The 576,716-nt window shown below is 39.5% G+C and overlaps 5 protein-coding genes across 8 annotated transcripts; 3 read left to right on the top strand and 2 right to left on the bottom strand.

Moving 5' to 3' along the window:
* Positions 1-17,838: 17,838 nt before the first annotated feature.
* Positions 17,839-60,951, bottom strand: METTL25 (methyltransferase like 25). The gene is made up of 12 exons (XM_070755770.1): positions 60,551-60,951; positions 58,749-58,907; positions 57,609-57,715; positions 52,563-53,201; positions 49,331-49,475; positions 41,323-41,417; positions 33,195-33,224; positions 30,873-30,946; positions 26,825-26,918; positions 20,780-20,854; positions 19,404-19,475; positions 17,839-18,083 (listed from the first exon to the last, which is right to left on the bottom strand). Exons 1-12 carry the CDS (start codon positions 60,837-60,839, stop codon positions 17,997-17,999), a joined length of 1,866 nt encoding a protein of 621 aa, XP_070611871.1. The 5' UTR covers positions 60,840-60,951; the 3' UTR covers positions 17,839-17,996.
* Positions 60,774-67,090, top strand: CCDC59 (coiled-coil domain containing 59). The gene is made up of 5 exons (XM_070755771.1): positions 60,774-60,840; positions 60,967-61,234; positions 62,400-62,622; positions 66,329-66,428; positions 66,773-67,090. Exons 1-5 carry the CDS (start codon positions 60,838-60,840, stop codon positions 66,932-66,934), a joined length of 756 nt encoding a protein of 251 aa, XP_070611872.1. The 5' UTR covers positions 60,774-60,837; the 3' UTR covers positions 66,935-67,090.
* A 115,025-nt stretch (positions 67,091-182,115) lies between these two features.
* PPFIA2 (PTPRF interacting protein alpha 2) lies at positions 182,116-423,963 on the top strand. The gene is made up of 33 exons (XM_070755768.1): positions 182,116-182,516; positions 194,622-194,872; positions 292,978-293,040; positions 323,444-323,545; positions 324,300-324,464; positions 330,745-330,819; positions 346,339-346,455; positions 357,815-358,036; positions 360,404-360,550; positions 362,099-362,233; positions 368,384-368,470; positions 368,888-368,971; positions 371,150-371,281; positions 372,179-372,241; positions 378,632-378,723; positions 380,968-381,103; positions 382,490-382,710; positions 384,164-384,401; positions 385,089-385,118; positions 386,296-386,426; positions 387,888-388,042; positions 390,317-390,410; positions 409,719-409,800; positions 410,177-410,377; positions 411,873-411,935; positions 412,721-412,750; positions 414,562-414,737; positions 415,005-415,102; positions 416,201-416,376; positions 416,469-416,537; positions 417,595-417,754; positions 418,875-418,971; positions 422,447-423,963. The coding sequence occupies exons 2-32, from the start codon at positions 194,624-194,626 to the stop codon at positions 418,931-418,933; spliced, it is 3,852 nt and encodes a 1,283-aa protein (XP_070611869.1). The 5' UTR covers positions 182,116-182,516; positions 194,622-194,623; the 3' UTR covers positions 418,934-418,971; positions 422,447-423,963.
* ACSS3 (acyl-CoA synthetase short chain family member 3) lies at positions 416,485-484,064 on the bottom strand. 4 transcript variants are annotated; one of them, XM_070755767.1, is made up of 18 exons: positions 483,603-483,678; positions 474,071-474,157; positions 472,690-473,889; positions 468,716-468,904; positions 467,692-467,722; positions 466,409-466,543; positions 465,499-465,639; positions 462,325-462,405; positions 462,148-462,243; positions 460,298-460,449; positions 457,568-457,671; positions 443,394-443,489; positions 439,279-439,342; positions 437,781-437,862; positions 437,032-437,154; positions 433,980-434,079; positions 433,654-433,829; positions 431,319-431,663 (listed from the first exon to the last, which is right to left on the bottom strand). In XM_070755767.1, the coding sequence occupies exons 4-18, from the start codon at positions 468,721-468,723 to the stop codon at positions 431,595-431,597; spliced, it is 1,458 nt and encodes a 485-aa protein (XP_070611868.1). In that variant the 5' UTR covers positions 468,724-468,904; positions 472,690-473,889; positions 474,071-474,157; positions 483,603-483,678; the 3' UTR covers positions 431,319-431,594. The 4 variants fall into 4 exon arrangements, with proteins under 4 accessions (XP_070611866.1, XP_070611868.1, XP_070611867.1 ...); XM_070755766.1 differs by lacking the exon at positions 467,692-467,722; XM_070755765.1 differs by lacking the exons at positions 431,319-431,663; positions 467,692-467,722; positions 474,071-474,157 and adding an exon at positions 416,485-417,748 and having other exon boundaries at positions 472,690-472,834; positions 483,603-484,064.
* Positions 484,065-520,169: 36,105 nt separating this feature from the next.
* LIN7A (lin-7 homolog A, crumbs cell polarity complex component) lies at positions 520,170-560,890 on the top strand. Its single transcript, XM_070754770.1, is given in 6 exon segments — positions 520,170-520,202; positions 520,205-520,259; positions 528,954-529,072; positions 549,565-549,636; positions 555,622-555,831; positions 560,678-560,890. Coding segments are annotated over 6 exon segments (702 nt in total).
* Positions 560,891-576,716: the final 15,826 nt, after the last annotated feature.

Raw genomic sequence — 576,716 nt, 5'->3', positions numbered from 1 at the left:
AACAATGTAAAAATGTTTCTAAAGGAAGCCCTTTATTATATTCTAATTTCTTATGAAACTAAATTCACTTCTCACCCACTGTAATTATTAACATGAATTTTATATGAATTGGACACTGAAAAACATTATATTAAAACTATTCTAATACTTAACCTGATAAATCTTTATTATTAGAAGCTTAGAAAAACAGAGTTGGAAGGATCCTTGGAGGTCTTCTAGTCCAACCCCCTGCTGAGGCAGGAAACCCTACACCACTTCAGACAAATGGTTATCCAATCTCTTATTAAAAATTTCTAGTGTTGGAGTATTCAAAACTTCTGGAGGTAAGTTGTTCCACAGATTAATTGTTCTGTCAGGAAATTTCTCCTTAATTCTAGGTTGTTTCACTCCTTGATTAGTTTCCATACATTGCTTCTTGTCCTGCCTTCAGGTGTTTTGGAGAATAGCTTAACACCCACTTCTTTGCAGCAGTCCCTGAGATATTGGAACATCGCTATCATGTCTTGCCTAGTCCTTCTTTTCATTAAACTAAACATATCCAGTTCCTGCAGCTATTATTTTTATGTTTTAGCCTCTAGTCCCCTAATTAATTGATTTATTTATTCGATTTTTATGCCACCCTTCTAATCATCTTTGCTGCTATTCTCTGCACTTTTTCAGGAATCTACACATCCTTTTTACATTATGGCAACCAAAACTGAATGAAGTATTCCAAGACTGGCCTTACCAAGGCAAGTGGTATTAACACTTGATTCTATCTGCCTGTTTATGCAATCTAGAACTGTGTTGGCTTTTTTGGCAGCTGCTGCACACTGCTGGTTTATATTTAAATGTTTGTCCACTAGGGCTCCAAGATCTCTCTCACAGATACTACTTTGAGCAAGATACCACATATACTGTACTATGAATTTTGTTTTTCTTACCTAAATGCAGAACCTTACTTTTTTCACCATTGAATTTCATATTGTTAGATAGCATCCAATGTTCAAGTCTGTCAAGATTCTACTGTATCTGAAATGTTGGCTATTCCTGGTAGGTTAGCCATTGTCTGCAAATTTGATGAGTTCTATATCCCCTCACCCAAGTCACTGATTAATATGTTGAAGAGTACTGGGTCACTGCATGCATCCTTCCAAGTAGGTATGGTTCCATTGAGGATGCACATTGAGTGTGGTTGGTCAGTCAGTTACGAATCCATCTGATGATGATGCTGTCCGACCCACATTTTTCTATTTTATAAAGTAGCAGATTATGGTCTACTTTATCAAATACCTTACTGAAGTCCAAGTAAATGCTATCGACAGCATTTCTCTTGCCCAATAATTTTGTCACGTTGTCAAAGAATGCAATAAAATTAGTCTGGCATATTAATTCATTAACGTTTTGAAATTAGGTAGAAAACATTGAAAATATTGATCATATTTAAATATTTATCATATTTAAGGTCTCACTAAATGATAATATGCTTTTAATATAGTAGAACTCTCAATTTTGAGATTTTTAAAAAAATTATCAAATCTTGAACGTTGATCTGAAAACTGTATTTCAGATTCTATGGATGATTTTATGACTATATAATCCATTTGTTTTTACTTTATTTTAAATCAGATTTGAGAAAAAAATTATCATTGTTTTCATGAGAATTCCATATGCATTTTATTCTATATTTACTTAAAGTATACTTAAAATACTTAAAGTTATTTGAATGGATGTATAATGGTATAAAAGCACAAGATTTGTTGGAACCAGGATGCTTAGATTTATCAAAGAAACAGTATTCTCTAAGTCAAAAGTACAATAGTTTATAGACAAGGAATTTGCCTGGTAATTCAGAAAATAATCCAATTCAATTTGGAAAGTGCTCAACAGCCTAATCCAAATTTTGATTCAAAATATAGATGTTTGGACCTTTTACTTACTTTTACCGCAAATCAACCAGTGTACATATTGTTTCTGTCTCACAAAATTGTATGGAATGTGCAGCGTTATTGCATTCCTTGTGCAGAAGCCTGTGAACTGTCAATAAAGTATAACATCTTTTTGAATCAGTGGCATTTACATTGTGACCTTTAATTAAAAAAACCCTGGCAGAATTGTCTGAAATATTTGGGCATACTTGCCATAATAAGAGGATCAAGGATTTAAGTTAATAGGTTGAAGTGGGGTGGGATGCTTCAAATTTCACCCTTTTAAGAATGTTTGATATTTTTCCTGCCAGGCAACTCTACTAGAAATGTCAGTCACTTTCCCTAAAAGATTAACCTAGTTTGCTAAAGCAAACAGAATATTCTTTTCTGATTAATAGATTAATAACTCTACCAATTGTTAATAGATAATATTTTCTTTTTTCCCTTTCCCAATGTAATTTATATATTACAGTTTTATACTATTATTATTTATTATTATTTATTAGATTTGTATGCTACCACTCTCCGTAGACTCGGGGCGGCTAACAACAATAATGAACAGCATATAACAAATCTAATGTTTAAAATAATTAAAAACCCTTATTTAAAAACCAAACATACACACAAACACACCATTCATAAATTGTATAGGCCTGGGGAAAAGGAATAGTTCAATTCCCCCATGCCTGACAACAGAGGTGGGGGTTTTTTTGTTTTTTGTTTATTGGTTTTTTTGAAAAAAAAAGAGAGGAAAAAAAGGGGGGGAATAGGGATACAAAAAGTAAGGGGGATACAAAGCAGTAGACATGTTTCAACATGAGATATATAACTTATCAATTTTAAACATTCAACTGTGCATTTTCATGTTATACTTAATAGTTAACGTTTTATGGTTTAGCATCTATAGATTTACTTAAAGATATATTAGTATGGTTAAATAAAATAGGATGGGGTTTGGGTGAGGAAAGGGAATGGGGTCGTACTTGCAGTATAGCAGGCGTATGTAGTTTAACGACATATTGTTAAATTATAGTGTTATGTTATGGCAGTGGGTGAGTATATTAAGAATAGTTGTATGTTAAATTGTTAGTAATTTGTAGATAGTAGTCAAGAGAATTGAACTCAGGCAGAACATCTAACTTGTATTCGTTCTATGTTTTTGTTGTATTTGTTTATTAAAGAGTACGGCCACACCTCATTTAGTGGCTACCTCATTTTAGCAACCATTCACAAATATAATAGTAATTTTTAAAAAGTACTTTTTAAACCAATGTGCACATTTATGATCAAATTTTGTGGGCTTGACAACCAGAGCCTTTAAGAAACTGATTAAGTTCTAATCAGTTTCAGGCAGTAGCTGAGCTGCTGAGGATTTTAATGGACTAATTAAGGCATAAAGTCGAGCTTGTTAACTTGAGGTTAATCATGCTTTTAACAGGGGTGCTGTGCTGGTGAAGAAAAAGCAACTCAGGAAGAGAACTCTGCACTGTGAGGGGGCAAAAAAGGTGGAGAGGATCATGCCAGGCACAGGACACTGTTTGAGATAACTATCTGAATGAGAGAGCAACAACCACTGATCTTTGCAATCATGTCCTTACTTAGCAACCATTTCACCTCAGATTTTTCCATTTTATGAAAGATAAAAACAATTACGGATTTTTTTTAACTTATAACACCGAATAATACTTTTACTAAAACATTACTAAAATGTTCTTACATAAGAACATTTCATAACAATAGGAATGTTATATTGATATGAAGAAGACCAACACTAGGATACCAATTTCAGAGCAGCATATTTTAGAGGTAATATAGAACTCAATTGCTTGGTAGTAACTTTAAATGTATATGAATGTTAATCTGACAGAGAAAAGTTCCCTGAGGATTGGCTCCAGCATGAATCCAAAAGCTCGGAAGGCTAAACCTCTGGTTCCTTGATTGATCCAGATGGGATCCTGCAACATTATCCTGTATTTTTCAATATGTTTTTCACTATTATAAATTTTAAAACAAGAAAGATAAATTCATCCTATCTATCTGAGAAAGCTCCTGAGACTTTGTGTTCTTAATTAATTAACACAACTTGCTCCTCAAATCTATTATTTGGATTATAGCTAACAAAATTTATCATAATTGTGTTCACTCTTCGTATAAATCTGAAAAACAATGCTTTTTAAACAGCCCTTTTATTAACATTATTATTAACTGTCACTGCTAGATATTTTGAAATATTGTGATTTTCCAACTGCATAATGTTGCATTAGTTTGTTATCACACAGTGCCTTCATTCTCTACTCAGGAAAAAATCTACAGCCTGGTTTTCACAAACAGCAGTTGAACAGGCAATGCTGTGTCTACAGTAGTCCACACCACTTAAAGCCGCAGTGGGAAGCCACCATGGTTAAATGAGCCTCTGTACAAAAACACAGTTGCCTGGATGTTGAGAAATCGCACTTCAGAGACAGCCTAGCTTTTTCTTTAGTATGCCAATTCTTATCTACGTGCAAAGAATTAATTGAAGGAGGTTCAGTCATGTTTATTTCATTTCAGTGTTGTTTTCAAAGAAGGCTATCTATGAATAAATGAATCTCTGATCATCTAGAATCTCTAATTTTATACATATTCATCAATGCCAATTATTACTTGATGTTATAATCACCAAGTGATGATGGCAATGCCATGTGTGAAATCCCTTTTCATTCTCAAAATATGAAATATTTGGTCATGCTACTTGGGATTTCTGTCTGCAGGTAAAATGCTTTGCAAGTGTCAAGTTTAATTTCTTATTTTATTCTTGTAAGAATCTTTGATGAGAAGCTTGTAAATCCAATAATACTTAATATAAAGTATCTATGAATATTCTTAGTCATCCAAGGCATAGTTGCATCAAAAGTGTTTTTTATTTTTTGAAAAGGCAACTGGACTGACTTTTTGAGGAAGTCATCTTCCTTAAAAAGAAAAATAACAGTTGACTTTGCCTTTAAAAAAAATAAAAACCACTTTTGATTAATACAAAATATTTAAATACAAATTTTAAAGTTGTATCTATCTAACTCTGCTTCTGGTGAATACTTTTATGTGAAAATGAAGTGGCAGTAGTTCTCATATAAGAACTATATTAACTGATGCATAATTATTGTAGCAGACCTGTTCTTTTGAGGGGGGAGGGGGGATTAATATGTTGCTTTGAAGAAGTGCTATTCTCAAGCATCACAAAGTACCGTAAGACTTCTGAATAATTTTTGAAGTATACTGTATACTACATTACTATTTTCTTAATAAAGGTAAGCAAAACCTATATCAGTTAGACCTACCGTGTTTCCCCGATAGTAAGGCAGTGTCTTACTTTCTTTTTACCCCCAAAAGCCCCACTATGTCTTACTTTTGGTGTATGTCTTACATTGGAAAGGAGGCGGGCGAAGGAGGGCGCAGCTCCGGACCCCCCCCCTTTCCACCCCTTGTCGCCCGAGACAAGGGGCAGCGAGGCAGGGGAAGAGGCGGTGGCTTCCGAGAACATCTTGCTGTTATTTCGTTGACAGAAAGCCTGCAGCGAGGCACATCGGAGCAGTAAATGGAATTACTACTCGGGATACAATCTTGCGCCCGGAGCGCCTCTTTAGCCCCAAAGCTGTTTCCCTGCAAGTGAGCGGATGTGCACCATCCCCGGAAGCGAGCCAGTTTATGCCCTGGAAACCAGCTACTCTTCCAGCCAAGGCACCTTTTGAACTGGGGGAGACCCCCACCACCTGGCAATCCACAATGGCCCTCCTTGCTCTCCCTTCTCCCCCACCCCACCCCAAGGTTGGGCTTCTCCACGCGCTTCTGTTCAGCCCCAACTCCGAGCGAACCACCTTTCCTCTTTCCCCAACGGAGCGGCGTTGCAAAAAAAAACCAAACACGTCTTACCTCTCCCGTTCCCCCAACCCCGGCCTCTTTCACACAACCCGACCCGGAGAGACCGCTGGAGATGGCGCACGATTTGCAGAAGTTTCTCCTTTGTCAGGCGACAAGGGGTGGAAAGGGGGGGGTCCTTTCAAGCGGTGCTGGGCGAAAGAGGGCGGGCGGCCAGCAGCAGAAGGCAAGAGGTGCCTTCTTCTCCGGCTCTCCGGCAGATCGAGCGCGCGAAGAGGCACCTCTCACCTTCCGCCGCTGCTGGCCGCCCTCTTTCGCCCAGCGTCGCTTCGGAAGCCGCCGAACGCCGTCAGGGGGGCGCTTGGCGACCGCCTCTCCGCTCGCCAAGCGCCCCCTGATGGCGTTCGGCGGCTTCCGAAGCGACGCTGGGCAAAAGAGGGCAGCCAGCAGCGGCGGAAGGTGAGAGGTGCCTCTTTGTGCGCTCGATCTGCCGGAGAGCCGGAGAAGGAGGCACCTCTCGCCTTCTGCTGCTGGCCGCCCGCCCTCTTTCGCCCAGCGCCGCTTGAAAGGACCCCCCCCCTTGGCTTCTGCTGGGGGTGGGGGGGTCCGGGCGCCCCCTTCTCCGGCTCTCTGGCATATCGAAGAGCGGAGCGGGGAGAGCCGCCTGGCAGAGCGCTTGCAGGCGGCGGAGAGGGGGGGGGACGGCGGCGGCGGGGGGGACGTATGTCGAGGTTCTACTGTCTCTTCATACCGTGTTTCCCCGAAAGTAAGACATATGTCTTACTTTCGGGGTATGGCTTATATTAGCCGACCCCCCTGAAACCCCCCATATGTCTTACAATCGGGGGGGTCTTACTATCGGGGAAACACGGTAGTAAATTAAATCAACATCAAAAGTTATAGAAGATTCATTAAATATCATTAAACCACTAAAAAGAACTTTCTCCCGAAAATCCACTGCCTTCCTTTATTAACTTAGCACTTTGAATTTAGAAATTTCACTATCATACTTCTGAATTAATCTACAAAAAAAAGAGTAGAAATTACAGTATCTTTAGTATTCCTCCTTTTAATTGACACCTCCAACTTCGATATAATTTTTATATGCGAAACATGGCTAAATGCTTCCTACCCAGACTCTATTATCACATCAAAAAACTACCATGTTTTCCGCTCAGACCGTGAATCCCACAGAGGAGGCAGAGTAGCTATATTATACAAAAAAATCGCTGAACCTAAAAATCCTCAAAGTTGCACAGGATTTATTGGTACCTGAAACTATTGTCTGTGATTTATCCCTAAATACCACAATTCGCTTCTTATTCTGCTACAGAGCCCCGGACTACAACATCGAACATGCAAACAAATTATCCACATTTACTAACGTGGGCAACCAACTGCCCATACCCCATTATCTTCCTCAGAGACCTCAACCTACCACACATTAACTGGCCCTTAAATGAATGCAGCGTGAAACCCATCCATTCTACTATATATAATAATGTCACCTATCTGGGACTCGACCAACTAGTAACTAACAATACCAGACTTGATAACTGTCTGGATCTCATCTTCTGCAACAGCCAAGTATGCAATATATGGCTTACAAATAACAGAACCATTTTCCAACATTGACCACAGCATGATAAACTTCAGTCTCAACCTAAGCCACACTATGATCCACCAAAATAATACAACACAAAATTCAATTTCAAAAAAGCGAACTACGAACTCATTGAAGCCCACCTCTCAACATTAAAGTGGAAAACTCTATTCTCTGAATGCTATACCACTGATGACCTCTACAACACATTCCTACTCGAAATGAAAATTAATATCAGACTTCATGTACCTCTAAGATGTACCACAAACAAAAAAATTAACCTCCCGATCTCAATAAGAAAATTACAAACAAGAAAAAAATCTCTCTGGAGGAAAAACAAAAAAGGACAGGTTTCCAACTTCAAAAGCCGATATAAAAGCATTTGCAATCAAATAAAAGCAGAATGCCTTAACTACTACAGCAAACAAGAGGAAAACCTCCTACACACCAAATCTAATAGAGCTTTCTACAACTTTGTCAACAATAAACTCAAAGACTCTAGACCTATCCCACGTCTCAAAGGACCCAACAACAAAGAATACTACGATGATTCATCCAAAGCCAACCTCCTCAACTCTTTCTTTGGCTCTGTCTTTGTTAACAGCAATGGCTCATCGCCCAATTTCATCAATCGCACCTCAAACTCCCTCAACGACCTAACCCAAGTAGACTTCACTGAAGACCAAGTTGAAAAAGCATTACGTGACCTTAAACCTTCTCTATCAGTTGGACCAGACGGTCTATGTGCTTACTTCCTAAAAAAGCTCTCTTCTGCCATAGCTGAACCACTAAGCATAATTTTCGAAAAATCCTTCAGAACCAGCACACTTCCTAAGCTATGGTTGAAAGCAATGGTCATCCCCATCTTCAAAAAAGGAGAGCCCTCTCTTGTCAATAACTAAAATATCTAATATCATTATGCTGCGTCCCATGCAAAGTCATGGAATCAATTATAAACAAATCAATTACTCTCCATCTAGAAACTAATAATTTGCTCTCTAACAAACAAAAACTATCCTGCAACCTGCAGCTCCTCCACTACAAAAATATATGGACAACTCATCTAGATCAAGGGAAATCTATAGATGCAATTTATATCAACTTCTGCAAAGCCTTTGATTCAGTGGTCCACGACAAACTACTCCTAAAACTCAAATCTCAGGATCCTTCCACAGCTGGATTACAGCATTCCTGTCAAACAGACAACAAGTGGTCAAAATAGGAAGCACCATATCCACCCATAGTTAAAAGTGGTGTTCCCCAAGGTAGCGTACTGGGACCAACACTCTTCATTCTCTACATCAATGACCTTTGCGATTACACCACAAGCAACTGTGTCCTCTTCGCCGATGATGTAAAACTCTTCAACACCACTGATAACACAACTACTCTCCAAAAAGACCTAAACTCTGTTTCTGAGTGGTCTAACACATGGCAACTCCAAATCTCAGCTAGCAAATGCTCTGTCCCACACATTGGGAAAAAGAATCTGGACTCCAAATACGAACTGAATAATCAAATTATCACAGATAACCCCCACTCGGTTAAAGACCTCGGTATACTAATAACAAAAGATTTAAGTGCCAAAGCCCACTGCAACAACATAGCCAAGAAGGCTTCAAGAGTTGTAAACCTAACCCTACGTAGCTTCTGCTTTGGCAATCTCACACTACTTACCAGAGTTTACCAAACTTTCGCCAGACCCATCCTCGACTACAGCTCATCCGTTTGGAACCCATATTGCTTCTCAGGCATCAACACCCTTGAAAATGTCCAAAGATACTTCACCAGAAGAGCCCTTCACTCCTCCACTCGAAACAGAATACCCTACGAGACTAGACTTTCAATCCTGGGCCTAGAAAGCCTAGAACTAAGACGCCTTAAACAAGATCTAAGTATTGCCCACAAGATCATATGCTGCAACGTCCTGCCTGTCGCCGACTACTTCAGCTTCAACCACAATGACACAAGAGCACACAACAGATTTAAACTAAATATTAACCACTCCAAACTTGACTGTAAAAAATATGACTTCAGTAACCGAGTTGTCGAAGCGTGGAACTCATTACCGGACTCCATAGTGTCATCCCCAAACCCCCAACACTTTACCCTTGGCTTATCCATGGTTGACCTATCCAGATTCCTAAGAGGTCAGTAAGGGGCAAGTACAAGTGCACTAGAGTGCCTTCCGTCCCCTGTCCTATTGCTCTCCTATATCTCCTATACCTTTCTTCTATTCCTATATCTCTTCTTCTATTCTTTCATTGATATGTTCTATTCTTATAACTTCTCTTCTATTCTTTCTTAGATATATTTTACTATGAGTATATCCTCTATAACCTTCATTGTGTATTTGACTATGTGTATTCCCACTAAAACTGTAATTGTGCATTGGACAAAATCAATAAATAAAATAAATAAAATAAAATAAATGAAAACATCTATATTTTTCTTTATCTGTATGAGGCTCTTTCCCTGACAGTCTTTTTGCCTTAAGAAAATATTAATTTTCTTCTTCATCTATATAAATAAAAATGTAAATGTTCATTTGTTCAAAATCTTAAATCTCCAAAAGTTCTTCACCGATTGCTTTGAAAATTTGACACTATGTTACATTGAATCAGTCTACACAATCTACTGGGTTCTTGTTACACAAATGCGCCATATCCCAATTATTTCAGTAACATAGATAGTCATAGTAAGACCAGTTTCTTGATAAAGTTCCTCGGGTTAACAGAAAAAAAGTTTAATTGCCAGAGCTTTGAGTATATGTATACATATCAAAATAAATTAAAGCAAATATTTTCCACTGTTTACTTTTAAATAATTAATTTTAACATCTTTAACAAATCATAGGGATCCTCCATCTCAATATACAAGATATGGATTATATTTTACATGAATATAGAACACTAAGAACACTAAGCAAACATAAACCCAGCATGTGGTTTTCCAAACCTACAGTTCCTCCGAAGTCAGGGACTCAGATTGGTTCCGAGAACATGTATTCATATAACATTTTTTTCTCTTAATCTGATTCCAACTGTTAAAGAAAACTGGGAGGGTCTATCAGCCTGTTAAAGAGACTTAAAAGATCCCTCAAATAACTTCTGAAATAAGCGAAGTCTGGCAAGAAGTTCATACCTAGGATCTCAGCTTCTGCATCTCCCATGATTTACTTCAGAATTCAACATTAGATTTTTTTCTCCCTACAAAGGCTTAAAAAAGCAGGAATTTTAGACTAGGTCCCTCCAATATAGACAATTCAGAGGGGTAGCTAAATTATCTCATTATTTAGCTCCAAAATAAAAAAGACTTCCAGTTCTTAGAAATACGCTTGGAAATATTTTCAGGATCATTCTTTTCTTTTTACATTCATATTCATTTTCATCCATGAGCAAAATGATTATATTTCTAATTCTAAAGTGATGTTTGCAAATGGAGGGATGGAGAATAAAAATAAGGCAAAGAGGACATCTCGTAAAAATTGTTCTGCAGTTATCCCCTATCTATCCAAAGCCTACTAGGTTGTGACAATCTTTCTTCCTATGTAAGGCTATCATGATGCAAACTTAAGATTCTCCAATACACTGCTACAGAGAGTCCAATGTGGGTAATACAGTGGTCCCTCGATCATCGCGAGGGTTCCGTTCCAGGACCCCTCGCGATGATCGATTTGTCGCGAAGTAGCGGTGCGGAAGTAAAAACACCATCTGCGCATGCGCAGATGGTGTTTTTATTTCCACCGCAGCAGCGAGGAGCCGAAGATTGGGTTTCCCCGCCGCCTCGCTGCTGCTGCTTGTCCGCGCGCGTGCCGCCCGCCCCCCCCCCCCCCCGCGCTGTTGCTGGGGCCGCTTCTCAGCTGAGAAGCAGCCCTGGGGTTTCCCCCCGCGGCGCGCGTGCCGCCCGCCCCCCCACGCTGTTGCTGGGGCCGCTTCTCAGCTGAGAAGCGGCCCTGGGGTTTCCCCGCGCGCGCGCGTGCCGCCCGCCCCCCCACGCTGTTGCTGGGGCCGCTTCTCAGCTGAGAAGCAGCCCTGGGGTTTCCCCGCGCGCGCGCGTGCCGCCCGCCCCCCCCACGCTGTTGCTGGGGCCGCTTCTCAGCTGAGAAGCAGCCCTGGGGTTTCCCCCCCCGCGCGCGCGTGCCGCCCGCCCCCCGCGCTGTTGCTGGGGCCGCTTCTCAGCTGAGAAGCGGCCCTGGGGTTTCCCCGCGCGCAGCGCGTGCCGCCCGCCCCCCCACGCTGTTGCTGGGGCCGCTTCTCAGCTGAGAAGCAGCCCTGGGGTTTCCCCGCGCGCGCGCGCGTGCCGCCCGCCCCCCCACGCTGTTGCTGGGGCCGCTTCTCAGCTGAGAAGCAGCCCTGGGGTTTCCCCGCGCGCGCGCGCGTGCCGCCCGCCCCCCCACGCTGTTGCTGGGGCCGCTTCTCAGCTGAGAAGCAGCCCTGGGGTTTCCCCCGCGCGCGCGCGTGCCGCCCGCCCCCCCCACGCTGTTGCTGGGGCCGCTTCTCAGCTGAGAAGCAGCCCTGGGGTTTCCCCGCGCGCGCGCGCTGCCGCCCGCCCCCCCACGCTGTTGCTGGGGCCGCTTCTCAGCTGAGAAGCAGCCCTGGGGTTTCCCCCGCGCGCGCGCGTGCCGCCCGCCCCCCCCACGCTGTTGCTGGGGCCGCTTCTCAGCTGAGAAGCAGCCCTGGGGTTTCCCCCGCGCGCGCGCGTGCCGCCCGCCCCCCCCACGCTGTTGCTGGGGCCGCTTCTCAGCTGAGAAGCAGCCCTGGGGTTTCCCCCCCGCGCGCGCGTGCCGCCCGCCCCCCGCGCTGTTGCTGGGGCCGCTTCTCAGCTGAGAAGCGGCCCTGGGGTTTCCCCGCGCGTGTGCCGCCCACCCGCCCACGCCGTTGCTCGTGCCTTACCGGGGCAAGAGGGGGAAGACCCAGGGAAGCCTCTGCCCGGCGGGGAAACTCCACCATCTACGCATGCGTGGAAGGGCACGCATGCGCAGATGGTGGAGTTTACTTCCGGGTTGAAAACTCGCGATATAGCGTTTCGCGAAGATCGAGATCGCGAAACTCGAGGGACCACTGTACTTCAGTCTTATTGGTATTTACATATTAGTTAAGTCCACCCTCTAGTTGCCCCAATAGGTCAGTCTAAAAAACTCAGTCATGGTGCAGGGGCTATGAGTTTCTTGCTCTCTAAGGGCAATTGAGTTAGAATATTCTTTAACTCTATTAATGTTTATTTTCCCTTTACTTTTACAGGAAGAAGATAAGAATATGTTACCTTTCGTTGTACACCTGCGCCAAGTCCTCTGTGGACAAGATCCTCACTTTCATCCCTGTCAGGGCCACTACTCTCCGGAATATTCCGGAATATGTCAGGGAGTCACATAGGTTGGGTCCCTGTCCTCCGCGGTCACACCATAGCCTTGCGACCACCCATTCCCAAACAAAGTTTTTTCTAAGCCAGAGCTTTGGGGACTCCCTGGAACGCCCCCTTCCTGCCGCCGAGCTTCGCAGACAGGCAAGGAGAGAGGGAAGCAGAGAAGCAAGCAGGAAACGCTGTGGAGAGTGGCGGCATTCGCGTAGGCATCATATGGCCGTTGGAAAGGTCTCCCTGCATTCTCCTCAGGGCACCTGCCATTTTGGGGGCACTTGCAAACTGGCTTGATCATCTAGGCATCCGTAGGAAGTGCCCACCTTATTGGGGACAGGGGCTTAAATAGCGCCCGCCATTTTGGGCATCTCCTCATAGTGTCCACCATTTTGGGGGCATTTGTAGACCATAGGGTGCCACCCACCATTTTGGAAACTATAGACAATGTCCGGCATTTGAGGGGTGTGACCTTTGATTCACTTGTCACTTGTTAGGTGGTTGGGCAGCTCGCCATTTTACTCATCATTTCTGAGGCACTTCCACAGAGTGATTCTCCTGCGAGGCTCTATTCTTCCACTGTGAGTCTAGTTATAGAGATCATGGGTGAACAGCATCAGACTGCCCCATTGGAGGCCTGGGTTTCCATAATCTGGATTTCGGAGGACCTTGCCAAGATCAACATCAACCTGCTGGAGCTCAGGGCAGTCTTCCTGGCCCTGCAAGCATTTTTTCCACCTGGTGGAGGGTCGCCACATCCTTATCCTGATGGACAATATGGCAACCCATTCTTACATCAATCACCAGGGGGGAATGAGGTCAGGCTGACTCATGCAGGAAGCAGAGTTCACTGATCAAGTGGGCCGAGTCACTCCTGGTGTCCCTTCAGGCCAAACATATCTCGGGCGTGTCGAATGTCCAAACAGATTGGCTGAGCTGCTCAACAATCGACACCACGGAGTGGTGCCTGGCTCCAGAGATATTTTGGGAAATTACTCACTTATTTGGAACACCAATAGTAGACCTCTTGGCAATGCAAGAGAACACCCACTTGCTGAGGTTCTTGTCCCATTTCCAATCTCCAGGGGCAGAAGGAATCAATGCCTTGCAAAGCCCTTGGCCGAAGAGACTCCTATACGCATTCCTTCCTATGTGCCTCATTCTGAGAGTAGTGGCCAAGGAACAGGCAGGGATCTTACTAGTAGCTCCGTATTGGCCTTGGCACCCTTGGTTTGCAGATCTCATGGGCCTGTCAGTATTCCCCCCATGGTGTATCCCGAGTCACAGAATTTCCCTCAGTCAGGGATCGATGCTGCAATCGGATCCTCAGTGGTGGAAACTTGCCATGTGGCACTTGAGGGGGACCACTTGAGGCAAGCAGATCTCATCACAACCACGCAGGCATCCCGTCGCCCTTCCATGACTCGGATTTATCAGTCGACATGGGCAATCTATTGCAATTTCTGCAGGACGAGAACTTTGGATCCACAGAAATTCTATATGGTCCAGCTCCTTCAATTTTTACAGGTGGGGCTGGACAGGGGATTGGCGCCTAATACCTTGCGTAGGCAGGTAGCTGCTATAGCTACCATACTCAGACTGGATGGCTTCATATCCATTTTTCATCATCATGGATCAGGGATTTCCTCAAGGGGGCAACTAACCTTCATCCACCGACCATTCATCATGACCCTACCTGGAACCTTCAATTGGTTCTACAAGCCCTCATGGGTCCGCCGTTCAAACCTCTGAGACAAGTCACCTTTCGCTTCCTTTCCATCAAGACGGCCTTTTTGGTGGCCATCACGTCAGCTAGAAGGGTGTCTGAATTGTCTGCACTTTCTGTCCGTCCAGACCTTTGTCGTTTCCACCCAGGCAGGATTGTGCTACGTTTGGATCTGGCTTTCATTCCAAAACTTAACACCATGTTTCATAGATCGCAGGAGATCGTCTTACCAGACTTTTGCACCCACGGCACACATCCATCTGCGCTGAAATGGCACAAACTGGACGTCTGCAGGACGCTAAATATATAAGTTCATAGAACACAGCCCTTCAGGAGGACGGAGGCACTATTTGTGTCTTTCCATCCATCATTTAAGGGTTTCCACACAAACGCTCAGTCACTGGCTTAGAGCCTGAATTGTAGACACCTACAATGCATGCTTTCACCCACTATCCTCTGTAATTACTGCCCATTCCACATGCAGTGTGGCTGCTACAGTGGCATGGGCCACCCAATTATCTGTTGAAGACATTTGCAGAGCTGCAATGTGGGCAGCTCCGCCCATGTTTATTTGGCATTATCGCATTGACTCCTGTGCCTTGGCTGAGGTATCTTTTGGGAGACGAGTTTTACAAAGGGTGTGTGCTTCTCCATCACTCCTGGTCCAACCTTCCCGCCGAATTAAATAGAGTTTGGGCATATCCCACATTGGACTCTCTGTAGCAGTGCATTGGAGAAGTTCCGTTGAACCTACCTGAACGGTCTTTTCGATGCACTGCGAAGAGAGTCCAAACCCTCCCAGCAGTGGACCCAGGGGTGCTGTTTTGGTTTTGTTGTTGAGTTTGGGTTTCCCAGTTTGGGTTTTCCAGTTGCATTATGGCTAATAAAGTTATTGTTCTTTTATATCACGCCTTCGTTTTTTCTGACTGACCTATTGGGGCAGCTAGAGGGCGGGACTTAACTAATATTTACATTTTAACTCAGTCCCTACCAATAAGGCTGAAGTATTACCCACATTGGACTCTCCTCGCAGTGCATCGAGAAGACTGTTCAGGTAGGTTCAACAGTCCTGTTAGAAATAAGAGTAGGAGCATCAGGAAGAATTTAAAAAGCAAAGATGGTAGCTGTGGTCATGGGATCAAAGTCTGCACCCTTTTTTAAGAGAGTGACATATGCAATGTATACAAAGTGGATGCAAGGCTTTAATCATGCAACTGCAGCCATCATCCCACTCCTCCAACAGATGTCCATGAGTGAATGTTTCTCAGGAGAAGCTGAAATTCCAATTTTTGACAAAATTGGAATTATGATTACTTTTCTATCCATTGATATGCCATTTTCACCTTTTAACCAGCCAAAATAATCACAAATGTTATTTATTTATTTATTTATTTGTTTGTTTGTTTATTTATTATTTAGATTTGTATGCCGCCCCTCTCCGTGGACTCGGGGTGGCCCACAACAAGGCATAAACAAATCGTAATAAATCCAAATAAATTTAAATATTTTAAAAAGTTTTAAAAGAACCCCAATATACTAACAAGCACACACACAAACATACCATACATAAATTGTACATGCCCGGGGGAGATGTTTCAGTTCCCCCATGCCTGACGGCAAAGGTGGGTTTTAAGAACTTTACGGAAGGCAGGGAGAGTAGGGGCAGTTCTAATCTCCGGGGGAGTTGGTTCCAGAGAGTCGGGGCCGCCACAGAGAAGGCTCTTCCCCTGGGGCCCGCCAACCAACATTGTTTAGTTGACAGGACCCGGAGAAGGCCCACTCTGTGGATCCTAATTGGTCGCTGGGATTCGTGCGGCAGGAGGCGGTCCCGGAGGTATTCTGGTCCAATGCCATGAAGGGCTTTAAAGGTCATAACCAACACTTTGAATTGTGACCGGAAATTGATCGGCAGCCAGTGCAGACTGTGGAGTGATGGCGAAACATGGGCATACCTAGGTAAGCCCATGACTGCTCTCGCAGCTGCATTCTGCACGATCTGAAGTTTCCGAACACTTTTCAAAGGTAGCCCCATGTAGAGAGCGTTACAGTAGTCGAACCTCGAGGTGATGAGGGCATGAGTGACTGTGAGCAATGAGTCCCGGTCCAGATAGTGCCGCAACTGGTGCACCAGGCGAACCTGGGCAAACGCCCCCCTCGCCACAGCTGAAAAATGGTTCTCTAATGTGACCTGTGGATCGAGGAGGACGCCCAAGTTGCGGACCCTCTCCAAGGGGGTCAATAATTCCCCCCCAGGGTAATGGACGGACAGATGGAATTGTCCTTGGGAGGCAGAACCCACAGCCACTCCGTCTTATCCAGGTTGAGTTTGAGTCTGTTGACACCCATCCAGGCCCCAACAGCCTCCAGACACCGGCACATCACTTCCGCTGCTTCGTTGACTGGACATGGGGTGGAGATGTAAAGCTGGGTATCATCAGCGTACTGATGATACCTCACCCCATGCCCTCGGATGATCTCACCCAGAGGTTTCATGTAGATATTAAATAGCAGGGGGGAGAGGACCGACCCTTGAGGCACCCCACAAGGGAGAGACCTCGGAGTCGACCTCTGACCCCCCACTAACACCAACTGCAACCGGCCGGAGAGGTAGGAGGAGAACCACTGAAGAACAGTGCCCCCCACTCCCAACCCCTCCAGCCGGTGCAGAAGGATACCATGGTCGATGGTATCGAAAGCCGCTGAGAGGTCAAGGAGCACCAGGACAGAGGATAAACCTCTGTCCCGGGCCCGCCAGAGATCATCCATCAATGCGACCAAAGCAGTTTCCGTGTTGTAACCGGGTCTGAAACCCGACTGCTGGGGACCTAGATAATCGGCTTCTTCCAAGGACCATTGGAGCTGGAGCGCCACCACCTTCTCAACAACCTTCCCCATAAAGGGAAGGTTGGAGACTGGGCGATAGTTATTAAGTACGGCTGGGTCCAGGGAGGGCTTCTTGAGGAGGGGGCGCACGAGCGCCTCTTTATAGAGAGTTGGAAAAACTCCCCTCCCCAAGGAAGTGTTGGTAATCTCCTGGACCCAGCTCTGTGTCACCTCCCTGTTGGCCGAGACCAACCAGGAGGGACACGGATCCAGTAAATAGGTGGCGGAACTCACAGATCCAATGGCCTTGTCCACTTCATCAGGTGTCACCAGATCAAACTCTTCCCAGACAGGTGGACAAGTACGTGCCCCAGTCACCTCGAGTGACTCGTTGTCAGTTGACTCTGTTTCCCAATTGGAGTCGAGATCGGCCCGGATCTGAGCGATATTATCTTTTAAAAATTTGTTTGTTGAATTTTTATGAAGGTAAGGAATGTCTCTTCAGATATCTGTATATGGTCAAGATGGATTGTTACATATTATGTTCAGTTAATAATTTATACATCAGCACAAAGGATAAACTGTATTTTTATATTTCATTTGTCATAATACATTAGCAATAAAAATACACAAATAATGGAATTCTTAATCATATAAGATCGTTGTAAAATCGAAAACAAATTTACAATGTTTTTTTCCAAATTTTACTTCAACCTGCACGTGAAAAGTCTTATTTCTTCAAAGCCACAACTGCATAGCATCTGGGGGATTTTATGGGATCAAATAACTTTACCAGTCCAGACCAGGCAATGTTGTCCTGTAAAATAATATTTGATCAGAAAATATCAAAAAGATATTAGCTTGAAATTTACATTAAAATTTAAGGAAAAACCTGTGTTATAAAGAAAACAGAAGAAGAATCTTTTTCAAAAATGGCTACTTTTGGTGCTACAAGACTCGACTCTTTAGACGCAGAAGACTAACATGATTTTCCTATAACATAAATCTTGCATATGGAAAACCAAACTGAGGACTTAATACAATAGTAGCAGTATAAAACTATGTACTGAAAAAACAAATAACTTTTAATTTCAGTTTACCAAGTAGAACTTCAATATTCTCAGATGAGAGAAGAAATAAAAGCCTCTTATTCAGAATTAGAACCATTAGAATAAAAAAAAGTTACACTCCCTAAAATCTATTACAGATTTTTTTTCCTTCAGAACATTCTTTGTGACAAGGTTTAAAGACATTCTTGAGTGTGTGTTTAGTTAATAGAATTAAATCAGATTGTACCTTTTCTACATACATGTATCACACCTCCATTCAATTAAGTAATCAAATACTTTTATTACTTAGAAAACATAAGTTCATGCAACATATTTGAAGATTGTTAAAAAGAAAAGCAAAATCAGACAATCTCTGGAAAGGTCTAATGGTCACTATTCAAAATCTTAAATATTAAGATTGGTGTAAAAACCTTTATTGGTTTTGACTCAAACCAATGGAAAATATATATTTATATTTTGCTGGAATTAAATAATCACAAATCAAGTAGCATAAATCCCAGATAGTCATGAATCAAGTACAATGAATCTTAAGTCAAATTTATGTGCCACAAGTACAGTCTGTTATAGATCAATACTGGATTAATATTCAAGAAAGTATGTTTTTAACTCTAATCCTTAACTTAGAGCAATCAGTAATTCACAAAATAATTCTACAGCCACTTAGTAAAAATTATCTAGGATCCACAAAGTATAGAAATGTTTTTGAAACATAAATATAGATCCTTAAAAAAAAATAGTTACACAGAAGTCATTTACTGTTTCAAGCATTAATAATTAAGTTTTCTATGTAAGCAATATAATTTCAATATTATTACAGTTAAATTACTACAGTAATTTAACTGTAGTTTAAACTGCAGTTTAAACTACATAAAAACTTTATTACAGCAAATTTTCCCAAATTAAAAACAGTTGCTGGTAAATGATGGATATGAAAGATTGGACTTCAAAATGTTGGCAAACAGGCAAAAACAATTATTTGTTGTTGTTTTTAATATGAAGGAGAGAATCATTTTCTTCAAATACTTAAAAAAAAAACCTATATCATGGATAAATCCACAAAGACTTACTTGTTCTTTGAGATAGCAGAGACGATCTAGAAGTATCAATCCCTCTATGCAAGGCCCTAGAACAACTTTCAGCTGAAAATTGAAACACAACTGAATCACATTTCTAAAACATATACTCAAGAAGAAAGAAATACTACCTTCAACACAGATTTAGATTTCTTATTTAGATATTTGAAGGTAAACTCTCCTATGATCTCATTACTTCAAGGATATTAATTATTAGAAAAGTATGAATAAGTTCCAATCCAGTTCAAAATATTGATCTCATTTGGATTGTTAGGTAAAAGATATTATATTCCCAATTTGATTTGAAAAGTTTAGTTGACTGGGAGAGTCAACAGAATGAATTTTTCATCAAACCTCTCCAAAGGATGCTACACAGGATTTTCAAAGTGGCTAGGCCAAAACAATTTTAACTTCTATATTTGGTAAAGCAGGGTTTATCCATAATTATTAGCTATTTAACATAATCATGTAAATGTTTTACAATTATTTTGTGACTGCGCATCAAAAACATCTATAATATTTTTGTTTCAGGAAAATTTCTGAAATCGTTTTTGGCATTTATTGTTTTACCGCTGAACTACATTTTCCTACTTCTTCACCTCTCTCCAGCACAAATGCTTATATCTTAACACCCAGGCAATCCACGATCTCTCCATTTCAATCATTCCAATCATGGCCGGCCCAGCTAATGACAACAGCTGCTGGCCGAGAGCCTGGTGCCAGATCCATGGGGGTTTACAAGTCCCCCCAAATGAACAACTGGTTCCGCTCTTTTTCAACGCTCCTCCAGGGCGTATCTGGTTCCAATCCGGTTTCAGGTCTCCAAGCAGCTGGGATTTGGTGTTTCCCATGGAGTGCAGGAGATACCCATAGCACTGTGACATTGTCCATGCACCCTCTCTTACCAAAACTATTGAAGAACATGCAATATTTATCTTTAAAAACAAACTATGTATTATCTTGCCAATTCCATTTTATTGGAAATCTTTAAAAAAAAATAGTAGCATAATCTTGATCAAGGTCTATGAAAGGTATTAAATATGATATCTTTTACTTAGTACCTCTGAGGTGTAACTCAGCAAGAAAAAATTTAAGTGGCAGCAATTTTGCTCAAAGTTGAACAAAGTAATGTATTAAAAGGAGAAAAAAACATTCCAAACACTTATTTGACTAGCAAAAGAATTTTCATATATTCTCAATGAGTGTTAATATAATTTTGGAACAAAATATGCTCCTAGTTAAAGCTTATTTGCTTTGTTGCCTTCTTTACAGAAAACATCAAATACAAACTGACCTACTTCATCATAAAATGTTAGGACGAGTATTATTCATAACATGCTAGCAAAAATATCTCAATATTTCAATGTTACCATATTAAAAGCTTCCAGTTCATTCATTCTGTGCTTGTATTTTTCAAGGTATTCCAATACAAGGCTGTCTGAAATCTGCAACAGCAAGAATATTGATGAGGCAACTAACATTTGCCTGAGACATATGCTAATTTTTATAATTAAAACAGTTCAAAAATAAAACAATTATTTTACAATCAACATTTTCTAATTTATTATAATGGCTTCTCAAACTTTTTTCAAACACACATAATAATACATATTTAAAGTGTTCAAAACCAGCCTGGTTTTAGGATCCGAAAATATATATTGTATCAGTTCATGAAGACATTAACCTGTGAGCATTTTTAAAACATGCAGCAATTATTACAAATCAGTGCAACTTTATCAAGTCTTACCAGAATGTTCCCATGTCACTATTTTTTTTAAAAAAAGAAATCAGGTAATTTTCTGAATGTACAATGAACATAGTAATAGTAATTTATAAACTGAGTATGAAATAGTATAGCATGACTGTAAAAAAAGGAAATGCAATTTTAAGTCACATTAATAGAAACACAGTTTCTTAAATGCTTAAATCAACATCTGGCTAGCTTCCTTAGCCAGCACATTATTTTATCCCCTGGTTAGGGCTTTATTTGGAGAGAGTAACAATGAAAGAGCTTGCAAGCTGGGAACATCATTAACACCTGGAAAGAAATATTTGGAGCAAGTAGACCAATGGAAAAAAGCTTGAAAAGACTTAAGGCTTGGAAAACATTCTTTGCAGAGAATAATAATGAAAGAGCTTGCAAGCCAGTAAGAGCTGGGAAATATCCTAAGCACATGTTTAGGGCTGGAAAGAAACTTATTCGGACCAAGTTAGAGCAATGAAAAAAAGCCTGAAAAGCCTTAGAGCATGGAAAACATTTTTTGCAGAAACAATGAAAGAGCCTGCAAGGTAAGAGCAAGGAAGATCATTAACAGTTAGTTAGGGCTGGTGGGGGAGCTACATTCAGAGTAAAAGATGCACCTCTTTTAGGGAGGAAAAGGGTGTGTTTTATACTCCCAAAAATACAGTACATAGTTTTGAAACTCTTTTTCAATGAATAATTGAGATTCAAAACTTTAAAACTAAAAGCAAATAACATCAAACAAGAGGAAAACCTTCCACGCACCAATTCCACTCACTCCTTCTATAATTTTGTAAACAACCAACTTAAAGACTCAAAATCCATCCCATCCCTAAAAGGACCTAACGGTAATAACTGTAATGATGAAACTATTAAAGCCACTTTTAAAAACATTATTCAGCTCAGTCTTTGTAAACAGCAAGGGGTCATGCCCAATATTTCCTAGTCGTGCCAGAAATAATTACAACGATCAAACACAAATTGATTTTACAGAAATAAACATCTCTATCTATTGGACCTGATGGACTATGTGCTTACTTCTTAAAAAAGCTTTCCTCTGCCTTAGCAGAACTTGTAAGTATAATCTTTGAAATATCTTTCAAGACCACTCCTGCCCAACCTATGGTCATAGCCATGGTTATCCTTATCTTCAAAAAAGGAGACCCCAGCTTAGTTGAAAATAATAGACCAATCTCTTTATGTTGTGTCACCTGCAAATTATGGAATAAATCATAAACCAGTCTATTACCTTCTACTTAGAAAGAAGCAACAATTTGGTTTCAGGAAATATTTATCCGTAATCTGCAACCCCTACACTGCAAAAGCATATGGACCACATGACTCAATCAAAGCAAAGCAATTTACATAGACTTCTGTAACGCTTCTGATTCAGTGATGCACAACAAACTATTTCTAAAACTGCAATCCTATGACATTTCTGGCCCCCTACATAAAATGAATAACTGCATACTATCAAAGAGGCAACAAGTGATCAAAATGTTGAACGTTATATGAAATCCTGTACCTATTAACAGCAGAGTCCCCCCAAGGCAGCATTCTAGGGTTAACACTTTTTATACTTTAAATAAATAACCTTTGCAATCATATTAAAAGTAATAGTGTTCTCTTTGCTGACGATGTAAAACTATTCAACACTACTGACAATGCTGCTACCCTTCAAAAAGACATTGACTGTGTCAAAATGGTCAAACAAGTGGTCAGACAACTTGAAATCTCAACCAACAAATGCTCTTACACATTGGCAAAAATAATCAGAACACAAAATACAAGCTGGATGAATACAACCTTGTAAACAACCCTCACTCTGTTAAAGATCTTGGAGTACTCATCTCTAATGATCTAAGTGCCAGAGTCCACTATAACAACATTGCCAAAAAAGCATTAAGAATTGTTAACCTAATCTTGCATAGCTTCTTCTCTGGTAACTAGAGTATACAAAACTTTTGCTAGACCAATTCTCAAATACAGCTCATCTCTCTTGAATCTGCACTACATATCAAACATTAATACAATTGAGAATGTCCAGAGATATTTCACAAGAAGAGTCCACCACTCCTCCGTTTGCAACAGAATACTTTGTGCTACCAGACTTGGAATTTTGGGCTTAGACAATTTAGAACTACGCCACCTTAGGTATGACCTGAGTATAGCACATGAAATTATGTTACAATGTCCTACCCATCAATGGATACTTCAGTTTCAACTGCAACAATACCCAAGCACACAATTGATACAAACTTAAGGTAAATCCCTCCAAACTCGATAGCAGAAAATAGGACTCCAGCAACAGAGTGGTCAATGCCTGGAATACACTACCTGACTGTGGTTTCTTCCCCAAATCCCCAAAACATTAACCTTAGACTGTCTACTCTTGACCTTACCCCATTCCTAAGAGGTCTGTAAGGGGCATGCATAAACGTGCCAATGTGCCTACTGTCCCTGTCCCAATGTTGCTATGTACTCAAAATCATCTCATGTAAAAGTTTATACTTTTAGCGTAATCTTATATATGCTTAATAAAAATAAATAAATAAAAGAAATAAATAAAAAATAAGTCAAAAATGTGTGGCTGTTCCATCTCTAACTTTTAATTGGCACTGATTTTATTTGGAAATTATAATTTTAGCCAAATTTCTAGGTTAGAAGCAAATGATGGTTTATACCATCTATATTTTTGATATAACTGATCTGCTCAAACATGGACAGAAAACAAGTCACATAGGAAGGAAAGAACGTGATGACTGAATCCATTTTTCTTGGACATCCAAGAACTGTCCACTCTGCCTAAAGTAGCAGATTAAATTTCACAATGATCTTTTCATGCAACTATATAATACCTTCTGAAGAACTGAAGGAGAAGCTTGTATCTCCAAATTACTAAAACTTTAGAATATAAATATAAGGTTACATGCAGTTTTTATGAAGAAGTTGCCATAATATAGTTACATAAAAGAGGTCATCAACTCTTAATAGTGGAAAAAATACCAATAATAAAAGTCCATGCTTATTTGATCTTGAATGTTTATCTATCAGGGATTTATTCCTTCTTCCCTAACACCTTATTAAATTTTCAGTTTGCTTACTTTAAACTGAAGTCTGTAGTTTGTCAGATGATTCGTGTAGCTATTACAGCTGTTAAAACTGTCAGATTAAACTGAAATTTGGCATTGGGGTCATGAACATTGCATGTGAATTTATATTTAAAGTACAGTTATCCTTGAAATATTGCATAAATAAAAGATTTTACAACTATACTATCAGCCTTTCATAATCTCACTTGACAATGAAACTACATTGTCTTGTCCACAAATGCCTGATTTATTTTCAGTAAAAATACTTTTACTGAAACGCTTATCATAATTTAGATTATCTATTTGCATTAAAACTCAAACTAATAAGAAGCAGGCAAACCAAATTCTAAACAGCTGCAAATAATTTCATACTGAAGTTTTCTTGACAATAAGTTCCAGTGAATTTGACCAGGCTTATATCTGAGTAAACTATTGTTACAATTGCACCATTGCTACTGAAGATAATTTTATCAGCAAAACCTGATTTTTTTAATTTTAGTTGTTTCTCATTAATTAGTTCTAGTTCTATATGAATGTGCATATAAAATACTGTGCAGGACCCAGTTTCAATAAAGTAGACATATAGTAATTCCTGCTGAAAGGCCAATTTGTATTTTATATACTTATTAAAAGCCATTGTTGCTGCTGAATAAGAAGACAAATCAATGGAAGATTAAAACATTCTCTTCCCTGAGTTTTCATCTACCATATTTTTTGGAGTATAAGATGCAGCCCTTTCCTTCCTAAAAGAGGGTGGAAATCTCGCTGTGTCTTATACACCGAATAAAGCCATTTTTAGCCTCCCGAAGCCACGCCTCCATGTCCCACAATGGGCCTGTTTTTCACAAAAATGGGGGGTGCAGAGTGTTCGTGGGGGCTGGGGGAAGGAAAAAACACAAAATGGGTGAAAAATTGGCTGTTTTTTTCAAAAATGGGGGAAATTTTGCCTTCACCCAACCCCCAAGAGCACTTTGCAGGCTTACCAAACCCTCTGTGTGTCCCATTTTTGCAAAAAACAGAGTGCACAGAGGATTTGGGAGGCTTGCAGACTGCTCCTAGGGGTCGGGCAGGACAAAAACTATTTTTTCTTACTTACCTCCTTGAAATCTTGGTGTGTCTTATACACTGGTACATCTTATAGTCCGAAAAATACAGTATTCCCTGAATTTGAGATAGTTTAACATATAGTAGTGAACAGGTATGAAATATAAGAGTGTGTGACTATTTTAGTTATATGTATTTTGGCTAAATACTATGAGGCCAAAGATATATCAAGATATTTCATCATGGGCAAATGATAGAATTAATAGTAATTCTAAAGGAAAAAAAGGAAAGGTTGAAAGGATAGATCATCATTATTGGTCATATAGTAACTTGTCTCTCTGGCAAAAATGTTGGGGGTATTATACAATTCAAATAGGCTGTAAGATAGGCTATTGAGAAGTTAATAGCTATGGGCATATTATCATTCAGTGTGTTAGGGAAATGTGTACTGTAGTCTTAGAAGCAACATATTTATAAAGCTCAATGCAAAGATGAGATTGTGCTATCAACATGTACAGATAGATTATTCTAGATAGTTTAAATGGTAGGACAATCTATGTATAAAAAGAAGTCAAAATTATTTACAAATATTCTTTTTCACACAGTAGCTATATTTAAAATTTGCAATACCACAATACATTAAATCATTGCTAAAACAAATGTTGGTATCATAACTTGCTTCACGAACACTTATTCCAATATGTATATTTTGCATAGCCCTTTTTTTAGTAGATCATGTTTCATAACAGATTATGGTAGCAAAACTCATATTCACATTACAGGCTGCTAAACTAAAACAAACATAGAAATTTCCTGTTTTTTAATATATCATCAAATCTGTTTCTTGTTTACTACCGCTTATCAAGGTTAATTTACCTATTTTCTTGTATTTGATCAATTGACTAATCAATATGGTTTGCTATTATTACTGTTACTACTATTGTTTCCTTGTGATTTGCCAGAGAAGCGGAAAGACTTCAAACTGTATAAAAATATTGATAAATGCTTATTTAAATTTTCACTGAATTAGAATACATGTTGCACCGGTATGCGGTATGCAATGTCCCAACATTTTCTGTAATTGCTGTCCTAGCATCATTTATCCATGACATTTTAGTTTTTAATTACAGTAGATTAAATAGGGAAATATTTCTCAGATAAATGGCAATAGAAATAATACTAAGACAACCCGCTCTAAGCAGTTTACAGAGTCATCATATTGCCCCCAACAACCTAGGAAGGATGGAAGGCTGAATCAATCTTGAGCCATTGAGAGTTAAACTCCTGGTGTGAGCAGTGAGTTAGCCTACAGTACTGAATTCTAACCACTGTGCCACCATGGCTCTGATAAACCGTAAATATTAATCTGTTAGAATTTGGCAATGATTATTATATACAGTATAACTTAGATTTAATCATCAGCATTTACAAAACTGCACATTCTCCTTGATATCAGCATAATTTATATTAGCAAACAAATCACTGAAATAATCTGCAGTGTCCATTATATGAATTTCAATTTATAAGCAAATATTTACCTTTGATTCATCTAGTTCAAGCTTTTTCAAGGAAATTCTAACATAATCCAAAAATGAAGATGATTTAGAATATACTTTCCCAATATTACGGTCACTGAAATGACAAATTATTTCTTTTGTTATTTTTCTAACATCATACACAAAGAGACGCTCAGTCTATGAAGAACAATTCTGCACTCTTTTGAAGAAATGTCTTGGCTTATCTTCCTCAGCCTGGTTTACCAGAGATGTAATATGGACTGGTCTTTCTCTCTCCCTCTCTCTCTTTCTTTTTTTAAATCTCTCTCTCTCTTTAGTACCTGGCCAGTTCTGATAGGTCTGAAACAGATAATAGTATGAAATTCTGGAGAATCAATGCCATTTTCACTCTGTACAAGCTAGCTTCCTATCATTTTATCTGCTAGCCCAGGGGTATGCAAAGTTGGCTCTTCTATGACTTGTGGACTTCAACTCCCAGAATTCCTGAGCCAATCATGTTAACTCAGGAATTCTGGGAGTTGAAGTCCACATGTCATAGAATAGCCAACTTTGCTTACCCCTGTACAATTGTGCTGACAAAAGGACTGCAACATTGTATATACTAAAGGTATATATTAACACTACTGCAAATGTTATAGTGAAATTTAATTAAAAACAAAAATAGAAATGTATTTATTGTATGTACAGTAATTATATGACCTAAATGGAATGAAGATCATAAATGAGCTGTAAAATTTAAATGGTCAATAAGCAAGGACTCTCTGTATTCTAAAATACAATTCTCATTCTTCAGTGATAATGACCTATCTTACAACTTTACAGTTCAACCATGAGCCACATACAGTGGTACCTCAAGATACAAACCCCTCGTCTTACGAACAACCCGAGATACGAACCCGGGGTTCAGAAAATTTTTGCCTCTTCTTACGAACTTTTTTCATCTTACGAACGCCAAACCCGAACTTCCGGGTTCGGCGTTTGAAGCCCCGCAGCCCAGCTGTCACCTTTTAAAACAGCCGGGGGGCTTCCCAGCAGCCTCCCGGAAGCCGAAGCCGGAAGTTCGGGTTTGGCGTTCGGCTTCGGGAAGCTGCTGGGAAGCCCCCCGGCTGTTTTAAAGGTGACAGCCGGGCGGCGGGGCTTCTCGGCGGCGGCGGCAGGTTCGTAAGATGTAAAACGTTCGGGAGGCCGCTTTGGGTTTTTGGCTGGGAGGGAGGGCAGGAGGTCCGGCGCTGGGGGAGGGAGTCAGGAAGGTCCTCCTGCTCCCCCCTCCCAGTGAAAAACACAAAGACGGTCTGCCGCCGGAGACCCCTTTGTATTTTTGGCTGGGGGGGGGAAGTAGGAGGCGCAGGATCGGGCCGGCGGCGGGCGCGGGAAAAGGCAGCAGGTCTGGGACACCCCCCCCACCCCTGCACTTTGAATCCCGCCGCTTCTGCTGGATACGGGCGATGGGCGGGGCGAGCTGCCAAGCCCCTGGATTCCGCGCCGCTCGTCCCACCCACCGCCCGTATCCAGCAGAAGCTGCTGGATTCAAAGTGCTGGGGTGGTGGGGCTGTCGGGACACCCCCCAACCCCAGCACTTTGAATCCCGCCGCTTCTGCTGGATACGGGCGGTGGGCGGGGCGAGCTGCCAAGCCCCTGGCTTCCGCGCCGCTCGTCCCACTCACCGCCCGTATCCAGCAGAAGCTGCTGGATTCAAAGTGCTGGGGTGGTGGGGCTGTCGGGACAACCCCCACCCCAGCACTTTGAATCCCGCCGCTTCTGCTGGATATGGGCGGTGGGCGGGGCGAGCTGCCAAGCCCCTGGCTTCCGCGCCGCTCGTCCCACCCACCGCCCGTATCCAGCAGAAGCTGCTGGATTCAAAGTGCTGGGGTGGTGGGGCTGTCGGGACCCCCCCCCCACCCCAGCACTTTGAATCCCGCCGCTTCTGCTGGATACGGGCGGTGGGCGGGGCGAGCTGCCAAGCCCCTGGATTCCGCGCCGCTCGTCCCACTCACCGCCCGTATCCAGCAGAAGCTGCTGGATTCAAAGTGCTGGGGTGGTGGGGCTGTCGGGACACCCCCCCACCCCAGCACTTTGAATCCTGCCGCTTCTGCTGGATACGGGCGGTGGGCGGGGCGAGCTGCCAAGCCCCTGGCTTCCGCGCCGCTCGTCCCACTCACCGCCCGTATCCAGCAGAAGCTGCTGGATTCAAAGTGCTGGGGTGGTGGGGCTGTCGGGACAACCCCCACCCCAGCACTTTGAATCCCGCCGCTTCTGCTGGATACGGGCGGTGGGCAGGGCGAGCTGCCAAGCCCCTGGCTTCCGCGCCGCTCGTCCCACCCACCGCCCGTATCCAGCAGAAGCTGCTGGATTCAAAGTGCTGGGGTGGTGGGGCTGTCGGGACACCCCCCCCACCCCAGCACTTTGAATCCCGCCGCTTCTGCTGGATACAGGCGATGGGCGGGGCGAGCTGCCAAGCCCCTGGCTTCCGCGCCGCTCGTCCCACCCACCGCCCGTATCCAGCAGAAGCTGCTGGATTCAAAGTGCTGGGGTGGGGGGGCTGTCGGGACACCCCCCCCCAGCACTTTGAATCCCGCCGCTTCTGCTAGATACGGGCGGTGGGTGGGGCGAGCTGCCAAGCCCCTGGCTTCCGCGCCGCTCGTCCCACCCACCGCCCGTATCCAGCAGAAGCTGCTGGATTCAAAGTGCTGGGGTGGGGGGGCTGTCGGGACACCCCCCCCACCCCAGCACTTTGAATCCCGCCGCTTCTGCTAGATACGGGCGGTGGGTGGGGCAAGCTGCCAAGCCCCTGGCTTCCGCGCCGCTCGTCCCACCCACCGCCCGTATCCAGCAGAAGCTGCTGGATTCAAAGTGCTGGGGTGGGGGGGATGTCGGGACACCGCCCCCCCCCACCCTAGCACTTTGAATCCCGCCGCTTCTGCTGGATACGGGCGGTGGGCGGGGCGAGCTGCCAAGCCCCTGGCTTCCGCGCCGCTCGTCCCACCCACCGCCCGTATCCAGCAGAAGCTGCTGGATTCAAAGTGCTGGGGTGGGGGGGCTGTCGGGACAAGCCGCGCACAAAGGCCGAGGCGAGGCTGAGCAGGAGGAAAAGTCAACCAGCGAGGCGGTGGGCTGGGAGCCGCAGGCGAAAGGAGCTCGGGCATCGGAGCGCGGCGCCAGGCATTGTTCTCCGGACCCCCCCCCCCCGCCCGGTTTCAGCTCCCCATTCCTCCACGTCAATTCGCCCTGAATGCTTCTTGGCCGCCTGGCAGAGCGCTCGCAGCCAGCGGGCGGCGGCGGTGGGGGGAAGCCTCGCGGGGAAGCCGGGCAAGAGCGATCTTCTGCCGGCCATGGGTGACTCCCCGCCGCTCGCCCATGGCCGGCAGAAGATCGCTCTTGCCCGGCTTCCCCGCGAGGCATCAGGTCAGCATTCTGGACGGGCGGGCGGCGGGCGAGGAGGGGGGAAGCCTCGCGGGGAAGCCGGGGTAGAGCGATCTTCTGCCAGCCATGGGTGACTCCCCGCCGCTCGCCCATGGCCGGCAGAAGATCGCTCTTGCCCGGCTTCCCCGCGAGGCAGCAGGTCAGCATCCTGGGCGGGCGAGCGGCGGGGAAGCCGGCGGCTGTGGCAGCTGCTGCCCCCCCCCCCCCCGCTGTTTTAAAAGTGACAGCAGCGTTTTTTTGCGGGGTTTTTTTTGTTGCACGGATTAATAGACTTTACATTGTTTCCTATGGGAAACAATGTTTCGTCTTACGAACCTTTCGTCTTACGAACCTCCTTCTTGCACCAATTAAGTTCGTATCATGAGGTATTACTGTATATTCACTTCTGAGATGGCACAGAATTAAAGCACATTTCAAAAGGTTAGCTTACTGATAAAGTCAAATCTACAGATATTTTTTTCTCTATCCAAAAAGACAAAATAATATTCGGAGAGGGGCAGCATACAAGTCTAATAAATTATTATTATTATTATTATTATTATTATTATTATTATTATTACAGCTTTTCTTTTATTGTTCTCAGATTTTAACATCAATAAGATGCAAATGTTCTGTTTCTATAACAAAATATAAAATTGCAGCATATTACCTTCTCTTGATGCCATAACATTCTTCTACAATAACTTGTAGCACAGCCCGATAAAACAAAGATTCTGTGGGTAACTAGAATAAATCAAAGAACAATAAGTAAAGCTGCAACCGTACTCTGCAAACAAAACAGCAACAATTATTGCCTATCTTCAATTTGTATTCATTTCATCTAATGTTAATAGGAAATTTCTTATTACTAAAATAGAATATTGCTCTGTTAATATATTGCTGCCAAGTGGGAAAAAAAATAGCACAACCAGCAGAAAAGGTTGTGCAGTGTTTTGTACTGACAGAATTGAAAATAAAGCTATAAGAATGACAAGCCATATAGATCAAATTATGCTAATAGGTATGTAATTGGACCACAGAAATGAACTCATTTAATCTCCCTAAAATCAGGTGAAAATACTTTGCAAATAAGTGTCTTTTTTCCCTCCTTAACAACTTCATCTTCCCTTCTTGGTACAAATAATACTATGTTTCTAAAACAATGCAAAGTATTGAAGAATATCTAAGAAAGAACATTTTTTAGCGTTCTTAAAATTCAGGGTCAAATTCATCATGTATAAATCCCATTAAGATCTATAGTTTTGTAATAGGAACACAATGGTTTATAAACCTGGTGAACTGAAGAATCAGTTTATGTGCATATTTTAAAAGGGATGATAAATGATGAAGTACTTACGGTATTTAACTTTTACATAAAATAAATTTAGCTTTGATTTATTAAAAAAAACAATATTTAGAGTCCTGCCAACATCTAGCCTTTGTAGCAAATTAAAGTAAATGCTTCCAAATTTTTACTATTGTTATATTTTCAGAAATGAAAGAATAATATTTAGGAAAAGTGATTTATTGGGAGTTTTGGCCAAGATTAGGAAGCCATTTCAATCTAACCAGTGCGCTTCTGGTTAAATGTTGCAATATGAATTAGATGATGAATAATCTAGCTTTAAATTAATGCTATTCCAGTCTAGAAATAAACATTTGGTAACCATTCTTATGAAACCAGCAGTGCCATACTATAAGGAAATAATGGCAGCTCCCCAGTTATAAAACTGGGGATGACAAAATATTCATTATTTATAAACTTTGGCTATATTACAGGAAAAACATGAAAGAACCCAAATGCAAACAATTCACCTTAAGAGATAGCTATTAAATCTGTAGAAAAAAATATAGGTATTCTTATATTTGTTCCTCCATGTAACTATATACAGTATCTATATTAATAAATAGAAGAATTTGTCAAATTAATTTAGTCTGCACTGTACTTTATTCCATAATCATTTGCCCATAATAAAAAAATCCTGAGTTACTATCTATATTCTATTGGAAATGTTGGCTTCTTTTCTTAATAAGGACATGCACTACTATTCAACATGGAAAAATGAAACTCTATGATCTTCTCAGGATAATTATTTAGAAATAATTCCTAGCCTGAGAGATTAGCGAATAGACACAATAGTACTACAGAATAAGACATGCCAATGTAACATCATCATATACAGGTCCAATTTGAAAGATCTCTGGAACAGAAATAATGAATGGAGAACTGCTTGCACACAACTCACACATTATTTTTGAATTATAAAAATATGAATTTTTAAAGATCAATATAGCATTCTTGTACCTTAATTCCTTTACTGTTGAAAAAATAATGTTCAAAACAGTAATAATCAAATTATACTACTATATTATACTATCCTCAATCCAACCAATCAGGATTGATTTTAAACATGGGTACTGCAATGAAATAAGACTCACAAATCATTTATATTGATTTAATTTGCAGATGTTCCTTAACAGCCACTTGTTCACAGTGACCATTCAAACTTATGAGGCATTGAAAAAAATGTCTCATATATGTACCTTCCCATTTGCAAATTTCTTTGGCCAGTTCCAACAAGCAAAGTCAATGACAAATCCAGCAAGAAGTTGTAAATGACAAGTGATATCCTTGCTTAATGACCACTGGTGATCTGTCATGCTAAGTAGTATGATTAGATGACTTCATGCTTTATGACATCATTTATCAATGCAAATTTCGGTTCCAATTAAGGAACTTGTTAACAGAGGATAATCTGTCCTTTCTGTTTTAGTCACTCTTAATTAACTGAATAAATTATTCAGTTATTTTATCATAAAGGCCAGAAAATGTCATGGTGCTGATGATGCAAAATATCAATCTATCTCCAATTCAAGCTTTGCCAGCTATTCCACTCTAGCAAATTACAAAGTTCAACATAATATCATATGTTCAAAGTATTCAAAGAAAGAAAATAACTGTCATTAGAATGGTTAAACAGATATTACTTACCATCTGACCAACTGCAACTCTTTCCAGAGCCTTTAAAAAGAAATTATGGTATTTATTATTATTATTATTATTATTATTATTATTATTATTATTATTATTATTATTATTTATTAGATTTGTATGCCGCCCCTTTCCGTAGACTCGGGGCGGCTCACAACACAATAAAAACAGTTTATAACAAATCTAATAATTTACAGTTTAAATAATAGTTTAAATAATAAATATTATTTATTTAGATAAACTATAAATAAGCAGACTTCATGAAATAAAAATATTTTAATGAGTTATATATTAAGATGCTTCTTTAAAAATGTAATCACTTCATGTGAAAACATATTTGTATTTGTGTTTGTAATATGCATACAAACGCTCTCTTCTGCAAAAACCCAACATGATACTGAGCTGTTTATTTTATACATTTTTTTTTCTAAACTTAGTAAATAATTAATTTTAGTCTCTTGGTTTCCTAGTTCATTTTCAGTAAAGTCAAGTACATACATTTGGAACATATGGCTTCAAAGTGACAATATAGTTTGAAATGTGCAATCATAAAATAAAAATTATTAGATTAAGCAAGATACCATTTTACTTCTGCAAAATTACAAAATAATGCATCAGTATCTCCTCATTAATATATAAACTTAATAAAGTAGAACATCAATCCACAATCTCTAAGCTAATATTAGATACTATCTCTTCATTGATTCTAATTCTAACTCTAAATTCAGTTCATTCAATTATTATGCTCTGTCACACTTGAAACATAGAACACTATTAGGAAGTTTTGTTTAGGCTTTAGTAACAAAAGCTACAAACCAGGCTGTGCATGATTTGCAAATGATTCTGAAGAATTGCTTTAAATTCTATGCAACTGTAAATTCAACATTCTCTAGTAATAATAAAAGCAGCTGCACTGTTTTCAAGGTTTTGTGCAATCTTGAAAAATATACTTATTATTTATTTCTTAAGATTTCCATGTAACTTCATTACTGCAATATTTATTTATTATTCATTTTAAAATAGTTCTGAACAGTTATCAAGAGGTGAGGGGGAAGCATTACATGTGGTATATACAGAGTTATAAAATTCCCTACTTGTTTAACTAGATTCTGACCGGCATCCACACATTTGGTTGAAAAATAGCAACACTCCACAGCTGCTATTTATTGCCTGATTTATTCCACATCTTATATTAACTTATTAACTTTTATTATAAGCTTTTGTTTTCAAGGTTTTTTTTATTTTCCATTCTCATAATTACATATACAGTGATCCCCCGAGTTTCGCGATCCCGATCATTGCGAATCGCTATATCGCGATTTTTCCACCCGATGACGTCACTCCCTTCCTTTCTCATCTTTCTTTCTCTCTCTCTTTCTCTCTCTTGCTTCTTCCTCTCTCACACTCTCTTCCTCCCTCTCTCATCTCTTTCTTTCCTTCTCTCTCTTTCTCTATCTCTCCCCCTCTTGCTCTCGAGCGGCAAGCGAGCAGCCGGGCGGGCGAACGGGCAAGCGGCAAGCGAGCAGCCGGGCGGGCGGGTGAACGGGCAAGCGGCAAGCGAGCAGCCGGGCGGGCGGGTGACGGGCAAGCGGCAAGCGAGCGGCCGGGCAAGCGGGTGACGGGCAAGCGGCAAGCGGCAACGGGGAAACCCCATCTTCGGCTCCTCGCTGCTGCCGCGCTGCGGAGCAGATCAGCTGTTGGGCGGCCGAAGGGTCTTACCCGCCGCCCACACGCAAACTCCACCATCTGCGCATGTGCGGCCATGGAAAAAGGGCCGCGCATGCGCAGATGGTGTTTTTACTTCCGTGCCGCTACATCGCGAGTTATCGATTATCGCGAGGGGTCTTGGAACGGAACCCTTGCGATAATCGGGGGATCACTGTAAATATGAACAATGATCACTGAATGAATAACAACGTCATTCAAATACAGTATTTTAGTGACTAATCTCATGGGATTATATTTTTACTTTCTACATTTTACCAGTTAAAAACTTTACATGAACTGTTAACATTCAAACAGCTTTTATTCTTTAAAAAGAGCTAATACAAAATTATACATTTCAAATTAACTTCCTCCTTCCTATTTTTTCTACAGTACCATATTCATAGTTAGAGATAGGATACACACTGAAGATTGAAATGCCTAATAACATACTATTTTTAATATGGCAGAACAATGCTCCTAAATCATTTGTTAAACTGTTAAGAGGCCAAAATGAGTGGAATTCAACTATTGTTTCTCCCTACCCACCCACCCCCAAAAACCCCTGTATGTAATCATACACAATGTTACATCAGTAAAAATTAAACTTTTTATAATTACAGCAAGTGTTATTAAGAGGATATATTTAGCCATTAGACAATTTGCAATTTGTTGGCTACACAGAGATAAAATATTTTCTTTGAATGGGCAAAGCTATTGTCAATCTTTCCAAAAAGGTGAACTTTTAATTATCTTCCTTATTTTACAATCTGAGCCTAATGTTCATTGTGCTCAGATTGAGCATAATGAATAATAACAGAGTCAGCCAAACAAGAATGCATACGAATATCCAGTCAGGATATCCAGATGATCTCTCTTCAGCCATCTTCTGGAATGAATATATGCTAAAAATCAAAAACTATTTTAGGACAATTCCCAAAATAAGCTTCACAGCCTGATATCAGTGCTAGTAAAAGAAAAAAAGGTGGTCCTTAGAAAATATACCCACAACTGCTCTCTCTCCAAGCCAAGCGCTGCAACCACAATTTTGCAAACATTCTGATCAGAGAAAAAGAACTTTTGGATAGAGTTGGGTTAAAGCCTTTAAACCATGTTTTTTGCATACATAATAACCTACTGGCCATTTTCTTCATGTGTAACATAATAACATAGACAGAAAAGCTGGAATACCTAACTATAACTATTTGGGAAATCTTATTTTAGGAGATAATTAATAGGTACCTTAGCCAACCAAAATAAGTTGACTGTATTTAAAATTCTATGGGTATGATTTTTGCCTTCTTTATTACATTTTTCTTTTTCTTCTCAATACCTTATTTTATATATCTTTAGCTTTGGCTTACTTAGTTAAGTAAGAAGATTTCTCATTAAAATATTCCCCATGTGAAAGATTGCATAACTTGGCAGCTTCTTTTGTATTTCACAATTAATTATCACATGGCTTATTACACATTTTAGGATTTTGGGCTATTCAAAGGCAACTTCCTTTCTGTTTTTCCCAGGTAGACTGAAGGAGATGTCCTTATTGGAAGTAGTAACAATATTTCAACCAAATCAGGAGGTTCTGCTTTAAATGATGACTACCAGTGATAATTATGAAGTACAGTGGTACCTCATGATATGAACCCCTCGCCATACGAACAATCCGAGATACGAACCCGGGGTTCGGAAATTTTTTGCCTCTTCTTACGAACTTTTTCCGTCTTACGACCCTGCAGCCGCCGCCACCGAGAAGCCCCGCCACCCGGCTGTCGCTTTTTGAAACAGCCGGGGGGCTTCTCAGCGTCCTCCTGAACCCGAACGCCAAACCCGAACTTCCGGGTTCGGCGTTCGGGAGGCTGCCGAGAAGCCCCCCGGCTGTTTCAAAAGATGACAGCCGGGCGGCGGGGCTTTTCGGCGGCCTCCCAAACGCCAAACCCGGACATTCAGCAAAAGGTTGGGTTCGGGAGGCCACTGAGAAGCCCCACCGCCCGGCTGCCGCTTTTTGAAACAGCCGGGGGGCTTCTCAGTGTCCTCCTGAACCCGAACGCCAAACCCGAACTTCCGGGTTCGGCGTTCGGGAGGCCGCCGAGAAGCCCCTCGGCTGTTTCAAAAGGTGACAACTGGGTGGCAGGGCTTCTGGGCGGCCTCCCAAACGCCAAACCCAGAAGTTTGGAAAAAGTTCAGGTTCGGGAGACCGCTGAGAAGCCCCGCCGCCTGGCTGTCGCTTATTGAAACAGCCAGGGGGCTTCTCAGCGTCCTCCTGAACCCGAACGCCAAACCCGAACTTCCGGGTTTGGTGTTCGGGAGGCCGCCGAGAAGCCCCCCGGCTGTTTCAAAAGACGACAGCCGGGCGGTGGGGCTTCTCGGCAGCCTCCTGAACGCCGAACCTGGAAGTTTGGCAAAAGTTTGGGTTCGGGAGGCCACTGAGAAGCTCCGCCTCCCGGCTGTTGCTTTTTGAAACAGCCGGGGAGCTTCTCAGCATCTTCCTGAACCCAAACACCAAACCCGAACTTCCGGGTTCAGCGTTCGGGAGGCCCCCGAGAAGACCCCCGGCTGTTTCAAAAGGTGTCAGTCGGGCGGCGGGGCTTCTTGGCGGCCACCCGAACCCAAAATTTTGCCGAACTTCCGGGTTCGGCATTGGGAGAACGCTAAGAAGCCCCCGGCTATTTCAAAAGGTGACAGCCGGGCGGCGGCATTTTTTTGCAGTTTTTTTCGTTGCCCGCATTAATTCATTTTACATTGTTTCCTATGGGAAACAATGTTTCGTCTTACGAAATTTTCGCCTTACGAACCTCCCCTGGGAACCAATTAGGTTCGTAAGACGAGGTATTACTGTACAGTACTTTTAGAAGATGTCTGCCAGTGTGGCTGTAATCCAACCTGATTCCAGCTATAAAAATATATAACTGAAATAGCAATGGTACAGTGGTATCTCTACTTAAGAACGCCTCTACATAAGAACTTTTCTAGATAAGAACCAGATGTTCAAGATTTTTTTGCCTCTACTTAAGAACCATTTGCTACTTAAGAACCTGAGCCCAGAAAAAATTCCCAAGAAATTTGAGAGCGGCACGAAGGCCCAGCCAGTTTCCTGACATTCCCTCTTTAATCCTGGCCATCTTAGAGGCCCAGAGGAGCCTTTCGGTGGCGCTTAAGGAGGCTTTGGCGGTCCAGAGTGAACAAAGCACTTTCTTTTCTCTGGGCACTTGGAGAGGGAATAAACCTCTGCCAGCACCCAGAGAAAAAGAAACGCTCCCTTCGCTCTGGACAGCCCAGAGCGAACGGAGTGTTTTCCTTTCTCTGGGCACTGCCTCAGAGTCCCTCTTTTTTTTTAAGCCTTAACGTTTTGGTTTTTTAAAAATTCACCTCACCTTCTTCCTTCAGCAGCGATTGTCCTCTTCCTCTTCTTCCTCCTCCTCCCCCCACCCAAATTCCGAACTTTTATTACTTTCCTAATGGGTTTGCACACATTATTTGCTTTTACATTGATTCCTATGGGAAAATTGCTTTTACTTCAGAACATTTCTACTTAAGAACCTGGTCACAGAGCAAATTAAGTTCTTAAGTAGAGGTACCACTGTACTTTGACTTATATACCATTCCACAGTGCTTTACAGCACTCTCTTGGATGTTTACTATGTCAGCAAATTGCCTCCCCCAAAAAAATCTGGGATCTAATTTAACTGAATTCGGAAAGATAGATGGCTGAGATTAGGATTGCTGTGGGCAGAGTTTGGAAAATCCAGTTTCTATCAATATAAATATTAGGTCATACAAACTATTTCACAAATGAAGGAATTTCTAAATACATTTTCCTTGGCCATGTTCTTACCTTCAGTAATCCATATAGACATATGCTAAGAATATTTGGGAGGGCCTCAAGGCAATTATATTGACCCTTTCAGTAGTATAGCTGCTTCACAGCTTTGAAAATGGATCTCTCTCTTTCTCTCTCTCTCTCTCTCCCTCTCTGTGTATGTGTGTATAAGTGTGAGCGTGTGCACATGCATGTTTAAATTGCTTTAATGAATGATTTGCAGTCCTTCCTGGTAAACATACTGGCCAAATATGGTACTGTATATATTAAACAAATATAGCTTGGAAAACCTCCAAATTTAAAAAATGTTAAGATTTAAAGAAGAAAAAGAAAGGGGGAAAAAACCCTCTAGAAAATGTTGTTTTTAAAAAAAACAATTAAGAATGCTGAGATATATAGAAACTGAGAATAGAGAACATGAATTTTTTTTTTATCAGATTCATAGAATTACTTTAAAAAAATAAGTAAATTTTGTGTCCCGAGACTTTTTGTTCACTTTTTAGATAGGAATAGTTTGAGGAATACTCCGCAACCCTTCAAATACTAGTGCTGACAGGAGGTGCTATTGAATTGCATGAATCAATAATAGTTCCCTGAGTCTACGGAGAAGGGCGGCATACAAATCTAATAAATAAATAGATAGATAGATTAGGTAGGTAGGTAGGTAGGTAGATAGATAGGTAGGTAGGTAGGTAGGTAGATAGATAGGTAGATAGGTAGATAGGTAGATAGGTAGATAGGTAGATAGGCAGATAGGTAGATAAGTAGATAAGTAGATAAGTAGATAAATAAATAAATAAATAAATTCTATTGTCTGCAAAAAAGAAGTCAGAGCTGAAGAAGCTTCTTGGATGAGATTAAATGACTTCAGATAAAAACCAGAAAAACCAGCTGATTCTTGAAAAAACAGCTTTGGGATAACCATAACCTGGATGACAGAAAATCTATAGACATTTATTTATTTATTTATTTATTTATTGGATTTGTATGCCGCCCCTCTCCAGAGACTCGGGGCGGCTAACAGCGACAATAAAACAGTGTACAATAGTAATTTGGTATTGATGATTAAAAATCAATTAATATAAAAACCAAACATACATACATACATACCATGCATAGAATTGTAAAGGCCTAGGGGGACAGAGGATCTCAATTCCCCCATGCCTGGCGGCAGAGGTGGGTTTTAAGTTGTTTACGAAAGGCAAGGAGGGTGGGGGCAGTTCTAATCTCTGGGGGGAGTTGGTTCCAGAGGGCCGGGGCCGCCACAGAGAAGGCTCTTCCCCTGGGTCCCGCCAGGCGACATTGCTTAGTTGACGGGACCCGGAGAAGATCCACTCTGTGGGACCTAACTGGTCGCTGGGATTCGTGCAGCAGAAGGCGGTCCCTGAGGTAAAAGAATAATTTCTTATTTTGCTAAACATATATACCACATTAAAAAATGTAATATATTGTTATTATTAGTTATATTTTTCTATTGTGCAAATGCAGGGTCAATGATAACATGGTTTCTCTGAAAACACATCCAATTTAAAAAATAATGTAGAAGAGAACAAAGTGATGGGAGGAGAAAAGGAATGTATCTTTATTCTGATCAGGCTACTAAAGGAAAAAAAAGCTAAGTGCAAAGAAAGCAACAGCCGCTTGAATGCACTTGCTGGAATTATGAAAATGGAGGCAGAGGATGAGCAAGTCAAAGGGGCAAAGATTGAAGTATATAAGAGGATCAGACAAGGATTAAATAAGCATTTGGTTCACCGGAAAGATGTTTCAAGGCAGGATAGCATTGCAACCAGAAGCAGCGAAGCAAAGCTAATCTCTGAGTTGTTTAACATTCTGCTACCCCATTATGATTTATAGTTAGCTTTTGTGAAAATGCTAATGAGTCATATGAATTTGAATCTAACTAGGGAGAGGATTTAAGTGTCAGAAGAACAGACACTCAAATTATATTCACTTAAAAAATCTGAATGCATTTCATGGCTTGTCACCATGCTATGATAATATAAAGTGCAAATGAATAAATATCACATATTTTAAAAATTCAGCTGTGTCCATTATACAGTGAGCAACACAATAGTCAATTGCATCTAGACTAGCATATTTGGCAAACCTATTTACAATTTATAGAGTTCTCTATATGGTGAAAACCCAGAAAGTAAGTTTAAGTAACCTGGTTATCTAAATATCGGGTAACCGCATTATGGATATATAGAGTCATTCTATTAAAAAGACATCATAGATCTCATCCTGCAGTGAAAAAGTAGAAAGATCATCTTATCCACTATGCTGGCATTAGAGCCAGTAAAAATTAATGAAATTGGCAATTGTACTGCATTATACTGACTTTTTCCTTAATTCTATTTTTTTACATTAGCATTTCTCCTCTAACCTTAATAAAATATGGATTCAGCTCAATCAGTTTTGGTTCTGTTTTACCAATGTCCATTGTTTCAAACTTACAGAGACCCAATATGCAATATTTTTTTTACAAATTATCATTATTTTTGTTAATTGATACACTATGATCTATTCATCACACCTTGAATTCTATGCCAAAGCTACAAATTTGCAAGTCAAAAAGAAGCAGAAAAAAGGAATCCATACCAAACAGGCAGCCATTCTAGCATTACGACCACAGAACCATCCCTCTTCTTTCAAGTAGCGGCCCAAAGGGAAACCCCATATTCCCCGAATCCCTTCTGCAGAAAAAAGTAAAACAATTACATTGTTTCATTTTGTACATATGAATCCATAAATCCCTTTATGAACACCTATGTCTGTGTTCAAAACACGTAACCATAAAAAGCAATGATATTTAACGTTAATGAACTGTGAAAATGCAATTCTTACAAGGAGTTTAACAATCTGCAGTATGAAGCAAGAAAACTGGGTTAATTAAAGTATGGTAGCGATATACCATTCAGTTTAAAATATGGGTGTAAGAATGCAAGTTAAACTGATTAACAAAACATAGCATATTGATAGAGATTATTTTAAAGCTATTTAAGTCACTTGTTTATTTCAAATTTATTAAAGCTACACAAGTTTGATGGATTTGGATTTAACAATCTGAACAAAATCATTTCAATTAGGAATTACATTTTAAAATGAGTATGTGCATGCACACGTTGATATGTAAATAAAATTCCTTTCTCACCCCATGGATTGTATGTTTCTTACTCAATTTAGGTTCTCTACTAGAGATCTGGGAGTTTGATGGTTCTGTATCTAGCATTGCACAAAGAGCTCTGATGTCGTTCCTGGGATCTGTTGAAGCCACTCTCCCAATTAAGGAGTCACCACCCTGAGTGCTACTTTGTGTTTATTTTCCACATCCTCTCTAGATCATCCTTCAGGCCCTGGTATTTCTCCATCATCTCATACTCTTTCTTGCTGTTGTTGCTATCCATTAGCATGGCTACAGCCATCATCACTGCTGAATTTTGATCTATTATCATGATATCTGGTTGATTGGCCAAGATCTATCTGTTAGTCAGGATCTTAATCCTGTAATTCTCCACAACTTTCTATGGCATCTCTCATAGAATAGAATAGAATTTTATTGGCCAAGTGTGATTGGACACAAAAGGAATTTGTCTTGGTGCATATGCTCTCAGCATACATAAAAGAAAAAGATACATTTGTCAAGAATCATGTGGTACAACAATGATTGTGATAGGATCAAATAAGCAATGAAAAAACAATCAATATTACTAAAAATCTTAGGATACAAGGAACAAGTTACAGTCATACAGTCCTAAGTGGGAGGAAAAGGATGATAGGAATAATGAGAAAAACTAGTAGAAATAGAAGTGCAGATTTAGTAAAAAGTCTGACAGTGTTGTGGGAATTATTTGTTTAGTAGAGTGATGGCGTTCAGGAAAAATGTTCTTATGTCTAGTTGTCTTGGTGTGCAGTGCTCTGTAGCGACGTTTTGAGGGTAGGAGTTGAAACAGTTTGTGTCCAGGATGCGAGGGGTCAGTACATATTTTCCCCGCCCTCTTTTTGACTTGTGCAGTATACAGGTCCTCAATGGAAGGCAGGTTGGCAGCAATTGTTTTTTCTGCAGTTCTGATTATCCTCTGAAGTCTGTGTCGGCCCTGTTGGGTTGCAGCACCAGACCAGACAGTTATAGAGGTGCAGATGACAGACTCAATGATTCCTCTGTAGAACTGTATCAGCAGCTCCTTGGGCAGTTTGAGCTTCCTGAGCTGGCGCAGAAAGAGCATTCTTTGTTGTGCTTTTGCAGAAGAGGAGGAGTAATGACACGGACACAAGAGCTGGATTTAAAACTGGGTCATTTTTATTAAAATAAATTTGCATAATTTATTTAAATAAATTAGCATAATTAGCATAATCAACTATAACCCTAACAAGGACCCGCAGGGTCAAACAATTGCTTCCGGGGCGGAAAATGACGTAGAATAAACTTCCGGGGCAACTTATGGGCGTAGCTCCATGCTAATCCAGGTGAGGGACCACTCCCTCACCTGAGACCTTGCCATGCACTTGCATGTGGAAAGTCCCGCCGGCTAACCCCTACAAGGGGAATTAAATGGGCAGGACCCAAAGACAGGTTCCCCCCAACTGCTCAGGTCGCCAATACCACAAGCCTTTGGAGAGAACCTGTCAATCATCCCCAAAGATGCTCAACGGAGAACACGCAGTTGCTAAACCACCACCCAGTTTTCCGCCCCTAACCTGCCTACCCAAATGACCAAAGGTAAGCCAAATTAACCTAAAACAGGTGCAAGCACCCCCTAACAGCTTATCCGTCTCCACAGTGTGGAATAGGTGAAAAAACGGTCCTGGCTAAGTGCCCAGACCGCCAAAAATTCCTGTTCGGCCCCCTAGGGCGACCCTCAGTGGCACACTGTAAGATAGGGAGGGCGGGCAGGTGTTTGCCTCCGACAAAGTCCGGGCGAAATGGCCTAAATCCGAGCCTGCCAGCCCTTTTATAGAGCTGGCAGGCTCTGCCCGGACACGTCACCAATCAGACCACTCTGATCGGATGATCGGCCGAGATCTCGTGAAGCCTCGCGAGATCTCGACCTAAATTCAAAATGGCGGCTACGCCATGCCTCCGTGTCCCCCGGGCCTCCTGCAAAATGCCCCGGGGGATGAAGACCACCGGTGCTATTTTGATGATGTTTTTGATGTTAGGTGACCATTTTAGGTCTTGAGATATGATAGAACCTAGAAATTTGAAGGTCTCTACTGTTGATACTGTGTTGTCTATTATTGTGAGAGGTGGAAGGGTTTCTTCTAAAGTCTACCACCATTTCTACGGTTTTGAGTGTGTTCAGTTCAAGATTGTTCTGGTCACACCACAAGGATAGTTGTTCAACCTCCTGTCTGTATGTGGATTCATCATTGTCTCGAATGAGTCCGATCACTGTTGTATCATCTGCAAATTTCAGTAGTTTAACAGATGGATCGTTTGAGATGCAGTCATTGGTATATAGAGAGAAGTGGTGAGAGAACACAGCCTTGGGGGCACCTGTGCTAACTGTACATGTATCTGATGTGATTTTTCCTAGCTTCACCTGCTGCTTCCTGTCTGTTAGGAAACTTGTGATCCACTTACAAGTGTGTTCAGGTACCACTAGCTGATTTAATTTGGTTAAGAGAATGTCCGGTATGATGATATTGAATGCTGAACTGAAGTCTACAAAGAGGACCCTAGCATAGGTCATTGGAGATTCAAGTTGTTGAAGGATATAGTGTAGAGCCATATTAATAGCATCATCTGTCGATCTATTTGCTCGGTATGCAAAATGCAGGGGGTCTAACAGTGGATCCATGATGGTTTTCAAGTGGAACATCACTAGCCTTTCAAAGGCTTTCATAACTACAGATGTTAGAGCAACTGGTCTGTAATTATTCAGTTCCTTGATGTAGGGCTTCTTCGGCACTAGGATGATAGTAGAGCATTTGAAGCAAGAAGGAACATAGCATCATAACATCATAGCATCATAACATCATCTGAAGTTAGGAGGCTCTAGCCCATACACTGTGCAGATATTTATCATGAGACAAGATAACGTTTTTCTTTCCTTCCTTCCTTCCTTCCTTCCTTCTTTCTTTTCTCTCCTTCTTTCCTTCCTTCCTCCCTCCCCCTTCCTTCCTTCTTTCCTTCCTTCCTTCCTTTCTATTGTGTTTCCCCGAAAATATTACCTATTCAGAAAGTATGTCCACACTTGATTTTTACATGTGTGCCCAATATAAGCCCTGTCCCACAAAATAATCCCTAATAAAGACCCCGCCCACTCCAGGGTGCACAGGTAAAAATTAAGCTAGGGTGGGGATGGGGTGGAGCTGCCCTACTACTTACCTTCGGATAGTTGCAGCCAGACCTCACACAACTCGGCCCATTTCTTTTGCTACAACCAGCAAGGCTTTCCTTTTTCTGTAGCCGATAACAGAGCTCCAGATCGATCCGGAGCACTGTTACTGGCTGAAGATGCGTTCGGGAAAGCCTTGCTGGCCTTGTCAGATAAAGAAGTTCCTGAAGGCCTCTTCAGTTTCTGATAGTGAAAAAGAGGCCAGGGATGATGCATGCAAGTGAGTGAATCAGGGGACAACACCCCCCCTTGAAAAGAACTGGTACCTTTTTTTGGTGACAAAAAAAATATAAGACAGAGTTTAATTTTCAGAGAAACATGATATCAATTTTTTTGCTGGATTAAATCCTTTCTGTAACAGAATTATTTTTAAATTCTGCATTGTTCAAAATAATGATAAATGAAATTAATAAACATAATGTTTATTTTCTTTTTATCACCATATTTATGCTAGCCAAACAGGAAGGGATACTTAATTGAACTTGAACATGTGAAATATTTCTTCTTGTTGCTTTATTTCAGCCTAGTAAGGTACATATATCATACAATGTGGTAAAAATCCTTGTTTACCTCACAAGTTGGGATCACTAATAATGATTTGTTTTTGTTTAAATGTTGCATAAAGACAGCCATTTGTGTTAAGCCATATACTATAACAATGTGTGAATATCCAAACAGTTGTAACTTATTACACAAATCATGGTAAATTAAAATACAAAATGACATAAAAATTATGGCAAAATAGGAAACAACCTAGACTGTCCTTCATGGGTTATTTTGCACACAAGCTTCCAACATGGATTTGATTGATAGATATTTAATAGCTATTTTGATGGAAGAAATCAGTGAAGGAGAAATTGCTTTTAAATCACAGCAGGGTACAGCATGTAAACATTGTAAAAGAAATCTAAAAGTGCATTGTGTGACACAGTAAGGTAAATTTAATTGACACTTGTGACTCTAGACTATTAACTTTAAGAAGCCAATAATAAAAAGTACTGTTTGACCTGATGGAAAACATAAACACATGTACAAACTCTTTCAGAAATTCACAAATATAAAAACAGGTTTTAAATATGAAAACTGTTTTTGTAGTTTTATTTATTTATTTATTTATTATTTGGATTTGTATGCCGCCCCTCTACCTCAAAGACAGAAAATATTTCATCAATATATGGTATATTGCATATAAAGTGAAATTACAAGAATATGCCCTCTACATGGGCTGTCCCAAAGATCACTTGGTAGTTGCAGCTTGCACAGAATACAGTAGTGTGGACAGATGCCTCAATTGCTCATATTACACCTGTGCTTTTTTTCTCATTATGAGGTGTACTTGGTGACTACCACTCATTATATTAACTAATTTGGATAATTAAATGTCTGTAACCAAACAACTAAGCTCACTGATGACCCCACATTTCAAAAACAGTGGTACCTCTACTTAAGAACACCTCTACTTAAGAACTTTTCTAGATCAGAACCGGATGTTCAAGATTTGTTTGCCTCTTCTTAAGAACCATTTTCTACTTAAGAACCCGAGCCCAGAAAAATTTCCCAGGAAATTTGAGAGCGGCACGAAGGCCTGGGCAGTTTCCTGCTATTCCCCCATTAATCCTGGCCATCTCGGGCTTTTCTGGGCTTCCAGAGCTTTTTGGTGGCACTTAAGGAGGCTTTGGCAATCCAGAGCGAACAAAGCATTTTCCTTTCTCTAGGTGCTTGGAGAGAGAATAAACCTCTGCCAGTGCCCAGAGAAAAGAAACACTCCATTTGCTCTGGGCAGCAACTGTCCTCTTCCTCTTCTTCCCCCTTCTCCTCTCACCCAAATTCTGAGCTTTTATTTCTTTCCTAATGGGTTTGCACCCATTATTTGCTTTTACATTGATTCCTATGGGAAAAATTGCTTCTACTTACAAACTTTTCTCCTTAAGAACCTGGTCACGGAATGGATTAAGTTCTTAGAGGTACCACTGTGCTCCTTTATTATTTTCCATTGTCTTTTGGGTGGAATTAAGGTGCAGATGATATACAGTAGATATAACTAACCCTGATGAATATACAACAGAGGTGACAAATAGATTTAAGACCTTAGATCTGACAGACAGTGCCTGAAGAACTACGACAGAGGTTCGCAACATTGTACAAGAGGTAGCAACTTAAAACATCCCAAAGAAAAAGAAATGCAAGAAAGCAAAATGGCTGCCTGAGGAAACTTTGCAAATAGCTGAGGAAAGAAGGGAAGAGAAAGGCAAGGGAGAAAGAATAAGATATAGTTAGAGTTCCAGATAGCATCCAAACCTAAATCAGAGTCCAAAGCAAAGTATTCCTCAAAGTTCCAATTTATTACTGAAGCCATGCTGACATCACAGTGGGAAACCCAAATCTGACGTTCCCAAATTTTCCCACCCAGTTGAAAGTTCACATCCCTTGTCCCCAACCCATAAACTTGTCAAGTTGCCCATTCAGGTTCTACCAACATGGCCATTCTTCCTCCTAGCTTCCGGGAAGATGGTGGACAAAGGAGGATCTTGAACATCTTGAAAGAATGTGTTGTTGTCACATTTGCTCCCTCATGAAATCACCCCTCCCAGATTCTCATAGTCATCAGGCCTTCTAATGATAGTGTGGCGAACCAATGGTTCCCCCCCCCCAACTTCTGCATCGGCTTCTGCAGAAATCTCTTCAACAAAATTGGAGATATGAAGGGAATATTTTATGTAAAGATGGGCATGATCAAAATGGCAGGGACCTAACAGATACAGAAGAGATTAAGAAGAGGTGACGAAATTACACAGAACAACTATACAAGAATGAGTTTAACATCCCTGATAACCACGAAGGGGTGGTCACTGACCTCAAGCCAGACATCCTAGAATATGAATTCAAATGGGCCTTAGAAAATTTGAGCAACAACAAAGCTAATGGAGGTAACAGTATCCCAGCTGAGCTATTCAAAATCTTAAAAGACAATGCAGTAAAAGTGCTACACTCAATTTTCCAGCAAATCTGGAAAACTCAATAGTAGTCACAGGATTGGAAAAGGTCAGTTCACATTCCAATTCCAAAGAAAGGCAATGTCAAAGAATGTTCAAACTATGGCACCATTGCACTCATTTCACATGCTAGTAAAGTTATGCTTAAAATCCTACAAGCTAGGCTCCAGCAGTATGTGGATAGAGAACTACCAGAAGTACAGGCAGGATTTTGAAGAGGCAGAGGAACTAGAGATCAAATTGCCAACATGCGTTGGATCATTGAAAAAGCTAGGGAATTCCAGAAAAAAAATCTATTTCTATTTCTTTGACTATACTGGAGCCTTTGATTGTGTGGATCACAACAAATTGTGGCAGATTGTCACCTAGAAAACCTACCATGGTATGTGGCCATTTTGTTTGTGGGGCTACATGTTGTCAGCTGTTTGTAGCTTTTTCTAGATCCAGAAGATGTCTGCTCCAGATTCTTTTAACTCAAAAAGTGTGGATATTTTGATTTTTTTATATTTTACACTACAGAAAAACATGAAAAAATGTGTGTGTGTATATACGTACATACATACATACATACATACATACATACATACATACATACATACATACATTTTATTTTATGTACGCTGAGAGCATATGCACCAAGACAAATTCCTTGTGTGTCCAATCACACTTGGCCAATAAAAATTCTATTCTATTCTATTCTATTCTATACATACACTCAAATTCTTGTGTGTCCAATCACACTTGGTCAATGAAGAATTCTATTCTATTCTATTCACACACACACACTATTATCTCTGTACATGCCTATATATATCTATGTTGACCCCTGCTCATGTTTTAAGCCAGTTTGGATGAGATATTTGCAACTATAATATTCTACCACATTCTGAAGTTGAATTGTTTTATAAAGGAAATTTTGTAAGCAGCAATAGTGTTTCCAGAGACATATATGCATAAGTTACCATATAATGTATTACCTTGAGGTTGTTCTCTGCATATTGCCAAGGGCATTCATTCTTTAAGAGGAATAATAATGAACAAACACATTTTTTTACTGAGGTGAAGTAAAAACAGATGTCTGCACAACCACATAAAGTGTTTTGCATTAATAAGCCTACAACCATTACCAAACTGAAAAAAGAATCCCAAACAGGAAAACCACAGGGCATTTCAGAAGTGACTTCTCCACAAAGCATAATTAAAAACAGCAAAAATGATTAAATGACAGGAAAAATGATAAGCATTTATTAATTCCATACACCCTTGAAGACTTACCTTCATGCATTTCATGTTCCTCTGAAAGCAAATGATAGCAACAACCCACACTGCAAACTGCCTTGATTTCAGGTGCAGCATTAAACAGTCTCAATGTGCTTGGAGCAAGATCACCACAGGTATGCAGACCGACAAGTACACAGTCCTAGGAAACAAAACACAATTCAAACCAGGATATGAGGGTTAGATGAGCACACATGCTCATAATTATCATTGAACACATCATAACAATCTTGGACTGAGATCAGTAAATTATGAAACCTAGAAAAATTCTAGTTCCTTGAGCTTAAGGCGAGTTGTATTACTATTCATTTTTCTCATCTGGGCAATCCTCTACTATAGTAATAAGATGGTCTGTTGATAACAGCAGAATTTGGAAGAAGTCTGAGTTAGGAAAGTCTACTTATAAAAATCATTCCCCTCCCACCATATTGATCACAGAGATTACTTTAAAAAGTGGAGACGAGGGTGATTTCTCCTGTTCCTGATCTGTTCCCCTTGCCCCGCACATCACTTGTGGAGCAGAAATTGAAGAGGAAGGAATTGAGACTAAGAAGGCACACAATGGGGTATACACCAGACTATTTGCATAGTATACTTTTATGCATTGTTTATATTGTATCTTGTGAGCCGCCCCGAGTCTTTGGAGAAGGGCGGCATGCAAATCTAATTAATTAATTAATTATTATTATTATTAATAATAATAATAATACTTACAGCTTCCAGACCTACAAAACATTTGATATGTATTTCCCATTTGTGTGTCTGACTCTTTTGAATTTGCTTTATCTCCAATGAATGCAAATACTGTACAAACAATAATTTCCTTCCTTGCTAGTGCCATCAAATGCCCAAAAGGGGCCCAAACAGCCATTTTCTTCCCTAGTGTCATGTCACTCATTAGTGGTACAAGGTCTCAGATGTGAAGAGGGAGCAGATGTTAAATTGGGTGTTATTGCTCTCACTCTCTCATATTGGTCATTGGAAGTTCAACATGGTACCTCATGGCAATGAATTCTCTGAGGGTCTGGAAAAACGAAATGTTGCTCTACACAAAGATGGTCTAGGCCAGTGATGGCGAACCTTTTTTTTCCTTGGGTGCCGAAAGAGCGTGGGCGTGCACTATCATTCATGCACAAGTGCCCATACCCATAATTCAATACCTGGGAAGGGTGAAAACAGCTTCTCCCACCCTCCAGAGGTTCTCTGGAAACTGCTTCCCCATCCCCCAAAGGCCCTCTGGAAGCTGGAAATGGCCTGTTTCCCAACTTCTGATGTCAGTAAGGATGTGTTTCATCTTCCCCTGGCTCCAAAGGCTGCCCTGGAGCTGGGGGAGGGTAAAAACGCCCTCCTCCATCCCCCTGGGAGGTTTTCTGGCAGCTAAAAATGCCCTCCCAGAGCCTCTATGAGAGCCCAAAATCAACTGGCCTGCATACAAATGCACATTGGAGCTGAGCTAGGGCAACAGATTCGCCATCACTGGCCTAGGCTATGAGATTGCAAAGACCTTGAAACTGAGCTGCAGCATGGTGGCCAAGACCATACAGTGGTTTAACAGGACAGATTCCACTCAGAACAGGCCTCGCATGGTCGACCAAAGTAGTTAAGTGTCTGTGTTTAGCGTCATATGCAGAGGTTGGCTTTGGGAAATAAGACATATGAGTGCTGCCAGTATTGCTGCAGAGGTTGAAGGGGTGAGGGGGTTAGCCTGTCAATGCTCAGACCATATGCCGCACACTGCATCAAACTGGTATGCAGGGCTGTCATCACAGAAGGAAGCCTCTTCTATAGATCAGTGATTTTCAACCTTTTTTGAGCTGCGGCACATTTTTTACATATACAAAATCATGGGGCACATTGAGCAGGGAGGAGTGGGGGGGGGGGCTAAAAAAGTTTGGACAAAAAAATTCTCTCTCTCTCTCTCTCTCTCTTCCTCTTTTTCTCTCCCTCTTTCTCTCCCTTCCTTCCTCTCTCTCTCCATCCCTCTTTCTTTCTCTCTTCCTTCCTTCCTCTCTTTTTTGCTCTCTTTCTATCTCCCTCCTTCCCTGCCTTTCTTTCTCTCTCTCTCTCTCTTGCTTTCTTTCTCTCTCTCTTTCTTTCTCTCTCTCTCTTGCTGAGCTTCGCGGCACACCTGACCATGTCTCGCGGCACACTAGTGTGCCACGGCACACTGGTTGAAAAACACTGCTATAGATGATGCACAAGAAAGCCCACAAACAGTTTTCTTCAGACCAGCAGACTAAGGAAATAGATTTCTGAAACCACGTCTTCTCGAACAGTGAGAGCAAGATAAACGTATATGGTTCAGATGGTGTCAAGCATGTGTGGTGGCAACCAGGTGAGGAGTACAAATACAAGTGTGTCTTGTCTACAGTCAAGCATGGTGGTGGGAATGTCGTGATCTGGAGCTGCATGAGTGCTGCTGGCACTGGGGAGCTACAATTCATTGAAGGAACCATAAATGACAACATGTACTGAGACATACTGAAGCAGAGCATAAGACACTGGGCTGCAGGGCATAAGACACTGGGCTGCAGGGCAGTATTCCAACATGATAACGACCTTAAACATACCTCCAAAACCTCCAAAACTACCACTGCTTGATAAAGAAGCTGAGGATAAAGGTAATGGTCTGGCCAAGCATGTCTCCAGACCTAAGCCCTATTGAGCATCTGTGAGGCATTCTGAAACAGAAGGTGGAGGTATGCAAGGTTTCTAACATCTATCAGCTCCATGACATTGTTGTGGAGGAATGGAAGAGGACTCCAGTGACAACCTGTGAAGTTCTGGTGAACTCTATGCCCAAGAGGGTTAAGACAGTGCTGGAAAATAATGGTGGCCACACAAAATATTGACACTTTGGGCCCCATTTGGACATTTTCACTTAGGGGTGTACTCACTTTTGTTGCCAGCAGTGGCTGTGTGTTGAGTTATTTTGAGGGGAAAGGACATTTACACTGTTATACAAGCTGACTCACTACTTTACACTGTAGCCATGCTCATAGGAAAAGATATACTTAAATATTTACAAAATGTGAGGGGGTGTACTCACTTCTATGACATACTGTATAAATGCAAGTTTATTATGCCACTTTTTAGGAACAATGATATTCCTGTAAATACATTTTATCTTGTATCTCCTCTAAGTTCTTACGGAAAAACAGTCTTAATTCAATATTTTTCAATTCAAACTCCAAAATCAGATTAAAAAGTTGAAACAAGAATAAATAACCTCCAGATCTCCAACAAGATCATGTAGCTCTGTTTCTGCAGTTATAAACGATGTCAATGGAGAATAAATGTTGGCCTCTTTTGACCGGCTGGCTTTGGCTTTCAAAGAAGCCACCTTCCTTTGTTCTTTCTCTTCTTCACAGAGCTCTCTGCTATTACTTCTGGATGAACAATCCACTTCAACAGCTTCAGTAGGCAGAATATCTAGAAATACATTTTCTGGTATATTGTTCTCAATGAGTTGTACCCGAACCTCAGGCTTGAGTTCATACAGATTTTTAGTAATGCCTATATTAGGATCTGGGCTAATTTCAGCTGATTCAATACCAAGAACATCTGAAACAGCCACTCGGACCTGGCTCTGAAGACTTTTATTAGTTCTTAAGCATGTTTCACTGGTGTTTGCGTTAAATTTCTCTTTATCTTGTTCTGCACTTTTCTTGACTTCTTTCAATGTCCGATCTCTGACATTTGCTTCCGCACGTCTTTGATAGGCTGTCCAGTGTTTTTTAAGTTTCCTGTTTCTTTCATTAGCTCCATGGGTGTTTATGTTTGAAGAATCAATTCCATAAACTTTTAGATTATATTGCAATGACAAGAAAGAGCTCAGGTAACCTTTTCCAGAACCCAGGTCAATCACCTAGAATGTAAATAATAAGAATTTTTTAAAAAGTAGCAGATACCCCTTCTAAAACGTAGCATATATTTATCATGAAAATTATAAGGAAAAAATGCAGCTATTAAAAGTACAGTTATTTTTAACATGGCAATGCTTGGATGATAAGACTTTATATTAATAAACTACAAATGACCCCCCTGCATTCATATTTTAATCCTTTTTTTGCATTTTTGGGAACAAGCCAGCAACATAAACTACAAAACCTTGTTTATCTGACCATGGAAAATGATAGTCAATGGCTAGAAACGAAAGCCGCGTCAGGCTTCATATGTGGGCATGGGTCAAAAACTTTTGATCATTTTTGTGAAAGATCTGCAACATCCTTCTGGACTGATCATAGATATTGGATGATAAAAATGTTATAGGAGTTCCAATTCTTCCTGCATCAGTGCTTCTAATATTGAGGGGTAGGGGGAAAGGAGACTGAGCTTTTGGTCAGACAAATAGTTGAGTTTTCATTCCACGATTTTAATATCTATATCCTTGATGGTGAACCAATGTAAAAGCTGATTTTTGGTGTTCTGGAGCTGATTTTCACCCTCCCCAAGCTCTAAGAAAGCCTCTAGGTCCTGTGGATGGTGAAAAATGGACCCAATGGGCCTAAAAAGAATTTCGGTAACAAACTTCTGGTTGGGCCATTGGGCCATTTTTCATCCTCCACAGGCTTCAGGAAAACCTCAAACCTGGGGAAGGCAAAAAATGGCCCAGTGGGCCTACCGAACATTTGGAGGCTTCAGTAAGGTCTGCCTGCATGCACATGGGAAACAAGAAGGGTTGTGTGTGCATACACAGGTGGAAATGGCGTTGCATTGTGGGTGTGAGCATGCATGTGCACTCTTTTGGCACCCAAGCAAAAAATGGTTTGCCATCACTGATCTATATAAAATCATAGGAAGAGATCATCTGTCAGTTAGGGAAAGATAATCATCAGCAGAACGATGATACTCAGTGGAACTTTTCTATTACCTGACCTAGGAAGCTATGAGTGATTTGATGAAATAAAAAAATAATGCCAACAAGATGAATTTTTTAAAAAAATCACAAAACCATCTTTCTCTTCTTTTAGATGGTATCTCTCTCCCCCTGAAGAAGCAGACTTATAACCTGAAGCAAAAAATGTGTCTAGCAAAATCTTTCCCCACTTTTGGTGACTATCATTGGATGCTCTTTTCATCTCATGTTTGGATTGCTGTAATGCATTTTACTTGGGACTACTTCAGCAAGATATTCAAAAATTAAAATTAATGCAGAATAAAAAAGCCAATTCAGTAAGTAAGAGCTGTTTCAGACAGATTATCACCTGTATTGTATGGCCAGAAATAAATTCTGGGTATGAATCAAAGTTTTATTATTTGAATTTTTATCTGCAGGAGCATCTTCTCCAAATGGAATTTGGGCATTTTGTACATGAGCCAAAAAAAAAAGCATAGTTAAAATCCAACCCAATATACAGCTAAAGAGATTAGTGTTAAAAACTGCCTTTGATAGCTGTCTCAGCCCTCTGTTACAGCTTGTTCCTAAGGTCAGATTGGCCCCTTCTCTTTTAAAGTTTTACAAATTAGTAAAGACAATTTTCTGTTGAACATCTGGGACAGAGGTGAAATATACTGAGTTTGTGATCTCCTGGGAAAATTTTTGATTTTTTAAAAAAAATCTAGTTTTGTGGTCCAAATCTGGTAGCCCTACTGAAGCCTTATCTTAGAAACAAAGGGATGAGAAAAGAGAGAAAACCCATATGCCTTTGAATAAGTACTTTCTTGATAAAACAAATAAAAATACTATTATACTATTATACATACATACTATTATCTCCAACAGAGATAAAATAAATTTTATGACATAGGTACCAACAGTAATTGTGTATATTTTTACTACATTCAACTCTTAAAAATGATTAAAGTATTGATCAATTTCAGAGAAAAGAAAACAAACATAAAATTTTATTGCAGACTATTTCTTTTTTCCTTTTTATTATTAAAGCTTGTGTTTTGTAAATTTTTAACTGAAGAATCTTGACTAACCCAGATTAAATCTTATAACATTATCCCATCATCATATATATTTCCTTGTATTCTCAAAAATTTCTGTGGATTGATCAACAAGAAGCCTATTAATAAAGCTTTTTTTAAAATTCCAACATATTAGGCATGACTGGGATGTAGATGAGAAACATATCAGAGCTGACAATTTGTGAAATGTGAGATGACTAACATCCTCTTAGCATTTCCATGGCCTATCATGAGCTGACCTTTAGAATGGAGCAAACTGATATGCATCAGATTGACATGCGGCTTATTCTACTCCACTTCCAGGCTATATAAATAATCTCTGGATATGATTGGATTCACTGAAACCAAATGTTTTCTCCCTTCTCTCTATATATCTTGTACATTAAAATGAGCTTTAAAGTTCTTAGCCTGCTATGACTGCACATTATTAAGCCTAGGTCTAGAGACATTTCCTTTTTTCTTGTTGTTCTGCCATATCTGTCATTGGACATTGGCCATGTTAGCGATTCTATCAACAGCCGCACGAAAAGTGCTACTGAATTTTGTCCAAACTAGTCCCTTAGATTTTGAAGCCATGATGTTTTTCTTTTGCCTGGACCTCATTTGCCTTCAATCTTTCCCTTGAGGATTACGTGAAGTATGCCATATTTTTTCTAGATGTCACATCACATGTTCAAAATATTTTAATTTTATTTATCACGGAAATTATTCAAAAACTTTTCTTCTGATTTCTTGCCATGTTTTGTATACACAACTAATTATCAGCCATTGCTTGATTTTAACTGCTTGGCAGTTATGCAGAAGTAACCAAGAACAATGTCAACTCCTATATTCTACAAAAGGTTTTTTAATGATCGAGTGGACCAGAGACTTGATCATTAAAAAACCTTTTGTAGCATGTAGGAGTTGACATTGTCCTTGGTTGCTTCTGCATAACAGCCAAGCAGTTAAAATCAAGCAGTGACTAATAATAATTTAATATTTGGGCTCTGATATGCCTCTTTGGTTGCAGAAAGACAAATTATTATCCGTCTCCTTTAAACATTCAGAACTGCTACTGCATTTACAATAAAGGCAGTTCTCAACTTACAACCACAACTGAGCCCAGAATTTATGTTGCTAAATAAGACATTTGTTAAGTAAGTTTTGCTCTATTTTACAACTTTTCTTGCCACACATTTCTTAGTTAAGCAAATAATTACAGTTGCTAAATTGGTAATAAGGTTGTTAAGTGAATCTAACTACGTCATTGACTTTGCTTGTCAGAAAGTCAAAAAAAGGAGATCTCATGACTCTGAGACAATGCAACCGTCATCAATATGAGTCAATTGCCAAGTGTCTGAATTTTGATCATGCCTATGGACATGCTGAAATGGTCGTAAATGTGAAAAATGATCATTTTCAATGCCATTGTAACTTTGAAATGCTATGAAATGCTATGAAATATGTTTAGTAGGGCATACAAACAAGAAGAATGAAGCATTATTTTTATCAGCGTTTTTCTTCATCAAATGATTGGGTTGTGGTGCATTTTAGACCTGCCCAATTATGCTAAAGGTGATTACAGTCATCTTTCACATAGAAATCAGAAAAGCAAAGTAGTGCTGTTGTATGAGGTTTAATTTTTATCATCTAAATATTGTACATTTCATATACCATTGTACAGTTTGAATAGAAAGCTAAAGCTAAAGATAGTATAAATCTTTTTGCTGAATTAGAAACTTTTAGAAAGCACTCTTGAGATTATTATTACTATAAACAGTGTACTTCATTTTACAGTTTACATTTGGCATTTTCTTACAAGAAGGACTAAAAAAAATCTAATATAAAGCTCCCCTTCACAGTTTATTAAACAAAAACACTAATTAGTAAAACTAAAGAAATTGTGACTGCCCCAGACAGTGATCATTCAGTTATGACAATGATGAAAATGGTACTTCGATATCAATCTTCACATTTATAGCCTTTGCAGATTTGTAACACCAAGGAAAGCTGAAGCAAGATCATCCACATAGTCATGGCTTCAATTAGTAATCACACTCTTGAATGACCAAGCTGCTGGCTCCAACTGTGATTGTTAAACTAGGACAACCTATACATACAAACACACTTATACTTACTCTTTTTCTTAACATCTTTCATAACCACAGAAAATTAAGCCAAATATAATTTTCTTTAATTTAATTTAAACTCAATTCAAATTTAATAAAACCATATCCCATTTCTAGCTTCTGACTCTTTAATTGGGCTTCTTAAATGGAGAAAAGCAAACCTAGAACAAAGTCTAATTTGTTATTATCATCTTCCTCAACAAGCAATAACAACTCCTCTAGCACATCGAAGTAATAAAAATTCTTACCTGGTTTAAGCCATAATATTTTGCAATGCCATCTACTAAATCTGACATCAGTTTTACTTCATGTGATTTCTTATCATTCATAAAATTATCTGTTTTTATTTCTACCTCTGATCAAAAAGAAACACACAGTTAGCTTAAGAGTTTGGGGAAACATATATCATTAAAATATTGTTATATGTGCAAATTTATTTACGAACTACGGCTATGCCCCAATAAATACTGATAAGTAAAAATGCTCCGATTATGCAAGGATTTATGATTCTGACTTTCTGACAAAAGTTTCCAAAGATCTTAAATAATAATGCAGGTGTGAAGGTTTCAAAAAGTTGCCAACAGGCTCAAAAGTGTCATGTTTAAACTCTATTTGTGAGCCAGTTCAGAGTTAAAATTATATATCATCGCTTGATTTGCCTTTATAAACTAGAACAATCAAACAGATGTCAACTCATATAAATACCATATTGCTTCCTTTGTCCTATGTAAGGGAAAGTTTTTGGAGAGACAAGAAGAAAACAGAGGCAAAGGAGACAGAATGGTTCAAGTGCTGAGATTGTTCTCTCCCATTTGAAGTACTGTATATGCAAAATATTTCTGTATTTGCTTAAACTAAGAATATTCAGGAAATATTGAATAATTTGGGGAAAAGGACATTCTTTCCAAAATAAGGAAAAATGTTCCTTTAGTCAGGCATTAAAACTACTTTACATGGAAAACACAGGCTAGAAATCCATGTGATTCAAAAACAGCTCTCATTCTCTCTATCTTTTTACAAATAACTCAAGATGGTAAACATACTTAATACTCCTTCCTACTCCTATTTTCCCCGCAACAACCCTATGAGGTGGTTTGGGCTGAGGGAGTGTGACTGGCCCAAAGTTACTCAGCTCACTCTCATAGCTAAGGTAGGAAGAGTCAACATTGCCCCCAACAATCTCTGCCCTCCTTTTATCAACTTTTAACCATTTTACGAAAGGATGGAAGGCTGAGTCAACCTTGACCCAGTGAGAATCAAATTTACTGGCAATTGGCAAAATTAGCCTGCAAAACTGCGTTCTAACCACTGTGCCACCATGGCTCCTAATAACTGAATTTTAAGGAAAAGGTTTTGCAGATATCAAAAACAATATAATATTAACTTACTCGATTGCCGTTTTCTGCCCATTGCTTTGAGTATATGTTCTAATGAGGTGCATACTCCAAGATTTGGCACTGAATAATATTTAGCAGCTGGTACAAAAGCCTGTACATTAATCAACCTCTGAGTATTTTTACAAAAAATGTTGTAAAATCCAGAGTTATCTGTGTAGAAAGAACAGGATAGTTTATAATAATGAAACTGGATTAAACAGGGCATCTCAAACCAAACCATTCAATCAAGGTATCCGAAATAGGCTAACCTAAAGCATTCGTTCTTAATCTGCAATTAAACCAAACACAATTTTCCTTTGGATTCATCATACAGCCAAAACCTACCATTTATAACACCTTCTAGGCTAAAACAAAAATCTAATCCAGGAACTATACTGATCTCTTAATGATGTGGAAATGTTTTATTTTTCAACTGTAAAAAGAGGAGAGTGTTGGCTTCCAAAATTAACATAAGTCAATTAGATAAAATTATCAATTCCATTCAAAAAGAAATCTCAGTAATATTTAAAACCCAAAATACTTTCCAGAAGCTCGGAAGAGCTGAATTCCTCAATTGCAAACAATACTAATACGATAAATAAAGCAGAGAATGGTGAAGTATTAGCTTTTATTTTCTGTGCATTAATTTATGTATTTCCTTTACTTTTTAAATCTCAAGGCAGGACACAAAAAGTTGATTCCTCCTATTCTCCCCACAACCATAGTCATGTGAGATGGGTAGGACTGAGAACAAGCGACTGGTCCAAAGATCCCCTCCAACAGTGCCCATGGGTCTGTCTCAGAAAGCGTCATTTTAAATATACTGTCCATCTTTATTAAATGTACTATATGGATAGCTTGTAATGCATGTTGGATTTCTATGTTATTTATGTTTTTCAAGTGAGTTCTTCACTTCATATAGCAGAATTTCTTCATAGCAGAATCATGATTCAATGTACATATTGGGGCACAAATACAATGACTCCAATATAAAACTTATGCTTTTATTTATTCTTTTCTCATTGAACTGGTTTCATGTTTACACAAATAAACAAGTTGACAGCATAACTATGTTTCTCTATACCTCTGCTCTCTATGATACAGATTCACCACCAGTCAGCATATGAATCCCAAGAATTCTATCTTCCAACTGCCAAAACTGATTTACATACCAATATGCAAATTAGCTCTCTCTTAACATTCCATTCGGTTTTTTCCTTGCTATATGCTAACAATGCAGGCTGGGTTGAGGAAAAAGAACTGTATGAATTAGTACTGAGGGCATACAGAAAGGAAGCAAGACTAAGGGTAGAGAAAGAGGGAGAGGATGAGAGGGGGGGGGAGAGATTGCCAGGCGCAGGGGTAGGCAAAGTTGGCTCTTCTATGACTTGTGGACTTCAACTCCTAGAATTCCTGAGCCAATCATGCTAGCTCAGAAATTCTGGGAGTTATAGAAGAGCAAACTTTGCCTACCCTTGGGCCCAGGGAATCTCCTGAGTTCCACAAAGCAATATTTCTCAACCTGGGCAATTTTGCCCCGCCTTTTAATTTTAATTTTGCCAAGGTTGAAAAACGCTGCACTTAAAGGATGAACGTTGTGACGGCAGTGACATTTTCATCAAATCCTCCTGATTCCAGACGGTGACGACGAAGATTGCGGCAACAGGTGGCAAGAGGCTGGACGGATAAGAGCGGAGGGAAAGAAACGAAAGGAACGAAGCGGCTTTCGTCGTGGACAGCGCGCCCTCTGAATGAGGGCAGACAGTTCTACTCGAAGAGCTCAAGCCAGCGGCTTTCCAGATGGTGGCTCTTACCGGCGACATCCTCTAAGGGGCGCTGCGGAGTCGGCTCTTCCAGGAGCTGCTGCAACCTATCTCCACTTAGCGCGCTCAGCACCGTCTCGGGTGGAAGAGCTACGAACTTCTCCCAGAGCCCCTTGGTGTAGAATTCCACCGTGTGGGTCTGGCACAGCGGAAGTCCCCACCGGAGGAACCCTGCGACTGTCCGTAGTCGTTCGGTTACTGTCTCCGCGGAAGGCTCCGGAGGCAAAGGGTAATTTTCTTGGGAGGCGGCCGGAGAGGGCTCTCCAGGGCACCTCGACATGGTGAGCCCTGCACAGCAACCGCGAGCCAATCACTGAAGAAAACACGCCGGGAAGGAGGACCGATAACTCAGCCTCGATGGGGCTGCCTTTCGTCTCCTCCTCCCTGAGCTCGACTTTTCTTCCCAGGCAAAACGAATCGAGTGCCGAACAAAGCTGTTTCTACGTTGTTCCCGATCGGATATTACTGCAGCTGAAAAGACGACGGTGACACCTATTGATGACATAGGCAACGTGCGACAAAATCGAATCGGTTGTACGATGGCGCCAGTTGGGAAGAATAGAGGCTCTCCGAGCGTCAATAGAAAAGGAGGAAAAGAAAAAAATCCGGCTGGTTTGAATCGGAAGCAGCCCCGGGGATGGGACACGCGTCAATTTAGGGGAAACCTCAAGGAGGGTATGAACTTCGCCGCGCTGGACGAGCCAAAGGGGGGAAATGTTATGGTTTCTCTGCTTTCTTACTTTTTTTCTGTGACGCCAAGCTAGGTAACAAAGGTAGCCGATCTTGACTGGTGTCCAAAGGAAGCAGAAACTGGCCAGACTGTGAAATTAAGGACGCCTAACCTGGAAGAGAATATATACTGCTCAAAAAAATAAAGAAAACATTTAAACAATAGAATATAACTCTAAGTAAATCAAACTTCTGTGAAATCAAACTGTTCACTTGGGAAACAATACTGATTGACAATCAATTTCATTTTGTTGTCAGCACATTCACAAAGTATTCAATGGGAATATTTCATTCATTCAGATCTAGGACATGTTATTTGAGTGTTCCCTTTATTTTTTTGAGCAGTGTATATCATTTCTGTATTTTATTATTGTGGCAAAAAAAGTAATATCAGTAGTTGTGAGATCATTTTATTAATGCAGAGCATCCCAACAAAGATCAAGAATGAGAAGATTACATAAAATAGATAATATTGATTGTATGCGCACACACACACAAAGAATCCCCGCTACATTTTTAAAAAAGTTACTTTACTGTATTACTGTACTATTACTGAATGAGGGAAAGGACAGCCACAGAGGAAGACAGTTATATTCTATTTGAATAAATATGATTTGGTTATCATATGTTAAAGAAAAAACTTTACATGGGTTTTATTTTTTTCATATGACTCTAGCAGTTTTTATAAATAACTTTGCCAGGAGTCCCTAACCCCTGGTCCGCAGCCTGTTGAGTACTGAGATATACAAGTGATGGACAAGTGCGCTAAGTTGCATTTCTGCAAGTGGCAGGCAAAACCATCCCCTTCCCGCTGCGCACCACTGCAAGTCTGCAGAGCCAGAAATTTGGGGACTGCTGTCTTAGCTAAAGCTCTAATTGTTAGCTGACATTGAATTTACAAATGGAACAGATAAAGGGGTATGGCAATACAGTATGTATTCTTGAATCCTGTCCCATCTCAAGGTATACACTTTGTAACCAATGAATCATTACTATATACAGATTGGTATAGTAACAGAATTTCAGTTTTAAATATTAGATTGCTGAGTACATATTATGAAAGAAATACATTTATTAAAATATAATTAACCTTTTTGTTCTAAACTTTTAGGTCAAGGCTTTGCCATTTGGAGAAAACAAAAAATTCAACGTGCCTACCAAAAGTTACTTAAAAAGGAAAGACATGTGAATCCTCAGAAGAATGTTCAGTATACAGAACAATATCCAGAACATCTGAAACATCTTTATTTAGCTGAAGAAGAAATGTTTCAGAAACAGCAGAAACCTAAACATAAACCAGTAATACTTGAAGAGAAGGATACTGTAACTTCAGAGTAAGAATGCTAATTTTCTAAGTAGCAAAATGATTTATTTATAGTAATTTAAATTATTAAAAATTATAATTGAAACAATAAAAACTAATACAAACTGAAAAATAAAACATAGGAAAAATAGAAAGTGCAGAAAAGAAAAAAATAGAGGTAAATAGAAAATAAAGAAAAATAGAGATAAATAGAAAATAAAGAAAAATAAGAATATAATAAAGAAAAACATATAAAATAATGACTTTGTTACAAGTATAAACAAGTTTAATACTCATCCCTCTTAAAATAAATGATCTTATTTTTGAATATACCATCTCTATAAACAAATATTTAAAGCATTATCATTTAGTTCTGATGTCAGCAAACGTTTATTAAGGGTTGGCAGAACAACAGCTATTTTAATCTTTATCAGATAATCAACTTTATATTTCCTAACAGTTTTCATTCTGAATTTGTAAGTATTCTTTAATACAATCTTTCTGGAGTATAATGTTTGAAATTCCATTCTACTACTTTGTTTTTAAAGAATTTAAAACCAAAATATTTTCCACAGACAGAATTTGTTTAAGCAATTCCAAAATCTTATTTCAAGTTTAACTGGACTTAGTCTATTTGTGAGTTTCCAAAATCAAAGTTATTTCTTTGCTGTTTATTCCCAAGGATGTCATTTAACTTATACAGTGTTCCCTCGATTTCCACGGGAGATGCGTTCTGAGACCGCCTGCGAAAGTCGAATTTCCGCGAAGTAGAGATGCGGAAGTAAATACACCATTTTTGGCTATGGACAGTATCACAAGCCATCCCTTAACACTAAATTACCATTTCCCATTCCCTTAACAACCATTTACTCACCATTATTACTGATATTTATAAACATAATTATTAAAAATAATTATTTTTTTGTTATTTATTTGCAAAAATTATTAGTTTGGCGATGATGTATGACGTCATCGGGCGGGAAAAACTGTGGTATAGGAAAAAACCCGGGAAGTATTTTTTAATTAATATTTTTTGAAAAACCGTGGTATAGGCTATTCGTGAAGTTCAAACCCGCGAAAATCGAGGGAACACTGTATTTTAAAACTTCTGTTGCTAAGACGTGAAGGAAATTCACCCAGATTTGTTCATCTAAAAGTTCCTAATAATTTGTGAAAATGGTTAGAAAAGGAAGTATGTAAATCCATTGAACTTTTAAAAGATATCAACTGTGCTTTGAGCAAGATTCCCTCATCACCCATGGAAATCTTTTACAGAGTGGTGTCTTTAGTCTCTGCAAGAAGCAATTTCCTACAGTAGAGGTTCCCAAGCTTTTGGATCTCAGGGACCACCAAGGTCATAATTTTAAATCCTGTTCACCACCAAATTCATAATTTTAAATCCTGCAGACCACTAAAATACATTTTTTGAAGAGATAAATATATTTGTAAAACAATGATTAGAGAACTTCAATTTTATTAATATGAAATGCACGTATTTCATATAACAAAATTATAAATGCTTAATTATAACAAATCGTAAATGCTTATTTAATCATGACAAAATCTTTAAAGGTGGTTTTAATTGTAACAATTACTAAAGTTAGTGTAATTATTACAAAACAATTGAAGCTTATTTGACAGTGGCTTGCTGATATTGTTGGGAAAGTCAGTCCCATATTCCAGAGTTGTAGTTGTAGTCCCTCCCCTCCTTTCCCTTCCCCCCCTTTCCTTTCGTCTTCTTCCTTTCTTTCTTCCTTTCCTTTTTTTCCTTTCCTTTTCTCCTTCTTTCTTCTCCTTTCTTTTCCTTTCCTTTCCTCGTCTTCCTTTCCTGTCCTCCTTTTCTTCTTTCCTTCCTTCTCTTTCTTTTCTCTTCTTCCCTTTCCTTTTCTCTCCTCTCCTTTCCTTCTTTCCTTTTTTCCTTCTTTTCTTTTCTTATCTCTATCTCCCTCTTCCTTCCTTCCTTCCTTCCTTCCTTCCTTTCTTTCTCGCTACTTGGCAGTAGGAGAAGGAAGAAAGTGCTCTGGGAGGGCAGGCAGCCCGCTACCATTCCTCTCATCTTTGGCTGGGACCTTCTGGGACTGGGCAGGATTAGGGCATGCACTTATGGAGCTCTCCCGACATCAGACTCTGGGGCTGATGGAGGCCTTGGTGGGGCAAGGAGACAGTGGCGCAGCCTGGAGAGCCAGCAGATAGGTGTGCCAGATACTCCTGCTCACACCGAACATCTCCCAGGATGTTCGCAGGAAGTGGCGGTGGGCGGGGTAAGGCAGGGAGGTGCGGCTGATTGTCTCTTCATGCCACCTGCTTCACTTGTGGGGTGGATGGGCTGAAAGCCATTGGTGGTGTCCAACTAAGAATTGCAGTTGAGTTGGCCCGGGGCAGCACAGCTTATTGGGTGGATGGGCCTTGTGGTAGGCTTTGCTTTAAGCCGGCGTCCCTGCTCAACTTGGTTGCGGGTTTTGCGAAGCCCGCTTGAACAGCCATAAGCCGCCTGGGCCTAGGGAAATGCCACTGGTCTCCAGCCTGCTTGGTCTTCTGCAAGATTGGTGAACAGTGAATGGTCAGGCAGCCCTTGATGGAGATGCTGTTGCTGTTCTGGGGTTGAGAAGTGAGGTGCGGCACTGTCATACACCCTTCGGAACCAGAGCAGCAGCCACAATAGCTGCCGCCAGCCTTTCAGGGGTGGGACCAAGCAGGCTGGAGACCAGCCAGTTCTTCCCTTGGCCCAGGCCATGAGGACTCATGGCTGCTCAAGCAAGGAAAACCTCACACCACTTCCACTATCTGCTTTTCTCAGGAGGCTGAGAGTTTACAAAAAGGTTACTTGCTTAAGAGGAAGCACCAGGACAGGCATTGCAAAGCCTGCAGCCGGGTCAGGCAGGGACACCAGCTTGCAGCAAAGCCCACCACCATGAGACCCCTGAGAAGTTGGTGGCAGCTGCTGCAGCTGCTCCTCTGGTGCTGAGGGGGAGTCTGAGAGTGCATGTGCAGCCCCAGGACATACATTTGCCTTCCAGAGCCCTGCTGCTGCCCCCCTTCTCAGTCCCAGAGTAGCAATAGCTGCGTCACCACCAAGAGCCACCGATCTCAGAAGGCAAGTGTCCATTGTGTGTGCAATAGACAGCAAACTGGCTGCTGCCATGACTGGATGCTGTTTACCAAAATTTCTTCACGGACCACCAAAATTTCTTCACGGACCACCAAAATTCTCTCATGGACCATTAGTTGGTGGCCTGTGGCCTAGAGTACTTGTGAGCAATTTCAAGCTCCTAAGAGGTATTATAAAGAGCCAGTTTATTAGCCAGTTCTTCATTCCATAATCATTAGCTCTGCTTTTAGCAAGGCATTTTTACTTCACCATTTCTTCCCCAGAGACCAATTGTAAAATTATTTCTAGGACTTTCCCCCCCAAAATTACAATGACTAAATAAGATACTGGGCTGAATCATATAATAATCTAAGGATTTTTGCCATTCATCTATACCATAGGTTGTCATTGAATGAAAAGTTCCCAAAATGCTTAGAGCAGAAGTCTTCAAACTTGGCAACTTTAAGACTTGTGGACTTCAACTGCCAGAATTCTCCAGCCAGCATATCTGGAGCATTGCTGGCTGGAGAATTCTGGCAGTTGAAGTCCACAAGTCTTAAAAGTTGCAAAGTTTGAGGACCCATGGTTTAGAGAATATAGTTCTTAACCAAAAACATAATTTAATTGCCAGTATTTTTGTTTAACACAGGAGCAATGTGATTCAGAGAAAACATAAAGCAAAAACTTCAAACCAGAAAGCAAAAGAGGATTATGAAAAAATAAGGAGTGAACGAAACGAGAAAAAAGAAGTATGTAACTTTAAATAAAGTCATTGATTTTAGGGCTACATATCTTGGTTTGGTTTTAAGTTTTACATAGGCAGTTACTGATTTCAATAATGCTGATCCTTTTTTTTGAGTATGTCTTATATAGTCTTAAAAGCATATGTTTATGTTTCATCAGTAGAAGATGAACACTTGCATGCTCTGTTTTGTGAGTAAAATGAGAAGAGCATTCAGGATGTTTGTTTATAGATGCTATTTTTGTTATATACAGGATATAGTTGCTAAGATTGATGCAATATGCATAGTATGAAATAACTAAAGGAGTAAAATAAGTACATCTTCATTATTCTAGTTTTTTTAAATTTCAGGCAGCCAAAAAAAGAAGAGAAGAAAGAGAGAAAGCTCAAAAACTTTATAAACAGAAGAAAATGGAAACATATAAAATATTAAGTAAAAGGACTAGAAAAGGACAACCAAATCTAAATTTACAAATGGAATATCTACTTCAAAAAATTGAGGAAAAATCATAACTTGTTATATTGTTAAATTACAGACACAAAAAATGATATTATAAACTGATTATGGACTTTTTTTCCTACAATGGCCTACCTTTAAATTTTGTAGCTTTAACTCTTATTAAAGTTTATTACCGTAAGTTATAATAAAAATAGTTTTGAAAGTTGAAAGAATCTGCTTGCAAGGATTTTTAAAATTTAAATTACAATTTGAATAGGCTGACTATATTAAAATGTTCTCTGTATTTTTAAGAAATTCAGCTAAACTTTCTGAATGTATGTGGTGCATTTGTACTGTGACTTTAAAACAGTTCCTTTTGCCTTACTACAGGCAGCCCTCAACATATAGCTGTTCATTTAGTGACATGCAAAGTTATATCAGTACTGAAAAAAATGACTTGTGACCGTTTTTCACACTTAGAACCATTGCAGCACCCCTATGAACACATGATCAAAATTCAGATGCTTGACTTACATTTATAATGGTTGCAGTGTCCCAGGGTCATGTGATCACCTTTTGTGACTTGATAAGCAAAATTAACGGGGATGCCAGATTCACTTAACCACCCTGTCACTACCTTAACATTTACAGTGATTCATTTAACAACTGTGGCAAGAAAGGTCAGTAAATGGGGCAAAATTAACAGAAATGTTGGTCTCCATTTTTGTCGTAAGTCGAGGACTACCTGTACAATTTCTAAGTGGGCATGCATAGAATTCCATCGCTGTTTTCAATACAACTGATCTTTGGTTTAGTTTTCCTCTGGTTTTTTTTTTCATACATTCAAAAATTTACTTTAACTGACTATTTACAAAGTGTTCTTGGCATAACATGATAAAAGAACAGAAATAGAGTTTGCAAATGTTTGCTAAATATAGCGCAATTATTACTACGATAAATTTGAGCATTTAAACATAGAGAAAATGGGTTACAGAAATGCAACAGAATTATTTGTTTTTAAAGATAGAAATATATGGGATTAATGGGATCTAGTTGGAACAAGGTAGGAAAATTTTGTGTATTAATGTATATCTGGGTATAGATAACATTCAACACTGAAAGGTATAATAAATAGTTTAGGACAGTGATAGTGAACCTATGGCATGGGTGCTACAGGTGGTACGTAGAGCCATATCTGCTGGCATCCCGCGAGCTGTTGCCCTAGCTCAGCTCCAACGTGCATGTGTGTACTGGCCAGCTGATTTTTAGCAAGCACAAAGGCTCAGGGGGGGCATTTTGGCTTCTAGAAAATCTCCGGGCGAATGGGGAGGGAGTTTTTACCCTCCCCCGGCTCTAGGGAAGCCTTTGGAGCCTGGGGCGGGCAAAATACAAGCATACTGGGCCCACCAGAAGTTGGTATTCAGGCTGTCTCTGGCCTCCGGGGGGGCGGGGGAAGCTGTTTTCACCCTCCCCAGACATTGAATTATGGGTGTGGGCACTCACACATGCACAATAACGTGCACGCATGCTCTTTCAACACCCGAGGGGAAAAAGGTTCATCACTGGTTTAAGAAGTATCTTCAGCAACCAGATGCCTGCATACTAGTAGCTCAATACTATTAAATACTTCATAAGCAATCTTCACAATACTAGATTAGCCATTGTTCTAATTTGCTCAAGAATTCTGTAATGAATTGCAATAATTTAACACAACCATCTGAAAAAGAAAGCCTTGAGTTACATGGCTTTATGTATGAGAACATGGTAAAAAATCACCTGACCCTTTGCAGTTCTTAAAAGTAGGTACGGTAAATACAACCTCAGATGAACACCAACAACACATGATATATTACACCCGGAGAGTCAAACGGTCAGATATAGGCCACGCCCACCTCCTGTTCCATGAAGGGATCAAATATTGTGATATGGCAACATAATGGAATTAGTTTGACACTTATATATTACATTATACAAATCTAATAAATAATAATAATTATATATTTTACAAAAAAAAGCCAAAATGGACACGCCATGTGTGAAAAGTACACCCTTACTGTTTCCATAGATATGAAGAGGCTAGAGCTATATTTGCAATTTCCCCCTACCCGGTTCAACTGTGCAGGGCTGCTCATCACCCACACCTGTTCTAGCACCAGCTCTTTCCTATTCTGAATTGAAAGTACTGTATATCCAAAACCAAAAGGAAACATCTCCCTACCCTCTCTAATTCTCTCAGCTTTTCTTGACACCAATCATTCATTTCACATTAGTCCCTATAAATAGCACAGTATGCTATATACCATAATGGGATATAGGGATATAATTTTATATAGGATATATAATGATAGGTTTCAGTCACAGTTGCCAGACATGGCTTTGGAAAACTCAGAATGCTGACAGCTAGATTACCTATGTTAATATACCCATGACATCTAGCATTCCGATGTTCTGCTTTGACAATGTTTTTTCTCACAATCTAGATGCTAGATCTAAAATATAACCTAACTTAACGTGAACAAATATAGCATGTATGAGGCAAGGTCCTGTCTTTTTGGACTTGCAGAAGAAGCTTGATTTAGTGTTTGAGGCCCCAAGCTAGAAAACCGGAGATTATGAATTCTAGTCCTGCGTTGGCCATGAAAGCTAGTTAGGTGAATTCTAGCCAGTCTCTCTTAGCCCAACCACCTCGCAGTCTAATTGTAGGAAAATAGGAAGAAGCAGTATAATATATAAATAGTCTTGACTTAGAACGATTCATTTAATGACCATTATAATTTATAATTGCATTGAAAAAAAATATCAGCAGTCCTTGTGCTTACAACCATTGCAGCATCCCCAGGGTCACCTCATGAAAATTCAGGCACTTGTCAATTGGCATGTATTTACAATGGCTGCAGCATCCTAAGATCACGTGATCATTATTTGCAACTTTCTTAGCCAACTTCCAACAGTCAATGGGAGAAGGTGGAATTACATAACTGTGATACCCTTAACCATAGCAAAAATGATTGTAAAATTGGGTGCAATTCATTTAATGACTGTTTCAGTAACAGATGTTCTGGTCTTAATTGTGATTGTGGTTGTTACCGAATACCTGCATGTTTGCTGCCTTTAGTTATTTGGATGAAATAAGAGAACGTTTCTGTAAATTCTGAGCCAATAATTTTACCTAGGGCTCAGTAGAGACCAAAGCCCTTTTACACAACAATCTGTTCTTTCCTAGGCCAAGCTTGCTTTATTTAATCTAATTTAATCTAAAATGCTTCAGAGGTTTTTAAATTTGTTTGCTATCCTTCCTAATGTTGGAAGAAATATGCATCTGGTTCAGTTTCAATTGGGGAAAAAAATACTGGAAACATGGAGGCCGATTGAAAAGATGGATTATTAATGGACAGGACCACATGGGTTTGAGGTTCTGGGCAGCTAACTACATGAAGTGGAGAGAGAGGTATTTATACCGTCACTTAGGCTTTGAACATGAGCTTCCTGTTCCTGTGGCAAAAGCATGTATTCTATTGATTGCAGTCAAGATGTACATGCAGCTACGCGGGAGTCATAGCTGAGGTTGTCTGAGTTGGTTGAAACCTAGAGGGTGATGATGTGATGAGGCTTGTATTCTGTGGCCAATTCCTATTTTGTCTTAATTTTTTTAGAATTTTAGAATTCTTTATTGGTCAAGTGTGATTGCACACACAAGGAATTTATCTTTGGTGCATATACTCTCAGTGTACATAAAAGAAAAAGATACATTTGTCAAGAATTATGTGGTACAATACTTAATGATTGTCATAGGGGTCAAATAAGCAACAAGGAAACAATCATATCTTAAGGATACAAGTAACAAGTTACAATCATGCAGCCATACATGGGAAAAAATGGGTGATATGAGAAAAAAAACTAGTAATAATAATAGTCCAGACTTAGTAAATAGTTTGACAGTGTTGAAATAATTATTTGTTTAGCAGAGTGACGCCGTTCGGGGAAAAACTCTTCCTGTGTCTAGTTGTCTTGGTGTGCAGTGCTCTGTAGCGATGTTTTGAGGGTAGGAGTTGAAACAGTTTATGTCAAGGATGCAAGGGATCAATAAATATTTTCACTGCCCTTTTTTTGACTCGTACAGTATACAGGTCCTCAATGGAAGGCAGGTTGGCAGCAATTGTTTTTTCTGATTATCCTCTGAAGTCTGTGTCGGTCCAAAACATACAGTTATAGAGGTGCAGATGACAGACTAAATGATTCCTCTGTAGAACTATATCAGCAGCTCCTTGGGCAGTTTGAGCTTCCTGAGTTGGCACAGAAAGAACATTCTTTGTTGTGCTTTTTTGATGATGTTTTTAATGTTAGGTGACCATTTTAGGTCTTGAGATATGATAGAAATGTGAAGTTCTCTACTGTTGATACTGTGTTGTCTAGTATTGTGAGAGGTGGTAGGATGGGAGGGTTTCTCCTAAAGTCTATCACCATTTCTACAGTTTTCAATGTGTTCAGTTCTAGGTTGTTCCAGTCGCACCACGGATTTAGATTTAGATTAATGGCTTTGCCCTGGTTTGGATTTTGAGTGAGGGCTAATCCTACCATTCTACCTTTGTTTAAAATATCCTGTCCTGAATGGATGACCAAATCTACATTTCTAAAACCTGGTCTCAGCTTAGCATATGCTTGGGAGCAGGGGACTGTGGCTCTGAGTTACTCTCTTTAGAAATATGTTTCTCCTGTAGGGAAAATATAATATTTTGCCTTTTTAATACTGTATTCCCTAAAATATTCTTCTAAAAGAGATGTATGCTAACTTTCTACACTAACAAAAGTACAAATTAATCAGATTAGGCCAGTCCATCAGCATACTCTACCTATACAATACAGTAACAACTACATATTTTTTTAGACTTTATATAAACCCGTGGAATGTTTTAATATTGTGGCTATAATATTTTATTTCTTTATTTCTTTATTTCTTTATTTATTAGATTTGTAAGCCACCCCTCTCCGTAGATTCGGGGCGGCTAATATGTAATGTGGATTGGCTGAGTTGACATGTTAGTCTGTAAAATTGTACTGTAAGGATTATAATGTAATGTATGTGATGTAAAATGACTAGAGCCATTTAGTTGTTTAATTTAATTATAGTAACACTAAAAATGGTATAAATGTAACACTATTTACCCCAATATAGCAGGAGAAAATTGCTTCATCTTTGTGTTAAAAATGTACTTCAATTTTTATCAAGAAAAGCCCACTGGGTGGAAGTATGGAGCTGAATTTTACCAGGAAAAATCTGTTTGCACTCAGTAAATAGAATAGAACTGATGAAGTCATATTAAAATATTCACTTGTTTTGTTAAAATACAGTACAGGAATTTTGAGGAGATTTCATTTAATAAATATGATACATTTTTAAAAGACTGCCTAAAACAGGTGCCGAAATATCAAAAAGGTGTTTCTTCTTCAGATGCTTTATGCTGTTAGGGAAATCATTAGAGTTAGGCAATGCTTTTGATTTGATGTCAAAAATGTGCTTGCAGCATGATTGCACAATTTTTTAAAAAGCAGCTACATTTTAAAAGAACTCCAGACAAGTGCTATATTTGCACACACCCATCCCCTGAAACATGTTCTAGGAATCATACCTAGAAGTATTCCGCAACCCTCTTAAACCTAATTTACAGTAACAAAATAATATAGGAAATGATACTTTGCCAAGGACTTAGGAATACATCTCAAACGATTTAAGTGTAGATTTCACTGTAACAGCATTGCCAAACAGGCATTAAAAGTAGTTAACTTAATCTTGTGAAGCTTCTTCTCTGGTAACATTGTATTGCTAACTAGGGCATACAAAACCTTTGCCGGACCAATTCTTGAATACAGTTCATCCGCCTGGAATCCACACTGTACATCAGACATTAACACAATTGAGCAGGTCCAGAGGTATTTCACGAAAATGGTACTTCACTCCTCTACTCACAATAGAATCACTTATCCCACCAGGCTTGAAATTCTGGACTTGCACAATCTGGAACTGCGCCCCAGTTCCAGATTGCCCAGATAATCAAAGCATAGTGCAGAAAATTGTCTGCTACAACATCTTCCCTGTCAACAATTTCTTCAGCTTCAACCACAATAATACATAGGCAAACAATCGATACAAACTCAAGGTAAGCTGCTCCAAACTCAATTGCAAAAAATACGACTTCAGCAACAGAGTAGTCAGTGCCTGGAATGCTCTTCCTGATTTTGTTGCTGCATCCTCAAACCCAGCTTCAACCTCAAAGGGTCTCCATGGACCTGACCCATTCCTAAGAGGTCCGTAAAGGGGGTGTGCATAAGCATACCAGCATCCCTGCTGGTCCCTGTCTTACTGTCCCCATTTATCTGTATTTACTTCCTTTGTTCATGGTTATGTTCATACCTATACAGTGGTACCTCTACCTAAGAACACCTCTACTTACGAACATTTCTAGATAAGAAACGGGCATTCAAAATTTTTTGCCTCTTCTCAAGAACTATTTTCCACTTACAAACCCGAGCCTTTAAAACTGTAACTGGAAAAGATAGGGAGAAGCCTCTGTGGGGCCTCTCTAGGTATCTCCTGGGAGGAAACAGGGCTGGACAATGTGAGGAGAAGCCTCTGTGGGGCCTCTCTAGGAATCTCCTGGGAGGAAACAGGGCCTCCACCCTCCCTGCGGTTTCCCCAAACGCACACATTATTTGCTTTTACATTGATTCCTATGGGAAAAAATGCTTCTTACAAGCTTTTCTACTTAAGAACCTGATCATGGAACGAATTAAGTTTGTAAGTAGAGTCACCACTGTACTTGTTATCTTGTGCATGTTTGACAAACAAACAAATGCTTCTAAATGCTCTTCAAGGGCAGTATGTATATATGTAGTATAATTTACAGTACAACTGTAATCATTTGAGCAGGATGGAGAATATTTATGATAAATTGTTTGACAAAATTTGAAACAAAGCTGTGCTTTCCATAGATTTCTTATATTCATTGCTCACTTAATACACTTGGGAGTTGTAGATAGAAAGGCTGATAAACTGGGCATCGTCTTTAAATCAAAAGTTATTGATCGCTGAACAGTGTGCTCCATTGTCTGTTAGTAATGTGGAGCTGCTTCTGGGCTCTTGCCAAGTCTTTGTTGCTGGGCAACAGCATTTGCCCCTATAGTTAAACATTTATAGCATGTATGTATGGATGGATTAAAAACAACAATGACACAATGAAGGAAAACCATTCTACTCACTGTTCTTAACTGTTTACTAACTAAGCATAATGACTTGCATAATTAGAGCATACACAACATTTGACGAGGAAAAAAATTAGAGTAAAGCATGGAGATTCTGAGTCACACAAACTGCAAGAGAAATCCAGTAATATTTATTTAACAACAGCAACTAGTCTCCTCCTCCTCCTCCTCCTCCTCCTCCTCCTCCTCCTCCTCCTCCTCCTCCTCCTCCTCCTCTCCCCTTTTTTGCCTTGAGGTGTTAGCTGCTTAAAGAACATGTTTCAGAGAGGCACACAATAGTAGTCATGGTAATGTTAGGTTTCTTGCTATATTTGACCTTAAAAATGATTAGGAAAAAACACGTTGAGGGCAATGACAAAATGCAGCATAAGCCTCCAGCTCAATCTTGATATTCAAAAATGGTTTTTAATTAATGTAGACCTCAAAGGCATTATTAAAAAATTAAAATGATAAATCTACCTGTTCAATATAGTGAACTGTTCCATATTATGTGTGATAGTGAGCATCTGTACAAGGAGAGGAGAGGGCTAACTATTTTGTAAAGATGATGCATTACAGAAGCAATTTCATGGTCGGACTTTGGAGGCTTTTTTAATGAATAGGACCTCAACGTACCATTAAAATAAACTGTCCTAGTGTGGACTATAGGGGTATGAAGGGGTCACAGAGGAAATATTTTGTAAAAACTATCTTTATAAGAATGGCTATTTTTATTTGTTAAACAAATTTATATGGCCACCCGACTCACACGTAGGTAACTTCAGGAAGCTTTCAATATTTTTTTTAAAAATCCTGTTGTAGCAACAACACAATCAAATCAATCACATGATGGACTCTGTTTTCATTCCTCGTCCTCACACCCACTTACAAAACCATGTCTTTGGGCCTTTGTCAAAAGCAACAAGCTGGAGGACAATTGTGCCTTTAGGACAGGGATGTCAAACTCAATCACATCATGTGACATATTGTGATGTATTACTATGCTTTTGTTTCGCCTTTGCAGAGCTGGGGTGCCCATGGCCTGTGTATGACACATCCAGGCCAGGATCCGCCAGTTTAACAGCCTATTATAAGAGAATGGTGTCCCATTGAAAAGAGGTCAGCAATGAGGAGAATCTGATCTAACAGAATGTTGTTAGTTTGATCTTATTGTACCTCCTCCCACTTCTTATACTCAAGTGAATTAGAGAAATGTTTGTACCTGAGTCACTTCTGGACATTATATTACTTGGCAGGACTTAACAAATACTTCATCCTCTTTTACCTAGGTAGTGTTTCTTGGGTATTTCTTTTAAGGTCTTATTTTAGTACAAGTTATTCTCTACACATTTACTCTTTATATGTTTGCTCTCCACCAACCTTCTCTCTACAGAGTTATTACTCTGTACAGTCATATGTAAGTTAAAACGTTAGTTGGAATTGATTGTAAAGCACAAATTCTGGATTCAGTAACATTTTGGTTTGTTCACTCCTGTCTCCAATTAAAATATTTGCTATGATCATGGATTACTGCACTTACCGAATAAGATGAAATATCAAGCATAGCTCACATATTATGTTACAATCTAATATAGTTTATTTCATTGGGATTTTAAATATATTTTTTTTTTAAAGCAAAGATTAATTTTAGTTTAGTACAGCATGCGGTCCAGCTAACATTCAATTTGGTACATGGTAACTTTTATAGTCCTACTCACAAGTGTCGGCATAGCTTAATCTATTTGTTCTTAGATATCATATGTGATTGTGTAAATGAAATACACATACATAGACACAAGTAAGATATGTCAAACAAGAAAAAAAGATCCTCCTAAAAAGAACTGGATAATATTAAGAAAACAACTTAATATACTGTACTTCTATGAGAAAAACGAATCAAAGTTTCATTGCACATGGCTTTTTTTTCCTGAAAAGCAGCTATCGTCATATTCCAGTACTGCATTGCAGCATACTTTTAAATCAGAATTTACAAAACAACTTGTGATGCAGCTTAGTTGGAAATTTCTGAGTTAACAGTAGGTAATTTTGTTGTGAGAAAAAGAACGGCTGAAACTAGTGCCTCATAAAAAGCTGCAAGAGGAAAAATGGAGAATATGAAACAGAACAAATATGGAAAATGTAAAATATAGCATCACACTTTTCTTTTGAGCTGTAAGAACAGAACTAATTGTTACCCACCTATTTTTAATATGATATGAAATGCTAGATGAAGAGGTAAAAGGTTGTATGATTGCTTGGGCCCAAAATTTGGCTATCCGATAAATTTAACTGAATGGGGAAAAATTTAGAATATTAATTATGAATTAACATTGGCAACAACATACAAAGAGAACTTATATAAAATCTTTTACTGATGGCACCTTTCCCCCAAATGCTGGAAATGCAAAGAAAGTTTAGAAACTTACTACCACCTATGGTGGGCATGCCCAATGGCAAAACGTTTTTAGATAAAGATTAAAAACTGTTTGGAACAAATTATCTCCAAAAACAATTCCTTTAAAACCAAACTCTTCCTACTGGGCATTTTCAGAGAAAAGATCACAAAAGAAAAGAGGTATTTAATTTTACACATCGTAACAGCGGTCAGAATAATATATGCCCCAAACTGGAAAACGGATTCAACCCCATCAATGTTAAACCTCGTTAACAAAATATTAGAATGAGCAGAAATGACTAAGTTGACATTGGAACTACAGTACAAGACAAAGACGAAATAGAATTTTATAAAACCCTGGACAGGTGGTATAATTGGCTCAATCAAAAAAATAAATCAAAAACTGCAATAACTATATAACATAAACTAATACAGTAACAACAATTGTTTACTTTTCCATACAGTCCAGAAGAGAAAGAGTGGATATATGTAATCTTACAAGCCTTTCAGCTTATAGTTTGAAATGAATAAATGAATTGTTGTTAAATTGATACACAATAGCAAATGAAAATAAAAATAAAGATTATTTGAAGATAGTACAAATATAAATACTTTAATAAAAGTAAATCTTATTTTCTGAATAAAATAATATTTTTTTAAAAGAGATGTACATTACAGATTTCGGAGATGCTTATTATAAGTTCTATATTATGCTCACAATCACCATGAGCAGGCTTTTGTTTCCAGAGCTTGCCAGATATGTCAAGTTCCCACTCCTTAAAAATAAAGCAGGTAATTTCTAAGAAGGCCCTGGCACATAAGCTAAAACTGTACCAGCCATGAAAAGGAAAATATGAATTAATATCAGCCTCTCTTAAGGTGACATCATCTTGGGATATGATTTATTTATTCATTCATTCATTCTGCAAAGCTTTAGTCCTATTAACTGGTCTATTCAATTAATAAAAAGATAAATGATGAGGAAGGACAGGGTAAAGGTTAAAAAAACCAGAATCACTTCATAGGATAAATAGATCTAGGCTATGCAAACATATATCTCAATATTAAATCATACTCCACTTTTCTGTGAGGGGAAAAACCCAGAAATAACTGCTGTAGTAACTACAGGATTGATAAAGCAAAAATCAAGCAGACGAGCCAGGTTTGGATTAAATATGAACTATAATACTAGGAGGTAAAACAATGGATGTATTGGATATATTTCTGGGGGGGAAAGCAACATCTCTTGCTTTAAAATAATTCATTATGAACATCTTAATATCTGGCCTTGATTCATATGAGCAGTATCGCTAGAACTCTCAGGTGCTAGGTGCGCCTATGTCATGTGCTCCTGTCTACCATTAAACTATCTATCCAAGCAATCTCCATGATTCCATGGAACTGAACCCAGAAGAATAATACTTTTTTTGTCTCCTTGTTAGCTTTGGCAAAATTAAAGGGATTTCAAGAGGGCTAGAAATCTCTCCCACAATCCACATTCATAGTACCTTTTCCTTTTAAGTTCCCCAGAATATCAGAATATTGGACCAGAATATCTCCGAGACCGCCTTCTGTCGCACGAATCCCAGCGACCGATTAGGTCCCACAGAGTGGGCCTCCTCCGGGTCCCGTCAACTAAACAATGTCGGTTGGCGGGCCCCAGGGGGAGAGCCTTCTCTGTGGTGGCACCGACTCTCTGGAACCAACTCCCCCCGGAGATCAGAACTGCCCCTACTCTTCCTGCCTTCCGTAAACTCCTCAAAACCCACCTTTGCCGTCAGGCATGGGGAAACTAAACATATTCCCCTGGGCACGTTGAATTTATATATGGTATGCTTGTGTGTGTGTATGTTAGTATAGGGGTTTTTCTTAAATTTATAATATTTTAATTAATTGGATTATGTATTGGATTGTCTTTTCACTTGTTGTGAGCCGCCCCGAGTTTTCGGAGAGGGGCGGCATACAAATCCAAATAATAAATAAATAATAAATAAATAAATAAATTTTAGTCATGCTTACATTTTCTGCCTGCTAAATTGCCTGAGGGAACAATAGATAGCTTGTACCTCACTCATTTACTTAACCCTTTTATAAAACTTTTCACACGTTCATTGCAATCCCCACCTTCAAAAGAAAGCATTTATATAAGAATGTTTATTTTTTGCTTTACATTGCATGGGCGGGGGAGTTTTGGGTGCTTCTTAGAAGAAAAGGCAAAATCAAAACTCATAAAAATTATTCTATCTTGTAGAGTTTGGCACCTTCACCTTCATTCTCCCTAAATCCTCAGCTTCTATTCTCTTTTATTGTTAACACATCAAAGAAAAATGTAAAATAAAAGTTGATTGGATAGGATAAAAATAACTTTCCTTTACATAGGAAATCAGTTACATGGAATTAAACATGTTACATATATATCCCTTTAAATGAGCTCTGGTGAAAGCAGGGGCTTAAAATTTAAGATGTTAATGAGGGAAAAAGTCCTAATGTTGTTTGGAGTTCATGGAGAGAAAGGCCAGATCTCAATTAACATTAACAACCTCTCTCTTTCTCTCTCTTTTATCAGAAAACAAACACCAGACATGCTGTTTAAACTAACAGTCTTATCCTATTCTGACCTGTTGAGCGAAGACAGTTTTTATCTTGCAGGTTAAGAATGTTAGAAGCTACCAGTCAATCCATATACCATAGAAACAGAATAAGGAGCTCTCTACATTTCAATCTGCAACGCTCTGGTAATCCATTAATATCATTTAAGGAGAGAAAGATAAGTTAAAATACAAAATAATTAGCAAGTAATCAGTACTACAAAGTCTATGATGTGTAGCCTTCAATATCTTTCTGTTCAAGAAAAGGTCTGAAAATAAGTGGATTAATTTCTATAGTACCACTTACTGGTCCTATAATATTAAGCCACATTACTAGAAGAAGCACATTTTCATCCTACCTCCTACTTTGGGAAGTAAACCAATCTTACAAAAGACAAGTAAATAGAAGTTTATTTTAAAGAAAAGAAAATTTTGAACTTTAAATGTCAATATTCACAATCAGGAAAAAGAATATCTACAGAGCTCTTCGGCTTATAATAAAAGAAGAGATTCATTTTTAAAAATACAACAAACATGTAATGCTTCATGCGATTACAGTACAATCCTGATCTGCCAATAACATTTCTCCATTCCAAAGTTCCAATAAAAGTTAGGGATATCCCTCTGTCTGTCATTGGGTTTTGAGAAAATGATTAGACAGCTCCAATGCAAACTTTCTGGTGAACTTTCTTTTCTTTATTTGCACATAAGATTGTGCTACATTAGAAAGTCAATTTAGCCATGAAAAGCTGCACAGGCAAGAGTTATAGCACACACAAACATTTCTCCCTTCTCTATTCTTTTTTATAGCTTGTGCCATAAATCAAGTAGCAAAAATATGGCTACCTGTGCTAGTGTTTCTGTTCTGTCTGGGTGCCCCCAGACTTCAGCACCAACTGGAAAAAGCAGCCAGACACGCTGGTAGAAACAAAAGCACTTTATAATTTGAAAATAAACACAGAGGAAAACCTGTTCTTCCCCACAGGCAGGCTATGAGCCTTCACAGCAGACCTCTTGCTGGCACACCCACCTTTTCCCCTCAAGGTTTCAGTATTCAAAGTCACAAGCCAGAATTCCAAGACGCCAAAGATCACAGCCAGGTCTCACGACTCCCAAAGATAATTCTCCACAAACCAGGAAGGGTGGGTCTGCCTTTTTAGCCTTTCCGGAGAGCACCACACCCAAACCCAGCTGTTGCCCATTCAGTGCTTGAAGTACCTGGCTAATTGTCCCCTTCGTTGGATTGCCCTTCTCTGCCGGAAATCTATTATTCCTTGTGCCTGGTCATCTAAAGAATCCAGGCTGCTTGCTGCGGAGAGCTCCCCCTCGGGCTGAGATTCCTCCTCCTTGTCTGCCTGAACCTCCTCCTCCTCTCCCTCCTGTTCCTCATCCTCCCCCCCTGAGCAGAGAGCCGGCAGAGGGTCAGCCGTTCCCTGTTCCTCATCCTCCCCCTCTGAGCAGAGAGCCGGCAGAGGGTCAGCCGTTCCCTGAGGGGCCTCAGACGGAATCACAACAGTTTCTAGGATAATTATTACCAGTTTATAAATGCTCTAATGCTTATGTGGATTTTAGTATGGTGTTAAAGTATTTCTAAATCCCATTTAGAATAAATCAAGGGTATTATTTACCCTTCACTGGCAGTCTCTCAGCTAGCAAAATGTCTTGATGTTCACCTTTTTTCAGGAAATTCTGGAACACTTCAGTAAACTTGCCTATCTTTGGTAGGAACATTGCCTAAATCTATAATGGTTCTCCATCCATATTTTTTCTTTCTTCCAAAATTCCAACAACCTGATGCTGAATTAACTTGCTGCCAGCATATCAGCCTCTTTTAACTTGTCCCCTGAGAAAGTTTGTGTGTTAATGTAATTGCTTGTCTCAATAGCTTGCTGCTAAGCTAGGCCAGTTTTCCAGACTGTGTTTATCACAAGGCAGGAATAATGTATGTCTGGAAGATCATGTCACAGTATTTTTACTTTCTCTACTCTATCACGTCTCTATGACAAAATAGAATCTGATTGTGGAAGAATGCTTTGGACTCCTGGTGCTTCAGCTCTTACCTAAATTTATGGCTTATTAAATATCTATATTAGAAAAAACATTTTTATAGCATCTTATTTATATTTACAAATTCATTTAAAATTGGAAAAAAATGGCTTAAAATGAAGTTTTACCCAATCTATACATTAAAAGATTCTGTAGTCTGTGAATAGACTTTTATCTTTTAGCCTATCTTTACATTCATTTCATATAATTCTCAATTTCCTGCTCCCCCTTCCCAAGCAATTAAAGGCTTTATAGAGGCCACACTACTTTTTTTAAAAAAACATTTATTTTATCATCTCTTTTCTGGTTGATTTTCTCATTGTATTTGTACAGCAAAGCATTAGGGAACTTTCAAACTGTTCCTGTCAAACAGGCAACAAGTAGTCAAAATAGGGAGGGCCCTATCAAATCTGGCACCAGTTAACAGTGGTGTCCCCCAAGGCAGCATTCTAGGACCCACACCATAGTTCCCTCTAAGCTGAGCAGGTGAGCAATCGCTCACTTAAAAATCATCATCAACTCAGAGTTTTCCAAACCTGCCCAGAAGCCGAGAGGGAAATTTTATTATTATTTCTGTGTCGCCCAGTCCCGAAGGGACTGCCGCTCAGACACTATACTTTTCCGCCCACCCCAAAAAAAATTTAGAGAGAACACTGACCCACACTCTTTCTGATTTACATCAATGACCTATGTGATCATATTAAAAGCAGCTGCATCCTCTTTGCTGTTGATGTAAAATTATTTAACACCACTGGCAATGCTGCTGTCCTACAAAGCAACCTTGACTATGTGTCAGAATGGTCGCACAATTGGTAACTCCAAATCTCAACTAATAAATACTCTGTCCTATGAATTAGCAATAAATATCAGAACACCAAATACAAGTTGGGAGGCAATGACCTCGTAGACTACCCTCACTCTGTCAGGGACCTAGGAGTACTCATCTCAAACAATCTAACCGCAGATCTCAATGTAGCAGCATTGCCAAAAAGGCATTAAATGTAAGCTTATATTGCTGAAGCAATATATACTGTAATGTATATGTGTATATATCCATGCACTATAAATATATCTGAACATCTGGTAACAAAGATGATTTTATTTTAATCATAACATTTTAGAATTGGAATATAAACTTCTGTTATTTAATAAAGCTTCCTGATCCACTTCAGCATCTTGTAAGTACAACATTGCTGTTGAAGCATCTGCCTAAAGTAGGCTGTGTTTATGGTAAATATAACCATGGTTTCTGGTTATAAATAGTCACTAAACCATACACTAAATTTATTGGCAAGCTTCAAACTATATATTAAGACATATTTAGCTTAGTGTGTTCTTAAATCCATTTGAAACATGAGAAGTTTCTTTATTAAGCTTTTTAAAAATCCAATTCCTTGCCATTTTAACTATTTATTTCTAGTCTTGCCTGAAAATCTTTTCAGTGTATTCTCATCTTATGCCATTTTAAAAAAAACCTAACATATGGTATTTCTACTCTTGATAGCAATTTCTAACAATCATTTCTAACATTCCTAGTCAAACTGAAACAAAGTTTGGCCTGCTTCTTACAACCATTCCTTTTCTTGCCTCATCTGCTTTGGCCACTTGCTTTCCTTGCTTATCAGCCTTTGCTGGGACCCGGTAGATAGCCTACACTCATGCCCATTTCCAAGCTTCTTTCTAGCTCCTTCCCCTCCCTTTGCCCCTGGCCTACCAGCAGCACCCATGCCCCAGACACCCTCCAGCTCCTTCCCTGCTTTCCTGCCTTCACTCCAGCTGTTTTCTGGATCCTTCCCTGCTTCCCTGCCTTTGCCTCGTGTTATCCATAACCCAGGTGTTTTCTGACTCCTTCCCCACTTGCATGCCCTTGCCACTCACCTGGTATAGCAGAAGCACTGTCAACATATGTTGAGGCACAGCTTGGAGGGATAAAGGATAAAGGGGCCGGGTGTGGGCCTTCCTCCTCTCCCTCTTTTGGGCAGTTTTAGAAAGAAAGGGCTGGGAACTTAAAGCCAGGTGCACCCGTCAGGCCTTGTTCTACCTCGCCCACCTCCACTGGCAGCTCCAGGCAGTGCAGCAGTTTGGCTTTTCAAGCTGGCTGCACCCTCCAATCCACAACTGTCTTCCCTTCCTGCCACAGCTGGTGGTGGAGAGGAAGATGAGCCAAGTTGAGGTGCCACTACTTGCTGCCTCCCCCAGCCCACATCTTGCCCCTGCCCAGACTTGCCTCTCCCAGCCAATAGATCAAGATGATCAGGGACTGTCCATTTGAACCATCAGGATCGCCCCTCTCCCACCCACCCGTCTGCCTGGTCAGGTTGTGGGAGAGCCTGGTCTCCAAGCTGCGCCTCCCATCCTCTGGAATGGCAGTGGCAGCAGCAGGGAACATGGGGTCACTTGGCAGCAGGGAGGGAGAAGGGGCAGCTGCTAGCAGAGAGGGGAGAGTGCGAGGTTGGTGCTCTGGGATGAGGGGATCTGGGAAGCATCTGAATAACTGGCATGGATGGCAACTATGGCCTCAACATATGTTGACAGTGCTTCTGCTATACACCAAGGACATTGGCTTCATTAAGGTAAAGGGGAGGGCAGCTGTATAGGCCTCATCCATACCTTTTTTAGTAGCCCACTGTTGCCGTCACCTGACACCCTCTTCATTGTTCAGAGTTCCCTGGAAATGTGCTCCTACGGGGAGATGCCGAACCCCCACTGTTTGGGGTGCTGATTCCAGTTGGATCAGCCCGGAACCTCCCCGAAGTGGGGGATGAACAAGGGGTCTTGGCCACACGCCATTTTGGAGGTCAGCATACCTCGCGGGTGAAACAGCCTCAGCCACCAAAGTTGCGCCGGCTATGTGCTTGGAAGAGATAAATAAAGCATCAGGACTCATCTGGAAGGAGAAGTAAACCAAGTTTTTGTGCTGCAGGTGGAGGAGAGAGAGGATTCTGAAGAAAGGTGAGCTGTTTTGCCGGAAGAAAACCTTGAGATGGACTTTACTAATTTTTTTCCTTTGAAGTCAAGCTACAGCGAAGTATGGAAGCAGCCAGACTATCAAAGGACTCTTTACATTAAATGAATCTAAAAAAATTAACTAAAACCCATGAATTATACATTTGGTCTGTTGTTGAAATTTTGGAACTAAAATTTGATTTTTTGAAACTATTGAAATTTAAACTGAAAAAATCCTGAAAGAAGTTAAAAGAATTGAAAGCTATTGTGAGATTTTGTATTGGGGACATCTGCAGGTTTGTTATTTCTTTTTCACTGAATATGACCTTCACGCAACAGAGCTGTGTAAACGGTTCCATAACAAATGATAAAGAGCAGCTGGGAACTAGCTGGGAACCAGAATAAAATATTTCTGATTTGAACTTTATTTGAACCTGGAAGGAGTAAAAAGACAGATAGTTGGTTTTATTTTAAATACATTGGTCCTTTCAAACCTGGAGAAGATGGAAGAAATAAGAGATCTATTCAAAGGCATAATGAAAAAAAATTCTGAGTGAAGAAATGAATATAGAAATAAGACTACACAGAAAATGATGAAGAGGAAGAAGAAGGGAGGAGCTATGAACTGATGGGAAAGACTTCGCAACAGCAAAATAATGATGCAAACATAAAAGGGTCACACGCCTGATGGTGATTATATGAAAATAAGCACTAGAATTGAGAATAGATGTGACCTGACACCTTGGAATGGGCAAAATAAGAAAGAAATTGGGATGGAAAGTGGAAAATCTGGAAAAAATGGTTTTTTTGGCAGAAAGAGAGAGAGGAAGAAAGTATTTGATTTTAAAAAGACAAGAAAGACAAGAAAGGCTAGATATAAATCAATTGGGGTTTGGCAAGAGAAATTGAAATTTGAGGATTGATGATTGATTACTAAATATGAATTGATGTAAAGATACAATTAAATAGAATTAGCATTGTTTTTTTTTAAAAAAAATATGAACTTATAAAAATTGTATCAGAAGTATAGAATTATATGGATAATTTACAGCTACATTTACATTTATAATAGTAAAAGACTGATGTGAGTTAATGATTGTTAAATAAGTTTTCTTTTTTTCTTTTTTAATACTAATTAAGTTCCAAAATATTGAAATATATATAGTAAGCAAAGGTGGAAAGATATTATGAATGTATTGAAGTATTGATAATATTATGACAAATGCTCAACTAAAACAATGGATTGATTAGTAATTAAGATTTTGGGGTTTTTCTTTTCTCTTTTTTTCTTTTCTTTTTGATTATTTTTAAACTCTTTAATAATAATAGTGCGCGGTTCTTTTTTCCTTTCTTTTTTTATTATCATACTTTTTTATTTATTTATTTATTCATTCATTCATTCATTCATTCATTCATTTATTTATTTATTTATTTATTTATTTATTTATTTATTTATTTATTTATTTATTAGATTTGTATGCCGCCCCTCTCCGAAGACTCGGAGCGGCTCACTTTCTTTTTTCTTAGTTTATAATTTTTTAATTTTTATTCAGGAAGAGGTAGTAAGAGTCTTTAGTTATTTTTTAAGGAGAATACATGAGAAGTGGACATAAATATAATGGCTTAATTATGTCTGTAAGAATAAAATAAAATTATTGTAATAAGGTTAAAGGAAATCAATGTGGAATTCAATTAGAAGAAAATTTGGATATCTAGACCAGTGTTTCCCAACCGGTGTGCCTCAGGTGTGCCGCGAAGAAATAAGCTCAGCTTCTGGTCTCGCAACTTTTTGCGAAGAGCAAAAAGTCGTGAGACTGGAAGCTGAGCTTCCTTCTTTGCGCCTTCCAAATTTTCCAGCAGCTGCAGCGCCCCGCCCGGCTGGAGTTTCCCTGGTGATGGCAGCGGGTGAGCTTTGGGGCTTGGTGGGAGGGCAGCAGCAGCGGGAGGGCGGCGCACAGCGGGAGGGTGATGGCGGCGGCAGCGGGCAGTATGGGATGGCCAGCTGTGAGCGGAGCTCCGGAATGGAGGCACCGACTGGCGGCGGCTGGACATTTTGCTGTAGCCATGGGGCGACGGCAGGGTGATCAGCTGTGAGGCGGAGCTCCGGAAGGGAGGCACAGACGGCGGCGGCTAAACGTGTTGCTAGACGCCGTACATATCTAGCGCTGGGCATGGACGCAGCCCCACGTCCATGCCCAGCGCTAGATATGTACGGCGTCTAGCAACACGTTTAGCCGCCGCCGTCTGTGCCTCCCTTCCGGAGCTCCGCCTCACAGCTGATCACCCTGCCGTCGCCCCATGGCTACAGCAAAATGTCCAGCCGCCGCCGGTCGGTGCCTCCATTCCGGAGCTCCGCCCAATGCCGCTGCTGAGAGAAAGAGAGAGGGGGGAGAGAAAGAGAGAGAAAGAGATAGCAAGAGAGGGAGAGAGAGAAAGAGAGAGAGAGGGAGAGGGGGGATAGAAAGAGAGAGAAAGAGATAGCAAGAGAGGGAGAGAGAGAAAGAGAGGGAGAGAGGGGGGAGAGAAAGAGGGAAAGAGATAGCAAGAGAGGGAGAGAGAGAAAGAGAGGAAGAGAGGGGGGAGAGAAAGAGAGAGCAAGAGAGGAAGAGAGGGGGAGAGAAAGAGATAGCAAGAGAGGGAGAGAGAGAAAGAGAGGGAGAGAGGGGGGAGAGAAAGAGAGAGAAAGAGATAGCAAGAGAGGGAGAGAGAGAAAGAGGGATAGAGGGGGAGAGAAAGAGAGAAAGCAAAAGAGTGATAGCAAGAGAGAAAAAGAGAGAGGGAGAGAGAGAGGGAGAGAAAAAGACAGCAAGAGAGAGAGAGAAAGCAAGAGAGAGAGAGAAAGAGGGGGGAAGGAGGGTGAGGGAAAGACATAGAGGGAGGGAAGGAGGGAGAGAGAAGGAGGGAGAAAAAGAGAGGAAGGAAGGGAGAAACAAAGAGAGATGGAGAGAGAGGGGGAAAGAAAGAGGAAGGAAGGGAGAGAGAGAAAGAGGGAGAGAGAGAGAAATAGAGCGAAAGGGAGGAAGAGAGATATTTTTTTGTCCAAACTTTTTTCAAAACACCCCCCCCCCCCAATGTTCCCCAGGATTTTGTAAATGTGAATACTGTGCCGCGGCTCAAAAAAGGTTGGGAAACACTGATCTAGACGACAAAATTAGAGGTTGGGAGGTACAATGAATACCGAAAGTAATTAATTTCGAACTATTAATTTTTGGGGGATAATTATACATGATTTACTAACTAAATACAGTTTTTATTATAACTTGATTACTTTGAAACGTATTGAAAAAAGTTTGTATGGAGGAAAAAATTAAAAAATATTTACCCTGGAAATGCCCATGATATCACCTGGCTCTAATGGTATTGTGTTGGCTAGGGAAGCAAATCTGAAAACATGTGTAAAGTTCTAATGGACAGAAGTTATAATTAAATGTATAGCAGAAAGATGACTGAGTGTGTGAGGTGTGGGTGAGAGAGAGAACTCTTCTAACTCTCTCTCTCTCTCTCTCTCTCTCTCTCTCTCTCTCTCTCTCTCTCTGTATGTGTACTTACATATACAGTATATATAGTACCTAATGTATGTTTTTTGTGTGCCTATACACACTCTATAATATGTTATGTGTATATACACATGTGACATATAGATTAAATAGTGTATTTTGGATGTTCAGGAATAGTAAATAAATTGTGATGGAAATTGGATCTCATTGAGTTCTTTGAGGTAAGTGGTCAGAAGGTGGTGCCATGTGTGATGAGTGAAGTTGAGTTGGCCACACCCACCAGTCACATGTCTATCCAGCCAGTCATTAGTGCAGAAAACCAATTGTTGAATTATTTGAATTCCACCACAAATTAGCATATTGTATGAACCTAGTCATTTGTACTTTATTAAATAAGCCACATTTAAGCAAACCATTATTTGTTATAACAACACAGCTGTACTTGGAAACTTAATATCTCATAGCACACCTTCAGTAATCCAAAGATTTATCTAACAATGCTTTGCTTCTTCCCTTGTCTAAAAAAAGAAGAATTTTGCACATGTGCAGAAAATACAGCCTACCAGAACAAATGCTCTCATGCCCTCATCACCTCAAGGTTCGACTACTGTAACACTCTCTACATGGGGCTACCTTTGAAGAGTGTTCGGAAACTTCAGATCATGTAGAATGCAGCTGTGAGAGAAATCATGGGCTTTCCCAGGTATGCCCATGTCACACCAACACTCTGCAGTCTGCATTGGTTTCCGATCAGTTTCTGGTCACAATTCAAAGTATTGGTTTTGACCTATAAAGCCCTTCATGGCATCGGACCAGAATATCTCCAGGACTGCCTTCTGCCGCACAAATCCTAGCGACCAGTTAGGTCCCACAGAATGGGCCTTCTCTGGGTCCCGTCGACGAAACAATGTTGTCTGGCGGGACCCAGGGGAAGAGCCTTCTCTGTGGTGGCCCCGATCCTCTGGAACCAGCTCCCCCCGGAGATTAGGATTGCCCCCACCCTCCTTGCCTTTTGTAAACTTCTTAAAATCCACCTCTGCCATCAGGCATGGGAAAATTGATTCCCCCGGGCCATTTCTGTTTCATGCATGGTTTTTGTCTGGGATGTATGACTGTTTTTATATTAAGGGTTTCTAATTGCTTTTTAACTATTGGATTTGTACTGTGTTTTTGTTGTGAGCCACTCCGAGTCTCCAGAGAGGGGCAGCATACAAATCTAATAAATAAATAAATAATAAAATTAATGCTGTAAACTTTTTCTGTCAGTATTAAGTAGTTAAAAATTGATTTCTAATTCAGTGATTTTCTAATCATAGCATTTTAAACATAAATCTCCCTTTAAAATTTAGCAATGAAAATCTAACTGGTTATATTTCCTCCAAGTGAATTATGTCATTGTTAGCAGAAAAAGGAGAAACCAAAGCTATCTTTACTGCAAGCTCCCTAGTGAATGTTGCTAAGTGATAGGCTCAGTCCCACTGAGGAAGTCACGGAAAATTGCATATGTATTTAACTGGTCTTTACGAAATACTGAGAAATCACCTAGAGTGCTGTGTTTGTGCTCTGTTCTCTAGGAGAAAATAACCACTTTACAATAAGTACATAACCAAATGCAAGTCAGAACAGTTGCCTTACTCTTAATGATGTTACTGGTGTGATTTTTCCTATTGGCACTTTAGTGGTGATAACATTAATCCTTTTATTTCTATTGCAATGTACATTACATAAAACTTGGGGATGGCAAATCCAGTCTTGGAGAAATATATCTTTGAGAGATATGACTCTGCAATATACTGTATATCATTTATCACATTGACTGGATTGATACACTGTAATAGATCATGATGTGTTTAACAATAGCATGTAAACCTAGCATTGGCTGACTTCATGCAAATCACACAATATAGTATGTTATGTAAACTAATTGTGTTTTTTTAGTGCAGCAAATCATATTATGGCTTGCTTTTCTGGTTTTTAACATATTATTTGAATTCAGCCTTGTGGTTTATTTAATAATTATAATTAAGTAAAGCATCATGTTTGAACCAAACTGTTTTTCGCTCTCAAGGAGAGCTGAGTACCCCATAATTTTTTTTATTAGATGTGCAATTCATCTCTAATTCAGTAATGTTAGCTATTAGAATATAAAGCCATTTTTGTCAAAGTTGTGTGACTAAGGGTAAAGTTCATGTGGCAAAGCTTGACCAAGGAGCAGCAAGAATGATAGAATTAACAATTAGCCAGTGGAAAGGTATTTTTAAGCCTCACTTTGGTGGCAAAACCAAGAAAGAAAGAACAAGATGTTATAAGATATCTTTAATGCTTCTTTGGAGTAAAAGCAGATTTGAAAACTGAAGGTAACTGAGAATAAATTGACAGCCTTTATTATAGTGAACCTCTTTCTTTCCAGATCTGACATCTGAACTGTATTGCTTCTTCTCAGATAAATTAAATATTGCCTCCCTTGTTTTTCCACAATCTGTTTTAGAATAAGTCCTTGCTCACAATGGAGAGGTTTATGCTTGTTCTGTCCAGAAGGGTCAATGATCAGAAATAAAGTCCACACACACTTTTCAAACATTGTTCATGGCAAAAGTATCATTTGCTAGCACAAATTCAGGCAATAACTGGTTAACTTTAAAGCATTCCATGCTGGAAGCGTTCCCAGCTAAGTGGAGATAAGCAACCACGGGCTGCAAGCCAAGAGTCATTAATCTTAGTCCTTGAAATGATTCTAGCATTTGGACCAAATTTATAGTTCAATAAAACTCAGCAGCCCATGAAACTGGCATGAATAAATAGTCTGTGAAAGCAGAAAATTCAGCGTCGATTCACCAACAGCCATAATGATAAACGTTGTTCACCACGCCCACTTCTCCTCAGAACGTCCCTTATATACTGACAATATGTGGCCAAGTGTCCTATAGATTACTAATGCTAAGAACCCCTTCTTCTCATATACTCATGTCTAGACCTAGTCCTCCTGACTCTTGCATCTAACAGGGGGTCCTCCTCCTTTAATTCCCCATTGTCCTCTGACTCACTCAATCCCATAACTGGGGATGCTACACTCTCTGATGGGTCCTCAAATTCCCCCTCACTCTTGCTCGGGGGCCAAGAACATGAGCCTAGGATACCAATACGCATCTGTCTCCTGGTCCTCAAAATCTATGACCAGCTGAGCTGGATGTGAACCACTCACAACAATGATAAGTGTAATGTAGCTTGCAGGGCCAACCTTTTGTTGCTTAAAGCAATGCTTTAAAATAACTCCTCTTTGTTTCACTCAGTTTCTGTTGGTTTGACAGACTGGGGAGGGGCAGATAAAATTTCAAGAAGAAGATATGAGAATCAGAGAAAAAATTGAATAAATTGATGGACTTGATAAAGGTGATTACAAGCATTAGAGAATAAGGGGAGAAACAGGTGGCATTTAGATCTTTGATGTAAAGCAGGGGTCAAACTCGTGTTGTCACAGTGGTGCCATGTGATGTATCGGGATTTCCCCCCCTTTCTAAACCAGGTGGGAGCATGGCCAGTGCAAGACTCACACTGCCAATGGGCCATGAGTCTGGCAGTCCTGGTCTAAAGAGATACTTCTTGAGTTGTCTTTTTAGGTACTATAGCTTCACAAGACATGTCCCTGAATGTTTAAACTGCTTACCCCATCTCTTCTAAGAAAGTGCCTGTCATAAACACCTAAAAAGGAGAGGGGGAGCAGGAGGAGCAGATGTGTTACTTCAAAATGGGCCTCCCAGAGAGCACTGGTCAAAGCTTTTCCCACACTCTTTCATAAAAAAATAAATAAAGATTGAGCAGAAAGAATAAACCTAGAGTTTTATTTCAAGAAAAATAAGGGCTCCTGACATCTTTGTACTATTGAGCTGAGAATTCAAACTAGTCAAGCCAAGAGGTTCAGTTAAGCTATGAAATGTCTGGAGATGCATAATTTACTGCTAAGACCAGTTAGTTAAGCCTGACAGATTTCAAGAAGCAGAAAATGTTTTCTTGAAGTCTACGAAATATTATTTTATGATGACATATTTGTCCAGTGTATTATGCAGATGCTCATCTGAATGGAAACATCTTAGGTTTGCAAAACCAAATGAGACAATTAAAGGAGCAAATGGCTTATCTGATCAAGGTTGAAAAAGATTTTCACAGAAAGTCCTTGGAAATCATCTTAATAATTGAAGTTAAGTATATTGATGGATGGTTTAGAGCAGTAGTTCTCAACCTTTTTAATGCCGCGACCCGTTAATACAGTTCCTCATCTTGTGGTGACCCCCAACTATAAGTTTAGTGCCAATTCTTCCAACAGATCTTTAAGCTGATCCGCAAGAGGTCAGAGGGACACCCCCCCCCCCCCCTGTAAATGCCTGATTGGTTGGATTGTAAAAATATGTTCCGAGATGCCAGAATAGAAGCTTTAGTTGCTAACACCATTGGAAATTTGTCTTTTCCCATGGTCTTAGGCAATCCCTGTGAAATGGTTGTTTGACCCCCAAAGGGGTCCCGACCCCAAGGTTGAGAACCACTGGTCTAGACAGTTCCATTTTCACAAAGTCTGCTTCTTTTTATGAGAGCACTAAAATGTTCATGGTTTCTCACCTGCTACTATCTAACGGAGTAAACACCTGCTGTTTTAAAACACATGTATTTGCATTAGCTAACATTTTGGGACTAAAAGTTAGAATTATCTCTAGGTGTGGGTGACTGGTTATAAAAAAAAATAGTTTGCAATATCTTATTTTTATAGAAGCATGTCAGATGCAGTGTCAAGAAGATCACTATGACCTTCTTTGCCTGGAAGAAGATCACCTCTTAATCAGCAAGTTTACATCACAACATTTTTTTCACACCTATATAAGAACCCCACTCCCAAATAAGTAGCAATCTATTTCACAGATGTTGTGAAAAAATTCATCAAACATTTCTTCTTTTATTTTACTTGAATGTTTCCAATATTCCAATTTATGATATTTTAAAATCTTTGTTTATTTAGTGCAGAAGGGAATAATTTCATCTGTTCAAACACATAACACTGTTAATTAAGCACTAATGCCTATAACTGTGAAAATTAGAATGGGATAAATGCAGCCTCCCTTTTTAATTATCAGAAAAGACAGAATTTTTTGCAGCCAAGATATAAAACTACTCATCAGTTGGCCTAATCACTACTCCATTAAAATATAATATTAAAATTAAACATGCCATGAGGATGAAAGTGATCTTAAACACCTTGTTTGGAAATATGCATTTGAAACATGAAACCACAGTAATATGCTGTAAATTTAGTTTTTATATTTTCTTGGTGTCTTCCAGATATACTGGGTCTGTACTTCCCAGCCATCATAGCTGAATTTTTATATAGTAAGAAATTAAGAACTGTACTTATATAATCCAAAGGCATTATCCACGTAGAAGATGGGTTTTGAAAAACTTACGGGTTGGATGAAATAATAAATTTATAAAAAATGAATTCTAGACAGCCAGTTAACCTTCCATTTCTGCATGAACGTGTAATGCCCTCTGTAGAGATGAGGAGGTTAAACCTGCATGCCTGGTCAAAGGTGATCCACTCCCTTTATTAGTGAAAATGAATAATTATTTCCTTGATTACCCTCACCTAAGGTAATCAAGACCCTTTTGTGTATCTAGAGCAGTGTTTTTCAACCACTGTGCTGTGACACACTAGTGTGCCATGAGACATGGTCAGGTGTGCTGTGGGGAAATTAAACATGGGTCCCTAAACTATGGCCCCCGTTCTGGATACGGCCCGCATAGGCCATTTATCCGGCCTGCCACCAGCCACCTCCATCCAAAAATAAACATTCCCCTCACAATCCCTCCAGCTATCAGCAACAGGAAGAGTGGAGGCACAGGGAACACTCACTGACCAATCACCTTCTAGGACTCATCCCGACCACTAGCGATGAACCAATAGCAGGCCGCCTCTCACCCACACCCAGGAAGGTCCCCACTTGGGCTGCCATGTACTTGTCATTGTGTGGCCGCAGCGAGTAGTTCAAGCTGCTACTCCTCCCCAGGGTCCTGATTTCTAATCCTGGTCAGGACTGGAGGTACATGTTGCCACCACTAGATGAAGCTTCAGCCTCAGCTGGTTATGTCTATCCTGATGGTGTATATAGATTATTAACTATATGTATAATATGTACAGTGTTCCCTTGATTTTCGCGGGGGATGCGTTCCGAGACCGCCCACAAAAGTTGAATTTCCGCGAAGTAGAGATGCGGAAGTAAATACACTATTTTTGGCTATGAACAGTATCCCAAGCCTTCCCTTAACACTTTAAACCCCTAAATTACAATTTCCCATTCCCTTAGCAACCATTTATATTATTACTCACCATGTTTATTTATTAAAGTTTATTTTTAAAAATGTTTTTTAAAGGCAGACGAAAGTTTGGCAATGACATATGACGTCATCGGGCGGGAAAAACCGTGGTATAGGGGGGAAAACCACGAAGTATTTTTTAATTAATATTTTTGAAAAACCGTGGTATAGACGTTCTGCGAAGTTCGAACCCGCGAAAATCGAGGGAACACTGTACTGTGTTAGAGTGTCATTTTGTGTAATTTTGGTTGGTGGTGTGCCCCAGGATTTTGTAAGTGTAAAAAATGTGCCGCGGCTCAAAAAAGGTTGAAAATCACTGATCTAGAGTATGGGTTACTTGCTTATTCTGCTTTTCTATTGTTCTAGCTAAGAGCAAAAGGTTAAACTAGGCTTACCTGCTTGCTTAGTATGAACTTTCAGTATGCTATATGTTAACTTTTCACTAGAATTTAGTTATAAAAATAGACTGCTAGTCCAAGAAAATCAGAGCTTCATATCAGAAGCTGCTCACTCAGAGAAACCAATAAATGACAAGGCATTATTCTAGAAATGATGTCTCGGTGTCTGTGATTTCTATATCTCTACATCCATAAAACCTTCCATTAAACATATATGTTGGCTTAGGAAGTTACATATACCTCAACATTTCAAACTACTCCCATATATAATTGCCTTACATGAGGGTGTAGAGATAATTAGTGATCATCTACAGTATGGAAAATGAAAATGAATTCTCATGTCAGTTAAAGAATTTGGAATTGCTTTGGGCAGTGTGCAGGCAAATGAATGAATGAATGAATGAATGAATGAATGAATGAATGAATGAATGAATGAATGAATGGAGTTGGACTTTCAGAGAGCAAATATATCTAGTGATAGATTTATTCACACTGAAGAAGCCACAAATATAATGATTAACCTCATATACCATATAATGTTCAAATGAATCTCTTTATCACTCAGCACCACATGGCTGTGTGAGCAATTTTGGAGGCTCCAAAAATGATGCATGCAACTCAGCTGTGCAAACCATTTTGGGTTCTGGTTTGCTTCTATGTCCAATTCAAGATGTTGGTTATAACCTTTGAAGCTCTACAAATCATGGGGCCATGTTACTTGGGGAATTGTCTTTTCCCCCATTGCATCAGCCTTTTTTACTCTGTCAGGCAGAGAAGATATGTTACAGACTTTTGACTGGTGGAGTCCTGGAAGAGAGCCTTCTCTGCCATCGTACCCACCCTGTGGAGGGTCTATGACTTTACCTGTTCCAATTAGCCATGCCTGTTTGGTCCCCAGGCTTCTACCCCTCCAACCATTCAGGCACTGTCTTTTCTCCTAGGCCCATTCACCAAACGGGCTCAAAACCTGTTCACCCTGGCCTTTTGGACGCAGGGGACTCTTAGCCATCAGCCAATCAGAGGAACAGGGGATAGCCTCCCTTACTCCCTCCCCCCATCTCTCTGTCCCCCTGTGTGCAGTGTGTGTGTATGTGTGTGCATGCGTGAGCGCAGGATGGGAAAATAAGGGTGGAGTCTCTCTCTTCACCTGTGTATGTGGTGTGGGGAGAGGGGCGGGATGGCGCCTTTTCCCTCCTTATGAGCTGCTCAACAGCATTGCAACACCAGAGCCTGGTGCCTTCACTTGTACTCAGATCGCAATCAAACTGTTCAGAGTCTTTCAGGGATGCGGACGGTGGCAAGCTTTGTTGGGTCTTTCTTCTTCCCCCTTTTCCCAGCCCATCCTTCTCTCTCTTTCTTTCTTACAACCAAAATGGAGCAGGGAGACCTGAAGGGCCCTGCCTTTTTCATCCCTTTTGTTTTATTTGAACTGTTGCCAGGCTTCTTTTGACATAGACATCCAGAAATCCAAAGCAAAAAGGATGGAGCCTCTCTGGGCACCAGGACAATTTTGTGTTTTTTTTCTTTTCCTTTTTTAAAGTGGCTCAATAAATATCAAAACCAGGAGGGTGGAAAATGGCCCAACAGGCCTGCCGGAAGTTCATTTCTGAACTTCTAGTAGGACAATTGGGTCCGTTTTTCACCATCCACAGGTTCCAGAGGCTTTCCTGAAGCCTTGGGAGGACCAAACCTGCTTCCCCAGCCCCCCAGAAGGCTAAAAATCAGCTGGTCAGCATGCACACGAGTACTGGAGCTGACATAGGCAATATCTTACGTGTCCTCAGATATGGCTACATATGCCACATATGGCACGTGTGCCATAGGTTCGCCATTACGGTTCTAGGTCAATCTACTCCTTATTATTTGTCATTCTGGGATCTATATTGCTTCTAGATTTCACCTCATATAACATTTTTTTTTTGGTACTTGGTGAGAGGGAAGTTTGGAAGTGTAACTGAGGACCATTTTCTCAGAGAGTAGGACAAATTGTCACTGGCCATTCTTCTCTTTCCCCAAAATGCTAGTCATGGTGAACAAAAAAAGGTTATGTGCTCAATGGACTTTTGATCCATTGAGTAAGTAAAGGCTCCTGATAGTGCAAGAAATTTTAGATCTTACTCTCAGAAGAAAATTCTCATCATTAATTTATTGGTTGACAGTTTTTTTGAAATCCATTAAGGAAGACTATTACATGTTGTAAAAATTCAGAATGCTTCTGAATGACCATACCAGCTGTTATTTACAGCCTCCTAGGAAATTATGAATCATTACAGCAGAGAAGAGAGATTCTTAAAATGCTGTTATTTGGACAAGTAAACAGTAAATGAAATATCTTTAAAAATTAGTTGCTATTCCATTTTTAAAGTGCCTAGATTTACAGTTAAGAGACATCCATCTACTTTATTTTTTCCTGCCTGTATTCTGACTATGAAGTGTCATAAACTGCCTATAAAATTAGATAGTTGCACAGAAAGCAGCAGCATTGAAAAATACATATTAAGTGATAAATCTGTCTGGAATATATGCTAGGATTTTCTGTTGCATTTTCTAGGTTTATGTATCTGATATTATAAATCCAATACATATGATACATGTTTCTCAGAAAATGATTGTGAAAATGGAATCTCATGATACTTGTTAGTTTTATCTTTGCTTCAGATGGAGGCTACAGTTTTCAAAATCTTCCCCAGTTGGTTGGGAATTATGCAAGAGAAATCCTCACATACTGGAAAGTTGCCTTAGAAAACTTGGAAGAATGGGGGAAACTAATGTAAATTTTGTACAAATCTATGCATTTTTTAAATTTGCAGATATTGCAGCATTATTTGCCATCTTAAGCAGTTATTATTTATTTTTAATATGTTACTATTTGAAAAAACAATTTAAAAGAAATACTGTATAGCATAGTATACTAAAACAAAATTAAATAAAAATTAATATCATCTGTGTTATAAAGATGTGGACAAAATATTAATATTACCATTCCCTTATGATTATATTTATATCAATATTAGTCTTATTTTATTGCATTATATAATCCCAGGATTTTTTGGGTTACGTTCTAAATTCTTTTCCATGAAACCAATAAGTTTCTACCCACAGGAGACATGGTGATCCAGTAAAGGATTATATAGATTCTAAAGTGCTGCTATCTGTGCCCCTTACTGCCCAGTGATCCAGAAATGTATTCAAACCCTCTGGAGTATATTGCTGAAATAGCAAGGACTCCATTTATATATAGATCATCTGTTTAATATCTAACCTTTGAGTCAATATTTCAATTGTAGCTCAACTTGCATAGGCCACTTGTTATAATAATGGCAAGAACATCAATAATTTTTTCCCATCGTGCTGAAGGGTACAAGAACTTGGAGGGTCAGGGGGGATCAAATCATATATATATACTGAAATAATCTGTAACCATCATGAAGTATGAATATACCAGTAGATATCAAAAATAGTATATGAATGACATTTTATGCAAATATGTTAGATATTCTGAATTGTTTTTCAGATCTATTTTGGTATTCTGGATGAATTGGAATTATTATACCACAGCATGTCTAGCCCTTTGCTATATTTAGGGATTCTATGCACAACATATTTGAAGAATTGCAGGATGAGGCTGATGCAGACCCCAAATTTAGTTTTGTTTTTCTTTAAAAAAATTAAGAAATCGGTCAGGGCAGAATATTTCTTCCTCTTCCTCTTTATGTTCAGGCAGTTCAGCATTGCAATTGGTTTCATGAATTACCAAAACCACTTTATTAGAGGCTGGAGTGACCTTCCTACAGAGCATCTCGGAAGCCTTATTCGAACTCTCAGTGGCCCTGACCTCCTTTAGTGCATTTTTCAGGATTAGGTAACTTTTAGACAGGAGCCTCCTCCACAGGTTTATATCTCGTCCCTCTCAGATGATCTGGATTCGCAGTGCATCGCCTAGATGTAGAAATTGGCAGTGAGTCGCTCCTCACCTTAATGCTGTTTTGAATTCAATGAAACTTTCCCTTTCTTGTACTCTTTCGCCGAACTCATATCAACTGACCATCTTTGAGGGTGACGGATTGTAGGGCCTTTGGAGCCATTGTTTAAGTGTGTCCGACAAAACCAAATCAACAGCATTGGGTTTAGATAAGACTGCAGCAATCTTAAACACTTGGCTCCACAATGGCTCAGTAACATCGCCTTCTTTCTGTTGTCAAATAGATTCTGTAAATCATTAGCTTCCAGGAAACAGCGGAACCTCATCATGTAATTTTCTCACGTTTCATCCACTGGGTTGAATGGAGTCCGCAGGGTGGAAGGATGACATTGCAGCTTTCTATTGTGGTTTTTTGTTCCAATTCAGATTTGGTGCCTTATGCTCCCTTGCTTCCTTCCGGCCAGGCTGGATTGCTTTGTTTGAAAATGCTCTTCAGCATCCCACCTTCCTCACCAGATGTTGGGTTCCACTACTGAAGAGGCAGGAGACTAGTTACAGTGAGCAAATATCAGCAAACCCCCCCCCCACTCCCAGGTTTCACTGCAGTTTAAATAGAGAACCCTGACTAGAAGAACCAATCAGCAATCTCCTGGTCTACTCAAAAGAGCGGACCTGAGTGGAAACTTCCCAGCTAGTGTGCAGATCTCAAGACATAACAGGTTATATACTGGAATTAATTTATTGGGCATGTTCCAAAAATATAATGTCCTTTCAAGTCTATTTGATTTTAATATAGAAAATTAAACTTTTCCAAATTTATGAAGATGGAAAAACTTTGACAACTACTGAATATAATAGCTGTATGTTGGAGAAGTAGATGTCAGAACATTTAAGTTATTTTTAAAAGACACTTTTTCTATGACCCACACAAGCTAAAAAGATGGTGTACTTTTTTTCCTCTTTGGTGTTAGTCTTTCTGGTATTTTGGAGGAATCTGTTACCCAACACACATTCCTAGAACTAATCAAGTATAAACAAAAGCATGTAAATCAATACATATAAATCAGGTAGGAGTTCCTCATCACTGCCGCTACCGGTGCAGTTGCATGCACAGCTCCGTGTGATTGGTAGGCAGGTGCTTGCACCCGCATGAGATGCACAGGAAGTCAAATCTCATGTGAAGATGCATGAGCGATTTCACCAATCTTTTTGCTGCGCAGAAGCAAAAAACTGGTGAAAATTGGTGAAATCTCACATGCGCAAGTATCCTCACATGAGATTTGTCTTCCTGCACATGTGCAGAAGCCAAACCTAATGCAGGTGCAGGCGCCCACCCACCGATCACCCATTCATGCATGCACAGCTCTATTTTTGCTACCACTGCAATGGCATCAAGTGCACCAGTAGGAACCAGTAAGGAGCCTTAAACAAAAGGTAATTGGCTTTCTTTTTCTGCTCATGCATGCACCATGAGCATGATTATAGTTAACATCACCTTTCAGAACAACAAAAACAGAGAGTGGGATGATAAATGAATGGCAACAGCCATTTTGATAAACACGTAAGTAATATATAACTTTAAACCATATTTATTCAACTATAGTTTAGTAAATACAGTACACTTGACTGCAGTGAGCAAACAAACTATAGTGGCTGGGATTGCTAAAGCCAAAGATTCCCTCCAAAATGTTATACAGGATGATGACATCCAATGGGACAATTTTTATGCTAACTGCTATATTGGTTTTTGAGGAAGGCTCTCTTAAGATTGAAGAGATAAAAACTAGCTATTTCTCTCATTTGGCAATAATAATACCTCATTCAATACACTTGGAGTACTGTGTACAGTTCTGGTCACTGCACTTCAAGAAGGATATAATGGAACTGGAAAAGGTGCAAACAAGGGCAGCAGGAATGATAAAAAAAATGGAGCACCTCCCTTATGATACCAGGTTGCAACGCCTTGGTCTCTTCAGCCTTGAAAGATGGTGTTTAAGGGATGACTTGATTGAAGTGTATAAAATCATGCATGGGATAGAAAAGGTGGATAGAGAAAAATGATTTTCTCTATCACACAATACTAGGACAAGGAGGCACTCCCTAAAGCTGATAGGTAAGAAAGTGAGTGTTGTATCCTGTAATGGCTACCTTGTATCTCTGTAAATAGTTTGTCCCTTGTTAAAGCGCTGTCTGAGCTAGAATCAAGAAGTCACTCCTGATTGGCTCAGACGCGGCTGCTCTTGCTTTGGCGGGAACCGCGAATGTATAAAAGAAGCGGTTTCTCCCAAGCAGAGCAGACGGTACTAGCTGAAAGTCACTTACCTTTTCTGAGCTGAATAAAGGTACCGTTTCTCACATAACCCTGCCTTTGGGTTTATTTCACTGGCGACGACGGACGAAGGAAACCACGCGTGCAACATGAACAACCTCCAAATCGGCCGGGCTCCTGAGTTCTTCGATCCCGAGAAGACTTCCTGGGACGACTACTTAGCCAACTTCGAGATCTTCCTCGAGGCAGCAGGAATACGGGATGCCGACGCCGATCGGAGACGGGCCATCTTCCTAAACTACTGCGGTCCAGAAATCCGCGCCCTCGCCCAGACTCTCACCGACCCGCTGCCAGCGAGATCCGTCGCTTGGGACGTCCTGCAAGCCAAGCTCGCGAGCCATTTCAAGCCAACAAAACCAGCCATGGTTTTCCGGCACCAGTTCTCCAGAATGGCTCAGTGCGAAGCGGAATCAATCAACCAATTTGCAACGCGACTTCGAACGGTGCTTGCGAAATGCAAGTTTGACAACCCGGAAGCTCGCCTCACCGATGCCTTAGTCTTTGGCATGAGAAACGCCTCGGTCAGGAACAAACTCCTCACCGAAGACGAGCCGACCCTACAAACAGTGATTAAGCTAGCACAAACCGCAGAGGTCGCCGACGCCGCTGCCAAAGAGCTGATGGAACACGAAAGGAAAGAAGTCATCGCCAAGATAGACTCCACGTTTTCCCGCGCCGAGGACCCAGACGACCTCAGCCCACCAGCTCGCAACGAGGACAGCTGTTTCCTGCTGCAAGACCAGCCGAGACAACACAGATTTCCTCACCCCGCCGCCCCCTGCGCCGGCTGCCGAGGAAACCATCAGCGCCAATGATGCCCCTTTCGGGACACCATATGCCGCCGCTGCAACCGGCGCGGCCACATCGCCGAAGCCTGCAGAGCATCTGCACCGGAGGAAACCTTCTCCACTCCGCGCCATCAACGACCCCAGAATCAAACACCTCAACCGCGAGAAAACCGACCTTTCCGTTTTTCGGGCCGAAAGAACTACTCAGCCGCTAACCGCGACTACTCAAGAGGTAACACTCAATTTTCCGTGAATAACACGGCAACAAAAAATGGGGGCAAGATTGTAATTTCACTATTACTTAACAACAAGCCATGTTCTATGGAACTTGACACGGGGTCTAAATACACCATTATGCCGTGGGAAAAGCTTAAATTGTACATGCCTAGCCTGTCTAAATCTGAGCTATTGCAAACCTCATTGGTAATTAGAGATTTTCAAGGGGGGATAATCTCTGTTCTGGGCAAAGTGAATGTACCTATCGTGTTTAAGAATGTTAAATGTACCCTGCCTATGATTGTTGTTACAGGGGCTAAGCACTCTCTCCTGGGGTTGGCTTGGATGGAACCTTTGGGAATTGAAATTTCTGGTATTTGTACTGTTAACTCTGATAGCATGCCTAACTTTTTACAAGAGTTCCCTGAAGTGTTTAGCCCCACCTTGGGATCGTATAAAGGGCCCCCTATCTCGTTTTCTATTGACCCCAAGATCCCGCCTGTCCGGCTCAAACCTCGCAGGGTACCCCTTCCGCTCCTCCCCAAACTTGACCTGCAGCTGGATAAGTTCATAAGCCAAGGCATTTTAGTTCCTGTGGAGCAGGGTCCATGGGAAACGCCCATAGTCACGCCACTAAAACCAGATGGCTCCTTAAGAGTTTGCGCTGACTATAAATCTACGCTAAATAAAGCCCTCCGGCATCACCCTTACCCCATTCCGGTGGTACAACAACTCCTGCACTCCCTGGGGGAAGGAAAAAGGTTCGCAAAGATCGATCTCGCGCAAGCTTACCAACAGTTACCTGTCGATGAACCGACAGCAAACGCGCAAACAATTGTGACCCACAGGGGTGCTTTTAAATGTACCAGATTACAGTTTGGAGTAAGCATAGCCCCAGGGATATTCCAAAGCACAATGGAACGTTTGTTATCTGGGATAAAGGGAGCCATTCCCTATTTTGATGACATCTTAATTGCAGGGGAAAACCAAGAACAGCTCAACAAAAGAATAAGGGAAGTACTTCAGAGACTTCAGGACAAAGGGTTAAGAATTAAGCCTGATAAATGCGTCTGGGGAACCAACAGTGTAGAGTTCCTGGGTTATAAAATAGATAAGGAAGGCATCCACCCCACGACTGAGAAACTGAGAGCCATTAGAGAAGCCCCAGAGCCACAAAATAAGACTGAATTGCAAGCTTTTTTAGGCCTTCTTAACTTTTACTCCGTCTTCTTAAAACAGAAGGCAACAGCAGCAGAGCCTCTACACCGTTTACTCCAGAAAGAAACCCCTTGGACATGGGGGAGATCTGAACACGAAGCTTTTGTGCAAACAAAACAATTATTAACTTCTAAAAGTGTGGTAGTCCAGTATAGTACTTCGCTACCCATCAGGCTTACGTGCGACGCTTCCCCTTACGGCGTGGGAGGAGTCTTAGCTCACGTTTTGCCTAATAATACAGAGGCCCCAATTGCTTTCTTTTCCAGAACGATGTCCAATACTGAAAGGAATTATAGCCAACTAGATAAGGAGGCTCTAGCTTTAGTGGCAGGGGTGAAGAAGTTCCATAATTACCTTTTTGGGAGAAGTTTTGAATTGGTTACCGACCACAAGCTGTTACTAGGTCTCTTAACCCCCAACAAGCCTACTCCTCCATTTATGTCCCCAAGACTAATAAGATGGGCCCTTTTCCTCTCAGGATACCGGTACGAGCTCATCCATAAAGGGGGTAAAACCATCAACCACGCAGATGGTCTCAGTAGGTGCCCCATGGCAGAGTTAGTGGAGGACCCTGCCCCATCTGCTGATGTCTTAATGATAGAACTCGAGGACAACCCACTAACTACTGCAAAGGAGGTGGCTGCACACACGCAGCAAGATACAATCCTAAAACAAGTGGTAAACTGTGTACTTAAGGGATGGCTAAATGACTCTGTGAAACCTGAATTGTGTGACTACAAAACCAAAAGACTAGAATTGTCATATGTAAAAGGTTGTCTGTTGTGGGGGGATAGAGTGATCATTCCTAAAAGCCTAAAGGTAAAGGTACTCAAAATGTTACATGTGGGCCATCCTGGGATTGTCAGGATGAAGGGCCTAGCTAGAGGGCACTTATGGTGGCCAGGTTTGGATGCTGATATTGAAAACTGGGTAGCTAAATGTGATCCATGCCAAGAATCATGGCCTAACCCCCCCCAAAACAACTCCAGCAGAGTGGGAGCAACCTGCGGGGCCATGGTCCAGGATCCATATCGATTTTGCAGGGCCAGTGGGGTCACAATACTTCTCAATAGTAGTTGATGCATTTTCCAAATGGGTGGAAATCATAGCAATGAACAACATAACCACAAGTGCCACCATCAAGGTGCTGCGCAGGCTGTTTGCTACCCATGGTTGCCCTGATATCCTAGTGTCTGACAATGGGCCGCAATTAACGGCCAGGCAGTTTGAATTGTTCTTAGATAATCTAGGAGTCAGACATGCACTCATCTCGCCTTACTCGCCCTGGGCTAATGGTTTGGCAGAACGCTACGTTCGCGTGGCTAAGGAAGCATTGCGCAGGTCAGGCCCTGGAGATGTACAACAGAATTTGGACCAGTTTTTGCTAACCCAGCACATTACCCCAAACTCTCACACGCACGTAAGCCCTGCTGAGTTACTAATGGGAAGGAAACTAAGGTCCCCACTAGATAGGCTACACCCAAGGTTTTGTACAAATAACCCAATGTATGTAAACCCTGAAAGACAAATGTATTTGGGACAAAATGTGTTTGTAAAAAATTTTGATGGGGGTGTAAACTGGATGAAGGGAATTATTGTTAAACAAACTGCTCCTAAAACATATATTGTAAAATTGGACGATGGTCGAATGTGGAAGAGGCACATTGACCACATAAGGAAACGCATGGAAAACTCCCTGCAGCAAACCGATGACACAGACTCTCCCACTTCAACAGACTTTAACACGCAACCCGATTTAATAGACATTCAAATGGACTTATCGGGTCAGAGAGAATCCTCCAGCGACGCCGAACCATCTTCCTCCTCCGAAGCCAGCGTTGTGCCTACCAGGCCAAATCAGCAGGCCGGAGCCGCACCGGGGGAGCAACAGCGAGCCAACCTCCACCGTCAGTAGCGAGGACGCAACTGAACTGCGCAGGTCGGAGCGAGTCTCGCGGAGACCCGGCAGATTGGACGACTTCGTCACATGGCTTTCGTGATGGATGTATCCAATCTAAGGAGAGAGGGGTGTTGTATCCTGTAATGGCTACCTTGTATCTCTGTAAATAGTTTGTTCCTTGTTAAAGCGCTGTCTGAGCTAGAATCAGGAAGTCGCTCCTGATTGGCTCAGACGTGGCTGCTCTTGCTTTGGCGGGAACCGCAAATGTATAAAAGAAGCGGTTTCTCCCAAGCAGAGCAGACGGTACTAGCTGAAAGTCACTTACCTTTTCTGAGCTGAATAAAGGTACCGTTTCTCACATAACCCTGCCTTTGGGTTTATTTCAGTGAGGACAAATCAAGGGAAATATTTCTTCACCCAGACGGTCGTTGATTTATGGAATTCACTTCCAGAAGAGGTTGTGACAGCTGTCAGACTTGATAGCTTCAAGGCAGGATTAGACAGATTAATGGATGCCAAGTGTATCGGTAGTTATTGAAACGGATGTCCATGTGCCACCTCTATGTTGGTTAAGGCAGGCAGGACCCCCGCCGCCTTTAAATGCTATCATTTTGGAGACTGTCATTATCTTAGCACATATTCTAAACCTTTTTTAAAAGAAGAGGAGAATATGTTTGTACATTTATTCATTTAAGTGTGGTGGCTTAATAAACATTTTGAGTTTTGTAGAGTTCATCAGGTTAGGAAAAGAGAAAAGAGAAAAAGAAAAGAAAAGGGCATCCAAAGAGTATGCTAGAAAATGAGGTCTGCAGCTAGGATTTCATTTTAAAATGAAGACTGAATGAAGTGCTCCCTAATAATTTTACATCTAGCAATACGGTACCTAGCAGGATTAGATCTTGAGAACTAGGAAAAAGAAACAGTGAATGTCCCAATATTTTTCCATGCAGAAAAGACAGGAATAATTCAGATATACCTTTTGCCTTCACCAAATAATACATATATACATATGAATATGCTACATTATTGAACCTCCTAAATATTAAAAATAAATCCTTCCGTTAGTCTTTATTACTACAAGCGGGAGAAATATGCAATATTTTTTCTCATGGATTTCCTTTAATATACTGCTGCAGCCAGACTCTTGCACTTTTTCTTTGTCAGAGGAAACAGAGAAGAGAGACACTTTGGTTTTGTGTTAACATTTTACTGTATGGAAATATATGCACCTATTTTTTAAACTCCCTTATATAAGAGAGCATGTCCCTTTTTGTATTGGTAGATCCTTTCTAAAAGGCTAAGTATTTCTGGTCCTGTTTTTAGATGAATAGAAAAAGTGGGATTTTAGATGATTGAAATATTTTTGATTATCACAGCTTCATTCTGTTTAGCTTTTTGTAAACATGTCCTATGAACTAGTTCCACATTCATTTTGAGAATGTAATTTTTTTAAAAAATGTGTGAGGTTTTGTTTTTCCAAATAAGGTCAAAAATGCCAAAATCTTTTTGATTTATAAATAGCACTATAAGTCTAGTAGTGTGTAGGTGATCTTTGGTGATGTTGACAAGGCAATTTGGCCTTGATTTGGATAGCATGAGATACAGAACCACTAAAAAAAATACAAAGCAGAGAACTAGAGTGGATAACTCTTTTGAATGATGTTGTGCAATTGCTTTTATAACATCTTTTCTATGATAACAATGGATCTGGAATAAAACTACAGTGATCACTCATTTATCGTGGGGGTTACGTTCCAGGACCACCCGCAATAAACGAAAATGTGTGAAGTAGGATATTCTCTCTCTCTCTCCCCCACACATTGTCCCTCATCCCCCCTACCTCTTGTTTCTCTGCCTCAGTCTCTCTCTCTCTCGGGGAATCCTCACAAGCGGCTCCCAGAGGCTTCGCTCTGCACCCAGAGCCAGCAGCAAAGTGTCACTTTCATAGGGACAAGGCAGGCACACTGCTGAGTTAGCCCTACCTGCTCCCTCGCCACCGCCAGGACCAGTTAACTCAGCTGCAAGCCTTTAAAGCAGTTTACTCTCCATTCGTTACTGCTCGGATTAAGAGAGAAGGTCCCACTCGGGCAAAACTGCTGCCACCCATGCTCACTTTCAGGTCTTTTAGCAACCCACTATGCACTGAAGCTGTGAAAGGTGAACTACGAAATGGCGAAGGATCACTGCATTTCTATGTGACTTCAAAAATTATTCTAAAGAACAAATTTTATATATACCAAGTGGAAATAATTGGGCTTGCCCTCCTAGCATTTTCTACAATTTCTAGATTATTCATTATCATATAAAATAATAAATGTTAATATATGCATGATGTTAACAGATGTATGGAGTTTTCTTTTGTTCAGGAAAAACAGCAGATGCTTCATATTTTGTTATATCTACATGATTTCATCTTCAGCAGCTGCCTTGTTGTTTCTTAAAGTGATGATTGTAAAGAGATAAATATAGCTGAACCGACTTTTATTAGATAGGGATAATTTTCTTTAGCAAAATTGAAATAGTCGTATGCATCTTCTATTGTATTCACTAAATTGCTGGATGGATCAGTTAACTAAAATATGGCCCCCTATATTTTTCAAAGGAACATGTAATATATTGAATATATATGTGCATAGTCATATTGGCCATGTAGATGCATTGCCAACAATATTAGAATTGAATAGAGTAACAGAATTGGAAGGGACCTTGGATGTCTTCTAGTCCAACCCCCTGTTTGGGTAGGAAATCCCATACCATTTCAGACAAATGGTTATCCAATCTCTTATTAAAAACTTCCAGCGTTGGAGCATTTACTCTAACACTATATTAATTATTTTCTTAAATTAAATTATTTTAATTATTATCTTAATTATCTTAAAATGTTCTTGATCTTGTCTTTTTCCTACTTTCTCTGCAGAGCAGGGCTTTGTTATATATTTGACAATTAAGTGATTCCACTCAGGTACAGTGTTTGAGCAGGAAGAATGCTCAAACACCATTGCTAAGGTGTCTGACAGCTCCCTATAACAGGGCCAGTTGTCAGACAGCAAGCTGCTGCTTATGTACATAGTTTGCCTAATAAAGACTGTTCAAAAGTGGGCCTCCTGAATTGTTATTCCCACAATTTAACAGGCTTCACTTGCTTTAATCTGGGGCAAATTTTATTTGAGGATTTCATTGATTTAGTTTAGCATACATCAGTTTAACTCCTCTTTGAGAATCATGAGAATCTGAATTGTAATTATCATTACAAGAGTGATGATAATTGGCTGTTCTCACCACAAACTATGTACAATTTTCTATGGCATCTGTTTCCAAATTATACGTGCAGCCATAACTCAAAGATACCACATATGTTCTATAGAAATGATCACCTAGACATTCTCATTTAAACAATCTGGTGATGTAGGTAGCATAGAAAAGACTACTCTTGATCAAAAGAATAATGGGAAGTGTTCTGCTCTGGGACTACTCTGATTGGAACAAAGGAGAATCCATGCGCAGAGATTTCAAATCAAACATATTTATATTTTTTAAATGATTTGTACAAGCAAGGTCAAGCTTTTTAGTCCATGTTGGCAGCTTTCCCAATTAAATTGGCTAAGGTATAAGGAGCAGGCTGCAGCCAAGGGTCAAAGCTACTTTAGACATTCCTCAGTGATATAATGTCCTTCAAACACACTCATGAATCTCCAGGCCTCCCTCAGATAGCTGCATCTCTGTTCGATGGATTTAAAAGATTAATAGCAGTTTGCCAGTGAAGCATTTTTGGAATCCTGGATGTAGGACCTACCACTATTACCTCTTTTACCCATAAATCCTCACTGATATACTGTATGGGTGTGGTCAACTTTTTCCTAAATATATTCACTGTCTAGACTTTCTTTCATGGAGATATTACCTTCTAGAACTTTTCGCATAAAGATATTCTTGTCTGATTCGTGGCTCCTTATCCCCAATGTCTCCCTCCTCCTCTGAGTCAGACATTACCATCATTGGGGTTTCTACAATCTCTGGAGGTTCCTCAGGATTCTCAGGTTCCAATTCTCCCCCACTCTCACTCTCTGGCTCAGTTAAGAATACTGGCCTAGGCAGTAATGGGCAACCAAAGTTTTTACTGCCACACGGTGGGTGTGGCTTATTTTGTGGGTATGGCTTAATGATCATGTGACTGGGAAGGAGTGGCTTGCCAGCCATGTGACCAGGTGGGAGTGGCTTGAACGATCATCATCGTTCAAGTGAACTGTTAAGTCCTCTTCTTACAATTTTACCAGTGTCGCTCACTGGGGTGACAATTTGCTTCATGTTTCCCATGCTCTCCTTCCTGGGTCTTCCCCCCCGACCTCAGGCTGAGTAGCTAGGCAAACAGGTGCCGCCAGAAGCATAAATGCTGCCAGTGCCGCTTCCACCCAGGCCTTCTGCTTGTACCTCAGGTGGGAGGAGTCCACATGATGCTGGAGGGGAGTCGGGCAGGAGAGAGGAAGCTCATCTGAGGCCAGGAAGGAGGAAAGAGGAAAAAAGCAAGGAGCACAGATGCACCAGCAGCAGCAAGCAGGGAAAAAAGGAGAGCCGAGCCGAGCCGAACCGAGCCGAGACCAATAATCCAGGAAGTGACAACTACCAATCTGCTGGACCTGCACATGCATCTTCTGCCAGTGAAACTGTGTTCCACCAGGTCCTGCCTCCTGCACAACCCCTGGGCCTAGGGTACCAAGATAGACTTGGTTCATCCTCCTCAGAATCTGTGACTAACTGAGCTGGTCAAGGACCACTCACAACAGGAAGAACTGAACTATATGATTTTGTCTGATTTTGTGACTTGTAGTTTAGCACAATATGTCAAGCAGATCCACATTTGACATCATATAAAAAGCTTTTTCTACTCTAATAGGAAGTGCTTCCCTGGTTGCTGTGGTTCTTCTGTTAGTTGTAATTGAATTGGTTGTTAAGCACATTCACATTTATTTTCAATCAAACTGTGTGGGATTATATTTGAAATTGCTTTTATTTTATCTCCTATCATCTGCAACCATAAAATTCTATGGGGTTTGCCTTTTCTCTTGACGTAAAACTTTCATAAAATATTTCTTTGATATTTGAAACCTACTTTAAAAGCTGCATGCATAAGATGCAAAACCCTAAGTTGGCAATCAGGAGTGAGGCTAATTCATATCATCCTGCTGCCATTTTATAGTTGCAATCTGTGTCTGAAAACCTTAGGTTTGAAAACAGGAAGGGAAAAAAGACAACTCCAAGAACAGGAAAAGAGACAATAACTCCAGGACAGAAAAAAATATTTATGCTTTTTGTTAATTTAGATATAACTTCCTGATTTTCAATGGTTTGACATGTTAAATGAACCATAGTTATTTTGCCTTTCCCAGATAGTTTTATTTTAGAAGTCACAATTTAAATATTCATTTTCTCAGAAAGAGAACTCATAATTCTTTTCTGGGCTAATGAATTATAAAACAAAGATGAAATACATGTAAGGTTAGTTTTAATTTAATCAGTATGAAAAGTAATGTCTTTAGCTATTGCAAATCAGTCATTTTGGATTTCGGCATTCATCTTCTTGCTGAAAATGTGCCAAAAATTGTGAGCATCCAGTGACCTTTAAGAGGAAAATTACAGAACTATACTGAGTTAACATGCATGAATGCAGACTATTTTTATAAGCTTTATTTTTAAACTAATGTTTCAAAATATTAGAATCTAAAATTCATCATTAAATGCTTAATGCTAATCACACTGCTGTTGTAAATCAAGATTTGGAACATTAACCAGTGGTTTCATTTTGTCCTAATATGGTCCAAATCTATCGTTTTACATCAACAGGAATATTAATATTGCTCTAGATTCTTCGCTGTTCATTAAAGATTCATATCTTCCTTTTGGATATATTCAACCCTCCAACCCAAAAAGGATATTTATTTTCAAATGTTGTGGTTTCATTCATTTTGAGGCCTTGAGAAGGTCATATGGCATTCTTTCAGCCACCTGCCTCTGAAATCCTTATCTATTAACTTCACTTTCTCCCTTGGTCTCTTCAGTGATTGTCTACATATTTCTCCCAAGCATACCTACAGTTATCTCTTATTTTACAGAAGGGGGAATACAAACACATAACTTTTCTGAACTGATTCTGCAGAGGAGGCATATCTCCCGATTCAGAGATGTCACCCAGAGGACATGGTTGACATTTTTAGCTTTTGATGTTATAGTTTAAAGCAGTGATTTTCAACCTTTTTTGAGCCGCGGCACATTTTTTACATTTACAAAATCCTGGGGCACACCACCAACCAAAATGACACTCTAAGACAATACATATCATACATATTATCCCCCCTTGTGTGTTTGTGTGTGTATGTACAAACTCTTGAACCATTTCCAAAAACAGGTGAGGGCTGGGGTTTTTTTCTCTCTTATTCTTTCCAAAAACAGGTGAGGGCTGGGGTTTTTTCCTCTTATTTGGGTGCTTTTTATCATATGCTTTAAATCAAGAGTCACTTCTCTCTCTCTTTTGTTTCTCTCTCTTTCCTCTCATTCTCTGCCTCAATCATTTTCTCATTTGTCTTTTTTCTCCCCTTTTTTCTCTCATTTCTCTCTCTTTCTCTCTTCTCCTTCTCTCTTTCTTTCTTTCTCTCACTCTCTTTCTCTCTCTTGCTTTCTTTCTTTCTCTCTCTCTTTCTCTAACACACTCTCTCTCTCTTGCTTTCTCTCTCTCTTGCTTTCTTTCTCACTCTCTCTCTTGCTTTCTTTCTTTCTCTCTCTCTTTCTTTCTCTTTTTCTCTCTCTTGCTTTCTTTCTCTCACATTCCCTCTTTCTTTCTCTCTTGCTTTCTTTCTCTCTCTCTTGCTTTCTTTCTCTCACATTCCCTCTTTCTCTCTTTCTTTCTTTCTTTCTCTCTCTCTTGCTTTCTTTCTCTCACATTCCCTCTTTCTCTCTTGCTTTCTTTCTTTCTCTCTCTCTTTCTTTCTTTCTCGCTCTTTCTCTCTCTCTTTCTTTCTTTTTTTCTCTCTCTCTCTTGTTTTCTTTCTCTTTCTCCCCTCTCGCGGCACACCTGACCGTGTGCTGCGGAACACTGGTTGAAAAACACTGGTTTAAAGGATAGAAGGTTAAAGATGCAAATAAAACTCAGGTGAAAAAGCCCACATCTGAAAACCACTGGGGTGTTTTAGAATGCCATGGCCTGCTGACTTCAGTAGTAAATTATCATCCTTTCGCACTAGTCAGTGAGATCCTACTAACAGTGTTAAAACTGAAATGATACATTATGATTGCTAATATCTGATCAAAACTATTTTTAAGCAAAGATCAAAGATCAACCCAATAGATGAAGAAAGCAGTGCTACACAGGGCAGCTGTGAAAATACCAAACAAATTGCTGAGTGACAACTTACTATATATTTCAGATGTCACAAAGTGCCAAGTTTTTTCTTTCCCTATAATGGAAACATTATTTCATTTTTCTTCTATCCCAAGGCCTTATGCTTGTAATTATAGCACCAGTTTTATAAAGCCTTCTCAGCATAATGAATTATCAAGTGCTTTTTTCCTTAGCTATGAAATTACAAAGAGAAATCAGGTCTCATGATGGTTATAAAAATCCTTGAGAGATATTGTGTGACCACATTCTCTTCAGTATTATGCATTTCCAATGCCATGACAACCACAAAGTAAATGAAAAGCATACAACAGACACATTACATTCATAACACTCTCAGGTTGAAAAAGTGAAGGACAAGAAAATAGAATGTTTGTCTAAACATATTGTCAGTAGAAATCTATAAACTAGTAGCATGGTAAATAAATCTTGCTTTAATTGCCATACACAGAGAAAATAGTGATAGTTATACTTTGAGTTTAAAAATCTGAAGGGTGAAAACCCTTGGTGCTCTCTTTGCTTGCAGATGTTTCATTAGCTAACTAGATAACATTATCAGTGATAGCTTTTGCTTCCTACTTATATATAGTAGCTTATCCTGCCAATGTTGGTGAGGGTGTAGTTTTCTCCTTAATAATTCCTTGATATATTGTTTTCTGCTTGGCAGTATGTCTGCAATTAATCTCTGCTTATCTGAGTGTTGGTTGCTAGAGAGGATATGTTTTGGTCTTTTTCCTTCTTTGTTTACATAGTAAGGTCCCCCTACATCAGAGGTCCTCAAACTACAGCCCATGGGCCGCATACAGCCTGCCAAAGCCATTAATCTGGCCTGTGCAGGATCCCAAGGCTGCCCCACCCGCATCATCCCACCCACCTGCCGCCCCCCCCTTCAGCAGGACTTGTGCAGGATTTTACTTTCGTAAGCCCCACAGGCTGGAACTGGAAGATAAGGCCAACATTACCTCCAGGCTTCTGGCGATGGCAGAGATGAAAAACGGGGCATGCAGATGCCCTGTGAGGCCACAAACAGGTCTGTTTTAGCCCATTTTTGGCCTGGAGTGCTTCTGGAGGTGGAAAAATGAAAAACAGGGCAGGTGGATGCCACAGTGGGCCAAAAATAATCCTATTTTAGCCCATTTTTTGTCTGCAGAGTGCATTTTTAGCTTCCTTTCTTATTTTAGCCCCATCTATTTCTTCCATTATGTCATCAATAAAAAGTGAAGAATCCAAGTAATTTCTAGTAGTCAGTCCAATTTCAGTCTTAACATTATTTCTATCAGTGTCCATTCCTGCAGTTTCGATCATCTGTTGATCAAATTCTGTAATATTTGTTTCATCAAATTTGCCACCATCACTAAAGATCTTCTTTGAGTCCACAACATCCTGTAACTTTGCATTTCCAGTTTTGGTATCCCTTAAAGAAAGTTTGTATTCTTTAATAATGTTACAAATGTCATTGAACAGATCTCTTATTTCCTGCATTTTCACCCTCTTCACAGTATATAAAAGCAACTTTTTCAGCTATCTGACAAAAAGGGCTTCCCAGATAGCCTAACACATTACTTATCTCAATTCTTTTCCAAATGCATATTATTTTTTCCAAAGAGTTCATTCAAAGGGCAGACTTAATAGTCTCAATGCTTTACCTTCATTTCTTTTTTATTTATCAGCTGTTAAAAAGAGAACATCAACATTCCAGCTAGTTCTTTTTTCCAAGGTCAGGCTAGAAAAACAGCTTCCAGCCAAACAAGCAGGTATTATCACCTCAGCCAGTCTCCCAGTAGATGGCACCACCACAAATGCAAGTTGCTTTATAGTTATTTTCCAGGAGAAAGTTTGAAATTCTTTAAGTCCTTTATATCTAAAGTCCAAATCCAAAAGTAATCCAACAATCCCCTGAAGACAACATAGGCTTTAGCTGCCACTTTCAGCTTTAATCAGGGCCAGTTAAACCAATCCTGTATTAATTAGCTACCTCCCCCAACTCTCCTTGTATCTTTAGTTTCTTTAATCATCAAAGGAGTTCTTGTGTGAAATTCTTTTTTGGCAGAAAACTCAAGTCTCTTAACTTTCCTCCAGCACATGTAAATACTGTGCTGAAATTACCTTTCTTCCCAGATGACTCCCACCTTGCTCAATAAATCTTTCTTACATGCGGCCGAAGCCTTGGCTATGGCAACTGAAACCACTCCGGCACCCTTGGACGATGGGGGTTCAGACATTCCCTCTCAGGAGCAAAGGTAACTCTGTTTCACTGTCACAACTTGGTACAACTCATCTCCATCTTGTACATCTTCATCTCAAGGTACAGGCCCTGAAATGTTTCCATGGGAAGACCGTTTCTGAACTTTGTTCTTGAAGTGAAAAAAATGAAATTTTAATTTTGGCTTTTACCGATTACATTGATATGTTTTTATAGAAATGGCTGTTATATTGTTATGGAAAAACAAAACTTTTTGGTTTGATGTTAATGCTTTTTTTTTTAACTGCAACAGAGGGAGTCAGAAGTCAATGTTTCTTTTTTTCTTTCCCCCAGTTTCCCTTCACTTTTCTTTCCCTTCCCCCCGCCCCACCACTGTGTCTTCCTATTTACTTTTGCATTTTGTATTTTAACTTATAACCTAATAAAAATGCTGAATGTTCAGCCCCTGGAGTATTCTCCAAGCCTGGCCAAAATGAAAAATCCACCATCCATCATCCAACTCCCCATCACCTAAAACCAACTCAGCATCATCCAAACCTAGGTATGCATACCCCTTTCTTCAATATCAACCACTATTGATCTTAAATGCAAGCTAATTAAATGCAAGAAGCATCATAAACAAATTATTTGGACTCCACTTCTTACTAAAAACTGTTAAATCCAACATCCCTGACCCTCTGGAACCAACTTCCCCAAGAGATTAGGACTGCCCCCACCCTCCTTGCCTTTCGCAAACTCCTTAAAACCCACCTCTGCCGTCAGGCATGGGGGAACTGATTCCCCTGGGCTGTCTTCGCTTTACGTATGGTCTGTATGAGATGTATGATTGTTTTTTATATTAAGGGTTTTCAATTGTTTTTTAACTATTGGATTTGTACTGTTTTATTGTTGTGAGCTGCTCTGAGTCTTCGGAGAGGGGCGGCATACAAATCTAATACATAAATGAATGAATGAATGAATGAATGAATGAATGAATGAATGAATGAATAAATAAATAAATAAATAAATAATATTTGTCTGTGAAACATGGCTGAATGCATCCCTCCCTGACTCCATTATCAGAGTCAGAAACTATCATCTTTACTAGTCCAATGGTGAACCTCAGAGGAAGTGGAGTTGCCATCTTCTCTAAACAAAAATCACTAAACCTAAAAAATATGCAAGTTACACATGAACTCATTTTTCCAGAAACTAACATCTGTGAGCTGTCCTTAAATACTACACTTTGCTTCCTACTATGTTATAGAGCCCCTATTATGACATCACACATGCAAACAAGTTAACCTCACTACTAACGTGGGCAAACTCCTAACCACACCCTCTTATTTTTCTTGGTGACCTCAACTTACCTCATATTAACTTGACTCTAAATGAATATACAACCGAACCCATATATTCAACCCTTTACAATGCTATTATCAATCTAGGACTAGATCAACTAGTAACAAACAACACTAGACTCAGTAATTGTCTCAATCTCATCTTCTGCAATAGTTTATACTCAGTTTATGGATTACAAATAAAAGAACTCTTTTCCAACAGTGACCATAGCATAATTGATTTTTGTCTCAATGTATGTCCTTACAAAAATCACCATAATAATGGGACAACTGATTATAACTTTTAAAAAGCCAATTATGATATCCTGGATGCCAATCTCTCATCTCTTGATTAGCAAATATTATTCTCTAGCTGTAATACTGCCGAAGACCAGTACAATATATTTTTGCTAGAAATCAAAAGAGTCATTAAACTATATATACCACTAGTAAAAAACTAAGAAAAATATTACCCATAAAAATAGGAAGCTCCAATCCAAAAAATGATCTTTTTGGTAACTTTACCAAAGATCTTTTTGCTAACTTTAAAAGCCGCTTCAAAAATCTATGCCCCTAAATAAAGACTGAATGCACCAATTATCACATCATCCAAGAAGAAAACCTTCTTTGCAATTATTTATTTGTTTGTTTGTTTGTTTATTTGTTTAGATTCATAAGCCGCCCCTTTCCTGACGGATTCAAGGCGGCATACATAAAATCAAATACAAAAGTTAAACACTCCAAAACAACGTACAACAGTAAAATCATATACAACTGTTAAAACCCAAATATTAAGAACATATAATCATCTGTTATTCATACTACTGGCCAGAGCAGAATATTGTCGTTCAACAGCACCAGGCCTGCCAGCACAGCCATATTTTTAAAGCCTTTAGGAAGGTCAGGAAGGTGGGGGCAGTGCAAATCTCTGGGAGGAGTTGATTCCAGAGGACCAGAGTCACTACAGAGAAGGTCCTTCCCCACGGTCGATGGGATCTGGACAAGATTGAACTCTGATCAGTCACTGCGGCATAATCCACTCATGCCCTTTATAACTTTGTAAACAACCAAGTCAAAGACTTGAGATCCATCCCACCCCTTAAAGAACCAAATAGTAAAAACTATAATGATGAAGTTGTTAAAGCCAACCTCTTTAACATATTATTCGGCTCAGTCTTTGTAAATAGCAATGACTTTTGCCCAATATTTCCTAGTTATACTACAAATAACTACAATGATCTAACAAAAATTGATTTTACAGAAGATAACATTGAAAAGGCATTACTCAAACTAAAACCATCTCTATCTATTGGGCGTGATGGACTATGTGCATACTTCTTTAAAAAGCTCTCCACAGCCATATTTGAACCTGTAAGCATAATATTGAAAAATCTTTCAGGAGTAGCTCCTTACCCAACTTATCATCATTAGCCAACGTCATCTCTATCTTCAAAAAAGATTCAAGTAACCTTGAAAATTACATATAAATCTCATTATATTGCATCACCTGCAAAGTTATGGAATCAATCATAAACCAATCCATTACCCTCCACTTAGAAATTAACAACCTACTCTCTAGTAAACAATTTGGTTTCAGGGAAAAAAAATTATCCTGTAATCTATAACTCCTACACTGCGAAGACATATGGACTACACAATTCAATCAGGGTAAAGCAATTTACATAGACTTTTGTAAAGCCTTTAATTCAGTGGTACATGGCAAACCACTTCTGAAACAAAAATAATATGGCATCTCTGGACCCCTACATGATCTATCAAACAGACAACAAGTGATTAAAATAGGGAGTGCCTATCAAATCCTGCATCTGTCAATAGTGGTGTCCCCTCTTCATACTTTACATAAATGATCTTTGTGATCATATTATAACCAACTGTGTTCTCTTCGCCGACAATCTTAAACTATTTAACACCACCACCAATGCTGCTACCCTTCAAAAAGACCTTGCTCGTGTATCAGAATGGTCAAACAATTGGCAACTTCTAATTTCAAGCAACAAATGTTCTTGTCTTACACATTGGCAAAAAGAATCAGAACACAAAATACAAGCTTGGAGGACATGACCTTGTAGATGACCCTCACTCTGTCAAGGACCTTAAAGTACTCATATCTAATGACCTAAGTGCCAGACCCCATTGTAACAACATTGTCAAAAAGGCACTAAGACTTATTAATGTAATCTTGCGTAACTTCCTATCTGGCAATATTACATTGCTAACTGGAGCATATAAAACATTTGCTAGACTAATTCTCAAATACAGCTCACCTGTCTGAAACTTGCACTGCATATTGGACATTAATACAATTGAGAGAGTCCAGAAATATTTTACGGACAGAATCCTCCAATCCGCTGCTCACAACAGAATACCTTATTCCACCAAACGTGAAATTTTGGGCTTAGACAATTTAGAACTATGTCACCATCAATCTGATCTAAATGTAATTCATAAAATCATCTGCCACAATGTCCTACCTGCCAATGACTACTTCAGCTTCAACCATAACAATATATGAACACACAATAAATACAGCCTTAATGTAAACTGCTTCAAACTCGATTGCAGAAAATATGACTTTAGCAACAGAGTGGTCAATGCCTGGAATGCACTTCCTGACTCTGCAGTCCCCCCCCCCCAAAATCCCTAACATTTCATCCTTAGACTGTCTACTTTTGACCTCACCCCATTCCTAAGAGGTCTGTAAGGGGCATGCATAAGCACAGCATTGTGCCTATCATCTCTGTCTTTCTGTCCTATTATCCTCATTTATCTGTTCTGCATTTTGCTTATGTTTATATTTATACCGATACTTGCCATCTTGTACATTTTATTTGACAAACAAATAAAACCCTTAATGGCTAACATAAATGAAAATTAAATAAAGTTCCTTATTTCTCTTAAAGTCATTGATGGGAGAATTTGCAAAGTATAAACATTTTATTCATCCAATTAATATTACCGCTATTGTTCCAAGTCCATATCTATAGTTCGATATGACCTATAAACCTCCCCAACCCACTTCCAAACTTAAATGCTGACAAATGAAATAAGGTTTTTATTGTTTTGAGATACAAAAATTTGACAAGTGTAGAATAGGTTTATAAGAATAATAAAACCTGAATATTAAAAATATAGGATCTTATGATACCAGTATCATTTATTCTGCATCATCACTTTAGCTTTTATACCTTATGTGTTCGTCTGCTGACCAGGTATTCATCTGGCTAGTGTCTTTAGTCTGGTCAGCTTCAGCACATTATTTTATCCCCTGGTTAAGGGCTTTAAAAAATTTATTCTGAGAGAGTAACAATGAAAGAGCTTGCAAACCAGTAGGAGCTGGGAACAACATTAGCACCTGGAAAGAAACAATCTGAGCAAGTAGAGCAATGGAAAGACCCTGCAAATACTTAGGACCTGGAAAACATTCTTTATTGCAGAGAGTAACAATGAAAGAGCTTGGGAACATTAATAGCACCTGGTTAGGGCTGGAAAGAAACATCTGGAGCAAGTAAAGCAATGGAAAAAAACCTCTACAAAGACAGGGTTTGGAAAAAATTCTTGGCAGAGAGTAACGATGAAAGAGCTTGCAAGCTGGTAAAAGCTGGGAACATTGTTAGCACCTTGTTAGGGCTGGAAAGAAACATTTGTAGCAAATAGAGAATGAAAAGAAAAATTAAAGATAGTTTTTTGAAAACATTCTTCACAGAGTGTAACAATAAAAGAGCTTGCAAGTGGGTAAGAGTATGGAACATCATTAGCACCTGGTTAGGCTGGAAAGAAACTTACTCAGAGCAAGTTTTTAAAATCCTGCAAAGACTTAGGGCTTGGAAAACATTATTTACAGAGAGAAACAATGAAAGAGCCTGCAAGGTAAGAGCTGGGAAGATGGTTAGCAGCTAGTTGGGGCTGGGGGGGGGGAGCTACATTCAGAGTATAAGACTCACCCAAATTATCAGCCTCTTTTAGGGAGGAAAAAGGTGTGTCTTAAACACAGAAAAATATGGCATATTTTTCATAATTAAATGTGTGTATTCTTATTCATAATGTTGATGGGATAACAAGCAAATTTTTCATTTCTTTGAACTAAGAACCAACAGTGAACAAAATCCATTTTTATTACAACTTTCTCCTCTAGGAAGAAATTTGATGTCATATTCCCTTAGACCATGATAGTGTCAATATGACAATTTTTATAACATGATTAGGAAGATTTTTTTCTCTGTCATGTTTCATTTGGTAACACAAGCTATCCTGAAGACCTCCAAAGACAGACTGATACGCTACCAAGTACAAAGAGTGAGAAAATGATAAGGATGGCAAATTTGTTTATTGAACTCAAGAGACAGCTATATAAAAACCAAACCTACCCCAGATCTATTATAACTAATGAAGTAGAGCAGAGAAAATTGTAACCTTATTGAAATATTTTACTGTTGGTTAACCTAAGTAGCATTTGCTCTTAAGCAATCACTCTGAAATAAAATACATTTTTGGGATAAAATAGATTTATGATAGTAATTTATCCATTTTAAATATAGATATGGGAATTCCTTTAAATTTGAGCATACAATTTGGAAAGCATTAGTTATTTGTTGAATATCACAATTAATATTTTATTCACCTATTTTTATATGTTCTAACAGTTGCCATAGAAACATTCTGATCTCATACTGCAGATACTGTTATACATTGTGCGAAGTACATAATATTTCTCATGAACTATTTGAAATATAGCACTTTCTTTCATTGATGAAATATACATTTCTCAAATCTTGATTTTTAGCCATCCTGTCCATATCATTGATATACCATTATTATGACATTAATGGCTACATCCCTTGAACTAGCAATGTCTGTTTTTAAGGATGTATTGGTTCATTTGTTTGTTTATAAGTGTATTAACTAACTAAATCTCAAGGCACATTAGGCAATATGCTAGTCTGAAACATGATAATAAGGCTTTAATTTTAACTTGCCAGTGACGGGATTTAAACTAAAGTAGCTGTAAAATTTAAGGCTTAAAAATATAAGAGGGACTCTGAGGTGGCGAGGAAGAGCATGTGCCTCCCATCCATTGCTGCAGAGAGAGAAACCCAGGCAGGTGACAGGGGGGAACCTCCCACTCCTTTGCCCGAAAGGAGGCTACTGCTGCAGCTGCTACCTGCTTTCTGTTCCTTCCCATGCTGAAGGGCTCCCCTCTTCTCTCACTCGCTCGCTTTGTAGCTGGTGCCTTTCCTTCACTGTGGTGACTCATCAGTTTGGCTGAAGCTGAGTTGATTCATCTGGGGTGAAGTGCCCCTTTTTGCCTTTCCACATCCAGATGCACAGAGGCAACCTCGCGCCAGGTGTATGGGAGGCAACGTGAGGGAGTCATGACAGCAAAGTGGTTTATTCTCTCTCCAAGCACCCAGAGAAAGGAAAAGGCTCTGGACTGCCAAAGCCTCCTTAAGCGCCACCGAAAGACTTCTCTGGCAGCACAGAGAAGCCCGAGATGGTCAGGATTAAAGGGGGAATGGCAGGAAACTGGCTGGGCAAATCCTGGGGCTCATTCAGGCTCCCAAGGGCCCCCGCTCCTGCCATGGAAAGGCAACAAAGGCGAAAATAAGCCTGTCCCCCGCAGCTGCCTTTCTATGGCAGCAGCAGCAGCGAAAGCACTCGGGAGCCTGAACGAGCCCGTATACCAGGACCTGCCACAGAAGAAAACAAGGGAACTGGTTAGAATCTGCTAAATCCCACCCCTGTCTGGATTACCAATGCTTTAATTGGACTTTGTTGAGGTTCTTGAAGTCCATTCCTTATTTTCCACTAAAAGATACAAACTACGTGACATTAGTCTATTTCCATATACTTTTCAGTGAGATTATACGAATGGATGAAGATTAGAAAAAGAAGCTTACAAATAAAAATTCTTACAATTGTGTAATGTAAGACTTGTGTGAATAGCTTTATATTCAAGTAAACTTTACCAAATTCTGGAATAGATCTACTTAATTTTTAATTGCAATTTTTTTTTCTTTTTCAGAATGCCAGTGGGATAAAATTGTTGTATACTTGCCGAAGAATATCAATTTTCCTTCCAAACCAATTGAACCATTGTGATAAAAATCATATTATATGCCTTCTTTCAGATCTTTTGGAAACAATTTGTCAAAGTCAGTTGCATTATATTTATTATGTTTTAAAACTAAATGCTTTTTATTCTTCTCCATCTATTTTTCTTTTGAGTCCTAGTGTCCAAAGGACTGAATTAAATTTTTTGATCTAAATATTTTTACTACTATTCTACAAAGTGTATAGATTCCTTATGTCAATATTTTCGATTGGTTTGACATTTTATCTAGGTTTCTACAATCACAAAGTACCGAGTCCCAATTTCTCCATGTAAATAAATTTATCCTGCTTCAATCCTGCTCCCTATACCTCCCAGAAATGCCACTATTGTAACAATTATACTCACAGCTCCTGAAATTATCTCCTTGTAGAGTAGTAATTATCTCTTAATTTTAACAACTTTTGGAGGGGAGATGTGTGAACATGTATTTTGACTCAGATTTGAGAAGGGAGAAAAGGTGTGTGACCTTTGTAATAAGCTTGCATATTGCTAAGTGTAAATAATGAGAATTTTAGTGTAAGCATGGAAGGAAAGAAGGGGTGAGAATAATTCAGTTGGTGGGGATCTTGGAGGTCTTCTAATCCAACTCCCTGCTTAGGGATAAACCCTATAACATTTCAGCATTGACCATCTGCAAGTCAGATAGATTCAGTTTACAAATGCTATGGATGTACCATTATAAGACATGAAAGACCAGGTTAGAGACTAGTTGCAGAGAAAGTCTACCTATTTGGTAGACTTTCGTTCACACTTGCAAACCGGTAGGGGAAGATAAGAGAATACCACCCCTTACTAGTAACAATTGAAAGCAACAATAAAGATGATTATGAAAATTGGTAACAAGTAACAAAGATAACAGAAGTAGGTTGGAATGGGACAAAGTAGTCCCAAAACAATGCTGGCCCTCAGATATTTAGTGCTTTAAAGACTGTGAGCAGTATTTTGAGTTGTGTCAAAGAGGCATTATGTCAGGGATAGGTTCTAACTTACCTCACTATCAGTTTGCTTTTTCCCACACTGCATGGCTGTGCCTCATGGGTGCGTGCATGCTTTGCACACACATGCATGCGCAGTGCCAAAAGATCCAATAATAATATTTAAAAGCCACAAACAATATGGCAACCACATACACAGTGCCGGAAACTCGGCTTCTGCACACGTTCAGAAGAATTTTTTTTAAAAAAATAAAAAGGGAAGTGTTTATGGACCGGCACCAAATGACATCACCAGAAGGTTGCAACCAGTTCGGGTGAACCAGACTGAACCGGGAGGAATCCACCCCTGCATTATAACCTCAATGTAGACTTGTTGGATAGGTGCAATCTGGAAATTGTTAGGAAAAAAAGTTCCATGAAGAACTAGCAGTTTAGCTTAGATCTGGTTCATAGAGCAGAGTACGTTTTATACAAAACAGATGCTTAAAGACTATAAACAATCATCCCATTATCATAATCATTTTTAAAAGAAAAGATTGAATGTAAACATATTAGGAGATTAGGAAATTAGGACTGTCCCCATCCTCCCTGCCTTCCGCAAACCCACCTAGGTTGCCAGGCATGGGGAAATTGATTCCCCCGGCTGTCCCACTTTATGAATGGTTTGTTGAGTTGTACGATTGTTTTTTAATAAGGGTTTCTTAATGTGTTCTGGTTTTAATATTAGATTTGTAGACTGTATTGTTTGTTTGAAGCTGCTCGAGTCCTCGTAGAGGGGCGGCATACAAATCTAATAAATGAATGAATGAATAAATTAATTAATTAATTAATTAATTAATTAATTAATTACAGTGGTATGAATTTGTGGTATGAATGAATGTGGTATGAATGAATGAATGTGCCTTTGTACACATTCCTGGAATATAAAATATTTTTGTGCTAAGCAGCCTCAGTGGACCCCATTTACTATTGTATTGTCCTTACCAATCTGCCATTTGCAAATGTATTTGAATTTTTGGGGTAAAATGCAATAAAAGTATGGATCATTTATGGGTTCATTCATTACATTATACATTTATTTATTTATTTCATTTAGTATGTTAAACATGTATGAGATACCGTGTTTCCCCGAAAGTAAGACAGTGTCTTACTTTCTTTTTATCCCCAAAAGCCCCACTATGTCTTACTTTCGGGGTATGTCTTATATTGTTAAAGGGGCACTGACAGCTAAAAAAACTGTGTAAAATATGTTTTTTTAGTGTATATGCATTTTACCTTCTGTGACGGGCGGGGGGGGGAGGTTTCTTTGGAGTAGGGACGTGCCCGAGTAAATTTGCAGAGGCGGCAGTGACAAGTGCAGGGGACGGCGCGGTGACATATGGAGAGTGGGACGGCGCAGGCATGGGCAGGAGGCGGCGCTCATTTGGATCAGACGGAGGCGGCAGACGCGGTGACGTATGGAGGGGGGACGTGGGCAGGAGGCGGCGCGCAGCTAGATGAGAGGGAGGCGGCAATACCCCCCGTGTTTCTCCGAAAGTAAGACATATGTCTTACTTTCGGGGTACGGCTTATATTAGCCGACCCCCCTGAAACCCCCGATACATCTTACAATCAGGGGTGTCTTACTATAGGGGAAACAGGGTAGCAGGTATAAGTATAAACATGGACATGAACACAGGAAATGGGTATGAATGAATGGGGATAGTAGAACAGGGATGGTAGGAATGCTGATGAACTGATGCATGCCTCTTGCAGACCTCTTAGGAACGAGGTGAGAACCATGGTAGACATCTTTAAGATTGAAGGTTAGAGGATGTAGTGCATGTAGTCACGTAGTGCATTAGAGGCATTTACCACTCTGTTGCTGAAGTCATATTTTCTGCAATCAAGTTTGGAGCGATTTACCTTGAGTCTCTCTGATTTTAGATCAGAGTGACGACCTAGCTCTGGTGACCTGCAAACTATAATGGCCTGGAAATCATGATCATGATTGAGCTGGAATATAATTATAAAACTAACTATAAATTTTATAATTAGGATTAGACAGAGCCAGCAAATGTGCAGAGGCCCAGTCTTCTCATACTCTGGTTAAGGTCAGAAGTAGCCATGATGAAATATGTTTCAGGCTTGCAGACTGAAGAACATTCATTGGGAAGGTTGGCCTCAAAATACTGGGTCACTTTCCAGTTTTGCTATTATTTTTTTAAAAAAGGGTTACTAGGCTTTTCATAGCCAGAAAATATGGTCGATGGACTGTATTCAACTTGATAAATACATGACTAATCGTTATGTATGGTGATATGTATTCTGTTCCTCACGTACAGTACGTAACACTAACCATATAATGTTGTCATAAAATATTTGAGAGGTCTGTCATCATAATCCAAAGTACATTATAAATATCCTAATTAGTATTTATTCTAGGTTGCTCTATTTGGCACCTTTGCACAATTCTATTCAACCCTCGATCTTTATCATCCCTATCACTTCTTTTGTCTTCCTGGCTTAGAACCAAGATTCACCGCCAAGTGCCATAGATGCTATAAAATGCTTGTCCTGCAGATGTAATTGTGCTACTTGATATAGGCAGTAGCAGAGATTGCTTTGAAAGGCTTTCTATAAATAGAACAGAGTTGCTGTAATAGCATGTTACTGATTTTCCCAGACAGCATTTCCTTCTGCTGATTGGAATCCTATAGTGTCATCTCCTGTACTATGAGCTAGAATAACTGTAATACGTATGGGCAAGATGCTACATTATTCATCATTATAATAAGTTTGTGTATTTATCTTTTATGCTTATGTTATTCCAAAATATGTTTACAAAGCCCTGTCTATTAACATTTCATATTCTGTGCATTTTTCTCTGAACATGGAAATAAATATATAGTATAGAAGAAGTTCTTGCCTAATGATGATTCACTTAATGAATGTTTGAATTAACAATGGCTTCAGAAATAGTGCTTTATGACATGTAAATTACTTCTGACTGTTGCAAAATGTCATAGTCACATACCCCTGCAATCATGTGATCCTGATCCAAGTGTTTGGCAACCTGTTTGTATTTCTGATAGTTGCCAAGTGCCCAACAACCATATAATTGATATTTGCAATCTTCTCTCCTGGCTTCCCCAGAAAGTAGATGGGGAAACTGGCAGGAAAGATTGCAAGCAGAGGGAAGAGAAGGGAGCTGAAATCCTTCTTCAGGCAGCTGCAGTCTGCCAAAGGATTTCCCCTCCATGCATGGAGGTTTGGGAAAACCCTTTATGGGGCTGCAGAAATGGAGATAACTTCAAATATTGTGCTGTTCTAAGCTCATATTGAACATAACTTCTTCTTGCATTTTTATTAATAATATTATTTTAAAATATTAATGTCAACAGGTAAATAACTGGTATACTCCTTTAAATGGTATTCAAAGGACATCTATTACACCCCACTATTATAGTCCTTCAAGAATATGGTAAAGGATAACTTTACCTTTTAACTAAGACAGTATACAGTGGTACCTCTACTTGAGAACTTAATTTGTTCCGTGACCAAGTTCTTAAGTAGAAAAGTTTGTAAGAAGAAGCAATTTTCCCCATAGGAATCAAAGTAAAAGCAAATAACGTGTGCAAACCCATTAGGAAAGAAATAAAAGCTCAGAATTGGGGTGAGAGGAGGAGGAGGAAGAAAAAGGAGGACAGTCCCTGCGGAAGGAAGAAGGTGAGGTGAATTTAAAAAATCCAAAACTTTGAGGCTTAGAAAAAAAGAGGGACTCTGAGGCGGTGAGGAGGAGCATGTGTCTCCCATATACCCAGCGTGAGGCTGCCTCCCATACACTGCGCCGGAGAGAGAAACCCAGGTGGGCGAGAGGTGGGAACCTCCCGCTCCTTTGTCCAAAAGGCAGCTGCTGCTGCTACCTGCTTCCTCTTCTTTCCCACGTTAAAGGCCTCCCCTCTCCTCTCACTTGCTTGCTTTGTAGCCAGTGCCTTTCCTCACGCTGGGTGTGTGGGAGGCAGCGTGAGGGAGTCACCACAGCAAAGTGGTTTATTCCTTCTCCAAGTGCCCAGAGAAAGGAAAACACTTCATTTGCTCTGGGCTGCCAAAGCCTCCTTAAGCGCCACCGAAAGGCTCCTCTGGCAGCCCAGAAAAGCCTGAGATGGCTGGGATTAAAGGGGGAATGGCAGGAAACTGGCAGGATCTTTGTGCCGCTCTCAAATTTCCTGGGAAAATTTTCCGAGCTCAGCTTCTAAGTAGAAAATGGTTCTTAAAGAAGAGACAAAAAATACCTTGAATACTGGTTCTTATCTAGAAAAGTTCTTAAGTAGAAGCATTCTTAAGGAGAGGTACCACTGTATTTTATACACTGACATATTTCTTTGGTTTTAAATATTCATGTGATTTTATTTTTATTTTATTTTTATTTTATTTAAATATTCATGTGATTTTATTTTAATTTTATTATTTTTATTTTATTTATTTCATTTTGTATGACTTTTTAAATGGTTTGAAGTTTGCTACATACCACCTTGGAAAAAATTAATGTAAAATGCAGCTCATTGAGCATTTAGAAAAAAGTATATTCAGAAAGAATCTCTGGTGAATTGTATGGTGACATGCTCCAAAATAACTTGACACAAGGATTGTAAACTAAGTGAGTTGATATCAGTAGGGAAAATGAAAGATAGCTTTGATTTCTTTTAAGAGCATATAAATCTTTGGCTTCCTGATTTTTCTGTAGTTAAACCAGAGCAAATTAATAGTTACAATTAATATGTATAACATTTCCACAGGAAATTCAATTTCAGCTTCTGGGGATTCCCCTCCCCACAAAAAAACATATACAGTAGTACCTCGTCATACGAACCCCTCGTCATACGAACTTTCCGAGATACGAACCCAGGGTTTGGAAAATTTTCCTCTTCTTACAAACTTTTTTCGCCTTACGAACCCTCCCGAATGTCAAACCCGGAAGTTCGGCAAAAGTTCGGGTTTGGCGTTCGGGGTTCAGGAGGACGCCGAGAAGTCCCCCGGCTGTTTCAAAAGCTGACAGCCGGGCGGCGGCGGCCAGCAAAGCACCGTTTTTGCATTGTGTTTTTTTTTTGCTTGCACGCATTAATTGCTTTTACATTGTTTCCTATGGGAAACATTGTTTTGTCTTACAAACTTTTTGCCTTACGAACCTCCTCTTGGAACCAATTAAGTTCGTAAGACGAGGTATTACTGTACTGATTTTGGCCTAACATTACCAATATCATCGAGGTAGATATTCAGAATTTTGTATTACTTTAACTTCCTAGTCCTTGTTGGAATACCAAGAGTGTATTTTAGAAGATTGTAGTTCTGCATCTTATGCAGTCCTCTGATATTTCCCTTTTGAACAACAGATAATGACATTTTGGTTACAAAATTCAGCATTCGGAAATGTGTTCACTAACAGTCATCCATGTTCATTCCTTGCTTTGGGACCCATATTTGCTGCTTACCATTTGTTGAAGAAATATACTCACATTTTTGTATTCGGCCTTGTACTGAGGAAGGCATAAGCCAAATCAAGTGAACTAGTAGGAAATTAGCATTTCCACTGAAAAAACGAATAAGCCACTCTCCATGGGAACTTTCTTTGTCACGTGGAGGAGGAATTTGAGGGATTTTGGTAACCTGCGGTGCTTTAAACTGCACATCTCTACTCCTATTTATTTATTGAAGGTATATTCTCATTTGTTGGGAAATGTTTGACAGAATAGATAGAAAGAGAAATAATCTCTTTCTCTCAGCCTAACCTTTTCTTGACTTAGCAGGATTCAGTCAATTTATCTACCAAGGACTATAGGTGCACTAAAATTAAATTCTATTCATACTTTAGTGCAGTTGGATGATGTTGGGTAAATCAACCATGAAAGCATCCTAAATTGTTCCAACGATCAATACAGTCATATTTTCAGCTGTGGGGATGAGCAGTATGATCCAGTAAAGAAAGAAAAGTGCAAGGACAAGGCAAAGTTCTGTTTCCTAAATGGAATGGGTATCCATTATATTTTATGCTGATGGAAAGAACAATCTTTAATTTGCAGACTATATGCTGCTCTGTGAGCTATTGGAAAGTTATCGGGCTTCTCACTTCCTTCCAGAGAAATAATTTAAAATCGCCGTATTTACGAGTTCATTCTCATGTTTTGTTTATCATGATGCCTTGTAAACATTTTAAAAGATCATATCCCCATGATGCCTTTCTCTCAAACCCTGCCTTGGAAGCATTCTAAATTTACTATTAGCTGTTTCAATCACATTTCCTAATTTGGCCTGAAAAATTTGAAGGACAGCATCAGACTTCTACTTTGTTCCTAGTCCAAACAGAGGTTGAGTATAGGGACAATGTCATTATTGCAATATATAAGGATTGGAGAAAAATATATTAATATTATTCAGTGATGGGCTACTAAAATTTTTGCTACCACCCCTCCCCCGCCCTTGGCTGACCCACCCGCTTTCCTCTTCCCAGCAGCGAGCCCCTCACCCGCCCAGCTTGGGAAGGGCAGATCAGCTGTCAGGAGGGGAGAAACAGCACTGACTCCATTGCTGGCTGGTTGGGAGCATTTTTGAAGCCACGTGGTCACTTCTCCATAACGCTCACTCACTTCTCACTCACACTGCTGACCACCAACTTTTACAGAGATGCGGGGCTTCTGGGAAGCTGCTCTTCCTCCATTCCCCCCACCACCATTGTTGCAGCCCCGTATCGTGCTCCCCTGAATTTATTTTTATTTTCCCGCCATTGCTGGCCACGTGGCTGAGAAGATTGGGGGGAGAAGCTGCTTCCCCCCAATCTTCTCAGCTACGTGGCTGGCAATGGTGAGAAAATAAAAAGACATTCAAGGGGGCATGACATGTGGGGGGGGAATGGAGGAAGAGCAGCTTCCCTCCTGCTTCAATCTTCTCAGCCACGTGGCCGGTGACCAGATGGGAAAACAAAAAATAAAGCACTCCTCCGCCTGGCTGCCCGGCCACCTCCAATAAAATAACACACTTACCTGAGCACCAGTTCTCCTTCTCTAATTTTAAAATTCTAAATTTAAAAAAGATTTTTTTGTAAATGGCTAAGGGCAGCCAACACAATTAACTTAGGCAAGTTCCTGGCTGCAAACCACTCCCTCACACAGGACAGGAGTCTGTGCGTGCCAAGGCAAGGTGGGTGGGCATGATTGACGAGCCAGCGAATCAGGAAGCTGCTGGCTCGTCAATCAATTTCCTGCACATGCGCAGAAGATTTTTTGAATTTTTTTAAAAAAATTTAAAATGCCAGTGACGGGGGGGGGGGGGAATCCCAGAATAACTAACACGGTTTAGCTGGAGTTTCACTACCAGGAAAGATGCACACATCTGGAAAACTTAAGCCCTTTTAGTAAAGCTTTCAGAATTATAAGATTATAAAATTATTATAGGAAGATTGTCAATTTAATAATATTATTACACTTTGATAGTGATTTCACAGTGGTTTTCTCAAGAAATATATCTCTTTATTTCATAGTTATATTCACATACTTTTTGGATTTTTTTAAGAACACAAAATCTATCTCAACTTCCTGTTTGTGATATGTATCCATGTAGACATCCAAAGAAAGCAGTTTGTAGTCACTTTACAAAGCAATTTATGCAAGAGTTGAGGGTAATATTCACTGATATTCTCCAAGGACATTGTTCTGATAATAAAAGGAGAGTTGCAAATGGGCCAGTTATCAGCATCAGACACATTGGCAAAATTTTAAAATACTCTCAAATAGAAGTCCCCCCCCCAAAAAAAAAAAAGAAAAAGAAATTTGCAGATGAAGGATTTGGTGGGCAGCTACAATGGCTATAATGGATTTATACTGCTGCAGTCGATATTGAAGATGGACTCTTGATTTGAATCCAGAGGAAATGTGGCTAGTGATCCTAGAAATGATTAGGCAGAGTTTGCATTGTTGAAGACTCATTAATTAATAGATGATTCAGCAAAAGAAATGATGTGTAAAAAGAGTGCAGAAGAGGTAGAGAAATTCATTAGGCTTGAAGGAGATGAAAGAAAATATTATCAATGGTTTATTTGTCCGAGAGTGAGAGAAAAAAGAAAAGTGTTGCTAATAGCTGTAAGACTTTCTTTGCTCTAGAATAGAAAGAATAAATAGGGATGGAATTCATAAACTGCATATAATATTAATCTATACAAATGTAGATGCTAGAATTGATTAGAGCTGAAAGTTGACATTTAGAAAAAAAGCACTGATACGATAAATATCTTTGAAACACTGTTATCTGAAGGGTTAGAAGCTTTGTTTCTGCACAGCAATTAGATGGTTATAAATAATACTTGCAAAATTTAAGCCAAGGCTTGAGAAAGAAAACTCCTTTTATTATTGATTTTAAAAAAATCTGGAGTGCTGTTTTACATTTGTATTTTTAATCGAATTCTTCAAAAAAAATTAGACATGCTTGGTGAAACTTACCTATTTACAAATTATTGGAGTATAGCTGAGCTAAACTTGATTTTTATCTCACCTTTAACCGAAGATTACTTAAGCATTCTTTACTTTTAACTACCAAACCATATATGTGGTTAATATTTCTTCCAGCATGTTTAATTTTTCTTTATAACTTTAAAACTTTGCTCAGCTACTTTGAAAATATTAGGTGGCAATTTCATTTTCTTTTGCTTTTTACAATGCAGAATATTTTTAGCTACATTATCCTTAATAATATAAATCTTGCTGCAGCATTCTTCAGGCACAAGTTTATCAAATCTACCCAATTTAATCTGTCATCCATCATCACTGCATACTGACCTGGTACATTGATGAGATTATATTCTATTGGCTTGATTGTTTTGTTTTTCATTATTATTTTATGTTCTGAGTTGAAGTCAGCTTTAGGTCTGGTTTCTGTTGCCTGAGTAGAACTCTTCCAGCTTTGTTTGTAAAACATATAATCAATTTGATGTTATCTATCCAGTGATGTTTATGTGTAGATTCTTCTTTTAAATTGTTACAGATGCTTGCTAGTCTTTAATTTAATTGTCAACATTCAGTAGGTGATTACAAAAATAATTGCTCAGTTTCTTCCATTTGACAAAAGTGATAAAATTTAAGCCACTTTGTAGATTAAAGACAATAACAATGATGGCCCAGGAAGAAATATGGATGACATTGCTTATAAAATTTCTCTTGCAGAATTTCATTTTATCACTAGTGATTGAAGAAATTTTACCCATAGTCTTCTAAACTGCATTTATTTATTTAAAGTATAACAATGCTGAAGGGATATTGTGCAATCTAATATATATTAAATTGATTGATTTTTAAAAACAATCCCAAAAATGAATGGTAATTGAGATCCAAGTGCCTGACAATGGAATGAGCTCAGGGGTGGGTTCTAGTTTCCTTTATTGCCAGTTCATTCAGGGCTGCACTGCGCGGGTGTGCAAATGTGCAATACTTAAAAAAAAACCAAGATGGTGGCATCTATGGTGCTGCCAAGAGAACCAGTTCAGGGGTGTGCAGGCCAGGGTCGCTACCAGTTCCAGTGACCCAGGTCGCCAAGTTACTACCAGTTGTATAGAACCAGTCCAAACCAAAAGGTACCCACCTCTGAATAAGCTCCTATTCCTGCACCAGCTCCTGCCCACCTAGCAGTTCAAAAGCATGCAAATGCAAACAGATTAATAGGTACCACTGGTGAGAAAGTAACAGTATTCCATGCATATTTGGCATGTAGGCATGCTGGCCATATAACACTGGAAAATATCTTCGAAAAATGCTGTCTCCCTTAGCAAAGAAATGGAGATGACACCATGTCCTAGAATTAGATACAACTGGACAGGTAAACCTTTACCTTTATTGTACCATTAAGATAATGCTGTAAGCAGAAAGTAATGAATCCACATATTTTATTGCTGATATAAAGTTACCACAAACTCCATCATCATGCTAATTTGGCTGGGAATGATAGCTGGGCGACATCTGGTCTGCCACAGATTCCCTACTGCTAGAGTAAATTTGTATTCATTATAATGTCAAAATTATCCCGTGTGGCCCAATGAAAAGAAAGTGTGCAGCAGCTGCCAAAAAAGCCAACACAGTTTTAGGCTGGATTAACAGAGGGATAGAATCAAGATTACATGAAATGTGAGCTTGGAATACTGTACTGCATTCAGTTTTGGTCGCCAGGATGCAAAAAGAATGTTGAGATTCTAGAAAAAGTGCAGAGAAGAGCAACAAAAATTATTAGAGAACTGGAGGCTAAAATATATGAAGAAAAATTGCAGGAACTGGATATGTCTAGTTTAATGAAAAGAAGGACCAAGAGAGACATGATAGCAGTGTTCCAATATCTCAGGGGTTGCCACAAAGAAGAGGGAGGCAAGCTACTTTCCAAAGCACATGAAGCAATGGGTGGAAACTAATCAAGGAGAGAAGCAACTAAGGAGAAATTTCCTGAGAGTTAGTACAATTAATTAATGGAACAGCTTGCCTCCAGATGTTGTATAGACAATGCTACAACACTGGAAATTTTAAAGAAGATGTTGGATAACCATTTGTTTGAAATAGTGTAGGATTTCCTGCCTAAGCAGGGGGTTGGACTAATCAAGGTCCCTTCCAACTCTGTTGTTATTGTTGTTATTTGCTATTAGATCAGCAATAATTTACAGTTTCATTATTATCATTTTTACTGCACAGAAGTTGGAGAGATGGTGACATAATTAATGAAATTAAAAATGGTTTGCTTGAAAAGAAAAACATTTATAGAAAATATTATTTTTAAAGAAAATAAAATTTAAGACCTAAAGAAGTGTGAGATGGCTAGCCTGTGTATTAATAGAATTATGTAATTCTTTCTACAAAGACCACCACTTCAAAATAAAATGAAGCAGTATATATTTGTTTTCTCGTTTATCCTATACTTTCATCATATCCCTAGACATCTATCATTACAAAATATATGAAATTGATTTAAATATTTTTGCACCATCTTTCTAGGCCATGTCCACCCAAAGAAGCAAATGAAAAGAAAAAATTCAGTAATAGAAAAAAACCCTAATATTGTATACAATTATAAGATACAAGTAGTCCTCAACTTATCACCATAGTTGAGCCACAAATTTCAGTTGCTAAATGAGGAAGTTGTTAAGTAAATTTAGACCCATTTTATGACTTTTCTTCCCATGGATGTTAAGTAAACTGCTGCAGTTGTTAAGTTAGTAACTTTGTTGTTAAGTGAATGTGACTTTGCTTGTCAGAAGGTTACGAAGGTGATGATGTGATTCTGAGACACAGCAGCCATCATAAATTTGAACCAGTTGCCAAGCATCCTAATTTTGATCACATGACCATAGGTATACTGCAGTGGTCATTAAGTGTGAATATCGGTCATAAGACACTTTTTCAATGCCATTATAACTTTGAACGTTCACTAAATGAATAGTTATAATAATTATAATGTCTATAATTAATAGACATTTAAATTTAAATTCATTTAAATTCCGATAGATAGATAGATAGATAGATAGATAGATAGATAGATAGATAGATAGATAGATATGGTATATAGATAGACAGATAGATACAGTATATAGATAGACAGATAGATACAGTATATATATACATATATGTAGATTGTTCTGAGTTCGGGTTTTGCCCCGGGTAATATTTTGAGTGTCTATGTGACGTTTCGGTGAAATCACATTCACCATCATCAGGCTGAAGTTGTAAGCTTCGTGCTGCTGTAGATATAGTTTGTTTGCAACTGCCATTTGTTCCTTATAAATAGTGGTGGGGGTGGAGATTTGGTTTGAATGTAGCAAATAGATTGGGTGGCTATGTTTTAATGATTTGATTGGTAGGTGGAATCAAATTTAGTTTTATAAGAGAGGCAATGCTTCTTACTGCTATATTACTTTAGCAGGCTTTTTATGTTATTTGGAGATCATGTTGTAATGCGTCTTTTTGTTGGTTTGCTTTGAAGCATTTAAAAGGCACTTTGACCTTAAAGGGAAAGGAAAGATAATAAATAAAGTAATTGCCAAATACGATGGTATTTTATGAATTACATCTCTTACCCTGCCTTGTACTATCAAACTTTTTTTTTCTTAAGCTGAAGAAAATACTGGAAGGCGGAGGTCTTTTCCGCTGGATGATTTATTCATCCCGGAACTGCCCTGACAGCTGGGCAAAGCTGAAATGTATGTCATGTCTAAGACCTCGGGCATTCCAGAGCATAAACTGTTATCTGTATTATATGGAAGTATAATACAATTTCTGTTAAAATGAAATGCTTGAATTGGGCTTTTAGCACTGTAATATAAGTCACTCAGCCAGAAATATTTGTTTTTAAAAGGAAAATAAATAGAGAATACATTAAAATGTCCAGTGTATTGTAGTTACATGATTATAAATAATAAGACTCAGAAACAAAGAAACACACCAACTAAGCCAGTGATGGTAAGCCTTTTTTGGTTCATGTGCCAAAAGGGTTTTTTCCACACATGGAATTATGGCACACCCATAATTCCATGTGGGGGGCCCTGGGCATCTATGCAGGACCACACACTCCTTGTATGTGATGGCATCCCTGTTTTTCATGCTCCCTAGGTTCCAGAGACTTTCTAGGTGCCCGGAAAGGGCCAAAAGGCTTTCCCAACCTCCCCGGAGGCCTCTGGAGGCCAGAAATAGCCTGTTTCCCAATTTGAAATAGGCCATTTCTGGCCTCCAGAGGTCCTTTGGGGGGGAGGCCATTTTTGCCCTCCCCAGACTCCTAGAAAGGCTCTGAAGCCTGAATTTACAAAGTATGCAGGCCACGCTGCAAATTATACAGGAATCAATGATGAAGACACAAGAGGCTATGGCAGATAATCATAATGAGGCAAAAATATACCACAAAGAAATCAAAAATAAAATTGAAAGGGGGAGAAATGAAAGGGAGATTAAAATTATAAATGATAGAATAGGGACGATTCAACAAACAGTAGTCAGTAAATAAAAGTTGTGGAAACAAAAATAGTAAAATAGAAGTGATGGAACAGCAAGCTCAGCAAACCTACAGAGAGATGGCTGAATCAATAGCATTTCTGGAATTAGAAAAATACCAAAACATTGAAGAAAAAGATTTGTGAGAAAAAATGGTGGAGATACTGGTGGAAATATTATAAAAGGATCAGCACGACATAATTAGAGATATTGATGAAATTTACTGGGTGTGGACCAATTATGCAGGTATACACAGACTGCACAGAATACAATTTACAGGGTACATGGAGGGAGATACATAAGACAGAAAACCAATACACTTTTTACTCATAGCCACATCAATCATGGTCCAGGATTGACATGGCCTGGATGACAGCTGATTTAGAAAGCAAAATTGATGAAATATAAATAGGAATTAATGATTGGGCGTATCATAATCCAATAACAATAAAATGGAAAGGGAATAAGCAGAAAAAGAGATGGTTAATGAGTCAAACTATATGTAAAGAAAAAAATATAAACAGATGTTAGAAAAAGCTGAACCTATTATTTGAAATAAATAAAAAGGAAGATACCTCTACACGAAACTTATTGGACACTGTAAAAGCATATATTCGAGAATTATAGGCAGCATATTTAACAAATTAAAGAAGTAACAAGTAGAGCTTATAGAAATTTGAATTACAGAAAGAACCTCAAAATAAGAGGATAAAAGAAAAATGTTATATTATAAAGCATAAGATTAATTTGATAACCCAAAAAGAATTATCACAGAAAATAAAAATGGTGAAGTCTTCTTTCCAGTTAATATTGCCTCTTGGTCCATTTAATTTTTTTCCCAAAATTAACATTTTATTAGCCCTTTGATTGCATATTTCCAAATATTAAAAAATATTTTCTTTCAGTTTTAGTTATATAAATCTCCGTTGCAGTTTGGAGGAAAATATCTAGTGTAATGAAATCTTTCCTTCTGGAGATTCTTAATGTCAAAAGGCAATTTATAAGCCATTCCTAATAAAAGGGATTAAGACGGTAGGTGAATGAACCTAGTGTCCTTATTAAAGACTTTGACTGCAGCTTGGGGAAATATGTTTCTTCTGATTTCCAGAGCTCTAAAATCTGCTGGATACCACTCCTTTATAGTCCTGTCCTGAGCAGCATTTGTGAGGAGTCCATTGGGAGATCTTAAAGCCTCAATGCAACAAATCAAGACATCATTTCTATCTTAATTTAATCATAAGCAGGCATAGGTGTTTTAATTGATAATAATAGTTAAAATATTAATTCCAATGACAAATTCCCATCTCTCAAAAGTCCTGCTGCCTTATCTTTTAAAATAATTTTGTTAAAGCTTTTCAATAAGAAAACTTTTCAACAAGACATGCACCTGTATGTCTGCGCGCGATTTCACTACCTGCCCAGGTGCAGTAGCAGAATTGTGCTGGACTCGCTAGCACTCAGAGTCATGGGGTCAAGCACACGTCACTGTTCCACCTTAGCAGCCCACCTCTGAGTAAGGGGGGAGAACAAAGATAAAGTGCAATAAAAGAAAAAAGTTAAAGAAAAATAGAAATGAAAGAAAATATAAGGGAGTGTTTTTCCAATACTATTCCCACTAGTACAAATATATTTTAATCCCCGCTCTCTCTAAAGTTGTATCATATTAATCTTCTTTCTATAATCTATCCTATCTAATCATCAAAAGACTTTATTGGGTGGAGGAGCTCTCCTGGGATGGACGAAAGTCTGTGAGTATATGGAAAGAGAATAAACTCTAAAAGAGGATCATCCAAGATGTACATGTCATCCCATCTCACCCGCCACATAATCAGGGAGCAATATAGGAGGAGGATGAAAGTAGAATATGCTTACTTTAATGACAATTGCAAATGCATCATTATTATGCTGCATAAGAGAAGACAATATTAAACCACACCTGTATTTCATCAAGAAAATCACATGCATAGATAATATAAAATGTAGTAGTAGATGATGGCTTCTTCAAAATTGATATACAGTGATCCCCCGCTCGTTGCGAGGGTTCCGTTCCAGGACCCCCCGCAACGAGCGGGTTTTCGCAAAGTAGCGCTGCGGAAGTAAAAACACCATCTGCGCATGTGCAGATGGTGTTTTTACTCCCACAGCGCTAGCGAGGAACCGAAGATTGGGGGCGGCGTGGCTTTTTGCCGCCGGCATGGGGGGCTTCCTAGCAGCCCCCCAAACCCGGGTTGGGGGTCCGGGGGGTGCTGGCAAGCCCCCCATGCCGGCGGCGACATTTTAAAATAGCCGCGCCGCCCCAAATCTTCGGCTCCTCCGCGCTGGCTCTCGGCGCTTTCGAGCTGAGTCCGGGAGCGAATTCTCTTCCGGACTCAGCTCAAAAGCGCCGATAGCCAGCGCTAGCGAACGGCTCCTCCGCGCTGGCTCTTGGCGCTTTCGAGCTGAGTCCGGGAGCGAATTCTCTTCCGGACTCAGCTCAAAAGCGCCGATAGCCAGCGCTAGCGAACGGCTCCTCCGCGCTGGCTATCGGCGCTTTCGAGCTGAGTCCGGGAGCGAATTCGCTCCCGGACTCAGCTCGAAAGCGCCAAGAGCCAGCGCTAGCGAATGGCTCCTCCGCGCTGGCTCTCCGCGCTTTCGAGCTGAGTCCTGGAGCGAATTCGCTTCAGGACTCAGCTCGAAAGCGGCGAGAATGAACCGCGTGGGCGGGCGAAGGGCGGGCGGCAGCGAGGAGTTTGCGTGGGCGGTGGGGAAACTCCTCGCTGACGCCAGCAAGAGGGGGAAGACCCAGGGAAGCCGGTTGCCATCTACGCATGCGTGCCCATAGAAAAAACGGGCACGCATGCGTAGATGGTATTTTGACTTCCGGGTTGAAAAATAGCGAAGTACCCTGTTCGCAATGGTTGGGGACGCAATAAACGGGGGATCACTGTATTAAACCTTTCAGATCTGTTTTATTCACTAGGAATGCCTTGGGAGTTCATTGATTGTGACCTTAAAGCTAAAAGAAATTGTACTTCCCTGCTCAAAGCCATCACTGGGAAGGCTTGTTTGAAGCTTAGTTTTGGGTCAGATCTTAAAAACTGTAAAATGTAAAACTGTATTTTATGGCTTGATATGTATGATGTGTGTACTTAGTCATAAAAAACCCCTACAATTACATCAGTAAATTCAATTCAATTCAATTCAATTCAATTTATTGGATTTATATGCCGCCCCTCTCTGAAAACTCATGAACAATATACATGAATAATATACAGTAAAAAAAATCCAATACTAAAAACTAACTTAAGACCCCTTAATGTATAAAACCAGCATACGTACACACATACCATACATACAGTTGTATCAGCCTAGGGGGAGAAGAAGTCTTAATGCCCCCATGCCTGGCGGCAGAGGTGGGTTTTGAGTAGCTTACGAAAGGCAAGGAGGGTAGGGGCAGTTCTAATCTCTGGGGGGAGTTGGTTCCAGAGGGCCGGGGCCACCACAGAGAAGGCTCTTCTCCTGGGTCCCGCCAAGTGGCATTGTTTCGTTGACGGGACCCGGAGAAGACCCACTCTGTGGGACCTAACTGGCCGCTGGGATTTGTGCGGCAGAAGGCGGTCTCGGAGATATTCTGGTCCGATGCCATGAAGGGCTTTAAAGGTCATAACCAACACTTTGAATTGTGACCGGAAACTGATCGGCAACCAATGCAGACTGCGGAGTGTTGGTGTGACATGGGCATATTTAGGAAAGCCCATGATTGCTCTCACAGCTGCATTCTGCACGATCTGAAGTTTCCGAACACTTTTCAAAGGTAGCCCCACGTAGAGAGCGTTACAGTAGTCGAACCTCGAGGTGATGAGGGCATGAGTGACTGTGAGCAGTGACTCCTGGTCCAAATAGGGTCGCAACTGATGCACCAGGCGAACCTGGGCGAACGCCCCCCTCGCCACAGCTGAAAGATGTTTCTCTAATGTGAGCTGTGGATCGAGGAGGACGCCCAAGTTGCGAACCCTCTCTGAGGGGGTCAATGTTTCTCCCCCCAGGGTAATGGACGGACAGATGGAATTGTCCTTGGGAGGCAAGACCCACAGCCACTTCGTCTTGTCTGGATTGAGTTTGAGTTTGTTGACACCCATCCAGGCCCCAACAGCCTCCAGGCACCGGCACATCACTTCCACTGCTTCGCTGACTGGACATGGGGTGGAGATGTATAACTGGGTATCATCGGCATATTGATGATACCTCACCCCATGCCCTTGGATGATCTCACCCAGCGGTTTCATGTAGATGTTAAATAGCAGGGGGGAGAGGACCGACCCCTGAGGCACCCCACAAGGGAGAAACCTATAGGTCGACCTCTGACCCCCACTAACACCGACTGCGACCGACCGGAGAGGTAGGAGGAGAACCACTGAAGGACAGTGCCCCTCACTCCCAACCCCTCCAGCCGGCGCAGAAGGATACCATGGTCGATGGTATCAAAAGCCGCTGAGAGGTCAAGAAGCACCAGGACAGAGGACAAGCCCCTGTCCCGGGCCCGCCAGAAATCATCCATCAACGCGACCAAAGCAGTTTCCGTGCTGTAGCCGGGCCTGAATCCAGACTGCTGAGGACCTAGATAATCGGCTTCTTCCAAGGACCGCTGGAGTTGGAGTGCCACCACCTTCTCAACAACCTTCCCCATAAAGGGAAGGTTGGAGACTGGACGGTAGTTATTAAGCACGGCTGGGTCCAGGGAAGGCTTCTTGAGGAGGGGGCGCACAAGTGCCTCCTTATAAAGGGCCGGAAAGGACCCCCTCCCCAAGGAGGCGTTGACAATCTCCTGGGCCCAGCTCCGTGTCACCTCTCGACCGGCCGAAACCAACCAAGAGGGACACGGATCCAGTGAACAGGTGGCGGAACTCACAGCTCCAATGGCCTTGTCCACTTCATCAGGTGTCACCAAGTCAAACTCCTCCCAGACAGATGGACAAAGACGTTTAGCCCCAGTCACCTCGACTGACTCATTGTCAGTCGACTCTGTTTTACAATTGGAGTCGAGGTCCGCCCGGATCCGAGCGATTTTATCAGCGAAAAACGTGTTAAAGTCCTCGGCACTACTCTGTAAGGGCTCCCCAACTCCCCCTGATTAAGAAGGGAGCGGGTTACCCTAAACAGAGCGGCCGGGCAGGATTCCGCTGATGCAATCAAGGCGGCATGATACGCGCATCTTGCCGCCTTGAGCGCCACTTTGTAAGTCTTAACATGTGCTCTTACAAGTGTTCGATCGGATTTGGACTTACTCTTCCTCCATCGCTTCTCTAGACGTCTCTTCTGGCGCTTCAACTCCCGGAGCTCCTCGTTGAACCATGGAGCTCTACGGGGTCTAGCGCCACGGAGAGGTTGCAGTGGCGCAATTCGGTCAAGGGCCTCCGCTGCAGCCTTGTTCCAGGCCTCAGCCAGAGACTCTGCCGAACTGTGGACGAGTGTATCTGGAATAACCCCAAGCGCCTTCTGAAAGTCAAACATTTTATACAAACCTATATAAAAACAAAGAAATGATTATTTTAGGAGAGTGAGTAGAGCAAACAACAAAAATGTAAATGTGCTAAGAAAGTTGAATTTCAACACCCAATAAAAAAGTTTTGCCTTGCTTTAAATGCACTAAATATTATTATAAGGCCATTATGAGCATCTGGTTGCACCATTGTTTTTTTAATAGCCTGTCAGCATTTTAAAAAATGCTTTTTGGAGTATTCATAATTTACTTGTCTTAAACCATTTAATCATACCTCTCGGCACACAGAATCACACTTCAGGAGGCGATTTTATTCAGAATTTACTCTCAAACTACTTAGCAATAAGAATTAATTTGACATTGAAATAAATATTCTGACTTGTATGGAATTGTGTTGTTTTGTTTGTGACCTGCAATCATTCAAAACTAAAACACTTGCAAAGTTTATTCTGAAATACATTTCTGCAGACAATAGCTAATTGGTTTGAGTTATACAAATAGTGTTCCATACACCATTGGAATAGTCATGCCAGCCAGATAACCACAGTGGTGTCTTTGGACAATGATGGCTCCCTCAGCTAGGAAAGGGAGATGAACACCACCCCCAGAAACAGACACAACTAGCAGCAGAAACCTTTATCACCACCACCCGTTGTTTTTTTTTAATTACACGACGTCAGAAATACAACAGGTTTCCTTATGTTATGGTCCAGTTATGACAATACATGTGTAATAGTGGAAATGCTTCCACATGCAATTGATCTAACACTGTGTTGTTTTCCCAGCATTCATCCAATTCCTCTTCCAACAGTAATGATGCCACATTTCTAGCAGTTCACTTAAACCACTAATTACGTTTAGCACATTCATCCTGTAATGCAGTGTTTCCCAACCTTTTTTGAGCCGCGGCACATTATTCATATTTTCAAAATCCTGGGGAACAGTGAACGGGGGGGCGGGGCGGGGGGGCTAAAGAAAAGTTTGGACAAAAAAAAATATCTCTTCCTCCATTTCACTCTATTTCTCCCTCCCTCTTTCTCTCTCTTCCTTCATTCCCTTTCTCTCTCTCCATCCCTCTTTCTTTCTTTCTTCCTCTCTTTTTTGCTCTCTTTCTCTCTCCCTCCTTCCCTCCCTCTATGTCTTTCTCTCTCCCTTGCTCTCTCTCTGCCTCTCTTGCTATCTCTCTTTCATTCTCTCTCTTTCTCTCTCTTTCTCTCTCTCTTGCTATGTCTCTTTCTCTCTCTTTCTCTTTCTCTCTCTGTCTCTCTTGCTATCTCTTTGTCTCTCTCTCTCTTGCTATCTCTTTCTCTCTCTCTTGCTATCTCTTTCTTTCTTTTTTTCTCTCTCTCTTGCTATCTCTCTCTTTCTCTCTCTCTCTGTCTCCTTCCCTCTTTCCTTTCTATCTCTCCCTCTTTCCTTTCTATCTCTCCCTCCCTCTTTCCTCCCTCCCTCTTTCCTTTCTATCTCTTTTCTTTCTATCTCTCCCTCCCTCTTTCCTCCCTCCCTCTTTCCTTTCTATCTCTCCCTCCCTCTTTCCTTTCTGTCTTTCTCTCCGTCCCACAGCAGTGGCAAAGAAGAAGGAAGGCAGGCTGCAGAGGGCACCGAGGACAAGAGCGCTCGCTCGCTTCCTCGCCCTCTGACTTCCCTCCTCACTGCTGAAGGGACGAGTGCGGGCACGCTGCAAGAAGGTTTTTTTTGCTTTTTTTCCCCTTCCCCCGCCTCACGGGAGAGAGTGAGAGAGAGAAAGAGCAGCGCCCTGTCAGTTCCGAGCGCAGCCAGGGAAAGCTGCCTCGAGCCGAGTGCCAATTGCGGGATGCGGCAAAGGACTCCTTGTCAACCAAAAAAGGGTGGGGGTGGCAAAGGCAAAGCCTGGGAGGCGGGGAAGGGAAGAGCTGGAGACCCCCAGACAGAACGGCTGAGGGGAAGGAAAGACGGAAGGAGGGAGGGATTGAGAAGCGAAGCCAGGGAGGGCTGAGAGAAAAGGGGAGCGGCGCGTGCGGGAGAGGGGCGGGGCGTGCATTCCCGAAATGGATGGAGAAAGCCCTCTCTCGCAGCGAAAGTGCTCCCAGCCAGGGGGCTGTGAGAGAGGGCTGGGAGCGCTTTTGTCCCGAGGAGCTGAAGCTGCAGCCGCAGCCGCTGCGAGAGAAGTCGCGCCCCAAGGCAGGGGGCGGCGGAAGAGGAGAGGGGGCAGATCGGGCGGGGAGCTTCGCGGCACACCTGCCTGTGTCTCGCGGCACACTAGTGTGCCGCGGCACACCGGTTGGGAAACGCTGCTGTAATGTACCTTCGGTACCAAGATTTAGTCCACAGTGCTATGAATTAAGAATATGATCTATTTCAAAGAAATTGTTAGCTCTTGGGAAGTTTTAAACAAAATGTCATTCAAAGCATAACAATGAAGTCAAATTTTCTTTTTTCTGCCATGTTTGTTCCTTTGCTTTGCTTGGGTTTTTTTTTAACGTTTTTAACAATTTGTAAACCATCCAGAATTTATGGAAATTGCATATAAATTTAATGAATTCTTATTATATATACAACACAGGGGTGGGCTACTGCCTGGACGGGAGGGAATGTAGTGGGGTAGTGAAAATGGAGCTGCAACCCTAGAGCACCCAATTTGCATTGAAAGATGTTGAAAGAAAATGCAGGGCATCCTGCATAAACCATGCCCACAGTATGGTAGTAAAAATTTTGGTAGCCGTTCACTGATACAACAACATAAAATCATAGTAGCAGTTTTTTTGCTGCCGTGGACCTTCATACACATCATCATTTTCCTAAGAATCTAGGATATTGTAATGTACCAGTTTTGTATATGTCTGCACCCAAGCAATGTGGCCTTTTATAACTCACATAAATTTTGTCAATGCACAGATCTTTTCTATCATATCAGATCTGTTATGTAAAGCATCCTCCACTTTCTACAGCAGAGCCACTATATCACTTTGCCTTGACGAATTGAAGTGCACATACTAAGTTTCTGTAATTGATTAATGAGATGTACTATAGAAAATGACGTTATGGACTATTATCTCACTTTGTACCACACGAGAGTCAATAAATCAGAAGCTTATTTGGTGCTTATCTGATGTCATTTGTTTAACCACTTGAAGCTGCTGGATTTTACCATGGATTAAATTAGAAATCTGGTACAATGGGAAGGGAAATATAAGATGGAAGAGTACAGGTAGTCTTTAACTTACAATCACAACTGAGCTCACAATTTCTGTTGCTAAGTGAAACAGTTGTTAAGTGAGTTTTGCTCCATTTTACAAGCTTTTTTACTGCAGATGTTAAGTGAATCACTGCATTTGTTAAGTTAGAATTGCAGTTGTTAAGTGAATCTGACTTTCCCATTGATCTTGCTTGTCAGAAGATCCCACAAGTTGATCACGTGACCCTGGGAAATGCAACCATCATAAATATGAGACAGTTGCCAAGCATCTGAATTTTGATCATGTGACCATAGGGATGCTGCAATGGTTAAAAGTGTTAAAAATGGTCATAAATCACATTCTACAGTGGCACTGTAGCTTTGAATGGTCACTAAATAAATTGTTGTTCAGTCTAGGGCTACCTCAATGCAGTTCCATTCACCCACTCCAGAAGCTGAGTATCTAATGTGATGACAGCCAAAGAAGTCAAATTCAAAAATGCTTACTTGCAGGAAAGACCTGTTTAGGATGATTTGACCTAATCAGAAATAAATCCTTGCACATGTGAAATCTTGTTTTGCTAGGCAAGCCCATATAGTCTAGTGGTTAAAGAACCCAGGCTAAAACCCATTGAATTCTAGTCCCACTTTTGGCATGAAAGCTGACTGGTGGACTTTCAGCCAGGCACTCTCTCTCAGCTTAATTCACAGAATTGATGTTATGGAGAAAACAGGAGGAAAGCATAGTAGATATGATCCTCAACTAGTTATTTATAAAAATAATGAAGATGAAATAAAAATAAATAAAATTTCTGTTCAGAAGTAGTTGAGGCAGAATGTGGTTCTGACTACATGAGTATGAAAAATTATTCTATTTTATCAAATTTGCTTTGTTTTATCAGAATAATGTAAATTTGGATATGGCCTTACAGCTCTATAATTTATTCTAATTGTCCAGCTCCTGACCTTCTGACATCTTGAACTATAATTTCTCTTCACCTTTCCTAACTTTTCAACCCTTATGCTGTTATTGTTGTTACTGCTCCTCCGTTGACTGATGTATTACCGTTACTGTGAAAAGATTTTTAAACTGTCCTTTAAAAACACTTCTGTATGTCTTGGTCTGAAAGATCCTAGAATAAGGCACATTCTTTTATTAAACTATTTCAAAAGGTGGAAGTTTACATATTAAATCTGTCCATAGCTTGTATGTAGAATAAACAGGAAAAAAGTGGATAAGGTTTTGGAATTAAAACATAAGAAAATTTATATTTTTCTGGATTATGTGGTAATCCAATCAACACTTCATAATCAATAACAACACAATTACATCCTGATTAATATTTTAGAATTGCACATTTTTATATAATTTAGATTCTGATCTTGCAATCTGGAAAAAGGAGCAGTCTGACAAGAAAGGAGCTAAAATTATGCCCATGGCAGAAAATCACAGCAGGGCTCAGTGAAACACTGTTATAATAATAACTACTGTAGCTTTATTTCATCTGTTTTATAAGCAAAGCAAAGCTTCATGCATACACCAAGCAGCATTTAGCAAAGGACATACTATGCTCTTTGCACGCTTCAGTGAGATTTTTTTTTAAAGCCCTTGAATCTTATTATAATTGATATTTCTTAAATTGGTAACATTCTGAATATCACAGGCATTGACAAAATCACAATGACCAAAAAGAGAGAGAGAGAGATGATACATATAGTATGAACCTCGCCTTTACATGATACATATTTAATCATTTACTCCCCTCCCATATGTCTATCGTATGGTGATTTTGAATATTAGTAGCATTTTAACAGCTTTAAATATACACATTTTGAGGATTTAGAAACCATAGCTAATCTTTATTTTTCAATCCCTGTTTGGAGAATAGACCCCTTCCAGAAAAAGCAGAAATATTTCATTTTCTTCTTATATTAACATCTATCACCTCTTGGAAATCTGATAGCTAATCAAGTTGGAGAAAGTTGGTCTTCACTTTCTTAAATATCTGTCATGGCTCAGAATTTCAAAAGTAGAGTAGCTACACACATGGAAGTGTGTAGAAAAAAGGATATCTTTTCACAGCTATCTATCTGTCTGTCTATCTGTCTGTCTGTCTCTATCCATCCATCCATCCATCCATCCATCCATCCATCCATCCATCCATCCATCTATCTATCTATCTATCTATCTATCTATCTATCTATCTATCTATCTATCAGATTTCTATGCCACCCTTCTCTGTAGACTCAAGGTGACTTATGACTAATGGTTGAAGTTCTGTTTTATATATTTGTATATTTAATTGTTAGATTTATAGTTTATCTTCCTCCAGTTTAAGACAGAGAATTTGCTCACCATTTTTTCATAAGAGCAATCACCCTGTGAAGTAGTTTGATCTAAGAGAGAAAGACTGGCACTAAATCAGTAAGTTTCCATGTGTGAAGTGAACTTGAATTTGAATCTTCTTATCTTGATCCAATACCTTAACCAATATTTATTTATTTATTTATTTATTTATTTATTTATTTATTTATTTATTCAAGTACATATTTGTAATATACATAGATATAACATTGTTTATGTACATAAGGTGAGTACTGATAAGAGGGAACTATTGGACAGGGACATAGTAATTGCTTACATTAAAAGTTGTTAAAATGCAAATATCAATACTTAAGTTGTGTTAAGAAAAACCTATTTTAGGAAAAAGTATTCATAAAGAACTTCTTCAGTGCTTGGTTATTTATTTTGCATCTGGAATACTAGTTTTATAACTATAGATTGTGGAATTAGCAAAGATAACAGAGATGCTAAGTAGTATAGTGAAACCTCAATTTAACAGATTTCTGCTTAAGAAACTTCCAATTCAACATTGCTATTTCAACCCTATAATAACAGGTAAGTGTGTGTTTTTTGAAATCTGAAGAATGAACATTATTGATATAATTTGTGTCTTACTTATACAACTGGTATTTTAAAATCATTTGTTTCAATTTTCATAAATTGATACAAATGACATAAAAACATCAATTATGTCATTATGCAAACACCCATTGCTTCAATTATGTAAATTTAGATTTAACAAACATTTGGGTTTAATGGACCCCCTTTTGTTCAGATGCTCCATTAAATTAATTACAGTAATTTCCTGTAATTAAGATATGGGGAGAAGCTGGAAAAGATATCTATGGGAGACAGGATAACATGAAACAAAGCTAATTGCCTTGGAATATGTAGGTAGCCATTAGATGTTTTCTGGTTTTCTCTCATGTTTTTAATTTTTTGAGATAGCCACAAGCTTAATACAGAACTAAACTTATATTAATTGATCTGAATATGGATATAAACATTAAATATATTAGGGGCAGAAGCAAGTTAGACAAACCTGGACAACTGTTAACATATTGACTTTACATATTCTACTCTCTGTACTTTGTGTTACAATCCTTTATTTCTTCCACAGCAGTTAAAGCTGAGTCTAGGATTACGTGGTAGGGGATATTAGTTTAAATAATTCATTCCTTTATTTAATCTATGTAGGGAAGGAGTATACATACAAATTCCCTGAACTGAATTGTTTATCCAAATGAATACACATCAATGAGTTTTTGTTTTATTTCTTTTATAAAATAAATTCATTTTTTCTAGAAAATAGATTTGATAATAAATATCAAATCTTTCCCCAGCCTTTAAACTGGGAAAGTCAACACAAATGAAAGTGGTGAAAGTACAAAATACAAAAATAGCCCCAGTTTAGTTAATTTCAAATCCAAAAATATTTTAAAAATTAATTCCAATACACACCTGTAAATTCTAATTTGAAATTATAACCAAAACGTGAATTCAAAAAGTTCAAAATTGCTTTTTCAAAAAAAGGATTAAAAAATCTATAATCTACTTAAAAGTTAAAAACACAGCATGAGAAAATACAATGACAAGCTACTCATATATTATTGCCAAAGATATTATATGGATTTGTCCATGAAGACACCATGAGCTGAGCTCAACTTGAAAGAAAATGACTAAGAACCAAAATTTGTTCATTTGTTTGTTTAGATTTGTATGCTGGCCATCTCCCAAGGGGCTCTGGGTGACTGACAACCACAGAATAAAACATGTGATGTAACATTAAAACCCTTTAAAAACAATCTAAAACAATTTAAACCATCAATTAAGAACAATTAAAACAGTTAAAAACCATACATTTCATTAATGTCTCTACCATCAGATCAAAAGCTTCAGGCCTGCTGGAAAAGCCAGATTTTTACAGCTTTCCAGAAGGCCTGTAGGGTGGGGTAAGTCCGAATCTCAGGAGGTAACTGGTTCCAAAGAAATTAGCACATTTAAAATTTAAAATTAGCACATTTTAAAGATCTTGGATTGAAACAATCATCTGTGAAACACTCAGAGAAACTCATTAATAATAATAATAATAATAATAATAATAATAATAATAATAATAATAATAATTTATTAGATTTGTATGCCGCCCCTCTCCGAAGACTCAGGGCAGCTCACAACAATAATAAAAGACAATATTACAGTGAAAACAAATCTAATATTAAAAGAAAAAGATATATAAAACCCCCGCAATTAAAACCATACAACACATACATACCAAACATAAAATATAAAAGCCTGGGGGAGGTGTCTCAGTTCCCCCATGCCTGGCAATATAGGTGGGTCTTGAGTAATTTGCGAAAAACAAGAAGGGTGGGGGGCGTTCTACTCTCTGGGGGGGAGTTGATTCCAGAGGGCCAGGGCTGCCACAGAGAAGGCTCTTCCCCTGGGGCCCACCAAACGGCATTGTTTGGTCGACGGGACCCGGAGAAGGCAAATTCTGTGGGACCTTATCGGCCGCTGGAATTCTAATCACATTTGTTTTTCATTTGACCACTTAAATCTCTGATTTTTTGGGCAACAGTTACATTTTCAGATAATATTTCTAAGTAATCAAGCCATTACACTTGTAAATTAAATGTCGTTTTATTTTTTAAATTGACAATATGATGTGTTTATATATTTTTTTCTTTTAAACATTTTCATGATTAGTCCAATAGTAAGCAGAATTAGTAAATATATCACCCTACTAAATTTTCAGATCTATGGAAAAGTGCAAAGGAGAACAACTAGGATGATTAAAGGCCCTGAGACAAAAACATATGAAGAATGGTTGCATGAATTGTGTATGGCTAGTCTAGGAAAAAAAGGACTAGGGGTGACATGATAGTAGTATTCCTGTATTTGAGGGTCTGCTACAAAGAACTTGTTTTCCAAAGCACCAGAAGGCAGAACACTGCCTTGGAAACTCAATCAAGGAGAGAAGCAACCTAAAATTAAAGAGAAACTTCCTAACAGTGAGAACAATTAACAAATGGAACAGCTTGCATTCAGAAGTTGTGGGTAGTTCATTACTGGAGGTTTTAAAGAAAAGTCTGTACAGTCACTTGTCTGAAAGGGTATAAGTTAAGATCCCCTGCTTGTATAGGAGGTTGGACTAGACGGCCTCCAAAGTCCCTTCCAGGTCTATTCTGTTTTTGATTTATGAACTATTTACACAGCAACTCTCCACCTAACAGTTTATTCTGTTACTTCTGAAAGATCTGGGTTTCAGGCTCTCTGCAAGTGGAAACTGATGCTTTCATACTGTGCTGCTGAGAATTAGACTACACAATAGTGCATTCATTTTTTTGAAATTGAATTAAATAAATTCCTACCTACCTATCAATGAGTTTGAGATACAAACTCAAAGTGAACTGCCACAAACTTAAATGTAGAAAATATGATTTTAGCAACAGAGTAGTTAATTAGCATTAGCATTTAGACTTATATACTGCTTCATAGTGCTTTTACAGCCCCCTCTAAGCAGTTTACAGAATTAGCATATTGTCCCCAACAATCTGGGTCCTCATTTTACCTACCTTGGAAAGATGAAAGGCTGAGTCAACCTTGAGCCGGTGGTGAGATTTGAACAGCTGGAATACAGCTAGCAGTTAGATGAAGTAGCCTGCAGTGCTTCCCTCTAACCACTGTGCCACTCCGGCTCACCATAATACAATGATGGCGAACCTATTTTGGTTTGTGTGCCAAAAGGGATATTTGTGGTTGTGCTAGCATGTGTACCTGTGCCCATACCTCTTCCCTACCCCCCCCCCACATGCACACTCTCCCGTGTTGTCCTCCCGTGTATGCACATAGGCCTTTCTGAAGCCTGTTAGGTGAAAAAAATGCCCAAATGGGCAAATCGGAAGTTCAGAAAAATGTACTTCTGGTTTGCCCATTGTGCTGTTTTTTGCACTCTGGGCTTCAAGAAGCTTCACTGAACCCTCCGGAGTGCAAAAAACAACACAACAGCAAACCAGAAATGTGTTTTTCTAAACTTCCAATTTGTCCATTGGGTGATTTTTTTGCATCGAGAGTATAAAACGGCCTTTCCCAATGCCAAAAATGAAACATTGCAAAGTCTGACATGCCCTCTGATATGGCTCCGCATGCCAACTGTAGCACATGTGCCATAGGTTCGCCATCACGGCCATAATAAGTGAGTGATCACCATTCACTTATTATTGTGAACTGATAATAGGGTTGCAGGCTAATTTATACAATGATTTATTGGCAAATTTCACAAAGGGACACTCCATCATTCTATTAAGCTATTGCTTCCATTGACAAATGTCAAATTTAAAATAATTCACTCTAATCTTATCTTTTGAGTATGATAACTATTTCAAATTTAAACAGAGTTCACACTATCATTTCATATCTCTTCTTTTCTTCTGGTGACACATGCTTAGGTTCTTCAAAGTTTCCTCTTTTTCATGGCAGTAGTTCATTATTCTTCAATACTTGCTTCCTTTTCTTCCTCCCACTGAGTGCAATACAATGCACTAACTTTGCTAAGTAACATGAATTTCCTCCTCCCTCCCTTCCCTATAAAGAAAATATAATTGTCTTTTCTTAAAGGAAGAAAAATGCATATTTGGTATGTTATGATTGTCCAGTGAATACTCTGTCTGCCACATGTTTGTAGGACTTCCAGACTATCGGGCTCCATTTTTCTCTCCTATGAATAAGTGGTAGCAACACCATTGGCAATAAATCAATAAATTATTTGTAATACATAAATTGGCAAAACTTAATTAGCAATAAATAAATATTAAAATCTATAGTTATGTTTTTTCTTGCCTTTTTCAATTATACTGTACTGGTATTCGGTTTTCTTTGAGTTCTGGATTATTCCCTGCTTACTGTCACTTGTTTGAGATGGGCAGTCATAAAAATTGAGTAAACAAATAAAATTGGGAAATGTATATTTACCTATTCTTAGCGGGAAAAGAATGCATTCAAAGCATTAGCTCTTAAGTGCTCTGCGATAAATATAAGATTCTTATGGGAAAAATACAAGGACTTTAATTGTTTTTTAATGAGGGCATATTGACAAGAATCATAGGAGTGATTGGTACATTAATAATTTGTAGGCATGCATGTCCTAGTGCAAGAAATTTCCTTTTATCAACTGGACGTTACAATAGCTATGGGAATTATGGCAGCAATTGTCCCATTATTTAAAGTCTAACATCCTATCTTTAGCATACATTTGTACTTTAATAGAATCATTTGTGCCTCAATAAATGCTGAACTTATGACAAAAATATTTATTTCATCTAAAATATGATGTTAACAGAAAAGGATTAGAAAAATAAGAAATCTGCTTCCTTGCAGTTTATACCTATATTCTTCTCCTGCCTTCTGAAACAATTCCACTGCACAGGACAAGCTTTCAGATACTTGAATATAGCTATCATATCTCTCTAGAGCTTTCTCTTCCCCATGCCAAACATACCTAATGCTCCAGCCCTTCTTCATAAATTTTTCTTTCCAGGCTCCTTATCATCTTTGTTGCTTTCCTCTGGAGACACTTCGGTTTGTCAATGTCCTTCTTAAATGTTGATTTGTTGTTCTATTTACTAGAAGTGATAGCACTGAACAAATGTTCTTTCAGTTCAATTCTTTATTTACAAGTAAGCTTCTTTATGCCACTGTGTTTTTCAAGAAGCAGTGATAGAATTATTTTGATAATTATAGGTGGCATTGAAATAGCATTATAAAATTGTGGAACGAAAGAGAGAGAGAGAGAGAACCAAACTTATTAAAATTAGTACATTAAATATTATTTTCTTATTCTTTATATCAGAAACTGTTCACAATGTAATATTTGCCTTATAAATTAATAAGTCTGTTTTTGAGGGTGATTTGTGGTTGAGAAATGTGATAAATACAAAAAGTATAAAAATGTTTTCAAATAAAAGCATATATATCACTTTTTATTTTCTTGTTCCAGTTTACATTCATCTTTATTTTCTATAAAGCTGCCAACTTTTAAACAAATATTTAAACAATGTAATTCACATCTGCCAGTTTTCTTCTTTCATGCTTTAGATATTTTATGTGTGATCATGACTAGTAAATCAAGTAAAAACAGAATAATTGGTTATGCGCTAATTAGATTTGACTGGGTTTTATGCTAATTGAAATGTTATTGATAGAGTTTAAACTTTGCTTGCTCAGAACATGATCTGTAGATAAGTTTACAAAGGCTAACTTAAAAAATGAAAAGAAATGCCTTTTATTCCAGTCTCTATTTCTGTTATTAAAAGAGAACAATTTGGCTTTTAAAAATGTTTTAAATATTCCACTATTATTTCTATATGATCCTTAACTGCATGTTATTCACCAGTTAGTTGTATAATCAGCATTTCTCTGTCTAAATCAACGAGTAAGTAAAGTAATAGTACATGATGAATGTCATTTATTGCTCAATTTGACCAATCAACTTTGGCTGTTCTTGAGAAAATGAAATGAAATTCAAACTGAAATTCCATGGTGAAAAAACAAGGTTCTACATTTAGACAAGAAAAACCAAATGCACAGGTATTTTTATAGGTGGTACCTGGCTCAATAGTAGTGAGAGTGATCTTGAAGTCCTAGTAGACCATCACTTAAATATGAATCAGCACTGTGCTATAGATGCCAAAAAAAAGCCAACACAGTTCTAGGCTGCATTAACAGAGGGATAGAATCAAGCTAATGTAAAATTTTAATCATTTTATAATGCCTTGGTAAGGCCACACTTGGAATACTGCATCCAATTTTGGTCACCACAATATAAAAAAGATGTTGAGACTCTAGAAAGAGTGCAGAGAAGAACAGCAAAGTTGATTAGGGGACTGGAGGTTAAAACATATAAAGAATGGTTGCTAGAACTGGGTACGTCTAGTTTAATGAAAAGAAGAACCAGGGATGATATGATAGCATATCAAGTCAAGTATTCTCTAAAGCACCCGAAGACAGCACTTTACAAAGCAATGGATGGAAACTAATCAAGGATGAGGAGCAAGCTTTCTTACAAACATTTTATTACAAACTAGATAATTTAGTTTAGTTTAGTTTAGTTTAGTTTAGTTTAGTTGGATTTGTATGCCGCCCCTCTCCAAGGACTCAGGGCAGCTCACAGCATATATAAAAGACATAAAAATACAGTTTATCCAATTAATATACTTAAAAGATCCTTAAAAATTCTAACTTTAAAACATTTATTAACATTCACTCAATAAATCACACCAAAGACATTAGTTGGTCATGGGGAAGATCTAATGTCCCCAGGCCTGGCAGCAAAGCATTTTTAAACTCTAAAATCTCCAGGGGGAGCTAATTCCAGAGGGCCGGGGCCACCACAGAGAAGGCTCTTCCCCTTGGCCCCACCAGCTGATATTGTTTGGTCGATGGGACCCTAAGGAGATCAACTCTGTGGGACCTCACCGGTTGATGGAATTCGTGCAGCAGAAGACGGTCTCGGAGATAATCTGGTTCTATGCCATGTAGAGCTTTATAGGTCATAACCAACACTTTGAATTGTGTCTGGAAACCGATCGGCAGCCAATGCACTCCACAGAGTGATGACAAAATATGGGCATGCCTTGGAAGGCCCATAACTGCTTGCGCGGCTGCATTTTGGATGATTTGAAATTTCCGAACACTCTTCAAAGGTAGCCCCATGTAGAGAGCATTGCAGTAGTCGAACCTCTAGGTGATAAAGGCATGAGTGACCGTGAGCAAAGACTCCCTCTCCAAATAGGGCCGCAACTGATGCACCAGGCAAACCTGGGCAAATGCCCCCCTCGCCACAGCCGAAAGATGGTGTTCTAAAGTCAGCTGTGCATCGAGGAGGACCCCCAAGTTGCAGACCCTCTCTGAGGGGGTCAATAATTCCCTCCCCCGGGGTAATGAATGGACAGATGGACGTATCCTTGGGAGGCAGTACCCACAGCCACACCGTCTTGTCTGGATTGAGCATCATCATATAATCTGTTTGGCTCTGTTTGGCTTCTCATACAACATTCCTAGTTTTATATTTTAAGTTATAAGAAATTATTGTACATTAACTTTACCAATAACAAGAGCATCAAACTCACACATTCCCAATGCAATACATATAGAAAACAATTCCTAAACTGCTGTTCCCCTCATAATAAAAATGTGTATCAGCTTGAAACACAAATTAATTGTTACATTATTTTATTTTGCCTTATTAAATACATAGGCATAGTTGTTTTATGTCATTGGCTTAGGTTTTCCCTCACTTTCTTAAATTTGAAAGGGAGGATATGGTTTTCCTTCATCACATAATATGTTAGATTTAGATTTAAAAAAACAGCCATTGCAATTTTATTGTATAACTGACAAGAAACAGAGTAGATAGAGTTACATAAAACTGTCATTGGATTTTAAATTGACAATCTCTGATTATATAGAACTTCATCCTTTTATTAATTTTAATATTCTTTGAAGCAATTGCTGGGTTTTTGTTTGTAAAGTGACTTTGATGCCAGTATTAATTTATATCAATAAAAGAGAATATTTGTAGTTCAGGGATGAACTATGGGGGTTTTGATACTCCCCAAACTTGGTTATTTCTTGCAGACATTTTATTACAAACTAGATAACATCATCATCATAAGCACTGACTAGTGTTACCTAGTTTAAATAAAATATCTGCAAGAAAACAATCAAGCTCATTCTAATTTATAAATGAGGCCCATAACTAGTCATACACTTAGGGAAAATGAAGCAATTGCTTCACATTACATATTTTGGGGAGCATCAATAACATGTTGGTGAAAAGAGCTGTTTAGCATGTAGCCTGATTTACATATGGCTACCTTCAGTGCACGGGATAAACTATTCCTGCCAGTGTTGAAGGAAGGTCCAGCTCAAGTGCAGTCTAGTTTTGTATTTGAAATAGAATCTTTTTTGCTTCAGGCAGCAAAATCTGTTTGACCATTGCCTGATTGACCCCTCAGTTGGGCAAGATAATTAGTGTTATTACTTTCTTGCAATCTAATATAAAATTAAGGGGCAAGCAAGATCAGGTATTTATTTTAGTGGAATTAGGTTTTTCTCTTCTTATATTTTTGTAAGTTTCCAGACCAATAATTTTCACTATGCCTTATTAACCTAGAAATCAATTCAGCCATTACTGAACAGCAGTTTTATCTAGTCTAGAGAGCAATTTGCACAGAACAATGGGAATGAGAGGAATACTTGGCTAATCCTGTCTTCTAAAATCAAAATCATGGTGTGCTTTTAGAATAGAAGCTTTTTAAGGAGAAAAATTAGGACTTCATAATGGAAAAGATGAATTCCATATTTCAATTGGCTATGCATATATGTGCTATTTGTGAATCCGGATGTGTATTACAGTGATCCCTCGATTAGCACGGTCTCGATTAGTGCGAAACGCTGCAATGCGGTTTTTCAAAAAATATTAATTAAAAAATAAGTCCGCGTTTTTTTTGCTATACCACGGTTTTTCCCACCCGATGACGTCATACGTCATCACCAAGAGTCACTTCTCTGTCTCTTTCTCTTTCTTTCCTGTCACTATGCTTCAATCATTTTCTCATTTCTCTTTTTTCTCCCCTTTTTTCTATCATTTCTCTCTCTCTTTCTTCCTCTCTCACACTCTCTTCCTCCCTTCTCTCTCCCCCCCTCCACTTGCCCACGAGAAGAAAAAAAGCAACCTCTGCCGGGCAGCTCCCCTTGTGCCCCCGCTTTGTGCCTGCCTCTTTTGGGGATTTTTTTTTCTTTTCTTTTTTGCGCTGGCGGCGGGAGCTGTTGGGGAGGGCTCTGCCGGGAAGGCCTCTCAGCTGCAGAGCCGAATGGGGGCGGAGGCAACAGCGGAGCCCGGCGCTGGGGCCATGCGAGGCTGTTCATCCAGGGGGGCGTGGACTGGCAAGTCGCCCTCCTTTCTCTCTCTTTCTCAAGATCGCTTGCCGCTTGCCTATTGCAGCGAAGGAGGCGAAGCAAGGCTCCAAGCTGCAAAGCGGCAAGCGGCAAGCGATCTTGGGGATTCCCCTTTGCCTGGGCGGCGGGAAGACCAAGGGAAGGTTCCTTCAGCCGCCCAACACCTGATCCGCTCCGCAGCGCGGCAGCAGCGAGGAGCCGAAGATGGGGTTTCCCCTTTGCCTTTACCCCATCTTCGGCTCCTCGCTGCTTCCGCGCTGCGGAGCAGATCAGCTGTTGGGCGGCTGAAGGAACTTTCCCTTGGTCTTCCCCGCCGCCCACACGCAAACTCCACCATCTGCGCATGTGCGGCCATGAAAAAAATGGCGCACATGCGCAGATGGTGGTTTTTACTTCCGCATCCAGTATAACGCGGAAATTGGTTAGCGCGGGAGGTCTTGGAACGTAACCCCCGCGCTAACCGAGAGATCACTGTACAACATTTTTTATCTCATATTCACGCAATACTTGTAAAGAAAATACTTTTTTTTTTTTGGGAGTATGCTCTGGAAAAAAAATCTGCCTTTGCTTCCCAGCATCCATCCAGTATTCATCTGGCCCATTCACCGCAGCCCATTCAATGCTGCCACCACTTGTTTGACGTTTCCCATGGCCTGTTCACCACCACCATGGTCCATTTGGCATGGCTCATTCGCCACAGCCTGTTTGCTGCTGCGGTAGCTCATTTGCCACTGCAGCATCCCATTTGATGTGGCCCATTTGCCCCAGCCCATTTGCTGCCACGGCAGCCCGTTCACTGCCATCCATTTGATGTGGCCTGTTCTCTGCTGCTGATCCCTGCCACCTGGAACCAGCCAAAAATGTGATTTGTGAAGGCCAAAATGGCTAAAGGGTGGGGGTCAGCAGATGGGTAGGGCTTCGGCAACATTATACAATATGCAGTGTATAAGATGCACTACAATTTTCACCCACATTTAGAGTGGAAGTGTGTCTAATACTCCAAAAAGTACAGTATTATTCCATTATACAATATTCTGCTCTAGTGCACTAAATTATACAACTAAAACCCTCTAGAAGTGGAGTAAAACAGTTTGGGGATCAGGGTATTTACACCATTGGTTTTCACCTAGGCTTTAATAAAAAAAATTCAAATACTATACTGTATTGTGGTTTCTATGATGTTAAAATTATCAAATAGAACAGATAGCGTGAGGACACTGATTTTTTTGAAGTCTATTAGGATTATACTGTTTTTATTATTGTTGTGAGCCGCCCCGAGTCTTTGGAAAAGGGCGGCATACAAATCTAATAAATTGAATTGAATTGAATTGAATTGTAATTTTATTGTTATTAATTAGCAATGTTGAATTTTCAGCATTTTCCAGATGGTTGTTTCTTAGTATCTCTATCACAGTGAGACTTACAAAATTTATTGTTTGTTGGGCTATATGTAGATATACTGTAAATTGTCTTTGGAGAGGGATGGCATACAAATCTAATAAATTATTATTATTATTATTATTATTATTATTATTATTATTATTATATCTGAATTATTTGCAAATGTGTATGCAAAGATAACTTTTTATTCTGTTTAAGGTATTTAAGCTTGTATCCAAAACAAGTTCACATACTTTAAACAGCTGTATCTCATCTGGGGAACATGTGGCTCCATGGGAACATCCAAAAATGCATATATAAATGGCTGCTACTTTGTTTAAAGAAAACATTAATTTGGTGATAAAAGAATTCTTCCTGGACTGAGCCAGTGGTCAGTATAGTAGCATATTACCTATACATTCACAAGGCACATTTTTATAACTCTAATGAATTCTATATTGATAGACATTGAGGGGCCATCTGTCTTTGATTGGCAATACAAGGATGCTTATGTGATATAGGATCTAGAAATATAGCAACAACAGTCCTAGATAGGATTTCAATATACAATCTGTGGAGTGTTTTGTGTTATATTACTGCTTCAAGAAGGAGAATTTTAAATGTATCAACTATAGGTCATACTGTATGACATTCTAAGAACAATGAAACCATATTTGTTGCCTGAAGAATGTATTTATTGAATAAATACATTCAATGTATTTATAAAATGTTCAAACACTACTGTAGGATACAGCTTGTTTGGAGCATACAGTGGAACCCCGACATAAGAGCTGCTCTACTTAAGAGCAACTCGAGATAAGAGCTGGGAGGGGAGAGATATTTTTGTTCTACTTACAAGCCCAAATTCGAGATACAAGCGCCAAGGAGCTGTCTCCTGAAGCCAAACGCTAACTTCCGCGTTCGGCTTCAGGAGACAGCTGCGAAGCGGTGCGCGTGTTTTAAAAGGTTGCAGCCGGCCTGAGGGGCTCGGGGTGGTGGTGGTGCTTGCAGCTTTCTTTCTCGCTCTTTTTCTTTCTCTCTTTTACCTTCCCTTCCTCTATTTCTTCTTTTCTTTCTCCTTCCCACCTTCTTCCCTCCCTCCCTCCCTTCACTCATTCCTCTCTTACTCTCCCCTTTCATAAGTTTCCTTGCTTCCTTCCTCTGTTCCTGTCCCTTCCCCCTTTCTTTCTTTCTTTCTTTCTTTCTTGCTCTTTTTCTTTCTCTCTTTTACCTTCCCTTCCTCTATTTCTTCTTTTCTTTCTCCTTCCCACCTTCTTCCCTCCCTCCCTCCCTTCACTCATTCCTCTCTTACTCTCCCCTTTCATAAGTTTCCTTGCTTCCTTCCTCTGTTCCTGTCCCTTCCCTCTTTCCTTCCTTCCTTCCCACCCTCCGTCCATTCATTCACCCATTCCTCTCTTGATCGCTTAAAGCCGGTCCCTGGTGCAAAAAGGGTTGGGGACCTCTGTCCTACAGGATTGGGTGGCAGAGAAGTTGAACATATGTAAATTTAAAAGTTTAAGAAAGTTTAGAAGTTAAGTGAAAGAAACTTCATTATTCATTTATATGTACATGTACATTTCTTCATTAAAAACATGTCTTTCTGCATAATTTAGACTAACTTTGTGAGTTTTTTGAGGGCTGGAACCAATTAAAATTATTTACATTAATTCCTATGGGGAAAAGTCGTTCGAGATAAGAGCTGCTCGACTTAAGAGCCCAGGTCCGGAACGAATTAAACTCGTATCTCGAGGTACCACTGTATTTTCTTTTAGAGATATCTTATGCCTAAAGATATCAAGAGATCTGTGTAGGAATACATTTTTGAGCTTTTAAAGAAAAGACAATATGTTACTATTCTTTTTTGTTTCCTGAAAAGTACCCTTTAATTCTAATAGAAAGGAATCACGTCTCTCCTTTACTTTATTTATTATGCTAATTACAAATTTGGGTTTTTCAATGCTGAACCATTTTCAATTTAGATTGCCCAGCTAAATACAATTTGGATATAGTGATGTGAAACATTAAAATGTTTAAGTAGGACGTAATTTAAGAGACATTTAGAAAAAATGTACATATGGCATAGTATTTATTCAGATTCATTTTATGGGATTAAATGTTATTGCTGAAAAGAATTGTGGAAAAAGTTATATTGTTCCAGTATGACATTTGCAGTTAAGATGCTGGGCTTGTTGACTTAAAGTTGGCCATTCAGGACCCAAGTACCACCTGACAGAGTGAACTCCCGTTCTTGCCCCAGCTCTTCCAACCTAGCAGTTTGAAAGCATGCAAATGCAAGTAGATAAATAGGTGGGAAAGTAACAGCATTCTGAATGCCATAGCATATAATCATGCTGGTCACATGACCACAGAAGCATCTTTGGAAATTGTTGGTTCCCTTGGCTAAGAAACTAAAATGAGCACTGATCCCTAGAATCAAATGCAGCTGAGCAGGGGAAACCTTTATTTTTTACCTTTATGAACTGTTCAGAAAAACAACTTTGCAGTCCTTTCACTTTCACAAGAGTTTAACAAATAATTAGCAGCATCCACTATATGTGTGATGTCAATTCAGAAGATTCTGCCGCTTATATTCATTACATATGATATAGCTGAAAGTGAAACATAAATATTTGCAATTATGAAAGCTTTTCTTCTTGTTTGTTTGCTTCTCTCTCTCTCTCTCTCTCTCCCCCCCTCTTTCAATAAGTCACTGGTCATAACTACTTTTGCAGACATTTGGAATCATGCTAGGAATGTGAACAGCTTGCACATGAGTGAAAACATGCAAATAGGATTTATTTATGGACCATATTATGGGTTAAATGGGGAAAGCAAGTGTTTCACTAATGACATATAAGTAGTACAAGACGGGGAGGTAATAATGATACAACAATTTATATGACCATCAAATCAGAGTGACATATATTTCAGAAATCAATATCATATTTAAAATACAAGGCAAAAAATTAAATCGATGCTTAGCCTCACTAGATTAAGTTAGGGAAATCATAAGAAGTCATAAGAGAGTAATTAAGGCGACATAAATAAAAATCTCAATATGAATATTGTGACTGAATATCTTCATCACATGTTTTAACATGCAGTTAAAATCTTCCCAAATCTTGAATATGTTAAAATAAAAGCAAAAGGAAAACCATCTCTAATTACAAAACACAATTTTAAAAAGAGCAGAGTATAAGATAGCAATTAAAGAAAGAGGAATTCATTAATAATTCTCTTAATTAAAAACTGAAATTGTTTCTAATGTTAGCTAGTTGCTTTATGTAATGACTTTTGAGACCAAAAGCAAAAATAATATATACAGAATGTTTTAATTATTTAAAATATTATTTAATTTTCCTTCTACTTTATAACAGATGGCATGAGTACTAAAAAAAGCTTTTCCCCCAGTGTATTCATAACCTCAGATGAATTAATTTTCAGTTTTTATTTAATCCTATTTAACAATTTTAATTATCAAGTATTTTTTTTAGAAATATTCATTGCTCAGTTTAAAAATTATGAGACATGTACCAGTACTCATTGTGCCCAAAGAGAGAAATATGTACCGCTACCTACTCATAACACCCTGATTGTGAGGTGAGAATTCACCTTTAGTCCACCACACTGTTCAATGATTCTAATTTGTATAGTATGTGGTATTTGGATTCAATTAATTTTAAATAATTTTGTTGAAGGTTTATTTTGTAGGTGAACTATTTCTTATACCAGCCATATGAGTACCTGAAATGTTCACTAATCATCACTATATTTATGTCTAGGAACTTATCCATGTATAAACTGACCACATTTGCAGAAACTGTTGTAGCTGCTTTTTCTCTAAGAAATTATAAAACAATATAATATAAGCCCTGTGTTTTCTGCTGTTTTATAGCATTCCATTGCAAAAGTTGTAGTATATGTATTTGAATGTGGACTACTTTCTACAGTGTCATGTATCTTTACCATATACCATTTCTACAATCTTGATCATTGTCATGTAAAATGCCATCAAACTAAAGTGAAATGTGTGGGAGAACCATTTGGACTGAAGATCCAGACTACAAAGAAATGGTATGACTCACTCAGCGGTGGGTTGCTACCAGTACAGTTCGATTCTATGAATCAGTAGTGGTCATGGCAGAAGGCTCCACTCACCCGCCCCAAACACTTCCGCACATGTGCAGAAGTGTTGTGCTAGTAAGCATGCATGCAAGAACTCGTAGCAATGGGATTTAGAACCCATCCTTGGTCTCACTGCAGTATTTTTTTTCCTTCAGACTGTGATAGGAGTTGGATAAAGAATTTTCTCTATTTTACTCTTTAAAAAGCAATAGTTTTTGCCAAGATTGTTGATGAATTTTGGGGAGCGTAAGAATATTTTTATGTCCTCTTTCTATTTGTCAAGGTGTTCTATTATGCTGCAGGTCATACTGGATTTTTGTGGTAGGAAAAATGCATGTCTCTATTGTACTGATTTCAGTGAAATTATCTATTTCTCCTACACTTGGCATCAGTTTGAAAGAAACCACTAAATACTTACTGCAGAGTGAGTCAACTTGTAGCAGTTTCCATTATTGAAAAGGTACTTTACGAATGTAGAGACAAATGTCTGTGTATAGAATGTCAAGGTACCAAATCAAAAACTGCAGCAATTTTTGCCCGGGGCTTAAAATGACTAGGAGACATAAAATAGATTCAATGCTAGTAATTTTCCAGAACTCTTCCCTGGTACTAAGAGGGATGAAGCAGGACTACAAGATCAGCAAAGCTTGTACAAGGCTTTGATTTAGTCCCAAAGAAGTAGGTAAACTATAGTGATCTGAGCCATAAATGCCATTTTTTCAAAAGAAGTAGAAAATTCCTATACTTACTCATTTTAGAAAACAATGCTAATCTCATCTGACAGTGAAGAGAATTTATCTTCTGGTCTTCTGCTAGCAAAATCTCATTTTATTGGCTAGTAGCAAGAAGATGACTTTGAAAAAGCTTCCTCTCTTGCCATAACCTGGCAGGCAAGGACTGGCTGGTAGGGGAGGGGCAAGGGGAGGCCAGACGAGGTGCTCCGTCATGTAAGTGATATCGAGTTGGCCACGCCCACCCATTCATATGACCACCCAGCACTTCTGATGTGATGCGAATCAGTAGGGAAGGTAAGTAGAACTCAGGCCTGACTTATGACATTTGCAGCATCTCCATGGTTAAATGTTTCTAATAGTTGCAATGTCCTGGGGTGAGGTGATCACCTTTTGCGACCTTCTTTCCAATGGGAAAGCCAATTCATTTAACAAGTGTTTTATTAATTTAACAATTGCAGTAATTCACTTAGCAACTGTGGCAAGAAAGGTCGTGAAATAGAGCAAAACTCAATAAATATCTCACTTAGCAACAGAAATGTTGGGCTCAATTGTGATCGAGGACTACCTGTATTAACAACACACTTCAACAATATAAATAACAATAACATTAATCTCCATTCTGAGGCAAGGCAATTTAAGTTGACTCATTGTTTGACTTAAAAGGCCCATTGTTTACACCTGTTTAACAAATGGAATGTATATTAACATTTTGCATTTTGTATAATCACAGATTATCCAAGAGAGTTGTCTAAAGTGAGAACAGTCTTTCATTTAATTGTAAGTTCATAGATGATCTTTTAATTTTTTGACAGCTGAAGTAGAAATATGTAAGGTGGTATACTCCAAGGCCATGAAAAGCATATTTTGGTTTTTCCTTGCTTATTGATGATAATACACCTACACATTTTGGCATCTTGCTCTACTTGTGACAAATTTCTTAGTAAAGGAAGAAATGACTCAATATAATAAGTAAGTTAATCAAAGCTATATATTAAAATAATGGACCACACATTAAAACTTGATTTTATTGGCTGGTAAAGTCATCTAATAATTGTGTCTTGATTTTAATAAAATACACTCCTATTTGAGAGCTATGGAAGCTTTGGGCAAGTGTTTTCTTCAATTTCAATATGTTTATTGTAACTGCAAAATGCTGCTTTCTTTTGAAGAAAGAAGTTCCTTTACAAGACTTTTTTTTTACATATATAGATACAGAGGATATGTTGCTCCTTAACTTTTATGAAGTCAAAAAAGGACCCTATTCATGTTAAAATATATAAAACTAATCTTGATACTACAGTGGGCATAGATGTGATCAATGTTCCCTCTAAGGCACGTGGCCACTCGGCTGCGTGCCCAAAAATAACCCCCGTGTACCCTTTTGCAAGGCTGTGCAAGGAACCAGGCATAGGAGTTGGGGGCGGGGAGCGATGAAAGTGCGGAGGCCAGCAAAGGTTACTTTAAATGTCAGGGGCCACGTCAGTGCGTGTTCCCCATCCCCCTGCCAGCCCACGGGGGGAGGGGGGTGGGGAGGCACCGGCAGTAGACATAGGTGGAAGGAAAGGGAGTCATGGCTGCCCCCACACTGCCCTGGTGCCTCGGCCTCTCGCCGCTGCCCCCCACCCGCCCGATCTGCCCCCTCTCTGGCTTTCTCCTCCTCCACCTCCAGCCTTGGGGCGCAGCTCTGCCTGCAGCAGTGGCTACAGTGGCGACTGTGGCTTCTCCTCCTCCTTCTCCAGCTGCTAGTGAAGGGGCTACAAGAGGGTTTTCTCTGAGCGCTCTGGGAATGCCCTCCCCACCTCTCTCGAGTTGCAGCCCCTTCGCTGGGAGCGCTTTTGTCCTGGGCTGTCAGTGAAGGGGCTGCAGGAAAAGTGGGGCAGGCATTCCTGAAGCGCTTGGAGAAAACCCTCTCACAGCCGGAGCGCTTCTGGAAAGCCCGCCCAGAACATTCAATATAAGAAAAACCTTCCCCGGCCTCCGGAGAAGAAAGGAAGAGAGCAAAAGTGAGAAGAGAAAGAGAAAGAGGGGGAAAGAGAGAAAGAGAGAGAAAGAAAGCAAGAGAGAGAGAGAGGAGAGAAAGCAAGAGAGAGAGAGAGAAGAGAGAGAGAGACAGAAATAATAGAAAAAAGGGGAGAAAAAAGAGAAATGAGAAAATGGTTGAGGCAGAGAATGAGAGGAAAGAGAAAAACAGAGAGAGAAGTGACTCTTGATTTAAGTATGAAGTATGACCTTGGTGTTTTAATCAAACTTGATCTTCAATTTAGCCAAGTGGGATTACTTTTGCATTTTCTTCCAAGAAAACATTAAAAGTCAATTTTGAGTTATTCCATCAGACTCTTATAGTTCTTACCCACAGAGAGTAAGGACGATGAACTTGTCAGAGATGGGCCTGATCTTTTACCAAAGTTATGATGGGAAGAGCAAAGCTTAAGTCTAAAGCAAGCAGAAAGTTAATGCAATTGATTCAGATACTTCCCTAATTCGCATGGGTTTAAGAAAAGGAGACAGTAGGGAACAATTAGAGTTGTTAGATTCTGCCATTCTGCCTAAAAGTCGATTGAGCGCCTTCCTGTGGTGCTGATTCCAGATCTGATCTATCTGATGGGTCTGACATTACCTTATAATAGGAATATAATTTAATTGTCAGCCATCCAAACTTAGCCTTAGAAAAGAAAGACTCTCAATGCCACAATTAGCAAAAGTACTCTTTACTAAAACCAAGTAGTTAGTGTAGCAAAGTCAGAACTGGGGTTTTCCATGTACATGGTTCATTTTCTCTTTTCCCAACCTCCACCCCTTCTCTAATTATTTCAAAGTGTCCAATTGCATTCAAATAAATTGTTTTGGTAATAGTCCCTGTCCTGGCAGACTAGAAGGTGTTTTATTCCTTTCCCGGATGCTTGACCTTAGAGCAGGCGATCATTCTCACAGGACAGTATAAAGAGTGGTGTCATTTCCCCCCTTTCTCTATTTCTCTCTCCTCCCCACAGCTTTCCCTTGATCTACCGCCAATGGCAGGTTAGCATCTGGTGAAGCATGGCTGGTAAAGCTGGATAGCAATCCTGACATTAATGGATGTTCTAAGTCTGGACTTGATGGATACCAAAATAGTTATCTTCACTGTCAGATGAGATTAGCATTGTTTTCTAAAATGAGTAAGTATAGGAATTTTCTACTTCTTTTGAAAAAAATTGTCATTTATGGCTCAGATTGCTATAGTTCACCTACTTCTTTGAAACTAAATTAAAGCCTTGTACAAGCTTTGCTGATCTTGTAGTCTTGCTTCATCCCTCTTAGTACCAGGGAAGAGTTCTGGAAAATTACTAGCATTGAATCTATTTCTCCTAGTCATTTTAAGCCCCAGGCAAAAACTGGATTTGCTGCAGTTTTTGATTTGGTACCTTGGCTTTCTATACGCAGACATTTGTCTCTACATTTGTAAAGTACCTTTTCAATAATGGAAACTGCTACAAGTTGACTCACTCTGCAGTAAGTATTTAGTGGTTTTTTTCAAACTAATGCCAAGTGTAGGAGAAATAGATAATTTCACTGAAATCAGTACAATAGAGACATGCATTTTTCCTACTACAAAAATCCAGTATGACCTGCAGCATAATAGAACACCTTGACAAATAGAAAGAGGACACAACAATATTCTTACCCTCCCCAAGATCCCCAAAATTCATTAACAATCTTGGCAAAAACTATTGCTTTTTAAAGAGTAAGATAGAGAAAGATTCTTTATCCAACTCCTATCACAGTCTGAAGAAAAAAAATATTGGTTTAAAAAAAAAAAGATTCAACAGGTTATTCTGTATCTCAGCTAGAAGCTGAAACACAACCAAAGTTCAGTTTTTAACTTGTGTCATGGTTCTTACCAATGCCCTAATAAAATCAGAAGCCTCAACCCATTATGCAAGAAAATTCCAGTTGTTTATTAGGAGTGCCATTTCAGCATGACCTAAGTGAAGCCAGTTTTGACTTCACCCAGCTCATACCTTGCCTCTGACCGTGTTGCTTCCCCCACCAAGGTGTGTCACCTATCACATTCACCAGCAAACCAATTTCATGGGTTGTAGAAATCACTCCCTCCGGCCGTTGCAGGTCTCTGTGGAAATGGCCTTGACTTTGGCCAACTAAGATGTGTTTTATTTTGACTGAAGTGTGAATTCATCAGTACAGCTGCAAGGCATGATTTCCCATCCTTCAGCCTATGACAACTCAGGAGCAGGTCAGGAAAGCTTCACTAGTTGACAATTTGTTTATATCTAGTAGACAGAATCTTACCAAACTACTCTTTACTACTCTACCCCAATGACTATTCCCTGGAAAATTCTAGAGAGTAGATATCCAGATATCTTAACTCATCCTGCACACATGTGGGTAGGTAATGCAGGGGGGTTGTGCATGCATGTGTGGGGGGAAGGTACTGTATTATGGGCGTGTGTGTGGGCAGGCACACACATGCACCATTGCCCATGCACATAGCCTTTTGGCACCCGAGTAAAAAAAGGTTTGCCATCATTGCCTTAGACCATTTCAGACAAACGGTTGTCCAATCTCTTCTTAAATATTTCCAGTGTTAGAGCATTCACAACTTCTGGAGGCAAGTTGTTCCACTGATTAATTGTTCTAACTTTCAGAATTTTTTTCTTGGTTCCAGGTTGTTTCTCTCCTTGATTAGTTTCCATCCATTCACTGCTTTCCATCCAGTCCTGCCTTCAGTACTTTGGAGAATAGCTAGACTCCCTCTTCTTTGTGGATAACATTGTCTAGTAAATATCCCAGGGTTAAATGAATAAGTGAAATTAGTTTCAGATAGCATCCAGTTTTAAATACAGTGGTACCTCTATCTAAGAACACCTCTATTTAAGAACCTTTCTAGATAAGAACCGGGTGTTCAATATTTTTTTTGCCTCTTCTTAAGAACCATTTTCTACTTAAGACCCCGAGCCCAGAAAAATTTCCCAGGAAATTTGAGAGTGGCATGAAGACCTGGCCAGTTTCCTGCCATTCCCCCTTTAATCCTAGCCATCTCAGGCTTCTCTGGGCTGCCAGAGGAGCCTTTCGGTGGCGCTTAAGGAGGCTTTGGCAGTCCAGAGTGAATGAAACATTTTCCTTTCTCTGGGCGTTTGGAGACTCCCTTTGCTGTGGTGACTCCCTCACGCAGCCTCCCATGGGTGCGGAAAGGCAAAAGGAGGCGCTTTGCCCCGACCGGATCAACTTGGCTTTGGTCAAACCAAGGAGTCACCACAGTGAAGGAAAGGCGCCGGCTACAAAGCGAGCGAGCAAGAGGAGAGGGGAGCCCTTCAGCATTGGAAGGAAGAGGAAGGAGCAGCAGCAGCAGCGTCTGCAGCCGCTGCCTTTCGGTCAAAGGAGCAGGAGGTTCCCCCCTCTCACCCACCTGGGTTTCTCTCTCTGGTGCAGTGTATGGGAGGCAGGCTTGTGCCTGGTATATGGGAGGCACATGCTCCTCCTCGCTGCCTCCAAGTGTCTCTTTTTTAAGCCTTAAAGCTTTTGATTTTTTTGATTCCCCTCACCTCACCTTCTTCCTTCAGCAGCGACTGTCCTCCTCTTCTTCCTCCTCCTCCTCTCGCCCAAATTTTGAACTTTTATTTCTTTCCTAATGGGTTTGCACGCATTATTTGCTTTTACTTTGATTCCTATGTGAAAAAATGCTTTTACTTACAAACTTTTCTACTTAAGAAGCTGGTCACGGAACTAATTAAGTTCTTAAGCAGAGGTACCACTGTATATTAAAGTTAAGATTGGGAATGATATCACAGTAGAGAACTGTGTGTGCAATCAGAAAGGATATTAATAATTATTCTTTATTTTACTCATCATTTTTTCTTGCACATGTATCCTTTTAAGTCTGGTTCATTACTTCTGGCAACTTCCTGACAAGTCTTTGCAGTTTTCTTGGTAAGATTTTGGAAGTAGTTTACCCTTGGCTTTTTCTCAGGGCTGAAATAAAGTAACTGGCCCAAAGTCACCCAGGGTCGGTATCCCTAAAGTGGGATTAGAACTCACAGTCTCCCAGTTTCTAGCTTGATACCTTAACCACTATATCAATTTGGCTCTCACAATATCATACATAACAAAAATGTTTTTATTTAAAACTGGTTTGTCTGTATAGTTAGACGATCAAGTTCAATAAAACTGTCAAAATAACTTTACCTTAATGTTCCAATTTGTGATTGTCTGTATAGTTAGACGATCAAGTTCAATAAAACTGTCAAAATAACATTACCTTAATGTTCCAATTTGTGATTGTCCAGGATTATAGCCACACAAGGTAAAAAATATAGCTAAAGAAAATAGATGGTCATATCTGTTGCAAAAGTATCTTTTTGCTAAATTATGGATGTTTGCAGTGTATGCATCTGTCATCTCAAAGACTGCATCAAATGTGTCAAGGACTGCTTTTAACAAGAATAGAAGGTCTTGGCAATTAGTGTGACAAAACATGTTGTGCTGCCTTCGCCTGTGATTTTGTTAATCGACAACTGCATAGAAATTAAGGTAGTCAAATTGGTTACTGACTAATTATTTGTATGTAGGATTATTTCACCCACTCTGTGGGAGTTTGGCTAAAGCAGTATTTAAATAGCTTGGCATTAATTTCAAAACAGGGCACTTCACAGGAAACCAACAGACATTTCAAATAAAATGCTATTCAAAATAACTAATTAAAAAAGGTTAAAAAGAAATCAAGCTATATTGGAAACCTAGTTAACATTATCCAATGACTACAGATGTATAACTTTAAATAACTGCAATCATATTAAAACCATTTGTGAAGCTACATTTAAAATGCATTATAGAATAAAAAGGAATTCACTAGTTTTGCACATTTTTAACTCTATACTTTTGAGTCTGGGAAACCAATCAAACACAAAGTAGGTAGAGTACTTTTTTCATGGGACAAAATCAGGGGTGGGCTACTGCCCAGACGTGGGAGAATGCAGTGGTGTAGCAAAAATGGAGCTCCACCCCAGAGCACCCAATTTGCACTGAAAGATGTTGAAATAAAATGCAGGGCGTCCTGCATAAGCCATGCCCACAGTGTGGTAATAAAAATTTTGGTAGCCCTTCACTGGAAAAAATATGGCCATCCCAGAATATTTAGGAGAGAAGAAAGCATGTAGCAGTCCATATCTTCCCCGCAGATATTTGTTTCTAATATGCTAATAAAATGTGTGACTCTACATTTCTGTTTTCTTTCTTTGGGGAAATTGCAGGCTATGAATTGGAATTTCACTGGTTGGCCTGATGGGTGTTTGTAGATTAACAGAAATAGTGGAATTCTATGGATTCTTCTCAAATTCTTGGCCGCTTTTGGTCTGTATTTCTAAATCACCTGGGGGATTTGAGAATAAGAGGCACTGCTTTTTCCACTCCTACCTCACAGGTAAATTTTAGATTCAATTGCTTGGAAACAGTTGCTCTTTAGCATGGGAGCTATTATGTGGTATCCCTGAAGACTCGAGTCTTTCACTATCTGCCTGGAATTGCTGATGAGATCATCAGTAAATCTGGAAGTGATACTATTTATGCAGGCAACACTCAGACTCATTGCTCTGTAATATGTTCAGGTAATGTCATGGCTCCCTTGAATGCCTACCTGCCTAAGAATTGAATGGAGAAAAATAAATGAATTGAATCCAGACAAAGTATACAGTTCTGGAGAAGCAGGACATTTCTTTGTTCTTTTTATACTTTCCAAGAAGGAGCTGATACACAACTTGGAGATGTTTTTCAAATTCACTGTTTCCTCAGATTCTAAGCTTCAGTCGCTATTACATTCCTAAATGGAAAAATGCTTGGGGATGTTAGACTTTGGTTGGGAATGTTATAGGACATATGTTAGGATGTACATGCATAATTCTAGATTATACAGTAGCATAATGCTCTGCAGTGAATGTTAGTTTTGATATAATATTAAAAGAGTATGGATATAAAAAATCATCACATGCCAAGATGGTTATGTCTGATGGGGTGAATAAAAACAAGTTATATGTAAAAGGTAACCAATTATAGCAAACCCATTACTCTCTGAATAGAATATTTGCTGAAGATGGGGAAACAATGAAATTTCAAGACACACAAATGCAAGTAGAAAGATAGTGGGCAGTATATATGCAAGTAATGGATGTTTGTCAAAATAAATGAAAATGACTTATAATAATTTATATTGTCTTGTGAAAGAGAGAGGTGGCTATATCAAAAGCATAATGTAATGTAAACATAATGAAAAAGGATTATTTAAGAACTATGCATTATAAAACAAGAAAAAATTGATACTGAATGGATATAGACTGAATACAAGGCAAATAACCTATAACAAACTTGACATAGTTTGGTCCCTTGGAGAATATGAAGGACATCTGAGCTGTAAAGCAAATACATTAAGACAAAAAATGAATATGTTGAAAGGAAGAGAAATATTGAGAATGATGTGGAGAAATGGAATAGTGGTGATCATGAAAGAGAGAGATGAGTATAAAGCCTATGATGAATTAGTGCTTGGATGTAAGTATAGTTTGAGAGGATAGATATAAAGATATAAAATGATTGATATTGATACCATTTTAAAATTTCCCCTAATTTCCCGATTTCCTCTAACACCTCTTTTATTAATTTTTGTTTTTATTTTTTACTCCTTTTGTGCACTTCTGAAAATAAAAAAATAAAATGTCCAAAGGATTAAAATAGTATGTATGGAATATGAACTCTTTTCCGAAACCCTGTTCAGAGCTGCAGAGACAAAGAGATAACATAATGAAACTCTAACCCACTATTTGCTGATAATATTTCTCTTGACTCCAGCAATAAACTGTTCCCTTCCATTATGAGGATAATATTTAAGAATGAATAGTTTATTTACATTTCCATTCAGATACTTCCCATTGAAGTTATCTGAATCCCCTTTTATGGAGATCATAGTGTAAATATTTAATCATTTCCTGTGCAATTTTAGATTTCCTCTTTGTTCTCTTAAGCTGGAAATGGATCTGTTAAGTAGCTACTGTCAATATAAATCATAAATGATTAGCGTCTCATCTTTTATTCCTCCCTTCTTAGATTGCTTTTTTCCCCATGAATGGCAACATCAGATATTCTTAAATCAAACTTCAAAGCAACATAACATCACAACAGCAGCACAAAATTGGAGGTAGATTATTTATTTTATTTCAAACCCTACATTCATTATTTTCTGAGCAATAATATTTACCCTGGTCTAATATAGAGCCGAACTATAATTTCATGTGCTAAGAAACAAATGAAGAAAGCAAAACTATTTTCAGTAAATTTGCACAGTGGGTCACAGAATCCAAACACTAAATTTAAATAACTGTTAAGTATAACAAGCCTATTTCACTTGTTTCTGTTCTCATTCTTTCTATCTGATGGATCAATAGTTCCCAACATTTATTACTACTGAACACAATGTCTCGAGATATTGAGAAATAAGGTTTAGCAAAAGCTCAAGTACTACAGATTCCATATCTTGGGCTAAAGGATAGGAAGCCCTCTGGAACAGGGCTCATGATGATTAAGTGGATTTAATGCATTTTGTCATATTGCTGTTGTATTTTGGTAGCTTTTATAGTTCCCAGCTTCTTTTAAAGTCCAAGTTAAGAATGCCAATTTATGATACAGGTAGTCTTCGACTTACAACAGTTCATTTAGAAGCATCATTGAAAAAAGTGACTTATGACTATTTTTAACATTTAAAACTACTTCAGCATCCCCATAATGATGTGATTAAAATTCAGATACTTGGCAACTGGCTTGTATTTATGATGATTGCAGTGTCCTGAGGTCATGGAAGCGTCTTTTGTGACCTTTTGCCAGCCTGTCAATGGGGAAGGCAGATTCACTTAATTGTGTTATTATCTTAACAACTACAGTGATTCACTTAACAACTGTGGCAAGAAAGGTAGTAAAATGGGGCAAAACTCACCTAGCGAATGCCTCAATTAGCAACAAAAATTTGGGTTCAACTGTGGTTGAATGTCAAGGACTATCACTAAAGGTTAGAGTTCCCACTGGGTTATGGCCAATCATTATCTCTTTCCTCAATTTTATTCACATCTTGTGAAGTACAAAATGAGGACCCACTCACGATGTATATCTCACTGAACCTCTTAGAAGAAAATGTTAGTTATCCATTTAAGAAATAGTCAATACAAATTAAAATTGAACTGCTGTCTTTTTATATTTAAAACAGTAAATTGGTCAAATTATTTATCTTTCACGTGTACTCACTGGAAGTCTTCAGAGACCTTCTTCTAATTAACTCTTCCCACCAGAGGTAGATAGTCATCGAGAAAATGTTTTTTTTAATGGATCCTGATAAAGCTTATTGTGTGCAAATCAGAAAGGCCCTAGTCTCTCATTCTGACCACTGGTAGCTCACAAAATTCTTTCTCCCATGTTTAAAAAAACCCTTCTTCCTTGACACTTTAGAAAGGCTAAGATATTCTGGGAATAGATAGAGTTGGCAACTGGCATCTTCCAGTATAACTGGAACATTTTGTTTGCAAATTCCACTTGTACAGTAATATGCAAAGGGAAAGTTCTATCATCCATCATTAATGAATAAATCCTTTGACTTTCCCATTTCTCTATGAATTTAATAATTAACTGTGTTGTCATACATTTTTAAATCATTGTTATTTGTATTATAGATGTTGTTTATTGTAATCATTTCAAAGAGCAACAGGAAGGGCTTCAGAAAGCCTATATTGTTTTTAAGGCCCTTCTCTGAAAAGCTCCGTGCTTGTGTATTCAGAGTTGGACAAAATGTCACTGAAATAAAATTATAATGGGCAATAAGAGTGGTGTAGTTCCAGTATTTTCACATCCTTATTGATCCAGGATTAGTCATCCAGCTGCAGGTTTCTCAATTGTATGCCTTCTAAATGTGCAGAATAATCCCATGATTCTGCAAACATTAATTAATGTTAAGATTGTTTGTAGAAGTGCCTATAGTCTATGTGATATATTTTTAGAAGTGAAAACAGCAAACAAATGAGATGGTTATAGAAATGCATTAAAGAAAAGAGTTTTACCTTATTCCCAATGTACAAATTCCAAATAGCCCATTTTAATCATTCTAGGTATTGGAAGAAAGATAAATAGGCAGCCTTAGAAACTTCCCCCCCTCTTTCAACAGCATGAGAGATTTTTAAAAATTCCTTACAGAAATCAGAAAATAATTCATTCATGTTATGAATCTTTTTTTCTTGCCAAAGGTGGGTCATTTTTAATAAAGGAAAGATAAAAGGTTGCTTAATGATGTTTCATTCTATTTTCAAGTTTATTCCAAAAGTAATTATAAAAGTTATATCTTATATTAGTCCGAAATTTTTATTCTTCCATAAAAAATAGTAGTAGTCTAATGCAAAAAGATACTTATTTGAAAGTACTGTAAATGCTCATATGTTCAGAATTTACTTCTATATATGAGAATTAAGGTTATACCTAAGAGGGCATTTTGATCTAAGGGCTAACAAATAACTATCACCAAAAGCTTAGCTAGATTTCTTCTTAGATAAATTAGTTTCCAGCAGGAAATCTTTAAGCAACTCATTTTATTTTATTTTTTTCATGATTAAAAATGTGACTATCTGAAAATGTCCATGTTCTTTTTCTGAAAACTCTATAATCATGTCAATAAAAACCTGAAGCCCTGTTTTTCACTCTGCCTACTGTATATACCATATAATAAAGAAAATGAGATAATTTCCCCAAAGCATCAACTGTAATAATATACTTTCTAAACTCCCCTGGGTTAATACATGGTTTGGAACTGCTTGGTGAAATTAAGAGTGGAAAAGGGTAGAAAAGATATTGGCACATTTAAGATGCCACAGCTAATAAACAGGAGAAATCTCCTAAAACTCATTTTCCTATATATTTTAGTACATAATTTTTTTAAATTCAGGGGTGGGTTCTGGATTGTGTTACTGCCAGTTTGCTCAGGCATGCACCCCACACGCACTTCACACAGGCACTCGTGCAGTAATAAAAAAAGGCTTCTGCGCATGTGCAGAAGCAAAAAAAAGATAGCGGTGCCTATGGCACCACTGAGAGAACCAGCTCAGGGGTGTGCCAGGCCTGGATCGCTGCCAGTTCCAGCAACCCAGGTCACCAAGTTACAATCTTTCTATAGAATTGGACTGAACCATAGGAACACACCTGTGTTTTAATTTATCACATTATCGTAGCATTGTTAGATCACTGGTATTGTAGGAAACACTCATGTATTTTGAAGCAAGAGTGGGCTTAGATTTTTTGCTACTTGGAGAGACCAACATGATCTCCTCCTACTGCAATTTGTGGTGGTTGGTAAATCTTTCTTTGGCCTGGTGACAAGACAGAACTCTTCATCTTGCCAGAGGGCAGCAAGCTAATTACAGGCAAGAGTGGCTGACTGAAACATATAGTTCTTTTCTCCAACTATCCTATTTTAATTTAATTGGAAAGCATGTCACTGGAACATGAAATGTAGATAACTGGACAGAAGTGAACAATTTTTTAAAAGCTTACAGGAATCCCAAAATGCATCTTGAGAGATGGAGGGACCAACTATGTAGAAATTGAAAGAAAAAGAGAGGGAGTTGTAATACAGAGCTGTCCTAGAGTGTGTGTCTGGGGGAGGAAGGGGGATTCCAAAATGTTAAGATAGCAACCAGAGTCATGGAATAGAAATGATATGCTTCAGTTGCATGTCTATGGGCCTGTAGCTTGACATTTGGGGTTCTTACTCTATAGATGCCTGTCTGTTTATTTACCCTATAGATAAGGGTTTTTTAAAAACCCTTTTGCATTATCTTAACTTTTTGTCAAGATGGCATAGCTTTTCAGGGTTTACCATAACTTAGTGGCTAATAGTAAAATTGAACCAATTTGTTACGCTGGATAACCTTTTATACATTGGACCAGGGTTTGGCAACCTTAAACACTCGAAGAGCCACAAAAATCCTAACCAGAAGCTCCTTTTTCCTCTGCCGACTGAAAGTCTGGTTCCCCCACCACAGAATCTTCTCCTAGCCTGGTGTTTTTTCCTTTTACCGACAGGTAACAGGGAACCGCAGCGGAAGAATGACAGAGCACATGAGGCTCCAGTACTGTGGGTTGCTGACCTCTGCATTAGACAATCTAAACAGGAACCCAACTTCTGATTCACTATACTGTAAAAGAAGTAAGTTCGCTTACTTCACTAGTAAAAGATAGTGAAGATTTACCCAAGTTTCATTCAAATGTACTTGAGGATAACCACTTATTATACCGTTATATAGTAGGCTAGCCCAGAGAATTGTGTTAGGAAAAGGAATAAGAATAGGTATATTCAATTCCTTTTTTTTTTAAAGACAGTAGTCCTGGCTGTTTCTCAAGAATGTCAAGGATAGATGTTAGCAATGGGAAATAATATCCACCATGAAAATTTTTAATTTTATTTATTTATTTATTTATTTATTTGTTTGTTTGTTTGTTTATTTATTTATTTATTCGATTTTTATGCCGCCCTTTCTTTAGACTCAGGGCGGCTTACAACATATTAGCAATAGCACTTTTTAACAGAGCTAGGCTATTGCCTCCACAATCCGGGTCCTCATTTTACCCACCTCGGAAGGATGGAAGGCTGAGTCAACCTTGAGCCGGTGATGAGATTTTAATAAGTTACAGGAATATTAAAAGACTATCTGCGCTAAAGAAGAAAAAGTCATGAAAAGAAGTATGCTTTTTTTGCTACTGGATGAAGGCAGATCAGGTATACTAATATTCTTCTGAATGAACTTGGTGATGGTGGCTTTATATAAAGAGAAACAGACATTTGGTAAAAACTCCCCCCCCCCAATTTTGTCCAGAGATATTTAAATGGATCCAGTGAATGGATGACTAATGTTGATAGAGAACTTAGGGCAGCACCATGATCAAGAAAAGATTGTATAACACCTTTATTGGAACAATGGGTGATCAAAAGTGGCCTCAGATCTTAATTTCTACTGGAATGCCTTCCAAAGAAGATGTTTATTTATTAAAACAATTTTATGGATGCATGTATTCCAAATGTTTAAATGGCATGGGACATTATAAATTATATTCCTAGCAAATAACATCTGCCAAATTTATAAGAGAAAATAAATCACACTTAGTAATTTTTAATGGATATATTTTTCCTAACACTTTGGAGAATTTCAGTAAACACAAACATCATTGGTAAAAAGTTTGCATGTCAAATTGCTCTCTATCACAATGCTTCTCAATTATTTTCTTTTACACCTCCTCCATGAAGTAAACATCCCCCCCCACCAAATTCTCTGCTGAGACAATTGTTTGTATATTCAGCATGTTTTCGTTGAAAAACCTCAAATGGATTATCAGAGTGATTGGAGTGTAATGTGTTTAAATGATGCCTTAATTTATTTGGCTTCATGCTGTCCGCTGCCAACATTATTAGACACAGTAAATATACCGGTCTTTCCTCGTCTCCCACCAGACGAGGTGGGAGTGAAGCCAAGCGCTGCATACACTTTGTCATATTTCCTCGTCTTAGCATTCTAGAAGACTTATCTTTGTCTCATTATCTCCATCTCTCTCCTACTTTCTTTTCATCCCTGTTAAATATTTTTCCACGGTGTCTCTTAAGGGTTTGCTATCTGCACTTCATATCTCCTGCTCTGTGCTGTGTGCTATTGTTCAATGCAAAAACCTCCTACTCCTTGCAGCAAAAAAAAAGCATGCTCCATTCACGATCCCCCCTGGCATCATTCCCCCACCCCCGGGGGGTCTGCCCCACTATTTGAGAAGCACTGTTCTAGCAATATAGCCACTATTTAATCAGAGTTAAGAAAAGATAATGCCTGCAGCATCAGACCAAAGGCTGAGTCTTCTTATTCTGTGAACAAGAGAATAGATCCTGTCATATCAACCATAAAGTCACTAGGAATAATTTGTGGCTGACCCCAATTTCTTTAAGGGAACAATATCATTACTCAAAATACTGACTGCTTCTGTCTTTGTAAGTACAGCACTTATCTAAAACATTTCATTTTAAAGCAGAATGTCTGTACTTCCTTGCATTGTGGAATATGATTTACTTCATGCATTTCACTCAATTGATTTTCACCATGGGAGTTACAACTGTCTTTCCATTCTTCAATGAGTAGAGGGTCTTTTGTATATTAAATTACTTGAGAATGAAACATTTTTGTGAGTAAAAAGGAAAAGAATGTTTACATGCACACCTATATCTCTACATTGTCACAAAGATGTTTACACTCACACCTATGCATCTACATATTATTAAATTATTTATTATTTACCTTGCTTATTAAATGCAGATCAAATTGTTTAAAAATCTCTCAGGCATTGACTTAAAAATAACTCTGGAGATGCTTCAAAGAGAAGAAGTATGGGACAATTTCCCAGATCCAAACCATACTTTTAAAAAACAATAAAAAGATTACATTTTCAATTACTTCCAAGGGTATAGGTTTTGTTAATACTCACAGAAATAGAATAGCAAGCAGGACGTAGACTTGATGTCCTCATGCAAACAAAATGGTAAAGTGATGAGATGCAGCTCCAAAACCAGCATCCAACATAGAACCCAACACACTTTTGTTTTATATCATTTATCCAATTGTATACTCATTGGAAAAGACCCTAGTGTTGGGAAAGATTAAAGGAAAAAGAAGGAGGAGATGGCATAGAATGAGAGCATTAGACAGTGTTATTGTGCACTGAAGATAAAATTGGGCAGACAGAGGCACTACTATAGTCCATAGGCTCACAAAGAATCAGACATGACTTAGAAACCGAACAACAATTGAATTATATAAGCAACATCAATCTTCACTCTTATGGGATTTTCTTCTGAACACCAAACACTTAGTATTTCTTAGCTTTGTGTCTTCCAGTTGCCTTGGTCTTCCACATATCTACTTCTTTAGTTAGTGTGGCCTTGATAAGGCTTATCAAGTAGCCAATGCATCTGGCTCATATTGAATTTTTAAACCATGCTTTAAAGATATGGCTATTGTTGTGAAATGGAAAATCCAAATTCAATTCAGTCAGATATTCATTTCATAATAATTGGTTTAGACTACTTTCAAGTACAACACTTTATCATCTATTTTCAGAGCAGATTTCCCACCCAAAGAATAGGGCGGGATAAAGAATATTTCAATATGACCCCAATTTTCCTACTGCCAGCATTCTTGGAATAAAACATATTTTCTAAAGAATAGCTTTCTTACACAATCCATAAGGAGTGTTTTATTTATTCGTCTACATATCAATGGCTTATAAAATACAAGCTCAATTATATTTTTTGAAATTGGGTAGCTTGAGGGTACCTTCCTTAATTGGTAATCTCAATATAGCTAAAGAAAGCCTTGGTGGCCCATAGAAGTATAACACATTAGGCAGATAGGACTGTGCTAAACTGCAATGCTTGGATTTTGAGTAGGAGCAGATGACATGGCTCCCCAAATCAATACAGACTGTGGAAACATTACACTGGACCTCAAACATCTTACAGCGTGTGCCTCTTCCTCCATACTCTTGGTCATTGTTTTCCAAATGAGATGCAAAGATTTCCACAGTCTGTGCTGATTTGTAGAGCCATGTCATCTGCTGGTATTTGTCCACTGTGCTTCATTAAGTCCAAGGCCATCTACCAGGAGATCTTGGAGCACTCCATGCTTCCATCTGCATTGGAGCTTTATGGGGATGTTGACTTAAATTTTCCAGCAGGACATGTCAACTGCCCATACTTCCCAAAGCGCCAAAACCTGGTTCAATGACCTTGGGATTACTGTGCTTCATTGGCCAGCAAACTCACCTGACCTGAACTCCATAGAGAATCTATGGGGCATTGCCAAGAGAAAGATGAGAGACATGAGACTGAACAATGCAGAAGAGCTGAAGGCCGCTATTGAAGCATCCTGATCTTCCATAACTATACCTCAGCAGTGCCACAGGCTGATAGCTTCCATGCCACACCACATTGAGGCAGTAATTGCTGCAACAGGGGCCCAAACGAAGTATTGGGTACATTTGCATGCTTATACTTGTCAGAAGTCTGATATTCTATGTACAATCCTTTTTTTATTGAGCGCATGTAATATTATAATTTTATGAGATGGGGGATTTGGGGTTTTCATGAGTTGTACTCCATAATCATCACAATTATGACAAATCACGGCTTGAACTATCTTGCCCTGCATTTTATGAATGTCTCTCATATATTAAGTTTCACCTTTTAAGTTACATTACTGAAATAAATGAATGTTTGCACGATATTCTAATTTTTCAACTTTCACCTGTATATCAGATCTTACAATGCAATAAGGAGTGGCTTTTATTGTGTCAAAGGTCCACCCTATACCTTCAAAGGAATGTTTTGAGGATCCCCCCCTTTCAAATAACTACACTGGTGACCAGTGTTGTCCAAAATTTTATCTCCCCATCAGCACCAGTGACCAAACTTATGGGACACCTTCAGGTAATAAGAGTTGGGAGTCAAATCTATTTGGAAGATGCTAAATAACCTGGGGTCGAATAGCAAGGAGTTTCCAGCAAGAAGCTGAACCAGATCTACTGTTTGGTTCAAGCCGCCAGCCAGCATATCTAAAATAAGGGCACCTTCTCTGCATCTTCTATTCCCGCCATCCGAAGAAAGTGTATCATGATCAGTCGCTGACGCCCTTTTTCTGAGCTGGCGTCTGTTCTCTAGTTCAATGTTTCCCAACCTTGGCAACTTGAAGATATTTGGACTTCAACTCCCAGAATTCCCCAGCCAGGATTCGCTGGCTGGGGAATTCTGGGAGTTGAAGTCCAAATTCAATTCAATTCAATTTATTGGATTTATATGCCGCCCCTCTCCGAAAATTGCCAAGGTTAGGAAACACTGCTCCAGTTAACAGCCCGAATGCGCGCTCCTGTCCTTTGGGACGGCAGAGAATTAAGGCTGGGAGAACTGTGCAAAACGTGGCAGCATCACAGCATCTGGGGAACCGTTCACGTGCGTAAGGCAGGAGAGAAACCGACGCGATTACTTCAGAATTTATTTCGGAGCCGGGGGAAACCACTGCGGCTGCTTTTATAGGGGAAATCCCGGTCCAAGAAGGAGAGAGCAAGACACCCGCCTCCCTGCCGTTGGAGCCTCATTTTCCCTTCTCAGGAAGCCCCCGTTTGTTGCGTGGGCGCGGCCCTGCGCACCTGCCGCCTTCCCAGCAACTTCCCACACAGAGGTTGGAGTAGTGAAGGCACCGCAGGCGTGATTTTACCCGGGAGCGGAATGTCATCCCGGCGCCGGAAAACCCTTCCCTTTAGCAAATTTCAGAGCAGGTCGACGCGATCGCCTGCTGTTCTAATACACACACCCCTCAGGGAAGATTTATTAACGCAGGGTTAAAGAAACACAAAAATCAGAATTTTGCGCGGGAAGGGGACAAGTCAGCCTGGAGTTAAAATGAGAAAAGACAACTGTCGAGAGCACGAGGCGCTCCGGTCTGACTTTGCTGCCCTTCGCCGGCAACCTGGGGAAAAGATCACGATTCCTTTTTGGGGAAGGGAAAGCTTTCCCAAAAGGACCGGTTTGGCGAAGGCGCCTCAGGCCAATGAGGATGCTCAACCGGTGCTCTTTGGAATGACGCAGTCCGCCCGCAAGGCAGTTCCTCGCGCTTGGAAACAACTCCCGTGAACCGGCCTGTGGGTTTTTTCCTCTAAACGCGCGCCCAGGCTGCGTTGTCGAGTCACCATCCTCTGCTCTTTTATTAATAAACATGTTTCTCCGGTTACCGTAGAAGGGTGGCAATCCTATGTTTTCACAGAAACGAGGGGGAACAAATATTCACCGAATTTGGTTAGGATCTGCTGCTGAGCAGCTGTGTGAACGGCAGCAAGTGCGGCCGCGGAACAGGAGCAAGGTGAAAAGAAGAGCCAAACGGAGCTTATTTCTCAGCACGCCCGCATAAAAGTTAGGCTGCGAGCGAGTAGAATAGCTTCGTCTTCCTTTTAAAACAATCACCAATAGCACCTTTATTCCATTTTTTTTAAAAAAAACCGGCTTATGTTCATCGTTAAATTTGGAAACAATTCAAATTATTTTTTTTAATCGGCTTGGATTCCCCTCAGCGAGACGTGCAAAAGGACGAGCCCTTCCGTAAAGTTGCATCCCAAGAAAAGCAACCCTCTTCATTCCCCCCCCCCCCGGTGGTTTGGGCGCCCCTCCCTTCTTAATCCGCCGACTTTCCATCCCCGGCGAGGAAAAGGGGCTGCTGGAGCTTTAAGAGCCGCTTTCCCCCCCTCTGGCCGTCCTAACAATGGTCTCAACCGAGCTCTGCTTCCCAAAGCAAAAATTGTAATATGCCATTTTTTTCTCATGGACGTTTCCCCTTTGCCGCTGCTGCCAACCAAGTGACAGGAGAAAATGCTGAGGTGCCGCCAAACTGCTCCTGCTGCCGGCCGAAGGGGGCTGGGTGGGCTTCCGGCGTCTTCTCGGAGCAGGAGTGGCGGCGTCTGCAGTAGCCTTGCGAGGGAGGCGAGTTGAACGGCGCCCGGCTGCGGGTGGATGAGCGCCCGTCAGAGGCGAAGCGGGAGAGACCGAAAGCGGCCGTTGGCCCCTGATTCCCTGAAGCTCCGGGAGGAAGAACGAGCATTTTAGGTATTTCCAACCTGCCCTGCCGGCGGCGGCACAGCCTTCCTCGGGGAGAACCAGTGGGCAAATGCAAACGTCGCCGCTTGTGCCTGGATTATTTGGCGGGAGGGAGGTCTTGCACAGGTTCTTTGGGTGGGGGTGGTTGAGAACGTACTATATGTAGTATCTGATAAACCAACTTAGTTAGGGTTCCCCCGCCCTTCTTTGGGTGATGGGTTGGGTTTCTGGATGCTGAAAGAAGAAAATGCCAGGAGGAAGACTGGGCTTTTTATACCAAGAGCTCCTGCTCCTGATTTGGGATGGAGAGGAGAGTGAAACTGCTTTCCCACAGGCACCATACTCCCCCCACCCTTAAAAAAAATTAAAGGTGATATCACAGCTCAACTGGAAAGCTTGTGGAAGGGAAGGAGTTAACTAGGAGGAGGAGTACGCATGCAGTGTGAGTCAGAGTCAGACAATGGCACAGATTCTCCTTAGGGTGGTATTGCTCTTCCTGGGTGAAGTGAGGTGCAGCCTTCAGCATCTCCAACTCAGAAAGGGCGCCTTTGTAAAAGATGGACAGGTAGTTTCAGGAGCACATCACCCAAGGAGCTGCTTAGTGGTTTTCAATAGGAGTGGCTGGGATGAAGTACAAGAAGGTGGTGTGGGATGGGTCTAACAGCTGATGTCACAGCTGGCACAGATCAGGCCATAAAAGGGGTGGTGATGACAATGATGTTGCCAAGGTGTGTAATTAAGTTTTCTTTCCTAGGAATATAGAAAGAAACATTTGATAGATTTGAGGATTGAGAAATTAAAGGAATATTCCTATTAGTAGTTAACTATGTACACATCTACAAAGACTGTGCTTGGGTGGGTGGATGGGTGGGTGTATACACACACACACACACACACACACACACACACGAGAGCGGATTGAGAGAGGATTTCTTTTGGTTGTGTTTGCCAACAGTTCTTCTCAGCTCCTCCGTACAATAAAAAAGACTTCTGATGAGCAAATGAAGAACCAGTGCAATTTGTAGAGAAAATTGGTATTAATTTGAAAGAACTGAATTAATATTCATATTTGGGAGTTTGACTTGAAGTGTCTAATATGAAGAGTTCAAGAGAATCTAATGGGTGAAATCAAAACATAAGGAGGTAGTCCTTGACTTACAACAGTTCATTTAGTGACCATTCAAAGTTACAGTGGCATGGAAAAAGTGCCCTATGACTGTTTTTCACACAATCTTTGTAACATCCCCATGATCATGTGATCAAACTTCAGAAACTTGGCAACTGACTCACGAACATTGCTGTGTCCCAAGGTCACATGATCCCTTTTTGCAAACTTTTGACAAGCAAAGACAATGGAGATGCTGGATTCACTTACCAACCATGTAACTAAACTTATCAACTGTGGTGATTCGCTTAACAACTATGCCAAGAAAGGTTGTAAAATGGGGCAAAATTCATTTAACAAATATCTCACTTAGCATATTGGGGTTAGTTGTGGTCATAAATCAAGCACTACCCATTGAGGTCAACTAAGAATTTTCTCTCTTCCTTTCCAGGCTCAAACTTAATACAAGTTTCTTTAGATTTAGTAAAATGTCCAATTCAGGGTGATGTGCACTTAGAAAGTTTTAAAAAATCTTTGGATCAAATGGTTTTGGAATAATTGTTTGTTAAATTTGCATCCCACTACAATCTAATGAGACTCTTGGCAGCTTACCAAAAGGACTATAAAAGAACAGAACAGAATAGAAATTCCCAAACTTTTTCACTCCACCACCCCCTTGGTGCTACAAACTCATCCCCAGTGCCCCCAGCCCCTATAAATAGCATTGTTTGGAATAGCGTTTTACACAACCCAATAAGGAAGATAGTAAAATTCAAAACTGTAACAATTGCACATTTATTCAAAATCCTATTTAAAAATATTTTGTTCATTCAACAAAATTGTTGAACATGATCCAGTGATACTAGGTTTTAAAAGTCTGATAAGTCATTTATCAAGAACTTCAGTAACTACAGGATATAGCCACAAGGCAGTGGAGGTTTGCAGTCAGAGTTCACAGTGATGAACTCTGGAAGTGATGCCGATGGAGTTGGCCAGGGTGGAGCTGCTGGTGCAGCAGTGCCCGGTGAGGAAGGGTGGGTAGGGAGGCACAGCTGATTGTCTCACTCACAACGCTGTGGGACAGAAGATGGAAGAAGCATGGTTGTGCGGAGCTGGGGCAAGTGCAGCCTATTGTGCCTTCTCTTGCCTCATTCTCCTTCCTGGAGGGCCATGCATCCCCCTGCCAATCCTCCATACAAATCATCTGCCCCATTTCTGCAAAGGCAGAGCCTTGCAGGGTGATCTAAAGAGGATAGGGGGATGCTGTAGAAAAAGATGCCTTCCACCTGTGCTTCCCATGCCAGCTCCATAGGACTTGGGGCTCTGAAGCAGCCCACTGGTTTCCAACCCAGTGCTGTGGGCTGAGTCCCCAGAGTGGTGCCAGCAGTTGGCTAGGATGATCCGCAAAGAGAGCATGAAGGTGGCCGGGTGTGAAGCCAGTAGGCTGCTTCAGAGCCCCAAATGCTGCGGATATGGCCTGGGTAGAAAGCAGCCTTTTCTGCAGGATCCCCGTTCCCTCTTTGGATTGCCCTGCAAGGGGGGCTCTGCCTTTGCAGAAACAGGATAGGCGCATGTGCAGCAGCCCCAAGACATTTACTTGCCTTTCCGCCACCTTTCTCAGTGTCTGCATTTCCACCAAGGGCTGTCCGTCCACCCACTGACTGGGCTGCATGTCGACCTTGGAAGAAAAGCAGGCATGGGAGACTGCGGGAAGGCCACGTGGAAGGCTACGAAGCGTGGCAGGGCTATGGTGAACGGAGTAGGCTGCCACCCTCACATGCTTTCCTGCCTGCCACATGGCCTTCTGCTTGCCTGCTGACTGGTGGCTGAGAGCCCCAGGCAAAATTGTGCTCTATGCAGACCCCACTTTCAGCACTCCTCTGCCCTCCTTGCCCTAAGTCCTCCCACTTCCCCTCAGGATGGTACCGCCCACTTTGGGAACCACTGGAATAAAATATCCATGGAACACCATGGTGAAAGACAAGGATCAAAGATGACACCAGCTAGAGCTGCTATTGGAGCCCACCTGATGGTGACAAGGGCTGCAAAAAGTAATTATTTTTCCACCCTTAATGCATTTGCTGATAGTCATTCACAGCCATGTTTCAGATGACTCCTTAGAGATAGTAATATTGATGTTCACCCATAAGGTTGCAGCGAGAAATATACTATTTATCTGGCAGACAGTGTTACTCGCATTTGTACTATATAAGATACCAACTTACAATAGAATTGATGGAGGTGGCTACACAACCTGGGAGCAGTTTGTGACCATGGAACCAGAGGCAATGGATAGGGCCAGGGGTGGGCTACTGCCTGGATGGGGGTGGGGGGATGCAGTGGGATAGCGAAAATGGAGTTCCACCCCAGAGCACCCAATTTGCACTGAAATATGTTGAAAGAAAATGCAGGGCATCCTGCATAAGCCACGCCCACAGTATAGTAGTAAAAATTTTGGTACCCTTCACTGGATAGGGCCCTCCAAGCTGCTTGTTTGGCCACTTGTGTGTTTTATATCCATGTTCTTCTTGACTTAAGAAAGCTGCACAGGACAGATTGGGTCTGGGATTAGATAAAGACCAACAGAATTCAAGGGATGTTGGACTTTGCTGTAGCTAGATAGGGATTCTAGGCTGATCCCTCTTTTAGCTCTGTCCCCTGCTTCTGCCACTCCTTCTGTGGCTCCTGCTTGATGAACAAGTGCTTGCTTGTTCATCAAGCTAGCACTTGTTCATCAAGGAGAGCTAGGAGAGCCTTTACACTCATTTGGATGATGTGCCAGTTGAACCAATTCCTGGACCAGGAGAGCTTGCTCACCATCAGCTGTGCCCTTGTAACTTCTCACTTATATTACTGCAATGTAGTCTACATGGGGCTGCCCATGAAGAGCATTTGAGGCACAGGTTATCTGAAGGAACGTCTCTTGCTGGTCAGTTAGATTTTTATAATCTTATCAAACTGTATTTTGATACAAAAATATTTTGTAATTGTATCCTTGATGAACAAAACATATGTTTGTGGAAAGAAAGTATTATGCTCAATTCTTGGCAATGCAACTTTAAAGAAATTTCAGGATTGCTGGGCTGAGAGACATGTTATCTTTTTAATGCATACTGGAGTATGTGATTTGACCATATGGATAGTAGAGCTTCATTATGTTGGAAATTTGTGTGGTGGGGTGGACTGAGAGAGTGACTACCTCAGAATCACTTACCCATCCCCAAAAATTTACCCTTAGACTATCCACTGTTGACTGCACCCAATTCACAAGAGGTCATTAAGGGGCATGCATAAGTGCACAAGGGGCCTTCTGTCCCCAGTCTTAATGTTTCTCTCTTACTAGTATCATGTATATAAACATTGTTATATCTTTGTATACTATCAATACATACTTGGCAAAATAAATAAATAAATAAATTTGTTTTCCCATGAAAACGGAAAACCCAACCTATCTTCATTCAGATCTCCAAATTACACTCAATCTATTGATTTCTCTTCTGTGAAGGTTGAACATTATGAATGAAATGTTATTTACGTGAGATCTTTCCTCAATGAAGATTTCTGTAAAGTAGGATTAGATGCTCAAATTAATATGAAAAACTCTGAATTCTTATAGCTAGTTCATTGGTGTAGTCTTGCAAATGTTCAAATTGTGTCCTGTTCCTTTCATCAGATTTAATTTCCCGGTTTATTTTGAAATTTAATTTTTGAAGATTAAATACTTTGTCAAACCGCTTGGAGGTGGTTGTTTCTGTAATAAATATTTTGTATTAAAAAAATAAGTGGTAGGATTAAACTGATTTTATATCAGGAGCCCTGTGCTGCATTAGCTCTGGACAAAGCTGTTTTTAAAAGCCACATCCTTCAGGCTTGTAATTTTTAATGAGGCTGTACTAATCAGTTATCTCATAAAAACTGTGAGTGTGCTAATCTCATAAAAAAGAAATTTTGTATCCAATGATCACATTTTAATAAGAGGTTATTACTGAGGAGGAATCATATTGCAGTCAGGTCTCTATATCAGAGTGATCTCTACTCATGAATCATGTTTTACAGTAGTGGCTGTAAAATTTGTCACATATACAGTAACTGCTGTTTCACCCCAAGTGAGGGCAGGACATGTTCATCTTCAGTGTTCCACTGAGGGTCATTCGAATAGGGTGTCTTGTGACCTTCATGTTTTTGTATGTCTGCATTAGGTTACTCCAGTTTGACTGAGACATATATGTAACATTTTAGGCACATGTAGGAAATATTTGGGAGATGTTTGAAACAGAGTACAGTGGTACCTCTACTTACGAATGCCTCTACTGATGAACTTTTCGAGATACGAATCCGGTGTTTAAAATTTTTTTGCCTCTACTTCCGAATCATTTTCCACTTATGAACCCAAGCTGCTGCCACTGGGAATCTCTGCCTCCAGACTTCCGCTGCCACCCGAAACGCCCCTTCTTGCGCTGCTGGGATTCCCCTGAGCCTCCCCTCGCTGGGATTCAAATTGGCGCCGGCAAAAATGAAGGGAATCCCAGTAGTGCAAGAATGGGTGCTTTGGGTGGCAACGGAAGTCCGGAGGTGTGGATTCCCAGCAAGGGGAGGCTCAGGGAAATCCCAGCAGCGCAAGAATGGGCACTTCGGGTGGCAACAGAACTCTGGAGGTGGGGATTCCCAGCAGTGCAAGGCAAAAGGGATGACTTTTGGGATGGGTTTGCACGCATTATTTTCTTTTACATTGATTCCTATGGGGAAAATTGCTTCTACTTATGAACTTTTCTACTTACAAACCTGGTCACAAAATGAATTATGTTCATAAGTAGAGGTACCACTATACAAGGTTTCATTATTTTAATGATTTTCAAGTATTGACAAATAATTTTTGTGATCATGGAGACCTTAATGCTGAGGTCTCAAACTCAAGGCCCATGGGCTGGATTTGGCCCAGAGGATGTTTAAATCTGGCCTGCGGAGCAGCCCTGGAAACAGTGAAGGACCAGTGTGTGGTGCTTCTGCCAGGAAAAACAGTGCTCAGCCTCCTGCAATCCTCTACCAGCAAAAACGGAGCTCAATGAAATTGAGTTTGACACCCATGCCTTAATGCATAGAAGAAAAGAAGTACATGTCAGATAATAATTTTTTTGTTTATATTTCTAAAAGTTGATCTGCTCATTATAAAATAGATTAAAATGAAGGTACCCCAAAAGGGTGCCTTTGTCTTGACACCTATCAAATTATCTTTTATAAAATCTTTATTTACTATATTCAGATAGGCATTGTTAAGCTGTGAATACCTTATAAAAATCCATTTCTCATGTAGAAAAATTAATCACTATAATATACTGCAGTTTTAAAAAAATTTCCAGGGTGCCAATGGGTTTAAAAATGTCTTTGATCTTCTTGACTGTTACGAGAATACCATATTTCTGACTTAGTTCATTTTTAAACATGTCTTGAAAATGATGAATAAAATGCCCAGGGAAAATGCTTTGGAAGGAGTGTGTGTGTGTCTGTGTGAGTGAGTGTGTAAAACTACAATAAATAAATAAGTAAAATTAACCCTCAGCTTTTCCATTTGTAAAAGTAGCCATCAATAAACATTCATTAAGACAAATAATTTTACCAAGCCAACTCAAGTTTATAAAATGATATACCAAATTACACACATACACACACATCATTTTCAGATAGACTCCGACATACTACCAAAGTTGTGCCAAAAGTTTTTGTTGTTAAGTGGGACAGTTAAGTGAATATTGCACCATTTTATGACCTTTCTTGCCACAGTTGTTAAAAGAATCACTACATTTATTAAGTTAATAAGATAGTTATTAAGTGAATATGGCTTTCACGTTGATTTTGCTTTTTGAAAAGTTGCAGAAAGTGATCATGTGACCCTGGGACATTGCAATTGCCATAAATATAAATTAATTGCCAAGTATCTGAATTTTGATCACATTTATTTATTATTAATTGGATTTCTCTGCCACCCCACTCATAATCATGCAATGGTCATATGAAAAACAGTCTTAAGTTACTTTTTTCAGTGCTGTTGTAACCTCAAATGGTTACTAAATGAACTGTTGTAAGTTGAGACAACCTGTACCTGTTTTTGAGTTTTCAAAAATTTTGTATTGGACCAAATTATTACACCAGTGATCATGATCATGATTTGGAAAGCAGGAAAAAAAGAAAAATGTCTAAACTGCATCTATATTGCTTCATAAGCTTTATTTGGTGCAGAGCTTGTTGGTATGAAAAACTAAGGAAATGGTTGTTAGTTCTCTTTTTTTGAAAGTACCAGCTGTAAAGCTAAATCTGTTTCTCTCCTCAGGCACAACAAGCATACCAAGGTTAAAGCTGGATAATATAGTACTGTATTACAGTAAAAATGAATTTACTAAAGAAAACAAATCAGCACATTCTTAGAATTTTGAAGTTTGCAGATTTAAAAAAATGCATGATGGTCTTTATTTTTAAATAGTGAAATAAAGTTAAAAAACTACATCATCAAATAAAATAAACATCAGACAGTGACTAAAACAATAGGCAGGCATAATATAGTGAAGAGCTAAATGTGATAAAAGAAAATAGTAATAAGAGACAATAATTCTACAACTAAATGCAGTTGTGTCATCTTTTAATTTTTAGAACAGATTTTTCAAAAATGGATAATAAACTGATATCCTAGATCTGTTCCTTAAAATTAAGAGATTAAGTTTCTTTCCAATTTTATAAAAGTATCCTCTTTATTGTACCCCAGGATTGGTAGATTAAAGCTCTTCATTAGATGGTAAATTTCATGTTTTAAAAATATAATTCAGCATTACTGAAACCTAACTATATTATTATTGATGTATATAATAATTTGAAACCAAAATAAATCTATAATTGGATGTCAAATCATATGAACGTCACATTATTTTAATATGGCAGCAAATCTAATCTCCATCCTTTTTTATGTTTTGAGGGACCATAATAATTTTCTGATGAGTTCATTTCATCTTTAAAACCTAAGAAGTATATTTTATGTTTCTCTAAGAGCTGGGCACATTTATTCTCCAAAATTGGCCCATTCAATTCTTCGTACTAAGATTCAGATATATAACTTGCATTTACTGTCTTACTCTTTCTAATTGAATTGTTAGTTTCTGTTCAATTGGTGCATCTTTTAAGGCCTTTATATCCCTGTTTAAAATATTCATCCAGGGTATCTGGAAATATTTTTAGAGTCCCATTCACTTTGGGTACCATAAATATTTGTAAGACTCTGAAAGCCAAGCAACCCTGTTTCAGAACTTGTTTAAGCTATTTTTGAATGAGTTTTGATACCAGTTTTGCCAAGCTTCACAGTAGAGCTTGGCAGTAAATCTCACTTCTCCAGACACTTAAATCCTAATTAAGATATATGGAATTCTCGGCCACAAATTAATTAAATTAGACAATGTATTCTAGGGAAAACTCTAGCATTATTCAGATTTATGTTTTGTTCTCTGAAATACAAAGAATTGGGCAATTTTATGTATTTCTTTTTAAAATAAAGTTTAAATGCATAGAGTTTAAATAGTGGACATTACCCTATTTCTAAGTTACCTGAACATTTGATGGCCTTTGGTAATTAGACATATTTATGTTATGGTTCTCTCATAGTGGTTCTCAAACTTTCTAATGCCATGATCCCTTAATACAGCTCCCCTGTTGTGGTGACCCCCAACCATAAGTCTACCGCCAATTCTCCCAACAGAGTTTTAAGCTGATTGGCAGGAAGGTCCCACAATGTAAATACCAGATTGGTCGGATTATAAAAATATGTTCCAAGGTTCCAGTATAGAAGCTTCAGTTCCTAACACCATGGGAAATTGTCTTTTCCCATGGTCTTAGGCGACCCCGTGAAACAGTTGTTCGACCCCCAAAAGGGTCCTGACCCTCAGGTTGAGAACCACTGCTCCAGCATGGCAAGCGTTGGGCTTTCACCTTGTCAAATTCAGTTCTCAACAGATTCTCTGTGCATAAAACTGAAGTCCTATCAGAATTCTTCTGTGTTTGTTTAGAAGACATAGCTAGCTGCCAGCTTGTCTAAACAGATTAGGAATAGATTCTGACAGTAATTCTGCTTTGGGTGTTTACCTCCTCCAACTCATAAAAGATCATGGTTCACAGTTTGAGAATCCACCCAGCAAAGAATGTACAATATTTCAAACCAAAAATTATGGTTGGAAGAACTCCAGTTGTTCATGACATGGCTATTTACAGAGAGGGACAGATATTTTGCTTCTCTGATATGATTGGTTTATCTTTTGTGAGTCTCACTCATATTTACATACATTTTAACTATTTTAATAATGATAGCAAAGATTAAATATGATTGTTTATTTACATTTAGTTAATCTGCATAACTAATATAGAATGTCTATGATATTAACCATAAACACTTATTAAGAAGAAGCTAACTAGGCAAGTAACATCTTTTTGGTTATCCTAGTGATGTATCCAGATAGTGTTCCTTATATTGTCTATTTTATTGTTCTATTATTTTACTTCTGTTTGCATTCCTTTCATTTTTCTTCCTTTTTATATTGGAAGCTGCCTAGAGTAGTCCCATGAGATAGGTTGCAAATAAATTTAAAAAATAATTAAATTAATTAGCTTTCTTGGGAAATATACTCTACCCTAGGCAAACTGCCTTGAGGAAAAGCTTGATTTTTTTGTTTAGCTGAAAGTTTTGTATAGAGATGCCAAGCAGAATTGTTCACAATAGCAAAGTAATAAATGTAGGAAGATCATTTAAACCAACCTGAAGTAAACAAACAAACTGAAAAGTTTTCAAAATACATTCTATTCTGTGCTAGTTGAGAGAAACACATACCGTAGCAATATTATGCCTGTTAGGCCGTGGATCTGACACATGACTCCACGGATTTCACACAACTTTCTCAATGACAACAAGGAGATCTTGATGATGAGGGAAGACTTGGCCTTGAAGGGGTCCAAACTATACATGCATGCCAGCCTCAGATTGGAAGTTCTACAATTAAGCCACGATTCCAAACTGGAAGGTCATTTTGGATTCCAAAAATTCTCCACCTAGCCTTGTGGCAGTTCTGGTGGCCAAAGATGAAAGCTGATGTGGAGGACCACATAAGAAGCTGTGCAACTTGCACAACCAGGAAACATTGGCCAGAGAAACCATCAGGACTGCTGCAGCAAGTGGTCAACCCCAGTGAGCCTTAGAAGGAGATCGCCATGGACTTCATCGTGGATCTCCCAGATAGCAACAGAAATATGGTGATTTGGACAGTCATCAACTTGTTTTCCAAGCAACTCCACTTCATTGATTGCTCAGGCCTACCGTCATCCAGGAAAGTAGCAAAACTGTTCTTCAAGCATATCTACCACCTACATAGCACCCCCAAAAGAGTCATCTCTAACTAAGGTGTGTGGTTCACCACCAAGTTCTGGAGAGTGTTTCTACGAGCAATTGGATCCACCCAGGGGCTCAGCTCAGATTTCCATCTGAGTACAAATGGACCAGAGGAAAAAATATCTGTTGTTCTCTAGGCTACCAGCAAGACAATTGGTCCAAACTGTTGCCTTTTGCAGAAGTGGCATAAACAATGTGGTTCATAGCAGCACGGGACTAACTCCATTCCAAGTTACCAGTGACAGTGAGTTGGTTCCCATGCCTGAGCTACCTATGGAGGCTCCCTCCTCAGTGTCCCTGACTGAATGGATGGAGACACTGAAAAAAGAATGGGAGAACACCAAGAAAGCATTAACTGAAGTGGTGGAAGCTTATAAGAATCAAACAGACAAGCATCAATCGTTCCAACCCCCCTTCTGAGTGGGGGGGGGGGGGGATAAAGCTTCCTTTTCCACAAAGTACATCCAATTGAGAATGCCCAGCAAAAAGTTAGGGCCAAAATTTTTCGGTCTGTTCCCAATAGTTAAAATTATCAACCCAGTCATGGTACAGCTTGCATTGCCTACAATATTGGGGAAAATTCACCTGGTATTTCATTGCAGCCTATTAAAACCAGTGATTGGGTCGAATATAAGGCCACAAGCCCAACCACCTCCTCCCCCTGTGATAATACAGGGTGAGAGACACTATGAAGTGAAGAAGATTTTAGCTTCCAGAATGTTTAGGAGTCAATTACAATATATAATCCGGAAGGGATATTCTTTGTGCAAAATTACTTAGGTGAAAAATTGGAATGTAAAAGCTGACAAATCAGTTAAACAATTCCACGATAAATACCCAGACAAACTAAAGGATTCCCCAGGGGAGAGGGGTAGTTAAGGATACTGTTAACCCCCATGTTATTTTTCTTCTTTTTTCTCTTGTAGGAAACAATCTTTTCCTGAGGAGAGGACGCCTGTCAGGCCTAAGCCATTTTAGTTGGGAACTTTGGCCTGCCACACTTTATGCTATTTTAAAATGTATTCTTAGCTGTGGGAATTTGGGAGGGGTTGTTGCATGAGGGTTGCATTCCTGTAGCCATAACAAATTCCTTCAAGATGGTCAATGTCATCTTTTGTCTTCACACTTTGACACCTGCACAGAGGGAGATGGGAGTTGCTGTCAAGTTGGCAGAAGAAGATTGGTTAACATGATGGGGTTGGGGGCATGGAGACAAGGGGTTGAACTTTCAACTGGGTAGAGAAACCCCTGAGATTTCAGATTTGGATTTCTCCCAGATGAGTTAGCATGGCTCTGCTAATAAATTGGAACTTAAAGGAATACTTTGTGTCGGATTCTGACTTAGTTTTGGATGCTATTTGGAACCCTGACAATGGCATTAAAATGCATTTTTTAAATAGCTGTTGGGCAGCTTTTGGCCAACAGTCAAAAACAAAACAATATGAGGCAATTGAATAATATGGGATCAATCTGCCTCACCCCTCCCTTTCTCTCTTTCCCTCTCTCCTCTGTCTCTCTCCTTGTCTCTGTCATAAATAACACTTTTGGCTGCCTTTTACTGAAAGTTTTATTTTTTCCTCTCTCTCTTTATTTTAAGAAATGATGTGTGAAGTGATGCCTACGATAAATGAGGACACCCCAATGAGTCAAAGGGGGTCCCAGAGCAGCGGATCGGACTCCGATTCTCATTTTGAACAGCTAATGGTGAATATGCTGGATGAAAGAGATCGTCTTCTAGATACTCTTCGGGAAACTCAAGAAAGTTTATCTCTGGCACAGCAACGACTTCAAGATGTAATTTACGATAGAGATTCTCTGCAACGACAATTGAATTCTGCACTACCCCAGGTATGTATATTCATTCTCTGTAATCTTAATTTATAAACATTATTTCCTCTTCCTTTAATCTTATGTGTATATATGCAGACACACACACACACACACACACAGAGAGAGAGAGACAGAGAGAGAGAGAGATTCCTTAAATTAGAAGTACAGTGCCATAAATATCTAATCCTGTATGCAAAAGAGGAGGCTGCCTTAATGATTCAAAGAGAGATGCATCATTCATACTAAAATATGTTGTGAAACAGCTATGTTTTACACCATCCAATTGGATACTCTTATTAATTTTCGTAAGAAGATAGCCTGATGGATGTGATTAAGCCCAAAACTTGAATTTTTCCTCACCTCCAGAATTATTAGATTCACCAAACTTCACCTCCCTTGTTTTTTTGTTTGCTTAGATATTTCAGCGTAACTCAGATTTCATTGAATCATCCATAGTACATTCCAGAAAGATCCTTCTTTCCCATTTTTAATTTTGTTAACCATTTACTTACTCTTTGAAGTAGAATGATGGTGCATAAATCCATCCAATAAATTAATATTCTTTTACAAGGGACAGGAAGGTAAAAGTATAAAGTTTAATTGACCACAGAAGGGCAACTTATTGGCACAATTATGAGGGAAATACCAGAAGGAGTTAGAGCCATTCTGTCATGCTTTACAAACTACTGTGTACATGAGCAGTATGATCTATATTTTTCAATCAACAAGATGATGGCTCAAGTGCCATACCACGTATAATCTGACTGGACTGATAGCTGAATCTGCATTTATTACTGAAAATGGAACAGCAGCCATGCCTTGACCATGCTAGTCTTTTTCTTGATTCCACTGTGATGTCCTGATGTTATCCCCAGACTATGCCAGAAATGCTTTTTAATTCATCATCAGATGTACCAGTTTTACTCAGTATTTTACTGCCTAAATCAACATTAATCCATGTCAACTTCAAGGAATATAAATCTGCCAGTTTCAAACATTTATACAGTGGTACCTCTACTTAAGAACGCCTCTACTTAAGAACTTTTCTAGATAAGAACCTGGTGTTCAAGATTTTTTTGCCTCTACTTAAAGATCCATTTTCTACTTAAAACCGGAACCCGGAAAGATTTCCCAGGAAATTTGAGAGCGGCACGAAGGCCCGGACAGTTTCCTGCCATTTCCCTTTTAATCCCAGCCATCTGGGCTGCCAGAGGAGCCTTTTGATGGTGCTTAAGAAGGCTTTGGCAGTACAGAGCGGATGAAGCATTTTCCTTTCTCTGGGCGCCTGGACAGGGAATAAACCTCTGTCAGTGCCCAGAGAAAAGAAACACTCCCTTCACTCTGGGCAGCCAAGGAGTCACCACAGTGAAGGAAAAGCGCTAGCAGAGGACAGGGGAGCCCTTCAGCATGGGAAGGACGAGGCAGCAGGTAGCAGCAGCAGCAGCCAGTGTATGGGAGGCAGTGTATGGGAGGCAGCCTCGTGCCGGGTATCTTGGAGGCGCGTGCTCCTCCTCACTGCCTCAGAGTCCCTCTTTTTTTTTTAAGCCTTAAAATTTTGGATTTTTTTTATTTCCCTCACCTCACCTTCTTACTTTGGCAGCGACTGTCCTCTTCCTCTTCTTCTTCCTCCTCCTCCCCCCACCCAAATTCCGAGCTTTTATTTCTTTCCTAATGGGTTTGCAGGCATTGTTTGCTTTTACATTGATTCCTATGGGAAAAATTGTTTCTACTGAAGAACGTTTCTACTTAAGAACCTGGTCACGGAATGAATTAAGTTCTTAAGTAGAGGTACCACTCTACTTCAAAGAGTATAAAGTTTTTCAGTTTCAATCGCGCCCCCACTTGCCCCCTCTGTGTCAGTGGACTACAGTAGGCAAGGTGTAATTAAAATGGCGGTATAATAATACTGGAAAGCAGAGATATTTCAGTAAAATTCCTTTGAGCCCAGTCATATTCATAGAGATAGTCTTTTATGCTGCATTTGCACAGGAAGAATGACTTGAAAATGTGATGATGTATGTTACAGTACTGTAAAATGGTCACATCCTTATTGATTGATTTATTCAATTTCCATAGCTGCCCAACTCAACCAAATGACTCTTTATAGCCTTTGTCATTCAATTTCAATTTATTTAAAAACAAAAGGATATTTCTTGGCATGTGCAGATTAGAGTTTTTCTTGTGCTCTATTTAGCAGTCTTAAAGTCATAACAAAATAATAAGATAAATGTTCCTGTAAATATTAAGGTGATTGTGTGATGCTTGATAACATTTTCAATTTCCCCCTAAGCGTGGAAAAAAATCTTATTAACTTAATCCTGCACCTTTAAAAGTAAAAATAGTCTTCCATTTATAGATAGTTATTTTGAAGGAAAAATAAATTAAGACTGAAGAAAGCTAGAGAAATTGTCTTGTCATTGAAATTCTGTTACATACCTAATGAAAGAAATAATCCAGGATGGAATATTTGGGGTAAAGGCTGGGAAACTGGCAGATAGATATAGCATGGCTGTAAGTTGTATTATCTTTAATGAGTTTGTACAAGGTTTTCTGCCCCTCCTCCCCCAACATTCTATATATTTATTTAAAACAAGAAAAAAATAACAAAAATGGAATAAATTATATCTAGGAAAAATTGTTTCATGTACTATTCAGCATCTTATGTATGTAATCTCAATATGTACTCAACACTGCTCAGTAGGAAAACTACCAACATCTGGATGATATTAGGTGGATAGTCCTACTTTAGCTCTGTTCATTGATTGCCTGACATGTATATCCTACCTTCGTGGCCTTTAACTTTTAGGATCAAAATTCTGTATTTGAATGGTGTTGTACTTACAACTGTGGATTTTATTTGAATTTGAAATTAAACTGTACTCTCCACTCTAATCACAAATTGGAATATGGTTTACCTTTTTGTATAACTCTTATAATTATGAAAAGTGCATAGTCTGTGCTAAATGGTGTAGAAACATATATTTAAAGAACTTTTGAAAATAGTCCGATGTTCTTAATGGTTCAAGAGCAAAAGGAATGCCTATTTCTGATGTAAAAGATCATGAAGGGCAAGCCTTAGCATTTGTTACCTGTATTTTTGTCTCACAATGAGTGTTGCATTCTTATCTTACTGTTATTGTTTAAGTGCCGCTGTTAACAGGACTGCTTGGACCTTTAGAGAGTTAGTGGTGGCTTTGGTAATTGCTATGAGATAAATTATAGAGCTGTTTCCAAGTGATTGATTTAAACTAGCACCATGAATGCTAGGTGATGCTTTGAGAGAATACTTTAGGTTCATTCTTCATTTGTTTGTGCCTTTGAATAGAATTCTCTTCTCTTTTCTTTTTTTCTCTTTTCTTCTCTTCTTTCTATTCTATTCTATTCTATCTTGAATTCACAGTCTCCCAGTTACTAGGCTGATATCTTAAACAGTACAGCAAACTGATTGCCCACTTGGTTCAATCATAGAATCATTTTAGATTTAGGGCCAGAACTCCCTTAGGTCAGACCCTATAAACCAGCGTTTCCCAACCGCTGTGCTGCGGCACACTGGTGTGCCGCGAGACAAGGTCAGGTGTGCCGTGAAGTTCCGCTTCCAAACCGGAAGTTGAGTGTCCCGGCTTGCTTCTTCACACCTTCATTTTCGCGCCTTTCTTCTTCGTGCCTTCTTTGCAGCAGGTGAGCTTGGGACTCGGTGGGATGGCAATAGCAGCGGCTGAGGCTTTCACTTGTGGCATCGGGAGTGCTAATAGCGGCGGTGGCGGGAATAGCGGGGGGGGCTCCTGCAAGTGGAAGCCTCAGCCCTGGAGCCCCCTCGCGCCCATGGCTTCTCGTCGATGCCTCTGCCTGCCCGATCCGCGGGAGTGCTAATAGCGGCGGCGGCGGGAATAGCGGGGGGGGGCTCCTGCAAGTGGAAGCCTCAGCCCTGGAGCCCCCTCGCGCCCATGGCTTCTCGTCGATGTCTCTGCCTGCCCGATCCGCGGGAGTGCTAATAGCGGCGGCGGGCAGGAGCCCCCCCCGCTATTCCCGCCGCCGCCGCTATTAGCACTCCCGCAGATCGGGCAGGCAGAGACATCGATGAGAAGCCATGGGCGCGAGGGGGCTCCAGGGCTGAGGCTTCCACTTGCAGGAGCCCCCCCGCTATTCCCGCCGCCGCCGCTATTAGCACTCCCGCGGATCTGGCAGGCAGAGGCATCGACGAGAAGCCATGGGCGCGAGGGGGCTCCAGGGCTGAGGCTTCCACTTGTGGCTGTCCCCGCCCGCCTGATCCTTCCTTCTCTCCGGCTTTTTTGGGGCTTTTTTCTTCCACAGCGGTGGCTGCAGTGGCGCTGGCGATCCGGCCGCTAGCCGCTCCAAGCGCTGTGGGAACGCCCACCCCTCTCACAGTCCCGTCCCGGGCTGTCAGTAAAGGGGCTGCTTGCTCGGAACATTCAAACTAAGGGAAACCTTCGCTGGCCTTCACAGAGAAGAAAGGAAGAGAGAGAACGAGAGAGAGCAACAGAGAGAGAGAGAGAGTGAGAAAGAACAAGAGAGAGAAAGCATGAGAGAGAGAGAAAGAACAAGAGAGAGAAAGAAAATAAGAGAGAACAAGAGAGAGAGAGAGACTAAGAGAGAGAGAAATAAAAGAGAGAGAGAGAAAATAAGAGAATGAGAGAGAGCAACAGAGAGAGAGAAAGAACAAGAAAAAGCATGAGAGAAGAAAAGCAAGAGAGAAAAAGAGAGATAGCAAGAGATACTGAAAGAAAGCAAGAGAGAGAGAGAAAAAAAGAAAGCAAGAGAGACAGATAGGAAGAGGAAAGGAGAGAGAGAGAAATGAGAACAAAAAGGGGAGGAGAAATGAGAAAATTATTGAGGCAGAGAATGAGAGGAGAGAGAAACAAGAGAGAGAGAGGTGATTCTCGAAGCATGGTAAAAAGCACCCAAATAATAAGAGAAAACCCCCAGCCCTCACCTGTTTTTGAAAAGAATAAAAGAGAATAAAACCCCAGCCCTCACCTGGTTTTGGAAATGGTTTGAGTACACACAGACATATAAGGGGCGGGGGGAGAGACAGAAATGAGACAGTAGTATAAATTTGAGGAGGGATGATTGATGATTGACTGTATTTATAAGGGGATGTTACATGGGATTGTATGTTCTATGTATAAATACATGTAGAAATACTGTAGATCTGAAGGTCAGCAGTTAAAATCTCATCCCCAGCTCCAGGTTGACTCAGCCTTCCATCCTTCCGAGGTGGGTAAAATGAGGACCCAGATTGTGGGTGCAATATACTGGCTCTGTTAAAAAATGCTATTGCTAACATGTTGTAAGCCGCCCTGAGTCTAAGGAGAAGGGGGCATAAAAATTGAATAAATAAATAAATAAATAATATTTACTGTCTTTTTGTGTCATTTTGGTTGGTGGTGTGCCCCAGGATTTTGTAAATGTAAAAAGTGTGCCGCGGCTCAAAAAAGGTTGAAAATCACTGCTATAAACAATAAAATGGTGCTATTACTGAAGACTACATAAGAGCAGGTAGCCTTGCTAATGCAGTCAGAACTTGCTGTCTGAAGTACTGTAACATGCTGTATATTGGGCTACTCTGGAAAAGCATTATGAAGCAACAGCTAGTACAAAGTGTAGTAGTCCAGGGAATAATGACAGTTTTTTGTTACATTCAGGTGAACCCATTGCTTTAGGTCCTGCATTGGTTACCATTTGGCTTCTAGATTGCAATTAAAGGCACTGGTGGTTTTCTTTGACAACTTACATGGTTCCATATCTGGTTTTCCTGTTTTTCAAGGCTAATTCTATCCAGGTCCAATCTCTTTGAGAATGCCATGTGATAGGACCTAGAAGTGTCTATTTTCAACTGCTGCTTTTGAAGCTCTTTCACTCTTTTGCTCTTGGGTTTTAGAAGACCAGTTAATACCTTACTTTTCCATCTAGTCAAAGAGAAAAATGTGTTAGGAAATTGGGTTGTATTGATAGAAACCTTACATAGTCTGTTTTTCTTTGTCCCATTCAATGTTGTTGGCATTTTTAATTACTCCTTAGAGTGGGTGAGTGGGTGTTTTTGAGGACTTTTAATACTGCTTTTTATTGTTAGTTACTCAGAGTTTTCAGGAATGGATGATATTGACATATTGCAAAAAATAAATACACAAATATTACAGAAACCAAAAATATTTCTTACAATCACTTCTTCTCTGGAAGTACAGTGAAGAATGTGATGTTGTGGCAAACATATAAGAATTGGTAAGAAGAAAGTAGAAGCAAAGTGGATAAAAAAATAACACTGTTACCATGAAGGAGTGAGTTGACATAGCAATGAACAATAATAAGTAGGTTAGCAAAACAAGTTGAGCTCAAGTAGCAGCTGTATCTAGATTTTCCCGGAAAGATATTTGTTCTTGAGATGTTTATTCATCCCCACGCTTGTTAACCAGCAGCTGAAGAAAACTATAGAATCAGATTTAGAAGTCTACAAAAAAATTACTCAAATGGATATATTTATACACTAGTGTTTATATTATAATGGATTAAAGCAAACAATTAAATTACGGTAAACTTTAATTGAGGTGGAAATGCAGATCTTGATTCATACTGGTTCATTTCGAGTTCATTTTAAAGATCTTATATACTATGTAAAATAGTAGTTATACTTTTTACAGAGTAACTGAGTATAAAAAGTTGCTTAATTATATAAAAGGTTTTATTTGGAACAACCATTTTCAAGAATCATGGTTAATAGTTCTTGCCTCATGTAAAAACATAGTTCTGTCTGGTAGATGTAAAAACAACAAATATTATGTAAAAACAACATTCTATCTGGTATATATTTATTCAGAATTTGATGTAATGGTTTTTTGAATATGAATGTTATTGTATTTCCATATACAGATAGTCCTCACTTATCAACCACTTGTTTAGCCATCATTTGACATTAGCAGCATCCCTGCCTATGTGTTTGTGATTGACTATTGGCAACCAACTGGTACTTACAACGTTCTCAATGTCTCACATGTAATTGCCATTTGCAGACTTCATTGCTGGCTTCTGTCAAGCAAAGTCAATGGGACTGTGGGGAGGAAGTCACAAATCACATTTATGTCTCATCACACTTATCTGTGCAGGATTTGCTCAACAACCACAGCCAGAATTGTTATTTTAAGTCAGTATCACCGGTGGGCTATGAGCTGGAACATTAAATTGCGCTTGCTGACACGGCTTGTAAGTTCTTGTGGAACCAGCGCGATTTTGCTTCCGCACCTGTGGAGGTAGCAAAATCGTACACAGAGCCACAGGTGTACTCATGTTTCAGCATGCACAGAAGCAAAAAAAACTCACCAAAACACAGGCTCACCTGTGGCTCTGTGAGCGATTTTGCTACCTCCACAGGTGCAGAAGCAAAATTGTGCTGGCCCCGCAAGAACTTACAAGCTGCAGCGGTGAGTGCAATATAGCGTTCCGGCTTGTAGCCCACCGCTGGTCAGTATGCTCATGTGATTCTTTTCCTTTATCACCACCTCACTAGTTCCTGATCCAAATTATAGTTGTTAACCGAAGAGTATCTATCCTGGACTGAGTTTTGAACAATTATTGCAATAAGAAAAAATCATAAAAACAAGCTCAATAAAAAGAAATCAACTCAACATATGGTAAAATTTTAAAATGGAATTTGTAAATTGCCCTAGGGTTATTTTTTAATCTGAGAAGCATTTCACCCATCTATAATCCCAGAAATAGAAAACTGTTTGATTTACAGTTGCTGTACACTGGTGAAAAAAGGATTATTTTATTTTATTTATTTATTTATTGGATTTATATGCCGCCCCTCTCCGCAGACTCAGGGCGGCTAACAACAATAATAAAACAGTATATAATAATAATCCAATACTAAAAACAGTTAAAAACCCATTATTATAAAAACCAAACATACATACAGACATACCATGCATAAAATTGTAAAGGCCTAGGGGGAAAGAGTATCTCAATTCCCCCATGCCTGGTGGCAGAGGTGGGTCTTAAGGAGCTTGCGAAAGGCAAGGAGGGTGGGGGCAATTCTAATCTCTGGGGGGAGTTGATTCCAGAGGGCCGGGGCCGCCACAGAGAAGGCTCTTCCCCTGGGTCCCGCCAAGTGACATTGTTTAGTTGACGGGACCCGGAGAAGACCCACTCTGTGGAATCTAACTGGTCGCTGGGATTTGTGCGGCAGAAGGCGGTCCCTGAGATAATCTGGTCAGGTGCCATGAAGGGCTTTATAGGTCATAACCAACACTTTGATTTGTGATCGGAAACTGATTGGCAGCCAATGCAGATCGGCAGTGTTGAAGAAACATGGGCGAATCTTGGAAGCCCCACGATGGCTCTTACGGCTGCGTTCTGTACGATCTGAAGTTTCTGAACACTTTTCAAAGGTAGCCCCATGTAGAGAGCGTTACAGTAGTCGAGCCTCGAGGTGATGAGGGCATGAGTGACTGTGAGCAGTGACTCCCGGTCCAAATAGGGTGCATCAGGCGAACCTGGGCGAACGCCCCCCTCGCCACAGCTGAAAGATGTTTCTCTAATGTGAGCTGTGGATTGAGGAGGACGCCCAAGTTGCGAACCCTCTCTGAGGGGGTCAATGATTCTCCCCCCAGGGTAATGGACGGACAGATGGAATTGTCCTTGGGACGCAAGACCCACAGCCACTCCGTCTTGTCTGGGTTGAGTTTGAGTTTGTTGACACCCATCCAGGCCCCAACAGCCTCCAGGCACCAGCACATCACTTCCACTGCTTCGTTGATTGGACATGGGTGGAAATGTATAACTGGGTATCATCAGCATATTGATGATACCTCACCCCATGCCCTTGGATGATCTCACCCAGCGGTTATTGCCTATTTTCAGAGATATAATTATTTATTCAAACTTGTTGTAAAATATGAGTATAGGATGTTTAATCAGTCTAACTGGTGCACTGGTAGCTCTATATACCTTTTGTGTTAATTTCCCCTCTGACCTTGCAATTTCTCATCTGAGGCATCTATCCAATAGACCAAGAAGAAATGAAAAGAACACAGTTTAAGAATTTTGGCTGTCAAATGAGCTAGAAAGGAAAAGAAGTGTTTTCAAGTTTACTTATTTTTGCTTTTTTTAAAAAGACAGATTTGCCATTTCACTGTTTAATTTCTCTCCTTTGAAAGAAGGTCAGGATTTCTACTGGTGAATTATTAAAAATAGCCCTGGAGAGTAGTGACCACTCAACAGAGAGATAAAAAATTTCAGGCTTGAAATTTTGGGCTTAGACAATTTAGAACTATGCTGTGTTCGATCTGACCTAAGCGTATTGCATAAAATTGTTTATTACAATGTCTTACCTGTCAATGATTCCTTCAGCTTCAACTATAACAATTCATGAGCACACAATGGATGTAAACTTAAGGTAAACCACACCAAACTCGATTGTAGGAAATACGACTTCAGAAACAGAGTGGTCAATCCTGGAATGCACTACCTGACTCTGTGGTTTCTCCCCCTCCCCCCCACAAAAAAATTAACCTTAGATTGTCTACAGTTGACTTCACCTGATTCCTAAGAGGTGTATAACCAATTAAAATGGAGATGTTTGCTTGTAATGAAATGAAGCAAAGTAGTTAACCGGACAATACTGTTTGTGATTTCCTGCCTGTGAGAAATTACATTGGGGCAAGTTGGTTGTATGGATTAGTGCTAAGATTGCTAAATGCACACAGCAGTGTGTCATATGATTGAGATGTTAAGTACAGGTAGAGTTATTCTATGTTTGTGCTTTTGTACTCTGTTTTGAATTTCTAGAAGCATTTTGCTTGCCATTGTCACATTCACTATATTATTAAACCAGTTCTACTCCACTGCAATTTGTTTTCTGTGTTCTAACTCATAGCATATTGTGTCACATCTCAAATCCATTAAGTAGATCCAAAGTGGGGAAGGGCACATGTAGATAACAGTTTTTTGTAACAACTAGTTCAGTTGTTTCAGACTTAGCTGAAAGTCTGTACTTTGATATTAAGCTGGAAGAAATACTGTTTTCTTTTTGGAAGGAAAAGGAAAAGGTTTTGGCAGACTTGGAGATGGCATGTCGATTTTATTTTTTTACATGCTAAACTTAGATAAATATACAAAAAATGGTCTTTTGAGGTTTTCCATAGTTTTTTAAAAAAAGAAGGGGTCCTTAGAGCAAAATGCTTAAGAAACACTGGTGTTAGTACAGTGATCCCTCGATTTGCGCGTTCTCGATTAGCGCGAAACGCTGCAACGCGGTTTTTCAAAAAATATTAATTAAAAAATAAGTCCGCGTTTTTTTTCCTACACCACGGTTTTTCCCGCCCGATGACGTCATACTGATTGCTGGGAAGGAGGGAGGAGGGAGGGAAGGAGGGAGGGTTGCCATTGCCATTGCCGCCAGCGCTGCCCCAAGAAAGCCGGTGAGAGGAAGGAAGGAGGGAAGGAGGGAGGGAGAGAAGGGAAGGAGGGAGGGTTGCCATTGCCATTGCCGCCAGCGCTGCCCTGTGGGTAGCGGCGAGGAGCCCGGAAAAATCACCATTGCATTGCCAGCCTCCGAACTTGCGTCGCTCCACCTTCTGCGCATGTGCGGCCATGGAACAAAGGGCGCGCATGCGCAGATGGTGTTTTTACTTCCGCATCCAGTATAACGCGGAAATCGGTTAGCGCGGGAGGTCTTGGAACGTAACCCCCGCGCTAACCGAGGGATCACTGTATAGCATTTTAATCAGGAAAGATTAGTTTTATTTTCACATTGTTCATAAACCATAGTAGTAGTGCTAATATTGTGAGCCGTCCCGAGTCTCTGGAGAGGGATGGCATACAAATCAAATAAAAAAACAAAAAAAAACAAAAAACAAATGAATGAATGAATGAATAAATAAATGAATAAATAAATAAATAAATAAATAGCAATATTTAAAACTGTTCACAGAATCTTTTATTAAAGTGGACAAATGATTTTTAACCAGGATTCTTTTTTACTATTATTTCACAGAAGTTAATTTGTCTCACCTTCTTTTGCTTGTGTCTATGTTAGTTTTCACAATAATTCAATTAAAGCACCATTAGGTTTGCATAAATCTGAGATACTGAATGTCTCTGGCTTACTTCATACTTTCTGCTCTCTATTTTCTAGGAGATCATCCATCTTTGTAGGGTTAGACTGATTTTTCTGACAAGCACTGAAGGAAAAAACCTGTTATATAAACATTTAAAAAGAGAAGATACTTCTCCTCACATTCTGTTGTTATCAAGATTTTGACAGGCCTCATAGCATACAGGAATACATTTTCCTTTCAAAAGAAATGTTAGCATCTTTAAAAAACTTAATATGGTGCAATGCAAATAAATGGAAAGAAAATATTTTGGACAAAACATAAATACTGATATTTAAATACAGTAAACCATAATATCATTTTATTATTTTCTGCAAGTTATAAGCCAGAATATTCATTTGGTGCAGCAGACTTCTAGTTGGCCAGCAAATTGAGAAATATTCTAAAGCCCATAATTTCTTCCCATCCTGTCAGTAGATGCAGATGCTAGGTTTTTAATTACTATTTCTGTAAACCAAAACTTGGTTTGGGATTTTTGGGAATAGTTTGGGGGAACAAACCTGGTTTGTTTCAAAGTCTCTCCTTTAAATGACACAATTAAAAAAAACACTGATGCTGCTATAGTTTACCACTTCTATTGTCAAGAGGAATCAAAGTTGTACTTATGATTCTGCTCATTTGCAGATTCTGCTCACCAGCTTTCTGAACAATCTGATGAAGTGGACAAGGCCATAAGAGCTGTGGAGCTCTGCTCCCTGTTTGTTAGACCTGTGTCCCTCCTGGCTGGTTTTGACCAGCAGGGAGGTGACATGAGGCTGGATCCAGGCAGTTGTCAATGCTTTTTTGAGGGAGGGGTCCTTTTGAGCTCTCTTAAAGGAGGCAATTGTGTGCCCCCTCCTCAAGAAGCCTTTCCTGGATCTGGCTATTTTAAACAACTATCATCCTGTTTCCAACCTTCCGTTTTTAGGAAAGGTTGTTGAGAAGGTCATGTTGTTCTAGCTCCCATGGTCCTTCGATGAAGCCGATTATCTCAACCCTCAACAGTCCAGGTTTAGGCCCGGCTACATCATGGAAACTGCTTTGGTTGGGCTGATGGATGATCTCTTGCGGGCCTGGGATAAGGGTCAATTCTCTATCCTAGTGCTTCTTGACCTCTCAGCATCTTTTGATGCCATCAACCATGATATCCTTTTGCTCCAACTGAAGGGGTTGGGGGCAGGAGGCACCGTATTATGGTGGTTCTCCTACCTCTTTGGTTGTCGTAGTTGGTGTTGGCAAGGGGTCAGAGATTGTCTCCTAGGTCCCTCCTTTGTGGGGTTCCTTGGGTCGGTCCTCTCCTCCCTGCTGTTTAATATCTAAATGAAACCACTGAGTAAGATCATCCATCAGCAGGGGGTGAGTTACCATCAGTACGCTGATGATACTCAGCTGTACATCTCCACTCCATGTCAACTCAGTGAAGCAGCGGAAATGATGTGCCAGTGTCTGGAGGCTGTTACGGTTTGGATGGGTCACAGGCTCAAGCTCAACCCTGATAAGATGAAGTGGTTGTGGGTTTTGCCTCCAAAGGACAACCCCATCTATCTGTCCATTACCCTGGGCGGGGGGAGCTTTTGACCCCTTCAGAGAGGGTACGCAACTAGAGCATCCTCCTTATCCACAGCTGAGCTTAGAACACCATCTCTCGATTTTGGCAAGGGGGACGTTTGCACAGGTTTGTCTGGTGCACCAGTTGTGGCCCTATTTGGACAGGGAGTTTCTCCTTACAATTGTTCATGTCCTCATCACCTGGGACATCAATTACTGCAATGCTCTTTACATGGGGCTACCTTTGAAGAACGTTCAGAGACTGCAGCTAGTCCAAAATGCAGCTGTGAGAGCTGTCATGGGCTTACCATGGTTTGCCCATGTATCTACATCACTCCACAAGCTGCATTGGCTACCAATTGGTCTCCAAATGCAATTCAAAGTGTTGATTGTTACCTATAAAGCCCTATATGGCTTAGGACCAGGTTACTTACGGGACTGTCTCCAACCTCATGTATTCCAGTGACCAGTCAGAGCCCACAGAGCCGGCCTTCTCCAGGTACCATCAGCCAAGCAATACCATTTGACGGGTCCTAGGGGAAGGTCCTTCTCTATGGCAGCTCTGACTCTCTGGAATCAAAGAGGAAAAAAACCTTTGGAGCATTTATGATGCTAGAGAAGGCATTCTGTCTGATCTGTGAGTTTATGACAGAATCAGTTACTTTTGAATATAAAATAATATTCTAGTGCAGTGACAGCGAACCTATGGCACATGTGCACCTGGACCCATATCTGAGGGCATGCAAGGCATTGTGTAAAAGGCATCTACGTCAGCTTTCAGCCTTCTTTTTAGTCATTTTCACTCTCCCCAGAGTTCAGGAAAGCCTCCTGAAGCCAGAGGTCACTGAAAAACAGCTCAATGGCCCACCTGGAAGTTTGTTTCTGAACTTCTGGTTGGCCTGTTGGGCTGTTTTTTGCCCTCCCCAGACTTCAAGAGGCTTTTCTGAACCCTGGGGAGAGTGAAAAACAGTCCAACAGGCCTACCGGAAGTCTGAGGCTTCAGTGGGGCCTGTACACATGAATGTTGGGGCAGTGTGAGGGTTGGGTGCATGCATGAGGGGAGGCAGCAAGGGGGTCATGTACATGTGCATGGGGAGGGCATTGCATTATGGGTGTGGACACATGTAAGCACTCTTTTGACACGCAAGTCAAAAATGGTTTGCCATCACTGTTCTATTGAGTATGAAATAGAAATATCTAGCTTACATTGTTCATAGTACAGTTGTTTAAAGTAGAAACAATGGCACTGAAAAAGTGACATGCTTGTTTTTCACAGTTATGACTTTTGCAATATCCTCATGTTCATGTGATCAAAATTGAGATGCTATTTCCCAAGGTCATGTGATCTCTTTTTTGCAATCTACATGTAAAGTCAGTGAGTAAGCCAGGTTCACTTGACATCTGAGGCAATAAAGATGGTAAAATGGGACAAAACTCACTTAAAATATCTTAACAGAAATTTTGGGCCCAGTTGTGGTCATAAGTTGAGGACTACTTGTATTCATGGCTACTTAAGGGGAAAAACAACCCAAAAGATGAAATACAAATATTTGGTATATAGTAACTAAAGGAAATTCTATTTAAAAAAATAAGAAAAGTAAGTGAGATACATTATTTTTATCATTTTTTTTCTGGCAAAAGTGAAAACAATTTTTAAAAGATGTACCTTTCATACTGTGTTGTTACAAAATCTAAAAGTTTTTGGAAATATTTTTTGCCGAAGAGACGGAGTAACGACACAGACACAAGAGCTGGATTTAAACTTGGGTCATTTTATTAATAATAATTTGCATAATTTATTTAATTAAATTAGCATAAATTAGCATAAATTAGCATAAAATCAACATGCTTAACTATGACCCAAACAGTGGACCTGGAGGGTCAAACAAATACTTCCGGGGCGGAAATGACGTAGCAATCAACATTCCTGGGCAACTATGGGCGTAGCTCGATGCTAGTCCAGGTGAGGGACCTCTCCCTCACCTGAGACCCTGCCATGCACTCGCATGAGGGGGGTACCGCCGGCGCACCCGTACCCGGGGACTTCAATGTGCGGGACCCAAAGACAGGTTCCCCCCAACTGCTCAGGTAGCACCCCACCATGAGCTTGGAGAGAACCTGTCAATCATCCCCAAAGATGCCCAAGGGAGAACGCGCAGTTGCTAACCACCACCCAGATTTCCGCCCCTAACCTGCCTACCCAAATGACCAAAGGTAAGCCAATCAACCTATTAAATGCAAGCACCCCCTAACCGCACATCCATCTCCCCAGTGTGGAATGGGCGAAAAAACGGCCCGGCCTAATGGGCGAAGCCGCAAAAAATTCCCATTCGGCCCCCCTAGGGGCGACCCAATAGTAGCACACTGCAAAATAAGGAGGGCGGGCGGGTGGCTGCTCCAGCTGCCGGTCCCAGCGAAAAGGCTTGGCCCAGGGCCTGCAGGCCCTTAAATAGGGCCTGCAAGCCCCGCCCCTGACCGGCAGCAACGTCAGGCCTCGTAGGCCTGATTTTCGGCCGAAATCTCATCTCGCGAGATTTCGGCCGAAAACAAGATGGCGGCCGCCATGAGGGAGTCCGGTGTCTGCCCGGTCCCTCCGGCAAACGCATCCGGCCGGTAAGTCGACCGGCGCTATTGCCGAAGAGACGGAGTAACGACACGGACACAAGAGCTGGATTTAAACTTGGGTCATTTTATTAATAATAATTTGCATAATTTATTTAATTAAATTAGCATAAATTAGCATAAATTAGCATAAAATCAACATGCTTAACTATGACCCAAACAGTGGACCTGCAGGGTCAAACAAATACTTCCGGGGCGGAAATGACGTAGCAATCAACATTCCTGGGCAACTATGGGCGTAGCTCGATGCTAGTCCAGGTGAGGGACCTCTCCCTCACCTGAGACCCTGCCATGCACTCGCATGAGGGGGGTACCGCCGGCGCACCCGTACCCGGGGACTTCAATGTGCGGGACCCAAAGACAGGTTCCCCCCAACTGCTCAGGTAGCACCCCACCATGAGCTTGGAGAGAACCTGTCAATCATCCCCAAAGATGCCCAAGGGAGAACGCGCAGTTGCTAACCACCACCCAGATTTCTGCCCCTAACCTGCCACGGAGCGGGGGTCAGATCTCTATCTTGGCCCCCCGACTCCCCCCTCTAGCTGCGCCAGCTCACGCAGAGACCGCTGCAGGTCCTGTAAGAAAATGGCGTTCCCCTGTTCTGACAGGTGAACGCCGTCGGCCCGGTAAGCCACGGCCGATCTACAGTGATGAGAGGATGGGCCACTACAACCCCACCTAATTCCCTAACTGTTTTGCCCAGGGCCTTCTTCACTCTACGCCTGACCCGGTGAATGGCCCTAAGGGAAATGGCGTCCCTCCATACGATCCTTGGGAAGATCTCTGACCACACCACTTGCGTGGTTGGCCACACCGTGCGAAGCCACCGCAGGTCTTCGCGCGTCTGGATGATCAACGGTAGACCACCAAGCAGGCATAGGTCATTGCCACCGAGGTGCAAGACCAGCCATCTGGGTGCGGCTATGGGCTGCCGCCCACCCAGTCCCATCTGAGCGCGACCCTGGGTAGCCGCCCGCCCAGCAGCGCCGGGTACAGCCTTGAGATGCTGCCCTCCCAGCAAAGTCGGTAGGAGCCCCTCCCACCGCATACCTCTTCGGCCCATCCAAACAACATTGACCCACCGTCCCAATGACAACTGGGTCCCGATGGCGCTTCTGGCTGCTGAGCGGCCGGCCCAAAATACCATGCAGTGGCCACATAGCAGCGCCGTCGGTTTCTGATTGGCATGGGGACCTGGAAGAGGACACACACAGAGAGGTTACCTAGCCTAAGCCCTGCCTAGGATCCTCGGCGGGCCTAACATAACCCAAATATGCCGCCGACCGCCAGCGGCCGATCTCCCGAATCCGATGGGCCGGGAAACCAGAAAGCGCCGCGCTAGTGGTGGCGCCAATACGGAACGAATGTGTTCCATATCCGGCGGGATCCATGCCCACCTGAGCCATTGCTTTAGACACTAAAGCCCAGAATTGATAACGGGTCAGGGGGGTACCGTCCTGATGCTTAAAAAGGTACCCTTGCCCTGACCTCCTTAAGCCACAAAATTGCTGCAAAGCAGCCACCGGGCATACAGACTGGTCGGTGGCTGCACTAAGCTCTATCTTAACCCCTCTGTGCAACTGATCTGTCTTGGAATATCTCACCAAAAGTGAGACACCCCCCTGTCTAAAGGCCAGATCAGTGAACTGGAAGGCACGGAGCGACAAGTCAGCCTGTGAGGAGGCCATTGCCTCGCTGACCCTAAGGGCCCCAAAAAACATGACACAAGTGGCTGCCCTAAAAAGACGGGCCTCGTACAGAGAGGCACACAGACTGTCCAAGGCCTGATTAATCAAGGACAGCTGCTGAACCGTCAGGGCCTGACGAGTGTCAGAAGGGACCCCCTGTCGCTCCCTCACCCAGCCTTCCAGCATCTTCCGAATGCGGAAGTCACCAGAAAAATCACTAAACCCCCCCCCGCCTTGGACAGAAAGGCGAGGCCGGCTAACCTGGACCTAATAGTTCTAACTGAAAGGCCATGCTGCCTCAGCAGGACACAAAATTCCGCCAGGTGTTCAACTGGGGCAGGCCAACTATGGGGGTAACCCTTACCCTGCCTGATATCCCCAAACTCCTTACCTGCACGCTGGTAGGCCCGCAGGGTGCCCGGTGCTACCGAAAGGGCGATCGTCCTGGAGGCCTCGTCTCTCCAACGCTCGGGAGCCCGCCCAGGCTCCAAAGGTGGACTGGGAATACCTCTGGCGACTCCCGTGCCCACGGGGCCAGGGTCCGAAACCTGGACAACTGACCACGGGACAAGGCGTCAGCCACCCCGTTATCGAGCCCGGGGACATGTCTAGCCAGAAACAAGGCGTTTAGGGACAAGGACTTGTGCACAAAATGGCGGACAAGCCGCATGACCCTGTCACTTTTAGAGGACAGGGCATTAACAACATGGACAACCGCTAGGTTGTCGCACCAAAAGTGCACAGTCTTGTTCCTAAACTGCTCCCCCCAAAGCTCTAAGGCCACTATCAAGGGGAAGAGCTCTAAGAAAGTCAGGTCCTTAACCAGAGAAAAGGCACTCCATTCCGGAGGCCACACCGACCAGCACCACTGGTCACCTAGCACTACCCCAAAACCACAAGTTCCCGCAGCATCAGAGCAAAGCTGCAACTCAGCTTCCAAAAGAAGCTCGTGCCTCCAAAAAGACAACCCATTAAAGTGTTCCAAAAACTCCCGCCACACGCAGAGGTCAGCCCTGACTCCTGCGCATAAGCGGGTACGATGATGGGGCAAACGCAGCCCCTTCATCGCATCATACAACCGTCTAGAAAAAGTCCTGCCCGGCACCACTACCCGACAGGCAAAATTAAGGATCCCAGCCAGTTCCTGGAGCTGCCGAAGAGTAACCTTCCTGCCTCCAGCTTACACCTGATTTTAACCAACTTGTCCAGGGGCAATCTAGAAGATTGCTCCTCTGAGTCCAATTCAATACCGAGGAAGGTAATCCTGGTAGCAGGGCCTTCGGTCTTCTCAGAGGCTAAAGGCACCCCTAGCTGAGCACAAAGGGCTTCGAAGTCCCGCATCAGCACAAAACATTGCTCCGAGTGCGCAGGCCCTGCCATCAGGAAATCATCAAGGTAGTGAACGACCGTGCCCAGGCCACTACGCCCCCTGAGCACCCACTCCAAGAAGGTGCTAAAACTCTCAAAAAGAGAACAGGAGACAGAGCAGCCCATTGGCAATGGCCTGTCCACATAAAAACCACCTTCGAAATGGAAGCCCAGGAGCTCGAAGTCGTCCGGGTGTATGGGGAGGAGCCGGAATGCCGACTTAATGTCGCACTTGCCCATAAGGGCTCAAACCCCACACTTCCTAACCATGGTCACGGCCGCATCAAAGGATGCGTACCGCACCGAACACAGTTCGTCAGGAATGAAATCATTCACTGACTCCCCCTTGGGAAAAGACAAGTGGTGAATCAACCTAAATTCACCACTCGCCTTTTTGGGGACCACCCCCAAAGGGGACACCCTAAGATTCGGAAAGGGCGGCTCCGGGAAAGGCCCTAGGACCCTGCCCTCGGCCACCTCCTTCCCAATCTTGGCCCTAACAATGTCCTCATGTCCGACAACCGATCTAAGGTTATCGGACATGAAAGCCTTCCTGACCCCCACATAAGGGATCCTAAATCCCTTGGAAAAACCTAGCAAGAGAGCAGCCGCTCTCGAGCGAGGGTGGTAGTCAACCAACCAACCCTCAAGCACAGTGATTGGGCTGGGCCCCTTTACCCCCAGCTGATGCGGGAGGCTTTCCTGGACCCCCACCCTTCTTTTCCGCTCCCTTCTTGGGGCGGGGGCAGATAGAAGATGCATGGGGCCCCCCACAATTCCCGCAGGCATGCTTATATTTGCAAAAGGGACGAAAACACGCCCCTTTCGCAGCAAATTCATGACAGGCGGGTGAGGCCCCCTTACCAGCTACCCCAGGAGTCACCTTGGCCGGCGTGGCCACCGCAGGCTCCTCCTCCATGAAATGACGCTGTCGGTCCGCTCACACCCCTCCTTGCCAGACATATGCGTGGCCCTGAACCACAGGTCCGGTACCACCATATCCCATGGCAGGTTGGGCTCCACAGCCATCCTTATCCTAAACCCTTTATCATAATGGCGCCACATGGTGCCTTTGTATTCAAAATTAGCCCTGACGATCAAATCAATATACTTAAGCATCGCCGAGGCCATGGCTGGCTGCCTCTGAATCACCACTGACGCATATGTCAGAAAAGCGTACAGCCAGGAGCTGAAACACTTGGTGACTTTTGTTTTCTTGGGCTTTTCCCCAGGAACTACGTCTTTCTCTTGTTTAAGGACCTCCCGATTGAGCAATGAAAAAAGGTCCACGTACTCCCCCCTCCAAATGGCTTCCTTCACGGACGGGTGGAGGTGGTACCCTAACGGGGTGGCCGGCAGACCACACGGAATGGCCCCCGCCTTAATACTGGCAAACGGGTCCCACACCGTGGTGGCCCCCGGCCCTAGCACCCCCATCCCCTGGGGATAGGCCATCAATGGAAGCGGGGGCATAACAGCAGGAGCTGTAGGGGTCCAACCCCCCACCCCGGGCACCCCGGGCACCCCAGCCACCACCGGCCCGAGCGCCACCGCTGCACCAGGCGTCGGCGCCCCCGCCAACGGGGCCGGCGGCAACCAGACCTGCCCGCATGCGCCCGCCTGGGGGCCCCCAAAGCTAACCCCGTTCCCCAGCCCCGTCGGGGGAAAACCCGCACCAGCCAAGGGGAGAAATGAAGAAGGTGTATTGTGTGGTGCAACCTCACCTGCCCCGTACGGGGTTGAAGACATCCAAGGGGGCCCCACCACTGCGGGGCCCGGAAAAGCCGTCAAGTGCCCGGACTGGGCCGCCTGCCCGGTATGGGCCCTCTGCCCGGTATGGGCCGTCTGCCCGGCCTGGGCTGCCGATGGAGCTCCTCCCAATGCCGCTGGTACCTGCTCGAGGGCCCCCCAAGGGCCCGAGCCGCTCCGCCACTGCTCGAGCTCATCGAGCCTCTCCAACACCCTAGCCCAAGAAAGGGCAGGAGAAACATCAGAGTGAGGGGCTGTAGGTAAAGGACCCACCGCCCCCTCCGCAGGCACCACCCCAGGGGCCCCCTCCATACTTGCCCGAGCCCAGGCAGAAGGCCTAAGGGCCCTCCTGGGGCGCGTAACCGCAGGCTGGGCCACAGGGGCCCTGGCTTGCCTCTTTGGGGCCATGCCACCTTTGTAAAACAATAGAAGTGAAGAAAAAACCCCTTTTTCCCCCCAAAAACCCCTGCAGCAAGGCCCAAACCTTGCCAGGAAAAATCACCCTGGCGGATTAAAACAATAGAACCCCCCCTGGAGCAGCAACAGGGCCCCTTACCCCAGGAACCCCTGTGGACCCCAAGGCCAAGAACCCCCTGAACCCTGGGCAAGGCCCAACCAGACCCCCCTCCCAGCCGGGAGCGAATCACCACTCTCCCTCGGGCCCGAGGGGGACGAGGACACCAGAGCCGCCGCTCAGAAGCTGCTCCGGAGTCCAAGGGCACCGCTGGGCCTTGAAGAAAGTCCTCTTCGCTGGATCCAAAATGGCGGCCGCAACACGAGGCCACCACAAAATGGCTGCCAGGAGCAAAACTCAAATGAGTGTCTGCTCCAGCTGCCAGTCCCAGCGAAAAGGCTTGGCCCAGGGCCTGCAGGCCCTTAAATAGGGCCTGCAAGCCCCGCCCCTGACCGGCAGCAACGTCAGACCTCGTAGGCCTGATTTTCGGCCGAAATCTCATCTCGCGAGATTTCGGCCGAAAACAAGATGGCGGCCGCCATGAAGGAGTCCGGTGTCTGCCCGGTCCCTCCGGCAAACGCTGCCGGCCGGTAAGTCGACCGGCGCTATTTCTGGGAAAAAGCTAATATTTATTTGGTAATAAGCCTTAGATTTTTCGTAAATATAGTTGGGCCATATTTCTAGATAGTAGGATACCAGAAAATGTCTTTCTGTTACAGCCTGGGATTTCTTATATTTTATTTCAAAATTAATTCAGTAGATTAGGAAACGGGTAATATGTGGGCCACTAGCTTCAATACCAGCCTAAGATATTTTACTATCTGAAGGAGAGCTGAAAGGAGGACTGAAATGATCCTGAGCACTCTCATCTAAATACTTTTAAGTGGCTTGTAACAAAATAAATCAACCTTTCTCTTTATCTATTACTCATCCCTGTTCCTAATACGACCTAAAAGAGATTATTTCAACATGAAGTGCATCAGATCCTGCCTTGCCAACTGCAATGGTAGAATCATAAAATACCTTGAAAGTGTCTGAGAATATCTATTCCTTCTTAATAAAGGACCTGCCCTACATAATGCCACAGTAACATTTTGAAGGCAATATAATTTTTGTATTCCTCCATGGAATGCTAAGTTTAGTGCAGGAATCCCCATGTCATCTTGGACAAAGACTATGCAATCTTATGAAGCATTCAGGTCTTCAAGAAGCAGACTATTCCAGTGCTTAATAGCACTTGCAATCTGGGCATTCCTTTTTATTTCAACTGTAGATCACCCTCTAGAAATCTTCTACCCATTGATTTTTGTCTTAGTTCAGTGCTATGGAAAATAAATCCATATCCTCTGCCCTTTGATATCTTTTCCTGAATTTCAAGATTGGCATCATATTTTTTTCTTCTGCAAGCGCGGAAGCAAAAATATCACCAAAATCCCTCTTGTGCATTCCCTGACAAGATTTTGCTTTCTGCACATGTGCAGAAGCAAAAACACGCTGGGACACACGCACACAAGACCCCCAAAGTTGTGTGCAGAGTGTATCGGTAGCAGCGGAAGGAACAATCCACCCCTGGGTATAATAGAATGCAAAATAGAATATTATATTTAAAAACTCGAGTATCTTAATAGAAACTGAAACTTGCTTTACTATTTAGCCTGTAGACGACATCAACTACAGTGGTACCTCTACTTAAGAACTTAATTTTTCCCCGAGACCAGGTTCTTAAGTAGAAAAGTTTGTAAGTAGAAGCAAGTTTTCCCATAGGAATCAGTGTAAAAGCAAATAATGCGTGCAAAACCATTAGGAAAGAAATAAAAGCTCGGACTTTGGGTGGGAGGAGGAGGAGGAAGAAGAGGAGGAGGACAGTTGCTGCCAAAGGAAGAAGATAAGGTGAGGGGAATCAAAAAAATCCAAAACTTTAAGTCTTAAAAAAAAGAGGGACTCTGAGGCAGCAAGGAGGAGCATGTGGCTCCCATACAGCTGGCATGAGGCTGCCTCCCATACACTGTGCCAGAGAGAGAAACCCAGGCAGATGAGAGAGGGGAACCTCCCACTCCTTTGATCAAAAGGCGGTTGCTGCTGCTGCTGCTACCTGCTTCCTCTTCCTTCCCATGCTGAAGGGCTCCCCTCTTCTCTTGCTCGCTCGCTTTGTAGCTGGTTACTTCTCGGTTTCGCTGAAATCACGTTGATTCAGCCAGGACGAAGTGCCCCCTTTTGACTTTCCGTGCCCAGAAGCTCCGGGAGGCAGCCTCGTGCTGGGTGTGTGGGAGGCAGTGTGAGGGAGTCACCATAGCAAAGTGGTTTATTCCTTCTCCAAGCGCCCAAAGAAAGGAAAATGCTTTGTTCACTCTGGACTGCCAAAACCTCCTTAAGTGCCACCGAAAGGCTACAGAAAAGCCCGAGATGGCTGGGATTAAAAGAGGAATGGCAGGAAACTGGCCGGGCCTTTGTGTCACTCTCAAATTTCCTGGGAAATTTTTCTGGGCTCGGGTTCTTAAGTAGAAAATGGTTCTTAAGAAGAGGCAAAAAAATCTTGAACACCTGGTTCTTATCTAGAAAGGTTCTTAAATAGAGGTGTTCTTAAGTAGAAGTACCACTGTATCTGATTTATTATCCTTTAATTTTGGGTGATAGTTTCAATTCCAAAAAAGAAGTTGGCAGGCAAACTTTGTTTATATGGTTTTCTTTTGGATTGTTTAATTTCACTTGGTCCCAATGGAACAAATGTAAAGAAGCAAATGCGGGATTTCAGATTCCAAAAATATCTTAGATCCTTAAATTTATTCTTAATATTCTTTGTTAATGTGGACAGTTCTATTTTTTTTAACTTGTGTGTTCATTGTTAACAGGTTAGTTTTTTAGTGGCTAGATCTAATGCTTTGATAGATACGTACACCCGAGCTGCTTTTTGGCCTGCCGGGAGGGCTCCTTGGCCAACACCCACTAGTGCCCTGTTTTCACAAAAATGGGCCATTTTCACAAAAACTTGCCATGGAAAGGCAGCTGAGGGGAAAAGTCTGGCAGGTCCTGGGGAACCGCCCTTTCCCTTAGCAACACTAGCAACCAGGTTTCCCACTTGGCCCCCGTAGGGAGGAGAAGCTGCTCGGATCCCCCAAAGGAGGAAGCGCAGAGTGGAGGCTTGGACAGTTTATACGCCGGGGGTGTGATGCACCGTATGAGAACTTTTTATCCCTGAGGGAAAGCGCTAGAGGGAGTCTTGGAATTTGGGTGGGAGGAGGCGCAAGAAGAGGAGGAGGACAGTCGCTGCTGAAGGAAGAAGGTGAGGGGAATTAAAAAAAATCCAAAACTTTAAGGCTTAAAAAAAAAGAGGGACACTTGGGTGTAAATTCTTTTGAACCAGAGACTTGTTCTCAAAGAACGTTCAATTTCATAGTAGAGGACTGGATTTCATTTATTCTTCTTCGTCTCCAAGCTTCATGAAATATTTCAGTCTACTAAATCTTTTATACCTGTATTTCGTAACTTGTAGAATTATTTCCGGGGGGGGGGGGTATTTTTGGTAAAGTGGTCTTCTATACAAATAACATGCCTAATATGATACAGGCTTATATATATATAGTTTATGTATGGTATGCTTATGTTGTATGATTTTTAAATGATGGGTTTTTAGATACTTTCTTTTAATATTAGATTTGTTACATTGTATACTGTTATTATTACTGTTGTGAGCCGCCCCGAGTCTGCGGAGAGGGGCGGCATACAAATCTAATAAATAATAATAATAATAATTATTATTATTATTATTATTATTATTATTCATTTTTGCAAAAAAAATTAGGTTGTTGTTTACCCTGTGGCACTCATGTTATATAACACTTTTTCGTGTGTGTAAAATTTGTCATTCCTAATTAAGGTAGAATGAAAACATGGTGCACTTTAAACAGCTTTGTAAAAGGCAAATACATTTATAGTTGAATTAAGTAATTTGGCTTAGTGTATTGTGTGAACAGTTTAATATTCTGCTAATACACAGAAGTTCTAGTCTACTATCAGAAAAAAATTGAAATATACCTTTCAATAGATTTGTACAATTACATATAATGCATTTTATATTTTCTTAGAAAATTATATATCTTCTAAGAAAATATATATTACAGTGATCCCTCGATTATCGCGAGGGTTACGTTCCAAGACCTCTCGCGATAATAGATTTTCCGCAGTATAGTGGTGCGGAAGTAAAAACACCCTCTGCGCATGCGCGCCCTTTTTCCATGGCCGCGCATGCGCAGATGGTGGAGCCGGGGAGCGATGAAAGTGCGGAAGCCGACAAAGATTGCTTTGAATGTTGGCTGCCCCCGCCCCCCTCCAGCGCGTCCAGCGCCCTCGCCGCTACCGCCCGCTCGCCGCTTGCCCGCCCGCCCGATCCACCCCTCTCACCGGCTTTCGGACATGGGTCCTCCTGCAGCAGCGCTGCCGAGCAGATCAGCTGCTGGGCGGCCGAAGAAACCTTCCCTGGGTCTTCCCCGCCGCCCATGCAAAGGGGAAACCCCGATCTTCGGCTCCTCGCTGCTGCCGCGCTGCCGAGCAGATCAGCTGCTGGGCGGCCGAAGAAACCTTCCCTGGGTCTTCCCCGCCGCCCACGCAAAGGGGAAACCCCGATCTTCGGCTCCTCGCTGCTGCCCGCCCGCCCGCCGCCCGCCGCTTGAGAGCAAGAGGGGGAGAGATAGAGAAAGAGAGAGAAGGAAAGAAAGAGATGAGAGAGGGAGGAAGAGAGTGTGAGAGAGGAAGAAGCAAGATAGAGAAAGAGAGAGAGAAAGAAAGATGAGAAAGGAAGGAAGAGAGTGACGTCATCGGGTGGGGAAAACCGCGGTATAGCAAAAAACTGTGGAGTATTTTTTAATTAATATTTTTTGAAAAACCGTGGTATAGCGTTTCGCAATAATCGAGATCGCGAAAATCAAGGGATCACTGTACAGTATATATTTTCTAAGTGGGAGGATTAGATTACTTTAATATTTAAGTAAGTCAGAATAGTATGTGGTTTTATAGTTAAAAATAAGTTTGCACATTTGTGCATATACAGTCATATGAATTTTATAGTTAAAAATAAGTTTGCACATTTGTGCATATACAGTCATATGAATATTGACACCTACAATATTTCAAAAGTTTTTGAAAGCTATTTTAAAGTCATATATAATCAGTCGTATATAATCATCTGTTACTGATTGTAAAACTCATTGTAGTTAATGCACCAAATGATTGAAGCTAGATCAAATTACACTTTTTTCTTAAAAATGTAACTTATTTCTTTGTTTTGAAGCACTAACAGAGCTATGTGAGAATATTAATAAGATTGAAAAGGTTAAACAAAAGTAAATGAATTTTAAGGTATTGTAATATAAATTCTGAATGTTATTTCTATTTACTGTATTTGCTATGTAGATTCTATCATATTCTGTATTCTAAGCCAGATGGGAATAGTATAAACAGTATTGTTTTTATTATTTTAATTCCTCATTTAATTATGAATAGCAGATTCTTCACTTCACTAATCTTCACTATTCTTTCACAATAGAGTATCCCTAATGTATTGTCCAGGAAACCTTCCATGAACATAGTTACATCCAACAGTACTGATCTCATTTCTTAGTTGAATTTACATTTCATTAAACTTCTGTTTGGACCATAATTCCACAAAAGACAAATTTTAGAGTCATTTAAAGTAATATGTAGTTCAGTTCATGGCTCTAAACAATATTTTTTTACCCCAAGATAGCTCAAGCTAACAGTAACTGAATATAGATAATATTAAAACTCAGTCATTTTATCCTTAAAATACATTACTATTTTCCCATATAGAAAGAGAGGATGTGTTGTTCTATATTCATAGCAATATGGAACTTCCTGGGGTGGGGAAGGGTTTTCAGTAATTGTTCGTGGCGACTGTTCATACAGTCATAGAAGAATGCTGAAATTATAATTACAGTGATCTCTCGATTAGCGCGGGGGTTACGTTCCAAGACCTCCCGCGCTAACCGATTTCCGCGTTATACTGGATGCGGAAGTAAAAACCACCATCTGCGCATGTGCACCATTTTTTCATGGCCGCACATGCGCAGATGGTGGAGTTTGCGTGTGGGCGGCGGGGAAGACCAAGGGAAGGTTCCTTCAGCCGCCCAACAGCTGATCTGCTCCGCAGCGCGGAAGCAGCGAGGAGCCGAAGATGGGGTTTCCCCGTTGCCGCGCTGCGGAGCGGATCAGGTGTTGGGCGGCTGAAGGAACCTTCCCTTGGTCTTCCCGCCGCCCAGGCAAAGGGGAAACCCCAAGATCACTTGCCGCTTGCCGCTTGCCGTATTGCAGCTTGGAGCCTTGCTTCGCCTCCTTCGCTGCAATACGGCAAGCGATCTTGGGGTTTCCCCTTTGCCTGGGCGGCGCTGGGGCCATGCGGAGCCGCTCATCTAGGGGGGCGTGGACCGGCAAGGTGCCCTCCGCTCTCTCTCTTTCTCTCCCTGTTACCGGTGTGGTATAAGAGAGAGAAAGAAAGAGAAAGGAGGGCGACTTGCCAGTCCACGCCCCCCTGGATGAGCGGCCCCGCATGGCCCCAGCGCCGGACTCCGTTGCCGAACGCCGAAACCGGAAGGGGCGAGGTGGGGGGGGAGAACGGGAGGCTCAGCATTCCGTCAGTCGCAGCGCTGGCTGTCAACTTTTCTTTTTAGCACTGGGGAGGCAAGTCAGCTCCTGCCCAGTTTTAAAAAGAAAAGTTGACAGCCAGCGCTGCGACTGACGGAATGCTGAGCTTCCCGTTCTCTCTCCACCCCCTCGCCCCTTCGCCCCCCTGTGTTCCTAGGAGAAGTGCTGGTGAGGAGCAGAAGGTCTGTCTTGCCTCAATCCCCAGCACTTCTCCTAGGAACACAGGGAGGCGAAGGGGCGAGGGGGAGGAGAGAAAACGGGAGGCTCAGGAAGGGAGCTCGGGAAGGAGCCCACGGTCAGTCGGCTGCGGCCGGGAGGAAGGCGATTGTTCCGCTGCCGCCAGCATGGCCTGGCTGGCAGCGGAAGATGTAACGGAGCCCACGGGGGATTCGCCTTCCTCCCACCCGCAGCCGAGACTGATCGTGGGCTCCTTCGCAACCTCGGAGAGCTTCCAGGGCATGAAAGCTCACGAAAACCAGGAAGCTCTCCGAAGTTGCGAAGGAGCCCACGATCAGTCGGCTGCGGGCGGGAGGGAAGCGAATGCCACGGGGCTGGGCTCGGCTCCCCCCTCGGCTCCCCCCCTTACCAGCCCCGCCGCGGAAGGCTCCATTCTGTTCCCTGCCGGCCCGATTGAGCGGCCGGCGGTCTCCATTCAGGGAACAGAATGGAGCCTTCCGCGGCGGGTCTGGTAAGGGGGGGAGCCGAGGGGGGAGCCGAGCCCAGCCCCGTGGCATTCGCTTTCCTCCCGCCCGCAGTTGACGTCCACCCCCTCCTTGGTGTCCCCGGCACCCAGCGTCCCCACGCCGCCTCCACCTCCCGGTAATGCGCCCGACCTCTGCCTCTCTCTTTCTCTCTCATATACCACGCCGGCAACAGGGAGAGAAAGAGAGAGAGAACTAGCGTGGACTTATTTTTTATTTTTTAATATTTTATTTTAATATTTTATTTTTTTAATTAATATTTTTTGAAAAACCGCATTGCAGCGTTTCGCGCTAATCGAGACCGTGCTAATCGAGGGATCACTGTACATTTATAAAAACCTAATCTATACTATTACTCTTTTACTGAAAGAGTAGTAGATCCTCGGAACAAACTTCAAGCAGATGTGGTTGGTAATTCCACAATCACTGAATTTAAACATGCCTGGGATGAACATATATCCATCCTAAGATAAAATACACGAAATAGTGTAAGGGCACACTAGATGGACCATGAGGTCTTTTTCTGCTGTCAATCTTGTATGTTTCTAATTAAAAATAATAACTATGATACACTTGCAAATTCAAATAAAATTCAATATATTCTAGGAGATATCTACTTACAATTTAATTAGAACTTGTTTAAAATGAATCAATATCAACGGAGAGAAAAAAACACTATTGTTACTCCATAAAATAGATTTTTCAGATTGAAACCTCTTATGGAAAGAATGGCTCAGTGGGGTTCAGGAAGGAGTCTAATTCTATTTACGATGTAGACTTTAATCACACACAAACACAAAACCCTTTTTGGATATTGGATTTTTAAAATATGCATATACGTGCTTATCCTATAAGATCTGACAGTTTTAACATGTTTCAAGCTTCTCAATCAAATAGTGTCGTGGGACCCAGAAGAATGTCCTATTTGTCACTGCTCCAGTGATGGGTTCTAAATAATTTTTCTGCCCCCTCACGCATATGCAGAAGTGTCCTGGGCAGGTTGGCAGAACCTCCTGCTGCCAGTGCTATCAGTTCTAAGAACCAGTCGGAACCAGGAACAACCCATCATGGCATTGCTTGTACCTTCTGGGACAGCATTCTGCTCTTCTAACCCTGTAGTGTATCCTGCCGGGCTCTCTGATAGGAGCCTCCCGAAAATTCAAGGGTACAAATTTCAGACACTCACACGTTTGAAAATTCAAAACAATGTTCTTTATCACAAAATTCAAAATAAACTAAGCACTCTTTTTGTATTGCAAAGAGCACTCATCCCAAAACAACCGGGTAGTCTGTACAATTTCCCTTAAGCAGTCATTAAGTACTTAGCTAGCAGCTGTGAAGAAACTTCACACCCCTTCTTCCAACGAAGTGAGACACACACACACATGTTGCTCTGCTTTGGTTTCAAAGGCGTGAAAAATCAACAAAGTCCAGAAAACAGCAACACATGATTCCTGACGAACTGCGATCAGATACTCTTCCACAACGGCCAAACCCACATGCTGCTATTTATAGCAGCAGCCCTAATTACTGGAGCCCCACCCAAACACAGGTGGCCTCACTTATCTCTTGTAATATGTTCTTACTTGGTCTCTTCTATGCATAATTCTGCGCATGCGTGGGTCCAAAACGTCTTCATCTGAATCAATGGAAGATAAGGGAAATTGACTGCCTGGGCTGTGTGCCAAGCCCCCCTCTGCCAAATCACTCCCACCTTCTTCTTCGTCTGAGGAAACTAAACTCTGAACTGATTCTGTCCGTAATAACACAGGCCTGTGACATGTTGAAGTTTCCCTTGCATCCACCTCCACATTCCCTGGGGCAGGAGCTGGGCCAGAGCCAACCACAACATAGTGTGGGCCCAATCCTACTGTCTTTTAGGAAATTTTTAAAAACTGGGTTTTTTTCAGCTGAGCCCTGTATCAGGGTGATTTTGGAATCTTCATAAGCAACTTTATATGTTAATTCTCTTCGTATTAGCCTAATGTGGTGATTTGCTGTTGTATTTCTTATCCCTTTTTATGGTTTTTTTTAAAAAAAGTTTTATGTGTCTCCTTATGTGACTTGAGATCAGGCAGGTTATATATTGAAATAATCTTCATCATTGGGGCTGGGGGGAGCAGAACAATGGACAATCTGACCATAGAGAAATTGAATACTTAGAAAGTTCTTGTCTACTTTCAAGATTAAAGACAGTGCTTCCAGCTGTTTGGATGGAATAAAAATGTTGCATGTTAATTACAGTGGAAATGCACAATATTTCCAAGCTAGTTTTTCCATCTTCTCCAATCAACCAGTATAAAATGAGGTCTTTCATTCCCACTCTTGGCCATCAAATCTAAATGTCAAAACTTTTGAAATCTCAATCAGGCTGAGAAGCTTAGCTGAAAGAGCTCCAGAGGCAAAGATCTGGGATGTTTTTCTTCCTAGATAATGAAAATAGTCTTCAAAAATGAAGACTTCAAAATAGTCTTCAAAATAGATTCCAGCAAATTTGGAGAAGTGTTCTTCTGGTGCTTTATAAATTGGTTCTACACATTGAGGTATGCTTGTTGCAAATGTGGAGCGTTCGGTGTTATCAAAATTGTGTTATTTGTCTCAGAATTGCAGGCCAGGTTATAAAAATGACCCATGGTGATTATGATCACTGCATAGATAACAGTTTAGTATGACTGGATACATAAGCACACAAATCCCCATAAATAATTGGTAGTTTTCCTGTTAAAATGTTTCTTTTGCAAAATTTATCAGTCTCACACTAGTACCAATTTTGATGCTACAATATAACATTTTGTTGTCTTTAATCTTGCAAATAGCCTGTAGATTAAACATATTGGGCTATCTTGCAAATTATTTTAAAAGAATTAGCACCATCTTGTGGGCAGAACTTCTTATATTCACAAGTAATAAGGCTAAGTGGTACACCTCTACAATTAATGGATATGAAGTTTAACGTAATGAAAAAAAATCAGTGGCCTAGCTGACATTATTTTATAAAGTACATTTATAGAAAGACAAGATTATATTCATAAGACTCAGTTTATATCTTGTGAGATTCTTCTACATCTTATGTATATTTGATTTCTATCAAATGTGTCATTTGATTAAAGGTAGGAATTAGATTTAGAATGTCATTTTAAGAAGTAAAATGTTAATATATTAGTTTTACAAGTTAGCACTTAAGTTTGCTTTCATCAAACAATATTCATTTATATCACGTGCAAGAAGAATACATATAACATGAATTGAATATATAGTACTTGTCCTATTGTACTTGTCCTTTAATTTAGAATAGAATAGGATGAGATGGGACGGGGCGGAACAGGACAGGGTCAACTTCATGGACTATATAAAGCAAGTTAATAATTGTGTAATTGGAGATTTTGTGTTGAGATGGAGAGAACACTTACCTTGCATCGCAAAAGAGTGGCATAGTTCTATGTTTCAATCCAGGCTAAAAATATTGCTGTGTATTTTTCCCATTTCTGTACTTAGGTTTTTGGTTTTTCATATCTAAATAAAAGATTCTGTATTTATCTTTTCTGAGATTTGTGTACCTGTTTTTTCCAGCTTGTCAAGTTCATTTTGAATTTTGATACCATCCTCTAAAACAGACCTGGGCAATGGGGCGGCCTGCAGCTGCATCCGTCCCGCCCACTGTCTGTGACCGGTCCGCCGAGGTTGGGGTCCGATCCAGTGCAAGGATGAAAGAGCTCACCGTGTCTGCCGGGAATCCTCCAGTTCCTGCTTTCGTGATGAATCATGAGGAAAGCAGGAACCGGAGGAGTCCCGGCAGACGCGGTGAGCTCTTTCATCCTCACACTGGAGCGGACCCCGACCTCCTACCAAGAGCGGCCGAGCAGAGAAACTACTCAAACACTATAGTGCAGTGACTGTGGTGCACCGTGTTGCTGTAAAGCAAACAATTAGGGGTTTGTAGAGTGGGTCAGGGTGTTTAGGTCAGGCCAGGGTCTGGGTCTTTACAGTATTGGGTAGAACTGAGTTAATTATATTAGTCCGACCAGCTAAAACCATCCCAATTTCTCATGCGGCCCCATGGCAAAATTAATTGCCCACCCCTGCTCTAAGGTATTTTCTGACTCCACCATCTTTGGATCATCTGCAGATATGGTAACCATATAGTCAAACCTTTTATCCAAGAATATTGAACAGCACAGAGCCTCTAATGGAGCCCAAAGTTTTCCCCCTTGGCACTTATTTCTAGATTGACATTGAACTATTGATGTACACTTACTATATATAAAAGCAGCTATACAATCTTATAATGGTAGCATTGCTCAACCTTAATTTTCTCTTATACTCTTCCAGAAAGAATTGAGCTGGACTATGTCCACTGAATTCCCATAGTCCACTAAACTGATCACTCCATCAAAAAAGCAAATTGTGCTGGTTGGGATGGTTTATTCTTCATAAACTCATTCTGGCTTTTGCCAAGCAATATCCTCTTTTTTAAGTCCTCACAGGTGACTAAAATTTTGTTCCAAAGATTGAACATAAAAACATAAGAAGAGCCATGCTGAATCAGGTCAAGGCTTATCGAGTCCAGCATTCTGTGTCACACAGTGGTCCACCAATTGTACATGGGGATCTCGAGCAGAAAGAGAAAGCAAAACCCTCCCTTTCCCTTGACCCCCAACAAATGGTACCCAAGGGAATCCTGCCTGCCTCAACCAACATAGAGGTGGCACTTGGACATCCGTTTCAATAACCGCCGATACATTTGGCATCCATGAATCAGCATTATCCTGCCTTGAAGCTATCCAGGCTGACAGCTATGACCTCTTCTGGAAGTGAATTCCATAAACCAATTACCCTCTGGGTGAAATTCCCTGGTTTTGACATTAATTTAACTAAGATTGTAACAATTTGGGTCCTTCTTTTGTTATGGTGCTTGTCTCTCAAAATACCGAAGAAGTTTTTTGACAGTTCATGCAAATTCATGTTTATTAGAGCTGTCAGCAGCTTGACTTATAATGGCTCTGTCTTGCCAGTAATTTATGACATGATTCAATTCTTCCTTTGAAATAGGAGGAATTTTCAATTAGTTTAAAGGAAGAGGTAGAGATACTCTTGCTTAAGAAGATATGCTGGACCCAGCTTTCTCCCATCCCCCCTTTGAACAATTCTAATGTCCAATTTTCCATATTTAATCCAAGTGTTGATGAAGATAATGGCATTCCACCAAGGTTTAGAAGAAATGTATCTTCTAAAGCCTTTAAAATATGCTTGTTTTGTATGTGCTGACGTTTTCTTTAAGAAGCAGTTCTACAGCTTACAGTTTTCCTAATTTTAAAACGAATCTGTTTTATTTCTATCCTGCTTTTATTTTAGAAGCTCCAGATAGCTTGCTTGGAGAAATGTTTTCATTTTACCTCTACAAAAACCACTTTATGAGGTGTATTGAATTGACTATCCCTCATTGGCCTAAATTCCTCTTTGACACTGGATAACCACTAAAATATCTGATAGTGGGAGTTATTTTTTGACATATACACTACTTGTGCTTTTAAATGCCTTTAAAAAAAGAAAAGTTCACATTTCCATTATGTACCTGCTGATTTTCATATTGCTTGGCAATTCTTCAACTCTTGAGACTCCCAGAGCTTTCCACAATGGACAAAAGCAACAATTTTATTTATAATGGGGAGGGGGATGTTAAAATGCAAATACTTTTTACCAATGTTCTCTTGAGGATTTTAATGGATAAAATAGATGTCTTATAAATCCTAAAATGCCTATTGTGTTTTTTAATCTCCCGCCAAATAACCAAAGCAGACAAAAACCAGTTTTTACCTCATAACAATATAATACATGTAGCAGTACAATCTGTAGTTTTGCTAAATCTAGTTAAAGTAAGATTTGGAAATGATTGGGAATAAGTGAAATTTACACTTTGTATTTTATTAGAGGATAATGTCAGAGTTAATAGATTATTTATATAAAATTGAGGAAATGAGAAAGAATGCTGCTTTCACATCTGCCACAAGATGGCAGTCAATAGAAAGTCTAATTCAAATAGAAATACATTGAGAGCTGTATCAATTATACTAAAATATACGTGATTAATATAAGAGGAAAATATGCCCTTGCATATGCAGAATATTCTGATAACCCAAAGCATTAGCATCATGTAGCTTGTTAAATTTAGACATATGCAGAGAAAATCTACTGAGAAATTCAATTTATTTTAGTGATGAAACTGCAAATCTTCATTTGGTGCAATTATGTACTATAATTGTAAACTGTCTTGGAATCAGAGAGGCTGTGATGAATATGATTATGTAACTTCCTATATTTATATATACTATAGTCACGAACTAAGATGTTAATGTAGGTTCTTAGTTCTTCTAATTATGAGAGAGAGAGAGAGAGAGAGTATTGGGATACAGTAATATTGTTGGAGACTCAACTACTATCACTCAAAGTCAGAATAATATCTGGAAGATTTAGAATCCTTGATTTGAAGAAATGTTAGATTTACACAACTTAGATTGTTTGGGAAGCAAATGACATTCAGAAGGATAATGTAATAATATAATATGGAAGAGAACATAACATTAATATTATCTCTCTAGCTCAACCACACATAAAACATTGCCAAGGTATTATTAAAACATGAAAATAGAAAATTGCTGACATAGTCAAGTATTATCCAGAAATAGGAATCTCCATTCCCAGACGTCTTTACCAAATATGAAGAATGCTGGAAGTCATTACTGTAGGGATAGCTATTCAGTTATTCTTCCTAGTTTTTTCTCTTCCTTAACTGAAATATCATTCTTAATAGAACTTAATGTTCATTTATCATTCAATTACTGTCGGATGTATTGTCTCCTTGAACAAGAATTGGATGATGTATAAGGATTCTGATGTGGAGAGAACTGTTTCTATTGCTGTTTAGAATTTCATGACCCATGTTATTTCTGGATAAATCCCACCTTCTCTGTCTCTGCAGTTCCACCATGCTCTTCTAAACAGCTGTCCTATTCCCCAGCACTTTTCTTTCTCACCTCTTCTCCTTTCCTTCTTCTTTCCTATTCTCCCATCTTCTCAGGATCTTGGCTGATAAGAAAACAAATTGGGGAGAAGGAAACTGAGATCTGGGATGACAGAAACATGAACAACTGCATAAAGGGGGGGGGGGGGGTCACTTGGGATGTGCATTCTGAACTGGTGTCCAGTGATCCAAGCATAGCAACGTTACCAAGAGGAAGAATATTTTTCTGGGAAAATAAGTCAACAGGGAATTTATGTGACGGGATCATTAGTTGAAAATATTTTAGATTACACAGTTGGGTGAAACTCCTTTCAAATGTAAAATATACACACACATGCACATACGTAAATATGTATGTGCACATTAATAATTGTGAATTTTTTCAGTATAACCTGCATATAGTGAAAAATATACTGATTTTGGAATATCAGTCATTACTTAAGGAAAAAGCACTATTTGTCGCTTTACAAATGTCTTGTAATCTTCCAAGTCAGTGTATTGACTTGGTTCATTAGCTTTAAATATTGTGTGTTTGTGTGCCTCTGTGTGTGTGTCCAAGAGGCGTGCATTTAATTGACCTTCTGTGGGATGAATCATACATTACTTGTGCATGAATTACAGGATCTCAATTCAGTCCTTTTGTACATTTGACTGCAAGTCCAGTAAGGCATAATTTTGTTTAAGAAAGGGTCATAATGAAAGGGGAAGGCTGAATCTATAAATACTTGACATTGTTTATTGTTTTAAGTATATTTGCTTTGTTATTTCACTGAAGAATAATGGGGACCTTTTTGACACTGCAAAGCAATATCTTAATAACTAAACTTATGATACCATTTGATGAAGCGCTTTATAGTCCTTTGTCTTTTTTTTTTTTTGCATTGTGTGTTAAAACTTCTTAAAGTGAATGTTAGTGAATATTCAGACTGCTCAGGGGTCAAAAGAGAAGGCAGAAGGCTTCCAAGAAGATGGCTGGAAGAAAGAATTCCAGATATGGATTGAATGCAGATATTTAAATAAAGTTGATATTGGTGCACACATGAACTTAAGCAAGGACCTATGCCAGTGATGGCTAACCTTTTTGTTGCCATGTGCTGAAAGAAAATGCAATGTGTGCACGGCTCCCCCATGTGCAGATGGCTTCCAAAATAACACACCTCCTGCTCCATTGCAGAAGAAAAAGTGGGCCAGTAGTCACGTCGGCTCCTGCTGCACATGGCTGCTGATGCTACCACCACGTGTTGGGGCGTGGATGACCTAGGTGCAGGGACCCTGAGATAAGTGGTGCTGAGCACATGAGGTAGTTCCATCACCACCCACTGCACCTCGTGGCCGTGGCACCGCAACCAATCAGACAGAATGGACAGGTGACCGGCTGCACAGTAGGTTTATTTTGAGGGTAGGGCTTATATTAAGTGCCTGTATAAAAACATGCTAGGCTTATTTTCAGGATAGGTCTTAATTTCAGGGAAACAGGGTGTGTGTGTATAACATACACAACACACACACATAAATACACACACCCACACCACTTCTGAAAAACTTTGCCAAGAAAACTTCAGGGATTTGCTAAGGCAGTTTCTGAGAATTGGTCATGATTGAATAGAATAATGCTTCATTAAATGCTATTAAAATTTTAGTTATTCAGAATTATTAAAGTCATATTAAAACTAATGGACCAAGTCACTATACTGGGTTGGAAAATTAAAGGCAGGGAAAGGGTGAGGAGTTTCTAGCCTTGCAAGAATGTTATTATAACCTTACAAGATATTACTGTAGTTTCCTTGTCTGGATTACCTTGAAGGGCTGACAACTGCAGATCATATCTGTTATTATTGGGGATATGCTTTTATTGTGTACATTTTATATTCTCATCACTAATAATATCAGCTATTTGTTATAAATCTGTAAATATGCAAAGATAAAACTATCCAATTCAAACTATTACATACTAAGCATTAAGATGTATGGCAGCTATGCCAGTTACATCTGTATTGTACCAACTGAGTGGTAGAAGAAGTTCAACTGGTTACTTTGCATTAACTAAAGAACTTGCTAATTAATTTGAACTTGAATTCATTTCGTCAGTATATATTCTGAGTAAAACAAGTGACTCTGTCACAGATAAATTGGTGAGTCACTATAGCCTTATATTAGCATCACAGTTTTTATTTAAATTGCTGAGTCATTAGTGACATTTTTCCTTCTGTCTGGTGAGTATTGCAGAAGAGATGGAGTAACGACACGGACACAAGAGCTGGATTTAAAACTGGGTCATTTTATTAAAATAAATTTGCATAATTTATTTAAATAAATTAGCATAATTAACATGACTAACTATGACCCTAACAATGGACCTGCAGGGTCAAACAAATGCTTCCAGGGCGGAAAATGACGTAGCATAAACTTCCTGGGCAACATATGGGCGTAGCTCCAAGCTAGTCCAGGTGAGGGACCCCTCTCTCACCTGAGACCCTGCCATGCACTTGCATGTGGGAGGTCCCGCCGGCTAACCCCTAACAGGGAAATTAAATGTGCGGGACTCAAAGACAGGTTCCCTCCAAACTGCTCAGGTTGTCAACACCACAAGCTTGGATAGAACCTGTCAATCATCCCCAAAGATGCCCAACGGAGAACACGCAGTTGCTTAACCACCCCCCAGTTTTCCGCCCCTAACCTGCCACGGAGCAGGGGTCAGATCTCTATCTTGGCCCCCCGACTCCCCCCTCTAACTGCACCAGCTCGCGCAGTGACCGCTGCAGGTCCTGTAAGAAAATGGTGTTCCCCTGTTCTGACAGGTGAACACCGTCGGCCCGGTAAAGCCACGGCCGATCTACAGTGATGATGAGATGGGCCACTACAACTCCACCTAATTCCCTGACTATTTTACCCAGGGCCTTATTTACTCTCCGCCTAACCCGGTGAATGGCCCTAAGGGAAAGGGCGTCCCTCCAAGTGATCCTCGGGAGGATCTCTGACCACACCACTTGCGTGTTGGGCCACAGTGCGAAGCCACCGCAGGTCTTCGCGAGCCTGGCAGATTCGAACTTACCCCGAATCTTAGATCAAGGGCAGACCTCCAAGCAGGCACAGGTCATTACCACCTAAGTGCAAGACCAGCCATCTGGGCACAGCAATGGGATGCCGCCCTCCCAGTCCCTCCTGGGCGCAGCAATGGGATGCCGCTCTCCCAGTACCTCTGGGCGCAGCATTGGGATGCCGCCCTCCCAGCAACTGCGGCAGAAGGCTCTCCCACCGCATACCTCTCCTTCCCATCCATACGATATTGACCCAACGGCCCAAGGACAGCTGGGTCCCCACGGCGCTTCTTGCTGCTGAGCGGCCGGCCCAAAAAATCATGCTGTGGCCGCAAAGCAACGCCGTCGGTTTCGTACTGGCATGGCTACCTGGAAGAGGACACAGAGAGGTTACCTAGCCTAAGACCCTGACCTAAATCCTCAGCGGGCCTAACATAACCCAAATATGCCGCTGACCGCCAGCGGCCGATCTCCCGAATCCTCTGGGCCGGGAAACCTGAAAGTGCCGCGCTAGTGGCGGCGCCGATACGGAATGAGTGCGTTCCATAACCGGCGGGATCAATGCCTACTTTAGCCATAGCTCTGGAAACTAAAACCCATAATTGATAGCGGGTCAGAGGGGTACCGTCCTGGTGTTTAAAAAGGTACCCTTGCCCCGACCCCCTCAAGCTACAAAAATGCTGCAGAGCAGCCACCGGGCACACAGACTGGTCGGTGGCTGCACTAAGCTCTATCCTAACTCCTCTGTGCAACTGATCTGTCTTGGAATGTCTCACCAAAAGGGAGACACCCCCCTGCCTAAAGGCTAGATCAGTATACTGGAAGGCGCGTAGCGACCTGTCAGCCTGCGATGAGGCCATAGCCTCACTGACCCGTAGGGCCCCAAAAAACATGACACAAGTCACTGCCCTAAAAAGACGGGCCTCGTACAGAGAGGCACACAGGCTGTCCAAAGCTTGATTAATCAGCGACAGCTGCTGCACCGTCAGGGCCTGACGAGTATCAGAAGGGGTCCCCTGTCGCTCCCTCACCCAGCCTTCCAACATCTTCCGAATGCGGAAGTCACCAGAAAAGTCTTTAAACCCCCCCCCCCGCCTTGGACAGAAAGGCAAGGCCGGCTAACTTGGACCTAATTGTCCTAACTGAAAGGCCACGCTGCCTAAGCTGGACACAAAATTCAGCCAGGTGTTCCACTGGGGCAGGCCAACTATGGGTGTAACCCCTATCCTGCCTGAAATTCCCAAACTCCTTACCTGCATGCTGGTAAGCCCTCAGGGGGCCTGGTGCCACTGAGAGGGCCATAGCCCTGCAGGCCTCTTCTCTCCACTGCTCAGGAGCCCGTCCAGGCTCCAAAGGTGGTCGGGAAAAGCCTCTGGTGACGCACGGGCCCACGGGGCCAGGGTCCGAAACCTGGACAACTGACCATGGGACAAGGCGTCAGCAATCCCGTTATCTAACCCGGGGACATGTCTAGCCAAAAATAAGGCGTTTAGGGCCAAAGACCTGTGCACAAAATGGCGGACAAGCCGCATGACCCTGTCACTCTTAGAGGACAGGGCATTCACAACATGGACAACCGCTAGGTTGTCGCACCAAAAGTGCACAGTTTTGTCCCTAAATTGCTCCCCCCAAAGCTCTAAGGCCACTACCAAGGGGAAGAGCTCTAAAAAGGTCATGTCCTTAACCAGGGGGGAGGCCCCCCATTCCGGAGGCCAAGCAGACCAGCACCACTGGTCATCTAACACCACCCCAAAGCCACAAGTCCCCGCGGCATCAGAACACAACTGCAACTCAGCTTCCAAAAGAAGCTCGTGCCTCCAAAATGACAACCCATTAAACCGTTCTAAGAACTCCCGCCATACGCACAGGTCAGCCCTGACCCCAGCGCATAAGCGGGTACGATGATGGGGCAAACGGAGCCCCTTCATCGCACTGTACAACCTCCTAGAAAAAGCCCGGCCAGGCACAACAACCCGGCAGGCAAAATTAAGAATCCCCGCTAATTCCTGAAGCTGCCAAGCATAACCTTCCTGGAGCCCAGAACCATATCGAGCTTACCCCGAATCTTAACTAACTTGTCCAGGGGCAATCTAGAAGATTGCTCCTCTGAGTCCAATTCAATACCCAGAAAGGTAATCTTGGTGGCAGGGCCCTCGGTCTTCTCGGGGGCCAAGGGCACCCCCAAATGAGCACATAGGGCTTCGAAGTCCTGCATTAGAGCCAAACATTGCTCTGAACGCGCAGGCCCTGCCATCAAGAAATCATCAAGGTAGTGAACGACCGAACCCCGACCGCTGCGCCTACTGAGCGCCCACTCCAAGAAGGTGCTAAAGCTCTCAAACAGAGAGCACGAAACGGAGCAACCCATAGGTAACGCTCTGTCCACATAAAAACCACCTTCAAAGTGGAAGCCCAAGAGCTCGAAGTCGTCGGGGTGTATGGGGAGGAGCTGGAATGCCGACTTAATGTCGCATTTACCCATAAGGGTTCCAGTCCCACACTTCCTAACCATGGCCACGGCCGCATCAAAGGATGCGTACCGGACTGAACAAAGTTCGTCAGGAATGAAGTCATTCACTGACTCCCCTTTTGGAAAAGACAAATGGTGAATCAACCTAAATTCACCACTCACTTTTTGGGGACCACACCCAATGGGGACACCCTAAGATTCGGGAAGGGCGGCTCTGGGACAGGCCCTAGAACCCTGCCCTCGTCCACCTCCTTCCGAATCTTAGCCGATCTAAGGTTGTCGGACATGAAGGCTTTCCTAACCCCCATATAAGGGATCCGAAATCCCTTGGTGAATCCTAGCAGGAGAGCATCCGCTCTCGAGCGAGGGTGGTAGTGCATTAACCAACCCTTTAATGCCTGAAGATTAATTGGGCTGGGCCCCTTTACCCCCAGCAGGTGGGGGCTGCTTCGCTGGACCCCCTCCCTTCTTGTCTGCCCCCTTTTTCGGGCGGGGGCACACCGAGGTGGCATGGGTGCCCCCGCAGTTCCAGCACGCATGTTTGTACTTGCAAAAGGGACGAAAACACGCCCCTTTTGCGGCAAACTCATGACATGTAGGGGAGGCACCCTTCCCCGCACCCCCTGTGGCAGCCTTAGCCGGGGTAGAAGCTGTGGGCTCCTCCTCCATGTAGTGCCCACTATGCGTCCTGTCGCAACCCTCCTTACCTGACATGTAGGTCGCCTGAAACCAAAGGTCAGGCACCACCATGTCCCAGGGCAGCGTGGGGTCAAATGCCACCCGCATCCTAAACCCCTTGTCATAATGCCTCCATATGGTGCCCTTATACTCAAAATGGGCCCTCGCTATAAGATCAATATATTTAAGCATAGCAGCGGCTCTGGCCGGCTGCCTTTGAAGTACCACCGTGGCATATGTCAAGTAAGCGTACAGCCAAGAGCTGAAACACTTACTGACCTTAGTTTTCTTGGGCTTCTCCCCAGGCACTACATCCTTGTCCTGCTTAGGAACCTCCCGATTTAAAAGGGAAAAAAGGTCCACATAATCCCCTTTCCAAATTGCCTCCTTGACCGACGGGTGCAGGTGGAACCCCAGGGGAGTGGCTGGCAAACCGCACGGGATAGCCCCTGCCCTAAGACTAGCGAAAGGGTCCCATACTGTGGAATCCCCCATCCCCAGCAGCCCCGGCCCCAACGGGTAAGCCATCAAAGGGGGCGGAGGCATCACAGCCGGGCCCGGCGGAGTCCAAGCCCCTGCCCACGACACCCCAGGCCCTAATGGAAAAGCCGCCCCGGGGGCCTGTGCCACCGAGGCGGGAGCCGGTGGGGACCACACCTGATTACAGGTGCCCACTGGAGACCCCCAAAAATTGTCCCCACTCCCAAACCCCGGCGGGACAAAGGCCTGACCAGGCGGAGGGAGGAGTGAAGTGGATGGCATGTGTGGTGTGCCCTCACCTGCCCCGAAAGGGGTAGAAGACATCCAAGGCAGCCCCGGGATTCCAGGGCCCGGCATCACCGTCATCTGCCCAGGCTGGGCCCTCTGCCCCAACTGGGCCGCCTCCTCCTCCGGATCCCGTCCCAGGGCCGCCAACGCGGAGGCACCCCCCGTGCCGGATCCGGTCCTCCACCGCTCGAGGTCGTCCAAACGCTCTAGGATGCTAGCCCAAGAGAGGGAAGAAGACATATCAGGTTGGGAACCGGGTGGCACCCACCCCATTCCCTCCTCCAGGACCTCCCCGGGGGCCCCCTCCATGTTAGCCTCATCGCCCGGGGGCCCCCTCCATGTTAGCCTCATCGCCCTCCTAGGCCTAGCTACCGGCTGGGCCGGCATGGCCGAGTCCTTCTGCCTCTTAGGGCCCATTAGGCTACTTCGGTATATTATTCATTAATTTAATTAAATTAATTAATTTAATTTTTTTAAATCTTACTTAATACCAAATGAAGCTGGGGCCGAAGAAAAGCCCCAAGCCCCAAAAAGAGCAGCCGTTGGCCTCCGCCCAGAACAGGCAGAGAAGCAGCAGCAAAGCTGCCCCCAAAGTGCCTAACTGCCCTCTGTGCAGGGGCTAACACGGCCCTCACACGCCGTCCCCGATCTCGAGGAGGCAGGCCGCACCCCCCACAACACCAGCAACAGTGAGCCCTGGCCCGCCGCTCGCTCCCCCTCGCTCCCGAGGAGGACTGCTAGAATGATCCCCCCACAATCCCGGGGGGGACAACTCCAAGCGCTGAAGCGGCAAACTAACTAAAAATCTGGGTCCGCTGAATCGCCGCCTTCCCGCCAAACAGCCGCCGATCCACTCCACGAGCCTCCGATGAGGCTCCCAAAATGGCGGCCGCGCACGAGGCAGCCCCCAAAATGGCGGAAAAGAGCAGACACCTAGCCGAGTGTCTGCTCAGGCGAAATGTCCGGGCGAAAAGGCTGAGCCCGGGCCTGCACGCCCTTATATAGGGCTGGCAGGCCCTGCCCGGACATGTCACCTATCAGGCCACTGTGGCCTGATCATCGGCCGAAGTCTCGCAATCTCGCGAGACTTCGGCCGAAAACAACATGGCGGCTTCGCCATGTGTCCTGTCTCCCGAACCCTCCTGCAAAAGGCGCCGGCGGGTAAGTCCGCCGGCGCTATTTTCACAGTATAGTGTGATCATTTAAGATTTATTTATTTAATAGCTCAAGAGTAAAAAGAATGCAATATTGAATTTACTTGAAATAGTAAATATTTGTGCTATGTTTTGGTGCAGTTTGATCTGTGCTTTTAATAATTGCTGCAAATTTTGCACAGGTGAGCAGAAAAGAATAACAGAAGAGTGAGTTTGGAATAAAGGCCTTTGTTTCTCCCAGTTTCTGTACTCCTTTGAAAGTTCAATTTTCTGTGAGAGATAACAACAGTCCAGTTGAAAAAATTACTACAGAAAAAAACCTAGATTTATTTATTGTCATACCATTATCTATTAATTTTACTTTTATGTTCCAGTCTCACCCCACTGAAATGGCACATGTTTCTGCAACAGTTGGTAGAATAATGTTTTCTGTTGTGTGCAGAGGAGTGGGGGACTCTTCTTGTGAAAAATATCTGGACTCTTTCGATTGTATTAATGTCCGATATGCAGGGCAGGTTCCTGACAAGTGAGCTGTATTTGAGAACTGGTCTAGCAAAGGTTTTGTATGCTCTGGTTAGCAGTGTAATATTGCCAGAAAAGAAGCTATGCAATATTATATTAACAATTCTTAGTGCCCTTTTGACAATGTTGTTACAATGGACTTTGGCACTTAGGTCATTAGATATGAGTACTCCAGGGTCATTGACAGAGTGAGGGTCATCCAGAAGGTCATGTCCTCCAAACTTGTATTTTGTGTTCTGATTCTTTTTGCCGATGACAGAGCATTTGTTGATTGAGATTTGAAGTTGCGAGTTGTCTGACCATTCTGATATATCAGCTAGGTCTTTTTGAAGGGTAGCAGTGTTATTGGTGGTGTTGAAAAGTCTTCATCAGCAAAGAGAATGCAGTTGCTTATAATATGATCACAAAGGTTGTTTATGTAAAGTATGAATAGAGTTGGTCCTAGAAGGCTGCTTTGAGGGGCACCACTGTTGACAGGAGCAGGGTTTGATAGGGCACTCCCTATTTTAACCACTTGTTGTCTGTTTGACAGGAACGTTTGAAGATCTCCTATACTTAAGCGGTACATTATCTTTAACTGTGCTAGAAACAAATTAACAAAATTCAGTTAGTGTAATTGGGGATTATTATATAATTATGCCAACTTCCATAGGAGAGCAGACATTCTCTCCCAGTTGAAGGTTCCAAGTATTTTAAGGACCAATTCCACTTAGAGAAAATTACAGTACTGTAATCTAAACATGAGCTGATAAAAACATGAGACCTTGGCTGCTGCACCTTATTCCAGAGTAAGTCATAACTGGTGAACTAGCCCAAAATAGACCAAAAGACCTCTGGGCTACAGCTTCCAGATGCTATTTTGAATAGAATCAATAGCATTTCTTCCTGACAGTCTCTGCGTATGTACAAATGTAGTCACTTGCTGATCTGTGTGCTGAGATAGGATTGTATTAGGTACTTTTTCATCATGATGATGATGGTTTTGGCTTCCTCTCTAGATTTCATATTCCAAGCTGGGCTTTCTATCTATCTCATGTTCTGAAGAAAAATACTGTATTCACAAATGATGATGTGACATTTCTGTCTTTTTATTGTATTTCTATTCTCTATTGTGACAATGAAAACTACGTTATTGTCATTCCTGCCTTGCCTTAATGTAAGATAGAGGAAATTGATTTATTTTAATCTGTTTTCATCTGACTCTTGATGGACAGTTGCATAAAGTTAACTTTTGAGAGTGTAATCATTTAGATAATCCATGTCAGTAAGGGGTGTGCATAAGTGCACCAGTGTGACTTCCGTCCCCTGTCCAATTGTTCCTTTCAAATATGTTCACCTATACTTTTATATCTTTTCTTCTATTCTTTTCTTTATTTATATTACTACATATCTATTCTCTTCAATGTGTATTATGTATTGGACTAACTAACTAACTAAGTATGAAGCATAAAATTCTGACCATATTCTTTTAATCTTTTTTACACAGTGACACTATCAGTTGCAAAGTAATATATTGCAAATATATTATGCCTGCAGGGTGGTTATATTTGTGTTTAGATAAATGTTCTTGTCCTGCAGCCTTGTTTTCTTTACATTTTTAAGCTGTGACACTGTTTAATTGTTGGTTGTATGCTGACCAGACTTATGTTTATTGAGATGGGTGGCCATATAAATATGTGAATTTTAATGCACTGTAAATATTTTGTAGAGCACTTGAATATTCCAATTTAGTATTAATTTAAAATTAGTAATTAATTTAATTAGTAATTAAATTGATGTATTCATTTAAAAAGAGCCAGTTTGGTGTAGTTGTTAAGGCATCAGCCTTTATGTTGTGAGCCACCCCGAGTCTTCAGAGAGGAGCGGCATACAAATCTAATAAATTATTATTATTATTGAATTATTATTATTATAAACCAGGAGACCATGGGTTCTAGTCCAGCTAGGGCAGTGTTTCTCAAATAGTGGGGTGAGCATGGAGCGATGCCGGGGAGGTGCATGACCCCAGGGAACATAGAGTTTTTTGCACCGACAATAGCTCATAGCACAGAGTAGGAGATATGAAGTGCAGATACCAAATCCTTCAGAGACACCGTGGGAAACATTTAACAGGGATGAAAAGAACAGAGGAGAGAGACTGAGATAATAAGTCTCCTGAAAGCTAAGTTGAAGAAATATGACGAAGCGTATGTAGCACTTGGCTTCACTGTGACTACGGTGGTAGAAGAGGAAAGATCGGTATATTTACTGTGTCTAAATATGTTGACCGAGGACAGCATGAAGCCAAATAAATTAAGGTTATCGTTTAAACACATTATACCCCAATCATGCTGATAAGCTGCTTGAGTTTTTTCAGCAAAACCACGCCGAATATAGCACAAAAATAATCCCAACAGAGAGTTAGGGGGGCTTGAAATGTTTACTTCTTCCTAGAATGGCATAACAGAAAATAATTGAGAAACTCTGAGCTAGGGTGACACTATCTCATTCTTAGAAAGCACATAATGGCAAACAACTTCTGAAAAAATCTTGCCAAGAAACTCCATAGACTTGTCCAAGCAGTCACCAGGAGTTAAAAACTAATTTGAAAGTATGTACACAACTGTGTACTGGCGCGCGCACACACATACACATACACAAAACACCAATTTAAAAGAGTGAGTCTGATTATAAGAAATTCTCCTTTTAGTGTAATGGTTAATATTCTAAATATTAATGTTATTTTATAACTATTTGAATCAATCAGTTATTAAATATAATGTGTTATTGAAATACTCAGTATGTGAAAAAGGAACATATTAGCTTGTTCACAAACTTCTTCTGTTTTAGAAAATCTCAGTATATTTTATTTTTCAGAAAGTTATTGGTTCAGATGCACACTACGCTGTCCAGTGGTGTTCTTTCTGCTTAATTGTGTCATTGAAAAATAAATGTATTTGTTGTAATATTTTGTTGCTTAAATAGAATAGAGATAATACTCATTTAATGATAGTAATTGGAACCAAAGTACAGTGATACCGTGTCTTACGAACTTAATGGGTTCTAGGACGAGGTTCGTAAGGTGAAAATTTCGTAAGATGAAACAATGTTTCCCATAGGAATCAATGGAAAAGCGATTAATGCATGCAAGCCTAAAATTCACCCCTTTTGCCAGCCGAAGTGCCCGTTTTCGCGCTGGTGGGATTCCCCTGAGGCTCCCCTCCATGGGAAACCCCACCTCTGGATTTTGCGATGCTGCAGAGGAATCCCAGCAGGGGAATCCCACCAGTGCGAAAACCGACGCTTCGGCTGGCAATGGAAGTCCAGAGGCGGGGCATCCCAGTGGCGGCGGTGGGTTCGTAAGATGAAAATAGTTTGGAAGAAGAGGCAAAAAAATCTTAAACCCCGGGTTCGTATCTCAAAAAGTTTGTATGATGAGGGGTTCGTAAGACGAGGTATCACTGTATATCTTAACAAGTGATGTGGTCATAAACTATGACATCACATGACCTATCCTGCTTAGTGACAGCACTTCTAGCAATTCCCAGTTACAATAATTAAGCAAGGACTTCACTGCAAATTGTGATCATGTGACTGCTGGACAGTGCAATGGTTGGAAATCCAGAGTGGTTACTCAGCACCCAGATTGTGATTTTGTGATTTCAGCAGTGCTACAATGACCAGAACCTCAAAAACCAATCATAAGTACCACTTGTTCAGCACTGTATTTCTTTCTTAAAAACTTTAAATATTAGAAGAAAACAGCAAGAAAATATAAGTCGTAAGCTTATATATGATAGATATGCAAGTACATGTGAACAATGCTATAATCTGGTCTTGTACTATGTCAGATGTTGTCACTGTCTCTCAGGGGCCTCTCCAGTTCTAGTAGAAATCAGCAATCATCCTAGATGCTTGGGCATTGTCTTGTCTGGGGAAGCATGCCTATGAGAAAAGTAGCTGAAAAGGACAATCTTAAGCCCCTGCCTTTAGTAAAAGTGTAACTAAAATGAATTTGTAGTAGACTGACCAGATATTTCCTATATTACCCAAGAAAGAAGTTACATAAAGTTGCATACCTTCAATTTTCATAGTTTTGCAGACTTTTCCAAGCTAGGGAATTCTTATCTTAGGCTCTTGAACAGTTACTCCCAACAGGGCATTTCCAAATGTATAAATGAATTCTCACAATTTTAAGTTCTGGACACACTATTTAGGAATTGTAGAAACTTGCATATCTGGAGGGCACAGAGATTTGAGAAAGCTGATCTATAAAAAAATAAGGCAGAGATCCAGAGATTAAATTGATACATTTTAACAAGTCAAACTACAATTATATAATTGTATTAAATTCTGATGAATGACAGCTGAATGGATACACACAACTTAAATCATGGCTTACTGTATAAATTATGATTATTGATTTACATATTACATTATGTTATTCTGTAGTGGGTTTGAGAAGACTCCAAGGTACCTTCCAGCTCCATTCTATTCTATTCTATTCTATTCTGTTCCATTCCATTCTAATATGTTAAATAAACACATACTTAGTGTCTACATACTTGGAAAGAATATGTTTTCTTTTTTAGATAATTTATTATTAATCGGAGAGAGAAAGAGAGAAAGAGAGAATAGTTGATATAAAGATACAGTATAATAAATGGACAAAAATGCTATAGAAATTTTACAGTTATTGATTAGGGCGATGATGGTGAACCTATGGCACGTGTCCCACAGATGGCACACAGAGCCATATCTGAGGGCATGTGAGGTATTGCCCTATGTCAGCTCCAGCGTGATGCATACACTGACCAGCTGATTTTCAGCTTTCTTTTCAGCTGTTTTTGCTCTTCCTAGGCTTCAGGAAAGCCTCCTGAACCCTGGGATGGCAGAAAATGACCCAACCAGAAATTCACATGTGTGCTCATCCCCACCGTCCTTTTCGCTTTCAGAGGTCTTCAGAAACTTCTTTGGCTTTGGACATCCTCCCACACCTCAGCGCATTTCTTCCACAGTCCATTTCTTCTGCAGCCAGCAAGACTTTCTGAAGGCCTCTACAACTGATAACAAAACTCCAGAACTCTATCCAGAACTCTGTTATCAGCTAGAGAGGCCTTCAGGAAAGCCTTGAAGACTGCAGCAGAAATGGACCGAGGTATGGGAGGCCTGGTTGCAACTATTTGAAGGTAAGTAGTAGGGCAGCTCCACTGGAGGTAAGTAAGCTCCACAGCTTCAGTGAGACCTGTGCACATGTGCGGGAGGGGCAACGGATGGGGGGGCATTGCATTCCAGGTGTAGGCACCTGGAATGCAATGCGTGTATGCTATGGAGTGTATGCTATGGAGTGCGCATGCACACCCTTTTGGCACCCAAGCCAAAAAAGTTTCGCCATCACTGGCTTAGGATATTGTTGATGAAAAATTAACCATTCAAAGCAAAATACATTAAGCTATCTTTAAAATAAGAAAAGGAATGTAAGAAATCTTTTTGAATATTTGAACTTGGTGTTAAAGTCTGATTTATTTTGTTATTTAAATACATTTTTTTGAACAACATGATATTTAGAGGAATGCACGTACATATGAAATTAGTATAAGGCTACATCTTCAACCATCTGGCTGCTGGTGCGTAACTTCTATTTTAGCCTTTTGCTCTTGTTGTCCATCTGGCAGATAGTTTAAGGCTTTGCAGAGCACACTGCCCTAGACATGCACCCTTTGTTTTTAATTCCATGTCATTTAGCTTGTAAAGTTAACTTCATTGCCAGAAGTTATCTTTGTCTTCATTTGTGAGAAATTATCTGATGAAAATTTGATACTGATAATAATATGAAATATTTAAAGTAACTTTTTTTTTTAAAAAAAAGAAAGCTCAAAGCAAATAACTTTGAAGGGCCATGACCTCTGAATTTGTGTGACCTCCCTGTGAATAAATTATGAGCTTAGTAGTATGAAACGTGCCAACTATTGTTTAGCAACAAATGCTAAATCTACTTCCCATTTAAGTTGTAGCCCTGCCAGAATTTGGTCTTGCTGCCAGCTTGTGCACAGAGAAAAGAATTGAGTTCTGGCAGTAATCTAAATTTTAACAAGCTACCCGTTCTCCTAGGCTCTGGCATTAACCCGTCCAGGCAAAGCAGGGCTAAGTTCTTATTAAGTCTCTGGCTTGTCCTTGGAAAGCTCAATTTCTGGCAGAGCCACAATCTAAGAATGTAAAACTACCCTCTGCCACCTGCACAGACTGGTATTCCTTTCAGATTTGTTTATTTGGTAGATCATGAGCCACAATTGAAAACCTGTGTCTTAAAAACAATTACATTAGAAAACATAGCACAACCAATAAAATAACAAAATCAATGAGAAAATTTTAAAATCCAGATCACTCTAAAGGCAATTTAATTAATTGACCTAAAATTTGCAGATGACACCAAACTGGCAGGAATAGCCAACACTCCAGAAGATAGGTTCAAGATTTATTTATTTATTTATTTATTTATTTATTTATTTATTTATTTATTTATTTATTTATTATTTGGATTTGTATGCCGCCCCTCTCCGAAAACTCGGGGCGGATCTTGATGGGGCGGCATACAAATGTAATAAAATAAATAAATAAATTAGGCACTATCTTATAAAATGAAATTCAATGGTGAAAAAAAGTAAAGTTCAACATTTAAGCAAGAAAAACAAAATGCACAGGTACAGTATGTGTAGTACCTTGCTCAACAGTAGTAACTGTGAGAGGGATCTTGGAGCCCTAGTAGACAACCATTTAAATATGAGCCACTAGTATGCAGCAGCTGCCAAAAAAGCCAACACAGTTCTAGTCTGCATTAACAGGGATAGAATCAAGATCACGTGAAGTGTTAATACCATTTTATAATGTCTTGGTAAGATTACACTTGAAATACTGCATTCAATTTTGGTTGCCACAATGCAAAAAAGATGTTGAGACTCTAGAAAGAGTGCAGAGAAGAGCAACAAAGATGATTAGGGGACTGGAAGCTAAAACATATGAAGAACAGTTGCAAGAACTGGTCTAGTTTAATGAAAAGAAGGACTAGGGGAGACATGATAACAGTGTTCCAATATCTCAGAGGTTTCAACAAAGAAGAGGGAGTCAAACTATTCTCCAAAGCACCGGAGGGTAGAACAAGAAGCAATGGGTGAAAACTAATCAAGGAGAGAAGCATCTTAGAACTAAGGAGAAATTTCCTGAGAGTTAGAACAATTAATCAGTGGAACAGCTTGCCTCCAGAAGTTGTGAATGTCCCAACACTGTAAGTTTTTAAGAAGATGTTGGATAACCATTTGTCTGAAATGGTGTAGGGTTTCCTGGATTAGAAGACTTCCCAGGTGTCTTCCTCCTCTGCTATTCTGTTCTGTTCTGTTCTATTCTATTCTATTCTATTCTAGCTCTTTTGGAGGGTAATACTAGGGCCTAAACAACTCTCTTTCTGCAGTTTCAATCCTATTTTATCCTTTCAGACATTCTTCTCTCAAATGTATCAGAGTTCTGAAGTCTTCACTAGTAATATAGTGCAGCTTGGGAATATCTGGGAACTGCACTTGTTTCTAGAGAGGCACCATCTATTTGCTGCATATGCTCTCATATTATATCTTTCTGGCCAGCTTTCTCAGTCTTCTTCAAATTGCACCCAATGTAGAAATCAGTGCAGTAATCCGGTTCTGATACAACCAAGGTAGGTGTTACACAGATCAAATCCACGTTGCTTGAGAAAGACTGATGGCACAATAGTCTTGCCTAGGCAATGCTCTCTCCTTTATATGCTGTTTTTTGGTGTTCAAGTCTAACATACTGTAGCATAATGCCATTTCACGTCAAGCAATAAGCAATTAGCTATGAGGCTTCCAAACAGAGGTTATCAAACACCTCTGGACATTGTTATCTGATATGTGCAAGATTTCTTTCATAGATTATATTCTTAGTTTCTTATTTGTTGTTGCTATTCTGGAGATGGGAAATATGTTGCCTTGTTCATTGAGATTCTTGTGCAAGAAGAGTTTCCATAATTGTTGAAAGCCATTATACCCCCTATGATCTGAAGCAATTTTTAGCTGTATTTGTGGAGACTTGGCTTCAGGATAAGTATAATCTTAAAATTCCTGGAAGTACAGAACTTTTAAACAGGGATTCCTGGTTCTGTGCTTTTTTTTTGTCTAGAATAAATTTTGATGCTCTGTTGGACAGGCTACATTGAAATACTAAAGTATGTTTTGACTCTTATCAGTACTGTATCATCTGAAGACTCATCTATATTCTGAAATACTGAAAATCCATCATATGGATTATTAAACCTTAGAATAGGTTGAGAGTGTGTTCACCTATCCATGTAGGAATATACTCTGGAAGGCTTTTGCATGAAATATCAGTACATTTCATCTGAAAATTGATGTCAAAATCTGACTTAAAAGAATTTCTGTGTGTGTGTGTGTGTGTGTGTGTGTGTGTTAGTGTTATACTTAATGCCAGCAAACAAATATTTCTGGAATGAATGCAGTAGTAGAATTTGCTTCCAGTTTTTTTAGGAGTTTTATTTTCCAGTGAAACAGATTTCTGTTTACTGATTTATTGTCAGAATTCTTATGATTTTTTCTTTTCAAATTTCTCTTGGTAATATGGTGGTCCTCGCACTCCCCAATAATTTATATTCTACAGAATTTTCGAAATGTTTCTGGGTCCAGCACCCTTAGTGTCACAATATTTTTTTCACATACCCTCATGAATTTCCAAACTGTATGCTGCAGAAGCCTCATTGATACAGGTACTCCACAACTTACTATAAGTTTCTTAATGAAGTTAAGATGTACACACACACAGCCCCTTTGGTCACATGACCTCATTTTGAGTACTTAACAATTAACTCTTTTATTCAGCAAGTTGCAGCCTTCTGCTGTCATCTGATCAGGATTTGTGACCCCCCCCCAGTTTATGGGACCCCCAAAAATGCCCATTGCCAAAAATTGATTTGCTTAACAACAACTGCCTTTACTTAACTATCATAAAAAACAGCCATAACTTCAAATCTGGTTCGTGATGCTTCAACCTATGACCAAACAACTTATTACTATAACTCCAGATTTACTTATGGTTGTGAGTCAAGAACTACCAGCACATGTAGTTCCCATTGATTAAGTAGCAAAATATTCTGCTTCATGCTTCTGAGTTTGCTGGGTATCTGCACACTTTGAGAACAATGGGTGTACTGTGAAAACAATAGTCTTTGTAAATGTTAAAATATACCTTTAACCACCCCCAAAACTGCTTCTAACATTCAAGCATCATTTCAGCTTGATGTTTTGTATACCAACTTCTGAAATCCAGATGAAACCATTTATTTTTGCTGCCTACAAGGTGTCAGAGTAGTGATAATTTTTCCTGTTCTCAGAACAAACTGAAAGAGTGTGAAAGTCAGATGCATTTTAGCATAAAAATCCTTTCTGCTTGTTCAGTTAAATGCTTGGATGAGTTCTTTTAAAACAAGAATGGTTATAAACATCTCAGTAATCAAAATTATCCAATGATGTTGTCACCAACATATTGCTTTTAATCTGAATGTTTCTCTGGGGAAAGAAACAAAACTACAGTTGCAAATATGTAATAAAGTCATAATGTTTCTCATCATTTTATTTAACAAGCAGCACCTCATTTTTGAAGTCTGAAAACCTGGGTCTATTACTTTCAAACTTCATCTCATTTTTATTTGTAGATCACAGTGTTTATGAGTCACAATTTTAATAGATTTATGTAATTAGTGGAGCAAAAACTGTCTGCATCCTAATTTTAAAATATTGTATTGCATGTCAGCAATCAACAGTGGATTGAAAACAATTTTTGTATACCTGTGTACATAATTCACATTACTGAGCATTATATATATATAATACAATGGATTGGTTTAGTCAGAAGAAGTCCTCTGTGTTCAGCTTTGCCTGCTTGCTTGAAACCAAGCTGTGTGGTAATGGTTAACAGGGATGTTAGCATAATCATTCTGCAAGCCTGTAGATGAGGGAGGTGATTATCACTAGGAACAGATGGGCAGAGTTCGAAGCATTGTGAGATCCTGCGCCAGCTACGTTTTACTGTAGGTTTTGCTCTAGCATTTCTTTCTTTCTTTTAAAAATAAAGTCTTGGTGTTATTCCTATGACGCTTTAAAAGCTGGTTGAACTAAAGGTTTTTGACTGATGAGTCTGCTAAGCCAAGCTTACAAATGTAGACATGGTGTGTGTGCATGCTGTCACTCTCTCTGAACGGATGGAGCAGATGTCATATTTTACAGTACCTTCCTGAAACCTATGGAAGGCTTTCTCTTGCAAGCGGGGTGCTGCTGTTTTCTGTCTTTTCCTATAGCTTCTTGTGGATTATATTGTGTCTAGAATCAGAAATGATATTCTCTGAGATGAGCACACTTTCTGGGTCTCCTAAGTTGCATCCTCCTAATGGAACTCGGTTTTATACTTTCCAGGTAAGTAGAAGAATTTTATTACTAATATTAGGACGGTAATTGCTGCTGAAAAGTTCAGAAGAAGGTATAAATTAAACCAGATAATTTAAAAGACTCAGCAACAAATTGTGAGAAATCAGATTCAGTTTGCAGGATGCATTGGACCACTTGATGTTACTGATATCATTTGGTGTTAGTTTTATGAAAAAGTGATTTTTTATGTTGAGTGGTAAGAATATTTAGGAAATAGGAAGTGTTCTAATAAAGCAAACTATCTACATTGAAAGTTTTCATATCACGTACTAAGAAAAGAAAGTAAGATTATTGCAATCTTTACTTCCCTTCTTTCTCAGTTAATTATGCCTGATTTTTTTTTATTGGGAGAGATTTGGAAGGCATGAACAAATCTGTAAAAGTGTAATATGCAACCCCATCTCCACCCATGAATATCTTGCATTCTAACCTACAACTAAGTTCAGCTCAAATAAAGGTGCTTCTGAGCTATAGGAAGGATAACAAAAAAATTGTATTTTCTTGCTGAGATGCCAATGTATCATTTTCTCTTCCACTGTCTGAATAAAAGTTCCCTTAATGATTGGTTTAAGAAAAATATGTGATTTTGCCTCAGTGCACTGATACACACACACACATAAATGCATAAACATCAATTTCCCCCCCAGCTTTTTGATTATCCAGCAGGAAATAACCCTGAGTAAACTGCAGCTATCTATCACTGCACCCCAATCTACTTTTATCTTTACTTAAAATAACAATACCCTTTTAATTTCATCGCCTTAATACATTTGGCACAAAAATAAACCTCCCTTGTTTCTTTTTTTAACCCATTTCTGTTGTGGCAGTTACAAAGTAATGATTCACAGTATGTCTGTCATAATAGAATGCATTCCATAGAATATGAATATATTTTCCCAAATTTAAAAAAATGATATATAAAAACTTTGAACTTCAGAATAATCCACTTCATCAATTGATTTTTTTATTGGTTTTAGGTCATATTCCTTCCCCATCTTGTTAGGATTCTATTTTTAATCCTGCCATCCTGTCCCTTTCTACCAATAGCTGCAGGCTGTGCTGAAACAATGTGTTATCTTTCTCACAGTAATATTCTGCTGATGCTGGCAGTGATTCAGAGACATGAATATTCCAGGACTGGTTATTTACAGCTTTTTTCTTCCTACCTGTGCAGGAACTGGATAAAACTCTTCTTGCAGTCTTCTAATTAGATTCCCATATATTTCCATGCACAATATGTTCCCTATGCAAAATACTCACCTCTTCCCCACCCCTAGAATATCTGCATTCCAAATAGGTCCTTAACAAGTATGTCAAAGAAAGCATTTCTATATGTGCTGTTCAATCTTTTTGCAATTTGTTTGGGATTGGCAGTGTGTGATGTAAAATCAACCATGGTGACTTATGGTTTATAATATAGGAAAGGGTGGCTACCCAGTCAATCACAACATAGATAACGAAACATACTGTAGTTAAATGTGCGTTACTATGAGGCCCAAATTATTTTCTTTTATGAGTATTTTCTTAGAAGAGAATAGAACTGTGGGACTTGCAAGCGGAATTTATTTTTCACATATAAAACTTAAGTCTAATTTTGAAAATTTATAATTAAATTGTATTTAATTATATATTTATCCTGCCATACCTACTGTAACTCTCACTTCTTTGTGCTAAAGTGAGCTGAAACATCCCCCTCTTATGCAGTCATTACTCAAAACAAACCACATAATATATTCTCTTTTTATCAGCATACATACATCTTCAGGTTTGTTCAATCATGTTTCCATCTTCAGAAAACATTTTCTCAAGTTACTCAAATTCATCTACTCCCTTGAGTTTTCGCCATTTATATATAACTTGTTCAATCCATTTCTTCTAATATTTACTGCAAGTCCTTTGGATTCTCAGCTAATAAACTTGCATAGAAAATAGACATTCACATTCTCAAGCCATACACCTCTAGTGTCATCCCAAGCATTTATTTCACATTTATCCCTAAATACATTAAACAAGGTGATGCCAGCCATCTTTGTCAGTCATCAGTGTTGAACTATTTCCAGAACATCCCATTTATTGTCATGGATTCTGTATTTCTCCAGTGCTTACTGCATTCAGCAAAAATAAAAATAAAAATGCTCAACTCCAAGATTCCATAATTGAAGCCTATTTATTCACTTTACCATACATTTCTCTACATAAATTAATATGAAGTAAACTAGCTTTATCACTTTATATATTCCAGTGATCTGCTAAAAAAAATCACCTAATATCTCTCCAGACATACTTAACAAGTTAATCTGTATAGTTTTGTAATTATTCCTCTGTAAACAAATACTGTATTTCCATCAGCATTTTTTCCATTTTCAGACATAGTTGCAGATGTCATTTTAAAAGATTCCACATTCATGTTTTAAAATTTCACAAGTTCTACCATATGCGTTTGATTACCGTAATGCTAATTTCTTGGGTATTTTTTTAAAAAAAATTGTCCAGATTGCTGTAACTTACTGGTTGTTAATTAGTAAAGTTCTGTGTTCTTACAATCAGGATTTGTTATTATCATTATTGTTACCTAGAATCACTTTTTTTTAAATGATGTATTTTCACCAATGTTGGGGAGCATTTATTTGAGTTCCAATCATCAGCATTTAATTTTCATTCCCTTAGAGTTTCCTAAAATACTCATTCTCATGTTCTGTCAGTTCAATTTCATCACAGTTCAATTTTATTACTTTTAATAAAATTCATGTTTTCAATGGAATCCTAAAGCTTGTCATCTAAAGCCACATACAAAATTGTGAATATGGAGGATAGAAAGAGGCTCAGCCTCAGCCTGGTGATTATTTCTCATTCTTGAATGGCAAGTTACTCCAAAATAATCAGTAGCTCGCAATCAAGGTGTAAGCTATATTCCAGCTTTTAACTAAATACAGTGGTACCTCAAGATACGAACCCCTCGTCTTACGAACAACTCGAGATACGAACCCGGGGTTCAGAAAAAATTTGCCTCTTCTTACGAACTTTTTTCGTGTTACGAACGCCAAACCCGAACTTCCGGGTTCGGCGTTCGGGGGGTTGCTGGGAAGCCCCCCAGCCCAGCTGTGACCTTTTAAAACAGCCGCGTGGCTTCCCAGCAGCCTCCGAACGCCGAACGCAGAAGTTCGGGTTTGGCGTTCGGCTTCGGGAGACAGCTGGGAAGCCGCACGGCTGTTTTAAAAGGTCACAGCCGGGCTGGGGGGCTTCCCAGCAACCTCCTGAACCCCGAACTTTTGCCGAACTTCCGGGTTCGGGGTTCAGGAGGTTGCTGGGAAGCCCCCCAGCCCGGCTGTCACCTTTTAAAACAGCCTGGGGGCTTCTCGGCTGCCTCCCGAACGCCGAACCCAGAAGTTCGGGTTTGGCGTTCGGCGTTCGGGAGGTCGCTGAGAAGCCCCCAGGCTGTTTTAAAAGGTGACAGCCGGGTGGCAGTGTTTTTTTTGCGGGGGGTTTTTTTGGGTTGCACGGATTAATTGACTTTACATTGTTTCCTATGGGAAACAATGTTTCGTCTTACGAACCTTTCGTCTTACGAACCTCCCCCTGGAACCAATTAGGTTCGTAAGACGAGGTATGACTGTACTAACTCTGTGTAGAATGTCAGATTTTAAAGAAAAAAGAATGCACAGAGAACATAAATGTAACTTCTGTATACTTTTTTTAAAAAGTAACAACTTAGTAAAGTCTTTTACTAGCACTGTTTTCAGTTGTCTTCAGTCTTCATTTAGATACACCCTTTCTCTGGGAGGCCATACATAAATTATGTGTAATTCTAATCTGCTTCAATTAGATACTTTTAAAATTAAAGGTACCCATGTTTTCCAGAAAATAAGACTGCATCTTATTTTCTTTTGCAGATAAACCAACTGTCAAATTCCAAAACAAGCACTAGGACTTATTTGGGGGTGTCTTATTTTTTTTCCATTACAGGAGGTCCACTTCTGCTTGCTCACAGTGGCGTAGGAGGCTGCATGTGTGCCAGTACTAGTGCCACCTCCACAAGGCAGGGGAGGGTGAAGCTGCCTCATGTGCCCTAAAGCAACTTACCTCAAGGCCCCCACAGCCAAGCCATTCATGCCCCAACACCTGTCTCACCTCATGGTCATGGCACCAAAACACCTTTCAGCCTCCTGCTCTGTTGTGGCCGCAAGCAAGCAGAAGTGGGCTGGCAGCCACATGGGCTCCTACTGCACGTGGCTGCTGGTGCCAGGGTGTGGATGGCCTGACTGTGGGGCCCCCGAGGTAATCTGGTGTGGGATGTGTTGGGCAGCTCTACCACCTCGTGATTGTGGCACTATGAGCAACCAGTTGGAATGGGTGGGCAGTCAGATGCATAGGCTCTTCAGTAGGGCTTATTTGGGGAGGGGTGTTAGGTCTTATATTAGGAATGCACATAAAATATGCAATGTCTTATTTTTGGATAGGTCTTATTTTGGGGGAAACTACTTTTAAAATTAAAGTGACAAAACCTATCAAATTTAGAAATTTCAGAATGCCTTAACAAAAGCTTGTTGAGACCCCACACTGTTGACTGTTCTGGCATAATTTAAAGGCAAGATTTGCCATACAACTAAAATAAATACATCTTTGTTGGGCCTTTGCAGGAAATAATTCCTCCAGGGATTTCTGTATGTACCTGGAAAGTTCAATTGTATGGGAAATTCTCCTTGGATATATAAACATGGAAGCTGTAGCCTATGCATGTATTTTGATTATAGACATATTTTGATGTTATGGGAAAGACGACCTGAGTTTACCATTTTAACATTTTGCACAATTGACTTAAAGAACAAATAGAATAAACAACATTATGTTTATCTTCCAGGGGCAGATGATAAAGATTCAGAAATCATATTCTCCTTTGAAAAGAGTTGGCTTCTAATTTAAACTGCCATATACAGTATACTCATATACAAGTACATTGCAGATAAGCCAACTGTCAAATTTCTAACCCTATTACCTTGAAAATTGTACCACCTGGTAATAATCCAATTCACAAGATTTTTATAAGTTTTAATTTTCACATTTGGCTTAACTGCAGGTGGCATAGAATTGAATTAAAAATTCAATACTCTGCTTATCCATGAATGAGCTTATGCATCAGTATAAAAGAAGTAGATGGGTACTGTATACTTGTGAATAAGCTCACCCACAGAGAAGCCAAAACCAATCTGGGGTGATATTTTGGCACATAAAAGTCTCCATTTATCTGCAAGTAAAAGTAAAATTTTCCCTAGTCCAGTCGTTTTCAACTTGTAGGAGGGAGACTCACCTTAGTTGGTTAGAGGATGCTAATGTTGTCTGAAGATATTTCTGTAGCCATATGCCCAGCTCTGTTAAAAAGTGCTATTGCTAACATGTCATAAGCTACCCTGAGTCTAAGGAGAAGAGCAGCAAAAAAGTATGAATGAATGAAAGAAACAAACAAACAAACAAATAAATGACTATATGCCTAGGCATATAGAACATTGTTACCTATTCTATGTTCTAATATTATATGGTAAATAAAATAAAATCAATTTAATTGATCTAGGCATTACCCTAACCTCAGAACAACTCTGGGAAGCTCATATAATAATAGACAAATTAAAATACATTATGAATAAGAAAAAGATAAGATAAGAAAGAAATAATGTAAATAAAGAGCAAGATGGAGAATCTAACCAACAACATTCAAAACACATATAAACACGTCCCCACTGTAGGCCTGGGAAAAAGCCAGGCCTTTAAATGTTAATTTGTGATTTAAAAATTCATTATTTCACTTTAAATTTCATACTAGAAACTGTGTCAAGCTGTGTAGATAAAACTCATTAGCTATGAATTGCTTTTGAAATTGAATGCTAGTAATATAATTGCTATAATTTGAAATATATAGAGCAAATGAGATCCAGTATACAGTATTCATAGGACATAATAGAAATATATGAATATTCTTTATTGGATATCATATGCTGTAAAATTAGTTATTAAAATATTAAAAGGAGACACTGTGCTTGTCATGTTATTCGGAAAACACCATATCTCCCAATACTGCAGGAATTCAATTGCATTTGTATTAATAGTAGAAAAATGATTTTTAAAGTGATTTTTTAAGTCCCAGAATCAGTCTGGATTCATCCCAGAAAGACTCAGATTATGAGGCAGCACTTACTGCAAGGTGCAGTAACAAAATAAATAAAATTAGAAATCTACAAAAAGTAAGGCAAATAAGCATCAGTTTAATAATGGTATGACATTCAGAAATTAAAATCATTTATAAGCCATAATTAATTGAGAAAGGCAACCATGAAATCCTTGGAGGAATGAAATTAACAATGCAAAGCTTGGAGATTTTCAGTATAAGCGAATTAAATTGGGCCAATGGACTATACGTGTTCTTTTTAAGTACATACAATATGATTTCCATCTACCTCTGAAAAACACTAATTATTTTTCTTTTTCTGAAAAAATGATCTGATGTACTTTGTCTTTTGTGTACACTGAGTATATCCCCTTAAATTCACAACAAAAAATGTGTAAGAATCAGAGTCCTAGTACTGAATAATTGACAGTTTTTAATATTTGGTACATAATACCAATCTGTGCTGAGCCAGATAGGGAGACCGATGAATAGATAAATAGATGGAATCAGTGTGGATTCCTCAAAAGAATACAAGCAGAATTAAGTACAGTGGTACCTCTACTTAAGAACGTCTGTACTTAAGAACTTTTCTAGATAAGAACCAGGTATTCAAGATTTTTTTGCCTCTTCTTAAGAACCATTTTCTACTTAAGAACCCGAACCCGGAAAAATTTCCGAGGAAATTTGACAGCGGCATGAAGGCCCAGCCAGTTTCCTGCCATTCCCCCTTTAATCCCGGCTATATTAGGGTATATTGCCGCTTCGGAATGTGAAAACCATTTAGGCATCTGTACGTAATACTGTTTTTTTTATTTTTTTCCCATTGCTCTATTAAGTTTTTCCTTATGTAGTGTTCTTTGAACTGGATTTGTATTTTATTTGTTCAATGAAATAAATAGTGGTACCATCCAAATTGAAGATTATGGCCCTCAAGAGTAACAACTCTTCGTTTCTTGATGTCACCTAGTCCTTTAACCATAATAAAGATGCGGCTAAGTGATATATCACCCAATTAGGTACTCCTAGACCACCCCTTAGTCTATGGTCTTGCATATATGTAGCTTTTATTCTTTTCTTTTTGATCAAATGAATTTTTGTGTAATTTCTTTGGGATGGGCAAAGAAAGATTTATTTAATTTGATAGGAACTGATGAGAACAAGAATAAGATTTTAGGAAGAATATTCATTTTTACTATTGCAATTTTACCCAAGAGTGATACTTGTAGTCTGGACCATTTCTTTAAATCTTCATTTATTTTTTGAATTGTCTTATCATAATTATCTTTTTTATAGAGCTATACTTAGATGTTAGCAACAAACCTAAGTATTTAACTCTTCTTGCCGTGTCAATATTTAGCAGGTTCTCCAATTCTTTGTTTTGTTTACTGGACATATTTTTAGTTATAATCTTAGTTTTTGTCCTATTGATCTTAAGACCAGCTATCTTGCTATATTTTTCAATTTCCTTTATTAAAAATGATCCAGTGGCTAATGGGTCTTCAGCTATAAAGACCATATCATCGGCATATGCCTGTAACTTATATTCCCCCTTTCCTATTTTTAGTCCTCATATTTCTTTTTTGTCTCTAATGTTTCTTAGTAAGCTTTCTTGAGCCAAAATAAAAATTAATGGAGCTAACAGGCACCCTTGCTTCACCCCTTTTTGGATGTAGATTTTATCAGTTATGTCTCTATTTATTAATATTCTTGCTATTTGTTGATTCTAGATTTTATTGATTAGTTGTGTAAATTTTTGGCTGAATTTCATTACTTTTTCTCAATCAGTCTTCCATACTATTTCTGGCTTTTGACAGTAGACATACAAATACAGTGGTACCTCTAACGAAGAACGCCTCTACTTATGAACTTTTCTAGATAAGAACCAGGTGTTCAATTTTTTTTTGCCTCTTCTCAAGAACCGTTTTCCACTTACAAACCCGAGCCTCCGAAACTGTAACCGGAAAAGGCAGGGAGAAGCCTCCGTGGGGCTTCCCTAGGAATATCCTGGGAGGAAACAGGGACAAAAAAGGCAGGGAGAAGCCTCCGTGGAGCCTCTCTAGGAATTTCCTGGGAGGAAACAGGGCCTCCACCCTCCCTGTGGTTTCCCCAATCACACTCATCATTTGCTTTTACATTGATTCTTATGGGAAAAATGCTTCTTCTTACAAACTTTTCTAGCTAAGAACCTGGTCATGGAACAAATTAAGTTCGTAAGTAGAGGTACCACTGTACAGACATATAAATAAATGAGCAAATGTATCATTCACATTTATTCATTTAATTGGGGACAACGCTTTTAGGAATATGTGTGATTATTCTTCAGTAACTCTATGCAGGAAACTTGACATTTGCTATGTAGATTAAGTTGGGCCTCTAATGAAGATGAATTTAAGATACAAATAATCTGAAATAGAGGGGTTAGTAGCAGGGGTGGTTTTTACTTACCTTCCCCACCAGTTCACATTGCAATGGAAGTGCATGTTTTGCGTGAGCGAAGCAAGCGCACAAGTCACTTGCCAGAAATGACCCTCTGTGCATGCTCAGTACTTAAAAAAGCTTCTGTATATGCACAGAACTAAAAAACAAGATGGCGGTGCCTATGGTATTGCCAAAAGAATCAACTTGACGGTTTAGGAGGCCTGGGTCACTGCCAGTGACCCAGGCTGCCAAGTTACTAATGGTTCTATAGAACCTGACCAAACCAGGAGAAACCCACCTCTGGTTAGTGGGGAAAATCTGCTACAAGAATAATATATATATTGTGGTTACTGTACTAGTGACCAGTAAGTCTGAAGACCCAATTCAAAGTTCCAATTGTTGTTTTTTTTAATCAATGCATATTAGTGTAGCAGTGAATTATATGAGAGATTGCCTTACCAAGTACAATTAGTACATATACAGAATATCCATCTAAGATAGCACTTTTGTGAGAAATGAGAAGGACAAGCCTTCTTCTTGTCCCACATCATGGAATAAACTGCCTTAGATGTATTTTCATTCTTGAAGTTCATTCCTGATTTTTTTTCTTTTTTAATTTTAAAATGGGCTTTTGACATTCAATGATTCAATTTGTTCCTGATAGTTTTATTTATAGAGTATGGTAATTTATGGAATGTTTTACGTCACTGATTTATTGAACACAACCCAGCTTCTTGTGATATAAAATTTACTGTATCTGTAATGTGTATTTATAACATTTTTATAAATTTTGTATCACAAGAAGCTTGTGTGTATATAACACACACAACACACACACACACACATATGCATGTATATCTATGTGTATGTATATGTGTTTAAAACATTTAAACATGATAAGCAATCTTGGTATGTTTCACTTCATGATATGAAATTCATCTATGCTTTGAAATGTTTTCTCTGTGAGCTTCAAAACCATCTCCATAATGCAATGCAGGCTGTGTTCTGGTGCTTTACTTCTATTTTATGATCCATCTGTGGCTGGTGCTAGAAGCTGAGGTAGCAAGGAAAGCTTTCAGATAGCAGATTGTTCTGCTGAAGGCTGGAGGTAAAATGAGGTTAAAGTCTTTGCCTAATACTCTTAAGTTCTGGTTCTTTGCTTGAAGAAGGTGAATTCTTAAGACACTAACACTCTGTTCTGAAAATAAACATTTATTCTTTTAATAGACTTGTAAAGGTCATTCACCCTTTGATTCTGGCCAGGGACAGTAAAGTGGGAATCACTAAATCTCTCAGATGATCCAAGGATGTGTAAAGCTACTCTGGTGGTTTTTGGTTCAGATATTTCAGGATTTTAATCATAAGTCTAAACTCAATGTGGTTCAGAATTTCCAGATGTTTCCAGCTAATTTATCTCCTCTCAATCATTTGAGATAAAATTAAAGTAATTTAAATTCATCATAGTTCAAGATGTCCTTGCATTCTGAGATAATTCCTCTAATCTTGTGTGATGAGCTTCCAGGTTTCTCCATAGTATAAGATGCTATTTTTAAAATGGAGCTCCTAAGGATCTGTCCTTGCCTATAGTCTTTTGATTTATGCCTATTTTCTGCAATGAGACTTTTTTTTAATCCCAGTAATGGCTTCAGTTATTATCAAAAACATGTTAGTCTGTGTGTGGGTGGTTTGGTAATATAAAAGGATTTATGCTAGCAACAGAATTAGGAAAAAAAGAAAGAAGCCAATTAAAAACAAGGACAATTTGGTTGCCTCTCTTGAACATATACCAAAACGTGAAATGAAACTGGTATTTATAGTAAAGACTCACTTTAATATTAAATATTCTTGAATAAGAAACAGGAATATCTTATGCAGGCAGGGGTTCTCAAAGGTAAAAACTGTCAACATACCATATTTTTCAGAGTACAAGACACACCGGAATATAAGACGCACCTTAGTTTTGGGGGAGGAAAATAAGGGAAAGTATCTGCTTACCAGGTATTCATCTGGCTAGCGTACTTTGTCTGGTCAGCTTCAGCACATTATTTTATCTCCTGGTTAAGGGCTTAAAAACACTTTATTCTGAGACAGTAACAATGAAAGAGCTTGCAAGCCAGTAAGAGCTGGGAACATCATTTGCACCTGGAAATAAACAGTCGGAACCAGTAGAGCAATGGAAAAAACCCTGGAAAGACTTAGGATTTGGAAAACATTCCTCACAGAGAGTAACAATGAAAGAGCTTTGAAGCCGGTAAAAGCTGGGAACATTGTTAGCACCTGGTTAAGGGCTAGAAAGAAACATTTGGAGCAAATAGAGAAGGGGGGGGGGAATCAAAGACAGGGTTTGGAAAACATTATTTGCAGAAATAACAGTGAAAGAGCTTGCAAGCTGTAAGAGCTGGGAACATCGTTAGCGCCTAGTTAGGACTGAAAAGAAACTTCTTCAGAGCAAGTTAGAGTAATGGAAAAAACTCTGCACTTAGGGCTTGGAAAACATTCTTCACAGAGAGAAACAATGAAAGAGCTTGGGAACATTAATAGCACCTGGTTAGGGCTGGAAACAAACACCAGGAGAAGGTAAAGCAATTAAAAAACAACCCTACAAAGATAGGGTTTGGAAAACATTCTTCTCAGAGAGTAACAGTGAAAAAGCCTGCAAAATAACAGCTGGGAAAATCGTTAGCAGCTAGTTAGTGCTGTGGGGGAGTTACATTCAAAGTATAAGATGTGGTTTACACCAAAAAATACGGTAGTAGGAGAAATTAGCGTTGATCTGCAAAGAATGCAAAGCAAAACAAAATGAAATTTGCAATTGTTCCCAAACCCCTTAGGACTATCTAAAGATACTTCCTGTTGAAGAACATGTAATTGTCAGGAAATAAAATGACATCTCAAAATTAGAAAAGTTCTGCATTTTTTTGTTATGGTACAGCTTCATGCTGCATTAACTTCAAGGGATCTTAATTCAGCCTACCAAAAAAGGGTAAAAAAGCACATTTCTAAAAAAGAAATGCCTGCTTATCCTGATTTTAATGGCTTTAAATTAAGTCATTGTTAATTAATTTAGTAACTAACCTTGCAAGTGCTAAAAGGAGAACAGAACAAATCTTATCAAATAATGGAATCTTTATTCACCTGCATAGATTAAAACCTGGAAATGCTTGGTTAATTCTTTCCACTGCAAAATCTGCCCCCATAATATATTGGCAAGAATCACATGACTTTAGTAACAGAAATACACACATTATATTCTCTTCATGTGAGAAATATGAAGAGAACCCTAAACCCCCTCCTAATCAATATAAATAATCAATATAAATGGATTAGGAGTGAGTTTGGGGTTCATGGTATATTCTGATAAATTGAGCAGGTTTGTTTCCTTTTAGTCCAAAGGGAAAATGGGTCATTTGAGTTCAGAGGTGATAGAAAACCAATAAATATGTCTACTGAATATGTGTGTGTGTGGGGGGGGGGGGCGGGCGTGTATTTGGGTCTTTTCCATGTAAGATTTATCCACTCAACTTGTACTCTCCAACTCATCTTCCCAGCACTTTTCTTAAGTTTCTTTCCAGGTGACTTCTAATCCAAAAATCCAATCAATCAGTTTGTTCATGTCACTGCAGCTAGGATGGCTTTTAGCAAGCCATTTTCCAGTGCTGCTGGTCGGGAGCTCTTTATTGGCTCCTTGAGGGGGGCTGCCATCCCTCCCAGATCGCCAGTGGTGTGTCCCTTCTTCACCACCCCTCCAGGGTGGTTCTGACCCAGTTCTGGTCAAATTGGGTCCCCAGGCGACACGGATATTGGGGTTCCCCAGCGGAGCGCAGGGAACTCCATGTTGTCATGGTACTTGGCCACACCCCTCTCAACTTTGAAACTGTTTGAGATATGTTCAACTTAACACATGGCTGGTTTGGGAAGCTGACTGAATTTGTTTCTGATTCTTTGCTAACTTAATTGGAACAAAAACAGTGCTATTTCTTGTTATAATGCTGCAGCTCTGAATACCCTTTGGGAATGCTTGCCTTGCTCCAGATCCTGTATCCAAAGCAGACATGACTATCTCCTCATATGGGTTTCATGTTCTCTCTGTAGACATTGTTTAGAAAATACCTCCCACACTCCAGTCATATGCAACCATGGTTACACTTATTGGGGGGAAAAAACCACCTGGCTGCAAAAATGGTCCCTTGCAATCCTTTTGCTTTCACAGTTGAAGAGGCTTAAATTTAACACACACACATGCACATCATGATTGTAGCCAGCTTCTTTTTATATAAGCATTGAGAAATTTCTTTCTTTTTGCAAATGGCCAAGCAAATACATGCATCTTGAATTGAAAATATTGTTGGAAAGTAGCAATTTATTTTGTAAGGAGAATTGTGTTGCTCCAGGATCTGCAGCCACACATTGATTTCAATAAAGTGTTTTGCAATGTGCTATTAGTCAGCTGGAGGGCAAGCACCGATTGGCTGTTAACATGTGCTTAGTGTTCCCAGCATTTTGAGGCTGAGGTTGACAGAACTGAGGAAAAACAGCAAGTTGAACAGATTTATAAGGAATTGGGGAATGGAAATAATAGTGTGCATGTCCTCTCAGTTTTGTCTTTGTGAACTGAGCCATCAAGAAACAGTTGTAGCCTTTTCTTCCAGTTTTAAAAAAATATCAAAAATGCCAAGGATGGGAAAACAGTAAACAAAAAACAGGAATATCTAAGCAGTAATTATTCTTTCCATTGGTAAATAAATGCATAAATAAATAACAGATCTAGAATCCACATCATCACCTTTCCTCAGCTCAAAGGTGTCCTGTTTACCTTTTGTGGAGGACATTTGAATCTCTATTTCACTTCCAACCAGATGAAATCAGATCATAGTGATCTGGCAGAAAAGTGGTGTCTTCTGTAAGAAAAATGTTAACTTTCCTGGACAAAGTTCCTATTGGGTTGCAGGAATAATTTTTTGGAGGTTGGCAACCTGTGAGGTTCCAATTGCCCCTTTGCAGGATTTTCCATTTCTCGCCTACCCACCAAGTAGCTGATGTGCTTCATTCCTTGCTGCTCATTTCTATTGCAGCAACTAATCCAGCAGCTATTTTCTGCTTTGAGTGAAAGGAGGAAATATAAAAAATATTTCCCTGGAGGAAATATGGGGGAATCTGATTGAGGAATAGTATGGAAATGTATATGATGCTCCGATGCAGTGTTCTGGACTCAACAGGCCTGTTTTGAAAATAGATTCTGTTCAAAATGCCAGGAAATGCTTCAGTTTTGGAAAACCAACTTGCAGAAAATTGTCAGAGTACTCTCAGAATGGCTGGATCAATATATCATATTTTTTGGAGTATAAATTGCACTGGAATATAAAACGGACCTTAGTTTTGGGGAAGGAAAATGGGGAAAAGAATCTGCTTGCCAGGTATTCATCTGGCTACTGTCCTTAGTTTGGTCAGCTTCAGCACATTATTTTATCCCCTGGTAGAGGGTTTAAAAAAATTATTCTGAAAGAGTAACAATGAAAGAGCTTGCAAGCCAGTAAGAGCTGGGAACATCATTAGCATCTGGAAAGAAACAGCCTGAGCAAGTAGAGCAATGGAAAAAACCCTGCAAAGACTTAGGGTCCTCACAGAGAGTAACAATGAAAGAGCTTTGAAGCCCGTAAAAGCTGGAAACATTGTTAGCATCTGGTTAAGGGTTGGAAAGAAACATTTTGAGCAAATAGAGAATGGGGGGGGGGGGTCAAAGACAGGGTTTGGAAAACATTATTGGCAGAGAGTAACAATGAAAGAGCTTGCAACCCGGTAAGAGCTGGGAACATCATTAGCACCTGGTTAGGGCTGGAAAGAAACTTAGTCAGAGCAAGTTAGAGCAATGGAAAAAACCCTGCAAAGACTTAGGTCTTGGAAATCATTCTTTGCAGAGAGAAACAATAAAAGAGCCTGCAAGGTAAGAGCTGGGAAGATCATTAGCAGCTAGTTCGGGCTGAAAAAAAACCTACATTCAGAGTTTAAGATGCACCCAAATTATCAACCTCTTTTAAGGAGGAAAAATATGCGTCTTATACACTGAAAAATACGGAACCACATAAGATGAACCCTAGTTTTGGGGGAGGAAAATAGAGAAAAGAATCTGCTTACAGACATTCATCTGGCTAGCATCCTTAGTCTGGTCAGCACATTATTTTATTCCCTGCTTAGGGCTTTAAGAAAACCTTATTCAGAAAAGAGTAATAATGAAAGAGCTTGCAAGCCAGTAAGAGCTGGGAAAATCATTAGCACCTGGTTAGGGCTGGAAAGAAACATCCAGAGCAAGTAAAGCAATGAAAAAAACCCTGTAAAGACTTAGGGCTTGGAAAACATTATTGACAGAGAGTAGCAAAAAAAGAGCTTGCAAGCGGATAAGAGCTGGGAACATCGTTAGCATCTGGTTAGGGCTAGAAAGAAACATTTGAAGCAAATTAGAGCTATGAAAATAAACCTGGAAAGACTTAGGGTTTGGAAAACATTCTTCACAAAGAGTAACAATGAAAGAATCTGCAAGGTAAGAGCTGGGAAGATTGTTAGCACATAGAGGGGGGGGGAAGCTGCAGGAGAACTACATTCAGATTATAAGACACACCTGAATTTTTAGCCTCTTCTAGGGAGGAAAAGGGTGTGTCTTATGCTCTGAAAAATACAGTAATCAGGAGCAAAAATGTGCCCCCAGACAGTAGGTTTTGCTCATCTGTAATTTCCCCTCTTTGTTGGCATTAAAGCAAATAATATTTTCCTAGATTAAATGTATATATCGATGTATACACATTTGTCTGAATACTTTGCTTTAATACAAATGCTTCAGTCTTGAAAGATGGCGTTTAAGGGGTGATTTGATTGAAGTGTATAAAATTATGCATGGGATAGAAAAGGCGGATAGAGAAAAATTATTTTCTCTATCACACAATACTAGGACAAGGGGGCGCTCCATAAAGCTCATAGGTAAGAAAGCGAGGACAAATAAAGGGAAATATTTCTTTACTCAGAGGGTCGTTGGTTTATGGAATTCACTTCCAGAAGAGGTCGTGACAGCTGTCGTGACAGAGATCCCTACTATAGAGAGTCAGAACAGTTTCCAAGCAGGCCTTTTAATAAAAGTTGATCTGCTCTAGATGATCACAATTGTTTAGAAGTATTGTAAAGATCTTTTTTTTAATTTGCGCTGAAAAAATTGAGACCCCAATGAAAGTAATTTGAGGCTAAAATAATACATTTTGCATAACTTGCCATTTTATGAAATTGGCTAAAATGTTATGGAAGTAGCATAGTAGTATGATATTGTTTTGTTTCATTTCTTGTTATTACACAAGAAAAAAATCTGTAAGATTTCTTTTCTTTTTCCTATATTCACCTGATTTTATAATGGAAAACTATTTAAGTGTACAAATGATACTGAGAGTACCAAGCATCCCTTGAATGGTACATTCTTTAGAACTACCAGTTTGAGCTATTTGAGTGTTTCCTTTTAAGGAACTTAATTAGTCTGGAATAAATGAGGATCTGAATATTAATTTAAAAAACAAAAGAATCATCTGCAAATGCACAAATGCATATGCATTTATTAATTCATAAAGAGTTATAAGACAGGGTAAGAAGTCCTGGTATAGTCTCATTTAGTGTTTGTATGCTTTGTACAATTAAAGAGTTGTAGTGATATATTATATATGTACTGTACTCTCACCAGGAATCAGACCTTCATCATTCCATTAGTCCATCTCTGTACCCCTTATATGTATTCTTGTAGATGCCAAATAGTACATGTAACTGCTCATATACTGTTGTGGTTCAGTCTGGGACCCCTCCGGGAATGGCTGACCTTCTGTCGGTTTCCAGCTCAGAGGGAGAGGCTGAGGAACAGGAGGTGCAGACTGACGAGGAATCCCAGGCTGAAGAAGAAGGACAGCCAGAGTCCCACCAGGGGGAGCTCTCCCCAGCAAGCAGCCTGGATTCCTTAGGGGAAAATGCTCAAGACATCATAGATATGCGACAAAGGAGAGCTAATCAGAGACGGACTCAATTGGCTAAGTATTTCCAGCATTAGAGGTCACAGCTGGGTTTGGGTGTGGTGCTCTTGGGAAAGGATAAAAGGCGGACCCACCCTTCCTGGCTTGTGGAGTTTTATCTTGGAGATTCGTGAGACCTGTCTGTGAACTTTGGTGGCTTACAATCCTGGTTTGTGCCTTGGACTATTGAAACCTTGGGGGGGGGGTGCCAGCAAGAAGCTTGTGGTATTGACTGGACATCAGGACCCTGCTGTAACGTATTATAGCCTGTCTGTTGTGAAGACAGGTTTTCCTTTGTGCTTATTTTTTCCAGCTATAAAATACTTTTGGCTTTTACCAGAGTGTCTGGCTGTTTTTTCAGTTGGTGTTGAGGTTTGGGAAAACCCAGACAGAACATATACCAATTATTGTTCCCTTAAAGTATGAATGAGAAATATGTTAATTTGAAGCTAAAAGAAACAGACTGAATGGTCATATCAGCGAGCAGGAATGACAACTACTGTATGCTCTTCTATCTCACATTCTATAACTAGAAATAGAGAGAGCCAGAAAAAATCGCTTAAAGGTTTTGGCTGACAGTAAGCATCACTTTTTCTTCCTCTCTGCAGGGATTCTGATGAAAGACTTTATATTAATAGAAAAAACAGATCTATATGATTGTACGTTTCTATTTTTATTGTAGCCAACTAATCTAAAGAAACAAATTCAACACAACATATTTACTGCAACAATCAAATGCAAGTTCATGTTCTTTTCCTGAATACTGCATCAAAGGTTTATGAGTAACCAATAAACACTATTAAATTCCAGACAGTGCTTGTCCCATTTAGTTTTAAACCACTTCTTTGCAATTGATTGGCAGATTGTATGAAATAGAACATCTGGCAATCCTAAGAAAGGTAAACAAGCATTGATGATCCAGCTCCTCCAGTGTTTATGTTTTATACTTCAAAATGTATACAGGCCACATTGAAAATATGGAACAGATACAAACCCGGGCTGTCCCCAAAAACCCTATGTAGCTCTCAGTACAAACGTTATTCTTATAAATACAAACACAAATGTTAACATACCATTAGATAATAACTTTTTGTCAAGGATCATAATAAATAAAATCAAGGTAAGATTTGATGGAAGAGGAACATATTTGTCAGTGGGTTTTGTTATTTATAGTTATCAGAAATATTTAAAAGGGATCAAAGAATTCATGGTACTGAACCTAATTGGAAGTGTTTTTGAATTAGTTCAAAAGATGGTCAAGAATTAAGAACTGTTTAAAATGCTTTCAGCAAGACAATATTATAGCATGAGACAGAGGAAGAATGAATCCCGTCAAACTGCCCAAGCAACCAAAATAGATGACCTACTGGACTTTAAAAAAAAACAAAAACCAACAGGTGTCTGAAAACAAAAATATAAGTAATGACAGCACTCATATTTGCATTATTACTATACCAAATCCCAGACATATGTTGTATTGAAGCTTAGAAGAGGATAGTACAGAGGAGCATGCTATGTATAAGAATAACAGTTATTTGGATATCTTATATATGCTAACTCCACCCCACCCCATCCCATCGACCCCCACCCCTGGGGCAGCTACATACTTTATTATTTACTTCTGAAGGAAGTTAGCACTGACATACTGAAAGAATTCCTTTGATGCATTTACTCGATCTTTCCACCCCAAAAATTTCTATATTTTGCCAAAGTAACAAGCCCTGTATGCAAACTTAATTTCTGTTCCTCTTTTCCCTATAATCCTAAGAGATAAAGGATACCTAATGTTTATGGTGAACCTCCTCCCTTTTGTTATTGCCAGATTACTTTCTTTTCCTTTGTTCCAATATCCGAAGGAAAGAAGTACAATAAGTGTCATTTCAGTTTTTTATTGCATGCAGAACAATAGATAACTGATAAGCAGGACCCATTGTTTAGGTCAGCAATTATGTCTGCATGTGTACAAATAAATTTTAAATTGGCTGTAAATCCTTTATGTTTGAGGTATCAGTTATCAATATTATTGTTACTATAAGACACAATAAACTTTGCATATTTCCTAGTGTAGGAGACTGTTCAAATTATTTTTCTTGGAATATAATTACAATGTGTTTGAAAAGTCAATGCACTGAAATGCTTTTGAATACAACTTTATGACTCAGAATTGAGTAACAGATTTGGAAGTAGGTTAGTAAGCTATAGTAGAACCACATATGTAAAAAAAAATGAAACTGCATCTGTTCAATATGGTATAATTTTATTGGCATCACTGAAAATAGGTATTTGACTTTACCTTTTGTTGGACATTTTTGGCATATTTTCCTATCCTTGATGATTTTCATATTGTCAGTCAAAATTTAAGATTATTTCACATTCAATTTCTCCTGTGTGCTGCTTGGAGATTCCAAGCATGGGAGATTGACTTCTGTTAGTTATTAAGGGACTGAGTTAAAAATAGACATGATCATACTTCTTCTCCTCTACCTGCTTCAATCTGGGTCGTTCTTTTAGCTCAGTCGAGCTAATGAGACATGTAATTTCCTTCTCATTTTACCTCAGTTCCTTAACAACAAAGAAAAGTGCTTGGACTCTCATTATAGGTAGACAGTGTGAAAGATGAAGAGAGCAGTTGGAGTCCCTGCCCTGAGCGAGCTATATTCTGGATTTACAATCAGTTGTGCAAAGCTGGCTGTGGATTGCTTTCTTGCCACTTTTGCTCACAGAAGTGACAAGAGGGCCAGTTTGTGACCTTGTGAGCGCTGGGTTTGGAGTCCCAGCCCTCCATGAGCTATACTCCCTGATTTGAACAGACAGCTGGAGTCACTGCCCTCAGGGATAAAATTTATTGATCAATCAACTGTTTCATGCTGACAGTGGTGAGTTCCTGGCCACAATTTCACTCACGGAGCCACTTGGTACAGGGGCGGTATGGGCCAGTATCAGAAGCCTCTCCATTATTGGGACTTATCCTCCCATGTTGGTCCATAGCGAAAGTCCTCATGACTTCTAGACCATCCGCATTTGCATCTCCAGGAGAGATGGCCTCTACCTCTACTGGTGGTGAGACAGGATAGGTGACAACCCAAAGGGCTTTCTTCTAAGAGTATCCCCAAACAATCTAAAACCAAGAAATATGCTACCAGTAAGGCCTCCTCAGCTGCCATTAAGGATGCTGAGCACCTCTTCCAGGCTCTCGAAAAGGAATTTGCTAAAGCCCAGCATCAGCTGAAGCTGGCCAAGACGTCTGCAGTTATCTGACAAGAGGGAATCCACTATGGGCAGAGCAGCATTTGTGGTCAATTGAGGGGGAGCATATCTCTGGAGTATCGAATGTACAGGCAGATTGGTTAAGCAGGTCCACACCCACCACTCGGAATGGTGCCTGCACCCAGACCTATTTCTATCAATTGTCCAGAGGTTTGCTGGCCCATAGTAGATTTTTCTGTAACCAAGGCCAACACCCACCTGCCAAAGGTTTTTTTGCCAGATTTGCCATGCCCGGGGTGGAAGGTGTAAATGCTGTCCACAGTCCCTGGCCTCCAGGGCTACTATACACATTTCCTCCTCTCCCACTCATCCCGAGGGTGATTCAAAAGATCCTAGTAGAGAGGATGGAGGTTATCCTCGTAGTGCCCCATTGGCCCTGACACCCTTGGTTCGTGGATCTGATAGACCTATCAGTATCCATCTCAGAGGTTTTCTGACCACAACATTTTCCTCTGCCAAGGGGTTCTACTCCATTTGGATCTCCAGTGGTTACAACTAGTGATATGGCACTTGAGGAGGATATCCTGCAGCAGGAGAAATTCTCTGGGGGTTTAATACACATCATCCATGTATCCAGGTTGGCCTCCATGAACTGCATTTACAACTAATTGTGGAGGACCTTTTGCAAATTCTGCTCTAGATCTAGCTTTAATCCATTAGCTGTCTCGATCTGGCAGGTGCTAAAGTTCCTGCAGGAAAGATTTGCTCAAGGTTTAGCGCCCATTACTCTATGCAGGCAGGTGGAGGTCTTGTAGATCATCATTCATATTGACAATCTACAGTCCCTTTCCTATCACCTGAGGCCCTAACTTCAGGCCCTAATTTCATCTCTATTTGAGCCATTGAGATCAATTAATCTCTGGGACTTGTCATTCAAAAGTGCCTTCCTGGTCACTATCACCTCGGCCAGGGAGATATCGGAATTGGTGGCTCTTTCTGTTCATCAGGATTTGTGTTCCACACCAGTAGGATTGTTCTCTGTCCTGGTTCCATCAGGCCAATGGGGTTATTTTGCCAGATTTTTGCCCCAATCCATAACATTGATTGGAACATCAATGGCATAAATTACATGTTTGGAGGGCTTTCCAGATATATTTAAAGAGGACTTCCTTGTTTAGAAAGACTGAGATGTTGTTTGCCTCATTTCAGCTGGCCTCTATGGGGCAGAAAGTCTCTCTCTCAACAATAGGCAGATGGCTTAAGGCATGTATCGCCACATCTTATGAATGTCAGACCAAACCAGTACCTGGTAGTTTAACTACTCACTCCACTAGAAGTGCAGCAAGCATCCGTTGAAGAAATTTGTAGAGCTGCAACGTGGTCTTTGCTATTGCCATTTGTGAAACATTTTAAACTGGACTCGTTTGCCTCCAATGAGGCATCCTTTGGCAGACAAGTTCTCTAAAGAGTCTGCTCCACCTCCAGTACCCTAGACTTATCTGCTCCCACCCATGGGAATTAAACTTTGGCATATCTCCCATGCTTGGAGTCTCCAAGCAACATGCAGGAGAAGAAATGTTGGCTTACATGAACATTTTTCTGTGTGCACCATGGAGAGTCCAAGACCCACCCTAACATTTAGGATCCAGGGTTGTGCTTTGACTGGACTGGACTGATCTTGCAATGATTTGAACATGTCTTCAGGGTCTATGCCTGTGTTAAAATAACTGACCCAGATCAAAGCAGGTGCAGCAGAAGAGGTGTGACCATGTCATTTTTAATTCAATCTCTTAGCAATTTACAGAAGTTAATCTCCCATGCTTGGACTCTCCACAGCGCACATATAAGAATGTTCAAGTAAGCCAACATTTCTTTTATGAGTGAAACTGGGAAAATATGAACAGTACACATTCACGCTAGTTTTATTCTGAAATCTGCCCATCCACATTTACACACACACACACACACACCGCACAAAAAGTGATTCAGATTTATTCTCAGGGCATTTGCCATTTTCATCAGAATAATTCTTGGTGTTGATGTTATTGAGGTTTGTGTGTGTGTGTGTGTGTGTGTGTGTATGTATGTATGTGTGTGTGTTTGTGTGTGTGTGTTTGTGCATATTTGAGTATGTATTAATTTTATAATAAACTTATAATACATGGATGGTGCAAAAATGTGAAATAAATAATTCAAGAAATTCTTCCAAGCATCATTGGTAGTACCACTGTTTTATAATAATTGCATAATATGTCAGATTCTACAAGAAATCTTATGTTGCAAAAAACAATATTCATACTCTTTTTCATTTTACATATCTATCCACAACTCTTCTAGAAGCCTTAAATCTTTATATAGAGATCTAATGAGTGATATTATTATTTTGCTACTAATAGCCCTAAAGTAAACTTTCCCTTATCATGAACAGATGCCTAGGGATGAGGTTAGTGATCTGGAGCAATCTCAAATTTCATCCCTCCAGAATGCAAGACTATTTCCTTGTTGAAGACCACACTGCAGGCAAAGTTCTGCTTGTCAGAATGCAAGATGTCAAATGAAGAGTAAGAATTCCCTTTGCAATGAAAACTGATCACAACCAGCCATAATTAGATTTGTTTATGTGTTCTGCCTTTGAAAATGAGAAGAAAGCTTAAAAGCTGCAGCTCAGTGTCTCCCCAAAATTATTATCAAGCATTTTTGCTCTGAATCAGAAAAGGATTAAGTTATGAAGCAAATGAATGATGGAAACAATAATTAAGGTAGAACTAGGTTAAACCTCAACAAATGCATGCTGAGATCTTTTTTCACGGTGCTCCAATTGTCATAAATTGACTGCTTATAACATCGAGGATATAAATAATCTGGATTAATTAACACTCAATCCTTTGAGTCTGTAAAGCCATTTTATGAAGTGTAATCTTGTCTTGTATTTGGCATTTAAGTATTCTTTTTCTCTCCCCCTCTCACCCCCCAAATTTCTTAATAGAATAGAGTAGAATTCTTTATTGGCCAAGTGTGATTGGACACACAAGGAATTTGTCTTTGGTGCATATGCTCTCAGTGTACAAAAAAGAAAATATACATTTGTCAAGAATCATGAGGTACAACACTTAATGATTGTCACAGTGGTCAAATAAGCAATGAAGAAACAATATGAATAAACATCTTAAGGATACAAGCAACATGTTACAGTTATACAGTTACAGCCGCCCCGAGTTTGCGGAGAGGGGCGGCATATAAATCCAATAAATCTAATCTAATCTAATCTTATACAGTCATAAGTGGGAGGGAATGGGTGATAGGAATGATGAGAAAAAACTAGTAATAGTAGTGCAGACTTAGTAAATAGTTTGACAGTGTTGAGGGAATTATTTGTTTAGCAGAGTGATGGTGTTTGGGGAAAAACTGTTCTTGTGTCTAGTTGTCTTGGTGTGCAGTACTCTGTAGCGATGTTTTGAGGGTAGGGGTTGAAACAGTTTATGTCCAGGATATGAGGGGTCAGTCAATATTTTCACAGCCCTCTTTTTGACTCGTGCAGGTCCTTAATGAAAGGCAGGCTGGCAACAATTGTTATTTCTGTAGTTTTGACTATCTTTTGAAGTCTGTATCAGTCTTGTTGGGTTGCAGAACCAAACCAGACAGTTATAGAGGAGCATATACAGTTCTACAGATGACAGACTCAATGATTCCTCTGTAGAACTGTATCAGCAGCTCCTTGGGCAGTTTGAGCTTCTTGAGTTGGTGCACAAAAATGTTCTTTGTTGTGCTTTTTTGATAACGTTTTTGATGTTAGGTGACCATTTTAGGTCTTGAGATATAGAACCTAGAACCTAGAAATGTGAAGGACTCTAATCTTGATACTGTGTTATCTAGTATTGTGAGAGGTGAAAGGGTGGAAGGGTTTCTACTAAAGTCTAACACCATTGCCACGGTTTTGAGTGTGTTCAGTTCTAGATTGTTCCACCTTCCGTCTGTATGCGGTTTCATCGTTGTCTCAAATGAGTCAGTAGTTTAACAGATGGATCGTTTGAGATGCAATCATTGATGTATAGAGAGAAGAGAAATGGTGAGAATACACGGCCTTGGGGGGCCTCTGTGCTAATTATACAAGTATCTGATGTGATTTTGCCTAGCTTCACCTGCTGCTTCCTCTCTTTTAGGAAACTTGTGATCCACTTACAAGTGTGTTCAGGTACCGCTACCTGATTTAGTTTACCGGTAGTTAAAAGAATGTCCGGTATGATGGTGTTGAGTGCTGAACTAAAGTCTACAAAAAGGACCCTAGTGTAGGTCTTTGGAGATTCAAGATGTTGTAGGATGTAATTCATCCTACTTAAACTAATGTCTTAAAATAAATAAAGACAGATAAATAGGAGTTTGTACTTTTTTTTGGCTTTCATAAAAAGAGTTGTGAATTATTGCTTTATTCTGTGCAACAAATGCAAATGGGTAATTAGACCTAATATAGAATTAAAAATTATTCAGCACAAGTAGCTTAGTAATGAGTGCAGGGAATAATTTGATACAGAAATATCAATATTGTTGAAAGAGAAAAGCTTAATCTGTCCAAAGCAATCAGGAAAAAAAAATCAGATTTATAACCATTGTATAAAAATATCCATATGGCTTGAACTTACACTGAAATAATAATTTAAAATAATTTCAGCTTTTGTAAAAGGTTCTCTCAATTTTTTACAATATATATTTAGGTAAATTTTAGCATTTTTCCTTCAAAACCAAACATGTTTATTACTGTTTTCTCCCTTTTTATGTGTGTACTTACTGTAAAGTACAGTCATACCACGTCTTACGAACCTAATTGGTTCCAGGGGGAGGTTCGTAAGACGAAAGGTTCGTAAGACGAAACATTGTTTCCCATAGGAAACAATGTAAAGTCAATTAATCCGTGCAACCAAAAAAAACCCCCGAAAAAAAAACACTGCCGCCCGGCTGTCACCTTTTAAAACAGCCTGGGGGCTTCTCAGCGACCTCCCGAACGCCGAACGCCAAACCCGAACTTCCGGGTTCGGCATTCGGGAGGCCGCCGAGAAGCCCCCAGGCTGTTTAAAAAGGTGACAGCCGGGCGGCGGGGCTTCCCCGCAGCCTCCGAACGCCAAACGCAGAAGTTTGGGTTTGGCATTCTGCTTTGGGAGACAGCTGGGAAGCCGCACGGCTGTTTTAAAAGGTCACAGCCGGGCTGGGGGGGTTGCTGGGAAGCCCCCCAGCCCGGCTGTCACCTTTTAAAACAGCCGCGCGGCTTCCCAGCAGCCTCCGAATGCCAAATGCGGAAGTTTGGGTTTGGCGTTCGGCTTCAGGAGACAGATTAAGCTTTTCTCTTTCAACAATATTGATATTTCTGTATCAAATTATTCCCAGCAACCCCCCCCCCAGCCCGAAGCCGAACGCCAAACCCAAACTTCTGTGTTCGGCGTTCGGAGGCTGCTGGGAAGCCCCGCCGCCCAGCTGTCACGTTTTAAAACAGAGAAGGGAGAAAGAAAAACATAGAGGGAGGGAAGGAGGGAGAGAAAGAAAGTAAAAAAGAGAGGGAAGAAGGAAGAGAAAAAGAAAGAGGGATGGAGAGAGAAATAGAGTGAAAGGGAGGAAGAGAGAGATTTTTTTTGTCCAAACTTTTTTTTTAGCTCCCCCCCCTTAATGTTCCCCAGGTTTTTGTAAATGTGAATAATGTGCCGCAGCTCAAAAAAGATTGGGAAACACTGGCTTAGTGAGACATTTGTCAAGAATTTTTCTCCATTTTACAATCTTTCTTGTCACTGTTGTTAAGTAAGGCACTGCACTTGTTAAATTAGTAGCACAGTTGTTAAATGAATCCAACTTCCCGATTGACATCTGTAGTTATGAAAACCTTTGAAAGGCTAGTGATGTTCCATTTGAGAGCCATCACGGATCCACTGTTAGACCCCCTGCAATTTGCATACCGAGCAAATAGATCAACAGATGATGCTGTTAATATGGCTCTACACTACATCCTTCAACATCTTGAATCTCCAATGACCTACGCCAGGGTCCTCTTTGTGGACTTCAGTTCAGCATTCAATACCATTGTACCGGACATTCTCTTAAACAAACTAAATCAGCTAGCGGTACCTGAACACACTTGTAAGTGGATCACAAGCTTCCAAAACTGAATGCAGTATTACAAGTGTGGCCTTACCAAAGCATTATAAATTAGTATTAACACTTCTATCCTATGCAGCCTAGAACTGTGTTGGCTTTTTTGGCAATTGCTGCACACTGCTGGCTCATATTTAAATGTTGTCCACTAGGACTCAAAGAATCCTCTCACACATACTACCGTTGAGCACAGTACCACATACCAGTGATGATGGCCCTTTTTTGATTCACGTGGCAAAAGGGAGCGTGGGGGTTTATGCATGTGTGTGTCCATGCCCATAATTCCATATTTCCCCCCTGCACATGCATGCCTGACCCCATTTGCTGAGTTCTGGTTGGACCGGAAGGCCCATTTGTTTTGCTCTCCCAAGCTCCAGAGTCTTTCTAGAAGCCTGGGAAGGGCGAAAACGGCCTTTTCCCCCAGAGGTTCTCTGGAGGACAGAAATGATCTGTTTCCCAACTTCTAGAAGTTGGCAATAGGCCGTTTCCAGCCTCCAGAAGACCTCTGGGGGGTAGGATGGAAAGGTCATTTTCTTTCCCTCCCCAGGTTCCTAGAAATGCTCTGGGGCTTGGTTAGAGAGAAAAAAGAGGGTCTTCCCCACCCTCTGTGGAGGCTGGAAACAACCTGTTTCCTGACTCTCAATAAACTTTCCTTGGAATTTATGAAATGCTATTATGGGTGAAGATTATAAGGATTCATGTTATGCAAATTTAGTTAATTATTGTATATAGATTTCTTCAATAGTTTGATTAAGGGCCGTGAAACAGAAAAGTTGACTTAAAATGATTGAAACAGGTGTGTAATGTTTTTAGTTGAAAACAACTTGAATGGACAACATTGCAAAAAGTAGATAGAGCCAGAAAGAAGGCTAAAGTAAACTATATTACGTAATTAAATGAAAATAAATAATTAAATACAATTATTTATTTCCATTTAATTCCATTGGCTACTGATCTGTTTCCAGACACAAGTCAAAGTGTTGGTTACATGGCATAGGACCAGACTATCTCTGAGACCGCCTTCTGCCGCATGAATCCCAGTGACCGGTGAGGTCCCACAGAGTTGGTCTCCTTAGGGTTTCATCGACCGAACAATGTTGGCTGGTGGGACCTAGGTAAAGAGCCTTCTCTGTGGGGGGCCCGGCCCTCTGGAATCAGCTCCCCCTGGAGATTTGCACTGCCCCCACCCTCCTCGCCTTCCAAAAGAGATTAAAAACTCATCTTTGCCACCAGGCGAGGGGTTTTTAGATCTCTCCCTCCCCGACCAATGAATATTTTTAGTATGATTGTTGAATGAATGGTATTGATAGTTTTTAATTAGAATTTTAAAGATTGTTTTAATGTATTATTAATTGGATTATTACTGTTTTCTGTTTTTTGTACATGCTGTGAGCTGCCCCGAGTCCTCGGAGAGGGGCAGCATACAAATCCAATTAAATCTTAAATCTTAATTTAAAATAAATAAATGCAACCATTTATTTTGTGTTTAATAATCCTCTAATTTGCCAGTTACATCTGGTGATTGCATACATTGATCCCAAGCACAGAGCAAACACTTCTAAAAAAGATCCACATTTTTACCATGTTTCACATTAGAAATGTTAAGCATTTTGTAGCATCAATGATGAATAGTGGATCTGTAAACAGCTGCTTGATCAAGAAATAAATTGGCTTAGTTACAGAGTTCTGTAACAATATTTTTATTTTATGGTGTTCTTTTATATCTAATCTACTGTATCATTAGCCCGCATTATTGTTGAACCATAATGTTTGCATTAATTACTGCTATTTATATAATTAATTAAAATTCATTTAATCATTGCATGTTTCAGTCAAAATATTTTAAAATAACCTTTAAATTGTATGTTTACATTATAAAATGGCTCTTAAAGCAATGTGATTCAAGAAAAAAGAGTACTATATTAAGCATCACTTGATGCTGTAATGAAATCTTTCTGCTTGAGTAATAATTATTAAATGTTAATATAATAACATAGTATTAGATTTTATCACAATACCAAACACATACAGAAAAAGTAGAATGTGTCCCTTTAAATAAACATACTACCGTGATGTATTGTAGTAGTAATAAAGTACAATTAGCTATACCTTGGATAGTCTGTTATAGCTCTTTGAACATACAGTATCTATATGCTATTTTCTAAACATAGTACTAAAATTTACAGTTGTAAAATTTGAGTTTAAAAATATTTATTAGAATCAATAGCTAACAAATCCATGTGCAAAGAAAAGTGTGCAAAATGCATACATTCACAAAATTGCTGTGCCTGAAATTAACTTCAACTTTCCAGGCAATGTGAAAATATATATTTTGTTGAGTCAACATTGGGATAGAAAGATTACAGCCCACATGATTATGACATTGCTAGTTAGGTTATTGTGTAACATTGTATGGTGTGGTTAAACATACAGATATACTTAGACAATTTTTAAATTCCAGTGAATGTAGTATGTAACTTCCTATTATAAAAATAGTATATATTCTATGTGTTTATGTAATGTGAAAATCACTGAAAATCTTATTGCTACAAGGCATTACAACTTGTCACAGACTTGCCAGCCATTCAATTTCTTACCTTAAAATAAAGCATTTTAGTTTAAAGAAAAATCTGGTTGAGACACAAAAAGGCCTGTGATAAAATCAACACAAGGATCTGATTAAACAGGCGTAGATAATAACTATCATGACAACACCAGAGTGCTAAATATATGACTTAGTACAGATGGGAGAGTGGGCTCTTTATGCCAGCTGTATGGGGGTGTATATAAAGAAGCCACAGTTCAGTTCAGCTTTTTAATTGTGCATATTTTTTTCTAAGAAATAGTAACTCATCTGTGTCTTGCTTTAATATTGCCAGCTATAGGAAACAGTTATCTCTGCATGAGATGTATTTTTGGTTAACAAGATGCAGTGATACAGTGATCCCCCGGTTATTGCGTTCCCGACCATTGCGAACAGGCTAATTTGCGATTTTTCAACCTGGAAGTCAAAACACCATCTGCGCAAGCGCGCCCCTTTTTTCTATGGCCACGCATGCGTAGATGGCGCCGGGCAGATCAGCTGCTGGGCGGCTTCCCTGGGTCTTCCCCCTCTTGCTGGCGGGAGGGCGAGAAGCCCCCCCAGCACCCGCTCGCCCGCCGTTCGCTGCTCGCCCGCCCTTCACCCGGCCACCTGCCGTTCGCTCGCTGCTCGCCCGACCACCCGGGTTCGTTTGGCTTGAGGGCTCAGTTGGGAAGGCGCGCGGGTGTTTTAAAACGTCGCCGCCAACATGGGGGGCTTGCTAGCACCCCCCCAAACCCGGGTTGGGGGTTCGGGGGGTGCTAGCTAGCCCCCCATGTCGGCGGCGACGTTTTAAAACACCCGCGCGCCTTCCCAACTGAGCCCTCAAGCCAAGCGCAGAAGTTCACCTTTGGCGCTTGGCTTGAGGGCTCAGTTGGGAAGGCGCACGGGTGTTTTAAAACGTCGCCGCCGACATGGGGGGCTCGCTAGCACCCCCCCCAAACCCGGGTTGGGGGTTCGGGGGGGTGCTAGCGAGCCCCCCATGTCGGCGGCGACGTTTTAAAACACCCGCGCGCCTTCCCAACTGTGCCCTCAAGCCAAGCGCAGAAGTTCGCCTTTGGCGCTTGGCTTGAGGGCTCAGTTGGGAAGGCGCGCGGGTGTTTTAAAACGTTGCCGCCGACATGGGGGGCTCGCTAGCACCCCCCCAAACCCGGGTTGGGGGTTCGGGGGGGTGCTAGCGAGCCCCCCATGTCGGCGGCGACGTTTTAAAACACCTGCGCGCCTTCCCAACTGAGCCCTCAAGCCAAGCGCAGAAGTTCGCCTTTGGCGCTTGGCTTGAGGGCTCAGTTGGGAAGGCGCGCGGGTGTTTTAAAACGTCGCCGCTGACATGGGGGGCTCGCTAGCACCCCCCAAACCCGGGTTGGGGGTTCGGGGGGGTGCTAGCGAGCCCCTCATGTCGGTGGCGACGTTTTAAAACACCCGCGCGCCTTCCCAACTGAGCCCTCAAGCCAAGCGCAGAAGTTCGCCTTTGGCGCTTGGCTTGAGGGCTCAGTTGGGAAGGCGCGCGGGTGTTTTAAAACGTCGCCGCCGACATGGGGGGCTCGCTAGCACCCCCCCAAACCCGGGTTGGAGGTTCGGGGGGGTGCTAGCGAGCCCCCCATGTCGGCGGCGACGTTTTAAAACACCCGCGCGGCTTTCCAATGAGTCCCGAAGACAAACGCGGAAGTTTGACGTTTGTCTTCGGGACTCATTGGAAAGCCGCGCGGGTGTTTTAAAACGTCGCCGCCGGCATGGGCGGCTTCCTAGCAGCCCCCCAAACCCGGGTTGGGGGTCCGGGGGGTGCTGGCAAGCCCCCCATGCCGGCGGCGACGTTTTAAAACACCCGCGCATCTTCCCAACTGAGCCCTCAAGCCAAGCGCAGAAGTTCGCCTTTGGCGCTTGGCTTGAGGGCTCAGTTGGGAAGGCGCCCGGGTGTTTTAAAACATCGCCGCCGACATGGGGGGCTCGCTAGCACCCCCCCAAACCCGGGTTGGGGGTTCGGGGGGGTGCTAGCGAGCCCCTCATGTCGGCGGCGACGTTTTAAAACACCCACGCGCCTTCCCAACTGAGCCCTCAAGCCAAGCGCAGACGTTCGCCTTTGGCGCTTGGCTTGAGGGCTCAGTTGGGAAGGCGCGCGGGTGTTTTAAAACGTCGCCGCCGACATGGGGGGCTCGCTAGCACCCCCCCAAACCCGGGTTGGGGGTTCGGGGGGGTGCTAGCGAGCCCCCCATGTCGGCGGCGACGTTTTAAAATACCCGCGCGGCTTTCCAATGAGTCCCGAAGACAAACGCGGAAGTTTGACGTTTGTCTTCGGGACTCATTGGAAAGCCGCGCGGCTGTTTTAAAACGTCGCCGCCGGCATGGGCGGCTTCCTAGCAGCCCCCCAAACCCGGGTTGGGGGTCCGGGGGGTGCTGGCAAGCCCCCCATGTCGGCGGCGACGTTTTAAAACAGCCACGCCGCCCCCAATCTTCGGCTCCTCGCTAGCGCTGCGGAAGTTAAAAACACCATCTGCACATGCGCAGATGGTGTTTTTACTTCCGCAGCACTACTTCGCGAAAACCCGCTCGTTGCGGGGGGTCCTGGAACGGAACCCTCGCAATGATCGGGGGATCACTGTACTGCAAAATAGCTTGAGCTTGATTAAGGTTATTTTGTGTCTGATTCTGCATTTCTTAAGTAAATAATTAAAGTGAGCTGAGTATGTAGATCAGTATACAGTACTCAGTGCTGGTTTAAAATAATTAAGTCAAATAGAGGATTTAGTTACTTTAGTTCAGTTAAATTCACTGGGTAGCACCATATTATCATCTATTTTTTGGGGGGGGGGGAAGAACAAGATAATTATAAAGATAATATCATATTCCATTCCACTATCTTTGGGAAAACATTTCAGTTTGGGACTGTTTATTTGATCAGACTGCCTGTATATAAAATGATGGAAAATAAGTTTAGTGCAAAGGAGAACTTTTAAAAAATGTCCTTAAAGCAATGCAAGTAGTTGAAAGGGGTCATTAATCACTTTGGTTGAGGTTAGTCCAATATGAGACTAAGATTTACCAATCTAAGTTGAGCCAAAGTGGTGATGGCAGCCCTAAAATGATGCTTGGAGATTATGAGAATCTGGATGGAGTAAAAACAGCCCAGGTTAAATTCTTGTAGAAAAGAGTTTCTAATTATCCATAAACATCTAGATGATTTTATACATGGGTCTCCTAGAAGGGGATGAGATTGTACACCCACCAAAAAAAAAGGATTTGTGACTTGGGGTTCTTCTTGGATGCCCAGCTCCTGCTGAAGCAGAAGAGGGAAACTATCCATGGTGGTCCTTCTTTGTCACCATTCTGCTGTTGCTTCCCTAAGGAGCATGACAGAACAGCACACAACCAATAATATTTCAGAGTTGAGATAACAACCCTAGATTATTACTCAGCCAACATAACTGAAAGTGGTTTCATTCTGTGACTCTTAACAGTTTACTGCTGAAATTGTAGGGCAGTTGAATGATGGAAACCAATCAGTCTGACATCTATACTTGGAAAAATACTTGAAAAAATAATCAAAAAATGGCTCTGCCACTACCTAGAAACAAACAAGATAATAACTAACAGCCAACATGAGTTTGTCAGAAATAAATCATGCCAAACCAATCTCATATCATTTGTCAACACCATAACTGTTCTGCCGGGCTCTATGGTATGAGTCTCCCGAAAATTCAAGGGTACAAATTTCATACACACACACACACACTTGAAAGTTCAAAAACAATGTTCTTCATCACAAAAATTCAAAAGAAACAAAGCACCCTTTTTGTATTTCAAAGAGCACTCGTCCCAAAACAACCTGGTAGTGTACAATCCCCTTAATCAGTCCTTAAGTACTTAGCTAGCCGCTGTGAAGAAACGTCACAGCCCTCCTTCTTACACGAAGTGAAACACACACACTTTGCTCTGCTTTGGTTTCAAAGTCATGAAAAATCAACAAACAGCAAGGCACAGTCCTGAAGAACAACGATCAGATAAACTTCCACAATGGCCCAAGCCAGCAGGCTGCTATTTATATCAGCAGCTCTAATTACTGGAGCCCCACCCAAACACAGGTGGCCTCTCTTATCTCCTGTAATATTTCCTTAATTGGTCTCTTCTATGCATAAGTCTGCGCCTGCGTGGGTCTAACACTTCCTCATCTGAATCAACTGAAGATAATGGAGATTGGCTGTGTGCCAAGCTCCCCTCTTCCAAGTCACCCCCACCTTCTTCTTCGTCTGAGGAAACTGCACTACCTGACTCTGTCGGCAATAAAACAGGCCTATGACATGTTGATGTTTCCCCTGCATCCACCTCCACATTCCTTGGGGGAGGAGCTGGGCCAGCGCCAACCACAACAATAACCAAATCAGTAGACCAGTATAATGCAATAGGCCTAATATACTTGGACTTTAGTAAAGCTTTTGATAAAGTAGACCACAACCTACTACTCTACAAATTGGAAAAAAGTGGGATAGATTACGTGCTGGAGCTGAGCTAGGGCAATGTTCTTGCATGCCGGCAGATATGGCTCTGCGTGCCACCTGTGTGACACCCAAGCCATAGGTTCACCATTACTGCCATAGGCCCTTTTTGGAGATAATGGCTAAATAAAAACCACTATATCTAATACATAGATTAAAAAGAAAACATTTTGAAAAAGAACTAAGGCAGCTTGGGTGACTTTGACCCAGTCATAGGAATGGGACATAGGACAGTGGCAAACCAGTTCTGAAAATCTTGCCAAGAACTAATCAAGGCAGTTGAAGAAAAAAGATTTTTCTTGTCAGGAGCTGGAAGGGAAACTGACATATCTCTTACAAATTTCAGTTGCTTAAAAGTAAAATAAAAAGTAAAATAGATTTACAATGCCATTCTTCCATTAGTAAATTGGAGAAGGAGCCCCAGAGGAGGGAGACAGTAAAAAAGGAAACTCAGCCTTTCACTTAGAAAACAAACATATACGGTAGAGTTATTTTTATAGATGATGGGATAACAATTCACAATCCAGCCTCTGTGCTTTCTTCTCAGTTCTTGGCTATATATATAGTTAAACGGAGAAAAAGAAAAATTAGAATATTTGTATCTTATTGTAATCATATTGTGAGATTTCCCTCTAAATGAAGCCATCAGCATTTGTTTTCCATTTGCAAAGGAAGGATTTTCCCCCCATAGAGATATCTACACAACTGGCCCAGGGGTGGGTTCTGATTTTTCTTGCTGCCAGTTTGCTTCCTGACGCCCCATGCAGGTGCAGTGCCAAAAAACAAGATGGCGGCGCCTATGGTGCTACCAAGAGAACCAGTTCAGGGGCATGGCAGGCCTTGGTCACTGCCAGTTCCAGCGACCCAGGCTGCCAAGTTATTATTGGTTCCATAGAACCGGTCTGGATCAGGAGGAACCCACCTCTGAACTGGCCTCTTGAGAAGGGTATTCTGCTTTTGCAGGCTGTGTAATAATATAGATTGTTACTATCATAAGTTCCCTGCACAGAGCACTAAACTAATAATTTGAAAATGTCTCTGTATTCAACCCAAATTATATTAAACAAGTTCCATGTTATAATTTTCTTTACCTTTTTCAAAAAAGATTTGTTCTGAAACTCAGAAGTGAAAATTCCATTTTTTTTTAAAAGAATTTTGTGTAATAACATTTCCTATTTAATGCAGAATATCCTTTCACAAATTAATTTTTTTATGTTGGCATAATTGCTGATGGTTTCCTGGAAGCTCTCCAAAATAACCTGTTTCTTTACAGGACTGATGTTGAGGATTCCAATAAATACATTCTTATTTCTGACAAATTTCTTTTTAAAAGCCTTTTTATTTTAAAAGTGTGAATTTATTTTTTAAAAAGTGAGAAGAAGAGGGGGTTATTGTTATGTTTGAGGGTTGTTCAGGGCAGCAATCAGAGGCAAAATAGTCTGAGTCATTTTCCATGGCAGTAATCATCCAATGCCAGAGTCAAAAGAGCAAAGGCAACACCATAAGAATGTTTAAAAGGTCAGGAATCAAAGAACTAAAACTAGGCGTATGATGTCGCACTGTGGGTAAAGGACTGTAATTCAACACATCAGTGAGCTGGTTACAGGGAGGCATTTACTAAGCAGCAGGATATTGGATTTTCCAACGTTGGTCAGTTCTCAGCTGAATGCTTGTATATTTTTTCTCTACAAAGATTCACACTGGCCCAACTATAAGACACTAGTGACCATACAGGAATAAAATATTATTTCTGAATGAATTTATTACTTGCAAGAAGAGTAATCTCTGGCCACAAGCATTCCTGTCCAGTCCTTGAATTTTCAGGTGCTTGGATTCTCTAATCTACTGTAATCTAATTCTTAGAATTCTTAGAATCAAGCATGACAATGTTGCCTATTTACAGATCTTACCTCTAAGCCTAAAGGCCCATGAACCTAGCACCTTTCAGTGGTTCTTGAAAACATCTCTCTCTCTCTCTCTCTGAGATTTGGTAGTACAATAACCTAATTTGTATGCTGCCCTGAGTCTTTGGAGAGGGGCAGCATACAAATCTAATAAATAAATAAATTACATTCCAATTTTAATTTTATTATTCAATCCATCTCAATCTTCCCTTTTTCCACTTCCCTCTTTCTACCTCAGGTGGCTATTCCACTTCTAGTACCTATTTTCTTACCCTTTCTCTCACCCCTTTCCCACTACCATCTCCTCCCCCTTCTTGCTTCTCTCCTTCTACTCTCCTGCCTTCCTCCTTCTCTACCTCCCCTTTTACTCTTTCTCCTTTCTCTCCTTAGAAAATAGAAACATAGAAGATTGACAGCAGAAAAAGACCTCATGGTCCATTTAGTCTGCCCTTATACTATTTCCTGTATTTTATCTTAGGATGGATATATATTTATCCCAGGCATGTTTAAATTCAGTTACTGTGGATTTACCAACCACGTCTGCTGGAAGTTTGTTCCAAGCATCTACAACTCTTTCAGTAAAATATTTTCTCACATTGCTTCTTTCCCCCAACTAACCTCAGATTGTGTCCCCTTGTTCTTGTGTTCACTTTCCTATTAAAAACACTTCCCTCCTGAACCTTATTTAACCCTTTAACATATTTAAATGTTTTGATCATGTCCCCCCTTTCCCTTCTGTCCTCCAGACTATACAGATTGAGTTCATTAAGTCTTTCCTTTTATGAGTTCATTAAGTCTTTCCTTTTATGCTTATTATTTCCTACTTCCTCTTACATCCTCTAAATCCTTCCCTGAGTGGATAGTTTAAATTACAAAGATTTTTCTTATTATTTTTCTCCCCACTAAAAAAAATACATACATTATATAGGTCAATTTAGTAAACATATATCATCTAAATATCATTAATACTACTTAATTTCATATCTGTTACTCTCGGTATATATCCTTATCTCATGCTGCCTCCTTTATCTAATTTTGTCACCCAGTTTACACAGATTGTTTCATTCTCCAATTAATTTTTAATTATATTATTTAATTCCTCTTCTAGTTATGCTCTCTTGCTTAATAACCCATCTTCTCATAACTGAATGCCCCTAAAAATTCTGCAATTACTTAATTTCAGAAATGAAGTGTCAATACATATTAAATATTTTATATCTTATATGAAACTAACTTCTTTTACAATACAGGAGAATGCAGATGTTTTTCCAATTTCAAAACTTAAATAAATTCATTGTTCCTTATACTGTGTCTTCCCCTCTAATGCTTCAGATATAACATTTCAACTTAATTTCCACAAATCCAATTTGTACCAATCTATAATATAATTATATTTTCCCAAAATTATAACTTCATTATATAGTTAATTACTTTTAAATACATATGTTTAATTTGATTCTTTAATAAAATTAATCAATGTCAATATTAATTCTCATCAACTATTAATCATTCTAAATTCCAAATCTAAGTCATTTCATCCATTACTGATTGTGATTGTTTCCCTCTGATGATGAATCCACATACAGACAAGAGGTTGAACAACTATCCTTGTGGTGTGACCGGAACAACCTAGAACTGAACACACTCAAAACCGTAGAAATGGTGGTAGACTTTAGGAGAAACCCTTCCATCCTTCCACTTCTCACAATACTAGACAACACAGTATCAACAGTAGAGACCTTCAAATTTCTAGGTTCTATCATATCTCAAGACCTAAAATGGTTACCTAACATCAAAAACATCGAACTTTTGCCGAACTTTTCAGGTTTGGCATTCGGGAGAACGCCGAGAAGCGCCCCGCTGTTTCAGAAGGTGACAGCTGGGCGGCAGTGCCCAGTGGAGCACCCGTTTTTGCAATCCTGGGATTCCCCTCCTGGGATTTTCCTATAGCATCGCAAAAACGCAGAAGTCAAGAGGTGGGATTTCCCATGGAGGGGAGCCTCAGGGGAATCTCACCAGCGCAAAAACGGGCGCTTTGCTTGCAACGGAAGTCTGGAGGCAGGGCATTCCAGCAGCGGGTTTGTAAGGCGAAAAAAGTTCGTAAGAAGAGGCAAAAAAATTAAAAAAAATACAAACCCCAGGTTTGTATCACGAAAAGTTCGTATGACGAGGGGTTCGTATGACGAGGTACCACTGTATTGTATTGTATAGTATAGCAGAGCAGAGCAGAGCAGAGAAGAGCATAATATCATATAATAGTATTTTCTCAAAGTTATCAATTATATAATTATTTACTTTTAGATAACTATATTAGGTTTAAATTCTTAAAGAAAAAACGTATTCATTATCAATAACAATATTAATTTTCATCATCTATATTGTTAAATAAACATTAATCATTCAAACTCCCAAATTTCCTAAGATTAACTCATTTCAACCATTCCCTCTAAAAATACCAATATGTATTTGAGAATTTTAAGTGTAGTCCATCAGATCAAAAATATTAATTATTAACATCCAATATATTCATAAATGTATTTAATTATAAATAAAAAAAGATAATTATACTGTATAGTGGTCAAATAATCAAATAACAATCAACCACTTTCTTTAAGATTCCATCACCCACCCTAGCTCTGCGAATGGGAAAAATATCATGAAACGTCATGTGACAGCAATGTGATTCTGCAAGTTTGACACCCATGTGATAGATGAAGTGTTTTTTAAAGTCTTTCTTCTGAACTAATTATTATTTAAGTTAACCATGAGTTTAGCTGCCACTGACATCAGTGTGTGTGTGTGTGTGTACTTTATGAATAGGTATTCTACGGAATAATCAATTCAAAATACAAACTATTAATTTTAACTATTAATCTTTATGTGAAAATTATTATCAAGGGAAAAATAATATAAAACTCTTCAAAACCTCTGACAACACAGCTACCCTCCAAAAATTACCAAATTACCTAAGTGCCAAAGCTCATTATAACAACATTGCAAAAAAGGCTTCAAGAATTGTTAACCTAATCCCATATAACTTCTTTGCCTGTAATATTACCCTACTAACCAAAGCATACAAAACTTTTGCCAGACCAATCCTTGAGTACAGCTCATCTGTTTGGAACCCACACCGCATTTTGGACCGAAATAATTAGAAAGCGTCCAGAGATACTTTATAAGAAGAGTCTTCCACTCCTTACTCGCAACATTATACCATGCCAGCCAGACTTGAAATCCTTGAAAGCTTGGAGCTTCGTCATCTTAAACACGACCTAAGCATAGCTCATAAAATCATCCGCTACTACATCCTTCCTGTCAACGACTATTTCAGTTTCAACCACAACAATACACAAGCACATAACAGCTACAAACTCAAAATAAACCGCTCCAAACTCGACTGTAGAAAATATGACTTCAGCAACCGAGTTGTTAATGCATGGAACTCACTACAGGACTCATCACCAACCCCTCCAAACTTTACCCTTGTTGAACTAACCCAATTCCTAAGAGGTCAGTAAGGGGTGTGCATAAATGCACCAGCGTGCCTACCGTCCCTGTCCTAAGTTTCTCATTTATTAGTACCAATATCATGTATATAAATAGTGTTATTTCTTTGTATACTACCAATATGTACCTGAAAAAATAAATAAATAATAAATAAATAGAATATGATAGAAGTGAAGGAGCAAAGGTTATGGGCACTAATAGTATGATAGTGAAATCATTCTAAAGTTATGTGCACAGGAATATGGCCACAGCCTTTTGTGAGTAATCTCGTGGCATTCCTCCCTAGTAAATGGTTTCAGGATATTGATTGATTATAAAGTGAAATTAGCTGGTTGAGTGTGATAGGAACAAACCCAAAAGCTGAATCCATTAGTGATTTATTTTTGTGGAGTCAACAAAAACAGTATGTTTGATTTAATACCTTTAATTACAAAAGATCAATGCCAGTAGAACAAGGTGAACGTTTTAGATAAGATGACATCATCAAAACAACTTTGATGGAACTAAAAAAAATGGTGGTATAATTCATCAGATGAAGGGCAATTCTGAACATTATATAAAGAACATATAAATGCAACTTCATGTTCAAATTTTTAACATATTAATTAAGAAAATAGAATACATAATGAGTCATGTTTATTTTTATTTCTGTAAAATTATAATTCCTTTTTCCCCACAAAAAAGGAGGTATTTTTAAAATGTAAAAATAAGTATAAACTTAACAAGAATCTACAAATAAACCATTTTTCAAATTAAAAGCAACATCTGAAAAGCAAAGCGGATGCCATATTAGCAATCAATAAGTTAACTTAAGCTTTAGAGAAAAAAATGGTGGTTTAAAAAGAAAAGCCTTCACTTGCTAATAGGAGCCAAATGAAGAAAATAGTCTCCTGGTGCAGAGAACATGTGAAGCTACAACTTATTATTATTATTATTATTATTATTATTATTATTATTATTATTATTATTATTAATTTGATTTGTATGCTGCCCTTCTCCAAAAACTCGGGGAAGCTCACAGAGTTAGTATAAAAACACAGTGTACAGTACAAATCTAATACATTTTAAAAAATACAGTGATACCTCATCTTATGAACTTAATTGGTTCCGGGACGAGGTTTGTAAGGTGAAAGGTTTGTAAAATGAAACAATGTTTCCCATAGGAATCAATGGAAAAGCGATTAATGCATGCAAGGCCAAAACTCACCCCTTGTGCCAGTCAAACTGCCTGTTTTTGCACTGCTGGGATTCCCCTGAGGCTCCCCTCCATGGGGAACCCCACCTCCGGACTTCCGTTGCCAGCGAAGTGCCCATTTTTGTGCTGCTGTGATTCCCCTGCATCATCGCAAAAACACGGAAGTCCAGAGGTAGTGTTTCCCATGGAGGGGAGCCTCAGGGGAATCCCAGTAGCGCAAAAACAAGTGCTTCACTTGCAACAGAAGTCCGGAGGTGGGGCATCCCAGTGGCGGTGGCTTGGGTTTGAAAGGTGAAAATAGTTTGGAAGAAGAGGCAAAAAAATCTTAAACCCCAGGTTTGTATCTCTAAAAGTTTGTATGACGAGGGGTTTGTAAGACGAGGTATCACTGTATAGCTAAAAACCCTATGTATTACTCTAATCCTAGATGTAACAGTTCAAGCAATTATAGTCAGATTTTGATTTGTCTATCTACTCTGAGGTGCATTTATTTCTAGTTGACTTTAGGCTGCTGATTTAAAAGCCTTACATGTCCCAAATTACCTGGATGTGTTTAAGATTGCCTAATCCAAAATGTATGTGCCTACACAGTAAATTCTGCTAATGTAAGCTTTTTTTCCATATCCCTTATCTTTATGGATGTCACTAACTTGGATTTTAGGAATAAATCTTTTCAATTCTTCTCCCATTCCTTCTATGGAGCAGCATTTCCTAGAAATCTGAAGGCCTTTTGGGTTTTTAGGAAGTCCATTAGAACTTGGATATTTCAATAAACTTTTGGAGTTGGGAATTTTTATAGAGTTAATTCTGCCATTGGAATATACTGTACATCTTAATTAATACTCCCATTGTGTGTGTAGATGTATGTTGGTTTTCATGTTATAACTTTGTTTTATTTAATCTGGTTTACAGGGTTGTCAGTGATCAGAATAGCATATAAGTCTGGTAAATAAGTAAATTAGATAGTATAAAGGGCAGCAGCCATTGAGTCTTGTAAATTAAATGTGAAGGATGGCTTTTTAACTACAGTACTAACTTTACAAACAAATCTTTTGACTTGTATTGTGATGTTTGATATTTTTATGTATTATAAATTGTTTGATTAGTTTTCTTTTACTTCTGATAGTCACCTTGATTATTTAGTTTACTGGAAAGAGTAGATGTAATGAATGGACAATTTAAGGAAACTGGATTTTCTACTGCAAATATAATCTCTTTCTTAAAGTTGTTCTTTCCTAAAGTTGCACTGATGAAAGAGGCATACTAGTACTACATAAAGTATTGTATTGTATTAGAAGTATTGAAAATCGCTTTGTACGTAATTGAGATTTGGACTTCTTTGACATCATTACTTAAAAAAAAACAGGCCAATTTAAATTATTCCAAAACATAGTATCAATTGTGAGCACCAATCAATTGTTTTCTGCTTTCTTGATCACAGAATCACTATTATTTTTTTATATGTCTGAAATGGTGCTTGGATATGAACTATTAGATCAACAATTAAAATACCAGTTGCAATTTTAGTACTATTAAATAATAATAAATAATAAATAAGATTGTGTGTTATAAACAGCGGTGGGCTACGAGCCGGAATGCTAAATTGCATTCACCGTTGCAGCTCGTAAGTTCTTGCGGGACCAGCGCGATTTTGCTGCTGCACCTGTGGAGGGGCCGCAGATAAAACCTCGCCGAAACACGGGTACAATTTTGCTACCTCCACAGGTGCAGCAGCAAAATAGCGCTGGTCCCTCAAGAACATACGAACCGTGGCGGCGAGCGCAATTTAGCGTTCCGTCTCGTAGCCCATCACTGGTTATAAAGGAATCAATGCTTCCAATAATAGTACCAGTGAATTTACAGGGTAACTTGATATAGGGAAAACATCCACTTTAAATTATGATGTGAATAAAATCTGTTCAGCTTTCAGTAATCATGAAGGGCTTCTCTTGAAAAGACGCAATACCAAAAAAGTGAAGCAATGACAGTATAAATGTAGCCATTTTGCTGAGATAGACCTTCACAGAATCAGTTACATGATCACCATGTTGTCAAAATGGTCTCCTTGCAATCACTTTGTGATCTCACTGAAGCTGCAGCACTGGTGCCATATCTTTCTTTAATTGAAGCTGTCAACCTGTCTTTACTCCCTGGGTGGTGGAAAGGAGGCATTGATAGCTGTGGCTCTGTGCCTTGAAGAGCCTTTAGGGCTCTGGGTTATCATCTGTACCAAGGTTTTATTTTAAGCACTATTAATGGAAGCCTGGATAAAGTTGAGTGCCAAGGCTGGAGCAGAGAAATGACTGTATGCCACATGGGAAGTCAAATATGTTCACTGTGTCTAGTTACTAGGATACAGAGATTCAGAATTTGGAACTCAGGATGTTGTTCTAGGCGTAATGTGGTAAGCCACTGATACTGATTTGAGCTTTGCCCTATAAAATCATATAGATAATAGATTATAGTGCCTCATACCATCTGACACTAATGTCAAAATCTCTGGTATTAGTAATTCTTCCTCCTCTGGTCCCAAATTTCCTTTGAACTCAAGGTTGTCAACCTGAAATTCCAGGACTTAATGAAGCCTTTAAATCCATTTTTATAGCCTCCAAAGTTCCTCCTGATCTAGCTGCCTAAAACTTGTACTTTTAATATCTCACAATTTTGAAGCATAGAACACAAAAGGGAAAAAAATAAAGTAACATATAAAAAATATTTGCTACAGGTATAAATGAAAACAAAAGTTAAGTTTTTAAATTAGTAAGCAGATAAGTAGTAAGCAGTAACCACCAATATGTATAATAGCTGAAACCAACTCTTAACTTTTAGCCTGCATCCCACCAGTTGCCTGCTCCCATTTTAATGGAAATACCTTTGTTTTAGTCCTACAGTTTTAAAGGGGGGAAAAGGCAAATGCTGTTCTTTTCTTTTGTTATTTCCCCTGTAATAAGATCTTCTGCGAAATCCGGAATATTTTTTTGAACCTAAAAGTTTAGAACATTTTGAATGCTCTACAGAGACACTTTTTGTGATGGAAACTTTCCTGAGGATACAAGATATCAAAATAGAGTGAATTCATCTGGTTTCCTGCCTATGTTTATAAATATTTGCAAACAGTTGGAAATAGCTGTACCAAAACATTTGAATTTAATGCCACACACAATTTAACTTTGACAGAAAAAGCAACTCCAGAACATTTAAAAATATGTGAGAACAAAAGCTATAAGATAACAGAAATGCCCTACTCATATCAAATAAAAACAATGATTGTGATTTGCCAATATATATCTTACAGACCAGAGAATGCATAATATAAACTATTACTTTTATATGGTGTTTAGAATGGTGAAATAATTTATCAATTGGTGAAATGACTTTCAGGTGAAACAATGTATATATGTTGATCTTTTTCCAGTCATATTCCTAGTTTCTTCAGACCACAACTAAAAATGACCTTAGTAAAAATACCATATCCTTTTGTTCAATGAAATAGAATAGAATGCCCTCAACCAATTGCTACTCACTATATATTATTATTATTATTATTATTATTATTATTATTATTATTTATTAGATGTGTATGCCGCCCCTCTCTGCAGACTCCTTTGGGATTGGGCGGCATAGAAGTCAAATTAAATAAATATATGACAGAATTACAGCAATAAGTTAAAAACTGGTTGTGGATATTCTACACCATTAAATATAGACAAAATATGATGTTTTGCCAAGGTCAGTTATAGACCTATTTGGAAGAAGATAGCTGCATGACTAGCAAAATATCAACATATATTGCATTACGTGGTATTGGCAAGAAATGATAAAAATTTTCACTCTCTAATATTCTCTCTCTCTCCCTCCTTCCCCCCTTCCCCCCTATGTGTGTGTACCTGTGTGTAACAGATGATTAAAAGATATAGCTTATCTAATAAAACAAGTGTAACAAGTTTGGGTAAAATCTATTTGTAAAGCTACATCCATAATATTTATAAAAATGTGAAACAAGTAACACTTTCTGAATTTTCCAAGTGTAAATACCAAGATATTGTGATAAAAATGTGAGACACAAGCGAGACATGATTTCTCTTGTGGAAACTTCATTGAATTAAACAGAATCTCTGTATAAACACAATATTATCATTTCATTTCAATAGACCTAAAACAGATCTACTCCATAAATTCATACCATTCAACAGAAAAATTTGCTACCTGTAAACTGAGGATATTCAAATTATATGCATGACCTCCATTATTATTTATTTATATATAGTTAGCTATGATTCACTGTATTTTAACCAATATTCAATAATTATTTTACTTTCTAGAATTATGTTTAAGATTAGAGATATTCTAAACTGTGACATCTAATAAGTTAAAAGTTACAATTGTGTCAAATCAAAGACATATATTTTAAATGTTTAATATATGTGTTGTTTTACAAATAAAACTTTTGAATTCAATATACTTTTTGTTGCACACTTTTTCAGATGACGGTTGCGGCTGGTACGAGCATTGAGAATAACATTCAAAGGACCATATCCTGCCCTAATGTATGTTTTGCATATCTTGTATTTTTGTCTTCTTTTAATGCAAAATTTCATTGATGTGAATTTGCTGTTGTCACCACAACATTATATTCATTTCCAACATATATTACATATTTTACTATAAGTAAGGTTTCATTAGGACTTACAAGAAGAGTCTCTGGTTACACATCATAGTTCTAAGTTGCTTTCTCCCGGTTCTGTGTTATTTCAAATAGCAGTTTACATATCCTATTGGGCGATATTATTCAAAAGGCTAATGTTATTAACCCTGAATCATATGCTTGTAGTACAATATATCTCTCCCACAGTTCACTACATTTACACTTTGCAACAAGAATTACAAATTGTTCAAATCTGGAAAGTAAATACAAAAGAACAAAATGTAGCCATATACTCTTCACAAACAATATATGTATAAGGTAGTTTAAAAATGTTTTGAGACAGCCATACATGCTTCTAACTGTGCATCTGTATTGTCTTAATTAACAATACAAATTTATTTGAGTCAACATGGAAATCAGTTCAATTGGGTTAAATAGAGTTCATGCTCATATAAATTGATACAAGAATATAGCATAATTGATTCTGATATCTGAAATAAAATAGCATGATGATGAAAAAGCACAGGAATACTGATTGATCTAATGAAAATACGGATGTCTATCAAACTAATATCACATTTTAAAAATAAAGATACTGAAAATGGCTAAAATTTACCTGTCAAGCAATTTGTATGGTTACACAGATAGATGATAGATAGATAGATAGATAGATAGATAGATAGATAGATAGATGGATGGATGGAGGGATGGAGGGATGGAGGGATGGAGGGATGGAGGGATAGATAGATAGATAGATAGATAGATAGATAGATAGATAGATAGATAGATAGATAGATAGAATAGATAGGTATTTGTCAATGTACAAGATACAGGTATAGTATAAAATAGATATGAACATAGTAAATGGGTACAGGGGGAAATGGAGACAGTAGGACAGGTATGTTAGGCATGCTGGTGCGCTTATGCACGCCCCTTACAGACCTCTTAGGAATGAGATGAGGTCAACAGTAGATAGTGTAAGGTTAAAATTTGGGGGGTTTGGGGAAGAAACCACAGAGCCGTGCATTCCAGGCATTGACCGCTCTATTACTGAAGTCATATTTTCTGCAAACGAGTTTGGAGTGGTTTATCTTGAGTTTGTATCTATTGTATGCTCTTGTATTATTGCTGTTGAAGCTGAACATTGTAGTGAATAATTTTGTGTGCTATGTTTAGGTTGGACTGTAGACAGTGTAGTTCTAGAAGCCTAAAATTCAAGCCTGGTGGCCTAAAGTATTTTATTATGAGCAAGGGAGTGAAATACTCTTCTTGTGAAATATCTCTGGACTTGCTCAATTATGTTAATGTCCAACATATACTGCAAATTCCAGGCAGACGAGTTGTATTAAAGAATTGGTCTAGCAAAGGTGTTGTATACCCTAGTTGCAATACAATATTACTGGAGAAGATGCTATGCAAGATTAGCTTGAGAACTCTTAATGGCCTTTTGGCAATGTTTCTACAGTGAGTTCTGGTGCTTAGGTCATTTGAGATGCCACAGTGAGAGTCATCTACTTGTCTTATCTGCTCAGCTTGTATTTGGTGTTCTGATTTATTTATTTATTTATTTTGCCAAAGTGTAAGACAGAACATTTGTTGGTTAAAATTTGGAGTTGCCAATTGTTTGACTATTCTGAAACATAGTCAAGGTCGTTTTGTAGGGTAACAGTATTGTCGGTGGTATTGAATAGTTTTACATCATCAGTGAAGACTACACAGTTAATTATAATGTGATCACAAAGGTCATTTATGTAAAATATAAAGAGTGTGGGTCCTAAAATGCTGCATTGGGGCACATCACTGTTAACTGGCACAGAGTTTGATAAGGCACTCTCTATTTTAACTATTTGACAGGAACTCAGTTATTGACTTAGGCAGGGGTCCAGAAATGCTGTAAGAGTTTAGTTGAACAATAGTTTATCATTCACCACTAAATCAAAGCCTTTGTAGAAATCTATGTAAATTGTGTCTCTTGTGTAGTTGATATGTTTTTGCAGGGGAAGAGTTGTAGATTACAGGACAATTTTTTTTTCTGAAACCAAACTGCAAGTTAGAGAGTAGATTGTTTGTCTCTAAATGGAGAGTAATGGATTGGTTTATGATTGATTCCAGGATTTTGCAGGTGATGCAACACAGTGAGATTGATCTGTAATTTTCAAGTAGGATGGGATCTCCCTTTTTGAAGATAGGAATGACCATGGCTAATAACTCTAGATTGGGCAAGGAACTGGTTTTGAAAGATATTTCATAGATGATGTATAGAGGTTCTGTTATGGCAGTGGAAAGCTTTTTTAAGAAGGCACATAATTCATCAGGGCCAATGGGTAGAGGTGGTTTTTGATTGTGTAGTGCTTTTTCAACAGTATCTTCTGTAAAATAGTAACAATTTGTAACAACTTGAAAATATGGGGCTTGAACCATTGCTGTTTACAAAGACTGAATTGAAGAATGTGTTGAAGAGGTTGGCCTTAATGGCTTCATCATTACAGTTTTTCCCATTAGACTCTATTAGTGGTGGGATGGTTCTCAAGCCTTTAAGTTTGATATTTACAAAATTATAGAAAGCATGGGTGGATTTTATGCATAAAAAGTTTTCCTCTTGTTTGCAGTTGTTATTGGTGCATTCTGCATTTATCTGGTAGCATACGATTTTGTAATGGCTCTTAAAGTTAACTACATAGTCAGTTTTGTTTTTCCACTAAAGATATTTTTTAATTAAAGCTTCCTTATGGAAAATTTGTGGTTTATTTTAGTTTTCAAAATTATTAATGGTATGTTAGTTTAATGACTCTTGACTTTGAGAAAAAAATGTTATAATGGTCTTCAGCAGTACAGGATTTATCAATCAAGAGATGAGAAGTCAGTAGCTATGAAAAATTGGCGTTTTTAAAATTGTAATTTGGGGTTCCATTGTTCCATTGTTATGATCTTCTTTGTAAGGATGTAAATTGAGACAAAAGTCAATCATGCTGTGGTCGCTGTTGGAAAAGTGTTCTTTTGTTCGTAGACCATAAATTGGGTTTAAATTGTTGGTTGCAGAAGATGAGATCAAGGCAGTTGTTGAGTCTGGTGTTGTTTGTTACTACACCAGACTCCAGATGTATGTCATATATACATGTACACACATATATATACAAGAAGAGAGAGAGAGAGAGTATATATACACACATATATACCTTATTTCACAATATTTTTGTTGTATTTTTTAATTTTATTAGAATCATTATGATAACAGAAAATTTGTTTTATTTATTTGTTTATTAATTACAAAGTCCAGAGCCATCTACCTTCCCTTCCTTTATTAGATTGTCTCTGTTAGGCTGTTTTATTGTCATACAGGAATCCTTACTTCCCAACTGCCTCATTTAGTGACTTTTCAAAGTTACAACGGTGTAAAAATACCACCCAACTTTCCAATAAATTATTTCATTTAAGATAGTCCTAGAATTGCCACTCAGGCACTTTTTTAAAAAAAACCATGCAATTACAACCATTTCAGTATTCTACTGTCATGTAGTTGCCATTTGTGTGCTTGTCAACTGGCTTGCAACAAGCAGAGTTAATGGAGTCAAATTGTAAATTGCGGTAACTACAATATTTCATTTAACAACCAAATGGGAAATGACACAAATCTGCACAGCAATTGTGATAAATAGCAAAGGAGTTGCTGCTCCCAACCATGACCACTAAGTAAGGATTACATGTAAAGCTTTATTAAAAAATTATCTATAAGCAACCCTAAGACTATCCCACAAGAAAGAGTTTGACACCCTGACCTAGTGTTTGTTAGGTGATTTTTTTTTTGCTTCCCTGAAGCATCTGGAGGGCAAAATGGCCTTTCCCAGTCTGAAAATCAGCTGGTGGAGTTGACACAGGGCATCATGTCGCGTGCCCTCCGATATGGCTCTGACGTGCCACCTGCGGCACAGCATACCATAGGTTCACCATCATGGGTATAGGTTCTCCTGCTTGAGCAGAGAGATGGACTAGTCACTAGAAGACCTCCAAGGCCCTCCCAGCTCTATTCTATTCTACATGTGTAAGCAGACACAGCTCCATTTGTGCAAGTGGCAGGCACATGCATCCATTGTTCACACAAATGGAGCTCTGTGCCTAAGTGTGAGTGCCTGCTGCTCACGCAAATGGAGCTGGGTGTGCACATGTGCTTCCTGCCACTTGTGCAGTCTGGTTCTGAACAGGCCGCAGCCAACTAGTGAGCTGTGGTTCTGGGGTTGGAGACCCTTGTTCTAGAAGACAAAGTAACCTCCAAAATCATCTTGATAGCAATGAAAGAAACTGAGGAATTGGGGCAAGGACAATGAAATTTAAGTACAGAAGAAATGACAAACATTTGTGGTGTTATCAATTAGACAAATTTATGAAAGATAGCAGAATAGAGTATGAGAGAATCACACAAGCAAAAATAAACAGATTTGAACAAGCTATTGTTTTCTCAGAACAGTAATTTTTAAATATAGATTTTGATTTTCTATGGCACTCCCATTTGCTGTTAGAAATGGAAACCACAAAGCTAATTTAATGAATGAATGATATTTGATTACTACCAAAATATCATTGCTGTAGTTTTATGGTTAAAATTGTTGCTATCATTTACTCATTTCAAATCTTTGCTTTGTTAATAGTAAACTTATGATATTGCAGTTCAAATCCCAATTTCATTTTCATGCTTTGACCGTCTCACAGTTATGTGAATAAAAGTCACATTGAAAGTGTTAAAGTTGGTGTAAATTAAAAATGATAATGAGAAAGTGCAGATAGTGTTCTGATTTATGCTACTTGAGCTTTTTAGAAAATTAGAAGAGCATACATCTTTTCAAACAGTTTTGGCAATGATACATTGTAATATTTATTAATTTAAAAATATCTATATACAGTATTACTAAAACTGTTGTGTCTCTAACCTTTAAATGGATGAAGTGATGCATCAAAGGGCAAAACCTTTTACACCAAGGTATCCCAGATGGACTTAGAGAAAGTGCCCAAAATCCAGGACCCATGGCTCCTGTGGAGTTGAAATTTGACATATTTTATGAAACATTGTATGACATAGAAATTATCATAAAGCATTATGCAAAATGTCAATTGCTGTGGTCAATTGCTAATATTTGAATAGGCTCAATAGTTCAAGATGGGCTACTTTTAACTCAGATATGTGTTTGAATACCTCCCTGACTTTTAAAGAACTTTTCAAGTACGTTAAAACTCAGCCATTTTTGAAGGCATTGAGGAATCTGATCAGGATCTATCTCTGAGAAATGACCCAAGAGGTCATGGGTTGTTTGTATTCTTTGATTTCTCCATAGATTTTAATGGAGAGCTCTGTTTAGGCACAAATCTAAAAAACTAGCTTATTTTCCCTAACTTCACAGCAATATAGATTTATCATGTTAGAAAATTCTTTAATATGTGATTGCATAGACTGGTGCCATGTTGGATTTAAAAGTCTTTAAAAGACTGGTGTCAGTTTCTATAGGTGTATTTCTCATCATACTTTTCTGATCATTTCCTTCTTTTAATATTGTATGTCTCTTCAAAGACAAGTACTGTAATAAAAGCTTAGTTCATTGTCCCACCCATCCTTTTTAAAAGGTCCCTGAGCCTCTGAAGTATTGTTTCAATAGTACTAAAATCTAGAGTGTTAGCTACTTACAATTTGCAGCTAAAGATCAAAAGTTCCAACCCAATTTTTTTTTACCTGTGTCATGTTCTGTAATATCCCCCTCATAAACCTGAGAAGACAACATAATTTATGCACAGATCTAACATACATAAGCTTGTGTATACAGAACTTTATTCATGCCCCAGAACAGGGGTGGGCAAATTGGCTCTTCTATGACATTTATTTATTTATTTATTTATTTAATTTATTGTATTTGTATACCTCCCCCTCTCCGCAGACTCGGGGCGGCTAACAACAGCAGTAAAACAGTACAACAAAATCCAATACTAAAAAACAGTTAAAAACCCATTATATAAAAACCAGTCATACATACATACAAACATACCATGCATAAAATTGTAAAGGCCTAGGGGGAAAGTGTATCTTAGTTCCCCCATGCCTGGCGGCAGAGGTGGGTTTTAAGCAGCTTACGAAAGGTAAGGAGGGTGGGGGCAATTCTAATCTCTGGGGGGAGTTGGTTCCAGAGGGTCGGGGCCGCCACAGAGAAGGCTCTTCCTCTGGGTCCCGCCAAGCGACATTGTTTGGTTGACGGGACCCGGAGAAGGCCAGCTCTGTGGGACATAACTGGTCGCTGGGATTCGTGCAGCAGAAGGCGGTCCCTGAGGTAATCTGGTCCGGTGCCATGAAGGTCTTTATAGGTCATAACCAACACTTTGAATTGTGACCGGAAACTGATTGGCAACCAATGAAGACTGCGGAGTGTTGGAGTAACATGGGCATATTTGGGAAAGCCCATGATTGCTCTCGCAGCTGCATTCTGCACGATCTGCAGTTTCCGAACACTTTTCAAAGGTAGCCCCATGTAGAGAGCATTACAGTAATCGAGCCTCGAGGTGATGAGGACATGAGTGACTGTGAGTAGTGACTCCCGGTTCAAATAGGGTCGCAACTGGTGCACTAGGCGAAACTGGGCGAACGCCCCCCTCGCCACAGCTGAAAGGTGTTTCTCTAATGTGAGCTGTGGATCGAGGAGGACGCCCAAGTTGTGAACCCTCTCTGAGAATGATTCTCCCCCCAGGGTAATGGACGGACAGACCTAATTGTCCTTGGAAGGCAGGACCCACAGCCACTCCGTCTTGTCTGGGTTGAGTTTGAGTTTGTTGACACCCATCCAGGCCCCAACAGCCTCCAGGCATCGGCAAATCACTTCCACTGCTTCGTTGACTGGACATGGGGTGGAGATGTATAACTGGGTATCATCGGCATATTGATGATACCTCACCCCATGCCCTTGGGTGATCTCACCCAGTGGTTTCATGTAGATATTAAATAGCAGGGGGGAGAGGACCGACCCCTGAGGTACCCCACAAGGGAGAGACCTAGAGGTCAACCTCTGACCCCCCACTAACACCGACTGCGACCGACCAGAGAGGTAGGAGGAGAACCACTGAAGAACAGTGCCTCCCACTCCCAACCCCTCCAGCCGGCGCCGAAGGTTACCATGGTCGATGGTATCAAAAGCCGCTGAGAGGTCAAGAAGCACCAGGACAGAGGACAAGCCCCTGTCCCAGGCCCGCCAGAGATCATCCATCAACGTGACCAAAGCAGTTTCCATGCTGTAACCAGACCTGAATCCAGACTGTTGAGGACCTAGATAATTGGCTTCTTCCAAGGACCGCTGAAGTTGAAGCGCCACCACCTTCTCAACAATCTTCCCCATAAAAGGAAGGTTGGAGACTGGACGGTAGTTATTGAGCACGGCTGGGTCCAGGGAAGGCTTCTTGAGGAGGGGGCGCACAAGTGCCTCCTTATAAGGAGCTGGGAAGGACCCCCCCCCAGGAGGTGTTGACAATCTCCTGGACCCAGCTCCGTGTCACCTCTCGACTGGCCGAAACCAACGAAGAGGGACACGGATCCAGTAAACAGGTGGCGGAGTTTACAGCTCCAATGGCCTTGTCCACTTCATCAGGTGTCACCAAGTCAAACTCCCCCCAGACAGATGGACAAAGACGTTTAGCCCCAGTCACCTCGACTGACTCGTTGTCAGTCGACTCTGTTTTAAAATTGGAGTCGAGGTCTGCTCGGATCCGAGCGATTTTATCAGTGAAAAATGTGTTAAAGTCCTCGGCACTACTCTGTAAGTAGTGCAATCAAGGCGGCATGATACGCGCATCTTGCCGCCTTGAGCGCCACATTGTAAGTCTTAATATGAGCTCTTACAAGTGTTCGATCGGATTCGAACTTACTATTCCTCCATCACTTCTCTAGACGTCTCTTCTGGCGTTTCAACTCCCGGAGCTCCTCGTTGAACCATGGAGCTCTACGGGGTCTAGCGCCGTGAAGAGGTCGCAACGGCGCAATTCGGTCAAGGGCCTCCACTGCTGCCTTGTTCCAGGCCTCAGCCAGAGACTCTGCCGAACTGTGGACAAGTGTATCTGGAAGAACCCCAAGTGCCTTCTGAAAACCTTCTGGATCCATCAGGCGCCTGGGGCGGAACAACTTAATTGGTTCCGCCTCCCTGCGGGGGAGGATTGGAGCCAGAAAGTCAAGCCACAGCAGAAAATGTGGACTTCAACTCCCAGAATTTCTGAGTTAGCATGATTGGCTCAGGAATTCTGTAAGTTGAGGTCCACAAGTCATAGAAGAATAGAAGAACCAATTTTGCCTACCCCTGCCCTAGAACTAAGATGGTGAATCAGGTGGCACATGGAACCATATCAGAGGACACGTAAAGTGTTTCCCTATGTCATCTCCAGTGCCTTAGGGAAGACAGTTTTGCCTTGAAGCCCCGGAGTGCAAAAAACCACCCAACAGACAAACTGGAAGTTCAGGAAACAGACTTCTGGTTTGCCTGTTGTGCTGCTTTTTGCACTGCGGGGCTTTAGGATGCTTCCTTGAAAGCTCCAGAGTGTGAAAAACATCGCAATTGGCAAACCAGAAGTCTATTTTCTGAACTTCCGGTTGGCCATTTTTTCACTGTTCCAGGCTTCAGTGAGACCTGTGCACATGCACGGGGACAGGGGGGATTATGTGCATGCGTAGGGGCAGTACAAGGGGTGTACATGCATGTGGGGAGGGAATAGGTGTGAGCACGTGCGCACATGCTAGCACACGCACACATGCCCTTTTGGCATGCGAACAAAAAAAGGTTCACCATCACTGCTCTAGAATATTCTTCATATCTAATTATGTGGAAGTGTACAGTACATGTAAGTTGAGTATGGATCAAGAATATGTATGTAATGTAAGGTTGATAATAGTCTTTAAGAATACATTTAGAAAGCATCAATATGTTTAATTTTAAAAAGTTTTTGATGCCTATCTAATTCATATATCCTAATGGTATCTTAAGGGTTAATAAATATTTTAACAGATCTTTTTCATTCGGTATATGTTCTGGTTTCTGGTAGAAATTTAGCAATTACAAATAGCTGTTATTAAATGTATTATTTCATGAATAAAGAAACTCCATTTATTTCTCTGCTCTTCTGGAATTCAAACACATTTCATACAGGCACTTATCTCTTGGTCCGTTATCTCCCTTAACTGCATTTCTCACATTCCTTCTCCTTCTCCACTTAACAAGATTTATTTTCCTAACAGCATGATTTCTAAAACAGCAGCCCTGACTGTTAATCAACACAGAATACTTTTGCTTACTTGGGAGCAGCAGAGAAAAACCTCCATTTTTCTCTTCGGCAGTGTTGAAACTCCACCCTTCTTCCCCACTGACCCACTGACGTGCTAAATACATCACTACAGTATTTAACCCATTCCTCTCCTTAATATCTTCTTCCAGATACCTGTTTTCTATGTTTTTGGGCCCTTCTGAATTTAGGGTTAACCCAGCGAGCGTCTGATCCTGAACTCATAGCCCCATCCTGTGGCTGGCCTCCCACCTGTTCTACTACCTGTAACCCCGGGGGCCCCACTAATTTATAAACACTTTCTGAATCAGAGTCCTCAATATCTTCATCCTCCTCCAACTGACCAGGAGTATGTACAACAGTATACAGAACTGTTGGCAAAGTTAGGTAATTAAAGGATGTGGAGAGAGCTACGGTAAAGTTAACAATCTAACTAGAAGTTTGCATTAATTTATAATACATATGCTTTCAAAGGGTCATTGATATGTACACTGAGAGGGCAATTTAATAATCTCGAGGGTGCTAGGAAAATACTACTGTCTGGATTATTTTGACCTTTTCCTGTGTAGTTCAGGGTTGAATTATAAAATTATTGGTGATCTCAGAGCTTGATGGTTTGTTTGTGGATGTTTCATTATCCAGCTAGGTAACATCAGTGAAGTGAATGTGAGGTTTGTTGCCTATTTTTATATAATAGCTTGCCATGCCAGTTTTGGTAGGACGGTTGTTTCCTCCTTGCTGGTTCTTCCATTAGTGTATTGGTTCTGCCTGTTAGTGTGACACCAATACCTAGAAGTGGGGTTGCTCCCAGTTTAGACCAGTTCTATAGAACCAGTAGTGGGAATTTCTTCCCAATTGCCAAACTGGGATTGATCACCAGTTGGCCATGCCCCTTAACCGTTTGTAATGATGGCACCGTAGGTGTCGGCATTTTGGTTTTTTGCTTCTGTTTATGCACAGAAGCTTAGTTTTTGGCCCTGCGTGCTTGTGTAGCACACCCACGTGGTGCGGGGGGAAGCGAACATTGTACTTGTATTGTGTATTATTCAATATGGCATTTCAATATGCTTGATAACAGTGATTGCTTTATTTTGTCACTGCATTATTTTGCTTGAGTTAGTGAATCTTACATATATGTCCTCTCTGTTTCTTTCATTATTTTGAAGAAAGGAACTTTTAAAGCACGGAAATCGGTTTTTTGCCAACTTCACTTGCTGTTGAATTTGAAGACTCTGGGGATCTTTCAGTTTATTTTCTGGACTGTGACTGTATAGACATTTGAGGGTAGGAGTTGAAATATATACTGTACACCTGGGACCTTACAGCAATTACTTTTTATCACTTAAAACCTGAACGAAAAATAAGTTTTATTCTACACAGTAGATTGCTGGCAGTTTTGCTATTAGATTTATTTATTTATTTATCTGTCTGTCTGTCTGTCTGTCCACCATCCATCCATCCATCCATCCATCCATCCATCCATCCATCCATCCATCCATCCATCCATCCATCCATCCATCCATCCATCCATCTATCTATCTATCTATCTATCTATCTATCTATGCCGCTCACTCCCGAAGGACTCTAGGCATTAATTGCATTAATTGATGGCCAAGGTGTTTAATTAATAGTTAGAATGTTTATGTTTCTCTGCTATGCTTTTAACACTTTTCTAATGAGATGATCATAGCACTTTAGCCAGGCTGTGGCTATGTTTGTTTCTGCAATATGCCACTAATCTCAGTTTCTTTACTATTCTTGATCAGGAGCATCTGTTGAAATCAGACCCTGTGTTCCTCTTTTCTCTGCTGGGTCTTCGAATGTGTCATTTATCTGTTATTTGAAAAGCCAAGTCATATTTGCTGTGATTAACTATCCATTTATAACTATTCTTTCTGATCCCATATCTTCCCTACAAGAAGCAATTCTATTGAAGTAAAAATCAACACATGTACATAATTCATATAATTCAGGAAAACTTGTAAACCAGCAGTAATACATCCAAAAGAGATGTTCTATTTATATCATATTGGTGTTGATATATTTTAACAAGGCAAAAATTAACATACTGACCTTATGCTTACTTTAACAAATGCATTAAGGGCAAAATGCATTTACAGTTAAGTCATTAAATCAGTTTACCTAAGACATGTTTTCTTCATTTGTCTTGGTTACTAAAGGAAGAATCTACATCACTTAATAATCGAGACTGTACATGCAGAAAATTCCAGATTCCAGATTCCAGATTCCATCAACCAAGTTATATCTGAAATGAAGGGGCATCACTAGTGCAGATAATGCAGTGTGGAACTAAACAAACAATTTTGTCCATTATAAGGCATTGTCTTTTATTTATCACACATGTGATGCTGCCTAAGTAACAAGGATTATAGAAGGGAAAAAACTGAAAAGGAAGTACAGTGGTACCTCTACTTAAGAACTTAATTCGTTCCGTGACAAGGTTCTTAAGTAGAAAAGTTTGTAAGTAGAAGCAATTTTTCATATAGGAATCCATATAAAAGCAAATTATGCATGCAAAACCATTAGGAAAGAAATAAAAGCTCTGAATTTGGGTGGGAGGAGGAGAAGAAAAAAGAGGAGAAGGACAGTTGCTGCCCAGAGCGAAGGGAACGTTTATTTTCTCTGGGTGCTGGTAATTTTCTCTAGGTGCTGGCAGAGGTTTATTCCATCTCCAAGCGCCCAGAGAAAGGAAAATGTTTTGTTCACTCTGGACTACCAAAGCCTCCTAAAGCGCCACCAAAAGGCTCCTCTGGCAGCGCAGAAAAGCTTGAGATGGCCAGGATTAAAAGGGGAATGGCAGGAAACTGGCCAGGCCTTTGTGCTGCTCTCAAATTCCGGGGCTCGGGTTCTTAAGTAGAAAATGGTTCTTAAGAAGAGGCAAAAAAATCTTGAATAGCCGGTTCTTATCTAGAAAAGTTCTTAAGTAGAGGCGTTCTTGAGTAGAGGTACTACTGTATTGGTTTTCTACTTAGACGTCAGTTATTATTCTGATCATCTTCCTGGCAACTTGGGAAACCTGAATTATTAGAGAATTGGGAAACCTGGATTATTAGAGTATTGCATTTCTCCTTCTTTCCAAAATTTTCAGACAATATAATCAGTTCTTCTCCCAACCCTCATCCTACTGTTCTTTCTTCCTTCTTTCTTTCTCTTCCTCTTCTTCAGCTAAGCATTGCAATGTCAAATAGAAGCAAATATTCCATTTCAATAATAAACACAATACTATAGTATTAAAATAAGATATCTCAAGAAATATTCATGTTAATTCTAAATATTCATGTTAATTCTAAGAGGGAAAGATATAAAGACAAATAGTAATTTAAAAAAATTAAAAGTTTTCTCAGTTAATTTATCCATGCTCACCATCTTTATTTATCTGTTTATAACTTTTAATTGTTGCTGAACAAAATCTAGTGATAACAAGGATAGTTTCATTCCAACCTCTAACATATGCCAATACAAGAAGAATGACAGTTTCTCAACTAGATTAGTCATGTGGGCAATGTAAAATAGTTTGTGTGATGGTTGCCAGAGTGTTTATGTTGTATGGATACATTCTTATAAATGTAGAGATTTGTGTGAATTTCTGATTGAAAACTGAGGAAGACTAGCTTTGAAAAAGGCTCTTTGCTGGGCTGGATTCCCAATCAAAATAATATGCTGGATGAAGGTGGGGGTTCCTACTCATCGCTCCTACCAGTGTGATGTGCGCGAAGCTCCAGGTGACTGGCGTGCATGCACACACATCCCAGGGATATTTTGCTTCCTGTACATGCACAGAAGCAAAATCTCGCCGGGACATGCACCCTCCCACCGGTCACCTATATCTGCATGTGCATCGCTGTTTTCACAACTGGTGCGCAGAGTGGCCCGTACCGGTAAGGAACCCAATAATGGCTTGATGTAGTATGGGCTGGACTATAGCTAACTTCATTCTGGAATTCTGTATCTGTACCTAGGATCTTTTCTCCAATCATTGTTTTGCTCTGGGGGGTATTCCAAAATGTGCTTAGGTGGTGAGTCATAAAGAGTAAGTTTCCCCAGAATTGTGTGTTTCAACAAGGATTGGAAATGATGTAACAGGACTAATGAAATCAGTCTGCACAGGAAGAAATGGTATTTGAGCCAATGGGTCGTTATTAGCATCCATGCTCTCACCTTTCCTTTTGTTGCTTTAATTTCTTTTTGAGCATAACATTTACTGCACTGGGTTTTTTACACCAAAAGACACTGGACTATAAGACACACCTAGCTTTTGGGGAAGAAAACAAGAAAAATAATCTGCCTCTGCCTCCCAGCAATTTGTGTCCTTGTAGCAAACAGCCTGGTCAGCTTCAGTGCAGCCTGATTTAGCATGAGTAACTGATTGGTAGTTAGATTGGCCTCCTGAATACCACTAATCAGCTATTCCAGGCTGTGGAGATCTTCGCTGCCCATTGCCATCACCATCTATCACTGCCTCCACATACCCCATTTTCAGCCTCTGTGTGGCCCATTTTTGGCCTCCGCATGTCCTATTTTTGGCCTGTTCCAAGCGGCAGGGACATTTTGTGGGAGGGGGGAAGTGTGTCTTATAGACCAAAAAGTATGGTACTGGTAAGTCTTCTAAAATGGCTCACCAAATTTTGTGTGATTTCAAGTGATTTATACTGAGGGAATGATTCTAAAGCACATTTGAGCCACGGGTTTTGCTATAAAACATTTTGTAACTGCTTACATGTATTCATTTCCCTTTGTCCAAATAAAATTCATAATACTGTAGTTTCTGCTCATTTCTGCTTTTGAAGCAGCAGCATAATCTGCATCTTCCAGGCACCTGTAGGCTGGAACTCTACCACCAAATGCTTGAACCTTTTGGAATGCTCAGCTTTCTTCCCTTCCCTTAAATCTTCTATTCCACTCCCACCCCCTAAAATAATGATTTTGTCTGGTTGATATTAATTATCAATGTGCTCTTGGCAGAAGTGAGTTGACGTTTTTGAGAGAGAAGGTTTCAATTGCCACATCATTAGGTTACAGAAATTCCAGCAATCTTATTGTGGGCTTCAGTAGTTATCAGAGATTTTGCATTTGTTTTGAAACAAATATGTATTGATATGCCTCTTAGCATTATACTGTGATAGTTTGGTTAAAGTATATATTTATTGATTGGAACTTGTGTTAAAATTGACTTTTCACTATTTGAGAATACTGTGATCAATTTAGTCCAATTCAGCAAATCATTGATGATTGTGTTAGCCGCAAAAACAAAATATTGAGAAAAATTCCTAAGGATAGGTATCAGAGGTAGGTTCCTACCAGTTCTAACTGGTTCTTTGGAACTATTAGTAAACTGGTGGTGACATCACAAGCCCGTTCTGTCGTTGCCAGTCTGTGGGCACCACCATCTTGTTTTTGACTTCTGCACATGTGCAGAAGCTGGTTTTTGAAATATGCTTAGTCGCAATAGATCATTAATTGTTGGAGTGGAGCCGGACAATTCAAAGCTGAAAGAAAAATGGGCAATGAAGTGTTGCATATTTGAGCTTCAATGCTTTGCTGAAGTTCTCACTTCTAATGTCTATTTGTGACATTTGGAACAACTTTAAATTTAGAAGTGCAGTTTTTGCCACTTTGCCAGCTTTCCAGGTTTTTGATGTTTCTATTTAGCAACACATTAATATTCAGCAAAATATTTAACTTAGAAAGCCATGTTATCACTTTTCACTTTAATTTTATCCTGTCAAATTCCTTGGTAATATAGTATGAATAATGATAAGAAATTTTACACTGCACTCCATTATTTAAATAATTTGTGGAAGATTAGTTGTCTATGATACACAGGTATGTTGTTTGAAAATATTTTGTAATGTCTAATATTTGCCTCTTATTCATAATTAAATAATTAAAATATTATACAAGAAGATAAAACTCATATTACACAGAAAAAAACATTAAACTAGTTTCAACCTAGATAACTCTGTGAGTCAACAAGATTTTGTCTGACGCTTGATTTTTCCATTTTTCTTAGCAAGCTGCTTTGAAATTTTCTACAGGAATAGTTTGTCATATACAATTAACTATAACTCTATAAAGAAACAAAATAAATAAATAAACTGGACTTGAATGAGTCTAAGAATTCCGATATTTTGTCTGTAGTTCCAGAATAATATTGAAAACTATTGAAAGATATGTTTTTCAAAAAAAAACCCACCATATTGTAACTAGATTAGTGACAACAAGAACCATTTCATTCGTTGAGGAGCAAAATATTAATATATGTGCTGAAGAAAACTTTAACTGGTTTTTCTCCTTTAGAAAAATAAATTTTCCTTGAATTAGGCTCAGTTCTTTTGTATAGACACTTATTGGAAATAATGACTGTCAACACTATTAATGAGCCACCAGTGGATCTTCTACTTTACGGAATTTTGTTCTCCAGGTTTAGTCTTAAGTAGAAAAAATATCTTGATTTTATACAGCCAAGATTTCCATGTTTTTCCATCTCTTAAGACAAGAAAAATCAACATAGATTCCTCTAAATGTGGAATCCTATTCTTATCAGCCGTTAGCCAATGATGAAGAATGGTGCATGTTAATTTAACAAAACTGGAAGGGATTATCATTGCTCGCTCCTGCCTTAACTGGAACGCATTAAATTGCCTTTTGTCTCATCTTCAGTTTTGTACTGGGCCTTAAAAGCTATGCTTATCAAATTATGATCCCTTACCTTTCAGTCCAATCCTTTTCTTGAAAGCCTCATTTTGAATACTGAACTTGTGAACTTGCCTTTCTTATGCATGTGACTTAGAAACCTATAAAACATAACTTACTCAATTATTTTGTGTGTGGCATATCATAAGAAAAGTCTTTACAGAAACCTGCTTTTATGTTAAGTTTGGAATGTTTTCACTGTTACAGCTAACAGTAAGCTTTTAACTGAAAGGCTTCATGTTTTGCCAAATTAATCATTTAGATTTGCTTTAATAAATAAGCAAATAAAGACATAACATGTTCTGGGAATATGAATTGGGAAATTTATTTTTTGTCCACAAGAAGTAGGAAGATAAGGGGAAGGCATTGTTTGAGTGACATTTTTGGTACTATATAAATATAGTCATTAATATAGTCATATAAACTAGTCATTAAAAGCTGAAATTATAAATTTAATTGCTCTGATTAAAAAAAATAACAATCCCAGCTCAGACTCAATTTTACAACTTTCTGGAATGTTACAGTTATACAATCTAGCAGAATTTCTGTGGCAACGTTGTTCTAGAAAAATGGGCTATTATTGAGACAAGCCTTTCCCCCAAGGGACCCATAATATTCCTGCCCAATTTGACTGAACAGGACAGGAATATTCTCATTGGAGGAATTAGCCTAATGGTGGCCAGGATCTAATCTGAGATTTTAAAATGGAAAATTATGCATTTCAACAGTTCTTGTTGTCTGCTGTTTCATATATTAGTGGAATTGTTATTTCTGATTAATGTAATGCTTAGATTATTATGGTGTTGTTTTGTAATTGTTGTTGCAACCCTGCAGTTTCTTTATGAATTTAATGGTGTAGTTCTGACTGTCATACAGTATTAGTTCTGCAGCAGTTTCTGTCTTGAGGCTTCTTAAACTATGACTGACCATGCAATAAATCTAGGAGAAAAAATAATTCTAGATGACAACATCCCATTTTCTGTGCATCTGTGAGGTAGATATGCAGCAAAGATTATTATCATCAAAAGCTGTTACATAATAAGAACTAAAGTTTGCATTTAAAAATTTTAATGTAAATATTTGTTAGAAGATTTTGCTATTATGTACTTCCTAATGTCTAGGGCTTTAAGCCAACAAATGTATTTCATAAAGCATGATTTGCTGCTTTTATTTTGTATCTCTCAAGATCCAAGCCTGGTAGAATAATCTCATTTTAAATATGAAAGATAAGCTTCATTTGTTTCTTTTCACAAGGGAGAAGCCAAGATGCTTAGCTCAACTCTGAGGGTTGTCCACTTAATGTAGTAAAGCCCACACATGTGCTATGTCACATCTCTCAGAGTTTCCTACATTCCCCTTGAAGCACTTCACATTCTGCTTGGGACTCTGCTTAACAACCTGTGAGATCACTTAACAATCACAACTGGTAATGCAGGGATTGTGGTCATTGACTAAAGCAATTACATGATATTTTGATTAGCCTATTCACTGAGACTCCAGTTGTGGTCATAAATTTGTATAATATGGGAGAGTATCTAAAAACCCATATCGAATAAAGTTATGTTGTAGGTTCCCTGTTTGCAAAAGATCCCTAGGTCTAGAAGGACATATTAATTAATATTAATCTATCTGCTTTTCATCCAAGCTCAACTGCAATTTTGAAGCCAATTTTGAAGACTAAAGTATATTTTCTCTTGAAAGTATATTAGATTTATTTATCTGTTTTAAGGTACTTCATTTTAATTTGTTAACTGACTTGTTTAACAAAATTATGTTCAATGGAAACTATATCTTTAAAAAGTGAGAAAAAGAATGCTTTGGCTATATTCCAGGGGCAAAATCCAGCAAGTTCTGACAGTTTCTGGAGAACCAGTAGCTGAAATTGAAATAGTTAAAAAAACTGTCAAATGCTACCTCTGGCTGGCCCCCAAAGTGGGGTGGGAATGGGCATTTTGCAATATCCTTCCCCTGCCATGACCACCAAGCCATGCTCACCAAGCCACACCACACTGACCAAGCCACACCCACAGAACCGATAGTTAAAAAAATTGGATTTCACCCCTGCTATGTTCTTGTATGTTGAGGAAACTCAAAATGAGGCTGATATTCCTCTTGCCAAAAAACCCCGCAACCTTGAAGACCCATGGAAATTCTGATGTACTTCTTTTAAAGTGAGAATGCATATTGGTTCTCCCATAATCCTTTCAAAGCTGTATAAGACCAATATGTGAGACCACAATACACAAATTTATCTCCATTTTGCTGCCATGTGTCCTCCCCCACCCTCACATATACAAACAGACAGAAATCAAAGAAACAAGTAAACAAGACCTTACCCCAGTTATGGAGAACCTCTTTTCATTCTCCACTGCAGCTGGAAGGAGAGTCCAACATGGGTAGTTAACCAATCTTATTGGTAGAGACTGAGTTAATTATTTACATATTAATTAGGTACCGCCCCCTTGTATCCCCCATGAGCTCAGTTTTAAAAACTCAGTCTAAGAGTAGAGACTTACTGAGTTTGAGCTAAGCTAATTAAAGCTAATAAATTGTTTAAAAAAATATTTAAAAATATTAAAAAAATGTTAAAGATGTTTAAAAAATGTTGTAACCTGTTTAATGTTCTGCTTTGTTTTTCAGGCATAGCTGACAGCAGTGGAACAGACAACAAGGGGTCCCTGCCCTCCGCGGGCAGCACCCCCAACGATTCTCCTCAGGGGTTTTGTATTCCCTCCGAGGGAACACCCCGCAGAGGAGCATCCAGCCTGGAGGTCCCTGGCCCCCGAGGCCACACTAAGGCTGCGAGCCGAAGGTGGGGGGGTCCGCCCCCCCCCACTGGGAGGCTTGGAATCGCTCTCCGAGATCGGCGAGACGAGCCGAAAGAGCGATCAGCTGTTCGGCGGCTGGGAAGTGAGCCGCCGACGAAGCCGCCGCCGCCGGGGAGAAAAAAAGCCGCGGATAACGCTCCCGTCGCCGCTGCTGCAACAGCGCGACCGCTGAGACCACCAGGCTGTTCAGGACAGCGGAGGCGAGAGCCAGGGCGACCACCCTGGCGGGGACCGCCATTGGTGGCAGGGCGCGGAGCGGCGAGCCCGAAAAGACCGCGAAAGGCACGGGTGCCGCCATCTTGGCCAATTCGGCGCGGAAACCGGCAATTCTGGCGGCAAAGGCGCGAGAGTGGGCTAAGAGACCCCAGTGCGCATGCGCAAGAGGCTAAAGTGCCGAGGCGCCATTTTTACTGTGACTTGCAAGAGCGTGGAGCCAAATATTAACTAACTGTGAGTACAATGGAAGAGAAGGCAGGGACTGACAAAAGCAGTTCCCCAGCTGCCAAGGATAAGGGCAAAGGGAAGGCAAAGGATAAGTCTAAAGCCTCCCAATCTTCCAGTTCCTCCTTGAAGGAAGCAGAGAAGCGCATTAAGGCCCTTGAAAAAAAACTGGAAGCGGCCCTGCAGCCCTCTCCTTCCGGACTGCCCCTTACACAGCGGCAGCAAATGACCCCTGAACAGCTGACCTCCCAATCTCCCCTGGGGACCACTGGGGCCATGCTAACAGGGGACTGGTCGCCTGATAGACAATTTGTACCTATACCTCAGGCCATGCCATCACCTGGCACTTCGTGGAACAGACCGGGGTCTGCAGGACACTCGGTCAGAAGCCTACAGGGGCCTTCAGCTACGTTTACACCCACGGCAGCAGGCTTAAGAGGTCCCTCTGGCTCTTGGCAACAGATGACACCTGACCTTCAGGAAATCATCGCCAACGTTTACTCACAGGGCATTGCTACGGGGGCGCAACAAAGCGTTAGGCCCCCACAACAGGCTCCAGAAAGGAATCCTTGGACTGTACCGCCCCCTTCTGGCGTGGGGTCGCTAATGGAGGAACCACAGTTTGAGGAAAGTGACAGAGAATATGATTGGTCAGAGGACGAGACAGTGCCAGATCCGCCACCAACGGTAGGACTGTTTAAACCGGCACTATTCAGGACCTTGCTTTGTAAAGCCAAGCAGGTGATGAACCTTGCAGCCGCTCCTAAGACAACTGACCCTACTGACACGACAAAGACTTCTGAGGCACTTCTTAAAGAAGCTCAGCCCGAGACTGAACACTTCCCAGCCTCCCACATATTTGTAGAGGGAGTTAAGCGCCCTTGGCAGCACCCAGCAGCCGCGCAGGGGCCTTCGAACATTGAACGGAAGTTTTACACCTTTGACGAGGAGGTCGAAAAACTCCTAGAGTTTCCGCCAATTGACCAGCCAGTAGTGACTCTGGTTTCCAGTGCGCTGGTGCCCTCAGAGACTGGCGACAGCCTGAGGCCAGAAGATAGGAAGGCGGAGATATTATTGAGGAAGGCGCATCAGGTGTCGGGCTGGGGATTCAGAGCGGCTGCCGCAGCATCGTTCATCAATAGGGCATCCATTATGTGGTTGCAGGAAATGCAGGCCAGGCTTGGGCCAGAGGACGGACGTCTCCGGCAGGACCTGAGCAAGCTGCGAGCGGCAGCGGAATTCTCGGCAGATGCCACCCTCCATGCGGCGAAGTTCTCGGCTAGGAGCATGGCAACCACTATGTCGTCCCGACGACTTCTCTGGCTAAGAAATTGGCCAGCGGACTTAAAATCTAAGTGGCGGCTGGCCTCAAGTCCATTCCAGGGATCCATGCTCTTCGGGGAGAGTTTGGAGAAGGTCCTCATTGAGGACAGGGACAAAAAGAAAGTGCTCCCCAGGGCCAATAGGAGACAGGACCGCAGGTCCGCCCCATACGCAAGGCGCCAGAACCCCCGATGGGAAGCCAATACAGGTACGGGTCAGGCCCAACGACCTTTTGCTCAGGGTCAATACAGCCAATACAACCAACCGGCCTTTCGTTCTGACCGGGGATCTTTCCATGACAGACCCCGAGGTTACCAACAATCGAGACGGCCCTTTCGAGGAGGTAACCAGAGAGGCTTTCGTCGCTCCAAGTGACTCAGCCGGGATGCCGATAGGAGGGAAACTCCAACATTACAGTCTCTCCTGGCATCACACATCATCCGACAAATGGGCCTTAGCCACCGTTTCACATGGACTTCGACTGGAGTTTGTCCAGTCTCCTCCACCTCGTTTCCTTCATTGTCCCGTAATACGGGACTCACAAAAGAGACTACAACTCCGAGAGGAGATAAAGCATTTATTGGACATTCACGCTATCGAGCCGGTACCCCGACAGGAAGAGGGCAAGGGGTTCTATTCCGTGATCTTTATAGTACCCAAGGCCTCAGGAGGCTGCCGGCTCATATTAAACTTGAAACAACTGAATGTTTTCATAAAGTACAGGAGGTTTCGAATGCACTCCTTGCAGACAATCATATCTTCCATACGCTCCCACGATCTATTAACCTCAATAGACCTCAAGGAGGCGTACCTCCACGTGCCCATACATCCCAGTCATCGCCGGTTCCTTCGCTTCTGCACCGAGGGGAAGCATTTTCAGTACAGGGCCATGCCATTCGGCCTCTCCTCGGCCCCTCGAACCTTCACCAAACTGTTGGACATTTTGACGGCAGATCTGCGACAGAGGTCAGTCCGACTGATGGCTTACCTGGACGACATAATCGTTTTGTCCAGGTCGCCATCGGGAGCCAGGAACGACTTGGCCAGGACTATGCAGACACTGGAGTCTCACGGTTTCACGATCAATATGGAGAAAAGTCACCTGTCTCCCACCACCAGGTTGCTTCATCTCGGAGCAGTCATAGATACCTTATCAAACACGGTATCTCTTTCTCCAGAAAGGCAACGTACCATTCGGCAACTGATCTCCAGCATTCAGCACAACAGGAGAGTTCCCCTGGCATTGCTATCCAAAATCCTGGGGACATTGGTGTCAGCCATAGGCATCGTTCCCTGGGCAAGACATCACATCCGGGATCTACAGTGGTTCTTGCTCCCAGCTCAGAGAACCAGGAGGAGCCATTGCAACACAAAGGTTCGTGTCCCGCGGGCAGTCAGAGAGTCCTTGCGCTGGTGGACTTCGCTAGCCTTAAGCAAAGGCTCCCCATTTCGGCTCCAAAGTCCAGTAACACTCACGACCGACGCCAGTCTTTTAGGATGGGGCGCACACATTGGACATCACATGGCCCAAGGCCTCTGGTCAGACAAGGACTTGGAGCCAGTCAACATCAATTTCCTCGAATTGAGGGCGGTGTTTTTGGCCCTCCAAGCGTTTACCCCGCTAGTGCAGGACAGACACGTGCAGGTCCTGACAGACAATGTTGCAACCAGGGCCCATCTCAATCATCAGGGGGGCACGAGGTCACAGCGCCTCATGGAGGAAGCCAACCATCTTTTCGATTGGGCCGAGATCCACTTGGCATCCTTGACGGCCGAGCATATTGCCGGCGTCAGCAATACTCAGGTGGACTGGCTGAGCAGGACCATTCTGGATCCATCGGAATGGAGCTTGGATCCCGCCATCTTCCAGCAGATGACCCAAAGATTCGGCACTCCCTCAGTGGATCTGTTTGCCAGTCAGCAGAATGCTCAACTGTCCAGGTTTTACACGCGTTTTCCGGATCCAAGGGCGGAAGGGACCAACGCCCTTCTTTCTCCTTGGCCGCCCGGTCTGATGTATGCCTTTCCCCCCACCAGTCTCATTCCCAGGGTGGTGGAGAAGATCCTAGCAGAGAGAGCGGAGGTGCTATTGGTGGCGCCTCATTGGCCTCGACGTCCATGGTTTTCCGACCTGGTGGCACTATCGGTGTCACCACCGTGGAGGATTCCGGACCGGATCATCGCCCTGTCAGGGGAACCTGCAACACCCGGATCCCCAGTGGCTACATCTAACCGTGTGGCACTTGAGAGGAGCAGGCTGAGGCAACAAATGTTACCAGAGAAGGTCATTGATACAATGCAGGCAGCACGACGTCCGTCGACATCAAGAATCTACCAGGCAACCTGGCAAGCGTTCTGTAAGTTTTGTGAACAACGTCATCTGAATCCGAAGGAGACATCGGTAATTCCGGTGTTGGAATTTCTGCAGAATGGGATAGACCGGGGGTTAGCCCCTAACACCCTAAAAAGACAGGTGGCAGCCCTTGCCACTATGATACAAGTTCCAGAGGCACGCTCCTTGGCCTTCCACCCGTGGGTGAGGGACTTTCTACGAGGAGCTACAAACAAACACAGCCCGCCAGTCCGGAGGTTCCCGTCATGGGATCTCACACTGGTACTCAAAGCATTGACAAAACCACCGTTTGAGCCTTTGAGGTCCATTTCCCTACGACTATTATCTATTAAAACGGCCTTCCTGGTCGCAATCACGTCGGCACGTAGAGTGTCTGAAATAGCGGCCTTATCAGTCAGATCAGACCTCTGTATATTTTATCCAGACAGAGTTGTGCTAAGATTGGATCCCACCTTCATACCAAAGGTGAATTCTGTGTTTCATAGAAAACAAGAATTGATACTACCTGACTTTTGTACTCATGGAGATCATCCATCTGAATTGTGATGGCACAAAATTGACGTCAGACGAGCTCTGAAAATCTACATCAGACGTACAGCAACGTTCAGGAAATCTGAACAGTTGTTCATATCATTTTCGACACATAGGATGGGTTTAGGCCTGTCTTCTAAATCCATTAGTCGATGGCTCAAGGAGTGTATCTTGGAAGCTTACAAGGCTAGGGACCAGACCCCACCATCAGGACTGACGGGTCATTCAACACGTAGCGCGGCCACATCAGCTGCCTGGGCCACGCAAGCATCCATAGAGGATATCTGTAAGGCCGCGACCTGGGCGGCTCCTTCCACATTTGTTAAACATTATAAGTTGGATTCGTTTGCTTCAGCGGACGCAGCGTTTGGAAGGCGTGTTTTGCAACGAGTTTGTGCCTCCACGACGTCCCTGACAAGACCTTCTCCCTCCCATGGGCCTTAATCTTTGGCATATCCCATGTTGGACTCTCCTTCCAGCTGCAGTGGAGAAGGACCGTTGTACCTACCTGAACGGTCTTCTCGCTGCACTGGAAGGAGAGTCCAAACCCACCCGGCACTGTTTAAGTTCAGGGACGCCGGAGTTGGGAAGACATTGTTTCGTTGGATAGTTGACAATAAAAATTGGTTATCCTCTTACATTGTCTTCGTTTTTAAAACTGAGCTCATGGGGGATACAAGGGGGCGGTACCTAATTAATATGTAAATAATTAACTCAGTCTCTACCAATAAGATTGGTTAACTACCCATGTTGGACTCTCCTTCCAGTGCAGCGAGAAGACCGTTCAGGTAGGTACAACGGTCCATTGTGTGCCAAAAGAGGTCATGTGCATGTGCTAGCCATTCCCTCCCCCATTCATGCACATCCCCCACACACACTATCCTCTGCTCATGCACACAACCTCCACTCCACGCCCATGCATGCTCACAGGCCTCACTGAAGCCTGGGACAGTGAAAAAACCAGCCAATGGCCAATGGGCAAACTGGAAGTTCAGAAAAATAGACTTTAATTTTGCCTGTTGTGCTGTTTTTCGCATTTGGAGGCTTTATGGGAGCTTCCTGAAGTCCTGGAGTGTGAAAAACAGCACAACAGGCAAACTTGAAGTCCATTTTTCCGAACTTCCGGTTTGCCCTTTGGGCCACTTTTCGCACTCCGGGACTTCAGGGAAGCTTCCCTGAAGCCTCAAGAGGGTGAAATAAGCCTTCCTCAAGGCCTAAAATCAGCTGGCCTGTGCGCACATGCGCACTGGAGCTGACATAAGGCAACACCTCGCATGCCCTCTGATATGGCTCCACGTGCCACTTGTACACGCTTGGCATAGGTTCGCCATCACTGCCTTATCCTATGGCCATAGATAGGAAGTGCAATCTTGTCTGTAACTTCGCCCTTCCTTCTATTGAGATTAAGTTCAGGATTATAAGGGAGAAATGGCAATCCTAAAACAGATGCTAGTTTTCTGCTCCAAAAATTCTTCTAGGTAACCGGGATGGTGTTGGCACTGTCTGTTTCTCAATCTTCAGACAGCTGACAGGTTGAGTCTTGAGAAAACAGGTTGGGGCTCCAAGATCTCACTGCCAGCACAGAGATCAAAGAAACCAACTGTGATGCATATGAGACTGAGAGGGGACATTGAAAATAATATTGTATACTATTCTGTGCTTTTAAAATTCATAGCTCAAGAAACACAGAACTACTGAGCTGTTTTAATTGCATATATTTATAACTATTTAGCGGGGGGGGAGGGGTTTGTTATGTAATACACTAAAATTAATTGCCAAAATCATTTTATGGAATGACCTTTGTGTGTCAAATTATTGGAAAGACATCTCACTAAGAATAAATACCTTTCTATAATCTGCTTTGCTTTGCAATGCAACAGTGGTAATTTAAGTTGAGAAATGCAAGAAGTTCATGTTCTTCATTCTTTGTTTATGTTGTGTGATTCTGTGCATACTATCTGCAGAGTTATTTTATTTTAGCCTATGGCTTTGCTGCCAACATCAAGGATCATTGGTTTTGTCCCAGATAAGTCTGTAAAATACACATTGCTTCCTATTGAAATGCATTTGTGTTTGCTGTGTTTGAACATATAGATATCCCCTGTCAAAGTTTTATAAAATAAGCTCTGAAAGAAAAACATCAATCTAAATATTTATAGATCTATCCAGAAGTGATGTTTTAGGGCTGCTAGATGTCTGGATCTATCAAAATATGCTCTGATCTTATTTCTGTTTCAGTCCTCTTGTAGAGCAATTGTGCCTAACTCAATTGAAATAAATACAAAAAAACCCCAAGTTCCCTTTGGTTTAATTGGATCTGCCAGGGTTCCAGAAGGCTGGTAAATATTTCTAATTCTGAGGAATTCAGTAACACTCCTTTCATCTTATCGAAGGAAGCCAAAATAAATTGTGGAATACATGAAAGACAGATCTCTTACACTTTTTAGGAGCTTCCTAAATAAAAAGAAATGTTTCTTCTTTTCTTTGTTTTTTCTGCTCTTTTTTCAATTCTCATAAAGTTTCTCTTTAGGAAATTATTGAGATAATGGAATGGATTATTAGATCTCAAGCAACTGAACAAGTTAAAATTTAGAACCAATATATCTCTAGTATATTACATTACATAAAAACACTCTAATTTTCTTTCTAATGGTGAGTTTTTGTGGCTGAGATTAGGTAGATCTTTTTATCAATAACAAGAATATTTGCGTCAGATAAGATCAAGATTGGCATATGACATGGCTATTGCTCCTTCCACCACTTCATGAGTATTTCAGTGTTACTGTAAACTTTATATTGTTAGATAGTCCTTTAGTTATGACCACTATCGTCCAACATTTCCATTGCTAAGCAAGACAGTTGTTAAGTGAATTTTGCCCCATTTTATGACCATTCTTGCTACAGTTCTTAAATAAATCTCTGGAGTTATTAAGTTAGTAACATGGTTGTTAAATAAATCTGGCTTCCCCATTGACTTTGCTTGTTATACATTTGCAAAGGTGATCACATCACCCCAGGATACTGCAACCACCTTAAGCACATGCCAGTTGCCAAGCATCCACATTTTGGTCACATGATCATGGGGCCCTGCAATAGTCATATGTGTGAAAAACAGTCATGAGACACTTATTTCAGTGCCATTATAAATTCAAAATGTCACTAATAAATGGTTGTAAATTGAGGACTACCTGTATTACCCTCATCATGTCCACCATATCATGCTCCTTATCAAGGTATATAATTTCCACTGTTCATCAAAATTCCCCTACCATTTGTACTTTTTTTAATGGGTAAGAGAAGGTCTCCCGTAGTATCTCAAAGCCACCAAAGCACCATTTACAGCAATTACACGCTCTTAGTGATATGATTATTGCCTGCAGGGAATGTTTTCAAACCTTCTCTTCAGGAATCCCTGCTATAGTAAGATAGAATTTGAAAGTATAATCTGGGCTTGACTATCCTGACAAAAACATGTGTAACTAATCAGTCAATATGCCAATCATCCTGAAAATTAGACCTTAGAGTGATAATGAGAATTTGGAAATTTCATATATTTTATTTCCATATCCATGCAAAGATGGCTCATTTTCTCAGTGCAGGAGGAAATTCTAACCATCAATTATTGGGTGCTGACAATGCTACCTATTAGACAAGCAGTACAGTTCTGTATCCTTTGTTGACTACATTGCATTTATAGTGTATTGTATTTCCCATTTAGTGCAATTGTTGTTATAAAAGTCTGAAGCTCTCTTGCTCAAAGGCACAATTAAACTGGTTCCACTCCAACATGTTCACCTTTGTTATTTCACTGTTCTAAAGCCTGATGGTGAAATAAAACTAAATTTAATCTTAATCTTGGAAATGTTGCCGTTTGGGCAACTTAATGTTGTTCTGGTAGTTAAGTATGGTAACGTTACAGGGCTTCTGCTACAGAAAAGAAATTGCTTTGGTTCTCTAAGATCTCTAAGATGGGTACTTTTGTACCTCTGCTCCAGATAATGCTTCTTACCAATTTTACATTTTACCTTTCAATGTATATAGTGCCCCCTGGGTCTATCTTAGCTCATCCTATCTTCATCTAGGGTGCCTGTGTTAATGTTATTATTATCTTCTTAGTTCAAACCTTTTAAATTGTTTCTAGTATTGCCATATTTACAGTCAGGGCCAGAATAAATTCTCACTTTAATAGTGCATTACCGTCTCCCAGAAGACAACTGCCACCATCATCAGATGTACTTGCTACTCAATCAGCTTTGTGATGTACAGAGACAACCATGAAAAAGAAAAAAAAGTTCATCTAAAAGTATCACTGTTTGAGTTGTAATGTACTGTTTGTGCATTAATACAATCCACCTTCTTGCCCATCTTTATATATCTATGCCGGTGATATTTCTTGTTCCAAAATATTTATAATAGCTGGTGAGCTATGAGTAAGTGGTAGGATTTTTTTTAGATCGGGTAAGCAGAGCTGGACATGTTGTGGCTGTAATCAGGTTTAATGGTACAAGCTGAAACGCCAACAACTATTCACATTCAGACTTGTGCTAAATAAACTGGTGCCTTTTATATCTCCAGTTCAGCAGTGGAGTCATGGCTTGACAGTCATTTGAAATTGGCGCCCGCGCTGTTACCCAATCAGCGGTCAGTATTCAAATTACAGCGGACAGAACAGCTTTTCTTTGTGAATATGTTATGTAGGTCTGTTTCTTACCCCAAATCATCTATTTTATAGCAAATTTCTGATAGAACTATTATGCACATGTAGAATGTATGTATGTGTGTGTGTGTGTGTGTGTGTGTATGACTGCACACATGCATGGATGACCACTTGAAAACCACAAATATAGTCACTAACTTTCTCATTTACTAGGATTAAATCTGAACCATACCAATCATACACCATGGTACACTATTTAATAAATTCTCAATTAATTAATTAATTAATTAATTAATTAATTATTTATTTATTTATTTATTTTGTCCAATACACAATGAGGGTTTTAGTGAGTATATATCAATATACACATAGTAAAATACATGATGAAGGTTATAGAGGAGATACTCATAGTAAAATATATCTAAGAAAGAATAGAAAAGAAGATATAGGAATAGAATATATAGGAATAGAATATATAGAATATATAGAATATAGTAACAGAATATATATATATATATATATATATATATATATATATATATATATACATACACATACATACATACATATACACATACACATACATATACACATACACATACACACATACACACATACACATACACACACACACACACATATATATATATATATATATACATACATATACATATATATATATATATATATACACATACATATACATATATATAGGAATAGAGTATACAGTATCACGAAAGAATAGAAGAAGAGATATAGGATATATAGGAGAGTAATAGGACAGGGGACAGAAGGCACTCTAGTGCACTTGTACTCGCCCCTTACTGACCTCTTAGGAATCTGGATAGGTCAACCGTAGATAATCTAAGGGTAAAGTGTTGGGGGTTTGGGGATGACACTATGGAGTCCGGTAATGAGTTCCACGCTTCGACAACTCTGTTACTGAAGTCATATTTTTTACAGTCAAGTTTGGAGCGGTTAATATTAAGTTTAAATCTGTTGTGTGCTCTTGTGTTGTTGTGGTTGAAGCTGAAGTAGTCGCCGACAGGCAGGACGTTGCAGCATATGATCTTGTGGGTAATACTTAGATCTTGTTTAAGGCGTCTTAGTTCTAAACTTTCTAGGCCCAGGATTGAAAGTCTAGTCTCATAGGGTATTCTATTTCGAGTGGAGGAGTGAAGGGCTCTTCTGGTGAAGTATCTTTGAACATTTTCAAGGGTGTTAATGTCTGAGATACGATATGGGTTCCAAACAGATGAGCTGTATTCAAGGATGGGTCTGGCAAAAGTTTTGTAAGCTCTAGTAAGTAGGGTGAGATTGCCAGAGCAGAAGCTACGTAGGATTAGGTTTACAACTCTTGAAGCCTTCTTGGCTATATTGTTGCAGTGGGCTTTGGCACTTAAATCTTTTGTTATTAGTATACCAAGGTCTTTAACCGAGTGGGGATTATCTGTGATAATTTGATTATTCAGTTCGTATTTGGTGTTCAGATTCTTCTTCCCAATGTGTAGGACAGAGCATTTGCTAGTTGAGATTTGGAGTTGCCATGTGTTAGACCACACAGAAACAGCGTCAAGGTCTTTTTGGAGAGTAGTTGTGTTATCGGTGGTGTTGAAGACCTTTACATCATCGGCGAAGAGGACACAGTTGCTTGTGATGTAATCGCAAAGGTCATTGATGTAGAGAATGAAGAGCGTTGGTCCCAGTACACTACCTTGGGGAACACCGCTTTTAACTGGGACGGGGGTGGATATGGTGCTTCCTATTTTGACCACTTGTTGTCTGTTTGACAGGAATGCTGTAATCCATCTGTGGATTCTTTTTAGATTTTTCCCTTTGGTAATCATTAGCTGAAACTATGACATTGCTCAGAAAAGTTTTGAAGCCAGTAACCATATTTATAAATTTGAGAATAAAATTCATGAATGATTTAACAGAATAACAGCTATGTGGAGGTTTGCCTGGTCCTTTACCTTTTACTGTTTGGGAAAAGTTAAGAAATAGTTACAGTAAAGTCTCTAACAAAATGATATTTAAAGCTGTTTGAATTTTTTTAATCTAAAGAAAGATTTCAAAAGCATTTCATTATATTTAATCTATCATTCTAATGAGAAATTGAAAAATGTTTCTGATTTTTTTAAAAAAATAATGCGTATTTTTTAAATTGCAGGAATTTGCTGCACTTACAAAAGAACTAAATGCATGCAGGGAACAACTACTGGAAAAAGAAGAAGAAATTTCAGAATTGAAAGCTGAAAGGAATAATACAAGAGTGAGTAGAAAATTACTTACTGCTTTAACAGTACAGATTTTGTCAGAGCAAACATCATATTCTAAGTTAATGGCATTGCATTTTTTGTACTGTTTTTGAAAATTCAGATTTTAATATTTTTGAGATTAATTCTATTTTCAGGTGTATATTTTTGAGCGATTTTTAAAATAGATTTTACTGAACAATTTAAAGAACACCTGGCTTTTAATAGTTGCCCATAAATTGCTCAGTCTAGTTTTTGACCCACATATGAAATTGAATAGCTGACACCTGAACAGTGACTGAGAAAATTGTGACTGTTAATCTACTGATGTCATGCAACCTTTTAGTGATCATTGATTATGAAACATTTTGAACTCATGAAATGATGAGTGTTCCCAGATACTTCTTAGGAAATCCAACTGTTCATAGCAGAAAATACTAAAAATGTGGGTGATGGAGCACCCACAGCTTCTGAAGGCGAGCTATTCCATTGATTGATTGTTCTCACCATTAGGAAGTTTTTCCTTCGTTCTCACTAATGAACAAATAAATAGCAGATGAAAATGAAGCAGTTTATTCCAAGACTTTGGTAATTATTATGTACAGTTTATTTACTGCTATCTTGTCTACACAAAAACTGTGGGGGAAAGTGTTATAAGATTTCCAATATTAGAAAACTTGCCACTTTTGTTATGATTTTGTTTTAGGCTTTAGGAATACAGTGGCACTGAACTTTAGGTACTAATGAGTTACCTTTTTCATGTTGAAACAGCTGTTACTGGAACATTTGGAGTGCCTTGTTTCAAGACATGAAAGGTCACTGAGAATGACAGTGGTGAAACGCCAAGCACAGTCTCCCTCGGGAGTTTCCAGTGAAGTTGAAGTTCTGAAAGCATTGAAATCTTTGTTTGAGCATCATAAGGCTTTAGATGAAAAGGTACAGTATGGGGAAAAATGCTTGCTTACTTTGCATATTCTCTCTTTGCTTCTCCTAGACTGAAGATTTGTTCCTCATCTTGTTGACATACAGTATGTGATGATTATCATTTCAGGATATTATTCCCCATCTCGTCTTTTTTGTTGTTGTTGTTTTTTAAATAGCAACAGAAAACTATATGCCAAAATGTTGTGCTGATCCTGACTTTATATTGAATGGATGTGATGTGTCCTTCAGTGAACTCAGTGCCTGACCATTCAGAAGAACTACCTTTATTGAGGACTTGTATATTCCTCATTTCTTTTCTTTCTTTTTTCCTGTCTCAAAGAGCATACATTGAACTATTGCTATATTTTATGATTTTTGAAGCTCATTTATTAATTCCCAGAGCAGATATCAGATTTCACCAACATACAAGGGTAGAGTCGTTCCAGATTATCAGAGAATTGTGTATTTTTCTCCCCAAATTTTTGAAAGAATAGGATAGGATAGAATCGAATGGAGTGGAGTAGAATAGAATAGAATAGGTCCATACTTTCCAACATTTCAGATGTTTAAAACATTTTTATTTTCATGATAATAATGAACAGAATGGAGGAGCGATGGAGGAAGAGTAAGTCTGAATCCGATCAAACACTTGTAAGAGCTTTTATTAAGACTTACAAAGTGGTGCTCAAGGTGGCAAGATGCGCGTACCATGCCGCCTTGATTGCATCAGCGGAATCTCGCTCGGCTGCTCTGTTTAGGGTGACCCGCTCCCTTCTAAATCAGGGGGGAGTTGGGGAACCCTTGCAGGGCAGTGCCAAGGAATTTAACTCGTTTTTCGCTGATAAAGTCGCTTGGATCCGAGCGGAACCCGACTCCAATTGCATAGCAGTATCGGTTGACAATGAGTCAGTCGAGGCGACTGGGGCTAAACGTCTTTGTCCATCTGTCTGGGAGGAGTTTGACTTGGTGACACTTGATGAAGTGGACAAGGCCATTGTAGCTGTGAGTTCTGCCACCTGTTTACTGGATCCGTGTCCCTCTTAGTTGGTTTCAGCCAGTCGAGAGGTGACACGGAGCTGGGTCCAGGAGATTGTCACCGCCTCCTTGGGGAGGGGGTCCTTCCCGGCCCCTTATAAGGAGGCACTTGTGCGCCCCCTCCTCAAGAAGCCTTCCATGGACCCTGCTGTGCTTAATAACTACCATCCAGTCTCCAACCTTCCCTTTATGGGGAAGGTTGTTGAGAAGGTGGTGGCGCTCCCACTCCAGCGGTCCTTGGAAGAAACCGATTATCTAGGGCCTCAACAGTTGGGTTTCAGGCCCAGTTACAGCACGGAAACTGCTTTGGTCGCGTTGATGGATGATCTCTGGCGGGCCCAGGACAGGGGCTTGTCCTCTGTCCTAGTGCTTCTTGACCTCTCAGCGGCTTTCCATACCATCAACCATGGTATCCTTCTGCGCCGACTGGAGGGCCTGGGAGTGGGAGGCACTGTTCTCCAGTGGTTCTCCTCCTACCTCTCCGGTCGGTCGCAGTCGGTGTTAGTGGGGGGTCAGAGGTCGACCTCTAGGTTTCTCCCTTGTGGGATGCCTCAGGGGTTGGTCCTCTCCCCCCTGCTATTTAATATCTACATGAAACCGCTGGGTGAGATCATCCAAGGGCATGGGGTGAGGTATCATCAATATGTGAGATGATACCCAGTTGTACATCTCCACCCCATGTCCAGTCAACGAAGCAATGGAAGTGATGTGCCAGTGCCTGGAGGCTGTTGGGGACTGGATGGGTGTCAACAAACTCAAACTCAACCCAGACAAGACGGGGTGGCTGTTGGTATTGCCTCCCAAGGACAATTCCATCTGTCCGTCCATTACCCTGGGGGGGGGAAACTATTGACCCCCCCAGAGAGGGTGCGCAACTTGGGCGTCCTCCTCGATCCACAGCTGACATTGGAACATCATCTTTCAGCTGTGGCGAGGGGGGCGTTTGCCCAGGTTCGCCTGGTGCACCAATTGCGGCCCTATTTGGACAGGGAGTCATTGCTCACCTTCACTCATGCCCTTATCACCTTGAGGTTTGATTACTGCAACGCTCTCTACATGGGGCTACTTTTGAAAAGTGTTCGGAAACTCCAGATCGTGCAGAACGCGGCCGCGAGAGCCATCGTGGGACTTCCTAGATTCGCCCACGTATCTACAACACTCCGTGGCCTGCATTGGCTGCCGATCAGTTTCCGGTCACAATTCAAAGTGTTGGTCATGACCTTTAAAGCCCTACATGGCATTGGACCAAAGTACCTCCAGAACCGCCTGCTACCGCACGAATCCCAGCGGCCGATAAGGTCCCACAGAGTTGGCCTTCTCCGGGTCCCGTCAACTAAACAATGTCGTCTGGCAGGCCCCAGGGGAAGAGCCTTCTCTGTGGCGGCCCCAGCCCTCTGGAATCAACTCCCCCCAGAGATTAGAACTGCTCCCGCCCTCCTTGTCTTCCGTAAACTACTTAAGACCCACCTATACTGCCAGGCATGGGGGATTTGAGACACCTTTCCCACAGGCTTATTATAATTTATGTTTGGTATGTATGTGCTGTTTGGTTTTTAATTATGATAGGGTTTTTAGGTTTTTTAAAATATTAGATTTGTGCCAGTATAATATTGTTTTTATCGTTGTTATGAGCCGCCCCGAGTCTTCGGAGAGGGACGGCATACAAATCTAATAAATTATTATTATTATTATTATTAAAATCCAAACTTTTTTCTCCAGCATCTTAATATTGCAAACATAAGGATGTGCATTCATTGTATTTCTCTGACAACAATCCTATTATGTAGGCTAATCTGAGAAAGATTATGTCACCCTAAACTAAATTTGACTTTATTAAATATTGCTTTAAGTGCTTGTTCTTCTGTGTTAATTTACTTATTAAGAGCCTGCCTTCCATTGATCTAAAATCAAAGAGTTAATAACGAATATCAAGTTGTTAGCTTATTTATTTAGGTACATACTGGTGGTATACAAAGATATAATAATATTTATATACATGATACTAATAAAAAAGAAACATTAGAACAGGGAACAGAAGGCACTCTGGTGCACTTGTGCATGCCACTTACTGGCCTCTTAGGAATCAGGAGAGGTCAACAGTGGATAGTCTAAGGGTAAAGTGTTGGGGGTTAGGTGATGATACTGCAGAGTCTGGTAGTGAGTTTCAAGCATCAACTACTCAGTTAATAAAGTTGTATTTCTTGCAGTCGAGTTTAAAGCAGTTTACTTTAAATTTATATCTGTTGTGTGCTCGTGTGTTGTTGTGGTTGAAGCTCAAGTAGTCGTTCACAGGAAGGACATTGTAGCAGATGATTTTATGGGCTGTGCTTAGGTTGTGTTTAAGGTGACGTAGCTCTACGCTTTCTAGGATTGTAAGCAGTGTTCCCTCTAATTTTTTTGGGGGGTGGGCGGAAAAGTATAGTGTCTGAGCGGCAGTCCCTTCGGGACTGGGCGGCACAGAAATAATAAATAAATAAATAAATAAACAAGCAAACAAACAAACAAATAAAAAACCCACCCTGTTTTGCCTCAGAGAATTTCAAAATAAAATACTGTACTGTGTGTCTATAACAGTGAGCTCATAATAGGGCAACTCTATCAATATCAAAATGCCACTTAAATAGTTGAGCTAGTTTCAAACTAGATTTTGTTTTTCTTTCTCTCTTCCTTACTCCCATTCTTTTTCTTTCTCTTTTCCTTCCTCTCTTTTTTCTATCTGTTTCTCTCTCTTCCTCTCTTCCTCTCTCTCTCTCCTTCCCTCTCACTCTTTCCCTCCCGGCTTCCGGGCAGGTTTGGAAAACTCTGAGTTGATGATGATTTTTAAGTGAGCGATTGCTCACTGCTCAGCTTAGAGGGAACTATGATTGTAAGTCTAGTTGCATAGGGTATTCTGTTGTGAGTGGAGGAGTGGAGGCTCTTCTAGTAAAGTATCTCTGGATATTTTGTAGAGTGTTTACGTCCGAAATGCAGTATGGGTTTCAGACAGATGAGCTATATTCAAGGATTGGTCTGGAGAAAGTTTTGTATGCTCTGGTTATTAGTGTGAGATTACCGGAGCAGAAGCTACGTAGGATTAGGTTTATAACTCTTGAAGCCTCTTTGGTGATGTTGTTGCAGTGGGCTTTCACACTTAGATCATTTGATATGAGTATTCCAAGGTTTTTTTATGGAATAAGGGTTGTCTGTAAGGTCTGGTTTATTCAGCTTGCATTTGGTGTTCTGATTCTTTTTGCCAATAAAAATGACAGAGCATTTTTTGGTTGCAATTTGGAGTTTCCAGATGCTTGACCATTCAGAAACAAAGTCAAGGTCTTTCTGGAGAGTAGCTGTGTTATCTGTGGTGTTGAAAAGTTTTACATTGTCGCAAAGAGAACACAGTTGCTTGTAACGTGATTGCGAAGATCATTTGTATAGAGTATGAAGAGTGTTGGTTGAAGTACGCTGCCTTGTGGTACACCGCTCTTAACCAGAACAGGATTAGATATGGCGGTCCCTATTTTGTCAACTTGTTATCTGTTTGATAGGAACGCAGTTATCCAACTATGGAGGGATTCTAAGTTGCCACAGGATTTGAGTTTTAGAAGTAGTTTGTCATGAACCACTGAGTTGAAGGCTTTACAGAAGGCAATGTACTGTACCTTCAATGATTGCAGTAAATGAAATATCAGATTATAGATTGCCTGGTGCTTAATGAGGAAACTAGATTTTAACTTTATTAATATGATTAGCAGACCTATCTAGTTGAAAGACCTTATATTTATTTATTTATTTATTTATCTATCTATCTATCTATCTATCTATCTATCTATCTATTTATTGCATTTGTATGCCGCCTCTCTCCATAGACTCTGGGCGGCTAACAACAATGATAAAAACAGCATGTGACAATCCAATAATAAAACAACTAAAAACCCTTATTATAAAACCAAACATACACACAAACATACCATGCATAACTTGGAATGGCCTAGGGGGAAGGAATATCTCAACTCCCCCATGCCTGGCGGTATAAATGAGTTTTGAGTAGTTTACGAAAGACAGGGAGGGTGGGGGCAATTCTAATCTCTGGGGGGAGCTGGTTCCAGAGGGCCGGGGCTGCCACAGAGAAGGCTCTTCCCCTGGGGTCCATCAAACGACATTGTTTATTCGACGGGACCCGGAGAAGGCCAACTCTGTGGGACCTTATCGGTCGCTGGGATTCTTGCGGTAGCATGTGGTTCCAGAGGTAATCTGGTCCAATTTTTAATTCTAATTTATTATAAAAGAGTCATGGGGGGATAGTATTTCTCCATTTTGCATTCTGCAGCATTAAAATAAGTTTTGCTTCCCACTTCCAATATGCATTGGAGATCGCAGATACACCACATGCACAGAAATCTAAATTCTTCCCAATCTGGGGAATCCTAACCAATAAAATTAATCTTCATATGAAAAAAATGTCCAAAGCTCTGAGCCCTAAATGCAATATTCATAAAGGTGATTCCACTCATGTAGTGTTGAATCTGGATCAGTTTCTAGGTATTTCCAAATGAGTCAATTAACTACAGTTAATTTGTAGAAAACATGTCTATATTCTAGTAAAACTCTTGTTATTACATTGAACTGTACAAAACTGTGCCCAATATAGACACCAATTGTTCAATCAAGATAACTTCAAATGGAGTAATTTACAGAATGTGTCCAAAATCTGGAGAATGAAATTTGGGGAAATTGTGATTGTTTTGGTATGTTGGCTGCTGCTGGGCTATTGCTGCAGTCACATGATCTTTATTTTCAACAAACCATGACAGTTTCCCAGCCAGTCTTGCAGAGGACTATTAGATTATTACAGGACTAATAAAATATTGGAAATAATTTTAGTCCACCATTGAAATATTACAAAGTCCCAGGAAATATTTTCCATAATAATTAAATGTATTCTTTATAGTCAGAGTTTGCATAATGTATTACTGCTGGAAATGGTCTTTGGAGGCCAATATTTTTTCAGGATTTAATTTCACTTTGCAAAACCAGAGACAGCCCCCCCCCCCAAAGCCACCCACCATTAGAAAGATAGCAATGTACTGTGTTCTTGTAGCATGTTAATGAATAAACCCCTAGTCTGAACATTAAACAAATAATTCATTTTAGTAAATAAAAATATCTCCCTCTCTCAATTATAAAATAAATTATAAAATAGTAATTTGTCATTTTAATAATGGAATTTATAAACTTAAACATCAAACACAATTTGGTACATAATATATTTTTCTTCTAGGTAAGGGAACGACTAAGGGTTTCCTTAGAAAGGGTCTCCACGCTTGAAGAGGAACTAACAGCTGCTAATCAGGAGGTAAGAAAATATTTTTTGTTAATTCTAAATGGAATCACATTTTTTAAAAAATTATCCTGATTAAAATTATTTTAATTTGAACTTAATTTATAAATGTAATTTATAATGAATAAATTAATTTATAGGAATATTTTTTTCATTGGTATCATCTAAGTACAAGCAATTGTGCTATGGGATGAACTTTCTATTGGGGAGAGTCTGAGTAACAGGATATTGTTGATAAATGTTGATTTGAAAGTTTAGAGATTCAAGAACAATGTGAGCATCATTGGAGCAAAATTTGGCTTTGATTGTTGGTATACAAGTTAGTATGTGACAGAACAGGTCAATGCTGCATGATTTCTATTGAGGAATGTCATAATGAGCATTGATGCCAACATTTGTAGATGTACCCATTGATGATCATTGCATATGTGACTGGAATGTAAGAATGTAAGTGATAAAAGTAAAAAAATAAATAAATGAAAGTATAGTAGAATTTATGAATACATTTTGGGAAGTGAAGGTTTAGATTTGAATAAACTAGCTAAAATGTATGGAATTACTTATGAACTTTTAAATTGTGAACCTTCGCCAGTATAAACAAACCTGTTAGCAATTCCAACCTAGAAGATTCTGGAAGTCAGAAAAAGGCAGGAAAGTGTAAGTATATGGTGTTCTGCACAATATGCTTGGCAAGTAATATCAACTCTGCCTGTGGTCACATGGGGCAGTGATGCCTGGTTACCTTGCCGGTGACCCTTCTCAAGTAATGGTCACAATGGCCCATTGGACAACTGGCCTGGAATAAGGGGCAAGAGAAAGCTAGAGTGCATAAGGGTCAGGGCACAAGTTTTTTGCACTCACTGACTTGCAAACAAAGCAGATCTACAAACAAACAACAATATTGGAATATAACCCATTCATAAGAACAGCACTGAAAGTATGTATTTATTGGTATGTATTTATCCGCTAGACTATTCTGGGTGTGAAAGTAGAAACTCATAGAATGGTGGTTGTTACATATTAAGCTCCAGTAATAATGCTAATGGGAGAGCCATAGATGAATTTGGAGAATAAACTGTGCAACATTCTGAATGAATGGAATCTAGAATATTAGGTGACATAAATAACTAGATGAAAACATAACCATACATACAGAAAAAAGTGATTGGGCCAATTAAAAATCCAATAATGAATTAAAACAGTATTTGTTGACAGTCTGCTTAGGAAAAGGTCTGTTCTGAATATGTGTTTTCAGTTTAAGATTATCCATTTGTACACATGGAAAAGGATAGAATAGTTAATTAAAAGAGGTAAAGAAAACACAATACATTTCAATTACTTTTTATGTGATTCAAAAAAGTAAAAGAGATTACAGTGAGCAAAAAAAGCTCTATAAGGAATACTTGGTGGTGATCTTAGAAGTGTGTTTAAAGAATAAAAATGTCATTGTATTTTTTATTGCAGATTATGTCATCTCAAGAATTCAAACTATTTGTAATAAATGTTAAGTAGGTTGATGTAATTGTGAATATGAATTAACTTTATTTGAAAATGGATTGAATGGATTGAATAATAATAAATAAATGCCAAGAAAAAATAGAGCAAGTAGATGAATCTTGGCATCTTGATAGAATGTTTACTGAAAATGAAAAAAATGAAATATATGACATGAAAATAATTTTTTAAAATGGAACTTCAAACAAAACCACTAAAAGCTTTTACTTGGATCATAAATGATCAGCTCAAGTTACTTTGTACACATTATGAGAAGACCCAGCTCTTTTGAGAAGTCCATAAATCTGAGAAATATGGAAGGAAAGGAAAGAAAAAGAGGATGACCAGAAGCAAAATGGATGGACTCAGTTATAGCAGCCATGGGTAGACTGATTAGCAGCCATGGGTAGATCTAATCTAAAGAACCAGATTGGAGTCAAATGCTGATAGATTGATGGTGAGCAGAATGTGGTTTGTTTTAAGGAATTAATGTTGAAAGTAGAGAAAATAACATGCTTCCGACAATTTATTGTAAGAACCAGGTTTGTCGGGAGAAAGATAAATGCAAATTAAATGTATAACACGGAATACTTACCGTAAGTCAATGAGGCGGATCAAGAAAGAACAGGGTAAAATGAATGGGTTCATTAGTTTTATCATTATATGTCATAAAGAGAATGAACAAGGATCAAATCACAGAACAAGTGTCTGAAGGAAGATTCAATGTAATAAGAGGAAGAGAAATCTGATAGTAGTGGGTAGTGGAACACAATTCTGAAAAACAGGCAGGTGAAAGGTTTAAAGAGCAGAGAAGAAACAAATGAATTGGTGTAAGAAGGAACAAATGAATTGGTGTAAGAACATGGTAGAAGCAAGGATAGTTTGCAAACATTGAAATATATAAGTATAGTGAGTTGTATTGTCATAGATTATATTTCTTTTCTCTTATTTTATGTCTTTAATTTATTATTATTATTATTATTATTATTATTATTATTATTATTATTATTATTATTATTATTATTTCTTATTCCTTTTCTGTACTTGGTATAATGTTGCTTACCTCAGAAGGAAACAACATCATGGTAATGTACTATATGGTGTATATACTATATTATACACTATAGCTATGTGTATATTGTATGTTTGACATGAGTTGAAGTAATCATGTGTTATTATAACATACAAGAGTCAAAAGAATAATTTTAACTCTAATATTTAAAAAAACGTAGGTGATATGTTCAAAATTTTGTATATTTTCTGCAGCATTGCTCTCACCCATAAAATAAACTATTGATTAGATGCCCATCCAGGTAAAGCAGCCAACGGGTATCAAACCTGGGCAAGGGACAATTGATGCAATTATAGGGTTTTAAACAGAGGCTAGAAAGAGTTTCATAATTCAGCACTGAGCTCAGAATTGGTCAGAAAATAAAGAAATAAATGGGGGGGAAATTTAGGGCATTTAAAAATAAATCCTTCAGAAACAGGCTTATTGATCATAATTTAAGATTATCTCCATCACTTGTAAAATAAAAAATTTATAATATGTAGGGATTTTCTTAGCTTGCCCATATACGGTAATTGTCCTAGGATCAATGCAAGAAATGTAACACAGGAGGACAATAATGTTCAAATATTACTTTTCACAGGCAACTTTGTTCCCTAAAGACTCATTTCCTCAAAACACTTCTTTGTTTCTGTAAGAAATAAAGCTGTAATAACACTCACAGAAATCATTCAGGGGAATTTATCTTGCAGAAAATAGTGCCAATGTTGAACCTAATGCTAATTTATAAATTAACTTTACCAAGATTTGCAAAGCAGCTCTCCAAAAGTCACCGTTCCTTTTATAATGCAGCTGCATAGGAAATTCTTAATTTACTGTAAATTATTTTACTCCATATATTAATTAGGAAGGACTCTTATTGAAACGTTTTTTGAAACAGAACATTTTCTTCAATGAGTTGAACCATGAAGAATCTTGTTCCAGAATTAGAGTAATATTATTTTATGATGATGCCAGTCCAGTGTTGCAGACCATCCATGATGCATGGAAGTGGAACTTCACAGACTGGTGATCTTCTGGCCTGGAATGTTTACTATGTGACCTAACTATCATGACTGACTGTTGGCCTCTAACCCTTCATGACTATTTTTTGTGGACACCTCTCTGTTATAACTAATTTTTGGAGTGGGAATATCAGCTCCATGTTAGACCGAAAGCAGATTTTCTAGAAAGTCCAGTGGTTTCATTCATTTACATCAGAAGGAAAACAAGTCATCCATGAACATGACCAAGATTTTTCCACGTTTATTGTTTTAAAACAAAGCAGTAGTAATATTTGTAACTCAGTTCAGAGCTAATGAGTTTTGTAATCTAACAAAATCTGAAGGGATACAGATTCTTCCATTGTTCGACATTATTCTCCTCTTTCTCTTTCTCTGTATGTGTTTGTGTGTGAGAGAGACACAGAGAGTATACTGTATTTTTCAGAGTTTAAGATGCACCGGAATATATGACACACCTTAGTTTTTGGGGAGGAAAATAGGGAAAAGATTCTGCTTACCAGGTATTCATCTGGCTAGCATCCTTAGTCTGGTCAGCTTCAGCACATTATTTTATCTCTTGGTTAAGAGCTTAAAAATTTTATTCTGAGAGAGTAACAATGAAAGAACTTGCAAGCCAGTAAGAGCTGGGAACATAATTAGCACCTGGAAAGAAACAGTCTGAGCAAGTAGAGCAATGGAAAAAACCCTGGAAAGACTTAGGGCTTGGGAAACATTCTTCTTTGCAGAGAGTAACAATGAAGGAGCTTGTAAGTGGGTAGGAGCTGGGAACATCGTTAGCACCTGGTTAGGGCTCAAAAGAAACTTACTCAGAGGAAGTTAGAGTAAAGGAAAAAACCCTGCAAAGACTTAGGGCTTGGAAAACATTCTTTGCAGTGAGAAACTATGAAAGAGCCTACAAGGTAAGAGCTGGGAAGATCGTTAGCAGCTAGTTGGGGGGGGGGGAGGAAACATACATTCGGAGTATAAGATGCACCCTAATTATCAGCCTCTTTTAGGGAGGAAAAGGGTGTGTCTTATACAGCAAAAAATACAGTAGTTTGGATTTAGCAGTACTATGGCAATATATATACTAAGTGATTGGAAGTTTCATTATGACTTCTTTTCTTCCATAATATGAACGTTGTATGAAATTATTCTCATTGCATATGATTGAGTAGCCGTTTAACCAATAATTCTAATTCTTTATTGGGTTTGGGTTGGGTTTTTTTGAAAAATTAAATTAGTCATTCTCTTATTAGAAGCTAGCCAGTTTCAACATTACTTCAAATTTTCTAGTAAAGGTGCACTATTAATTTTGAAAGATGCCTGATTCTGATGCCTGAACAGATGTACATTGTCTGGTTTATATATACTGTATATAAAGTTACCTAGAGATATGCTAGGTGGCCTTATGCTTTGTATGCCTCAATTATCACCATTGACTTATCCATTGGTCAAACAGGCATATTATAAATAATATTTTGGTTAAATATTCAGGTTTAGATTATCTTTTGGGGCCTTATCTACAAGTATATAAGATTTGTGGATACTTTGAAAATATTACTGCATATACGTGTTGTTCTGCCGGCGTGTCTCAGCCGCTCGTAATTACAGGGTAATTAGTCCAGAAAGACACACATCACACGATAAAAGAAAAACCCAAAAGTTTTTATAAACAGAAAAACAGAAACAGCTCCCTTTTTAAATGTCAAAGGGATTTGCTGGTACACACAAGGCACAGGTTAAATGCAGTCCAATTGCTCACCCAATAACTGGGAAATTGAGTCCAATTCTAAAGTCCAGAGAGTCCACACACACAATCCTGAACAGCAAAAACCACAATCTTGATGAAACAATGAATCAGATAAACTGCCATGAGGCTAAAACACCAGGCTGCACTTTTATCTGTAGTACTAATTACAGCAGCCGCACCCAACCACAGGTGGCCTCATTTTCTCTTATAATAATCCTTCAGTTGTTGTCTCCTATGCATCACTCTACGCATGCATGGATGTGTCATTAATTCTTGTTCAGAATCCAGGGATGATACAGATGACTGATCTCCTCCTGGGCTGTCTGCCAAACTCCCCTCTTCCCTGTCAATCACGCTTCCTTGGTCAGAGGAGACTTCATTGGCAGATTCTACTGGGAGCAAAACAGGCCTGCGGCATGTGGATGTCTCTCCCACATCCACCTCCACATTCCTTGGGGCAGGAGCTGGGCCAGAGCTAACCACAACACGTGTAAATAAACTCTTACATGTATAAACTGAACCCAATTCTGGGGAAGTATTTTGTCCCCTAAAATTCTTGAACTATTTACAAACATATATATTAGATGAGAAAGAATACAATACAATGCTACAGAGGTATACATTTATCAGTACTAAAATGTATATAGTGATATTGGAATTTCCTACCTGATGGTATGGAAAGTTTATGTTTCCTTTTTAATCATTTTCCTGAATTTTGTGCCCTGTGGACCTTCAATATCACTATGCCAAATTCCTAATAATTTAAATGGCTAATTTTAAAATTGTCGCACCTCTGGGGATCTGATGTGACTGCAGTCTTGTGTTAGGGACTTAAATCTTTAAAAATAAATGAAATATAGTAAGGTGTTAATGGCTTAGAGAAGTGTTGATATGTTAAGCAATACTCCAAACAAGAACTATACAGTATTATTATGTCCCTCAAGTACTTTTTCACATAATATGATATAAAAAAGTTTTTTGTGTTGCATAGCATTTTTTATTTTGGTTTAGATATAACTCCACAGGAACTTTGCAATGCAACTTCAGTAAATAATCTTTCACAAATTGCTTAATAAACACATAACCATTTAAAATACAGCAAAATTGTCTGCTAATAAAAAAAATTAATGGTTTGGAAATATACAGAGTCTAAGCCTAGATACTGAATCAAGTTAAACGTTTGACAGTACAGTGATCCCCCGCTCGTTGCGAGGGTTCCGTTCCAGGACCCCCCGCAACGAGCGGGTTTTCGCGAAGTAGCGCTGCGGAAGTAAAAACACCATCTGCGCATGTGCAGATGGTGTTTTTAACTTCCGCAGCGCTAGCGAGGAGCCGAAGATTGGGGGGCGGGGCGTCCGCCGACATGGGGGGCTCGCTAGCACCCCTCGAACCCCCAACCCGGGTTTGGGGGGGTGCTAGCAAGCCCCCCATGTCGGCGGGGATGTTTTAAAACACCCGTGCGGCTTTCCAATGAGTCCCGAAGACAAACGCGGAAGTTTGCCGTTTGTCTTCGGAACTCATTGGAAAGCTCCGATCGTTTTAAAACAGTTGCGCCGTTCTCCGCTGACTCCTGGCGAACTTCCCCGCTTTAGGAGTCAGCAGAGAACGGCGCGCCTGCTTGGCTTCCCTCGCTAGTGCAGCCAACGTGCGCTACGATCTTCCGGGCGAGCCAGGCTCAGTGACGGAAGGCAGCCGCTTGGCCCGGGATGCTGGGCCGAGAGGAGCCGGGCTTGATCCGCTGAGCCTGGCTGGCCCGGAAGATCGTAGCGCGCGTTGGCTGCAGTGGCGAGGGAAGCCAAGCCGGCAGCAATGTCGCCGCCGCTGCAGCCAACGCGCGCTACGATCTTCCGGGCCAGCCAGGCTCAGCGGATCAAGCCCGGCTCCTCTCGGCCCAGCATCCCGGGCCAAGCGGCTGCCTTCCGTCACTGAGCCTGGCTCGCCCGGAAGATTGTAGCGCGCGTTGGCTGCAGCGGCGGCGACATTGCTGCCGGCTTGGCTTCCCTCGCCGCTGCAGCCAACGCGCGCTACGATCTTCCGGGTGAGCCAGGCTCAGTCACGGAAGGCAGCTGCTTGGCCCGGGATGCTGGGCCGAAAGGAGCCGGGCTTGAAGATCGCAGCGCGCGTTGGCTGCGGTGGCGAGGGCTTGCGATGGAGGGTGGAGGAAGCGGCCATGGGAGGGCGAGCTGCCTCAGAGAGGAGGATCGGGCGGGACCAGGTGGGGGCTGGAATTTCTCCGCTGGGAAGAAGCGGCCAGGGCGAAGGGCGGGCGAGCGGCGAAGGGCGGGCGAGCGGGTGCTGGGGAGGGCTTCTCGCCCTCCCACCAGCAAGAGGGGGAGCGAACGGCGTGGGCGGGCGAAGGGCGGGCGAGCGGCAGCGAGGAGTTTGCGTGGGCGGTGGGGAAACTCCTCGCTGATGCCAGCAAGAGGGGGAAGACCCAGGGAAGCCGCCCAGCAGCTGATCTGCCGGGCGCCATCTACGCATGCGTGCCCATAGAAAAAAGGGCACGCATGCGTAGATGGTATTTTGACTTCCGGGTTCAAAATTCGCAAATTACCCTGTTCGCAATGGTTGGGGACGCAATAACCGGGGGATCACTGTACTTTTAAAGATTTTAGCCTTCCTCTAACAATTTTTTCAGGTAGCACAGTAAGAAATACTGCATGAGTGTATATTAATGATGTATTAATGAAATGCCAGAGATGGCATTTTCTTGCTGGAGTAATTTAAATTAAAGCTTGCTAATTTTTTGCTACATATTCAAATCAATTTTTACAAATCTTCTTTAAGCAGCTCAGAGAACTTTTGCCCAAGGCATATCATGTTAATTAAATTATAAACAGGAATATATCTCATTTTTTCTTATTAAAACTGACAAAAATATTATTCCTATTTAAAATACCTCAAGTTTCAAATTGTAACATTAATATCCTATATGGTGTTCATAGCTCAAGCTTTTTTCATCTAAAATATATTCTGTTTCAAGAACTCTTTGACCAAATGAAGCCGTTTTGTTCATGGTGCCTCCATCATTTTCTTCATTGCAAAGCCTTAAATTCATGTAGAAAAATAAAGAATACATGAATAGCATTTTAGGATTAGTTGCTGTCAGACTTCCAAAGTAAATTAGATAGAAAACATGAGTAAATGAACTAATTCTGTTTTATTTTAAGGATACCTTAACAAAATCTTGCAAATCTGAAAGTACAAACTTTCCAGCACCAATTTTAATTCATTACAATGGGTCCTTCCTAAGTTTCTTTCTCTTAAGGTACTTTCCCTTAAGGTACTGCTGTCTCCTGTCTCACTTGTCTGATTGTTTTCGAAGAAGCATCTCTTTCCTTTCTCCCACAAGGTAATCCACATATTCCATTACAACAGCAGAGTAAAGATCTGCAAGTAAATATGTTCATTTGAATGTGACATATTTGGTCAACAATCCTTAATCCTTTTCACTTGGTCAACAATCCTTGATCCCTTTATCCATATTAAGTAACTTAACAGGAGTAGCCAAATCAAATTAGAAGTACAGTAAATGGCAATTTCAAAAGCCCTGTGGTACACTCTTGATAATATATCTATAGCTTGCAAACACTGTTTCCAAAATCAAAGTGAGTATACTTTGAACTTTATGAAATTGAAAATCTATATAAAGAACACAGTATTATTCTCAATTATTGGCCTCTTCAAAATATTAAACACAAGGTGCAGGTCTGACCTAATATATTTTATTCAGCCTATATCCTCTATGTAGATGTACTGTGTCCTGTACTTTTATGTACTACATGCTCTACATCTATGTACAATTATGTAGCAAGCTGAATGGGTAATGCTGAGTAGAATTTGTGGGAGATAAAAAGCAGAATAAAATAATACAGGAAATCTGCATCTTGATGCCGAACAAGTATAATTATTTTGCCCACAGTAAAAGATTAATTGGGAGGAAAGGGAAATAGGGTGTTTTAAAATTAAATTAAACCAATTCTAAATATTCTAAACATCTACTAAAACCTTTTAATTATATTAAAATCAAATTAAATCATTGTAGCGTGTACTAGACAATTTAACTGGAAGCAAATTTCAATCAGTATAATTAGACTGACATAATTTAATGCTTTTTACATATGGTTTTAAATATGCTGTAATTTAATGAAAAGAGCATTAGTCTATTAAGGGGAGAATAATAATAACACTTCTGCTAGAGGAAGTAGTAGAGTGCGGGATTTTTCTAATATAAGATGGCAGGCATTATTTTTGGCCTCTGCTTTAAAAGAATAACCATTATATTGCATTCTATATTATGCATTTTATATTATGGCTTTTGTGTTGTTATGTCTCTTTTGACACTCCCTACTGTCCAGTGAGGGAGATGAGGAATTTCCAATATACAATATAAATAAAATAAATTAACTTGTCTTAGCTTATAGAATTTTATGTTCTGTAAAGTAAATATATGGTTATTGATTATCAATTGAATGATTTGTTATGAATGGATGGCAGAAAAAATGTTAAATATTCATTTGCTAAGAAACATAGAAAGAAAATTATGTGTAAAGTAATCCTATGGAAATAGTATTTCAGAAGCACATTATATATTGTGCTGCATCTTTGTGTTTAGATATTATCATACATGGTTCCTTCTCTAAAATCTGTTATAGTATTTCATTTCTTGGACTGAGATTATATGTAGAGTTTAGTGACGATTTAATTCATTTCTACATAATTTAGATGAGTGGGTTTATCCACCTGTCTTTTCTTATAAAGCTAAAAGCCATGGTGGAGAAAATATGAGTTTGCTATTGGTAATTGATGTTTCCCCAATTAAAAAAACTCAGTTTAATTAACTAGCAGTAGAAGTAATAATTCCCAGATTTAACAGTTTGAAAGTTCATATGGGAGTAGATTAACAGGAGATTAAAAAAAGAATGACTAAAAAAAATATCTGGAAATAACGTGGGCAAAACATGAATTGCAGCATCAGCCTCACTATTGCCTTTGGAAAGTGGGCCAGGAAGGGATGAGTGACTGCATATGTGTGAAACAAAATATAAATGTTTCCGATCTTGCAGCAGCTGCTGTAAAGTTAAAAACAGAGCCATGAGATTGGAGTCAATCCTAAATGTAATATAAGCACCTGGAAGATTAAAAATAAATTGACACACATAATGAGAGTGAGAAATTAAATTAAAAGGTTGTTGAGAAAAGGTGTGGAAAGCTAAAATAGAAGTAGACAATTCTGAACAAATATTTTCCAGGTCTCATTATGAGAATCCTTATAAGCAATTCACCCTGTAGGCAACTTACTAATAGGGAATATCAGAAGAATTAACTGACAATCTTTATGAGGAATACACTCCAAAATTGAGTACTCAAGATTTTAATTTGCTCAATCGTAGCAAGTGCTGCAGTGGAACTACAATGAGATCTCCAGGTTGTTTCCCTTTAGTCAATAAAACAAATAATGGACTAAGTAAATGTGTAGGTAAAGAAAAATATGAGTGAACCCAATTGAGGGTACCTAACAATTGGTGCAAATTGACCAAAGATATAACCCGAAGTAAACTCAAACAAGGAAGAACCAGAGCAGAATAAGATTGCAACATTTTATGTCCCAAATAAAGATAGGGAGAGTGCAGCTGTATCTTTACCAGAGCAATCTGAAATCCATAAATACTTATATCATTTTGTATTTCAAAAAGCCAATCTTTGGGGCTCCAATTAAAATATCATCCATATAATGATATACCAAAGCCAATTGATAACTTTTGCGAAAAGGGACTACAGTGATCCCTCGATTATCGCTAGGGTTCCGTTCCAAGACCCCTCGCGATAATCGATTTTTCGCGATGTAGGGTTGCGGAAGTAAAAACACCATCTGCGCATGCGCACCCTTTTTTTCTATGGCCGCGCATGCGTAGATGGTGGAGTTTGCGTTCCCCGCCGCCCACGCAAAGGGGAAACCCCGATTCGGCTCCTTGTTGCTGCCCCGCTGCCGAGCAGATCAGCTGCTGGGCGGCCGAAGGAACCTTCCCTGGGTCTTCCTCGCTGATGCCCCCGCTCGCCCGCCGCCCGCCTGCCGCCCGCCAGCAAGAGGAGGAGAGATAGAGAAAGAGAGAGAAGGAAAGAAAGAGATGAGAGAGGGAGGAAGAGAGTGTGAGAGAGGAAGAAGCAAGATAGAGAAAGAGAGAGAGAAAGAAAGATGAGAAAGGGAGTGACGTCATCGGGTGGGAAAAATCGCGATATAGCATTTCGCGAAGAACGAGATCGCGAAAATCGAGGGATCACTGTAGTGCTGCAGCAACATAAAGCTGACATTGTGTGATACTATTCAACATTCCCTGCAGTGAAACTGTCCAATGATAATGTTTATTAGGTCCTGCAGTGCACTGTAGGCACTGTAAATGCAAACTTTTCCTGATCAGGAGGGCATAGAGGAATAGAGAAAAAACAATCTTTTAAATCAATTACCATTACCTTATGATTTTGAGGAATCAAATTAGGATTGGGCATTACATACTGTAAAGGGCCCCATAATTTGAATACATGAATTAATTAAGAAATGCCACTTGCCACCTTTTTTTATGACAAATACTGGGCCTATATGCTAGTAGAAGATAAAACAAGACCAGCAAGCTGCTGATCTTTAACCAGCTGGTGGAGAGCCATCAATTTTTTGTGTAGCATAGGCCATTGATCAATCTACACTGACCTTTAACCAGCCAAGTCAATGGGAGAGCAGTAGTCTCAGTAAAGGGGAGGACCTGAATAACCAAATCTGAGTTAGGCAAATGGGCTAAAAGAAATTGCACACTTTTACGTGTATTTTGATCACCCTGCATACCTCACACACTTGAACAGGTCTCAGTTGGGCAGGCATTAGGCTCCTGCTTGACAGAGATCACTGAAACATCTGTTCTAGTATCCAAAATTCCCTCAAAGGGCTTACCCCGCAGCACAATGATCTGATGGGGCCATTGAAATATGATCAGGGTAGTGATGGTAGCTATGACAGTAGTAGCTGGGTTAATAGAACCGAAGCCTCTTTCCCCTCTCTCCCTCTGCTGGGACAAAATAAGGCAAATGTAGGAGCTGAGCAGGACTAGTATAAATGGGCAAAACTTGGGGCAAATTTGTCCACAATTGAACATAAATAATCCCAATATAGTCCAATGAATGAAAACCCCCACCCCCACCCATCACCCCCATATGAAGGGTATGCATGGCACATTGGTATTTAAATTTGCTGTCCCAAACTACATATTGTGCTGGAGTAAGCGTCATGTGAAAGGTAGTTTTCCAATCTTCAGGTATTAAGATTTAATTTTTCATTGTGGCTTCCAGCATTCCCTGCACATAGGTACTTCCCAACCCCATATATCTAATTCCTTTTCTAAGGTGCATTAAAATTGCATATGACAAAGGGCGATATTCCACTATTTGAGCTCCATTCTGATCTACTTGTCCCATGACATGCACTGGACAAACGGAAAACATATTGATAATTTCTTCTATATTCTCCCCCACTTTGTCTAATTATTCCTCTAATATTTGCTTTATGGAGGTGTACAATGGCCATGAAGAAGCAAAAGAATTAGTCCCTCAAGTAGGAGCTGAAGGTTCAATTCAAAATGATTTCAGGGTGGCAAATTTTATCTGATAATTATCAGGAGGGGGGGCTAGTAGTTAATTGTTGTCCTGCCAAAGCATCAGAGCCAATTTTTTCCAGTACTTGATGACATTGATACCATCAATGTAATATCTGTATTGGAATCCAAGGTTCAGGATGTAAAGTATGCCCTATCTTTATCCAATCCTGTAAATGGAGTGTCCTACACTTTGGATACCAGGGATGGTGTTTCCCTACCTCCTTATATCTGTCTCAGACACTGCCACACCTGACTTATGTAACAGGAATTGGAGTTCCTGCACATGCTTATGCTGGTGTTAAGATAGATTGCAACCCATACTCACCAGTGAGTGGTCATAAAGGTGAAGGATGAAGGTGCACCTAGGTTTCTGTTCCAGATGATGATAAGCAGGTTGGCTGTTGCTTCCCATGGGGGGGGGGGTCTGAGAGGACCCCACCTTGGGCACCAGATGATGGAGGTAGAGGCCAGTCATTGCAGGATGCTAAAATATTTGATTCCTTTTGCAGTGTTTATTACTTTTATACAGTTTTCCAAGCAAAGGGTAGAAAAGGGTCAACAGCATTTTATTGGTGAATTCTCCGCACCAATCCTTAAGAACACTCTTTTGATACAACCTAGATGAGATCTTGTACCAGCCAGGGATAGTGTCCTGCATCATCCTGGTGATATGAAGTGGATGAGATCATGTAGGTATGCGAGGCTTGCTTGAGGTAGGCAATTTGCTGCACACAACCGCTACATGACTTCTATCTCTACAGTAAGAAAATTCTGATTTTTTTACAGAAGGAGCTGCCAGCCAGAATAGTTTGCCTTTACTGAGTGTCTTTAAGCAGATATTAGATGACTATCTGTCCAAAATATTCTTCACTAAGAAGGGATTGGTTTAGATGACTTCTAAATTTTGTTTGAACCCTTTGATTTCATAAGGATATTAAAATTGACAATCAGTTTGATCTATTAGTTAGGCACTGAACTAGGAGCAGAGAAAAAAAATTCTAGACCTTTCTTTGTCCAGCTGGGTAAAAGCAATGGAAAGCCATTTCTGAAAATTTTGCCAAAAAATCTTGAAGGTTTATCTATGTAGTTGCCAAGAGTCAACACTGATTCAAATAAAAAATATGTTTATGTGCAAAATAATATTTATATTTAAATTATATATCTCGTTGGCAGTTTCTAGGAAACTTAACTAAGAATGCTGTTTCATTCATATTGTGCTTGCAGGTTCTTTTTTGGTTCCTATGTGAAAACATACTGATATGGATAAGTCTTGGTCTGATTCTTCTTCTTCTTGTGTTCTTAAGACATAGATATGAAATAAAACTAACAAAACTACATTGGCAGATTCTTCCGTCTTATTTAGCTCTTATTTAGTCACATCAAGTGAGACACTTCAGCTGAATTTGAGTTTACAATAATTTTGAAATAAAGCTTAGGACAGTGTCCAGAATGTGGCTGTCTGTTTTCAAATCATTTATAAATCCTTTCAGCTTGAAATATTTTGCAAACCTCTATGTAAAAGAAAACCAAAAACCTTCTGTATTTTACATGCAAAAATGGATATGACCTTTTCTAAGGATTAATTGTTGTGGCAATTTCTATTTTAGAATAAATTGTCAAGCTGTCTGGACCTGATTCAACTGTAAATCACAGGCCCTGGACTTTAAACCTCTTAATTAAACTGAACTTGACTTTAGTCTCTTGGATGTTCAAAATAGCCCAGTTAAATAAGAGCTTTTCTGCTGATTAGATGAACCCATATTAACTAGTTGCTTGCCATCTCATCTCCACTATGTTGCTTCCCTCCCCCAACCTATCCCATTTTTCATTGGATTTCTCACAGTGCACTTCATGACATTGAATCTGAAAACATTGAATTGTGACACAGCTGTTATTTTTGCCTTTAAAAACTTGCTCTCGATTTAACTTTCACACAAATAACATGTTACTGAAATCTGAATTAAATCACATTTAATTCACATTTATAACATAGCAGAAATCTGTCAAGTAATAGATGTGTTATAAGGCAGTTCTTTTATCCGCAATGTTAATTATCTGTGCAGTTAGTTAGATTCTAATTTAAGAAATGTGCCAAACACTAAGCCTCCATCTTTTAATGCATCATTTAAACTGCACCTATTTAAAATTATGCACATTTAAATAAATTGCATTATAACTATAGAATTTATTGTTCTAAGTCCTAAATTCAATGTGCTGGCATATCCTACTTCATGGCTTCACAGATTTTACTGTTCTCAATATATATATATTTGCCAAGAGAAAAGCATCTGGCCGTCTTTATGTTAGTGAGTTGTTACCCCAACACCAAGCTACTAAGGCTAATGTTGAGGAATGTTGGGAATTACTAGATCATCAACTTTTTAAATTCTTGCTACTATTTTACAACATTCTCATTTCTTCACATTGAGATATCATATATGGAAAGTATATAAACAGCTCAAATCATGTTTTGTTTACCATTTTTGATCACACCATCTAATTGTTGCATAGTGATTTATAAGATATATTGTAAATTTATGATGTCCACTGTTTGGATTTTACATTAATAATTTATTCTAAATTATTTTCTAGATTATAGCTTTACGTGAACAAAATGCACACATTCAAAGAAAAATTACATCTGGAGAGGGTCCACATGATACAGAGCATATCAAAGGAATGGAGCCTGGCCAAAAAATTCATGAAAAGGTAAAAATTATATTTTTCTATCTTTATTTTAAAGAGTTATCAGGGTTTGAAAAGCTAAAATCTCTTTATGTTTAGTAAGTTATCAAATAGTATAATGATATATAATTGTATAAATTGCCCAGAGTATGTGGAAGCTTGGTGGTATATACATTGTAGCAGTAGTAGTAGTAGTAGTAGTAGTAGTAGTAGTAGTAGTAGTACTTCAGCAAATCTCCTTTATTTTTGAGACAAATGTAACATTTTCCTGTTTTTATCTAAGGCAATGGTAAAGCATGTTTATACTGCATAAAGCTGAAGAACAGATACAACTGGGGGACCTGTATTGTGTAAAGGTTGAGAAATGATGACAGATAATGAGGCTCTGCATTCAATCCATTTGTATGGACATTGTGATGTTGCATGAATGTAAGAAACAGAGCTGGTATTACAAGATCCATTTCATTGTTCTAACGAAGCCTGTAGATTTTATGAATGATTCTGGTTGCAATACATTTTTCAGATGCATTTGGCCTTTGAATGATTATAACGTATTAATGGAATCAAAACTGAATAAGTTTGAAGATCAGGCTTTTGAATACTTTGGGATTATTATCACTGTACTAGGTCCCACAAAAAAACATGCCAAATTCATAGATCAAAGTATCCAAGACACAGTTGCTGTAATCTTGGATTTTTTTCACTTTACAGACGTGCCTATTCTATTTCACTGCAGGTTTTCTTTTTTAAAGAGCCACAAACCTTAGCCCTAATGTTATACTAAATTCAATTTGTCACTCCCTAATTATCTCTCTTAGGAACAAAACTAATTAAAGTGTTATTATTAATAAATATTTATTATTATTATTATTTATTTATTACCTACGGGTCTGCTTTCTGCCGCATGAATCCCAGCGTCCAGTTAGGTACCACAGAGTTGGCTTTCTCCAGGCATCGTCAATTAGACAATGTCGCTTGGCGGTGCCTAGGGGAAGAGCCTTCTCTATGGGGGCCCCCAGCCCTCTGGAATCAGCTCCCCAAGGAGATTTGTACTGCCCCAACCCTCCTTGCCTTTTGTAAGAATTTGAAAACTTATTTGTGCCGCCAGGCTTGGGATCATTAGATTCCAGCCTCTGGCCACTGAATGCTTACTATGCTTGGTTTGTATTGAATGAATGAATGATTTTTGATACTTAGCTTTTATAATGTTTTAAACTAACTATTTATATTAATTGGATCTAATTGTATTTTGTATACTGTTTATTGTTGACATGTTGTGAGCTGCCCCGAGTCCACGGAGAGGGGCGGCATACAAATCCAATTAATAAAAATAAAATAATATTCAAATTTATGGCAGACAACACAGTTCCAAAGATCCAGTGACCACCTCACCACCACCACTACCCCCAGACCTATGATTGCATGTTGGGCACAAAAGGAGCCTGCATTTATGACCATTTGTAATATCCCACAATCACATAACTGCCTTTTTAAATAGTTTTGCCAAAAACTGGCACTTATTTCCATTTTTTAGCAAAACTGGCTTATAGGAAACCATTGGTTCACTTAACAATTCCAACATTCAGTTAAAGAATGCTCAAAACAGGATGTAAAATTGGGTCAGTTGCACTGGTGTTACATTTTATAGTTTGCAACCGTGATGGATAGGCTCCATTATGATTATGAGGACCATCTATATTCAGCATCATTAGTTCTTCTGCACTAGATTAAGTTTGGCAAACTGAATTTTTAACACAAAGATGGTAATGAAGAATAAGCTAGAGATCCATAAGTAAGCAAATATACTAACTAAAAATAAATTGAGAGTTTCATCAGCAAACGGATGTGGTTTCACTCAACTTGACATGTTTCAGCTAATCAAGTTTCTATAAAGAGTTAGTTGCTACAGCTAGAGAATCTTTTAAACACAAACAAACCTCTTATACAGGGTGGGTTCCAGATTCTTCTACTGCTGGTTCACTCAGGGATGTGCCAGGTGAGTAGGCATGTGTTGTGCGCCCCCTTGCACTTCGCACATGCACGTATAGTACTAAAAAAAGCTGTGCATGTGCAGAAGCAAAAAGCAAGATGGCAGCACCTATGGTGCCGCCAAGAGAACCAGCTCAGGGGCATAGCAGACTGCATTGCTGGTGGTTCCAGCAACAACCGAGGCCACCAGTTATTAACAGTTCTGTACAATCAATCCAAACAGGTAGGAACCCACCTCTGCTGCCATATCTTTGTAAATATGTTTGTAGAAAATTTAGTATAGAATGCTAAATGATATGCTGATAATTGCTAGTATCTTGATGAGGCAACATATTATTTTATATGACTATTCACAATAAACCTGATACTTACCTGATAAAATACAAAGTTCTTTTTTTGAGAATGCCAATATATTCAAGGAAAAAATACTAGGCAGATTTTTTTAGTTTAATAAAATGCTCAAGCAAGAAATCCTATACCATTTCAAACAAACCCTTATCCAATCTCTTCTGTATAATCTCCAGTATTGGAGTTTCTGGTTCAAGCGGTACACAAGCTTCAAATCATAGAACACTTGTGCATTTATGACTCATACAAAACAAAACACAATTAGGCATATGCTAATAATGTCACACTCTCTAGCGAATATATGTTTCCCAGAACATGTTGCTGAGATTCTATGTTTTTTTTAATGTCAGGAAGTTCAAGTGTGATTCATTGACTCTGTGGAAATCAGCAGGAGGCAAATTGTTTAGGTAGTTTTTATGATTTGAATAAAACTGTTAATGTTAATCATTTATAAATATCAAGGATTATTAAATTCTGTTTTTTAGCCAAAAAATAATTGTATGAGTCAATAAGAACATACAGAAGTTGACCAAAATGAGATCCCGTTAGCACAAAGTATTATAATCTTAACATCAGGTAAATATTTATAAAGAAATGACAGTGGCACATATTATTTCTTCTGAAGGCTGGAATCCTTTCCCATAAAGCTATTGTTATATTTTCTAAATACACTACTATATTTATCTCCTATTAAATAAAGCTCAAAGGAGTAGAAATACTTAGAATCTTTGAAGCAATCGATATATTTTATAATTAAGTAGAATTATTCATTCTACATGGTGGGTGGAACTAGCATCCAGAATGGGTTGTCTTTCTCCAATCAGAGTAAGGATTGAGTCTGTCAATCAACTTTGAAGCTCTGTCCACCATCTTGGCCCAGCTTTGATTTAGTTTTCAAAGAGGACAGATGTGGATTTCAGTTCATCCTGTTTTTCTACCGACATTCTGTGAGTAAGCCTCCCCTGTGATCCAACAATGCAGGGAGAGCACTGGTATCGAGCTTTGGCTCAAAGCTGTGGCAGCAGCTGCCCTGCCTCAGGTGGCACTTGGTTTCACTGAGGTGCTTGTTGCCTGATCAGCCATATTATTTCTCATAGGCTAGTTTGCGGAGCAACAGCCTAGACTGGAGGGCAAGTGGCTTGGCTATCGGAGCGTCACATAGTTCTCCTGGCTTTTCACTTACCTTGTCATGGCCAGATGAGAGACTCGAGGTGCGGAAGAGGGCTGTAAAGGACTAATTCAGCCCAGCACGTGTCATGGGAGCTCATGCACTAGCATGACTAGGCTACGAGGCCCCAGTATCAACACTTTTTGTCACTGCTTTGCTGCCAGGTGGGAAGACTCAATCCCCATCTGTTCTCTGGCTGCGGGTGGGGTCCACCTTGCTCCATATTAGGCCTCCCATATTAAAGAAATTTGCCTGCAACCAGGAGTGAATGAGGCTTAATTGACTCAATAATGCAACCAGGGGTGAATGAGGTTTAATTGACTCAATAATCAGGTGGAGCACTTTCAAGATGGCAGATGCACAGGCCTCAACCTTTAGCTATAATGCCCAGGGTAAGAAGCAGTCGAAATTGGCCCACTCCGATCCCAAGGAGGATCAGCAATGTTCTTCTTCAGGTGCCACTGACTCCCACCAGCTGTATAAACGACCCAAGGTAGCTGAGAGAGACAAGCAGTGAAAGGACCATGCAATTCCGAAGCTTTATGCTCAGACAGATAACTAGGCCTCTGTCTTTCCAGCTCCATGGGGGAGTAATTTATTCCAATAAACAGTCTGCCTCTGGATTGGCTCAGTAGTTCTGGGAGACTAGTTGGCATTAGATAATATGGGCCTGGCAGTCATGCATCCAGACATATGGGAGTCTGCAGGGTTTGTCAACCCTATCCCTTCAGCAGCCATGGTGATGCCCTTGTCGTCTGAGGCTTCCAATAGCGGCCAAGGCTCAGGGGTTTCCACTGGGCCTGTTCAAGGTTAAGTTGACTCAGCCAATATGCAAATGATCTCCTCTGCATTGCAGCAGAGTTTGCAGGAAAGTATGGGCAAACTCTTGTCCTCATATGCCAAGCGCCACTTTCAAGGCATGGTGGAGACTGACCAGTCTGCTCCTTACCACAGATGACAGATTCCAGACTGTTATTCAGAGGACTCAGACAGCAACAGCCAGACCACCTCCAGGAGGAACTAGAGCAGAGGGACATCGAGCTTTCAGAGGATGAGGACATAGTGCCTGAGCAACCTGTTTCATCTGGCCTATTTCTTCCAGCGCTGTTCAAATCACTGCTCTTCAAAGCTTCCAATGCAGCTGGGCTTGCAATTCCTTCCCCCGCCCTAGCGGGGTCTGTCTGGCTCTCAGGACCCATTATTTGCAGACTACACACCTGAAATTTATGTAATTCCAGCTCCTCTGTTGTTTTTGGACAATGTGCAACATCAGTGGTTTGCTCCAGCATCTGGATCTATGACTTCTGCCATGGATCACAAATACTTTAACATAGCTCCTGAATGGTCATCCCTTCTCGACACCCATCAGTGGATGGCCCAGTGGCTGCAGTATATTCCTCCTAACACGATGCCCTGAGTTGGAAGAGCTATTGAAGCCAGAAGAGCACTGCACAGAACAAGCTCTCCTCCAGGCCCATCAGGCAGCTGCCTGGGTAGTCAAGGCCTCTTCCTCGGCATTTTTCTTCGCTTGCATGTCCTTATTTGGCGTGGGAAGACCATCTTCCCACATCCAACTTAAGGGCATACCAAGATCTATACAAAGTCATTGCGGCCATCCAATTTTCAGTGGGTTCCACGATGCAGGCCTCCAGATTCATGTCTAAGGCCATTGCTGCATTTGTCACAGCCAGATGCATGTAGTGGACATGCTGATGGCCAGAAAACACATGCCACAAATGGTGCTTGGCTCAGCGCTTATCAGGGGACAGCAGCTATTTGGGAAAACCCTGGACCCAATCCTGGTTGAATCCTGAGAAAGATCTTCCCTTCATTCTTGAGAAAGGGTAATTTCCACCTATTCCCTTATTCCCAGTGCCCACTTTCGGGCTCCTGACCAGGGTTCCAGCTTCTTAAGGCCTCAAAGTCAGTATGGATCTAGGCAGAATCAATACCTAAATAGATCCAGGAGGGGGAGGCAATTTAAATGTTCCTTCCAAGGGGACATTTCCTTCCATCACCCCAGATAATTCCCTCCCTGATCTGCCCATTGGGGTCATCTGGCTGTTTATGCCAATAAATGAGACCACACTACCCAAGATAAATGTGTTCGGGAGATCATTTGTTTTGGTCTTTCATTCAAGTTCCCTCCCTCTGAGGTTTTTTATTAGTTAACCACTGTCCAGGGCTTTCTCTAAGAGGGTTCTTATGGATAAGGCAGTGCAACACCTGCTGGATTACAGAACCATATAGCAGGTGCCTCAGGACCAGTGGGGGCAGGTATTTTGTTCCATTTGATTATAGTTCCCAAAACTTTGGGGGGGATGGAGGGTGATTTTGGACCTAAAGCATCTGAACTGATATGTTAAATACCATAGGTTCAAGATGCATTCCCTTAGGTCTAGTCTGGGCTGTCCCCAGCGGAACAATTTCATGGCTTCCTTGGCCTATCTGCTTCCTTGGCCTTATCTGTACCTCAGGTTCTGTTATGCAATGGACACTTTCAGTATAGGATTCTCCCCTTGGATTGTTGTCAGCCTCTATGGTGCTTACCAATATGCTAGTAGTCCTTAAGGCCCATCTCAAGTCCATCCCCATGCATGTCCAGTGTTACTGCATACTATTTTAGTTCAAGTGACATCTAAGCACCTTGCAGTACGTCATCTCCAGATAACAATTCCAACCTTACAACATGTTTCTCAATCAACATGGAGAAAAGCCACCTTGCCCCTTTACTACCTTGCTCCACCTAGATGCCATTATAGACTCCCTAGAGTATAGGATTTCCCTTTCCAACGGAAGGCAATGCAGCATTAGAGAGATTGCTGCTCACATTCAACAGGAGCTTTGGGTGCTGATAGCCCTTCTGTCTACCCTCCGAGGGAAAATGATCTCGAGCATTGACATTTCTTGGCCACACTCTAGGGATCTTCAATGGTTTCTTTTACCCTTCCAGAGAGCGGGCCACAGTTCATCCCCATCCAAAGTCCTGGTTCATCCAGAGATCCAGTGCTCCCTTACCTGGTGACAGTCCTTGCAATTTCTCAGAAATGTTGGCTAGCAGAGACCAAATGTTCCATCAACTGGCTAGAACTTTGGGCAGTGTTCCTGGCCCTAAAACACTTCCAGCACCTAGTCTCTGGACACATCCTTGTGTTTATGGACAGAGTTGCGGTCAAGGTCCATGTGAACTGGCATGAAGGGACTTGATCAAAGACCCTGATGAAGAAGGCAATGAAATTGGGGCTTCTGTCCCTCGTGACAGAACATATCTCTGCGGTCTCCAACATCCAAGCAAATTGATTCAACCACGCAACAGTGGAACATGCGGACAGGCACCTCTTCCCTGCCATCTTTTCTGATATCACAAGCCGTTTCAGTTGTCTGATTGTTGACCTATTCATGACCCTAGAGAATGCTCAGCTGCTGAGATTCTTCTCTAGTTACCCATCCCAGGGGATGGAAGAGTCAATGCCCTTCAAGGACCTTGACCACAGGGCCTCTTGTATGCCTTCCCACCTCTGGCTCTTCTACCCAGGGTCATTCACAAGGCGTTGGAAGAATGAGCTGAGCTGATCCTCCTAGCTCCATACTGGCCATGGCGGGCCTGGTTCACCAACCTGAAAGCATTGTTGATAATTTTACTGTGGAGAATTCCTCCAACACTGGACTCTTTCAGCCAGGGGGCATTGATGCACCCTGGCCCCTGGTGGTACCAGTTGATCACCTGGCAATTGAGCAGGTCTTAATGACCACTGGACTATGATGCTGATGTCATTGCCACAATCCAGGCATCCAGGAGACCTTCTACTGATAGCATCTATTCTGTGATGTGGAGATCGTTCTGTGACTGGTGTGCTTCAAAGGGCTGTTTGTCTCTATAGGTGCCAATCCCTAAGATCTTAAATTTCTTCCAGTGGGGTCTAGCCATGGGCCTTTCCCTCAACACCCTTCAGCATCAGGTGGCGGCCTTATCGTCAGTTTTCTCCTATGACCGTTTCAAATCCTTGGCGCATTTTCCCACAATACATTGATTCCTTAATAAGGGAGTGACAAATCTATGTCCACCAGTGGTCCACAGGTAGTCGATCTGGGACCTACCCCTGGTCTTACAGTGATTGATGGGGCCTCCTTATGAACCACTGCAGTCCATCAGACTCAGGTTACTGTCCTACAAGTTGGCCTTCTTGCTAGCAATTATGTCAGCCCGGTGGATATCTGAGCTTTCATCTCCTTCCATCTGCAAAGATTTATGTGTTTTTTATTCTGACAGGGTTGTTCTATGTCTCGACCCAAAAATTATTTTGTAGTTCCACAGGGCACAGGAGCTAGTATTCCCTAATTTTTGTCCATACCCACATCATCTTCAGGGGCAACAATGGCACACCTGGATGTTCGCAGAGCTATTTGGATTTATATCAACCAGACATCTATGATCTGTAGATCGGAGGCTCTATTGGTGGGGTTTCTAACTCATTCTCTCAGCCTCAAGGCATATGATCTTTCCACTCAACAGAATCTAGATCCGTTCCAATCTGGCTTCAGACCCAGCGACAGCACGGAAACTACTTTGTTCACACTGATGGATGATATCTGGTGGGCTTGGGATAGGGGTCACTCCTCTATCCTGGTGCTTCTTGAGCTCTCAGCAGTGTTTGATACAATTGACCATGGTATCCTTTCTGTGACTGTTGCAGGGGCTGGGAGTGGGAGGCACTGTTTTACGGTGGTTGTCCTCCTACCTCTCTAGCTGATCGCAGTCAGTGTTAGTGGGAAGATAGAGGTCAGCTCCTAGCCCCCTCCTTGTGGAGTACCTCAGGGTCAGTCCTCTTTCCTCTCCTATTTAATATCTACTTGAAATCACTGGGTGATAACATCTGACGTCATGGAGTGAGTTACCAACAGTATGCTAATGATACTCAGCTGTACATCTCCACCCCATGTCAATTCAGCAAAGCAGTGGAAGTTATGTGCCAGTGTCTTGAAGCCCTGAGGGTCTGTACGGGGATCAACAGATTAAAACTCAACTCTGACAAGATTCAGTAACTGTGGGTCCTTCCTCCTAAAGACGATTCCATCTGTCCATCTTTGGTGCTGTGGTAAAGTAAATGGGTGAACCAAAGTTAACTTGGATGAAGGCCCAAGGCTTTGGTTCAGGTCACTATAACCTTGGCTATTATTGCTTTCTGTATAATCAGCAGCTGCAGCTACGATAAGGAAGTAGGGAAATGTGTAGGGGGACTTGCATACTGGAAATGTGTTATTTGTTATTGTGTGGGTATAAAGATCCTCTTTTTATGTTAGGAGAAACAGGATGTTCCCATGTGCACATGCCAACTGATGATATATATCGAAAACTGTTATTTTCCACAAACTGTTATAACCATATATGGCAACTTATGCTCCCCCAAGCTACTGTGTATTCCAAGGGTATATAAGAAAGATTCTGACACCCATTCGGGGTTCAGGCCATTTATTTTGTTATCTTGTGCCTGAACCTGCGCAATAAACCTTTCCTTCATCTAAAGTGCTGGCTTCTGTCTCGTCAATTCTACAACATTTTCTGGCACCCCAGATGGGACAGTAAGCGAGGCGATATTTCGCTGAGGGTAGCCTGACCCCTCGGGCCCATCCGGGGGCCACTGCTGAATATTCTCCAGGCGCCACGGGGGAGCAAGCCTCCGGGAGACTGCAGTGACACCCCGCTGGGACCGACGGAGCTGAAGGTGAGCCCAAGATCCCTTGAGGGAAGGAAAGGAGGTCTGAACGGATTGGTATCCTGGCCAGGAAGGTTTGGGAAGACGTCTGCAGGCGAGTATTTGTAAATTCAAGTGGTACCGGTCTCATTTGGAGATCGAAGAGGGGGTCTGATCACCCCCCTGGACTCGGGGCGATTGTCCTAACGAAGTCTGTGTAGGTTGTGTGGGTGGTTAAACCTTCGCGGTTCCCTTCAGTGACTGTTGGAAAGTCCAGCACTGTGGGCCGGAGGTAGTGTGGTTAGGGTAGAATGGGTGGTGGAGGAAGCGTTCCCAGTACCCCACTGGAATGCATGCTGAAGGGTTTTGATACTTATTTCAATCATAGTGATTACAAGCCCCCCCCGCCCTAGGGCAACTAAGGAGAGGTTGCGTTTTTTATGCCAACAACAATGGCCTCATTTGGGGGTGGGGTGGGCACCGGAGGGAACGTTTAAAGACCAAATTATAGATGATGTGTGGGGAAAGATAGTTGTAAATGAGGAACAGTACCCCAATCAGTTGCAATATATAGAGGCATGTTATCTTGTGCCTGAACCTGCGCAATAAACCTTTCCTTCATCTAAAGTGCTGGCTTCTGTCTCGTCAATTCTACAACAGTGGGGGGGATAAATTTCCCCCTCAGACAGGATTTGCAACTTGGGTGTCCTCCTAGATCCACAGCTGAGGCTAGAGCAACATGTCTCAGCTGTAGCTAGGGGGGCTTTTGCACAATTTCGACTTGTCTACCAGTTGCGGCCCTACCTTGACCGGAGACACTCTGCACAGTCACTCATGCCCTCATCACCTCTCATCTTGATTATTGCAATGCTCTCTTCAAGGGACTACCCTTGAAGAGCATTCAGAGACTTCAGCTGGTACAAAATGCAGTGGTGTGTGCAATAATGGGTGTACCAAGGTATGCCCGCATTATTCCAACTTTGAGCAAGCTGCATTGGTTACCAGTCAGTCTCCAAACACAATTCAAGGTGTTTGTTATCACCTTTAAATCCCTTAATGGCTCAGAGCCAGACTATTTACGGGACCCGCTTCCTGTCTCATACCTTGCTGCAGCCAGTAAGAGTCCAAAGAGTCTCCAGGTATTCCTTGGGGAAGAGCTTTCTCTGTGGTTGCTCCAACCCTTTGGAATCAACTGCCCCCAGAGATCTATACTATCTTCACCCTACCGGTCTTCTGGAAAGCCGTTAAGACCTGGATTTTTCAGCAGGCATGGAATTAGGATTGACTGTAGTATGCATGGTTTTTTTTAATAATATTATAGATTTTATTATACTACTGATTTTATGCCTGTATTTTTTAGTGTTGTTGTATTTATGACTATTGTTAGCTGTTCTGAGTCCTTTTTAGAGTGAGTGGGATATACATACAAATAAATAAATAAATCTAGCATTATTTAACCAATTAAATAATATCAGTAAATATTTATATATTCAATTTGTGGAAGAAGACATAAAAAGAATATAAATTTTTACAAAAACAACTGAAAAAATTCTAAAATTCTAAATTCTTTCAAATGAGTTACTGATTCTACAGGTTAAATGTTCTTAGATTACTTCTACTTAGGTATCTAGTTTTTTGTAACCATGATGGTGAACCTTTTTTTTTTCAGGTGCCAAAAGGGCGCATGCAGTAGCATGCATGCCCACACCCAAAATGCCATGCCCTCCCCTGCCTCCCCAGGCTTCAGGAAATTGTCTGGATCCTGTTGATGGCAAAAAATGAATCCACTGGCCCAACTGAAAGTTTATTTCTGAACTTCTGGTAGGCCCATTGGGTCCATTTTTCTCCATCCACAGGCTCCAGAGCCTTTGCTGAAGCCTGTGGAAGGCAGAAACTACTTCCTCCCACCCTCTGGAAGGCTGAAAATCAGCTGGCCAGTGCACAGCTGGAGTTGACATAGGGCAATGCCTTATGTGCCCTCAGATAAGGCTCCGTGTGCCACCTGTGGCACGTATGCTATAGGTTCACCATCACACACATAACCAATGCTGAGTTCAGAAGTAGTAAAATCTGATAAATAATAATCTACATATCTATGTGGTTCTGATTCTTCTGATCCTTCTTGCTCTGGTTCTTAAGTGAATTGCTATCGGTGTTTGATATGTTTGTGGGGTTTTTTGAACAGCGTCTGTCAAATGGCTCTATAGACTCAAATGATGAAACTGCTCAGTTGGTAGAACTGCAAGAACTTCTCGAAAAGCAAAATTATGAAATGGCACAGATGAAGGACCGCTTGGCTGCCCTGTCTTCCAGAGTTGGAGAGGTGGAACAAGATGCAGAGACTGCTAGGAAGGACCTCATTAAAACTGAAGAACTGAACAGCAAATATCAGAGAGATATTAGAGAGGTAAATCACTTTTGGATATTCATCCTCTCATCTGTTCAAGTTTGAGAATAATTTTATTTAGGGAAATAGAGTAATTCCACAGCCAATTGGTGAAAAATATATTTGCCTTTAACATTTAATAGTTTAAGAATGAATTGGTGAATATTCTGATAGCACTTGTATTTTTGCATCCACGTGTAGCGATTTAAGCAATATTTTGCTATAATTTACCATGGGAAATAAAGAGCTTGTTCTTTGAAACATCAGAGAGGGAGTGGAAACATAATTTGCAATATAGGATTAGTCAAGAAGGGTAGGTTAATCTTCAAAAATAGTACTAGCCACTATAAAATTGTTTATAATATATTGTGTCTGTGGCATCTGTTGGCAAAACTAAATGAAAGCTTATAAATTATCCTGCGAACTGCTCACTCCAAAATGATAATATGTTGAACAGAACTTTATATTGTCCTAATTTTGCTAATTTACATCATCACAGTGCTCTTTATTTTTCTATTTGTTTATTTGGATATAATTATAGAATATTTATAAAGCACGTTTATAAAAATACAAGTTATCCAGAAAAGTAAACTGAATGGATGATTTGAAGAATTAGTTTGCATTTTAAAATATGTCCACATTTGTCAGGAAACAACCTTATTATCATAAGATAATATGAACTGTCTTCATATTCAAATCTTGGTTTTGAATTATAGAAAATAGGATAGAAATAAAACTAAATTATCCTTACATTCACTAAAGGTCTTTAGCCCTTTCTTATCTAAATTTCCAGGGCACCCTATTTTTATTTGCATTTTATGTTAGATAACCAGGATAAATCTATCTCTCTTTATTTCATTGTTAAATATTATTGGTCTAATAATTTTGTATTCTAATGTTGTTATAGTATTTAACAGCTTTGCCTACAAATGGTGTCAATAGTCACCAATTTAGAGGTTAACCTTATTTTATTTGTTTTACTGAATAGATTTTTGTTGGTCAATGACCAAATAAAGTTTCTGTCTGTCAAAATTATCAATTGTATTTCTTTTTTCCCCTTTAACTTTGTTTTATTGGAAGGATATTTCTGTGCATGTTTACTAATTTTTTTGTCACAATACATATAAGAAATGATATAGAGGCAGAATAAGATAGAACTAGTCATTTGATAACATTTTGTAAATAAAGTCCGTTTATAATGAACGGATGCAGTAGTAGACAGACAAGCAATATCAAATTTGGATATTACTTGTCTGCAATATCCAATATTTGGATCTGCACCAGGATCATAGAATTTTGCTTAGAATTTGAACTTAGATAATTCGTCCATTAGGTTTAATGATGAACCTGCTTTTCAGTTTGTCTATTTCTATGTGAGTAAATTTCATTGCAAACTTTTCCCACAATACAAGTTAGACAAGAAATTTATCTTCCAGAAACTATCATCTATGAACTGACCTTAGATACCACACTTCGCTTCCTACTACAGTGTTCCCTCGATTTTCGCGGGTTCGAACTTCGCGGATAGCCTATACCATGGTTTTTCAAAAAATATTAATTAAAAAATACTTTGCGGGTTTTTTCCTATTCCACAGTTTTTTCCATCCAATGATGTCATATGTCATCGCCAAACTAATAATTTTTGCAAATAAATAACAAAAAAAAATTATTGTTAATAAACAATTATGTTTATAAATATCAGGATCACTATTCAATGGTGAGTACTGGTAGTAATGGTGAGTAAATGGTTGTTAAGGGAATGGGAAATGGTAATTTAGGGGTTTAAAGTGTTAAGGGATGGCTTGTGATATTATCCATAGCCAAAAATGGTGTATTTACTTCCGCATCTCTACTTCGTGGAAATTCGACTTTCGCGGGCAGTCTCGGAACGCATCCCCTGCGGAAATCGAGGGAACACTGTATATTGCAGAGCCCCTGATTACAACATCTCACATGCGAACAAGCTAACCTCATTACGAACGTAGGCAGCCTCCTACCCACATCCTCTTCTATTTCTTGGTGACTTAAACCAGCTAAACATATTAGCTGGACTCTAAACAAATGCACAACTGAATCCATACACTCAATCCTTTACAATGCTATTACTAGTCTAGGACTTGATCAACTAGTTACAGATAATAATAGACTCAACAATTGTCTTGATCTCACCTTCTGCAACAGTTTACACTCAATTTTCGGAACACAGATAAAAGAACCATTTTCTAACAGTGACCATAGCATGATTGACTTTTGTCTCAACATAAGTCCTTACAAAAACCACTTAAACAATGAAACAACCAATTACAACTTTACTTAAAAGTGTTGAATAGGACATCTATTGCTAGCCACTCCACTGTTGTATTTTGACCTCCTGCTTATTCTTTCAAGGCTATGGCGCAGAAAGAAGATATGGAAGAAAGAATAACTACCCTGGAGAAACGTTACCTAAGTGCACAGAGGGAATCTACTTCCATACATGACATGAATGACAAACTGGAAAATGAACTTGCAAACAAAGAAGCCATCCTGCGTCAGGTTTTGTATTGGGATTACTGCTACAGGTCAAATGAATTGTAGGAGAAACTATTCAGATAAGCTCCCTCCTCCCCAATTTATTTATTACATTTGTTTTAAATTATGTCACACGTTTAGATTCATTAATTTCTATAGATTAAAATCAGGAATGAATTTGGATTTTAATACAATCAAGTTGAGAGTCTAACATAAACCCTGTGTAGGATTAGACCCTTTTTTAAAATAAGCTGTTATCATGAGAAGATATTATTTTGGAAGTTGTTGGGTTCTAAGATCTGCCAAGTTAGGATGGCATGGCAAACCTTTAAGACTATTCTAGGATAAGTCAGAGGTAAACCAAAGGAAAAGAGTTTCAGATACATAGCAGCAAATGTAGGCACACATTAATTGTACAGGTAGTTGTAAGGAGTGACAGTATTCTACATCATTATTTTATGCTAACAAACCTAGCTTAATGGTAAGATACAAAACAATCCAATTTTGATTTAAATCATAGTAAACACAATTAAACACAAAAAATGTTCATCTTTTCCATGAAACTAGTAAAAGCTATGGCAAAGGGACTGCACTGCACAAAAAGGAAGAAAAATATGGCAGGATATTCTCCTCTTGCTATATGAAAGAGGTAAACTAAGCTATTAATTGCAGTTCCTGCTACACTTTATGAACTTTATAATCTGCAAATGACATTCAATCGTATGAACTTTTATTTAGTTTATTTTATTTACCTTGCTTTACCAATTATAGTTTAGGAACAAGAAAATACTTGTTCCCAAGCAGCTGGCAAAGAATACTAGCCAAGATATAAAATTGATCCCCATACAAGAATAGAAATTAAAGTTGCCAAAACTATGATAGTGTAGGAAATGGTGGTGTGTGTATAAGTGAAAAAAAGGGGTGGGGGGTAACAAGCACATGTGTTGTATGATATTTTAAAATTCAGTATGAATTTTTTTATTATGCTAATTTGGAATTTTCTTGTTCAGTAGATCCATAGGTGTTATTTATAATTTCTTCCTTTTTTTCTATCATATTACTAGCATACTTTAGAGAACGGTATAATATTTGGTTGATGTAGGTGGAATACATAGAATGGCAATGAAAGCTGGGTTAGTTTACTAAATATTCCCACCACTCATGCCTCTTTTTATTTTATTATTTTTCTTTTAATATTTGAACAATATATTTATTGGAAATAAATAACACTGAAACATAGACATTTTTTTTAGATTTAAATTGAGTTTGTTTTGCTGTATTTCTTTTAATTCCTAATTTGACAGTGAAGAAAACTGTAGCATTCCAGTCTGACTTTCCACCTATATTTTGGAGGCCTATGATGGGAAATGATCAGCAGTTTGCACCAGTATATACATGTACTATTTGCAGAAGCAGGAGATTAACAATTTAATTATAAAATGAACCATGTTGGTTTGAGAAAATTATAATCTCCACTTATTTCTATGAATCTGTACCCCCCATCCTCCCCATCCTTACCTTCATTGCCCAGTTCCTAATCTAACTTTCAATCTTACAATTTCTGGATTTCAGATGGAGGAAAAAAACAGGCAGTTGCAAGAACGTCTAGAGTTAGCTGAGCAAAAGCTACAACAAACAATGAGAAAAGCTGAGACTTTGCCAGAAGTAGAGGCAGAATTGGCCCAGAGAATTGCAGCACTGACTAAGGTAATGTAAGTTTAAGAATAGGTTAGTATCTGAAAATTGACTTCTTTTAACATTGATTTTTCATCCCTTTCTCCTCCAGCATCGTCAGCAGCAATAAAAGACTTTTGGAGTGGACAAGATGATTCTACTTAATGGCACCGTAAATAAATATTAATTAGACAAAATTACTTGCTTTAGTTTAATTTAATTTAATGTCAGAGGTTGCTTTGTGTTTCTTTTATGGCTTGATATATTTCTGCCAATATACCAGAGGAGTTTATTTTATAATACAATGTATTATAAAAGAATTATGATTAACCCAGTTCAGCTAAACATCATGAAATTTATTTGTCATTGAATTTTCTTCATGATTTTCTACATCACATTGATTCAGCAAAACACAGAGATCACTTTCATTAAAATAAATTTCAAGGTTCATTTTTTAAAAATATTTTTTTGGCCATACATGAAGGATTCTGTGTTGCATGAGAGCATTACAAGCTTGGATAGGACAAGTGCCGGATAAACTATTTCAGTAATACCCAGTCCACATCTCTGGAATTTGCCTGTCTGCCCCATAGTAAAATGTGCAAGTTACCAACTTGCTGGTAGTAGTTATGAAAGAACAACTTATAAAAAGTAAAGGCACACAGCATGTGTAAATCCTTTGCAGTTCCCCTTTATTAGCTTTCAGATCATATTACTGTATTTTGCTTTGTACTGTGGAATTTCCTTTACATATCTTATAGAATTGAGTTGAATTGAATTTTATATAAAATTATTGTGCCACAATCACCAGTTTGACTTCTAAATATTTACCTCCTCAATAAAGAGAAATAGTATATTTGATATTGATAAGTCTATTAAAACATATACAGTATGAAGGATATACAGTAGAAAGAACACCCTTTTCAATTAAAATGTTATATTAAATCCTCAGAACAATATCAAATGGTACAAAAATGATTTCTTATTTCCCTGCTTCCATTTCAAAATATTAATGGATTATTCCTATTTCGCATCTAAATATTTTTCAATTGCTTATGCAACCATTTAATGAGACAATATTTTCCTGCTCTGTTAGGATTTCTCGTAATACACAAGAAAATCATCTAATCAAAGTGATGTGTTGTGTTGAAAAGGAAACGTCAATGCACCTGAATGTTTCTACATTATTTTCTACAGAGAGAGTAGATGAATGATTTTGTATATCTTATATATCTTCTAACTGAACAAATGAAGACAAATGCCTATATTAATGCTCTATAAAGCAACATTTATTATTCTAATTTAGAGTTCTCTAATTTAGCGTTTTCTACTATGCAGTCAGGTGAAAATAAGTATGAGTATATACTTACTGTTCCCAATCTTTTCAGGTCTGTTCAATAAATATTTATGGTTTATATATTTCATGTAGATTTTATTGTGTAAATTAGATTTGTAAATTAGATTAGTTTAAATTAATTGATGTAGGGGGAACTACTATTTCAACTAGCCAATTCAGTTTATGTTCTTTCTTGTTATAGAGATTTCAACTCTCTAAACTTCCCATCCGGTTGAAACAACTAAAAGGTGTCTAAGTTAGAGGGTCTCAAATTAGATAATTACATTATATGTGATATAGCTAAAACTGGTTTAAAATATATATTTAGTAGTTGGCCCTTCTGCTAAGCAAAGTATAAGAAGCACCAAGTAAATACAACAGGGATCTTCTTTGAACTGTGAGGAGTGGTAGGCAATAGTTCTTACAAACCCATCTCAGGCATAGCCTTTAACCCTCCATAATATAACACTTAGGCAGTTTGCTCTGAGATTCCATAGGAGGAAGGTTATGTTGGATATGTTTGTCACCTTGAGTTATTTTTGAAAATAATAATGGCAGAATAGAATATTCATTTCTATTCTGTGGGTAGAAGGACAAATTTATTGATTGATTGATTGATTGAATTTGTATGCCGCCCCTCTCCATAGACTGTTGAGGATAAGGAGCATCAGTCCACTTCATCTAATGCAGCCAAATTCAATCACCAAAATAGGAAGACCTTATCTTATCTTCTATCACATTTTATTTTAATGTCTATTTTAATAACAAGAGCACTGGTAAAATGTCACGTGACACCGGTTTGTCTGATTAAGCTTTTTTTCCAGACTGACTGAATTATTATGAATTGTTATGAAACCAATAAGCAAATTTTAGCTCTGAGAAAGCCTAAATGTGGGCAGTCTTAACTATGATTTAGTAATAGGGTAATGTAGATTATAGGTTTGATTTGATGTCTTAGATCAGGGGTCCCCAAACATGGTAACTTTAAAACTTGTGGAATTCTCCAGCCATCTCAGGCTAGTTCTGTTCTACACAGGACCTCCATCTTAGGACCTCTGTCTTAGGACCTCTGTATACACAGTAGTCCAAGTAGTTTTGCTCTATGATACAACATTTAATCTAATTAATGGTTACAAATATAAGAGTTTTAGTAATATATATATTTAATACATCCATTTTTAATTTCAAAGAACTGAGAATTGCATGACTTATATATGACTAAAAAAAAAATCCCAATTAATACTGTGGAAACTACTTTTCCACGTATGCAGTAAAGGTTTTTGAACCTATAGCCATAATCGATAGGTTATCTTTATGAGATTACTTGGTAAAGATAAAATCTATGTAGTCTGGTCTGGGCAAGAAATGTAACAATCATAAATGAATCAGATGACCAAGTTTCAGTGACCATGTCACTGAAATTTGGTACCAAAATGGTTGAAGTGTAACAGTGTGACTTTTGGAGGGGAGAAAGGTAAAAGTTAACACTGATAATTTGATGTCTTTGGGAAAGGACTTTCAGTTTTCCAGATTCTACTCCTATTTATACTTTAACTCCTTCCAAATCCATTAACATGGAGTAGACTGAATTGATTGATATCAGCACATATGATTCTGGGGTATATTGTTGACTCATAAGGAAAATGAGTCTGATGAGAGTAATGGGAGACAGTAGTGTATAACATTTTTGTGCATAGTTACCATATTTTTTGGACTATAAGACATGCTGGAGTATATGTTGTGAGTGGTCCTCGACCAACTCTGGTAATGATAAATCCTGAGGAGGATAAGCCAGGTTCATCTTAGTACCCTGGGCCAGTGGTTTTGCCAGTTGATGCAGAGAGTGAGAGTGAGGGAGAAATAGACCTAGATGAACCTAAAGGACTACCAGAGGTGGCAGATGTGCCAATGACAGTAGCGTCTGACTTAGAAGAGGAGGAGGAGGAGGGGAAGACTATGAGCCTTTGTTAGATGCCCACTATAGAAGACTAAGAAAAAGACAAGAATACTTGTATGGGAAAAGGAAGTAGTGTGTAGGTTTTAAACTCTAGGAAATTGTTGACTCTCCCCCCCCCCATAGGTATTTAGGGGTGACTGATGGGAAATTCAGGATGGAGTTTTGTAATGGAGTCAGTTGATGTTTGGGGATTCCAGCCATGTTACACTAGCCAACTGTTATTTCTCTGTTAAAAATCCTTGGAATAAAAATGCCGTGTCTGCAGAGAGGGTGGAAAGCAGTAACTGTAAATCAGTGAAACTGGATACTCTTTATCTCGTAAAGGATTGCGCAATTAACTTTGATCTTTAACAGCCTCTGGACTGTTATCTCTTACATGCATGACTTTAGCCTGTATAAATGATGCTTTCTATATAAAAAGATTGATTTGAAATATCAGCGTGTGGATTCCTCCTTTGTTTTCAATCTGTATAGGGCTGGAATAGAACAGTATAAGATGCACCTTAGTTTTTGGAGAGGAAAATAAGAAAAAAGATGATTCGGGAGTGGATGGCCTCCCTGTATACCCTCGTCAGCTGTTCCCAGAGGTGAATTTTAGCAACAGTTTCGTTGGTTGTGAGCTCTGTGCCTTGCTTCTTCAGCCTATAAAACCTCTGTTTCAGAGGCTTTTTTCCAGCCTGTGAAACCTCCGTTATAGCCCCGCCCAGCCTCTCTAACAGAGGTTTCACAGGCTGCTTTCAGCCTCTGAAATATCCGTTTGAGAGGCTGGACAGGGTTACATTTGGTGTATAAGATGCACCCAAATTTTCTCCCTCTTTTAGAGGGGGAAAAGGTGCTTTTTATACTCTGAAAAATACAGTAATCTGTTTACAGGTAAAGTTTTTTTTTAATCATTTTATAATAATAGAATTTTAGTTTATCCACTGAAATAAAGTGCGGGAAGAATTGTGGTTTGATAGTACATAGCACATAGCACATAAAATTGAGGAATTTGCTGTCAGAGGATGTAATAATGGCAGTCAGTTAAGGTACAATACCTATCAAAGTGTTCTGAATGTGTCCTTGAAGTTTAAACTATCTATGCCAAAAATATTGTTATTTACTATCTCATGAATCATGGAAGAACATGTTTTGCTGTGAAGTAACGGGAAAGGGAGTTAATGTGCCTTGTGGACTTCTCACATATTTTAGTGGGCTACTGTGTGATACATAATGCTAGACTAGAATGTTCTTTGGCATGATTCAGCTGGACTCTCCTTGTATTTCTGTCTTATAATAGTTTTTTATAGATCTGAAAGTGAGTAATGTAGTTTTTGTTTTGGAGAACTGCTGAGGTTTTTTTCCCTAGGTATTCTAATTACATCCTCCGGGATATTGGAAGAAAAGGAAAATTTGTAAAATCTTTTTCCTGCAGAACATCGGAGTCATTTGCCCCGATCATACAGCTTGATTCTAAGATTATTAGCTATTTAGAAAGTTTGACTTCTGAGATGTGTCCAGTTCTTTGGATATAATATTTTCTTTATGGTTTCAAAGTTGAGAGTTTAGCTTTGTTTCAGATAAGACCTCTGTGTGATAATTTTATCAATTTGATCCTTTCTGTAGTCAACAGAATAGACTATCAGGGGAGGGTATGAGAACATCCTCCTTATGTTCATGGAATTTTTGGTAATAAAAATGTTTCCTTTAAATAAAATAGCCATATTTTTTTTGAAAAATAGATTGAAGCAATAACTCAGTTTTATGCTTTGCAACGACTATTCAATATGTTTTTATTTATTTCATAATCGGTACCCTAAAATAATCATTAGTGTCTTCTCTTAATTTTGTGTCATCAGGTTCAAATGCTTCTCACTGGTCATCTCTGATATCTGCCATAAGCTCAATTTTCTGATTTTAGGATCTGGCATGGATAGTAGAAAAAGCACTAGTCCTTGTACACAGCTGCATTTAGCTGGATAATCACAAATTGTTTTCAAATAATGTACATATTTTTACAAAAGGGAAAAGGGCTGATTCAAAAGTGCAAGTCTAATATTATAAATTTAGACCATAATTATTTGTTCACATACTTAAAAATAAACCTGATTTAATTTAAAGTGAGATATATTTTATGAGGTTCACTTAAAATCACATTGCTTGGTAGAGTAAAGACACAATACATTTTAGAGTTTTACTGAGTGTTTATAGTCAGCATAGAGTTTACGATAATATATTTCCCCAGATTGTAATTTAGTGCACCACGACAAAATGCTGTAGCATATTCAGTCACGATCTTTGCCTTTGGTAAAGCAATTAGACATTTGCTTTATATTCACTCCTATTCAGTATTTTTCATTGTAAGAGGACTTTGTTCTTTTACTTAGAAATTCGGTATCATTTACTTATTTGCTTCTATACCTCAAAAGGAATCTACGTGGCATTGTTCTAAAAATGTTTAATCCATTTATTTAATACAATCTGTAACACTGTATACCATGTTTTCATTATGATTGTAGGATAACCTTCAAAAACACATTCTGGCACTGACTTTTTACGCTCTAATTATGAGTTTACCCAAATTCCAATCAGACCTGGTATTTCTCATAGTTACTTTGAGTACCCCTCTATGGAGAAAGAATAATTCTCATCAGCCAGCCATCACTAACCTGGAATTTCCATACTTAGGTTGTTGGCTTTTTTAGCATTCCATTGTTTTCACTCCATCTCCATCAACTGCATCATATCACCCTATTGTAAGTGTGGTTTATTCTACATAAAGTTTTGTCAGTTAAAATATTAAATTTGCAATCACACTTTTCTTTTAAGCATTCTGTGCTGTATTCTGTTCAGTGTGGTGTCTTTAGTTCTGATTTTTCAATTTTGTCCCTCTCCTTTTCCTTGACGTTAGTCTGATCCAACCTCTTCTACCTCATCTGATGATTATCAATATGTTATGGAAGCTAAACTACAAGAAATGATCTCCATACGTAGGAAGGTAGTCCTACAGGACTTTACTTTCTATTGCTAAATAGAATCCATCTGATTTTGTTTTTATATTTTAAAGAACTCTTAATTTCTGTATTTATTTTATTGATAATCAACCATTGTGCAGTTCAATGCTTAAAGAGCTTACAATTTTATGATGGCAGGTTTGTGTTCAAACCATGCACAGTCTGCATGTTACATTTGGCTGATTTCATTGCTCATGAATAACTCCAATGTTTTGCTGGATGCTTGGATGTAACAGGCCTTTGTAGCTGACACATTTCAAGCGATGCTGTTCAGCTGCCTGTTTGAATAAAATTAAGTTTTGCAGTTAGTAGTAGCTTGCTTTATATTTCCTTTTTTAAAATGACCACTTTGATTTAAAAAGCTATTTAATGTTTCACAACAAATTATATTATTTTTATAGGCAGAAGAAAGACATGGCAATATTGAAGAACGCATGCGGCACCTTGAAGCTCAGTTGGAAGAGAAGAATCAAGAACTTCAAAGGGTATACACGCTTACATAATAGTTTGAGTTCAACTGTTTATTCTCTGTCACATAAACCTGTAAAATTATAATAGCAGTCATTGTTATTGTTATTTTTCATAAACTTATAGATTTGTACAATACAATATCAGGATATTGATGGAATAACATCAACTACAATCCAGTTTAAAATAATAATAAAACTAAAAAAACTCCACTGTTTGTATCAGCAGAAGTTTCTGTTTTTGTCCCAATGACAAAAGCAGTTGACTCAGTTAAGTGTTTCACAGTTTCCAATTGAAACAGTTTATTTATTTATTTATTGGATTTATATGCAAATTGTCGCGGTATGAAAGAAAATTAAAGTCTGTTAGGACCTTAACCCCACGGAGGTCGATGGATAAAAGCCTTAGCCATTTGTTCAAACAAGATATATTTATTTTAAAAACAGAAATAAACAAATAAAAGATTGTCTCGAGGGACAACATAACATATACGTCTTACATCATGGAGATTCGTGGAGGAGAAGAGAGTGGAGGAGTGAAGAAGAAGGAGGAAGTTGAGTAAGATTGGCAGGATATTACATCATAATAGGAGGAGCTAATAAGGCACACATTAGTTAACTGTTTCATTACTAAATGTCTCTGAGGGGCTGTCATTATACAGCGTGACACAAATTACTTATGCAATTTATGTGAACTACTGACCATAAAAAGAAATTGAAAGGCAAATAGTCTCTTAAGAATGTTCCATAGGAATAGGAAGTAATATTGGATGAAAAGAGACAGGGTGATGCAGTGGTTAGAGTGCAGCATTGCAGGCTACTTCAGCTAACTGCTAGCTGTAGTTCAGCAGTTCAAATCTCACCACCGGCTCAAGGTTGACTCAGCCTTCTATCCTTCTGAGGTGGGTAAAATGAGGACCCAGATTGCTGGGGGCAATATGCTGATTCTATAAACTCCTTAGAAGGGCTATAAAAGCACTATGAAATGGTATATAAGTCTAAATGCTATTGCTATTGCTATAACTGGAATACACAGAAAAACATAATTAACTTTTTATACAAAGGGTAAAGGTAGGTTTATTTTGAAGAAAATAAGATCGGTTGGTTCATTTAACCAGACACAATTATATGGAGTTTTGTGGAGGATAGGAGATGCTTCAAGATGCCCCTATTTAAAATATCACTATTGTTGTTTATCACGGGACTAATTCTTATTAAATCCAGTAGATTATTAGCAATATGCACTAGCCTCAAATTGTAGATTCATTTATTTATTCATCAGATTTGTACAGTATGCCACCTATCTCATGCAAAAGTGTTTATGAGCAGCATACAACAAATCTATCAAACAGTTAATATATAAAACAATTATTATTAAAACTATATAAATAAATAGAACTAATAATAGCTTAATAATCTGTCATTAGTAATTTGTTACCTGCATGTTCATGAAAAAATGAATGTGAAAAAGTGAGTTCCAAAGATATTTTTCAAAAAAACAACTAGATTTTCTTTGCTCTTTCTCTGAAAACATTTACTTTCTCTTATGAGAAACTTCTTCAGTTCAAGTGCAATGTATTATAACTGCCCCGGGGCACAAGCTGCAGACCCCCCCCCCCAAGGACCAAGTTGCCTTTAGAAATTATGTGTATGAAGGACATTTTCTGTCTCTGGAATCCTCTCCCCATAATAAAGAGATTTTAGTGCTGCTATATTTTTTTCCTGGTATACCTGAGATGGTATTCAGCCGGTTCGCACCGTTTCAGGCAAACAGGTAGTGCCAACCTGTGGGTGGGGGTGGGCCCATGCAGGCCCGCCCCAGGCCGCCTCAGTGCTGTTCCATCCTACTTAGCCATGTTTGGAATGTTTGATTTAAAATTACAATGACCTTTTGAATATGACTAATAAATGAAGACCATATATCTCTATTAAAAGAAAAAATCAGAATGGTTATTCTTTACATCTATATTTGAATCTATGATTAAATGTTTCAACTAAGAAATTGATTTGTTTCTCTGTGCATTTGCTCAATTTTATTCTCTCTTTGAAATAAATTTGTTTTTCTATATGCCATTTGATCGAGGTATTAATATTATGCCTTCAGATCAAACAAACCAGTGTGAATCGTTGGCCAGTGTTTTGAATTTAATTAATGTTGAACCTGCTTGATTTATTTCCTTTGAACTTTATTGAAAGGCAAGACAAAGAGAAAAAATGAATGAAGAGCACAACAAAAGATTGTCTGATACTGTGGACAGACTTTTGACAGAATCTAATGAACGTTTGCAACTACATTTGAAAGAGAGAATGGCAGCATTGGAAGAGAAGGTAAACAAACAAATAATGTTCACTCTTCTTGCTTCATTTAGATATATATTCATAATTGCTTCTTCACTTGATCTTATGGAATGAAGGCATTAAAAATCTGATGCACAATCAATGGTATCAATAAGAAATTCATTTTGTTGTGTTTCTGCAATACCTATCGACTTTCTTCCTCCTTCAACCTCTCATAATGGCACTTCGGATCACCACCAGAATTTTAAAAGTTTACAGCATGGTGCTAGTGGGTCCTTGCCTATTTCTACTGTCTCTCATTGTCATTATTTTCACTTCCATTAAACCTTCCATAAACCTTCCATAAATCCCAGCCTTATCCCAGCCATTACTACAAACACTTATTACTTATCTGAGATATACTTATCCATTGTACAGTGCTTAATAGAATGTAAAATTATCACTTGTCTACATTTTATAGTGTTAGTGGACAGGGACAACGGATAGCATTCCCCGGACTTGGACAGCTGGGAAATTCTGGAAGTCCACTCATCTTAAAGTTATCAGAGTAGAGAATCATTGCTAATAGAACCAGGACGTTCAATGATTCCTGTCTTTTATTCAGTATTCTCACCCTTTTGCAAAAGTCCCCTCATATAGGTTCTGATTGAACGTAACTGGCAATGCTTGCAACTCAAAAATGAAAACAGTGCCTTAATTTTACATTAATCATATGATTATATAAATTTTATATTTGTATTAGTGGTGATATATTTTAACATATTCAGTTTTGGATTGAATCAATGAAAGATTTTTAACAATATACCTAATCTGTTAGAGAAAAAATAATTTAAATATTATTGATATATGTTTGATTTATTTGTTAACCTTGATTGGATAATAATTATTTCACTAGATTTTATTTTAGCTTTTATTTCTATCTCTTAGAATGTTTTAATACAAGAATCAGAAAACTTCAGAAAGAATATGGAAGAATCTTTACATGATAAGGTAACCTGGATTAATTACAGCCTTTATTAATGATGATTTTTTTAAAAATACAGTCATAAGAATTAATTCAAGATTGCAATTATATGCATATATGTTTAAGAGTAAGACCATTGTCTTTATACAAATAATCTACACTGATAGATGGATTCAACATCTATCCAGATAAAATTAATGATAACATTATAATGTTATTAGTTAATGTGCTCATTCAAATAAAATAAAGTATTCTCTTGTCTTGTATTGATTGTTATCTGTACCATTTAAACTGTTCTTTTCAAGTCAGGTTTCTTTTTCTGATAAAGGTTTAGATTGGATTTCTTTATTCAAGAAACTTTGCTTTATACAAAGCAGCCACCAACATTCCTAGTTTTGGAGATTATCTTTCCTCTTTTGTATAAAATCCCTTAGGTTTCAGGAGCAGAGTTTTTAAGGGTGAAGAGTTTGGAATAGAAATATGATTAGAGTTTCTATCCCACATGAAAAGTACAACATTGATATGCATGTGTATGATTAACAAACTTAATTTTATTATTTGTTCCTTTGCTGTATCACTAAGCTACGTTTACTCTAACATGGTCAAGGAGTTTCTGGCAATATATATTTTATTTCCCAGAACTGCTCCTTATGATGTTGAATGGGCCCAAAAGGAGTGATTGGCCCAAGGTGACATAGTAATTCAATTTGAATTTAACTAGGGCCCTGTGCAGTTCTAGCATAGTGCCTGATGAAGTGGACAAGGCCATGGGAGCTGTGAGCTCCGCCACTTGTTATTGGACCTGTGTCCCTCCTAGCTGGCTTCGCCAGCAGGGAGGTGACATAGGGCGGAGTCCAGGTGATTGTCAATGCTTCTCTGAGGGAGGAGTCCTTTCCAGCCCCCTGCAAGGGGGATATTGTGCACCGTACTTGTCCACCTGTCTGGGAAGAGTTTGATCTGGTGACACCTGATGAAGTGGACAAGGCCATTGGAGCTGTGAGTTCCGCCACCTGCTTACTGGATCTGTGTCCCTCCAGGCTGGTTTCGGCCAGCAGGGAGGTGACAACGCAGCTGGGTCCATGAGATTGTCAACGCTTCCTTGGGGAGGGGATCTTTTCCAACACCCTATAAGGAGGCGCTTGTACACCACCTCCTCAAGAAGCCTTCCCTGGACCCAGCCATACTTAATAACTATCGTCCAGTCTCCAACCTTCCCTTTATGGGGAAGCTGGTGGCGCTCCAGCTCCAGTGGTCCTTGGAAGAAGCCGATTATCTAGGTCCCCAGCAGTCGGGTTTCAGGCCCGGTTACAGCACAGAAACTGCTTTGGTCGCATTGATGGATGATCTCTGGCAGGCCTGGGACAGGGGTTTATCCATTGTCCTGGTGCTTCTTGACCTCTCAGCGGCTTTCAGTACCATCGACTCAGCGGCTGGAGGGGTTGGGAGTGGGAGGCACTGTTCTTCAATGGTTCTACTCCTACCTTTCCGGTCGGTCGCAGTTGGTGTTAGTGGGGGGTCAGAGGTCGACCCCAAGGTCTCTCCCTTGTGGGGTGCCTCAGGGGTCGGTCCTCTCCCCCCTGCTATTCAATATCTACATGAAACTGCTGGGTGAGATCATCCAGAGACATGGGGTGAGGTATCATCAGTACACTGATGATACCCAGCTTTACATCTCCACCCCATGTCCACCCAACGAAGCAGTGGAAGTGATGTGCCGGTGTCTGGAGGCTGTTGCGGCCTGGATGGGTGTCAACAGATTCAAACTCAACCCTGATAAGATGGAGTGGCTGTGGGTTTTGCCTCCCAAGGACAATTCCATCTGTCCATCCATCACCCTGGGGGGGGGGAATTATTGACCCCCTCGGAGAGGGTCTGCAACTTGGGTGTCCTCGATCCACAGCTCACACTAGAGAAACATCTTTCAGCTGTGGCGAGGGGGGCGTTTGCCCAGGTTCGCCTGGTGCACCAGTTGCGGCCCTATTTCGACCGGGGGTCACTGCTCACAGTCACTCATGCCCTCATCACCTCGATGTTCGACTACTGTAACGCTCTCTACATGGGGCTACCTTTGAAAAGTGTTCGGAAACTTCAGATCATGCAGAATGCAACTGCGAGAGCAGTCATGGGCTTCCCAAGGTATGCCCATGTTACACCAACACTCCGCAGTCTGCATTGGTTGCCAATCAGTTTCCGGTCACAATTCAAAGTGTTGGTAATGACCTATAAAGCCCGTCATGGCATCAGACCAGAATATCTCAGAGACCGCCTTCTGCTGCATGAATCCCAGCGAGCAATTAGTTCCCACAGAGTGGGCCTTCTCCTGGTCCCATCAACTAAACAATGTCAGTTGGCGGGCCCCAGGGGAAGAGCCTTCTCCTGGCGGCCCCGACTCTCTGGAACCAACTCCCCCCAGAGATTAGAACTGCCCCCACCCTCCTTGCCTTTCGTAAACTCCTCAAAACCCACCTTTGCCGTCAGGCATGGGGGAACTGAGATATCTCCCCCGGGCCTATACAATTTATGTATGGTATGTTTGTACGTATATATGCTTAATAATGGAGTTTTTAAAATATTTTAAATTGTAAATTATTAGATTTGTTATGAACTGTTTTATTCTGTTGTGAGCCGCCCCTAGTGAGCCGCCCCGAATCTACGGAGAGGAGCGGCATACAAATCTAATAAATAAATAAATAATAAAATAAGAAGCCTTCCCTGGACCCAGATGTTCTAACAACTATTGTCCTGTCTCTAACCTTCCCTTTATAGGGAAGGTTGTTGAGAAGGTGGTGTCATTCCAGCTCCAATGGTCCTTGGATGAAGCCGATTATCTGGGCCCTCAGCAGTCTGGTTTGAGACCCGGCTACAGCACTGAAACTGCTTTGGTCATGCTGACAGATGATCTCTGGTGGACCCGGGATAGGGTCACTCCTCTCAGCGATTCTTGACCTCTCAGCGATTTTTGATGCCATCGACCATGATATCTTTCTGCATCGGCTGGAAGGGTTGGGAGTGGGAGGCACTGTTTTACGGTGGTTTGCCTCGTACCTCTCCGGTTGATCACAGTCAGTGTTGGCAGGAGGCCAGAGGTCAGCTCCTAGGTCCCTCCCCTGTAAGATTCCTCAAGGATCAGTCCTCTCGCCCCTGCTGTTTAATATCTACATGAAACCGGTGGGTGAGATCATCCAACGGCACAGAGTGAGTTATCATCAGTATGCTGATAATACTCAGCTTTACATCTACACCCTATGTCAATTCAGTGAAGCAGTGGAAGTAATGTGCCAATGTCTGGAGGCTGTGAGTGTTTGGATGTGCATTAATAGGCTCAGACTCGACCCCGACAAGACAGAGTGACTGTAGACTTTGCCTCCCAAGGACAATCCCACCTGTCTATCCATTACCCTAGGTGGGAAATTTTGCCCCCCTCAGAGACGGTCCACAACTTGGGTGTCCTTGAACCCCAACTGAGCTTATAAGACCATCTCTCGGCTGTGGTGAAAGGGGTGTTTGCATGGGTGTGCTTGATGCACCAGTTGCGGCATTATTTGGACAGGGAGTCACCGCAAGTTTCGATTACTACTCTCTACATGGGGCTACCTTTGAAAAGCATTCAGAGACTGCAAATAGTGCAATATGCAACCACACAAGCTATTGTGGGCCTTCCAAGATCTGCTCACATCTCATCATTACTCTGCGAGCCTCATTGGTCGCTGATTGGTCTCCGGACACAATTCTGAGTGCTGGTTATGATCTATGAACCCTACCTGGCTTAAGATCAGATAACCTACAGGACTGTCTTCTGCCTCGTGTATCCCAGAGACTGGTATGGTCCCACAAGGTCAGCCTTCTCCAGGTCCCATCAGCCAGGCAATGTCATCTGGCAAGGCCTAGGGGAAGACCCTTCTCTGTGGTGGCTCCAGCTCTTTGGAACCAACTCCTTCCAGAGATTTGTACCGCCCGCACCCTCCTGGCCTTTCACAAGGTCCTGAAGACCCATCTTTGCCGGCAGGCATGGGCGGATGTGAGTGTCCAGAGTTAACTCCGGCCGATGTTGTGAATGGCCAAATCCAGTTAAAGGAATGTGGATGATTGAGTTTTTAGGAAAAATGGGGTTTTAATTTTTTTAGATTTTAATATTACATTTCTTATACATTTTTGTATTTGCATTTATTCTGTTGTAAGCTGCCCTGAGTCAGTTGAGAAGGGTGGCATAGAAATCTAATTAAATAAATAAATAAATAACATGTTGACCACCTGCTGCATCAATTTGGTTTGTTTACAATGCATTTTGAAAATAACACAGGTGGAGAATACTCTAAACCAGTTAAATCAGTAGCTTTGTAGACATGTTTTATCAGATGGTTTTAATGGTTCTTGCACACATATGCTTTACTAACAAATATCCAGCTACAAAGATTTAATCTAATTCACCCTTCTGACTTCTGCCTCACAAAATTCCCAAGGCGAAATGCTAGATAGTGATTGTGGGAGCTAATAGTATATCTGCAACATATTACAATAAGGAATTAGTTTAATCATTACCACCTTCTGGGATGTTTACAGCTCCTTATGAAGATTAGTGTACTGCTATGGTCTTCCATCCTTTCCTTCCAAGTCCAGGAAAGATCATCCATGTGTTATAGTATAACTAGAGGAAAGCTAGATAAGTCCTGTAGAGTTTTCTAGCATATGGTTCAACTATTCAGAGAGATTTATTTATTTATTTATTAGATTTGTATGCCGCCCCTCTTTGTAGACTCGGGGCGGCTCACAACAATAAAACAATTCAAGACAAATCTAATAATTTAAAAACATTTTTAAAAACCAGTTATTAAAGCAGACATATATACAAACATATCATACATGAATTGTATGGGCCCAGGGGAGATGTCTCAATTCCCCCATGCCTGACGGCAGAGGTGGGTTTTAAGGAGTTTATGAAAGGCAAGGAGGGTGGGGGCAGTTCTAATCTCAGGGGGGAGCTGGTTCCAGAGGGTCGGGGCTGCCACAGAGAAGGTTCTTCCCCTGAGACCCGCCAAACGACATGGTTTAGTCGACAGGACCGGAGAAGGCCCACTCTGTGGGACCTAATCGGTCGCTAGAATTTGTGCGGCAGAAGGTGGTCCCGGAGATATTCTGGTCCGATGCCATTAAGAGCTTTATAGGTCATAAGCAACACTTTGAATTGTGACCAGAAATTGATCGGCAACCAATGCGGATTGCGGAGTGTTGGTGTAACATGGGCATACCTTGGGAAACCCATGATTCCTCTCGCAGCTGCATTCTGCACGATCTGAAGTTTCCGAACACTTTTCAAAGGTAGCCCCATGTAGAGAGCATTACAGTAGTCGAATCTCGAGGTGATGATGGCATGAGTGACTGTGAGCAGTGAGTCCCCGTCCAGATAGGGCCGCAACTGGTGCACCAGGCGAACCTGGGCAAATGTCCCCCTCGTCACAGCTGAAAGATGGTTCTCTAATGTGAGATGTGGATCGAGGAGGACGCCCAAGTTGCGGACCCTCTCTGAGGGGATCAATAATCCCCCCCAGGGTTATGGACGGACAGATGGAATTGTCCTTGGGAGGCAGAACCCACAGCCACTCCGTCTTATCCGGGTTGAGTTTGAGTCTGTTGACACCCATTCAGACCCCAACAGCCTCCAGGCACCGGCATATCACTTCAACTGCTTCATTGACTGGACATGGGGTGGAGATGTACAACTGGGTATCATCTGCGTACTGATGATACCTCACCCCATGCCTCTGGATGATCTCACCCAGCGGTTTCATGTAGATATTGAATAGCAGGGGGGAGAGGACTCCCCACAAGGGAGTAACCTTGAAGTTGACCTCTGACCCCCCACTAACACCGACTGTGACCGACCGGAGAGACAGGAGGAGAACCACTGAAGAACAGTGCCTCCTACTCCCAACCCCTCCAGCCGGCGCAGAAGGATACCATGGTCGATGGTATCGAAAGCCGCTGAGAGGTCAAGAAGCACCAGGACAAAGGATAAACCCCTGTCCCAGGCCTGCCAGAGATCATCCATCAATGCGACCAAAGCAGTTTCTGTGCTGTAACCGGGCCTGAATCATGACTGTTGATGGCCTAGATAATCGGCTTCTTCCAAGGACCATTGGAGTTGGAGTGCCACCAGCTTCTCAACAACCTTCCCTATAAAGGGAAGGTTGGAGACTGGCCGATAGTTGTTAAGAATGGCTGGGTCCAGGGAAGGCTTCTTGAGGAGGGGGCGCACAAGTGCCTCCTTGTAGGGATCCAGAAAGTACCCCCCCCAAAGAAGCGTTGACAATCTCCTGGATCCAGCTCCGTGTCACCTCCGTGCTGGCGGAGATGATATTATATGACAATAAAATTTGATGAATCTATATTAATCTATTATTATTTGTTTCAATTTTCAGGAACGATTAGCAGACGAGATAAACAAGCTGAGAGTTGAACTTGACCAGCTGAAAATACGAGCAGGTTCTTTAATTGAACCCACATTGTCAAGGTAGCACAAGAAAGCAATGACATTTTTTTTAATAACATTGTTTTGAAGTTTCAGTCATCTTATATTTAAAATACTCTTCCATCATCCATAATAGTGATGGCTGTTTACGGGATTGTGAAAGTTGAAATTTGCTGTCAGATATGATAAAGGCACTAATTTAAATGGCATTAAAAGAAAGATTACTTCTCTGTAGATAGGGAATAGAAATATCATGACTATTATTTAGTTAGTCATTATCTCCAAACTCGGTAGCAGATGTCTTAAATATCAGCAGGTTGGAAGCCACAGTAGAACTGTGGCTGTTACATACTTATGACACAAAAAGTATTTATCCAATCAATCAAATTTATATGGCTTCCCCTATCACCATATAGTTTAAAAGCTGTGGAAATAAAAATCTATAAACAAAATTAATAATAAAAATGAATCATGAGATTATAGTATCATAAAGTTGGAAGAAAACTAAGATTATTATTTCTGGATTTATTTTTGGTGATTTTATTTTATTGTTCAGTTCTTGGAATATTTTAATAGGAAATTAATGATAATAAATAAATTTTATCTACTAATTACATGTATATTCCAATTTTTTTCATGGAATTCAAATAGAAATGTCATAGATCAATAAAATCATTTCTATTTATTTTCAGATGGATTGTTTCATAAAATATTAAATTTAATACCAATTCACTACTTAACAACTTCATTGAGTACATTATTTTGATATTTTACCATTAAATATAAATTTCTAAAATTGAGTTCTTTTTAAATGTGTATTTTTGAACATACAGTGTATTTTATTTTATTTATTTTTATTTCTTTATTTTGTCCAATACACAATACATATAGAAGAGAATAGACGTGAGGTAATATATATAAAGAAAAATATAAAATAGAAGAGAAAATATATGAAAGGAAGAAAATATTTATGATATATGAGATAAAGGAAAGACAATTGGACAGGGGACGAAAGGCACACCAGTGCACTTATGTATTGTTCTGGAATAATTTTTAATTGAGAGGTGCAGTGCAAAATTCATTAGTGTTGGGTTGCTTTGGGTTTTGTTGATTAAACTGTGTCATCTATTGGAGATAAATAAATGAGCTTTCTCTGTCACTGCATCCGTCATTTAAAATCTGTATGGATGCCACCTTGTTAGAGTTGGGCCACCTAGATATTTGACAAAAGAATAAAGAAGTCTGCATTTTAATCTTGGAAGTAAGAAAGGAACATTTTTAGTTTATATTGGTATGACCTGAGTATAATCCTCATGGCTTCTCTTTTAAGTCTCTCCCTCCCTCCCTCCCTCTCTCCTCAAGTTGCTGGTGAATTGAAGTTTGAGCTTTTAGCCTTTGACTCTATAATTCCAGTCTCCTTTTTCTGACAATAAAAAACATACTCCTACATAGAAATATATCGATGGATCAAATATATATTTTAGCTTTTTATATTTAATTTAAAAACTTATAAATTCCCTTCAGTATTTAATTTAATTTAATTTAATTAATTTGATTTCTATGCTACCCAATCCCAATGGGACTCAGGGCAGCTTACAACAGTAAATAGTACATACAATAAGCAAAGTCAAATATTAGTAAAAGAATAGTAAAACCTATAATAAATCCTAATGAACTATCCAGTCAAACCCACATACATACAGAGTCAGTTATGGATCGGACATGATAAGATGTTATATTCATGGTCCCCAGGCTTGCCGGCAAAGCCAGATCTTCACAGTCTTTTGGAAAGACAGAAGGGTGGGAACAGTATGTACATCGGGGGTAGTTGGTTCCATAAGGTCAGGGCAGCCACAGAGAAGACTCTTCCCCGTGGGCCCATCAATCTGCATTGTTTAGTCGATGGGACCTGGAGGAGGCCAATTCCTTGTGATCTAATTGGTCTCTGAGAGATATATGGCAGGAGTTGGTCTCGTAAACAGGCTGGTCCTAAGCCATGCAGGGCTTTATAGGTAATTACCAACACCTTGTATTATGATCGGAGACCAATTGGCAGCCAATACAGCACGCAGACTGTTGGTGTTACATGGGTGTATCTAGGAACATCCATAGCAGCTCATGTGGCTGTCTTCTGGACTATCTGTAGTCTCCGAGCACTCTATTTTTATTGTTCTGTTGGCAACAAAGTGTAGGATATCCTCCCTATGTGGTAACAAATAAATATATTGTAAGTGAAATTTAAAGGTTTTTCTTAAATCTAAATCCTATGCCACAATTGTTTTTCAGGACTCATCTTGATTCATCAGCAGATCTGAGGTATTCTATGGGCTCACTAGTTGATAGTCAAATAGATTATAGATCTACTAAAGTGATAAGAAGACCTAGAAGAGGTCGTATGGGAATCCGAAGAGATGAACCAAAGGTTTATATTTTAATCATTTTTCTTTAATAAGATTGCAATCATAAGCACAGCTGATTTAAGATGTTTTGCCAGCTAAGGCAGGACTGGAATTAGCTTCCCAACATTCTTGCATACTTCTATAGATAACAGCTTTAATTATATGCATTATGTGAATTTTACAATTGGATCATGGATCTGTTTATTCATTCAGTTGGTAAGGTCACATTTCTTAAACATTGACTAAGTTTTTGCCATTTGTATATTTAAAATGTAGAAAAAGATGTGTTTCTGCATGTGCACGTGCCCACACACACTTCTAATTTTTTAGTCATCTTTGGGCCTAAAACCTTTTGAAACCCCCAAAGGGTCTTATACTTAGGCACCTGTTTTGCTGTGCTCAGTGAATGATCTGGCCCTGTCTGAAATTATCTCTCTGATGACTCTCACTGGGTAAAGTATATATTATCTAAAGGCTATAAAACAATGTTGATATTTGAGGGAGAAGTAGGATTACAGACTTTGGGCCTTAAAAGTACATTAATAACACAATTTTAATAAGATATTAAACATAAAATGCACTTACAAATCAGAGTATAACAAGAATTAGATGGAGCTATTTGCTATTTATTATACCCAAATCATATTGCTTTATGCAATTTCTTCAAACTAAGTCTTGAAATATTATCTTCTATTATTCTGTTTTGTTTACGGGATTGGAATTCATAGAGAGGACTTAATGGAGGTTCAGTTTTCCAATATAGTTTTATTTTATTGAAGACTTTAAAATAATAATAATAGTAGTAGTAAGCACTTAAACTTATATAATGTTTTGCAGTGCTTTACAGCCCTCTATAAGCAGTTTATGGAGTCAACATATTGCCCCCAACAATCTGGGTCCTCATTTTACTGATATCAGAAGGATGGAAGGCTGAGTCAACCTTGCGCCAGCGAGAATCAAACTGCCAAATTCCTGGTAGCTGGCAGTCAGCAGAATTAGCCTGCAATACTGTCTTCTAATCACTGCTCCAACATAGCTCATAGTTTGCATGAATATTGCCTTTAATATTAAATTATTCTGGGATATCTATAATATTGTACTATGAAAAAAATTGACTTATAGCGATAATAGTCACCAATACAGAAAAAACTTCACATTGCCTGCCTTACACTATTTTGGGCCTCTTGTAAGATAAATGTTCTTATTTTTATAACAGACAGAAATTAAGATCAGTGCGATATCACAATGCAGCTGTTAGAAATCAGCAAGAACGGTTTAAGTGCAGAAATGACTGGAAAAAAATGAAAAGTGTTAATATTTGCAATGATGTTTTAAAATATAAGCTCTACTGTGAAAATTAATATTTAGAATTAATCTGATCTATATGCATCTCTACAATTTGTAATTAGGCAAAATCCCTTGGAGATCATGAGTGGAATAGAAGTCAGCCAGTTGGAGTTCTAAGCAGCCATCATTTTGAGAGTGACACTGAAATGTCTGATATAGATGATGATGATAGAGATACAATTTTCAGTTCAATGGATCTTTTGTCACCAAGTGGACATTCAGATGCTCAGACCCTTGCTATGATGCTTCAGGAACAACTCGATGCAATCAATAAAGAAATCAGGTATGCTTACTTCACATACACACACAGACACACACTGTTTTATCCCTAATAGGATAAAAACTAAGTCAATGTGATTTCTTTATGGACATATGTCTTTATGGATATCTGATTTTTTTGGAAACAATATAAAAGTGGCTTGCCACTTGCCTTCTTCTGGATTTTTAAAAATTATTGATATAGGTTACATATCTTTCAAAGTCTCCCAATTAAGATATTATGGTAGTTTTCTGTACACCAGATTACAGTTAGCGTTTCTCAAAGCTAAAATATCTGTGAGATGCTGATATTAAAATGAAGAGGAAACTTAATTATTGAAAGCACACCTAATATGACCTTAGAAAATTTGCTGAATTCTTTGAACATTTTAAAGTCTTTCTTAGTCTCTGAATGTTCTTAGAAAATTCTAGGCAAGCAGAAATCAGAGATGAAAGTTAGAGCAGTATTAATATTTTGTTTATTTTGGATGAACAATATATTTAATACATTGAAAAAGGGATCCCCATTGAAAAAGGGATCCCCATTGGTAAAAGATGAATATGGCATAATATTCTTTGCTATGTTGTTACAAAACCCTAATAACTGTGTACACTACTCAAAAAAATAAAGGGAACACTCAAATAACACATATTAGAACTGAATGAATCAAATATTCTCATTGAATACTTTGTTCTGTACAAAATTGAATGTGCTGACAACAAAACGAAATTGATTGTCAATCAGTGTTGCTTCCTAAGTGGACAGTTTAATTTCACAGAAGTTTGATTTACTTGGAATTAGATTTTGTTGTTTAAGGGTTCCCTTAATTTTTTTGAGCAGTATAGATGCGACACAGCAATAGAGAAGGGGGAAATATCCTTTTTCTCATGCTACTTTCTTGAGCTAAACTTATTGCTTTGAAAGCCTGTTCCACCCCTCGAGTAAAAGCATATGAGCACAGCATACAGTATTTTTTGAAAGGGGTAAATAACAATTAGTGGTTATAACTGGAAATGATATAAAATTTTAAAAGTAAACTATCATTCCAGCAGATCAATCAACTCCCAATGCAATTTGTACTTATCATGGCTACTTTTAAAAAAGAAAATTTAAGCATGAATATTTCTTGCTGGACACCACTTAACTTTATTAAACAAATTTATTTATTTTTAAATGGCAATTACATTTTGTGCACTGTCATTGAATTTCCATCTCCACTGCTTTTGATGGCAGCATATTAGTTCAGAGGACAAAGGGTGAGAAAGTCAATATGCAGCTCTCTGCTCCAACATCTTACAATCATTTTCTGATATCTGCCACTTATGTTAAATACTTCAATTTACTTTGAAAGTATGCCATTCCTGTAAAGCATTCTGAGTAGTGGCCAAGGAGAACATTTCCAAACTTCTATTAACACTCCTATTAAAACAATATTCTCATGAAAATGACTTACCTTTGTTCTTGTTCACTATTACAGATTAATCCAGGAAGAAAAAGAATCCACAGAGCTACGTGCTGAAGAAATAGAAAACAGAGTTGCTAGTGTGAGTCTAGAAGGCTTAAATCTGGCCAGGGTTCATCCTGGAACATCTATTACTGGCTCAATAACTGCATCTTCATTAGCAAGCTCCTCTCCTCCCAGTGGCCACTCAACTCCTAAACTCACTCCACGCAGCCCAGCTAGGGAGATGGATCGGATGGGTATCATGACACTGGTAAGAAGTGTAGCTTTCTCTTGATCACTACATTTATTTAATATTTAAGGAATCATCTACATAGGGTTATTTTTTAATTTCTTGTTTATTTCCTCTTTTATTATTATTTTTTTGTTTGTGTGTACGAGCTTGTGATAATTTCTGTTAACACAAGTCATAATTTTTTTATTTGAACCAATTCCTAGGGTTAACACAAGATAAAGTAATTCTAAAACAGAATGTTTTAATAAACTGTTAACATAGACACTTGCTACCATTTGTGCATTTGTAAGGCAATACCTGATTTTTAAAATGTTAATGATTTTTCTTAAAACTATAGATGTAAGTCATGTTTGTCAAACTCTCAGTCTGCAGGCTGGATGTGTCACATGCTGGTCACGCCCACACTCAGTTTGGCGAATGGGGGCAAAGTTCCAATATGTCACGTGATACCGCCATGGCATGAATTTAACACCCCTGATGTAAATGAAAACCCGATCTAGTCTACCTCCTTGAGTTCCAGCCAAGTTTAGTTTTGGATTCAATGGCAGTTGGCCTGATGTAATTGATTTCATCATAAGAGCCAATAGTTCTTATGGCTTAGAGAATCTCAGAATGAATCTTAATAAAAAGGAACACAAGATTTATAAAAATCTATGATATTTCTGAAAATATTCTGTTTCTCTTTTTTTTTACTATCAACTCTAGCCAAGTGACCTCAGGAAACATCGAAGAAAGGTAAATTTTAAAAAATATTTTTAATTTTTAAATTATAATTAAAATATCTGATTAATTATTATTAATAATCTTTATTAATATTCTATAATATGTATTATATTTTAATATATAATTATATATAAATAAAATATTAATAATATTAATTATTTCTAGCACTTTCAAATTCAGACCTTTACAAACATTTTCCCCAAGATACAGTTTTCTGCGGATATTGAAATCCTTCAAGTCTCAACCCTCTTGCTTCACTGTAGATGGAGCAGCTAATTTGGATAATCCAAGAAGAGATTATTGCATTCCTGTCAGGAATTAATTATGTGACAGAATAAAAAGAGCAAACTTTTGATATTGTTTATACTGTATTTATTCAATGTATCTCACCTTTTCCCTGCAAATGTCTTTTTCTATGTATACTTTGTGAGATATATTGCTCCAAGAAATAGTGATCAGATCATGTCTCTTTGTAGGCGTCCTCAGCCTTTTTATGTTGATGGACTTTCGTACATGTTAATTAATGATTGATAGTTTTCTTACTGTTGCCTCCCCTATTCTAGATGTAAAATTGAATAACATTATATACATGATTATGATTTTATAACTTTTATTATTCTCTAACTTTCCTCTGAAATTATTTTCAATGATGAAAAACATGCAATAAATTTCATAAATAAAAAAAGAATACTAGCTAAAAGTTAACAAGTTTAAGAATTTCCATTCTCAAAATCCAAACAAAATAAATTAGATTTGTGCCATCAGGGAGATTCATTTTCTAGTAATTTTATTCACAATAACTCTTATTTAGCACATATCCAGCGGGGGTGGGGTGGGGTGGGGGTTATTTAGTCAGACACCAATTGTGCAAGTTCTCCCATTTAAAAAGATGAGAGAGGCCTGTAATTGACATCATAGGCAGACCTCAACTATGAGAGGCAACATGAAAAAACACATCCAGAAAATCACATTGTCTGGTTTTTAACAAATTTATTTTGCTGTCATTTTATAACTTGTACTTAGCAGTTTTATTCTATATCTTGTTCTAGGAATGAAATGTTATTTGTATGTGTGTTTGGTTGATTGACTTCCTTACTTGGAAAGGAGTTGGTTTTCCAATAAGTTTTTTTTCCCTCCCAACTCTTTCAAAGTGTTTTCACGTGCACTTTATAAAACTGCTTACTTGTAGATTGCAGTAGTTGATGAAGATGGATATGAAGACAAGGCCACAATAAAATGTGAAACATCTCCTCCATCTACACCTAGAGCCATTAGAATGACTCATACTCTACCTTCTTCATACCACAATGATGCCAGAAGGTAGGAATTGTGTCATGTATCTTTTAAGTGGATTCATCTATTTAATTTTCAAGTTGAGTTTCACATGACTTTTGCTATGTGCTAATTCAGTTGTCCTGAAATTTATTTAATCATTTTTTTCACATATGCTTTCCATCTATTTCCATTTAAATAACTGGTCTTTAATTTCATGCTCTTTTTGGTTAATCAAATGAGGCATGATAATTTTGTGATATTTTCTTGTTATGGATTTTAAATGAACAAATCAGAGTATAATTAAAATTCATTGTGCTAGCTACCCATATTATAAACATAGATAAATGATAGGGTTTTAATACGTATTTGTATACTGTATTGTAGCCAGTGCGTCAGTATTTTACACATGGATTTTTGATGGTGAGGAATTACCAGTGGAAAGAAAATATTTCTGAAGTAGTCAGAGAAAGAAGGTTCTTGCCTCAAGGGAAAAATCAGTAATTCAACCCTATTGGAAAAAAAAGACTTGGTGGAAGTGGAGAGATACCTAATGAATTCAGAAAGTAAAAGGAATAATTTTAAAAAATAGCATTCAAAAAATAATAGTAATAAACTTAATTTAAACATTTTTGCTATTTTATAACTTACAACGAAAATCTATAGTAGGAGGGTTTTTGTATAAGAACTTATGTTTGACTGTTAAAAAAAATACAATCATTATTTTCACTTTCACCCTAATTGAATCAGTGAATATTGCATGGTGGCAAGGCTAACAATCTGGGTCCTCTTTTTACCAACCTTGGAAAGATGGAAGGCTTGATTGGGATCAATCTCCTGGTAATGGGCAAAGTTAGCTTGCAATACTATATTATAACCACTTCACAACCACAGCTCATAGGGTTCCCCTTCTTGAAGGAGGTCTATTTCCATTCTAAGCAGTAGAATCAAGAAATAGAAATCCCAATATACTTTTTATGGAGGACAATTGGAAAGGAAAACTTATCCCAATATATATTTATTACAGTTTCATAATTACTCATATTCAATAAGAGTAAGTTGTAAGTTAGTCGTGTGAATTATAATTGTCATATCTCTGAGCTCGTTATAAGTGAGAAATAGTATATGTGTGATTTGTGCTTTGAGCAGAGATGAGTGGCACATAATGTAAAATAATTTCAGTTTGCCCAGCATTTGGTTCTCATCAAAAGCATTCTAAAATCTTTCTAACCATACTTATTTTAACAGAGTTTTGATTAATTATAGCTGTCTTTTCATTCAATTATTTCAGTGAAAATTAAAACATGAAAAATGTACAGTTCTAAATATTCTGGTATTATCACACTATATATATATATATCAGAAATTAATTTGACTATTCTTTCCAATTACTAAGACACTTTCATTAGATTTCATAAAACTTGTTTCCACAGCAGACAAGTTGTGGACTTCATGATGGGAACTCATCAGGACAATAATTTTTCTATTTTTGTTTGTGTGTGTTTTTAGTAGTTTGATTGCATCCTTGGAACCAGAAAGTATTGGCTTTGGCAGTGTCAATAGCAGCCAGGATTCCTTGCATAAAGCTCCCAAGAAGAAAGGAATAAAGTCTTCAATTGGACGCTTGTTTGGTAAAAAAGAGAAGGCACGACTTGGCCAGCTAAGTAAGGCATACTTCTCCAGTTTCAGATCATAGCTTTCCTGTCATTTTTTAAAAGGATTACTTTTTTTACTCTTTCATAGATACTTTACCTTCTCTTTCAATTTCATTTTGCTTTTCTGCCTTTTAAAATTATTACTTTTTTTTCTATGTCATTCCGTTATCATCAATCATATTTACCATCATAGAATTATATTTTCTTAAGTGATTAAAGGGCATAGATTAAGCTTCCAATGGAAGAGAATGTATGTAGTTCAGGGTTGAGCTGGGAGTTCTTGCGGCTCTCCGAACTTGATTGTTTCATTACCCAACTAGCAATGTACAGATAGACATCAATTTATGACCACAGTTAAAGGAAAAAAATTCTGTTGCTAAGGGAGACATTTGTTAAGTGAATTTTGCCACATTTTACAACTTTCTTCCTACAGTTGTTAAGTGAATCACTGCAGTAGTTAAGTTAGTAACACAGCTGTTAAGTAAATCTGATTTCCCCATTGATTTTGCTTGTCAGATTGTTGCAATAGGTAATCACATGATCTTGGGACACTTCCACCATCATAAATATGAGTCAATTGCCAAGAGTCTAAATTTTGATCACATGGCCGTCATAGTTTCCTTTAAGGTGCGCGCCTGCGTGGGCGTGCACAGAAAAATACCCCCCCGCGCAGCCTTTTCCAAGGCTGCCCAGCTGAGCTGGGCGTCAGAGTTGGGGGCGGGGAGCGACAAGGTTTTTCTTCATTTGAAAAACCGTGCACTCCCCATTCCACTTTGCCCCCGCCAGTTCAGGGAAAGATGGTGGCGCCCATCAGGCACTTCCGCCCTGCGCTGGGATGGAAGGGGGGAGGAGGCGGCAGCAGCTCTGCAGGGTTTGAGCTGACGTCTCTCCCCCCTTTTGCCCCCTTTCTCTCTCTCTCCTCTTTCTCTCTCCTCCCTCTTGCCCCCTCTTTCTCTCTCCCCCCTCTTCCTACCTGTTTAACGGTGGCCGGCTCCATCTTGATGCGGGCTACCGCCGTCTTATACTGGGATTGGGTGGCGGAGGGGACCCGGCGGTGGCCGGCAGCCCCCAGCACGGCGGCGGAAGAGGAGGCGAAACTCATGCTTTGGCCACACCGGGACCTAGTGGGCCGAGGCTGGGCCCATCGCCTCCAGCTCCAGGGGGCAGTCCCAGCGCAGTAGCGGGGGAGGAGGATGCGAAGCTGGCTGCCCGGGGAAACGGTGCATTTCAAAAGTGGCGCATTTGAAAAGCAGCACATTTTTCAAATGCGCCACTTCCCTGGGCAGCTGGCTTCACCTCCTCATCCCCCGCTGCCATGCTGGGGTTGCCCCCTGGAGCCGGGGATGATGGGCCTGGTCTCGGCCCCGGTGTGGCTGAAGCACGAGCTTCGCCTCCTCTTCCGCCGCCGCGCGGGGGGCTGTATTAAACTATTCAAAATAACTATACTAAAGTCTGTAAAGATTGGAATACTGCTTTAAATTTAAAATAATACACTGATAAAGTATAGCACAACAAATAGAAATCTTAAACGTATATGCCTAATAGTTGGTACAGCCAAATATGAAGATAATGTTTTCTTTAAACTAAAGTTTGATCTGTACTAAAGACAATCTACCAAAAAAATGAACTAGAATGTACAGTACTTGTGCCAACAGTTTTTATTGCTTGAGAAAATAATTCAGAAATGAGATAATGGATAGAAAATTACTATTTACAACATGAGTGAGTCACCTTTGCATCCCTGCTTCTTAAAAGCTGTTTTTGTATGGTTAATTTGCAAAATCTGAATGAGCAAATATAAAAGATACAACCAAGCTTTCCTCTCTTCTGTTCAGTACAGTCCCTACTGCCTTATTCTAAAAGGAACCAGAATAAAATCTCAACAATGTTACAGGTCTAGGAATCCCTTAAAAAGAAGCTAATTTAGGCAAAATTGAGCATAAAATGCTATTTTAATATTTCTTCTGCCAAGAACAGCCATTTTGACTTGAAAGGACTTCTTGTCTTTTTAGAAAGTCAAATTAGGACAGGAGAAAGCCTGACTAAGGAGAAATATTTGAGTGTTGCTCCTTACAGGAAAACAAGATGGGGGAAAATCATTTTTAGCTAGGCATTTAAAAAACTTATTAGTGCAATCTACATTAAGTTTTATTTTTTCATAGATTTCAGGTTGCTACACAATTTTTATCTGTATATGTGTATCTCAGAAAACAAATCTGGTAAGCTAATAGAATATTATTTAAAAAAATAAAAAGAGAAATCTCTTTGCTCTTTTAAACACAGGAGGATATATAGAAACCGAAGCTGCAGCACAAGAATCTCTGGGGTTAAGCAAACTTGGAACCCAGGCAGAAAAAGACCGAAGACTAAAGAAAAAGTAGGTTGGAATGAACTTTGAATAAAACACCAAGTACATTTGCTTGTCGAAGAAAAATCAATGTATTAGTACTTGTTCTGATTGCATTTTTAAAAGCCAAATACAATGAAAGGTAATTTCTACTTTTCTATATGGATTTCCAGAAACATGGCAGGAAGATTCTTTGGATTTGTCTATTGGTAGCCTATTTTAAAATGCAGATATTTTCTACTGAGAGTAGTAATTCTTTTCAATTCAATCTGCTCTTACATGGCAACTCTTACATGGCAACTCATTCAGTAAGTTACTGAACAATGATGTGCTGCTTCCCAATTGCATTTCCTTGAAACCCTAATTCATTCATTGTGTACAAAGGTTATGATAAAGTGCTTTTGATTTTGATACCTATTATGTTCCCTAAAGAAAATAAATGTTTTATAAAATCACAAAGATACCTTTGAAGAAAAACTGAAAATATTTATCTTCATAACTTAATATCTGCTGATCTTTTTGAATTTTGGATGCTTGCTTTACCAGAAATCTTACCAGCATTTGTCAATGTTTATTTCAATAGTGGGTGGGCAGAGCCTCTTGTCCTGCTGTTAATGGTTTGCAGAACCGGGTGAAACCAGGGGCAAGCCACCGCTGGTTTATTTCTATCTTGTGTGAGAAAACATATTTTGGTAATACACTGTTCATTGCTTAGCTTGAGTTCTATATTATGATGTAGGATTCTCAGATCAAAGTGCATAATTGATCCATGAGTATATAGAAAACATTGGTAATATCAAGCAAGGTTATTTCACGCTGTCAGAAAATTAACACTTAAATTAGCACTCTATTAAAAAAAGATGCATTTTTCGTTAGTTATACTTATATAGTAGAGTTAATAAATATATTCTAATTAAAAACATTTTCTTCTAAAAATAATATAGAAATATTAGATAAACAATTTATTACATTTAATAATGTAGGTTTCCTCTTATGGATCATAAATGTAACTTCTAAATTTCCTTTCCTTTCTTTTTTTTTTTTTGTGCTATTGTTGTTTCGTTATAAGGTTGAAAGCAGGAGTGACATTCAGATTTTTCTCCTTCTGGTTCTGTGGCTGTGGCTTGGTGGGTGTGACCAAGCCAAGCCCTCTCCACAGAACCATCAGAAAAGTTCGGCCAAATCTTCTAGCATTAAAGCTGACTGATTCTCACCTCCTTCTCATATTTGCTTTGTGTGTATGAGTCCGAGAAGGAGGTGAGGGGGATGGGAGGGGTCAGTCAGTGGTGTGATTTACCGGTTCTCTGAACTGTGCATAATTACTGCCACTGATATTTATTAATAGTAATATTGTGAAAATTTAAATAATATTTTTCAAAAGACCGGTCTTTCTATGCTTCACTTTCATCTCTCTGCCTGATAGTTTTCATTTATGTTTCTTGCTGGCAAAATCATACTTAGATACAATAATGAGCATTTAATTTTCTCTCAAAATACAATAGCAGTTGTTGACATATTTTCCTGCTGTTCTGTTTAAAAAAAGTTAAAAATCTTCTGTTCGCGGGTCACCCTGACCCGGACCGAAAACTCTTCATTTGCAGTGCTTATGTTTGGTCAATTTGAATACTTTTTTCACTTGGAAAGTAGTCTGAACATTTCTGCACACAATGATATGAAAATTGAACTGAAGAAATTAATCCTTATTGGTTTATTTTGCACATAAATATGCCTCCCCCCCGTTTTTGTGAATTTTTTTTAGGTTTATTGATAATTATGCCTGCAAAATGCATTCTATTTTACTAAAGTTGGTGTGGGATTGGTAGCTTGAACATTTCTGAACATAATGATATGAAAATTGAACTGGAAAAATTGATGCATATTGGTTTATTTTGTTGATGAAATGCACGCCCCCCCATTTTTTAAAAATAGTCTTCACTTTATGGATAGTTTTGCTAGCAAAATACATTCTATTTTACTAAAGTTGGTGTGGGATTGGTAGCTTGAACATTTCTGAACATAATGATATGAAAATTGAACTGGAAAAATTGATGCATATTGGTTTATTTTGCACATAAAGTATGCCTCAATTATTTCAATTTATATAAAAATTATGCTGTTAATTTCAAACTTACATACTTTTTTTTAGTAAAATTGATTTCTTTCATAAAATTAGTTATCTGGCTACAATGTGGTTGATTTTCAAAAGGCTATTCCAAATATTTCTAGCCAAATATGTATAAAAAGTGACAATAATGGCACACAGCAAGGCCGAGGGGGGGTGGCCCTTTTGTGGCAAAAATAAACCAATAAGTACCATTTTTTCCAGTTCATTTATATTTTTCTTATGTTCAGAAATGTTCAATTTAGTATATCAAATCTTTTGGGGGGAAATTCCTTAGGGATTTGTAGCCTTAAAAAATAGAAATTGACACTAAATTCAGAAAGGATGGGGGGAGGGGCTTCTTGATCAAAATAAAAATATAAGTCTCAATTTTTCCAGTTCAATTTTCATATCATTATGTTCATAAATGTTCAAACTAGTTTTCCAGTTGAAAAAGTTTTCAAAAAGATCAAATTCAAGTACCTAAAAAAATTATTTTTGGTCCGGTCACATACGAACAGAAACAGACTCGAAGTGATGATTTTTTTTTGCCCAGAAAACAATTAGCCACCACCCCAAAAATATTTTTTGATGATCAGCATTGTTAAATTGAGTAAATGAATGCCTAAGATTTTAAAGAATATTTCGGATTTGGAGCATAAAAAAATAAAAAGTGAAAATGGTTGCAAGCAGCTGAGGGGGGGGGGAGGCCTTATTTCTGATGTTAAAAAACCAGTAAGAATCATTTTTTTCAGTTCCTTTATATTTTTCTTATATTCAGAAATGTTCAAGCTACCAATCCCACACCAACTCCAGTAAAATAGAATGCATTTTGCAAGCAAAACTATCCATAAATTGAAAAAACCTTCACAAAAATGGGGGGGGCGTGCATTATATCAGCAAAATAAACCAATAAGAATTACTTTTTTCATTTCAATTTTCATATCATTGTGTGCAGAAATGTTCAGACTACTTTCCAAGTGAAAAAAGCTTTCAAAAAGACCAAACATAAGCACTGCAAATGAAGAGTTTTCGGTCCGGGTCAGGGTGACCCGGGAATAGAAGATTTGTAACTTTTTTTGCCCAGCAAAAACTAAGCCCCCCACCCCCCCAAAAAAATTCTCATAGAGAGAACCCCTGAAATGATGAGCAGTCATGAAATTTCAAGTTTCAGATATGCAGGGAAAAATTTTTACAGGGACTCAAACTTGGCTTCGGGTCACATACGACCCGAACAGAACAGCATAGACTAGTAGAAATTGTATTTCATTATCCACGTTCTAATTATTTTTTTCTGTTATCAGTTTTCAACTGACAATTCCATAGGGAAAAGGCGTGTAAATGAGATTATGATCAATTATAGTTATAGCTCTGACAAGAAATCTTTGTGGAAAAATGCTTGAAATTTCTAAATATCAGTGGCACCCTTCAAACATATAATGACTTCAAGCTTTCTTTATGTAACTTACTCTGAGCTAAATCTGGGTTATGAATGAACAAGTTATGTTTATCCGTGCATAAGTGTGTGTGTTGTGGGGGGTTATAAAGCAATTTATCACTACATTGGTGCTGGCATCAAAGTTTAGTCGAGGTAATTTACTGTATTTTTTCATTAAATAAGCACAACTTTGTTGGTATTGAAAGCACAAATTATAGAAGTTTTCATAAACATGTTATATTCAAAATATGTGTATTAGAGAAACACCAATCTTCAGTTGCTTAAAAATATATTATATATCACTATGTAAGTTGTTTTCTATGACTCCTAATTATCTACCTAAATTAAAAACGTCTAGGTTTAACAGATTTCTGAAGGCAAAAGGAACGAAAGTTTCATGTTTATTAATGAAGCAAATTCAAAGGCATCCTTATTACAGTTTATCATCTCAGGTGTAATTCTGAAGACAGTTCACTGGTGGGTTGTAAATTATTTTACTACTGGTTCACGCACACGCTTGCGATATTTCTGCATATGTGCAGAAGCATCCAGAATGGGTGGACGGAACCTCCCACCGCCGGTGCTACTGGTTCTATGAACCAGTCCAAACCAGGAGCAACCCACTGTTGAGACAGTTGACTTCCCACTAGAAAAATTATATAATTTGCAAAATGTATTTATCATGAAGAAATATTAGAAAATTTTTCTGTGTTCTTTGCTGCTAATTGCATTGATTCATTAGTTCTGAAAGAAAAAACTTGTGAAATGTAAAACTTGTAATTAGAAGTAGAAGGCTCCAAGAAAGTTCTACATGGTTCTCATTGCTAGGCAGAATAATCATCACTAAAGGAAGGGAACAAGAAAAGACTAGTCAGGTTAAATAAAAATCTAATGGGAAATGCCTTTCCCTCCCTAAAAATCTTGTTTAGGGTTGTTATTTTTTACTGAATTTTCACCTTCCGTTGCTCCTAAATTATTGTTATTATGATTTATCACAGTCAACCAGATGTTGATACTGCATATGGCACTTTTAGCCATCTATCAGGTCCCTCACAAGACAGATATTGTTTGATGTCAAAAATGTTGTCGTAACATGTTTCAAGTTAAGTTTGCCTTTGCAATTGACTGGTGGTTATTTTGTCAATGCCAATGGTGTACCAGTGGTGTTCCAGGTGTTTTGAAGTTCCACCCAAGGCCCTTATTACTGTTGATATCTTTGCTTTCTTTTGCTATAGTCATTGTACTTCTATTTGCAGGTCTTTACATTTTGTGACCCCCCCCCCTCAATTCTTTCTCTTCTATTCTGCTGTCTCACAGTATTGCAATGTCCACTATTCAGATTTTTTTGTCTTATCAATAATTGCTAAATTTGGGGTGTTGGTATGACAGATGCTTGTTAAGTTTCATCCAGATGTTTAGACTATAATTGAATTTTTATTATTATTATTTAAAATGTTAGTTTTATAATCTGAGGCTGTATTTGCATATATAGAGAAATGCTGATGCAACTGCTCATTTGTCCCTGTGCTTTTATGTCCATGGACAATAATTTCTTTTAGGTACGTTTGTTTGTTTGTATCTCACCTTTATTTTTACAAATAATTCAAAGTGGCGAACACATCCAATGCTTTGCCCATCCTGTATCTTCATAGATACATGAACACGCACACAGCAGCTTCACACTATTTGCTTGTTTTGAAACATTTAAAGTATCTTTCTACTTTATAAAATCAACGAAGATGTTAAATAGAAATAACATCCCATAATTTGTTTCTCTTAATTTTAGTTCCTAAATATATTCTGCTGCCCCCCCCCAAAAAAAAATATGACACACAAGACACCGGGTCTCTGGATACTATGGATTTTGTATTTAAGACTTCCTCAAGGAATAATTTGCTGTTAGTTAGTTGTCTCTTGCACATATTAGAATTCTATTCTAATTATTCTAACATTCCAATCAGATTAAATGCATATGGATTGAGTTATGACTACAATTCCCATATACTCTTGTTCTTAAACATGCTGGCTATTGGGGCTGATTAAATTTGGAGTACCATTATCCTTAGCCATGCCATCACATACCACTCATCTGCACTCTTTTGAATAAAAGTGCAGAAGTATAAAACCTTATTATCACCTAATATGAAAAATGTATCCTTATGTTTCTGCTAATTATCCATTTGATCTGGATGATTATGCTGTCTGAATGAATACTGATTCAGAAATACAATAAGTATACTGTATATCAAATAGAAATATTAACTATAGTTGTAACTTGAATAATTTAATCTATTGGATTTACTATTGTTGATGTATCCATAACTGTAAATATTGCTTTGATTATTTTTTAAATGAAGAGTATACATATGTTTATGTTCATGCCAAGTGAAATGTATCCTTATAATATTCATATATTGGTAATTTCATGGATTTCAGACTATAGGAAAGCTTAAATGAAAACAAACCTCAATTTTCCCATATTTCATATTACAAGATAAATGTGCAGTAGGTGAAGAGAAATAAGGGTTATCCGAACAGTGTGCTGCTCTAAAACACTGCAACAGCCATAGCTTCGAGGATTGGCTATGAGCTGCCTCTTTTAGAACCATTGTAGCTTTGACTAGTCACTGAACTGAACAAATGGTCATTAATTGATGATCACTTGTATAACAAATACTGAAGAGACAATTTTCTAGTGCAACAAAAACAATAATTCCTGTTTTCTTTATTGTCAATGGAAGCAATCTCTGTTCATAACAGCTACCATCTGATATGTCAAAAGAAAATTAGTAATTTCCTTGTGCTTTTTATCCAAATGTGGCACACCACGATATCATATGAATTTAGTTGTAATGCAACAAAATAGAGCATAATTTATACAATTGCTCTTTCATCCCATTATTTCATTCATTCCAGATCTGTATGTCTGGCTAAAACAATCAAACTAGTCGCTGATTGGCTCTGACGCAGCTAGCTGTAAAAAAGCCGCCAAAAATAAACAGCTGTCCTCTGCCTCATTAAGTATATTAAGTATTAAGTATGAAATACTGGCTGAAAAAACTGCATCAGAGCACATGATAATGTTGATATAGTGCCTAGGCTAATAACAGCCACAAAATCCAGAAGCCCATATTGTATGCACATTCTCCATGACCTTTCCAATAGTTATTTCTGTGCATTGCCTTCACAAAGTCAAAACTAGATTTGTTGAACACTGGACTCCTTGAATATCTTTTTAAAAATGAAGCTCGCTTGCTAGATTGCTCCCTCCAGCTATTCCTGTCAGGCTTTTTTTTTTCTTTGCACTTTTTAAAAAGTGCAATATCTGTTTCCAGAAATAGCTGAACTGACTTAAAATAGGCATGAAATAGGAAATGGAAAAGCTCCATTTCAGAAATGTGGATCATAATTTTTTTTCCTCCTGTTTTCCTTCTTAAAACTTTCAGGATAGCTTAGAATGCTATATAACAATATTAATCTGGTCATCATGAAAAAGAAAGCTTTGGGACATCTTTACAGACAAATATATTATGTGACATTAGCTTTAGGGACTATTCTATTAAGGTCACATGGAATATGCAAAAAAAGACTTTATTAGATTATCAAAGCAATTTCTATGAGGATCCAATTGTTGAATCTTGGGAGAAATACTTACTACAGTAGAAATAATTATAGTCTTGTCCCTTAATTCCCATTAATTATTCATATAAAAGAAGGAAAATAATACCTGGCAATGAAACTAAAATCTTAACATTCATTGATTGCTAATTAATTTTGGTGATAAAATATACTTCATTAGTATAATTAGAAAAAAGAGCTATTTTTGGCAAAAAATACCACACGAAATATGTCACTTCTACTTTCTGTATCTGTAGGATCATGTGAATCTATAAATATCTATTTGCAGTAGATATCTCACTATATTCTTGATGAATATAGCTAATAATAACTTGGTGAGTGTAACCTTAGATTTAGATTTGTACATAGAGCAGTTCTTAGTTGAAATATCTGTATGTAAATATGTGGGCACTTCAAAGAAGGGGGAAAGGAGACATGGCTAAAAAGGAAAAAACTGTAATTATCTGAAATATATATACTTTGATTTGATTTGATTTAATTTGACTATCAATAAGCATGAAATTCTTCCCAGATAATAGAGGAAGTAATATACAGTTGCTCTCATTTGCCTACTTAATTTTTTCTGTAACAAATTTAGAGAAAAGTGTGAAAATCATGAAGTTTTTTAAACTATTCAGCGTCGTAGCCTGAAACCATAATTTTATGAATGAAGTGGTGTTCTTACCCCTTCCAAATTACTTTATATCAAAGATGATGGCAGGACTGTACCTCTTCTCAAAATGAGGTTGGGTTGAAGGACCCAGCACACAATCTAAGTCTAGGAGGAAGCCTAAATGCAGGAAGATTACAACCTAACCTTTGCAGCATCTTTCTGCAGGCACAGAGAGCAATTTGTGTACAAAGGCCTTTTCAATATTCAGTAAATTGGACCATTTATTATTGTGTGAGAGTTCCTTTTAAATTTTAGTTAAGTTTTAATTACACAGGGTTGCCCTATTCATCTTTAGCTAAAATAACAAATTTACTGTTGTCATAAATAAAATATGGCTTAGTAATTAAAAGCAAACCTAAACAATTGCATTAAGCAATGTATAATTATGAGCAGTCTAAATGTTCCTTCATTCTTATTGCTGCAATAATCCATTTGCAGCGCTAGTAGAGTTTATTTTTGTTCAATCCAGAAGAATAATTACACTTTTACTAACTCTTTAATTATTTTTAATAGTCAGTGTTTGTTAAAGTTGATTAGAATGTGAAATACTATTTGTGTCCTAATTGTATAATGAATCATTATGGTTAATACTATTCTCTTCTGAACACACAACTCACTCAGTAGAGCATTGTATACCTCAGTGTTGGGGTGCATCTGCAGGTGGGAGAGTCAGAAGTACCATGTGGCAGGCAAGACTGTAAAAGGAAGCCCCACTCTTCATGCTGACTTTACAGGAATGTAAAAGCAGGCAGGGCTTCAATCATGATGGCATGCCACCATCTTGACTATTTTGAGCCTTCATTGCCTTAGCCTTTCATACCTGCAAAAAGGAGCAAGGGATGCTTAACTTGGTACAGCTAAGTACACCTAATAATCCCTTCAGGACAGGTTAGGTATAGATTTAAAAAAATAAATAAATAAAATATAGCTTTTCTAACTTCTCTCCAACCCCCCCACCCCACCCCCAGCCAATTAAGATGTGTTCAGATCAGAGGCTTCTTCAAGTATGATAATGCTTAGATACTGCTAAAAAGCATGAGAATAGCTTTGCAGCATTTCTTATCCAACCACCCGTTTCCATTACCTCAACCAGACAGGGAAGTTTGTTTGTTATCATTTGAAATGTTGGCATAGATTAAAAAAATAAGTATTTCTAAACTATGCCATTTCATATAATTTGTGTTTACATGCAACATTTTTTCTTGTTGCCTCCTGCATTTGTATGGAAAACATCCCCTTGCTGAGAACTAAAAAGGGTGAAACATTGATCATGTGGCTTAGGTTTACATGCAATAACTGGTTTTTTAAAAAGGGAAAGAAAAAAAGAATTCAAGCCAAAGTGGTTCAAGGGACTTTAAGAGGTTCAATAGAAATTAGGACCCTAATAAGAAAAGGATTTTTTGATCGTGGCCTCAAGCCAAAGGACACTTTTACATAACCTTTTTATTTTTCTGCCTCCCATTCCCTTCTCAGTAGTTTGAAGTTGATCTGTTGATCATCTTCACAGTTACTTGTCTCTTAATACTGAAAACAATTAGTCAATCAATGCTGTCACTCCAGTCAATACCTAGGAACTTGTAAAAAAGAAAAAGAAACTCCCATCCATTTTTTTTAGTAGCTGTGTGATTTGAGCAGTAAGCAAGCAAGCAAATAAATGTTTACAAATAAAATAAAAATAGTCTTCGGAGAGGGGCGGCATACAAGTCTAATAAATAATAATAAAATAATAATAATAATAAAAAAGCTTGTTTTCTCTTTTTGTCAGCCACTAGTATTAATATTTCATGTCCAAAGTGCTTTTGTCTGTTGTGGATATATTGTGAATCATAGCATGGATACCGTCAACTATTGGCCCAAGAACCCTAACCCATTTGATAAAGGAAAGAAAACATGAGATAAACCTGGTGGTAAACTTGGGTTCCAACAGCATCTTCTTTGCAAAAGAAACAAAAATCAGCAACTGCAAGGATTCAAGAATTCACGCTGTGCAAGAATTTGCCCAAGAATTCCTATCCTGCGCAAAAGAATAACTGTCTCTCCCCCCCCCCCCACCGCCGGCCCAATATACACAAACACAGAGATATAGACCAGTGTTTCCCAACCTTTTTTGAGCTGTAGCACATTATTCATATTTACAAAATCCTGGGGAACATTGAGCGGGGGTGGGTGGGGGTCTAAAAAAATTGAACAAAAAACCCCACTCTTCCTTCCTTTTGCCCTATTTCTCTCTCCCTCCCTCTTTCTTTCCCTCTCCCTCCTTCCCCCCCTCTTTCTCTCTTTCTTGCTTTCTCTCTCTCGCTTGCATTCTTTCTCTCTCTTTTTCTCTCTCTCTTTCTGTTTCTCTTGCTATCTCTTATTCTCTCTTGCTTTCTCTCACACACACTTACTCTCTCTTTCTCTCTCCCTTGCTTTCTCTCTCTCTTGCTTTCTCTCGCTTTCCTTCTCTCTTTCTTTCTCTTTCTCTCTTGCTTTCTTTCTCTCTTTCTCTCTCTCTTCCTCTCTCTTTCTCTATTTCTTTCTTTCTTTCTCTCTCTTGCTTTCTCTCACACACACTCTCTCTCTTTCTTTCTCTCTCCCTTGCTTTCTCTCTTTCTTTCTTTCTCTCTCTTGCTTTCCTTCTCTCTTTCTCTTGCTTTCTTTCTCTCTCTTTCTCTCTTGCTTTCTCTCTCTCCTCCTTTCTCTCTCTCTTTCTCTCTCGTACACCATGCCGGCAACAGAGAGAGAGAGAGCAGAGAGAGTGTGGAGGGCAGCTTGCCGGTCCGCGGCCTCCTGGATCAGAGGCCCCGCATGGCCCCAGCGCGGACTCCGCCATCGCCTTCACCTCCACCCCCGTCCGGCTCTGCAGCTAAGAGGCAGCAGCCACATCCACCCCTTCGCCCTCCCAGGTGTCCACGGCACTCAGTGCCCGGCCACATGCCGCCTCCACCTCCCGGTAGCGCGCCCGACTTCTACCTGCAGGAATGGGTGGTGGGGCACCACGAAGGGCAGCCCTTGAAGGCCACCACGGTGCCATTGCTGTCATCACGGCGCAAAGCCACACAGTCCTGGATCGCTTGCTTCTCTGGCCAGCAAGCCGGCTGCCTGGGAAAGCAGCGCACTTTTTAAATGCGCGCTTTTCAAACACGGCGCTTTCCTGGACAGCCGGCTTTGCTGGCCAGAGAAGGGAGCGATTCGGGACTGCGTGGGTTTGCACCACTTCAAAAGTTTCTGCAGGGGGGTTCCTAATGGCTGTGCAGGCGCACGCCCACATAGCTTAGAGGCAACAGTGGCCGGCGCCCTCCCACTGTGCCCCAAAAGCTCACTTGCCATCACCACCAGGGAAGCTCCAGCCGGGCCGGGCTCGCGGCACACCTGACCATGTCCCGTGGCACACTAGTGTGCTGCAGCACACTGGTTGAAAAACACTGATATAGACACACATACTTCAAAGCAGTCTGAACTGTTTTGCATCTCATTTATTTCTCAGTGCAATGACTACTTTTCCCAGAATCACCAGTCTGAAGCTGATTTTGAACTAGCACAATGCACAATTGACCCAAATCTATCCCCAGCAGTGATTGCAAATCTCAGTTGGAGTTGAAAAATGTGCCAGCGATAGCTGGTTCATAAAATTTCTGCTAGGAAATATTTTAGATGTTTCGGGAAGTTCAGAAATATCTATTATTTTGCCAAAATGCTATTTCCTTCCTCCCGCTACGTTATATAGAGCAGCATTTCCCAACCGGTGTGCCGCGGCACACTAGTGTGCCGCAAGACACAGCCAGGTGTGCCGCCAGGGAAAAAGGAGAGCTTAAGGAGAGCCCTGCCCAGCTGGAGATTCCCTGGCAGCACCAGGTAGAAGCCGGCAATGCAGCACCCTTTTCCAGTGCCGCGCAAGGAGCTGGGCGTTGGAGTTTGGGGTGGGGAGCGATGAAAGTGCGGAGGCTGGCGCCGCAGCTGCCCCCACCCCCCAGTGCCTCCGTTCCCCTCGCGCCCCTGGCTTCTCGCCGGTGACGCACGCACGCCCTCCCGCTCGATCTGCCCCTTTCTCCAGCTCCTCCGGCGAGCGCTCGGAGAAAACCTTCTCACAGCGGAGGTCGGAGAAGGTTCTTTGGAACGTCGGGGGTGCGTGCACGCACGCGCCCTATCCCCCAGCCAGTCTACCCGGAAAAGCTTTGCCGGCCTCCGCAGAGAAGGAAGAGAGAAAACAAGAGAGAGAAAGAAAGGAAGAGAGAGAAAGAGATAGCAAGAGAGACAGAATGAGAGAGAGAGAGAAAGAGAAAGAAAGAGACAGCAAGAGGGGAGAAGGAGGGAGAGAGAAAGAGAGCCAAAGAGAGAGGAAGGAAGGAAGAGAGAAAGAGATAGCAAGAGAGACAGAATGAGAGAGAGAGAGAAAGAGAAAGAAAGAAAGAAAGAGACAGCAAGAGGGGGGAAGGAGGGAGAGAGGAAGAGCAAAAGAGAGAGGAAGGAAGAGAGAAAGAAAGAGATAGCAAGAGAGACAGAATGAGAGAGAGAAAGAAAGGAAAGAAAGAAAGAAAGAAAGACAGCAAGAGGGGGGAAGGGGGAAGAAAGAGATAGCAAGAGAGACAGAATGAGAGAGAGAAAGAAAGGAAAGAAAGAAAGAAAGACAGCAAGAGGGGGGAAGGAGGGAGAGAGAAAGAGCAAAAGAGAGAGGAAGGAAGGGAGAAAGAAAGGGATGGAGAGAGAGAGAAAGAGGGAGGGAGAAATAGAGCGAAAGGGAGAAAGAGAGATTTTTTTTGTCCAAACTTTTTTGCGCCCCCCCCCCCCTCAATGTTCCCCAGGATTTTGAAAATGTGAATAATGTGCCGCGGCTCAAAAAAGGTTGGGAAACACTGATATAGAGATTTGCTTCTCACTGTAAAGCAATAAATATATAAGAAAAACAATAAAAATTCTTATGTTTGGAGAAAAGTTCAGTATGAGCAAAACATTTTTTATCAATGACAAGTTGAAAGATGAATATTTAAAATAATAGTTCAGGAACTTGTTGCAAATCTTAACTGTTGGAAAGTCAAATGCTTAATTGTAACCTGGGGCTTTGTCTGTTGTAACTATTTTTCTCTTTTCTACAGTCAGTGTCTTCAATTCAAAATTAATTGGAATGATTTGTATCTGTTTATCAAGGAGTTATATTGTTTTTAAATAATTACTGCTTGTATTCTGTTTCAGGAGAGAAAAATGAGTTTTAATCATTTTAATCCTATTCGCTATGCTGCTTTTTAATTTTCTTACTCTATCATATGATTTATTTTATGAATTGACATATATTCATTAATATTAATATTTATGTGCTTTTCTTTTCCATCCATCTCTCTCCATCTTATGAAAAGCACATCAGGGTAAGTTAAATCACAGTGGCTGCTGATCATATTCCTTTTCAGCACCATGTTTAAATTTCTTCCTTTTTTTAATTTTTTTTTATTTATCTTACTATTTTGAATTGATGATCTTGAGAATTGAACTAAATTTAAATACTAAAATATTTTAAATTGGCATCATTTGACACCTTTGCATTTAGTTTATAGATATACCAGATTATTTTTAAATGAATTGAGTGCAACTCTAAAGGTTTTTAAATAAATTATCAAAATGTTCTAAATATTATATATGGCTTAGATTGCACTCAGTCATTTGATTCATTTACTTGTTCTATATGAACATTATATAGAACAACAATATTTTGATTTCTTTCACTCTTGATTTCATCTCTTAGCAATTCAGTTAATTTGCAAATTTAAAAATATGTTTTATTGCTCTTGAGATTTTGGCTAAAACAGTAAAATGAAAAACTAACTTTTATGTAGATGAAAGACTCATTGAAATAAACAGCTCTCGTTCCTAGCCAGTATGCATAGGACTGCACTTTTTTATCTTATAAACAATCAGAAAATCTAGAAGGAGAACTACTTGTAAAAATTAATATAATGTAAATAGGATCCTTTTTGGAGATTTACATAAAGTCATCTTGCTGAACCTCAGAATTTTATTCATTTAAAGTTGTTCAATAAGGCATTACTATTCTGGTTACCATTGAATATTTATTTAGTTATTTTTATCCCGCCTTTATTGTTTTATATAAATAACTCAAGATAGTGAATGTACAGAATACTTCTTTTTCCTTTTATTTCCATCACAATGACAACCCTGTGAGGTGGATTGGGCTGAGGGAGAATTACTGAACCAAGGTCACACCCTGCTGTCATGTTTAAACTGGGACGTTACATATACATATAAATATACTAGTTCTTGACTTACTACTAGATATTTAATGATGGTTTGAAATTACAACGGATCCTCCCCAAGAGCTACCTATTACCCTACTATGAAGTTCCAACAGCTGCCTCACCACAGTCACATGACCAAATTTTGCGTACTTGGCAACCCACATGAATGGCCATTTGTAGCATCCCACAATCACAAGACTATAAATAAGTTTTTGCTGAAAAGTGGTGGGGGGTTTGGGCAAAACCACCCCATAGTGAACAATGGGTTCACTTGTTATGACTGCTATGTTCACTTAATGAATACTGCAGAAACGTTTGTAACATCAGATTAATCATGTTGATGATCCACTTTATAACTATCACAACTTACAATGTAGCACTTCATTACAGTCATAAATCAAGGACTACCTAAATTATAGTTTTAATGTACCCTAAGTTTCCAGTGTCTGAAGTTTTTTCATCATATTTACAATAAGATGAGCTTATGCATTTGATCAATTTGATCAATTCATCATAATGGTGCTATATTAGTAGCATTATTACTTATAGATGTTCAATACTGATTACCTTGCATTCTAAACTGTTTGCATTTACACAATATTGATGTTTAAGAAAGTGATAATGTTCATTATGTATTAAAACAAGGTAACAGTATTATTTTAGCAAGCTAAGCTTTTATTCAAAGTATATTACATTTTGTTACTATAGGCTATATTATTTTTTCTGTCATTAGATCTAAACAATCATTGAAACTTATTTTTGTTTTGCTCTTCACATTTTTTATCCTATCATAAATTTGTGCTAACATAGGATGGGTTTTCAAAAAAAATGCAGAAGTGATAAATTTAGTTTGCTACACTACATTATATGAACCAAAAAGTATGTCATACATGAGATTGACCATTATTCTAATTTTTTTACCAACTGATTTCATTCCTATCTTTTATTAATAAATAAATGTATGTGTAGATGACTAATTTTCCCCCTATGCTCTACATTGAAATTCAGTTTTCATCTAGATCACCTTTCTCTGATATTCTCCAAGAATTTTGGACTACGGTTGTTGGCCATGTTGATTGGGGAGAATGAAAATTATATTTCAGTGTATCTGGCAAATACCAAGTTGGGAAAACTGATCTAGTTTAACGAAGTGTGGAATATTTTTGTTGGATTGTACTTTTTTACATTAGCAGTCTAGATTAGAACCCCTTTTCTAAAATAAATATATTATTGTATAAGCTCAATAAATTAGTGTTTTTGTGTGGTAAGTTAGGCCACATTCCTACAATATTTAGAAGAAAAATGATAATAAACTCCGTATTTACACTACACGTATTTGCATCTACACTTGACATTCCATGGAAAACAAACTAATATTGACAGTTTTTAAACTTTTGGATTTGCAAATAAAAAGGATTCTATTTATTACTAATCAACCTTATAATTTTCAAACATTTATGGGTATACTACTAAATGGCTGAGATTAATTATAAAGTATTAATTGCACAGTGCAATAATATGTATCCTATTTTAATTCTAGGAGATGTATGAAAAATTTCAAATACTTATCATTGTATGTTGTCCAAAAGACCGTTTTAAGGCAACCTGCCCCAATTTGATTGAGAACTGTAGATGATGAAGAGAATCATGTTGAGAAACTTTGTCTAGATGACAAAAGTTTCTATACATTTTTATTTTTATTTCATTCAGTCGTGTCTGATTCTCAAAGATTACACTCAATAATTCTCTGCAATTTGTTTGCTAAAATTTTTTCACAACTGGTTTGCCATTGCATCCTTCCTAAGGCTAAGGGAAAGTGACTGACCCAAAAATGACCCAGCTACTTTTGTGCCTAAAACAGTTTCTGGTTTCAAGCCTGATGCCTTAATCATATATATGCATACATCCTTACAGTATATTATTCTATTGCACAACAGAAAAAATATCATGATATATACTAAGCAAAGCTGGCCATAATTGAGACACTTGAAGCTTGTGACAAAATACAAATAGGACAAAATTGTTCCATATATATTCCCAAGCAAGCCTACTTATTTTTTTCATTATCCCTCTCTCCAGCATGCTGTTCTGATTCAATTATGTGTGTTCGACTTATTCACCTACTTTATTAGTACACAAATTATTTTCAGCCTTTACTGGGATATTGCTGATAAAGTTATAAACATATGTATCATATATAATGGATCTTCTGAATATCACAGCAGATTTATTGATGGCAGAGGCCGTGTAGAACTGGGAGCTCAGAATGCTATAAATACAATTCTCAACTAAAGGTGCACCCAGTATCTGCTCTGCATGGCAGAGAAACTACAGGTTATGCATTTAGATTTAGATTTTCTTTGGAACAGTTATAATAGCCCTCCTATGTTGTTATAATTTGGAGTATTACTGCATTTCTTTTTTTAAATGTTACTGATACAATAGAGGGAACATCAAGGAAGTATATTGTAAGAAGGTTCAGATACTTTAACATAATTGAAAATGCATAGCGCTTGGTTTTAACCTTTTGGAATTAATTTTATATCACTCAGAAATACTGACGCAATACCTAAATAATAAATATAAATGATGAATTAACTTTTCAGTATTTATCTCTGAATCCTAAGGGAATAATGGAAGATTTTTCCCAGCTTTTCCTGCCTTCAAATATAATCATACATTTCAATTTGCAAATATGATTAGATAATTTTGAGGATCATTATTAGAAGACTGAGATAATCCTGTGCTGTGCTCCTCAGTGCTTACCAATGTAAAGTAAAAGCCAGGAGTGCATGCATCCCCCCCGCCTCAGAAAACTGCTGTGGGGGGCTGAACTCCCAGGGTGGCTGCGATATTAGACTGAATATTACTGTTTCTTACAGAGGGAGTAATCTCACTATAATTGTTGAAAACCGTAAGTTTCCTGTTAGTCTGAGAAATATATGAAAACTTCTGTATAAGCTTTGCAACTTGCATAGTTTAAAAAAATCCCCATAACATTACTGACATCATTTATCAGGTCACACAATTTGAGACCTGTATCCTCCTGCCCCAGAAAAGAAAACGGTTATGGCTATTGAATCAAAACATGTAAGTAAGTTATAGTTGCAAAGAAAGTTAGCAGTTAATTTCAGCAGAATATCTTTTTAATGGTAATTTTATTAAAAAGTAAAATTACAATGATAAAACTAATACAAACTAAAAGAATAAAAAGAAAAAGATAAGATTTAGAAAAGATAATAGAAAGGAAAAATAAGTACCGGTAGCTCTCAGTTTATAATCATTCCTTTAATGTCTATTTGAAGTTACAGTGGCACTGAAAAAAATGACTTAGGACCATTTTTCACACTTATGATGGTTTGAACAGAACCATCATAAGGTGATCACAATTTGGGCTCTTGGCATCTCATTGATTCAGTCTCAAAAGACTATGGTATCATGCTCTGGAAAGAGTTCCTAAAATAGTGTATGCAAAACTGGAATAACCTCTCCAGAGCACGAGGCCTGAGTAGGTGTGTATGCTCAAGATCCCCCCCCCTCTACATGTCTCAAAAATAATCCAATGGAATGGCAAAGCCAATAATTGATTATAGCTACGTCGCAGGAGTTATCAGAACATGGCTGTACACAATCACGAACTGCTTCTGGGACTCCGGTTCTGAATTTTGTCTCGTTTATCCCTGAAGCCTTTTCCAATTATGTATATAGCCACACGGCAATATAAGTTTGCAATCAGAGTTTCCCTTCTCCTAGAAAATGGTTTTCATGCTTTACTTACCATTGGAACATAGAGTCCTCTTCCGCCTTCAAAACTGTTGACCGTCTTCTCCTGCAGCCCAACTGCATATCAGTGGAAAAAGGCAGGATCAGGAACACTTGACAACTGGATCAGGAACACTTGGCATATGACACTTACAAGGTCCCTGGTTCATGTGATCACCTTTGTGATCTTCTAACAAGCAAAGTGAGCGGGAAAGCACTAACTTAACAATTGCAGCAATTCACTTAACAATGTTGGCAAGAAAGATTGTAAAATAGGGGAAAAGTCACTTAGTAACTATTGTGCTTAGCAACAGAAATTTTATGTGGTCATAAATCAAGAACTACCTGAATATTTAAAAAAAGAAAAATATTAAAATAAGTGACCCCCGTTATCCCAAGTAATACCAATTTTAACAACTTAATCGGCTATTGAAATACAAAAAAAATTGTCATTTCAATCTTAATTAGCAAAAGTCCATATCCAAAGAGAGCAGCTTATCTATTTTAACTTGATCAAATAAACCATCTTTATATTCCTCCCTTGTACTTTTAACAATCTTGATTTTAGTCCCTTTATATGATGCCCCAGAACTAGATTTCTTTTCATTATTTTCTTTGCCCCATCTCATAAAAGTCTTGAAGCTTGAACAAGCTTATCTTGTAAATTCAATATAGGAAAATTATAAAGATTTGTTACCTTAATTTACTACTTATTGGATCATCATTATGCTATGATGTTCAGTTTACCATTTCTTCTCCTGAAGTCATAGTTTAATATACTGCTCAAAAAAAATAAAGGGAACTCTCAAATAACACATCCTAGATCTGAATGAAATATTCTCATTGAATATTTCATTTGCACAACTATTCCATTTGCACAACAGCATGTGAAATTGATTGTCAAACAGTATTGCTTCCTAAGGGGAGAGTTTGATTTCACAGAAGTTTGATTTACTTGAAGTTACATTCTGTTTTTAAGTGTTCCCTTTATTTTTTTGAGCAGTGTATATTGAGCCACCTAGATCACTTTTCATCTCTGCAGAAAGTATTTATAGCAGGTATGAACAACTAAAGGTCCTGAGATGTTTACAAGACCTCATTCTTTCATCATGGGGCAAACTAATTGGAATTAAAGTCCATCAATATTTGGAGGGCCACAGGTACACATCTCCAGTGTATAGAACATACACTTGTGCATTTTTACAGCCTTGCTATTTGACAAATCATAATTATAGGAGACATTTGCTTTAAAACAATCTGAAGTCTTTTAAAACAAAAATCAATTGCTGACCACGGCTGACACATATTGCAAAAGCTGCGACAATCTTGTTTGTTAAACAACTGGGCATTTTCTTACATTAATATCTGATTGTTTTCTACTTTATGATTAGAGCATGAATATGTTGAGGTGCTTAGGAACAGCTTCTAACAAAACAGAATGATTGTTTTATCCATACTGAATTCCATTTGTGATGTTGTTAGGTCTTAGCTCCTTCTTTAACTATCTCTAATGCACTTTTAGGCATGAACTTCTGGAGGAAGCTCGGAGAAAGGGGTTACCCTTTGCACAATGGGATGGGCCAACAGTAGTTGCCTGGCTAGAGGTAAGCTTTAGGAAAACCTTCTAAAAATATTAGTATGCCTTATTTTACATCTTCTTCATCAGCAATTTGTAATTTATTGTTTGCTTTAGAAAAAAAATAGTTTTTCTGATAGAGGTGTTACAATGAAACCAAAGCTGATTATGGGATGACACCATTATATTTTTGTTTTGGGTGAGGGGGACTCTGGTGGTTTAATATTTTTTTTAAAGAAAAACTTCATAAGAAATCTAATTTCAGAATGGTGTACTGTCTTCTATACCCCAATACATAAGCCTGAATGTGCTTACCCAGTCATTATTACATTTATTCGATACAAACTCCCAATTTAATTTAGTCCTGGTAATGCTCTTAACTACTGATTCTCCATCTCCTATAGCTTTGGCTAGGAATGCCTGCATGGTACGTTGCTGCTTGCCGTGCAAATGTGAAAAGTGGTGCCATCATGTCTGCACTGTCGGATACGGAAATCCAGAGAGAAATTGGAATCAGCAATCCCCTCCATCGCCTGAAGCTCCGTCTGGCAATCCAGGAAATGGTATCCCTCACAAGCCCATCAGCCCCTCCAACTTCTAGAACGGTGAGTATATCAAGCATAAAAAAGAACTTTGCTGGATCTGTCAAAAAGCCAGTACATGTAGGTACCTCTGGGCAGCCAAATAATGAAGACGATAATAACTTATACTTACTTGTGTTCTCCAGCGACAGGTAAATATTCAGTGACTTCTGAAGAAAAAAGCTGTTTTGTCATTCTAGATGATTAATTTATCAATTTAGGCATTGATAAATATATCCTTTCTCGGTATGACCTTCTCTTGTAGAAGGGTGAAACTCAGAAGTTACAGATGATAAACTGGATAACATCAAAGTGTGGGGGAAATGGACTAAAATTTAGCCTATATTAAAAAAAGTCATCTTGATGTTATCCATTTTTCTATGGTGTTAGCAGAAGGCTGTCTTTTCCTCTCATGCAGAAAATGCACACTTGAAGCAGGGAGCTATCTGCCTTTCCCACAAGAACGAAGATGGCTGTTGTGTGCTTTTCTGATACATGGAAACCCATCGCAACTCAACTTCCTGGAGCTCCTCAATTCCTTTTCTTGCCGGGGAAAATATTGGAAAGCTCCCAGACCTATTGATCACCCTTTACTTTTCTGGATTACAGCCATCAAACTGAAAATCATATGGGATATTTGGGAATTAGTAAGAGGTTGTTTTAAAATGCAGAAGCCAAATAGGCCAGCTTGGTAGACCAGGTTAGGACTTCAGGTCAAATGTTCCTTATTTATTTCTTATTATTTTTAATTCTTAATAAGATTTCTTTGTACTTTATCTAGGATACAGAATTACTCATTGAACTGTAATCCCTCAGATGGTTCACCAAGGTTTTTATACTCCTAAATTATGGCTAATATTACTTCAAATATATTTATTCATTAAAAAATATGATGCCCAATTGGGATTAAATCCTCATCTCTTCCATTATATTACTTTTCAGGTCATCTGTAGCAACAGTTGCAAGTACAGTATCTTTTGGATCAATTTCAGATGATTTTTTTCCACATGCAGAACTACACATTTCTAGGGCAATTTCTGTACTTTAAAATATGTATGATATCCTTAGTGAAATACTATCTATTCCCATATAAAAAACAGGATCTCCCGTCTGATGAGATCCAGATTTGTTGAGATTGCAAAATCTAAAATTTCAAAATGTTGGCTATGCTAAAACTTAGATATTACAGTTCCGGTATATCTGGGTGAAATGAGATATAAAATGCTTTAAATTAATATGAAGACACTAGAAGTGTGTAGGGATTATTTGCTCACATTTGTTTAATCAAATGCAGATGTTCCCTTCCATATCAAAATAATTCAATTGAGGGATTTCTTTCAAATTGCAGGGGTAAAGCAGCTGTTTAACATTGCTTTCTAGCTGCACCTCATCTGAGACAAGAATGTGGTTATGCTCATTTTGATGCTGTATGCTGTTAACTTACAGTGTTGCTGCCTTTCTTCTTTAACACTGCTTACCTAATATGGATTTTGCCTGACCCTGTGGGCATGGACAATAGCCCTCAGGCAACGTGTGGGTAACCCATGAAGAAATGGAAAATCTTGCAGCTCCTACCAAAACGGTTAGTTCTAATATTGCCTATTATTGTTATTGTAGTGTGATGATAGGAAATTTTTAGGAGTGCTAACTATAATTTTACAAAACGATCTTCCTTGCTTTACATAAGATCCATATGTATAAACTATTTTATGGAAATGTCCAAAATGTGTTGTAAACAATTATAAAATGAATACAAATGCATTAAAGTTGAGAAATCAAATCAATCCTCAATTGTTTAGTGCATATTTATGTGTAAATCCCACCTTGTTTAGAAAGCGTCAAGAGAAAGCTATCATAACAAGGTGGTCTAACATTGCACTTGCCAAAACTATTCCTTTGGCAACCAGGGAAGAGGTCTGGCCAGGACATCTTGTGGGCAGCAGTCAGTAGCTTGCTGGCCCAGCTGATAGTTTGGATGATTGACATGGAATTGTCCATAATGCATATATATTGAGGCTACCTTTACAAAAACTTTCAGACAATTCACAAGACAGTGATGTCACTGGTCTTTCTTGGCTAGTCAAAGCTTTTGACTAATACCTCCCAGAGAAAGAGGGATGGTGCAGAACCTTTAATCCGTTGGTGCCTATGATTGTCAGCCAACTCACCAACTACTAATTCTTCAGCTGGGGACATCCTGAAAATCTGGACTGGAAAGAAGCTTATTTTACTGTCTTTTCCACTCCAACTCACCAAATTTTATATATAGGCTATATTGTATTGCCCCATTTATATCTTATTTATTGGTTGTTAAATGTTCTGTTTTGTTCTTAATTGACATTGCTAATGGTTCTGTTCAACTTGCAGAAGGACAGCGAGGAAGGCAGCTGGGCTCAGGTATGAACCTTTTCCTCTGATAGTTGTTTTTTAAAAAACATGACAAACTGTAGTTCATTTTTCTGGAACTAAAAATAATAAGCCCGTGTATATTTATTTATTTTTATTTATTTATTTATTTATTTTGTCCAATACACAATGAGGGTTTTAGTGTGTGTGTGTGTGTGTGTGTGTGTGTGTGTGTATATATATATATATATATATATACACACATACATACATATATATATATATACACATATATATATATATATATATATATATATATATACATACACACACACAGTAAAATACATGATGAAGGTTATAGAGGAAATACTCATAGTAAAATATATCTAAGAAAGAATAGAAAAGAAGATATAGTAATAGAACATATCAATGAAAGAACAGAAGAGATATAGGAATAGAAGAAAGGTATAGAAGATATAGGAGAGCAATAGGACAGAGGACAGAAGACAGTCTAGTATAGATGAGAGCACATTGCATAAAATGTAGACTGCATTTAATAGACTAGCAAGTCAAGTTGGGGGAGTTCCCCAATCGGGTACTTTTCACATTAATCTAGTCTTAAGCAGAGATGTTTAGTAGTCAAACATAAGAGATTAGCTGATGGATTGGCACAGCTCTAACGCAAAATTTATTTCCTTTGTTTTTCTGAATGGCTGTGTACTAAAAGGATCTGTAATTCTGTATGTCTATAATTTTGAAGTTGGAAAGTTTACATATTACAGCAGCTACAGGGTCAACTCAATCAGTATTCTGTTGTAGCCTGACAAAATTAATATGAAAATATTTCAGTACCTACAATGATAATTTTATTGGATTGAGGTACAAGTCACTGAATTGTGTTCTATCCGAAAGCTAGCACAATTTGTTTACCCCGGTGAAAATCCTTTTTTTCACATGAATGTCAGTGCTTTAGTTTCCTTCCATTTATGCAGTTCTTTGCATGTGCTTTAACAATATCTTGCAACATAATTACACTAATGAGTGTGCTAATTATGCTAGTTATTTGATAAATGATTCCATAACTATTAAATAAACTAACCACCACAAAAAATTGCCCTCTTTTAAGTTTGCTTTTAGCATTATACTGTAAATGAATACAAGTAATAAATCTTATTTTCATGCATGAACAACTTCATTTTGGCAAAAATATATGTCCATAATAGATTGTGTGAACTATCTTTTTCTTTCCATATCCAGAATCACTTTTTGTGGATAAATTTCCCATTTGTTTCTATTCCCCTTGTTGCATGGCATCCATACTATTCGTTGTGGTATTATAGAAGTAGACTTATCTTTGCATACTCCAAAATGCTTATTATTTCACAATTCCTAGCCAGCTCCCCATCCAAGTATTTACTAGGATCAACTGCACTTCATTTCTCAGATCTGCCAACATTGATTAGATATTGCTACCTGGTGACATACTGGAGTAGGGTGCTATGTAATTAGAGTTGTTCACCTATAATGCAGATATTTGGCTAGGAATTGGCTAGGAATTCTAAATATGTGTTATCCTGAACTTTGCAGTAGATTAGCTATGAAGTCATGTAAAATATGGCAGATTCTTCCTTTTCTATTCTTGTTTTTAAATTGTAAGCTGCTTAGTCTTCCAGAAATTGATTGTGAATTTCCAGACATTTCAAATTGAGTTATTTTCTTTGAAAACATTTCTCATTCAAGAACTGAAGCACCTTAATCTCTCTCTCTGTGTGTGTGTGTGTGTGTGTGTGTGTGTGTGTGTGTGTGGTGTTTGGTGTAGCAATAAGATAATAATTATGTTTTCCTCTTTTTTTTCCTCATAGACCCTAGCTTATGGTGATATGAACCATGAATGGATTGGTAATGAATGGCTTCCCAGTTTAGGGTTACCACAGTACCGAAGTTATTTCATGGAATGTTTGGTGGATGCAAGGATGCTAGATCATCTAACAAAAAAAGATCTCCGTGTACATTTAAAAATGGTGGATAGCTTTCATCGGTAAGTTATAACATTTTTAATAATGGACATGCATAATCTTCACTCATAGAAATCTGTACCACTTCTAAATGAATGATACCTGTACATGTTTATATGAGAGAATAGAAACATAATCAAGCACCCTAATAGTCAGTGTATTAATGTTGAATTCTGCATTCTTCTCTCACTCTCAGTTGTTTGCCCCAAAATAGTTCGTGTTTATGAAACCGAATAACAATTTTCAATAATGATAATTGTCTTATGTTATGTTACTTTTTTAAATAACAGAACAAGTCTGCAATATGGAATCATGTGTTTAAAGAAACTGAATTATGATAGACAAGAATTAGAAAGGAGAAGGGAAGCAAGTCAGCATGAAATAAAAGGTAATAAAATATAAAATAGGTTTTTCTGAATGCTCATCTATAAAATATTCTAAACAGAAACAATCTTATAAAAGTACATTGAAGTGCTGGTAAATGCAAGCCATCATCTCAAAATGGTAACTAAAACAATAAGTAAGTAGTAATAGGTTTATGTTTTCAAGAAGTATCTATTTATTAGCAATAGATATAAATCTATAGTGGAAAACTACTAACAGATGGCAGTACATTAAACAGCTAACATTATTAATCTAGAGATGTGTTAACAGTGGATAGGCTTTTGGCATCTATGTGGTTTATCAGTGTAAATATTTATTTACAATATATAAATATTTATCAATGTAAATGAATACACTTTTATTTTATTCATTGACACTGACATTTATCAGTGTAAGTGAATACAGCTTCAACCACAACAATACATAAGCACACAATAGATAAAAACATATGGTAAACCGCTCCAAATTTGATTGCAGAAAATACAACTTCAGTAAAATGTTAATGCCTGTAATGTACCACCTGACTGTGGTTTCTTCCCCAAATCCCCAAAACTTTACCCTTAGAATGTCTACTATTGACCTCACTCCATTCCCAAGAAGTCTTAAGCGCACCAGCATGCCTACCATCCCTGCCCTAATATCTCTTTTATTCATATCCATTTAATCTATTCATAATGTTTATACTTGTATGTTATGTAATACATGCTTGATGAAATAAATAATAAAATAAATAAATGAAGCACACCCTTTTAACTCTTGTGTGTGACAGCGTAGTGTAAAAGGGAAACCATTAAAATGGCATCTAGCTTAATAATTAGGTTTGTATTAAAGTATTTTTTCAATTACATTATTAGAGAATATAAACAACATACATTTTTGTTGCTACATCATATGAATTTGTGTCCAGAAATTTCATGTTTGTATCCATTTTATAGAAAAATTACTTTACATTTTGGAACAGGTCTATCATGGGATTACAATATAATTTAAATAGCTATGTTTGGTTTGGTTTAGCTCAGATCTTTTATTCTTAGGTTTTAAAAATTTGGTTATTAGCCTAACCCCATAACCCTAACCCTAACCCTTTATGTCTTTTTTACAGATGTGTTGGTGTGGAGCAATGACAGAGTTATTCGCTGGATACAAGCAATTGGATTACGAGATTATGCAAACAATGTGCTAGAAAGTGGTGTGCATGGGTCACTCATAGCCTTAGATGATAACTTTGATTATGGCAGTTTAGCCTTACTGTTGCAGATTCCAACACAGAATACCCAGGTATATAAAGTAACTATTTAAAATCCATTCAATTTCTATAGGATTTGAAGTATTTTTTACATTACTGTACTGAGTGATTTGTTTAATCATAGGCACGGCAGATTCTTGAGAGGGAATACAACAATTTATTGGCACTAGGAACAGGTAGACGCCTTGATGAAGTAAGTAGTCTTATTTTTATATAATAAATTATGAATAACAGAGAATAATGTGTTATTTCTGTAAAATATATGAAAAGGAAATAAATACCTTAAAATAGATTGTTGAACATTATTACCATTGCAAATTTAATTATACATAGATGAGAAAATACAAAAAGGAAGGAATTAGATATTATGGCTGCGCTGATCTTATTAGAAAAAAAGGATGCAGACACATTAATTCAGAATAAATTGTGTATTCAACAAGAAAACAGGTCACTAGCTCATTTCTGCAAAATTCCTATAATGTAGTAGACAGGATGAAGTTTTATATTTAACACCTGATATTTTTGCAGAAATAGCCCAAATTGCCAGTATACTCATTAAGACATATATCTGTAATTAATGATAAGATATATTATCAGTTTCTTTTCGCCACATAATTTTCCTTAGTTATGAGATTACAGCAGTATTTAAAACCAACCACCTTGAATTAAATCCGGAAGCAAACTGGCAGCCAATGCAGCTCATAGAACAGATGTATGGTGTGTTGTTTTGGGAACACACGTAACTTGCCTGCACCACTGCATTTGCATTAGTTGGGCAGTTCCATATGCAGTGCATTACAGTATCTTGTCTGCACCACTACATTTGCATTAGTTGGGCAGTTCCATATACAGTGCGTTATAGTATCTCAAACTGGAGATGAGTTGAGTTTTGATGACTATGAGCAGAGTCTCCTGATGGGTGTACAAAGCTGTGTAAAGGCCCTCCTAGTCACAACTGCTAAATCAAATAAAAATGATTTAATCGTTTAATATTTTTGTCATTCATTGTTATATTCTGAAGCTTTTGTAATTGTCAGTGTACTCTGGCTATGTCACTACAGATGTAAGGAGTGCATATATTGTTAACCTGTTTTCAAAAAGAAACCAGATAAAAATTTCCATAGTATACGTGTTTTCAAAAATATTTTTAATAGGCAATAATTTACTTTCCTGTTTATGACATTTCAAAATGACAGCTAGTCCAAAGAAAAGACTTCAGCTTTACTAAAATTCAATATTGTATGTTGCAGAGCGACGACAAGAATTTTAGGCATGGCTCTGCCTGGCGAAGACAATTTCCTCCACGTGAAGTTCATGGAATCAGCATGATGCCTGGCTCTTCAGAAACACTGCCAGCTGGGTTTAGGTTAACTACAACATCAGGACAGTCACGAAAAATGGCAACTGATGGTAAGACAATTAACACCCACTTTCAAAATGAATGTTCCAACTTTGCATGGCTGTTAGTTACATTTAATAGCAATAACAATAGCATTTAGATTTAAATACCGCTTCTCAGTGCTTTACAGCCCTCTCTAAGCAGTTTACAGAGAGTAAGCATATTGCCCCCAACAATCTAAGTCCACATTTTACTGATCTTGGAAGGATGGAAGGCTGAGTCAGCCCTGAGCCTACTGAGATTCGATCTGCCAAACTGCTGGCAGCTGGTGATCAGCAAAAGTAGCTTGCAATACTGCATTCTAACCACTGGGCCACTGAGGCTCTTAATGTAAAGTATTCAAATCAATTACAGCTAATAGAGTAAAAGAAATACATCTTTGAGAGGTAAGGAAAAGGCAATGGGAAAATGGAGTTACGTTTTCAAATAATGTTTTAAACTATTAACATTCTGCTAGTAAAATGTTTGATTATTAGCAAAATGTCTGTTATGAAGAAAATATACAAGATATGTGTGCATGCGAGAAAACAAAGACACTTGACCAAAAATTAAATGTTTCAGTTGCTTGTTAAATATTATTAATGATTTAATTCATATTTCTAAATTAAAGCGAATTATCCGATGCTGGATTTGTTTCATTACTGGATTAATGCATCATTGGAAATCCCAAGTGAGCCTTCCCATACAACACAAGGGGACTGTTTTTCCAGTCTCCAGCTCCACTGGATGTCTGTAGGTCACAAAAGGTATTAAATAAAAATTCTGATAACATATTCAGGTTTGGAGTTCATTTAGATATGGACTATGCAGTTTGGACATATGAACATAAACTCCATTTGAACATTAGCCTACAGATAAATATCTGAAGTAGAACAAACATACCATACCTGCCTTCCATTCAAAGGGTGATATGAAATATATTGTTTGATCTTGATTTTATATATCATGGAGGCAAATACTTACGTTTGTAAATATTTATGAAATATTTTAGGCAAAACACCAAAACATAAAACAAAGCTTAAAGATGAAATAAAATAACTCACAGCTATTTATGATATTAGAAAAACCTCCATTAATGAAGTTTTTCACCTTCTTTCAAGTTTCTTAATATTATTGGATCTCTATTTGCAGTTGCTTCATCTCGGTTACAGAGGTTAGACAGTTCTACAGTTCGCACGTATTCATGTTGACATATCAAGCATGAAAAAGAGCTCCGAACTGAACTAAAGTGAGTATTCAGACGAAAATACACAAAAGGTTACATAACAGGGATACTTTAGGCTACTGCTGGATGTTTGTTCATTTCAGCAATGCTGGCAAACCTGTGATCTGGACTGTAACCAGTGGTGGGATTCAGCAGTTCACACCAGTTCGGAAAAACCAGTTGTTAAATTACCCACCCCACCTCCCTGCTATCAAAGTGGATCGTGGGTTCTGCACTGCGCTGCAATGGAGAAACGGGCAACGGAGTTGTTGTGGTTAGCTCTGGCCCAGCTCCTGCCCCAAGGAATGTGGAGGTGGATGTGGGGGAAACATCCACATGTCACAGGCCTGTTTTGCTCCCGATAGAGTAAACTAGTAAATTATCCGATGACGAAGGAAGTGTGGGTGTGATGGAAGAGGGGGGCTTGGCTGACAGCCCAGGAGGAGATCAATCTTCCTTATCTTCGTTGGATTCAGATGAGGAACGTATGACAGACCCACGCATGCGTAGAGCTATGCATAGGAGAGAACAACTTAAGACGTATTACATGAGATAAGAGAGGCCACCTGTGGTTGAGTGGGGCTCCAGTAATTAAAGCTGCTGATAAAATAGCAGCGTGCTGGCTTGGCTGTTGTGGAAGATTATCTGATCGTAGTTCATCAAGACCGTGAATTGTTGTATTTAAGACTGTGTTTGGATTCCTGGATTCCTGGACTCTGCCTTATACTTCACTGTGAGTGTTTATCACTGTTTGGACAACAGTAGCCGTGACCCAATTTCACAGTTACTGAGTTAGTAATTGGATTTAATACTGGATTTAATACTGTATTTCAACTGTACCTTTTTACTACAAGAAATCCCTTTGAAGTTTAAAAGGGAATTTTTTCTTCTCTTCTGTTGATAAAGAACATGTATTTGCCTTCTATTGTGTGTGTGTGTGGGTGCTTGGACTAATTAACCTGTAATTAAGGGTGGTTGGCACACGCCGGCAAAACAGGAGTGGCCATGAGGGAAGAAAGCCACTTTTCCTCATTCTTGTTGCTGCTGCGCCTTCTTCCCTCATGCTGGCTGCTCTGTTGACCACTTTTCCATTATAGCGCCGTGCCCAGGATCCATTTTGATAGTAGGAGCGGTGTAATTTAATAACCGGTTCACCCAGGGTCAGGTTGGCCGTCGTGGCAGGCTCATATCACATGTCTGGTGGAGCTAGAGGATGGGGATGGCCACGCCTCCCACGACAACCAACCTGACCCTGAGCAAATAGATTCTTAAATTATTTGAATCCCACCACTGGAACATTTCAGGTTGAGATGGACAAGATACATATGATAAACTATTCCACCATGCCAAGAACTTTGATACTTCATATCCTAAGTGGGCTCTTCAGCCTTAATTTTCTTAAGATATTTGCTTTCATACTCATTTTTGTTGTGCCTGTTTATTTCACTAATATCCAAAGGATTACTGCAAACAGTTAGAAGGATACACAAAATCTGCCACACTTTAGGGCAGTTTCAGCCATGTTCTAGAGCCACAGAAAATGCAACATAATTGAAGAGGGGAGTGGAGGCCAATTTCAGTCATGTTGTAGCAGCTACATTTCTGATGTTACCTCGGGATCCAATAATATATCCTGTTTGTATTTCTTCAACAGACAATTCTTTTTTATTCTTATTTAAATACTACTGTTATTTGATGGTCAAATTGAGAAAACAAACTTGTTTCAATAAAATATACCCCCTGGCAGAGTAAGTTTACACACACCAACACACACATATGCACGCACGCACGCACACACAAAGAGCAGACCTCATGATTATGTTACCTGAGTAATGAAACATTTACAAGCAAACAACAAAGTTCAGAGAGCATTAAGAACTACAAAAACTCTTGGTCTTAACATTGAAGACATTTGATAATAATGTTTCTCTAGAAAACGGTGTTGCTGTATGGCAATCATTTCTTCCAATACAAAATTTGATGTACAGTATGTAGGCCCAATAAGCTCATGGAAAAATGAAAAAAAAATCAGGATCCAATAATATTTTATGTTCTTAAAAGTGTTTGTCTGGTTCTTCTAAGTGTTATCTCCTAAGTGTTTGTCTGGTTCTTCCAATAATGTCTCTGGTCAATCTAAAACTCTCTCCTGAAAATGATCAATTATTTTTCTTGCCTCTAACCCCACATTCTCTTCAATGAGTTGGTGTAAAGTTTATAATCTAAAAAAAATTCCAACAAATACCAATTGTATCTTCCTCTATACTAATTGCTCCAGTAGCTGGTTGCTACCAGTACAGTAGGGAAAATGGAGCTGCATGCACAGCTTTGCATCTCCAGTGTGTGTGCGTGTACATCTGAGTGAGATTTTGCTTCTGCGCATGCACAGGAAGCAAAATCTTGCGAGGGGACATACGCATGTGTGACATTTCAACAATGTTTTGCTTTTGTGCATGCGCGGAAGCAAAAAATCACTGAAATTTCTCACATGCATGTCCCCTCATGAGATTTTGCTTCCTGTGCATGCGCAGAAGCAAAATTTCACTTGGACGCGTGCATGTGCACGCTGGGGTCACAGAGTTCCATGGGAAGCGCACCGGTAGCAGCAGTAAGTCGCAAACCCTGCCTGAATTGTTCACTTGCTGTAGGCTGCTCTCTTCCTACCTGATATTGACTCCAGCACCCAAATGCTGTTCACAGTAAATAGCATAGCATGGGGTTGGGGAATAAAGAACTTGATTTGCTATTAAAAAATTATGAAAAATAATCAATTTTGAAAATGTAGGCAAAATTTAACTTTTATCCATGTGATTTACAATTACTTCTGTTCAAACTGTGATGTCACTCACTGTCCAGTGCAGTAGCACCTGTGTTCATTAGAACAATTATGATACTTTGTCCAGCAATGACTACACAAATCCTATAATCAAGAAAACTTTTTCCAAAATGTGTATATTTTCTAAAATACTTAAACATTATAGTCATCCTACTAGAGAACAGTAACCTCAGTATTTTATTAAAACATGCTATTAAAATAAATTTGTACTCTCGCAAAACAAAACATTTTCCTTTTTTTCCCCAAAAAAAGGGTGGTGTTCAAAAGAAAAAATAAGACACAAAGAAACTGTAGTCCTATACAACTGTTTTACTAAATAAATGCCATTGGTTTTACTAATATTTTTTTCCAGATAATCTAACTCTCTGCATCCTCAATATACAGCATAAATGTCCCTCCTTCATGTTATTCTAAGATTAGTTTTTGAAACAAATAGAAAATTACAAGATTTCTTCAACCTATTTTAGCCATTCTTAGAGATTAATTAAATGGAACTAGTGAATCTTCTACCATGTATTTGTACTGATCCCATCTTCACCCTTCCTTACCTCTTTCCCACCTCAACAAAGCTTTATTTTACAATTGCGACCCAGAGATTATTATTGTAAAATAATCTATTTCAATATAAATGTTGTTATTAAATGAACTGTTTTTCCTTACTTCTAGATGTCACCTCTTTCTTCTATTTTACCTGAAGTGCACTATCACCATCTTAAGAAGCTTTTTATTCCAAGAACAGGGTAATAGGGAAGAAAATATAATTGTTTATCAAACTAAAATGCATAGTGATCTTTTTACATATTTAGCTGTAATGTGCAACCTGCCAAATATTGTCTCACAATTTTTATCCCTTTCTGTGGAGTTGACACAAAAGTTGGTTACAAGCTCTACTGAAATGACTCAATAGTGTGTAGCAACAATATTGTCCAGATTGCACATCTAATATAGTTTAATTAATAATAATTACTAATTTTTAAAATTATACATCATGACAAATTTCTGGCCAATGTGCAGAAATAATGATTTTATCAAAAGGGGGCCTTCATTTTGAAATGTGTTCCATCTGTTTTATTGTAATATACTAGAATTACATGTATTTATGGTGGAATTTCTTTTAATATGTGTCTCATGTAAATGGATATAAATTATGATTTTTTTTAAAAAATGTGATAATGGGGTCTTAGTGCAAACACTTGACAAATACATTGTCAGGTATACTGTTTGTATCTTTTCATTCCGCTATTTTTTACAATTTTGAATTGTAGCAAAGTCAATTGGATATTGAATAGCAAAAAGTTATTGGATGCTTCATCATGTTCCTACTTTTTCAAAAATTATATACCGCTATTTAAAGTGAATTCTTGCCTCTAACGATCAAGAAGGAAAATATTTAAACATGAAACTTGAGCCAAAAATGGACCTACAAAGGCAAAACAGAACTCTCGTACACATACACAAACATACACAAAAAAATGCATACAAAATTGTAGAAAAGCACTGTGACTGCTCTTTTTTTCTAAAACCAACATGAAGAAAAACTGCAAAAATCAAAACGAATTACAGAAAGCAAGAGACATTTTCCTCAATGGCTACGAAGAAGCAATTACCAAAAAGCAGCTACCTTTGCTGGTATTTCCCACCCCAAATTCTTCACATGCTAGGTAAAATTGGCCTTAAACAAAATGGTGAAAAGAAAATAAATCCGATTTTCAACATTTCAGTTGTATTATAGCCTACATGTCTTCATTATAATAGGATATTGAAACAACTACTTGTCTAATATTAGGCTTTCATTCAAAAGTGGCCTTGCTGAGACTTCACTGAAGTCAACTTTATCAGAGGAAATAAAAGACAAAACAGTTATTATATACTGTATAGAAATTTAGAGGAGAAACTATTATCTACTGTGGTTTTATTTGATGGTGTTATTGATGTTTGCCCTTTGTTATATTGGAAGTTTCAAAGTAAGAACTATTTAATAATGTAATTTAACTACTCTATTTGCTAATCTTTCTGCCTGATTGATCTTATTGTAGCTTAAATCCTGTCCTTCAGCAGGCTTTTCTGCAAAACATCTGCACGTGCATTTGTTTTACTGCATTTTTTAAAATTTTAAACAGATTTCATTTAACTAAATGGTGACCGGTTTTTCTTCTCTCCCCCTTGTCAATAAAATAAAATCAGAGCTCTTTTATGTGTTCTGTCTATGGTAGAGTTGATACCTTATCGTTTGTTTTCAACCTTAATTTTGAAATACAAACATTGTTTGAGTGACAAATATAATCAAGACATTCTTATTTATCAGGTTATTAAAGTATAGCATGTTTCCCATTCCAATAATTTGGAAATTTGAGAGACCCCATTTTCAGTTTGAAGCAGTTGTTGGGAGTTCAGAATGATTATTACATATCACAAAATACTGTCTCAATTATTGTATCAGAGATCAATACATTTAAAATAGTAGTTTCTTATTTCAAATATAATGATTTAAAATTAAATAATTTGATTTACTCAAAGGTATCTGAATTTAAAGTGGTTTGCACACAGTACTATGATCTTTCAAATCATTCTAATTACAGTACTGTATACTGAAAAATGTTTCTTTTCAGTAAAAGAACCGTTGTACCTACCTGAACGGTCTTCTCGATGCCCTGGAAGGAGAGTCCAGCATGGGTTTAGCTCAAGTCTTATTGGTAGGACTGAGTTTTAAATTAACATAAATAAATAATAATTAGGTACCGCCCCCTTGCTGCCCCAAGTACCCAGTTTTAAAAAACGAAAAGATGTAAGATAATGAACTTTATTAACAACCATAATAACATAAGAACAGTATCATCAAACAAAACCTCCCATGGTTCTTCGGGAGGGTATGGACTCTCCTTCCAGGGCATCGAGAAGACCGTTCAGGTAGGTACAACGGTTCTTCTCCCATGCCTCCTGGAAGGAGAGTCCAGCATGGGATATACCCAAGGTCCAAGGTTCAGGGAGGGAGATTGTGAACCATGGGTGGTACCTCCCCGCACACCTTCTGGAGTACACGTCTGCCAAATGCAGCTTCAGCTGAAGCGAAGGTATCCAATTTGTAATGGCGAATAAAAGTTGTGGGTGAACTCCAGGCCGCGGCTCTGCAGATATCCTCAAGGGGAGCTTGTGACGCCCAAGCTGCCGAAGAAGCCGCACTCCTTGTCGAATGAGCCTGTATACCACTCGGTGGAGTCCTTGCACTCGCCTTGTATGCCTCAACTATACATAGTCTCACCCACTGGCTGATGGTATTAGAAGATACCTTGAGGCCCAGTTTGCTAGCACTAAACGACACAAACAAAGCCTCAGTTTTGCGTAAACTGCCGGTACGCCTGATGTAAAGCTTCAATGCTCTGCGTACGTCTATCTTGTGCCACCTAAGCTCTAAAGGGTGAGTACCATGAGCACAGAAATCCGGTAACACCAGCTCTAGAGCCCTGTGAAAGTGAGTGTTGATCTTTGGAAGAAAGGTGGGGTCCAGACGTAAACAAACTCTGTCTGGATAAAATTGACACAAGTCTGATCTGACCGACAGCGCGGACAGTTCGGAAACCCGCCTTGCCGAGGTGACTGCCACCAAAAAGGCCGTCTTAAAGGAGAGGTAACGCAATGGAACAGTTCTCAACGGTTCAAATGGTGGTCCCGTGAGGGCCTGAAGGACCAAGGTCAAGTCCCATGTGGGAAAACGACGAACAGGAGGGGGATGCGTGTTGGTAGCCCCTCTAAGAAAATCCTTAATCCAAGGGTGACTAGTTAAAGGTCCCCCATCTTCCCGCTTTATAATGGTGGCAAGCGCTGCGACCTGGCGTTTTAGCGTGTTTGGCGCCAAACCTTTCTCCAAACCTTTCTGCAAGAATTCCAGGACAGGGATGACTGTGGAATCCTGTGGTCGAAGGTTCCTGTCATTGCAGAAGGAATGGAAGGCTGCCCAGGTTGCCTGATAAATTCGGACTGTGGAAGGGCGTCGAGCCGCTTGAATAGTTGCGATAACATTCTCGGGAAGGAGACAGCTCCTCAACCTGTCCCCTTCAAATGCCATGCGGTTAAGTGGAACCATTGGGGTTCCGGGTGGTACACGAACCCCTGGCTGAGGGATATCCGGTCGTCCGGTATCCTCCACGGTGGAGAAATGGACAGTTCTCTGAGGTCCGCAAACCACGGTCTCCGAGGCCAATGAGGCGCTAGCAAGAGCACCTCCGCCTTCTCCGACAGGATCTTCCTTACCACTGATGGAATAAGTGGAATCGGAGGGAAGGCGTACAGTAGGACCTTTGGCCACTGAAGATGTAGTGCATTGATTCCTTCGGCTCCCGGAGTTGGAAAACGGGAGTAGAACCTCGGGAGTTGGGTATTCTGGGGGGTGGCGAATAGATCCACCACCGGTTCCCCGAACCGACGCGAGACTTCCTGAAACAGACCCGGATCGAGCCGCCACTCCGCCGGGTCCAGTTCCTGGCGACTGAGCCAATCCGCCTGCTTGTTGTCCTCCCCCGCGATGTGCTCTGCATGGAAGGAGCAAAGATGAGTCTCTGCCCAGTTGAAGAGGAGGACCGTCTCTTCCATCAACCTGAGAGAGCGCGTTCCACCCTGGTGATTTAAATGCGCCCTGGTCGCTACGTTGTCCGTGCGTACGAGGACGTGGTGACCTTCCAGTAAGGTGGCGAAGGCCAGCAAGGCCAAGCGGACAGCTCTCAGCTCCAAAAAATTGATGTTGATTGGGCATAGCTCCTGGGGGCTCCAGAAGCCTTGAGCCACCTGGGACTGGATGTGAGCCCCCCACCCCAGCAGACTGGCTTCTGTGGTGAGGATCGTGTGATGGCATGGTCCGAAGGAAGTGCCCTGCCGCAGTGCTGCAGATCTCCACCAGCGGAGAGAGAGTTGCAACTCGCGTCCCACGACGGTTAGACGGTGTGTATGGCTCAATCTGCGACGCTGAAACGGGAGCAAGGTCCACTGGAGCAGTCGATAATGGTAACGGGCCCAAGGGACAATGTCCACGCAGGATACCAGGGTCCCGAGTACCTTTGACAGGAAAGACAACGGCACCGTTCGTTTCTGTTGAAGGCCGCCTATGAGAGAACAGATGCGGTGCTGTCTCTCCGGGGATAGATACACTCTTTGAGAGACCGTATCTATCACCGCACCCAGATGAATGAGTCTGGTGGCAGGAGCCAAATGGCTTTTTGGCATGTTGATGGTAAAGCCATGATGTTGTAGACAAGACATCGTGGTTTGTAAGTCCTTGTGCGCCCTCTGGCGGGTTGGAGACAGAAGTAAGATGTCGTCCAAATATGCGAGAATCCGGATAGGGCGGGACCGCAGATCGGCCAGCAGTGCATCCAGTACCTTCGTAAAGGTACGTGGGGCCGATGATAGGCCAAAGGGCATGGCCCTGTACTGGTAATGGACGTTGTGTAGACAGAATCGAAGAAATTGTCGATGGTACGGGTGTATGGGGATGTGCAGGTAGGCCTCCTTTAAATCCACTGAAGTAAGCAGGTCCCCTGCTCGAACAGAGGCCAGGATGGAGCGGAGGGAGGCCATCTTGAACCGTCGGTACAGAATATACTGGTTCAGACGTTTGAGGTTCAAGATGAGCCTGCAACCCCCGGAGGCCTTGGGTACAAGAAACACCCTTGAATAGAATCCCGTACCCTTGGAATTGTCCTGAACAGGTTCGATCGCCTGGATCTGTAAAAGATGGAGAATTTCCTGATCTAACAGAGACCTCCTTTCGAAGTCTCTGGGGACCGGACAGGCGGTAAAATGGTGGGGAGGGTCGTGTAGAAACTCGATCTTTAGCCCCTGCGAGATAGTGGCTAAGACCCAAGGATCTGAGGTAGTAGCTCGCCATCTCTCGCTGAACTTTTGTAGCCTGCCCCCCAAAGGAATGTCGTCCAGGCAGTCACTTGGCACGCCTGGCGTTCCGTTGTTGGTATCCCCGGTATGGTCGTCTCGTCTGGGAGAAACCTTTGCCTCGTTCCTGGGAATACTGTCGGTCATTCCTGTAGGATGTGGAAAAGGCCCCCTGTGAGTAAGGTCTGGCCTGCTGTGAAGGGGCGGACCACGAGTCCCACCGAAAGGACTGCCTACGGGAGTACGGACCAGCCCTTCGGTCCTGGCGGCGGAAAAATCTTGGGAGGACCTTCCTTTTATCCTTATCCTCCACCAGGACAGGATCTAGGGCCTCCCCGAACAATTTTGTACCCTCAAAGGGAGCCGAAGACAGAGTCCACTTCGACTTGGCATCCACCTGCCAGTTCCTGAGCCAAAGCAGGCGCCTTGACGAAATGGTGGAAGCCATAGCCCTGGAGGCAAATTTCGCGGCATGCAGGGTGGCATCTGTGGAAAATTCCGCAGTCGCGAGGAGTTTATTCAAGTCCTGCCGCAGTCGAGTCTCCTCAGGAGCCAGTCTCGCCTGAACCTCCTGAATCCACATAATGGATGCCCGACTGAAGAAGGAGGCAGTGGAAGCTGCTCGAAGAGCCCAAGCGGCCATCTGGTGGGTCTTTTTAAGAAGAGTCTCTGCTCTCCTTTCATCCGGTTTCAAATTGTCCACCGTCTCTGAAGGCACAACCGTGCGGGAAACCAAAGTGGCCACCGGCTTGTCCACGGGGGGGAACTGGAGTAGCGTCTCCATGCTGTCATCAAAGGTATAAAACCTGCGTTCCAGGTTAGAAGGCCCTTGTGCCGCCGCCGGATGTTGCCACGGCCGCTTGACATTCTCAAGGAAGATCTCCAATGCAGGAACCTTGTCCGATTCCTTAGCGGGTTCCTTGCATAAGGCAGCCGAGGTGCGTGGCCCGTCTGATGGCTCCACTAGTGGCGTTGCTCCTGGCACATCTAAGGCTTGCTTTGCCTTGCGCAATAAAACCCTATACAAGGAGGGTTTAAAAAGTCCCGCCACTGCTGGCTGCTCCGGAACAGTGAATTCATCATCTGACAGGCCCTCACCGTGGTCACTGTCCTCCTCAAAGTCAGTGTGGTCAATGGACATAGAACCCAACCCAGTCGGGGGCGGTGGTGCTGACCAGATGTCTCTGGGCTGGATAGGCTGAGAGGGGAAGACATTGGCTCGTTGTGTTGCCGCAGCTATGCCCTGCGTAAATGCATTGGCTACAATGTCCTGTATAGCAGGGGCAAAGGCATGCCAAGCATCTGCATTGTCTCTAAGCCCCGCTGCCGTGGGGGTGAAGGTAGATGAAGGCACATAACATGGTGTCTGTAACTCCCCTTGAGACAGTGCCTGCCTATGAGAAGAGGTAGGCCTCTCAGGCCTCGCTGCAGGTGATGGCAATGGAGGGGGAATCTGCCTGTCAGGGGACCAGTCTCTCTCCGTTGCGGTGCCCTGGAGGCCCATGGAAGCAGCAGGTGAAAAGGCAGATGGAGGAAGAGGCTGGAAAGGGCCTATAGTGAGTCCACCTACGATGGGGGGGGACAAGGCCGCCTCCAAACGCTGCTCAAGGGCCTTGATCTTCCTCTCAGCCTCACGAAGGGAGGAACTCGATTGGGAGGACTTATTCTTAGGCTTGGTGGCCTTATCCTTCCCTTTGACAGGTGTATTCACGGTTTGGGCCTGCTCCTCCGCACTGACCAGCTGGTCTGCCATATTTATTAGTATAATATGGGGCAGCGTACTCACGAGCGATTCCACAAAGCATACACAGCCACAGGTGTCTGTTAGAAAACAGAAGGCTCTCCCTCGCAAGTAATGCATGCAGGCAGAACTGACAGCGAAGAACAGCGTTTTAATAGGCTGTTGGCCGACCACGTGACTTCGTCGGCTGTCTCCGGGCAGACTTCAGAGGACTGACACTTGGCCAGCTGCCCAGTTCGCGCCTAATTAAAACGGCAATCGATGCCGTTCGCGCTTCTGGCACGTTGCCAGCAAAAAAACATGGCGGTTAGAGTAATCGCCTCACAGGGCGAGAGAACACTCCGCAAAGCCGGGAAAACGCTCCGCAGCCGCCATCCGACTCTTTGTGAGCCTCTCGGAGGTTGCCGAAGCCTCCCTCTGCCGCTCGCCTCTTGGGAGCGGTCGATCAGCTGTTAGGCGGCTTTTCATGTCCGCCGCGGCTTTTATTCGGCGTTCCTTGTCTCCGCCGCCCCCCGACAATGGGGAGGGACGGACCCCCCCCATTTGGGGTGATTTGGGCTTATTGGACCACCAGGTCCTTATAATAAATCAATTATAGCCCAGTTGCTCCTCGGTGGGCAGTACCCGCTGAGAGAAGAGGCCCCAAAAGGAGAAAAGGTGGGGGTGGTGCCCGCGGAGGGCAGAGACCCCATCAGATCAGGAACCTATTAAATGAGAAAAAAGGGAACAAAATTACAAGGTTCACATAACATTTATTACATTTAATTCACATTATATACTCAACCTAAAGGTGAGAGAAAAAAACTCATGTCCTTAACCTCGACTGAGTTTTTTAAAACTGGGTACTTGGGGCAGCAAGGGGGCGGTACCTAATTATTATTTATTTATGTTAATTTAAAACTCAGTCCTACCAATAAGACTTGAGCTAAACCCATGCTGGACTCTCCTTCCAGGAGGCATGGGAGAATTACTGTATCTTTTCCAGATGAACATCTTCTGGACAGAAAATACATGTTACTTTTTAATTTAGTCTCTGCCTTATATTTATGATCCTTGTGGAGGCACAGAAGAGTGCATGTTTTTTTTCTAAAGCTGAAATGAGGAATTCATAACGTACGATCTACCAGTGTGATCTAAGGATCATTCTACACTTCTGTCCTAAGTGTTTTGTGAATTGCATTTTTTTTCATGTTGGCTTGCTCTTTTTCTCCCTGTCAGTGAACACTATTCAGTGCTCCGAGTCATTAGGCTGCTGAGTGAAGAGCAGAAGTAAAAGAGCATTATTTCTTAAGAAAACATAGTGGTGGGGTCTGTTTAGGAAGCCAGACACCAGGTAGCCTTTGGATTAAAAATCATCCCACTAACCCCCCCCCAACCTCCCCCCAAAAAGGATTACTGTAGAGTCGTAAAATGGGGCAAAACTCACCTAACAAATGTTTCACTTAGCAACATCAATTTTGGGCTCAAGTAATCGTAAACTGAGGTCTTCCTATAGAATATGTCAGTAAGGATTATCAGATTGGCCAGTACTTGTGAACAATAAAGTATCTTATCTCTAGCCAGGTAGTTTCAACTGAGTTTTTACCATAGCCCAAAAATATTTGCATCCACTGTATCCTGTCCTTAGCTGCAAATGAAAACTTTAGATGGCTGAGGGACAGTCTCAGTTAATTCAGTAGCTGCTGGTAGGCCTGAATTACAGGGTTTTCGGCAATACCTAAAACATTAACTCCATTAGGAGTCATTTTCTTTACCTTATTACTCAAAGCTTAAATCTGAATGTTAAAATTATAACAAATTTTATCTACCAACATTAAGCTACTTTAAAAACTTCAATATGTATGGGTGTTTCAGACAAAGCAAACTTTTAAGGATTAGGATTAAATTTCATCCTGGCATTGAAAGAAACCAACACAATTTTAACAGGTTTTAAAGTCTGTTATCTCCTGCACTGTATTTAAGAACAACATGTGTATTACAAATATTTGCTCATAATTACCATAAAAAATTAAATCATTTAAGTAAATCATCTCATTGTAAAATTCACACTGCCAACTGAATATTACTTGTTACTGTGATCTACAGTAAGATTCAATAACACATTTACAGAAATAAAATAAAAATTTTACTTATGTTTCTGGTATAACACAACACAGTAAGTAATGCAGGTCTTCCTTACACGATTGTTAAATCTTATTTTAATTCTTTTAATACTTCTTCTATATGTTTAAATGCAGCAGGATCCTCAATAGTTGGGGTTATCTAAAAAAATAAAGAACCCAGACTCTTAATATAGTAAATTAAAATTAATGTTTCTGTTTTTGTGAAAAATCACATATATGTCAGTATGTGCCCATGAAAATACAATGCATCATAGGGCAACAATTGAAGTTACTTCAGATGAGCCAAGTTACAGAATGTTCAAAATAAGGATCCATGACTTCTAAGGGAAAGAAATTTGGGGAAGTTGTGCAACTTCTGTTATACTGGCTGCAACTGCAATACCAGACTGCTGCTACAGTCACATGATCTTCATTTACAATGTTCTGTGACAGTTTCCAGACAGTCTTGCAATCCCTTGTTCCTTCCACCATCCAGCAGGAGCCACTTATCTGGCTGTTGCTAAGGGAAAGAAACGGGGGAAGGAATCTCCATGCAACCTTCCCAGTCCTCTTGCACACCTGCAGACTTTTTTGAACCTTCCTGTGCACCTTCCTTAATAACATGCAGTGCCTCCTGTGCACTCCTATGTCCCCTTCCCAATAACTGCCCATCACACACCTTTGTTAACCTGTGTGACAGCTCTTGTGCCCTTCCCAGCCTCATAATGCTGTGCCCCACTGGCACAGTATTCTCACACATCCCTGCAACTCCCATGCATTCTTCTTGTCCCATGCTGCCCCGCCATGTGCCCAACCCAACCCACACAGCACCTCTCACGTGACACACACACATACAGCACCTTTTCCAACTTATACCACTGACCTGCAATACCTCCCCTAGCCCATATGGCATTTTTGCACATGCCCACAGGTTTCCCAACCCATAAGGCAGCTGTCACGCATCCCCACATACCATTTCTGATCTGCACCCCAACTCACTCACTCTTTCTTATATTTTGATAAGGAATGAGAGGTCCAACTCTAGTGACCTGCTTTGCACGGTGCCATAGGGCTTGGTGCTTTCTCTAGCCTTTTTAAAATCTACATAAAATTGCTGGGCACTATGGGATGAAGTATCATCAGTATGCTGATGATTCCCAGTTATACAGCTCCATCCTTTGTAAAGTGGGTGATACTATGAATGTCCTTTCACAGTGCCTGGAGGCTGGACAACAGTCTTCAACTGAACCCTAGTAAGATACAGTTACTCTGGAAAGGGAGCCCACAGGGAGTTTTTCCTCTTTGGACTTGGATGACAGACCTGGTGTGTAATCTGGAGGTCTTCCAAGACTCACGACTCCTGCTCAAAGAGCATGTAGCAATTGTGGCTAGAAGGGCTTTTGCGCAGTTTTCTGTTGTGCACCAGTTATGCCTTCTCCTGGATAGGGAACTCTCTTCTTGGTCACTCATTGGGACTACAGTATTGCAATGCGACCCTTGAAAAGTATCCAGAAGTTTCAGCAATTCAGCCACCCAAAGAATGGTTCAGTAACATTTCTGCTCAGTAAGCTGCATTGGGTGCCTATCTGATTCCAGGCCCAATTCAAGGTATTGATTATAACCTTTAAAGCCCTACATGGCAAGAGGTCAAGTTAACTATGGTACTTTATCCCATTACATCAAACTGTCCCACGGGGAAGGTATGTTGCAGATTCCATCACTTGAAAAATTCCATCTGGTGGAATCCAGGAAGAGAGCCTTCTCTGTCACTGTCTCCACCCTATGTAAGACTCTCCACCTGGGATGAAGTGGAACCCTATTTTCTTAGCTTTCTGTAAAGGAATAAAAACATGGCTTGGGGTGCACCATTGAGCATGCAACAATGGGGCCGGTTGGTGTCCTGAAAATTCTCCTTTTTAAATCAATTTTTAATATTTCTTGCCTCTTAGATTTTTATGTACTATTTTTATGCTTTTAATATCTAACTGTACTCTGTCCACAGTCTCTCTGTGAGGAACATGAAAAATAAATAAGTGCTCCCTCTGTCACTGAATTTTTGCATACCCATGGTCATTCTGTTTCTCTATTTGGGTTAGGAAATATCTCTGAAACAATGACATGTTATTATCTATTCTATTACTGGCAGTTACCTTATATGGTTTCCCATTCACAAGAGAAGCAAGAGCTGATCGTGGTATCTTGCCAGAACGGGTTTTTGGTATTTGTTTCACAAATACTGCTTTCCGAAATGCTGCCACAGGACCGATATCTTCTCTAACCCGTGCAACAATTTCTTCTAAAAGTTGTTCCTTTTCAATATCAATTCCTAGGAGCACAAATGTTGTAAGTGGCTTTATTGCTTTGTATGGGTATAATTTTGTTTCTCACCAGCTATCACAGCCAAATCAAGATAACAATCTCAAACCAATCATTAACTTCAAAACTCCATTCAGCTTTGTAAATGAACAGTTCTCACCATTTCTTAGGACACACAATGCTAGAGGAACATGGCCCTTTAGTCGATCCTCTTGGCCAACAACTGCACAGTCTGCCACAGCCATATGAGAGAGAACAGCCTGAAGAGGGGACAGAATAAAAATACTATATTAGACAAATAAGACTGCGTGCTCATTGCATATCTGACAAAGTATGTCCAGCAGCAGCAGATTATGGAGAATAAGATGCCGAGTTTTTAGGGGTTTGTATGCAAAGGAGACAACAAAGATGGTCAATTGCATCTGATCATGGGGAATGCTTGCTGATCCATCTTTGGCTTCCCAGCCATGCTTGTCTGAGATTAGGAGTTAATATGTACTAAACCGTGTGTGATTATAAATGAATTTGTGGTAATTTATGTGGTGGTTGGCTCTGATGTAGGAGGAGGAGGAGTGTGCAGGAGTCACAACGTATGAGTACACTGCTCATTTCCACTTGGACTTCAACACTAAAACAGATTATTAAAACTCCTAAATTTGAGATTAGCAGGGAAATAATAATAATAACAATAATTTATTAGATTTGTATGCCGCCCCTCTCCGAAGACTCGGGGCGGCTCACAACAATACAAATCTAATAATAAATTATTAAAAAATAATAATAATCAAGCAATTGTGTAGGGAAGAAGCCGATCTACTTTCAGTGAAATGGGTGCAAAGAAATATCACAATATTTCTTTGATCAAATCACTAAGAAATCAGATTCACAAATTAAAACTTAGACCTGCGATAATACATTAAATCAAAATGCATAGATGAAAGCACTGTGTAGCCTTGTACATGTAGTCCTCAACTTACGAGCACAATTGCGCCCAAAATTTCAGTTGCTAAGCAAAGCAGCTGTTAAGTGAGTTTTGCCCCATTTTAGGAAATATTTTGCACAGTTGTTGAGAATCATGTGGTCGTTAAGTGAACCTGGCTTTTCCCCATTGACTGCTTATTAGAAGCCAGCTGGGAAATGGTGCTCACCATGACCCTAGGACAGGTAACTGTCATAAATACAGTGGTACCTCGTGATACGAACCCCTCACCATACGAACAACCCAAGATACAAACCCGGGGTTCCGTAATTTTTTGCCTCTTCTTACGAACTTTTTCTGTCTTACGAACCCGCCGCCGCCTCCGAGAAGCCCCGCCGCCCAGCTGTCCCTTTTTGAAACAGCCGGAGGGCTTCTCAGCGGCCTCCTGAACCCGAAGGCAAACCCGAACTTCCGGGTTCGGTGTTCGGGAGGCCGCCGAGAAGACCCCTGGCCGTTTAAAAAAGTGACAGCCGGGCGGCGGGGCTTCTCGGCGGCCACCCGAACCCGAACTTTTGCCGAACCTCCGGGTTCGGCATTGGGAGAACACTGAGAAGTGCCCGGCTGTTTCAAAAGGTGACAGCTGGGCGGTGGCGGTTTTTTTTGGTTGCACGCATTAATTCATTTTACATTGTTTCCTATGGGAAACAATGTTTCATCTTACGAACTTTTCGCCTTACGAACCTCCCCCGGGAACCAATTAGGTTCGTAAGATGAGGTATTACTGTACATCTGTTTCCAAGTGCCCAAATTTCAATCATGTGACCATGGGAATGTTGCAAAAGCTGTGTGAAAACTAGTTATAAATCACTTTTTTTTCAGTATTGCTAAAGTTCAAATACTACACTGAAAGAATGGTTCTAAGTCAAGGATGATCTGTAAAACATTTCACAAATTCTATATATGATCTATTGCTTCTGGAGTTGCTGTAGAAAATATATGATGCATTATCAGTTCTACCAAAAGAGAATACAAGGGACTGAATTATATAAGCAATCAGTTTTCTTATTTGGTTAATTCTCTGATAGAGCTCCTTTGGGTGGCAAACAAATCTTAGTTCGAGTTTGATCTGCCCAATTCTCAGCTTTTTTAATGTGCTAACCAAGGCCACAAACTTTAATTTAGTTCTTTCTCGTGTTAATGGAATAACAAGACTTCTGTGCTCTGTTCTTCCCATACAACTTGCAATGAAAGCTGCAACCAAGTCCTGCTCAGGGCATCTTGCTAATGTGCCCTGTCCAACTTACCCACAATGCTGAGGAGATATTTTCCAGGACAAGCAAACTTGCAAACCAGATATGGCATTCTTTCTGGCACCTTAGAAAGCCAAGTGATCAGAAGCAACAAAACTATCTAGTCCAAAGGGTCAAATCACTGAGTTTTTCTGAGCTATCACATCTGGCATGAGTTCATTTTAAAATAGTTTTAAAACTTAAATATTTTTGGACTCCAAAAATTTATAAATTAATTCACTGAGTCTCTACAGATTCTGCTCAATGATGGCTGTTGTATAGGCCTGCCTCATGTTTACTGCTTCATTTATAAAAAGATGCGGAGAAATATTTTAAAGAAATATTTACAATGAGATCCAATAAACCTTGGAAATTAATATCCTTCACAGATGTTAGATTTGCTATTCTCATCCATTACTGCCTGTCTCTAAGTGGAGTACTGCAGGAATTTTAATGCTTCCTCATTCCATGGATGATTGTTTTTTCTGCATCAAATTGTGAAGCAGTTTGCATCAAATCATGCTTTCTTTCCTTGATTTGTCTTGAATTCAAATCAAATCATGCCTTTTTAGAATACTGAATGACAGTTTAGTGATATGCTTCACTACATCCTCACCAGGCTAAACAATGCATCCTCTCTATACTGTTTTAAAACAATTGTTTCTTTTTCCTGCATTGCAATCAATGCTCTCAGGAAGCCACCTTTTATTTTTATTTCAGTGTCTCGGATAAAGCAGTAGCCTAATCTAGAATATTGTCAGAAATAAATGTACAGTACAATACAATGTACAGTAATTGCTTTCAGTGAGTATGTAAGAGGAGCAGCCTAGTAATGATAAAAACATTGCTCCTATTGCTCTACTCGTTGATTAAGTCTTCATGGAGAAAACTTTGCTAAGAAAGATGCTCACTAGGAAAATCTTTGCCCCTAAATTTTAAGACAGATCCACTCTTCTTCTGCGTTTGAAACTGAGATACCATTTTCCTGGTTGTTTTATTTTTACCTCTTCAATTGCACCTGCTGAAATTCTATGGCCTGCAACATTTATCACATCATCTACACGAGACATGACATATAGATAGCCTTCTTCATCCATATAACCTGCATCCATAGTATCATAATATCCCTAAGAAGAAAAGTAGATAAACGAAAAATGCTTCAGAATATTAAACACAACAATATTACATTTTTGCTTCTAAATCAATGTATTACCAAAGAAATATCTCATTTGATCCCTGTCAAGTTCCAATCTAGAATTCATGATACTGTTCATGGAGGCTGACAGGTTGACACATCGTTAAAGTAGTTTCCACATAAACATATGTAACACATAGAAACATTTACCATGAGTGCTGTTCGCCTTATATGTGATCCCACTGGATAAAGAGTTTTAGAAGAGGAAGAAAAATATACCGGTACATTTGGGATAACTGAATATTTTACTGTCCCAAATATGTCATGTGTGTGTGTGAGAGAGAGAGAGCTCAGATGGGGGGTTTTTAGCATGTAAAATATTTTAATATAAGATTATAAATTTTAACTAAAATTAAACCAGTCAGCAAGTTTAAAGATTGAAAATTAAACAGTTCTATAAAGCTAAGAAAAATGTTTAGGATTTAAAAGACAAATGAGAAATATTTTTACAACTATAAGGGATGTGAGGATAGCCACTGTTTAAAATGAAAGGAAAAATATAGAGAATTTTATATTATTTAAAATAATGTATACATTATATATTTAATCACTTCTTACCGGAAATTTTTGGAAATATAATTCTTTATAAAGCTCTTCATTTTTCCAAAGACCTAAAAAGGCTCCTGGTGGCAAAGGCAACCTGTTGTATGTTTAAAAACTGTATAATGCATTAATATAGAAAACTCAAAAACAGTTAAATATGTTCTTCTAAACTCTAAATACTTCTTAATACTTTTTTCTCACCTTTGAGCAAAAGAACTTCCAGCTATCAGCACTTGTCCTCTAATCATAATATGCTTAAGACAGAGTACAGTGTTCCCTCAATTTCCGCGGGGGATGCGTTCCGAGACCGCCCGCGAAAGTCGAATTTCCGCGAAGTAGAGATGCGGAAGTAAATACACCATTTTTGGCTATGGACAGTATCACAAGCCTTCCCTTAACACTTTAAACCCCTAAATTACCATTTCCCATTCCCTTAACAACCAATTACTCACCATTATTACTGGTACTCACCATTGAATAAAACACTTAGTGATCCTGATATTTATAAACATAATTATTTATTAACAATAATTATTTTTTTTTGTTATTTATTTGCAAAAATTATTAGTTTGGCGATGACATATGACGTCATTGGGTGGGAAAAACCGTGGTATAGGAAAAAAACCACGAAATATTTTTTAATTAATATTTTTTGGAAAACCGTGGTGTAGGCTATTCGCTAAGTTCGAACCCGCGAAAATCGAGGGAACACTGTATTTATCTTTAGTCATTTCACACAATTATCCCCTATAGAATGGCTAAGAGAAAAGAAACATTTTTTTCTAAAGAATTCAATATTCCTCAAGTTTTCCACAACATTACTACTGCCATATTTTATTGTTAAATAGCCATCTCAAAAAAGAGCGTGTACTCAAAAAATATAGAAGTATATTTCCAATGCTATATAGAAGGTTGGATGGAAAGAAGTAACAGAAACAAACAATTTATTTCCACCTTATGCCCACCGAAAAGAATGACATTTGAATACAGTCTATATTAAAATTTAAATCATTACTTATCCAGGAAAACCTTCCACATTATAACACAAAATAACAACAGAAAATGATTCATAATGTAAACATCTGAGAGTAATGCTGCACACTGAAGTGTTATGCAAGTAAATCAACCTAATTTTATAACTCGGGGTATGGATTCTTATTTTAGGTATTATTTCTTTTCTTTGTTTCTATCTTTATGCTTGTCTAGACAATGTACTGATAAGAAGATACCTTTACCTGTACCAATTAATATTTTTCAGAATACAGAATTTCAGTATATGGACCAAATTTTTCTATTTCAATTTTTTTTTCATAAATTGAGATTGTCGTTCAAATATTTTCTTGGCAAACAGACATTGCAGATCAATATTACAACATCCTATCAACAGGCCTGGATCTCCCATAATAACAATATAAATTATTCTTCAATTGTCCATTTTGAATATATTCTCTTTCCCTCCATCTCTATTTACTTTGCTCAGTTGTAAATGTTTAGGAAGTCATGAATTGCTTACTTCACCACAATGTTTCCTAAAGTCTTCACTTTTACAGGTTGCTTGTTGTCATCTAGAATCACAACTAAAACAAAAAGGCACCACAACTCGTAAAAACAAAGACAATAGTTTAATTTTTAATTAAAATAGAAGTATTTCAACATTAATCAACTTCACAAAGTTAAATGGAATTAAAATTATTATCATTTTCAAATTTTGCAGATAATGAAAGATGAGAAAATTATCTGAATTTGCCTTTAAAATGTATAAATTTTAAAATCATTCCCTTTCTTTAATTATATTTTTAACCTTGTTGTTCAAAGTTAAATCACAAAATTATGAAAACTGTTACTTCGTTCATTTTGATTACACATATTCTATTTTTTTTCATTGTCATTCAAATTAGAAACAGCTATAGCCTTTTTATGCCTAGTTCATAAAAGTCTTCCTGATAAAGTAGTTGAATTCTAGATCAGCGTTTCCCAACTGGTGTGCCGCGTGCCGCGAGACACAGCCAGGTGTGCCGCGGAGCTCCTAGGGAAGCTCCAGCTGGGCAGGGCACTGCGGGTGCCGGGGCGGGCTTTCCCGAAACGGACGGAGAATGCCCTCTCTCGCAGCCCCCTGGCTGGGAGCGCTTTCGCTGCGAGAGAGGGCTTTCTCCGTCCGTTTTGGGAATGACCCCCCCCCTCTCGCACACGCCGCTCCCCTTTTCTCTCAGCCCTCCCTGGCTTCGCTTCTCAATCCCTCCCTCCTTCCGTCTTTCCTTCCCCTCAGCCGTTCTGTCTGGGGGTCTCCCGCTCTTCCCTTCCCCGCCTCCCAGGTTTTGCCTTCACCACCCTCACCCCCTTTTTGGTTGGCAAGGAGTCCTTTGCCGCATCCTGCAGTTTGCACTCGGCTCGAGGCCGCTTTCCCTGGCTGCACTCTTTCTTTCTTTCTCTCTCTCTCTCTCCCGTGAGCCGGGGGAAGGAAAAAACAAACAAACAAAAACTTCTTGCAATGGGCCTGCGCGCGCACTCGTGCCCGCGCTCGTCCCTTCAACAGCGAGGGAGGGAAGTCAGAGGGCGAGGGAGCGAGCGAGCGCTCTTGTCCTCGGTGCCCTCGGCAGCCTTCCTTCCTTCTTCTTTGCCGCCGCTGAGGGACGGAGAGAAGGATAGAAAGGAAAGAGGAAGGGAGAGATAGAAAGAAAATAGATAGAAAGGAAAGAGGGAGGGAGAGATAGAAAGGAAAGAGGGAGGGAGAGATAGAAAGGAAAGAGGGAGGGAGAGATACAATGGAAAGAGGGAGGGAGAGATAGAAAGAAAATAGAAAGGAAAGAGGGAGGGAGGAAAGAGGGAGGGAGAGATACAATGGAAAGAGGGAGGGAGAGATAGAAAGAAAATAAATAGAAAGGAAAGAGGGAGGGAGGAAAGAGGGAGGGAGAGAGAGAAAGAAGGGAAGGAAGGAAGAGAAAGAAAGAGGGAGGGAGAAATAGAGTGAAATGGAGGAAGAGATATTTTTTTTGTCCAAACTTTTCTTTAGCCCCCCCGCGCGCCCCCCGTCGCCCGTTCAGTGTTCCCCAGGATTTTGAAAATATGAATAATGTGCCGCGGCTCAAAAAAGGTTGGGAAACACTGCTCTAGATAGAGTTCAATAGATATTTTCTGAATTGTAAAATGTATTTATGGAGGTTACCAAATTGATACATTGTGAATATGCAAATACCAAGCTCAAAAGCTCCTCTATTTAAGATTTATTTCATATTAGTGCAGATACTGTAATATATATTATAATATATATATAATATACATATAAAATGCAACAATATAAAGTACAATGGTACCTCTACTTCAGAACTTAATTCATTCCGTGACCAGATTTTTAAGTAGAAATGTTTGTAAGTAGAAGCAGTTTTTCCCATAGGAATCAATGTAAAAGCAAATAATGCGTGCAAACCCATTAGGAAAAATAAAAGCTCAGAATTTGGGTGGGAAGAGGAGGAAGAGGAGGAGGAGGAGGAGGACAATCACTGCCAAAGGAAGAAGGTAAGGTGAAGAGAATAAAAAAAATACAAAACTTTAAGGCTTAAAAAAAAAAGAGGGACTGAGGCGGCATGGAGGAGCACGCGCCTCCCATACACCAAGCACAAGGCTTCCTCCAATACACTGCACCAAAGAGAGAAACCCAGGGAAGCGAGAGGGGGGAACCTCCAGCTCCTTTGACCGAAAGGCAGCGGCTGCTGCTGCTACCTGCTTCCTCTTCCTTCCCATGCTGAAGGGCTCCCCTCTTCTCTCATTCGCTCGCTTTGTAGCTGGCGCCTTTCCTTCACTGTGGTGACTCCTCGGTTTGGCTGAAGCCGAGTTGATCTGGTCGAGGCGAAGCGCCTCCTTTTGCCTTTCCGCACCCAGACACTCCAGGAGGCAACCTCGTACTGGGTGTGTGGGAAGCAGCACAAGGGAGTCACCACAGTGAAGTGGTTTCTCTCTTTCTTTTTCTCTCTCTCTCTCTGTCCAAGCGCCCAGAGAATGGAAAACGCTCCATTCGCTCTGGGCTGGCAAAACCTCCTTAAGCGCCACCGAAAGGCTCCTCTGGCAGCCCAGAAAAGCCTGAGATGGCTGGCATTAAAGGGGGAATGGCAGGAAACTGGCCGGGCGTTCGTGCCACTCTCAAATTTCCTGGAAATTTTTTCCAGGCTCGGACTCTTAAGTAGAAAATAGCAAAAAATCTCCTCTTAAGGCAAAAAAAATCTTGAACACCTGGTTCTTATCTAGAAAAGTTCTTAAGTAGAGGCATTCTTAAGTAGAGGTACCACTGTATCTTGTTCAGAATATGTCAGGAAGACTCGTGGAATGCAGGGCAATTGCCATGATTTCATTATAACCTACAGAATTCATTCTCCCAGATAGATCTTCAAGATATATCTGCAGCTATAGTTTAACTTGCTATGACAGATAGATATATTTCCTAGCCCGCAATCAATTTAATCTCTGCAAGGCAGTTGGCATCTAAGTTAATTTTTTTACTGTTATTCATTCTGCCCCATACAATTCAAAATATAAGTGATTTTCCTAGGTATTTGTGCTACAGAACAGACAGCCCCATGTGAAAACCTACTTGGGTGGGATACTCTAAAGCAGAGGTGTCCAAATCTGAAACTTTAAGAGTTGCAGCTTTAGAAAACAATTGTTCCATGGTACAATTTTATAAATACAGTGATCCCTCGATTTTCGCGATCTCGATCTTCGCGAAACGCTATATCGTGATTTTTCAAAAAATATTAATTAAAAAATACTCCACGGTTTTTTTGCTATACCGCGGTTTTTCCCACCCGATGACGTCACTCTCTTCCTTTCTCATCTTTCTTTCTCTCTCTCTCTTTCTCTATCTTGCTTCTTCCTCTCTCACACTCTCTTCCTCCCTCTCTCATCTCTTTCTTTCCTTCTCTCTCTTTCTCTATCTCTCCCCCTCTTGCTCTCGAGCGGCGGGCGGGCGGGCGAGCGGCGGGCGGGCAGCAGCGAGGAGCCGAAGATCGGGGTTTCCCCTTTGCGTGGGCGGCGGGGAAGACCCAGGGAAGGTTTCTTCGGCCGCCCAGCAGCTGATCTGCTTGGCAGCGCGGCGGCAGCGAGGAGCCGAAGATCGGGGTTTCCCCTTTGCGTGGGCGGCGGGGAAACCCCGATCTTCGGCTCCTCGCTGCTGCCGCGCTGCCGAGCAGATCAGCTGCTGGGCGGCCGAAGAAACCTTTCCTGGGTCTTCCCCACCGCCCACGCAAACTCCACCATCTGCGCATGCGCGGCCATGGAAAAAGGGCGCGCATGCGCAGATGGTGTTTTTACTTCCGCACCACTATATCGCGAAAAATCGAGTATCGCGAGGGGTCTTGGAACGTAACCCTCGCGATACTCGAGGGATCACTGTATATTACATAAAGAAATATTACACAAGGTTTCTTTTGTCCTAAAGATAACAGGAATTTTGAAGTAGTTTTTTAAAAGATTGAAGTTGGGTCATCACTTAAAGATTATTTACCTGTTCCTTTTTGTCAGGAACATAATCATTAAAAATATTTCATTTTCTCTTTCTCCTTCTCTCTCTCTCTTTCTCTCTCTCTCTCAAACACACACACACAATTCTCACACACAGTATTTTAACAGAAACTTTACCATTGTATCCTGGTACCAACTTTCCTGTCTGTCCTGGAGGAGGAGTTAGTGAGTTTCCTAAACCAATGCAAGAAGCTGTTATTGGAGAGCCTGTTTCTGTAATAAAAAAAGAAAAATGTTTTTAAAGAATTTTGTAATATTATAATTAGAAAGTTATGTGTAAATTAATTGACTTTGAGGTTCACACTGAAAACAATTTTCTTTTAGAATTTTTTAGAATTTAAATAGCCCAAGACATTTTTCCCCATTTACCCAAAATTGCTTATAAGTCCTTTTTACTGCTTATCAGAAAAATTCTTCTTTAAATGGCCCTTTTGTGATTGGGTAATCGATTCATCTCTCCTTTACCCAAAGAAAAACCACTTTTGCCAATCTTGGGTAATTTTCTCAGGTTTGGGAAGCACTGACCTAAGTTAACTTAATAAGCACTCTTGAACTGGCACTTCAAAAACTCTGAGAGAAGTCCTTAACAGAGCACTGAGCTCATTAGGTGATGTGGAGCCAGTTATTATCGCTGAATCTAACCTACTTAACTGAGTGTATCTGAGTATAAAATGAACTAAATAACATTCTGTCCAGCCCCTTTATATGACATTTCTAATGTTACAATCAGTACAGAAAGCATGCAAACCCTGTTATCAAGTTAACTTGAATTTTAAGGATGTTTTCATCACATACAGGTAGTCCTTATTTTATTACCGCTCATTCAATGATATGATGGCATCAAATGAGGGGGGGCTTATAATGAGGTGAAGCTAGCACAGAGTCCCCAAAATAATGCAAATCATGCTTGGCAACAGCTCCCAATTATGATGGTTTTGGATCCTATATCAGAGGCAGTAGATCATGTAATTATACTTGCAACCTATCCCTCCCACAAGCAATGTCAATGGGGAAGCCAGCAGAATGTCACAAATTGCTCCTGTAAGCTGTTCTTGCTCCTATCACTTTTCCTCATGAGAAACCACAGGGCACCGTGGGGATCTCTTACTCTATAGAGCCCACCCATCTTCACTCTGCAACACCTGCCCATCTTCCATAACACCCATTCATGGCACCCCGAACCTGCCTGAATGTAGTATCAGCCCACAACACCTGTTTACTTGTCTACTCTAACCCACTAGCCTGCTTGTCTGGAATGCAGTTTTAGTACCCCTTCCCATATTGTGGTTGTGTGGACTGCTTGTTTCATGACCTCTGCAATCCTCATTGGCATTGGAAACTGACAGGATTGCCATTGGTAAGCAATGCAGTCACATGACTTCATACTTTACAACCATATCACTTAGCAACAGGAATTCCAGTCCAATCGCTTTCTGTACTATCTGTAGCACTATATTCCTAGTAGTACAATTAATGCTAAATAACAATTCTATTCATGCCTAAACATAGGTGAACCCTCTAAAACATATAGGACTTACTTCCATATAAATGTACATATGTTTGCAACCTGTCTTATTGAAATCTTCTATAGTAAGGGATATATTGAGACCATCACAATAAGGAGACTACGTACATAAGAAAATATGATAAAAAATACTTTCAATCTCCACAATTGCAAAGGACAGAGCATTAATTAGTAGCACTAAAACTGTTAAAGAAATAAGAGATAGTCTTGAAAAAGGCACCTCATGATGAAAAGGGGATAAATGGCAGACATCTGTCTTTTATAGTATCAAATCAGTCTAGTATTTTCAACACTGATGGCAGCCACCATTTAAAGTTTCAGCCTGAATGGTGAACTTGGATCTTTCTTTATGATGCACATGCTTATCATCAATGTGTCCCTCAGTTTTTGTCATTACCTCCTATCTCATTATTGTCACTTATCTCTGCCATTTCTCTCTGCTTTTAACATATCATCTCAGGTGTTTCAATACTTTCCCCTTTTTTTGGCAACTCTATCAATCCTTGCTTCTATGAAAACTTCATCCTATGAAAACTATACTTAACTTCTAATCCCAACATAGCAGTATTATCAGTATTTTGCCTATCAATTTTCCTCTGTGTTGGAACAGTAACAGAATTAATTCAGTACAGTATTTAAGGTAAATGACAAGGAATAGTTAATATGAATAACCAGAGAAACTAACAAAGCCCTCTGATCAGAATCTTCACCTGGAACTTTACCATTTTTCATTTGAGAAATTGAAAGGGAGGTTTTGTGATTGGGCACTGGGAGTAAATTGGAAAAGGGACTGGATAACCACAGGATGGGGGAGAAGGGAGTCACCAAGTCAATTAAACACAAAAATTTCTGGTCCAGTACCCTAAAGAAATTAGGTTATTGGTACTGAACTAGGTTTAACAGAAAGATGAATGAGTAGATACCAGGAAAGATTATCAACTTTATGGCTTATTAGAGTCATGCTACATATTAGGTCTGGGTTTTATTTTGGCAGTGATCCCAAATTTGTAGGAAGGCAATATAGGCCAAATAATCATATCTCTGAAGACCCAATTAGAATAAATTTGAAAGGATGCCAAATAATTTCTCAGTCTAATTAACGTATGGAATTGTAGAAAAATTAAACATATTACAAATTTCCCTTGAAGGGGGAAGCCACTGTCTAATAAATGTACTTGAAAAAGTAAAATAAGTAGCAACAAACTCAAAGAAATAGTGGCTTTTTAATGGAACTAATAATAGAAATCCAATTTGCATTTATTCCATTTTATTGAGGTGCAAAGGTAATTTCAAGGGATTCCTCCACCTGTATTTGCAATACTTTTTGGGAAAACCTTTAGAAGCATTTTTCCTTAATGCCTTTTTTATTCAAATATACTAGGAAACCGGTATCAATCTTCTAAAAACATTGATTGTCCAGCAAGTCTGTTTGAAGAGGACATTTAAAAAAGAGATTAAATCATTAATCTTCATCAATGTGCTCCATTGCTGGAGGATTTTAAGAAGAAACTGGACAGTCACTTGTCTGAGATGGTATAGGTCCATGATGGTTAACCTATGGTACACATTCCACAGGTGGTACACAGCGCCATATTGGAGGCCACACAAGATTCTGCCTTGTTCAGTCTAGCACGCGTGTGCAAGCTGGCCAGCTGATTTTCAGCCTTGGGAAAGGCCATTTCATCCTCCAGATGCTTCAGGGAAGCTTCCCTGAACTCCTGGAGGCAAAAAAAAAAATCCCCCAATGGACAATTTTTTTAAAAAAAATTTCCAGTTTGCCATTGTGCTGTTTTTCTGCACTCCAGAGAATTCAGGGAATCTTGCTGAAGCCCCAGAGTGCAAAAAACAATGGGCAAACCAGAAGTGCTTTTTCCCTTTTTCATTTTTTTTCACCTACCAGCCTTCAATAGGGCCTGTGTGCATGCGTGGGGGTCAGCACAGGAGGGTGCGCATGCATAGGGGGAAGGAAGGGGTGTGGACACTTGCACACATGGTAGCCCAACCACACATACTCCTTTTGGCACGCGAACCAAAAAAGGTTCACCATCATTGGTATAGGTTCTCTTGCTTGATTAGGGGGCTGGACTAAAAGACCTCCAAGGTCCTTTCAGCTCTGTTCTGTTCTGTTATTCTGTTCTATTCTATTCTATTCTTATTGATTTATCAGTTGATTTATAGACTTCTCCAGTTGAGGGAGAGCAGTAGACAGTCTGGTGATTTGGAGTTACTAGCTCTGTTCAGACTCCTGATGTAGAGTGGCTCAAAGTGAAATGTCTGGTTCTATGAGTCAGGACATTTTTTCCATCAGGCAAATAAAATAAAAAATATATCTGAAAGTATCTTAAAAAGGGAGGAAGGTATTGAATTTATATAGGCAAAAAGTCATCTAGGTGGATAAAAATAGATTTAAAACCAGATAAAAATAATAAAAAATAGAACTCTAATGAAAAGGAGACGGGCGAAGCAGAAATAAAGAGTATGGCCATCATAGGCAAAAATCAATTTAAGTAGACAGTGCTTCAGTTTCAGAAACACTTTGTTTCCTTAGGCTTCCTTATGAACTTATTTTTTCTAATGAGAAATAGCATGATTTCAATGCCATCCTAAGATCTGCTACTTTAATACATAAAAACAATGGTGAGAAATTCTGATTAAGTGAAATTTCTATTAAAGAAAAACTGTTTACAAAATCAGAGTGGAAATAGAAACATCACAAGGAGAAAGAAAAAAGAAAAAAATGGGGGAAATTTGCTGAGATTCATGCCCACTATGGCTTCATCTGTCACTATATAGTGAACAAACATGATCTTCAAACAGAAAGCGTGTCTCATCTTTTACCTAAATGCTTTGAACAATGTATCCAAAACCAAAAATGAGCATGACTTTGGTCCAGTCTCTCTCTCTTATCACAACTCACTTCACTGGGTTGTTGTGGGGAAAATAGGAGAAGAGTGCACTTATGCACTTGACTGCAGGAAATACGACTTTAGCAACCAAATAGCTAATGCATGGAGTCTACGGAGAGGGGCGGCATACAAATCTAATTAATTAATTAATTAATTAATTAATTAATTAATTAATTAATTACATACATACATACATACATACATACATACATACATACATACATACCTGACTCTGTAGTATGGAACTCACTACCTGACTCTGTAGTATCATCCCCTAATCCCCAAAAATTTACCCTTAGGGTATCCACTGTTGACCTCACCCAATTCCTAAGAGGTCAGTAAGGGGCATGCATAAATACACCAGCGTGCCTAGCATCCAGTTCTAATGTTTCTCTCTTACTAGTATCATGTATATAAATATTGTTATGTCTTTGTATACTGCCAATACATACTTGACAAAATAAATAAATAAAAATAAAATAAATAAATAAGTTATATTCACCCCTTGAGTTATCTATAAAATTAATAAAATCAGATAAATAAACTCAGTTCATATGTGCTATCAGTTACATCCGAGCAGAAACAATGCAGTTTTTAAGATACTGCTTCAAATAAAATTGATTCCACTTCAGTAGGTGGTGCAGTGGCTCAGCAGGTAAGACTTTGGGCTTATTGGCTGGAAAGCAGGCAGACCAGGTTCTACACCTGAATACAACGCAACCAGGTGAGCTCCTGTTCTTGCCCCAGCTCCTGTGTACCTAGCAATTCGAAAGCATGCAAAACTGAATAGATAAACTGGTACTACTTGGTGGGAAGATAACAGTTCTCCACGATGTCATGCTGGTCACATGACTGCAGAAACGTCTTCAGATACCACTGGCTCAACAGCCTTTAAACAGAATGAGCACAGGGACTCCTTTACCTTTTTTTTAACTTCCTGAAGACAGGAACAGAGGCACATTAACACAATTTCATAATTTTTACTATCCTTGCAAGATATGTCAGCATAGCCTATGAGTATTGCAGAGCCATCTGGCAAGTTTTTCTAATCTGGTAGAGAAGTAATGTTTTTCATCTCCTAAAACAAACCTTGCTATTTCCATGATGTGTGATGTCAGTGAATGGAGTGTGACCTGTTCTACCAGTTGGTTTTGATTGCAGCAGGCGAACCTGTTTAAGATCATAACTAACTTTTCTACATGGCCTTTCTGTTTTCTCCTATTGCACTGACATAATATCCAATGGAAAAGAAATACCGACAGAACTAGAGAAAATAATAGTTTGAACATTCTTAGTGCTTCCTCCAGAAATCCTGGTTTTCTATTGCTAGAAAAGTAGGACAAGAGCTGTCTAAATACTTTGAGAGCTCTCTTCTACCTACACTAATAACAGCAGCATTAAGAGCACCAAAGAAAATAGACCTGTACCTCTTTAAAGCAAACTAAAAGTTTTACTGCATAGCTAAACTCACTACTCCAGCTGTCAAAACTTGCCTCTCTTTTACCATCAGCCCATGTTAGTGGCAATGACTAATGGGATTTTTTGCCAGAATTATCCACTGACCTTGTTTATTTATTTCATCAAGCATGTATTAAATAACAGATATAAGTATAAACATGATTATGAATACATGAAATGGATATGAATAAAAGGGAATATTAGGACAGGAGCGATAGGCACACTCATGCGCTTATGCACGCCCCTTAAAGACCTCCTAGGAATAGACTGAGGTAGACACTAGACAATCTAAGGTTTGGGGGGTTGGGAAAGAAACCAGAGTCAGGTAGTGCATTCCAGGCATTGACAACTCTGTTACTGAAATTGCATTTTGTGCAATCAAGTTTGGAGCAGTTTACCATAAGTTTGTATCTATTGTGTGCTTGTGTATTGTTGTGGTTGAAGCTGAAGTATTCATTGACAAGTAGGACATTGAAGCAGATAATTTTATATACTACACTTAGGTCGGATCAAAAACAGCAAAGTTCTAAGTTGTCTAATCCCAAAATTTCAAGTCTGGTAGCATAAGGTATTCTATTGCGAACAGGAGTGGAGGACTCTTCTTGTGAAATATCTCTGGATTCATTTGTTTGTATTAATGTCTAATATGCAGTGTTGGTTCCAGACAGATAAGTTGTATTCAGGAATTGGTCTAGCAAAAGTTTTGTATGTTTGCAGTTTAATATTACAGAGAAGAACCTACACAAATTTAGTTTAACAACTCATAATGCCTTTTGGGCAATGCTGTTACAGTGAGATCTGGCACTGAGATCATTTGAGATGAGTATTCAAGGTTTTTGACAGAGTAAGGGTGGTCTACAAGATTGTATCCACCCAACTTGTATTTTGTTTTCTGATTATTATTTTTTTGCCAATGTGTTAGACAGAGCATTAGTTGGATGAGATTTGCAGTTGCCAATCGTTTGACCATTCTGACACATAGCCAAGGTCTTTTTGTAGGGCAGTGTCAGTGGTATTGAATAGTTTTACATCATCAGCGAAGAGAACGCAGTTGCTTATAATATGATTGCAAAGGTAATTTATGTAAAGTATAAAGAGTGTGGGTCCTAGAATGCAACCTTGGGCGACACTGCTGTTAACAGGTGCAGGGTTTCATAGGGCATTCCTATTTTGACTACTTGTTGCCTGTTTGATAGGAACACAACTATCCACATATGAAGGGAACCAGAAATGCCATAAGATTTTAGTTTTAGAAAATAGTTTGTTGTGTATCATTGAATCAATTTTACAAAAGTCTATATAAATTTGGTAACTTTGTTACCAAAGCAAAGAGCAAAAGTATAGAAAGAGCATATTTAAATTGATAATTCCTTATTTAGCCTGCAGAAAAACATTTTAAGCCAGCTGTCTAGGGGTAGGGCAAAAAAACAGAAAGCAAGCCATAAGTTAAGTTTATAAATACCACATTTTTCAGATTATAAAATGCTCCAGACTATAAAATGCACCTAGCTTTTGGGGAGGAAAGCAAGAAACAAAAATCTGCCTCTGCCTCCCAGCAATTTGCCTCCTTGCAGCAAACAGCTGGGTCAGCTTCAGCACAGCCTGATCCCTGCCACCTCGAACAGGCCAAAAGCAGGATGCGCAGAGACTGAAAATGAGGCACATGAAGGCATAAAATGGGGCACAAAGAGGCGACAAAAGGCAGCAGTGGCAATGGGCAGCAATGGACAGTAATGATCCCCACAGCCTGGAACAGTTGATTGATGGTATTCTGGGAGGCCAATCCAATCGCCAATTAGCTGCTCCTGTTAAATCAGGCTGTGCTAAAACTGACTAGGCTGTTTGCTGCAAGGAGGCAAATTGCTGGGAGGCAGAGGCCAAAGAGTGGGGGCCAGCTGGTGGGTAGGGCATTGGCAACATTCATTCTATAAGACACACAGACATTTCCACCCACTTTTGGGTGGGTGGTACTGACGGTAAACCAAAAAATACGGTAGATAGAATCTAATTAGAAGCAAACAGATCCAGGTTAGTCCTCAGCTTCGGAGGGCAGGGGGAATAAAGCATAATGAAAACCATTCTATTCAACTGCAGCTGAGGAGATAAATCAAGATTTAGAACATCCTTCAGCACACGAACTACAAAGCAAGAATGCTCAGCATTTTTTCTATCTATCTATCTATCTATCTATCTATCTATCTATCTATCTATCTATCTATCTATCTATCTATCTATCTATCTATCTATCTATCTATTGAATTTATATGCCGCCCCTCTCTGAAAACTCAGGGCGGCTTACAACATATAAAAGGAAAAAAATACAATATCCTAATCCAATTAATTTAGACCAATCTAAAAACTCCAGTTACATTAAAAAGTCAATCATTTCCATTCAAAAACAAACATACATTGCATTAGTCGGCCAGGGGGCAAAGGCTGATAGTCCCAAGCCTGGTGTCATAAATGAGTCTTCAGACTCTTGCGGAAGGCGAGGAAGGTGGGAGCAGTGCAAATCTCTGGGGGGAGCTGATTCCAGAGGGACGCAGCCCACAGAGAGAAGGCTCTTCCCCTAGGTCCCACCAAATGACATTGTCTAGTTGATGGGACCTGGAGAAGGCCGACTCTGTGGGACCTAACTGGTCGCTGGGACTCATGCGGCAGAAGGCAGTCCCACAAGTAGTCTGGTCCGATATAATAATAATAATAATAATAATAATAATAATAATAATAATAATAATAATAATAATAGTAATAATAATAATAATCTGCTTGTGCTAATCAGGCCAATGCAGCCCACGGATTGCTAGAGAGACATGGGCATACCTAGGAAGGCCCATGACCACTCACGTGGCTGCATTTTGCATGATTAGCACAAGCACTCTTCAAAAGCAGCCCCATATAGAGAGCATTGCAGTAGTTGAATCTCAAGATGATAAGGGCATGAGTGACTGTGAGTAGAGACTCCCTGTCCAAATAGGGCCGCAGCTGGTGCACCAGGTGAATCTGGGCAAATGCCCCCCTTGCCACAGCCAAAAGATGATGTTCCAAAGTCAGCTGCAGATTGAGGAGGACGTCCAAGTTGTGGACCCTCTCTGAGGGAGTCAAAAGTTCCTCCCCCAGAGTGATGGATGGACAGATGGAAGTGTCCTTGGGAAGTAGAACCCACAGCCACTCCATCTTGTCGGGGTTCAGTCTGAGTCTGTTAACACCCATCCAAACCCTAACAGCCTCCAGGCACCGGCACATTACTTCCACTGCCTCACTGAGTGGACACGGGGTGGAGATGTATAGCTGAGTATCGTCAGCATACCGATGGTAACTCACCCCCATCTGTACTTTGAACTTTGGCTCATTTGCATATTTTTCATATATTATCAAACTTTAACAAAGCACAACAGAAGACCGGCACAAAAAATAATCAGATTGAATCATTTTTTTAAACTATAATGATTAATAATGTATCTTTTTATTTATATACTTCTATTCTTCCAAGTAGACAGCTTCTAACCCCATAGAGGATTGATGAACAGTTAGTATTCTGGACAAGTTTTTCCCCTTGAACATATAAGATACACTTATGCGGAAAGGGTTATTTGGCCAGCCAACAACTTTGTATAAAACTTGGCTTTGAGTTATAAATTCTGTCATACATGAATTCAGAAGTTATTCAGCATTTTTTGTCAATTCCATTCTTGTTAATCAATCTTGTTTACCCATTATTTTTACCATTATTTGTAATTATTGTGTTAAAGAGGACAATACCAGCTCCCTAATCTAATCCTGTAGACATGTGCCAATATAAGAGGGGACAATAACTAAGAACAATGCTTTCAAAAGGTCAGTCAGCAAGGTTTTCAGGGCATTAACAAGATACAGTATGTAATTAGGAAACTCATAATCAGGCAGATTAAAAGTGCTATTGGCCAAGCATCTGCTTTTCCTTTAAAATATTCTTGGCAAAGATTCAACTAGTTATGATCAAGTCCCTGATTAAAAGGGGCTGCCAAGCCATCGACCAGATTTTATTGTTTATATTTCCCATCTCTTAAGAAAGTTATTGAAAGGTGGCAAAAGCCTGTGAAGAGTTTGAACTCTGACAAGGATCCAAAGACCCAGGAAGGTCCTGCACGACTGTCAGTTCCAAAGGATCTGTCATTGCCATTCCTGGAGTTCCTGGCATATTGAAGGGATGAAGATTGTTACATTGACTTTCTTCTATTTATTCAACCAAATCCTCTTTGGCCATTTCGATCGGGTTTAAACCTACCGAATCTTAAATAATTTATTGGACTGACCACCAGCCAAAATATTAACACATATCTTTAAGCATCTTATAGCTAATGCATATGTGAAGATTTCTTGTAAAAAGGACATGATGTTCTGGACAGAGAAAATGCTTTTTAAAGATAATATATATATAAAAAGTAACACATTTAATTGCCACATGGACACAAATTTCAGACTCTCTCTCTCCTTCTCTCTCTGTCCCTCTCTCTGAGAGAGAGTGAGTTTGTGTCAATGATTTATTGAGAGTCAAGGGAAAGGGAGGGTTTTGCCTTCTCTTTCTGCTCAGGATCCCCATGTACAATTGGTGGGCCACTGTGTGACCCAGAATGCTGTACTCAATGAGCTTTGGCCCAATTCAGCATGGCTCTTCTTAAGTTCTAATGATTAAAAACAACCAAACTTCATCCCATGTTAAAATAATTCCCAGTAGGAAAGCAAGTGCCCATCTCCACATATCATAATACTTGCACATTTGTGCAATTTCATGAGTTAGGGCCAGCAATGAGTCATATGCTCTTTCCCCCTCAAAAAATCCAGCGGTATTCTTGGAAGCTAATATCCAGTAGATCCATGGACTAAATGAAATACATAAAAAGGAGCAGAATAAAGTCAAGCCAAAGGAATATCTGTTGGCTAAATTACAGACTCTATTGTTAACGGTAGCTAATCTAGAAAAACATTGAAGAACATTGAAGAACCATATTTCTATTAATTAAGCTGGACAATCTGAACCCATAGGAATAATGGCAAACAAGATATTTTGTCTTGCTTTTCATACCACTGGCATCATTGAATTATTTACCTCTTAAAATTCAGATAGCTGAAATTGTTATTTTACTTATTTAATTTCCCAATTTGAAAAAGAAACTTTTATTTCATAGCCCATCCTACAGAAGGGAGAAGAAAGCAATAAGGATCACAACTGCAATTGTATTTTGGAAAGGAGAAGATAAATAGATATACCGTAACTTGTAAAGGCTAAGTGGCAGAAAAAAACGTAAAGACCATTCTCAGTACTTTTTACTCTCGTGTACCAGCACATCACAGCATTTTAATGAAATCTTTATTTTTTCCAATTTTGAATAGACTCAAAATAACTTATTTCCACCTTTAAGATACTTAACAACTGATGTTCAATGGACAAGACACAGCTGATTAACACAAAAGAATCTCATATGTCAGTGTTAATCATTTACAATGTAACTGCTTCCAAAAAAGCATTATGTCTCCTTTAATGTCAGTAGCCCATCATAGACAAAACAGAACGTATCAGACGGCTATTTTTAAATATGAGGAAAAACCATCTACAGCAGGGATTAGTGCTTCATAACCTCTTTTGTACTCTTTCCCCAGGAAAAGATCCATCAGGGCTGTCTTAAATCTACCAAAGGATTATTCTTTCTATAAGAGAAATTCATGGAGTTTAACTCTCAGTTCCCTATTCACAAACCATCAGTAAAAATTTCTATGTTACCTAATGAAGACCCTAGTCACAGAACAAGGGAAAAAGCCGTTGCTAGGCAACAGAAATGACATCAGCAACCTGTAACATTTTCAGAGAACATATAAAACTAATGGCAGTCAGAACTTCTCTCATTTATGCAAATGAGATTGGAAAAACTTCCCCATCATCTCTCTCTCCCGTAGCACACCTTAAAATTACTTTGAGATTAGATCCATGTCTGAACTTAAATTAGTCTTTCTTTTACTGCAATCAGAAAGGGACTGTGCAAGGCAAGGAAGGAGCCTGAAGAGAAACCCTGGATTCATGCTTAACACATAGAACTTCAGAAGAAAGTGAGATGTAATACATATGCCGTTCCAAAATTAGAAGAAATGAGAGAAAATGCATGTGGGTATACTTTCAGAGGGATAAAGCTGGGTTACCAACAGAGGTATTGAAATTGGAGTGGGGTGGGAACATGTATCTTTCTAATTTTGATCACATTTTGAAAAGCTGGTTCAAGTGAATGATAATTCCCAGATAAGATTTGTATTAGCATTACAGTATTAAAAATTTCAGAAGAAAGGAAGGAAAATGATGACATTAGTAGTACTGTTTTCAAAACAGTCTGTGCTCTCTCACTGAATAAATGCCATCTTCTTTGGGCAATTGAGAAATGAAAACCACCCAATCCTATTATTTCCATAATTCGTTCTTTAATTCTATATTTAGCAAAACCTTTTCATCACTTTTATTTTTAAAGTGGGATTCAATTTGGTGTACTAACCAGATGTTAACTAAATGTATTTTATTTCTTCTGCATGATGATAGTAAGGTATGTATGTATCTTTTGTCTTTATTTTAATTCAGTTTTATTCAATTTTTAGACTCCCAACCTGAACATCACTTTGACTTGGTTATTCCCCACTATCTGCTGCATTTAAGAATTTATACTAATTAATCTCAATTAGTTCAAATTCTTAAACATCTCTAATCATGTATAATCTCACTTAATCCTCCACAGTAAGATTACATAAAAATCTGCCTCTCATGCCCTAGGCCCGTGATGGTGAACCTATGGCACATGTGGCACACGGAGCCCTCTCTGCAGGCATGCGAGCTGTTGACCAGCTCAACTTCACTGTACATGTGTGAGTGTCTCCCATCAGCCAGCTGATTTTCAGGTCAGACACTTGCATGCTTTCTCCTCATTTTCTGCAGCCCATGCCTTCCCAGATCTCTGGAGATTCCACCCCAGTGTTGTTTCAGCATGCAAGGCTTTTCCCCATTCACAGCTCCATTTGAGGAAGGAAGCTTTTCCCTTCTCCCCACTCCATTTGGGGAAAAGAGGCTTTCCTTCCTCCACACACAGCTCCGGTTGAGGAAAGAGGCTTTCCCCCCCTCCCACCGCTGTTTTGGGATATGAGGCCAAACCCGGGAGAGGTGTACATGCGCACTGGGTTGCGTGTGCATGCGCAGGGGGCAGGACATACGGAGAGGCATTTCATTATGGGTGTGGTGACATGCGAGAGTGCGCACGCACACACACTTTCGGCACCCAAGGAAAAAAAGGTTTGCCATCACTATCCTAGGCTCTATGAAAAAAAAAAATCTCCAGTTCTGCCATTTGTTATATATTCTTGTTCACATCTCAATGTCAGCTGCAGCTCCTTCAGATATTTGAGCTTTAATAAATAGCATTTGAACTGTCCTCTGTCTGCTAATAGTACATTGGGGAATGCTATAAAATTAGTTACAGTGATCAATAATAATGGGCACAGCAGTAAGAAAGTTTGGACTTAACTGAAGGGAAGGAAGAACTTTAATATATTGAGGAAATATAGAGAATATAATACCTAGGGGTGAAAGCTTTAGAAAGATTTAAACTTAAAACCAGGATGAATTTCTTGATCACGACAGTTATTAAACAGTGGCACAGCCTGTTTCCTGAAATCATAGGTGGTCCATCATTGGACGTTTTCAAACAAAGATTGGACAGCCTTGAGTCTGGAATGGCCTGGGTATCTCTACCTGGAGCAACAGTTTTGAACCAGTTCCAACATTATTTTATAAGCTGAGAATAACCGGATGGAGAAGAGGGACTTAACCCAGCCCATTACAGAAATAACTGGCACTTCAGCTGCTACTCAGCTTCATCCAGCTTGTTTGTTTATTGTTTCAGCAACATCTCCATGAAGCCAATCTTACAAAAGACTCTCAGTAGTCATTTCTCAGTGGTGAGTTACAACATATTCTAGCATTGCCCAGTCATCAACGTGACAACATAAAGCTTCTGTTCATTACTATTAAATCAATATTCTACCCAGTGAAGATAGATAAATCATTAGTAAACACATGGCTGGAGTTTTTTCTAATAGATAAGTGCATACCAGTCTTTTGTTTTCCCCAGACAATAGTATTCAGTTAATTCATGATTCTTACACAAACACAATAGCTCAAAACAACAAATGGTTACAGATATAGTAAAAAAAAAACAAAATAAAGTGGGAAGAGAGTATAGTAGTTATAAAAAGGAATCCAAATTAATAAAAAAAATACAAACTTATTTATGGTGCCGTACATGTGAACTAATCTGAAATACAAACTTCAATCAGAAAAGAGGTAAAACTGTTTATGTGGATTTGTTTTCAGACAGGTATAATCAACTCACCAGTTTGCCACCAATGATCCAAAACAGGTACCTTGAAAATTTTTTTGCACCATTCTAATGTATCCACATCACAGCGTTCACCAGCTACAAATAACGTTCGAAACCTACATTAAATAGAATTATTTTCAACATTACTTTCCTACTAAGAAATATAAACATATAGCAATAGATGCAGTTATGTACAGTATTGTTTCCTACCTACAGAAGAGTTATATAAAGCAGGGATACTTTTTTTACATTTTATATTTGAATGCTACATCAGCAGTAAGGGCAGGATAAAAACTCGAGTTGACTTCATTATATTCACATTTTCAAGTAATGAAATTACCTGAATTACAGTGAATTTATTTACTATCAATTAATATCAATTATCCTCCTGTCATTTTAAGAAGTATGATTTGTAACAACTTTGGGAGGTTTCCGAGTACGTAAATATGATTTTTAAGGATTACTTAAAACCCCTAGAGCCTCAGATTCTCCATCTTACAAGGATTTCCAAATAAGTAATCATGTTAGTTGACTGCAGCAAAAGAATCTGTGACATTTGAGGCAAACACATTTATTTTAGCATAATGTCTGTAAATTGGATTGATTGTTTATTGTTCATTTGAAGATTATTACATTTTCCTTTTGCACAGCAAACGTACATAATTTTCACACAGCTGATGGCATGTGCTGCTGAAACAAGTTTCTTTTATCATTACGCATACACAGCACATTGTTAGATGAAGGACATTTCTTGTGTAAATGTAGAGAGCAAAAAGAATGGCCCTGAAGAAGATGAAGAGCTGCTACCAAGGCAGTAGTCAGATAAAAGGTGTGCAAGTCTCAGTCAATATAGTGAAATGAGTAAATGACTCAGACAGGTGCCTCCCTAAATAGCACAAAGATAAAGGAAGGATTCATACTTGCAGGATTCTGTTACTACAATTGTTATAATTATAGTGGTACTAACTTACAATAGAGCTGGATAATAAGTAAATTTATGCAAATGTGTAGAGCTTTGCAAGGAAGAGTAAGGAAATTAACATCAATGCTAGGGATCTGATTCAATAAGTCTATAGTGGACAGAAGTTGGAATCAAAGGCAGTAGAACCATCAGATACTAAGGTATGTAGAAGAGATAAAAGACATCTTGCTTGACAGCATGACATCCAGAAAAAAAAAGAATTGGTGACCTTCCAGAATGAAAAGGTTAAAAAAAGAGAGAGAGAAGAAACACAGGTTAGATTTGTTCATTAAGAAAAGAAGAAAATGCTGCTGTGCATGTGAAAGATAGGCACACATACATAGACCTATAAAGACAAATGAGAGAAAGAAGAACAATAGCTAGTAAAAAAAGAAATGATGCAAGAGGCAGCCTGCAGAGATAAAGGGAACAAGGGACAATGTTTCTCTTCTTGCAGTACTGTGCCCTGCTGGGACTCCATTCCTTTAGAGATGTGCTGAGATAATTTTGAAGAAAGTATGCAGTAACAATTAACCAAAAGTAAGAGATAATCCTGGAAAATTAAATAAAGCATAAGAAACAAACTCAAAATAATTCCACCTTAATTATGTCTGGTCTACTAGGGAGCAAAAGGAAACTCCATAGGTTTTGTGGTTTTTATTGGTATACCATTCAACAGTAATGTGGCATTCTTGTAATCTTTGTACTGCTTCTTGACCAATCTCAAAGGGCACACAACTTCCCTGCAGCCACATAAATGCTGTGGTTAAGTGCATGAGATTCAGATTAGTTAGCACAATCAACCAGTGAGGGGAAGATAGCAAATTTAAGGCTTTCAAGCAGGAGAACTGTCTAATGGATTTGAGGGGAGGGAGGGTTGGGGCTGGTGACTCTCACTTCCTGAATTCAGAGACAAACAGGATTTAAATTGACCAAAGAGGAAGATCCAGGGGTGATCAAGCAACCAAGAATAGAATGATACAACTCCACAAGAGTTTTGCAAAAGGAGCTTGCGATTGTATTTTTATTATAGGAGCACTTGAAGCAGGCATTGTGCTTTTGAAATGTACTGCTCAGGAGAATGCTCAAACTATTTAGAGTATGAACTGTTATCTCTAGGCAAGCCTCACACTTGCAGTGAACTTAGTAACTATTTCCTAAAGGGATTCTTAGATTTCTTTAAAGTGAATTAGATAGAAAGTGATCCCACTGAGAGCTTCCATATGGAATCAGCTTCTTAAACTCAGAACCAGTCCCTGTGCAAAAAGAAGATAATTACCCTGTTCAATTAAAAAATACAAGTTTGCTCCATTTGTCCAGTTCTATCTAGTGTAAAAGTAAAAGTATAGAAAATAACACTTTTTCACCAACAAATTCTAACACGGCAGAGTTTAGGAATTAAATAATACAAATAGACCTAACAATAATGAGAAGTGGCAATAGTTTTAGAAGATGATGTTTTTTAAAGACAAAGAGAATTAAGGTGTCAGGTAACTGAAGTTATCTGACAATATCTTTCAAATAGGTTCTTGAATAAAATAAATTAGATTAGAAGTGCATCTGCCACAGATGAAATATTTGGAATAAATACAAAACAAGTTTAATGAGATAAAAACCCCATTCAGAGAGTGTTGGTCTTGCTATCCTAGTTTGTAGAGCTTATTAAAGCCATTTGTCCAATCAAGGCCCATTTTAATGTTATTTCTGTTTTCTAGGGCTTTGCTATCGTACCCAGTTTTGCATCATCTGCAAATATGATAAGCAAAGACGCCAAAATTCACCTTGTCAAATTGTACTGTTGCCCCAGGACAGCCTCGGGGTCCTGTTGACGTATTGCTCTAATTGCAGTTGGCGCAGTAAAAAGAGCCACTACTCCATTTTCTGACAGCACACGGAAAAAAGCACCTGCATCTGGAGTTCCTACAGGTTTTCCCTATAAAGAGATTAGTTTTAAAAATGTAATTGGATAAAAAGTATTCCATAATTCTTTCACAGTTTAAAGGCTCATTGCAACATGGCATCAACTTGTCGGCAGAATGCTGAAACAATGATTAAAATGCATTTGTACGAACATGAGGAAATTATTCATATGCACCCACATTAGCGTGTCAAGGCTGTCTGCTGATGCACTGAATAAATTACCGAGGTACAAAAAAAACATGTCTTGCAAGTGCTGCATCGAATTGTTACCAGGTAATTATTAACACATTGCATACACATCACAGTAGGTACAAAACCAGGCTGACCTTTGGGTTTCAAGCAGACTCAAGCCTAGATACCTGTATTTGGAAATACCACACCTTTCCAAATTGTTATCAAGAAAACTTCATGCAAGTATCCATGAAAATTATCAAAATTGAGCTCAACTCAAGAAGCCTCACTTATTCATTCTCTCATGTTTTGGTTGATTTACATTCATAACCCTGTACAGTTTTTAACCGTAGGTATGAGCAGGCTTTTTGTCAATAGAAACTAGACCCTTTTTTTGGCAATTGAAGACCATGGTGGATGGGGTGATGATAAACACTGAGTTGGGGAGGAAGGAGCTTCTTCTCTTTCAATGTGATTTATCGTTGTTGTTCCTTTTACCTATACAAATCTATCTCAGTGGCTTGGAGGCTGACTTGGGTATATTTTCTGTTTCAAAATTAACTTTTTTAATTCCTTGGTGCTAATATTTTTGAGAAAAGTAACTATCTTATTAACCTGCCAGGACCTTGCAGCCATCTTTGATAAGATTTTTCTATTTCCACAGTAGAGTAAAGCAATTAGCTATAAGTCACAGAGCCTTTAAAGTTCTGAGGCCCACTGGTGAAATATCCTACTGGGGAATGTTTGCCTAGTACCTTTCTCCCATATGCTGCAAGTGTTTCTCTATAATCTTAGTTCAACCTTCTAACAAAAGCTGTAAGATGTAGCAGAAAAGCCTGAGCATCCAAGCCAGCCTAATTTTGTTAAGATTAATAGTGATGCTTAAATTTACAAATTGGTTATTTACTAATATTGAATAGCTTGCTGACCAGTCTTATCTCATGATGGAACCAGAATAAAAATGATTACATACACACAGAGAGAGAGAGAGAGAGAGAGAGAAAGAAATTGATTTGTTCTCATGACTTAAATGTGTATTCAGTTTATTGTTTTTAAAATAATAACAAAGAAAAAAACAGGAAGATAATAGTGATAAAAATACATACAAAGAAAAAAAGCACAATATCTACTTTTAAAAGTAGATATTCACTACTTAGAAGTTGAATAAAATATAGTCCCCCAGATGTCAGAGGAAAAAGCTTCCAATCTGTACCTCTAGTATATAGAGATACTATATGGAACATGCAAACTTCAGGCTTGCTGTAGCTTGCTTACATAGCAGGGAACTAATATTTTCTTAGGCTATCATAAGCTGCTAAACAGATGAGAGGGCTCTACAAATTTTGTTTCTTCTAGGAAGATAGAGCCTTCCTAATCACCTCATAACCAAACATTCTATATGAGACTGGTGAAAAGCATTATTGCTAAAAATAGTAATAGTGATCACACATTAATTAACATAATTGCATGTGTCTATTTACTATTTGATGAAGAACAACTCAAATGAGTTAAAAAAAAATCAAAAATTAAAAATAATCACCTCATATAAAACTGTTGTATTCCCATGGAGAAGTGGTCCATAGCAAATGTAAGAATGACCAACCACCCAGCCTAAATCAGATGCAGCCCACCAGACCTAAAAATGAAATATAAAATGTAATTAAAATATAGGTATAGATTTTTTTAAATTAAAACATATTATATAAATTGAAATTACCTCTTTAGACTTAAGTCCATATACAGTTGACATAGTCCAGTTTAACATAACTGCATAGCCACCTGTTGGTCTGACAACACCCTGAATGAAAGAAATTTGATATTTAAATAATTAATTAGAATTAAATGAACACTTGCAGGAAATTACTTCTCCTTAATTCTAAGAGCTTTCACAATCCCAAGCATAGGTTACAAGATACATAAATTTGTTCTTTATTCAGAAGCTAGTTCTTACGTGCAATATGGGGACTGTGTAATTCTACCATGGTAAGAGAAAAATTGAGATTCTGCAGTTAAGCTAATCCAAATGCATTTTTTAAAGCATGGTGAATATTCTGCAATCTTCCAGATACTTCTGAATTTTAACAAAGTCATAATAGATGGATATATAGTTTAATAACCAGAAGTAGGTTCCTCCCAATCCAGACAGATTCAGCCGAACCGGTAGCTACCCGCTGATGACATCATGATAATATCACGGAACCAATTCAGTCAATCCTGATCCATAGATGCTGCCATCTTTCTTTTTTGATTTTTTTTATTTTAATTTTTAAAAGTTTTTTCTGGGTTTTTTTTTCTTCTGCACATGCACAGAAGCCTATTTTCCAGCATTTTGTGGGGGGGTTAATATTTTTTCAGCACTGTGCATGCATGCAAAGCGCACATGCCCACGGGGCACAGCCACGTGGCACGGGAGGAAGCAAATCAGCAGCAAGGTAAGTTAGAACCCATCGCTATCAATAACATGTGGAGAGTCAGAGTGTTCCCATTCCTGAGTGTTCTCAGCTGAAACACTACAAAATATAGTTAGTATTTTGGAGGTTTATAGCTTCTATTTTCTAATCCATATCATTTTCATGTGGAAATGATACATGCTGGAAAATCCACACATCCACTGAATTGGCATAGTCACCATTTCTGGTATTTTATTGAGTAAAATATCATTTGGAGGAACATTTTATGGTTTAAATCATTTTTTAATTTAGTGTGTGCATGTGAGGCAGAAAAGGAATGCAATTCAGTGCAATGAAACAGCTGTTGCTTCCCACCCACATGTATCCTCCTAACTGCAAAGAGGCCACCTTAGCACTGCTTAGCACTGCTGGCTTACCAGTTCTTCCACAGCCAGAGAAACTGCTACAATGACTTAATAGACCTAACACAGAACAATACAGTGATCCCTCGGTTAGCGCGGGGGTTACGTTCCAAGACCTCCCGCGCTAACCGATTTCCGCGTTATACTGGATGCGGAAGTAAAAACACCATCTACGCATGCGCGCCATTTTTTTCATGGCCGCACATGCGCAGATGGTGGAGTTTGCGTGTGGGCGGCGGGGAAGACCAAGGGAAGGTTCCTTCAGCCGCCCAACAGCTGATCTGCTCCGCAGCGCGGAAGCAGCGAGGAGCCGAAGATGGGGTAAAGGCAAAGGGGAAACTGAAGCTTTCTCCTGTGACAGGGAGGGAATTCCGGACAGCCCTATCCCTTCAACAGGAAGGCGGGACTGGCACCGCTTCTTCTTCTTCTTCTCGCTCGGGAAGATGAGACAATCGCCGTTGCCCGTCCTCGTTCCCGCCCTTTCCCACCCCGTCCGTCTTTTCCTATCCAAACGCGCTCTAGTCACGAAACTTCTGGCAAGTCGTGCTCAGTTGGCAGCCTCCGATGCCCCCGAAGGTGCAACCCCGAGACGGGAATTGTGGAGGAGGTTGGACGTCCGAAACAAACGTGCTGTGTGTGCGTGTGAGGAGAGGGTAGGTGGTGGATGGTGCGCGTGCGTGCGGGAAATGATCCTCGCAAGCTTTTAAATTAAAGAAACATAGAAACATAGAAGACTGATTATTATTTTGATTATTTTATTATTAATTATTTTTTAATTAATATTTTTTGAAAAACCGCGTTGCAGCGTTTCGCGCTAATCGAGAACGCGCAAATCGAGGGATCACTGTACTGGAAAAGACCAGGTCAATGTTGCTTAAGCACAGGCTGAACTCAAGCTTTAAAAAAACCAGCCTTCCCTGCACTTTCCAAAATTCATGCTGGAGCAGCACATCCCACCAGTTAAGTTTCTTTTCTGCTCCAAGTATTTAGAACAGCATGGACAATCTTGCCTGGCATTAGCCAGCCACCCTTACAAATCCTCAGAGTCAACTCAGTGACTGACTGGCCCAGCTCAATTGCAGATCTGAGTCTGCAGCTGGCTGGTTTCACTATATACTGTTTCTTAAGGGATGTGTGTCTATAACTTCTCTGGGTGCCCCACATTGCTCCTTAACAGAAAGGGATGGGCTAGTTGAGGAGCAAGTATAGAGGGGCAAAAGACACTTCCCCTCTCCCAAAAGGCAGCAATGTTCATAAGGAGGGGCGTGATTCTGGAACAGGTTGAACAGCAATAATGTCTATCAAGGTGTATTTCAACAATAGCTGGAATAAGAGCTGAAGTAATTGAGGCAGGAAAAGGAAAAAAAAGGAATACATTCTTTCTTCCCCATTCCCAAATGCTGAAAAAGCTCTAGCCTGATAAGTTTGAAAAACTCAGCCTATTCCTACTTACCTCCTATCATTCCCCAAACAACCATTTACACCAAGACTAAATATATCATGAAATAACAAATGAATTTTAGAGGTCACTTGGTGCCTGCCTACATCTTTTTAGGCAACTAGGAAATATGTTTGTAAAAATACCTACGCTTTTTATGATGCCTAAACATTTTCTATCTTAGATTTACAGCTAAATGTGCCTTTTCTTTCTTCAATCTCATCTCTGTTACAGAAGGTGGCTGTGTTGCTATGATCTCTCTTGTTCTTATGGGAATTCTTTAACTTTTGTTGCTACTTCTTTACCCACACTGCAATATTTATTTATTTATTATTTATTTATTTATTTATTATTTAGATTTGTATGCCGCCCCTCTCAATATTCCATTTATTTTGACCATATGCTAATAATATACACAAGTTCAGGCCTTTAATCTTATCCCTAACTCCAAACAGAAGGAAGGTTGTATCAGATCAGTTAGGAGGATGAACAGAATTTGAACATTGACACACACACACACACACACACACAAAACCTAGGAGAAAACTAAAGAGGGGAAAAATTAACTTTAATTAAATATTGCCTGATCTGGAGTAGAACATAACTTGATCACAAATATTTCCATTGAAATACAGACCAACCTTGGGTGTACCAGTAGTTCCTGACGTATAAAGAATATAAAGTGGATGTTCTGAATGTACAGGAATAGCGTCACATGGCTTTGCTTTGGCCATTTCTTCATTCCAGTCCAAATCGCGTCCTGGCTTAAGAGGAACAGCTCCCTGTATACAAGGTAGTAACATTATCTCTTGTAAAAACCACATTTATGTACACACAGAGAGAAAAGAATAAAATAATAATAAAATCATCTTTATGCAAGAATTTTAGTAAATATAACAGCATATATAAATGTATTTCAAGGCTGTAAAGAACAGGAAATTCAGTACAAAATGATGAAATGCCAGAGTCCAATGAAATTAGAGATTGCAATTAAATTACCTTATTTTTCAGAATATAAGATGCACCCTTTTCCTCCTTAAAAGAGGCTGAAAATTTGAATGTGTCTTATACTATGAATGTAGTTTTTTTGGAAGCTTTTTTTCCCAGCCCTAACTAGGTGCTAACGATCTTCCCAGTTTCCTACTCCCTCTGAAGAAGGTTTTTTCCTGCCCTAAGTCTTTGCAGGTTTGTTTTCATTCCTGCACTCTCTGAAAAACACTTTTTCAGCCCTAAGGCAGTGCTAACGATCTTCCTGCCTTACAGCATTTTTTAAAATCCCCACTCCCTCCAAAGCAGATTTTTCTTGTTTTCATTCCTACTCCCTCTGAAAAAGGTATTTTTAGCTCTAATCAGGGGATAAAATAGTGTGCTGAAGCTGAACAGACTAAAGACACTAGCCAAATGAATACCTGGTAGGTAGATTTTTTTCCCTTATTTTCCCCCAAAAGTAAGGTGTGTTTTATACTCTGGGGTATCTTATATTCTAAAAAATATGGTATTTATGGAAATAGGATTTAAAAGACTAGAGCACTGAGGAACTGCTATAATTACCATATTAGGACGGCTATAAATCAGAACTCTTTCTGGTTGATGACTGATCATCTCCAATGCTTTCTCTAGAAGCGGCACATAGGCCACTTTTCTTCCAGGTTCTATTCCAAATGTGGATGTTACAACCAGTTTTGGCTAAAAAAAAGAGAGTATATTATACATATGTGTACACACATACATATACATACAAACTCAAATTATAGTACACATCAAGTTTATACATCCTACGTCACAAGCAAAGAATCCACACAGCATTGAAGAATCCCATGATCTTTCTCTCAATACATGCATAAATGCTTGTTTAAATAAAATGTGTATGAATTTGCAGCAAAACAAAAGAATGACTCCTTTTCATGTTTAGAATTACAAGTTGTTTCAAGTCTATGATTCATCACCCTGTGGCATAAATGTTTTTAAATTTAAATCAAAAACTTTTATTTTCCCCCAATATTTAGTGCAACACCCCCCCCCCATTAAAAAACTAAATGATTCTTAGCCTGATGCAAAGACTGAACTCAGCCTATCTTTTGCCTAATCTAAGGGTTTTGCTCATTACATCAAATACAGGTTTAGATTGTTCAATCAGTAATGCTATATTAATCACAATCTGAAACTTCCTTATTAGGCATTCCCTCCAATGCAGTTGTTCACCAACCATTGAGTCTTTCTTTAGGTTAGTTCCAAAGGTCTGAAAGATTAACTTAATCTGTACAAATGGTTAAGGTTCCCCCCCAAAATATTAATTATTACAGTGAAAATGTTGCATGTATACAAGTTGCTTGTATATGTAAAGTCTGGGTAAGTGCATAATGATTGTATCTGTATTTCCCCAAACTACAACGCTGTCTTTGCAAGTCTGCACAAAGAAATACAGCACGGGCTATCTATATTGTACTTGTGTTATGTAATAAAGAAGGAGGGATTAGAATGGAACAGTTGGCAACATTCCAAAACTTTACCCAGCTGCCCTTTCTAGGAGATGCATTAACAAGATGGGAGAATATTATTTTCTTCAACAACTCTTAGCCAGTTCATCAATTTTCAGGCTTCCTCCCCACATAACATTCAATCTTGTTCTGATTTGGGAAAGTTATCCTGTTGATGGGTAAAGAGAAAAAGCCCTGAGCCTTTTTACATCCTTTCTTTCCAACATTACACTGGATTAGAAAAAACAAAAACCCAACAATATGAAGGAACCAAGTTTAATTTTGTTCTGCAGAAAATACTCGAACAAATCATCCTCTCTGGAATCTGAAAGAAATTTCATTCATTTTTACTCCTACCTTTAAATTATACTTTTGGAATACTGTTAGTCTAGAGAAAAACAAGAATTAGCCACAACATAACCATCTGCAAAGCAGGCAAGCACTAGCACAGAAGCAGTTGGGATTCTTTCTTTTCAACACTGTAATTGATTAATATTACCTGTAAAAAAAAAAAGATAAGAAATTTAAGGCCTCCGGTCATGACATTCAAATTCATTGTATTGAACACATGGAGGAATTATCTTTAATAAACTTATTGCTAGAAGATCAAAGGAAATCTTATTAACAAAATTACTGATAAAGGCCATCATTCATTCCCTATTATAACTTTTTAAAAAATGAACCAATGGGATGACAAAAGCATACAAAATAACCAGCTGGCATCACCCAAAGCAGGATTAAGTAACATGGTGTATACACGTTATCTAGCGTCTAATAGGCTTTTTGCCTCAGGTGACTTCTTCAGAATAGTTTTGAGTGAAGAAGACATGAAAGCTGAAGGTGGTAGGGAATGATAGACTATTCTTTCAATAAATATATCTTTTGTGCATTGCCACAATATGCACTCTAAAGTTCAAATTTATCCAATGCTAAAAAATGGACTCTTGCTTGAAAGGTTATATTGATCAGTTGAAGTTCTGTTAAAGGAGCATACTATCCAAATTTAAATTACCGGTATGTCTAAATTCATGCTATGTGTTAAGTTCTCACGAATTCAGAAAAATCAAGATATAGCTTGAACTGAGAATGCACGTATTATCCTTCAAACCTAGGTCAGCTTGCTTATAAAAAAGTTGCTTTTTAAGGTGCAACTTTTAGATATGAAATTACTTCAAAACAAGTGTAAGCATTTTTTTTTTCATGGCTGAGTAATAAAATATATCAGTATTGGCTATTTGTGATATATAAACAATGTAAATGGCATCAGTTCTGAGCTTCTCACACAATTAAGCTGGCAGAGATCTGTGAAAGTCAAGTTCATTTTTAAAGTATTTATCATAATACTGCAATTTTAACTCAGAATATGAGACATGTTTATTACCTTGGCATGATCAATGCGACTGGAAAGCTCTTTCGAAGCAAATCCACCAAAAATAAGACTATGTATAGCTCCTATTCTTGCACAAGCTAACATAGTGTACATTGTCTGTGGTATCATCGGCATGTAGATGACAACACAATCTCCTTTTTTCACACCATGACTCAGCATAACACCAGCTAGCTTGGAAACCTGTAAAAGTAGCAATTTACAATTACTGATACGAACTTAAAAGTGTGTTGTATTAATTATTGTTTAGACTTTATTAAAAGAACCGATGTGATAAAGAGGTAATTCCATAGGGTTGGGCTTAACAGTATATATTAGTACAAAGTAAGTTTCACTTTGATCTAAACTTTTCACAATCTTTCCAGAATATAGAATGTATATACAATTTGATGCAAAATATGTATTTAAAAAAATTAAATAGGAGAGTTTAGGACTCAGGAGTGTCAAACTGGTGGCCCATCACACATAGGACACCTCTCCTCCAGCTCTGTGAAGGGGAAAAACATCACAAAATGTCATGTGACAGCAATATGATGCCGTGAGTTTGACATCCGTAGTTTACGTTGTTTAATACTTTGAGGTTCATTTTAATTTCCGTCTGTATTTAGTATGCATTCTTTGTAACTTCAGAAAGAACTGTAATAAGCTTTTATCTTTATCTATTCAATCTCGTGTGTGTGTGTTTGTATGCATGTGTGTGTGTGTGTGTAGTTTGAAGTATTCGTTTATGGTATTATTACAGGTATGTTTTATTAATATTATATATTTAGATTAGATTGTTTTCAGATGCTACTAACAATTTGTAATTTGTGAGTAATTCCATACATTTTTATGCTGGTTGAAGACCAAAATAAAAATGAATCCAATTGCAATCATTTATGTGCTTATGTCTTGATGCAGACCAATTTACCTCTTAAAATAAATTTCTGGTATATCTACTCTTGGAACACTAAAATTTTCATTTATACTACAAAATATTATTCTTTGAAAACAATTCACATAAACATTGAACTTCACATTATAAATACATAGAAAAGACAGTATTTGGCTATACAGGTATTCTCAATTTACATCATTTACAAATAAAACTGAATGAGCGCCAATGCAAAATACAGAATTTGCATTTCATGATATTACATATTAATATGCAAGGGTTTTCATGCGGAGCTCCTGTAGGAAAAAAAAATCAAACAAATACACAAAAATACAAGGCCCAAAGGCATTTCAATTCATCTGTCCTTTGATATAGTCCCTTGTATTTCTATTGTAGGGAATCAACTTGCATTTTATGTAGGTAGTTGACTTTTTATCTCCCCTAGTCTCTAAACACTTGTCAGAAAAACAAAATATCCCTATCCAATATCAGAAAAAAGCAACCTATCAACAGTAAATGTGCTATTCCTGTTTTAAAATATTAGCTGCAACATACTTTCAGAAAGAAAGAAGTAAGTATTGTATATGTGTAGGGAGTGCAATATAGCTTATTCCTTTCAAAATCACAAAGCATAGATTGAAGAAATAAATATTTTTAATATTTATATCTAATAAAAATTATTTTATAGTGAAGAAATAGATTGTCTTTTTCAAATCTTATCTAATAGAGGAGGAAGTTGTGTATCTTTCCCCAAAAGGCATTCTAATATCTCTCGTGCAGTGTTTCTCAAATAATGGTCAGCTTGATGCTAGTAGGAAAGAGAACGCAGTAACAATATCACCCATATATCATATTCAATGCTATATTTTTGTTTGCAATTTAATCCACTTCACATAAACTCTTGTCCACCATTTTCTGAATAGAGGCATTTCAGTATGGTATCAGGGTGAATCAACATTTTTTACACATTTGAATAAAAATAATTTAGTAGTTTTTATCTGTATAATGATCTGTACAGGTTGTTCTCAATTATGAACACAATTGAGCCCAAAATTTATGTTGCCAAGTGAGATATTTGATATGTGAGTTTTGCCCCATTTTACAACTTTTCTTGCCACAGCTGTTAAGTGAATCATTGCAGTTGTTAAGTGAATCTGGTTTCCCCTTTGACTTTGCTTGTCAGAAGGCCAAAAAATGTGATTACATGACTCTGGGACACTGTAATTGCCATAAATATGAGCCAGTTGCCAAGCATCCAAATTTTGATCACATTATGATTTATTTATTTATTTTATTAATTGAATTTGTATGCCGCCCCTCTCCAAGGACTTGGGGCGGCTCACAACATAGATAGCAATGGGGATGCTGCAATGGTCATAAGTGTTGAAAATGGTCATAAGTCACTTTTTTCAGTGCTATTGTAACCGTGAATGGTCACTAAACTAACTATTGTAAGTCGACAACTACCTGTATAATGAAAAAAGCTGAGAACCATATAAATATTTAAATAATGAGTAAAAGCAATACAATATTTTTAGAAATCTTTTAAGTCAGAGGACAGCAACTTGCCGTCTTTACAAGAACAGTATATTTGATTTTTAAAAATTATATATTTCACAGCATGCTTTCATTTAGACTTAAATCCTCAGAATTCTCTTCATCTATCAAAGTTTTATAGCAAGGTCATAAGAAATATATCCTTTTTTTTTTCTTCTGTGGCCCCCAGATTCACCAAAATGCTGGTGGATTTTAACAAACATTTTTACTTTTTTTCCCAGTATCAGAAGTTGAGATAATAATGACCAAAATCGGTACCTAATGCAGACACTTAATACATTTATTTCACCATGTATAATTACTGAAATCTCTTCCAGAATGGGTCCTGGCCCTGGCCCTGGCCCTGGCCTGCCTATTTCTGGAGTATAAACATCCCCATTTCAAACAAAACCCTCAAGCTATCTGATATCTTGCCTTGTACATAACAAGATCTAAACCTGATTATTAAACAGAACTATTCCTATAGTTTTCCAAATCTTACCTAGTCTACAGAGCATTCAGAAAGTATTCAGACCCCCTTCACTTTTGTCAATTTTGTTGTGCTGTAGCTTGATTCTACAGTTATTGAAATTCTTTTTTTTCTCATTAATCTACATTTGATACTTTATGACAAAGTGAAAACAGAAATTTAGAAATGTCTGTAAATTAATTTTAAAAAGAAAAAATGAAATATCTCATTGGCATATTTATGCAGACCCTTTGCACTGTATCTATTGTCAATCTTAGTTGAAACAAAAACCTTTATAAATAGGACTACATATTTAAAGCTGCTCACAGAAGACAGAAGCTTTCATCTATATAATACAGAACTATACAAAGAAAGCACTTTGTAGTTTGATCATCTCCACTCATACAGCTCTTTGGTTATACAAACATTGCATTGACATTCAGTTCAATATTCAGTACGAATTAATTATACATCTTCTTATTCTATGGTAAAAATCTATAATTAAAGACAATCTTCTAATGATTTTCAATTGTTAACCTACTGCACTGTCACATTACATGTAATTAAACTGAAAAGATTAAAAATAGTAAATAGCCACAGCAGGGGGCAGCATCTCTCTGACCTCAGCTAATCTCAAAAAGCCAAGTAAAATCAGACATAAAGGGCACTTGTATAGAAGGAGTGCAAATTAAATTGGGAAACCATGTTTACTATGGTCAAGAAAAGAACATGGATGTATCTGTACAAGTCATCAGGAGTCAAACTCAACTCAAGTGAAATGTTATGAAAAAACAAACAAGAGAAGGGTCTCAGTGGTAGAACAAACTCAATAACAACACAGAGCAACTGTATCTTTTCCAAATGGATGGATGGATGGATGGATGGATGGATGGATGGATGGATGGATGGATGGATGGATGGATGGATGGATGGATGGATGGATGGATAGATAGATAGATAGATAGATAGATAGATAGATAGATAGATAGATAGATAGATAGATACATACAATACATACATACAGACAGGTGTAGACAGAGATAGAGATAACATATTTTGCTGATAATACATACACACGCACATACATACCTGTTCAAGAACTTCATTGTAAGTTATAAACTCTTTCACATTTGTTACAGGACTGTCATAGATAATAGCAATTTGATCCCCTTGTCCATTCTCAATATGGCGATCCAGAGCATTATAGCAAATATTCAGCTCTCCTCCAACAAACCTAAAAAAGGAAAATGGGTTTGAAAAATCGATTTAAATACTAATATGGTGGGCACCAGATTAAATAAATCAATTTTTCTTTCCTGATTTTTTTCCAATTTGTATAACATTACTTACAAGTATATAGTTCTAACAAATCTAATTACAGTTCCTATATAATATCCAAATAATGTATAAATATCAAAACTAATCCCATTTTAAGTTAGAATTAGGTTATTGTGCAGAAATATGTATATATTATGCGGAAGTACAAGCAGAAAATGCTGGTGTAGATTTGTATAATTGCTTGATTTTGAGATTCAGCGCTGATTTTGGAAATATTAACCGGGAATCCTGATTAGATACACAGAGACACAGAAACAGATGACAGAGAAATTTATGTTTTGTGACATAGAACTTCAGGATATAACCTAGTTATCCAGTGGGAGGTCTATTTATAAATGATGGCACTAAACTTGGCACATTCGGCACTACTCTTGAAGAAAAAGATTTCAAGATCCATAATTAACTCTAGGGTTCACAGTTTTCATTTTTAGTGGCTAAAGAGGAATTTGGGTGATTTTTTTTTCAACAATCAGGATTTTTTAGCCTAAATAACTTAAGTTACAAAGAAAGTAAAATCTGAAGGAAAAAAAGAATAGATCTCAGAAATATCTTTACTTTAACATCCAAGTACAATCTGTATTCATGTTACAAAAAATTGGTTATAGGAGAGAAGACTGCAGTAATGATAAAATGATAAAATACAATGCAGAAAGGTTATGTAGGTCAAAATACAATTAATAAAATGTTTTCACCAACTGAGACGTTCATTTATTTGGAGTTACAAATTAAAAGTAAAAACCTTTAATTGTATTTTTGTGGTCAAATTATATATCTCATGGACCAAAAGCAGAATTTATATAAGAAAATCTGCAAAGCAAAGCAGTGTCTTGTTAGCTTGAATCAATGGTAAATTTAACACAACAAACTGTTTTATAGGTCTTTGGAGAGGGACGTTTGCCTAAATATTTCCTTGAAATAGTTATATACTTATCTTCCTTCAAGAGGTGAATGCTGCAAAACAAGAATTAATAAATAAAACATCAGTTTTTAAAACTGAAATGACACCAAGTTACCACAAAATAAAAGAACATTAAAAAATATTTTAAAAATAAATTCAAGTAAAATTAATTGAATAAAATTATCATTCACACTTCAAATAATTTCCTATACAGGTGGTGGTTAACTAATTTACCTTAGATTGTGCAAGATAGGATGGACCAAATCTCAGGAAACCCCAATGCTTCCCAATGCTTTAACAGCTCTTTGTTATACTGAAAGTCTATGATAAGGGCAACAAGAGGCGCAAATAATGTCACTTTCATTATAAGATCATAATGCAACTGACATCAGTTATGTAATTTACATCAGTGCCATCCCTTTGGCTATATAAACTACATGTTATCCATGCAATGATGTTATGACATAGATGGTGGGACAGCTACACTATGTGTTTGAGGTCTTTGCTTCTACTGTGTAGTAACTCACCTAGAGCAAAGCTTGTCTTCACAACAGCCCACGATCCTGTCCGCCTTTTGAAAAGCCTTTGAGACTTTGCTATTTTCCCAAGCATGGGATAGGAAGTTAGTTGAATTGATTCCTGATTTCCTAAGTAGTATAGTATGCTTTTGGGGGATTTTTTTTTTAACGTTAGCTGACTAAACTCATGTTTGCAAGATGGCTGGCCTTGTAAATTGATGAAAGAAATTACCATGCACCATTCTGAACTTTTGTTATCTCTGCCCCTAGCTTCCACTTATCCTTGGATTTATTTTCAGTTTCACCATGAAAAGCTAATTATCGCTTCCCTCACAGGACTGTACAGACATGCTTACTGAACAAGGGACTACTGTGTACCCACTCATTCTCTGTCAATTTTAATACTTCAATACATACATAAACTTCACAAGCTTCTTTGAGAAATATCTAAATTACTTAAAACAAGGTACAAGGACCCAAGGACAAACCACAATTTACTTCCCATTCTTACAAATGAAAAACAGCCCCATTTCTCTCCCCCCCCCCCCCCCCCCATTTATTTCTGCACATACCTACATAATGGAATATTGATCACGAAAGGTTTAGAATAGCATAAAAGAAACAATATCATGGAGGGAAAGCCTAAATTACTTACTTATAACTAAGCATCCGTAGCATGTTCTCCACTATTAGAGAGAGAGAGAAATTAAGAACCTAAACAGCACCAATCAAACTCAGAAAAAAAAGTTAACTAGAGGAGAAAAAAGATAGGCAACAGAATCTAAGTGCCATTAATAAGAATTATGATGTTTTTTAGACGAGGAAAACAAATTTTCTAGAGAAAAAAAGAATCGCTCAAACTCTCTCTACATTAGCTACTATATCAATAGATTTATAGGTTCATTTATTTTCTAGAGTAATCCAATCTCTAATCCATGTTAGGGCGGCCGCCTGATAATATAATTTCCAATTTGGAAGTCCAAATCCACCCCTTTCTTTAATATCTTCTAAACAATTAATTTTTATTCTTGCTTTTTTCCCTTGCCATAAAAACTTTTTAACTATATTTGTTAAATTTTTAAAGAAAGTACTCCCTGGGTTTATTGGGATTACCTGGAATAGAAATAAAATTTTAGGCAAGATGTTCATCTTAATTGTTGCTACTCTTCCTAAAAAAGATATTTTCAAATTATTCCAAATTTCTAAATCATTTTTAATTTCTGTCAATAATTTTAAATAGTTATCATTTTTTATAGTTATTGTTTTAGCTGTTAACCAAATTCCTAAATATTTTACTTTTTTAGCAATCTTTATTCCAGAGATATGTTCTAACTTGTTTTCTTGGATTTTACTCATATTTTTAGTTAAAAATTGTGTTTTACTTTTATTTATCTTTAAACCTGCTACCTTTCCATAATGTTCTATTGTCTGCATTAATATTGGGACTGTCTTAATCGGTTCTTCAATTATAAAAGTTAAATCATCTGCAAAGGCTTGAACTTTGTACGTCTCGTCACCTACAGTTAGGCCTTTTATTTTAGGGTCTGTTCTTATTTTAATTAATAAAGTCTCCAAAGCCATAATAAATAGCAATGGTGATAAGGGACAACCTTGACGAACTCCCTTATTTATCTCAAGTGTTGTTAATTGTTCATTATTCAATATTATGTTCGTTGTTTGTTTTAAGTAAATGGCATCTATTAAATTAACGAATTTTGAGCCAAATTTCATTTTATTTAATTGCATTTTTATAAATATCCAATTAAGGTTATCAAAAGCTTTTTGAGCATCTAAGAACATTAAAGATAATGTTTTCCCTGGTTGTTGCTCATAGTATTCTAACGTGTTTATGACAATTCTAAGATTATTTTTGATTTGTCTACCTGGTAAAAAACCATTTTGATCTTGATGTATTATTCCATTTATAACTCTTTTAAGTCTGTCCGCATATATAGCAGTAAAGATCTTATAATCCATGTTCAATAATGATATAGGCCTATAATTTTTAATTTTTTCTGGTGCCGTACCCTGCTTATGAATTAAGGTTGTTAATGATTCTGTCCAAGATTTAGGAATTTTACCCTCAAGTCTACATTCATTGAACGTTTCTAGCATATTATTTCTTATTGTTTCATTTTCTATTTTATACCATTCTGCCGGTATAGCATCTGGGCCAGTTGCTTTGTTGTTTTTTTGTTTTTTAATTATTGTTAAAAGTTCTTCCATTGTTATTGGTCCATCCATAATATTCTGTTGATCTTCCGTTATTTGTGGTAATTCTGAATGTTCTAAGTAATTAAAAACTTCATCTTCACTAGTAATATCTTTTGTATATAGTTCTTTAAAAAAATTATTCACAATATCTGCTTTTCCTTCTGTATCATATTTTATTGTACCATCATTATCCTCTAGTTTTTTAATAAGTTTTGATTGCCTCTGTTTTCTAAGTTTATATGCTAACCATCTGCCTGGTTTGTTCGCGTGTTCAAAATAATGTTGTTTAGCCCTTTTTATCTTTTCAGCTATTTGATTTTGTTCTATCAATCTAATTTTATGTTTGATTACACTCATTTCTGTTTTCAAATCTCTATTCTTTATATGTTGTTGGGATAAAGATTCTAATTGTTTTAATTCATTTATTAATTGTTCATATTTTTTTTAATTTTCCTTGTTATGTCTTGCTGTGTAGGATATCGTTAATCCTCTAATGTATGCTTTAGCTGTATCCCATAAATTTTGTGGAGTAGTATCTAAATTTTTATTAATTTCAAAAAATATTTTTAATTCTTTTTCAATCCAATCCTTGTATTTCTTATCTTTCAAAATATTTCTATTCATCCACTAATTAACCTGTTTATTTTTAGTTCTCATATGGACTACCACAGGATTATGATCAGCCCAAATGTTGACATCTATCTCCGCTGCGGTCTCTATCCAGACCGGAAGTCCCAAAAAACACTTTCAACAGGTGAAAGCAATCAATAAAGCACACATTAAAATATTATATAAAATACACACAAATAATAAAAATGTATAGCAAAGTAATCCTCCAAGTGTCGTCTGCAGACTACTGGAGATGCATAGTGCTCCAGAGGTTATCTGCTACAACTTCACACATTAATCTGGGCAGATTGGCTCAGCACATCTCCAGATAAGTATCCAGAAATGGCAAAGCAGGGCTGAAGTCCAAGTAGTCTCTGGCCAATGAACTGCTAACATATATAAAAAAACTCTCCTCAACTCTGGCTGAAACATAAGCATAATTTTCAAAATATCTTCTACAACTAGCTTCCCACCTAAACTCTGGTCTCTAGCCACGGTCATCCCTATTTTCAAAAAGGGTGATCCTAGCAATGTTGAAAATTATAGATTAATCTCCTTGACCTGCATCACTTGCAAAGTCATGGAATCCATCATTAATCAATCCATTACACTCCACCTTGAAACGAATAACCTACTTTCCAACTAACAATTCGGTTTCAGAAAAAAAATTATCCTGCAACCTGCAACTTTTACACTGCAAAAACATATGGACTACCCAAATTGACCAGGGTAAATCAACTGATGCAATCTATATAGACCTTTGCAAAACCTTTGATTCAGTAGTTCACGACAAACGTCTTATGAAACTAAAATCCTATGGCATCTCAGGACCACTGCACAATTGGATATCAGTGTTCCTGTCAAACAGACAACAGGTGGTCAAAATAGGTAATGCCATATCTAATCCTGCTCCAGTTAACAGTGGTGTTCCCCAAGTCAGTGTCCTAGGACCTACTCTCTTTATACTCTACGTAAACAATCTCTGTGACAATATTACAAGCAACTGTGTTATCTTTGCTGATGATGTTAAGCTATTTAATACCTTTGATAATACTTCTACCCTTCAAAAGGACCTTGACCATGTAGCTGAATGGTCTAACAACTGGCAACTGCAAATCTCATCCAACAAATGCTCTGTCCTACACATTGGTAAAAAGAATCCGAATACTAAATACACACTTGGACAAACTGAACTTGCAGAAGACTCAGTCAAAGATCTTGGAGTACCCATTTCCAATGACCTAAGTGCCAGAGCCCACTGCAACAAAATTGACAAAAAAGCACTAAGAGTCACAAACTTAATTCTACGCAGGTTCTTCTCTAGAAGCACCAGTCTACTAACCAGAGCATACAAAACATTTGTCAGACCAATTCTTGAATACATCTCACCTGTATAGAATCCACACTGCATAACAGATATTAATACAATTGAAGGAGTCCAGAAATACTTCACAATAAGAGTCCTCCACTCCTCCTCACGCAACAAATTATCTTACTCCTCCAGACTTCAATTACTATGTTTCGAAAATTTACAGCTACGCCGCCTCCGAACTGATTTAACTGTTGTTCATAAAATCATACATCACAATGTACTCCCTGTTAGCGACTACTTCACCTTTAACAACAACACAAGAGCATGCAATAGATACAAACTAAATGTAAATCGCTCCAAACTAGACTGCAGAAAATACGATTTCAGCAATAGAGTGATCAATGCCTGGAATTCACTATCGGACTTTATTGTTTTTTCCCCCAATCCCAAAATCTTCAATCTTACATTATCTACAATAGACCTCTCCCCTTTTCTAAGAGGTCTATAAGGGGCGTGCATAAGTGCACCCTTATGCCTACCGTTCCTGTCCTAATGTCTTTTTTATCTTTTCTATCTCTACTTTATACTTATATTATGTTAAACATACTACAATACAATACTATATTTGTATGACAAAATATATAAATAAATAAAATAAAATAAAAAATAAATATATATATAATAGTCTGGTCAGAAGAGATCGACTTGAGCCTATTTGTTGCCTCAGACCCCAGTTGAAGTGATAGATACTTAAACTCATTTTTTATTTTGAAGTTAATTCAAAAGAGCTTTTAAAACTGATGAGATGGGAATGGAAACAAATAAAACTTTTCCATATGTATACAGAGAGGGAGAGAGAGATTGCTTAACTGGGACACACACATATATACAGTGGTACCTGTACTTAAGAACGCCTCTACTTAAGAAGTTTTTGCCTCTTCTTTTTTTCCTCTTCTTAAGAACCATTTTCTACTTAAGAACTTGAGCCCTGAAAATTTCCCAGGAAATTTGAGAGCGGCACGAAGGCCCGGCCAGTTTCCTGCCATTCCCCCTGGGTTTCTCTTTCTGGCACAGTTTATGGGAGGCAGCCTCACGCCGGGTGTATGGGAGGTGAGTGCTGTCTTCCTCCTCTTCTTCCTCCTCCTCCTCCCACCCAAATTCCAAGCTTTTATTTCTTTCCTAATGGGTTTGCACGCATTGTTTGCTTTTACATTGATGCCTATGGGAAAAATTGCTTCTACTTACAAACTTTTCTACTTAAGAACTTGGTCATGGAACGAATTAAGTTCTTAAGTAGAGGTACCACTGTATATATAATATGGAGTGTTTGTTTAATTGAGCTCTACTTGAAGTTTCCAAATTTGCATTTTGCGGTCTCAAATTGCAAAAATGTTAAGAAGAGGAGTTAGACTTAGAAAATAATAGCAGCAACAAGAACTTGAAAATAGAATAGAATTTTATTGTCCAAGTGTGATTGGACACACAAGGACAGCATTATACATTATTTAAATGTCTCCAAAAATAAAAATGCTTTTCCTGGCCTAAAAATGATAGCCTAAGATGTACCTCACTGGTGACAGCATTTCAAAGTCAGGAAGCCAACACTGAAAAGTCTGCTCCTGAGTAACCCATTCAGTTAATTAACTGAATAATCACTTATGAATAATCATGAATGGAATGGAATGGAATAGAATAGAAAAGAATAGAATTCTTTATTGGCCAACTGTGATTGGACACACAAGGAATTTGTCTGGTGCATATGCTATCTGTGTACATAAAATAAAGTCTGCGGAGAGGGGCGGCATACAAATCTAAATAAATAAATAAATAAATAAATAAATAAATAAATAAATAAATGAATGAATGAATGAATGAATAAATAAATAAATAAATAAATAAATAAATAAAAGGAAATATATATATTTGTCAAGAACATGAGGTATAGCACTTAATGATTGTCATAGAGGTCAAATAAGCAACAAGGAAACAATCAACATTAATAAAAATCTTAAGGATACAAGGAACAAGTTACAGTCATAAGTGGAAGGAAATGGGTGATAGGGTGGTATACTCCATAGAAGCTATGACAAATCACTTGAAAATCTTCCTAAGAAAACTGTGGAAATTAATCCTGGCAATCACTCGGAGTCAACACTGATTAAAAGTCACTTTAAAAAAAGCTTTCAAGCACTGTTCATCCTATGAACCAGATGTCTACATAACAGGAGTTAAAGAGATTCAGGAAAAAAAGTCTAACCTCTTAGGGCTAGTGCAACCACTTTTGTACATTATTCCCCAGTTCACATTTAAATGACAAAACAGAGATAAGGCTTTCAGCAAGTCTCAGGTCAGCAGTGCTTTTTTTTTCTTTTGATCTCTGTCAACACAGAAGTTATTAGCACAATTAGGTTACAGACCCTTGTGGTGTGACCAGAACAATCTAGAACTGAACACACTCAAAATCGTAGAAATTGTGGTAGACTTTAGAAGAAACCCTTTCACCTCCCACCTCTCACAATACTAGACAACACAGTATTAACAGTAGAGACCTTCAAATTTCTAGGTTCTATCATATCTCAAGACCTAAAATGGTCACCTAACATCAAAAATATCATCAAAAAAGCACAAGAAAGAATGTTATTTCTGCGCCAACTCAGAAAGCTCAAACTGCCTAAGGACCTGCTGATACAGCACCTCTATAACTGTCTGGTTTGGTGCTGCAACCCAACAGGACCGACACAGGCTTCAGAGGATAATCAGAACTGCAGAAAAAACAATTGCTGCCAACCTGCCTTCCATTGAGGACCTGTATACTATACGAGTCAAAAAAAGGGCGGGGAAAATATTTACTGACCCCTCACCTCCTGGACATTAATTGTTTCAACTCCTACCCTCAAAACAATGCTATAGAGCACTGCACACCAAGACAACTAGACACAAGAACAGTTTTTTCCCCGAACGCCATCACTCTACTAAACAAATAATTCCCTCAACACTGTCCAGACATTTTACTAAATCTGCACTTCTACTAATTTTTCTCATCATTCCTATCATCCTTTTCCTCCTACTTAGGACTGCATGACTGTAACTTGTTGCTTATATGTTAAGATTATTATCAATAATGATTGTTTCTTCATTGCTTATTTGACCCCTATGACAATCATTAAGTGTTGTGCCACATGATTCTTGACAAATGTATCTTTTTCTTTTATGTACACTGAGAGCATATGCGCCAAGACAAATTCCTTGTGTATCCAATCACACTTGGCCAACAAAATTCTATTCTATTCTATTATTACATTTGTCAACAGAAAAGTGCATTTCCAAGAAACAGCAAACTAATAGCAATACTTCCTAAATCATTTTATATTAAAAATAATTTCCAAATACTCATTAATTCCATATAAAAATACCAGCAATCTAATATGTTTTGCTCATTTTACTAAGTAACTATATAGAGGAACAATCTGTTGAGGGTTACTGAAGCTCTGTTTTGGTCCACTTTCACCAATCATTACAGTGTTATTGAAAGCAGGACAAACCTGTTTTTAGAGCTCAGCTATACAAAGAAAATGAAAAGGGGCAATTAAATATTTATTTATTTATTTATTTATTTATTATTTGGATTTGTATGCCGCCCCTCTCCGAAGACTCGGGGCGGCTCACAACAAGTGAAAAACAATCCAATACAATCCAATTAATTAAAATATTATAAATTTAAGAAAATCCCCTATACTAACATACACACATACAGGCATACCATATATAACTTCAACGTGCCCAGGGAGAGATGTTTAGTTTCCCCATGCCTGACGGCAAAGGTGGGTTTTGAGGAGTTTACGGAAGGCAGGAAGAATAGGGACAGTTCTGATCTCCGGGGGGAGTTGGTTCCAGAGGGCCGGTGCCGCCACAGAGAAGGCTCTCCCCCTGGGGCCCGCCAACCGACATTGTTTAGTTGACGGGACCCGGAGGAGGCCCACTCTGTGGGACCGAATCGGTCGCTGGGATTCGTGCGGCAGAAGGCGGTCTCGGAGATATTCTGGTCCAGTGCCATGAAGGGCTTTAAAGGTCATAACCAACACTTTGAATTGTGACCGGAAACTGATCGGCAGCCAATGCAGACTGCGGAGTGATGGTGAAACATGGGCATACCTGGGTAAGCCCATGACTGCTCTCGCAGCTGCATTCTGCACGATCTGAAGTTTCCGAACATTGATATTGTCCATAATGTAATCACTTTTAATATCCAGGATTACAAATGTTCATTGTGCTAATATTATAAGGACAATCTACTTCATGGGAGGAACATCAAACCAACCTTTTCTTGGGTGACCTTCTGGCTAGTAGATAAGTGTTATAAACAGTGAAGGGCTACCAAATTTTTTACTACCACACTGTGGGCGTGGTCTATGCATTTACTTTCAACATCTTTCAGTGCAAATTGGGTGTTCTAGGGTGGCGCTCCATTTTCGTTACCCCACTGCGTTCCCCCTGTCCGGGCAGTAGCCCACCCCTGGTTATAAACATATCCAGAGAGCATTATATTGGAAATTACATGTTTAAATAATCTTACATTTCACACCTAACTAATCACAACACAAAATACATGTCTAATCTTATTTATATGAGGCACATTAATTATCTATTCAAGTGCATAAGAATTCGCTGTACTTAACTCATATACTGTCCTCAGTATTATATAATAAGGGAGAAAAGTTTCAATCTGTATGTACTGGAAATGAGGTCATTACAGTTTTTTCAATAGGACGTGTATTCACAAAGAACATGTAATCAGTGAACCCAGCAATATTTAAAAGAGAACTCAACTCTGAAAAATCCTGTGGGATACTAATTTTGCCTTTTTAAAAAAATGGTGTCATCTTTTCCTGACATGAATGTTGTGCCTTAACTACTGGATGGTCTGTAGAAACTCCACAAGTGTCGTTTTTTGCAAAGACGCGGGGACTAAAAGACTCACAGCAAACTTCCCCAATTGGTAAACAACAATTTCGACCGGGCCAGCGAGCTGAAGAAAAAACTCGGGGATTTTTATGACGCTCCCTTTTATGACATCGGCAGAGCAAGAGTTTAGCGAGCCTCGCCAGCCACTCACCAAGAAGTGCTAAAGGGATCTTTCCTTTCCATAGTTTTAGTCCATGGCTTGTGCCACGTGATGCTTTGAGCGGCTTCGGCCCAAAGTTGGTCCGGCTTCTCCACCGACTTCTGGAAAACCCTGTCATAGTCACCTGCAGCAGGCGCGGCTGCCTGGGAGACAAAAGTGCTGGCGAGGTGAAGGGGGCGAGCTTGAGGGGCGCCCCCTGCCCAGGAGCTCGGAAAACGCACCCGAGGCGGCGCTTTGCTTAGCTGTGTGACGCCTCCGAGCCCGCCGGTCGATCCCCGATAGACGCGGCGGCTGCAGCAGCGCACAATTTGCTGCAGCAAAGTCTTTTTGCCCTGAACTACCACCATGTTCCCTGAAGGCGCCCCGTCCGTGCTCTATGTGTACAACTAAAGGGAGGCCGTCCCCTTCAGAAAAAGAAAACTATACGAGTATTTGTCCAAGTCAACACCAAAAGTCGAGCTGGATTTCTGAACGTGGAAAACTGGCCGTTGATCTTAGTTTAGCAAATCACAAATTGACATCGATTTGCAAAACTCCAGTCCGGGCTTTGTTCTTACTCCCAAAGCCTCCCCCTTGTTTGTTGAAAAAAGGCAATGGGTACATTGCATAATCCCGCACCTTAGTTTTTCTTTCAGCCTGTCCCAAAGTGACTTGTAAGCCTTTTAAGGTTTTTCTTGTTGCAGATTCTGGTAGTTTTTATTTGCCCTTCAAGTTTAACTAGAAGTGCTTCCATTAACTTAGAAAATTCCACTGTTTAAATCCTGATTTGGATAAGAATCTCAGAATACAGGTAGTTCTCGATTTATAAGAGTTCACTTAGTGACTATTTGAACTTACAATGGCACTGAGAAAGGTGGTATGACCAATTTTCAGATTTATGACTTGCAGCATCCCATGGTCACATGATTTATATTCAGGTGCTTGACAACTGACTCACATTTATGCCTGTTGCAGTGTCCCAGGGTAATGCGGTCATCCTTTGATACCATCTGACAAGCAAAGTCAATGTGGAAGCCAGATTCACTTAACAACTGAGTTACTAATTTAACAATTGCAGTGATTCACTCGTGGCAAGAGAAGTCATAAAATGGGGCAAAAATTCTCATTAGCAACATAAATTTTGGTCACCATTGTGGTCATAAATTGAGGACTACCTGTAGTCATTCTGTTTTTCAGTGACTAAGAGTTACTGTATTCTTTTTTAAATACATTAGTATTAGCAGTATATTAGTGTATGGCTAAAGATTACAATTTAAAGAAACTGTATATATACTTCCTGATTTGAAAAACATGAGCAAAGTCTTATGCTATATTAAATGATTATTGGGATTCAATTTACATTGGACACAGATCAAAGCAGAATTTTTGCTCAGAATAAACAAATGCCTATTGATAAGCAGCTGTGAAGTGAAATATGTACTGGTCTTTCAGGATCAAATTACCAACATTGAATACTTTGAAAATGCTTGAAGTATTCTATTAAGAACAATGTGTGATTTTACTCACAGAAAAAAGGATTTTATTAGGTAGGTTGATGTTGGTGTTGGGGGGGGGGCTCCTCAAAATAGTGCTTACAATTTTGTGCTACAGGTCTAAACAAAAAAAATAAGAAAAGCCCTGTGACCAAAAAACCATACCAGTCCATTCTTCCTCTCCCTATCACATAGAACCTTTCCTCCCACTTGATATCATTTTGAATGTGGATTTAACAGATTAAGAGAGTTGGAAGGGACCTTGCAGGTCATCTAGTCCAACCCCCTGCCCAAGCAGATGACGCTACATCTGCCACTACACCTAGGATCGAACTCACAACCTCCTGATTGTGAGGTAAGAACTCCACCTCTAGACCACAGCAGCTGAGTTTTCTACCTGGAAATCTTCAAATAGGAGAGATTATTTATTACTTATTTAGTATATGACATACAGGGTCAGGGAGTCTACAATGTTCTACAAAGGCAGGTGTTCTGGCAGCCAACAGTTATTGCACTGGCATTGTACTCGGGTGGGAGAATTAGCTTCTCACCAGCTGACCAGCAACACTCTTGAGGGAGTTAGATCATGTGGGGATTTCTTCTACCAGTCTTCTATCAATCGCATCTAAGCAGACCCAGTGCTGGCTCCTGCTCCCTGTACAGAATGCATCTGGCATTTCCCACCACCAAAATGGTAGCACCTATTTATCTACTTGCAGATGGTATGTTTTCAAACTGCTAGGGGGACAGGAGCTTGGAACAAGTGATGGGAGCTCACTCCATCCCATGATTCTAGGTTCAAACTGCTAGAGTGCCAACCATTTCTGGCCAACAAATCCAGTGTCATTAAGCTATTGTGCACCACATTCCCTAATAAAAGAGATCCCTAAAAATATAAAAAATAAGCTAGCACAGCCATTGTGATTGTATGTACAAAAATAGCAGAAACCCATCCTCTTCAAATTTGATAAACTCAATATGGACCACTTCAAAGGAAGTTTTGTGATTTAAATTAAAAATCCAATTCTAATTATCAATCATCAAATAAATACTATATACTTGGCTATATTTCATAAATGAGTTGGGGGAAAATATGGATGGTGATTGTTACAATAAATATTTTGGCATGCACATATTATACATCTGATAGGTCTCTCTCTGCTTTGATAGTATTTTAATGTAAATAGCACAGAACAGAGGGGTGTAATAAAATTAAATGATTCATTATAAACCTGTATTAATATAGATGGCAATATGTTATAAAAGTTCCATAGTATTGTACTTAACGAGAAAGTCATTGGGTATTTTTTCTAGGAGTATAATATACATTAAAATTGGATCTTTTAATTTAAATTATACAAATCATTTGGTAAGATCCAGGGTGAATTTATAAAATGTGTTTGAAGAGGATAGGTTTCTGCCATTTTTGTACATGGAATTAAAATTTAGTATTTTACTTGTAGTAGAAGTATTACAAAATAATTTATTTCTGAATCTATCAAGTGACATTGTGATACCCATCTGAGATTCCTGTCTCCTCTAATTTTAAACTTTGTTCTTAAATCATTAAGAAGACTCAAGACTGCAAAGTTGTTGCAGGAGTGGATAACAGATATACAATCTCTACATAGCTATAATTGGGATAACTATTTAACATGACCAAAGCTTACTGCAGCTTTGCAGTAATATGATTTATATTCTCATTATCCTCTTCCCATTGGGATGAATTGGATCAACAAAATGGATCTCTAATTTCATTGGCTTCTCTGTCTGAAATTGCTGCTGTTCCCTTAGCAAACATACTTCTTGTGAACAGGGCCACCATCAGGAATTTTGGGGCCCCATACAGCCTAAGTGTCTGGGCCCCTCCCCCCGGCCATTTTAAAACTACTGCCCCCCAAATCCGGTGCCATGCCCACCATGGCCACACACCCTGGGCAAGCCCTCCCCCGGCCCTCTGAGGTCAAACACAGCCCTGATGTGGTCCTCAATGAAATTGAGTTTGACACCCCTGGCCTAGAGGCTAAATCCTATGAACAAGGGCTAAGAGAATGAGTATGTTTAACTCAATAAATAGAAAACTGAGGGGGAATATAATAGTTTCCCAATCCTTAAAGGGCTGCCACAGAGCAGATGGCATCTATTTATTCTCCATGCCACCTGGAGGTAGTACAAGAAGCAATGGGCGGAACCCCACCAAGAAGAAATGCAATCTGGAAATAAGGAAAAACTTGGGACTGGGCGGCATAGAAATAAATGAATGAATGAATGAATGAATGAATGAATGAATGAATGAATGAATGAATAAATAAATAAATCCCTTCTTTTTTATTAAAAGAAATTAATAGAAACATAGAAACATAGAAGACTGATGGCAGAAAAAGACCTCATGGTCCATCTAGTCTGCCCTTATACTATTTCCTGTATTTTATCTTACAATGGATATATGTTTATCCCAGGCATGTTTAAATTCAGATACTGTGGATTTACCAACCACGTCTGCTGGAACTTTGTTCCAAGCATCTACTACTCTTTCAGTGATATAATGTTTTCTCAGGTTGCTTTTGATCTTTCCCCCAACTAACTTCAGATTGTGTCCCCTTGTCCTTGTGTTCACTTTCCTATTAAAAACACTTCTCTCCTGGACCTTATTTAACCCTTTAACATATTTAAATGTTTCGATCATGTCCCCCCTTTTCCTTCTGTCCTCCAAACCAGTGTTTCCCAACCTTTTTTGAGCCGCGGCACATTATTCATATTTTCAAAATCCTGGGGAACACTGAAAGGGGGGGGCGGGGGGGGCTAAAGAAAAGTTTGGACAAAAAACCCCTCTCTCTTCTTCCCTTTCGCTCTATTTCTCCCTCTTTCTCTCTTTTCCTTCCTTCCCTTCTTTCTCTCTCTCCATCCCTCTTTCTTTCTTTCTTCCTCTCTTTTTTGCTCTCTTTCTCTCTCCCTCCTTCCCTTCCTCTATGTCTTTCTCTCTCCTTTGCTCTCTCTCTCTCTGTCTCTCTTGCTATCTCTTTGTTGCTTTTTTCTCTCTCTTGCTCTCTCTCTCTCTTTCACTGTCTTGCTATATGTCTCTTTCTTTCTCTTTGCCTCTCTTGCTATCTCTCTTTCTTTCTCTTTCTCTCTTTCTCTCTCTCTGTCTCTCTTGCTATGTCTCTCTTTCTTTCTCTTTCTCTCTCTCTCTGTGCCTCTCTTGCTAAGTCTCTCTTTCTTTTTCTCTCTCTCTGCCTCTCTTGCTATGTCTCTCTTTCTCTCTCTCTTTCTCTGCCTCTCTTTCTTGCTCTGTCTCTCTTTCTCTGCCTCTCTTGCTATGTCTCTCTTTCTCTCTCTCTCTGCCTCTCTTATATGTCTCTCTTTCTTTCTCTCTCTCTCTCTCAGCTGACTGCAAGCGGGAGCCCTGACGGCGGCAGCTGGACGTGCTGCTGGACACCGTATATGCCAGACCCGCAGCGCCAGCATGTACGACGTCTAGCAGCACGTCCAACCGCCACCGTCAGGGCTCCCGCTTGCAGTCAGCTGAGAGAGAGAGAGAGAGCACTCCCTCTCGCCGCCGCCATCTCCCCGCGACTGCCTGCGGCCGCCCCCCCCCCCGCTCCCATCGGACACTTGCCGTCGATGCAGAGGAGCTCCAGCTGGGCGGGGCGCTGCCGGTACTTCCGTCTTGGGGCTCCCGCTCGCAGCTGTCAACCGGCTCCTGCTCGATGCCGCGGTTTTCGGCGCTCTCCTGCTGGGTCCCAAACAAGGAAGGCGGGGAAAAGGCACGAAGAATGGAGCTCTCCTTCTCCCTGCCTTCCTTCTTTGGGGCCCAGCAGGAGAGCGCCGAAAACCGCGGCATCGAGCAGGAGCCGGGGGACAGCTGCGAGCGGGAGCGCCAGGACGGAAGTACCGGCAGCGCCCTGCCCAGCTGAAGCTTGGCGGCACACCTGGCACACTGGTTGGGAACCTGGCACACTGGTTGGGAAACGCTGCTCCAGACTATACAGATAGAGTTCATGAAGTCTTTCCTGATATGTTTTATGCTTAAGACCTTCCACCATTCTTGTAGCCCGTCTTTGGACCCGTTCAATTTTGTCAATAATAATTTTTAAAAACCAAAATCCATTACTATTAAAACTAAAACAACCAGCAAAACTATTAATAAAAACAGATGAGGGCTGGGTTTTTTTCTCTGTTATTATTTAAGTGCTTTTACCATATGCTTTAAATCAAGAATCACTTCTCCTTCTGTTTCTCTCTCTTTTCTGTCATTCTCTGCCTCAATCATTTTCTCATTTCTCTTTTTTTCTCCCCTTTTTTCTATCATTTCTCTCTCTCTTCCTTCCACTCTTCTCTCTCTCTCTCTTTCTTCCTCTCTTTCACTCTCTTCCTTCCTCTCTCATCTCTTTCTTTCTCTTTCTCTCTCTTGCTTTCTTTCTTTCTCTTTCTCTCACTCCCTTCCTCTCTCAACTCTTTCTTTCTTTCTCTATCTTGCTTTCTTACTCTCTCTTACTCTCTTCCTTCCTCTCTCATCTCTTTCTTTCTTTCCTTCTCTCTCTCTCTTTCTCTATCTTGCTTTCTTCCTCTCTCTCACTCTCTTCCTTCCTCTCTCATTTCTATCTCTCTCTTTCTATCTCTCTCTCTCTTTCTCTATCTTGCTTTCTTCCCCCCTCTCTCTCTCTTTCTTTCTTTCTTTCTTTCTCTCTTTCTTTCTCTCTCTCTCTCTTTCTCTCTCTTGCTTTCTTCCTCTCTCTCTTCCTTCCTCTCTTATCTCTTACTTTCTTTCTTTCTCTCTCTCTTTCTCTATCTTGCTTTCTTCCTCTCTCTCACTCTTCCTTCCTCTCTGATCTCTCTCTCTTTTCTTTCTCTCTCTTTCTCTATCTCTCCCCCTCTTTCTTTCTCTCTCTCTCTTTTTCTCACTTTCCCTCTCTTGTTTTCTTTCTCTCTCTCTCTTGCTTTCTCTCTCACACTCTTTCTCTCTCTCTTTCTCTTTCTCTTGCTATCTCTTTCTCTCCCCCTATTTCTCTCTCTCTCTCTCTCTCACTTTCTCTCTATCTTGTTCTGTCATCGCTCTCACTCTCTCTCGTTCTCCGGAGGCTGGCGAAAGTAATTTTCAATTACTTTCAATTGTAATTTTCAATTACAATCAACCTATCTCTCCTTCCTTCCTTTCCCCCCTCCCTCTTTTCCTTTCCTTCCTTCCCTTCCCCTTTCTCCTTCTTTCCCTTCTTCCTTCATTCCAACCAACCAACCTATCTCTTCTTCCTGTTTCCTTCTCCTCCCTCTTCCCCTTCCTTCCCCTCCGTCTTTCCCTTCCTTCCCTCCCTATTTTTCCTTACTTCCTTCCCTTCTGTGTCCTCCTGGCCCTCTCTTCCCCTCCCCTCCCCTCCCTTTCCCCGACGAGGGCAGCCCGTAGAGTCACACCCATCCCGGGCCGAGTTACAAGAGCCGCAGCCGGGCGGGGAGCGCCCCACTCGGGAGCCCGCTGGTCAGGGCTCGGTCAGCGCCACCAGGAATCCAGGAAACCGGGGTCAGGGGACGGCGCCTGGAATGTCGAGTGCGTGGGCTGACGCGCGCTCTCTCCATCCCCCTGCTGCCAGCCCAACCCGGAAAATTCAAAGTAAGAAAAACCTTCGCTCTTACTTTGAATGCTCCGGGCAGGCTAGCAGGGAGATGGAGAGAGCGCGGTGGCCCCCGCTGTGAGAATGCCTGAAGGGAAGAGAGGCGGAGCGGACGGGCGGGCGAGGGCAGCGGCGAGTAGCCACGGGGGCGTGAGGGGGCTAGAGGCGCTGGGGGGTGGGGGGGACGTGGCTTCGTGTGCGCCCTTGGAAAAGGGTGCGCGGGGGGGCTTTTGGGGGACGCTGCCGCACGCGTGGGAAGCCTACAACCTGCGCTTGTGTTAAATTTTGTTTCTTTCCTAAGCAGCCTTCTGTGTAAAAAAATCCATTTGGGAACGACTCGTTCCCAAATGGATTTTTTACACAGAAGGCTGCTTAGGAAAGAAACAAAATTTAACACAAGCGCAAGTTGCAACCGCCACCCCGAAGGGGCTCCTACCTTCGCCGCATGCTTTACTCTGGGACTGGAGGACCGCGCTGCCAAAGGCTCCATCGGGGCTTCTTCGAGTCCTGCCTCGCGAGGGCCAGAGGGCCCGCCTTTTTCGTTGGTGAGGCAGGCAAGAGAGGGCCAGTACTGCGCATGTGCGACGGTGGGCAAAACCGGGGCCCCTCATGGCCGGGCCTGGTACACCACTACCAGTAGTACCCCCCTATCAGCGGCCCTGCTTGTGAAGGAGGACAGGATGTGAAATAATTAATGAAAATATAACAGATTGTGGAATTCTGTTATTCCTGAAATATTCAGGAAACATTTATTGACTGCACAGACTGTAAGCTCAATTTTCTATATACAAAAATTTAACTTCAATGAATAAAAAAGGACCTGTGACTTTCATTTGCTCAAATCCATAGATATTCTGGACAACTATTTTAATTTCAGTTTTCATAAAAGGAATATTTGAGTACAGAGAGCCCACCACATCACACATTGTAAGTATAGATAATCATACAGTATATTTCAAAGTAAAATGATAGGCTATCTAAGAACAATCTCATCAAATTTATCTTACAGATTATTAGAATATTATATACATCAGTGGTGAAATCCAATTCTTTTTACTATCAGTTCTGTGAATGTGGCTTGGTGGCCGTGTCAGGAGAAGGATACTGCAAAATCTCCATTGCCACCCAACTCTGGGGCCAGCAAGAGGTGGTATTTGCTGGTTCTCCGAAGTTCTCTAAATTTCCGCTACCAGTTCTCCAGAACCTGTCAGAACCTGCTGGATTTCACACCTTATATACATACTCATACAGATACACATACTCATACTCATACACACACAGGGGGTGTGTGTTGGTATTGATGAAGTATTCTATTCTTCATTCAGCTTCACTGCCCCAGCCATTCTGGGAGTTGAAGTCCTCCAGGTTTAAAGTTGCCAAGGTTGGAGACCATTGGTCTATTTCACAGTGTGTGGGGTGGGGGACCTCTTTTTTTTTATTTATCCTTAAAAAACTAGTCTGTTCCTTTCAAGGACAATGTGCTAATTGACATTGTTTCTGACAAGGTGTAGTTTACATGAACATAGAAATATATACATAGATTACAGAAGTGGCCCTGGATGCTGGGTTAATTAATTCCTTTGCAGCAAGAAAGAAATAATGAGAAGATCAGATGGATACAAACACGGTTGATAACATGCAGCAATGGAACCATTGATTGATCTAATGTCTTTATAGATGCCATACAAAGCCATAATCATTTTTTAAAAAATACACATCTGCTAGTCTGTGATTCAACATAGACACGAAAGAGAAACCAAATTAAAAGAAACTGTTATCTGTGCATTCTCCTTAAAAATAACTTTAGGTTAAAGAAGGGCTGATCTTGCAGTGGCCAAAGGTTGACATTCCCAATGAATCTATGGACCTGCTTTAAGACCTGGAAAGATTCTTGTTAATGATCTGCATTTTGATACAGTTACAGCTTTATTAAATTCACCTCATAATTTAAAGATAGCTCAGGATAACATGTCTCTTCTTCAGAGGTCAAGAGTCCTCCATTGGTATCTCTATAACTTGTACCCATTCTTTTTGTATTCAGGGTAATGCCGTGGGTGACCTGCAGTTCACTGGAAATCAGTTCATTGCTATTTTAAATTGAAAACAAATGACACCGTTTTTCAAACAGATTAACCTCCTCTTTAACATGTAGAGTGGCTTTCAAATTTCCCCCCAATTATTATCATTTATTTCATGGAGTTTCCTGCATGCAATTATGCACAAATAATCTGTGAGATGCTTAGGTAAGTAAAGATACTATTATATTTATTAAATGTCATAAGGCTAATTAACCAAGGAATGTAGATTCATTTCCTAGCAAAATAGTTAACTCATACTAAAATCTAGACCTGCTGTTGATGCTTTTTCCCCCCTGCCCTGTGTTGCAGATATATTGGTCACATTTGACTATTCTTTTGCAATTGCTTGAGTTTCTTAACTTGCAACCACCAAATCAGAAATTATCTGAAAATGTTTGCATCATAGTGGCATTACATATTATAGCTGTCGTGTAAAAACTGATTTTCAGATATTCCCCCACTGCCAAACACTAAAGTAATTTATCTCACATTGATCATCTGTTTCATGAGAATGTATTCAACTCCTATCTTACAATCCTTCAACAGGTTTATTGTTTTATTGCAAGGACAAATTAGATAGATTAACTTACTTTACAATAGTCAAGTCTTATAAAACAGAAAGATTGGAGAGGAAGGCATTAACAGGAAAGTAAGCAGGCACACAATGGGGAATACACCAGGGTATTTGAGTAGCATGCCCACAGCTGCTGGCACCAGCATATTACTTTCAATGTATATCTCCTATTTTGTGCCTGTTTACAGTCTTGCAATCCCTTTCTCTCTGGTGAATGTAAATACAGATGTTAATTCCATTCTTGATATTTATCCTAGCTCAGAGATGAATATTCCAAAGGGCATTGCACCAGTTAGGAGGCAAACAAAAACAAAGTTGTGAAACTGATTGGCTTTGTCAATTTTAAGTTAGCTTTCCCAGCACCACCAGGATGAACTTTCCAAAGAGAAGGAAGCAAGGAAAAGAAAAGCATAAACATATTCGCATGACTTCTCATTTAATGACCATTTTACTTAATGAAAGACCTGCTGATCACAATTATGTTAAGTAAACAAGGACTACTTTTGAAGTACTACTGTAACTCCAGTATTGACAGATGCCAGGTTTCGTAAACCTTATATAATTCAATAGAACATCTGCCGATACATCTGTTTTTTTCCAAAATTGGTTCTTTTTAAAGCATTCAACAAGGCAACTATTCCTAATGATTATGCCACATTCTTAGTTCACATAGCGGGCCAAGGAACAGATAGATTCCTAGATATTTGGCTTATTTTCTATTTGGCATATTTCCCAACCTTCTCCAGAACCTGAAAGCATTGGCAACTCCCTTCATATTTATCTCAAAATCAGAATTGTGTGAATGGGTTAAATTGATAAAGGGATTGGCTCAAAGCCATCCAGTGAGTTTTCATAGCTAAAAGAAGATTCAAATCTGGGTTTCCCACTCTTGGGATTATATTATAACCATTACACCACACTGGTTCTTGCAGAACACCTGTCTATTGCAGCTGATAGCAACAGTCTCAAAACAGAAATAGAATAATGTTCCCTAAACAGAATTACAGTATCTGTTCTTTAAGAAGAAGAAATCAGTTCCTAACATTTCAGCAGCTCAGGGTTTCTTCCAGGAGAATAATATGTTCGAGAGCTGTAGCAAATCCACACAGAAATAAAGTAAATTGCACTGAGAAATGGAAAATAATAAAAACACTAATTGCAAGTATTGGAAACAAAAATATTTTACAAAGAGTAGTGTCTGTTTATTGTATAAATAACATTCACATCTATTCCAAATGTCAAATTCTCTAACCAAATATTGTTTAAGCAAGAAAACATGAATTTAAATTCCACTGAGGACTAGATTATTACAAAGAATGATCTTAGCTACTTTTCAAATAAAAAAATAACTAAAATATAATCTATTACAGTGCAGAAAATCTTTTGTTCATCAAGTTATTTTTCAAAGTCTATACAAAAGGAACTCTAAACTGAAATATAAGAATTTCAACCAAAACCAACACCACATCAACCAAGACTAAGTATGCATGCCCCTTACTTCCTCAATATCAACTATCTCATCTTAAATGCCAACTAATGAATGCAAGAAGCATCGTAAACAAAATACCTGTACTCCTTCTCTTACTAAAAACTGCTAATTTCTACATTATATTTGTCTGCGAAACATTGCTAAATGCATTCCTCCCTGACACCATTATCACAGCAAGAGATTATCATATTTACCGGTCTGATTGTGAAACCTGTAGAGGAGGGGGAGCTGCCATCTTCTATAAAAAATCACTAAACCTAAAAAATATCCAAGTTAGACATGTTCTCAACATTTTTAAGAAACCATAATCTGTGAACTGACCCTAAATATCACACTTTGCTTCCTACTGTGTTATAGATCCCCGGATTACGAGATCATGTAAAGAATAAACAATATTTTAGGTGATATTCCATGTAAGGTAAAAGAAGGTTGTGAATATGTAAAATAGTGATAATGCTGCATCACAATGATTCAGGCTGCAACCTGATTGGGCCAGAACACTATGAGAATGAAAGCACTTTGGTAATGGGTGTGATTTTGTTGGGTTTGTTAGATAGTTGGTTGATGCTTTAGTTTGTGGTCTGATTGAAGCATTAAGATTGAGCTGCGTACTCATAGTAAGATAGTTAAACCAGAGATAATATAATAGCTACTTGTAAGTAGGGTTTGTTATACCTTCATGTACATAGTTAAAGTGTAAAGTATATTCTGCAAATAGAAGAAAAAAGAAAGTATTCTTTCCTGCTGAATTGTTCCTGTCTTCATTACTTATCTGCATTGGTTCCGGAGTTCCTGACTGAGCAGTCTGGCAATTATCCACTTCCTAACAACTTGCTTTCAAACACAATTTTTTCTGGACACATCATATATGCGAACAAGTTAACCTCTCTACTAGGGTGGGCAACCTCCTACCCACAGCCTCTTGATGACCTCAACCTACCTCATATCAACTAGACCCTAAATGAATATACAACTGAACCTATACATTTAACTCTTTACAATGCTATTACCAATCTAGGACTTGAACAACTAGTAACAAACAATACTAGGCTCAGCAATTGTCTTGATCTTATCTTCTGCAACAGTTCACACTCAATTTATGGACTATAAATGAACCCTTTTCCAACAGTGACCACAGTATGATTGACTTTTGTCTCAATAGAAGTCCTTATAAAAATCACCATAATAATAGGACAGTGATGGCAAACCGTTTTTTCCTTGAGTGCCGAAAGAGCGTGGGTGTCCACTATCACACATGCGCAAATGCCAACACCCATAATTCAATGCCTGGGGAGGGCGAAAACAGCTTCCCCCATCCCTCGGAGGCCTTCTAGAGGCCAGAAACAGCCTGTTTCCTATCTTCTGGTGGGCTCAGTAGGCTCATGTTTTGTCCTCCCCAGGCGCCAAAGGCTTCCCTGGGGCTAGGAGAGGGTAAAAATACCCTCCAGCATCCCCCCGGAGGCTCTTTGGAAGCCAAAAATGCCTTCCCAGAGCCTCTGTGTGAGCCAAAAATCAGCTGGCCAGCACATGCACATTGAAGCTGAGCTAGGGCAACAGCTCGCATGCCAGCAGATATGGCTCCACATGCCACCTGTGGCACCTATGCCATAGGTTCGCCATCTCTGTAATAAGACAACCAATCAGGGCCGCCGATAGACGGGTACTACTGGGAGCGCCGTACCGGGCCCCGGGCAAATTGGGGCCCGCAGTCAGCGGCTCCTTGCACATGCCCAGTCTGTACCCTCCCTCTTTTGCCGGCTGCCTGCCTTTACCCCACTCACCGGCTTCCATCGCTCCCACTGAAATCCCTGCCGCCGCCAGTGGCAACTTCGCCTAGCAGAACCGCTCTCCGAAGTTGACACATTTGGGGCAGGGCCCCCTAATTGGCTGGCGCTTCCGTCGCTCCGACTTGCCAAGCTCCGCCTTCTTCCACCCCCTCTTCTCGGCTTTCTCCCGCCCCGCCCCCTCCCACCCCCTCCACCGCCGCCGCTTGGAGTACACGTGGGCGCTATTGCAGCTGGGTGCCTTTTTTGGGGCCATGTGCGCTACGCCCGGACGTTCGACCCACGGCTGGCCGGGAAGGGAGAACTTCTGGGAACAGGTGGGTTGAGGTAATGCCGTCAATCAGAGCTTCCCTTCAGTAAAAGAAAAATAACCCGGGTGAGGGAAACTCGAGGCGCCCTCCCAAAGCAAAAGAAGGGATGCTTGTTGTCATGTGGGGCTGGTTTTCAGAACCTGGTTGTAACTTATACCAGCGTTTCCCAACCGGTGTGCCGCGTAGCTCCAGCTGGGCGGGGCGCTGCCGGTGCCGACCTGGAGCTCCCGCTCGCAGCTGTCCTTCCCCCGGCCCCTGCTCGATGCCGCGGTTTTCGGCGCTCTCCTGCTGGGCCCCAAAGAAGGAAGGCAGGAAGAAGGAGAGCTCCATTCTTCGCGCCTTTTTCCCGCCTTCCTTCTTTGGGGCCCAGAAGGAGAGTGCCGAAAACCGCGGCATCGAGCAGGAGCCGTGGGACAGCTGCGAGCGGGAGCCCCAGGACAGAAGTACCGGCAGCGCCCCGCCCAGCTGGAGCTTCTCTGGCGTCGTCGGCAAGTGTGGGAGCAGGGGGGGGGGCTTGGAGTGGCCGCAGGCAGTTCCGGGGAGATGGCGGCGGCGAGAGGGAACGCGCTCTCTCTCTCTCTCTCAGCTGACTGCAAGTGGGAGCCCTGACGGTGGCGATTGGGATGTGCTGCTGGACGTCGTACATGCTGGCGCTGCGGGCCTGGCATATACGGTGTCCATCAGCACGTCCAGCTGCCGCCGTCAGGGCTCCCGCTTGCAGTCAGCTGAGAGAGAGAGAGAAAGAAAGAGAGACATATAAGAGAGGCAGAGAGAGAGAGAAAGAGAGGCAGAGAAAGAGAGACAGAGCAAGAAAGAGACAGCAAGAGAGGCAGAGAAAGAGAGAGAGAAAGAGAGACATAGCAAGAGAGGCAGAGAGAGAGAAAAAGAAAGAGAGACATAGCAAGAAAGAGACAGCAAGAGAGGCAGAGAAAGAGAGATAGAGAAAGAGAGAGAGAAAGAGAGACATAGCAAGAGAGGCAGAGAGAGAGAAAAAGAAAGAGAGACATAGCAAGAGAAAAAGAGAGACTTAGCAAGAGAGACAGAGAGAGAGAGAAAGAAAGAGAGATAGCAAGAGAGGCAAAGAGAAAGAAAGAGACATATAGCAAGACAGTGAAAGAGAGAGCGAGAGCAAGAGAGAGAGAAAAAAGCAAGAAAGAGATAGCAAGAGAGAGAGAGAGAGCAAGGGAGAGAGAAAGACATAGAGGAAGGGAAGGAGGGAGAGAGAGAGAAAGAGAGCAAAAAAGAGAGGAAGAAAGAAAGAGGGATGGAGAGAGAGAAAGAAGGGAAGGAAGGAAGGAAAAGAGAGAAAGAGGGAGAAATAGAGCGAAAGGGAGGAAGAGAGGGGTTTTTTGTCCAAACTTTTCTTTAGCCCCTCCCCCTTTCAATGTTCCCCAGGATTTTGAAAATATGAATAATGTGCCGTGGCTCAAAAAAGGTTGGGAAACACTGACTTATACAACGATAGAATCCCTGTATTATCAGAGGGTCTCCAACCTTGGCGACTTTAAGACTTGTGGACTTCAACTCCCAGAGTTCCCCAGGCAGCTTCACTGGCTGAGGAACTCTAGGAGTTGAAGTCCGCAAGTCTTAAAGTCGCCAAGATTGGAGACCCCCTGCTCTATCTACACTGCTCAAAAAAATAAAGGAAACTCTTAAACAACACAATATAACTCCAAGTAAATCAAACTTCAGTGAAATCAAACTGTCCACTTAGGAAGCAACGCTGATTGACAACTTGGAGTTTATATTGTGTTGTTTAAGTGTTCCCTTCACTTTTTTTTGAGCAGTGTACTTTGAAATTAACTTGGATACCACGGGCTCGTTCAGACCTGCGTTCACCGATGGGCGTAAAAACTAGATCGAAAAGGATATTGAGATGTGAAGCAATATGAAATTGTATTTGGTTTTTTTAACAGCTCCTATTTTAATACCACTGATAACTACACAACCCCCTGGATAATTAGAATAGAATAACAGTGGGAAGGCACCTTGGAGGTCTTCTAGTCCAACCCCCTGCTTAGACAGGAATCCTACACTACTTCAGACAGATGGTTTTTTTAAAAAAAAGTAGTTATTATGTAAACATTAAAAAAATAAGATAGTACATAATCTATCATTTTACAATATACTTATTTGTTTGTTTAAATTTTGTATTTGCATTTTATAAGACAAGCAACAAAACAACACAACATAACAAACACCACCCCCGTCCCTTTTGAACTGTTATCCTCACTGTTCCTTCTTTATATAGTTATACGGCCTGTAACATCAGCGGTTATTATATGATTATTCTATAGTTCCAGTAAAACTAAGGTCAAGTTGTTGCTATCATAATCTTATGAATAAAGTTAATTCTGGGAACATCGGGTTTTATTTACAGCTATTTTCAGATGATTATCTAACATCTTCTTAAAAACTTTAAAAAAGTAGTTTTAAAATGGCGGGGGGGGGGGGGCAGACACTTAGGCTGTATGGGGCCCCAAAATTCCTGATGGCGGCCCTGCAACCAATTACAACTTTTAAAAAGCCAACTATGATATCATAGATGCTAACTTCTCATCTCTTGATTGGCAAATATTGTTCTCTGGCTATAATACTGCTGAAGACTACTATATCTTTTTGTTCTAAATGCAAACAGTCATTAAACTATATGTACCACTAATCACCAAAACCAAGAAAAAGCAAATTACCCATAAAAATAAGGAAGCTCCAATCCAAAAAAAAGATCTCTTTGGTGGAAAAATAAAACTGGTTATGTTACAAACTTTAAAAGCTGCTATAAAATCTATGACACCAAATTAAGACTGAATGCACCAATTATCACATCAATTAAAAAAAAACCCTCCTGTGCACAAAATCCACACGTGCCTTCTATAACTTTGTAAACATCCAACTCAAAGACTCAAAATCCATCCCACCACAAATGATAAAGAATATAATGATGAAGCCATTAAAGCCAACCTCTTTAACACATTCTTCGGCTCAGTCTTTGTAAACAGCAATAGCTCATGCCCAATATTTCCTAGTTGTACCACAAATAACTTATCTAGCAAAACTCTAACAACAATCTAACCAAATCAATTTTACAGAAGATAATGTTGGAAAGGCTTTATGCACGCTAAAACCATCCCTATCTATTGGACCCAATGAACTATGTGCATACTTCTTTAAAAAGCTCTCCTCATCCATAGCTGAACCTCTAAGCATAATTTTTGAAAAATCCTTCCCAACCTATGGTCACTAGTTTTAGCCATCCCTATCTTCAAAAAAGGAGATCCAAGTAATGTTGAAAATTACAGAAAATCTCTTTATGTCACCTGCAAAGTCATGGAATCAATCACAAATCCATTATCCTCCACCTAGAAACCAACAACCTACTCTCTAACAAACAATTTGGTTTCAGGAAAAAAAAATCATCCTCCTACACTGCAAAAACATAAGGACTACACAACTCGATCAGGGTAAAACAATAGACACACCTTACATAGACTTCTGTAAAAATCTTTGATTCAGTGGTACAGGACAAACTATTTCTGAAACTAAAATCTTATGGTATCTCTGGTCCCCTTCATGATTGGATAAATGCATTCTTGTCAAACAGACAATAAGTAGTTAAGATAGGGAATGCCCTATCAAATCTTGCACCTGTCAACAGTGGTGTCCCTCAGGCCGGCATTCTAGGACCGACACTATTCATACTTTACAAAAACGACCCCTGTGATCATATTATAAGCAACTTTGTCATATTTGCTGATTATGTTAAATTATTTAATACCAACAACAATACTGCTACCCTTCAAAAAGACCTTGACCATTATTATTATTATTATTATTATTATTATTATTATTATTATTATTATTATTATTTATTAGATTTGTATGCTGCCCCTCTCCATAGACTCAGGGCGGCTCACAACACAATAAAACAGCTCATAACAAATCTAATAATTTACAATTTAAAATATTTTAAAAACCCCATTATTAAGCAGATATATGTACAAACATACCATACATAAATTGCATAGGCCCGGGGGAGATATCTCAGTTCCCCCATGCCTGACGACAAAGGTGGGTTTTGAGGAGTTTACGAAAGGCAAGGAGGGTGGGGGCAGCTCTAATCTCTGGGGGGAGCTGGTTCCAGAGAGTCAGGGCCACTACAGAGAAGGCTCTTCCCCTGGGGCCCGCCAAATGACATTGTATCAGAATGGTCAAACAACTGACAACTTCAAATCTCAGCCAATAAATGTCTTACACATCGGCAAAAAGAATCAGAACACAAAATACAAACTTGTAGGACATGAACTTATAGGTGATGTTCACTCTGTCAAGGACCTTGGAGTACTCATATCTAATGACCTAAGTGTTAGAGCCCACTATAACATTGACAAAAAAGCACTAACAGTTATTAATCTAATCCTGCGTAGCTTCTTCTCTGGCAATATTAATCTACTAACCAGAGCACACAAAACAATTCCTGAATACAGCTCACCTTTTTGCAACCTGCACTGCCTATCAGATATCAATGCAATCGAGAGAGTCCAAAAACATTTCACAAAAAGAGTCCTCCACTCCTCTGCTCATAATAGAATACCTTATTCCATCAGAATTGAAATTTTGGACATAGATAGCCTAGAACTTCGTCGCTTTCAATCCGACCTAAATGTAGTTCAGAAAATAATTTACCACAATGTCCTACCTGCCAATGATTTCTTCAGATACAACTGCAACAATACACAAGCATGCAATCAATTCAAACTTAATGTAAATCGCTCCAAATTTGACTGCAGAAAATATGATTCAGCAACAGAGTAATCAATGCCTGGAATGCACTACCCAACTCTGTGTTTTTTTCCCCAAATCCCAAAAACGTACTATCTACAGTTGACCTCACCCCATTCCTAAGAGGTCTGTAAGGGGTGTACATAAGCGCACCTCTGTGCCTACCGTCCCTCTCCTACTGTCTATTGCCTAATTTACCTGTACCTACTTTGCTAATGTTTATGTTTACACCAATATTTACTACCTTGTACATGCTTGACAAATAAATAAAATAAATAAATACATTTATATTTAGAAGCAAATGTCGGTTTAAAGTTTTGCATAGGCTTAACACACAAGACATCCCATTTTCCCCATTGGGTATATTAAGAAGTACAATAAATATCTGCATGGCTTAATGCCCCCTCTTTACCCACAGGGAAAAATGGTTCAAATTTTCTCCACATCCCAGTGATCAAAATCACAGCAAGGACTTCTACTGTCTCCATACAGAGAGAAAAGTAGGACATCGGGCCCAAATAGGTTGCCTACTTTGAACTATATAAATAATGGCTGAGAAACCATTTAGCCATTAGCCTATCCTAATAACACAGTTTCTTCTTTTTTTAAAATCTAATTAAGGCTCAACAATATGGGCAAATCACTTTATATAATAGTGCCAGAAGTTAAAAGAGCATTTGTTCTCTTTATTTCCTTTTTAATTAGCTCTGAATATAATGTTTCTCTTTAGTATTACTGGCATATTTATACTAGCATTCCTGCTTACACTTTAGATTATTCATGCCTGAGAAAATAGTTAGAAACACAAAGAGGAAGTTTAATGAGTTTCAAGAGGACACGGTATGAAAAATGCAATCTTAAAAAAAATCTGACAACACAATCCTATTGTCCATTTATTGAGAAACAAGTCTCCAAGATTGGCTCAAGAAAATGTGTATTAGTTTGAGCTTGAAAAATGTCTTGTTGCGTATGGTTATTTCCAGCTATAATGAATTTCAGACCCATGCATATTTTCTTTAATTGCTTGAGAGGCAGGCTGGTTTATTTTTTCCCAATACATTTTATTAAGAAGTATATTAAACAGATAAAACATACAAGAAACTAATACAAAATGCATTTTAAAAAAGGAAAGAGAAATATTTAAAAAGTGTTTTAAAAAAAACCATCCCCTTTGCTGAAAAGAAAATAGTAATAAAAAGAAATCCCACCCCCTTCATCCCAGAAAGTATATTCAACATGAATAACTTGCCACTGTCAAAAAACCGGGTGCGTCTTATACACTGGATTTGGGGTGGGGGTCAGCAGCCACAGGGGCTATCCCCAAGGCCACCAGGCAGTCGTCGGCTGGAGGCCGGTGGCTTGGCCCAGTGGATGAGTGGGGCACATGGCAGCAGCTTTGGAGATTTGGGCGGGCATCCCCTCAATGCATCCAGCCAGCGGAGGAGTCTGTGGGATGGCTTTGATCATCTGACGGAATGGGGCTCGGCTCCATCAGACCCCCAACCCAATCTCCCGCCTTCGGGGTCCCTTTGGCAGGGCGCAGCAGTTGGCGAAGGCGCTCCAAGCAAATCTGCCTCATCTTGGGAATTCTGCAGCTGGCGCCCTCTGCTCAGACCACCTTCGCCAACCACTGCGCCCTCCTAAAGGTGGCTGAGGAACTCTGGGAGTTGTAGCCCACAACTCTTAAAAGTTGCCAAGGTTGGAGGTCCCTGCTCTAGAAAAACTATTTCAGGTTTATCATCATCACCATATATTTCCGTGCAGTTCATTTGTGAAAATTGGAGTAGTCAAGAGAGGGCTCTTTGAAAACCTCATGGTATAATAGTAATATTAAGGCAACCTCAGCAGGGAACTGGAATTGTAAATGATTCTATCACTAGCTATTTCTGTGACTAAAGGAACAACTAACAAAATGAATTGTCCTTGTTTGTTTTGTTTATTTGTTTGAGTTAGGGGTTAGAAGTGCAAGAGTCTTCAAATCTGATAAGTTTAAGGCTTGTGGACTTCAATTCCCATTTCTGAGCTAGCGTGACTGGTCAAGGAATTCTGGGAGTTGAAGTCCTCAAGTCTTGAAGCTGTCAAGTTTGAAGTTTGTAAAAAGTGTACATGGTTTTAAAAAGTCTACATGATTGTAAAAAGTATTCTGCTACATTGGTATTTTATTAAACAATATAATACTGCACCATTCAGTTCAGAATACTTTTTTCCTTGGTTTCCCCCTCTAAAATCTAGATGCGTCTTATACACTGGTGCGTCTTATTCACCGAAAAATATGGTATGTGTACCCCTTCTATAATTTTTGTAATGCTTAGCACCCCTCATAAAAAAAATGGATGTATTTTAATAACAATCAAAATATATTTCTTTTTTCTTTTTTTGGTACATACACAAAATAATAATAAACAAAAAATAAAATTATTCATAATAAATATAAATAAAAGTTATATTATAAATAACATTTATTTGGATCAATGAGGAGGATGAAATTGTTTGTGCTGAGATGACAAATTGTCATAATTTGGTTCCCTTGTTGTTAATTTTAATCTGAGATGTGGTTCCACATCCAATAGTCTGTTCCTTTTTTTCAACTTAATGTCTACAAATGCTGAAAAAGCAACTTCACATAAATATGAAGTTGGGAAAGGCAAGATGTATTTCAGAACTTCAGAACTATCTCCACCAAACTCCAGTGCAATGCATACCCCCACCAAACTCTTCCCGTAACTGTGGGAGTACACGTACCACACTTTGGGAAACATTGCTCTACAGCATCATTTTGAGGGTAGGAATTGGAACAGTTTGTGTCCGGGATGTGAGCTGTCTGTGAATATTTTAACAGCACTTTTTTTTAGTCATGCAGTATACAGATCCTCAATGGAAGGCAGGTTGCTAGCAACTGTTTTTTCTGCAGTTCTAATTATCCTCTGAAGTCTTGTTGGCTTGCAGAACCAAATCAGATGGTTATGGAGGTGCAGATGACAGACTCAATAATCCCTCTGTAGAACTGTATCAGCAGCTCTTTAGGCAGTTTGAGCTTTCTGAGTTGGCGCAGAAAGAACATTCTTTGTTATGCTTTTTTAATGACATTTTTGATGTAAGGTGTCCATTTTAGATCTTGCAAATGGTCGAACCTAGACATTTGAAGGTCTCTACTGTTTATACTGTGTTGTCTAGTATTATAAGAGATGGAAGTGTAAGAGTGGGAGGGTTTTTCCTAAAGTCTACCACCATTTCTACGCTTTTGAATGTATTCATTTCCAGTCTCACCACAAGGTTAATTGTCCAACCTTCCATCTGTATCCGGATTCATCATTGTCTCAAATGAGTCTGATCACTAACATGAGCAACAAGTAACGTTATATATTGGTAAAATGACTTCCAAGTAATGTTATATGCGACAATGTATAATGATGCTGTTTTCCTAGCTGTTGATGCTGCTTTTCAGACTAGCACTAGAACTCAGCTTGGCAACAGATGTTGTGTCTTTGAATTGTCTACTTCTGTTCAGTGGGACAAAATGTCCATAAGTAATCAAACATTTGTAGATTTTTGTTGTTGATGCCATAAATACATTTGTTGTTGCCATTTGTTTTACATATACATCTTATTGTAGGTACCATACATGTATTGTTGCCATGGCCTTTTACTGAGCTATAATTAAAGAAATAAATTATTTTCTTAAGAGAAAGTTAGAAGATAAACCTACCATACTAGCAAAAAGGGACCAACAAAGTACCTTTGTTGACTATGACTATTTAATTAAGTCCCATTTATTTCATACAGTCATTGATTATTCTCCAGATCATTTGCATTTTAAAATAATCAGTTTCAGAGATACTATGCTGTATTTGTAGTTCGAGATTCATGGTATGCTTCCTATTGGAAATAAGGGCCTGCTGTTTTGTTACTGTAGGGTCATTATTTTCAGTGAATAATCAGAACCAAATTGCTTATTCATTCTACAGTGAATGGCATAAATACCAAAAGAAAACTGCAGAAGGAATGCTATACTTTAAAGGAAGAACAGTCTATAATTTGGAAGGCTTCATTTATCTTTTGGAAAGAAATGAAGAGCAATATGTTATTGGTCAGGCTTCTGTTGTATAGAAAAAATTGTGGAGATATAGCAGGAGTAGGCATTCAAATGCACCATTAACATCTGGTGGTTTTGTTCTTGACTTATATGAAAGTATAAACAAATCTTATCTTAGGTTTGGGCCCACTGCCAGTGCTACCAGTTCTTAGAACTGGCCCAAACCGGGAGCAACTTACCACTGGTCATTAAGCAAGGTATTCAGGTAATCACCTGCCTAATAGGGCATGTCAAATTTTTCAGCTTTCAATTTCTAAACATTAGGGGTGCTCAAAAGTTGTGACATGCTTTGGGAAATGAAAAGATACTTTGGTTACTTTATGTTCTGCAGGCGTGTCCCAACTGCCCATAAATACAGGGTGATTAGTCCAAAAAGACACACACCACACGATAGAAAGAAAACCAAATGTCTTTATCAACAGAAAACCAGAAAAAAACTCCCTTTTTTAAATGTCAGAGGGATTTTCTGGTACACACAAGGCACAGGTTAAATGCAATCCAATTTCTCACCCAGTAACTGGGAAATTGAGTCCAATTTCCAAAATCCAGAAAGTCCACACACAATCTTGAACAGGGAAACAGCAAAAACATGATCTTGACGAAACTATGAATCAGATAAAGTTCCACGAGGCTAAATCAGCACACTGCTCTTTTTTCTGTAGCACTAATTACAGCAGCCCCACCCAACCACAGGTGGCCTCACTTATCTTCTGTAATAATCCTTCAGTTGTTCTCCCCTATGCATCACTCTACGCATGCGTGGGTCCGTCATAAGTTCTTGTTCAGAATCCAGGGATGATAAGGATGATTGATCTCCTCCTGAGCTGTCTGCCAAACTCCCCTCTTCCCTGCTACTCATGCTTCCTTCGTCAGAGGAGCCTTCGTCGGGAGATTCTATTGGGAGCAAAACAGGCCTGTGGCATGTGGATGTTTCCCCCACATCCACCTCCACATTCCTAGAGGCAGGAGCTGGGCCAGAGGCAACCACAACACAAATGGGGCCTATATTCTGAGTGAGTTATTTGGTGGAATGGTGGAAATTACATGAGGAGGGATGGGTTCCCCTGAGATGAAATGAACCTTTGTTTGAAAAGATGCCAAGGAGTTCATGGTAGATTAAATACTGCATAATTTTCTATGGACAGTTTGAAATCCATTGGTCTGGGTAGCGCTCCCAATCTACAACAAAATTTGACTTTTAAAGTCAAATATTAATTCTTATTTCTAAAAAAAGAAAAGGTAAGCCTATCTTGTACTTTTCAGCTTTGCTATTTGTTCTGTCTGGGTGCCCCCAGACGTCAACACCAACTGGAAAAAACAGCCAGACACGCTGTTAAAAGCAAAGGCACTTTATAGTTTGAAAAATAAACACAGAGAAAAACCTGTTCTTCCCAACAGGCCGGCTATGAGGCTTCACAGCAGAGTCCTGACGGCCAGACAATACAGCAGACTTCTTGCTGGCACACACACCACTGTAGAGAATAAGACCCACGCCTTTCCCCCCAAGGTTTCAGCCTTCAAGGCCACAGGCCAGAATCAGAGACGCCAAAGATCACAGCCAGGTCCCAGGACTCCCAAAGATAATACTCCACAATACAGGAAGGGTGGGTCTGCCTTTTCAGCCTTTCTGGGGAGAACCACACCCAAACCCAGCTGTTGCCTATTTAGGGCTGGAAATACCTGGCTAATTGTCCCCTTCGTTGTGCTGCTCTTCTCTGCCTGAGATCGATGATGGCTTGTGCATTTTCATCTAAGGACTCCAGGCTGCTTGCTGGGGAGAGCTCCACCCCGGGGGACTCAGGCTGTTCTCCCTCTCCCTCGGCCTGATATTCCTCCTCCCCGTCTGCCTGGGCCTCCTCCTCCTCCTCCTGTTCCTCATCCTCCCCCTCTGAGCATGGAGCCGGCAGAGGTTCAGCCGTTCCCTGAGGAGCCTCAGACGGAATCACAACACTATTTTATGAACTTTTTATGGCACATATATTTATACATTAAGAAAGAAGTTTCTTTGTAGTCCATCAGATCATAGGTAAACTAAAAAGCACTATTTAAAAGTTTTAAAATTGTATCTCATTATTCCAACATATTTTTCCATGTGCAATACAAAATGACAGTGCATTCTAATAAGTCTTATTTCTTGACAGATTCTGCCTTCAAGTATCAGTGAAATTTAAAGATTTAACTTTTAGAATATTGACAATGCAATTTAATCTTGTAACAAGAGATTAGCCAGATAGCGTGCAAGAGATAACATTGGAAGAGAGGAATGATTCCCATCCATGTGTCTAAATAGAAATATGAAATACTGTATAGTGATGCCTATAAAAGTGAGTCTCAACCTGGGGCTGAAATGAAAAATATAAAAAAGTCTGAATTCATGTTTTAGTGGAGGGAAAAGGAAAATTATGAAAATAGCCAATTAAAACTAATGAGCCTAACTCCTCTAAAATTTAATTTCAGAAACTCTAGATTAGTTTTATAATCACTGCCTCCAGTGAAAAGTAAACACTTCAGTTTGATGTATATTATTATTAATTGGTTATAACCAGAGAGTTACAAATTATAACCCAGAAATCTGAGATAGGAAGGACAAAAGAGATATCTGGGTAGTTTTGAATAGGATTTCTGATTTGTTGCAATAGCAGCAACAAAATGAAGAAAGTAAAATGAATGAAAGTAAAAAAATAAATGGTTGCATAAAAGGACTGTAAACTCAATGGAGTGCTGAGAACAAAGGAGAGAAAACTACTGAACAGAAATATTAGGAGCTTTCTCACAATCCCAGAATTAGAGCCACATCTTTGATGAGAGTGGCTGCAATGAAAAAAAAAATATCTACCATGAGTAGGTTTGCATGGAATCATTTAAGAAGCCATGTACAGTAGAACCTCTGGTGACCATAATTCATTCCATAACTTTGTTTGCAACCTGATTTGGTCTTGACCTGAACCTAAATTTGAAAATTTGGTGCTTACAAAAAAATGGTGTGAAGAAGAAATTAGTTGTAAAAAACAGTGAATTTTTTGGTTAGAACCCGATTTGGTCATGATCAGAAGTGTTCATGACCAGAGGTTCTACAGTATTTTCTATCTCAGGGCAGCAAAAGTTTAGCCCATCAGCATCTGTTTTGTGACTCTGGTTTATTTTTAGTTTGGAGAAGGGCTAAAGATCAGGGCAACTACAGTTTTTGATCTCTGAAAATCGTCCAAAGCCCCTTTGGACCATGCTTTCAGTATTAAAGCTTGATGTTGGTTTCAGAGCTAATGGAAATTGCATTGCTCTAGCCTATCATTCTGATTTGCCATTACTAGGAATATTTATCTTAACTCTTGAGTTTATTTCAAGGTTGATTTACAAGACCTTTTAATTGAATCTCTTGGGTACACAATAATATACTTTGCTACCTTGGTTACAAATTGATCGTCTCTCTTTCACCTTTTCTATGCATTACAATATTATGAAGCTCCCATGGTGAGATGAGATACTAAAGCAGGAATTGTTATGGATATTTGCCTCTAGGTTCAAGAGTTAAATCTAATCTAATCTAAATGGATTTTTAATAGAAGGTGCTTATGTAATGTAGCATAATCACTTTTCTATTTAATATAGTCACATGCTACACACATTCACTCTTCACCCTAACACTTCTTCTAGCATCACATACACTTTTAATATTCCAGTCACACTATACTCAACTTACTGTATTTTTCAGAGTATAAGATGCACCTTTGTTTTGGGGGAGGAAAATAGGGGGGAAATCTGCCTACCAGGTATTTACTTGGCTAGCATCCTTAGTCTGGTCAACTTATTATTTTAACCCCCGGTTAGGGCTTAAAAAACCCTTTTTCAGAGTGAGTAGCAATGAAAAAAAGACTGCAAAGACTTAGGGCTGGAAAAAACCTTCTTCAGAGAGAGTAGCAATGAAAAAGCCTGCAAGCCAATAAGAGCAGGGAAAATAATTAGGGCTGAAAAAAAGCTTCCCAAAAAACCTACATTCAGAGTATAGGACGCACCCAAATTTTCAGCCTCTTTTAGGGGGGAAGGATGTTTTATCCTCTGAAAAATACGGTACTTTTATGTTTGTTCTCATAGATACAACCATGACTTCTACATAACAAAGTAGAGAGAACCATGCTCTTTTAGGTAGTGATTTTCACTCCTTTCATTCATCAAAACAGTAAACATCTTTCTGCAAGCATTTGCATATCTTAAAAAGTCTCATTTTCCCCCAGCTTTATTAAACATTCTAGTAAGGTACACAAATTTACATAACTAAAGGAGGGGGAAGTGGGAGGGAAAAAGGGAGTGAGATAGATTGTAACTTCTAATTCAATTTTCTCTGGCAAAAACTACCTTGATCTTCAATTTTTTTATTCATTTTTACATTACACACTCTATTCAATATTTGATGCAAATAATTGGGTCTTCACCAACACAAATTCATCTGCCTATAAAGTTGTATCTAGACATACATATTATCACCTAGTTTATGTATATTATTTGTAAAAAAAAAGTAATCTTAGGGATATCCTTATTTTACTATCTGCTCAGTGTGGAACCATTCACTAAGGCAGTAAGATGCCAACTTCTTTTTTTAGTAAATTGGGAAATGATCCTTCTAATAATTTTTCATACAGAACATGTGCTTCCTCTCCTTGCAGTTTTATTTTCACTCTCATTTCTTTCATTTCTTTTTTATTCTGTGTCTATTTTTTCGGTCAAGATCACTCTTGGGACACTATCAATAAATGGCGTATCCCACATTCAGAAACTCTAATCAATTTTTCATAATTACCTCAATCTTTCATTGCAAACAATAAAATTAATCATGCTTTTAGCTCATTACTCATTCCATTGTTAGCTGAATGTGTCAAGTGATCTGTGCTTAAACAGATTTTTTTTTCTAAGCAGACACTGACTAGTCTTCATTGTTTTTGTGCTATTTCTTGAACAACTTTTTCTGTATTGTTCATCTTGTCTCCATAGTCAATAATGTTAAATAACATAAAAAGCTAGGTTCTAATCCTTTGTCTGGTTTCACATGTATAACCTATCAGTTCTTCCCTGGGTCCACATCGAGTTCTGTACAATTGATATGCTATCACCTTCAATGTGGAATTACTCTGGCTGTTATATCAACCCATTCAGAAAAAGGTCTCAATCAATTCAGTGGGACTTATATTAAAACTTGGTTTGACAAACACTGTTTTATACTTATTCTTTAGCTATATATATATAACAGTTTTAGACTTAGAGGAAAACTGAAGCAAAATTGATGGTCTCCCTTAAGCACATGAGACTGGCCTTATCTTGTCTCTAGCTCATGATTTCAATGGTCTTATATCAGCCTTTCTGTGCCATGAAACCTTATGTTTTTCTTTACTTAAGATGCAACAGAACATGACACATAAACTGTACTATACATCTCCTCCCCAGTTTCTGGGAAGTTTGTTCATGTGATCAACTCAGTGTTGAAAATTTATGGCATTGTCTGTTCAGCAACCAAGCATCATAGTAAAATACTCTTTCTATTACCACCCCTGAGGCCAATACATTCAATTAGCCAATAAGGACAGCAATGAGAATCAGAATAGAATGCAATTACCCCAGAATAAATCATGTTGGTACAACAAAGGTTAAGTTATTCAGAACATTGGAAAAAAATAATGATGGAGTAAAGATATCCAACACTTCCTTTATATGAATAGATTATTCTCTGTTCTCTATCTACCTATCTACTTACCTAGAATATAACTGGGAGTACTGGAGAAACTAAACTAAGGAGTGTTTTTTTAAAAAAAATGTGTGGGGTTTGTTTTCTTTAAATGCTCCTAAGTATGTTCTACAAATTTTCAAATGTTTTTAGTTTCAGAAATGAAATGTGCCATCATGTAAGAACAGCTATTTTCATGGTCGCGACTTTTAACCTTTAGAACAGTGAATTTAATCCTTTAGTTTCTGGAAAAGGAAATTAGAAATTACTCTATCATTATTTATTTAACTATTTGATACTGCATTTTGGCAGCTTAGTGTGGGGAGCTCTAAAAGTCACAAATAATAGAGCTGGAAGTTGTGTGCAGCCAAACAATGTCAACTAGAGGGGCTCAGGGAAGAGCCTTCTCTGTGGTGGCTCCGGTTCTCTGAACCAGCTGCCTCCGGAGATCCATATCCTCCCCATCCTACTGGCCTTCCGCAAAGCTGTAAACACCTGGCTATTCCGGCAGGCCTGGGGTCATTGATCAATTGAGGTACTGTTTAGATCTGACCTAGATTTATATGAGGTTTTTTATCAGGGTTCTGTATTCTTAAACTTTCTTTTAAATGTTATTTTTATTTGTTGTAAGCCACCCAGAGTGGGTGGAAAACAAACAAACAAATCAATCAATCTTGCATCTTGCCACCCTTGTTTTATACAAATGCATCAACTTCTTACTAATTCATATACCATGGCAAGAACAATATTGCTGTCGTAAATCTACTTTGAGTCAATAGAATAAAAAACCTTGTTTCCTACAAATAAAGTCCCAAGCCATCTGCTCTTTGAAGTTATATATTTGTAGTCTGCACTTGGTCCAAATCCCATTTGTATATTAAAATAAATAGCCTCTGTATTGATGAGAACCATTTATATTTATATTCTCAGATCAATTTCATAGGAGCTCCAGATGTTACCATAACAGTGTTTCAAATGTTGTTGTTTTTACAGTTTATTTTTAGATGGCTTTGAAACACTCAGTGGATGGGGGAAGTTTTCTTGTGCCTTTGAAATTTCACAGTATTTTTTGAGTAAATTCAGGTTATGTAATGTGAGGTGAGCATAGTTTGAATTATGAAGTTACCAGTGTGGTATTCATAGAAAGGATGCTGAAGAACGGTTGAGAAGACCAATAGTTAAATACACAGTTATGGGACCTTATGAAGATTATGTCTGAATTTTATTTAGTTTTTATTCTCAAGACTATAAGAGGAAATATTCTGAATATTGTTTATGTATGCTCGTAGAAGGAACCGGAGATATAAATCCAACAAATAATGAAAAATTACCAAGTCAAACTATGGACCCATGTAATAATGCTGCCTCTGATTTGTCAGATTTTTTTGGAATATTAGGCAGAGGTCCTTCCCAGACCTGCTTAATGAGATCAGTTTATCTGGAGCTAACAGATATAAGCAATTTTATTTTTTATTCTTCTTGTTAGGATTTTTTTATGTATGCAAGTCAATGTTGGACAAGGCGCTGCAGTTTTCTTCACAAAATTTCAGAATGGTTTGCCATAGCTTCTTTCTAGTGCTCAGACAGTAACTAGCCCAAAACCAAACAGCTGGGACAGGATTAGAACCCATTTCTAGATTAATACCTTTACTTCTATACCAAAATACTCTTCTGTGCCAAGGCTCATAATAATGGCTACTCCATTTGAAACCAATGAGTTACAAATCTCTGCATCTGGATACAAAGTCTTAGTGAAGAGCAAAGCTATAAGCCAATGTTATATGGTAAACACCAAGCTATGAAGCCATGTGAAGTCCAATTAACTCAGTATTATACATATAATAGGTAAGTCCTACAAGTAGTGGTATACAAACCAAAGAAAGAAAGAAAGAAAGAAAGAAAGAAAGAAAGAAAGAAAGAAAGAAAGAAAGAAAGAAAGAAAGAAAGAAAGAAAATATAAATAAATACATACATACATATACTTTCAACCATGAAACCTCACTGGACTTGTCATCTCTTTCAACTCCATCTATTTGACAAGATCGTTGTTTTAGAGATGGGAGATGGAGAACAGAACATTATATATTCTCCAGGTCCTTGGAGAGAGGCGGCATACAAGTCTAAATAATAATAATAATAATAATAATAATAATAATAATAATAATAATAATAATAATAAATGCTTTATTAAAGAAAGGTGGGCTAAAAATTAATTAATTAAGGAAGCAAACATGTGAAAGTAATAAAATAAGGAAGCAGTCCATTCCGCCATAAAATTCAGCTATAATAGATCCTTATAATTTACAAAGCAGGTCCATAATTAGAATGTATAGAACTGATGACAGACAGGCTAAATAAGTTTAACTAAATAGTCAGATCAGACAAAGTAAAGACAGCAGTGACATGGGAGGTTTCCTAATTTGTTCTTTTATCAGCTATTGTCTTAGATGTGCTTTCCGCTTTTTTGTTTCAGTAAGAGAGTCAGTTTGGACTTGTGGACACGGAATGGGGAAATTTGAGTTCTAATCCTGAATTAGGCCGAAAGTCAACTGGGTGACTTGGGATCAATCATTCTCTCTTACCCCTAGGAAGAACATAGTAACAATCCACTTCCAAAAATCTTGCCAAGAAAACTGCAAGAACCTGTCCTTGTAGTCACCACGAGACAAGACTGACTGAAATGTGCAAAACCCAAAAGACAATATACATAAAAAGATATGTCAAAAAAGATTGAGGACTTATTCCCCTTTTCTCTGTGTGTGTATGCTTTGAAGCCAGTGTTTTACTCCTGGTGACTGCCTGGAATAGTCTGCAGTTTTCTAGGCAACTTTTCAGAAGTGGTTTACGATTTTCTCCTTCCTAGGGATGAGAGAGAGACAGTGACCGACCAAAGGTCATCTACCTGGCTTTGCATCTAAGGAAGAAGTAGAATTAATTTTCTCTACCCTGAAACCTTCTACCATTACACCACACTGGTTTTCCCTTCCCTTTTACCGTTGACTAAACATCCTGTGCAGAATACAATTTTCTGTAACTGGATTTTTAAAAATGGAGAATATATAGTTGAATTTTAGAGGTGGTTTGAGTACACAGAATCTTTTCCTTCCTATTACAAACTGAACTGTACGTGAATTCAGTATTTGAGGGGTTAACATGTATGGATGAATCTTAATAGACAGATTGTAGTTTGGTCATTAAAAAAATGGTTCACACTATGCTGCTTTCTATCTTTATTTTTCTATATCTTTTATTTTATGTGTACTGAGAGCATATGCACCAAAGAGAAATTTTTTGTGTGTCCAATCACACTTGGCCAATAAAGAATGTCTAGTCTAGTCTAGTTTAGTCTAATCTATTTATGCAATAGGAAAAGAATGGAAGAAATAACAGAAAACGCACAGGAGATTAAAGATGTTTGTGAAGTTGTCAAACTCTGTAAATGTAGAAAGGAGTTACAGGACATGCATGGTATAAGTTTAGTTTATTAGATTTGTATGCCGTCCCTCTCCGAAGACTCCAATTATCTCTCATTAGTAAATCATACTATTTTGTTAGCCAATGTATGAATTACTCCAAACAAAATATGACCTCCATATATCACAGAACTGCAGAGATATGCATTTAGTTCCCCAATGGACCAATTTTTTAATTCTTTAAAAGCCGCATTATATATCACAACACAATGCTTTAATATATAAACTAGATGTTGCAGTTAAAACTGTTATGCTGATAAAATATAGAAAAAATGGTATGAATGTTTAGAAAATTGAGCTAAAACATAAGATAATAAATCAAAAGAAGATGGTTATTGGAGTCAAAAGTTGGAAATAAATGAATATAAATTGAAATAATATAAAAGCAATGGTAGAAATATACATTAGCATTATTATACATTACATTAGCATTATGATGTATAAAAATTGATTTATTAATAATATCTATAAAATAAAATGAAAAATTGAAGAGGAAAATATTGTACAAGAAAAAATGTATTAATACAAAAATGTTGATAAGAAGAAAATTGTATAAATTTGTCTGTTTATAAAAAAAGCTAATTAAAATTATTTTTTAAAAACGGTCATTTTTAAAAAAAAAAGTCAAGTCATTCTCCTCAGTGAAATTGGTCTAGCTATTTGCTATAAAGAGCTGTCTTTCAAATCATCTGTCTACATTCTATCAGGAGAAACCTCTGGTTATAAATCAGAACTGGCAATCATTAGAATTTTTATTTTCCAACACAGAACAGAATATGGCCCTACTTAAAAGCAAAAATGACAACTTCTACTGTGAACTTTGAGCTAATCAAAATGGTGGCATTTAAGGAGCTTTAAGCAGATGGTTTTTAGAGAGTGGTGTTATATAAGTGGCAATAGATGCTGTTCATCAGTTTTCATTGAAACTTGGAAGAATCTATTGGAATTCTATTGTCTTTTTAGCAGATTGCAGGGGAGCAACCTGTAGCCTACAAATTATACAGAGATCATACATAATCTCTGCTGTGCCCTTTTGAAAACCTTGGACCCCTTTAAAATGTACCACATACATTTTTGATGTATGTGATGTAAATCTGCAAGGACACAAAGACATCTGAAGTTGTATAACAGCAGCCCATTTTACCGACTACAAAGTTATTTTTTCTTTAATTAAACAAAGATGTATCTTGAGACAGCTCTGGAGAATTGATGGTTTTATTCACCATAACCTGGATTGCTATATAAACCAATGTGGTTGATGCTTTCATGTAAAAGGTTGTTTTGTTGGCAAGGGATACGGATTTGACAGACTGACTCACTTGGCAAGCATATAATTCTACTTCAGTTTCTGTAGTACTGTCTATTATAAAGTTGCAGCTTCCAAAGTAGACGTGCAGAACTGATATATAAAAAGACGACAAGTGTTTTTAGAAAATGTTTATTTGGTGCATACATTTATACACAGATGGCACAGAGTAATGAGGGTTAAGCAAGCTTCTGTCCCAATGAGATCCATTGGTTTAAAAGTAACTTAATACAATAGACTTAACATTGTCACTATGGTTTCTAATTAATATTTGGTTGTTGTGTAGTGAAATACATCCAGGGTGAAATGGCATTAGCTATGTGGGGGGGGGGTTGTTTTTGTTTTACTTTTATAATATTCAAATACAACTGACAGCAGATATAGAGGGTTTGAAATGACTATATTTTCAAAGAACTCTACATCTTGTTCTAAGCACTTATAATTTTTAAATTGGGAAAATAATTGCAAAACAGGTGTACAACAATCTGAGGAACAGTACTTTCAGCCTGCCTTATATAAATGTCTGGGTGGCATTTATATGTGCTTTTCTTAGACAGGATTATAGCTTAAAGAAAATAGCATTTGTATTTTATCTTTCCCTGACCTGCAAAACTGTACCATGCATAAAATGGACTTTAGCCCTTTTGGAATAGAAAAGAAATCCCTCCTCCTAATTCTTTCTCCTTAAAAGTGTTGATAGATCAATTATATCAATCAATTGAAATTGTATAATACTGTGGATTGATAAATTTTGATTAACTGGGCGCCTCATTTTAAAATTTTAGGGGATACAAAGGTCCTTTGTAAGTACAGCAATCATACACATATGTCAAGACTCTATCACAAATATGGGTGGGACCAGAATTTTCTATTTTTCCTAGTTTTGGGAGGAAATTTTGATGTTTTAATCTCTTTTTTTTAAAAAATGAAAACTTATGTGGTCCACTTTAGGATTTGTATTATATTTTTCATGTATTTCATTTCTCAGAATCAATGAAGGGCTCCCAAAATTTTTACTACCATACTGTGGGCGTGGCTTATACAGGGTGCCCTGCATTTTCTTTCAACTTTCAGTGTAAATTGGGTGCTCTGGGATGGAACTCCATTTTTGCTACCCCACTGTCCGCCCCCCCCCCCCCCCGGGTCTGGGCAGCAGCCCATCCCTGCTCAGGATGGTGAGAAACTATGCCATTGTTTTTTGGCAAGTTCAAGAAGCCTTACTTTGCAACTACCTTAGACTAATTCTGGGCAATAAGTATAGGACTTCAATATTAGGTGGCTCTAGGGGAGTCAACCTCTGAAAAAGAATGCTTTTTCTATTTCAGGTCTCTTTATGCTGCTTTAATAAAAACAAGCAAAGAAATAGATGAAAGTCTGGATGAAATCTCTGAGAGCTTGCTGCCTTCAATAAAACTGAGTCCTTTCACTCAGGGAATCCTAATTATAGGTATCAGTCAGTCATTATTCTAGCTGGAGGGAATGTTGCAATTATTCCGTTTTCCTTCTTAACAGATTTTATTTTCTACTGAGGGAGGGAAACAAGGAGGAGAGCAAGTGGGAAGGTTAAAAACTGGAGATGTCATTACAATATGGTGAACAAAAATGGACATCTGCATAATGCACTCATTTGAAAGCATTTTCACCAACCTCTTCACTGTTCCATCAGTTGCTGGATTCACACACTATGGGAAATTATGTGATTTCTTTGTTTTTATTGCAACATAATTTTTGAACCCAACAAATTGGATTTATCAGCTATAGTTTATGAGCTACATTATATCTTCATCGGTTGCAACATGTGGATTAAATTGCATGATCAAACCACACTATGACTTAATACAAAGCTATAAAAATGTAGCCTAAAGGCTGCATGTGACTCAATACTTTTGTCTAGATATGAGTACTTGCACACAAACATTTGACCCCATATCGTTTTATGTAAATACCAAGTTGCAGCTCATTATTTGCAGTTCTTCTGGTACACATGCCAAGCGGTGAGGTTTTCAGATATGAAGGGTTATATATCTTATTGGCACCTTCTTCCAATCACTTCTGATCCTTTTTCTTTCTGATAAATTCCATTGCTTCTAATATGCATTTATATGTCAATATCAGATCCAAATAGATACTTTTTAAAAATCCTACATCATTTAAAGATGAGGAGCGTTATCCCACTCCCTCTGTGTCTGTTTTTTTATGTGCACACATGTGCACGTATGCACACTCGCATGTCTTGATAAATTCAAGTTATCTGGAATTAAATTGCTCTGACTACACCTCCAACAGTGGAGAGAGTTGTGATGTTCATTACTGCTCTCAGCTTGTGGTAATTCTTGGCAGCTTGGATGAAATGAATTACTTGATCACTCAGTGAGGAAGTGTCACAGGTGAACTTGCTAGCAAGAGCAACCTCTTGAGGTCCTCTAATGTATAACTTGTCTCTGGGGGTTTCTACTTTGTGCACTGGATAGTAAATACTTCAGGAAGAGGTGGGCCAGTAGCTTCTCTTTTTTTGCTTCCCCAGTTTCTCACATCTTGATACCTTCAGGCATTTATTTTATTTGTTGTTTGTTTGTATTGTCAAGTATGTATTGGTGGTATACAAAGATATAATAATATTTATATACATGATACTAGTTAAAGAGAAAACATTAGGACAAGAGACGGAAGGCACTCTGGTGCACTTATGCATGCCCTTTACTGACCTCTTAGGAATCGGCAGAGGTCAACAGTGGATAGTCTAAGGATAAAGTTTTGGGGGCTAGTTATGGTCATGAGTTCCATGCATCAACTACTCAGTTACTAAAGTTGTATTTCCTACAATTGAGTTTAGACCGGTTTACTTTAAGTTTGTATCTGTTGTGTGCTCTTGTGTTGTTGTCGTTGAAGCTGAAGTAGTCGTTGACAGGAAGGATGTTGTAGCAGATGATTTTATGGGCTATGCTTAGGTTGTGTTTAAGGCGACGTAGTTCTAAGCTTTCTAAACCTGTGCAGTGTGGGTCCCAGACAGATGAGCTGTATTCAAGGATTGGTCTGGCCAAAGTTTTTTATGCTCTGGTTAATAGTGTGAGATTACCGGAGCAGAAGTTACATAGTATTAGGTTAACAACACTTGAGGCAACACTTAACAACACTTGAAGTCTTTTTGGCCATGTTGTTGCAATGGGCTTTGGCACTTAGGTCATTTGATATGAGTATTCCAAGGTCTTTTACGGAGTGAGGGTTGTCTTTAAGGTCTTGTTTATTCAGCTTGTATTTGATGTTCTGATTCTGACTCCTACGGTCTCCTGCCCTGACTAATACAGGGGGAAACATCTGCAAGACACCAACTAAGCTCTGAGAGCACCAAGGACATAGAGGGGAATGGGTTGCAACAGGTTGCAATCAGCTGAGCTTCCCTGCTACTTTATCAGGACTGCTTGCCCAATTCCTTGGTTCATCTCAAGTTGCCTTCTTCTGGTCTGCCTTGTAAAAGCAGCTGTTGTGATGCTTGACATAATAAGGATGCATCAGTCTACATACAGAGACCCGCAGAACCCTTCCAAGCCTCTCGGTTGGCCGGAGCTCCCTTGAGCCTTCGCACTCTCCAGCCGTTGCCCAGGGATGCGAAGGACCTCGCGATGACCCTGCCTCGCCTCGGCCGCTCTTTACCAAACAGGCCGTTTGCCCAGCGCCAGACCGCTGCCTTGTGGTGTTGCGGCGGTGCGCACAGCCTCGATCGCGCCCTTTTCCCTCCTCCTCCCCCCCTTCTCTCTCTCACACACTCGCATACACACCGTTTACGCATCTCCCAGTCTTGCCCCCTCCCCTCTCATCCTCCTCCCTCTCCCTCCCCGTAGCCCCTCCTTGCCCCCCCCCCCCCTGCTCCTAATCGCACTCCCGCCTGATGCTGAAGCCCGGCGTCATTTCAGCTTCAGCCGAGCAGCAGACATGGCGACGACGCTGACAGCGGTCCAGCCGCTCACTCTGGACCGAGGTAAGCGCTGCTGTACTCGGCGCCGCGGTCTGACGTCCGCCTTCCCTCGCTTCCCGCCCCCCCCCCCTTTTCGGTGGCAGAGAATCAGAGGTTGGTTTGGGGAGCTGGTTTGGTCTCCCCAGACCCAGCCTCAAGAGCCTTCCCTACGTTGGACTCCCCGGAGGCGATTTCCCGGAGGAGCGATCTATTGCCCAGCCGGCTGCAACGTGTTGGGGTTTGCCCGCTTGCACCGCGGTCTCTTCCTCGCCCCTTGCCCCGCGGGAAGCACAGTTGGCGAAGCCATCCGCCGATTGGGACCCGCTCTTGCGCCTCCGTATCAGCCCGGAGGACTTGGGGCAAACGGAACGGGACCACCTCCAGGGCTGAGGTGGTGAACGCGAAGGGAAGGACGGGGAAACTTTTATTCCGAGGCTCGGGTGCCCGGGTGCCAGTTTTGGAGGAGCAGGTTTAGCACGGCCGAGGGTCTTCAGCAGGATCAGATTTCCTGGAGACCTTGGAGTTGCCTCTGCCAACATGGCAGGTTTCAAAGGCAGAGGACTGTCATTACAAATAAATACAGCCATCCTCCCAACTGGCAGTTAGCAACGTGGGGGAGACGCTTGTTCCAGGCATAAAGAAAAGGGAACATGGGGAAAGGACCGCAGTTGGACTGCTATCACTGTTTCATCCAGTAGAGCAAAGGGATATTTATTAATTTGATTTCCATAACTTGGACACTGGATTACTAAGGGCTAGCATCCCCTTGCATACTGCTATTGATAACTATTTTCTCTTGATGTATTATCCCCTGTGGCGGAAATGCTATGGGTTGTGTTTGGTCGATGACTTGGGAGGAGAATCATAAGTCAACCCCCTTTTCCTTTTTCATTCAATATGTTAATCTGAGATGAGAAAAAAAATCATAGATTTGCAAAACTAAAATTTGAGGTGTAGTCCTTATTGCTTGCCACTGATAACCAGTTCATTTGCAGAATGCGATGCCTTGGTGTAGAGGTACACATTCTAAAGCTGTCAGAATGTTTGCCGTCCACACTTCTGAATGAAAGCAGATGCCAGCAATTTGGCTGTAATTAAATCCTCACATACTTTTTAAAAGGAGAAAATGTTGATTGACAATTCCAAAAGATAATGAAATTGAGGGACAGATAGACTAAACACCAGCTTAACAAGTAGAGTGGAATGAAAAGAAGAGCAGGTGGAAGAGACAGAGGTGTGAAAAAGAAATTTCAGTGTAAGTATAGAACTGCAGTTGAAGGGAGGGGATTTCCCCTAATTCAAATCAATTCTCTGTTTGCCCAAAGGAAACATCACATTCTATTAATGTAGAATTTGTGGAGAGGGTCACATTTTACATTCTTATTTACTTTTTGATAATACTTGTTGCCTGGGTGTCCCAGTAAATAAATTATATTGATTTTACTGGAACTCCTTTGTAATATGAGTAAGATTCCCACTTTAATAAATGAATATTCAAGAGCCCCAAAATATTTATTTTAAAATCTAAATACAGTATAACTGAAGCTTCTTAGGAACCTTAAAACTCCTTAAGTTTAAGTAATTAAAGAATTACAATAAAATTCTTGCTTGTGTAAAATTTAGATTCTCGGTGTAAAATTCAAATTCTTGGTATAAATTTGAATAGTTTATTGGAGTGTAGTGAAGAACCCTGGAATTTATATGTTGCCAAAGCTTACTTAAAATTCACTTCTGAAATGGGCAATTCATGATACCTAATCCAAAGATAAAAGAGTATAAAGTTTTAGCAGTAGCAGTTTGTTGACAAAAAGGATATCTGTTTCTACCAAATAGTTAGAAACTCAGTGTGTAATCTGCAGTTTCATCCCAGTGAACTATTTTAGAGATGTGATGGCACCGTGGTTAGAGTGAAGCACTGCAGGCTACTTCAGCTAACTGCTAGCTGTAGTTCAGCAGTTCAAATCTCCAGCATAAGGTTGACTCAGCCTTCCATCCTTCCGAGGTGGGTAAAATGAGGACCTAGATAGTTGGGGGCAATATGCTGATTCTGTAAATCACTTAGAGAGGGCTGTAAAAGTACTATGATGCGGTATATAAGTCTAAATGCTATTGCTATTTAAAGCAAGACAAATTATTTCTTAGCAGATTGAACAATGTTGAAGAAGGTTGAACAGATGGCAATTTATTAGGAAGCATGGATTTTTTTCCCCAAAGGAAAGTATGGTTACCACATACTATAGTCATTATGCTCTACACTTACAATTGTTATTATTTACAAACTAAATAGAATTGAAATTACTCTTAACTTTTTATTTTATGTCACAACTACAACTTTAATGAGAATGTACCAAAAGTGGTAAATCATCAGCTACGCAAAAGGAGAGTACAAATATTAATAAATAAAATACTAGAGGGAAAGGCTGTCTTTAAATTACATGAACGTATCACAAGTTATTTAGGTCAGAATGTAATACTGATGTTATATTAAGCTATATTAATTACTTAATTAGAAGATACTTAACATTTCACAGGAAACAAGATAATTGTTCATTAAAATGCATTTGCATGATGAAATAATTATCACATAAGTGAAATGAAACAAAATCATTCATATATTAGTTTAATAAAAAGAAGGATTAGAGAAGACATGATAGCAGTGTTCCAATATCTCAGGGGCTGCCACAAAGAAGGGGGAGTCAAGCTATTTTCCAAAGCACCTGAGGGCAAGACAAGAAGCAATGGATGGAAATTAATCAAGGAGAGAAGCAACCTAGAATTAAGGAGAAAATTTCCTAACAGTAGAACAATTAATTAGTGGAACAACTTGCCTCCAGAGGTTATGAATGCTCCAACACTGGAAGTTTTTAAAAAGATGTTGAATAACCATTTGTCTGAAGTGGTGTAGGATTCTCTGCCAAGCAGAGGGTTGAACTAGAAGATCTCTAAGGTCCCTTCCAACTCTGCTGTTCTGTGCTGTTATGTGCTGTGCTATTCTATATGAAAACAGCCATGAGCCATTTTTAGACAGGCATGCAAACCTTGTAAAATATGTAGCCTAATAATTTTAAAGGAGATTATTCTTCTCATTAACACACATTGAAAGGCCCCTCTCTGAGTGCTCTTCACAGTCCTAATAGGCAGAGATCAGAACTTTTCTGAAGAATGTCCATATGAATTCAATTGGATCTTTTCTCTGTGGGTTTTGCCTCCTAAGGACAATTCCATCTGTCCATCCATTACCCTGGGGGGGGGGGAATTATTGCTCCCCTCGGAGAGGGTCTGCAACTTGGGCGTCCTCCTCGATCCACAGCTAACATTGGAACATCATCTTTCGGCTGTGGCGAGGAGGGCGTTTGCCCAAGTTCCCCTGGTGCACCAGTTGTGGCCCTATTTGGACAGGAATTCATTGCTCACAGTCGCTCATGCCCTCATCACCTCGAGGTTCAACTACTGAAACGCTCTCTACATGGGGCTACCTTTGAAAAGTGTTCAGAAACTTCAGATCGTGCAGAATGTGGCTGCGAGAGCTATCGTGGGGTTATCTAGGTTCACCCATGTCTCTCCAACACTCTGTGGCTTGCATTGGCTGCCGATCAGTTTCCGGTCGCAATTCAAAGTGTTGGTAATGACTTTTAAAGCCCTACATGGCATTGCACCAGAATACCTCCATAACCATCTTCTGCTGCACGAATCCCAGTGGCCGATGAGGTCCCACAGAGTTGGCCTTCTCTGGGTCCCGTCGACTAAACAATGTCATCTGGCGGGCCCCAAGGGAAGAACCTTCTCTGTGGCGGCCCCGGCCCTCTGGAATCAACTCCCTCCAGAGATCAGAACTGCCCCCACCTCCAAAATCTATCTACTTCGCATCCCATGTCATAATGTATCCCACTATCATAGTAACACTGGTTTAAGGTTGTGATGATGTAACACAGTCACTTTGTCACTGGAAGCATTTCTGGTATAAGGAATGTAGAAAGACCCTTATCTTTATTTATAGCTTAAGATTCATTGTAAAGCTTTTGAATTCTATTTTTTCTCATCTGTGATAACATAAATCTATACTGCCTTTTCCCCAATAGTAGAAATCTTTACATATGTTATTCAAAATTTGCATTAAATTATTTCAAACTAGAGAAATTTTCACTGATAGGTTAGGTCAAGCACATGAACTTCTTTCTGCAATTCTTATCAGTACACAGCTTCTTAAAACAGCACAAAGTGACTTATTACTTCATTATGTAGAATATATTTTCAAAATAATGGAAAATTTAATCACTTTACAATTTAATCTGAGAAGCTTTATCAGCTTTTAGCCTGTACAGACCTATTCTGGCAGAGCTGGGAACGTGCAGCATACAATTAACTAGAAGATTGAATTGTGGATGTTCTAGGGTTTTAAGGGATTTGGAATACATAAGATCATCTGACATATAGTGGGTAAGACTGAATGATAGAATATAAAAAGCATTAACTGAGAATAGAGAGGAGCTTTGCGTATGGAGAATAGCAAACAGTAGCCACAATCCGACCAGCAAAGTCATTGACTAAGTATCAATATATCAAGTCCAAATTACATACATTAGTTGAGAATCAGTGAAATAAGTGATAATTTAACCATGACTACCAGCCTCATTGATTTAAATGGGTTTATTCTAAGCATGATTAATTCTGGAACCATTAATGTCCTAAAATGTATAGGACTCATTAATTTGACAGTACCACTGATTTATTGGGAGATTCTAGACATACTATAAACAATACTATGAAGAAAGCCTTATAAAAATAACTACTTTTCATTGATAATTAAATGCAGCCATGTACAGAATGAGGATATGGCCTCATAAATGCAATCTAAAACTGAACTTTCAAATTAGCTGTTAAGATGTACTGTAGTGTGAATGGGAAAGGAGAGTAGGAAAAGAACGTGGCTAACTGGAAATTAGTCAAAGCAGAGAAATTAATAGAATGATAGTTACTTTGAAAAATACATTTGTTCATTAAAATAAATCTATCAACTTTAAGTTACATAAATGAAAACAATGAAAATTTCAAGCATCCACATTGCTGCTTAGAAAAGCAATGCCAGCAAATTACAGATATTAATCGTTTAAACTTATTTCCTTTTTTTGTATAAAGAGCACAGATCCATATTGCTGCTGCTATATTTATCATTTTGTTTATTAATTTTTAATCAAATGCATAACTTGTACAAAAGACAAATGATAAACTGAAGTGAATTTAATTGTAAACCATATAGGCATTAATACAATGGAGTAGGACAGGGACATTTGTAAAAAACCTTTTTTTTCTCTTATGGTTTGTCAGACCAAGTCCAAATAAGGAGCATGGAGTGCTTGAAGCAGCCATGGTTATTTTCCTCCATTGCTTTAATAAAGCAGATGAACATTTTGACTGATATTGCACAACGTAATTACTGATTAGATTTATCCAATATCTTTTAGAAATAAACAGGCAGCTGAGAGCTTACAACCGGAATGAATGAACAAGGGATCAAACAAGGACAGGGTGGGGGGTTTTTTCTTCTTTTGCAAAAGGAATCTGCTGAATGAGGAGGTTGATCTGTTAAGTTCTAGGGAGGGTTACAATATTTGCTTTATTGTTCAATTTAATATTTTATACCTGAATATGTATGTTTGCTTATTTGCAAACGCACAAACTATGCATCTGGTATTAAGGACAAGAACAGCTGCTGCAGACTGGTGGAACTGCATTTCCCACCTAGCAACTCAGATTCAGCCTCTTTAGAAACAGGACAGGTAGCTGACAGTGTTCAAACACTTTTGTAACAAATTTAGCATGTGATTCTCAGGTTCTGCTGAAAAGATGAATATATCTAGCATGTGTTGGAAATAATTTAAAAGGCTCATAAGGCTATCTGATCATTATTCATTCCTGCTCAGCATATGAGATTAAGCAATCCAATAATTCCCTAGATAATAAACCCCTCCTCAAGGAACTGTCCCTGGATCCAGCCGAATTGAAGAACTACAGGCCAGTCTCCAACCTGCCCTTTCTGGGTAAGGTTGTTGAGAAGGTGGTGACACTCCAGCTCCGGAGGTCCTTGGATGAAGCTGATTATCTGGGCTCCTTTCAGTCTGGTTTCAGGACCGGTCACAGCACAGAAACCGCTTTGGTCACACTGATGGATGATCTCTGGTAGGCCCGGGATAGGGGACATTCCACTATCCTGATGCTCCTTGGCCTCTCAGTGACCTTTGATACCATCGACCATGGTATCCTTCCGCGATGGCTGTAGGGACTGGGAGTGAGAGGCACCGTTTTATGTTGGTTTTCCTCCTATATCTCTGGTCGTTTGCAGTCAGTGTTAGTGGGGGGGGGACAGAGGTTCACCCCTTGGCCTCTCTTTGTGGGGTGCTGCAGGGGCCTGTTCTCCCCCCCCCCCCGTATTATTTAACATATACATGAAGCCACTGGATGAGATCATCCAACAGCAGAGGGTGAGGTATCATCAGCATGCTGATGATACCCAGTTATACATCTCCACCCCATGCCAATTCAGTGAAGTGGTGGATGTGATGTGCCGGTGCCTGGAAGCTGTAAGGGTCTGGATGGGGGCCGACAGGCTCAAGCTCAACCCAGACAAGACCGAGTGGCTGTGGGCATTTCCTTCTAAGGACTATTTGATCTGTCCATCCATTGTATTGGGGAGAGAAATATTGACTCCCTCAGATAGGGTCTGCAACTTGGGTGTCCTCCTGGACACACAGCTGAGCCTTGACCATCATCTTTCAGTTGTGGCCAGGGGGACCTTTCCCACGTTTGCCTGGTGTACCAGCTGCGGACCTATTTGGACCAAGAGGCTCTATGCACAGTCGCTCAGGCCCTCATCACCTCCTATCTTGATTATTGCAATGTGCTCTACATGGGGCTACCCTCTGAAGATGTTCAGAGACTCCAAGTTGTCCAGAATTCAGCTGCACGAGTTGTCATGGGTGCACCTCAGTACACCCATATAACACCTATACTCTGCAAGCTGCACTGGCTTCCTATTAGTCTCCGGGCACAATTCAAGATGTTGGTTTTTACCTATAAAGACCTACATGGCTTAGGGCCAGATTATTTACGGGACTGTCTCTTGCCACATACCTCCCAGAGACCAACTAGAGCACACAAAGTTGGCCTCCTCCAGGTCCTGTCAGCTAAGCAATGCAGATTGCCGGGTCCATGGGGGAGGGCCTTCTCTGTTGCCACCCCGGCTCTATGAAATCAACTCCCCCCAATGTCCATACTGCCTCCACCCTGCTGACTTTTTGTAAGACCACGAAGACCTGTCTATGCCAGCAGGCCTGGGACCCCTAAATTAACAACTAGCTTGACCACGTGCATGAATCTGTATGAATGGTATGTTTGCGTGTTGTTGAGTTGTTATACTATGAGTTTTAATTAGGGTTTTAATACTTAGATTGTTTTCTTTCTTGACTTCTTTTTATTGCTGTTGTAATTTTATATTGTTGTAAACCGTTCTTAGTCCTTCGGGATTGGGCAGCATAGAAGTCAAAACAAACAAACAAACAAACAAACAAACAAACAAACAAACAAATAAATAAATAAATAAATAAATAAATAAGTAGGCAGGTAAGTTTAAAGTCCTTAATCAGTGGTTCTCAAACTGGGGGTTGGGACCCCTTTGGGGGGGTCAAATGACCATTTCACAGGGGTCACCTAAGACCAAAGACATATTTCTTCTGGTGTTAGGAACTAAAGCTTCTATTCTGGCGCCTTGGAACACATTTTTACAATCTGATCAATCAAGCACTTACAGTGGGGGGTGTTACTCTGACCTTCTTGCCAATCTGCCAAAGCTCTGTTGGGAGAATTAGTGCTAGACTTCAGTTGGGGGTCACCACAACATGAGGCACTGTATTAAGGGGTTGCGGCATTAAGAAGTTTGAGAACCACTGGTCAAAAAACGAGAAGTAAAAGGTGGATCCTGGAAAAGAAATATTGACTAAGAAGATAGTATTGTCAAGAAAGATTTGGAATTTTAAGCATGGACAACATCACAAATGACTCTGAGGCACAAATGAAATGTACCTAAAAGAAGTAGAGAAAATGCAAGAGTAGGGAAGGATCTTGTAAATAGCCATTAACAGTAGGGATTTCAATTAAAAAAATGAAATGATGAAAGAAAGGTATACATAAAGATTCCACATAATATTGAAGGTACAAGGCACAAAATGTTACTTAGAAATCCTTGCTAGAAAATATTAGGGAGACCAATAGAGCGTAACATTCCACACTGCCATTATCTATATAACAATGAACATAGTGTAAATAGGAAGGACTAAAATCCTACATAGTATTAGAAATACAAGTAACACTTAATAGGTATCATGGAAATATAGAATTTTGCCCATTGTGCTGTTTTTTGCACTCTTAAAAAGTTCGCCATCACTGGTATAAAGCCTTGGGTTAGATTTTGAGAAGCTTAGTATTTTGAAGATTGCCAGCACAGAATTAACTAATTATGTAGATAAGTGACTGTAGGAAAAATAAAATTAGCAGAATTGAACTGTATCATAATAATGTCAAAAAGTTAAACAAATTCTGCATGGTAAAAATTCATTATATGCTACATTTTATGCTATTTTAGCTAAATTTCCTCCCTTTCTCTCTCTCTCCTTTCTCTTTCTTTCTCCTTCTCTCCCCCCCCCCCCCTCATTTATATCTTGTCAGATATTGCCAGAGCAATTGAACTACTAGAAAAACTTCAAGAATCGGGAGAATTACCAGGACACAAGTTACAGTCGCTTAAAAAAGTACTGCAGAGTGAGTTTTGTACAGCTATCAAAGAGGTATGGTAATAAATTTTTGGCAAAACATTTTCTCAGGGGTGTGTGTGTGTGGAAAGCTCACCCCTGTTAATGCAGATAGAGTGAACATTCCACTGAAATATACCATGCCAATAAATAAATTCTGCTCTATGGAGTTTCTGGAAATCATTGGCATGTGTCCACAATCAATGCTGCAATAATAAAAATAAGCTTTTGCATAAAAATACATAAAGTCTGATCTGACTTAAACAGAACCTACCTTCCAAAATATTTTATACTGGGGATTTAGGGAATAGCATTACATCACACATGGAGTGCAGGCAGAGGAATTACAAAAACAATCCAATGAACATGTAGTAATTATTAGTTTCTTGCTCAATTCTTTTTTCTAGAATGCTGGGAGATTCACAGAGTTTACAGTGTTTGTTAGAGATAGTTCTCTAAAGATGGGGACAGAGCTAAACAGGGAAGTCCATTCCAATTTTAAAAAATCCTCTAACCAATGCCTCAATATTAAGGCAGGCACACAATGTGAATGTTAGTGTTTTCAGATCAATGATGGCTACACCATTGGATTGATATGCCCAGAAAAATCTGATGTAATCTTAAATACATTTACTGGGAAATAGAATTTACTAAGACTAAGGGTGTTTATTCAATTACAACCCATTGGAATTTGGTACATAAATGTGTAATGTTTTCTATGAAAAATATAATTTTGATTGTAACCTTTTCTTATTTTTGAACAAAGCTGATATATTTTATTACATATAGGAATTTTCTTTTATTTTTTAAAAATAATTAAAACTCATTGCTTTAATTAAATAATTATTGCTTTTCTAATTTACCAACTTGTAGTTAATGGCAAAGCATTAAGGTTTCCCATATGACCCATATGCTCATTACAGAATATTTTTCTCCTTTCACACAGCAAACAATATATACTGTACATTGAAATAGTATTCCCAACTTTAAAAACCTCTTGAAAGCTTGGAAAATGTAAAATTGGTAGTCCTGTGCATATCATTATTTTTACTATCATAAGCAGCATCCACGGAAATGCAAACATTTTGAAATAATTTATATTTCACATATGAAATGTCATTGTTATTGTTTGAAAACCTAAAATATCACATGGTAAAATTTTAAAACTCTTAAGTAATTTTGTGGATTTATGAGATTTTGACATTATTTTTTACAGTAATTTTTTGGTACTTTTCTTTGATCCATCATACATAGAAGAGTTATTGAACGCTAATATAAATAATATTATTCAATGTTTTAGAGCAGATTCCATGATAAAGCCCTTAATTGAATCAACTAAATACTTCAAATTGATAAAAGAATGTATGTGGGTTTGTTCTCTGTATCAGAAAGCATTAATACCTCAATGACATTGCTTAAATATTTTTTTCATTTTTATATGTGAAAAAGTAGCAGCTAACATATAGCAAAACTCAGAAATTGCTTAAATTGATATTTACTATTGGTTGAGTGAACTAAAAGCTATTTAGCCAGAGCTTGATAATTGACTGTTCTTTACAGGCTGCTGATTTTTTTGTTCCCTGTAAGGAATAAAACAACCTAAAAGCATCTTTGCAGAACACTCTGCAAAACTAGAACAACTGCAAAAAATGGGAATGCATGTTATTTTTTTTCCTTTTCCTTTATTAATTTTTATTAATCTTTGTAATCTATTTTTCTAAAGTTGGTCAGAAGGGAAATCACAAGGCCCACTTTCTAATGTTCCCTTGTTTAGGCAACCAGAGGGTTTGGGATTCTACAGATTTAATGAATTCCTTAGTAGTAGCCAGTCTATCTCACCTGCAGAATCTATCTCTGCTGATGGAATAGCAATACTATTACATTTTATGGTAGCAACAAGTAAGCTTTTGATGACTAGCATCTGAATGTTCCAATAGATAATAATAATAACAACAGAGTTGGAAGGGACCTTGGAGGACTTCTAGTCCACCCCAGTGCATGGGCAGGAGATCCTACACTGATGGTTGAAGATGCTGTGATATTGCCGAAATTGACAGTCTGGGTTTTCCAGTGGGGATTATTTGTTTGGAGGAAGGAAATTTAAGTTAGTTTGGACTAGCTTTGTACTACACATAGTTTGTATTTTGTACTTACATATAGTTTTTCAGTTGATAGCTGCCTACAAAAAGGCAATCAACTCCTAGGAATTCCCATGATAATAATGAATGTTGTGGGGAAGTATACATTTTTATACCCTATGAACTATTTAGAGCATTGTACACTCTGCCAAGGACCAGTGTGACGTATTATATGCATTCTGAGAAGTTTATGGGTAGAAATAATATACCAACATACATGATATTTTTCTTTGCTCTTACACTTCCTGGTATTCATAGAATAAAGATAGCTAACTCATGGTTAACAGTTAAAAATCTTAGAATGTGCGTAAATATGACTGCATAATCAGTTTATGGTTGTAACTTATTAATTTTTAGATCATTAGTTGGAAGCTCGCTTCAGTATAAATAAATGGTGAGAATTTGCACTCTCCTTAGAAAACAAATTATTTCTCGTTTAAAAACCTGAGTACACTTTAATCAACATTTTATTGTCAGTCATAGTGGACAAATATTTAGAAAGTATCATCACAAAGTGTACATAACATGTTTGACAGATTTCTGAACCCCAAAGTTATTGATTCACTTGTCTTTTTTCCAGACATATGGAATCTTAACATCAGGCAACAGATGGATGTCCACAAGTGAAATACATGTTATGAGTAACATTGGAGACTGTCCAAAAATGATTTTCTTTTTTTGAGGAGATTTCTAACTAAAATTATTATTATTCTAAACTCCATAGAACAGCATGGAATCTTATTTTTTCTTCTCCCTTTTTCTTTCCTTATTTTTTTCTCTGCCTTTCCTAAATTAGTCAAATTATTTTTTTCTTCCATTAATATATCTCATTTAAGTATTTGTTTTAAAAAATATAAAACATCCTGACAAATTGCTAACATTTTTTTCATTTTTAATCTTTAAAATGTTTCTGATTATCAGTTATCTACCCCAGTTATCAAAGACAATCACAATTTCTTTTCTTACTCTTTTAATTTTGAAGGAAAAATATAGAGAACCAAAGTTTAAATTCACATTCAGGAAATAATGTCTGTGAAGGAAAATCAATATGCAGATTGAACTCTTGCTTAAAAAGAATTGATTGCTTAGAAAAGATCAATTCCTCAGATGAGTAGCATTGTTGCCCGAATCTACACTGAATTCATTATATTTGATACACTTTCCTCTACAAATCTGTTTTCTGTTCACCTTCTTAAATTGTGATACATTGGCATTAAGTTATTTAGTTTTCTGTAGACGTTTACCTTCACATTTTGCTTCCATGATTAGAAAATTTACCTTAGATCCTATATGCCAGTCTGTGGCCCATGGCTGTTTCCAACCTAATTATCATCTCCATGCCCTCTATTCCCTGATGTTACTCCTGTTTCCTTCCGGAATCTATATCAAATTGGGAGCAAATTATAAGAAGGCAAAGGCACAGCAGTAAGAAATCTAAATTTGAATTTAAATTCAATCATTTTTCTCTCCAATCTTTCCCTTTTAATATTTGATAAGTACCTGATGGATTTCCCCCAGCTAAGGAGACTTCTATTCAATTTATCCTTGTATATCAAAGCACTATGTTACACTAATCAAGTTTTGTGCAGTCTTCAGTTATGTTTTCCTGACAGGAATTTTTTATTAGAATTATAGACTTGCTAAATATGTAAATATTTCTTTGCAATTAGATGGTGTGGTAACAATGTCCAGAAAGTTACATTTTAACTTCCTTTCTCTTTTCATCAAATAAATTGAAAGAAATTGCTTAAAAGCTGTAAGCTTACATACTTGCATTGCTCGTTTAAAGAAAAAACAACCCCCAAAATAACAGCATTAACCCATACCTTGGCCTCTGAGCTATTTCTTTCACCTGAACCTTTAATCTGACTATAATTTGATAATTCAAGGGTTATTTTCCTATATACTAGACAGCACTTTTATGGCTATACTTGTTGATTAAGGGGAGATAAAATAAAAATAGGCTGAATATGCTCTGTAGAGAAAGGGATTTTGCTAACAGTTAGTCTATAAATTCATGCAGGTTATAATTTAAAGTGAAGTGAAATATAAGTTAAACATGAATTTGAAATTTTAGGGCTAACCATAACTACATAACTTTTTGGCCTTCTTCAAATGTTTGGCTTTTCCTCCCAAATAAATAGACAATTTTTTGTTCTAATTAAAAATGACAATTATCAATGTCCTTCCAAATCATTATTTTAAAAAGAAACAGTTTTTCCCTGATGCCAAATGAGAAAGATGATTTTTTTTATTTCATTCTCAGCATCTCCTGACTTGTATTTCCACAAAGCTCTGAATCAGAACTTTTAGGAGTAATTTTGTTTTCATGTGTCAATTTCATGAAATCAATTGCAATCTCAAATTATTTAAGTTGGAGAGGCAACACAGCAAATTCTCTGCTAAGTATATTTATGCTAATATTTTATATTATTTATGGTTTTCTGATATTCTGCTCCAGAAAGTCTGAAACAACTGTTATAATTACATTTTATATGTTGTTGACTAGTCTTCCCAGTGTGGAAAGTAAAGGGATACATAAAGCAACTGCTTTTGCCTCCTAGTATGTGAAGATTACATGTGTATGTCAAGGAGATCAGATTGGAGCCCGCCGTGTTCCTTTTAGAGTCTCTGGAGTGCCAAGGTGGGTCCTTTGTCAAATAGAACTCAGATATAATACCCAAGTGTACGAAGTCTTGCAAGAAGGCACCCACCCTAGCATTAAAGTCCCCCAGAAGGATCACAATGGCTTTGTGATATTTTATATTTATCTCCACAATTGTCTTTTCTAGTTGCACCCAGATGTCGGGGGAGAAACATGGGGATGAAGATGGGGATAAATATGCATTTAGCAGCACTACTGCAGTTGATTTGTATTTAAATTGAATGGCTTGAAAATAGTAGGGGTCTTCTCTGAGGGCCAATTGGTGCCCTTGCCAGCCCATGTCTGCCTTGGCAAATACACATAATCCCCCAGAGAAACCCCGTTTGACTTAAATTTGCGCACGAGTGTAAATCAGGATCTACAGCCTGTTAACTGGGCTTCTTCGTCACTGGTGGTTAAGCATGTCTCTTGGAGTGCTATAATGTCAAACTTGGAGATGAACTTCAATAGGTCTCCGTCTGACGTTCTGTTCTTCCAACCAGATATATTCCATGACAATAATTGGATAAAACTTCCTTGTTTTTTATCTGGAGAGGTGGCTGGCATTGAGCTGGGGTGTATAGTTGAATGATATGGCTCATATAGTCAATCTGCAGGTAAGATAAGGTCCAGCATTCCTTCAGTGTCTAAAAAGGCACATTGATTAAGATTAAGATTTGGTCTTCCTTTACCGTTCTCTTGCTGCTGAATAGGGTCAGATATGTTGTGTAGTGGCTTACATGTAGAGTAGTGTATGGTTGGAGGTTGTTGATTCTTGTCTGCATCTGTATCCAGAGGGGTTATCTCAGCCCTGGGTAGCGATCTGTTTTCTGCCTCAGAGGCTGTCTTAATCATAACTTCCTCTGATTCCTGAAACAGACGTCTGCCCGGGTTGTAGGGAAGGACACCAATTTTTAAATGAGCTAAGCTGCAGGTGTCCATCTCATATTCCTGTTGTAACCCACCGGTAGCCTCTGATTTTGAGTACAGGGTATTTAATATTATTGTATTTTAATCAGTTTACACTAGTGTATAGTGTTTATGATAAGTCTTCATTTTATGATGACCAATGTGATCATTATCATTACTTTGATATGACTGATTGACTAATCAAATAAAATTGAAATTGAAATTGAATTGTATGTTGTTGGCACTCGTGGCATAAATATAATGTCGCAGAATGTAATGTTACATCAAATAAATGATGCTGTTCTCCATAGGACAATTGACAAAAAAAAAAGTTATTATCATGAGAATGTGTATATGCTCATTCAGAAATGCAAATACATAGTAATGTTTACTATGATTGAATGCCATGCAGTCTTTGAGAACACAAAAGGGACATGAAGACCGAGACAGGTCTCTTAAAGAAGAGGTTCATGAGGGAGGAAACTGTAAGAAATTGACTCAGTATAACTCCTTAAATATACTAGGTATAAGCTAAGATGGAGAATTGCTTTGGCAGCTCATAAAATCATCTGCTACAATGTCTTTCCTGACTACTTCAGCTTCAACCACAACAATACACTAGCACACAACAGATACAAATTTAAAGTAAACCGCTCTTAACTCGACTGCAGGAAATACAACTTTAGTAACCGAGTAGTCAATGCATGGAACTCACTACCTGACCTAACCCCCAAAACTTTACCCTTAGACTATCCACTGTTGACCTCTCCCGATTCTTAAGAGATCAGTAAGGGGTGTAAGTGCACCAGAGTGTCTTCCGTCCCCTGTCTTAATGTTTCTCTCTTACTAGTATCATGTATATAAATATAATTATATCTTTGTATACCCCCGATACATACTTGACATAAACAAACAAACAAACAAATTGTTATCTTTTAAATAAATTGCTGTCATTCTCCCTAGCATCATCTATTTGATTGTTTTTCTATTGGTCTTTTCTTTGACCTTCCTTGTACTGTTTAAAAAGTAGTCTAGCTCATTCACTGATGTGATCTCATTTAATGCCTTTTGCATTAGGATAACATGTTCCACCATGTTAATTAAGAATTATTCTGTATTGTACATAATGGACCATATTAACCTTGTTAATATTTTGTTCAAGTACTTTGTGATGAATGGAATATTAGATATGCCCTATGAGAGAACAGGAATTGGCTAAAGAGGAGTTTTAAACCAGTTCTGGGGCATTCTTCTTTGTATCTGTTCAATATTTATACTGTATACAGTGTTCCCTTGACTTTTGCGGGTCCGACATTCGTGAAAAGACTATACTGTACCACGGTTTTAAAAAATATATTAATTAAAAAATACTTCATGGGTTTTTTTCTACACCATGGTTTTTCCTGCCCGTCACATCATACATCATCATCAAATTATTATTAAGAAATAATTATGTTAATAAATATCAGGATAATTAAATATCTTCTTCAATGGTAAGTACCAGTAATAATGGTGAGTAATAATCTAAAGATTGTTAAGGGAATGGGAAATTGTAATTTAGGGGTTTAAAGTGTTAGGGAATGTCCTGCGATACTGTTCATGGGCAAAAATAGTGTAATTACCTCCGCATCTCTACTTGGCGGAAATTTGACTTTTGTGGGCGGTCTTGGAACGCATCCTCCGCGAAAGTAAGGGAACACTGTACTGTAATTTCTTAAGTGAAATGTTCCAGTATAGTTCATCCTTTGTGTCACTTTTGGTTCATTCTCTCTCATGAAGCTAAATGGCAAAATATAAAATGCGTTAGGGGAAACATGTTCTTCTTTTACAGATGTTACACACCAATTTGTCAGGAGATATATTTTAAACTAGGGTCTCCAACCTGGACAACTTTATGACTTGTGGACTTCAACTCGAATTCTGGGAGTTGAAGTCCACAAGTCTTAAAGTTGCTAAAATTTGAAAGCCCTAGTTTAAACAAAGTATCTGTATCTGTTTTATAATGCACTGTATTATTTCTTAAGATAGAACAGTGCTTCAGGATATTTAACTCCAAATCTAAGGATTGAAATTAAATTCAGAATGAAATCAATATTCATAAATACTCACACCCACACCTACACTGACACCATAGACACACAGTGTTAAGTTCCTTCAGGAAAAAAAGTATTAACTTACTCATTTTTCATACGTTCTTATATGCTCTGTAATTAAAAATGTCAGTCCTAGTAAGAGCTACATGAATTCATTGCAAGTCTGGGATTGTTAATGAGTCATCATAATAACCACTGCATGAGGCATGATGATACGTAGCTTAACTGCACAGCTCCCAATTGTTCCAACATTTGTTGTAACTATGCAGATGTTTGCTTCCCCTGGGTGACTGCTATCATTATCCTGAATAAAACATGCCACAATTCCAGCATAGCTTTCAGGAACTTAAGACCCCCTGACTCTGTGTAATTAATCCTTTGGTTGTTCTTGTTTTTTGTTAGTTACTTTTTCTGTCAACCCTGTCCAAGCTGAGCTGCTTCCCAATTATCAGCTATAATGTAAAATCTTTTCAAAGAGGACACATGGGATTTTTGGATAAAGAAACGTAGTCTACCACTGAACAAAAATTATTTGCTTCTATTTTGGTAAGAATTTCCAGACCAATGTACCTAATATAAAATTGGAAAGCAATCACAGTGTAGATATACCAAGATGGCGACGTAAGCAGATGTCTAGTCCCATCGCAGAAGATCTTAGCAAACAAAGTAAGGAAAATATTTTTTAAAAGTACATAAATAACAAAAATTACTAAAATAACTCCTGAAAGAGCGCTCACAGACTCCTACCCTGAAGGACTTCTAGTGAAAAGCCTATGCAAAGCTCAGCTAAGAAGAAATCAAAAACAAAACCCTCAGATCCATGCAAGCATGCACGGGCTCAAACGTCAACTATCCTGGACAGAGGGTAAGCGGGGACTATAGAAGAAATCATGCGGGACGGGAGAGAGCGTTCAAATGAATGAAGCCAGCCAAAACTACTGTGGGGAGGGAGAAGATTTTTGCTCTGCGAAAAGAAGCCGCTAGCCGGGAAAGGAAGCAAGGAGTCACTAGCTTTGATCTCCTCCCCGACGCCCATCTGATGCCTCCCAGCATCCACCGACAACTGGGAAATAGCCTCCACCAACCTGGGATTTCCCCGGTACTCCCCAAAACCAATGCTACCAGCCTGAGCCCATTTCGCCCAGATGATTCCTCCCCCATCTACCCTCATGGAGCCTTCAAAAAACCTTTGTGAGAAAGATGCCCAGCTGATTTCCTCACCTGGAGCCTCCGCTAGCTTGGGATCCCCCCTCTCCTTAAGCTGCCTGCCTGAGCCCCTGCCGCCCAACTGTTTCCTCCCCCCTCACCTTTACAAAGCCATCAGGTAATCTTCAGGAGGATTCCACCTCTAAACTCCAGAAGCCCAGAGATCTCTCCTCAAAGCTCTGACTCCTGAAGACCCATCCCGCAAATCTAGCTTCTGTTGAAAGTTGTGTCCACCATTAAAGAAATTTTAACCTCATGGCTTCAAACAAAGCCACTCTTCTAACAAAGAGACCACATGATCCCATAGGTGAAAGGGACCAAATAACCAAATAATTAAATAAATACCGTATTTTTCGCTCTATAAGACGCACCTGCTGATAAGACGCACCTAGATTTTAGAGGAGGAAAATAGAACAAAAATATTTTGAGCCAAAAAGTAGCTATCACACATGAGCAAGTTCTTGCATCCATAATTCTATCCTTTCTATGTCTTCCTCCCTCTTTCCTCCCTCCCACTTTCCTTTCTATCTCTCCCTCCCTCTTTTCTTTCTATCTCTCCCTCCCTCTTTCCTTTCTAACTCTCCCTCCCTCTTTCCTCCCTCCCTTTTTCCTTTCTATCTCTCCCTCCCTCTTTCCTTTCTATCTTTCTTTCCCCCTGCCTTTCTCCAAGCCCTTCCTTTTCCCTCTCCCTAACTACCCCCTTCTCCCTCCTTTCTATCTCTCCCTCCCCCTTTCTCTCTCCCTTCCTTCATCTTTCATTCCCTCTCTCTCCATCCCTCTTCCTTTCTCTCTTCCTTCCTCCCTGTTTTTTGTTCTTTCTCTCTCCCTCCTTCCCTCCCTCTATGTCTTTCCCTCCCCCTTCTTCCCCCCTCTTTCTCTTTCTCTTGCTTTCTTTCCCTGTCTTTCTCTCTTGCTTACTTTCTCGCTTTCTTTCTCATTCTTTCTCCCCTCCTTTCTTTCTCTCTCTCTTTCTCTCTCGTTCACCACGCCGGCAACAGAGAGAAAAAGAGAGAGAGAGAGAGGGAGAGAGAGTGGAGGGCGCCGTTGTCTTCGCCTCTTCCCGACAGCTCTGCAGTGAAGAGGAAACAGTCGCGCACCGCCTCCCGGGAGCCCAGCCGATTTTTGGAGCTGTTTTGGAGCGTGGCCGGGTACCGTGTCTTCGCTTCCGCGCGCTGCCTCCGCCCGGCCGAAAACAAAACGGCTCCAAAAGTCGGCCGGGCTCCCGGGAGGTGGTGCGCGACTGTTTCCTCTTTGCTGCAGAGCCACACGGAGGCGAAGACACGGTGCCCGGCCACGCTCCGCCTCCCGGGAGCCCAGCTGAAAACAAAACGGCTCCAAAAAGCAGCTGGGCTCCCGGGAGGCGGAGCGTGGCCGGGCACCGTGTCTTCGCCTCCGTGTGGCTCTGCAGCGAAGAGGAAACAGTCGCGCACCGCCTCCCGGGAGCCCGGCCGACTTTTGGAGCCGTTTTGTTTTCGGCCGGGCAGAGGCAGCACGCGGAGGCGAAGACACGGTGAACGGTGCTTCGAGACCTCCCCGCCTCCTGAAGCGATTCCCGTAGCCTTCCCAAAGGCTCGGAACCGCCAACGCTCCTCCGGTGCCGCTCCGCCTCCTAAACCTGTGCGGTGGAGGCGTCCCCCGGCCGAGCACTCCCGGAGGCCGAAAGGCACGGCTCTCTTCAGGGTTGGGAAGAGGAGAGGCGGCGACAGAGGCGGGACACTTTTGGTGAGTATATCGCCGCCCCCCCTCTGCTCCAGCGCCTCCCCCCCCTCCCTGCCTGCAGCTTCGCTCCATAAGACGCCGCTGATTTTTCATCCTACTTTGGGAGGAAAAAAACTGCGTCTTATGGAGCGAAAAATACGGTAAATCAAGTGGCTGCAAGGGGCACTGGAGCTCAGCAGAATCATCTCAGTCTCCAGAAACTACCATAAACTCCAATAGCCCAGCGTAATCATTCCTGATTGTCAAACTGGATTTCTTTGAGGGCCAGATCAGCATTGTAGTTCTCCTCAGGCTGGCTGGGATGGAGGGGGCGGAAGAGATGTGACAGATGCCTCCTGCAGCACTGTGCTGGCCAAAATGGGGCATAGGGAGTCCACACACATCCATGCCCCATTTCCAGCCCAAACAGTCTCCTACAGTACCCTATTAGCCAAAATGGAGGATGGGGGCTGTAGCATGACCCCCTATGCCACATTTTGGCCAGTAGAGTGCTGCAGGAGGCCATCTAGACAAAAAATGGACCATCTAGGCTGAAACTGGGCAAGCAGACCCCTCCCCAGGTGCCCCATTTTGGCTGCCAGATGCACTATGGTCCGATCCTTTACTATTTCCAGGCCAGCCTGTGGACCAGATTTAAGCACCCTGTGGGCCAGATCCAGCCCGCGGGCCTCAAGTTTGATACCTCTGTATTAGGTAGTCTGGATAGTAGAAGGAATTTCATTTTTTACCAATCAGATGTCCCATCAAATGTTAACATTTGTAGTGTCAGGCTGAAACTATTTTAGTTGGGGTCTTTGGCCTGCCACACTTATTTTAATATGTATATATTTTAATATGTATTCTTTACTGTGGGAATTTGGGAAGGGGAATTGCACGAGAGCTGTCTATTCTTTCTAGATAGTCAAGGCCATTCTTAGACATGTAGTGCATACTGCAGCTTTGGGTAACTGGGACACTGTAGAAATGTTATTAGTATATGTTGAACTCTAATACCACAGAAGGAGCAACATAGGATATTAAATCCCATATGATGATCAAGATCCTATCCCAAGTAATTAATCAAACACACACACAAAGCAGGCTTGTAAAAATAAAACGATGATTGTCCTTTATATTCAGAAAACTGCAAACCATGGAGTTTCAGAGCAATTGCTAGTTTAAAAAGTCAATAGGTCAGAGTAAATTACTCCACTCAGTGCAGAAGCCCTTCAGATTTACATCAGTCAAAAATAACTCACAAATTGAATGTCAAAATGTCCAGAAAGCCACAGCAAACACCAAACCACAATTCATCAAACTTTCTTCAATGCTGAATGATAGACTCCCACACAAATCACTCCAACCCTCCCCTTTTTCAAAGTTGCAGCAGCGTCACTAAATCTTATCAGCTGTGACCTATAATTTGTTTCTGCGTTTGCCCAGCTGCTCTTGTCTTCCCAGCATTCTCCACACCTGACTGACTCCCTTCCCCTCTCTGTTTCTCCAGTCCCTTCCTGTTCCCTTTCTCTCCCTGTCTCTGCTTCTGGTTCACTGTCTGATTCACCCTCCAGCCATACTGGTCTTCTGTAAACAGACAGCTCCCACTCCTCTGTGTCAAAATCAGCCACCACAGGAGATGGCCTGAAGCCAACCACAACACCCAACTAATATGGATTTGATAATATGTTTCAAGGAAGTTGATTATTTGAAATTATATACTTTATTTTTCATGATTAAATAACTGAGAGTGATTATTCATGAAAGCTAATGGTTGGTAAAAATATCCGAGGGACCAAAGGACTTAGTAAAATGTTTTGATCCAGAAATTAGATGGGTTTGTATGATTCAATGCCCTTAAATATTTTTCATCTACGTTAATAGTTCAGTGTTCTGGCTAAACTGTGGAACATCGAGAACCTATGGATAGTTAACACTATTTATTCATTTATTTATTTATTGGATTTGTATGCCGCCCCTCTCCGTCATCCTTTGATTGAGGTTGGATATATTTAAATGACACATTGACTGTTGCACAAATCGATAGAGCACCCTTTCTATTATAAAATCTATTATTAAGATCTTTGGAACATATCTGCATAGTCAGTTGCCAATATTTCTGGCTCACTAGAAATGCCCTTCAATGTTGCTACCATAACTAACTCCAGTAGGCTACTTAGGATTTTGAAACATGAGGTCTTTTTAGCTGAAGTTATCAGGAAATGAATTGGAGATCTTCAGCAAGCCAAATGTAAGTTCTTCATTGGACTATCATCGTTACAGATATTTTTTAATATATTTTTCTTATTCTTTATTCTTTTCTTTTTCTTCATTATGTTTATTTATTATGTTGCTCTTATAGGAGGTATTTCATTTAAGTCTCGTAATACTTTAAAATCATTGTTAAAATATTATTTATATCATTATCAATAATAAATAATTATTGGTGTGCAAGGTTCCTGCTTGAGCATATCTTATCAATATATACTGCTCAAAAAAATAAAGGGAACACTCAACTAAGACATCCAAGATCTGAGTGAATGAAATACTCTCATTGAATACTTTGTCCTGTACAAAATTGAATGTGCACAACAGCATGTGAAATTGATTGTCAATCAGCGTTGCTTCCTAAACGGACATTTTGATTTTACAAATGTTTGATTTATTTGGAGATATATTGTGTTGTTTAAGTCTTCCCTTTATTTTTTGAGCAGTGTATATTACAAAAAGTCTCCAGATCTGGAGATTAGCCTTTAAGAAACTAACTAAGGAGTTTATGGTCTTTGAAATTGTCATTATTTTGTAGATATTATGTAATGTTTCATTAGTTTATTAAAGTGCCTATGACTAATCACTTTAATTTTCCTGGGATTCACAGCTTTAATAATTATGCACTTCCTTACTTTAATGCATCCTTGCCTGTAACTTATCTCAAAGCAAGTTGTTCTGTTTCCTGAACTCTTCAGCTGCTAGAAAAAACACAGTGAATCCAACTAAAAAATATCTATTTTTTTCTTAACCAGGACAGTAATGATTCTGAAGTTAAAAAAAATACTTGGTGCATTGTTGTACCTCCTTCACCTTTTGAACATTTCAATGTAATTCACTAACAAAAGAATTGGTATGCAGATGAAGACTGTGTTATATATCCTATTAATTAAGAGCAAAATGAAACTTTAAAGATTTAAAAGACAACATACATAATATGCTTATTAAAACAATATGCCAAAGTCAGCATGCTTTAAAACACACTAATAGTATGATGTAAATGGTTGTGCTTAAAAATTGATAATTTGGTTAATTGCATATTTTAACTAGTGAACTTCATGACTGTCACAGCATTGAACATTTTCTTAGCCCAAGTTCGATAATCCACTAGTTATTTCACACTGAAAGACATAGTTCCAAGATCTCTTACACAAGACCTTGTCTAATCACACTTGGCCAATAAAGAATTCCTATTCTATTCTATTCTATTCCATTCCATTCCATTCTATTGTTAGAAACTACTGTAACAACCAATATATCTTAAAACCAGGGACATTGTTTTTAAGATACTGTTGATAAATCATGGTATCTTAAACCCTCCATTCTGGATTATTGTGCTAAGAAAAGAGACGTATAAATATCCCCTTTTGTGGGGAAGTCATATTTAAGTATCATTTTTAATTTATTTTTAGTTTTCAATTGAGCTCTAATTATGACTCACATGCTTTAAAACAATAGACAGGACAACAAAGCTGTGTTTCTGTCCTTTTTGAGTATGTGTGTAAAGGTACAACAAGCTACAAAGTGGTCTTCCTCTTCCAACAACTTTTCAAAATGATCCAAAGCATGTATGGCTCTCTGAGTACAGGAGTACATACTAGCTGTTTCACTATATAAATAGGTTTATTTGCCTTAGTCATCCCAAAGATGCTTTTTCAAAAGGCAACTGGACTTTGTTTTCCTTGAAGAAGTTTTGCTTCTCATCTAAGAAGCTTCTTCAGTTCAAAACTGAAGCGAAACATCTAAAGAAAACAGTTACCTTTTGAAAAAACATCTTTGGTACAACCATGACTGGGATGTCTGAGAATCTTCATAGACCCTTTGTCTATGTTTAAGGATGGTTCAATACATTTTGCTGCTTTGAAACAAAGCATAAAATGATGGTTTTTCATTTTAAGTGAGATTTGATCCATTTTATGAATTTTTGTGTCGCATTTTAAAGCGAATCATTGCAGTTGTTAAGTTAGTAACACAGTTGTTAAGTGAATCTGGCTTCCTATTGACATTGCTTGTCAGAAGATTGCAAAAGGATGTCATAATTCTTGGAACTGCAACCGTCATAAATATAAAGCAGTTGTCCAACATCCAGATGTAAATCACACGTTCATGGGGATGCTGCAGTGGTCATAAGTATGAAAAAATGGTCAAAAGTCACTTCAATGCCATTGTAACTTCAACCAGTTACTAAATGTGAGTTGAGAATTACCTGTATAGCACAGGGAGGTTTGACAAGAACAGTTTCTGCCTTATCAGTCCTCACTGTTTGCTGTATGAAATATCTGGCCCAATTTCTCTTACAGGACTAAAACAAACCTTCTGTTCTATTTCACTGAGGAATAATAAAGCAGACTTTGAAAAATAGTTGATGGCTTCCTAATTATCTGAACACTAGCATGTTGTTTTACTTGAAGCACACATTCAAGTTAACAAAGATATTATCAGGCCTGGAAACCATCTTAGGCATTGGATCTTCAAGCCTGCCACATTTAATACTGTGGGAAACTGGGAGAGGGGATTGTATGGAATAGGGAGATATATAGTCAAAATAACATTCCTTTCTCCAAGAGTCAAGGTCGCTCTGCCCTGCACGTGGAGGGGTGTGCTTGGGAGGCATCTCCAGTTGGTATGGCGCATTGATTGGACATGTGGGTACTGGCGCAGGAACTTGAACTTTGTTTTGGGTGTGGAAAACCGCAAATTTTCAGATTCAGGTTTTCCCAGATGTGTCAATATGACATCCCTAATAAAATGAACTTTGAGGAAACTCAAGCCTTGGAGTTTTTTTTCGTTGAGGGTGTTACGTGGATCCCTGACAGATATACAATCATAATGTATCATCTGACTAAGTTATGGTACATTAAATTAAACTAGAAATTGTTAAGACTGAATTAATTATTTAACATTTGATTATAGTTACAAGATGATAGTTTGTAGCATGAATTAATTCAAGTTATAGGAATAGAAACATCATGATCTTTTGCTTTGTTGTATAACAGCAAAAAATATGCTAAGATGTGGTAAATCTCACATCTTAGCAGTAACAAAAAAAATCTATTGTTTTCTCCCCTCTAAATTACATTTGAAAATGAAGGTCATTTTGAGGAAGAAATGTTCAGAGACTTATTTGCAAAAAGATTTGTATGATATCTTCTTATTGAAATCTTGACACTGAATCTTCAGTTTGGATTCAACATTTTGAAAGCAAAATTTTATACATTTCTCTGGCTGGTGAATTTTAGGACTCTGTCAAAAGCCAGGTGAAATCCAGCAGTTTCTGACAGGTTCTGGAGAACCAGTAGCAGAAATTTTGACTAGATCAGAGAACCAGCAAATACCACGTCTGACTGGCCCCAGAGTGGGGTGGGAAGGCATTTTGCAGTATCCCTCCCCTGGGGTGGAGTGGGAATGGCAATTATGCTTGCCATGCCCATTGAGCCATGCCCACCAAGCCATACCACACCCACCAAGCCACACCCCCAGAACTGGTAGTAAAAAAATGGATTTCACCCCTGGTCAAAAGCCAATTATGTTCCATAAGGTTATAAGTTATGCACTCTTTCATTATCCTGCACTGAAACAACACTGTTGCCATTATGGATTCAAGGATTTATTTTTTACTATTTGGCAAAAGGAATTTGTAATTTTTCTGTATGGGGGAAAGTTTTCACCAGATAGTGCATGCATTAAAAATTAACTGTGACAGCTTATTCTGTGTATTCTCTGTGGCATTCTCACTGATAATAACAATTTATCTGCCTTTGATATATTTGAAGTATTTTGAAATGTCTGTGTTTTACTTGACTTACTTTCTATCCAATGCCATTGCTGAATTCAGAAAATAAATCTCTTGTAAAACATAAAAAAATATTCCCTTAGTGAACTTGGCAGATAAATCAAAATATGGGTATTCAAAATGAGTGAGTAATTGTATAACTCCAAAGGAGAAAAATGTAACCTCAAAATAAAGGAAAAATGTTGACATAAAATTTGCAACCATGGTTTTATACCATACAATATAGATTAATACTGGAAATAATGTTTATTATCAAAATATGAGAAAAATCAGGCCTGTTGGTCTACTGACTGGAGTCAGGTGATATGTAAATTTAATAAAAAGAGTATATTTTATTATCTAAGCCAACCATTTACCAGTTGCTAAAATGTTTGTTTCCAGAATGGCAAAATAAATGAAGGAAAATAAAAGACAATGTGAAACACAGACAGAAAGTGGGTTGCATTGAGTTAACAAGCAATAGCAATAGCAACAACAACAACAACAACAACAAAGTTGGAAGGGACCTTGAAGGTCTTCTAGTCCAAGCCCCTGCTTAGGCAGGAAACCCTATACTACATCAGACAGATGGGTAGATTTGTACATTGTATATTGTTTGCTATTGTTTGCTCCGAGTCTTCGGATGGGTGTGGCATACAAATCTAATATATTGTTGTTGTTGTTATTATTATTATTATTATTATCAATTATTATTATCAATACAACACAGCAAACAAGATCACTATGCTGGATTTCGTATTTCATCACCAGTCGGGCACTTCCCAAGCACCTAGGACTGCGTGATGTAGCGGTGAATTATGTTTGCCGATCCCAGTAAAGCGGTCTTTTGCAAGATGGAGATTTTGTCAATTCTGATGGTTTTGAAATGTCCGCCGAGATCCTTTGGCACTGCGCCCAGCGTGCCAAGTAGCACTGGGATCACTTTCACTGGCTTATGCCAGAGTCATTGCAGCTCGATTTTTGGATCTTTGTATTTCACTAATTTCTCTAGCTGCTTCTCCTCAATTCTGCTGTCTCCTGGGATTCCAATGTCGATGATCCATACTTTCTTTTTCTCCACAATCAGGATGTGTGGTGTGTTATGCTTCAGAATTCGGTCAGTTGGAAGTCAGAAGTCCCACAATAGTTTTGCTTGCTCATTTTCGACCACTTTTTCGGGCTTATGATCCCACCAGTTCTTTGCCACTGGTAAATGGTAGTTCCGGCACAAGTTCCAGTGGAGTTGTTGTTGTTGTTGTTGTTATTATTATTATTATTATTATTATTATGTTGTTGTTGTTGTTGCCTCCCAAGGACAATTCCATCTGTCCGTCCATTACCCTGGGGGGATTACTGACCCCCTCAGAGAGGGTCTGCAACTTGGGCATCCTCCTCGATCCACAGCTTACATTAGAGAACCATCTTTCAGCTGTGGCGAGGGGGACATTTGCCCAGGTTCTCCTGGTGCACCAGTTGCAGCCCTACCTGGACCGGGACTCACTGCTCACAGTCACTCACGCCCTCATCACCTCGAGGCTCGACTACTGTAATGCTCTCTACATGGGGCTACCTTTGAAGAGTGTTCAGAAACTTCAGATTGTGCAGAATGCAGCTGCAAGAGCAATCATGGGCTTCCCCAGGTATGCCCATGTTACACCAACACGCCACAGTCTGCATTGGTTGCCGATCAGTTTCCAGTCACAATTCAAAGTGTTGGTAATGACCTATAAAGCCCTTCATGGCATCGGACCAGAATATCTCTGGGACCGCCTTCTGCCCCACGAATCTCAGCGACCAGTTAGGTCCCATAGAGTTGGCGGGACCCAGGGGAAGAGTCTTCACTGTGACGGCCCCGACCCTCTGGAATCAACTCCCCTTGGAGATTAGGACTGCCCCCACCCTCCTTGCCTTTTCAAAGTCCTCAAAACCCACCTCTGTCATCAGGCATGGGGAAATTGATTCCCCTGGGCCGTTCCACTTTATGCATGGTCTGTATGAGATGTATGATTGTTTTTTATATATATTAAGGGATTTTAATTGTTTTAATGTATTGGATTTGTACTGTTTCTTGTTCTGAGCCACTCCGAGAGGGGAGGGGCGGCACACAAATCTAATATAATAATAATAATAATAATAATAATAATAATAATAATAATGTACCACATATACTGTATCTGTGCATTTTGTTTTTCTTGCCTAAATGTAGAACCTTACTTTTTTCACCATTGAATTTCATTTTATTAGATAGTGTCCATTGTTCAAGTTTGTCAAGATCCTTCTGTATTTTGGGCCTATCTTCTGGAGTGTTGGATATTCCTGCCAGTCTGGTGTCATCTGCAAAATTGATAAATTCCCCACCTATCCCTTGTCCAAGTCATTGATGAAGATGTTGAAGAGTACTAGGCCTAAAAGAGAGCCTTAGGGCACTTCACTGCATACATCCCTCCATGTAGATGTAATTCCATTGAGCACTACACGTTGAGCATGGTTGGTTAGCCAGTTTTGAATCTATTTGCTGGTGTTGCTGTCTATCCCACATTTTTCTATTTTATTTAGTAGTAGGTTATGGTCTACTTTGTCAAAAGCCTCACTGAAGTCCAAGTAAACCACATAATCAGCACTCCCCTGGTCCACTAAATGCTATCAGATTAGTCTGACATGATCTGTTTTTGACAAACCCATGTAGGCTTTTGGTTATTACTTTGTTTGTTTCTAGGTGTTTGTTGATTCGTTGCTTGATTATCCTTTCCAAAATCTTTCCTGGTATTGAGGTCAGGCTGATAGGCCAGTAGTTTCCTGGATCTGTTTTTTTTTTCTTTCTTGAAGATGGGAACTACATCAGCTCTTTTCCAGTCCTTCGGCAGTTTCCTGGTGCTCCAGGATCTTTGAAAGGTGTAATTCAACTAGACAGAAGAACAGTTTTTTTCCAAATGCCATCACTCTACTAAACAAATAATTCCCTCAACACTGTCAGACTTTCTACTAAATCTGCACTTCTATTCTACTAGTTTTTCTCATCATTCCTATCACCCATTTCCTCCCATGTTGACCGTATGACTGTAACTTGTTGTTTATATCCTAAGATTTTTATTAATATTGCTTCTTCATTGCTTATTTGACCCCTATGACAAGTGTCGTACCACATGATTCTTGACAAATGTATATTTTATTTTATGTACGCTGAGAGCATATGCACCAAGACAAATTCCTTGTGTGTTCAATCACACTTGGCCAATAAAATTCTATTCTATTCTATTCTATTCTATTCTATTCAGTGGTTCTGAGATCTCTGCCAGTTCCTTCAGAACCTTGGGGTGTAATCCATCTGGTCCTGGTGATTTGAATTCGTCTAGGGTAGACAGGTGTTCCTTTATCATTTTCTTCCCTATTTTAATTTATGTTCCTAATATGTTTTTTGTGATGCTGGTTTTGATAGGTTGGACTAATTAGACACATTTCACACAGCAATTCAGAATTGCAGTGGGGTTGGATTTTGAAGGTATTTCCTCCCTAAATTAAATAATGTTTGAATATCTAGAAAACTGAAATTCTTCCACACCTTAAGACTAGACATCTAATACAGAAGAAATACTGCCCAGACTTAGGTAACATAAGCAGTAGAGAAATCTGGTAAATAAATAACTTATTAGCAAAATATACAGAACAGTCCTTGGAGGTAGGTATGTTCAGTGCAGTGTAAAACTTCAAGGACATTAAAGATTGGTAAAAGAAGCACAAAATGTTTTGACTTGTGGAGATTGCACAGATTATTAATTTTCATCATTTTCTTTGTATACATTCAGGTATATCAATACATGCATGAAACCATAAATATTACTGGCTGCCCCGAATTCCGTGCCAGAGCTACTGCCAAGGTAAGAAACTTGTGGTTTAAGGAGGTCTATTCTCCACATGGCCCAGTAATTGACTGTGCGCGTGTATGTTTCAGGTTTTCGTGTGTACACTATAAGAACATTTAGACATCAGTGGCAGCCCAGAGTCTAGAACCAGTGTGCTACTTCCCAGGTAACATACCGGCAAGTTCAACATTTGTGCTACTCCTGTAGTTTTAAGAAAAGAGAATGCTGTATGTGGCCAAGAGGCTTATTGGGGACGGGTGAGGGGGTGGAATGGATTGGAGTCACTTTCTAAGATACTTACTTGCAATTAAATACTGACCATTAGCACTTATGTCTAATTCCTTTAATAGATTCTACTTATATAGTCTGGCCAAAAATATAAGCCTGTCTGTTTCAGAAGTTCTTAGCATGTAGTTCCTCAACAGAAATTCAGCAGCAACTCCTGAAAAATCTGATCTTAGGTTAAAATGCTGTAAAGATCCTTATAAATAAGTATAAGCTCTCTGCGTCAAAAGAAATACTCTTTTACAAAATAAATTTGAAATTTAGTTTGCATTGTACAGAAATGAAAAGTAATAACAAAATTGGTATTTCTTCAAGGAAACGGTTCCCCTGTTTACTATTGATAAAACTTGAATGAATTTCAAACAGGCTCTCTGTGTGGGGGTGAGGGGGTGGGACAGTACAAAATGCAAGTTTAGTAACTTTATACATAACACTAGAGAACAACCATTATTTGCAAGCCAGAATAATAAATGTTACTCTTCTTTTCACACTACAGCCAGCAACATAATTATATTAATTTGAAATTGAGATAAGCTATGGAGGAAAATTACTGAAGCGATGTAGTATATTTAACATTAAATATATTGAAGGTAATTAAGATAATTTAAGTAATATTCTTTCATTTGCTTATTGGATAAATTACTTTTATTCTAGAGGGAATTGAGTTTGACCTACTATAAATGCTTAGAGAGATATAAGTTTTAATTTACTTGAGTCTAGAAAAATGTTTTTAGATTGTTTCACTTCATATAATAGAGTGAAGTTAAAAATTGTCATCATATGATATACTTAAAACTTTCAAGAAGGTCTGCCATTCTCATTTCTTATTCATATGAAACAGGAGGATTATACAGCAATGTTTCAATATTACAGTATTTCCTGGTTATTTCTGGGCTGTCTGCATTGCATTTTCCTTGTGCATTTATGTCTGGCATGCATGATGACAAATTTTGCATGATAATAAATACTGTATATGTAACTAAGAGTGTAAATTCATGCTATCAAAATCCATTCATTAAATATCATCCTAATGAAATTTAGCTATCCTTTGTTTTCGGAGATTTAAGACTCATGGAAATGAGGCAGCTGAAATTAACCACCTGTCAGGATTCCAGATAGTATCCAAACTTAAATCAAAGTCCAAGTCAAAGTATTCCTCAAAGTTCCGGATTATTGCCGGAGCCATTCTGGCAAGTGGGAAATCCAAATCTGACACTTCCAAAATTTACATTACCCCCCACCCTCAAACTTGTCATATTGCCCACTCAGGTTGTGCCAGCAGCATGGCAAATCCTCCTTCTGCTTCCGTCCAGGTGGTAGATATGACTTCTTGAAAGAATGCTTTGTGGCTGCATCTGCTCCCTCCCAAATTCCCATAAACTCACCCCTCCCAAATCACCATAAGCATCAGGCCTGGTACTGATAGTATGGCAAGCTGTTAATCCCCCCTCCCCCCCAACTTCTGTTCTTGCTCCACAGATGGCCTCCCTCAAGAAAAAAGTGTATCCTGCAGTGGAGAGAGAGAGAGAGATCACTAGAGGTTAACAGGTTTAACCACACCACCCTCCCTCAGGGGGACCCTTTGGCTTATCTGAGTATTTGTCATGGGATTGTTTAATTAATCTGTCTGCTTTCACTTTCCAACTTATCACCCATGTGGATTCAGACAAAGGGTACCCTTTCCAATGAATGACATATTGTAACTGGCCTATAAATACTCTGGAGTCTAAGATGTTTTTCACCTCATAATTTGTCTCCCCTTGTATTACAAGGGGGGAGGCTTTGTGGACTTAAATTAGATTTTGTCACAGGCTTTAGTAAGCTGCAATGGAATACTGGGTGGATTTTCCCCAATATTATGGGCAATACAATCTGTACAGTGACAGGATTTATTATTTTGACTATTGGGAAGGCCCCTGAGAATTTTGGCCCCAGTTTTTTGCTGGGCAATCTCAATCGAATATATTTTGTGGATAGGAAAACTTTATCTCCCACTTGGAAAGAGGATTGGAGCGATCGGTGCTTGCTTCTTGTAAGCTTCAGCAGCATTGGTCAGCACTCTCTTGGTCTTCTCCCATTCTTTCTTTAAGGTTTCTATCCATTCAGCCAGGGACATGGAAGTGGGTGCTTCCATGGGTAGTTCCAACATGGGAATGAACTCTTGGCCAGTGGTGACTTACAAAGAGGTCAAACCTGTGCTGCTATGGACGGTGTTGTTATATGCTACTTCTACAAATAGTAGCAGCTCCTCCCAGGCATCTTTTTGGTAATATACATAACAATGGAGGTAGTGCTCTACTATTGCATTGGTCCATTCCACCGCACTGTTGGTAGTCAGATGAAAAACCGAGCTAAGTCCTTGCATGGATCCAATCGCATGTATGAACTCTCTCTAGAACTTGGCGGTAAACTGTACACCTCTATCGGATATGATCCTCTTAGGCACCCCATGCAAGCAATAGATATGCTTGAGGAATAACTTTGCTAAGTGTCTTGCTCTAGCAATCTGGAGCAAGTGATGAAATGGGCTTGCTTGGAGAACAAGTTGACAATTGTCCAGACCACAGTGTTTCCCCTTGCTGTCCAGGGGTTCCACTATGAAATCCATCATGATCTCTTTCCAGGATTTACTGGGATCAGTAACCTGCTGCAATAGTCCAGGTGGCCAGTGTTTCTTGGTGGTGCAGGTAGAATAGCTCCTCACATAGTCCTCCATCCCCGATTTCATTGTTGGCCACCTTCCATGCCAGCCCTTCTCTCATGGTTAGGATATCATTGTTATCATTAAGCCAGGGATCACTAGGCAGGGCTGCCTTAAATTTCTTAGTCCACTCTTTCTGGCTTCAGCTGCTTGACCACCAGGTCTGGCCTCTGGTGAGGACAGCAGCTACTAGTTCTCCCTTTGCCTGCTGCTTCTTCTGGTGAAGCGGGAATCACAGAGTGGAACACTTCTTCTCTTTGACTATCATACTGCAGCTTCCTGGACAATGCAGCAGCCAATAAATTCTTCCCCGTCGGGATGTGCTTCAGTTCAAATTTGAACTTCCTAAAGTACTGTGCCCATTGCACTTGCTTGGGTGAAACTTTTCTAGGGTCTTCATGGCCTTGAGGTTCTTATGGTCCATACCTTTAAAAGTATCTTGGCCCCTTCTAGGAATTGCCTCCAGATTAGCAGTGCCCAACGAATGACAAAGACTTATTTCTCCCAGACGGCCCATCTCCTCTCCGTCACTGCCAGTTTTTTGGAGTTGTAAGTGCATGGCAGGAGTGGGCCTTCTTCTTTCTTTTGCAACAGCACTGCTGCCACAGCCATATCACTAGTGGCTGACTGAATGAATTGCCATTCAAAGTCAGGATGCTGTAGGATAGGTTCCTGGGCAAAGAGCCGCTTCAGTCTTTCAAAGGCTTTCTGGCAATCCATCATCCAGCCAATTAGCTGGTTTAGCTTTAGCTTGGTGGCCATCGAGCCTCTTTTTAGCAGCTCTGTCAGCTGTAGGGCTATTTCAGTGAATGCTGGGATTAATTGCCTCTAGAGGTTCATGAAGCCCAGGAAGCTTTACAATTGCTTGTGAGTGCATGGGGGATGCCAGTCAAATACTGCTTTCACTTTTCCTGAATCCATCTCTATCCTGTCTTTGGAGATAACGGTATCATAAATAGTCCAGTGAAATCTTGTGGCACTCTCATTTGGAAAGTTCTGCATATAATTTAGTGGCTAGGAGTTTTTTTCAAGACTTGTCATACCAGCTTTCACATGCTCTTCCAGTGTCTCACTAAAGATGAGAATATCATCTAAACAGATGAGCACCCCTTGTCCAAGTGGGGTGGAGCACTTCGTTGATGTACTGCATGAAGACTGCAGGACTCCGTATAGTCCAAAAGGCATCACCTTGAATTGGAAACTTCTCAGTGGGCAGTAGAGTGCAATTTTCTATTCATCCCCCTCCCTGATTCGGATGTGATAGTATGCTTCTCTTAAATCTAGCTTGGTAAATATTTCCTCGCTAAATACCCTCTGTAGGTCTCAATACTCTCTCAGCACCATCTGGGAATCTGGTGGAGTGACATCCCTCACTGGGGCTGCCAGTTGAGGATCGGTCACCACCACCCCCAGGTGCCACCCCATCCTTCTGTGTCCCAATTTATTGGCAGAGCCATTCAGGCACCTACAGTGGGAAACCCGAGTCTGACGCTTCCAAAATTTCCCACCCAGTGGAAAGTTCACATCCCTTGCCCTCCACCCCAAATTTGTCATGTTGCTCACTTAGGTTGTGCCAGTGTGGCAACGCCTCCTTCTGCTTTCATCCAGGTGGTGGACAAAGAATGATCTTGAACCTCTCAAAAGAATACTTTGTGGCTGCATCTGCTCCCTCATGAAAATTACCCCTCCCAAATTCCCATAAACATCAGGCCTTCTACTGATAGTGTGGAGAGCCATTAATTTTCCTCCCAATTCTGTGCCAGCTCAACACTACCATTAAGTGGGATTATATGCACATTTGATTTGAAGGCAACATTATCAATTCTCAGAATCAAATGAACTTTTTGAACAGAATTCATGATTTTCATTACATCGTAAAAATGGATGTCATCTTATCATTTTTTTCTGAAAACATATTCAACTCAATACAGGAATTTGAACTGAACTAATCTGACTTTAAATCATCAAATCAAATTCAATGAATTATTCAAATCAGGGCCTATATCCACCCTTAGTGCAGAGGTCTTCAAATTTGACAAGTTTAAGGCTTGTGGATTTCAACTCCCAGAATTTCCAGCCAAGTTTGGGGATCCCGGCCTTACTGCCTAGTCTCATATAGTTCAGTATACATGCTCTCTCCTGTTTAAATCAGTGAACAAGTTAATTGAGTATTTTGTGCTTCATGTTTCAATAAGTCAAAAAAGTGCTCAGATATGTAGTGCACTCTGATAAAAAGTTGCTATTTTTACAATTTTTTTAAAATTGTACTCTCCTCCCTAAAGTTAAATTAAATTAAAACTCCTATTCAGGTTGAGCTACTGATCCTTTTAGCTGCTGTTAAAATGTAAGAAACCTTTAACATTATATTGGCTATACATGCAAAATGTTCGTATTTTAAAAGATAATTAAACTTTATAATACCACTGCATGTTCCACTGCAATATAAAGGACTCTACTATGCATATGCCTCTTCTGCCTTAAGAATTGTTTTGATTTGCATCTCGTCATTCTGCTTAATTAAGTATTCCACAAAAAGCAAAAAAAAGAGAAAGAAAAAAAAGCATCTTTTGAAATTTGCTTACATTGCAAGGACATTTGTTCAAAATAGCCAATAAGAAACTTACAGGTAAAAATAATCTAATGTTTACTCCTGAGTTTCCCTTTCAAAAAAATTATTGTATTATAGAACATAGAGCCACTGTATGATACAAATTGCATTGACGTAATTGTGAATAGCCATATAGGCAGGGCTTCCACCTGAGCATATTGTACATAAAACAGAGAACTTGAGATTTAAGCATTCCAATTCTCAGAATAACACCACTGGGATATAACTGTACGCAGATCTCTTGGGTACAGCAATATTACACTTTATTAGTTTTCTTTTAAAGGAAACAATTTAAAAAAAACAAATTTTAAAGCATTGTTCTTATGAATACATATTTGAAACAAATCAGCAGAAGTGCTCCTAACCGTGTTCATAAGTATGTTAAACAAATGTATATTTTTTCTAGGCAACAGTTGCTGCATTTGCAGCTAGTGAAGGGCATTCTCATCCCCGAGTAGTAGAACTGCCAAAGACGGATGAAGGCCTTGGCTTTAATGTAATGGGAGGAAAAGAACAAAATTCTCCTATTTATATATCTCGCATAATTCCTGGAGGAGTAGCTGAGAAGCATGGAGGACTCAAACGGGGAGACCAGCTGCTTTCTGTTAATGGAGTGGTATGTGAACACATTCTGATTTTATTAATTCTGCTTATTTAAACTGCTTCAGACTGGGGGGGAGGGGGAATCTGGATGACTATTGCAGTATTTCTGCTGTCTTCTAGTAATATCCAGAATTTTGCAACCCAAATCTGGTTGTTCTAGTGTGCATACAAAAGAATAAACAGATACAATTTTGTTGTTTCAAAGTAACCACATTCAGAAATCTTTGGAGAATTTTTATCTCCCTGTGACATCTTAGTTTGCAAGTGCCTGTTGTTCAACAAGAAATCCAGAGGGAGATTCCACCATGCAATTGCCCAACTAGTGTATATAAAGATATGATTTTATTTATGGTTTAATTGAAAATAGTTTTTATTTCCAGTACAGAAGGTATGATAGCAAAATTCAGTGACTGTCATCTTCTTTATCCATTGTATATAAGAAGAATGTTTTGCATACAGAAAGTGAAGCACGGCTATTGACCCTGTTTTTTATATTAAATGATTCCACCTCTTACCCTTTTCACAATAATGTATTGATCCTGAACAAGCAGAGTCTGTGCACAAAGATTTTATGAATATTGGAATTTAAATGATCTGAGTCTCATCCAGGTTCAGTTCATTGATGTTGAGAGATAGGAAGCATCAGATTTAAAGATGTTGGTCATGACCATAGTTCCCTCTAAGCTGCGCAGCGCGCTATAGCGCAGAGGTTTTTAACCCCCAGCCCGGGAATTTCAAATTCCAGCGCACAGGACCGATCGCTGCGCCGGAATTTGAAATTAAAGGAACTGCCGCTGCTCTGTAAACAACAGTTTGCAGCAACAGTTCCTTCAAGTAAAGGCGGGAAAGAAAGGGGCCAATTATAGGCCCGCTTTCTTCCCCGCCCCTTAAATCCCAGACGTTCTCTGCGTACACCCCCCCCCCCGCAGCCAAATGGTTGTTTAGCTGCTGGCCCGGTAAGGTAAGAAAACCGTTGGGGGTCCCTGGGTCTGGCGGCGCGGTCTGCTGCCAAGCCTTCTAAGCATCCATGGGGTGGGGGTGGGAACGAGGGTGGGGGGTGATGACCGGGGGCCCTGGGCCAGGCCGCCGGCCTACCGCGGCTTTCCCAGCTTGCCACGGCCCGCCCGCCGCCGCCCAGACCCGGCCGCCAGCCTACCGCGGCTTCCCGTGCCGCCGCGGCTTCCCCGACTTCCCACGGCTTCCCTGGCTTGCCGCGGCCCGCCAGCCGCTGCCGAGACCCGGCTGCCAGCTTACCGCGGCTTCCCTGGCTTGCCACGGCCTGCCCGCGGCCGCCCAGACCCGGCCGGCAGCCTACCGCGGCTTCCCACGCCACCGCGGGTTTCCTGGCTTGCCGCGGCCCGCCCACCGCCGCCCAGACCCGGCCACCAGCCTACCGCGGCTTCCTGTGCCGCCGCGGCTTCCCTGGCTTCCCGCGGCTTTCCTGGCTTGCCGTGGCCCGCCGGCCGCTGCCGAGACCCGGCTGCCAGCTTACTGCGGCTTCCCTGGCTTGCCGCAGCCCGCCCGCGGCCACCCAGACCTGGCCGGCAGCCTACCGCGGCTTCCCACGCCACCGCGGCTTTTCTGGCTTGTCGCAGCCCGCCCGCTGCTGCCAAGACCCGGCTGCCAGCCTACCGCGGCTTCCCGCGCTGCTGCGGCTTCTCCAGCTTGCCGCGGCCCGCCCGCCGCCACCCAGAACCAGCCACCAGCCTACCGCGGTTCCCCCACCGCCCAAGCCCGGCCGCCACCCTGTTGCAATTCCCCCAACCTTCCCATGGGTACTGCCCGGTGCCTCAGCAGTCTACTTCGTTACGCGAATTGCTCGGGGTGATGGCGGGGCTCTTGCCTCCGAGCCTTTTCACCCCAAATCCAACGGCTGCCTTCTCCGGGTCCCAGGGAAAAAGGAAAGTTTCCCAGGAAGCCCCCGTGCTTCTGGCCCCAAAAAACATATTTGTGCGAGTGAGTGGTATTGCAGGGCAGGAAAAATAAGAAGAGAGTAAGACAGAGAGAAAAAAGAGAGGAAGGAAGAGAGAAAGAAGGAAAGGGAGAGATGGAGAAATAGGAAAGGAGGATGAGAAAGAGGGAAAGAGTGAGAGGGATGGAGGGGGGAGGGAGAGAGAAAGAAGAGAAGGGGGAAAGAGAGGGAGGGAGGAAGAGAGGAAAAGAGACAGAAACAGATAGAAAAGAATGGGAGCAAGAAAGAGAGAAAGAAAATCAAAATCTAGTTTGAAACTAGCTCAACTATTTAAGTGGATTTTAAAGCATAGATTTATTAATAGTTTTGTTTTTGTTTTTGCTGGTTGTTTTAGTTTTAATAGTAATAGATTTTGGTTTTGTTTTATTATTAATTTCAATAAAATAGAAGGGATATATATATATATATATATATATATATCAGCTAAAAACATTTTATATATATATATTTATATATATGTAGATTGTTCTGAGTTCGGGTTTTGCCCTGTGTAATATTTTGCATGTTTATGCGACGTTTCGGTGAAATCACATTCACCATCATCAGGCTGAAGTTTCCAAGCTTCGTGCTGTTGTAAAATGGAATGTTTGCAACTGTCATTTCTTCCTAGTATATAGTGTGGGGATGGAGATTTGGTTTGAATGTAGCAAATAGATTGGGTGATTATGTTTCAGTGATCTGATTGGTTGGTGTAATCATAATTATTAGAAGGAGATATATATATATATATATATATATATATATATATATATATGTATGTATATATGTATATATGTATATATGTATATATGTGTGTGTGTGTGTGTGTGTATATATATGTATGTATGTATATATATATATATATATATATATATATATATATATATATATATATATATGCCGCCCAGTCCTGAAGTGACTGCTGCTCAGACACTATAGTTTTCCGCCCACACCGAAAAAAAATTAGAGGGAACACTGGTCATGACACGTCTTTGATTATATAAACGCTTGGTGCTTCAGTTTCAAGCTCAATGCTTCAGCTGCACATTTTAATTTATTTACAAACATGGAGCTTTTGTATCTATATTCCTATATCAGTGCTTTGAACATTCCTATACCAATGCTTTGAAGTTACATATCGCAAATTGAGAACTGAACTGCCTTCACACCATTTCCATTCTGAAAGACAAAGAAACCCAGAGGATGCTGAAAGATGCAATGCTAGGTGCTAGTTGTCGCCTTTAAAGCTTTACATAACATTGCACTTTGCTACTTCTGGGACCATTTCTTCCTAGTGGTTTATGTCTCTCCCAGAGTAAGCATATTCTCAGTGCCACTGCAAAGCACTGTCATTTTGCACCTTCTTTTCTATGGCACGTGTCCTATGGAATAATGTCTCCTCTGAAATATGGACTGTCCCGAATCTGCCAGCCTTTTGCAAAGTTATGAAAGCCTCTCCTTGCCAAGCATTGGAGTTAGGTTGTTAATGGGGGATCTTTGGCAGGAGTGTGTGTTGTTTAATTGGGGGTCACAGTGGCTCATATGGTTAGGACACTGAATTAAAAGACCAGTAATAGATTGACAGCTCAGCAGTTTGAAAACCGGGAGTGAGCCACATGACGGAATGAACTCCCATCAATTTGCCTTAACTCCTGTCCACCAAGCAGTTCGAAAGCATGCAAATGAAAGTAGAGAAATAGGTACCACATTGGAGGGAAAATAACAGAGAGGAAAGGAGACCTCTTGGGCATTCCTGTGGCAACAGTGATGTCACTGGCTAATCCGTTCAACCTGGAAGTGTCTTAGTAGGTGCTTCCAACAGAAATGTAGATGTAGTAATAGTAGTAATAGTAGTAGTAGTAGTAGTATTTAATGTTCTGGTTTAACTGAGCTTCAATGCAGTTTTAGCTGACTTTTGCTGTAATGAAATTCTTTGATATTATTTTGTTTGTTACTTTATTGTTATTTTGTTGGCTATAAATAACTATAACTATATTGTTATTTTATTGGCTAGAAAGGTGGCCATATAAGTAGGGTAAATAAATATATCATCAATGAAGGTGATTATACATGTTCTAGGATAATGTTGCAGGATCCAGTCTGTATTTGGGAGGTGAGGGATTGATAGCACAAGCAAACAAAAGCCAACTATCAACACCCCAGTTAATGTAATGTATTAAAGCCACACACAACATGTGCCATATAAATACTACACAGAGAAGAGCCTAGCAAATACAGCCTAGCATATACTCTGCTAGGGAGAAGTTTCCTGAAGATGGGCTCCAGTACATGTCCAAAAGCTCAGAAGACAAAACTTCTGGTCCTGGTGACCAGTTCAAATTGGATCCTGCATATAAATATATCACACATTTTTTCTACTTTGAGGATTTTGATGATGTAGTTCCAGTTTCTTTCTTTTTCCTTTCCCACTGGAAAACCAATAACAATAATGGTAGCACTTAGATTTACTGTATATACTACTTCACAGTGCTTTACAGCTCCCTCTAAATGATTTTCAGTGTTAGCATATTGACCCCAGAAATCTGGATCCTCATTTTACAAACTTTGGAAGGATGGAAGACTGAGTTAACCTTGAGCCAGAAAGACTTGAACTGCCAAACTGCCGGCAGCCGGCAGTCAGCAGAATTAACCTGCAGTACTGCATTCTAACCACTGCACCACCAAGGTTCTTAACAAGAGAGTAACAGAGATACACTTTAGAATAGCTACTTCCTTAGGATCTGAAATGTTAGACAGGGGGACAGGTGTAACTACAGACCCCAAAGCTATAGTTGGGGAGAGCTAATGAGACTAGGTTCACCCATGGTATAGTTTTTTTCTTTCTTACTCATAGTTTTAAAGCTGAAAGCCTCTTGTTTTTTGCTATTTAAAAATATTCCGCAACCAGAGCGTGGAAGGAGAACATCACGAGAAAGCAGTGGAACTCTTGAAGGCTGCTAAGGAAAGTGTGAAGCTGGTGGTGCGTTACACTCCCAAAGTTTTAGATGAGATGGAAGCTCGCTTTGAAAAACTGAGGACAGCACGGCGTAGGCAACAACAACAGTTGTTAATTCAGCAGCAACAGCAGCAGCAAAATGCACAACAGAATCATATGTCATAGGTGAGTATTCTTCTGTCTAATTTTTGACTAAATCTTTCTTTAATTGAATTCACTGTAATACAAAAAAAAATAGTTTATCACTTACCAGATGTTTGTCTGCTTCAGTTACAGACACACATATTTTCCCATTTCCCAACATCATAAATAATAAATAATTAAGTGATTAAAATATCTGTTTCTGATTTAATTGTTTATTCTGCTGTGTATCACAGGGGTCCCCAAACCCTGGTCCACAGCCCATTAGGAACCATTCCACACAAAGGGGGAGTGGAGCAAATAATGCCATGTGTATTATAACATTGTGAAAATGATGCAAATCATGTTATTTGTGTCCATTCAATGATGTAGTTCATGCCAATTGTGTAATTCAAGTTATTTGTTCAGTGATTTCATAATGTCTATCTTGATAGGAAGGCTTGTACTAGCTGCCAATGTGGTCTAAAAAAATAAGCGTTATCTAAAATTAGGTAATAGATGATTGCATGCACTATATTAATCCTAATGTCTTGGCATTATTTTATAATCAATTATTGTAATCAACAAAGAATTATTTCTCATCTAGTATATGAACAAGGACAGTATAATTTAATGCAAGAAATCTTGATTGAAATAAAACATAATTGTATATGATTACATAAAGCCAGGCATTATATTGCTTTTTTAAAAAAACTTTGTAATTGTTTCTAATATTAATTAAGCTGATAATGCTAATTTTATGCATATCTATTTTGCTTTTAGATTCTCAATCTCAACTATAATTATAAAGGCTTTAGAAATTAAACCACAATTTTCAACTACATGTAATGCCCATTTTCATTCCACCTTTATTATTTTTGTAAATAACTCAAGGCAGCAAACAAACCAGGGGTGGGCTACTGCCCAGACGAGGGTGGGGGAATGCAGTGGGGTAGTGAAAATAGAGCTCCACTCCAGAGCACCCAATTTGCACTGAAAGATATTGAAAGAAAATGCAGGACGTCCTATATAAGCCACGCCCACAGTGTGGTAGTAAAATTTTTGGTAACCCTTCACTGAAACAAACCTAATATTTCTTCCTATTTTCACAGTCCTATTACGTAAGTTGATCTGAAAGAGAGTGATTGGTTTAAAAAAGCCATCTGGCTTTTATGCCTAACCTGGGACTAGAACTGCTAGTTACTAAGCTCGTGCCTTAATCACTATTCCAAACTATATGATATATTAACATTAATAATAAAAATAAAGAATTGCTCTAATTACTTCTGCAGTGCTGTCAGAGGTTTTGTAAGATAAGCCCATACATGCATTTTAAAAATAATAGTGAGAAATTTAAAGCAATTGAGAATGTCAGTCCATTTATGTTTTTAACGGTTTATATACTTTTGTTGTTTAATTATAGGTGGCTTTCAAGAAAGACTTTCTAAACCCAGAATGTAACAACTTAATAGCAAAGCTGTGTTTTTGATTCCAACTTTACAATAAAGAGCAACAGCAATTGTGTTCAACAGCAAACTGTGCAAAATTACAATAAGAACAGTTTGGGAAGTTAGCAGCATGATCAACTCTTCGTGTGATTTTTTTCCTCCCAAAATTGAAGTCCTAGAATGAAAGGTTTATTTGAGTCTTCTTTTGTATGGTAAGGTTCTCATGATGATAACTTGTTAACAAAATTCAAGAATATTTTGAGAAATCACATCCGTTATGTACATGTGTATGACCCAATTTTGTATTCTTTACAATGAAACTCAAATGAGAATTTGCCAAAATAGTGTAAGATGGGCCCCAATCAAGAATGAAAACACTCCTGGGTTTGTAGCCCCTTTGCAGTTATAATCTTTTTTAAAAAAATATAAGTGATAGACTATATATACTGTATATAAATATAACCCCATCAGATTGTATATTTCCATGAAAAGCAACGCACTATGGACAAATGTATTCCATATTCACAATCTTATAGAGATGTTCCATCCAAATTATCATAATTTTCCAATTTTTCTTCTGCATAATTCTCTTTTTCCTAAAGTTACAATGTTTTGTTGATTAGTCAATTGAACTAATGAGGGGTGGAATGAAAAGGAGATTATTAATTTATTGTAAAGTGATTACTTATCAACTCATCGGTGGTAGGCACTATCCTAAAGTAGTCTTCCCCCTTATATAAGAATATGTAAAGGAGAAATGCTGATAGTAAGAAGGAATGATGACACTTTTGTTCCAATTCAAACTAAGTCACAAGTTTAAACTGTTTGAAACAGATGAGATTTTTTTAAAAAGCTGTTTAGGTTTGGGACTTTTTCCATGAAACTTAGTATTAGATAAAAATATATAGGTTTGAGGTCAGAATCATAAACATGAGATGTGTTAGGACTGTCTTTAGCTTTCTGACTGGAAATTCTGGAAATTTCAGTTATAATACACTGTTAGCATTTGGTTGGGGATAGTTGCTATACCTTTGAGGCAAGGCTACTGAACTCAAGAAGCTTTGTTTTGAATAAATGCACATAGTAGGCCAAGCCAGGTAATCACACTTTGCCTTGAGGTAAGATTTTTTTGTCACAGAAATGAAGGTATTCACCACTGAAGCACGATACATTACTTCTGGATTTCACTTCTGCATGCCCAGTACTGGAAAGAGACTTGAGCTGTAATCTTTCCAGCTATTAAATGGGCCATGGTGGATTTGAGATGAAACTCAAAGTGAAGCTATGTGAAGGCCTAAATCAACACTTGTTCACTTGTGAAGTAGCTTCAAAGGACTGCTTCAAGCTTACAATATTAGCAAAGTTAATCATCCTTTTCAAACTTGGACAACCTCACCCTATAGTATTAGAGTGCAAATTATATGCAAAAGTTATGCAGATGTAATCAATTAATTAATCAAGTCATCAAGTAAAATGTCTTTGATTTGATGGAGTCCTTATTTGTATGCCATTCCATTTGTAGATAAAATTATTAATCCTGGAGAATACCAGGAATAAGTTTAATTCTATCTTCTGTGAGCAGTAAAATTAGAAAACTGTATTTTTGAACATAGGCATTCATATTATATCTATTATAGTTATATCCCTGAATCTAACTAAAGTATACAGTATATTGATAAGATATATATCTATATATAGAGATTATTATTTAATGCATATGTTGTTAGAATATATTTGTTTCAGATGTAGGTTCTGTACTTACTGTATATTGCAAACATTTTTGAGATGATGTTAAAATAACTAATGGTATCTCACAATTTTATCTATTTTTCTAATATATTTATTTCTGTTGTTAGATTTAGTATTAAAACATATAGCAGATACTTCTTTTTGTGTAACAATGCAGCTTTCCCAATATGGTATTCTTTAGATATGTTTGCACTTGTTTTCAAGTCCCAAAATTTCTTGCTGATATGGCTACACATCATTTGGAATTCTGGAAGAGGCAAACTTAGCTTTTCTGGAAAGCACCACCTTGTGTGACTTAGCATACAGGATTCTTGTGCAGATTACAGTTATATTATTATCAACTAATTTTATTGTCAAAGTGAAAAGCTATGTGCACCACACAGGCACAAATGCTTGTGACATACTATTATCTTTAATTAAGTAGATTGGTTCAGTGTGAGCCTCAGTGGTGCAGTGGTTCAAGTGCAGTACTGCAGGCTACTTCTGCTGACTGCTGGCTGCCTGCAATTTGACTCAGCCATCCATCCTTCCGAGGTGGATAAAATGACGACCCATATTGTTGGGGCAATATGCTGACTCTGTAAACCCTTTAGACAGAGCCGTGAAGCTGTAAAAGACAGTACATACGTCTAAGTGCTATTGCTATTTCTATCTAACTCCATTCATACATTATGCATACAGTTTCTGACTTAGTTGGATATGAAGCAGTACATTTTCAGCAATGATATTAAGTCATTTGCACAAAGTCAGTTGGATTAAATCATTTCAATACCCTGTATAAAAAGATCAGTGAAATAGGATGTGGTCAGCTATTCCTATTTCCTTTTTAAATGAAATATTCATTCTGTTGCAATGTTACAAGAATCTCCCAACCCATCCTGTTTTACCCGGAGCTAAACAAAGGAACTCACAAGAATTCAAGATTCAAAAATAAATAGTGAAGAAAGTTAGGAAATCATAGCCCAACAATTCTAGAGACATCTACATTCAATACAGAAGTGACATTCAAATACTTTTGCACTTTTTTCTAATTCTTGCTTTATGTAATAGACTCCTGTTCTGTCTGGGGAAGTCAATTTCTATCTGCTCTCTTTTTTGTAGGGACAGAATTAGTGTCATATTCTTTACTAATAATGTGAGAACTAATTTTAATATCAATAATATGGAGGACAATTACTTTATTGTTGCCCAGGAACTATTGCAGAAGAGGCGGAATAATGACACGGACACAAGAGCTGGATTTAAAACTGGGTCATTTTTATTAATTAAATTTGCATAATTTAATAAATAAATTAGCATAAACTAGCATAACTATAACCCTAACAAGGACCCGCAGGGTCAAACAATTGCTTCCGGGGTGGAAAATGACGTCATAAAAACTTCCGGGGCAACTTATGGGCGTAGCTCCATGCTGATCCAAGTGAGGGACCATGCCCTCACCTGAGTCCTGCCATGCACTTGCATGTGGGAGGTCCCGCCTGCTAACCCCTACAAGGGGAAGTAAATGAGCGGGAGCAAAAGACAAGTTCCCCCCAATTGCTCAGGTCGCTCACACCACAAGCCTTTGGAGAGAAGCTGTCAATCATCCCCAAAGATGCCCAACGGAGAACACGCAGTTGCTAAACCACCACCCAGTTTTCCGCCCCAACCTGCCTACCCAAATGACCAAAGGTAAGCCAATTAGCCTAAACAGGGTCGAAGCACCCCCTAACCGCTTATCCGTCTCCACAGTGTGGAATAGGTGAAAAAGCGATCGTGGAAATGCCAAGACCGCCAAAAATTCCTATTCGGCCCCCTAGGGCGACCCTCAATGGCACACTGCAAGATAGGGAGGGCGGGTGGGTATTCGCTTTTCTGATGAGTCCGGAGCGAAAGGAGGTTTCCGAGCCTGCCCATCCCTTTTATAGGGCTGGCAGGCTCCTCCCCGGACTCATCATCGGGTAGGCCCAAGCCACCCGAAGTTCGCCGAGATCTCGCGAAATCTCGCGAGATCTTGGCCCTTCCCAAGATGGCGGCTACACCGATGGCCGTGTCCCCCGGCCCTCCTGCAAAACGCGCCGGGGGATGAAGACCACCGGCAAGTAATAACACTATCATATTTGTCAGTTTGTGAGGCTAAAAAGTCTCTTTAAAATCCTTCACATTGCTTTGTTGACTGAAAATCAGTACTTAACATTTGATTTGAACCTTTTCTCTTAGATATAATTCAATCAGTGGTTGATATGAAAGCTCAGAACATCGAGTTCAGTTTCTCTTTCCCAAGATTAGGCCATTCTGTACTGATAACAAGAGTGGATAAAAATTGAACATTCAGTGAGAACACTAACTCAATAAGAAAAAATCCTACCTATCTCAAATATGCCTCAAGTAGATTCTAATATAGCAGAACCTCTTAGCATAATCTATGAAACATCTGTCATCCCTATTTTCAAAAAGGGTGACCCTAGCCTAGTTGAAAATTACAGACCAATCTCATTATGCTACGTCACCTGCAAAGTCATGGAATCAATGATAAACCAATCCATAACCCTCTACTTAGAGACAAAGAACCTACTCTCTAACAAGCAATTTGGCTCAGAAAAAAATTGTCCTTCAATCTGCAACTCTTATACTGCAAAAACTTATGGACTTCACAACTCGACCAGGGTAAAACAATAGATGCAATTTATATAGACTTCTATAAAGCCTTTGATTCAGCGGTACATGACAAAGTACTTCTAAAACTAAAATCTTATGGTATTCTGGTTCCCTGCATAAATGGATAGCTGCATTCCTATCAAACAGGTAACAAGTAATCAAAATAGGAAACGCCCTATCAAACCCTGCACTTGCCAATAGCATGCAGCATTTTAGGACCAACATTCTTTATACTTTATATAAAAGACCTTTGTGATAATATTATAAGTAACTATGTCTTCTTTGCTGATGTTGTAAAACTATTCAACAAAACCAACAATGCTGCTACACTACAAAAAGATCTTGACTATGTGTCAGACTAGTCAAACAATTGGCAACTCCAAATCTCAACCAACAAATGCTCTGTCTGAAGTTCTAGTTGCAATGCCTTGGTCCCTTCAGCCTTGAAAGACGGCATTTAAGTGATTTGATCAAAGTGTGTAAAATCATGCATGGGATAGAAAAGGTGGATAGAGAAAAAATCTTTTCTCTATCCACCTTTTCTATCCCATGCAGGAAACTTCTTTTCTCTGTTACACAATACTAGGATGAGGGGACACTCATAGGTAAGAAAGTGAGGACAAATAAAGGGAAATATTTCTTCACCAAGAGGGTCATTGGTTTACGGTATTCACTTCCAGAAGAAATCATGACAGCTGTCAGCCTGGATAGCTTCAAGGCAGGATTAGACAGATTCATGGATGCCAAATGTATCGGTAGTTATTGAAACAGATACCCATCTGCCACCTCTATGTTGGTTGAGACAAGCAGGATTCCCTTGGGTACCATTTGTTGGGGGCAGTGAAGGACTACCAAAATTTTTACTACCACACTGTGGGCTTGGCATATGCAGCTTGCCCTGCATTTTCTTTCAACATCTTCCAGTGCAAATTGGGTGCTCAGGGGTGGAGCTCTATTTTGGCTATCCCACTGCATCCCTCCCCCCATCCAGGCAGTAGCCCACCCTTGATTGGGTGTCAAGGGAAAGGGAGGTTTTGCCTTCTCTTTCTGCTCAAGATCCCCATGTACAATTGGTGGACCACTGTGTGACACAGAATGCTGACTTGATGGGCTTTAGCCCGATTTAACATGGTTTTTCTTATGTTCTTATGTCTTACACACTGACAAAAAAAATCAGAACACAAAATACATGCTGAGAGGATATGACCTCGTAGACGACCCTCACTTTGTCAAGGACCTTGGAATACGCATCTCAAATGATCTAAGTGCCAGAGCTCACTGTAACAGCATTGTCAAACAACATTAAGAGTTGTTAACCTAATCTTGTATACCGTATATACTCGAGTATAAGCCGAGTTTTTCAGACCAAAAAATGGGCTGAAAAACCCAACCTCGGCTTATACTCGGGTCACTGAGGAGTCACCACAAGAGGACGCCCTGCTGGAGTCCGGCAGGCATTGGTGGCTTGGGCGGGTGAGGGAGCTAGGGCAGGGAAGGCATTGCTGTCTGTGTAAATACGTAGTGCCATCTCTGACAGCCAGACACAGGGACTGGGCTGCAGAGGTCGGGCTTTTCCACCCTCCGCGGCTCCAACTTTTAATTAGGAGAGAAGGGTGGTGCGGAGGAATGATGCCGGTGCCGAGGAGGCACCTTTAAGGCAAATTCAAGAGTTCAGAAAAGAGAGGGGGGGAAGGCGATGGGAAGCTGGTGAGGTGGGGGGGGCAGGAAGACAGAAGCAGGAATCCACAGCTGCTTCAAAAACGGAGCCCCCTGAAGAACTGGAGATGGGTGAGACATTGATAGAAATGGCGGTGGGGCGGGGCCATGCAGCTCGTCTCTCTCACTTCCTCACTTGCTTTCTTTTTAAAATATTTAAATACCGCTAAATCAATATGCTATCGGCTGCTTCCACTTCTCCTCTTTTGTTTTTGCCTGTTAGTTGCCATCGTGGAGGAACAGGAGGAAAGGAAAGAGGCGAGGCTTCTTTTTTCTTTCCTCTTCCTCCGTTTCATTCGCAACAGATCTCTTTAGCAAATCTGCTTCCCCCGAACAACACATGGGGCAATAAAGGGAGACGGAGGAGGAGGGAGGATCAGGGGTGGGAGGGAGATCCAGCTAGAGAGCCAGCCAGGCTAGGGGGGGGAAAGCATGAACTCTCTCCAGGCTTTAGAAGCCCCCAGCCGGAGAGAGAAGCAGATTTGCTAACGACTTCCACTTGGTGCGCTAGCAGGGAAAGAAGGAGGAGGAGGTCAGCCTCTTTCCTCCTCCTCCCCCAGGGCTGTGGGCTATTCTGGCTCTCCTCCTCCTCCCCCTGCTGCAGTCCCAAGTGGATCTCTTTAGCAAATCTGCTTCCCCCGAACAACACATGGGGCAATAAAGGGAGAAGGAGGAGGGAGGATCAGTGTGGGAGGGAGATCCAGCTAGCGAGCTAGCCAGCAAGCTAAAGGGAGGGGACGGCATGAACTCTCTCCAGGCTTCTAAAAACTTGTCAAGTTTAAAGAGCCCTGGGTTAGAGTTAAAAATGCAAGAGTCTTCAAACTTGAAAACATTAAGGCTTGTGGACTTCAACTCCTACTCCTGAAGTAGCATGGCTGGGGCAGGAATTCTGGGAGTTGAAGTCCACTAGTCTTAAAACTGTCAAGTTTAAAGAGCCCTGGGTTAGGGTTAAAAATGCAAGAGTCTTCAAACCTGAAAAGATTAAGGCTTGTGGACTTCAACTCCTACTCCTGAAGTAGCATGGCTGGTGCAGGAATTCTGGGAGTTGAAGTCCACTAGTCTTAAAACTGTCAAGTTTAAAGAGCCCTGGGTTAGGTTTAGAAATAGGTTTTAGCTTGGTTGCTAAGTTTTTTACTTTTTAATTTATTGTTATTACCAGATTGCTTTTGTTTACCCTCTTTTAAATTTACAGAGCTAGTTTACTGGTTTTCTTTAAAATAAATATTCTAAAACATTTAATCTACTGATTTCTCAATTAATGTAATTTTATTGGTTTCCATTTTTATAAGTTACCAGTAGTCACTGCATTTTCTAACCTCGGCTTATACTCGGGTCAATAAGTTTTCCAATTTTTTTTTTTTTGGCAAAACTGGTGCCTCGGCTTATACTCGGGTCGGCTTATACTCGAGTATATACGGTAGTTTCTTCTCTGCTAGAGCAATTCTTGAATACAGCTCATCTGTCTGAAACCCCCATTGCATATCAGTCATTAATACAATTTATTCCAGAGCTATTTAATGAGAAGAGTCCTCCACTCCTTGCAACAGAATACCTTATGCCACCAGACTTGAAATTTTGGGCTTAGACAACTTAAAATTTCACTATACTGACCTAAGTATCGTACATAAAATTATCTGCTACAATGTCCTATCTCTCAATGAATACTTCAGCTTCAACCAACAATATATGAGCACACAGTAGATACAAACATATGGTAAACTACTCCAAACTTGATTGCAGAAAATACAACTTCAGTAATAGAGTCGTCAATGTGTGGAATGCACTACCTGACTCTGTGTTTTCCCCCCCAACCCCTCAAAACTTTAACCTTAGACTGTCTACTGTTGACCTCATCCCATTCCTAAGAGGTCTTTAAGGGCATGCATAAATGCATCAGCATGCCTACCATCCCTGTTCTAATATTCCCTTTTATTCGTATCCATTTCATATATTCATAATCATGCTTATTACTTATATCTGTTATCTAATAAGAGCTTGACAAAATGAAATAAACAAACAAATAAATAAATAAATAAGAATCATATCACATTTGCTACACAATAAGGAATATGGGAGCTATTCAAGGAAATTTCAACTGAACCATTGCTCTGTTGTCCCTGTACAGGGTGCGTTCTAAAAGTAATGCAATTGAATTTCCCATGCCGCTCCTATTGGTCGGAGTGAGACCGAAGCATTTGGAGTAGGTGGGGGAACACCAAGCTTTGCCACGAAACCGGTCTCAGTGCTCTCCAAGCTGTGGAAGCAGCAGGACATCAGTTATTGTAAACCTCTGCACGTCAACCATGTCATGAAAAAAATGGAATGGACGATCGAGCAATGTTATGCGATTAAGTTTTGTGCTAAACTGAAAAAATATCTTAAGGAGACTAACACAATGATTCGTGAGGCTTATGGGAACTCTGTTCTGTCCTACTCACATTTTTGGAGGTGGTTAAAGGCCTTTAAGGAGAGTTGAGAAGAGGTTCACAACGACAACACTCTGGGCGGCTGTCAACCAGCAAAACCGACAACAACGTGGCTTGTGTTTGACAATTGTTGGACTCTGACCATCAATTGAGTATCAAGATGGTTGCAAATGAACTGAACTGGTTATCTACTGTCGTGTTTTGCATTGTTACTAAAGATTTAGCGATGAGGGAAGTGTGCACCAAGCCCATGCCCAAGATGTTGTCAGACGACCAAAAGACCAACCGAGCAGAAATTTCAAGTGAACTTTTGCAATGTATAGAAATTGAACCTGATTATTTGGACAACGTCATCACTGGTGATGAAACCTGGGTTTTTGGATACGACCCAGAAACAAAACACCAAAACTCTGAGTGGCACACCGACCAATCCCTGAAGCCCAAAAAGGCAAGAATGAGCAAATCAAAAGTGAAAACAATGCTGATTGTCTTTTTCGACAGTAAAGGAGTGGTCCATAAGGAGTTTGTTCCTCAAGGACAGACAGTTAACGCTGCCTACTACGTGGATATGCTGGAAAGACGCCGAAAAAGGGTCATCAGGATGAGAAAAGACATCTCCGCTACCTGGCAACTCCATCACGACAATGCACCTTGCCACAACGCCTACGAGTCTGCGAGTTCCTGGCCAAACACCAGGTGCCAATGCTGCCCCCCATCCATAGTCCTGATGTCGCCCCAGCAGACTTATTTTTGTTCCCTCGGATTAAGGCAGCCCTGAAAGGAACCCATTTTTCATCCATAGAAGAGATGCAGTCAGCTGTGATGAAGATCTTGTGAGAGGTCCCCGAAGACGCCTTCCAGGGCGCGTACAGGTCATGGCAGAGTCACTGGAAAAAATGTGTAGAGGCCCAACGACAATACTTTGAAGAATTTTAAGTGTTTGTGCAAATCTGTTCAATAAATTACTTTTTAAAAAAATAATTGGATTACTTTTGGAACGCACCCTGTATGTACAAATCTCTGAGCATCTAGATAATGGTTCGAGCTTTAAAATTTAAAAAACAACTAGTAAGTGATTGTCTCTCCTAGGTTGCAGAAAAGCTGAAGAAATGCTGCAGACAAATTATTATCTGTTTGCCCAATCACCTGATGTTTGGAATGTAGTGTCTAAGTATACAAAGCATGCTTTATAACCACATGCTATTCCAGTTTAATTCAGGATTTTAGGGAAGATCCAGTATATACTTATTAGGGTTTATGGAAGAAGAGTTGAGTTAAAAGCATAGTGTCTTAGAGTCCATTTATTGATCATATTATAAAAGTGGAAAAAATGGCTTGATCATAAAGGGTTTTATAGATTAAATAAGGAGAGATTAAAAAAAAATTACAATGGTATAAAAAATAAGAAATGGTTAATGGATCCATTAAGAAAGTGAAGGGCATAAATGGACTATTTTTTTTTAAGTTAAAAGTTTAGTTTTATATTTACAGGTTTATGTTATTGTATGCTTATGTGTAGAATTGAAACATTTCTTTTTTTAAAATAAAAATACATACTTATAAGTTCAAAACCATTTAATGCCCTGTGGAAAGACTATTAAAATATCATTTTCCTAAAATAATTTTTAAAGTTGATGCTGGAGTTTTCATAAGTATAAAATGCCATAATTAATTGAAGTTATGGTAAGCTAATATTGAGGTTTTAAGATTGAGATTTCCTGTTCTTTTATATGAAGACAGTCAAAGTTAATTTATCCGTTTTTATACATAAGCTGTGAAATGTATATTAAAACCCAAATACACAATCCTGTTACTAATAAGATTATTAGCTTTATGAAAATCTAACACAAAACACATAATTGCATAACATTATATATATTATTACAATGGTGTTTGAACAACGAAGCCATATTTTCCAGCCTTAAATAGGTAATGTTGTATTTTGGATTTACTTATTAACTGTGTTGTATCTCATTAGTTATTTAACGTTTGAATTATACTGGATTAGTCAAATTGTATGTGTATGCAATGTGAATGTGGAAATCAGATTTCCCTACCTTCGTCTTTAGCACTGTCTTTGTATTACCAACTTCTTCCTTTAAAAGTTACATAGTGGGGTGGGGAACCTTGCTAACTTGAATAGAGTTTCATTCTCAGAAGAGATTTCTATCCTGGTTCATTTTCTCTCTTTCTCCATCTTACCTTAGCCAATTTAGTCTTGGGATTGGATTCATACACTGTGGCTTCTCTGATTAAAGCATAGCAACATGATTTGTGAAGTCTGTGATATTATTCTGTGTTGTCTCTAAAGCATATCATACTTAAAGTAAACTGTAATCTAGGGAGAAAAAAAATGCCAAATTGGCTTCTATGGTAGCTTTTTGTTCTGATGGAAAAACATTAATGCTTAGTTCCATCAACCCATTGTGAGTATGTGTGTTATACACACTCACACTCACATATATACATGCATAGATATATTTAGACAGAGAGAGAAAACATTTAATTTTCCAGATGAATTGCGTAACAACTGTACAACTTCTGCTCTGTATAAAAAACAATCTCACCTCTTAAATTATGAAAATACTGTACTGCAATTTCAAACGCCACCAGAAAATCAAGTTAAATAAATGCTGTTGTAAAAAAAGAAAGTATGTAAATATTGTCACTCTTGTCTAAATAGTGAATATCAACATTTTTGAACCTTAAGATTTAATAAATTATTTACAGAGAATACCCTTCGCCTATTTCAATTGTTCTTGAATAATAAGCTTTACACAATGCAGAAATATCCAAACATGACACATTTTTCTTCTGAGAGTATTTTAAAGAATTTGTGCATTGTGCTTGTCGTAGAAAACTTTACAGTACATCCTTTCAGATAAAAGGTAGAAATTCAAAGTTTTCTCTTTTTCAGATCAAATTTGGGTATGAAATTTACAGAACATTAAATTATGACTACACTGAAGAGAAAGGGGGGAAAGGGAAAAATAGATTTTGAACAGAAACACCGGATGAAATTAGGTAACTGAAGTCACTTGCCTGGAATAAGAACATTACATCATATTTGTTAATTATGTATTCCTACTTTCAGATATATCAACATTTGGAATAGGAAATAAAAATGCATTTGTTCTTATTATGCCTCCTTTTTCCATATTTTGGACCTGGACCTCAAATGACATATTGTCCTTAAGTACTGAAAATATCTTAATTTAATTTCCATATTTTTAGCTCTTTAGATTTCTTTCCATGTCCAAATACTCATAATGACATTTTTTTAGCAAACAGTTCAGTGTGAACTTTGAATTCATTTTTTCAACAACAAAAAGCAAAAACATCATTTACATACTTTACTTATACCATATACAGTAGTACCTCGTGATACGAACCCCTCGTCTTACAAACTTTTTGAGATACGAACCCGGGGTTTGGGATTTTTGTGTCTCTTCTTACAAACTTTTTTCACCTTACAAACCCACCGCCGCAAACGCTGAACCCAGAAGTTTGTCAAAAGTTCGGGAGGCTGCCAAGAAGTGCCGCCGCCCGGCTGTCACCTTTGCAGAAAAGCCACGGAGCTGTCGGCCGGTTGGGAGGCTCAAACAGAGGTGGAGAATCCCAATAGGGAATTCCAGGGACAGAGCTTTGACGTCATGGAGACATCCTTCCTGGCCAGCCAAAACGTGGACTCCAGGAAGGACATCTTCGTGACCTCAAAGCTCCGCCCATGGAAATCCCTATTGGGATTCCCCACCTCCATTTGAGCCTCCCGACCAGCCGACAGCTCCGCAGCTCTTCTGGCAAGGTGACAGCCGGGCGGCGGCGCTTCTCAGCAGCCTCCCGAACCCGAATGCCGAACCCGAACTTTTGATGAACTTCCGAGTTCAGCATTCGGGAGAACACCGAGAAGCTCCTGGGCTGTTTCAAAAGGTTACAGCCGGGCGGCGGCACTTCTCGGCGGCCTCCCGAACCTGAACCAGAACCTGAACTTTTGCCGAACTTTTCAGGTTCGGCATTCGGGAGAACGCTGAGAAGCACCTGGCTGTTTCAAAAGGCGACAGCCGGGTGGCGGCGCCCAGCGGAGCGCCGCTTTTTGCAATTTTTTTTCCTTGCAGGCATTAATCCATTTTACATTGTTTCCTATGGGAACCTTGTTTCGTCTTACGAACTTTTCGCCTTACGAACCTCGTCCTGGAACCAATTATGTTTGTAAGATGAGGCATCATTGTACTGAACATCTCTAGATCAGAGAGAATACAAAAGACCATATTGAGATTCATAGCTGATCAAACATAAACTAAGTCAGATCAATGTGATAGAGTTTAGTTAGTCACAGGTAAAACCATCACCAGATTTTCCCTTTTTCCATCAGCCTATCTTTATATACTGCCACGATGTGGCCAAATATCCCATAGAACTAATCAATGCCAAACACTCTTTCTAGAGAGATATGCATGTCTGGATCTCATCCTCCTTACTCTTGCATCTAACGGGGTGCTGAGCCTCAAAGTCCCCATCATCCTCTGACTCAGACAAAATAGATGTCTGGAGGCTATCAGGGTCTGGATGGGTGCCAACAGGCTCAAGCTCAATCCAGACAAGACAGAGTGGCTGTGGGTACTACTTCCCATCTGTCCATCCATCACCCTGGGGGGGAACTCTTGACCCCCTCAGAGAGGGTCTATAACTTGGGCATCCTCCTTGACCCACAACTGACATTAGAACATCATCTTTCGGCTGTGGCAAGGGGGGCGTTTGCCCAGGTTCGCTGGTGCACCATTTGCAGCCCTACCTAGATAGGGAGTCTCTGCTCACAGTCACTCATGCCCTTATCACCTGCATTGGCTGCCAATTGGTTTCTGGACCCAATTCAAAGTGTTGGTTATGATGTATAAAGCCCTACATGGCATGGGACCAGAATACCTCCAAGACCACCTTCTGCCACATGAATCCCAGCGACCGGTCAGATCCCACAGAGTTGGCCTCTTCCAGGTTCTGGCAACCAGATAATGTCATTGGCAGGACCTTGGGGAGAGCCTTCTCTGTGGGGGCCTCGGCCCTCTGGAATCAGCTCCCCCCAGAGATTCGTGCACCCCCCCCGCCTTCCATAAGAGTCTGAAGGCTCACTTATGCCGCCAGCTGGGGCCATTAGATCTGCCCAATGAATGTGTGAGAGAATGTGGAGTGAATGGAATGATTGGATTTTTTTTATGGTTGGGGGGGGGTTCCTAGATTTTTAATTAGTTAATTGGATTATATTATGTATTGTATATTTTATATGTTGTGATCCACCCTGAGTCCTCGGAGAGAGGCAGCATAGAAATCCAATAAATAAATAATACCCTAACTGGGGGTTCTACAGTCTCTGGTGGTTCTTCAGTCCCTAACTCTTCCTCACTCTCACTCTCAGACTCAGATGGCAAGAACACTGACTCCTCTGTCTCCTGGTGCTCGAAATCCATGACCAGCTGAGCCAGACATGGACCACTCACAACAGAAATTGAAACTGGATATTAGTATTTACGTGATGCACATTTGTGGTAGAAAATGTGTGAAAAGCTACACTTTGCTTGCTCAAGCTAATTAATGTAGGTCCTCCTTATTACACTGAATTACTCAAAATCCAGACGCTGTCTGAAATATCAGTGCACAGTACCAAATTTCACATATATATGTACCCTAAATCCTGAACAAGTAAATTATCTGATATGTTCCAGAAACAGGCAGTCAATTCAAGGACCATGTTCTTGTCCTTGTATTCTTAACTTACTTTACAATGAGAAACAAGCAGGGGTGGGTTCTAAATTACCTTGCTCCTGGTTCACTTCCTACTGTGCTGCGTGGATGCACACACATGCACAGTGTCAAACACCAAACTTTTGTGCATGCGCATAA

This window comes from Erythrolamprus reginae, chromosome 6 (assembly GCF_031021105.1).
Source record: "Erythrolamprus reginae isolate rEryReg1 chromosome 6, rEryReg1.hap1, whole genome shotgun sequence".
NCBI lineage: Eukaryota > Metazoa > Chordata > Lepidosauria > Squamata > Dipsadidae > Erythrolamprus > Erythrolamprus reginae.
The sequence above is the reverse complement of the archived record's forward strand: the minus strand, read 5'-3'. Positions and strand labels throughout refer to the sequence as shown.

Excerpts from the sequence above, each read along its gene's own strand:
- CCDC59 (XM_070755771.1), top strand. Across the intron at positions 62,623-66,328 it reads AAGGATACTGTAACTTCAGA|GAGCAATGTGATTCAGAGAA; the intron begins GTAAGAATGCTA and ends TGTTTAACACAG. Across the intron at positions 66,429-66,772 it reads AACGAAACGAGAAAAAAGAA|GCAGCCAAAAAAAGAAGAGA; the intron begins GTATGTAACTTT and ends TTTAAATTTCAG.
- METTL25 (XM_070755770.1), bottom strand. The coding sequence starts at position 60,839 with ATGTCGAGGTGCCCTGGAGAGCCCTCTCCGGCCGCCTCCCAAGAAAAT. Across the intron at positions 49,476-52,562 it reads ATCTTGTTGGAGATCTGGAG|GACTGTGTACTTGTCGGTCT; the intron begins GTTATTTATTCT and ends TTTGTTTCCTAG. Across the intron at positions 30,947-33,194 it reads GAGTTGCAGTTGGTCAGATG|TTACCCACAGAATCTTTGTT; the intron begins GTAAGTAATATC and ends GATTTATTCTAG.
- PPFIA2 (XM_070755768.1), top strand. The coding sequence starts at position 194,624 with ATGATGTGTGAAGTGATGCCTACGATAAATGAGGACACCCCAATGAGT. Across the intron at positions 368,471-368,887 it reads TGATCTCCATACGTAGGAAG|GCAGAAGAAAGACATGGCAA; the intron begins GTAGTCCTACAG and ends TTATTTTTATAG. Across the intron at positions 414,738-415,004 it reads ATGGTGGATAGCTTTCATCG|AACAAGTCTGCAATATGGAA; the intron begins GTAAGTTATAAC and ends TTTAAATAACAG.
- ACSS3 (XM_070755763.1), bottom strand. The coding sequence starts at position 483,958 with ATGGTGGTAGTTCAGGGCAAAAAGACTTTGCTGCAGCAAATTGTGCGC. Across the intron at positions 462,244-462,324 it reads ATGGACTTAAGTCTAAAGAG|GTCTGGTGGGCTGCATCTGA; the intron begins GTAATTTCAATT and ends TTTCATTTTTAG. Across the intron at positions 460,450-462,147 it reads ATACAACAGTTTTATATGAG|GGAAAACCTGTAGGAACTCC; the intron begins GTGATTATTTTT and ends ATCTCTTTATAG.